Genomic DNA, 576,716 nt, shown 5'->3' on the forward strand with positions numbered 1-576,716 from the left:
TGAAGTTTACCCTTGTGCGCACGCATTTCCCCTAACATCTCCCACCACCCCAGCCACCCTACTCCTTTCCTCGGTCCTGTGCATTGTTCTCCCATTCCGAATCCCATATTTCCCTTTTATATCCCATCTTCCTCCACTCCACTCCTTTCCTTATCTGACACCTTTCTGCCTACTTTTCATGGGCTCTATCCTTTGTCACTTACCGCACCTATCCGCCATCACCCCCCCCCACCCCTCCCTCCCCCCCCACCTGTATCCACCCATCACTGGCCAGGCTTTGCCCCACCATGTCCCTTTACCAGCTTTCTCCCCCCAACGCAAGTCTGAAGAAGGGTCCCAACCCAAAACGTTTCCTGTCCTTTCCTTCCCCAAGTGCTGCCTGGCCCGTTGAGTTCCTCCAGCACTTTGGTTTTGTGATCTTTAAATAGCCCTTGCTCCGCCATATATATAAGCTGCATAATGCTTTTGATGTTGAGAATGTGACACTATATCAATGAATGAGTGGGCGTGATTCTTCCACCTGTCTGCCCCACTGAGTTTGGGAGAGGCCTCCAGCTTTATCTTCCACAATCTTTTCATACCATCGCACACAAGGATGTCCAGAATGGAATGCTGGAAATATCTTGAACCTTCTCAACTATCTTGCACTATCTTGCAAGTAGGTGTAATTCCAGATTTAGCGACAGCAGACAGCTGGTCATAATTTGCACTATGCATGAATGCACTCGGCAGACAATGAGCTTCCAAAGGACTCATCGCCCGGAATTCTTTACAATATCCCTATGACTGGACGGTCAGTTAAACGTCATGCTTGCTTCTCTCTCATGTTGCTCAGTGGGCTTCTTGTACAGCTAGATTATGTGGAGAAGCATTGATAAACAAGGAACCGCAGATACTGGTCAATACACAAAAGGACACAAAGTGCTGGAGTAACTCAGCGGGTCTGGCAGCATCTCTGGACAACCTAGTGGTGATGTTTCGGGTCGGGACCATTCTTCAGACTTGACTGGAATATTGAATGGAATAAAATATATAACAAATATAGTAAAATATAAGTGTAGAAAGGAACTGCAGATGCTGGTATAAACCGAAGATAGACACAAAAAAAGCTGGAGTAACTCAGCGGGACAGGCAGCATCTTTGGAGAGAAGGAATGGGTGATGGTTTGGGTCAAGACCCTTCTTCAGAGTCTGAAGACTCCCATTCCTTCTATCCAGGGATGCTGTCTGTCCCGCAGAGTAACTCCTGCTTTTTGTGTCTTATCTTTAGTAAAATATAAGTGATTGGAATAAAATATATTTCAGGCCAGGTAGATGTACTCTCATGCGCACTTTGGTCTGACAATAGACAATAGGTGCAGGAGTAGGCCATTCGGCCCTTCCAGCCAGCACCGCCATTCAATGTGATCATGGCTGATCATCCATAATCAGTACCCCGTTCCTGCCTTCTCCCCATATTCCCTGACTCACCTATCTTTAAGAGCCCTATCTAGCTCTCTCTTGAACGTATCCAGAGAACTGGCCTACACCGCTCTCTGAGGCAGAGAATTCCACAGACTCACAACTCTCTTTGTGGAAAAGTGTTTCCTCATCTCTGTTCTAGATGGCTTATCCCTTATTCTTAAACCGTGGCCCCTGGTTCTGGACTCCCCCAACATCGAGAACATGTTTCCTGTCCCTAATGTGTCCAAACCCCTAATAATCTTATATGTTTCAATAAGATACCCTCTCATCCTTCTAAAATTCCAGACTATACAAGTCCAGCCGCTCCATTCTCTCAGCATATGGCTGTCCCGCCATCCCTGGAATTAACAGACAATAGACAATAGGTGCAAGAGTAGGTCATTCGGCCCTTCGAGCCAGCACCGCCATTCAATGTGATCATGACTGATCATCCCCAATCAGTACCCCGTTCCTGCCTTTTCCCCATATTCCCTGACTCCGCTATGTTTAAGAGCCCTATCCAACTCTCTCTTGAAAGCATCCAGAGAACCTGCCTCCACCGCGGCAGAGAATTCCACACACTCACAACTCTCTGTGAGAAAAAGTGTTTCCTCGTCTCCGTTCTAAATAGCTTGCCCCTTATTCTTAAACTGGTTCTGGACTCCCCCAACATTGGGAACATGTTTCCTGCCTCCAGCGTGTCCAAGCCCTTAACAATCTTATATGTTTCAATAAGATACCCTCTCATCCTTCTAAACTCCAGTGTGTACAAGCCCAGCTGCTTCATTCTCTCAGCATATGACAGTCCCACCATCCCAGGAATTAACGTTGTAAACCTACACTGCACTCCCTCAATAGCAAGAATGTCCTTCCTCAAATTAGGGGACCAATACTGCACACAATACTCCAGGTGTGGTCTCACTAGGGCCCTGTACAACTGCAGAAGGACCTCTTTGCTCCTATATTCAACTCCTCTTGTTATAAAGGCCAACATGCCATTTGCTTTCTTCACTGCCATTCACTTTCTTCGCTCTAACCTTGTGAACCTACGCAGCACTCCCTCAATAGCAAGAATGTCCTTCCTCAAAATGACATAGCATCATCTATGATTTGGTCTGACATAGCGTCATCTATGGTTCTCTGACCCTCTGACCCTCCGCTACTCTACCTTGTACTTCCACCAACTACGTGGCAGAGGATTCCATAGGTAGCAAGTGCTGCCAGATACAGTAATTTTGAAATCATCTTCCTGACAGCCTTCCTAAAACTTTCCTGAATTTTGACTCAGGTCTCCTCAAAACAGCTCAAATTTCCATCCTTGGTCATCCCATCAGCTGCATCCTTTCCACACAACCCTCTCTTCTCAAAGCTATCAGTCTTCCTATTGATTTCCATACCCAGCCTCTCTAACATCTCACCATTCTCTTAAACACCCTTCCCCCAAATAAGTAATCAAGAATTTCTAGCCGAGAATGCTTCCGGTCCCTTTTGGTTAGTTATTGGGTTATTTACCCTTTAAGAAATATTGCCATCTCCGTTCCTTCCAGCAGAAGAAACCCCCTCTAATTAATGCCAGTGCTAATGCAGGTAAATAGCTCACGACTGCATACTGATTAGAAGGACGGACACAGATCCATGGCAAATATATTTGCACTTTAATTAACGTAACATTCACAGACTCTGATCCAGGGTGGAGAAGATACTGGAAGCTCGATGAAAAGAATAAACCCAATAGTATTTATGAAAGATGGGCCGAGGCATTTTGGGTGAAGGGGATGGGGGTGTGTGAAGGGTGGAGGGGATTCCAGGGTGTAGTGAAATGGCTATGCCATTAATAATTAGGCAAAGCAAGAGGTTTGTGCTCCAGTGCTCCAGTTTGCCACAATCTAGCCTCAGACCATGGCTTTCAAGATTATTGAGGAACTTGGAAAGCATAGACCCACATTTACATAGAAGCCTCCGTTCATCCAACTGCTCCAAACAATTTGCTCCAGCACCTATGTAGTGTTCAACTGAACCATCACCCATTCCACACTATTCCTATTGCTTTCTGCCCACAGGAGTGTGATGCTAAAATCCCTTGTTATCCGCTTATGCCTTCTCTGCCTCACTCGCTGTCTTGAAACCTCCCACCGTCTGAAAGCACTATGGTCCATATGCTGGAGTGGAACATGCATTGATCTTCGATAGGCACAAAAAGCTGGAGTAACTCAACTGGAATGGGTGACGTTTTGGGTCGCAACCCTTCTTCTAGTCTGAAGAAGGGTCTCGACCCAAAACGTCACCCATTCCTTCTCTCCAGTGATGCTGCCTGTCCTGCTGAGTTACTCCAGGTTTTTGGTCTATCTGGTTTAATCCAGCATCTGCAGTCCCTTCCTATGCATTGTCCCTCTCCACTTTGCCTAATTATTAATGCATAGCCATTCCACTACACCCTTGCATTCTCCACTTCATACACCTCCAACCCCTTCCCCCAAATGCCACTGCCCATCTTTGATACATATTATGGGGTTTTATTATCAAGCTTACAGTATCTTCTCCACCATGGATCAGAGTCTGTGAATGTTACGTTAACATAGGTGCAATTATTTTTGCTCAGGATGTAGAAAGAAACAGGAATTGCTGTGCAATATAAATAGATAATATTCAAGGCTACTACCAAGAAAAAAAGCATCTGATTAAAAAAAATAAAAATAAATGGAAAGGAAATCAGAATTTCCTGCTTTGCTTCCCCTGTGTGTGCCTCCCTTCTCAGGGAATGCCAGTTTATAGAATTAGCCCACGACTGCAAGTAGGAGTTTTGAGTTTCAAAGCTGTTTCCAATCTCCATTGTTACGTTGCTGCAGATTCTGAACTGTAACACTTCAGATATACTTTATTGGTTGGTGTAAGCCCATATGCTGAGGGATTTTTCAACTCACCATTAATAATGACACATGCATACATTTTTCTTTGTAATGCCACCAATTCCTGCACATTCTCTCATTTCCTTTCGTTTTACTGCACCGGGCTCTTTTGAGTGCACAGAGGGAAGCTTTTTTCCTTCTCACTGGCTTTTACCAGTATCAGTCATGAACTGGCCTCCAGGCTCTTTCAGCTGGAGAACAACAGTGCTCTAGTTAAAAATATCTTCCTCCCATTTGGGGGAGAGAGCCTCCTTGCTTTTTAATGGTATGTAACTACAGATCATAATGGAGAATGGGAGATCGGAGGAGAGGGGCATCAATCAAACCTGTTTTCTTTTAACTCGACGGTTCTATGCTGTGGTGCTCCAGTTTGCCACAATATAGCCTCAGTCCATGGATATAAGAACAACCTAATTAGTTTTCTTAATGATGTTACTTCATTTTACATATTAACACCCAGAGATCATACTCACTGTGAAAGGGAAACTGCCCATAAAATTCAATCAATGCATCTCAGTTCAAAATGCCTTAACCTCTGCATTATGTTAATGATAGTACATGCAACACCTGTCTATCAATTATACTCTTTAATTAATTAGGTTATGGTGTCAATGATCATACCGAATGATATTTTTGATGATGTTTACAACACCCATACATACACAGACACTGTCTCAGTCTGGGACATGCTGAGTGATAGATGCTGCATTTCTCAATATGCTCTGTTGCTGAACTTCACATGGTGTCCTGTTTAGAGATACAGTCCAGAAACAGGCCCTTTGGCCCACCGAGTCTGCACCACAGAGACCAGCGATCTCTGCAAACTAACACTATCCTACACTGGGAACAATGTTTACATTTATACCAAGCCAATGAATCAATAAAGCTGCACGACTTTGCAGTGTGTGAGGAAACTGAAGTTCCCGGAGAAAACCCACGCAGGTCACGGGGAGAACGTTCAAACTCAGTACAGACAGCACCCACAGTTGGGATAGAACCCTGGCCTGTTGCGCTGCAAGTGCTGTAAGGTAGCAACTCTACCACCGTGCCGCCCCGCGTGCCTCATTAGAATGAGGATTCTTCGCCTACCAAATGGGGAAGCTAAGTGAATTTTTCTAATAATATTTTATTTCAGCTTAATGATTTGTAAATGATTATATGAGTTTGAATTAACGTTTAATATTTTGGTTAATTATTTACACTTATTTAAATTATCTACATTAATTTAAAAGCTTTAACGCCGTTAAATTCCTTATGAGCTTTGACACAATCCAAAGTTCCATCAACAGCTTTTCCTTCAGCTGAAGCCTGTCAGTGGATTTCCAGGAAGGTGTCTCAGGTCAACACCATTTCAGGTCTGTTGCCTCCAAGGCTTTGCTGTGCCGTGCCAGCTGCCTCCATAACCCAGAGCATCAGTCAGATTCTGCTCACACAACTTGCCAGTTACGTGCTGGAGGGGCAAAAGTGTGGGTGGCAGCTTAGTTATACAGTGCGGAAACAGGCCCTTCGGCCCGCCGAGTCCATGCTGACCAGCGATCCCAGCACATTAACACTATCCCACACACACACGAAGATAGACACAAAATAACACACCGGGACAGGCAGCATCTCTGGAGTGAAGGAATGGGTGACGTTTTGGGTCAAGACCCTTCTTCAGGCTCCTGACTCAATGTCAATTAACCTACAAACCTGTACATCTTTGGAGTGTGGGAGGAAACCGGAGATCCCAGGGAAAACCCATGCAGATCACAGGGAGAATGAACAAACTCCATACAGACAGCACCCATTGTCAGGATCGAACCCGGGTCTCTGCGCTGTAAGGCAGTAACTCCACCGCTGCATCAACGGTCCGACCCTGTTATGAGCAGCTGCCCGAGCTTATTGTTTCAATCTGATTTTAAGAGCAGGGTGCTTTTCGAACAGGTTCTGCAGATAGCTGAGGGAGGTAATGGAAGAGGTTGGAGCCAGAGGTCAGAACCTTGACAGAGTGCCACAAGGAGTTCAGTGATCTCACTGCCCTGCCTCCCCTTTCCAACCATTCCACCTTCATAATCCGTTGCATCAATTTTGTCAAAGATGCCTTCCACCCTGACCATTCCCATTTCTCTCTTCTACAGTCTGGGTCACGGTTAGGAGGGGCAAGGGGCAGAGGCAGGGACTAGAGAGTACCCCAGTGGCTGTACACCTTGGCAATAAGTACTCACGTTTGAGTACTGTTGGGGGGGGGACAGCCTACCTGGGGGTAGCGACAGCAACCGAGCCTCCGGTACAGAGACCGGCCCTGTTGCTCAGAAGGGTAAGGAAAAGAAGAGGAGGGCAGTAGTAATAGGGGAATCTATAGTTAGCGGGTCAGACAGGCGATTCTGTGAACGCAGTCTCGAGACCCGGATGGTAGTTTGCCTCCCTGGTGCCAGGGTCAGGGATGTGTCTCAACGTGTCCAAGATATCCTGAAATGAGAGCGAGAGGAGCCCGAGGTCGTGGTACATATAGGTACCAATGACATAGGTAGAAAAAGGGAAGAGGTCCTGAAAGGAGAATTTAGGGAGGAGAGTTAAGGAGAAGGTAACAATCTCGGGATTACTGCCTATGCCACGCAACAGTGAGAGTAGGAATGGAGCGAGGTGGAGGATAAATGCGTGGCTGAAGGACTGGTGCAGAGGGCAGGGATTCAAGTTTCTGGATCATTGGGACCTCTTTGGGGGAAGGTGCGACCTGTACAAAAAGGATGGGTTGCACTTGAACCTGAGGGGGACCGATATCCTGGCGGGGAGATCTGCAAAGGCTACTGGGGAGACTTTAAACTAGAATGGTTGGGGTGAGGGACACAAATAGAGAAAGCTAGTGGACAGTGTGTGAGGCAGGAGGCAGAGAAGGGAAGCACTCAGACCCAACATGTAGGGGGGGAAGAAGAAAATTATAATAAACAGAGAATAAGAGGTGGTGGGGTTCTTAAATGTGTGAGCAGAGAGACAGAGAGGTGTAAAATGAGGGTAGAAGCAATAGGTAGCAAGGTGAAAAGTAAAAGTGACAGGCAGACAAATCCAGGGCAAAAATCAAAAAGGGCCACTTTTAACATAATTGTATAAGGGGTAAGAGTGTTGTAAAAACAAGTCTGAAGGCTTTGTGTCTCAATGCAAGGAGCATTCGTAATAAGGTGGATGAGTTGAATGTGCAGATAGCTATTAATGACTATGATATAGTTGGGATCACGGAGACATGGCTCCAGGGTGACCATGGCTGGGAGCTGAACATCCAGGGATATTCAATATTCAGGAGGGATAGACAGAAAGGAAAAGGAGGTGCGGTAGCGTTGCTGGTTAGAGAGGAGATTAACGCAATGGAAAGGAAGGACATTAGCTTGGAGGATGTGGAATCGATATGGGTAATAATAATAATGGATGGGATTTATATAGCGCCTTTCTAGAATTCTCAAGGCGCTTTACATCGTATTATTCATTCACTCCTCAGTCACACTCGGTGGTGGTAAGCTACTTCTGTAGCCACAGCTGCCCTGGGGCAGACTGACGGAAGCGTGGCTGCTAATCTGCGCCTACAGCCCCTCCGACCACCACCAATCACTCACACACATTCACACACAGGCAAAGGTGGGTGAAGTGTCTTGCCCAAGGACACAACAACAGTATTCACTCCAAGCGGGATTCGAACCGGCTACCTTCCGGTCGCCAGCCGAACACTTAGCCCATTGTGCCATCTGTCGTCCTGAAGAGCTGCGAAACACTAAGGGGCAGAAAACGCTAGTGGGAGTTGTGTACAGGCCACCTAACAATAGTAGTGGAGTTGGGGATGGCACCAAACAGGAATTTAGAAATCCGTGCAACAAAGGTAAAACAGTTATAATGGGTGACTTCAATCTACATATAGATAAGGTGAATCAAATTGGCAGGGGTGCTGAGGAAGAGGATTTCTTGGAATGTATGCGGGATAGTTTTCTAAACCAACATTTAGAGGAACCAACAAGAGAGCAGGCTATTCTAGACTGGGTATTGAGTAATGAGGAAGGGTTAGTTAGCAGTCTTGTTGTGCGTGGCCCCTTGGGCAAGCGTGACCATAATATGGTTGAGTTCGTCATTAGGATGGAGAGTGACATAATTAATTCAGAAACAAGGGTTCTGAACTTAAAGAAAGGTAACTTTGATGGTATGAGACGTGAATTGGCCAAGATAGACTGGCAATTGATTCTTAAAGGGTTGATGGTGGATGTGCAATGAAAGGCATTTAAAGACTGCATGGATGAACTACAACAATTGTTCATCCCAGTTTGGCAAAAGAATAAACAGGAAAGGTAATGCATCCGTGGATAACAAGGGAAATCAGGGATAGTAGCAAAACAAAAGATGAAGCATACAAATTAGCCAGAAAAAGCAGCCTACCAGAGGACTGGGAGAAATTCAGAGTCCAGCAGAGGAGGACGAAGGGCTTAATTAGGAAAGGGAAAATAGATTATGAAAGAAAACTGGCAGGGAACATAAAAACTGACTGCAAAAGCTTTTATAGATATGTGAAGAGAAAAAGATTTGTGAAAACAAATGTAGGTCCCTTGCAGATAGAAACAGGTGAATTGATCATGGGGAACAAGCACATGGCATACCAATTGAATAACTACTTTGGTTCTGTCTTCACTAAGGAAGACATAAATAATCTGCCGGAAATAGCAGGCGACCGGGGGTCAAATGAGATGGAGGAACTGAGTGAAATCCAGGTTAGCCGGGAAGTGGTGTTAGGTAAATTGAATGGATTAAATGCTGATAAATCCCCAGGACCAGATAGGCTGCATCCCATAGTACTTAAGGAAGTAGCCCCAGAAATAGTGGATGCATTAGTGATAATTTTTCAAAACTCTTTAGATTCTGGAGTAGTTCCTGAGGATTGGAGGGTAGCTAATGTAACCCCACTTTTTAAAAAGGGAGGGAGAGAGAAAACGGGGAATTACAGACCAGTTAGTCTAACATCGGTAGTGGGGAAACTGCTAGAGTCAGTTATTAAAGATGGGATAGCAGCACATTTGGAAAGTGGTGAAATCATTGGACAAAGTCAGCATGGATTTATGAAAGGTAAATCATGTCTGACGAATCTTATAGAATTTTTCGAGGATGTAACTAGTAGAGTGAATAAGGGAGAACCAGTGGATGTGTTATATCTGGACTTCCAGAAGGCTTTCGACAAGGTCCCACATAAGAGATTAGTATACAAACTTAAAGCACACGGTATTGGGGGTTCAGTATTGATGTGGATAGAGAACTGGCTGGCAGACAGGAAGCAAAGAGTAGGAGTAAACGGGTCCTTTTCACAATGGCAGGCAGTGACTAGTGGGGTACCGCAAGGCTCAGTGCTGGGACCCCAGCTATTTACAATATATATTAATGATTTGGATGAGGGAATTGAATGCAACATCTCCAAATTTGCAGATGACACTAAGCTGGGGGGCAGTGTTAGCTGTGAGGAGGATGCTAGGAGACTGCAAGGTGACTTGGATAGGTTGGGTGAGTGGGCAAATGCATGGCAGATGCAGTGTAATGTGGATAAATGTGAGGTTATCCTCTTTGGTGGCAAAAACAGGAAAGTAGATTATTATCTGAATGGTAGCCGATTAGGAAAAGGGGAGATGCAATGAGACCTGGGTGTCATGGTACACCAGTCATTGAAAGTAGGCATGCAGGTGCAGCAGGCAGTGAAGGAAGCGAATGGTATGTTAGCATTCATAGCAAAAGGATTTGAGTATAAGAGCAGGGAGGTTCTACTGTAGTTGTACAGGGTCTTGGTGAGACCACACCTGGAGTATTGCGTACAGTTTTGGTCTCCTAATCTGAGGAAGGACATTCTTGCCATAGAGGGAGTGCAGAGAAGGTTCACCAGAATAAATTTCAAATTTCAAATATCATATTCCGGATCCTGCACCACAGGCTTTATACATGGGCCCAAGTGTATAAGCATGAGCTTATGTTGTGAACCACTCACATTATTGGCATTGTTTTATGCCCCATATTCACCTCTTACAGCCTGCACATGTTTAATTATTCAAGCATTGCTGTTATGATGCCCAAACACAGTTTCAGTTTCAGTTTCACTTTAGTTTATTGTCACGTGCATCGATGTGGAGTGAAACGTCTTTGTTGCGTGCTATCCAGTCAGCAGAAAGAAAAAACATGTTACACATTGCCTGCCTGACCTCTCTCTCACGAGCAGAGCAAGAGGACACATAATCACATTCAGTAGCCGGTAACCAGCAGGGTGCATAGTAACATCACATGCACAAGAAACAGTTTTTGTCATTTTTGCAGTAGTCATTATTGAGTCCTCAGGAGGATGGATTAAAATCATAGTAGTTAACATGGAACCAAGACACAAAATGCTGGAGTAACTCAGCGGGACAGGCAGCATCTCTGGAGAGAAGGAATGGGTGACGTTTCGGGTCAAGATCCTTCTTCAGACTTGACCTGAACGTAACACATTCCTTCTCTCCAGAGGTGCTGCCTGTCCCGCTGAGTTGCTCCAGCATTTTGTGTCGACCTTCGATTTAAACCACCATCTGCAGTTCTTTCCTATAGATATCATTGAACCAACTCCCTTTTTCCATTTCCCTGTTTTACTGCAACCTAATATCTTCCTTGTTTACAAGCAATGAAATGTGTAAACATACAATACTTGTATTCTCCAGTGTGCCTCGAATGTTAGGGGGAAATATACAATTAATGGCAAGACCCTTAATGGCATTTATGTACAATGGGATCTTGGGGTCCAAGTCCATTACTCACTGAAAATGGCAACACAAGTAGATAGAGTGATGAAGGTGGCATAGGGTATGCTAGCCTTCATTGGTCAGGCCAAACAAAAAATCCCCCCCAAATAATTACAGCACTATCTTGATCAGCTGGCAAGTGGGCTGAAGACTGGTTAATGGAGATACTGTAAGTGTGAGATATAGCATTTTGAGAAGTTTAACCATGACAGGACTTTCACAGTGAAAAGACAATAGACAATAGACAATAGGTGCAGTAGTAGGCCATTCGGCCCTTCGAGCCAGCACCGCCAATCAATGTGATCATGGCTGATCATCCCCAATCAGTACCCCGTTCCTGCCTTCTCCCCATATCCCCTGACTCCGCTATTTTTAAGAGCCCTATCTAGCTCTCCCTTGAAAGCATCCGGAGAACCTGCCTCCACCGCCCTCTGAGGCAGAGAATTCCACAGACTCACCACTCTCTGTGAGAAAAAGTGCTTCCTCGTCTCCGTTCTAAATGGCTTACTCCTTATTCTTAAACTGCGGCCCCTGGTTCTGGACTCCCCCAACATCGGGAACATGTTTCCTGCCTCTAGCGTGTCCAAACCCTTAATAATCTTATATGTTTCAATAAGATGCCCTCTCATCCTTCTAAACTCCAGAGTGTACAAGCCCAGCTGCTCCATTCTCTCAGCATATGACAGTCCCGCCATAGTAAGGCCCTATGGCCCTATAGTAGGGCCCTGGGGAGTGTTGAAGAGCTGAGGGATCCAGGAGAGGTACGTAGTTCCCTGAAAGTGGCATCATAGGTAGACGTGGTGGTAAAGAAGGCTTTTGCTACATTGGTCTTCATCAATCAGTGTATTGAGTACAGATATGTCACAGTTGTACAAGACATCGGTAACGCTGAATGTGGAGTATTTGTGTTCAGTTTTGATCACCCTGCTATAGGAAGGATGTCATTAAACTGAAAAGAGTGCAGGGAAGATTTACGAGGATGTTGCCAGGACTCAAGGGCCTGAGTAATATGGAGAGGTTGGGCAGGCGAGGACAGCAGAAGGATGGGTGATCTTAAAGGTGTATAAAATCATGAGGGATATTGACAGGGTGAATGGACGGGGTCTTTAAATTAGGGCAGGTAAATCAAGAACCAAAGGACATTTTAAGGCAGACATAGATAGATTCTTGATTAGTGCAGATGTCAGAGGTTATGGGGAGGTGAATGGAGTTAGGACGGAGTGATAGAGCAACCATGATTGAATGGCTGAGTAGACTTGATGGACCGAATGGCCTAATTCTACTCCTATCCCTTATGACATAGATTTGAAGTGAGGGGAAAGATTTAACAGGAATATGAGGGGCAATATTGTTCACTTAGAGGGTAGTAGTTAAAATATTACTTGAGGTTAACAAGCCAGAGTAGCTGATACATTCCACAGATGTGATGATTTACTGCCCAAAGTTTAGGAAGAGTTTGTTATCAACAAACTGGAAGGACTGAGTATTAATTTCAAATTTTCTGTGGTTGCAGGAAAGGCTTTTGCAGATTAGAGGGTAGTAAATATATCCTCACTATTTAGGAAATGAGGGATAGAGAAATTAGAGAACTACCAACGTATTAAACCTGACATTGGCGGCAGGGCAAATACTGACATCGATGATAACATTTGCTATATGAAGAAACTTAGAAAATAACTATATGCTTAAGCAGCGATTTATGGAAGAGAAATCATGTTTGACTAATCTTTAACAAATTATCCACTAGAGTATTTGATGTATTCAAGAGAGAGTTAGATACAATTCTTCGGGATATGGGGAGAAAGCAGGAAAGGGGTACTGATTTTGGATGATCAGCCTTGATCATATTGAATGGGGCTCATATTGTCGACCTCCGCACTCCGCATGGTGAGCCCTGTCAACTGACCTTAGTCAGGAGAACGACAACAAACAGAGACAGCAGCAGCGCCGCAGCTTGGCGCCAACCTGGAGCATGCGCCCTTTTTAGGGCGGGCACCTACGGATGTCGAACCGGATGGCATCACCCTGCTGCAGACTTCTGCTGCCTCAAACGCAAGAAGATGATCACATTGAATGGCGGTGCTGGCTCGAAGGGCTGAATGGCCTACTTCTGCATCTGTTTTCTATGTTTCTTGAGTAGATGAGAGTGAATCATTGGAAGAGGTGTCTTTGGATTTTCAAAAGGATTTCAATAGGAGCACATGCAGGAAGTTGTGAAGATGGTTCGAGCAGTTGGAACCAGGAATGATGTACTAGCATGGGCTAGAATTGGTTCACAGAAAATGCATGATCAAAATAAACAGAGTTTCCTCAGGATGACAATTAAACCCCTAAAATATGTTTATACAATTCAATATAATAGACATCACTCAATCTCTTTACACAAGACAGAGCTTTTATGTGAAAAACCAGTCTTCACTGCGTTTCAGAATAGGAGATCAAAATAATACTCCAGGTTTGAGGCTTTAAGGGTTGGAGCTTGGTCCCCAAGTATTTTCAGTCTAATTAATTGGCCAAGGGTCAAAGGTAAAATCTCGCTGTTTGTTGACGCCACTAAACTGAGTGTGAACGTGAGTATGAATGTATAGAAGCTTGAAGGATATGTAAAGAAGCTAATTGAATGTGTGTGGCCACAGCATAAGAATGGAGTACAATGTGGAAGATGTGAGGTTATTCACATATATGGAGTCACAGAGACATACAGCGGCCTTTCGGCCCAACATGTCCCAGCTATACTAGTCCCACCTGCCCGCATTTGGTCCAATGTACAGGTATGTAGGTTATAATGCTCTGTGTACATGTAAATTGTCCCTAGTGAGTGTAGGGTAGTGTTAGTGGGCAGTGATCGCTGGTCGGTGCAGACTCGGTGGGCCGAAGGGCCTGTTTCCACGCTGTATCTCTAAACTAAGGCTAAACTAAACTAAACTAGAAGGAAAATAAATGTCTTCACCCACTTGGGTAAAAATGAGAGTGAATCATTTGGATGATCAGCCTTGATCATATTGAATGGGGCTCATATTGTCGACCTCCCATGGTGAGCCCTGTCAACTGACCTTAGAAGAAGGTGGAGGCTCAATCATTGTGTTCGTTAAAAACGGAGGTTGATGGATTTGTGGATTTTAAAGGAAGCAAAGTATATGGGAATTGGGCAAAAGGGTGTTATCTGCAGTACAAGATCAGTTATGATCTTGTTGAATGGTATAGCCAGGCTCAAGGTGTTGATTTAATCCCACACCTCTTTCCTAAATGTTTTACACTGCTCGAACCAAGCTAAATGTTATGTTGTAATTCAGTGTACGCACGGCATTTTATAATATTTTATTCAAGAAACACTTTGGTTATCCTCCATGGCTTATTTTAGAGGTACAAGGCATTGGGATAATTCTACACATGTCTAATTGGTATAAGATTTTCATAAGATCGTTATTGCTGCAGGGAAACCCTACCAAATTCAAGATAATTGATGCAAAATATATGTGTCTCCATTCATCTTAATAGCTAACATGCCCGCAGTGTTTTTAAACTTGTGGTGTCGGATACATTAGTCGCTATCCTCCAGCTAGTCACGAGCTGGGAATCCAAGTGCAGGCAGTAGTCATAGAGTGATACAGTGTGGAAACAGGCCCTTCAGCCCAACTTGCCCACACTGGCCAACAATGTCCCAGCTACACTAGTCATAGAGTGAAACAGTGTGGAAACAGGCCCTTCTGCCCAACTTGTCCACACCGGCCAACATGTCCCAGTCACACTAGTCCCACCTGCCTGCATTTGGTCCATATCCCTCCAAACTTGTCCTATCCATGTACATTGGGACGACAGATGGCACAATGGGCTAAGTGTTCGGCTGGCAACCGGAAGGTAGCCGGTTCGAATCCCGCTTGGAGTGCATACTGTCGTTGTGTCCTTGGGCAAGACACTTCACCCACCTTTGCCTGTGTGTGAATGTGTGTGAGTGATTGGTGGTGGTCGGAGGGGCCATAGGCGCAGATTGGCAGCCACGCTTCCGTCAGTCTGCCCCAGGGCAGCTGTGGCTACAGAAGTAGCTTACCACCACCGAGTGTGACTGAGGAGTGAATGCATAATGCGATGTAAAGCGCCTTGAGTATTAGAAAGGCGCTATATAAATCCCATCCATTATTATTACCTGTCTAACTGTTTCTTAAACGTTGGGATAGTCCCAGCCTCAACTACCTCCTCTGGCAGCTTGTTCCATAAACCCTTTGTATGAAAAAGTTCCCCTCCAGATTCCTATTAAATCTTTTCACCTTGAACCTATGTCCTCTGGTCCTCAATTCAACTACTCTGGGCAAGAGACTCTGTGCATCTACCTCCCGATCTATTCCTCTCATGATTTTATACATCTCTATAAGATCACCCCTCATCCTCCTGCACTCCATGGAATAGAGACTCAGCCTACTAAATCTCTCCCTATAGCTCACACCCTCTAGTCCTGGCAACATCCACGTCAATCTTCTCTGAACCCTTTAATGCTTGACAATATCTTTCCTATAACATGGTGCCCAGAACTGAACACAATATCAGTCGTATTTCTGATGAGTAATTTAAATGTAAGTGAAGGACACCGCCCTGGGGAATTTGATCTCAGTCCACACGTATAAGACTGTGGTTAGGTTGCATTTGGAGAATTGTATGCAGTTCTGGTCACTCCATTATGTGGAGGCTCTGGATAGAAAGGATGCAGAAGAGGTTTACCAGAACGTGGTGTGAATTAGGGGGTATTAGCCACAAGAAGAGGTTGCACAAACTTTGATTGGTTTCTCTCGGGTGACAGAGGTTGAAGAGAGACCTAACTGAAGTATAAGCGTAAAATGATGACAGGCATAGATATTGTAGCCAGTCAGAAAACATTTCTCAGGGTGGAAATGTCAAAGACGAGAGGGCATAGCTTTCAGGTAAGAGGGACAAAGTTTAAAGGTGATGTGCGTGGCAAGTTTGTTTACACAGAGGGTGATGAGTGTCTGAAATGCGCTGCCATTAATAGTGGTGAAGGCAGATACCAAGGTGGTGTTTAAGTGGCTTTGACATAGCCGCAAGGATCTGCTGGGAATGGAGGGGTATGGATCGTGTGTAGGTAGATGAGAATAGTTTAGCTAGGTGTTATGTTTAGCGCAAGCATTGTGGGCTAAAGGGTTTATTCCTATACTGCACTGTTGGAGTCATAAAGTCTTACAGTGTGGAAACAGGCCCTTCGGCCCAACTTGCCCACTCTGGCCAATATGTCCTATCTACACTAGACCCACCTGCCAGCATTTGGCCCACATCCCTCCAAACCTGTCCTATCCATGTACCTGTCTAAATGTTTCTTAAACGTTGGGATAATCCCTGCCTCAACTACCTCCTCTGGCAGTTTGTTCCATACACCCACCACCCTTTGTATGAAAACATTACCCCTCTGGTTCCCCTTAAATCTTTCCCCCCTCACCTTAAACCTAGGTCCTCTGGGTCTCAATTCCACTACTCTGGGCTTTGAATAGATGTGCGTTGAATGTGAAAGTAAAAGATGGTTTGGGAGGGGAGGTAGAAACAGTGAGGTTAATATTTGGAGACGACTAATTTCAAACAGAGAATGATTCAAAGCCGTTTTGGAAATGCTTCTCTCTCCCCGGCAGTCCACTGTTATCATGCTCATGCAGTTGTTTCTCTTTTGGTCTCTTGTAAGTTATTTAAAAAGTTGTATGTGATGTGACAACTCAACCTTACTAGATTTGCTCACGCACTCTCCTGGTTCATAATTTAACTGCCTTTTAAGACCTATCATTCTTAATTTTCTTGAAGAACAATAACATTTAGTTTAAAATATTCCTTATTATGTGTTATAATACATAATTATACTTATTATGTGTTATAATACGGCGGTGCAGGCTCGAAGGGCCGAAGGGCCTACTCCTGCACCTATTTTCTATGTATTTATATTTTATGGTCGATCAATTATGTCGAGAGATCAGGGACGTCCTCTGAATTTCAGACATAATACACTATTCTTTTTTTTTTTACAATGTGGGAGTTTTCCCATTTCTATTATATTAACAACTAGTGTAAAAGTGTCCAAGGCAGAGTTCATGTGATTCTTTACAGGTTACAGTGTACTATGTTTATATATTCTGTTGTGCTGCAGCAAGTAAGAATATCATTGTTCTATCTGGGACATATGACAATAAAACACCCTTGACTCTGAATAAGATGAAGCTTATAAGATGTTCGCACTGTGAAGCAATGTTCTGTTTTGGGGGATTTTAAAGTTGTTTCTTCAGGCTGGTTAGCAAAGCATTATGTATCTGTATTTATTTATACCTCATGAACAACAGCTCTTATGTTTTAAGCATATGCTAATAGACAAGCAGTGCCACAGAGAATTGGTTCACTGGCTTACTATTCCTCAGAAAAACATGCTGCTAATAACTTTCTGTACACTCAGTTCCTGAGCTTGGCTGTGCCATGGGTAGAAGCACCTACAGGTACTGGCACTTCTTCCAGGAAGGAAGAGAAAAATGTAACATTTGCTCCAGGTTATTCTCCCACACTGAGAGGTTGGATCCAGAGCAATGCTGTGATCTGGCGGTGATGAGATAGCAAACCCATTGCCTACTCCTTTAAATGTGATTATTTAAAATGGAGCCACAATACAAAAGCAAGCATTTTTTAAATAAAATTTGGGGAAAAAAGAGATAATTCTTCAACAACACCAATAAGATGTTCTTGTGTAGGAAGGAACTGCAGATGCTGGTTTAACCCGAAGATGGACACAAAAAGCTGGAGTAACTCAGCGGGACAGGCAGCATCTCTGGAGAGAAGAAATGGGTGACGTTTCCAGTCAAGACCCTTCTTGGAAATAGGTGTTAAATTCATTTTTATGGTTTTATACCACAATTTATTTTTCACCATTTAGTTATTAACATCAAAGTAGGAAAGTCCTGAAAAGAAGAAATATGAGTGCAGTAAAGTTAAACCTTCATGGAATATAATTGCCAATTCTGAAATCAACAAATCCTTTTTTGTTGCGGAAAGTATGATTATTTCATGTTGTTGCCAAAAGGCAAGAATTTCTCCAGAATCACTTTGTTCCATAATTATGTACTGTGGTAGCATTTAATTTTAGACATTTTAAAGCATCCAAATTACTCTTCAAAATAACATCTAGTTAAGAAATTATTTTAAATGGCTTTTTAAAAAATACATTAAATGTTCTTCAATATGTGATCATTGCATTCAGCAGTGTAACTATTCTAACAACTTGATTAAACGACAAATTTACTGCATTTTCAGTGATGTGCATCAAATATTCGAGTGTAGGAAGGGACAGCAGATGCTGGTTTAAATCGAAGGTAGACACAAAATGCTGGAGTAACTCCGCGGGTCAGGCAGTATCTCTGGAGAGAAGGAATGGGTGACCTTCTTCAGTCTGAAGAAGGGTCTCGACCGAAACGTCACCCATTCCTTCTCTCCAGAGTTGCTGCCTGACCCGCTGAGGTACTCCAGCATTTTGTGTCTACCAAATATTCTTTGAGTTCAGCCCGGTCAGCAACTGTTTGTTACTATCGTATAGAAGCATTAAACCCCAGCCATGATTTTGGATGAGGAAATAAATGCAATTTGCAAGAATCATCGGGATTCACACATTCAGCAACAGATCACGATGCTTCCCTTACGATTGCAAAGGAAGCAACTGTCACTGATTTAATTTTCTGTATCATGTCGGCTTGCCAAGTCTTAGCCTTTTCTCGTAAAACTGCCTATTTTTGTGTCAATTTTTTAACAGTTTTTCTGTATTCTCCACTACAAATTTGTCGCATTGCCAGGAGTGGGATTTTATGAGCAGAAAGAGTGCGAATAATTACAAATCCAAAACAATCATTATACAAATACAGTGATTACATTCACTGTTTACGTCTCAGCTGTTTTTTTCCATACCAGTTATGTTGCAGCCAATTACTAAGTGCAAACCATTACTCTGAGCCTTGGTGTTAAAAAACGTCCCTCTGGTAGAGACAGCCCTCAATAACAATGCATGACTAAAATGAAGCTGCACTGTAGGCAGGCAGCCACTCATGGAACCGCAGTATTGTACTGTAATCCTTCCGTTAAACGACCATTTGCTTAGATTTCACAATTGACTCAATTGTATCTTTTAAAGAATGATTGGATAAAGTGAACACCTGGAGGGAAAATAAATATTATAAATTAATCTGAAAGCTGGTCTGTTGTAATGCTGTGTTGAACGTATGGAGACACATGAGGCTGCAGATGCTGGAAGCTGCAGCAATAAACAATCCATTGGAGGAACTTGTTCAAAAAGGAACTGCAGATGCTGGAATATCGAAGGTACACAAAATTGCTGGAGAAACTCAGCGGGTGCAGCAGCATCTATGGAGCGAAGGAAATAGGCGACGTTTCGGGCTGAAACCCTTCTTCAGACCCGAGGGTCAAGGGTTTCGGCCCGAAACGTCTCCTATTTCCTTCGGTCTGAAGAAGGGTTTCGGCCCGAAACGTCGCCTATTTCCTTCGCTCCATAGATGCTGCTGCACCCGCTGAGTTTCTCCAGCAATTTTGTGTACCATTGGAGGAACTTGGTGGGTTGAACAGATATTCCTACATCAGGTTTCAACCCAAAACATTGACTATTCCTCTGCAACCGCCCACTGCTCACCCCATTGAATTCATCCAACAGTGTTTGATGATGTCAAACATATTTTGCAACATGGAATGCAGGGTTTTTTAAGATATAGGTGATCTTGGAAAACATAATTAAAACTTAAGCATGGAAGCATTTTAAACAGAGAGTCATGTCCAAGAGATCCAGCTGGTGAGAAGCTGTCAACACAAGATGTTCTTGGAATGGTAACTCCACCGCACTTCAAGGTGGAAACTAATAGCTCTGCAGACCCCTGAAGGTCAAGCTACAATAGAATAACAAGTAGCCTCAAGAAGTGATGACCATCTATGGTCCAAACACCCAAATATGCTTTCTACTGGGTGTTAGAAGGCAAAGTAGCATAGAAAAACAGGTGCAGGAGGGAGTAGTCCATTCGGCCCTTCGAACCAGCACCGCCATTCAATATGATCATGGCTGATCATCTAAAATCAGTACCCCACTGCTGCTTTTTCCCCATATCCCTTGATTCCTTTAGCTCTAAGAGCTAAATCTAACTCTCTTGAAAACATCCAGTGCCTACCACAGACTCCACAGGTTCACAACTCAACTGTTGGAGTTTGGGTTGGAGCTTCCCAAGCAGAGAGAGATAGCCAGTGCCCACTGGGATGATTATTTTGAGTAATTCTGCAAGGGAAAATCTGTCCCTGATATGAGCGTCACTAACTCCAACCCCCAGCACAACATCCAGTCAGGTCCTGCTGCCAGTCCAGATGGTCAAGATGCTGAAGGGGCTGTATGTCAAATGGTAAATATCAAGGCTTCAGGAGCAGATAATAAATTGCCTGAAATTCTAACGTTTGATGGAGAGGAACTTCAGGCACAAATTCTGAGCTCCTCTTTGGTGTTAGGTAAGATGTTGTCAAGCGGGAAAGTGTGCAGAGAAGATTTATGAGGATGGTGCCAGGATTCGAGGGCCTGAGCAATAGGGAGAAGTTGAGCAAGCTCTATGCCTTAGAGTGCAGGACGTGATCTTATAGAAGTGTACAAAATCATGAGAGGAATTGATTGGGTCTCTTGGCCAGAGTAGGGGAATTGAGAACCAGAGGACATAGGTTTAAGGTGAGGAGCGAAAGATTTAATTGGAACATGACGGGTAACTTTTTCACACAAAGGGTTGTTTGGTGTATGGGACAGGCTGCCAGAGAAAGTAATTGAGGCAGGTACTATTGCAACGTTTAAGAAACATTTAGATAGGTACAAAGATAGGATGGGTTTAGAGGGATATGGGCCAAACGCAAGCAGGTGGGACAAGTGTAGATGGGACATGTTTGTCGATGTGGGCAAGTTGAAGGTGAAGGACCTGTTTCCACGCTGTATGATGCAATGATTCTATGACTCCGTGACTCTCAAGACTGGGAAGATGAATTCTTTGGAGAGATTGTAATCATGACCAAGAATGGAGACATAACTGATTGTCACGACAACAGAGGAATCTCTCTGTTGTTTCCGTTGTGTGCCACTGGGAAACACATCACAAAGTCCCCCCCCCCCACCCCCCCCCCCCCCCCCACCACCAAATATGTGTGCATTCCACCCATCTAGAGGTACATTGGACATTATCTTCACCATGCAACAGCTTCAAAGGAATTAATGGGAACAGGGTCCACTAATATACATGATCCCATTTGACCTGGCAAAAGCCTTTGTCTTCTGTCAATCAAGTGATTGAGGGGAATATTTCTCAAATTTGGCAATCCTCAGAAATTTGTCTCCATTCTACATCAGTTATATAACATGCAAGCTATGATATTGACATGTGGATCATCAAAGACATCATTCCAATGCAGGTTTGACGATGCTCAAATTTTTCAATCTTTCTCACCATAATATTGCACCTTACTTTAAAAACACATAGTGCTAGAGTGGAGCTAATCTAAAGGATATAACCGATGTGCTCTCTATTCCAGGGCCAGACCAAGAAGTCTTTCAGCAGAGAAGCAGGTCATTTGATCAACTGATCACACCAACCTCTAAACACCTTTGTACTGTAATCCTACTCTTTCTCTTTCTCTTGCAGAGCCTCCACCACCCGATCCACTTGCCACCCCCCTACACGGGCGACGAGGTACAGTGGCTGACCGACCTACAAATGACCTACATGTTCCTGGCATGTTAGAGGAAACCAATGCACCCAGGAGAAACCCCCAAATGGTCAGAGGGAAACATGTAACAGGAAGTGAGGATTGAACCTGGTCTTTGAAACTGAGCAATGCTAATCACAGTGTTACTGTTCTGCCCATGTCATCCATCCCCACCTCAGTCATGGAGCTGCTTGACTCATTTGATGCTCACATTTGTGCATATTCAAGTTGAGATCCAAATATTTGTCAATTGCTTCGAACAACCATAACAAGAATGGGCCTTGACTAAACATTCACAAGGTGAGATCCTCTCCCAACCCACCATCACCAATCAACACCATCCCTAATAATAGAGGCACACGACAAATCAGTGGACAATTGGGACTGCTCTGGATATCTTTATGATCATTGGCCAGCGTAGACTTGGACCGAAGGGCCCGTTTCCACACTCTATCTCTAAAATTAATACAAAACTAGCAAGGTTTCAAACCTAGCACAAAGCTCCTGGTCTACTGGGCAGCATCACCCTTCCATTACATTTCCCAATTGTGGACTGGCAGCAGCAGGCACCTCAAAGAGACATTTTACCAACACAGTCTCCACAAATCTGCTAGTAGAATGAGCAAATTAACATTGACATGCCATCCCAGGTCAACAAGCCAGTATCAAGACATCAAGACCTGAATCAAACTCAGCCAGTTCTGATGGGCAGGTTGTTTGCATGGCTGGCACCAGGTTCCTAAAACATCCCCCCCCCCCCCCCACCCCCCACCCCCCACATTCATGGCACATAATGAACAGATGGACAGAGGAAACATCAGTGTGGCTGAATGGATAGCAAATCGGCTCCATGGAAGGAAGCAGAGGGTAATGGTGGAAGGTTTGTTCTCAGACTGGAGGCCTGTGACTAGTGATGTGCCACAAGGTTCAGTGCTGGGCCCGTTACTGTTTGTCATCTACATCAATGATTTGGATGAGAACATACAGGGCAAGATTAGCAAGTTTGCTGATGATACAAAAGTCAGTGGTTTTGCAGACAGTGAAGATGGTTGTGAACTATTGCAGCAGGATCTGGATGGATTGGCCAGGTGGGCAGGTTGATGGAATTTAATACAGAGAAGTGTGAGGTGTTGCATTTTGGGACATCGAACAAGGGCAGGACCTACACAGTAAATGGTAGGCCTCTGGGTAGTGTTGTAGAGCAGAGGGATCTAGGAGTACAGGTGCATGGTTCCATGAAGGTTGAGTCGCAGGTAGATAAGGTGGTCAAAAAGGCTTTTGGCACTTTGGCCTTCATCAGTCAGAGTATTGAGTATAGAAGTGGGGAGGTCATGTTGCAGTTGTATAAGACGTTGGTGAGACTGCATTTAGAATATTGTGTTCAGTTCTGGGCACCATGTTATAGGAAAGATATTGTCAAGCTTGAAAGGGTTCAGAAAAGATTTATGAGGATGTTGCCAGGACTAGAGGGTGTGAGCTATAGGGAGAGGTTGAGTAGACTGGGTCTCTATTCCATGGAGCGCAGGTGGATGAGGGGAGATCTTATAGCATACAAAATCATGAGAGGAATAGATCGGGTGGATGCACAGAGTCTTTTACCCAGAGTAGGGGAATCGAGGACCAGAGGACATAGGTTCAAGGTAAAGTGGAAAAGATTTAATAGGAATCAGAAGGGTGACTTTTTCACACAGATGGTGGTGGGTGTATGGAACAAGCTGCCAGAGGAGGTAGTTGAGGCTGGGACTATCCCATTGTTTAAGAAAGAGTTGAACAGGGACAAGGATAGGACAGGTTTGGAGGGGTATGGACCAAGCGTAGGCAAGTGGGACTAGGGTAGGTGGGACACTGTTGGCCGGTGTGGGCTAGTTGGGCCGAAGGGCCAGTTTTCACACTTTATTACTCCATGACTCTATGACTCCAAGGACGTCACTTGAAAAAAATATTACAAAGTCTAATTCATAGGAATTCCTGCAGCACACAACCAAACAAAGTGTAGAAGTGACATCTGGGATAGCACAGAGAATCTCATGTCCTTTTGGGAAGACACAAAAGCTCAACTCAAACAGCAAAGGAGCACACCAGCTCTCATTATACCCATTAACCTGTCCTATCAATTTACTGCGTAAGAAGGAACTGCAGATGCTGGTTTACACCAAAGATAGACACAACATGCAGGAGTAACTCAACGGGGCTGGCAAAATCTCTGGAGAGAAGAAGTAGGTGACGTTTCAGGTCGAGACCCTTCATCAGGCATCTCGAACCGAAACGTCACATATTCCGTCTCTCCAGAAATGCTGCCAGACCCGTTGAGTCCCTCCAGCATTTTGTGTGTATCTTCTACCAATTTACTTCCTGCCCCAATTTGGAAGAGTCTGCCAACTCCACATTGACCTCATCACTTACCTCAGATCCTTAGAATTGGGGTGCAACAAACTCGATCTCAACCCCAAAGGATGGATCTTAAAATATTTTTTTGGATACATGAAGTTACAGGGATATAATTCCCATATAATAATACCATCATTTTAATAAAAAGCAGTGACCATATTTCAGTAGGCATTGGCGATAGTGTTACCTTTGGAGGCAGATTTTTGTTGAGCTGAAGTGAGTTAATAGAGCAGAGACAAAAACTATGTAGGAAAGAACTGCAGATGCAACACCGAAAATAGACACAACATGCTGGAGTAACTCAGCGGGGCAGGCAGCATCTCTGGAGAGAAAGAATGGGAGACGTTTTGTATCAAGACCCTTCTTCAGTCTAGAGTCAGGGGAAAGGGAAACGAGAGATATAATCTTTATCTCTCCACATCGCTGTCTATATCTCTCCTTTCCCTTTCCCCTGACTCTAGTCTGAAGAAGGGTCTCGACCCAAAGCATCACCCATTCCATCTCTCCAGAGATGCTGCCTGTCCCGTTGAGTTACTCCAGCATTTTGTGTCGATGTGGAGATAGAAACTAACTCGACAAGGGACTGGTCCAGGGCACTTCTCCCACGTGAGTGATCTCTGAGGAAATGTCTGCAAACTGGAGCACCCCACCCTTCCTGCTGAAGATAATAGCGTGGGTGGGGGGGGAAGGGACTAATCAGTTAACCAAAATAAGGAACAAACACAACTAAGAAACTAAAAATGCTTCACCATTTCTGTATTTGTAACATTTTGAAATAATAGCAAAACATTTCAAATGCCAGGAGGCTGACATTCTCTATTTTGCGAGACGGTGAATCATAGATGTGTGGCATCTGTGCTTCGAACAGTAGAGTGTGTTCTGAATTAATTATAAAGTCGTGGACTGAGTGCGCTTTTAGCTGTTACACACTGCACACATTTTTTATTTTTGCCTTTCATTAATCTTCACGCAGGATTTAATTCCAAGGAAATTTATTTTGCTCATATTGATAATTAAAGGAGAATGAGTCAGGTTACAGGCCAGGGAGAAGAATGCTGTTGACTGGCTGAGAATGGTTGCAAAGTCTACAACAAACAGTTTCCTCAGCCTCCGACTCTTTCATTGTTCTCTATCAGCACCGCTAGCCGCAAGGAGAGTCACAGGCAGCAGCGACAAACAGAGATTTAAAAATAACGTTGGAGAAAATAAATGGAAGCTCAGCTAAATCTGATATGAAATAGTCACTGGATCCATGTTGATTCACAACATTTAATTCACGACGTGACAAGGTATTAGTGTCTGAAATTTTATATTCAACCCCTTCTGAGTACGAATCAGAATTGTCCATGAGAGAGAGTTTACTTTTTTCTTCGCAAGAACATCAAGGTCATGAGAACATGAGAAATAGCTGTAGTCAGAGGCCATATAACCTTCCAAGCCTTCACCATTCAATGAAATCACAGTTTCACGAAGGCAGGAGAATGGGGTTGAGGGGGAAAGATTAGAGTAGAGTAGTCTTGATGGGCCAAATGGCCTAATTCTGCTCCTAGAATTTATGAACTTATTTTATTGCCCAATACGGTTTGATTTGCTTTCCCTGCAGTGACGGAGGAGGAGGGATGATCTGTTTGCGCTATATTAAAATAATAATAATAATAATAATAATATATAATAATAATAATAATAATAATAATAATAATAATAATATATTTTATTATCATTGCACAGAGGTACAACGAGATTTGGTATGCAGCTTCCATCCGATGTAATGATATAGAAGAAGCATAGGGTGGAGCAGATAGAAACTTTTTCCCATGGTGAGGGGATGAAAAACAAGAGAATAGATTTATGGTGAGAGGAAGATACTTTAAAGGTAATCTGACAGTCATTTATTTTTACAAGGAGCGCTGCCAGAGAAGGTGGTGAAATCAGATATAATTGTTATATTTAAGCGGCATTTAGACAGACACATAAATAGGCAAGACATAAACAAATACAGTCCTAAGCACACGGCATTGGGGGTTCAGTATTGATGTGGATAGAGAACTGGCTGGCAAACAGGAAGCAAAGAGTAGGAGTAAACGGGTCTTTTTCACAATGGCAGGCAGTGACTAGTGGGGTACCGCAAGGCTCAGTTCTGGGACCCCAGCTATTTACAATATATATTAATGATCTGGATGAGGGAATTGAAGGCAATATCTCCAAGTTTGCGGATGACACTAAGCTGGGGGGCAGTGTTAGCTGTGAGGAGGATGCTAGGAGACTGCAAGGTGACTTGGATAGGCTGGGTGAGTGGGCAAATGTTTGGCAGATGCAGTATAATGTGGATAAATGTGAGGTTATCCATTTTGGTGGCAAAAACAGGAAAGCAGACTATTATCTAAATGGTGGCCGATTAGGAAAAGGGGAGATGCAACGAGACCTGGGTGTCATGGTACACCAGTCATTGAAAGTAGGCATGCAGGTGCAGCAGGCAGTGAAGAAAGCAAATGGTATGTTAGCTTTCATAGCAAAAGGATTTGAGTATAGGAGCAGGGAGGTTCTACTGCAGTTGTACAGGGTCTTGGTGAGACCACACCTGGAGTATTGCGTACAGTTTTGGTCTCCAAATCTGAGGAAGGACATTATTGCCATAGAGGGAGTGCAGAGAAGGTTCACCAGACTGATTCCTGGGATGTCAGGACTGTCTTATGAAGAAAGACTGGATAGACTTGGTTTATACTCTCTAGAATTTAGGAGATTGAGAGGGGATCTTATAGAAACTTACAAATTTCTTAAGGGGTTGGACAGGCTAGATGCAAGAAGATTGCTCCCGATGTTGGGGAAGTCCAGGACAAGGGGTCACAGTTTAATGATAAGGGGGAAATCCTTTAAAACCAAGATGAGAAGAACTTTTTTCACACAGAATGTGGTGAATCTCTGGAACTCTCTGCCACAGAGGGTAGTCGAGGCCAGTCATTGGCTATATTTAAGAGGGAGTTAGATGTGGCTCTTGTGGCTAAGGGGATCAGGGGGTATGGAGAGAAGGCAGGTACGGGATACTGAGTTGGATGATCAGCCATGATCATATTGAATGGCGGTGCAGGCTCGAAGGGCCGAATGGCCTACTCCTGCACCTAATTTCTATGTTTCTATGTTTCTAATGTGGGAAAAATGTGGGAAATGAGATTAGCATAGCTGGGCAAAAAACTTTTCAAGGACTTGGTGGGCCAAAGGGCCAATCACTCTGCTGTACATTCCTGATTCCATTCCTTAACTCTTGATTCCCCTGTAGTTGAAAGACTATCTATCTCAAAAAGGAGCAGATGATTCTGGAAATACTCCTCAGTCCCCATCAACTCTCACCAACTTCTACAGATGCATCGTAGACAGTATTTTATGGGGATGCATCACAGCATCGTGTGGTAACAGCTCCATCCAAGACCGCAAGAAATTGTAGAGAATTGTGGACGCAGCCCAGACCATGACAAAAACCTACCTCCCATCCATTGACTTCATCTGCACTTCAGGCTGCCTGGGCAAGGCCAGCAGCATAATCAAGGACAGGTCTCACCCGGGACACTCCCTCTGTATCTCTCTCCCATCGGGCAAGATTGTTTGTTCTCAGCTGTTATCAGGCAACTGAACCATCCTATCACCAACTATAGAGAAGTCCTGACCTACCAACTACTTATTGGGGACCCTGGACACTCTTTAATCAGACTTTATGTTGCTCTAAAGTTATTCCCTTTATCCTGTATCTGTACACTATAGGTGTCTTGATTGTAACCATGTAGAGTATTTCAACTGACTGGATAGCACGCAACAAAAACGCAACAAAAATACTCAACTAAGTTCGGTCTGTGTCACTTTCGAATATACTTGAAAATCAAAAATCGACAGATGCTGGAAATGTGAGATAAAAACAAAAATGCTGGAAACACTTAGCAGGTTAGGCAGCATCTGAGGAGATAGAAATAGAGTTTATATTGCAGTCTACAGTGCCAACAGTTCTTTCATGCGAAGTGGAATTTTACTTACATTGCTTGTAATCTAGTGTACAAAATTTTTTTTTTTAAATTACTATTGCACCTCATGCTTGTAATAGGTCCATAAACGTAGACCACGTCTTTTGAAATTGGTTTGCTTTATCTGCTAAGAGGAATCTCATCTCTTCCAGATGTAATGTTTCAAACATATTTGATATCCACATTTTTATTGTTGGTGTGGGCGCATTTTTCCAGAATTTAAGTATGAGCTTTTTTCCCATTATTAGCCCGTAATTGAGTAAATTCTTCTGATACACGTTTAATTCAGGGATATCTTCCGATATCCCAAAAATGATCCATTCTGGTTTTGGTACCAGTTTTATTTTAATTAATTTTGAAAAAATATCAAATATTCCATGCCAGAATTTTTGGATTTTTGTACAAAAAATAAAAGAATGCGCTATGGTAGCTTCTTGACACAGACATTTATCACAGATTGGTGAAACATTGGGAAAGATTTTATTTAATTTAGTTTTTGAATAGTATAGTCTATGTAATGTTTTGAATTGGATAAGCGTATGTCGTACATTGATCGAGCATTTATGCACCTGTAGTAAATGTTTATCCCAGCTCTCTTTTGAAATTTTTATAGCTAATTCTTGTTCCCAGTCTCTTCTAATTCCATCTGTTGTGGGTATTTCTATGTTTAAAATGATATTATATAAGTACGATATTAAGTTAGCTGATTCCGCCTTTGTCTTCATTGCTTCATCCAGTAAGTCGGAAGGCATATTATGATAGTCTTTTGTGTATTTTTTCAAATAATCACAAATTTGAAGATATTTAAAATATTGGTTATTTTTCAAATTATATTTCAGTTGTAGTTGTTGAAATGATAGTAATTTTCCCACTTCATACAGATCTTCGAGCGTTTTGATTCCCATTCTTTCCCAATGTATAAATGATTTGTCTATGATTGATGGTTTAAACGATGGGTTATTGGCTATTGGTATTGAGAGAGATAGGTTTCTTAATTTTAGATTCTGTTTTATTTGTTTCCATGTTCTAATTGTGCTATGTATAATTGGGTTTTTATTATAATTTTTATTATTCAGATTTATTGGTGAGAGGATAATCGCTCCTATATTACTCGGGGAGCAATCCCCTTTTTCCATTACAATCCAGTCCGCCTGCTGGGCAGAATTGTCCAGCAGGTGAATCATATTTTTAATATTTACTGCCCAATTATAATACATAAAGTTAGGGAGCGCTAGACCCCCCCACTCTTTTCGTTTATTAAGGTGTGTTCTTTGTATTCTATGGGGTTTATAATCCCATATGAAATTTGTAATGTCTGAGTCCAATTTTTTGAAAAACTTTTTTGGGAGATATATAGGTATTGATTGAAATAGGTATAGAATTTGTGGTAAGAAAATCATTTTTATAGCGTTTATTCTGCCTATTAAGGACATCGGAAGTGTTTTCCAGAATTTAATCAAATTATTTAATTTCTTAAGTAGGGGATTATAATTGGCTTTAAACATATCCTGGTAATTTCTAGTAATTTCAATTCCCAAATATTTGAATTTAGTGTACAGAATTTGATACTGACAATATGTCCCGCTCAACGCTGGAGAACCAATTGCAATTTCTTCGTTGTGTTGACACTGTGTTTCCAGTTACCTGTTGCATCAATTTTGGTTACGGTCATGGTCTGATTACCTCATATTACAGATAATTTATTCTATCTTTGCTTATTATATAGTTATGTGTTGTGTTGTTGTGTTAATGTAAAGCTGCACAAGTACAAATATTGTTCCTTTCCTGGTGCAAATAGCAATTAAAATGCTGGACACATGGCTCTTGACTTTGACGCTTGATGTTTTAACCCATTCCCACCCTCTGTGGCTGCTGCACATTTTTAAGGAGACTCGGTGTAAGCTTGTGGAACAGCAGCTCATCATCTGTCAGGGTACTTTGTTACCTTTAGTCAGATAGTCATAGAGTGATACAGCGCGGAAACAGGCCCTCCGACCCAACTTGCCCACACCAAAAACATGTCCCAGCTACACTGTGGATGTGCCTTCTGTGCCTGGAGTAAAGAGAACTGTCTCATCCTGAACACAACTAAGACTAAAGAGATGGTGGTTAACTTTGGCAGGTCCAAGCTCCCCCTTCAGCCGGTCAATGCTGCAGGGGCTGACATTGAGGTGGTGCAGACATATAAATACCTTGGAGTGCACCTTGATAACAAACTGGACTGGTCTGTCAACTCTGACCCCCTCTACAAAAAAGGCCAGAGCAGACTCTTTTTCCTCAGAAGGCTCAAATCCTTCAATGTGTGTAATGATATGCTGCACATGTTTTACAACACTGTGGTTGCAAGTGTTATTTTCTACACTGTTGTCTGCTGGGGCAACAGCATTAGTGCAAAAAACAACAAGAAGCTGGACAAACTGGTTAAACGGGCTAGCTCAGTGCTGGAGGGGAGAGTGGACTCTGGGATGGAGGTGCTTGAGAGGCGTATGAGGCGCAAGGTGCAGGTTATCCTGAAAATCCCCGGGCATCCCCTCCATGTAATTGTGGAGAGTCAAAAGAGCACTCGGAACAACAAACGGCTCCTCTCCCTGCCCTGTAGAACGGAGCGGTTCAGGAGATCCTTCACCCCTGCAGCCATTAGATTTTATAATTCGGACCGCTAGGCTGTAGGGGGATGCTTTTTTGCATGTTTTAATTGTTAATTATTGGTCTTTTTAAGTATTTATTGCTCTCAGGTAGTGTCCACATTGTATTCTATGTATTTTCTGTCTGCGTTCGTTTTGAATCTGTGGGTTTGTTGGTTGGGGGCTTCTGGACATCTGAATTTCCCTGAGGGGATCAATAAAGTATTTATTATTATTATTATTATTATTATTACTAGTCCCACCTGCCTGCGTTTGGCCCTTAACCTTCTAGACTCAATACCAAATTCAATAATTTCCCTGAATGCCATATGAGAACTGAAATTTATCCATCTTTAATATGGACTTTGTTTTTCTCTCTCCACTGATACTACCTAATCTAGTTGGCATTTTCTGCAGCTGTTCACACAACTAGAATTTCACAGCAGTTACTTGTCCTTTCATTTACTTTCTTTCTCTCTAATAGCTCTCTTTTAATCTATAGATCAGAAGGCTTCATCAACAACTTGTCATCTCAGCAAACCTGGTCAAACCTAGTCACTCTGTCCTACCCATCCTTCCACCCATGGGCGGAAATCCTGGGGGGGGGGACAGGGGAACACGTCCCCCTCATGGTTTGAGAGGTGGGGGCCAATCCCCCCCATGTTTTGTAATCCGGATTTTTTAATTCGGTGAAAAATAATCTATTAAAAATCTCCACTTTCTGCGAGACAGTGGGGGTGGGACTGGTGATCGAGGGCATCGATTGGACAAGTGAGACGTTGGTCAGCAGACAGTGGGAGGGGGAGACATGGTGATTCAGCGCGATGATTGGAGGAGGGAGATGTAGGTCAGAGGCGGAAATAGGGGGGTGGGACTGAGTATAAAGCGCGTGATTGGAGGAGGGAGACGTCCTGGTGGAGCAAAGATCATAGAGCGGAGCTTGAATCGGCCCGTTCGGGGGGCCTTTCATCGCCCGGCCTGGCGCGGCTTAAAATCGGCCACGGGATCTTCCATCGCCCCATGGTCAAATTGCTGCGTCGAGGCGATCGAGGCACCTGATGTTGAAGCCCCCGCCGGGCGATGGAAGATCCCGCGGCCGATTTTAAGCCGCACCGGGCGATGAAAGGCCCCGCAAACGGGCCGATTCATGCCCCACGATTCGGGGCGGATGAAGCTGTTGTTGCTGGAGGTTGGAGTCGGTCACCAACCAGGTCAGTTCCCGATGTTACCATCCACAGGGCCCACGGCCGAAGCCTCCGAAGTCTCGCGCGTGTGTGCGTGCGTGCGCCAAAAAATTGTGTCCCCCCCATGTTTTGACAGCGATTTCGGCCCCCTGCATCCACCATTCTCTCGGCAACTTAAAACTAACCCATTTTCTCCCCTTTACTATTTTAATGAAGTGTCATTTTTAAAACTTTTACTGTCTCTAAGCAATTTCTATTGAATATACTTTAGATCTCTGAAAAGATAATAGCCTACTGATACGCACATGGAATTTATGTGTCAAATATGAAGATTTCCACCACATCATCATTGTTGCTGGGAGTGCATTTGACAGGATAAATGGTATGACTGACACATTTAGCATTAATCCTAAATTTGGAAAATGACTGAAACTCTATATGGTCCTTTTGAGCGGTGGATTTATACAAGATTTTTTTTATTTGGTTGAAATTTCTCTGTTTTGATCAAATAATAAATTTTAAACCTGAGAATTTTGTGGCTAGGAAATATTAAATTACAGTAGGAAATTGTGATATTTTATGTGATTATTTTATGTTATTGACCGAAGTTACAGAAGTTTGAAAGCACCAGTTCACCGAGGAACTGCTTCTTTCCCTATCAGGCTTCTGAACGGTCCTTTCATAAGCTAGGATGCTGTCTCATTCATCCCTATCCCTTGGCAGACACTGGACTTTGGCTGTGGAACTGATGTACTACAATGCCGAGAACTATATTCTGCACTGTATCTTTCCCTTTGCTCCATCCATTGCACTTGAGTTTGACGATTGTATTTACATATAGTATTATCTGACCGGATTAAATAGACTGTAAAATAGTAAGATTAAACGAGAACTTACCAGTTTGAAGTTTGATCTGTATTTTATGAGGAGTTACGATGAGGGATTACGTGAAGAACCCGCTCAGCACGCATGCGCGGCATACTTCAAAGCAGCGGTGTGGAATCACAGATAGACACAGTTATTGAAATAAACATAGTAAAGAAAAGGAGACATCAGTTATCAGTTTGACCATTTTATTGAGGGGGGAGCGGAGGGCACGTAATCCCTCATCGTAACTCCTCATAAAATACAGATCAAACTTCAAACTGGTAAATTCTCGTTTAATCTTACTATTATACTTCGGAGTCACGTGAGTGACTACGTGAAGATTTTAAAGCTTTGTGATTTCAAACCGTGTAACAGTTATTACTTCACTCACTGCCGAAGTCCTTGAGGGAGGAAGTGTGTTATCGTAATCAACCAATTAATCTGTTTGTAGAAAAACACAATGGTATTTTTTAACAATAACAACAAAGAAATTAAATTGCTCCCCTGGGCTTAAATTAAATATTTGCAGTCTGTAAAAAAATTCTGCAAATAAAGCAGGTTTTGCCAACGGCTTATTATAAAAGTTCTGAACGTTTTTCCCCCCGACCATCCTGCTGTAGCCAGGATGTGGTCTATAGGCACGTCCATTCTTTTGGCCGTCGACATGGATGCTGCCCTGGTGGAGTGAGATTTGTACATGTTAGTGTTTATCCCAGCAGCTTTTAGCACCTGCTTGAGCCATCTCGAAATGGTTTGGCTCGTCACCCGACCATAAGGTTTTTTATGACTGACCCATAAGGCTTTTTCACTCCCTCGAATATTTTTGGTTGTGTCTATGTAGGTGGGTCATGGCACATAACCGTGGTTCTGGCAGGTAAGCCCGGAATTCCACGACTGGATTAGGTGTTCCTGGCCTGCTCTGTTTGATCAGTCCCTGGATAATGAAAAAGATCTGGTCTGGAGCTGTGATCATGCTGTCCAGTCGCAATAGGTGTAGTGACGGGACCCTCTGTGCAGATACAAGTGCCATCAACATGAGTGTTTTGAGCATAGATTGTTCCAGGTTGAGGGATCTGGCTGGTGGCCATCCCCTGAGGTATGTCAGGACCACTCTGACATCCCATATATGGGTGTACCTTGGTCTAGGGGGGTTAGAGTTGTAAATACCCTTCATTAGTTTGACCACCAGCGGGTGGGACCCCGTGGCCTGTTGTCCTGGAGCTTGTTTTAAATAGACAGACAGGGCACTTCTAGCTGTGTTGATGGCACCGTAGCTGAGTCCTTCATTGTGGTGAAGGTTCGCCAGGAATTCCAGTACGTTGGTAACTGTAGCGGTTGAGTAGGTGGTCCCTGTATCCAAGCAGTACTTCTCCCATTTTTTGATGCTGGACAAGTACTGTTTTCTTGTGGATGTTCGGAGGGATGTCGTGGAGTAATGGGAACCATGGCTGTGTAGGCCAGTCGGGTACTATCAAAATACCTGAAGCAGAGTCCATTTGTATTGTGCGTAGTACCCGACTGATGAGGCAGAAGGGAGGAAATGCATAGAAGAAGAAATTTCCCCAATCCAGCGCGAACGCATCTACCGCTGCTGCCTCAGGGTCTGGTTCCCAAGCGACATACATAGGTACCTGGTGACTTAGTCTTAATGCAAATAAGTCGATATCTGGCGTGCCATTTTGTTTAATAATCTTTGCAAACACTCTGGAATTTAGTATTCATTCGGTGTTGTCATTAAATTTGCGTGACCTGGTGTCTGCCACTGTATTTAGCTTACCTGGCAGGTAAGTTGCTGATAGCCAAATATGTCTTTCGACGCACCATTGCCAAATTGTGTTGACCAACTTGTCGCATGATAACGATTTTATGCCGCCCATATGGTTAATGTAGGCCACCACCGTAGTATCGTCTATTTGTAACCGTAAATGCAAGTGATGCATATTGGATGCATATGCTTTTAAACCATAAAAGGCACCCAACATCTCTAGATAGTTAACGCGCAGTGTAAGTAGTAATGATGACTCTAGGTTAGTCCATTTACCACCTGTGCTGGATATGGAGTTAGTCGCTCCCCAGCCTTGAGCACTGGCATCTGTTTGGATAGCTAAAGTAGGGTTAATGATGATGATAGGGTTGAAACTATGCCAAACATTTTCAGCCCACCACTGTAGTTCTGATATTGCTTCAGTGGGTAATTTCTTGATCCGGTCATGACCTGCATGTCGTTTTAGTGCCTGTACCTTTGCTCTTTGTAAGTTTTGATAGTGCAAAGGTCCGAATTGTGTAGCCGGAAATGCTGCTACCATTTCCCCAATTACTCTTGCTACTTGTCGAATAGTTGGTCGCTCGTTGACCATTAAATTGTTGCATGATTGTGCCAATTCAGTTGTTTTGTCTTTTGGCAAAGTTACAGACATGTGGGCTGAGTTAATTGTGAAGCCCAAGTAGTCCATGGTTGTGGATGGCTTCAACTTAGATTTATCTGGATGTAAGACAAATCCCAAGGTTTCGTGTTTGGTAGCTGACACAGCTGATATGCCAATTCCATGGTCTGCCTACTATTAAGATATCATCAAGATATGCCATGACCATATGTTTTTGTCTTATTAATATTGCCAAGGCTGGTTTTAGTATCTTGGTGAATAATCTTGGGGCTGATGTTAAACCATCGGGTAATGCTTTAAACTGCCATTGCTGCCCCATCCAGGTAAATTTCAGGTATCTGCGATGATCCTTGTGAATGGGTACTGAATAGTAAGCATCTTTGAGATCAATGCTTGCCATGAAGTATCCTTTGGAAATCAGTTGTTTGGCAGTAACAAACGTTTCCATTTTGAAATGTACATACTTAACAAAACATATTTAGTGAAGTTAAGTCAATGATGATGCGACACCTACCATCTTTTTTAGTTTTAGTGAATATATTTGACACAAATTCCAAGGGTTCATGTTTTGTTTTTCCCATGATACCCTTAGTGATTAGTCTCACCAGTTCAGTTTGTCCCTCTCGTTTCTCTTTAACTGAGAGGGAAAATACCCTCTGGGGTAAATGTTGAACTGGTGGCAATTTTTCTAGTATAAATTGTATTTTGTATCCACTAATACTACTGAGTATATACTTGTCACTTGTGATAGACTCCCATGCTTCCTTAAACAGGTGTAATCTCCCCCCTGTTAGTATTGCGCCATTATTTTCTATATGCTGGTAGGAACCAGACCCACCTACCTCCATGGTTATAGGTGTTTCTTCTGTCTCTTCCCAGACCAGCGAGTCTTGCGCGTTGTCTGACGTGGCGGTGATGTTGGGGGGTGGCACATTTTCCATGTGGTCCGCTCTGGGCCTTGGTCTAAAAAAGACTTCCGGTGATAAAATGCGGACCCCGAGCTTTCACCAGTCCCATATGGTAGACGTCGAATGGTGGACGCGATGGGGTGCTGCCGCTTGGGTATTGTTGTTTTGGGTTTGCTCGTCCCGGGGCCTGCCCTCATGAGCCTCTTTCATATCTTTTACTTTTTTCGTGAGGTTTTTGCCAAGAGCAGTGTGTCTGGCTCAGTGGCTGGAGTTTTGCACAACCCCGCGAATTTTGGATTTAGGGCAGGCCTTATGATTTATTTACGGAGGTTATTTATCTCGAACTGCGTGTTTGTACAACAGTGTGAGAGTGTCTTGTTGGTTTGTGATCATCTCCGTATTGTCCACAGAACGAGCAATGATGTGATGGCTGACGTCAGGAGCCTGAGGATCCGCTGCAGTATCAGCTCCTGGTTTTGAATATTTGTCCCGACGTGCCCCCAGATTTGGCTGTTGACAGCCGGCACTTTGAGGGACTCACAATTTTCTGGAGCTGTGTACATTTTTAAGGCCTCATTAACCACCTGCTCCTGTAGGGGCCTGTTGGAGAGGTGGTTGATGCTGGCCACTAGTTTAGGCTCTAATGGCCTTCCTCCACGTAGCGGTCCACCACACCCAGCAGCTCTTCCTGGTCCTGCACCCCTTGCATACTCCCGACTTCTTCAGCCAGCGTCCCTTCTTCCTGACCAGCCCAGTCCTGGTCACCAAAGCTACCCTCTGGTAAGGAGGAAGCGATGGCCAGAGCACAAGACACTGTGGAGGGAGTGCCTGAACTCCCCCTGCGAGAGCGCCCCTCAAGAAGCGCGTCTCGCTGGAGCTCCTGCTCCAGGAGTCGCTCCATGCGGCTCAGGCGGCTGGATCTACCCCGTGCGGGTGGAGAGACGTCCCCGTCCGACAAGTTGGAAGCCACCGGCCGGACGCTTCTTCGGTAGCTTTACATCCAGCCCGCTGCTCAGGCGCTAGCGGGACTGGGCTCGGCACGGTGTCGGGGATGGCGGAGCGCCCGCTAAGCGGTCCTACCGCCTGTTGCTGCCCCCCCCCCCAGATGGAACGCTCCTCCGTTGGAGTCGAGCGAGGGACAGGTTTGTTCAAGAGCCTTTGTTCTCTGCCTGAAATAAAGCAGAAGGCTCCTCCTGTGAAAGAAAACCCGACCTCAGGGTACTTACCTGACGGTCCGTTCTTTCACCCTGTAGCGGGAGCGCCTGACTCCCGATGCGGCCGCTGTTGCACTGCTGAACGCAATGCCGCGCCTGCGTGCTGAGCGGGCTCTTCACGTAGTCACTCACGTGATTCCGAAGTAAAACAAAGATTTTCATTGCCAATAATAAACCTCAACCTAAACCTGGGAATATGAGTAAAAAATATATTAGGTAGGATAGCATAATTAGAACTTTAAAAGATTCACAGCAAAATGTTGCTTTGGATTACATAGTGAAAACCAAATAACACTGCAATAGGGCAAATAAATAGAGGTGGCAATAGACAATAGACAATAGGTGCAGGAGCCAGCACCACCATTCAATGTGATCACGGCTGATCACCCACAATCAGTACCCCGTTCCTGCCTTCTCCCCATATCCCCTGACTGCGCTTTCTTTAAGAGCCCTATCTAACTCTCCCTTGAAAGGATCTCCTATGAACCATAAGCCTTTTACTGTATACTGGATACTTATACTTACTGCATACTTATTGTATACTGGATACTTTATTGTATACTTTTAATGTATATTGGTATACTGTATACTGGTGTTCAAGGTTTGGGCAGACTCCATGCGACTTCATAAGAGTTAATGAAGAGTTCATATATTTGGGTTGATATATTTGGTACGGAAAAGAAACTAGGAGCCAAATTTGTTAACGCAGCAAACATAAGCAATCAGCTTTAGGAGAGTGAAACCAAATAATGTGGGAGAAGATGAGGGGACTGAGGGAGGAATAAATATGGCATTAGTGTAGGATTAAATGGGCACTTGATCATTGTGCAAACTCAGTTGGCTGAAAGGCCTGTTTCCATACTATGTAACTCAACAGCTGTATGATTCTATGTTGACAGATGAGGGCAGGCAAGTGGAGATTTCAGTCTATTGCTGGTTAGATTTGTGAGAAGCACAATAACTATGTGATTGAGAAAGATGGGAAGCAAATCTCACGTTGGCGCAGCGGTAGAGTTGCTGCCTTACAGTAGATCGAACAACCATGATCACGGGTGCTGTCTGTACGGAGTTTGTACGTTCTCCCCGTGACCTGACTGGATTTTCTCCAGGTGCTCCAGTATCCTCCCACACTCCAAAGATATACAAGTATTATAGGTTAGTTGGATTGGTTTAAATTGTCTCTAGACAATAGACAATAGGTGCAGGAGTAGGCCATTCGGCCCTTCGAGCCAGCGCCGCCATTCAATGTGATCATTGCTGATCATCCCCAATCAGTACCCCGTTCCTGCCTTCTCCACATATCCCCTGACTCCGCTATTTTTAAGAGCCCTATCTAGTTCTCTCTTGAAAGTATCCAGAGAACCGGCCTCCACCGCCCTCTGAGGCAGAGAATTCCACAGACTCACAACTCTCTGTGTGAAAAAATGTTTCCTCATCTACGTTCTAAATGGCTTACTCCTTATTCTTAAACTGTGGCCCTGGTTCTGGACTCACCTAACAACGGGAACATGTTTCCTGCCTCTAGTGTGTCCAAACCCTTAACAATCTTATATGTTTCAATGAGATACCCTCTCATCCTTCTAAACTCGACGAGGAAAGACGAGGAAAGAACAGATTTGGAGAATGAGTGATTAACCCTAGGCAATGGTAAGAGTTAAAATGGAAGTTTGATAGTGAAACACTTACATTCACATAGGCAATAACCCTAAATTGGTTGATTCATGATGATGGATAATTTAAGAATAAGCAACAGTTTTCTTACTTTGAAAGTGGCCAAACATAAATGACATTTTGAAGAGTAAGGGAGAGGGGATGTCATCTTTTGGATGGAAAAGGGTGCACATTAAATTCTAAAGAGAGGGAATAATTTGTGAGGAGGACAGATTAAATGTCCAGTGCAGTACACCTGCCTAAAGAAGGGTCCTGACCCAACATGTCTGTCAAGTCCCCTCCATGGATGCTACTAGACATGCTGTGTTCTTCCAGCAATCTGTATATTGCTCAAGATCCCAGCTTCCGGAGAATCCTCGCCGCCATTGTGCAGGAATGTTTGGGAGTTATTATCCAGATGAGGACATATTATTAGTGTCAAAGGTATTAGAGAAATATTGAAAGTGGTGGAGCTAACAAATGTGAAAATATATCAACATCGGTCTTGACAGTCAATTGGAGTGAAACAAGACAGAGGGAATATCCTTCGTAATCAAAATATTTGGACATGCCACTGTAAAGTTTGACGTCATTAGTTATGTGAATGTGTGCACAGTATTTCTCTTTTAAATACATTTGAAGCAACTCCACTCATACACAATAGGCATTACAGTACAAAGGCTGTGGGAGAATATACATTACCGTTGTTGTTCAGTGAACAGGTATTCAGCCCCTAATCTTAGAAACATAGAAAATAGGTGCAGGAGGCGGCCATCCAGCCCTTCGAGCCAGCACCGCCATTCATTGTGATCATGGCTGATCATCCCCAACCAATAACCTGTGCCTGCCTTCTCCCCATATCCCTTGATTCCACTAGCCCCTATAGAAACGTCTTAATTGCTATACAAATTATTCCCATCCTGCAACTGAAAAGTATTGCATTATATCAAGCAATTTTGATTGTTGTCCTTGGTGTACATTAAATATTATTAGCAATACTTCACAGATATGAAATCAGCAAAGAACATGCAGTCTTTTATAATTCAATGGTAGAAAGGTGTTCAAGGGTTGGAGGCAATCAGCTAGGATATTGGAGTCCAGTACCATCAGCCAAAATCTTACTGAGCAGACTCAAGGGACCAAATGGCTTAATCCTGCACCAATTTTGTATGTTTTATGTTTTCCTTATGAATGAATGAGTGAATGAATGAATGAATGAATGAACGAATGAATGAATGAATGAATGAATGAATGAATGAATGAATGAATGAATGAAACTTTATTGTCACATGTGACAAGTCACAATGATATTCTTTGTTTTGAATACCCAAGGGCGCCGACAGAGTTACAAGTATTTCATTTTAATACGAACCATACTGAACACATTCCATTTGTGGTCCCCCTTAGTTCCAAGCAGTTCCCCCAGGCCAGGTCCTCCTTTGTTCCCCGTCTCAGTGGTCTCCCCCCCCCCCCCCCCCCCCCACCCCCATGCTGAGTCCTCCTTATTTAACAAACCAAAGGTAAGCACACAAGCAGCAAAACTATCTTAATGATGACACTGGTATCAAAGGACTTTGTGATTTACGATGGTTTTTTTTGGGGATATCTTTGGCTCAATGATGTTCTCAATGAAATTTGAAAATGTTCCTCTTTGTTGCAAAATAGAAAAGTCACAACAAAAGGAATTCTTGAATGTGGCCTTTCCTGCTTTGCTGCTTAACAGTCGGCATGATTGTGAAAAGTAAGAAACAGTCATTTTCTCTCCAGGAAATCTATCACCGTACACCATCATATGTGGAGCCACAGGTACATTTAGCCAGGAACAAGAAAGGATGGGTCCTCAAGCTTCAGAGACCTGATATTTGACCCAGTTTTCAAACAATCTTATATCTAACATTTCTCACTGTTGATCTAGAATATTTTGAAATAGAAATAAATTTGTCTTGGTGAGCTTCAGATACTATCGAGATACCAACAGTATTTCTGCATGATGGCAGAGTTTAGTTTGGTTACGTGATACAGCATGGAAACAGGCCCTTCGGCCCACCAGGTCCACACCGACCATCGTTCACATGTTCACATTTATCCCATGTTATCCCACTTTCCCATCTACTCCGTCCACATTAGATGCAATTTACCTACAAACCCACACATCTTTGGGATGAGGGAGGAAACCGGAGCACTTAAAGGAAACACGTGAGGTCACAGGAAGAATGTGCAAACGCCACACAGATAGCACCAGAGGTCCGGATGGAACCCAGGTATCTGGTGTCGTGAAGCAGCAGCTCCACCGTGCCGCAGAGTTGCAGAATAAAATAAAATCTATTCGCAGTTCAGACAGAAATAGAATAATAATTATGCAATCCTCCATGCTACCTGGAAGAATACCAGCATCTTCACTGACATGAGAAATATCTGCAGAGTAAAAGCAAACAGTCAGATCAGGGATATACAGAAGAAGATCCCACAGTAACCAGGTGGAAATTCACACTGTAATTGCCTACATAAACTGTGGCCATTCAGCCTATGTCGGCAACATCTCTTGTGCAAATCGCCCTTCATAAATCCACTCAGTAGCAACAAACAAAGTGGGATTAATAAAGGGAATATGCTTTGTTATAAATTAGACTGCAGAGGCAGGTGTATGGCCCATGGCATACAGAGGTACAATGATGCCTTTGGAAGCATAAAGATGGCCAGCATCCATGGTGAACATTAATATTATGCTCACTTCAAACAAATACATTGAATTACCAACACCAACATTAATCTCCACAGACGCTGATTGACAATGCTTAGGCGGTTTCAAATAGCAGCTGACCATCAACAAAATAAACATCATAACATAGAAACATAGAAAATAGGTGCAGGAGTAGGCCATTCGGCCCTTCGAGCCTGCACCGCCATTCAATATGATCATGGCTGATCATCCAACTCAGTATCCTGTACCTGCCTTCTCTCCATACCCCCTGATCCCTTTAGATAGAAACATAGAAAATAGGTGCAGGAGTAGGCCATTCGGCCCTTCATAACAGCAGCAGCAGTCATTGATTTGCAGCATTTTAAAACATGCATCAATGCTAAAGTAACACAGAAAGCATCTCAGAATATCACGACTTACTGTAATGCATTGGATTTAATTATTTAGCTTTACTGCCTTCTGACTTTTTAAATCTAATATCAGCATTATTCAACCACAATTTCATCATTTACCACGTCTTCCTGCTACTTGGTCCAATCATGGTAGCATTCTATGTTATAATCTTTCTGAATTTATTTTGGTTGATCAAGCCACCCGACACCACACCCTCCCAATGAAGTTTGACCTCATCTTGATGCCAAGGGAGGATGCTTGTGCTTCTGAGGGAGATAGGTGCCATTTTCGATAAACACACACACACACACATATATATATATATATATATATATATATATAGATACACATGTGTATACACACACACATATATATAAACACATACACATATATATATATATAATATATATCAATAAACATTGCTGACATTGGAATATATCAATAAACACACACACATATATATATATATATATATGTTAGAGTGTGCATGTGTTTATCGATAGAAAATGGCACCCATCTCCCTCAGATGCACAAGCAGCACAATGCACAACTACAAAAGCCTCCCTTGACATCCAGATTTGGTAACATTCCATCGGGAGTGAGTGGTGAATATTAGATTTCAAAAGTATCAAAAGTAAACTAATACCAGTGTATAACAAATCATAAAGTTGTTTTTAAAGCCTTTGCAATTATTTCTGTTCACATTGCTGACACATCAAGACATGAAAATGGAACCAATATAGATCATTTTTTTGAATTGTTAAGATCTTTTTCTTTAGGTTCAGAATTAGAAACATAGAAACATAGAAAATAGGTGCAGGAGGAGGTCATTCGGCCCTTCGAGCCAGCACCGCCATTCATTGTGATCATGGCTGATCGTCCCCTATCAATAACCCGTGCCTGCCTTCTCCCCATATCATAGAAACATAGAAATATCTCATCACAGTCATCATACTACAACAGTGGAGTCACTACCTGAAAACAAATTTGTCAATTGCTCTGCAAAACAGCCTGTTGTCAAAGCAAGGTACTTCGACAGTTCATATTTGTGATTAACATAGAACACAGAACATTAGCCAGTACAGCATAGGAACAGGCCCTTCGGTCCACAATGTCTGTGCCAGACTTGGTACAAAGATTAACTCTTTTCTGCCTCCACCACCACCACCTATGTAAACAATTTAAACTTTGACCCTTAAAGCTATGCCCTGTAGTATTTGATATTTCCATACTAGAAAAATATTTCCATTCTGGAAATCATGTATGGGATATTGGAAAGGGGATTTATATTCTTAGAAACATAGAAAATAGGTGCAGGAGTAGGCCATTCGGCCCTTCGAGCCTGCACCGCCATTCAATATGATCATGGCTGATCATCCAACTCAGTATCCTGTACCTGCCTTCTCTCCATACCCCCTGATCCCTTTAGCCACAAGGGCCACATCTAAGTCCCTCTTAAATATAGCCAATTAACTGGCCTCAACTACCTTCTGCGGGAGAGAATTCCAGAGATTCATCATTCTCTGTGTGAAAAAAGTTTTCTTCATTTCGGTCCTAAAAGATTTCCCCCTTATCCTTAAACTGTGACCCCTTGTTCTGGACTTCCCCAACATCGGGAACAATCTTCCTGCATCTAGCCTGTCCAACCCCTTAAGAATTTTGTAAGTTTCTATAAGATCCCCCATCAATCTTCTAAATTCTAGCGAGTACAAACCGAGTCTATCAAGTGTTTCTTCATATGAAAGTCCTGACATCCCAGTAATCAGTCTGGTGAACCTTCTCTGTACTCCCTCTATGGCAAGAATGTCTTTCCTCATATTAGGAGACCAAAACTGTGCGCAATACTCCAGGTGTGGTCTCACCAAGACCCTGTACAACTGCAGTAGAACCTCCCTGCTCCTATACTCAAATCCTTTTGCTATGAATGCTAACATACCATTCGCCTTCTTCTCTGCCTGCTGCACCTGCATGCCTACTTTTAATGACTGGTGTACCATGACACCCAGGTCTCGTTGCATCTCCCCCTTTCCTAATCGGCCACCATTCAGATAATAATCTACTTTCCTGTTTTTGCCACCAAAGTGGATAACCTCACATTTATCCACATTATACTGCATCTGCCATGCATTTGCCCACTCACCCAGCCTATCCAAGTCACCTTGCAGCCTCCTAGCATCCTCCTCACAGCTAACACTGCCCCCCAGCTTCGTGTCATTCGCAAACTTGGAGATGTTGCATTCAATTCCCTCGTCCAAATCATTAATATATATCGTAAATAGCTGGGGTCCCAGAACTGAGCCTTGCGGTACCCCACTAGTCACTGCCTGCCATTCTGAAAAGGACCCGTTTACTCCTACTCTTTGCTTCCTGTCTGCCAGCCAGTTCTCTATCCACATCAATACTGAACCCCCAATACCGTGTGCTTTAAGTTTGTATACAGGTGCACAACCTTTTATCCGAAGATCCAAATAACGAAAACCTCCGAATAGCGGCCATTTTTTCGGTCCTTGAAGAAAGGTCCTTGAAAACGTTCACCGAGGGCGGCCCGCAGAGGTGACAGCGGAACCTCCGGTCGGTCCTCGAAGAAAGGGGAACTAAATCCCCATTCATAAAAGAGAAGGTGAGGGTATATTGCGCGGGAGGGTTAATAATTGACAATATGCTGCTGCCTGCCCGCTGAGTTAAAAAGTTCCCACGGTAGACTCACGATACACAGTGTTTCGTGAGTCTTGCGTGGGAACTTTTTAACTCAGCGGGCAGGCAGCAGCAGATTGTCGCTCGCTTCAGTTTCACCCCACCTACACCCCTCTGCTTCCCGGCCATGTGTGTGACCCCTTCCCTCCCCTCTCCAGCTCCCCGCTCATTGCACCGGCGCGGGGGCTTTGCACTGTCTTCAAGTCGGCGATGCCAGCAGGACCAAAGATCTTATAGCTCCGCTATAGGATCTTTGAGCAGGACCGTGCCAGTCACCGGAGACGTCAGGACCAACGGGACACCGACCCCCAGGCCCACTGCAAGCACGGAGATCCCAGAGACCCACAGCCAACAGCAGCCCAGCCCAGCCCCGCTCCAACTACAGAGGAACCTGGGTTGCGGATGACGGGGCGCAGCTCGGGGCGTCGTAGGGGCCCATCGGGGAGCGGGTTCCTGTTGGTCCTGACGTCTCCGGCCACCTGCCATCCTCCGGGAACTGTACCGCCCTTGCAGGAGAGTGGGGTTGTTTGCAGTTGCAGAGGGAGGGGGCAAGGGCGGTACAGGTCTCAGCTCCAGTCCAGGGGGGTGGCCGGAGACGTCAGGACCAACGGGACACCGACCCCCAGGCCCACTGCAAGCACGGAGATCCCAGAGACCCACAGCCAGCAGCAACTCCAGCCCAGCCCCGCTCCAACTCCAGAGGAACACGTAGGGGCAGAAGCTGATGGTGTGCAAGGTACGTCTTGTTCTTGGGGTGGCGGATGAGGGGGCGCAGCTCGGGCTGTGGGCAAACTGCCACTTGTCGCCGTAGCGGCCCATCGGGGAGCGGATTCCTCTGGAGTTGGAGGGGGGGGGGGGGAGGGGGGTATTGTGCTGTTTGATGCCCCTGCTATCCCAGGGACAGGGAGACACAGCGGCTTTTTAGACGGGTGGGCAATCACTTCCAAAGTTCTGCCCACACAGTCAGTACACCTCTCCTACACTGCATTTCATACAGACATTTATTCTGCTAGAAAAAACTACATTGAAGACGCAAACTCGCGACCGAGTAACTGCCGGGATCAAGGCGCAAACTCACGACCTTGCGGATATGAGCCGAGCACTCTACCACTGAGCCAGCCATTAAAATCTACGCTAAAAAATTTCCATTCCGAAGACCGACAAATTCTGAATTACGAAAAGTGTCTGGTCCCAAGGCTTTCGGATAAAAGGTTGTGCACCTGTACTAATCTCTTATGTAGGACCTTGTCGAAAGCCTTCTGAAAGTCCAGATATAACACATCCACTGGTTCTCCCTTATCCACTCTACTAGTTACATCCTCGAAAAATTCTATAAGATTCGTCAGACATGATTTACCCTTCATAAATCCATGCTGACTTTGTCCAATGATTTCACCACTTTCCAAATGTGCTGCTATCCCATCTTTAATAACTGATTCTAGCAGTTTCCCCACTACCGACGTTAGACTAGCTGGTCTGTAATTCCCCGTTTTCTCTCTCCCTCCCTTTTTAAAAAGTGGTGTTACATTAGCTACCCTCCAATCCTCAGGAACTACTCCAGAATCTAAAGAGTTTTGAAAAATGATCACTAATGCATCCACTATTTCTGGGGCTACTTCCTTAAGTACTCTGGGATGCAGCCTATCTGGCCCTGGGGATTTATCGGCCTTTAATCCATTCAATTTACCTAACACCACTTCCCGGCTAACCTGGATTTCACTCAGTTCCCCCATCTCTTTTGACCTGCTATTTCCGGCAGATTATTTATGTCTTCCTTAGTGAAGACAGAACCAAAGTAGTTATTCAATTGGTACACAAACTTGCTGGAGGAACTCAGCGGGTGCAGCAGCATCTATGGAGCGAAGGAAATAGGCGACGTTTCGGGCCGAAACCCTTCTTCAGACTGATGGGGGGTGGGGAAAGAAAGAAGGAAAAAGGGAGGAGGAGGAGCCCGAGGGCGGGCGGATAGGAGGGTGGGAGGAGACAGCTAGAGGGTGAAGGAAGGGGAGGGGACAGCACAGGCTAGCCAAATTGGGGGAACTCAATGTTGATGCCATAAGGGCGCAAGGACCCCAGACGGAATATGAGGTGCTGTTCCTCCAATTTCCGCTGTTGCTCACTCTGGCAATGGAGGAGACCCAGGACAGAGAGGTCGGATTGGGAATGGGAGGGGGAGTTGAAGTGCTGAGCCACCGGGAGGTCAAGTAGGTTAAGGCGGACTGAGCGGAGGTGTTCGGCGAAACGGTCGCCCAACCTACGCTTGGTCTCACCGATGTAAATAAGCTGACATCTAGAGCAGCGGATGCAGTAGATGAGGTTGGAGGAGATACAGGTGAACCTTTGTCGCACCTGGAACGACTGCTTGGGACCTTGAATGGAGTCGAAGGGGGAGGTGAAGGGACAGGTGTTGCATTTCTTGCGGTTGCAACGGAAAGTGCCCGGGGAGGGGGTGGTGCGGGAGGGAAGGGAAGAATTGACGAGGGAGTTGCGGAGGGAGCGGTCTTTGCGGAAGGCAGACATGGGGGGAGATGGGAAGATGTGGCGAGTGGTGGGGTCACGTTGGAGGTGGCGGAAATGGCGGAGGATTATGTGTTGTATTTGCCGGCTGGTGGGGTGAAAGGTGAGGACCAGAGGGACTCTGCCCTTGTTGCGTGTGCGGGGATGGGGAGAGAGAGCAGTGTTGCGGGGTATGGATGAGACCCTGGTGTGAGCCATTTATTCAATTGGTCTGCCATGTCCTTATTCCCCATGATCAATTCACCCGTTTCTGACTGCAAGGGACCTACATTTGTTTTAACTAATCTTTTTCTCTTCACATATGTATAAAAGCTTTTGCAGTTAGTTTTTATGTTCCCTGCCAGTTTTCTTTCATAATCTATTTTCCCTTTCCTAATTAAGCCCTTTGTCCTCCTCTGCGGGTCTCTGAATTTCTCCCAGTCCTCTGGTAGGCTGCTTTTTCTGGCTAATTTGTACGCTTCATCTTTTGTTTTGATCCTATCCCTGATTTCCCTTGTTATCCACGGATGCACTACCTTCCCTGATTTATTTTTTTGCCAAACTTGCATATCCCTTGACTCCACTAGCCCCAAGAGCTCTATCTAAATCTCTCTTAAATCCATCCAGTGACGGCCTCCACTGCCCTCTGTGACAGGGAATTCCATAAATTCACAACTCTCTGGGTAAAAACGTTTTTTTCTCACCTCAGTCTTAAATGACCTCCCCTTTATTCTAAGACTGTGGCCCCTGGTTCTGGACTCGCCCAACATTGGGAACATTTTTCCTGCATCTAGCTTGTCCAGTCCTTTTATAATTTTATATGTTTCTATAAGATATTGTTTCTAAGATAAGTTTCTATTGCCAGAAGTGGGGGAAGGGGGGGAGGGGAAGGGGCGCTGCATTGTGGCACGCGGTAGAGTTGCTGCCTTACAGCGCCAAAAACCCGGGTTCAATCCTGACTGCCGTCCCTGTGTGTAGGGAGTTGATACGTTCTCCCCTTGACCTGCGTGGGTTTTCTCCGGGATCTCCAGTTTCCTCCCACATTCCAAAGACATACAGGTTTGTAGGCTAATTGGCTTGGTAATATCATCACCATCGGTGGTCACTTGAAACGTGTATGACTGTCCTCCCTTCTCCATAGGGTCGTCTACTTGTTGGTCTGCAGATGTCTGTAGAGGCCGATCCGCGATCCACACACCTTGGTGCAACGCGGGCAGTGGAGACTGGCGGTGGTTGGTAGTTGTTGAGCCCCCTTCTCTCTCCTTATGGTGCTGTCGCTTTGTCTCTGCGACACGGCGTAGTTCCATTTCATGACGTGCAGCTCCTTCCTGCAAGGATTTCCTCCAGGAGCGCCTGTCCAGTGCAATGTGGTCCCAGTTGCTTGGTATAATTGTAAATTGTCCGTAGTGTGTGTAGGATAGTGTTAATGTGCGGGGATCAACTCAGTGGGCCAAAGGGCCTGTACATCTACACTAAACTAAACTAAACTAATGTAGCATGGCAAAATCTTCTATCGAACTATGGTCCCTGGAAAAACCTTGGCAAATTTTCCAAGATTAGACTAATTCTAAAAAGCAACTTATCAAGGACCTGACAAGATTTCTGCTTGCACCAAAGAGAATGCAGCACAAAAAAAAAGGAGAGCCCATAATCCTTCTGCTGACATTGGAGTTCCTGGATCAGTTTAAAATAAATGTGCTGTCGCCGAAAGATCAAGTGATTTGTCCCTGAAAAAGAAATTTAAAGTTGGCAGCCCGTGGAAACCAAAATGCACATTGGTGTTGGTCCACTTCCAGATGGGTGAAAGGAAGAGAGTTGAAATGTTAGGTCTTACGGCTAACGGAATCAAGGGATATGGAGAAAAAGCCGGAACAGGGTACAGATTTTGGATGATCAACCTTGATCATATTGAATGGCGGTGCTGGCTCGAAGGGCCGAATAGCCTACTCCTTCACCTATTATCTATGTTTCTATCTTTCTATGTTAATACTCATTCCACTCTGACAATAGCACCTCAGAACAGTTATTGTCTTGCTTGTTTATTACATTGTCAACCAATAATGATGTATAATATCACTCTCTTTTATCTACTTCTCTGGTTATGCCAGGCAATTTTGAGGTGACGCATCTGGGATCCAGCAACGGAAAACTATAAGGTGTGCAGTACAGTAAGGCTCTATAGGTGTACAGTAGAGAGCATATTGACTGGTTGTATCATAGCCTGGTTCGATGGCCCAGGAAAAAAGAATATTGCAAAAAATGGAGAACACGTCCAGTCTGTCACGGGTACACAAAATTGCTGGGGAAACTCAGCGGGTGCAGCAGCATCTATGGAGCGAAGGAAATAGGCAACGTTTTGGGCCAAAACCCTTCTTCAGACTGATGGGGGGTGGGGGGGGGAGAAAGAAGGAAAAGGGGAGGAGGAGGAGGAGGAGCCCGAGGGCGGGCGGATGGGAGGGTGGGAGGAGACAGCTAGAGGGTTAAGGAAGGGGAGGAGACAGCAAGGGCTAGCAAAATTGGGAGAATTCAATGTTAATGCCATAAGGACGCAAGGTCCCCAGACGGAATATGAGGTGCTGTTCCTCCAATTTCCGCTGTTGCTCACTCTGGCAATGGAGGAGACCCAGGACAGAGAGGTCGGATTGGGAATGGGAGGGGGAGTTGAAGTGCTGAGCCACCGGGAGGTCAGGTAGGTTATTGCGGACTGAGCGGAGGTGTTCGGCGAAACGATCGCCCAACCTACGCTTGGTCTCCCCGATGTAAATCAGCTGACATCTAGAGCAGCGGATGCAGTAGATGAGGTTGGAGGAGATACAGGTGAACCTTTGTCGCACCTGGAACGACTGCTTGGGTCCTTGAATGGAGTCGAGGGGGGAGGTGAAGGGACAGGTGTTGCATTTCTTGCGGTTGCAACGGAAAGTGCCCGGGGAGGGGGTGGTGCGGGAGGGAAGGGAAGAATTGACGAGGGAGTTGCGGAGGGAGCGGTCTTTGTGGAAGGCAGACATAGGGGGAGATGGGAAGATGTGGCGAGTGGTGGGGTCACGTTGGAGGTGGCGGAAATGGCGGAGGATTATGTGTTGTATTTGCCGGCTGGTGGGGTGAAAGGTGAGGACCAGAGGGACTCTGCCCTTGTGGCGAGTGCAGGGATGGGGAGAGAGAGCAGTGTTACGGGGTATGGATGAGACCCTGGTGTGAGCCTCATCTATGGTGGCGGAGGGGAATCCCCGTTCCCTGAAGAACGAGGACATTTCCGATGCCCTGGTATGGAATGTCTCATCCTGGGAACAGTTGCGGCGTAGGCGGAGGAATTGGGAGTAGGGGATGGAGCCTTTACAGGGGGCAGGGTGGGAAGACGTGTAGTCCAGATAGCCATGTGAGTCAGTGGGTTTGTAATGTATGTCGGTCAGGAGTCTGTCCCCTGCGATGGAGATGGTGAGGTCAAGGAATGGTAGGGAAGTGTCGGAAATCGTCCAGGTGTATTGGAGTGCCGGATGGAAGTTGGTAGTGAAGTGGATGAAGTCAGTCAGTTGTGTGTAGTCCCTGGTATGGAATGCCAGTCTGTCACGGGTACTGACCTCCTCACCATCAAAGGGATCTCCAACAGTCGCTGCCTCAAAAAGGAAGTCAGCATCATCAGAGACCCAAACCACCCTGGCCACATTCTCATTTCATTCCTGTCATTGGGAAGGAGGCAAAGGAGCCTGAAAACCGAAATGTCCAGGTTCAGGAGCAGCTTCTTCCCTACAACCATCAGGCTGTTAAACACTAAAACCTCCAAACAGGATCTGAACTATATGGACGCGGACATTATGTTTGACTTTGCACTAATATTGTCTATTTATTTGTCTGTTTTTTTATAGATATACTAAACTTTTGTGTTGTTTATTATGGGTTTTACAGTGTAATATGTTTACATTTCTGTTGTGCTGCTGCAAGTAAGAATTTAATTGTTCTGTTTCGGGGCATATGACAATAAAACACTCTTGACTCTTGACCTCTGGGAAGGATTCGTAAGTAATATCTTGTCCTTGTTTGACTGTTAGATCAGAAAATTTAAGTAATTGTTGAAAAACACCCTTCATTACCATAAAAAAGCTGTGAATATAAAATGTTCTTTATCTGTTAGTCTGACATAAAAAATCTTCAATATTTTACCAAAAAAAAGCAAATTAAAAAAATCACAATTGATACTGCTTTATTCAAAAGAAGGGTTTCGGCCCGAAACGTTGCCTATTTCCTTCGATCCATAGATGCTGCTGCACCCGCTGAGTTTCTCCAGCACTTTAGTCTACCTTCGATTTTCCAGCATCTGCAGTTCCTGCTTCATTCGATATGGGGTAAGGCCAAAGTTCGACCCTTGAAGATTGAAAAAGGTGATTTTTTAATGTGGAACAAGGAAATGGCAGATGAGTTGAACAGGTACTTTGGATCCGTCTTCACTAAGGAGGACACAAACAACCCTCCTGATGTACTAACCAGAGGATCTGGGGTGACGGAGGAACTGAAGGAATTGCACATTAGGCAGGAAATGGTGTTGGGTAGACTGATGGGACTGAAGGCTGATAAATCCCCAGGGCCTGATGGTCTGCATCTCAGGGTACTAAAGGAAGTGTCATTAGAAATCGTGGACGCATTGGTGATAATTTTCCAATGTTCCATAGATTCAGGATCAGTTCCTGAGGATAATCCCACTTTTTAAATTTGCAGATGACACAAAGCTGGGTGGCAGTGTGAACTATGAGGAGGATGCTATGAGAATGCAGGGTGACTTGGACAGGTTGGGTGAGTGGGCAGATGCATGGCAGACGCAGTTTAATGTGGATAAATGTGAGGTTATCCACTTTGGTAGTAAAAACAGGAAGGAAGATTATTTAAATTGTGTCAAGTTGGGTAAAGAGGAAGGATAACAGGATCTGGGGATCCTTGTTCAGCAGTCAATGAAAGTAAGCATGCAGGTACAGCAGGCAGCAAAGAAAGCAAATGGCATCTCCGTTCTAAATGGCCTATCCCTAATTCTTAAACTGTGGCCCCTGGTTCTGGATTCCCCCAACATCAGGAACATGTTTCCTGCCTCTAGCGTGTCCAATCCCTTAATAATCGTATATGTTTCAATAAGATAGAAACATAGAAACATAGAAAATAGGTGCAGGAGTAGGCCATTCGGCCCTTCGAGCCTGCACCACCATTCAATATGATCATGGCTGATCATCCAACTCAGTATCCTGTACCTGCCTTCTCTCCATACTCCCTGATTCCTTTAGCCACAAGGGCCACATCTAACTCCCTCTTAAATATAGCCAATGAACTGGCCTCAACTACCTTCTGTGGCAGACAATTCCAGACATTCACCACTCTCTGTGTGAAAAATGTTTTTCTCATCTCAGCCCTAAAAGATTTCCCCCTTATCCTTAAACTGTGACCCCTTGTCCTGGACTTCCCCAACATCGGGAACAATCTTCCTGCATCTAGCCTGTCCAATCTCTTAAGAATTTTGTACGTTTCTATATGGTCCCCCCTCAATCTTCTAAATTCTAGCGAGTACAAGCCGAGTCTATCCAGTCTTTCTTCATATGAAAGTCCTGACATCCCAGGAATCAGTCTGGTGAACCTTCTCTGTACTCCCTCTATGGCAAGAATGTCTTTCCTCAGATTAGGAGACCAAAACTGTACACAATACTCCAGGTGTGGTCTCACCAAGACCCTGTACAACTGCAGTAGAACCTCCCTGCTCCTATACTCAAATCCTTTTGCTATGAATGCTAACATACCATTCGCTTTCTTCACTGCCTGCTGCACCTGCATTCCTACTTTCAATGACTGGTGTACCATGACACCCAGGTCTCGTTGCATCTCCCCTTTTCCTAATCGGCCACCATTCAGATAATAGTCTACTTTCTTGTTTTTGCCACCAAAGTGGATAACCTCACATTTATCCACATTATACTGCATCTGGGATACCGGGAGGAGGTGGCTGATCTGGCACTCTGGTGCCAGGATAACAACCTCCTCTTGAACATCAAAAAAACGAAGGAGCTGATCATGGACTTTAGGAGGGCACATCATCCGAGGACGTACACTCCATTGAGGATAAATGGGGATCCTGTGGATAGGGTGAACTGTTTTAAATATCTGGGAGCCCACATCTCCGAGGATATGACATGGGCATCACACGCCTCAGCACTCGTGAGTAAGGCAAGGCAGCGCCTTTACCACCTCAGGCAATTGAGGAAATTCAGAGTGTATCCGAGGATCCTCCAGTGCTTCTACGCAGCGGCGGTGGAAAGCATCTTGTCCGGGAATATTACCATCTGGTTTGGGAATTGCTCTGCCAAGGACAAGAAGGCTCTGCAGAGAGTAGTGCGTTCAGCCGAACGCACTATGGGAACTTCACTTGCCCCCCTGCAGGAACCACACATCAAGAGGTGCAACTCCAGAGCCAACAATATCATGAGAGACCCCTTCCACCCCTGCAACGGACTGTTCCAGCTGCTACGGTCAGGCAAACGCCTCCGTTGCCATGCGGTGAGAACGGAGAGGTTGAGAAGGAGTTTCTTCCCAGAGGCCATTCGGTCTGTAAACGCCTATCTCACCAGGGACTAACTCTACTGAACGTTTTTCCTTCCATTATTTATTATGTAAAAGAATATGTGTGTTATGATTGTGTTTATAGTTTGTTTGGTTGTTTGGTTGTTTGTCTTTTTGCACAAAAGTACGCGAGCATTGCCACTTTCATTGCCACTGCACATCTCGTATGTGTCTGTGACAAATAAACTTGACTTGACTTGACTGCCATGCATTTGCCCAATCACCCAGCCTATCCAAGTCACCTTGCAGCCTCCTAACATCCTCCTCACAGCTAACACTGCCCCCCCAGCTTCGTGTCATCCGCAAACTTGGAGATGTTGCATTCAATTCCCTCGTCCAAATCATTAATATATATTGTAAATAGCTGGGGTCCCAGAACTGAGCCTTGCGGTACCCCACTAGTAACTGCCTGCCATTGTGAAAAGGATCCGTTTACTCCTACTCTTTGCTTCCTGTCTGCCAGCCAGTTCTCTATCCACATCAATACTGAACCCCCAATACCGTGTGCTTTAAGTTTGTATACTAATCTCTTATGTGGGACCTTGTCGAAAGCCTTCTGAAAGTCCAGATATAACACATCCACTGGTTCTCCCTTATCCACTCTACTAGTTACATCCTCGAAAAATTCTATAAGATTCGTCAGACATGATTTACCTTTCATAAATCCATGCTGACTTTGTCCAATGATTTCACCACTTTCCAAATGTGCTGCTATCCCATCTTTAATAACTGACTCTAGCAGTCTCCCCACTACCGATGTTAGACTAACTGGTCTGTAATTTCCCTTTTTCTCTCTCCGTCCCTTTTTAAAAAGTGGGGTTACATTAGCTACACTCCAAACCTCAGGAACTACTCCAGAATCTAAAGAGTTTTGAAAAATTATCACTAATGCATCCACTATTTCTGGGGCTACTTCCTTAAGTACTCTGGGATGCAGCCTATCTGGCCCTGGGGATTTATCGGCCTTTAATCCATTCAATTTACCTAACACCACTTCCCGGCTAACCTGGATTTCTCTCAGTGCCTCCATCTCATTTGACCCTCGGTCCCCTGCTATTTCCGGCAGATTATTTATGTCTTCCTTAGTGAAGACAGAACCAAAGTAGTTATTCAATTGGTCTGCCATGTCCTTGTTCCCCATGATCAATTCACCTGTTTCTGACTGCAAGGGACCTACGTTTGTTTTAACTAATCTTTTTCTCTTCACATATCTATAAAAGCTTTTGCAGTCAGTTTTTATGTTCCCTGCCAGTTTTCTTTCATAATCCATTTTCCCTTTCCTAATTAAGCCCTTTGTCCTCCTCTGCTGGACTGAATTTCTCCCAGTCCTCTGGTAGGCTGCTTTTTCTGGCTAATTTGTATGCTTCGTCTTTTGTTTTGATACTATCCCTCATTTCCTTTGTTATCCACGGATGCACTACCTTCCCTGATTTATTCTTTTGCCAAACTGGGATGAACAATTGTTGTAGTTCATCCATGCAGTCTTTAAATGCCTTCCATTGCATATCCACCGTCAACCCTTTAAGAATCAATTGCCAGTCTATCTTGGCCAATTCACGTCTCATACCCTCAAAGTTACCTTTCTTTAAGTTCAGAACCCTTGTTTCTGAATTAATTATGTCACTCTCCATCCTAATGAAGAACTCAACCATATTATGGTCACTCTTGCCCTAGAATAGCCTGCTCTCTCGTTGTTTCCTCTACATGTTGGTTTAGAAAACTATCCCGCATACATTCCAAGAAATCCTCTTCCTCAGCACCCCTGCCAATTTGATTCACCCAATCTATATGTAGATAGAAGTCACCCATTATAACTGTTTTACCTTTGTTGCACACATTTCTAATTTCCTGTTTGATGCCAGCCCCAACTCCACTACTACTGTTAGGTGGCCTGTACACAACTCCCACTAGCGTTTTCTGCCCCTTAGTGTTTCGCAGCTCTACCTATATCGATTCCACATCCTCCAAGCTAATGTCCTTCCTTTCTATTGCGTTAATCTCCTCTCTAATCAGCAACGCTACCCCACCTTCTTTTCCTTTCTCTCTATCCCTCCTGAATATTGAATATCCCCGGATGTTCAGCTCCCAGCCTTGGTCACCCTGGAGCCATGTCTCCGTGATCCCAACTATATCATAGTCATTAATAGCTATCTGCACATTCAACTCATCCACCTTATTACGAATGCTCCTTGCATTGAGACACAAAGCCTTCAGGCTTGTTTTTACAACACTCTTACCCCTTATACAATTTTGTTGAAAAGTGGCCCTTTTTGATTTTTGCCCTGGTTTTGTCTGCCTGCCACATTTACTTTTCACCTTGCTACCTATTGCTTCTACCCTCATTTTACACCCCTCTGTCTCTACGCTCACACATTTAAGAAACCCTTTCCCTTTAACTCCATCCTCGACTATTCCATTTGACACACCACCCCCCTTATTCAGTTTAAAACCACCCGTGTAGCAGTGGCAAACCTGCCTGCCAGAATGCTGGTCCCCCACCTGTTAAGATGCAATCCGTCCCTTTTGTACAGTTCCCCCTTACTCCAAAACAGATCCCAGTGATCTAAGAATCTAAATCCCTGCCCCGTGCACCAGTTCCTCAGCCACACATTCAGGTCCCGTATCTCCCTGTTCCTGCTCTCGCCAACACGAGGAACTGGAAGCAAACTGGAGATAACAACCCTGGAGGTCCTGCTTTTCAGCATTTTTCCTAGCTCTCTAAAGTCACGCTGCAGAATATTCATCCCCTTCTTTCCGACATCGTTTGTGCCGACATGTACTACCACTTCCGTCTGTTCACCTTCGCCCTTGAGGATTTTCTGCACTCTGTCCGTGACATCCTGGATCCTGGCACCAGGAAGGCAGCACACCATCCTCGCATCCCGTCTGTTGCCGCAGAAACCCCTGTCCGTACCTCTCACAATGGAGTCTCCCACTGCAATGGCGTTGCCTGACGATGGCCTTTTTGGTTTTGGCTCAACAGCCCTATTCGCATCGCAAGCCAGTCCGCCGCTCAGTGTATAAACGTCTTCTGTCCCGACAGCTTCTAAGTGGGTGAACCTGTTCACAAGAGGTACAACACCCGGGGACGTTGGCATGCCATGCTTCCCTCCCTTTCTCACCGTCTCCCACCTTCTCTCTTCCAGTACCTTAGGTGTAACAATCTTACTGTAGGACTTGTCGAGAAACGACTCCGTTTCTCGGACGAACCTGAGGTCATCCACTTGCTTCTCTAGTTCCCCAACACGGTCCTTCAGGAGCTCTACCTGGATGCACTTCTCACATTTGTGGCAGCCAGAGGCACCAGCAGTGTCCTTGACCTCCCACATACTGCAAACATCACACTGAATCAGCTTGCCTGACATCTCCTTCTTTCGTCTCTTCCTCTCCAGCGTTTTGTGTAGCCTCGCTCCTCAGCCTCCTCGCCGAAGACTCTCGAGCCAAAGACTCACACTTTACTCACAAGGCTGCTCCCTCACTGCCACTCCCTAAGAGCCGCCTTGCATAGATTGACTGATAAATTGCCTAATTTACCAATTTACAAACCAAATTCCTCAGCTTTCAATTGTTTCCCCCTCTGACTCACTTCTAACTCTACTCCCACTTGGGCTAGAGCCAATCAGTGTTTTCTCCTGCTGCTCTTTGTTGCTGTTGCTTCCAAATCCACAGGAGCCCTCTCATCCTTCTAAAGTCTAGAGTGTACAAGCCCAGCTGCTCCATACTATCAATATATGACAGTCCCGCCATCCCGGGAATTAACCTTGTGAACCTACGCTGCACTCCCTCAATAACAAGAATGTCCTTCCTCAAATTTGGAGACCAAAACTGCACACAATACTCCAGATGTGGTCTCAGCAGGGCCCTGTACAACTGCAGAAGGACCTCTTTGCTCCTATACTCAACTGCTCATGTTATGAAGGCCAACATGCCATTCACTTTCTTCACTGCCTTCTGTACCTGCACGCTTACTTTCAGTGACTGATGAACAAGAACAACCCATATCTCGTTGTACTGCCCCTTTTCCCAACTTGACACCATTAAGATCATAATCGGCCTTCCTGTTCTTGCCTCCCAAGTGGATAACCTCACATTTATCCACATTAACCATATAATATAACCATATAACAATTTACAGCACGGAAACAGGCCATCTCGACCCTTCTAGTCCGTGCCGAACAATACTCCAGATGTGGTCTCTGCATCTGCCATGCATCTGCCCACTCACCCAATCTGTCCAAGTCACCCTGCCTGCATCCTCATAGCATCCTCCTCACAGTTCACACTGCCACCCAGCTTTGTGTCATCTGCAAATCTGCTAATGTTACTTTTAATTCCTTCATCTAAATCCGTTTTGATATATTTTGTCTTTGCCCTCCCCAATTCCCTTCTTAAGTGTATCCCTGCTGCATCCCTTGTAGTCTGCAAGGGACTGCATTGATCTCAATGAGTTCTGCCTTTTTAGTTTAGAGATATAACCATATAACCATATAACAATTACAGCACGGAAACAGGCCATCTCGACCCTTCTAGTCCGTGCCGAACAGATACAGACCTTTCGGCCCACTGAGTCCGTAACGACCAGCGATCCCAGCTCATGAACACTATCCTACACACACTAGGGACAATTTACACTTATACCAAGCCAATTAACCTACAAACCTGGATGCCTTTGGAGTCTGGGGGGAAACCGAAGATCTCAGAGAAAACCCACGCGGTCACGAGGAGATCGTACAAATTCCGTACAGACAACACCCGTAGTCGGGATAAAACCCGGGTCTCTAGTGCTGTAAGGCAGCAACTCTACAGCTGTGCCACCATGCCGACCTGACCAGAGTATCAATATCGCTCTTCAACCAAGGTTCCCCGATCCTGTCAGCCAACCATACCCTTCACTCGATCTTCCAATCTCACTTTTAAAAGCCTCCCACTTGCCAGATTTATTTTATTTGCTAATAACCTCCCTGGATTAACATTTGCATGCCATCAAAATTAGCATAGAGGAAGGCTATTTGATTCAATGTATTCATATTTGCTCAACATAAGAATCTTGCTGCTCATATGACAATGATAAAATTGAAAAAAGTTAGAAATACACCATAGATCAAGCCAGATCTTTATGAAGAGAAACAGCTAATGTTAATGCTATGCTTCCCACAGATGCAGCTTGACCTGCTGAGTATTTCCAGCATTTATTATTTTTATTTAAGATTTCCAGCATTTGCAGCTTATTTTGATTTTCATCAGCATGGATTCTGGGGATGATGACAGAAGCTTCCTCGTGGCGATTTACGGAAACGACAACACGATGCACTCTGTAACCCATCGGGCGACCAATTCTCTCAACATGTTGGACGACGATGGAAGCCAACAGCAAGCTATGCGCCATCTGACACACGGGCGAGCGAGCGGGCGGGCGAGCATGGATTCTACCCTGCCCTTCCCATCCCTCTTCTTACAAATGGAACCGTCTTAAATTTCAAAATCTTCTTTTATTACTTCAGACATAACTTGTTTTAACTGTTGTATAGACAATATATGTATATATCTTTCAGTTAGAACTTGAATCACACAGCATAGGAACAGGCTCTTTGTCCCGCTATGTCTACACTTTACATGACGACAAGTTAGTCATCTTCTTTGCCTGCACATGATCCATATCTCACCATTCCCCATATATCCATGTGCCCATCTAAAAACCTCTTAAAAGCCACTATTGTGTGTGCCTGTTTGTGAAGAAAAGTACAATTTACCATTCCCCTTAAAAACCCCATTTTGATGGGCACGAAGTACACCACTTTCCTCCTCCTTCTCTCACACCACCATGCTCAATGCACACATCTTCACTGGAACTACATTTCACATAGAAATAAATTACTGTTCAACATGTGAAATATTTTACTGTGCATTCTTCAAAATGATCTCATGAAAAATAGACGTATTGATATTACATTGTATTACACAGCCTCATTTAATGCTCTTGTGCAACTATTTGCTTTTCCGGTCTGAAGTATGAACACTAATATTATTAGATAGGACAACTTCAGCTTTACAGATCAATTGGTCCTTTAATGAAGTTCATTGCAAATTATCGTAGATTGGAATGCTGCAGATAGATTCATTTTAGAATGTATTTTAGAATGTGCTGCAGGACTGTCAACTTATCCAAAGATTAAATGCAGTTAAACTAACCTCCAAGCCAAAATTTGGTTGTTACTTTTAGCAAATATTAGTATTTATCTTATTAATGTTAACTTTCTTATCAAATTAACAAAGAGGGAACTCCACAAACTTTATTGATCCCTGAATTTAAATGTTATGAGAGTACAGTATATCATAGACATTAATTTATATTCCCAGTTATGGTAATATTTTAGGGGACGAGCCAGATTTTGTGAACTTTCTTATGTCCTATTTCTTGTTGGTATAACTGATAACCATAAATGTATTTTGATCCGAATTAACAACACACTAACAGCACAAACATTGCAAATTGTCGCATGGGATGCATTCACACACCAACTGTTGTGCCACAGCAAAGTGTTTGGTTTCGCTCAACACTGCAGTTCAAGTGTAATAGCAATTTGAAACAACAACAACCTGCATTTACGTGGCAGCTTTAAAACAGTAAAAGCTCCTGTGTAGTTCAGCAGAACCAAATATGAAACAGATCCACATAAGAATACATTTGGGGAAGTGGCCAAAGCTTGGTCAACTATGTGGGATTCAAGGAATGTATTTAAGGAAGAAATAGAAGGTGATAGAAATACAAACGTTTCCAGAGTTAATTCTAGGACCAAGATATTGGCAAAAAGAATATTCATGTTTTAATTGCCAGGGAAGTTAGCTCAAAGAATAATAAATAGGTTTTGGATAACGGCCGAATGGGTGAGCTTATTTGATGTGCAAAGTGGAAGGAGGGACATGTTCCAGGGAATGAGACAAGGGTTGATAATGTTTCAAATGTGACAGCTCTTGTGATGATGATGATACATCCGCCACAAACTCAGTGCACAGTGATAATTGTATCAGAACAGGTCCTTCCCAGATTATGAACACCTGATTTATGGACAGTCTGTGCATACAAACAAGCATCGGGGAGATAGGTGGGTTACACTTGCCAGATCCTTTGGGGCTGCAGGCATCTTCTAACATGTGGGAGCTTGGTTCACAGCTATACAACGGCTATACATCTCACAGTGAAATCTGAGTGGAGTTAAATACCTTGATTTAATTACATGTTACCCTTGGTCGTTCTATGCTTTTGTTTAAAGATGTTGCCAGATTGTTGCATTTCTAACATGCAAAGGGTTCGGGTTACAAACTGTTCTCTGAAATAGAACCCCATTGTAACCTGTGGAGGACCTGTCATTTTAATAATGCAACTTGCAGTGAAGTTGAGCAAAGTAATGGAGGTGATTCCTGGAAAGGCATTAGTCAAGGTAGAATTTCTATGTGTCATTTGTTGAGTGAAGTTGAGATTTTAACAGGTAAGAACGATTTGGGCACTAAGAACAAACGTGTGAGTTTGATGAGCAAAGTCGTTGACGGAATGATTAAATTCAGGGATGATCAAGGCCATCCAAACAAAAGACTCAAGCTGAATGAAAGTCTCCGGAGATATTTTTCAGTCACAACACAGATGCAGGCCATTTGGTCCACAGGATCTGTGCCAGCTCTCACATAGAGTGATCATATCAGTCCCATTACCCCTTTCTTTTGTATTGTATTGGAGCCTACCAGGGAGCTTGTATTGCAGCTTGTACTGCAGCTTGTAGTGGAGCCTACCAGAGAGAAGACTATTCTGGATTTACTGTTATGCAATGAACCAGATTTTATAAAGGAACTTGAGGTTAAGGAGCCATTTGGAGGTAATGACCATAACATGGTCAGGTTTAATTCACAATTGGAGAGGAAGAAGGGTAGATCAGAGGTGTCAGTGTTACAGTTGAATAAAGGGGACTGGAGCCATGAGGGAGGAGCTGGCCAAAGTTGACTGGAAAGATACCCTAGCAGGGATGACAGTGGAACAAAAATGGCAGGTATTTCTTGGAATAATACAGAAGGTGCAGGATCAGTTCATTCCAAAGAGGAAGAAAGATTCCAAAGGGAGTAAGTGCCGATCGTGGCTGACAAGGGATGTCAGGGACAATATACAAATAAAAGAGAAGAAGTACAACGTAGCAAAGATGAGCGGGAAGCAAGAGGATTGGGTAATGTTTAAAGAACAACTGAAGATAACTAAAAAGACAATTCGGGGAGAAAAGAAGAGGAGTGAAGGTAAGCTAGCCAAGAATATAAAGCAGGATAGTAAAAGCTTCCATCGGTATGTGAAGAGGAAAAAATTAGTTAAGACCAAAGTTGGACCCTTGAAGACCGAAAAAGGTGAATTTATTATGGGGAACAAGGAAATGACAGATGAGTTGAACAGGTAATTTGGATCCGTCTCCACTAAGCAGGACACAAACAATCTTCCTGATATAGTAGTGGCCAGAGGATCTGGGGTGACGGAGGAACTGAAGGAAATCCACATTAGGCAGGAAATGGTGTTGGGTAGACTGATGGGACTGAAGGCTGATAAATCCCAAGGGCCTGATGGTCTGCATCCCAGGGTACTTAAGGAAGTGGCTCTAGAAATTGTGGACGCATTGGTGATAATTTTCCAATGTTCTATAGACTCAGGATCAGTTCCTGTGGATTGGAGGGTAGCTAATGTTATCCCACTTTTTAAGAAAGGCGGGAGAGAGAAAACGGGGAATTATAGACCAGTTAGCCTGACATCGGTGGTGGGGAAGATGCTGGAGCCAATTATAAAAGATGAAATAGCCGAACATTTGGATAGCAGTAACAGGATCAGTCCGAGTCAGCATGGATTTACGAAGGGGAAATCATGCTTGACTAATCTTCTGGAATTTTTTGAAGATGTAACTAGGAAAATAGACAAGGGAGAGCCAGTGGATGTAGTGTACCTGGACTTTCAGAAAGCATTTGATAAGGTCCCACATAGGAGATTAGTGGGCACAATTAGGGCACGTGGTATTGGAGGTAGAGTGCTGACATGGATAGAAAATTGGTTGGCAGACAGTAAACAAAGAGTAGGGATTAACAGGTCCCTTTCAGAATGGCAGGCAGTGACTAGTGGGGTACCGCAAGGCTCGGTGCTGGGACCGCAGCTATTTACAATATACATCAATGATTTAGATGAAGGGATTCAAAGTAACATTAGTAAATTTGCAGATGACACAAAGCTGGGTGGCAGTGTGAACTGTGAGGAGGACGCTATGAGAATACAGGTTGACTTGGACAGGTTGGGTGAGTGGGCAGATGCATGGCAGATGCAGTTTAATGTGGATACATGTGAGGTTATCCACTTTGGTAGCAAAAACAGGAAAGCAGATTACTATCTAAATGGTGTCAAGTTGAGACAAGGTGAAGTACAACGGGATCTTGGGGTCCTTGTTCATCAGTCAATGAAAGTATAAGCAAGGTACACAAAATTGCTGGGGAAACTCAGCGGGTGCAGCAGCATCTATGGAGCGAAGGAAATAGGCAACGTTTCGGGCCGAAACCCTTCTTCAGACTCTTCAGAAGTATAAGCATGCAGGTACAGCAGGCAGTGAAGAAAACGAATGGTATGTTGGCCTTTATAACAGGAGGAGTTGAGTATAGGAGCAAAGAGGTCCTTCTGCAGTTGTATAGGGCCCTAGTGAGACCACATCTGGAGTATTGTGTGCAGGTTTGGTCCCCTAATTTGAGGAAGGATATTCTTGCTATTGAGGGAGTGCAGCATAGGTTTACAAGGTTAATTTCCGGGATGGCTGGACTGTCATATGCTGAGAGAATGGAGTGGCTGGGCTTGTATACTCTGGAGTTTAGAAGGATGAGAGGGCATCTTATTGAAACATATAAGATTATTAAGGGTTTGGACACGCTAGAGGCAGGAAACATGTTCCCGATGTTGTGGGAATCCAGAACAAGGGGCCACAGTTTAAGAATAAGGAGTAAGCCATTTAGAACGAAGATGAGGAAACACTTTTTCTCACAGAGAGTGGTGAGTCTGTGGAATTCTCTGCCTCAGGGGACAGTGGAGGCAGGTTCTCTGGATGCTTTCAAGAGAGAGCTAGATAGGGATCTTAAAGATAGCGGAGTCAGGGGATATGGGGAGAAGGCAGGAACGGGGTACTGATTGGGGATGATCAGCCATGATCACATTGAATGGTGGTGCTGGCTCGAAGGGCCGAATGGCCTACTCCTGCACCTATTGTCTATTGTCTATTGTCTCCATACCCCTACAACTAATTCTCTCCAACACGCCCATCACCTCCTCTTTAACCTGTTCAGTTCCACACCAGTGTATACTCGGGTCAAGGCCAATAGTAAAAACAATCCTCAACAGTGAACAAGTTAATAATGTCCAGAAAAGAACTGCGGATGCTGGTTTAAATCGAAGATAGACACAAAATGCTGGAGTAACTCAGCGGGACAGGCACCATCTCTGGAGAGAAGAAATGGGTGACGTTTTGAATCGGACCCTTCTTCAGATTAATTCAGGCTAATTAATTCAGGTTAATAATGCCGCCACATACCTACATTAAAGAGTGATTTGCAATATCCTCACAACCAACAACCTGTCCCTTGTTCTGAACTCAGTGAATTAAAATAGAAAATGTTGGAAATAGCCAGCAGGTCAGGCAGCATCTGTAGAGTGAGAGAAACTGAGTTCACATTTCAGTCTGGGACTTTCCCTAAGAACCAGGAAGAGATTTTTTTTTTTTTTCAAATTACTAAGATCTACAATAGTTTGTTTTTGGAACTTATCTCCGGGGTCTGTTCAGATCCTGGCAGCTGGTTTGCAATCTAAGTTTCACATCCATGGTGGAGAGAACTAGGGGTTGTACATGATGGAGTATGATGGGAAAGGAAGGTGGTGTGTGACCAAGGAAGGGAAGGAGGAGGAGCAAATAGAAACAGTGGTGGAAGAGGAACTACTCTGGCACCTCTCCCTAACTCTTTCTCCAACTGCATTGTAGTTGATACCTCCTGCACTGGTGTGGAAATCAAATTCCCCTTGGATCATTTCTGACATCATTTCTCTCTTTTATTCTTGATCTCTCTGCTTCACCTCAGAGGACAAATTACCCACAGGCTCCCTCTACAATCTAGACTCCACCCCCACCCATCCTGTCTCTTGTGGAGGAATATCCAGCATGGAAACCGGCTCTTCAGACCACAGAATCCACGGCAATCATCGATCAGCCATTCACATGCATTCTACATTATCCCACTTCCTCAATCATTCCCTACACATTAGGGGCAATTTTACAGAAATCAATTAACCTACAACCCTGCATATCTTTGGGATGTGAGAAAAAACTGGAGCACCCGATGGAAACTGACATGGTCACAGGGAGAATGCACAAACTCCACATAGACAACAGCTGAGGTCGGGATTGAACCCAGGACTTTGGCGTTGTCAGGCAGCAGCCCCACCAGCTGCGCCACTATTGTGGAGGGAACAGTCTCTGTGGGAGTCAGTAGGTTAGTCGTAAACATTAGTCAATATTCTATCTCCTGTGACGGACACGGTGAGATCAAGACAGGGGGGGGAGGTGTCTGAGATAGTTCAGGTGCACTTGAGGCTGGCGGAAGTTGTGGTGAGGTTAATATCCAAGAGTTCTGCATGGGTGCAGGAGGTAGCCCTGATGCAGTCACAATGTAGCGGATATAGAGGTGGATACAGGATATCCCACCTTCTCACGGCTGACCATGGGTGTCTCCAGGGTGCTATTCCCTATATGGAGGATGCCTGCGCTTAACGTGGGGAGACTGGAGCACAGACAGCCACCCCACGGTCCTTGACAGATCTGGGTCAGGATCCAATGGCATGGAGTCCAAGATGACCAGAGACCCTTTTCTGCTGCAGCCTTCATCCCAGCCGTTGTGACGCTCCACTAAGGTCAGCCATCGTCCTCCGCCTGTTCCACCGTTGAGGTCTTGCATGAATTGCTCTTTGTCAGAGACTTCCCCCTCGACCTTACCGCCATGGGTGGCTCTACCAGGAGCATGGCTCCAGACGGCATCGCTCTCAGGACCACACAAGCTTCTCCACCACAGCAAGGTGACAATCCATGGAGAAGTACCTTCTCTGCACTTCCTCCATTAACGGTGCAGTGGCTTGCAAAAGTATTCATGCCCCTTGAACTTTTCCACATTTTGTCACGTTACAACCACAAACGTAAATGTATTTTATTGGGATTTTATGTGATAGACCAACACAAAGTGGCACATAATTGTGAAGTGGAAGGAAAATGATACATGGTTTTCAAATTTTTTTACAAATAAAAAACTGAAAAGTGTGGCGTGCAAAAGTATTCAGCCCCCTTTACTCTGATACCCCTAAATAAAATCCAGTGCAACCAATTGCCTTCAGAAGTCACCTAATTAGTAAATAGAGTCCACTTGTGTGTAATCTAATCTCAGTATAAATACAGCTGTTCTGTGAAGGCCTCAGAGGTTTGTTAGAGAACATTAGTGAACAAACAGCATCACGAAGCCCAAGGAACACACCAGACAGGTCAGGGATAAAGTTGTGGAGAAGTTTAAAGCAGGGTTAGGTTATAAAAAAATATCCCAAGCTTTGAACATCTCACGGAGCACTGTTCAATCCATCATCCGAAAATGGAAAGAGTATGGCACAACTGCAAACCTACCAAGACATGGCCGTCCACCTAAACTGACAGGCCGGACAAGGAGAGCATTGATCAGAGAAGCAGCCAAGAGGCCCATGGTAACTCTGGAGGAGCTGCAGAGATCCACAGCTCAGGTGGGAGAATCTGTCCACAGGACAACTATTAGTCGTGCACTCCACAAATCGGGCCTTTATGGAAGAGTGGCAAGAAGAAAGCCATTGTTGAAAAGAAGCCATAAGAAGTCCCGTTTGCAGTTTGCCACACGCCATGTGGGGGACACAGCAAACATGTGGAGGAAGGTCAGATGAGACCAAAATTGAAGTTTTTGGCCTAAATGCAAAACGCTATGTGTGGCGGAAAACTAACACTGCACATCACCCTGAACACACCATCCCCACTGTGAAACATGGTGGTGGCAGCATCATGCTGTGGGGATGCTTTTCTTCAGCAGGGACAGGGAAACTGGTCAGAGTTGATGGGAAGATGGATGGAGCCAAATACAATCTTGGAAGAAAACCTGTTAGAGTCTGCAAAAGACTTGAGACTGGGGTGGAGGTTCACCTTCCAGCAGGACAACGACCCTAAACATACAGCCAGAGCTACAATGGAATGGTTTAGATCAAAGCATATTCATGTGTTAGAATGGCCCAGTCAAAGTCCAGACCTAAATCCAATTGAGAATCTCTGGCAAGACTTGAAAATTGCTGTTCACAGATGCTCTCCATCCAATCTGACTGAGCTTGAGCTATTTTGCAAAGAAGAATGGGCAAAAATTTCAGTATCTAGATGTGCAAAGCTGGTAGAGACATACCCCAAAAAAAGACTTGCAGCTGTAATTGCAGCGAAAGGTGGTTCTACAAAGTCTTGACTCAGGGGGGCTGAATACTTTTGCACGCCACACTTTTCAGTTTTTTATTTGTAAAAAAATTTGAAAACCATGTATCTTTTCCTTCCACTTCACAATTATGCACCACTTTGTGTTGGTCTATCACATAAAATCCCAATAAAATACATTTACGTTTGTGGTTGTAACGTGACAAAATGTGGAAAAGTTCAAGGGGTATGAAAACTTTTGCAAGCCACTGTATGTCCAAGAACATCTGCCTGAACCATTCGGGTGCCATCTAACAGCCAGTGCATTCTAAACCTTTCAGTGGAAGGGAGTGCAAGATGCAGAATTTTGCTCCCAGTCAATGCTATATCTGCAGATGGCTGATTGACACCATCAGGAACATTCATTATTGTAATTAGGACAAAAATGGTGTTACAACTAGGCTTTAAAATAGGCACGTCCTAATAGCTCAACATTCATTTGATGCTTGTTCTCACCTTTTCATCAAAAGAACATAATCTCTTGGCATTATATAAATATTAGGAAATTTGATTGTAAGATCATCCATTGCTTGAAATTTTCCAGTGGCCCTACCAGTTTGCAGGTGTTGTTGAAAATATGAGTGCACATATAGGATATCTGTGCTGCAATTACTGATTTTACAATTTCACTTGCAAATATTTCTGTGTGTTGCAATCGTAAATCAGGATCAGTGCTATTTCGTAAGATTTGTTACTTAATGAAACACACAATTGTTTATATATCAGGGAAAGTGAATTGTACAGTGCAAGATCCTTCAATAAGACTCATGTACTGCATAGAACATCATACATGTTATGTCCCGCTATTTATTGCCACTTTGACATTAATCAACTGGTATTCTATCTCTGTCATCCTGGGTAAGAGTGAAATAAGATTCCACTGCTGAAACCATAGCACCATTGCTGGTTACCAACAGTTTAATGGAAGCTTAATTTCTTTAAATTATTAATTTAATATCTGATATTAAAATATAATTGACTTTCTTGAAGTGCCCGTACGTAATTGTGTTAAAAAGTGCAGATATTAATTTTAACGTCTTGTGGTTTGATTGCTGTTTTGTTTAAATAGTTCAGGACATGATTGGTTAGCTCAGCCATCGAAGGCAAATTGCCATCAAAATGTGGTAGTTTGGTGCAATCAAAAGGACAGTGTTCGGATGTTCCAGCGACTAAAATGACTAAAGCATTAATTGTCGACATATGGCTTTGCAGAAAGGCCTCACCAGCGTGTCAGATGGCACTTGCGCCACTGAAGTGAAAAGTGGCGATCAACTGGTGATGGAAGCATGGACACGAGGAGATCACATTGGCTGAAAAAAGCGCATGATTTAAGCAACTCCGGCTGGCACTAGAAAACTCACTTCATGCCTTTAGAAAATCCGTCACCTTGTTGGGAGGGATTGCCAAGTTGCCTCAGGAATATTCACACATTGAACCAATGTGTTGCTTGCATGATGCTCTCGAGTACATTTAATGCATAAATAAATGATAGAAGTTATACAAAGCTATTTCTGCAGACAGTACTGCATCTTTTGTAAGTGTCCTTAGCCATTCATTTGCACTTTATGTTGAAGTGGTGAAGCTGAAATGATTTAGGGAAAGAACATTATATTACATTTACAGAAGTATTAACAAAGGAAAGAAGTGAATCGCTTCATGATATTAATTAATCTCACAGTTAGACAAAAAGAAGAGGGAAGTTTGAGGACCAGCTCCCTGGAGGGAGAAATCGAACATCTGTATTGGTCTTGAGAACTCAAAAGACAACTATAGTAAGAGAGTGACTATGGATAAGGCTGATGTGGATGCACATGGAGACTATGATCATACTTGTATCTTGTTTGACCTGCCTGACAAGATACAAAGGATGCCAATGGAAGATCATCTCCAACCTCTTACAGGGCATTATGCAGAACCAGGCTGTGTCATTTACAACATGGAGGTAATGTATACTTGGTGTATGGTGCAAACCATACAACGTACAGCTACCCACAAAATGTCAGTTGCTGGAGTAAGTTTACACTTCCAATAAGGTAGATGATGTGTTGTCTTAGTGAGCTCCTGGCTGATCCAGTCAGAGCTCTGCTTGCTGTCATTGCTCCTGCAGACATCAGTATCTTCCTGGTAGACACACAATGCTGGAGTCTCAGCGGGACAGGCAGCATCTCTGGAGAGAAGGAATGGCTGACGTTTCGGGTCGAGACCCTTCTTCAGTGTCTTCCTGGTTATTGGCCTTCCATTACTTTGTTCTTAGATAGCAACAATCAGTTCTGGATTGCAGCAACTGGCCGTGAGGTCTTCCAGGGATCAAAAATGGTGACATACCACCAGTTAGTTCACTTATCAGTTTATGTGATTACAGAGCGATAAAAAGTTTAAATTGTCTTTCTCTTTTCCAGTATCCTATGTTCATTATCACTGGCAGGAGTTCTGTAGCTGCAAGACATTTAAGGATGGAATCACATGCTATGGTTTTTGGGCATTGTATTGGAGATTTAATCACCAGGGGTTTAGAAGAGGGAAGATGTCCTGCGCATAAGTAAGTAGACCAGGACATCCCCCAGATACAACTTGGAAGATACTAGGTGAAGATAGAAGGGTTGGTCAATACAAGGAATCAAGCCCGAGGACATTGATGGAGATCATACAGCATGGAAACAGGCCTTTCAGACCAACTTGCCCACACCGACCAACATCTACACTAGTCCCACATGTCTGTGTTTGACCCATATCCCTCTAAACCTGCCCTATCCATGTACCTGTCTGAATGTTTCTTAATGCTCAGTGAATATACCTTCAAATACAATCCAATAACTTTCTAAAACCATCAATCCTCCTCCATTCTGACCCATTGCACATTATTCACATGTTCTACTGCAGCCTCACTAATTTATTATTCTGCATAATTTACACTTGTATCTCAAAGCTTTTGCCTACTGCAAGGCATTCAACTATGGGGCACATGGTTAAATGATACAGCACATGCACAACACCTCTCCTTTGTAGAACAACCAGGTCCAGCAGCAGCCAATCTGTAGGGAAACTAGTGCAGCTGCATCAACTTATCCCTGGAAGAAATACTATTGAATGCCACTGGTATGCCAAAGCAACAAAGATGGCAAGCACTAAAGGGACACACATGGTTAATTAGCAGACATCTTCATGCAATGTTGAAAGATTTGATTCAATGATTTAGTTTGAAATATTTTATATAGAGTTTGATTTTTATGTTGGCGTTCAAGCTAAACAGATTCTCTGATGCTCAACAATAGAGATAACAAGAGGTCTGAAGAAGGGTCTTGGCATGTGTCTCATTTTTCTCTTCCTCTTCTTCTTTTTCTACTTACATAGAAACATAGAAAATAGGTGCAGGAGTAGGTCATTCAGCCCTTCGAGCCTGCACCGCCATTCAATATGATCATGGCTGATCATCCAACTCAGTATCCCGTACCTGCCTTCTCTCCATAACCCCTGACCCCTTTAGCCACAAGGGCCACAACTAACTCCCTCTTAAATATAGCCAATGAACTGGCCTCAACTACCTTCTGTGGCAGAGAATTCCACAGATTCACCACTCTGTGCGAAAAAAAAGTTTCTCATCTCGGTCCTAATAGATTTTCCCCATCCTTAAACTGTGACCCCTTGTTCTGGACTTCCCCAACATCGGGAACAATCTTCTTGCATCTAGCCTGTCCAACCCTTTAAGGCTTTGTACGTTTCTATAAGATCCCCCCTCAATCTTTTAAATTCTAGCGAGTACAAACCGAGTGTCATCCGCAAACTTGGAGATGTTGCATTCAATTCCCTCGTCCAAATCATTAATATATATTGTAAATAGCTGGGGTCCCAGCACTGAGCCTTGCGGTACCCCACTAGTCACTGCCTGCCATTCTGAAAAGGACCCGTTTACTCCTTCTTTTTCTTACTTCTTCTTTTTCCTGGTCCATAACTAATCGCTCTATAAACTGAGCCCTCGTGATGATGTGGAGCAGCATACATGGCAAACCAACAACATATTGAGAGCGGCAGTCTACCATGCTCCAAGGTCTTATTGAGTACAGAAGAGCTGGTCTTGAATGGTCAAGCATGATAGAATCATTGATTGAGCATGCCATTGACTGGGTCTATCACATGTAATGTGTTAGCATCTGATGTCGGCAATAGATTCAAGAGTTAAATCTGGAGCATTAATGGGTGAAGTCTGTGCCCTGTTGCCACCCACCCCCCTTTGATTTGTCAAAGATGACTCAAATGTCGATGACACAACAGATTGTCACAGAACAAAGGAATCATGGCTGCTGACAGGATATTGAGCTTTGAACTGTGTGTAGTGTAACAAACAAAGGGATATTAGCACAAGGCTAAAGTGCTTGCAACCCGGTCAGCCATAAATGCCAAATGAATATTCAGGTGAAGAAAATATACTAATTAGTGCAAAATATACAGTTCCATTCATAATTGTTGAGCATTTGAGGATGTTGTGGGCATCATTCATGTATGGGCTAGCACCACATAAGTGTCAGACACTAAACATCCGCAATAAGAGAATGTTTAACCATCGACCCTTGAGTGCAACAGCGGCAGCATCGGGAGTCAGGCGCTCCCGCTACAGGGTGAAAGAACGGACCGTCAGGTAAGTACCCTGAGGTCGGGTTTTCTTTCACAGGAGGAGCCTTCTGCTTTATTTCAGGCAGAGAACAAAGGCTCTTGGACAAACCTGTCCCCCGCTCGACTCCAACGGAGGAGCGTTCCATCTGGGGGGGGGGGGGGCAGCAACAAGGCGGTAGGACCGCTTACCGGGTGCTCCGCCATCCCCGACACCGTGCCGAGCCCAGTCCCGCTAGCGCCTGAGCAGCGGGCTGGAAGTAAAGCTACCGAAGAAGCGTCCGGCCGGTGGCTTCCGACTTATCGGACGGGGACGTCTCTCCACCCGCACGGGGGAGAGACAGCCGCCTGAGCCGCTTGGAGCGACTCCTGGAGCAGGAGCTCCAGCGAGACACGCTTCTTGAGGGGCGCTCTCACAGGGGGAGTTCAAGCACTCCCTCCACAGTGTCTTGTGCACTGTCCATTGCTTCCTCCTTACCCGAGGGTAGCTTTGGTGACCAGGACTGGGCTGGTCAAGAACTGGCTGAAGATGTCGGGAGTAAGCAAGGGGTGCAGGAACAGGAAGAGCTGCTGGGTGTGGCAGCCCCACGTGCAGGAAGGCCGTTAAAAGCCAAACTAGCGGCCAGCATTAACCACCTCTCCAACAGGCCCCTACAGGAGCAGGTGTTCAATGAGGCCTTAGAAACGTATACAGCGCCAGAGAACTGTGAGTCCCTTAAAGTGCCGGCTGTAAACAGCCAAAACTGGGGGCACGTTGGGGCAAATATTCGGAACCAGGAGCTAAAACTGCAGCGGATCCTCAGGCTCCTGACGTCAGCCATCACATCGTTTGCTTGTTCCATGGACAATACGGAGATGACCACAACCTTCGTAAACAAATCATAAGACCTGCCATAAATCCTAAATTTGCGGGGTTGTGCAAAACCCCAGCCACTGAGCCAGACCCACTGCTCTTTGGCAAAAACCTCACAAAGCAAATGAAGGATATGGAAGAGGCCTCAAAAACGTTCGGTCTCATGAGCGCAGGCCCCGGGACGAGCAAACCAAAAACAATAATTCCCAAGCGGCAGCACCCCATCACGTCCACCAGTCGACGTCTACCATATGGGACTGGTGAAAGCTCGGGGTCCACATTCTATCACCGGAAGTCTTCTTTAGGCCAGGGCCCAGAGCGGACCCCATGGAAAATGCGCCACCCCCCAACATCACCGCCACGTCAGACAACGCGCAAGACTCGTTGGACCGGGAGGAAACAGAAGAAATACCCATAACCATGGATGTAGGTGGGTCTGGTTCCTACCAGCGTATAGAAAGTAGGGGTTTAATACTAACGGGGGAGATTACACCTGTTTAAAGAAGCAAGGGAGTCTATCATGAGTGATCAGTATATACTCAATGGCATTAGTGGATACAAAATACAATTCATACTAGAAAAATTGCCACCAGTTCAACATTCACCCCAGAGGGTATTTTCCCTCTCAGTTAAAGAAAAACGAGAGCGACAAGCTGAACTGGTGAGACTAATTACAAAGGGTATCATTGGAAAAAACAAAACATGAACCCTTGGAATTCGTATCAAATATATTCACTAAACCCAAAAAAGATGGTGGATGTCGCATCATCATTGACTTAACTTCACTAAATATGTTTGTTAAGTATATACATTTCAAAATGGAAACGTTTGTTACTGCCAAACAACTAATTTCCAAAGGATACTTCATGGCAAGCATTGATCTTAAGGATGCTTACTATTCAGTACCCATTCACAAGGATCATCGCAGATACCTGAAATTTACCTGGATGGGGCAGCAATGGCAGTTTAAAGCTTTACCCAATGGTTTAACATCAGCCCCAAGATTATTCACCAAGATACTAAAACCAGCTCTGGCAATATTAAGAAGACAAAAACATATTGTCATGGCATATCTTGATGATATCTTAATAGTAGGCAAGACCATGGAATTGATTATGTCAGCTGTATCAGCTACCAAACAGTTGTTCGAAACCCTGGGATTGTCTTACATCCAGATAAATCTAAGTTGAAGCCATCCACAATCATGGACTACTTGGGCTTCACAATTAATTCAGTCTACATGATTGTAACATTGCCAAGAGACAAAACAGTTGAATTGGCACAATCATGCAACAATTTAATGGTCAACGAACTATTCGACAAGTAGCAGAGTAATTGGGAAAATGGTAGCAGCATTTCCGGCTACACAATTCGGACCTTTGCACTATCAAAACTTACAAAGAGCAAAGGTACAGGCACTAAAACGACATGCAGGTCATTATGATCGTGTCATGAAGTTACCCACTGAAGCAATATCAGAACTACAGTGGTGGGCAAAAATCGTTTGGCATAGTTTCAGCCCTATTATCAACACTAGCCCTATGTTAGTTATCCAAACAGATGCCAGTGCTCAAGGCTGGGGAGCAACTAACTCCATATCCAGCACAGGTGGTAGATGGACTAACCCAGAGTCATCATTACTACTTACACTGGGCATTAATTATCTAGAGATGTTGGGTGCCTTTTATGGTTTAAAAGCATATGCATCAAATATGCATCACTTGCATGTACGGTTACAAATAGATAATACTACGGTGGTGGCCTACATTAACCATATGGGCGGCATAAAATCGATATTATCATGCGACAAGTTGGTCAACACAATTTGGCAATGGTGTGTCGAAAGACATATTTGGCTATCAGCAACTTACCTGCCAGGTAAGCTAAATACAGTGGCAGACACCAGGTCATGTAAATTTAATGACAACATCGAATGGATGTTAAACCCCAAAATATTTGCAAAAGTTATCAAGCAATATGGCACGCCAGAGATCGATTTATTTGCATCAAGGCTAAATCACCAGGTACCTATTTATGTCGCTTGGGAACCAGACCCTGAGGCAGCAGCGGTAGATGCGTTCGCGCTGGATTGGGGAAATTCTTCTTCCATGCATTTCCTCCCTTCTGCCTCATCAGTCGGGTACTACGCACAATACAAATGGACTCTGCTTCAGGTATTTTGATAGTACCCGACTGGCCTACGCAGCCATGGTTCCCAATACTCCATGACATGGTTGTTGAAACTCCGATGGTATTCCCCAGTGACCCAGAGTTATTAACACCCAGTGTCGGGCACAAGCCACCCGTGCCATGAAAAAATCAAACTCCTGGGTTGCAGATTCTGCACAAACCACTTCTGGGACTGGGATTATCAGAACAAACCGTCGACACCATGTCAGCATCCCTCCGAACATCCACTAAAAAACAGTACTTGTCCAGCATCAAAAAATGGGAGAAGTACTGCTTGGATACAGGGACCACCTACTCAACCGCTACAGTTACCAACGTACTGGAATTCCTGGTGAACCTTCACCACGATGAAGGACTCAGCTACAGGGCCATCAACACAGCTAGAAGTGCCCTGGCTGTCTATTTAAAACAAGCTCTAGGACAACAGGCCATGGGGTCTCACCCGCTGGTGGTCAAACTAATGAATGGTATTTACAACTCTAGCCCCCTAGACCAAGGTACACCCATATATGGGATGTCAGTGTGGTCCTGACATACCTCAGGGGATGGCCACCAGCCAGATCCCTCAGCCTGGAACAATCTATGCTCAAAACACTCATGTTGATAGCACTTGTATCTGCACAGAGGGTCCAGTCACTACACCTATTGCGACTGGACAGCATGCTCACAGCTCCAGACCAGATCTCTGTCGTTATCCAGGGACTGATCAGACAGAGCAGGCCAGGAACACCTAATCCAGTCGTGGAATTCCGGGCTTACCCGCCAGAACCACGGTTATGTGCCATGACCCACCTACTGTCCTACATAGACACAACCAAAAATATTCAAGGGAGAGGAAAAGCCTTGTGGGCCAGTCATAAAAAACCTGATGGTCGGGTGACGAGCCAAACCATTTCGAGATGGCTCAAGCAGGTACTGAAAGCTGCTGGGATAAACACTAACATGTACAAATCTCACTCCACCAGGGCAGCATCCACGTCAACGGCCAAAAGAATGGACGTGCCTATAGACCACATCCTGGCTACAGCAGGATGGTCGGGGGAAAGACCGTTCAGAATTTTTATAATAAGCCGTTGGCAAAACCTGCTTTATTTGCAGAAAAATGGTTACAGACTGCAAATATTTTAATTTAAGCCAAGGGGAGCAATTTAATTTCTTTGTTGTTATTGTTTAAAAAATACCATTGTGTTTTTCTACAAACAGATTCATTGGTTGATTACGATAACACACTTCCTCCCTCAAGGGCTTCGGCAGTGAGTGAAGTAATAACTGTTACACGGTTTGAAATCACAGAGCTTTAAAATCTTCACGTAGTCACTCACATGACTCCGAAGTAAAATAGTAAGATTAAACGAGAACTTACCAGTTTGAAGTTTGATCTGTATTTTATGAGGAGTTACGATGAGGGATTACGTGCCCTCCGCTCCCACCCTCAATAATATGGGTCAAACTGATAACTGATGTCTCCTTTTCTTTACTATGTTTATTTCAATAACTGTGTCTATCTGTGATTCCACACCGCTGCTTTGAAGTATGCCGCGCATGCGTGCTGAGCAGGCTCTTCACGTAATCCCTCATCGTAACTCCTCATAAAATACAGATCAAACTTCAAACTGGTAAGTTCTCGTTTAATCTTACTATTTTCAAAGGTACAGTTAGTCAGTCCTAATGACCATGAAGCTCAAGAGCTGTGATCTTTACAAATGTATTTTTATTTTTACACTTCAGTACTGCTTGAGCTTGTGGCCTCAAGAGGCTCTATCTTTTTTGCTTTGTGGCAATGATTCACATTTCACACTCTATAGTGAGTGAATGAAGCTTTACAGATGTGGAATAGTGCTCTGTCATCTTCAGCAGTGAATGCAAAATCGTCTTTTCATTGTGACTAAAAACCTCTGCTCTCTTCATTCTTGCATTTCCTCATCGTTTGATGATGTCATCTTTAACAAAAAAAATAATGTAGATCAGCTAACACCTACATTGTATCATATTGAGCACATATACACCTTGTATTCTGCAAAATATTCTGCAAGAAGCTCACAATCACATAACATAAATCATTCCATTGTCTGAATACAATCTAATGGATCATCAACCACTCCCCCCATCTTCTCTCTTTTTTCTTTGCCCCCAACTCCACCCCAGTGTGCACCCATTTCTCCTACTATCTCTCACCCTTCCTGTTCCCTTCTCCTCCCACAACACTCATCTCCAATCTCCTTTTCCCTTTAATTCTCCCTTTTTGCCCTCTCCTCTATCCCATTCCATCTTTAACCTTCCCTCTGGCTTTACATTTCACTCCTTGTCACCTTATCTGACACCCATTTCTCCACACTTTGCCCATCAGCCCATCAAGCCCTCCTCACCTGTATTCATCTATCACTTGCCAGGCTTTGTCCTGCCCATACCTCTCTTTTCTAGCTTTCTCCCCCCTACTCCAATCGGTCTGAAGAAGGGTCCTGACTGTAATGTCACATGTGCATTCCCTCCACATTTGGGGCCTGACCTGCTGAGTCCCTCCACCATTTTGCGATTTGCTCTTGGCTTACTGTTGGTATGCAAAGTGTAGTCGGCACCATGCCCTGGACATCAGAGCTCTTCCAATATACTGAGTTTGGTGGGTAGTGTTCACTGATCATCGTTGCCCCCAGACATGTCTCCCGAAATCACAAAGTTAGAACAGCTGTTATTCTCTGAGAGTCACATTGAACCGCCAAAGAACCAACAACATGCAACGCCTCAATTTAATCAACCTTGTTCAATGACTTCTTCATTAATTAATTTCCCACCATCTAAATCCTGGAGACTACAATTGGTCAGGGACTCAATTGGACGGTAGCTACAGGTAACAGGTCAGAGGCTGAGTTTCCTGCGGTGTGTGACTCCGTTCCTAACAACCCAACGGCTTTTCACTATCTGCAAGGAACTAGTGGAGAGCATGATTAAATATTTAGTATGGTTAGGAATGAATGATTGAATATGTTTATTGGCCAAGTATGTACACATACAAGGAATTTGCCTCGGTGCTCCACTCGCAAGTAACAACACGACATACAGTAAACCATTAAGAATAAAACATAAAACATGAAAACATTAAGAATAAAATATTATAGTTTAAACATGTGAATGAAATAAAATCCCAGAGCAAACTGAGGCTACAGACTTTTGGTTATTGAGTAGAGCCACTGCTCGTGGATAAAAACAGTTTTTATGTCTGGCTGTGGCAGCTTTGACCGTCCGGAGTCGCCTTCCAGAGGGAAGTGATTCAAAGAGTTTGTGGCCAGGGTGAGAGGGGTCAGAGATGATCTTGCCCGCTCGCTTCCTGGCCCTTGCAGTGTACAGTTCATCAATGGGGGGAAGGTTGCAGCCAACAACTTTCACAGCTGATCGAACTGCAGCCTCCAGGTGTCGTGCTTGGTGGCTGAGCCAAACCAGACCATGATGGAGAAGGTGAGGACAGACTCTACGATGGCCGTGTAGAATTAGACCATCATTGCCTGTGGCAGATTGTGCTTCCTCAGCTGCCACAGGAGGTACATCATCTGTTGGGCCTTTTTGACTGTGGAGTCGATGGTAGCCCCCCACTTGAGGTCCTTGGAGATGATGGTTCCAAGGATGTGACTGTGGTGTTGTTGATGGTGAGTGGGGGGAGCTCTCCTAAAGTCTACAATCAATTTCACTGCCTTAAGAGCATTGAGCTCCAGGTTGTTACGAAGGCACCAGGATGCCAGTTGTGACACTTCCTGTCTGTAGGTGGATTCCTCCCCATCCGGGATCAGTCCAATCAGGGTTGTGTCGTCCGCAAACTTGAGAAGCTTGACAGAGAAGTCAGTGGAGGTACAGTCGTTGATGTAGAGAGAGTAGAGGAGAAGGGAGAGTACACAGCATTGCGGTGCTCCTATGCTGCGGGTCTGCGGGTCCGAGATGTGCTTTCCCAGCCTCACATGCTGCTTCCTGTCTGTCAGGAAGGTGGTGATCCACTGACAGAGGGGTTCAGGCACAGTCAACTGGGAAAGTTTGGAGTGTAGTAGCTCTGGCACAATGGTGTTGAATGCAGAGCTAAAATCCACAAACAAAATCCTTGCATAGGTCCCCTGGTGGTCTGGGTGCTGGAGGATGAAGGTTGACTTCATCATCCACTGATCTATTGGTCCGGTTAGCAAACTACAGAGGGTCCAGCAGAGGGATTGTGATATTTTTCAGCTGGGGCCAGCACAAGTCTTTCAAGGGTCTTCATGACTACAGAGGTCAGTGCGACGGGCCTGTAGCCGTTAAGACCAGTAATCCTTGTCTTTTTGGGTACAGGGACAATAGTGGAGACTTTGAAGCCGGCTTTGCAGGGATGGTACCTGCAGGGAGGGAACTGCAGATGCTGGTTTACACCAAAGATAGACACAAAATGCTGGAGTAACTCAGCAGGACAGGCAGCATCTCTGGAGCGAAGGAACAGGTATGTTTCAGGTCGAGACCCTTCTTCAGACTTCTCCAGAGATGCTGCCTGTCCCGCTGAGTTACTCCAGCATTTTGCGTCTACCTTCGATGCACTATTACGTGCGGGTTCTCCTCTCAGTGACACATCGGCCAGCAAAATATATCACTAGTCTTTCATTACTGCTGAGTCTAAAACCTGGATTTCCCTGTCCACAAAATAGTGTGTGTGTGTACCTTCACCGAATTACTGCATCCGTTGTAGATGGCAACTCACCACCACCTTAATGAATGATTCATTTAGACGGAAATAAATAACGGCCTCACCAGCATCATTCACATCCCAAAAAAAGAATAAATCACAAAAATATTGTATATTTAGTTCATTCTTTCTGATGGATCTATGTCTGGGGCTTGCTGATGTCAACAAGAATCTTGAAATCAATAGACAATAGACAATAGGTGCAGGAGTAGGCCATTCGGCCCTTTTAGCAGCACCGCCATTCAATGTGATCATGGCTGATCATCCCCAATCAGTACACCGTTCCTGCCTTCTCCCCATATCCCCTGACTCCGCTACCTTTAAGAGCCCTATCTAGCTCTCTCTTGAAAGTATCCAGAGAAATCAGGATCATATCCTTCAGTACCTGCAGCTTCAAGCTCTGTTGAACTGATAAACTCTGACGAGTTTGACCCCTGGGCTAAGGAACTCAACCTCCAAATAAAGTGTCTGAATCAATTATCCCTTCTCTCAAGGGGGCTTTCCTGTAACAAATCAGTCTGAAGAAGGGTCTCGACCTGAAACGTCACCCATTCCTTCTCTCCAGAGATGCTGCCTGTCCCGCTGAGTTACACCAGCATTTTGTGTCTATCTTTCCTGTAACAAACCTAGCTTCAATTATGTGTAGGAAAAAACTGCAGATGCTGGTTTAAATTGAAGGTAGACACAAAATGCTGAAGTAACTCAGCAGGACAGAGAGAAGGAATGGGTGACGTTTTGGGTTGAGACACTTCTTCGGACTGATGTCTGGGGAATGGGCAGGACAGAGATAAAATGTAGTCGGAGACAATAAGATTGGTGGGAGAACTGGGAAGGGGGAGGGGATGGAGAGAGGGGGGAAGAAGGGCTGTTTGAAGTTAGAGCAGTCAATGTTCATACCGCTGGGGTGTAAGCAACCCAAGCGAAACATGCGGTGCTGTTCCTTGGCGTTTCAATGGCGTTCTTTTCGGAAGGAGATGAGGAGGAATTTCTTTAGTCAGAGGATGGTGAATCTGTGGAACTCTTTGCCACAGACGGCTGTGGAGGCCAAGTCAATGGATATTTTTAAGGCAGAGATAGATAGATTCTTGATCAGTGCGGGTGTCAGGGGTTATGGGAAGGAGGCAGGAGAATGTAGTTAGGAGGGAGAGATAGATCAGCCATGAATGAATGGCGGAGTAGACTTCTGTCACTATATGATCTTATGACATGGATTTAAGTGTATTAGCTGAGGAATGGAGCAGTAAATTGTCAGCTGTATGATCTGCCAGCACTGTAAATATCCAATAGACATAAGATCTGCATGAGCCATAGTCCTACATAACATGGTTGTGCATCTGTTTCATGTCCTCCTGTGTGTCTGTTAGTTATTTGGAAAGTGCCCATATGCCCCAAACTATCGGTGTAACCACTGATTTTAAACATCCATTTGGGGGGTATCTATAGAGGACTTGAATAGTGTATTTCAAGACAAGTTGTTCACGTTCGATTGGTATCCTAAAGCCCTGGTTTTCTAGATAAATCTTTCTAGTTATCCATGTAATTGTTGCCATTTCCTGATCTATAGAAATTTTCAAGTCAATTATTAATGCGTATTTCACTGAATTCCTCGGAGTTATGAAGCTGAGGCTGTTCTCCATGATACCTGGTGAAGTATCCACACAGACAACCTGTACTAGGACTTGGACCTTATGCAGCGACTGCATCTCTATTAGTTTCAATAGAGTGCAATGTGTGCAAGGATCTAAATAACAATGAATGCAGTGAATTTATTATTGTTTCAGAAACTATGAGCTTTTAAGTGTTTTGGATTTTTGCATTAAAAAAAAAACTTCAATGCATTTTTAAAACTTTAGATAAGCTATTGGTAGTTAGACTGCTGGTTACTGGTCAGGCCGTTAATCCTAACCAGGTGTCAGTGTTTCTTCAGCTATTTTATGGAGGGATTTTGTTCTGGCAACATTGCTCCCTTCCCCCGCTGCTCGTCCCACCTTCTCCCGCTCACATGATCCCATCACATCACTGAAAGGATTGAACCATCTCCAAAATGGAGGTTTGTGCTCGGGTAATATCAGTGCAATATATGGCCAGAGTTGAGGGGCGAAAGAGCAGCGGTGGTGACACGCTGAATGCAAATTTTATTCCAAGAATCAGGTTTCATGTCGAGTTTTGTTTATGATTTCTGAGGACAACAATGAAGTCTGTAATCACTATAAATACTTTTAATACTGTTTGTTATTTAATACAGTTCATTTATTGTTTACCAATCAATAACTCTTAGAAATAATTTATAGCTTCAGCAAAGGTCTGACGGTGCATTTATTCTTCCACCAACTGAAGTCAGGGAAATCACATGACAATTCCAGTAAACTCTGTTATACTGATATAGTGATGATCATTCTCTTCTGACAACTGCTTTGATCACATCTAATTCAAAATTTGGCCAAAGAAGACTCAATCCAAGCTGTGACATAGGAATATTATAGGAATAATCTCTAATGTCAAATGCAGAAAAATATATATTGTAAAAGCTTAAAAAGACAACATACAAATGTCACTTCCGTGGTGCTAAAACTGTTGTGCTTGCTTCTCTGATGCAAACCAACTTGCTTTACTGACAAATTTAGCAGTGTGATGGCTAATAGCAGTCAGCTTTGACCAAATGTACAATTTGTCAGGTCCATGCAGGAACCTTGCCTTTGCAATATACAAGATAGCCAACAAGGGTCCTTTAATCAAACAGCGTTATTCAGGTTCTGTGGTATACTTTCCAGAAATACTAGCAATATTCTCACCTGTTTTTCAAAGCACTTCAATATTCTCAAAACACTTAAATTTACAGATGCCTAACTTTGCAGATAGTTGATTATTCTTGAGATAGTCAAATTGTGTCTGACTGATTTGACTTCTCCAACTGAAGTTCTGACTCACTGGGTTGACTCCTCCTCCGTTTACCAATGTTCACACCGCTTCTCTCACTGGGTATGTGATCAGCTACAGGATCATCCCTGATTGACCATGTAGGCAGTGCTCTCCTTCTGCTGTGCCTGTCATTATTCCATGAGTCCTAGGCTGCTGGCTTCCGATGTGAATTGCTTGTCGAAGAATGCAAGGTTTATCACGCTGTTGTTCCCTTGATAATTGTGAATTATCCTTCAATCAGATTCCGTATTCTGTTGAGCTGCACGTGTTATCATGAAATGTTATTTTCTCTGTTTAAGATTAGGGGAGTTAGGGAAGATAATTCCAGACCTTCCTCAACTGTCTTTGTTGCTTACAACTTACATCATTTTGAACTTTGTTTGAAAAGTACTGCATAGAAACAGGCCCTTCGGCCCACCGTGTCCAAGCCAACCATGGATCACTAGTTCAAACTAGTTCAGAAGTTCAGAAGACATAGGAGCAGAGTTAGGCCCTTTGGACCATTGATTTTACTCTGCCATCAATCTTGGCTGATCTATTTTTACCTCTTAACCCCATTCTCCTGCCATCTCCCTTAACCTTTGACACACTTACTAATCAAGAACGTATCAATCTCTGCTTTAAAAATAGCCAATGACTTGGCCTCCACTGCCATCTGTGGCAATGAATTCCACAGATTTACCACCCTCTCGCTCAATAAATTCCTCCTTATTTCCATTCCAAAGGCATGTTTTTTATTCTGAGGTTGTGCCCTCTGGTCCTAGACTCCCCCACTAGTGGAAACATCCTCTCCACACCATTCTATCCAGGCCTATCTAGTTCTATGTTATCCACTTTCACATCCACTCCATTCACACTCGGGGGCAATTTATAGAGGCCAATTAAACTATTAACCTCCACCACTTTAGGATGTGGGAGGAAACTGGAGTTAGAAATTAATGGTAGCCAATAGCCCTGGTGAGCAGATGCAGGGAGAAGCAACTGAAGTGAATGAACAAGAATTTCAAGTTCAAAATGAATGGGATCTCCTTCATTGGTCATTTGATCACCACCGATGATATGAAAACCTACAGTTTCTAGCCAAAGTCTAGGCAGCAAAGGAGACACTGAAGGTAGGTACAAAATGCTGGAATAACTCAGCAGGACAGGCAGCATCTCCAGAGAGAAGGAATGGGTGACGTTTAGGGCCAAGACCAGTCTGAAGAAGCGTCTCAACCCGAATTGTCACCCATTCATGCTCCCCAAAGATGCTGCCCGTCCCGCTGAGTTACTCCAGCATTTTGTGTCTATCTTTGATGTAAACCAGCATCTGCAGTTCCTTCCTACACAAAGGAGACACTAAGCTTTCTAAGGATTTCACAGAAGTATAATGTTTTCTGGACTCCATCAACTACTTGAGCAAATTCCTGTCATACTTGAGTGAAACATGTGAACCAATCAAATCTCTCATGAAGAAGGTAGAAAACAGTGCCACACTGACACGCTGTGCCACACCTACATTCACAATATTCACACCTATTTCTACCCTTCCCCCCTTCCCCGGTCTGCTTCAACCTATATTCCTTCCTCTGGCTTCACAATTCGCTCATCTTCTATCCTTATCTCACACCTTTTGTATTTTTGTCTTTGGCCTTTGTCCCGTCTGGGAGTTAGTTGGGCAGTTGACTCTGCCCAACTAACCCATTCTTTTCCAACTGGGAGTAAACCTCTCCAATAGCTTTCCTTCCACAGACATGAGGCTCACCGGCCTATAATTCCCTGGATTCTTCTACTTCCCTTCTTAAATAAAGGAACAACATTAACTCTCCAGTCCTCTGGAACCTCACCTTTGTCCAGAGAGGCTGCAAAGATCTTCATCAATGCTCCCACAATTTTCTCTCTTGCCTTTCTCAATAACCAGGGATACATCACATCAGGTGTTAAGGACTTAACCACCTTCATGCTCTTTAAGAGCCTCAACACCTCCTTGTTCTGAATGTTAAACTGCCTTTGCAGATTTGTATTCTCTACACTGATGTCACTGTCCTGCTCGGTGGAAACTGATGCAAAATACTCATTTAGTAGCTTGCCTCCATCCCCAGACTCCAAGCACATATTCCCTCCTTTATCATTGACCACTTACCTTGTCCTTGATTATCCTCATATTTTTAATGTAGGTATAAAAAGCTTTGGGATTTTTTTTAAACCGACTAGCGAAAGCTATTTTGTGGCCCCCTTTGTCCCTTCTCAGCCATGATCATATTGAATGGCGGTGCAGGCTCGAAGGGCCGAATGGCCTACTCCTGCACCTAATTTCTATGTTTCTAATTGCCTGCTGGAGTTCTTTCCTCCTTTCTTTATATTCCTGCAAGCCCGTGTCTGATTCAATTCTCTTAAACCTTTCATGCATTTCCTTTATCTATTTGACCAAATTAACAACTTATTTGGTCATCCAAGGTTCCCTTACTTTGCCATTGTTATCCTTCCTCCTTCCTTGAACATGCTGGTTCTGAACTTTCATAGGTGTAATGTCTTTATTTGTGATGGACATTGCATAATTATCCTCCTGTATTTCATTATTTTCTCATTAAGAGGCAAATATCACAGGCATTTCTGATAATTGAAAGGTGCTGTGGCTATACAAGAGGCTGGCAAATTGAACTCTAAATTTCCTGCAGGATCAGCATAAACATTTATTGTTAACTTACATCACCTTCCACTGTCCTTGTGCATTGATGCTGGGAGTAAATGGGCTTTTAGTTTTGAAATGGTTCTCTTGAAAGATGAACTAAAAACAGGCAAATCAAACTTGGATGGAATACTGTGACTCTGGTATTGGACACTCTCCAAAAGGGATAAGGTACTTGAAGTGACCTTAATGGGAATGGGAATAAAAGACAGATTATTATGAAACAAAAATTAAAAATACGTGTATTAGTTGATCATGGTATTTGCTACATTGATCCGTGGCTCTTTATGTTAGTTGTATCCTTGGCAAATGATGAAACGAGTGGGCCTCTCCTGGATTGGGAAGCATCAGGAGAACCTGTGTCCTGCTAACTCAACCCTACAGTGAAAGCCTCAGAGCATCGCCCAACCCAACACGCACACACACACACACTGCAAAACAAACACGGCTTGGAATTTTAAATTACACGTGGTGACCATGCGAGAACAGTGAATGATCTTAGTCGTAAACTACTTATGGCTTCTTGAGACTTCTTGATTGACTTCTGAGCAACCTACCAAACGCGAAACAGCAGAAAAAGACCTAACCTGTTGTGCGAACGAGTCATTGTAAACCGAACTAGAGACGCACGATACCGCCAGTAATTTGCACAGAATTTGTAAGCAAGACACGAATTAAACATACTGTACGTATCAGTAATATTTGCTGCAAGCCTAGTGTATTCTACAGGCACATTGCATCTTGCACTCTCATAGATTGCATTTCATTTTTGAAAAGTCACCAAAATATTCAACTGGAATGTGGTATCGTGCCACATATATTATTTCCGGGGATAAACCACTCTGTAGATTTACCGGGAAATGTGCACGGTTTTTAGGCAAATGGAACGCTTATTTAAAGGTTTCTGAGATTTTCACTGATCTCACTGGGCAATAAAAGAACCAGTGAGTATAGTAAATCCTAGAGGATTAAAAATAAAATATTGTTTTTGCAAGAAAGAACATTCAAAGTGTACTTCACTCCCAGCAGAGCCCAAAGATTTGCTTACGTTTAGTAAATGTTTTAAAGGATAGGGATTTAAATACATTGTTACCACATGTATTTGCAGCGTTACTGTTCCAAATGAATAACAGTGAAGCAGGTACCGCAGCCCTACGTAAACAGCAGCCCATTTCGCAGTGGCAAGTCACATTTGTCCCGTTTTGAGATATATAGTTTCATTACAACGCAAAGTTAGATTTTTTTTTGTCAGCCCACGAATGTTCCGTGTTATAAATATAATGTGTACTGATTCAAAAATGCATTAAACCTTCTTGTTGTTTTCGATCAGTAATTTCAAAATGTGGAAGAATATGCCTGTAGTAGTTGTTGATGTTGCAGAGGGAGTTACTTCCACTCGCCCGAAAACTTCTTTCCTAGTTCGACCTTATTAGAGACAGGCTGCTGCGAAATCCCGGAATTAAGGATCGTGCTTCGGAGTCACAAATCAGAGTTCCAGGAGAAATAATCTCAAAGTATGAACAATTAGGAATGTTTCCTTTTGTACATTACATTCAAAAAATATTTTTGTACTTGTGTGTCATATACCAACGTAGCAAACTTGAAATTGAAATAAAATTACCGTACAAATGAAATTGTGCACAGCAACATAAATATTGTCCTCAAGTGTGGCCAATAGTCTCACCTAAATGTGAATTAATGTAACCTGATTAGTATGCATATGTGAGAGTGGCTCAAACAATTACCTGTTAACTTGTTACATGCATTTTAGTAATTGGCGATGAAGCAAGTACAAGAAAGCTGTAGTCAATTTAACTTCACTTTGATAGGTTGATGACCTACTCTAGCAGAGTAACAAGAACATCTATCTCTCAGAATGGGAACTCCCTACTATACAGCAAGTGTGTTACAATAAATAGGTTTGTAGTTAATCAATCTTAATCAATTGTAATATATATATATTTACAATGTTCAGTTATAACTGGTATCAATGTTAATAATTATCATTTACATGGATCCTTTATATTGTTGGGAGCAATGAAAATGTCATTCTCTTGGCAATACAGCTTATAGTATAAACAAATGTTGATTGCTAATTTAGAAGTAAATAAAGTACATTTCCACAGTGCTTCTCACATTTAAATTGACAAGGAAGAAAATCTGCTACTGGAATGCCATAAATTGCACACAAGACCACTATTCCTAATTGATTCCAGAAAGTAATCGCCAATGTGTTGGCGTAAAAAATAGTGATAGAATTTAAAAAAGGAACAAAACAGTAGGATTGCAAAGTAAAATTGGGAATTATTATGATGCCGGGTGGTACGATCCCTCCTCAAGTTGAGATTGATTCAAATTAACAGATTGAAATTGTTGCAGACTTCCAGTGGGTCCTAAACTGGATTGTTAGAAGTCATTTCCACCACAAAATAAAGTTAAAAAAGGAAGATTTTTTAAACTATGTTAAAAGGAAAGTATTTATTTTCCACTTGATATTAGAATTCCAATCTTCACACTTCTGAAGACTGGATTGTTTCATGGGACCTAAAATATTTACGAGCTTTGCATTGCAGCTCGACATTGTTGCCAGTTAGTTCCACTGCAGTAGTGCTACAGGAGAGGGAACTTAAATCAGAAAATTAAATTGAGTGAGCTGGTTAGGGAAATAGTTCTATGTTTCTTCTCAAATGGATAAAAAGGAAAATTGCAACTTTTCCAGAGAAATAACATACTTTATATCAGAAACAAGGAACTGCAGATGCTGGTTTACACACAAGGACACACAATGCTGGAGTAACTCAACGGGTCAGGCAGCATCCCTGGGGAACATGGATAGGTGACGATGCTGCCTCACCCGCTGAGTTTCTCCAGCATTTTTGTCTACAATCAATTTTTCTGAGTAACCAAAAACCACATTTTGAATATTACAAGTAGTTCTGGGTTCCATATCTGAAGAAGGATGTGGTGGCACTGGAGCGGGTCCAGAGGAGGTTTATGGGAATTATCTTGGGATGATTGGTTTAACATATGATGAGTGTTTGAAGTCAATGGGCCTGTACTCACTGGGTTAAGAAGGATGATGCGGAACTTATTTGAAATTTGCCAAATAATTAAAGCCCTAGATAGGGTGGATGTAGAGAGGTGTTTCCAGTAGTGGGTGAATCTAGAACTAGAGGGCACAGACTCAGAATAAAAGGACGTACCTTTAGAATGGAGTTGAGAAGAGATTTCTATAGCCAGAGGATGGTGAATCTGTGGAATTCATTGCCACAGACGACTGTGGAGGCCGTCATTAGGTATTTTTAAAGTGGAGATTGATAGGTTCTTGATTAGTATGGGTGTCAAAGGGAGAAGGCAGGAGCATAGGGTTGAGAGGGAAAGATAGATCACCCGTGATTGAATGGCAAAGCAGACTCGATAGCCCAAAATGCCTAATTCTGCTCCTATGTCTTATGGTCTTATGGTCTAATGCAAGGAAGAAATGGATATATGGAGAGAGCAGGACAATGTGGTTGGGGTTGAGGATCAGTCATAACATTACTGAATGGCAGAGCAGACTTAAGAAATCCATTGGCCTATTCCTGATTATATTCTGACCTCTAAAGCAGTAAATTAATCTTCACAGAAAGATAATCAAACACAAGTAACACAGCTATTAGAACAGAAGAGTAAAATCTTGGTCAAACTGTTGGTGGACATGTCGAGAGGTATAGGGAAGGAATTCCAGAGGATATAATTTAGGAAGCTGGAAGCATAGATACCAAAGGTGGAACAACAAAAGACAAGAGTGAACAAGAAGCAAAAAGTTCAAGTGTAGGTACCTTAATGAGCTGAAAGAAATCTTAAATAGATTGGAAAGCAAAAGCCATGCAAGGATTCAAAATGATGGGAATTTTTGAATTGAGCTGAAAGAAGAAACATTACAGCTCTTACTTTAGAGCACCAAGGTAATAGAAGAACAACATTGAGCAAATTTAAATTTGGGGAGCTTCAGTTTATGAAGATGACATCAATATAAAGTAGGCAGTAGATTCACTATCAACAGTTTTAAACAAATTGCACAAATTTGAAAGTATCTGTTCTACCTCAAGCAATGGGGAAAACTTCACATTGAATAGTTGTTTTGCAACTGTTTGCATGTATTATATGATGTTAATTTCCTAAATTAGCACAGTGATGACACTTAAAACGTACACAATTGGTGTTAGCATTGTTTGGGATGTCTTGAAGTCATGAAAAGTGCTAATGAAATTTAAGTCTTTTATAAAGAAATGCAGGTTCAAACAACTTATTTCTCCTTCTAGGAGAACATCTGAAATTACCAAAGGACTGCTGTGGAAACACAATTTATGCTGCAATGGTTTCCTCTTAGGTATAGTAAAAAAAGATAGGATGGTAAAAGGTATGTTGGTTCAATTGCAAGAGGATTTGAATACAAGAGAGATGTATTGTATTGCTGAGAGTACTCATTGAATATTGAGGACAGGTTCAGTCCCCCGACAAAAGGAAAGATATACCTGCTATAGAGGAATCCCAATGAAAGTTTGATTGATGACACTGAGGAGAGGTTATGAAGGCTTTGCTTGTAGTCTTGTAATCAGATGGTTGAAAGGTGATCAGACTGAAACATACAAAACTTTTACTAGGCTTAACATGATAGATGCAGAGAGGATCTATGGTCTTGGTATTGGTTTATTATTATCATGTGTCTCAAGATACAGTGAAAAACTGTTTTGCGTGTTTCAGGGGAAATTATATCATATACAAGTACCACAGGTAGTGCAAAAAGGGAGATGAAACAGAGTGCATAAAGTATCCAAACCCCTAGTTTCCCCTAGATCGAGTTTCAAGAACCATAGTTCAGTCTCAACTGATAGCTTCATACATGAAATCTATGTCTCTGTTTACTGTGTGGTAGTAGAAATTGAGGTAAGGATAAGAGTGATGATGAAACAATCAGATTGATGTTAAGGTATTAAATCTCCCATCCTTACCACTCTCCCTCTACATGAGTGCAGATCCTCTGGAAGTTGACTCTTGGTTGCCCTGTAAAATAACCCAGCAAAATGCTAAATCCAGGAGCAACTAGGGATGCACAATAAATGTTGGCTTTGTCAGAGCTATCAAAGGTTTCAAAGGCTTCAAAGTCCTTTTATTGTCACATGTACCAATTAATGTACAGTGATATGCAATATACCAAACAGCCATACGAAAAAAATGCAACAAGACACACAACTGCATAAAAGTTAACATAAACATCCACCACAGCGGATTCCCCACGTTCCTCACTGTGATGGAAGGCAATAAAGTCTAATCTTCTTCTCTTTATTCTCCCGCGTTCAGGACAGTCGAACTATCCATCGGGGCAATCAAAGCTCCTGCAGCCGGCGGTCAAAGCTCCCGCGTCAGGGCGATCGAAACTCCCACGTCAGGGTGATCGAAACTCCCGCGTCAGGGCGGTCGAAACTCCCGCGTCAGGGCGGTCAAAACTCCCGCGTCAGGGTGATCGAAACACCCGCGCCGGGCGGTCGAAACTCCCGTGTCAGGGTGATCGAAACACCCGCGCCGGGTGGTCGAACCTCCCGCGCCGGGCGATCGAAACACCCGCAGCTTGCAGTTCCCGAAGTTGATCTCTGACCAGAGACCACGGGCTCCGTGATGTTAAAGTCCGCAAGCACCCATGGCTGGAGATCCGAGGTCGATCCCTGGCAAAGGGACCGCGGGCTCCGTGATGTTAAAATCCTGCAGGCATCCACGGTGGAGCTCTCAAAATCGGTCTCCAGCAAAGGCCGCCAACTCCACGATGTTAGGCCGCAGTGCGGACGGATATACGATAAGGAAAAAAATCGCATCTCCATCGAGGTAAGAGAATATTAAAAAGTTTCCTCCAACCCCCACCCCGCACATAAAACAAGCCGATGGTTGTTGGTTAGAACATTTATTTTTGTGAGATTAGGATGAAATATAGGATGAAACCCAAAGAACACTAAAAACATACATTTAACACATACTATTAAAACACAAAGAAGAAAAGGACAGATAGACTGAATTAATTAAAAAATGTTACTGGAACAGACTAAGGGCAAGACAAACAGCATATAAGGAATTATGCAGGAAGGAACTGCAGATGCTGGTTTAAACCGGTCATAGAATAATAGTGTGGAAACAGGCCCTTTGGCCCAACTCACCCACACTGGTCAAGAATGTCCCAGCTACCATCGTCCCAATTGACTGCGCTAGTTCCATAACCCTCCAAACCTGTCCTATTCAAGCACCTGTCCAACTGTTTCTTAAACGATGGGATAGTCCCAGCCTCAACTACCTCATTTGGCAGCTTGTTCCATACACCCACCACCCTCTGTGAAAAACTTATCCTTCGGATTCCTATAAAATCTTTTCCACTTCAGCTTGAACCTATGTCCTCTGGTCCTCGATTCCCCTACTCTGGGTAAAGGACTGTGCATCTACCCGATCTATTCCTCTCATGATTTTGTACACCTCTATAAGATCTCCCCTCATCCTCCTGCACTCCATGGAATAGAGACCCAGCCTACTCAACCTCTCCCTGTAGCTCACACCCTCTAGTCCTGGCAACATCCTTGTAAATCTTTTCTGAACCCTTTCAAGCTTGACAATATCTTTCCCATAACATGGTGCCCTAAGTGAACACAATATTCTAAATGCAGTCTCACCAACTTCTTATACAACTCAACATTACTTCACAACTTCTATACTCAATACTCTGACTGATGAAGGCCAAAGTGCCAAAAGCCTTTTTGACCACCTTATCTACCTGCGACTCGACCTTCATGGAACCATGCACCTGTACTCCTAGATCCCTCTGCTCTCCATCACAACCCAGAGGCCTACCATTTACTGTGTAGGTCCTGCCCTTGTTCGACGTCCCAAAATGCAACACCTCACACTTCTCTGTATTAAATTCCATCAACCTGGCCACCTGGTCAATCGATCCAGATCCTGCTGCAATCATAGAAACATAGAAACATAGAAAATAGGTGCAGGAGTAGGCCATTCGGCCCATCGAGCCTGCACCGCCATTCAATATGATCATGGCTGATCATCCAACTCAGTATCCTGTACCTGCCTTCTCTCCATACCCCCTGATCCCTTTAGCCACAAGGGCCACATCTAACTCCCTCTTAAATATAGCCAATGAACTGGCCTCAACTACCTTCTGTGGCAGAGAATTCCAGAGATTCACCACTCTCTGTGTGAAAAATGTTTTTCTCATCTCGGTCCTAAAAGATTTCCCCCTTATCCTTAAACTGTGACCCCTTGTTCTGGACTTCCCCAACATCGGGAACAATCTTTCTGCATCTAGCCTGTCCAACCCCTTAAGAATTTTGTAAGTTTCTATAAGATCCCCCCTCAATCTTCTAAATTCTAGCGAGTACAAGCCGAGTCTTTCTTCATATGAAAGTCCTGACATCCCAAGAATCAGTCTGGTGAACCTCCTCTGTACTGTTCTCTGTACAGACCAAAACTGTACGCAATACTCCAGGTGTGGTCTCACCAAGACTCTGTACAACTGCAGTAGAACCTCCCTGCTCCTATACTCAAATCCTTTTGCTATGAATGCTAACATACCATTCGCTTTCTTCACTGCCTGCTGCACCTGCATGCCTACCTTTAATGACTGGTGTACCATGACACCCAGGTCTCGTTGCATCTCCCCTTTTCCTAATCGGCCACTATTCAGATAACAGTCTACTTTCCTGTTTTTGCCACCAAAGTGGATAACCTCACATTTATCCACATTATACTGCATCTGCCATGCATTTGCCCACTCACACAGCCTATCCAAGTCACCTTGCAGCCTCCTTGCATCCTCCTCACAGCTAACACTGCCCCCCAGCTTCGTGTCATCCGCAAACTTGGAGATGTTGCATTCAATTCCCTCGTCCAAATCATTAATATATATTAATGATCGTTCACAACCATCTTCACTTTCTGCAAAACCACTAACCTCCTTGGATCCCATGAGATCTAACCTTCCAGAACAGTCTACCATGCAGCACCTTGTCGAACGGCGCACAAAACCGATAGACACAATAATGATAGACACAAAAAGCTGTGGTAACTCAACGGTTCAGGCAGCATCTCTGGAGAAAAAGAATAGGAGATGTTTCGGGTTGAGAGGTTCTTCTGAAAAAGGATCTCGACCCAAAACAACATCTATTCCTTTTCTCCAGAGATGCCTCGTGACCTATCTGAGCCCATGAGGAATTATTCATCATAAGAATAAAGAAGCATAGAAATAGGACCATGAATAGGCTATCTAGCCCCTTGAGCCTCATCCACCATTCAGTAAGATCATGCCAGATTTTCTACTTTTCTAGCAGTATTCCCAAATTCCTTCTTGGCCAACCTCCTTTGCAGAACATCTGAAAATCCAAATACTTCACATACACTGAATCCTACTGAAACAAATTTACAATCTCAAAAAATTTACAGGAAATTAATCAAAAGTGATTTTCATTCATAAATCAATGTTGGCTCTGCTCAATTATATAATTTTTCCAAAGGTGGTCTGTTATTACATCTTTTGGAATAGATTCCAGTATGCCTCTACCACTGACATTAACATGTTCTTGAGCAAGGGCACTGAATGCCACCCACACAATGGAACAAATCATTGCTGTGAATAACTCGCTCAGAATGTGCCACAAGAAGCACAAGGAGCACTTCAGAAAGAGATGTCAACTTTGGCACGGTGGCACCGCGGTAGAATTGCTGCCTTACAGCACTAACAGCGCCAGAGACCTGGGTTCGATCCTGGCCATGGATGCTTGTATGTACGGAGTTTGTTCGTTCTTCCCGTGATCTGCTTGGATTTTTTCCGAGAACTAGGTTTCCTCCCACACTGCAAATACATACAGATTTGTAGGTTAATTGATGTCAATGTACAAATTGTCCCTAGTGTAAGATAGTGTTAATGTGCAGGGATCGGTGGGCCAAAGGGCCTATTTCCGCACTGTATCTCTAAACTAAACACAACTAAACTAAACTTAATAAAGTTTTTTAAAGACTTTCTGCATGCCAAACATAGTGTCAGGACATTAATAGAGGTGTGTAGTCTTACAACTAACTCGTAACAAAACATTTGCAGCCATATAACATTTAGTTGAGAATAGTGCTGGTCAACTATGTAACTAATGAGAGGTGGAATCTCTGTGAACATTTTCATCCTCAATTATCCAACAGATAAGTGCAGAAGATATGGCTTCTGTCTGTAAGCATCTTTAGCAAAGATATCCAAGTGGAAGACCCTATCACCATACTCCTAACAAGTTTGATTAAAGATGTCGGTGATCTGTCAATATTGTACTCATCATGATATATTAGGAAGCCTGTGAATGTACTGACAACATCTCAGCTGTAGACCATAGAGATACTGTAGACTGCAGAGATATAGCATGGAAACAGGCCCATCGGCCCACCGAGTCCATGCCGACCAGCAATCACCCCGTACACGAGCACTTTCCTACACACTAGGTTCAATTTACAATTTTTTTACCGAAGCCAATGAACCTACAAACTAGTATGTCTTTAGATTGTTGGAGGAGACCAGAGCACCCGGCAAAAAGCACGCAGTCACAGGGAAAACGTATAAACTCAGTACAGACAGCAGCCGTGTTCAAGATCGAACTTGGGTCTCTGGTGCTGTAAGGCAGCAACACTACCGTTGTGCTGGTGTACCACCCATGTCTTGCTAATTGCCGGTGCACATGAACTAATCATTCTCCCGCAGTATAATCACGCCAATGGAACCTCAAAAAAATAGTGCAGAATTATCTGGTATAGGCGTATGCAAAACAAAATCGGGATAAATCCTACCTGACTAGTTACTGTCCCATCAGCCTCCTTCTATTTACCAGTAAGATGATAGAAGAAGCACACACATGTCATTGTGATATTTATTCACCAATAACAGGCACCAAAGCTTATTCCAAATTCTGGCAGGATTGGTTATAAAAGATTTAATCACAATTTGGCTAACAAGAACAGGATTCCAGAGTAATCGTGAAAAGCTGTGTTTGGCTGAGTATTACGCCAAAGAGTGCTAATGTATCGCAACATAACGCAAGCATATGGTACGCTTCCTTTCATCGGTCAGGGCAATGAGTGTATGAATAAGTAAGTCATGATACGGCTTTATAGGTGTTTGAAGGTGGACGTAAAAAGCTGGAGTTACTCAGCGGGACAGGCAGCATCTCTGGAGAGAAGGAATGGGTGACGTTTTGGGTCAAGACCCTTCTTTATAGGTGTTTGGTTGGGCCGCATTAAGATGATTGTGTTCGGTTCTGGTTGCCCTATTACAGGAAGGATGTGGAGTCTTTGGAGAGGGTGTGCAAGAGGTTTCCCAGAATGCTTCTTGGAGTAGGGGGTATTTGTTATGAGAGGTTGGACAATCTTGGATTGTGTTCTCTGGAAGGTTGAGGGGAGATCTGATGGAAGTATATAAAATGATGTTGGGCATAAATAGGATGGTTAGCCCTTTTTCCCAAGGTGGAAACGTTAAAGACTAGAGAGTATAGGTTTAAGATGAAAGGGACAAGCTTTAAAGGATACTAGACTAAGTGGGACCAATTGAGTCCCATGTTCACACGGGAGGGCTGCTCCCCCAACGCAATATTCCACCTCTCCACCAATTCCAATATTGGTGGCCAGTGGGGGAGCGCCAGTATGGGTGTTGAGGGCCGAAGGGACCGTATTCTAGAGGGCTAGTATGGACATTGTGGGCCAAATGGATTCTTGGCAGATCAGTCACTCAGGGCTGGTGGGCTGGCAGCTCAGTCACTCAGGGCTGGTGGGCTGGCAGCTCAGTCATTCAGAGATGGTGGGCTGGCAGATCAGTCACTCAGGGCTGGTGGGCTGGCAGTTCATTCACGGCTATTCCTTGAAATTCCATTTCAAGCAGAGTGCAGGCTACCAAATTCAATTTCACAACATTTCAAGCAGAGTGCAGGCCACCACATTCAATTTCACAGCATTTCAAGCAGAGTGCAGGCCACCACATTTAATTTCACAGCATTTCAAGCAGAGTGCAGGCCACCACATTTAATTTCACAGCATTTCAAGCAGAGTGCAGGCCACCAAATTGCCAAACAACTCATTGCATTGTCATTAAGGGCTAACAACTCATTTATTGCAAGTACATTGCAGACTTACAGTTCAGTTGATTCACAGCTTAGAATCACGGTTGTGGACTCTCCCTCACGATCTTCCAGAGTGACTGACTCATATCCAGGCATCCGGGGTTTTATAGTCCACCCCCCCAGAAGGGGCATTACCTTCATCGTGATGATTGACAGAAGAGAGGACCAATCAGCTTATCTCAAGATTTTTTAAACACTCATAACTTTTTAATTTTTCATCGATCAGAAAATTCCTCAGGGCTGCCACAGCGGAGGAGGGCTGTGAGTAAGATTGCCAAAAATCATAGAGATATAGGGTAGCGTTTTTTCTAAAATCAATATACAGCACAGACAAGAAGTGGTCAAGATGAGACTTTTAGTTATATAGATGTGCAGAGCAAGTTTTTCTACACAGAGGGTGGTGGGTGCCAGGATCGCGCTGCCATGGGTGGTGATGGAATCAGATACAATAGTAGCCATTGAGAGCCTTTTCGATAGGCACATGCATATGTGGAGAATAGAGAGGTAGGGACCATGTGCAGGCAGATCAGATTAATTTAGCTTGGCATGATGTTTACCACTGACATTGTGTGCAGAAGGACCTGTTCCTGTGTTGCATTATTCTATATAAGTTATATACATCAATGCAACACAGGAACAGGCCCTCTGGTCACTTTGGTCATTTAATATAGTATAAATTATCATTTAAAACCATATTTTGGTGGTGGAAATACATGCCTTTTTATGCCTTTTTTGTAATTTTATTATGCCTTTTTGCCTGCCTATTTTAGAGTTCTTTAGTGCCTAAACATCCTGACTGTATATAGAACTGAAATGAATGGTTGTCAAATGCAAAATTTCCAGTGGGCTACAATCATTGGATTATTGGGGCCTCCAGGACAGCATTTTAATTCAACCATCTTTATCTTATTCATCAATGACCTTCCCTCCAGTATGAGATTAGAAGTGAGAATCTGACAATACTACAATATTCAGTTTCATTCTCACCTCCTATGAGAATTAAAATTACTTCCATCATCTTTGGCCACTTCCACTTTAATTATTACAATGAGAGCTGTATTGGTTTTCATTGGACTTACTCATCTCCACTGTCATTCTGTTAATATATTTACACATTCTCTCACTGTTAGTCTTGGGGAAGTTTTTTTTGTTTTTTCTTTTCATTTGATACAATGCAGAAAATATCTTGTAGCTGCTGCTGGCGAGCTTATAATGTTAGCTGATGTGAATATTGATCTTGGTATTTAGCAGATGCTGTTGTAGGTAGAAGGATTGGGACATATGTTAAACACGACTGTTAATTGCAGGAGAGTACCAATTGTTCAATTGAAATCCTCTTTAATGACTTACTACAAAGATATGGCTGCAGGCGACTGTTGAAGCCTCCTGCTTCCGTGTCATCTCTTTTGTCAAGAGCATTTATTTGCCTCATCATGTTCAATACTACTGCAAATGTAGTTTCTGTGTTGTTCGTGATACAGAGCAAAATTACTCAACACAAGTATTCAACATTCACTATGATATGGACAATGTGAAATTGTGTTCCTTGCTGTTGAAAAATTGCCACACCTTTCAAGATTTACTGAGAAAAAGTTATTTTAATTCATGGAAGTATTTATATCAATACCATACAGCCAAGCAAATGTCCATAAGAATTCCTAAATGGCAACTTGTTAACTTAAGCATTACGTTTAAATGCTTAAAACTTGCATAATAAGCACCATAAACTTATGGCAGAACCATTAGAAGGTTATATTTTTATTAATTAAATATTAATAAAATATTAATAAAACTGCAAAGCTGACACAAATTCAGATATTCTATAAGACATTACATACTATTTAATATTCATAAGTCATAGGAGAAGAATTAGGCCATTCAGCCCGTCGAGTTTGGACATTATTTGGGGATCGGGTTATATACATTGAGTTTGGGCTATTTGGATATTAATGGGGAGAAATTCCAGATGATTTGTTAAGATGGAGTCACAAGGAACTGCAGATGCTGGTTTTCAAAAAAAGACACAAAGTGCTGAAGGACACTCAGCAAGTCAGGCAGCATCTCTAGAGAACATGAATAGGTGACTTTTGAGTTATGACCTGAAATGTCATCTGTTCATGTTCTCCAGAGATGCTGCCTGATCCAGTGAGTTACTCCAGCACCTTGTGTCTTGATTTGTTCAGATGTTTGGTTGGTGTGAAAAAAAATCTACAATGTGATCACCCATGATCACATTGAATAGCAGTGCTGGCTCGAAGGGCTGAATGGCCTACTCCTGCATCTATGTCTATTGTTTAAACAAAATGGGTACAGTGAATCTAAGAAAATACAGGAATTTATGCCAATTACTGGAAGTTGTTCTGCCTCTCTTGGATGTTAACATGAAAAATTATGAATATGTTTGCTCTGGTAAATGATGATAATGTGACTTCAGCATGCCTGGTTGGGTCAGCTGCAGTAGTTTACTGCAGGTGTGTTTGCAGGATGTGACACAACTCAGGAATATTAACACCTCATTATATCATGTTCCTGAGAGAATACAGGAATATAGTTCTGGAACTGTTAACTCTATTGGAAATAAAAGGATTTTACTGTTTCTTCCTTCTACATATTCTTCTTCCAGCTGCAAATTTACTTGCTGCTTCCTTTGCCCATCCTCGTTGTCCTCCTCCCCATAGATTGGAGTGCTTAGAACTGCCACAAATTACAGCAATGCCAGAAGTTCCTTCAGAGTTCACACCTCATATATCTATCTAAATATAACTAAAGCTCTGATCTTATTTTCTTTCGGTTGCGCGGTCATTCTATTTGCGCAAAAATATTACGAGATAGCGCTACGATTTTTCGCCAGCTTACTCACCGTTCACCTGCGCTGTGATTGCACCAAGTTCCGTTCAGATCGGTGGTTTAATGTAAACGTTAGCAAGGTTTAAAAATATTAAAAACCGCGCGTGCGCAGATCGATCTCCTCTCCTGCCATTCAGCGCCGCGTGGTTTGATCTTTTCTCCTGTCACTCTGCGGGAAGGTCCGCCCCTTCCAGCACCATCGTGTCTTTATTGGAGCTGTGGATGGCCGGCGGAGGTTTCCAACCGGACACAATTTTCGGAGGGACTGAAAACGGCCCGGCCCGGCGCGGGAAAGGTCGCCAAACCAAATGGAAAGCGGAGAATCTGATCCAGCGGCGGAGTACGACCAGCCACCAGCAACCAGCGAACAGCGACCACTGTGAGTCCGCTCCAGCCCCTTCCGCTCTGGTTCCCATGGCTAGCTCCTGCTCCCCTCCCCCGTGAAACCCCCACAACCCCCTTCTTTTCTCCGAGCTCTCTCTCTCCCGTCCCCACAAACCCCCCCCCCCGCCCACACACCCCCTCCCCGCCCCCACACCACTCCCCACCCCCACACAAACCCCCCGCCCACACACCCACCTCCCCCCCATCCACAACCCCCTCCCCCCGTCCACACCCCCCCTCACCCACAACCCGCCCCACCCCCACAACCCTTGCACCACAACCCCTCCCACCCACTCATTCCTCCCCCCCGCCCACACACCCCCTCTCCAGCTCCACAACGCTCGCTGTCTCCCCTCCCTCCCCCTCCCCCACACATACCCCACCACAAACCCTTAACCACACACACCCCTCCCCATACTCCCCTCTCTCCCCTGCCCACCGGCCCCCGACAGCCCCCGCCTGAAGCCGTCCCCTCCCCTGGCTGCAGAACGCAAAAGAGACGAAACAAGAAAGAATGGACTGAAAAAATCTCAACTTTAGCGTTTAAATTGTTGTTATATTTTAAGAGTTATTCACATTTTAAGCTTTAATAAATCCATTTTCCACTTGCCGTGCCCGTCATACCTGCGTGTTCTACGTCACAATAAGAACCCAATGGGTGGGAATGACTGCTCCACTGGAGAGCTGCGAAGTGTGGATGGGGGAGGGGGGGGATGGAGTAAGTGCGTGGTGGGGGGAAGGGCAAGAGGCGGTGTGGGGGGGGGGGCGGGGGGTGGAGGAGGGGGGATCAGTGGTGTCACAACGGGAACCCGTCAGCCAGGTGAGTGGTGGAATATTGCATTGGGGGAACGGGTTGCGTTGGGGGACCAGGCCTCCCGTGTCTAGTCTAGTTAGTCTAGTTATTGAATACAATTGCATGCAAACCCTTGACATGTCAAAACCTTGCAAGTTACCACTTGAAACATATTCCAAAATCTCTTGATAACTTTATCTGAAAACAACTTTGGATTATTTTGAAATGCTATCTCAGTGATGTTTACTGCCCATGGCCATTGGATTGGAGGTGGGATTGGTTATAAAATCTGACAGCAAAATCAGGAAGTGAAATGAATGTTATAACAAAATCACTGGATCCTGTTTAAAAAAAAATCAGATGTACCTTGCTCATTTCATATACCTCCTTTCACAATGAAATATACCCTTGCACAAAAAGGCAAGCTGCAGAAATCAATGATCACTGAATTAATTAACACTTTATTTTCCGCCTGGCACCGTGCTTCCCAATGCAATGGAGTGACAAAGAGACAAAATAGCACATTCGATATGATAAATAATCAATCGTGTTCGTGCCAATGAAGAATTCCAGTCATTCTATTTGTCCAAGAAAGACTTCTTTTACAGTGGGAATATGGGACTTGGGAACCCAATTGTGAAAGGTAGGATGAGATTCAGGGTCCCAGGGAGCAAAAATGGGGGACCCAGTGTCCAAGAGGAAATGAATGAATCTGGTCCCTTGTCTAATAAAATGAGTGTGAGAATCAGCATTTGATGAGAGAGATGCCAAACCACTGAGATTTCTGAATAGTCAGATAGCAGATTATCAGTCTGAAAAAGGGTTCAGACCTGAAACATCACCAATCAATGTTCTCCAGAGATGCTGCCTGACCCGCTGAGTTACTCCAGCACTTTAGGTATTTTTTGGTAATTCAGCGCCAGAAGTTCCTTGTGGCGTCAAAGTCTATTTTTTTTCTTATTAATCTTTCAGTCCGCCTTTGCTATTTTTACATTCTATCCAATATTCTGATTTGCCATCCATCTTTGCATTATTATATGCTTATTCTTTAAGTTTGATATTATCTTAAACTTCATTGTTTATCCACTAGGTGCACACCAATTTTTTTTCTTCCAGATACAATTGGTACTGTTGTGGATCCAGCCTCTTAATCTTCAACATCAACACCAACAACAAAAGATTTGGACATAACATACATTGGTTAGTTTTGCTGTGAGTATTGAACTAAGACAGACATTTTCAATCAATGAAAGGGTGTCCTTGCAGAAGTTTTTTTGTTGTACGAGTACTTTTTCACTCTCAGAAACCTGTTCTCTGTTTCCAAGATCACATGTACCAAATGGAGCTTTCAACTGGTCCATAATATGTTAACAATGCCAATATTTTACATCAGCCACCTACTTTTCAGGATCTACTGAATTAAAGCAGCATTGTGCCTAACTAGAACTATATCAACTTTTAAATTTCTTTCCAACCTTTCCTCAATGCTAGCATGCATTGGTTATATGGTTATCCTCCTAGAACAGAATCCTTGTGTGTTTTTGTGAGCTACTGACCATTGTAACATTGGTACTTTCATTTTCTAAAAGGGTATTGATCCATCTGGTGTGCATCTACTACTTATTGGCATGTAACAATAGAATATCATGTTCCTGCTTTGACTAGGGATATAGGGAAAGGACATTTCTATACACGAGTCATAGTCTCCCTCAGGCTTTTGTATATCAAAACAGGAACAACTTTGAAATAATGAATGTGCTTGACAGCTGCAAAGCAATAAAAATGTGGAACAAATTTGCATTGGGCTAAATTTTTATGAATTAGAATGTCTGTTGCGGACCTGTTTTTAAGAGTCCTTTTGATGGAAGAGCAGATTGAGTTATTGGGTGTCAAAGTCAATGTGCCCAATTCAAAGCTTCACTACTTACTTACCAGATTATTAACTTTAATGACCACAATATTAGGAAGGCTGCCTGTGCACCCGATTGTCTGCTGTCCTTGTGAGTAAATGTCTAGACTGGAAGATCTAGCTTATGGAATGTGTTTTGTTCTTAGTCACAAAAGTGATTGAGAGCTTAGTTTGTGTTATTTAAATAATTGTCCAGGTTACCCTGCTACCTGGAATATTGATGTTATGCTACTGTATTATCTTATGAAATGGTGCAGCAGGCTTGATAGGTCAAGTAACCCACTCCTGCTCCCATTTCTTATGTTCTTCTGCTATCCAAGTGTTTATGGCAGTAATGTTATATTTATGAGCTGCTAAACAGAATTGAATGATTTTTTAATCCCATTTGGTCGCTAATGAAGAACTTGATACAGTGTTAATATGTTGTGCATACATTTTAAGGTATTGTACGAAGTTCATTGACCAGCTGGTGAAGCAAATATTAAATGCAAATTTAATACCTAAATTGGAAATTTAGAGCAAAGAATGCAATCCTTATCTGTTATACCTCATCGATTAATTTATTAATTTTTCCACAGTCCTTTTTCAAAAATGCTAAAACAGCATTTTTTACCTTCAAATCCAAACCCAAACATGAATCTTCACTTTTACCCAATACTATTGAAATGCAATGTTATCATAAAAGAACATTTAAACTGAAAATGTAGGTTTCTTGTTCTGGTAGACTTGCAATACCCCATGATATTATTCAAAGATTTCTCCTGGCATTAATGCCAAACCTCCTTTCCATAAGCAATATCATTAACAATAATTGTGAGCAATTGTGATGTTTTTTGGACCTGGGAAGTTCAAATCTAAATTTAAGCAAGGGAAATTGATTGACATCGAGAATAGCGAGATACATTGTGCCTAACTAGAACTATATCAACTTTTAAATTTCTTTCCAACCTTTCCTCAATGCTAGCATTTGAATGAAGCCCAGGTTGACACAATATTGAAGCTAAGGTTATGGAAATCCTGACATATTAAATTCTGAAATTTAATTCTGATAATTTGAAGGCAATTTATGCTGTTTGGACAAGCTAATCTACACTTGGTCTTTTATTAAACACCATCACTAGATTTGTTACATTCTAAAAGAATGAGCATTGTATATTTTTGATAGAATGTCTTCCATTGAATCGACTAATGAGCAGCTATGAAATTTCTAAGAAGGGAATGAACTATTTCAAATCAATCCATATTGTTTAATGTTGTATGTAGCAAGAGGAAAGGGTATAAATTGAAAATAGAACTATTCTACCACTTTTATGATTGATTTCCTGATTATCGGAATCTAACTCAAAACGCGAGGCATAAGGGTTGATAAATCCCAGGGCATGAAGAGATCTACATCAGATTGGTAAGGGAAACAAAGGAAGCTATAGCAATGTCCCTGATAGCATTTTTACAGATCAGGGATCATCAATGTGGTTTTGTGTCCCTTTAATTTGAGATTTTTGAGGAAGTAACAAAGAACATTGGTGAGGGCTGGGTAGTTGACATTCTCGATATGGACTTTAATAAAACATTTGACATGGTCCTGCATGTGAGGCTGGCTAATTGGTCTCGACCCGAAACATCACCAATTCCTCCTCTCCAGAGATGCTGCCTGTGCCGCTGAGTTACTCCAGCATTTTGTGTCTATCTTCAGTTTAAACCAGCATCTGCAGTTCCATTTTACATAATTGGATCCAAAATTGGCTGAGTGATAGAATAGTGGTGAGAGAATGATTTTCTGAATGGAATGCTGTGGTCAGCGGTGTGCCACCAGGATCGGTGCATGGACACTTGCTGTCTGTGATATACATTAATGACGATGTGAATGTAGGAGGCATGATTAGTAAATCTGCGGAGGACATGAACATTGCCAGTTTTGGATAGTGAAGAAGGGTGGCCAAGGGTACAGAGGATATTACTACATTGGGCAGAGCATTGGCAGATGGAACTTAATCCTGACAACTGTGAACTAATAGTAGGGCACATACAGTAACTCAGGGGACTAAGGAATGTTGATCATCAGAGGGTTCTCTAAAAGTGGCAATATGCATGGATAAGTTGTCAAGAAGGCACATGCATAAGAGTTTGCAATTTTACAAAAGGCTGTTTAGATTGGATCTGGAGTATTGTGTGCATTACTTTTGCCACAGTGTGTGAAGGATAGTCCTGGAAAGAGCACAGGAGATTCACCAGGATTTAGCCTGAATTGGGGGACTTTAGTTGTGGGGAGAGATTAGATATGCTCTTTTATTTCCTTGGAGTGAAGGAGGCTGAGTGGTGACCTTATAAAGGTATATAAAATGATGAGAGGCAGAGATAAATTGTTAGATTTTTTTTCTCATGTTTGGGGTATGAAAAACAAGAAGCCATAGATTTAAGATGAGAAGAAGGAATTTTAAAGGGCACTTGAAGGGAACGTTTTTGTTTACACAGAGAGTGGTGGAATTAGATATGCAGTGGCACAGCAGTAGAGTTGCTACGTTACAGTGCCCGAGACCCGGGTTCAATCCTGACTAGGGGTGCTGTCTACATGGAGTTTGTACATAGCTCCCTGTGATCATGTGAGTTTCTTTGGATAATCCCGTTTCCTGCCCCAGACCAAAGGCATTGAGGTTTGTACTTAATTGGCTTCTGTAAATTGTCCCTTGTATGTAGGATAGAACAGGTTTATGGGTGATTGTTGGTTGGTGTGGACTCGGTGGGCCCAAGGGCCTGTTTTAGACTGTATAACCCTAAACTAAACTAAACTAAACAAGCATAATGTTTAAGAGACATTTACACTGGCACTTTAAAAAGTAAGACAGAAAGGTATAGACCTAATGCAGTAAAATGGTATTAATGTAGGTGGGCAAAACCGGTTGGAAATGGACATAGTAGGAAAAATGGGGTGTTTCTGCATTGTACAACTTTATGATTCTAGAATATTCTTCAGTGTTTAAAACTCCATTCAGTGAAATTTGGTTCAATTGGTGACTAAATAAAATGTAGATAACTGACATATTCTAACTTCCTCCTAAAAAAATGTCATTTAGGTTCTCAGACACATAGAACTATACAGCACAGGAACAGGCCCTTTGGCTACAATGTCCACGCTACACAAAATGCCAAGTTAATTTCCTCTAGCTGAATATGACCCATAACCCTCCATTCCCTACATATCTTTGTATCTATCAAAAAGCCTCTTAAACACCACATTCATACCTGATCTGATGCCAACCCAGGAAATGCATTCTACGCATTGTTTAAAACATTGTTTTATGTTTACAATCTTGCCCCACTCATCTGCTTTAATCTTTCCCCGTCTCACCTAAAAAATATGGCCGGCTCTAGTCTTTGAAATTTCCAACCTCGGACAAAGTTCTGACTTTCTCCCCTATCTCTGTCTCTCATACAATACTTTCAGATCACTCCTCAATTTACAATGCTCAAAAGAAAACAATCCCAGTTTTTCCAACCTCTGCTTGTATCTTCTACCTTCTAAACAAACAGCATTCTGGTTAACCTCGTCAACACCTCTTCCAAGCCTCCACATCCTGCCTATAAAGCAATTTGCAAATTTCTCTCCTATAACTATTCTAATTTTTTTTTCAGTGCAGAATGTGCTGTAAAAAAAGACTTCCAAAAATAATAAATAGAAATAGGATAATTTTGTGGTGTCTAAATTTATGGATTTAACTAAAATTTGTGGAAATCCACTTGGAAGGAGCTGGGAAATGAGTATTACTTCAGTAAGGTGACCATGTACTCCAATCAACAAGTGAGATGAACACATCCAGGTCGAATAGTTTTAGGAGGTACCAAAATATTTTGTTCAGACTCTCTGCACACATTGAGTCAACCTGCATGGAAAGTCAAAACAGGCCGTTTCTTTTAACTTGAAATATGAACTCGCTTTTTCCACAGATGTTACCTGATCTGTCTGAAGTAGGGTCCTGACCCAAAATGTCACCCATCCTTTTTTCTCCACAGATGCTGCCTGACCTACTGTTACTCCAGCACTTTGCATTTATTGGGCATAAACCAGCATCTGCAGTACTTTGTGCCTACATGTACCCATTTGCTGATCGTTTTCAGCAGTTTCAGACATTTTTATTTCAGATTTCCAGCATCTGCAGTTTGTTCGTTTGATTTCAGTCCATGTTTAGTATAGTTTAGTTTAATTTATTGTCACGTGTACTGAGATACAATGAAAAACTTTTGTTGCGTGCTAACCAGTCAGCGGAAAGAGAATACATGATTACAATCGAGCTATTCACAGGGACTAACCTTTAATGCAAGGTTAAGACAGTAAAGTCCGATCAAAGATGGTCCGAAGGTGTCCAATTATGTAGATTGTAGTTCAGAGTACTCTCTAGTTGTTGGTTGGATGGTTCAGTTGTCTGATAACAGCTGGGAAGAAACTGTCTCTGAATCTGGAGGCGTGTGTTTTCACATTTCTATATTTTTGACCTGATGGGGGAGGGAAGAAGAGGGAGTGACCAGGGTGTGACTTGTCCTTGAGTGGTGAATCTGTGGAATTCATTGCCACAGAAGGCTGTGGAGGCCAAGTCAATAATATATTTTGAACAGTTTAACAGTTTCTTGATTAGTACGGTTGTCAGAGTTTATGGGGAGAAGGCTGGAGAATGTGGTTGAGAGGGAAAGATAGATCAGCCATGATTGAATGGTGGAATAGATTGATGGGCCAAATGGCCTAATTTTGCTCGTAAAACGTATACATTTATGATTATGCTGGTGGCCTTGTCGAGGCAGCATGAGGTGTAAATGGAGTCAATGGAAGGGGGGATGGTTTGTGTGACGGTATGTGCCAGTATGGTTTCAGTAAGGGTCTGAGGGTCTTTGACCTGCAATGTTACCTATTTCTTTTCTCCAGATATGCCTCCCGACCCGCTGAGTTAGTTTCAGTTTAGTTTATTGTTTATCATTTGATTTTCAGTCCATGTTTAGTTTAGTTTAGTTTAGTTTATTATCACATGTACCGAGGTACAGTGAAAAGCTTTTTGTTGCGTGCTGTTTAATGCAAGGTTTAAGAGTGTGGAGCGATTGTAATGTGAGTTTGTAGATCTGCTTTGTGTCTAGAACGCAAATAGTCACCTGTATTGGGCGCCATCTACTGCAGCATTTTGTGTCTATCTTTGGTGTAAACCAGCATCTGCAGTTCCTCCCTACACAATAGAACCACACAATGAATTTTCTATCCAATGTTTCCAGCAGTTGACTCCAGCTTTTTGTGTACAATGTACATTCATGATTTAGATGGTGATTTTAAAAGTAACATTAGCAAATTTGCAGATGACACAAAGCTGGGTGCCAATGTGAACTGTGAGGAGGATGCTATGAGGATGCAGGGTGACTTGGACAGGTTGGGTGAGTGGGCAGATGTATGGCAGATGCGATTTAATGTGGATAAATGTGAGGTTATCCACATTGGTGGCAATAACAGGACGGCAGATTATTATCTGAATGTTGTCAAGTTAGGAAAAGGTGAAGTACAACGATATCTGGGTGTCCTTGTATATCAGTCACTGAAAGTAAGCATGCAGGTACAGCAGGCAGTGAAGAAAGCTAATGGCATGTTGGCCTTCATAACAAGAGGAGTTGAGTATCGGAGCAAAGAGGTCCTTCTGCAGTTGCACAGGGCTCTGGTGAGAACACACCTGGAGTATTGTGTGCAGTTTTTGTCTCCAAATTTGAGGAAGGACATTCTTGCTATTGAGGGAGTGCAGTGTAGGTTCACGAGGTTAATTCCTGGGATGGCAGGGCTTGTCATATATTGATAGAATGGAGCGACTGGGCTTGTATACACTGGAATTTCGAAGGATGAGAGGAGATCTTATTGAAACGTAGAAGATTATTAATGGTTTGGACACGCTAGAGGCAGTAAAAAACATGTTCCTGATGTTGAGGAGTCCAGAAGCAGGGGCCACAGTTTAAGAATAAGGGGTGATGAGGAAACACTTTTTCGTCCAGAGAGTTGTGAATCTGTGGAATTCTCTGCCTCTGAAGGCAGTGGAGGCCAATTCTCTGGATACGTTCAAGAGAGTTAGATAGAGCTCTTAAAGATAGCGGAGTCAAAGGATATGGGGAGAAGGCAGGAATGGGGGGTACTGATTGTGGATGATCAGCCATGATTACAGTGAATGGCGGTGCTGGCTCAAAGAGCTGAATGGCCTACTCCTGCACCTATTGACTATTGTCAATCCCTAACTCATATCTAACTCAATGTGTAGGAAGGAACTGCAGATGCTTGTTTAAACTGAAGATAGACACAACATGCTGGAATAACAGCGGGAGGCAGGCAGCATCTCTGGCGAGAAGGCATTCCTTCTCTCCAGAGATATTGCCGGTCCCGCTGAGTTACTCCAGCATTTTATGTCTGTCTTTCTTTTTATGTCGAAGATAGCTGGAGTAACTCAGCGGGACAGTCAGGCAGGCAGGCAGCATCTCTGGAGAGAAGGAATGGGTGACATTTCTGGTCGAGACCCTTCTTCAGACAAGACTCTTTTTGTGTGTGTCCATGTGTGGTGTGAGTTGTCTCAGACTATGTATATCTCTCCGACTATGCCACTGTGTCTACTGTGCGTAGTGTCAGTTGTCTCAGAAGGTTAAGGGGGGACGATAGAGGTTTTTAAAATGATGAGAGGGATAGACATAGTTGACGTGGATAAGCTTTTCCCATTGAGAGTAGGGAAGATTCAAACAAGAGGACATGACTTCAGAATTAAGGGACAGAAGTTTAGGTGTAACATTAGGGGGAACTTCTTTACTCAGAGAGTGGTAGCTGTGTGGAATGAGCTTCCAGTGGAGGTGGTGGAGGCAGGTTCGATTTTATCATTTAAAAATAAATTGGATAGGTATATGGACGGGAAAGGAATGGAGGGTTATGGTCTGAGTGCAGGTAGATTGGACTAGAGGAAAATAAGTGTTCGGCACGGACTAGAAGGGCCGAGATGGCTTGTTTCCGTGCTGTAATTGTTATAGAAACATAGAAAATAGGTGCAGGAGTAGGCCATTCGGCCCTTCGAGCCTGCACCACCATTCAATATGATCATGGCTGATCATCCAACTCAGTATCCTGTATCTGCCTTCTCTCCACATCCCCTGATCCCTTTAGCCACAAGGGCCACATCTAACTCCCTCTTAAATATAGCCAATGAACTGGCCCCAACTACCTTCTGTGGCAGAGAATTCCAGAGATTCACCACTCTCTGTGTGAAAAATGTTTTCCTCATCTCGGTCCTAAAATATTTCCCCTTTATCCTTAAACTGTGACCCCTTTGGTCTGGATGTTATATGTTTTGTCACTGTGTCTACTATGTGTGTTGTGAGTTGACTGTGACTAAACTCTGTTTCTGTGTCTATGTGAGTTGACTGTGACTAGACTCTGTTTCTGTGTCTATGTGTGTTGTGTGTTGACTGTGACTAGACTCTATTTCTGCGTCTACTATGTGTGTTGACTGTGACTAGACTCTGTTTCTGTGTGTCTGTGTGTCTATGTGTCTGTGTGTCTGTGTGTCTATGTGTCTGTGTCTATGTGTCTGTGTGTCTGTGTGTCTGTGTGTCTATGTGTCTGTGTCTGTGTGTCTGCGTGTCTATGTGTCTATGTGTCTGTGTCTATGTGTCTGTGTGTCTGTGTGTCTATGTGTCTGTGTGTCTGTGTGTCTGTGTATCTGTGTGTCTGTGTGTCTATGTGTCTGTGTGTCTGTGTGTCTGTGTGTCTGTGTGTCTATGTGTCTGTGTGTCTGTGTGTCTGTGTGTCTATGTGTCTATGTGTCTATGTGTCTGTGTGTCTGTGTGTCTATGTGTCTGTGTGTCTATGTGTCTATGTGTCTGTGTGTCTGTGTGTCTATGTGTCTGTGTGTCTATGTGTCTGTGTGTCTATGTGTCTGTGTGTCTATGTGTCTATGTCTGTGTGTCTGTGTGTCTATGTGTCTGTGTGTCTATGTGTCTGTGTGTGTGTGTGTCTATGTGTCTGTGTGTCTATGTGTCTATGTGTCTGTGTGTCTATGTGTCTATGTGTCTATGTGTCTGTGTGTCTATGTGTCTGTGTGTCTGTGTGTCAGTGTGTCTGTGTGTCTATGTGTCTATGTGTCTGTGTGTCTGTGTGTCTGTGTGTCTGTGTGTCTATGTGTCTATGTGTCTGTGTGTCTATGTGTCTGTGTGTATGTGTCTGTGTGTCTGTGTGTCTGTGTGTCTGTGTCTATGTGTCTGTGTGTCTATGTGTCTATGTGTCTGTGTGTCTATGTGTCTGTGTGTCTGTGTGTCTATGTGTCTGTGTGTCTATGTGTCTGTGTGTATGTGTCTATGTGTCTGTGTGTCTATGTGTCTGTGTATATGTGTCTATGTGTCTATGTGTCTGTGTGTCTATGTGTCTGTGTGTCTGTGTGTCTATGTGTCTGTGTGTCTATGTGTCTGTGTGTCTATGTGTCTGTGTGTCTATGTGTCTATGTGTCTGTGTGTCTATGTGTATGTGTCTGTGTGTCTATGTGTCTGTGTGTATGTGTGTCTATGTGTCTGTGTGTCTATGTGTCTGTGTGTCTATGTGTCTGTGTGTCTATGTGTCTATGTGTCTGTGTGTCTGTGTGTCTGTGTGTCTATGTGTCTATGTGTCTGTGTGTCTATGTGTCTATGTGTCTGTGTGTATGTGTCTGTGTGTCTATGTGTCTATGTGTCTGTGTGTCTATGTGTCTGTGTGTCTATGTGTCTATGTGTCTGTGTGTCTATGTGTCTATGTGTCTGTGTGTCTATGTGTCTGTGTGTCTATGTGTCTGTGTGTCTGTGTGTCTGCGTGTCTGTGTGTCTATGTGTCTGTGTGTCTATGTGTCTGTGTGTCTATGTGTCTGTGTGTCTATGTGTCTGTTTGTATGTGTCTGTGTGTCTGTGTGTCTGTGTGTCTATGTGTCTATGTGTCTGTGTGTCTATGTGTCTGTGTGTCTATGTGTCTGTGTGTCTATGTGTCTGTGTGTATGTGTCTATGTGTATGTGTGTCTATGTGTCTATGTGTCTATGTGTCTGTGTGTCTATGTGTCTATGTGTCTGTGTGTCTATGTGTCTATGTGTTTATGTGTCTGTGTGTATGTGTGTCTATGTGTCTGTGTGTCTATGTGTCTGTGTGTCTATGTGTCTGTGTGTCTGTGTGTATGTGTCTGTGTGTCTATGTGTCTATGTGTCTATGTGTCTGTGTGTATGTGTGTCTATGTGTCTGTGTATATGTGTCTATGTGTCTGTGTGTATGTGTGTCTATGTGTCTGTGTGTCTATGTGTCTGTGTGTCTATGTGTCTATGTGTCTGTGTGTATGTGTGTCTATGTGTCTGTGTGTCTATGTGTCTGTGTGTCTATGTGTCTGTGTGTCTATGTGTCTGTGTGTCTGTGTGTCTATGTGTCTATTTGTCTATGTGTCTGTGTGTCTATGTGTCTGTGTGTCTATGTGTCTGTGTGTCTGTGTGTCTATGTGTCTGTGTGTCTGTGTGTCTATGTGTCTATGTGTCTGTGTGTCTATGTGTCTGTGTGTCTGTGTGTCTATGTGTCTGTGTGTATGTGTGTCTATGTGTCTGTGTGTCTGTGTGTCTATGTGTCTATGTGTCTGTGTGTCTGTGTGTCTGTGTGTCTATGTGTCTATGTGTCTGTGTGTCTATGTGTCTGTGTGTCTATGTGTCTATGTGTCTATGTGTCTGTGTGTCTATGTGTCTGTGTGTATGTGTCTGTGTGTCTATGTGTCTATGTGTCTGTGTGTCTGTGTGTCTGTGTGTCTGTGTGTCTATGTGTCTATGTGTCTGTGTGTCTATGTGTCTGTGTGTATGTGTGTCTATGTGTCTGTGTGTCTGTGTGTCTATGTGTCTATGTGTCTGTGTGTCTGTGTGTCTGTGTGTCTATGTGTCTATGTGTCTGTGTGTCTATGTGTCTGTGTGTCTATGTGTCTATGTGTCTGTGTGTCTGTGTGTCTGTGTGTCTATGTGTCTGTGTGTCTATGTGTCTATGTGTCTATGTGTCTGTGTGTCTATGTGTCTATGTGTCTATGTGTCTGTGTGTATGTGTCTGTGTGTCTATGTGTCTATGTGTCTGTGTGTCTGTGTGTCTGTGTGTCTATGTGTCTATGTGTCTGTGTGTCTGTGTGTCTGTGTGTCTGTGTGTCTGTGTGTCTATGTGTCTGTGTGTCTATGTGTCTGTGTGTATGTGTGTCTATGTGTCTGTGTGTCTATGTGTCTATGTGTCTATGTGTCTGTGTGTCTATGTGTCTATGTGTCTATGTGTCTATGTGTCTGTGTGTCTATGTGTCTATGTGTCTATGTGTCTGTGTGTCTGTGTGTCTGTGTGTCTGTGTGTCTGTGTGTCTGTGTGTCTGTGTGTCTGTGTGTCTGTGTGTCTATGTAAGTCTAGTTGAGCCGGTCCGGGGTGAGTCTATATGTGTCTATGTGAGTCTAGTTGAGCCGGTCCGGGGTGAGTGTAGTTGAGCCGGTCCGGGGTGAGCCTCTATGTGTGTCTAGGTGAGCCGGTCCGGGGTGAGTCTAGATGAGCCAGTCCGGGGTGAGCCGACTCCAGGCCGGGTTTTGTGACGCGCCGGGGAGGAAGGGGGGGGGGGGGTTGGATCCACTCACCAGAACAGCCCGGCCGTTTTTTTCAAAAAAATCCGAACTGCAACGGTTTCAAATCCCCCCAACGAGCGGCAGCCACTCAGCCAGCCAATCGCGCCCGTCCGTCAGCCTGTTGCCATGGAGAAGGGGAGGTCTCGGCCGCGCGGCCGGCCAATGAGGCGGGGCCGTGGCCGTGTCGCCATGGTGACGGGGTTGTTCCCGGGACCCTGATGGCTTGACAGGTGCGTGACAATCCAGCTCTTCAAGCATGTACGCCAAAGGCAAGAGTAACACTGTACCTTCTGACAGCCAAGCCAGGGAAAAGTAAGTTTGCCTCAGCTTTTACGGGGAAACCGACCCCAGATTCAACTCCGGCGGGTCCGCAATGGTATAGTGAGATGTCAAACTCCAGACTGTGTGGTTTGTGTGACAACATTTAAGTTAATTCCTGACACCCAGTGGACTCAGGACAAGAACTAGCCGCTGTTCTCTTGACACTGGCACGCTGGGTGCACCGGGCTACAGTTTAAGGGGTCATCGAAGTGCTGTTACAATTGCTGAAAGTGTAATCGATTGAGAGGAGAAAAGCATGAAACTAAGTTGCACCGGTTTCTTGGGGGCTTGTTCTCGTGTTGTGGCACTCTGCGCGCAGAGCTATTGCACTTTTTTTTGTGGTGGGACTCAGGGAGAAGAGCTACTTTACTGAGGTGTAGGATGAACTTAGCCCAGAAATATTAAAAGGAGCTGGAAAGGACAAAGCAAAATAGAGGCCAAAATTGGTATTAGAGAATAGCTGTAAGCTATACGTTTCATGCCGAGATTGTATCCTGTACCAAAGCGATATAGTAGTTACAGTCCTGGAATACACATCGAAAATGCACATCGTACATGCAATAGTGGTTAATAACTACTTTGGAAGGAAAGTTTGGGAAATGTATAAGTTTATATGTTTTTCATAATATTAGCGTTCCGAGTTTGCATCCAAACAGTAGTTACTGCTCTCTACTTGCTCGCTTTTTACAAGATGCTATTCAGAGAACTGTAAACGTCATGTTGTTGTTGCGACGAGTAATAAAACAAACACTCAATGTTGCACTTTTTATTTTACATAATTTTGCTTGTTTGCTATCGGTAGACCTAGATATATTTCTGCTAAGGCTAAGCTAAAGGGCGGCTCGTAGTATTTAGAATCGGAGTTTGCCTTGTATTTTAATCATGAATTTAAGAATTTTATAAATGCTTCTGTATTAATTGGCAAACAATACTAGGATTCTGAGCAAGGGAGCAGCCAAGTCTAAGTTGCATGGAGTCTCCCCTAGTGCCATGTTACACCACGCTACGTTAGGAATAACCATAGAAGAAGAAAACAAGGGAATGTAATCTGCCAGCTGTAACTTTTTTAATTAAAATAAATAATAGCCATTTGCTTTGAATTACTCATTCAAATTGCATTTAGTTGTATATTAGTAGCTGTTGGAAGCAAGAACAGATCTGTAATGTTATCGTATTGTGCTGGTGCTATAAACATGTCTTAAGGTAGCTATACTTTTAATTAAGAACAATACAACTCTGCAAAAAGTGATAGTATAATTTATTACCTACGTACTTAAGAAGATTACTTCTTTGAAAATAAGGGAACGTGAGTTTCTTCTTGCTTTTGTTGTTTATTTGCACACGAGTATCTACATTTGTAGTAGTGGGCATGCTGCTTGTAAAAAAAACACTTTGAAAATAAATATTGCTCTTATTTGGGACTGTTTCTGTGGCCTGCATCTTATTTGCCCGCTTTTAAAACATAGCAAAGAATAAAACAATCTATAAATATAAAATGATGCCAATGTCAGTAAATGCAAAAGTACAATGACTATATCTAAGTTTCTCAAGTGAACCTTTCCAAATGAAAATGTACATAATTATTATGAACAGTTTTGGTCATTACAATCCCAATATTTGTTTGTTTAAGATTGATCGAAACTGAAATATTTATTTTGGAAATCTGGTTCCACAAGATTAATTGTTTACAAATACTTGCACTGTTGATGTTGATTATTATTATTGATATTTATTAAAATTTTAACAAAAATGTAACTATGTTAATTTATGTATTTCTGCAATCATCTACAGATCTGTGGCTGAAATCTGATATAATGTGGTTTCTAACAATGATCATACCTCATTCATAAACTTAGCCTGTAACTCACTTGTGAAGAAAAAAAGGGGCATATTTTACTTTGATACTTTCATAATACATATTTATATTTACCTGGTATACACTTTATAAAGATGGCTAAAAGATCAATTCAACCTCAGTTTTAACAGCAGAACTGAAGAAATAATTTTGGTAGATAGCGAAGAGAGTAAGGGAGCAAAATCCTTAACTTGAAATTAATTTGCATTTGTCGGCAAAGGTTCGGTGGATATTTGATTTGCAAGTCTGGCTGCCAGTTACAGAGTGATGCTGCAATTCCGCAAATAGCGTGTTGTATTTTGGAGCACTGTCATCGTGAATGCATAACCTGCAGCCTAATTATGACCACCAGTTGACTCTCGTGGAGAGTGAATTACAAGCACCTACACCACTTAATGTCTTTAAACCTGTCACTCTACATCGTATTTCATCGATGTTGTGTATCAGAACTTCAGAGCTAAAATTATAATTTTATGAAATGAAACTCTTTCTGCATACAGTTGCAATCTGAAATAAGCTTTCCGCAAACAACTTTCCTTTCAAATTTAGAACATAGGAAACTTAACAAAATAGGAAACGTAGAATGCTTCTACTTTGGAAAGGCATTTTTATAAATTAAATTGTTCACAGCAGTTTGTATCTGCACACTAAATGCTACTCTCAAGTTACTTGACATTTAATTTATTGAATTAATCATCTTGAAAGATAGTGGTACAAGAAGTAATCTTGATCATAAGTTTGATCAGAAGTGCTGATTGGAAGAAGTTTGATGCAGACTTTTTTACTGGCAGATTCATGCTGGACTAAAATTCCAGTCCAGTGGAATTATTATAGGAGGATAATGTTCATCAGGTTTACCAATCAAAACTATAATTTGACTAAATTATTAGGTGTACTTGTGATGCTTACAGAAGTATGGAATTTGCTTGGTCTGATTTCTTATTTATTTATATTTATTAACACAGTCATTAACAAATAACATATTCTACACTTCTTTGATTTGAACCGTGGGTCCAGTAAAACATTACTAGATGTGAAACAGAAAATGCTGAAAATATTTGGTGGATCGGGGATGATCTGTGGAGAGAGAAACAATTAACATTTTATATTGATGATCTTTCATAAAGCTGAGCTCTCATGAAAGGTTATTTCCAGGAAAGATTAATTGTGTTCCTATTCTGCAGATGCTGCATGATTTTCAGGATTTTCTGTTTCTATTTTGGAATTTGAGCGTCTAGTTTTATTAATTTTCACGAGTAGTTAAAAGCTTGTGATGCTGCCTATATTGCTATAATTTCCATGAGTAGTGATTGTGGTCGTAATATTTAACAGTTCTACCCCAGTGATACTATAACTGAATTCTTTACAAAGGCAGAGAAAGCACGGTTGACCAATAAATGGACAGCCCTTAACATGGAAGTCTGGCCTTCCTCTTGAACTATTTTAATATAGCGATTAAACAATTTAAAATAAAGACATCCATTAAAATAACTGCTAGTGCTATTTTTTTTATTTTTTTTATTTTTCTTTTTCTTTTTTTTTTTTTTTGCAGATGTGTTTGGTTTTCATCGATTCATCGGAGAATATACTTTTTAATCCCAAATCTGTGTGTTGGGGATTTAAAAAAAAAAAATGTTTTCTGAGATTCTAACCAACCATAGAAACCAATCTTCGAGATTACCATGAAATATGAATAACAATGTGGATTTTGTCATTTTAAAAATATTAGTATTTTTGTAATTGATGTAAAGAGAGTGTGCAACGTGATTTGGTATGGAAGACTTGCATGTAAAATGAACACAAAGTGATTTGGGTATTTCTGTTGTATGTTCTAATTCATCTGTAATGTATATAACTGGGTTACTGTGTTACTAAAATTCTACATCGTTTGATAAGAGTTACCAGGCTCGATGGCAATTTAAAAGATCGCAAGAAAGGAAGCATCTTGCACAGTTGGCTATTGTAGTGGAGGAATCTTTGTAAGAGTTTGAAACAAGGTTCCACTCTCTATCTTTTTGTTAAATGTGAAAATATGCAGAATGATCATGATTCTTGAGTAATCTGGGAACTATGCCATTATTTCATGAACTCGGTCCGTTCAGTACAAAGTACTACTTCATTATCTCCTGCTAGGATATTTGAAGAATAGAAAGTAGTTGAACTCAATTTAGAAAAGAAAATATAATTTATTGGATTATACTTTATCCTAATGATACCGATCTTAATTCTGTTATTCACAATGTATGATAAAATGTAGAACCAAGGAACGACAAAATAAAGGCACAACGTGCTTGGATAACTCTGCAGTATCTCTGGAGAACATAGATAGGAGACATTTTGGGTCAAGATCCTTCTTCAGACTGAAGAATCCAGTCTCACCCAACGCCTATCCATGTTCTCCAGAGATGCTGCCTGACCTGCTTAGTTACTCTTTTTATAATGTCAAATAAAACTTAGTATAAAAATGCATTTCTATTGATTTTCAAATTGAATGATTCCAAAAATTACCACTGATTGATTATCTTTGTTCTGGTTTCCTTTCAACAATTATATGGAGAATTACATTTTTGGATGCTTTTGTTGGCCGAACTAATATATGTGGAGAACAAATTACTTTATTGAACTGTGGATTTGTTGATTTATTCTACATTTATGTTCTTCTTGAGATGAGACTTCGAAGGGAGACTAGAAATATTTTACTGTCTCCAAAAAACATAATTGTTTTTTATCAGTCTTTCAGCCCATTAATGTTTCTCTATCTATTAGAGTTGAATCACTGTGGTAAATGATGACAATTTTTTCCCCTCTTGTTTCCATTTACGATGCTTATAGGAAGTGAGTGTGACATTTTTAAAAATGGTTCTGTAGGCCTATCTGAGCTCAGTGGAGACAAGTAATTGTATTGTAATACAGTAAATTTGTTGCTTATTTTGTGTGTTGTGACTGAAGTCTAAATATTTATGAATTCATTCATAATTCCCTCCACCTCCATAACTTCACACCTTCATTCTTAGCAAATTTTTCACGAAAAAATAATCCGTGCCCTTTGTTGCACCAATGCCTCTCTTGTTAACCATCTTCCATGAACTTTGTAATTGAATTATTTGCTCTTTATCACTTACCCCTCCAAAAGACTTTGTATTTACTGACTTGCAATGGTGAACACTGCTCCATCTCCTTAAGATTTTTACCTTTATATTAATATCACTCACTGGAAGCAACATTTTCTGTTCCCTCTTCTGTACACACTGAAACGCCTCAAAAACTACTTTAAATATCTCATCCTTTATTACTCTCCTTAAAATACATCTCTTTGATCAAACTTTTGATAGTTAATTCCAATACCTCCTCTAGTTCGGTGTTTACGTTTGTCTAATTCTTTTTTGTGAAGTCCCTCTGCGAAGTTCAGGAACAAAATAAACATAATTTTAAACGAGAAGTTTATTTTTATACTTGCCTTTAGCGTCTTGCGTGTGTTTAAAATTGCTATGCAAATTGTGATTTCGATGTGTAAACCAAGATGCCATTGTATACCTTGCTGTAAGTTTTAAGTAACCTACCATATCAGGCAAGTATGAGAATTGATTTGCAAATCCCCTTTTGAACCAATTGAGAGAAAGTTTATGACTCAAAATAAACTTCTTTGGTGTATATTTTGTCCGATATCCTGAAATAGTTTTGAAAATATCTTTCCAAAGTGGAAGACATTGTTACTTTACCATTGTTTGAAGATTCTTTATAATTGTATATTTCACTACAAATTAATTGATTTGGTGGTACTTGGAGAGTTCACTCAAATATTACAGTATGTTTTTCATTGTTGTTAGAATTGTCTCTTCAGAATAGTGATAATAAGTGACCAGGAGATAAATCTAGCTCATTTTTATATGTTTTATGTTTCTATGTTTCTATATTTGCACTGCAATGGAGAATATTATTTGCAAACTGGCATAGACATTGTGACATGAATAGTTATCTATTAGTGTATCAGGTAACATTTTAAAAATTTGTACTGACATACCAGATTAGTTGTATGCATATATTCTGGTTTGGGGGCACTGGAGAGGTCAAGTCTTAATAAACTAGATTTTACTGCTTAGCCTTATTCCTGTACTCTTTCTTTCTGCTGATAATTCAAATTCTAGCAGATATGTAGATAACTAGTTCTGTGTTGAACTCAGAGATGTAATTGTTAATCCACTTTGCAGTTACACTTTTTACCTAGTTTATAATAATAATTATTTCATTTGTAGAATAAAAAATTTGGCGCATGAAGTCGAAAAAAACAATTGCCCAAGAATTAAATGAAAATGACAAGATGGAGACAAAAGTCAACAATATTTTTCACTTTTATTGGAAAATTCCTGTGTGTTTAATGTTATAATGTGAAAAAGTAACCAGGATATAAAATCATCATGTGAGGTACATGTCCTGAAAAATATGAGACAACATTTGTTTTCAGATATGTTAAGTCTGGCAATCATAATGCATCCTTCATCTACCCCGAGCTTTAATCTTATGTAGGAGAATCAGTTCCTTTGCCCCTGGAGACAGTTATGGCTGCACTGGCGGTAACATTATAATGCGAGTGTCATTTTATATTGCTATTTTCTCTTTTGTGAAAATGACAATTTTGGAATTTGTCTTGATTACTGTACTACACCATGTTTCTTAAAATGAGGACAAATTAATTCTGTTCCATTGTTTTGATCTTGCAATTACTGTTGCCTAAGTTGCCCATGCAATCATTCGGTTCAGGAAATTGCTTGGGAACTTCTTATTACGTGTCTAGATATAAGTGAAGCCAATTTTTGCCAACTTTTTTTTTCCTTTCATGATTATTGCACTATTATCAGATTTGCCTGCCTGCTGAGTCTCGTCAAAAATGCTTTATTTTCTCTAGGCTACTTCTAGAAATGATGCAGTTCTCCAGAATCCATCAACAATTGGGCTTTGCCCCATGGCAGTAGTCACATCTGTGTCTAATTCCCATGTGGATGGATCTTTGAGAAGCATAGAAAACCTGATGATTGCATCATATGGAGTCAATAGTCACCAGGAGTCTGAGAGAGAATCTTTCATAGACGATTGAATCTTCTGCGGTTCATCGTCCCTAAAGGAACGCCAACGTGGCATACATGCTGAAGCATACGCATGCCATTTAGCATAAATCACGCTTTTATTATTATCTAAATGGTGGCCGATTAGGAAAAGGGGAGATGCCACGAGTCCTGGGTGTCATGGTACACCAGTCATTGAAAGTAGGCATGCAGGTGCAGCAGGCAGTGAAGAAAGCAAATGGTATGTTAGCATTCATAGCAAAATGATTTGAGTATAGGAGCAGGGAGGTTCTACTGCAGCTGTACAGGGTATTGGTGTGACCACACCTGGAGTATTGTGTACAGTTTTGGTCTCCAAATCTGAGTAAAGACATTCTTGCCATAGAGGGAGTACAGAGCAGGTTCACCAGACTGATTCCTGGGATGTCAGGACTTTCATATGAAGAAAGACTGGATAGACTCGGCTTGTACTCGCTAGAATTTAGAAGATTGAGGGGGGATCTTATAGAAACTTACAAAATTCTGAAGGGGTTGGACAGGCTAGATGCAGGAAGATTGTTCCCGATGTTGGGGAAGTCCAGGACAAGGGGTCACAGTTTAAGGATAAGGGGGAAATCTTTTTGGACCGAGATGAGAAAAACATTTTTCACACAGAGAGTGGTGAATCTGTGGAACTCCCTGCCACAGAATGTAGTTGAGGCCAGTTCATTGGCTATATTTAAGAGAGAGTTAAATGTGGCCCTTGTGGCTAAAGGGATCAGGGGGTATGGAGAGAAGGCAGGTACAGGATACCGAGTTGGATGATTAGCCATGATCATATTGAATGGCAGTGCTGGCTCGAAGGGCCGAATGGCCTACTCCTGCACCTATTTTCTATGTTTAAAATAAAGGTGTTGCACGATTAAACTCCCTGCTCTCCTGCAATGTAGTGATGTTCAAAAATAAACACTCAGTTTTAGAAATATACATTGGATCAAACCGTATCTGTGGAGATAGGAACAGATTTAATGTTTTGGGTGGATGACTATTCCTTAGAACTGGAAAAAGGTAAAAGACAAACATTATAATTTATTAAAAAAAGATGGAGGTATTGAGCGAGCAATTGGAATAACTTTATAGGGCAGAGACTCAATGAGACAATTAGTGGTAGTTCCAGTTGAGAGGATAATGAAGGCTTATCATTGCAGTTGATCTCTCTGTAGGAGACACAAATAGTAGGAGATGAACAAAAATGGTGAGGAGAGGGGGAAAAAAATGCTGGAATTGTGAGATACTCAACACTACATTTGCTGATGATCTGAACATACTCAGCAGGCCAGATACAAATTGGAAAGACTGGTTATCTGAATTGATATTGGGGTTGAATCCTGAGGGGTGTACCATGTCAGTTAAAAGATGAAATGCTGTTCATCAGGTTGATATATGAACAGTGGATAAGATGCCAAAATGAGAAAGGTCAGACTGCGTGGATAAAGAAAGTGACCTGCAATTTGAAGCTCAGAGTCACCCTCGGGACTGAACAGAGATGTTCTGCAAAGAGGTCTCTAAACCTACAGCAGACAAAAATGCTGGAGAAACTCAGCGGGTGAGGCAGCATCTATGGAGCGAAGGAAATAGGCAACGTTTCGGGTCGAAACCCTTCTTCGGACTGATGTGTGGGGGAGGAGACTTCTTTATGATAGAACATGGAAGTGTACACCACAAGAACAGGCTTTTCAGCCCACAATGTCTGTGCTGATCATGAGGCTGAGACCATCACTTTTCTACCTGTACATTATCTATCTCCTTCCATTCCCTGCATACATTAAATGCCACTAATGTATCAGCTTCAACCACCACCCCTGGCAGCATGCTCCAGGAACCCACTACCCTCTGTGTAAAAATAAAAACCTGCTGGATGTTCTTTGAATACAGTAAATTGGAAGAAGTACAAGTGAATCATGCATTCATATGTAAGACATTTTTGGGTCTCTCAATGATTAGAAGAGAAAAAGGAGCAGATGTTATATCTTCTGCATTGACATGAGATGATGTTGTGAGATGTGGAGAAGATGTTGGTGGAAATAGATAGAGTAAACTAGGGAGCTGTGACAGGAAAAGTACCTTCGATTTGGGTGGAGATGAGATGCACTCTTATCCTTGTTCTGGATGGGGAGAAAGGGATTTCCATCAGAAATGCAATAATGATTATGGAAGCAGAAGTCCTAATCCTGATGGAAGATCATTGACTGAAAATATTAGTGCTCTTTTTCTCCACAATTTTTGCCTGACCTGCTGAGCATTTCCAGAATTTTGTTTTATTTCCAATTTCCATCATCTCTTGATTTTTTTAAATTGTTTTGAAATTCCTTATTTTTAATTATGTTTGTTTAATAAAACTGCAGGGTCTGTTGCAAATGAGCTTGCACCAAATGTGGGTTGATCTTTTTAGTTTCCTAATAGAAAGCTAATATTTCATATTAACCTTCAGTACCAGAGTAAGATTTCTTAATTACATTCCTTTACAAAACATAGTTTTGAATAAACTTACTTAGAAAATAAAATCACATTTGTGGTTTAAATAATGGGTGAAATATACGAGCCCTCCTTTCATCAAGAATTAGTGACAGAAAGAAACAATTTGATTCCTCATGCCTTCTCCATAATCCGCCCATGAGTGATTTTTGTTTTACCTTGGTTTCGCTTTCCTGCATCAACCCTCTGTGCCTGATTACCTTAATATTGTAAAAATCTATCAATCTTTCTGTGTTTAGGTTATATTTAATGACAGAGCCTCAAGAACCCTCTGTGCATAATGAATTCTGAAAGTTTGTTACCCTCTGTTATCATTTGGGGGGGGGGGTTCTTATATCAACCCTGAATAGTGATGTCTTCGTTTAGGACAGTGATTCCATTTCTAGATGCCCCCACATATCGAACCATCACTTCAGCATCTTCCCTCTGAGGAATTTGTGTATGTTTCAATAAGATTACCTCAAGAACATAAGTAAGAAGATTGCTTAATCTCTCCTAAAATGACAATCCTGTTGTTCTGTAATCAATCTGGTGAACCTTTTGCTGTACAGGACACAAGGAATGGCAAATGCTGGTTTAGAAAAAAACGACACAATGCTGGGCAGAGATGCTGCCTGACTCCAGCACTTTGTGTCTTCTATTACTATACTCCCTCTTTTTCAGGTATCTTTCCTTGGGTTGTGAGAGCAGACCTGTATAAAATAATCTACCTATGATGTCACCACAGCTTTATATAATTGGAACAAGATGTTACTAATCATTTGCACAGCTCCTCTTGTAATAAAGGATAACTTATAAACTTGGTAATTGTACCCACCTCTGCAACTTCCCTTGGCAGTTCATTCCACATACCCATTGCCCTCTGTTAAAAAAGCTGCCCCGAGAGTCAATTTTAAATCTTTCCTCTCTCACCTTAAAATTATGCTCCCAACCTTGCGAAGGATTCTGATCTGCACCCTCATGAGCCTCTATAACGTCACCCCTTAACCTCCTCTGTTCCAGGAAAAAAGTCCCAGCCTCTTCCTATAACTCAAAGTCACAAAGTGCTAGAGTAACTCAGAAAGTCAGAGAACATGGACAGGCAACGCCTTGGGTTGTGTTCCTTCCATGTTCTCAGAGGATGTTACCTGACCCACTGAGTTCCTGTAGCACTTTTCTTTTTTGTGCACCTTATTTCTCCTTATAACACAATGCCTCAAGTCCCATTAACATCCTTGAATTCCTTTTCTAAAAGAATTCCAACTTGATCAGTTTAACTTGGCACCATGTTTGGCACAAACATTGTGGACCGAGGCCCATTCGTGTGCAGTCTGATGAAGGGTCTAGACCCGAAATATCATCAATTCCTTTCTCCATGGATACTGCCTAACCCATTGAATTACTCCAGTATTTTGTGTCTATTATTCTATGTTTTAATGACATTTTTCCTGCCGCTGGGTGACCTGAATTGCACAAAATGCCCCTGAACAACAGTTGCAACATGACATCCTAATCCCTGTATCATGTATATATACACTGTAAAGACAAATGTAGATTGCTTACAATCAGCGACAGGTGAATTTATGATGGGAAACAAGGAAATGGCAGAACAGTTAAATGAGTCCTTTGGTTCTGTCTTCACTAAGAAAGACACAAACAAACTCCCAGAAATACTAGGGGACTGAGATCTAGTGAGAGGGAGGAACTGAAGGGAATCCACATTAGTTAGGAAATGGTGTTAGGTAAACTGTTGGGACTGAAGGCAGATAAATCCCCAGGGCCTGATGGACTGCATCCCAGAGTACTCAAAAGGAGGTGGCCCTGAAAATCGTGTATGCATTGGTGATAATTTTCCAATGTTCTCTCGACTCTGGCTACCCTCCAGCCCACAGAAACTGATCCAATGTAACTCAACTTTTTTAAGAAAGGAGAGAGAGAGAGAGAGAGAGAGAGTGAGAGAAAACAAGACCAGTTAGCCTTACATCGGTAGTGGGGAAGATGCTGGAGTCGATTATTAAAGATGTTATCGCAGCGCATTTGGAAAGCAGTGACGGGATCGGTCAAAGTCAGCACGGATTTATGAAGGGGAAATCATGCTTGACGAAGCTTTTGGAATTTTTTGAGGATGTAACAAATAGAATAGATAAGGGAGACCCAGTGGATGTGATGAATCTGGACTTTCAAAAAGCCTTTGACCAGGTCCCACACGAGAATAGTGTGCGAAATTAGAACACGTGGTATTGGGGGTAAGATATTGACATGGATAGAGAACTGGTTGGCAGACAGGAAGCAAAGAGTAGGAATTAACGAGTCCTTTTCAGAATGGCAGGAAGTGACTAGTGGGGTGCTGCAAGGCTCGGTGCTGGGACTCCAGTTATTTACAATATCTATTAATGATTTGGACGAGGGTTAGGTACGGACTAGAAGGGCCGAGATGGCCTGTTTCACGGCTGTAATTGTTATATGGTTATATGGAGGGAATTAAATGTGACATCTCCAAGTTTGCAGATGACACAAAGCTGGGTGGCAATGTGAGCTGCGATGAGGATGCTATGAGGCTGCAGGGTGACTTGGATAGGTTGGGTGAGTGGGAAGATGCAGTATAATGTGGATAAATGAGGTTATCCACTTTGGCAAGAACAGGAAGACAGATTAGGAAAAGGGGAGGTGCAACGAGACCTGGGTGTGCTTGCACATCAGTCACTGAAAGTAAGCATGCAAGTACAGCAGGCAGTGAAGAAAGCTAATAGCATGTTGGCCTTCATTGCAATAGGATTTGAGTTTAGGAGCAAGCAGGTCCTACTGCAGTTGTACAGGGCCCTGGTGAGAGCGCACCTGGAGTATTGTGTGCAATTTTGGTCTCCTTATTTGTGGAAGGACATTATTGCTGCTGAGGGAGTGCAGCGTAGGTTCACCAAGTTAACACCCGGGATGGCGGGATTGACATATGATGAAAGAATGGGTCGACTGGGCTTGTATTCACTGGAATTTAGAAGGATGCGAGACGATCTTGTCGAAACATATAAAATTCTTAAAGGGTTGGACTGGCTAGATGCAGGAAAAATGTTCCTGATGTTGGGGGAGTCAAGAACCAGGGGTCACAGTTTGAGAATAAGAGATAAGCCATTTAGAACTGAGATGAGGAAAGACGTCTTCACCCAGTGAGTTGTGAATCCGTAGAATTCTCTGCCACAGAAGGCAGTGGAGGCCAATTCACTGGATGTTTTTTGGAGAGATATAGATTTAGCTTTTAGGGCTAAAGGAATCAAGGGATATGGGGGGAAAAAGCGGGAATATGGTACTGATTTTAGATGATCAGTCATGATCATATTGAATGGCAGTGCTGGCTCGAAAGGCTGAATGGTCTACTCCTGCACCTATTTTTCTATGTTTCTAAATGCCTCGATTGTAATCATGTGTTATCTCTCCGCTGACTGGTTAGCACGCAAAAAAAGCTTTTCACTGTACCTCGGTACACGTGACAAACTAAACTGAACTGTACTGATTGTCCGAAGTGATAAAGGCAAGCCTGCCAAATACTTTCTTCATCTTCTTGTCCATCTGTGCTGCCATTCTCACACCTGGAGTATTGTGTACAGTTTTGGTCTCCAAATCTGAGGAAGGACATTATTGCCATAGAGGGAGTGCAGAGAAGGTTCACCAGACTGATTCCTGGGATGTCAGGATTGTCTTATGAAGAAAGACTGAGTATTAAAGGCGCTATATAAATCCCATCCATTATTATTATTATTATACTCTCTAGAATTTAGGAGATTGAGAGGGGATCTTATAGAAACTTACAAAATTCTTAGGGGTTGGACAGGCTAGATGCAGGAAGATTGTTCCCGATGTTGGGGAAGTCCAGGACAAGGGGTCACAGCTTAAGGATAAGGGGGAAATCCTTTAAAACCGAGATGAGAAAAACTTTTTTCACACAGAGAGTGGTGAATCTCTGGAACTCTCTGCCACAGAGGGTAGTTGAGGCCAGTTCATTGGCTATATTTAAGAGGGAGTTAGATGTGGCCCTTGTGGCTAAAGGGATCAGGGGGTATGGAGAGAAGGCAGGTACGGGATACTGAGTTGGATGATCAGCCATGATCATATTGAATGGCGGTGCAGGCTCGAAGGGCCGAATGGCCTACTCCTGCACCTAATTTCTATGTTTCTATGTTTCTCAGAGAACAATGTACCTGCACCATAATAAGCTGATTGGTTGATGGAGATAATAAAAACTGGGACTTCATTGGAGGATGAAATGCTGGGAAGGGAGAGGAAGATGTGTTGCTGATGGAATTCCTTTTGAAATGCTGCATGGGAAGGGAAGATGTGTTGCTGGTGGAATCTTATTGAAATTCACAGAAATTATGGAGGATGAGCTTTGGGACGGTGGTTTAAAGCTAACAAGGCAAATCTGGTCATAAAGCTAACAAGGCAAATCTGGTCTTTGCTCTGAATGGTTGTGAGCAGTAATGCAGGAAATCCAAGAGACATTTTTGAGAGCATTAACAACCGTAGTAGAGGGAAAGGAGGAAGGAAGATATTGCCGTAGCACCAGTATAGAGTGTCTTGCCTCAAAATCTTATAGAAAGGAGGGGAAATATGGAATGGAATCCTTACAAGCAGAGGTTGTTGGGTAGGGAGTGTGGTTGAGATAGCTGTGGGAGTTCATGGGCTTGTAATGGATATTGGAGCTCAGATTCCTTAAGTTTATTGTTTGTTTTGTTCTGCATTAGCTGATCTCACCAGGGCAGCTTTTAGAACATCACAATTAGCCGCAGTGCTTTCAGTTAGTGAATGGAAAGTCAGAGAGAGTTTATGCTTTTGATTACAGTCTAGTGACCCGTGTTGAATATAAACATGCAGACATGGGGTGTCAACAACATTAGTTTTGGCTTGGGGCATTATGAATGAATAGCATTCTAACGGTCTTCCCATACATTTGCAGACATAAATGCTGAGTTGAGTGAGATGCAGGTGGTCAGTCGTACCTTTAGGGTGGAAATGGATTACTAATATGAAAATCCACGTTAGTCAGATAAAGTGATTACATTTCTGCTCTGGAAATTATAAATATTTACATATTTTAAAGTTTAAAGTAAAAATCGAGTAGTTATTATGGAAAGCTGCTTTTTAGATTTTCAGTTTAAAATTGTTCAGATTCATGCTGACTATTTTTATTGCAGGATCAATTAAAAGCATGTTATTCAGCCACGTCCAGTATATGGAATCATGTACAATGATCAAGGTACAAAAATGGTCTATGGCACCATGTACCATATATCCCTACGAGAGAAGGATGGCATTTTGGCCAAACCAAGTCTATGTCAACTTGTAGAACAAACCCATCCCCCCCCCCCCCCATAATCCATTATGACTAAATTGCCCATTCACTTCAAACTCTACCACTCCCCTACATACTTGGGGCAATTGACATTAGTCAGTTAATTTAGCAATTAGCATCTAGAAGGTAACGAGTGGATCGAGAGAGAAGCAAACTCCATATTCAGATGTGGAGATTGGGGATTGAACTTCATTAGAGCTAGTTTCAATTACTGACAGTGACACTCCATACCAGCTGTGCTACTGCACTGCCCTAATACCCAATATCATAACTGTGTGTGTGTGTGTGTGTGTGTGTGATCGCCTTATCTGAAAATTTCATGCATTATTTCTTGAGTTATTTATGAAAATGCTCACAAATCTCAAATAAACGAGATGGTCGCACTGATGATGTCACAATGGATCTGACTGCCTGCCGCTGCTCGCGCTGCGAGTGACGTCACCCGTTATGTCTTCTGTTTTAGAACATGGCGGCGGCGGTCGTTATCGCGGCGCGGATGAGGGTGCGGGGCAGCGCGATGGGAAGGTGGCCGTGGTAGCCATTAGTCCCTCTGGGAGAGGCCGTCTATGGAGACCTGCGATTCCTCCATCGATCGCAGGGACTCGGGGAATCGTGACGCCTTTTCCTCGCTGGTGATCCCGATCCCACCTGGCAATCTCTCCCCCCTCTCCCCTCCCTCCCCCCCCCCCTCTCTCCTCCCTCTCCACCTCCCCCCTAGCCGTGCCTGCGCAGTTGGGGGTTATGCGTGAGTGGATAGGGCGGGGTACGGGGTAAAAGGATGAATGAATAATATTAATATAATATCAAGGGGAGGGTTAGTGTGTGTGTGTGTGACGTCGAAGGTCACCCCCCCACTCCCCTCCCCCCCCCACGCAACTGCGCGTTGAGGGGATGGGACCCAACTAATTCATAAAATCCTTCTCCCACTTTTATTCCCTTTCACATTTGTATCCACTTTGAACAAGGCATAGAAAGATCTCCCGGTGGGAGGATTGTAGCAATCATCAACAAAAATGGCCGAATAGTAGTGTGTCTAACCAGATACACGAAAAGAAAGCAGGGGGTGGCTATCTGGCCCCTTAAACCTGTATCTTCATTCAATATGACCATGTCTGATCTACCCCAAGCCTCAACTCCTCTAAACCTGATCCGCCATCCCCTCAACTCCCTTATTTTATTTTTTTATTTATTCCCTGCCCCCCCCAAAAAAAAAATTAAGCTAACTCCACAACTCCACAAATATTTGTGAGAAGAAATTTCAATGTACCTCTGTTTGAAATGAGCAAACCATTATCTTGAAACTATGTCCCCTCATTTGAGATTCCCCACTCATGAGAACATTTTGATATTTACCCTGTCATTCCCCTTATTACCTTTTAATGTTTCAATAAGATCAGCATTTTTCTGAACTTTAAAGAATGTGGACCCAACTTGTTTACCCTCACTTGATCAGAGGATCCTCTCACGCCAGGTATTAGACTGGCTAATCTACTTTGGACCGCCTCCAATGCAACCATATCCTTTCTTTCCTAAGGGGTCCAAAACTCTGCACAGTACTTCAGATGCGGCCTCATCAGTACTCTGTGCACTTGTTACAAAGCTTTCCTATTTCTAAACGTCAACCCACTTGTAATTAAGTAAAATATGCTATTTGCCCTAATTACTTACTGCATCTGCCTGCTATCTTTCTGTGATTTATGCACAAACATCTAGATTCCTAAATCCTGAAGGACCACGCTACCCAAGCAAAGCAGCAGGAGGGAAAAAGTTAATTGAACTAATCCTCGCACATCTATATGCCACAAATTGCAGAAGATTTTTCCATATCCCAATGAAAAAACATTAGGTTTAGGTTTATTTTTGTCACGTGTTCTATGGTACAGTTAAAAGCTTTGTTTTGCATGCTATCCAATCAGATCAGATGATACTATACATAAATACACCGTGTTAAACCTGAGTACAATAGATAGTGCAAACTGCAAATAAACCATATTGTATTGTATTGTATCATACAGAGTGCAGAATATCGTTCTCAGCATTGTTACACATCCGTTTCACAAACAAATTCCAATGTCCACGATAGTGTAGAGGTGAATCGGACAGTACCTAAGCTTGTGGAAGGGTTGTTCAGAAGCCTAATAACATGAGATGGAACTGTTTGTGAAACTAATACATAACAATGCTGAGAACTATATTCTACACTCTGTACTATGGAACAGTTTCTGAGTTTGGTGGTGCATGATTTCAAGCTTCTTTACTTTTTGCTTAACTGGAGCAGGAGAAAAAGAAATAACTGGGGTGGGACAAGCCTTTGATTATTTTGGCTGGTTTTCTAAGGAAAAGTGATGTAGATTGAGTTAATGGTGATGAGTTTGGTCTGTGTGGTGGATTGGGCTACATCTACAGCTCATTGCATTTTTTTTGCAGTCTTGAGAAGACCTGTTTCCAAACCAAGCTTTGACGCAATCTGTCAATGTGGTTTCTATTGTGCAACTGTAAGTGCCTTTGGAGACATGCTGACTTTCCTCAGTCTCCGAAGGAAGTAAAGGTGTTGGTGTGCCTTCTTACCTGTTGCATCAATGATTGTTGGTAAAATCAATGGCACTGAACTTGAAGTTGCATTAATCTAAATGCACTGAGCATTGAGAAGATCTAATCAACCTGCAGTTTTTTTGGAGACTAGGACCAAGAAATGTAATTATGCAGGACATTGTGTTTGTGCAGTACACTATGAAGTTACATTAGAAAAGAGGTTGCTGAACAGGATAGCATACATTGTGCAGTAAAAAACAGAATTTTTGATAACATTTTTGGGTCCTACTTCCAAATGTATGAAGGTGCCTGGAGTAGAGATGTAACATCCAATAACCCTTGTCTGGACTTTACCCGAGCACAATCTGTACATGAGGTGCAAGTTTTCTTTACAAAAGTGAGAGCTAGTTCAGTAATTTGTAAAAAGAACCTGCTTCAGCTGGTCTCGCTTCAGAAATTGTCTGCAGATCAGTCCTTTACCCTGTATTTCTCTGCAGGGAACCACAACTTCTTCCAGATGACTGCATCCCCAGCTCACTATTTCCACCATTATCCCTTAGCCTTGACTCTTGTTTAATGATATACTGAAGGCAAGTATCAATATATCAGCTAAAAGGACAATTATACATTGTTATTGCATACCATACCAAGTGGGGACCCATTGGGTGCCATCCCCTAAATGTGCGATTGTGGGGGCGGCCTGTGGCCGGCCGGACACACACACACACACACACACCCACCCACACACACACACACACACACACACACACACACACACACACACACACACCCCCCCCTCCCCCCCCCTTGATATTATAATGCGGCGTCACAGGGGAGGGCTGGTCCCCAAATGCAATATTCCACCACGCACCCATAGGTCCCAATACGTTAGAGGGAGGGGGTTGTAGAGAGGGAGGGTGGGGTCAGAATGAGAGGAGGGGGGTAGAGAGGGAGGGGGTTAGAGAGAGGGAGGTAGTCGAGGGAGGGATGGTAGAGAAGATGGGGGGGGAGTGAGGGTAGCGAAGGAGGGGGTAGAGAGGGGGAGGGAAGGTAGAGATGGAGTGGGCGTGAGAAGGAGTGTAGACTTTTGAACAACTCTCCCTACCCCTTCCTCTCCCTCAATCCCCCCCACACTCCCTGCTCAACACCCCAAGATTTTTTTCCTCTCCTCCACTCCCCCAATCCCTCCCTCATATCTTTGAGTGGAACCGATGGAGCTGGTCTTAGCGGGTCCCAGCGGAGCCGAGCGGATCCCAGCGGGGCCGAATGAGTCCCAACGGGGCCGAGCTGAGCCCGAGGGGCTGAACGGGTCCCAGCCGGGCCGAATGAGTCCCAACGAGCCTGAGGGGCTGAACGGGTCCCAGCGGAGCCGAATGAGTTCCAACGGGGCCGAGCCGAGCCTGAGGGGCTGAACGGGTCCCAGTGGGGCCGAGCTGAGCGGGTTAGAGTGCTGTCAGACTCCCAAGAATTTTTTTCCTCTCCACTCCCCCAATCACCTCTTCGAGCGGAGCTGATGGAGCTGGTATTAGCGGGTCTGAGCTGAGCGGGGCTGAGCAGTGGGGGGGGGCAGCGTGCGGGGCCGAACGGGTCCAAGTGGAGCCGAACATGCGGGGTGGAGCGAGTGGGGCCGAACGGATCCGAGCGGGACTGAGCGTGCTGGGCCGAACGTGTCCGAGCAGTCTAATTTAAGTGTAAAAACACGAAGTAATAATTAAAATGCAACTGGTATTAAGTACAAGTGTTTTTAAATAAATGTGATTGCAATAGCGAAGTATTTTAAAAAAAAAAGAAACTCTTGCAATAGTGAAATTGAATTTTAGAACTTGCATTTTTTAAATATTGGAGAGCTTGAGTGCCCGTCGTGCAGTGGGAGTTGATTGTGACGTTAGTCATAATTTTTTTCTTCAAAATTAGAACTTTGAAAACTTTAATATTTTGAAGCTGTTAGTAACTTGAATAATATAGGTTGAAATGCGACGAGAAGATATGTATCCTGTCGGCGGAGAAAATGTGAGTAGCATGTATGAAAATGGGAAGGCTGTGGCCAAGCATTAGGAAGAAGATACAAATTAAGGAGATTAAAAGAAAGCCAACACAACCCTGGCTCATACAGACATTTAGAATGTTAAGAACAAAGGGAAGAGTTTTTTAGTATAATAGAGATGTGTAGAGCTCTACTCTGGCCAATAACTATTTAACATTTATGTGGATAGCCTAACTCGAGGAGGGACCATACTGGACCTTGTATTGGCATAGCCAGATGACCATTGTTTCAGTGGAAAAGCATTTTGGGTACAATTATCACAGCTCCTTAAATTTTACGATAGTTATCAATGAGGATGTCTGGACTTTGGGGGAAGGTACTAAATTGGGAAAAAGGCAGATAGCAGCCTTATTGTAAGGGAGTTACGCAAAAAATTAAGAAGCGACCTCTAGGATTAGAGGTGACCTGCACAAGAGGGATGGGTTGCACCTGAACTACAATGGGACCAATATCCTTACAGGGAAGTTCGCTGGTTCACTCAGGAGGGTTTAAACTAGAGTGAAAGGGTTTGGTGGAGGGGGGCCGTGGGAACCAGCGTACAGCAAATGGAAGGACTGTTGGGATGGTTGAGGTTCGGAACGATAAGTCTCAATGGAAGTACTGGCAGGGAGATTTTAAGGAACATAATGAAACTGATGGGTTGAAATGTGTATCTCAACGTAAGGAGTATTGTGGTTAAGCAGATGAACTTGGAGCCTGGACCAGTGATTGGGACTATGATGTTGTGGCCATTACAGAGACTTGGTTGTGAGTGGGACATGACTGGGAGTTCTAGGGATTTGATGTTTCTGATGTGATAAAGAGGGAAGTAAAAGAGGTGGAGAAGTTGCTCCATTAATCAGGGAAAATGTCACAACAGCACTCAGAGAAAATATATTGGAGGAAATAAAATAAGAAATGTGCAATCACTCCAGTGGAATTGTACTCTGTCTCACAATAGCCAGCAGGAGATGGAGGAACTGACATGTGATTGCTAATAGATGCCAAAGCAACATAGTTGTTGTAATAACAGGTGACTAACTTCAATCCAACTCGAAAAGGGAACATACTGGACCCAGTAGAAAGAAGGAACTGCAGAAGCTGGTTTATGCCAAAGAGAGATGCTGCCTGAACCGCTGAGTAACTCCAGCACTTTGTCTATGTTGGGCCTAGTATTGGGAAACGTGCTTGACTATGGGTGCTTTCTTTGAGGAGTTTGTACGTTCGCCCCGTGCCCGTGTGGATTTTCTCCGGGTGTTCTGGTTTCCTGCCACACACCAAAGATGTACCAATATGTAGGTTAATTTGCTTTGGTAAAAATTGCAAACTGCCCCAAGTGTGTAGGATAGTGCTAGTGTCTGGGAAGGTCGTTAGTCGGCGCGGACTCGGTGGATCGTGCTATATCTCTAAAGTAATGGTGACTGGTGTTTCAGTGAAAGGGCATTTTGGGGAAAAACACATATCACCTATTCCTTTTCTCCAGCGATGCTGCCTGACCTGCTGAGTTACTCCAACTTTTTGTGTCGATCCATAAGTTTTAAGATGGTTTTGAATTGGGATCAGTCTGGACTTTGGGTGAAGGTACAAAATTGGAGTAGGACAGATCACAATGTTATTAGATGGAAGGTAGGGAGTGTAAATGGGAGCAGTTGTTGTTGGTAAGTTGGAATCTGGCATGTGGTACAAAAGTTTAAGGTTAACATGAGGGGGAACTTCTTTACTCAGACAGTGGTAGCTGTGTGGAATGAGCTTCCAGTGGAAGTGGTGGAGGCAAGTTCGATTTTATCATTTAAAAATAAATTGGATAGGTATATGGACGGGAAGGGAAAGGAAAGGAGGGTTATGGTCTGAGTGCAGGTAGATGGGACTAGGTGAGAGTAAGTGTTCGGCAGACTACAAGGGCCGAGATGGCCTGTTTCTGTGCTGTAATAGTTATATGGTTTAAAGGTCAAATGATCAAGGTCCAGTACCATCATTCCAGTAAGGAGGAGAAATAAGTATGCTAATGTGAGAAGGGAACCTTGGATGAGGTTATAAATTTGGTCAAAACCTAAAAGGAAGCATATGTGAGGCTTAAGAAGATGAAATCAGATAGGGCCTTTGAGGAATATAAATAAAGTAAGAAATAACTGAAGTGGCCAATTTGAAGGGCCATATGGGGCCATGAAATGTATTTGGTGTGTCGGTTTTTAAGAAAATCTGTCTATACATAAATTAAAAATGAGAGAGCACCAGGGACTGCTCAAGGATAAAGCATCGAATTTGTACTTCGAGTTGGAGGACGTAGGCGAGGTTCGAAACGAGTACTTTGCATTTATATTCACAAAGGAGAAAGAAATGGTGGAGAGTGAGAGAATCTCATACAGTGATGTTGTATGATTAGTATGAAGAATTTGGGATCAAGGAACAAGTGGGATTCGGGCCCTTGAAGAATATTAAGGCGGATTAATCCCAAAGACCCGATGGGATCTAATGTCAGGTTATTAAAATAAGCAAGAGGGGGCTTGACAAAGATCTTTGCAACTTCTCTTGCCACAGGTGAGTTTTTGGAGAGTAGCCAATGTTGTTTAAGAATGGAAGTGGAAATAATCCAGGGAATTATAGGATGTTGAGCCTTGCATCATTAACAGAAGCTATTGGAAATAGAATTTACTTCAATTTGTAAGAGTATGGGTTAATTAGGGACAGTCTTTGTACTTTGTAAGCGGCATGTTGTATGTTACTAACTTGATCAAGTTTTTTGAGGAGGTGACAAAGGTGATTGATGAGGATGGGGCAGTGTCCGCATGGATTTTAGGAAGACATTTGATAAAGTTCATGGTCGGCTGATCCAGACAACTTGGTTGTTTAGATTCAGAACTGGCTTATTCGTAGAAATCAGACAGTTGCAGTGGAAGGATGTTATTAAGGCTGGAGGTCTGATTAGTGGAGTTCCACAGGAATCTGTGCTGGGACCTTTATGTTATTTGTGATAGATATAATTAACGTAGATCGGAAATGACTAGGACATTAATGTAGATGGTTAGTAAGTTTGCAGTCCACTAAAGTTTGCCCTGCTGGAGTGGTCCACAGCCCAGTCATACAATCCAGTACACATCCCAGTTGTCTCCACTGTTCCTTATCTCCTTCAGTAACCTCTTCCTGTAATTGAACGATTTCTTGGATGGTTGGCATCAGTTTCTCCAAGGGTTAGTTAGTTAGTTAGACTTTTAGTCTGCCTCATCATTCTAGGTACCACCACCTTACGTTCCCATAATACTTTCCTAGCTACTAAGTCGGCATTACTATTCCCAATGTCTACTGGAGTCTGTCCTTTAGTATGGGCGCTACATTTCATTACAGAGATTTGTCTAGGTAACATTAAGGCCTTCAATAAATCTGTCATCTGTTTGTTTGATATTTAAGTTCCTGTGGAAGTTAGGAATCCCCTATTTTTCCATAATTGGTCAAAATCATGCACCACCCCAAATGCATATCGAGAATCAGTGTAAATATTCACTTTTAGATTTCCCCCGATAATACAAGCCTGAATTAAGGCAAATAATTCAGCTTGCTGTGCTGAATAAGGTGACTCAAAGGCAGCTGCTTCTACAATCTCCGTCTTTTGATCAACAATTGCATACCTAGACAATCTCTCACACCACAGTCCAATGGATGCGCTCCCATCCACATATAATGTGATGTCAGAGTCCTCCATGGGTGCATCCTTCAAGTCCTCTCTTACCAATGTTTCTTCCTCTATAACAAATTCTGGGGGTGAAATAAGAAAAGAGGCTGGGTTAATCAATGTACAATGTTTGAATTGCAATTTTGGATTGTTTAACAGGTAGATCTCATACTTATGAGATTGGGCCATTGTTAAGTGCTGGGTTTGAAGCTGCCCCAACAATGCCGATACCGAATGTGAACTGTACACTACAATTTCCTGCTGGAGTGTCAAATTAGCAGCTGATTGTAAACTATTATAGATTGCAGTTAAAATTTGAGTGCAAAGAGGATGTCCCCTGGCTACTGGATCTAATTTAGAGGAGTAATATGCAACTGGTCTATGTCTATCCCCATGCTTTTGAGTCCGAACCGAAGTTACACAGTCGGATAGAATTGTACAGTAGAGCTAGAAAGGTCGGGTGTATAATGGTCTTCCCAATGCCGGGGCTTGCATCAATGATCTTTTTAAGTTTTCAAAGGCCTCCTGTGCTTTCTTTGTTAATTTAAATTCACTCTCCTTGCTGGTATAGGTGTGAGCTCCTTGGTTTCCAGAGCTATATTTGTAATCCAGGGTCTGCAATAATTGACCGTACCCAGCCATTGCCTCATTTGTTTGACTTCTTTTGGGATTAGAAATTCGCAGATGGGTTAGAGTCTGCTCTTCTCAAGACTTCTTTCGGTGGCTGAAATTATAATCCCTAGAAATTTTACTTTCTCCTGGGCAACCAGTACTTTTGATGGTGAAACCACATATCCTAGATCAGCTAAATGGTTTAGTAGTTGTGCAGTATCTTTCCGATTACTGGATTCTTTATTCTGGCCACTAATAGATAATCGACATACTGCACTAATGTTGAATTCATTTTGAACTTTAAAGCACTCAGTTGGTCTTGCAGACACTTGGAAAATAAAGTAGGTGAATTGATAAATCCTTGAGGCAATCTGGTTCAGGTGTATTGTTGGCCTCTATATGTGAAGGCAAACAAATATTGGGTGTCTTCATGAAGAGGAAGAGAAAATAATGCATGTTGCAAGTCGACTATCGAAAAGACTTTTGCTTCAGCCGGTATTTGGGCTAGGTTATGGGCAGGGTTTGGCACTAGGGCGGGGAGTGGTTCCACAACAGAATTGATTTCTCTCAGGTCTTGCTTAAGTCTATATTGGCCCGCCTTTCCCGGTTTTGGAACGGCAAGAATAGGGGTGTTACAAATTGATTGGCACTTCACCAATATTCCTTGTTCTAGCAAACCCCGAATTAATTTGTCAATGCTGCTGATGGCCTGTAGTTTTAATGGATATTGTTGGATTAAAGGAAGTGTTACCCCTTTGGAGAGCTACATGGATGGGATTGATGTTCACGCATCCTACCTGAGCTGTGTCTTCCGCCCACACTTAAAGGTCCACATACTCGTATACCTCACTCCCCAGATGATGACGTAAGCGGGTAACAACTTTCCTTGGGGCCTGATAAAATTCAACAACATATTGATTAGACAAATTTTGCTTTTGATAATTATTCGAGCCTGCCAAGGTAATTTTTTTATACCATCGTTCCTAGGTCTTTAACTTTGGCTGGGAAGTTCACCTTTCGGGTGATGTGAGGAGCAACTTCTTCAGTTCTTTTCCATAACTGTGCTGGTATTTTAGCATACTCGGCAGCTCCCTCTTTTCCTTCCACTAGTGCCAACACTCCTACTCCAAATCCTGTCATTCGTATGATTTAAAGAAGGATTTCAGCTCTCCGTCCTTCCCACTCCTATCGTAAGCCAGAGTAATGTGAAGTGCGGGTTCTTCGTCCAGATCTAAGGATCATCATTGAGGGGTCATTATGGAGTAACATTGCCGTACGGGAGCCCAGGGGGGTCACTGTTGTGCCTCTATCGCCACATTCTATTTTTAGTTGGAAAGCACAGAGCAAATCTCTAGCCATCAGTTTGCAATCTAATCCGGTGATTACAGGTGCACAACCTTTTATCCGAAGATCCAAATAACGAAAACCTCCGAATAGCGGACATTTTTTCGGTCCTTGAAGAAAGGTCCTTGAAAACGTTCACCGAGGGCGGCCCGCAGAGGTGACAGCGGAACCTCCGGTCGGTCCTCGAAGAAAGGGGAACTAAATCCCCATTCATAAAAGAGAAGGTGAGGGTATATTGCGCGGGAGGGTTAATAATTGGCAATATGCTGCTGCCTGCCCGCTGAGTTAAAAAGTTCCCACGGTAGCACGATACACAGTGTATCGTGAGTCTTGCGTGGGAACTTTTTAACTCAGCGGGCAGGCAGCAGCAGCAGATTGTCGCTGCCTTCAGTTTCACCCCACCTACACCCCTCTGCTTCCTGGCCATGTGTGTGACCCCTTCCCTCCCCTCTCCAGCTCCCCGCCCATTGCACCGCCGCGGGGGCTATGCACTGTCTTCATGCCGGCGATGCTAGCAGGGCAGTGCCAGTCACCGGAGACGTCAGGACCAACGGGATCCCAGAGACCCACAGCCAGCAGCAGCCCAGCCCCGTTCCAACTCCAGAGGGAAACTGCAAACTGGCCGGAGACATCAGGACCACCAGAAGCCGCTCCCCGATGGGCCGCTACGGCGACAAGTGGCAGTTCGCCCACAGCCCCCTCATCGGGACACCGACCCCCAGGCCCATAGCAAGCATGGAGATCCCAGATCAGCAACTCCAGCCCAGCCCCGCTCCAACTCCAGAGGAACACGCTCCCCGTAGGGGCAGAAGCTGATGGTGTGCAAGGTACGTCTTGTTCTTGGGGTCGCGCAGCTCGGGCTGTGGGCGAACTGCCACTTGTCGCCGTAGCGGCCCATCGGGGAGCGGATTCCTCTGGAGTTGGAGGGGGAGGGGGGTATTGTGCTGTTTGATCGCCCCCTACTATCCCAGGGACAGGGAGACAGGACGTTCACCGAGGGCGGCCCGCAGAGGTGACAGCGGAACCTCCGGTCGGTCCTCGAAGAAAGGGGAACTAAATCCCCATTCATAAAAGAGAAGGTGAGGATACATTGCGCGGGAGAGTAGGAATCCCAAGACAAGGTTGAGTGAGCGTTCACCGAGGGTGGCCTGCAGAGGTGACAGCGGAACCTCCGGTCGGTCCTGGAAGAAAGGGGAACTAAATCCCCTTCATAAAAGAGAAGTGGAGGGTATATTGCCCGGGAGGGTATATCGCCTACCTGGAAGAAACCGGACATTTTTTCCAGGATGTCGTCTGCACACCAAAGCTCACCAAAGCTCACGTTTGGCGCCAAACGCACGTCGCCTCTGCTGCACACGGATATAAGAGTGTGAAAATGTCGCCTTAGGCCGCCTAAGGGCATGTAGCCCCGCTAGGGTGACATGAGTGCGAGAGGTGATTCAATGCTGCGGTCACATTTACAAATTCAGGAATTCATTCAACACACTGCATTTCATACAGACATTTATTCTGCAAGAAAAAACTACATTGAAGACTCAAACTCGCGACCGAGGAACTGCCGGGATCAAGGCGCAAACTCGCGACCTTGCGGATATGAGCCGAGCACTCTACCACTGAGCCAGCCATTAAAATCTACACTAAAAATTTCCATTCCGAAGACCGACAAATTCCGAATTACGAAAAGTGTCTGGTCCCAAGGCTTTCGGATAAAAGGTTGTGCACCTGTATCACAAATCTATGTCTGATTGCCTTTCCTCCATATACTACTTCGACTGGCTCAGAGATGGGATACTGGTAAACTTGTCCTTGAAACCCGGACAGGTTCTGAACTTCTCTCGATTCTGGAAAATTATAAATTGATTGAAGAGATGTCATGGTTGCGCCCATGTCTACTAAGAAGGTGCAGATTTTACCTTCTACCTGTAGAGATAACATTGGTTCTTCATCAGTCTTGCATCCAGTCACTACTAGGTTTGCTGAACATAGGCGTGTGAGTGGGTTATTTTGGGAAAAAGAGATTTGTCCCCTTGATTCTTGATTTTCCTGCCAGTTCCCTCTGTGCTCTAGCATGCCTCCATTCTCTTTGGTCTTGGAAATTTCTTCAATTAACCCCTCTTTCGTACCTTTCTTTATTTGGGAACCCCCTACTCCAGTGACTCATGTCCTCAAACCTGGTCTCTGGAGGAATGGCTCTAGGGCAGATGCTTCTCTGTGATATCGGTCTAGATATTCCAGGACTCTAATTTCTCCCAGTCCATAGTTTGCTGGTATTCTGGGAATCTATGGTTCAGGATTGAATTGAGGAATTGTAAAGGCAAGAAGACACTAATTGGTATTATCTACAGACCCTCAAATAGTAGCCCGGATGTAGGGTGTAAGTTGCAGCAGGAGTTAAAACTGGCATGTAACAAAGGTAATGCCACTGTGGTGATGGGGGATTTCAATATGCAGGTAGACTGGGAAAATCAGGTTGGTTCAGGACCCCAAGAAAGAGAGTTTGTAGAATGCCTCCGAGATGGATTCTTAGAGCAGCTTGTAATGGAGCTGACCAGAGAAAAGGCAATTCTGGATTTAGTGTTGTCCAATGAACCAGATATGATAAGAGAACTCGAGGTAAAGGAACCGCTTGGAGGTAGTGATCATAATATGATTAGTTTTAATCTGCAATTTGAGAAGGAGAACGATAAATCGGAAGTGGCAGTGATGCAGTTGAACAAAGGGGACTATGAAGGCATGAGAGGGGAGCTGGGCAAGGTAGACTGGAAAGGGATCCTAGCAGGAATGACGGTGGAACAGCAATAGCAGGAATTTCTGGGCATAATCCAGAAGACGCTGGATCATTTCATTCCAAAAAGGAAGAAAGATTCTAAGGGGAGTAGGAGGCAACCGTGGCTGACAAGAGAAGTTAGGGATAGAATAAAACTAAAAGAAAAGATGTATGACACAGCAAAGAGTAGCCGGAAGCCAGAGGATTGGGAAACTTTCATAGGACAACAGAAAAAAACAAAACGGGCAATACGGGCTGAAAAGATGAAGTACGAAGGGACACAAAATTGCTGGAGGAACTCAGCGGGTGCAGCAGCATCTATGGAGCGAAGGAAATAGGCGACGTTTCGGGCCGAAACCCTTCTTCAGACTGATGGTTTGGAGGAAATGGGAGGAGTCAAATGTAAAGTTATTGAGGGTGAGGACCAACTCCGCTAAGCGGAGGAGAGTGTCAGTACGAAGGGAAGTTGGCCAGGAATATAAAGAAGGACAGTAAAAGCTTCTTTAGATATGTTAAGAGGAAAAGAGTAGCAAAGTCAAATGTGGGTCCCTTGAAGGCAGACACAGGTGAAATTATTATGGGCAACAAGGAAATAGCAGAAGAGTTGAATAGGTACTTCGGATCTGCCTTCACTAAGGAAGACACAAATCTCCCAGGTGTACTGGAGGACAGAGGATCTAAGGGGGCAGAGGAACTGAAAGAAAATTTCATTAGGCGAGAAATAGTATTGGGTAGGCTAATGGGACTGAAGGATGATAAATCCCCTGGGCCTGATGGTCTGCATCCCAGGGTCCTCAGGGAGGTGGCTCTAGAAATAGTGGACGCATTGGTGATCATTTTCCAATGTTCAATAGATCAGGATCAGTTCCTGTGGATTGGAGGATAGCTAATGTTATCCCAATTTTCAAGAAAGGAGCGAGAGAGAAAACGGGGAATTACAGACCAGTTAGCCTGACTTCGGTGGTGGGAAAGATGCTGGAGTCAATTATTAAAGAAGTAATAATGGGGCATTTGGATAGCAGTAAAAGGATTAGTCCAAGTCAATATGGTTTTATGAAAGGGATATCATGCTTGACTAATCTTCTGGAATTTTTTGAGGATGTGACAAGTAAAATGGACGAAGGGGTGCCAGTGGATGTAGTGTATCTAGACTTTCAGAAAGCCTTTGATAAGGTCCCGTACGGGAGACTGGTGACTAAAATTAGAGCACATGGTATTGGGGGTAGGGTGTTGACATGGATAGAAAATTGGTTGGCAGACCAGAAGCAAAGAGTAGGAGTGAACGGGTCCTTTTCAGAATGGCAGGCAGTGGTGAGTGGTGTGCGGCAAGGCTCGGTGTTGGGGCCGCAACTGTTTACCATATATATTCATGATTTGGAAGAGGGAATTAGGAGCAACACTAGCAAGTTTGCGGATGACACAAAGCTGGGTGGTAGTGTGAACTGTGAAGAGGATGTTAGGAGGTTGCAGGGTGACCTGGACGGGTTGAGTGAGTGGGCAGATGCGTGGCAGATGCAGTATAGTATAGATAAATGTGAGATTATCCACTTTGGCGGAAAAAACAAGTGAAATTATTATCTCAATGGGGTTAGGTTAGGTATGGGGAGGTGCAGCGAGACCTGGGCGTCCTTGTACACCGGTCACTGAAAGTTGGCTTACAGGTACAGCAGGCAGTAAAGAAAGCTAATGGAATGTTGGCCTTCATAACAAGAGGATTTCAGTATAGGTTCTTCTGCAGTTGTATAGGGCTCTGGTGAGACCACATCTGGAGTATTGTGTACAGTTTTGGTCTCCTAATTTGAGGAAGGACATCCTTGTGATTGAGGCAGGGCAGCGTAGGTTCACAAGGTTGATCCCTGGGATGGCGGGACTGTCATATGAGGAAAGATTGAAAAGACTAGGCATGTATTCACTGGAGTTTAGAAGGATGAGGGGGTATATTATAGAAACATATAAAATTATAAAGGACTGGACAAGCTAAATGCAGGAAAAATGTTCCCAATATTGGGCGAGTCCAGAACCAGGGGCCACAGTCTTAGAATAAAGGGGATGTCATTTAAGACTGAGGTGAGAAAAAACTTTTTCACCCAGAGAGTTGTGAATTTATGGAATTCCCTGCCACAGAGGGCAGTGGAGGCTAAGTCACTGGATGGATTTAAGAGAGAGTTAGATAGATCTCTAGGGGCTAGTAGAGTCAAGGGATATGGGGAGAAGGCAGGCACGGGTTATTGATCACAATGAATGGCGGTGCTGGCTCAAAGGGCCGAATGGCCTCCTCCTGCACCTATTTTCTATGTTTCTATGAATTTTGGCACTTCTTTTCTAATCACATATTCAGTTTTTTGTTTTACTGTAGGCGGGCTATCCTGCTTCTTTATGTCCCTCCAGTGATATCTTAATGCCATAGCCATTTGACTGGCACTATTTTCTGTCCAGTCCATGTAATTAGTCTTAATGGATTCTGCTACGTTGGTAGATATAAGATGGCACAATATTAACCATATAACAATTACAGCACGGATGGGAATTTACTCCATTTCGGTAGTTTAATTCACCCGATTGATCCATATCTTTACTCAGAGAGTGGTTGCTGTGTGGAATGAGCTTCCAGTGAAGGTGGTGGAGGCAGGTTCATTTTTATCATTTAAAAATAAATTGGATAGTTATATGGACGGGAAAGGAATGGAGGGTTATGGTCTGAGCGCAGGTATATGGGACTAGGGGAGAATACGTGTTCGGCACGGACTAGAAGGGTCGAGATGGCCTGTTTCCGTGCTGTAATTGTTATATGGTTATATATAATTCAGAGAATCGCTCTAAAATTTCATCCGCTCCCTCTTCCCTTTTTGGTCTTACATCTAGTATTCTGGCTAAATCAATCGGTTTTTGAAGGGTGTTTGCACCATTGCACCATTATCCGCCATTCTATTTGCGAGAGCTTCATGCGACGGATGCTCTAAATTCGTTAGGAATCTGGTGTGCTTACGGGGTAATTATTTGCTGGATCACCGCCCATAAATCTCGGCAATCTGCGTGGTAAACGCGCATTGTAGTTCTTAAGTGATCCACAAAGGAAGCGGGTGATTTTCCACGATCGGGTATTTGACTTCATCTCGTTAGGCTTCCATGGGGAATAGACTCTTATTGTACAGGGATTGTTTGCATTCACTGCATTGGCTGGATCAAAAGAAGGATTAGGCATTTCCCTTACAGGGTCTAAGGGTTGTCTGTTTAGTTTTTATACTTTCAGCCATATCATGATCTACCTTCTTCAATTGTTGGTTGTCTCACCCTCAGATGTATTTTCCCCATCACTAGGGGGTTCACGGTACCTCCTAAATGATTCCTTTCCTTCTCTAACTGCTCGTCCAACTTGTTTAGGTTTACGCTTGTTTTAGTACCCTTTCTCTTATCTTCTTTATCCTTAACCAATTGCGTTCTCTTTCTAGTCTGGCTTCTGGTTCCGTGAACTTTCAGACTATCTGTCATTAATGGAGCTGTCGGGTTGAGGAAAGTCTGTGCCATGGAATGTGATTGTCTATTCCGTTCACAAGCTACACAATATGTATCTGAGACGTGGGGATTGCAAGATGAATAAGGTGGTGGACATGAATTCCTAATTTTAACACTTTCCCAATCTTCTAAATAATCATCGTCATCCCCTCGTAACCAGTGCCAACCATCGGATCCTCACACTTAAAACTTATGGATGCCAGTTTCTCTGTGGAAGATTTTCTTTTCCCCTTATCTTTAATACTCTCAGTCTCCTATCTTGGGCTGCCTGGAGGTTCAAATGCTTCGGTATCCTCTAATTTTATCCCCCGCTTCAGAGTTGCATCCTTCCAACTTGCCATTCTTTCCACCACTCTACTCGCTTTCTGTTCCTCATAATAATTTTTCCACAATCCAATTAATTCTCTAGTTTTTGGTTCAGTTTTGGTGCATACCACTCAATGTATGCGGCTTCAAATTCAAATTTACTCGAACAATGAAATCTCGAATGGACTAGAGTATTCCCAGCCAATCTATTCTCTAGCCACCGAGCCCAAAGCCTTTACAAGAGTCCTCCTCCGTCTCTTCAGGGAGGGATTCGGATATCTTCACACAGGCGTAGCCTCTTACATGGCCGTCTGAAGGGGGGGGTGCGTTGGGTGCGACCGCACACCCCTTTTTTCCCCCAGAGTAATAAAAATCCTGAGGGGGGAAAAAAAAAAAAATCGGGAAAAAAAATCTGGCCCGCGGGATAAGGGAGTGCCCATTCCTCCGGGCCCTGGAGGGGGGGTGCGGTGTCTGCCTGCCCGGTCCAGCATCTCCATCCGCGGCGTCGGAGCCTCACCAACGGCGTGCCTGGCGATCAGGAGACCGCCCTCCCGTCGCCGGGCAGGAGTGGCTGAATCTGAACCCAGTGGCTGTAACCCCAACACCATACGCCGCTGCAGCGGGGCCCGTTCCCCTCGCCTCCCCCCGCCGCCGGGGCCCAAGCCATCTTCCCCCCCCCCATGCCACCCCCGCTGGGCCCACGCCACCCCGTCTGGGCCCGCGCCACCCCGTCTGGGCCCGCGCCACCCCCTCTGGGCCCGCGCCACCCCCTCTGGGCCCGCGCCACCCCCGCTGGGCCCGCGCCACCCCCGCTGGGCCCGCGCCACCCCCGCTGGTCTCGCGCCACCCCCGCTGGTCCCGCGCCACCCCCGCTGGGCCCCCGCCGTGCCCAAGCCACCCCCGACGGACCCAAGCCACCCCCGTTGGCCCTCGAGCCACCCCCGTTGGGCCCAAGCCACCCCCGCTGGACCCAAGCCATGCCGGCTGGGCCCACGCCACCCCCGCTGGGCCCACGCCACCCCCGCTGGGCCCACGCCACCCCCGCCGGGCCCACGCCGCCCCCAATGACCCCCGCCGGGTCCACGCCGCCCCCGCCGAGCTCAAGCCGCCCCCTCCGAGCCCAAGCCAACCCCGCCTGGCCCCACGAAACACCCCTGGACCACGCGTCCCAGCCTGGCCATGCGCCACGCCGGACCACCGCACCCCAGGCCGGGCCCACGCCACCCCCGCCGGGCCCACGCCACCCCCGCCGGGCCCACGCCACCCCCGCCGGGCCCACGCCACCCACGCTGACCCCCACTGGGCCCACGCCACCACCGCTGGGCCCACGCCACCTTCATCTTTGTCCTCCCCCCCCCCGCCTGAAAGAGGGGGGGGGATGTGGGGGGGGGGGGGGAAAGAGAGAGAGGGGAAGGGAGGGGAGAGAGAGATGGGGAGGGAAGAGGGAAAGGGGGATTGTCTTTAGTGAGATTGCGAAATTAAGGTAGGTTTTAGAGCTATTATATTTTCTCCTCCATATGAATAATTTTAAACAATATCAAATAATTTCAAACAATTGGAACTGCTTTCTTTTCCTTGATAATAATACTGAAAAATATGAATTCCATAGTTTGTGACATAAATATACATTTTAATGGGATCATTATATACAGATGTAACATTTCCATTTCGAGATCTCGTGGGGGCAAATATGCGTCAAGCCGATAGCCTAATCGTTAAAGAGTTAAAAGATAGCCTAATCAATAAAGAGCTGAGAAGAGGAATCGGAGCTGCCAAGGAAAGGTACTCTGAGACGTTGAGGAGCAAGTTCTCAGCTAGTGACTCTTTTTCAGTTTGGAAGGACATGCAAGAAATCACCAGCTATAAGAGGAAAGCCCCCCGCTCTTTGGACAATCGTCAGCTGACGAACTAATGAATGAGTTTTACTGCAGGTTTGAAAATCAGAAACGTAACCCTGGTACCCCCTCCCCAACAAACACAGCCAGACCCCAGTCTGCAAAGAATGGACCCTGCACCCTCTCCTTCCCATTCACCACCTCACACCTACTTAAGGCAAGACTCCAGTAATGAAAAGAGTGGACCCTTTCCCACCCCCACCAACACTTTACACCCAATTACTCATTTTTAACCAGTACCTGCAAAGATGCACTGTCCCTGCCAGCTTCAAAGTCTCCACTATTGTCCCTGTACCCAAAAAGGTAAGGATTACTGGTCTTATTGACTACAGGCTTGTTGCACTGGCCTCTGTAGTCATGGAGACCGTTGAAAGGCTTGTGCTAGCCAAGCTGAAAAAATCACAATTCCTCTGCTGGACCCTTTGCATTTTGCATATTGGGCCAATAGATCTGTGGATGATGCAGTCAATTTGGGTTTACACTTCATCCTCCAGCACCTAGACCGCCAGGGGACCTATGCGATGATTTTGTTTGTTGATTTTAGCTCTGCATTGAACACCATTGTGCCAGAGCTACTACGCTCCAAACTTTCTGAGTTGACTGTGCCTGAACCCCTCTGTCGGTGGATCACCAGCTTTCTGACTGACAGGAAGCGGATTGTGAGACGGGAAAGCATATCTCGGACCCGCAAAGGCTCAGCATAGGAGCACCGCAAGATGCGTACTCTCGCCACGCCAATGACTGCACCTCCACAGACACCTCTGTCAAGCTTCTCAAGTTTGCGGACGACACAACCCTGATTGGACTCGTCCAGGATGGGGATCTCTGTACTCTTTTCAATTTGACATATTTCCTAGGCCGCATTCAGAGTATTGTATTCAGTTCTGGGCATCATGTTATAGGAAAGGTGCCATCAAACTGGAAAGGGTACAGTGAAGTTTTACGAGGATGTTGCCAGTACTAGAGGGCCAGAGCTATAGGGAGAGGTTGAGTAGACTGGGACTCTATTTCATGGAGCACAGGAGGATGAGGGATGATCTAATAGAGGTGTATAAAATCATGATTTGAATAGATATGGTTGAGTCTTTTGCCCAGAGTAGGTGAATCGAGGAGCAGAGGACATAACTAAGGTGAACGGCAAAAGATTTAATAGTAATCTGAGGGGTATGTTTTTCACACAAAGGGTGGTAGGTGTATGGAACAAGCTGCCAGAGGAGGTAGTTGAGGCGGGGACTATCGCAACATTGAAGAAACCGTTAGACAGGTATATGGATAGGACAGGCTCGGAGGGATATGAATCAAACGTGGGCAGGTGGGACTAGTGCAGATGGGACATGCTGGGCCGAAGGGCCTGTTTCCACACTGTATCACTCTATGGCTCTATCTATCTTTCCCTCCTACCTTTTCCCCAATACCTCTGACACCCGTATCAATCAAGAATCTATCAATCTCCTCCTGAAAAATGTCCATTGACTTGACCTCCACAGCTGTTGGTGGCAATGAATTCCACAGTTCACCAACCTCTGACTTAAGAAATTCCTGCTCATCTCCTTCCTAATAAAGGAATGTCTTTTAATTCCGAGGCTGTGGCCACTGGTCTTAGACTCTCCCACTAGTGGAAACTCTCTACATCCTCTCCACATCTACTCCATCCAGGTTTTTACCAGGCTGGGACAGACTGCGACAGCTTCACACCATGTCCCAAAGCTCGTGTCCTGTCCTGCATCACCCAAGGCAGCAGAGACATTATAGGAGAGGGCAAGCACCGTAACAAAGTAGCTCGCGATGGTTTGGGTAACATTCTGGAATGTATGCATGCCACATCATGAATATTACTGAAGAACGGTCTTGACCCGAAATATAATCTCCAGAGATGCTGCCTGACTCACTGAGTTACTCCAGCACTCTGTGACATGTCATCTATCCATGTTCTCCAGAGATGCTGCCTGACCCGCTGAGTTACTCCAGCACTCTGTGAAACGTCGCCTATTCATATTCTCCGCAGATGCTGCCTGACCCACTGAGTTACTCCAGCACTTTGTGTCTATTTTCCCTTCACCCATCTGCCCAAGCCCACTCTCCCCGCTCCTTTCCTATGTTCCTTTCCACCCATAAACCTCTCTCTGCCTTTACATTTCACTCCTCTTTCAAATCTGCTCTGCTTATCTACATTCATTTTTCTTCTTAACGTTTTAGTCATAGAATGATGCAGTGTGGAACAGGCCCTTCGGCCCAACTTGCTAACACCGACCAATATGTCCCATCTACACTAGTCCCACTCACACGCGTTTGGCCCATATCCATCTAAATCTGTCCTATCCATGTACATGTCCAAATGTCTCTTAAACATTAGGATAGTCCCAGCCTTAACTACCTCCTCTGGCAGCTCGTTCCTTACACCCAGCATGTGTGAAAAAGCTACCTCTCAGATTCCTGTTAATTTCTGAAATATTGGTCATAAATTTGGTGCATAAATTTAGTGCAAAAATGCTCCAAAATAAGTCTCAGAATGCATCTAAAACCCCTGAGCTTCCAGCAGGCCCTGGACCCCGGCATCAAGGGACTTCACGCTTCGCACTCGTGATGTGCGCGCTACGCACATTATTTCACATTAAATTTTTGTAATCCTGTCATGCCACCCCCCTTTTTGAAAAGCTTCGTACGGGCCTGTTTTACCTCGTCAAAAGGGTTTCCTTCTCACCTGCGTGGCACCAGATGTCAGTGCCTAGCCTCTTCACGCTGGCAGTCGATGCCAAGTTTCGGAACGCATCTTTCCAATCAGTGCGCCCAGCAACGACAGGTCAAATGCTTCACCGCTTAGCACGTATACCAGACTTGTTTTTCAATATCCCGTCAATCAGATACCAATTCTGGGTGGGGCTTTTAACCCAAATCTGAATTTATGGCGTTTGCCAGCAGCTGCAGTTGCCAACTACGACCAAGTTTTGGACCTCTAACCCTGTAAAGGGCTTCTAACCCAACCCCAGCATGGCTCTAACCCCACCCTGGTTTTAAGGGCCTCCAACCCAAAGGAGCGCTATGAACCACCCCCCCCCCCCCCCCCCCCCCCCCCCCCCGCGCTCCCGTGCTTGCTAGACTCTGTTCTACAATGTCATTGGGACACTTTCCCAAGCCCGCGAATGATCGATCTGCTCCAACTGGCGAAGTGATGAAAATCAATGCGAAAACCGCACCGTGGCGCCGAATTCTGCACTCGCGATCGGGACAGCTTAACACCCTTAATTGCAAACTTGTGTTTTGGGGTCCATTGAGATCCCGGACGAGCCCCCAATGTATAAAGCTTCCCCCCAGTCTAGTTTCAGTCAATAAAATACTGAATCAAGCATGAGCAACTAAACTTTATTTTGGGTAACACACAAATTCCCCTATACAATACCTAACCACCGCGGGTTCGATCCTTGTATCTGCTTGGCTAAGCCCTTCTAGCCTCGTGCAAGCAGAGACACTCCAAAAGGTCTCGCAGTCCCAATCGCTCTTCCAGAAGATCGACATCGGACCTCGTGGGAGCTACCTTTTATAGTTCCCCGAACCTTGTGGCCAAACCAAATGGGGGTGGTCGCTTTATAAACCAATCAAACATATAAATTATAACAGTACATCATTGACAGTTCCCCAACCCAATAATACAATCTTGAATACATTGTATTTGGAAGAAGCTTCTAGAAGGAAGCAAACAAAATTGAACAATGCAACATGTGCCTTGGGATTCAAACTGTTTTTCCAAGGCTCAACAGTTCAACAAATCATCAATTAACAGAATGACCGTCTTGCAACATTATTTATACTATTTACAATGCCCTTGCAGCGATCCAATCGAAATGACGCATTTAAGGTCTGTTTGCAAAACTGCTATACATTTTATCAATTTAGGAGACACAAGGAGAACACCTGGATCCCTCACCACCTGCATACCAGTCTGAGCCTTGACTGGCTGGCACCATCCCATGCCTGTAAATTTCAGCTGACAAGGGTTAAGCAATTCTGATAAGTGCAGGGATCCTCCAATTTACAGTGTCTTTAATTTGGCCAGTATTAACATAGTCAGGTGTTTTCTCTCCCATAACCTCAAAGTACAACTGAACCATTCCATTGGTGCACCTTTTGCATTTTTTAGTGAGGTTAAATTAAATTGAAAATACTTAAGCAAATTATAAAATCTTGACGTTTAACATCCTCACACATATTTTGAAAGTGAATTGCACCATTGACTTAATAAAAAACAAGTACTCTTCACATCATCAGCACGGAGGCTAGTATTAAATTTGCTGAAAGTGAGTGCATTTGGAAGATGGTCTCCAGTGAGCCAACTTTTATGTGTCGTTCAGATTTTAAGAGAGAAACCTTGGGAGAAGTAGATGGTTAATTTCAAATTGTTAGTAATGCAGTGCGAGCAATTTCAACACGAGTTAAAAGTTTCCGCATCTTTCTGCGCATTTGGAACACTAATGAAATCACAACATCAGAAGAAGCTGAAATATTGAGGAGAAAATTTGCCTTTAAATACAACAGTCTCATTGCTGCCATCTTGATTGACTTTGTAAAATACATTGTTTACAATTCATTAGAACCAGCTCTAAGCGTTGCAACTAATTTGGTAAACTTTGGAGGTTGTTTCCAAACTTTGAAGATGATTTTGTGTGAATAGTTTTCTGCATTTTTCAACACTCAGACAAACATTGCTTATGCTATGTAAATTGTTGTAATTCAAGAATGAACAATGTCAACAATAATTTGAACAGCAGAAGGCTGATCTGCATCTAGCTCTGGCGACACATGTTTTTTGACCTCTCGTATCACAGAAGCAGACTTGTGCCGTCTGCTGGAACAAGACCTTTTGCGGTTGGACCTGTTTGCTGCAGTTAACCAGTTGTCAAATCACCAGTGCTTCAACTTCCGCCATGGAATTGTTCCAGAGTAATGCCTATTATATGTTCAGATTCTGACAGTCATCGTAAGAGGTACTATAGGAGAACTATCTTAACTTTCTATTCGGGTGTTAGGAAGTCTAAGTTTGGCCTAGGAGGGTCGGCATGATCCCAACAATTCTCACCAACTTCTACAGATGTGACATAGAAAGCATTTTATTGGGATATAACAGCATGTTGTGGGAACTGTTCCATCCAAGACTGCAAGATATTGCAGAGATTTGAGGACACTGCCCAGACCATCACGCAAACCAAACTCCCTCCCATTGATTCCATCTACATTTCACACTGTCTCGGCAAGGCCACCAACACAATCAAGAATGAGTCTCACTCCGGACACTCTCTCTTCCCCCTCCCCCTTCCCTGTACAAGAAGGGATAGAGCCGGCTGTTTTTTTTGTGAAGGCACTTCAACGTCGGCAGTGAGATGCTGCAGATGTTCTACCAATCGGTGGTAGCCAGTGCCCTTCGTCGCTGCTGTGTGGTGGGGCAGCAGGGCGAAGGCCGCAGATGCCAATAGGATCAACAAACTCACCAGGAAGGTTGGCTCCATCCTGGACGCGGAGTTGGATTCATGGGAGCTGGTCATGGAGTGCAGGATGCTCCTCGAACTGCGGAGCATCCTGGACAATACAGCTCACCCCTTCCATGACACACTGGTCAACCTGAGCAACAGACTGGTTTCACCAAGATGCAGTACAGAACGTCACAGGAAATCCTTCTTCCCTGTGTCTATCAAACTGTACAACTCTTCCCCCTTCTGTCATGGGGTGGACTGAGACTGACATCACCCCCCCCCTCCCCAATCTTTACACATCCACAATCCTTTCCATTCGTCACTTTAATTTCATGTATTTTGTGTTTTATGACTGTTGGCAGATCAATTTCCCTCCTGGGATAAAAAAAGTTCTATTGTATCGTAATCCTGTATAGTCTTTCCGCTGACTAGATAGTATGCACCAAAAAAAGCTTTTCACTGTACCTCGGTATATATGTCAATTCACTAAATTAAAAGGCCTTTCTATTGCAGCATCTGCAATCTCTTGTGTATCTACCTACAAAACCACCTAATTGCAGCACAGTGGCACAGCCCTAGAGCTGCTGCCTCACAGCGCTGGAGACCTTGGTTCGATCCTGACTACAGGTGCTGTTTGTGTGGAGTTTGTACATTCTCCCAATGACTGTGTGGGTTTTCTCCGGGTGCTACATTCTCCTCCCATATTCCAAAGACGTGCGGATTTGTAGGTAAATTGGCTTCTATAAATTGCCCCATGTGTGTAGGATGCAAAAGTAGTAAAGCATCGAACTAGTGTACGGGTGATTGACAATCGTGGTGAACTCGGTGGGCCGAAAGGGCTGTTTCCATGCTGTATCTCCACACCAAACAAAAATATATGTGTCAGAATGCCACTGTCAGGCTGATGATGAGATTGGAAGCGCCTCATCATATATACAGTTTATTCTAATGCACAGCAATGATCTGCACAAGGGCTGTAATGTGCTGCACAGCATCACACAATGGAAAAAATTGGACTTGCAGAACACAGGTGCTGAGATGACAGAGAGAAGAAGGCTTGTGCTGCTGCTATACAAAAATAGGAATGCGGCAGTGTACTGGATGGTGTGCTGTTACTATTTCAAGGTTCTCATAATACATCATTTGGAGTATTTTGTGGAGCTCTCTCCACCACACAATAGGAAGGATGTGATGAAGATAGAGGGCACTGAAAAGATTCACGGAAATGCTGCCCAGACCAGAAGGTTCAAGGGCGTCAAGGGGGAGGGCTGGTCCCCGAACGCAGTATTCCATAGGTCCCAATACTTACCACTCCCTAGAAAGGGAGAGGGGTGGCAGAGAGAGAGGGAGGGGGTTGAGAGGGAGTGGGAGGTGGAGGGAGTAGAGAGGGTGAGGGAGGGTATAGGCAGGGGGAGGGAGAGGGGCAGAGATGGGGGGGGGGGGTAGAGACCATACCCCATCTCCTTCCTCCTCCCCCATTCCCTGCCCCAGGACGTACCCAGGTCGTAGAGCAGCGCCAGGGTCTGGCCCATTGTGATTGGTGCACTGTGAGAGGCATTGTGACATCATCACTGGACGCTCTCTGAGAAAGTGGTTTTGGCTTTTTTTGAAACTTTAAATCATGAATAACTTCGGAAATATAGGCTGGAAGATGTTTATCGCTTCGACGGGAAAAATGTGAGTAAAATATATGAAAATGGGAAGGCTGTGGCGTAGCGTTTGAAAGAAGATAGGAAAAAGCAGAGCAGAGTGACACATTGCCGGCACAAACTAAGAGTTTTATTAATATAGATGAGGGTCATGGATAAGTTGGGCCAAGGGGCCTTTTATCCTGCTCTATGACTATGGTTCTATGACTCGTGAGTAGTGGAGATAGTCTTTATCCCAGGGTGAAGATGTAAAACTAAAAGGCATAGGTTAAAGGTGAGAGAGGAAAGTTTTAAAGCATTCCCAGGGGCAACCTTTTTACACAGTAGTGCATATATCAAGCTGCCAGAGAAGATGGTAGAACCAAGTACAATTACAACAACAGTTAAAAGGTAATTGGATGGATACATGGATTGAAAAGGTTTAGAGGGATATGATCCAAGATCAAATGGGGTTAGCATAGATAAGCATTTTGGGTGGATTGACTGAGTTGGGCCGAAGGACTTATTTCCATTCTGTATCACTCTAGGAATCTAAACTTGCACTCCATTGCATTGTGGCGAGTTGGTGCTAGAAGAAAGGACTGTCAGGTGTCATCTGTTTTTTGGGCCTTGATGATTGAAACAAACTTTAAATTTAAGATGGACATAAAAAGCTGGAGTAACTCAGTGGTTCAGGCAGCATCACTAGAGAGAAGGAATGGGTGACGTTTCGAGTTGAGACCCTTCTTCAAACTAGTTGGGGATAAGGGAAATGAGAGATATAGACGATGATATACAGAGATAAAGAACAATGAATGAAAGATATGCAAAAAAGTAACGATGATAAAGGAAACAGGACATTGTTAGCTGTTTGTTGGGTGAAAACGAGAAGCTGATGCGACTTGGATGGGAGAGGGATTGAGAGAGAAGGAATGCCGGGGTTACTTGAAGTTAGAATAATCAATACCACTGGACCAAAAGCTGCCCAAGTTAAATATGAGATGCTATTCCTCCAATTGTGTTTAGCCTTACACTGACAATGGAGGAGACCTCGGACAGAAAGGTCAGTGTGAGAATGGAAAGGGGAAATTAAAGTGTTTAGGAACCTAGAGATCAGGTTGGTTCAGGCGGACTGAACGAAGGTATTCAGCTAAACGATCGCCCGGTCTACGTTTGGTCTCGCCCATATATAAGAGTCCACATCATGAACAATGGATACAGTAGATGAGTTTGGAGGAGGTGCAAGTGAACCTCTGCCTAACCTGAAAGGACTCTCGGGGTCCCTGGACAGAGTCGAGGGAGGAGGTGTAGGGACAGGTGTTGCATCTTCTGCGGTTGCTGGGGAAGGTACCTGGGGAGGGGGTGGTTTGGGTGGGAAGGGATGAGTTAACCAGGGAGTTGCGGAGGGAACGGTCTCTGCAGAAGGCGGAAAGTGGTGGAAATGGAATGATGTTGGGATCCCGTTGGAAGTGGTGAAAATTTCAGAGGATTATGTGTTGTCTGCGACGGCTGATGGGGTGAAAGGTAAGGACTAGAGGGACTCTGTCTGTTGCGACTAGGGAGAGGGGGAGCAAGGGCGGAGCTGCGGGTATCGAGGAGACACGAATGAGGGCCTCATCTATGATGGGAGAGAGGGACCCCTGTTCCCTAAAGTATGGGTTACGCTGTTGTGCTAGCTAGCGGGCCGAAGGTACTGGTTTCCAGAGGGCTAGTATAGACATTGTGGGCCGTATGGATGCTTGGGCAGGCATCCAACTGTTGCAACGATTTTAAAAGCCAAGCCAAGGCAAACAATTGGGCTGCAGCCACCCGACAACCAAAATTCATTTTGTGAACACAAACTTGTCAAAAAAGGCGAGGCAAACAATTGGGCTGCAGACACCCGACAACCAAAATTCATTTTGTGAACTCAAATTTGTTATTAAAAAAAAGGCGAGGCAAATAATTGGGCTGCAGACACCCGACAACCAAAATTCATTTTCTGAACACAAACTTGTTAAAAAAGGCGAGGCAAACAATTGGGCTGCAGACACCCGACCACCAAAATTCATTTTGTGAACACAAACTTTTTTAAAAGGGCTGCAGCCGCTTTACAGCCGTATCGAGGGGACTCACCGTGGAGTAGACGTGCGTTCAGTGTTATTCGCAGCTCAGTCTCTGCCAGACCCTCTCCCTTCCTGGGCCTGGCAGAGACTGAGTGAGGCATGACACTTCCTGGGTTTATAGTCCCTCCCCCTGCCACCAGTGGGGGCAGCAGAGAGAATGAGGAATTTTGTAAAAACATTAATATCTCTCTCATTTTTCATCGACGGAAAAAATCCTCAGCACTCATACGGCGGAGGGGGGCTCTGAGCGAGGTGGCCAAAAATGACGGCCGTAGGTGGTGGCGTTCTCTCGGAAATCGCAGCACAGTCGGCCAAAAGCGGTCAAGATCAGAGATTTAGTTATATAGATGTAGGAAATACTCTGTAGGTCCGTTGTATCTGTAGCAAGATAAACAGAGCTAAACTTATTGGTATTGATTTATTGTTGTCATGTGTACCGAGATACATTGAAACAAATTGTTTGTATGCCATCCAGTTAAATGATACCATACACAAGTAAAATCAAGTCATGCACAAGCCATAATCGCCAGTACAAATAGAAACATTTCAGAGTGCGGAATAGTGTTCCAGCTTAATAGCATTAAAGTTACAGAGAAAGTGCAGCTAAATTAAAGCATATGGTCTGCTATGCAATGTTGGGAGATCAGGCATATACCCCGAGCTACTGGGTGGACCGTTCAGTCGTATGATAACAGCGAGGCTGAAGCTGTTCTTGAATCCTGGGTCTGGCACAGCAGGAGAGGGTGAAGGGGAGAAGAGGGTATGATCGTAGTGAAAATGGTCCTTGGTCACGAAGAAACAAAGAACTGCAGATGCTTTGTCATTGGAGATATGTTGAACTTCCTTCGTTTTCTATTGAGCTTTATTATGGAGGATCTATGTATCTATTCCTAGTAAGTTATTTATATTGAGGCCATGTAACATTTTTTTTAATCTGTTATAGTCTGAAAGTAATTTTAATTGGGATTTATTTACATAAGGCACGATGGCTTTTGTAAATACTTGAAAGATTGTAATGCCCATTTTTCTTATTTATTTAATTTGTCACTCATGTGATTAAATATTAGGTCATGATTAATTTGAGTTCAATTAGTATTTTTGGTCTGTGTATTTAATCTATATCCTATTTTCCTTTTTGTAAAGCATTGTTGAAAAACTAATGTTAGTTGTCATTTTTTAAACTGAAATTAACATTTCCAAAGCCGCGGACCTGACTTACACATTGCTGAACTTTAAATCTACTGTTTCAATCAATTATAATGCACTATAATTCTATTTCATGCATATTTTCTAGGAGCCACTTTTCTGTGTGAGTAAGAAGCTCTTTGGCCCAAGAAGACTGATCACTAGATTATGTAGAATGTAATTAGTGTACCCTACGTATCACTTGTGAAAAGCTTAGTAATAACACATTAAAAACGAAACTGGAAGCAGCATTGTCAATTCTGCATTCATTCACTGCAAAGAAATGTAAAGTGTTATATTTTGAGGATAAAGAGCTGTAAAATAAAAAAGATCCAAAATGATAAGATCAGCACTAGATTTAAGAAACTGAATTTCTCAAAATCCAGTTCTTGCATTGAACGTAGGCTTTTTAGTATTGTTAAGGGCCGGTCCCACTGTGGGGACCTAATTTGCGAGTTTAGAAGAGTTTAGGAGAATTTTAAAAAGTGTCATGATCGTGTTGTATCACTGAAGTAGAACAACTCCTACGACCTCCTTCGACTATGTAGAGAATCTCCTACGAATATGTAGAAGACTTCCTTCGACCTCCTTCGACTATGTTGAAGACTAGCTTCAGGATAATTGGACACCGAATAGTGGAGAGTGTAGACGACCACCTTCAACTATACTAACGCTATCTACGACTACCTTCGACTTCCTTGGATTACCTTTGACTACCCTCGATTACCTTCGATTACCTACGAATAACATGCCGACCTACGACCTACTTCGACTAAACCTGCGAGTAAAAAAAAAATATATATATTTTTTTCATGCCGACCATTTTTTAGTCGTGGACAATTTTCAGCATGCTAAAAAAACCGACTCGACCAAACTGAGGCCTCGAGTATACGGGGACTACGCTCGAGAATGAAGGAGAGTTACATAGACCTCCTAGGACCACGTGTCGACCATGCTGCGAGTATGAGTCTAAACTCGCAAATTAGGTCCCCGCAGTGGGACAGGCCCTTAAGACTGCAGGACTCTTTTTTGTAATAAATGTAAATATATGAATGCAGTGTTTTCAGATTAAAATTAGTCAATTAAAATGATTTTAATTATCTTAACTCATTTTTGTTTTTGCATATAATAAAGAAATTAGCATTTTATGAAAACCTGGTAATGTTTACGCAAAGACAATTTCATGCTTGTAGCATTGTATTATAGTAATCTTTTGATTTCTGTATTGACAAAATAAACTAAGAAATACTTGTGCTTTTTAAACATTATCATAACTCTTTTAAAAAGACAATGAGAGTATCTAAGGGCCTGTCCCACTTTCACGACCTAATTCACGACCTCTGCCGAGTTTGCCCTTCACTCATACTTGCAGCATGGTCGTCACAAGGTCGTAGGAGGCCGTGATGCTAGTCGTAGGTACTCGTGGCATCAAGTAGGTAGGGGCGTTTTTTCTGGCATGATGAAAAATGTCCACGAGTAAAAAAGGTGAAAGTGGGACAGGCCCTTAAGGGCATGTACGACAGGAATTGTCTGAAGAAGGGTCACCTATTCCGTTTCTCCAGAGATGCTATCTGACTCGCTGAGTTACTCCAGCTTTTTGTGTCCATCATAGAATTTTGTAACAGAGTTCAATGAATAACAAATTTAAATTGAATTATCCATGAAATCTAATTAAACTTTGACAGCTTTAACATTTAGAAATATCTAAATTAACAAAAAAGAAACTGATTGTAGTCTACTTTAATGCACACAAGTTCAAGCCACAACAAAGTTAAAATATTGTGTCTGATTTTATCTTCTTTTGAGCAAACAGAAATCAGCTTTCTATCTTTTTAAAATATGGTTGAATTGATATCAACTTTTTTTCTTTATACAGTGAACATGTTTTCCAAGAATCCCATAAAAGAACGGGATTCGCTGAAGATGGCAAAATACATTTTAAATCTGTGTTCTCGGGGTGTGAGATAAGCAATTGTACACCTTTTTTTAAAAACAAGGGGACGGTACAAGCTCCGCAACTTTAGCCACCTCAGAATACTTGAAAATAAGATTGATGTGCTGCTGGGCTGGCTGTTCATGAATAGCAGCTGTTTTGTCACATTTCTCTGCATTTGCATCTAGATTATGGTATTGGTTTTCAAAGATGTGATGTATGCCAATTCTGCTTTAACAGAACACTTTATGATATGATGATATCATCGATTGCTCTTTTCAAATTCTTTCATTTCTGATTCTTGTTGTGTTGTACAGAATGCAGATTTGATTTATTTAACTAGCATTGTAGTTAAAATGTTCAAAGCCTCTTGGCATTTAAGTACATTGTTACTCAATGTATTTTGACGAGAGATGGCAATTCTCATTACAGTCGAACCATTGAAAATTTTTCAAAAAAAGATGGCTTGCCTTTCAATAGATGTGTCCCCTTGGCAGGTTGTCAGATATCGTCAGTCAGAATAGTGTTCTGAAATGTGATGTTTTGGATAAATCACCCAAGGTTTGATATTTGAGGTCAGAATTTATATTAGAATTTTTTGTCTATTCGTCATTTCATTTCAGAGGTATTTCATGAATTCAATGTACTTGATTCATATTAAGTGCAAAAAGGCCCCAAGACTACAAAAAGTACTTCATTATATGTAAAGTACTTAGAGAAATGTTCTATGAATAAAAGCAACTGTTACGTATTAGTGATAATTGACTGAGGGTTAATATTTGGCTGGATACCAGAAACCATTATTATGCACTCATTCAAAATGATATTATGGGGTAATTTGTGTCCACCTTAGAGTGCCATCGTGGTCATGATTTTGCATGCTGTTGGAAAGACAACTGCCCCAACAGTACTGTAATTCCTCAGAATTGCACTGGTATCAGCCTAAACCTTTGTACTTAATCTGTGGAATGAGAGTTGGGTAAGTGATTGGTCAATTACGATACAGGGATGAACAATTAAGAGGAGCTTTCAGAGTACATACAGATCCATAAGAAAGAAAGGGGACTGTCCACCATTTGTAATTAACTAAAAGGTTATTATCAAACTTAAAAACATTGATTGTGTCAGTGCCAACAGAATAGAAAAAGAAATGGTGAGTTTCCACAGTTCTTTTAGAAAAATAAAAGAGTTTTCAATGTGAACATTTTGTAAACAAATATAACATATAACAATTACAGCACGGAAACAGGCCAACTCGGCCCTTCTAGTCCGTGCCGAACACTTATTCTCCCCTAGTCCTATCCACCTGCACTCAGACCATAACCCTCCATTCCTTTCCCGTCCATATACCTTTCCAATTTATTTTTAAATTATAAAATTGAACCTGCCTCCACCACTTCCACTGGAAGCTCATTCCACACAGCTACCACTCTCTGAGTAAAGAAGTTCCCCCTCATGTTATCCCTAAACTTCTGTCCCTTAATTCTTAAGTCATGTCCTCTTGTTTGAATCTTCCCTACTCTCAATGGGAAAAGCTTATCCACGTCAACTCTGTCTATCCCTCTCATCATTTTAAAGACCTCTATCAAGTCCCCCCTTAACCTTCTGCGCTCCAAAGAATAAAGACCTAACTTGTTCAACCTTTCTCTGTAACGTAGGCAAGTCTGTAAAGAAGGCAAGTCTGAGGAATTGGTAATACGGGGGAAAAGGAGAAGGCAGATAATGATAGATATTCAGCAGCAATCTTCTCTGTGGAGGATACAAATAATATCTCAGATAAATTGGCAATTGGAAGTGAGGAACATGGGGAAAGTTACAATTCAAACAAAACCAAATTTCGTTTGAACCTCAATGAGGTTCAAATGATAACAAATAAATTGTATTGTATTGTAAACTAACAGTTGGAGCTGCAGGTTAGCATGTCCTTGGGTTCCAATGGATTTCAACCAATGGTCTTAAAAGGAATGGCAAGTGAGATCATTGATGTATGGTTTTCCTTTTCCAAACTGCAGCAGGGGAACTTTGCATTGTTTGGAAAATGGCAATTGCATAGAACATGGCACAGTACAGGAACGGGCTTCTTTGAAAATTAATCTCATATGCCTGTAATTATAGACTGGTTAGCCTGACATCGGTGGTGGGGAAGATGCTGGAGTCAATTATAAAAGATGAAATAGTGGCGCATTTGGATAGCAGTAACAGGATCGGTCTGAGTGAGCATGGATTTACGAAGGGGAAATCATGCTTGACTAATTTTCTGGAATATTTTGAGGATGTTTCTATGTTTCTAACTTATGTTTCTATGTAACTAGGAATATGGACAAGGAAAAGCCAGTGGATATAGTGTACCTGGACTTTCAGAAAGCCTTTGATAAGTTGATAAGTTGAATAGAAAATTGGTTGGCAGACAGGAAACAAAGAGGAGGGATTAATGGGTCCATTTCAGAATGGCAGGCAGTGACTAGTGAGGTACCTACCGTAAGGCTTGGTGCTGGGACCGCAGCTATTTACAATGATTTAGATGAAGGAATTAAAAGTAACATTAGCAGATTTGCAGATGACACAAAGCTGGGTGGCAGTGTGAACTGTGAGGAGGATGCTATGAGGATGCAGGCAGGGTGACTTGGACAGGTTGGGTGAGTGGGCAGATGTATGGCAGATGCAGTTTAATGTGGCCAAATGTGAGGTTATCCACTTTGGTGGCAAGAACAGGAAGACAGATTATTATCTGAATGGTGTCAAGTTAGGAAAAGGGGATGTACAACGAGATCTGGGGGTAGTTGTTCATCAGTCACTGAAAGTAAGCATGCAGGTACAGCAGGCAGTGAAGAAAGCTAATGGCATGTTGGCATTCAGAACAAGAGGAGATGAGTACAGGAGCAAAGAGGTCCTTATGCAGTTATATAGGGCCCTGGTGAGACCACACCTGGAGTATTGTGTGCAGTTTTGGTCTCCAAATTTGCGGAAGGACATTCTTGCTATTGAGGGAGTGCAGCGTAGGGTCATGAGGTTAATTCCTGGGATGGCGGGACTGTCATTTGTTGATAGAATAGAGCGACTGGGGTCGTATACACTGGAAATTAGAAGGATGAGAGGTGATCTTATTGAAACATATAAGATTATTAAGGGATTGGGCATGCTAGAGGCAGGAAACATGTTCCCGATGTTGTGGGAGTCCCGAACCAGGGGCCACAGTTTAAGAATAAGGGGTAGGCCATTTAGAACAGAGATGAGGAAAAACCTTTTCACCCAGAGAGTTGTGAATCTGTGGAATTCTGTGCCTCCGAAGGCAGTGGAGGCTAATTCTCTGGAAGTTTTCAAGAGAGAGTTAGATAGAGCTCTTAAAGATAGAGGGGTCAAGAGATATGGAGAGAAGGCAGGAACGAGCTACTGATTGTGGATGATCAGCCATGATCACAGTAAATGCAGCAACTTCCCCACCACCGATGTCCGGCTAACTGGTGTATAATTCTCTGTTTTCTTTCTCCCACCTTTCTTAAAAAGTGGGATAATCCACAGGAACTGATCCTGAATCTATGGAACATTGGAAAATGATCACCAATGCGTCCACAATTTCTAGAGACGCTTCCTTAACTATCCTGGGATGCTGACCATCAGGCCCTGGGGATTTATCAGCCTTCAGTCCCATCGGTCTACCCAACACCATTTCCTGCCTAATGTGAATTTACTTCAGTTCCTCCATCACCCTAGGTCCTCTGGCCACCAGTACATCTTGGACATTGTTTGTGTCTTCCTGAGTGAAGACAGAACCAAAGTATCTGTTTAACTCATCTGCCATTTTCTTGTTCCCCATAATAAATTCATCTGTTTATGTCTTCAAGGGTCCAACTTTGGTCTTAACTAACTTTTTCCTCTTCACATACCTAAAGAAACTTTTACTATCCTCTTTTATATTCTTGGCTAGCTGACCTTTGTACCTCATCTTTTCTTCCCGTATTACCTTTTTAGTTACCTTCTGTTGATCTTTAAAAGTTTCCCAATCCTCTGGCTTCCCGCTCATCTTTGCTATGTTATACTTCTTCTCTTTTATTTTTATACTGTCCTTGACTTCCCTTGTCAGCCACAGTCACCTCTTATTCCTCTTAGAATCTTCCTCTTTTGAATGAACTCATCCTGCATCTTCTGTATTATTCCCAGAAATACCTGCCATTGTTGTTCCACTGTCATCCCTGCTAGGGTCCCTTTCCAGTCAACTTTGGCCAACTCCTCCCTCATGGCTCCATAGTTCCCTTTGCTCAACTGTAATACTGACACTTTCGATTTTCCCTTCTCCCTCTCAAATTGTAGATTATAACATCATATTATGGTCACTACCTCCTAATGGCTCCTTTACCTCGAGTTGCCTTATCAAATCTGGTTCATTACACAACACTAAATCCAGAATTGCCTTCTCCCTGGCCGGCTCCAGTACAAGCTGCTCTAAGAATCCATCTTGGAGGCGCTCCACAAACTCCCTTTCTTGGGGTCCAGTACCAACCTGATTTTCCCAGTCCAAGGAAGACTCTCTCTAATTTCTACAGGTGCACAGTCGAGAGCATGCTGACCGGTTGCATCGTGGCTTGGTTCGGCAATTTGAGCGCCCTGGAAAGGAAAAGACTACAAAAAGTAGTAAACACTGCCCAGTCCATCATCGGCTCTGACCTTCCTTCCATCGAGGGGATCTATCGCAGTCGCTGCCTCAAAAAGGCTGGCAGTATCATGAAAGACCCACACCATCCGGGCCACACACTCATCTCCCTGCTACCTTCAGGTAGAAGGTACAGGAGCCTGAAGACTGCAACAACCAGGTTCAGGAATAGTTACTTCCCCTCAGCCATCAGGCTATTAAACCTGGCTCGGACAAAACTCTGATTATTACCAACCACTTTCTGTTATTTGCACTATCAGTTTATTTATTCATGTGTGTATATATTTATATCATGGTATATGGACACATTTATCTGTTTTGTAGTAAATGCCTACTATTTTCTGTGTGCTTAAGCAAAGCAAGAATTTCATTGTCCTATACAGGGACACATGACAATAAACTAACTTGAACTTGAACTTGAACTTGAACTACCTGCATGTTGAAATCTCCCATAACAACCGTAGCATTACCTTTGCAACATGCCAATTTGAACTCTTGATTCAACTTGCACCCTATATTCAGGCTACTGTTTGGGGGCCTGTAGAAAACTCCATTAGGATATTTTTACCCTTACAATTCCTTAGTTCTATGCATACTGACTCTACATCTCCTGATTCTATGTCACCCCTTGCAAGGGACTGAATTTCATTCCTGACCAACAGAGCTAGCCCACCCCCTCTGCCCACCTGTCTGTCTTTTTGATAGGACGTATACCCCCGAATATTCAGTTCCCAGCCCTGGTCCTCCTGCAGCCATGTTTCTGTAATTCCCACAACATCATACTTGCCTATTTCTAACTGAGCCTCAAGCTCATCCACTTTATTTCTTATACTTCGTGCATTCATATATAATATTTTTAATCCATTACTCGCCTCACCTTTCACATCGATTCCTATTTCACTTGGCCATACTCTCCCATCCCTTCCTGAGCTTTCTGCCCCGTTAATTCTGGTGTAATTCTTAATTTCCAATACTCTCTTTCCTTTTAACTCCAATTTGTTTAAATTTACTGTAAACTTTGCCCCTCTCGCCTCTCGTCTCTATGACGTTTCTACTCTGATTGTCTATCCTAGCTAGTCCTCAGTTGTTACTTAGTTATTCAAAAACGGAGACAAAAACAGGAAATTGCAACTAGTTAGCTTTCTCCCCTGTAAGGTGGAATCTGTTGGAAATTATTTACAAGGATGTTTCATGGCATAAATATAAAATTGAAGAGTAAACAGGAAAATTTATTATGGTTTTGCGAAAGGGAAAATCGTGTTTCTCAATGCATTAGAGACCTTTGAAGGACTGACACCTGTTGTGCAAGGGGGGGGGGGGGGGATCTAAAGGATGCAATTAGACCTCCAGGATAATTTAAGGTGCAGCATCAAATGTTATTGACCGGATACGTGAATTTGTTAGTTGGCTTTCTCGTGATTCACGCCAAAATTGGCCACACCAATATACTGCTTTGAAGCTTTTTATGAATCATCAGGGATTTTAGTGAATGGTCAGGATTTTAGCTGACCTTGAGAGGAGCTTCATAATGGTTAATGCCAGGTATTCTCAGAGCTGCTTCTTTCAGACACTGATTGATATTGAAGGATATTTTCTCTATGGTTTCTGACTACAGGGTGTTGTTCTGCTAATAATGCTGCAAGGCTATTCAAAGGTACTGTTATTGAACATTTCAGAAAAAGATTTTGATGTCCATACTTCTCTGGGGACACCCTCCAATATTCACCTATTTCATTATAGTCTACTGCTTACTGCACAGCTCTGCAATAGGTGAGCAAAGCAACTGGCTGAATATTTCCAGGAATCTGCAAATGAAAAAGAAGAAGACAGGGAGAAGCTGACTCTCGTCAGCAACACCCACAGTGGAACATCAGCTTGTGGCAGAAAGGTCAGGCTGCAGCTTGACATGGTGTCATGGACTTATAGCGGCTTGGAGATTCTCACAACTTAAAACTGGCCTTTCCCAGTTTACAAACACCTGACTTTTCAGTTTAGTGTCACGTGTGCTGAGGTACAGTGTAAAGCTTTAAAAAAGAGAGAGGGGAAAGTCCACATGGTGACAGGGAGAACGTGCAAACTTCACACACAAACCACCCGTCGTCAGGATAGAACCCTGGTCTCTGGCGGTGTGAGACAGCAGCTTTACCTCTGTGCAACTGAGTGTTTGGGAGTCCAGCGGATACATTTGTTAATATCAGTTTGTGGCATGGAGGAATGACAATGAATATACTGACACTTGCAATAGTGTGAACTTGCATGATATGGTTTATTTATAGTCCCTGTGGGAGAGCGGTCCCTTGTTGTCGCTGAGGGAACGTTGCAATAGGGGCTTGACCAGCAGCTCGGTCCTGGTCTTGAAGGAGGAGGCACAGCGATCTCAAGCTTGTCTCTGCAATTCACCCTTGCCTCGAGAGGAGGTGCTGGCAGTCTCAGGCTTGTTCTGGCAACTTAGCCTTGGGCTTCAGGAGGAGGCTCTGTCGGTCTCAGTCTTGCGCCGGCCACTCAAACGTGACCTCAGAGGAGACTCTGGCTGTCTATGTCCCAGCAGCTCAGTCTTGACCCCAAAGAGTGGTCGCCTCGGGTTTGTCCCAATGGCTCAGTCTTCTTCCAAACCTGCAATGGGGAAAGGCAGTTGGTAGGGAGGCTTTCTCCCTATTCCTGTCTCTCCCTTCCTTTTCCCTTCCGGCTGTTTGCCTGGATTTATAAGGAGTAGGCTGATGAGGTTCAGATATCAGCTTCCAGTTATTTTGCCGTGGCCTTGGCTCAATGATGCTGGTGTTTGGTCTCTCCTGGTCTATCTGTAGTAGGTGATGGGTATCAGAGCAGCATCCAGTGGAGGGAGGCTGTCACAAATTAAACAAGGTTTGCAAATGGTTGTCCATTTCTCTGGAATACCCACCTCTGCAGATATCTTCTTCCATGTGAGAACTATGTTTGCAGCTGCATTTCTAAGTTAGGGCCAAAATACATTTCTGATCTTCTGCTTAGCTACGAACCACCCAGACCTCTCAGATCGTCTGGGACAGGTCTGCTCTGTGTCCCCAGAGTCAGAACTAAACATGGAGAGGCAGCATTTAGTGTTTATGCACCACATATCTGGAACAAACTCCCAGAAAACTGCAGGTCTGCTGCAACTCTCAGCTCTTTTAAATCTAGACTGAAGACTTTTCTGTTTGCCGCTGCCTTTCAGTAAACAATACAATTTATTAATTACCTATACTGCACTGTAACTTATATTCCTGGTTTAATTCTATTTTAAATATTTTATTTGATTGCTTTTAATTTTGTAATTATTTTATCTGAATAATCTAATAATCGTTTTACATCTAAATGTCATTTTATATGTGTTTCTTTCTAATGCTTTTAATGTTTTATGTAAAGCACTTTGAATTACCTTGTTGTTGAAAGGTGCTATACAAATAAACTTGCCTTGCCTTGCCTTGCCTAATAACCTGTTGGGTTACAAAGAACTCTCTGCAATGGAACCTGTCATAACATAGGGAGGCACTGATCATTATTTTCGAGTACATTTTTAGGCATCTCTGGAACGTCAGATGTTGAGGAGAGACTTGATTGAAGTACAGTAAATCCTCAAAGTACAGTAAACCTTTGTTTTTAACGTAGCCCTTTATAATGGATTTCAATCCCAAAGTTTGCACCAACTCTCCTCTGTTTACAGTCCTGGTATCCGACAACGCCCCCGGCATGCAAAGTGGATCAGCGAGCCCTTCTTCACCCACTGCACGGTCCGGTTGACTCGGCTGTTGCAGTTCACGTTGTAGTCCCTGGGGACAGTGCTTGCTTCAGGCCACGACACAAACAGGACACGCTCATTCACCGTGGGGCTCCCTCCCCGCTCACCAGCTGCCGCTTCTTCATTCGCTTTGTTCGCTCCACCGCTCACTCTCCTCCTCCTTCTCTGTCGCTCTGTCCACTCGGCCTCTTTTCCCCGCTCCTCACGGGTGCCTCCTCCTCCTCCTCCTCCTCCTCCTACCCCAGAATCACTGACCTATTCCATCTTGGAAGTAGATATAGAAAAGGTGAGAGGGGAGGGAGCACCATGGTGATCCAGTGCGTCTTGTCATTGGCAGCAGCCTGAAGAAAGCGCTACTGACCAGGGGTTACAACGCGAGCTGCAACAACAGCCACGACAACCGGTGAAGAAGAGCTCGCAGATGCAGACCAGTGGCATCAGCGCCTAATTTTAAGATGAAACAACTCAAAGTCCTGGAGTAATTCAGCAGATTTAATCAGTCTGAAGAAGGATTCTGACACATCTATCCATATTCTACAGAAATGCTGCCTGACCTGAGTTACTCCAGCATTTTGTGCCCTGTGTATTAACCAGCATCTCGTGGCGGCACATGATAGCAAACCAAGTTCACGACAAACCATCGGCTCTAGAGGGCGGTGTCTTGGAGGGGGAGGCGCGAGTCACGGGGTCATTATCTGAGTTGTTATTTAAGGCCGGGCAACGCCCGTGGCAGCTGAGGAGTAGGGAGCTGTATGCAGAAGAATAAACACGTCTAGAACACATACTTGTGTCCGACTAGTTTTTGGCTGGACTCCTGCCAGTCCCCGCCACATTGGTGACCCCAGTCACCCAGGAGTGTAATCCTGGAAGGGAAATTTAAAAAAAAAATGCATTCTGCCGCTGCAGCCTACAAGGCCGACGAGGCCGAACTTAACGTGGTCTCCCTGAAGCTGCCTACATTTTGGACCTGGCAGCCGAAGGTTTGGTTTCGACAGGCCCAATCCCAATTTCACATCCACGGCGTTACAGTTGACGAGACAGATTACTATCTAAATGGCATCAAGTTGGGAAAAGGGGAAGTACAATTGGATCTGGGGGTCCTTGTACATTAGTCTATGAAAGTAAGCATGCAGGTACAGCAGGCAGTGAAGAAAGCGAAGAGCATGTTGACCTTTATAACAAGAGGAATTGAATATAGGAGCAAAGAGGTCCTTCTGCAGTTATACAGAGCCCCAGTGAGACCACACCTGGAGTATTGTGTGCAGTTTTGGTCCCCTAATTTGAGGAAGGACATTCTTGCTATTGAGGGAGTGCAGCGTAGGTTTACAAGGTTAATTCCCGGGATGGCAGGACTGTCGTATGCTGAGAGAATGGAGCAGCTGGGCTTGTACACTCTGGAGTTTAGAAGGATGAGAGGTGATCTCATTGAAACATATAAGATTGTTAAGGGCTTGGACACGCTAGAGGCAGGAAACATGTTCCCGATGTTGGGGCCACAGTTTAAGAATAAGGAGTAAGCCATTTAGAACGGAGACGAGGAAACACTTTTTCTCAAAGAGAGTGGTGAGTCTGTGGAATCCTATTGAATGGTGGTGCTGGATCGAAGGGCCGAATGGCCTACTCCTGCACCTATTGTCTATTGAGACTTGCTATCAATATGTGGTAAGCGTCCTTGACCAGCAGAGGGCCAGTCGGGTCATTCCTTACCTGGATAACCTGCTGGTCATGGGGAAATACACAGACCTCAAGGAGCTGTTGTTCCGGGTCTATGGGCCGAGACGAATGCAGCGCGCCTGTCAGGTCCTTAACATGGGCGGACTCGGCGACCGGATGCCCTTGGCCCTCATGAGCGAGATGCTAACGCTCATGGGTGATCACCTGCCCTGCCCACTCTTTGAATTCACCTACTTGCAGCAGTTGCCACGAGACCTCCGCCAGCAGCTCGTGGGGGAGAACTTTGAAGATCCCATCCAGCTAGCCGCCCGTGCTGACGAGCTGTGGATCTCTGACCAGCAGCAGGTGGGTGCGCTGGAATACCTGGAGCCGCTGGAATCTGCAGAATCGCTGGACCAGATTGATTCAATGACCAGGCTGGCCCAACGACCCAGGACCACGCCCACAGGAGCCACAGACCAGACAAGCGGCACAGGAGAGGAGGATGGCTGAGCAGGACCCAGGAGATCCAAGGCCAGCCATGTTTGTTTCCGGGAAACAGCAGCGCCGGCCGCCGATAGTCACGGCGGTGGCCGGCAGGATCCATCGACTGTATGTCTGGGACCGGTGCTTGGCGCTCAGATTCTTGGTGGATAAGGGGGCGGGGGTCAGCGTATTGCCCCCATCTGGACTCGACCTTCGTGCCGGTAAGGGGCCCCCATTAACTGCTGGGAATGGCAGTTCAATCCACACATATGGCGTCCGCACGGTTCCTGTCATTTTTGGCGCGTGCCATTTCACTTGGCCTTTCATCATCGTGGACGTGGCCCAGCTGCTGCTGGGCGCAGATTTCTTCCGGGCGCAGTGACTCCTCGTGAACGTGAGGGGCCAACGTCTCATCCATGCGTCAACTTTTGAGAAGATCTCCTTCCGCCCACAGCGCCGGTCAGCAACCCTGTAGTGACGGTGGACAATGTCTACGCCCAGGTACTGGCTGAGCTCCGGGACACTGTCACCCCCAAGTCCGGCTCGGCCAGCCTGAGGCACGGTGTCATGCACCATATTCTGTCATCGGGTTCACAGCTCCACGCTCGCGCCCGTAGGCTCGCTCCTGACAAGCTCCTCATAGCAAAGGCGGAGTATGGAGGCCATGGGTATCGTTCGACGCTCCAACAGCCCATGGGCTTCCCTGCTGCACATGGTGCCGAAGGTGTCCGGCGGTTGGAGGCCGTGCGGAGACTACCGGCATCTTAACGAGGCCATGACCACTGACCGTCACCCACATACAGGACTTCTCCACCCATCTGGCCAGGGCTAGGTTCTTCTCTAATATCGACCAAGTCCGGGTATATCACCAGATCCCCGTGCGACCGGAGGATGTCCCCAAGATGGCAATTATCACCCCGCTCGGGTTGTTCCAGTTCCTGCGGATGCCCTTCGGCCTCAAGAATGCCGTGCAGGCTTTTCAGCGCCTGCTGGGCACCGTGGTGCGCAGGCTCGACTTCCTGTTTGTCTACTTGGACGACATCCTCGTGGCAAGTCACTCGCGAGAGGAATACTGTGCCCACCTGCGTCTACTCTCCAGCGCCTCAGTGTCCATGGCCTCGTGATCAACCTTGGCAAGTGCCAATTCGGCCTTCGGGATATCAACTTCCTGGGGCATTGGGTGACACGGCACGGAGCAGTGCCTCTGCCAGACAGGGTTGAGGCAATCCGCCAGTTTCCACGGCCTGCTACGGTACGTGGCCTCCGGGAGTTCGTAGGGATGGTCACATTTTACCACCGGTTCGTTCCGGCGGCTGCCAAACTTTTGCGGCCGCTTTTTCAGTTGCTGAAGGGCAAGCAGCGGCAGATCCAGTGGGACGTTGTTGCCATGGCGCCGTTTGAAGGGGCGAAGGAGGCCTTGGCTTGGGCGACTATGCTCGTACATCCGTCGGCCAATGCCCCCACAGCCCTTACCGTGGATGCCTTGGACTCCGCGGTCGGCTGCGTTTTGGAACAGTCCGTTAACGGCCATTGGCGGCCTCTCGCCTTCTTTAGCCGGCACCTGAGGGTTGCAGAGCAGTGCTACAGCGCTTTCGACCGGGAGTTGCTCGCCTTACATCTCGCAGTGCGGCACTTCCGGTACTTCCTCGAGGGCCGTTCCTTCGTAGCCTTCACGGACCACAAGCCCCTCACATTTGCGTTTGCAAAGGTTTCGGATCCTTGGTCCGCCCGTCAGCAGCGCCAGCTGGTGGCTATTTCGGAGGCCAACAGGCCATCCCGCTCACGGACACTTCAACGCAGTCGTGTGCTCGTGCCCTCGTAGCAGCCTGGATTGTCCGCTTTGGGGTTCCACTGCACATCACATCCGACCGCAGCGCCCAGTTTACATCTGAACAGTGGTCTGCCATGGCCCGCCTGTTGGGGACGCAGCTCCATCACTCGACAGCGTACCATCCTCAATCAAATGGGTTGGTGGAGCGGTTCCACCGCTGTCTGAAGGCCGCCCTGAAGGCTCGTCTCACAGGCCCTGGATGAATGGACGAGTTGCTGTGGGTCCTGTTGGGGATTCGGACGGCCTCCAAGGAGGATCTGTCATCGTCCTCCACGGAGTTGGTATATGGTGCTCCGCTCACCGTCCCCGGGGAGTTTGTCCCTGCTGCTGATGGGTCACAGGAACCCCCGTCATCGATGCTGATCCGCTTGCGGGAGAGGGTTGGCGCCCTATCTCCCATCCCAACGTTGCTTCATGGAGTGGCCCCTTCCCATGTGCCTCTGCTACTGATGGGCTGCCCGTACGTTTTTCTTTGCCGTGACTCCCACAAGTCACCCTTACAGTGCCCGTATGAAGGTCCCTTTTGCGTGCTGCGGCACAAGCCTACTACATTTGATTTGGACATGGGAGACCGGCGTGAAACGGTGTCTGTGGCTCGTGTGAAACCGGCGCACTTGGACTTGAGCGAGCCAGTTCATGTGGCTCAACCTCCCCGTCGCGGGCGTCCGCCGTCCCAGGCTCCTGGAGATTCTTCCAAACCGAGCAAGCCCCCAGGGCGCGGGATTGTATCTATGCATTCGGGCCGCCTCGTTCGAAGGTCCTGTGCGGTTCGGTGCCTCTGGTTCTTGGGGGGGGTCATGTGACGGCACCTGATAGCAACCCAAGGTCACGACGAACCATCGGCTCTAGAGGGCGGTGTCTTGGTGGGGGAGGCGCGAGTCACGGGGTCGTTATCTGAGTTGTTATTTAAGGCCGGGCAATGCCCGTGTCAGCTGAGGAGTAGGGAGCTGTATGCAGAAGATTAAACGCGTCTAGAGCACACACTTGTGTTCAACTAGTTTATGGCTGGACTCCTGCCAGTCCCCGCCTCAATCTGCAGTTCTTTATTCCATCTGCCTACAATTATAATGCCTTCATAGCGGACAATCGGCTATAACAGACACTATTCTACCCCCCCCCCCCCCCACCCCATGGTCCGATATAACAAGGGTTTACTGTTTCTCAAATTATGAGAGGCACAGATAGATTAGATACAGAACATTTTTCCTGGGGTCCAACACTAGAGGGCATAGATATAAGGTGAGTGGGGAAAGTTTAATGGAGATATGCAGGACAGGTTTTCTACACAGAGCACACTGGGGGCCAGGAGCACATTGCCTGGGGTGGTGTTGGAGGTAGATATGATAGTGGCTTTTAAGAGGCTTTTAGATGGACACATGGAGGTGCAGGGAATCGAGGGTTATAGATCATGTACAGGCAGATGAGATCAGTTTATCATGTTTGGCATAAACATCATGAGCCGAAGGGCTCATTCCTGTACCGTACTGTTCTGTGTTTTATCAACCAGTGTTATCAACACAGCCAATTAATAGTCTTTAAGCAACGAACTTGACTACATTTCAAAGACAACATTTCAAATTTTCCTTCACCAGAAGTTGCTGAAAGACAAGCATAGAATTGCAGGATTGCTCGTTAATTGATTAACAAGACATGAATTGCATTTTGTGGAACCTCTGTTGATGGGCACAAAATAATTATGCCAGATATTTACCAATGCTCATAAATACAATAAAAGTGAACTGAAAAGTATCCATGGCCCAAAATTTAAGCTGTTTGCAGATGTTTCCCTTTATTTGTTACTGTAAATATCTCTAGGCTAGATCACTTAAGCCTGACATTTTTGGTATCACATTTCAGGCAGGGTTAATCCTCTCATTTCATGCTACTTTTACCAATGCATATTTCAATTGCGATAGTAATAAGACACTTGCAGTAAACTTGCTCAATGGGCCAGGATCAAGTTTACACTAAAGTGATAGCAAATGAGATGTTATCAAGCAATGTATTATTTTAATATTATAAGTAAGAATGACCCTGTGTGTATAGGGGCATCTATCTAACCTTCCTGGGCTTGTTACTTTCAGAAATAAGTTGTGTGCACCAAGCTACAGTGAAAAACTTTATTTTGCCTGCAATCCAGGCAGATCTTTCCTTACACGAGTAAAACAGTACAGAAGTTGTACTCATGCAAAAGATAAAATAAACAGTGCAGAATGTATTGTTACAGCAACAGAGAAAATGCAGACTAAAACAAGTGTGTGTGTGCTGGATCATGGGAGATTGTAAAATCGAGGATACATCCTTCACAAATGAGAGGTCATTTCAAGAAGCTAGTTGTTTCTATATTGTACACGCAGTTTTTAAATTCACCAATGATGACACCTTTGTTAGATGAATAATGGGCGATGATGAGTCACGGTAGAAGATGGTGATTGAAAATGTGTATGAATGGTGCCAGAAGAAAAAAATCTTGCTCTCAACATCAGCAGTACCGAGGAGCTGATTATTGAATTTAGAAGGTGAAAGTCGAGGATCCACGAACCTGTCTTCATTAATGGGATCTAGAGGAAGCCAGTATCATCAAAGAAACAACACCACCATTAGCCTGGCCACAGACAGATTTCACTCCTACCATTGGGAATAAGGAAAAGGAATCTTAAAAGCATGATCACCAGATTCAAGAATAGCTTCTTCCCAACAACCATAAGGCAATACAACACCAAGCTAAACTATGAAATATGGACTGTATTTGGTTGCACTAAAGTCTATGGGCTTTTTTGCTTTTATTTGTATTTATTATATATTTATGTGTATTGTGCTTGCAGGCCGGTTATGCTGCTGCAAGTATAAATTTCATTGTTTTGTTGTCAGTAAATATGTTTATTAATATTGTTTAAAGGTGGGATTGCAGGAGGACAGTCGATGAAGATGGAAATTTTTTTTTGGTTTCTTTGTTTAGAATTAGGTCTTTCCCTGTGAAAGCAAAGATGTGAAGTTGAATTCGGGCAACGAGATCAGCTCGGTACCCTGATTAGGCAGAATATTTATGAGCTTAGTAAAGGCTGCGATGCTGTTATGAGTCATTTAATTACAACTTCAGTATATGTTGAGTGTCCTGTAGCATATGGAAAATTATCCAGGTTTCTTTATTCCACAATGTCGAGAATTGTTTGTTTCTGAATTTTGCGATTTTATTTTTATTAGAGATAACAGGCATGCATGTTCATACCTAGGGCAAATCATTATGTTTTGATTTTTGATTTGTTCTTTTTAAATGCATAACAACAGAGGTTCTTTTTAAATGCACCCTTGTTGGGTATAAGCAGATTATTTGTTATAAAATGTGTAATATAGAGTTCATGATAAGAGAAAAGTCTTGAAAGCATCCATATTGATCTATTTAGAAATTACTGAAGTCATAGTCATACAGCGTGGAAACAGGCCCTTCAGCCCAACTTTCCCACAACGGCCAACATGTCCCATCTACACTAGTCCCACCTGCCTGCGTTTGGCCCATATCCCTCTAAACCTGTCATATCCATGTACCTGCCCAAATGTTTCTTAAATGTTGCGATAGTACCTTCCTCAACTACCTCCTCCAGCAGCTTGTTTCATACATCCACCTTTGTGTAAAATCATTTACCTCTCAGGCTCCCATTAAATCTTTCACCCCCATCACCTTTAACCAATGTCCTCTGCTTCTCGATTCACCTACTCTGGGCAAAAGTCTCTGTGCAATTACCTGATTTATTCCTCTCACGATTTTGTACACCTCTATAAGATTGCCCCTCATCCACCTGCACTCGAAGTAATAAAGGCATGCTCGTCCTATTCCTATTGCTCAGCCCTCGATTCCTGGCAACATCCTGGTAAAACTTCTCTGCACCTTTTCCAGCTTGCCAACATCTTTCCTACAACATGGTGACCAAAACTGAACACAATACTCTAAATGTGGCCTCGACAAAGGTCTTATATAACAGCAACATGACCTCCCGACTTTTATGCTCAGTACTCTGACTGATGAAGACTAATGTGCCAAATACCTTCTTGACCACCCTGTGTATTTTCCATTTATTCTGGGAAGTAATTTATTTTCCCGATTGCAATTCCTTTTCTGATGAAGTATCTATAGAATTTCTATCACTGGGAAATGATCTATATTCAGTAATCTAAAATTAATCATGTTTTTTCCCAAGAAAAAGTAGGTATCATTCTGTAAGATTTGTTCTTGTTGGTCATTTGGGTGAATGATGTTTTTGTAAATGTTGGAAGATGCATTACTAAAATCACTAAAATATAGTTTATTTTTTTAATGTAATATTCTGGAGATCCTTGGTGTGGATGAGACAAAACCACGATTAGGGTTTTTTTTCCTGCCTTCACCCAGTGATCAGACTGCAATTTTCACATATAACCAGCAGGATACGAATAAGATTTCAATTTTTATTCAGTTGGGGCCATCGGATTTTGGAATCCATGTCAATATAGGAGAAACTTTGTCTCCAAGTACCCGGTTATTTTTTCTGGCTCGTGCCGAAATTGGTTTGCTGATTTGCCTCGTTGTAACTTTCAAACTTGGGTGAAAGGTTTTTTAAAACACATTGGGACCATAAGCGGCATTACACTAATGAAGGTCTGAAGAAAGGTCCTGACTTGAAACGTCATCTGTCCATGTCCTCCAGCGATAATGCCTGATCTTTTGAGTTCACCAGCGTTTAAAAATAAAAAACCATCTGCAGTTCCTTGTTTCTATTAAATTAATAAACATGCTTTCTATATTATTTGTGGATCTAAATCAGAGTTTTTTTGTATTGTGACATTACCACTTTTTAACTAAGTACTACAGAACTAATGGCTTGAGAAGATCCCCATGGAGTTATGTCATCTTGGTGTCTCATTAACACCTACTTCCAGCTCAGCATGAACAGCAAGGTGTGTGATATACTAAAGTCTCATTCGTTATCTTCCTGAAGTAAAACACCTCCTGAAGTAACTCAGTGGGTCAGGGAAGTATCGCTGGAGGACATGGATAGGCGATGTTTTGGGTCGAGGCCCATCTTCAGACTGACTGACTGACTAGTAGAGAGGAGAAAACTGGAAAAGAGGTGGGGCTGCTCAAAGCCTGACAAAAGATAGGTGTATACAGGTGACGGGTTTGATTAGCTGCTGGGTGAACAAAAGCTAAATATGAAAAATAAGAAAAGGTGCAATTTAAGGTTAAAGAAGAAGGGGATGCAAAGCCAGAAGGAAGGATATAGGTGGAAGGGGAGATGGGGAAGGGAAAATGGGGTGGTATAGTGGGAGTAATCGGTACACACCGGGAGTGGCTCATGAAAGAGAGGAGAGGGAAAGTGTGAATGTTACTTAAATTTGGCGATTTCAATGTTCATTCCCGTTGGATAATAAGGTACCTAAGCGAAATATGCGATGTTGTTCATCTGATTTGTGTGTGGCCTCACTCTTGCAATGGAGGCCCAGGGCAGAAAGATCAATATAGAAATAGGAAGGGGAGTTAGAATTGTTAGCAACTGGGACATCAAGCAGGCCTGATTCTGACCTTTGGTGTTGTCTGTGTGGAGTTTGCATGTTCTCCCTGTGACCATGTGGGTTTTCTTCAGGTGCTCCGGTTTCCTCCAACATTCCAAGGACGTGCGGGTTAGAAGGTTAATTGGCTTCTGTAAATCGCCCATAGTGTGTAGGACATACAACTTGTGTATGGGTGATCGATGGTTGGTGTTGACTTGGTGGGCCGAAGGGCCTGTTTCCATTCTGTAATCTAAATTACATTCAACTAAACTAATAAATGTAGGTTCTGTTATCTTGGCTAAAAGGTTCCAAGTTGGAAGTGTGTCAATGAAACATGCTACCTGTTAACTCATTTATTGTTTATCATGTCACTAGCAAAATGAGAGTTCATCAATTTTCACCTGTTGCCACCACTTATATAACCATATAACAATTACAGCACGGAAACAGGCCATCTCGACCCTTCTAGTCCGTGCCGAACACGTATTCTCCCCTAGTCCCATATACCTGCGCTCAGACCATAACCCTCCATTCCTTTCCCGTCCATATAACTATCCAATTTATTTTTAAATGATAAAAACGAACCTGCCTCCACCACCTTCACTGGAAACTCATTCCACACAGCCACCACTCTCTGAGTAAAGAAGTTCCCCCTCATGTTACCCCTAAACTTCTGTCCCTTAATTCTCAAGTCATGTCCCCTTTGAATCTTCCCTACTCTCAGTGGGAAAAGCTTATCCACGTCAACTCTGTCTATCCCTCTCATCATTTTAAAGACCTCTATCAAGTCCCCCCCTTAACCTTCTGCGCTCCAAAGAATAAAGCCCTAACTTGTTCAACCTTTCTCTGTAACTTAGTTGCTGAAACCCAGGCAACATTCTAGTAAATCTCCTTTGTACTCTCTCTATTTTGTTGACATCCTTCCTATAATTAGGCGACCAAAATTGTACACCATACTCCAGAATTGGCCTCACCAATGTCTTGTACAATTTTAACATTACATCCCAACTTCTATACTAAATGCTCTGATTTATAAAGGCCAGCACACCAGAAGCTTTCTTTACCACCCTATCTACATGTGATTCTACCTTCAGGGAACTGTGCAGTTATTCCTAGATCCCTCTGTTCAACTGCATTCCTCAATTCACTACCATTTACCATGTACGTCCTATTTTGATTTGTCTTGCCAAGATGTAGCACCTCACACTTATCAGCATTAAACTCCATCTGCCATCTTTCAGCCCACTCTTCCACCTGGCATAAATCTCTCTGTAGACTTTGAAAATCTACTTCATTATCCACAACCCCACCTATCTTAGTATCATCTGCATACTTACTAATCCAATTTACCACACCATCATCCAGATCATTGATGTACATGACAAACAACAGTGGACCCAACACAGATCCCTGTGGCACCCCACTAGTCACTGGCCTCCAACCTGACAAACAACCATCCACCATTACTCTCTGGCATCTCCCATTCAGCCACTGTTGAATCCATCTTGCTACTCCACCATTAATACCCAACCATTGAACCTTCTTAACCAACCTTCCGTGAGGAACCTTGTCAAAGGCCTTACTGAAGTCCATATATAGAACATCCACTGCTTTACCCTCATCAATTTCCCGAGTAACCTCTTCAAAAAATTCAAGAAGATTAGTCAAACATGACCTTCCAGGCACAAATCCATGTTGACTGTTCCTAATCAGACCCTGTTTATCCAGATGCTTATATATATTATCTCTAAGTATCCTTTCCATTAATTTGCTCACCACTGACATCAAACTAACAGGTCTATAATTGCTAGGTTTACTCTTAGACCCCTTTTTGAACAATGGAACATGCGCAGTACGCCAATCCTCCGGTACTATTCCCGTTTCTAATGACATTTGAAATATTTCTGTCATAGCCCCTGCTATTTCTACACTAACTTCCCTCAATGTCCTTGGGAATGTCCTGTCCGGACCTGGAGACTTATCCACTTTTATATTTCTCAAAAGTGTCAGTACTTCCTCTTCTTTGAATCTCATAGTTTCCATAGCTACTCTACTTGTTTCCCTTACCTCACATAATTCAATATCCTTCTCCTTGGTGAATACTGAAGAAAATAAATTATTCAAAAACTCCCCAACTCTTTTGGCTCTGCAGATAGCTGTCCACTCTGACTCTCTAATGGACCAATTTTATCCCTCGTTATCTTTTTGCTATTAATATAGTTGTAGAAACCCTTTGGATTTACTTTCACCTTACTTGCCAAAGCAACCTCATATCTTCTTTTAGCTTTTCTAATTTCTTTCTTAAGATTCTTTTTACATTCTTTATACTCCTCAAGCACCTCATTTACTCCATGCTGCCTATAATTATTGTAGATCTCTCTCTTTTTCCGAACCAAGTGTCCCTTGAAAACCATGGCTCTTTCCAATTTTTACTATTTCCTTTCAACCGAACAGGGACATAAAGATTCTGTACTCTTAAAATTTCACCTTTAAATGTACTCCATTTCTCTTCCACACCTTTCCCATAAAACAAACTGTCCCAATTTACTCCTTTTAAATCCTTTCGCATCTCCCCAAAGTTAGCCTTTCTCCAATCAAAAATCTCAACCCTAGGTCCAGTACTGACCCTCTCCATAATTAGAATTAGATAGAATTTATTACCACACAACCAGGGTCGGTGGAATTTGGGTTGTCAGCAGCGATACAATAATAAAGAACACACAACCACAATAAAAATGTAACACAAACATCCACCACAGCATTCATCACTGTGGTGGAAGGCACAAAATTTGGCCAGTCCTCCATTTCCCCCCCGTGGACAGGACCAGAGTCCAGAGTCAGTCCAGGATCGGCTCTTCCTCACCGGAGACCGTGGCTTTAAGTTGTTGTAGACCGCAGGCCGGCGGTCGAGATTTAAAGTCTCCGCCGCAGCCAGAAGCACCGTAGACTGCAGGGCTGGCGGTCGAAGCTCCCCTCCAGGGGTGATGGTAAGTCCATGCCGGCCCCGCAGTAGAAGTTGGCCGCGGGCCGGCAGTGATGGCTGCTTCTTCCCCCGGGTCCCCCACGAGGGATCCCGGGCTGTAGACGCCGCACCAGCTGGAGCTCTGCAGACCGCGACTTCAGGCTGCCGGCTGCCCCGGGCCAGCGAAACGGAGCGCTCCCCTCCAGCGAGGGCTCACCCGCTCCACGCCGAGAGTCCACGCTGCGCCCGCCGCTGAAGCCCCGGGCGCGTCTCCGGGAAAGGCCGCGCCGATCCATGATGTTAGGCCACGGGGGAGGCGACCTGGAAAAAGTCGCCTCTCCATGGAGGAGGCGACCGAAGCGGTTTCCCCCTCACCCCCCCACACCACCCCCCACACAAAACACACAAAGGAACATTAAGCACATACTTTAAAACATACTAAAAAATTAAAAAAAGTTGAAAAAACTGACGCGCTGCTGACATGGCTGCTGCCAGAGCAGCGCCCCCTACCGAATTGAAAATTATATTATATTGAAACTAATGGTATTGTGATCACTGGTCCCGAACTGTTCCCCAACGCATACCTCTGCCACCTGACCCGTCTCATTTCCTAACAGGAGGTCCAGCACCGCCCCTTCTCTAGTAGGTACTTCTATGTATTGCTTCAAAAAACTATCCTGCACACATTTTACAAACTCCAACCCATCCAGCCCATTTACAGAATGTGTTTCCCAGTCTATGTGTGGCAAATTGAAATCTCCCACAATCACTACCTTGTGCTTACTACTAATATCTGCAATCTCCTTACATATTTGCTCTTCCAATTCTCGCTCCCCATTTGGCAGTCTATAATACACCCCTATAAGTGTTGCTACCCCTTTCCCATTTCTCAGTTCCACCCAAATTCTATGCATCAGATCAGCTTTTATATTTTCTGTTTATTTTTCAAGGCAAGAGACTCAATAGATAGTAACATTGTAAAGAAGGAAAATGAATCTTTCTTATGTGGTCACTGATGTATAGTTTCTGATGAAAGATCATCAACCTGAAATGTTAATTTTCTCTCACCACAGATGTTGATTATTTCAGAACTTTCTGTTGTTGGATTTCCAGAATCTGCAATATTTTGTATTTGTTCGTATAGGATCTATCTCCTGATGACAAGGTGTTTTACAGCCAACTTTTAAAGTGTTGTATTTGATGTCATTTTTGTAATGCTTCTAGATGGGATGTAATGCTTAAATAATACGGTACGTGAATACAGGATGATCATAAATTTGCTCTGCTCCATCATTTTCAGACAATCGAGACGATTTGTGGGCGAACAAATTTAGATGTTGGGTCCTGAGAGACATGCAATAATAATTTTTCACTGCTAAGTTCTTTTTACAGTGCTGAGTACCAGGCAAAATCCATCACAGTGAGGCAGGGGCCGGTACAAAGGAATCCATTTTAGTGCAGTGTTTTTCTTCTGTGTTGTCTCACTGCTTTGTATGTGAGGGTTTATACAACATATGAAACATACAAAATATTGATGAAGTAATTGTGGTTTCATCCTTGATTCACAATAGGGCATTAAATTGAGACATTTCTGTGAAAGTTAGAGGCTCAGAAAGCAGAAATAGAAAGAAGTCCAAGAAAGATGTATGCAGTCAACAATAGGATCTATAAATGGTGTTGTAGGAAAGAAATGTACGAGGATCTCATTCATGGTTTATTCCTGAAGGCCGACAACTCTACCAGTTCATGAAAGCAATTGAGGTCAGGAGTAGTGGTGTAAATTCTGAAAATCTTCAATTTGCAGATCTATTTCATGTTTGGACCTTTTATAATTAAAAAAAATAAAGGCACACTACGAGACTACAGTAATGCTATATGTTTTTATTACACAAATATAGTAAAGGTGTGTGGCTTATAAATTGACACATCGTTTCAGGGCCACCCTGATGATAGAATTGCCTATTATGTATAAGCAGTGCCATAATCGTTTTCCAATATAGCCTGCCTGAAAATGTTAAGTATATTGTTTTCCTGGCATTTGAGTGCCATTGGTTTCTGGTTTTTAAATATTGAAAAAATATGTTGGTAGAGTCTTGGACTGTTCTCTGAAGGTCTGCTTGCTTGACTGCACATTTCTGTCCAGCCAGAGATTTCTCCAAGGCAGGAGGCTGAAAAGTGGTCGCTGGCCATTGTGATGCCGTCATTCCTGGGAATATATCCAACATTCAAGGTGGGATACCAGTGTATCAGTTTAAAGAAATCTGATGAGCTGACGTGTAAATTTGCCGAATGTTATGTCGTTTATAAAGCATCTATCATTGGGGAGATTTAAAAATCAGGTGTTGGTCTGAGGCCAGATCAGTTTCTGCAGTGAGAGAGCAGCTAGGAGGAATAGCATGGGAGATTTAAAAAGCAGGTGTTAGGATCTGGAAGTGACGCCTCTTGTGTATAAAAGGATTCACAAGTGTGAGAAATTCTTATGCACCTCGGTATCAAGTGACTGTCTCCTTATCTTGTAACTATGCCTCCTTATTCAAGACTCACCAGTGTAAACATCTCAATTACCATGAAGATAGACGCAAAATGCTGGAGGAACTCAATGGGACAGGCAGCATTTCTGTGGAGAAGGAATGGGTTTGGGTGGAGACCCTTCTTCAGACAGGAGGGTCTCAACCCGAAACTTCACTTATTCCTTCTTTCCAGAGATGCTGCCTGTCCCGCTAAATTACTCCAACATTTTGTGTCTATCTTCAGTGTATAACCAGCTTCTGCAGTTCCTTCCTACACAATTGAATGTTAACCTCGTTGTGCCCCCTTAAAATCTTGTATGTTTCAGTCAGATCAGTGACTGGTTGATTGTCCATGTGGACTCAGTGGACCACAGCGTCTGTTACAATGCTGCATCGGCAGGAAATCCTGTGTTAGAGACGGGAAAGAGAAAGCATTTCACACAGCCCTGCTACTTAGCAACACACAATCCAAACAAAGAAACATGATGTAGATACAGTGCCCTCCTTAATGTCTGAGACAAAGACCCATCATTTATTTGTTTTAAGAAGGAACTGCAGATGCTGGAAAATCGAAGGTACACAAAAATGCTGGAGAAACTCAGCGGGTGCAGCAGCATCTATGGAGCGAAGGAAATAGGCAACGTTTCGGGCCGAAACCCTTCCTCAGTCTGAAGAAGGGTTTCGGCCCGAAACGTTGCCTATTTCCTTCGCTCCATAGATGCTGCTGCACCCGCTGAGTTTCTCCAGCATTTTTGTGTACCCCCATCATTTATTTATTTGCCTCTGTACTCCACAATTTGAGACGTGTACGAGAAAAAAATCACATGTGGTTAAAATGCACAGCAGCTGTCTGTCTTTTCATCTTTTTATCTTTTATTTTAGTTAGTTAAGTGTTTTGATTGGAGGTCTAGACTTTTGTATGTGGGGGGGGGGGGTAAGGGGGAAACTACCTTTCAGGGTCTCTACCTGGTCGGAGAGGCAGCTTTTCTCCGGGCTGCAGCTTCGATCCTTCCTCGCGGCCTACCAGCGGGCCTGGAGCGGCGTTTCCTGTCGGGGACCGCCCAGAACCTCAGCTTCGGCGGTGGCACAGCGCTGGAGCGCTATTGCGGAGCGGGCGATGCCTTGCCCGGGTCGCCGCGGTGGAGCTCCGGTGAGCTGAAGATCGCTGAGGAAAACATCACGGAGCTGCGGGACTGTGGAGCGACCAGCTGCGGGCGGCGGCGCTGACTTTACACCGGGAGCCTGGGATCTCTAGATGAGATCGCCAGTTGTGGAGCTCCAACCGGCGCGGCCTTGTTGGCTTTGGAAGCCGCGGCCTCCAGTACGGAAGCGGCCATTCCAGGGTTCCCAAGCCGCTGAGAGGACTCTCCCGACGCCGGAGCAACATCACCCGGCGAGAACGGCCAGGAACATCGGGCCTCCGTAGAGGCAACTGTGCAGGCCTCAATAGGCCCGACTATGTGTGAACTGGGGTTGGGGACTGGACTTTGTGCCTTCCCTCATAATGGGAACCATTGTAGGGGGATGTTCTTTATGTTTAAAACTCTTATTAATGTTATGTCTGTATTCCTTCTTTATGTGCTGCAAAATGGCAAGAAGCATTTCACTTCACTACACCTAGGTGTATGTGAATGTGACCAATAAAATACCTTTGATACCTTTTGAAAAAGGTCTTGTGGACAGATGAGACGAAGATTAACTTATATCAGAGTGATGGCAAGAGCAAAGTATGGAGGAGAGAAGGAACTGCCGAAGTCCAAAGCATACCACCTCATCTGTGAAACACGGTGGTGGGGATGTTATGGCCTGGGCATGTATGGCTGCTGAAGGTACTGGCTCACTTATCTTCAGTGATGTTACAAGTGCTAATGGTAGTAGCAGAATGAATTCTGAAGTGTATAGACACATCCTATCTGCTCAAGTTCAAACAAATGCCTCAAAACGGCAGTTCATTCTACAGCAAGACAATGATCCCAAACATACTGCTAAAGCAACAAAGAAGATTTTCAAAGCTAAAAAATGGTCAATTCTTGAGTGGCCAAGTCAATCACCCGATCTGAACCCGATTGAGCATGCCTTTTATATGCTGAAGAGTAAACTGAAGGGGACTAGCTCCCAAAACAAGCATAAGCTAAAGATGGCTGCAATACAGGCCTGGCAGAGCATCACCAGAGAAGACACCCAGCAACTGGTGATGTCCATGAATCGCAGACTTCAAGCAGTCATTGCATGCAAAGGATCATCACCATCGGTGGTCACTTGAAACGAGTATGACTGGCCTCTCCTCTCCATAGGGTCGTCCACTTGTTGGTCTGCAGATGTCTGTAGAGGTCGATCCGCGATCCACACAACTTGGTGCAACGCGGGCAGTGGAGACTGGCTGTGGTTGGTAGTTGTTGGGCCCCCTTCTCTCTCTCCTTATGGTGCTGTCGCTTTGTCTCTGCGACACGGCGTAGTTCCATTTCATGACGTGCAGCTCCTTCCTGCAAGGATTTCCTCCAGGAGCGCCTGTCCAGTGCAATGTGCTCCCAGTTGCTTGATGTGATGTGGAATTTCTTCAGACTGTTGTTGATGTTTTCCTTGAAGCGTTTCTTTGGCCCGCCGGGGGCTCGCCGATCTTCCTTCAAGAGTACAGGTTTTGTTTAGGGAGGCGTGTGTTGGACATGCAGGTGACATGGTCAGTCCATCGAAGTTGGTCCTGCATTATTGTGGTGGTGATGCTGGTCATGTTAGTTTCCTCCAAAACGCTGATGTTGGTGTGTTTGACCTCCCAGCTGATCCTCAGAATCTTTCGTAAGGATCTTTGATGGTTTTGTTCCAGGGGTCTCTGGTGCCTGCTCTAGGTGATCCGTGACTCGGCTCCATACACAGGGTGGAGAGGACAACGGCTCTGTAGACCAGCAGTTTTCATTTAGTCTTTAGGTCTCGGTCTTCAGAGACTGTTTTCCTGAGTCTGGCATAGGCACAACTCAGGCGATAGTTGACCTCAGAGTCAATGTCAGCTTTTGAAGAAAGAATGCTGCTAAGCTAGGGGAAGTGAACAACGATTTCAAGAGTGGTGTCGTCCACTTTTATAGTGGGCTGAGTAGTTGGCTGGTTGGGTGGAGCAAGTGTGAAACAGCATACAAAAAACAAAACAAGAATATTTATAAAGTGTCAAAAATAATATCTATAAATAAATGAAATCGTATGTGTCCGAAGGTTGATGTAGGTCCTGGGTCTTCTTGATATTTAAGGCTAGGCAAAGGCATTCAGGATGCCCTGGAGGTCTTCTGCAGAGCGTGCTGCAATGGCGCAGTTGTCCGCGTACTGAAGCTCCATGATGGCCGTGTTACTGACTTTGCTCTTGGCCTTCAACCTATTACTGTTGAAGAGTCCACCGTCAGTTCTGTAGAGGATTGGGATCCCCTGTGGCAGCTCTTCATCAATGAGGTGAAGTATGGCAGCAATGAAGACGACAAACAGGGTGGGTGCAATGATGCATCCCTGTTTGACCCCTGTTTCCACAGTGAAGGGCTCGGACTCAGAGCCGCAGTTGCTGAGCACTGTGACCGACATGTTCTCAATATTCTGATGTACTTGTCGTGACAACCGTACCTTGATAGTATGCTCCAAAGAACCTGGCGGTCTACCAAGTCAAAAGCCTTTGTCAGGTCTATGAAGGCCATGTACAAACGCTGCCTTTGTTCACGGCATTTTTCCTGGAGTTGGAGTGCTGTGAATATCATGTCTGTTGTACCTCTGGATGGGTGAGAGCTACACTGTGATTCTGGGAGTACCTCCGCAGACAGTGGTAGAAGTCGGTTTGCGAGCACACGAGCTAGGACTTTGCCTGTTGTTGACAGGAGCGAAATGCCCCTGTAGTTTCCACATTCAGTCTTGTCTCCCTTCTTGAAAATGGTCACTATTAGAGCATCCCTGAGTTCTGAGGGAAGTTCATATTTTTCCCAGACCTTGAGGAGTAGGGCATGGATGTGGTACAGGAGCTCCGGTCCACCTTCCTTTAAGATGTCGGCTGGGATCCCATCTGGACCGGTGGCCTTGTTGTTCTTAAGGCTATTGATGGCATCTTGAACCACTGTCATAGTGGGAGGTTCTTCCATGTCTTCTCTGATGGGACTGGGGGATGTGGTGGGTAATGTCTGGTTCAGTTGTGCTGTCATGGGCATTAATGGACTCATTGTCCTTCAGCAGTTCTTGTCTGTTGTTTGAGCGCAGGGGGGTTAAGCCGTGGTGGCTTGGTCCATAGACGACCTTAGTAGCGCTGAAGAAGCCTCTGGTGTCACCCAAGTCTTTGGATTTCCAGAACCTTATCTGTCCACCAAGAGTTCTTAAGCTCCCTCATCCAGCTCTGGACGTCCGCCTTGGCTCTGGAGTGAGCCGCTCTTTTGGCCTTGCAGGTTACATCATTTTAGCCAGGCACGAAAGGCTTTCCCTTATCTTGGAGATGAGCTGTTCTGTCTCTGTGCCATTCTCGTCAAACCAGTCCTGGTCTTTTCTGGACTTGAACCCAAGGATGTTTTTACAGGTATCAAGAATGAGGTCATGGCGATCATGGCAAATCAATAACCCGTGCCTGCCTTCTCCCCATATCCCTTGACTCCAATGGAGGGCACTGTACAAGGAAACGCAGATTGCTGGTTTACACAAAAGGAAGATCCTTTCTCTGGATTCACAATTCACAACTCATCAATCCATCTGTCTCGCGCCTTCTGCTTTAATCACTGCCCTTTGTTCCAATAGTCGGCTTATCAAGAAGACTCCTCGCCCGTGTCCACCTATTACCTGCCTAGCCCCGCTTAGAATAAATCTGAAGAAGAGTCTTGACCCGAAACATCACATATCCATGTCCAGAGATATTACCTGACCTGCTGGGTTAAGGGCCTGTCCCACCAGCATGCGATTGCATGCATCTAGCGCGACCAAACGTGGTGGCTTGAGGCGTATGGCCTCGCGGGGCCGGTCCCACTTCCAACCGCGGAGCCATCTGGAGTTGTGCGGGGCTGGTCCCAACATCATACTCACCAATCAGCTGGGCAGGAGGCGGGCGACTGAATTTGGATGTCGCACGGCGTCGGGCGGTTACGTCATCGCGCAACGCCATGCGCTCAGCGTATGCCGTCAAGACGCTGTGTACGCCTGTCGAGGCGCTGCGTACGGCCTCAATGCGGCTGCGGGCCGACAGACCGTTGCCGCGCGGAATTTTTGGACAGTGTCAGTTTTTCGGAGCCCCGCGCGATGTCGGGACCAGCCCCGCACAACCCCATACTGCTCCGGCGATCGAAGTGGGACCGGCTCCGCGAGGCCATACGACTCAAGCGACCACGTTAGGTCGCGCTCGCCGCATGCAGTCGCATGCTCGTGGGACAGGACCTTTACTCCATCACTTTGTGTCCCAAGGAACTATAATATTTTAACTGCCATATGAACTCATTTTGAATGACTTAATCTGAGATAATCCCTTTGTTCTCCTACCCCTGCCTATTCTGCTTTCTTTGCCACTCTTTCTTTCCAATTTTCCCAGTCTTTCAAAGGTTCTCAGACCTGAAAAGTTAATTGTTATTCTTTGCATAGATGCTGCATAACTTGCTGAATGTTTCCAACATTTGCTGCTGGAAAATGCAACATCTAATAACATTTATTGAAATGTTGAGTTATTTTTGTTTATTATATTTTTTGAGATAGGCAGATTTGTTGTGTGTGATATTTTCAGTGGAATATAATTAAACCTACCGAGGCTATGAATTTTGTTTAAGAAGGAACTGCAGATGCTGGAAAATTGAAGGTAGACAAAAGTGCTGGAGAGACTCAGTGGGTGCAGCAGCATCTATGGAGCGAAGGAAATTGACAACGTTTTGGGCCGAAACCCTTCTTCAGACGAAGGGTTTCGGCCCGAAACGTTGCCTATTTCCTTCGCTCCATAGATGCTGCTGCACCCGCTGAGTTTCTCCGAGGCTATGAGTTTGTCAACCTATACTGAAAACGATGCTTGAGAATTTTTTTTATTAGGTTCAAATTCACCTGGACCATTTCCGACATCTCCCTATAGTTTCTAGATCTCACCATCTCCATCGCAGCAGACTACTGTCCAACATCTACCATAAGCCCACTGACACCCATAGCTATCTGCACTACACTTCTTCCCACCCTGCTTCCTGTAAGGACTCTATCCGCTACTCCCAATTCCTCCGTCTACGCCACATCTACACCCAGGATGAGGTGTTCCAGACCAGTGCATCAGAGATGGCCTCATTCTTTAGCAAACGGTGGTTCCCCTCTTCTATCATAGATGAGACTCTCACCAGGGTTTCCTCTATACCCTGTAGCTCTGCTCTCACTCCCCATCCCCCTCATCGTAACAGGGGCAGAGTCCCCCTTGTCCTCACTCACCGCATCAGCCGTCACATACAACATGTAATCCTCCAACATTTTTGCCATCTACAACAGGATCCCACCACTGGCCATATCTTCCCATATCCTCCCCTTTCTGCTTTCCGCAGAGACTATTCCCTCCGTAGCTCCCTGGTCAATTCGTCCCTTCCCACACAAACCACCCCTCCCCGGGTACTTTCCCTTGCAACTGGAAGAAATGCTACACTTGTCGCTTTACCCCCCCCCCCCCCCCCCCCCCCCCCCCGCCCCCCTCGACTCCATCCAAGGACCCAAGCAGTCGTTCCAGGTTAGACAGAGGTTGACCTGCACCTCCTCCAACCTCATCTACTGCATCCGCTGTTCCAGGTGTCAACGTCTCTACATCAGCGAGACCAAGCTTGGCGATCGCTTCGTCTAACACCTCCACTCAGTTTGCACTAACCAACCTGATCTCCTGGTGGCTCAACACTTCAACTCTCCCTCCCATTCCGTATCTGACCTTTCTGTCCTGGGCCTCCTCCATTGCCAGAGTGAGGCCTGGCGCAAATTGGAGAAACAGCACCTCATATTTCACTTGGGTAGTTTACACCCCAGCGGTATGAACATTGACTTCTCTAATTTCAGATCGTCCTTGCTTTCTCCCTCCTTCCCCTCCCCTTCCCAGTTCTCCGCCTCTTCATTTCTTTTTACCGCCACCCCCGACATCAGTCTGAAGAAGCGTCTTGACCCGAAATGTCGCCTTATTCCTTCTCTCCATAGGTGCTGCCTCACCCGCTGAGTTTCTCCAGTATTTTTGTCAACCTTAGATTTTTCAAGCATCTGCAGTTCTTTCTTAAACATTTTTTATTAGTTTGGTGTTTTGTAGATTTTAATATTCCATTCACTAAAAGCACTAAAAGCTTTGTTCTGATTTTTTTTGCAATAGTATGTTTTCTGCTCCAAATGTGAAGTTTACTAATATCTAAAAAACTGCAGAGAAATTGAGGTGGACTTTAGCTTCTCCACCTGGTACGATGTTAACTCCCACTTGAGTCATCCCCTGTGCAGGATGGCCTTTGTTTTCTGTTGCATCTTCTAGATCATGTATTTGAAACGTTGTTGGTCTCATACTTTCCTCCCAAGGCATTAATGATGTTAAAAACTTCAGCCACATTGCCCACATTTTTACTGAGGGAATAGAATACACTCATTACCACCGTCTTGCTGCTCTGTTTTTGTTTTGTTTGTTTTGTTTTGCTGTATGAGGCTCAGACCTATTTCTTTGCAATGCAGACCATTTACGGAAAGTAACATTAGAAATGTCTAAGGTACACACAATTGCTGGGGAAACTCAGCGGGTGCAGCAGCATTTATGGAGCGAAGGAAATAGGCCTATGCTAACTTTTACATGCCTCCCTTTTATTGTAAAGGATTAAAAAAAGGAAAATTTGTGAAAGGACTGGAAAGAAATGAGTAAAAAGATGAAAATCTGACATTAGCATTATTATATAATCTGTGACCAGAAGATTTGGAAAGGACCTTTTTCAAAGATTTAGCCCATGTTATTTGCAGCTCATGCTGGCTGTAATGTACCTCTTTATAATCAATGTGGCTAGTACCCAAGCATAGTGTTAATGGAATTCTGTTGATCTCCAACTGAAATATATATAGAAAGCCATAGGTCCGTGAGAAGCCAATCCACTATTTGGAGAATATATTTGGAATATATGCATTTTTTAAATATAATAATAAAAGTGCTTCAAAAATTTCCAAAGATCCTGGAAACAATTGTATTTTTGAAATTCGTCTTTGCTTTAAATTGAAATTATAAATCAGCTCTTGTTTAATGAAAGTGAAGTACTTCATACTGAAATTGTTTTGCACTGCTTGGTTACAGTGCATACAAATATCTAATTGGGACTGAAACCCACATTATACCTCTTCACATGATAATGCAGTGCATGCTTTGTTGTAATATGAAAGTGCTAACATGATTGCATCCTTTAAGTCAGCAAAACAATTACACCCTTTAAAGGATATCTTGGTCGGAAAGGCAGATTGAAAGCTTACTTTTATAGGTGATACTTATAGGGCCTTACACAGTTAATGCAAAGTGCGTGTAAGACGCATTTAATCTTTTTTTCCCATTATTTCCAAGTAGAATTCTCACTGGGGCTTGTTCCAAAATTATTTTAAAATCTGTTTGACTTTGTTTTATTACACATATATACAATGGGCAACATTGATTCTGGCTCATTGCTACATTTGTATAGATTCTAAAAGGTGATAATATACACTATGGGAAGAAGCATGGAATTTAAAAACATTTCTCTTTCAGTCTGCCCCTCATTTTGTTCCATTGCTATAATATATCGTAATGCATCACCTTTTAGTCAAGAGTTGAAGGGAAATTCCCAGGTGTGGATTTCACTGTAGTTGTTGTCATTGATTAGGAAGAGGTATTCTGTTGATACTGATATTTTGTAAGAGGCTGCCTATTTCCTACAGGAAAACCCATTGGATTTTAATAATAGCTCAGGTTTGCATGTAAAACAAAAAGGCTAAATGTGGTTTAAAGTATAAGCAGTGCAGCATCTAAATCACCCCTAGTATATTTTAGGGTTAACTTGTACTTACTAAGTGCACAGTATTATACTTGGCTTTTTACATGAACTGTTTTATGGAATGAATAGCTTTGTCATTTAGATTTGTAAAACATGTAAATTTGTATCTTATTTATTGGCCTGGATAGCCAACAGGTCAGCCATTAAGTGTAGGAAAGAACTGCAGGTGCTGGTTTAAAATCGAAGGTAGATGCAAAATGCTGGAGTAACTTAGCGGGACAGGCAGCATCTCTGGAAAGAAGGAATGGGTGACCTGGTTGGCATGGACTCAGTGGGTCAAAGAGCCTGTTTCCGCGCTGTTTCTCTAAACTAAACAGATTTTGTAAATCTGTGCTTTATGAATCTTATTGAAATCAATGGAGATTTAGATCTTGCTGGCAGACAAAAATGCTGGAGAAACTCAGCGGGTGAGGCAGTATCTATGGAACGAAGGAATAGGTGCGTTTCGGGTCGAGACCCTTCTTCAGACTGATGTGGGGGTGGGGCAGGTGGGAAGAATAAAGGAAGAGGCGGAGACAGTAGACTGTGGGAGAACTGGGAAGGGGAGGGGAAGGAGGGAGAAAGCAAGGACGACCTGAAATTGGAGGTCAATGTTTATACCGCTGGGGTGTAAACTACCCAAGCGAAATATAAGGTGCTGCTCCTCCAATTTACGCTGGGCCTCACTCTGGCCATGGAGGAGGCCCAGGACAGAAAGGTTGGATTTTGAATGGGATGGGGCGTTAAAGTGCTGAGCCACCGGGAGATCAGGTTGGTTAATGTGAACTTTGCGGAGGTGTTGGGCGAAGCAATCGCCAAGCCTGCGCTTAATCTCATCGATGTAGAGCAGCGGGTGCAATAGATGAGGTTGGAGGAGGTGCAGGTGAACCTCTGCCTCACCTGGAAAGACTGCTTGGGTCCTTGGATGGAGTCGAGGGGGGAGGTAAAGTGACAAGTGTAGTATTTCCTGCGGTTGCAAGAGAAGGTAGGGGGGTGGTTTGGGTGGGAAGGGACAAATTGACCAAGGATTTACGGAAGGAGCGGACTCTGCGGAAAGCCGAAAGGGGAGGAGATGGGAAGATATGGCCAGTGGTGGGATCCCGTTGGAGGTGGCGAAACTGTCGGAGGGTTATTGGATTGGATTCCTTTATTGTCATTATTTGTTGTATGTGACGGCTGGTAGGGTGGAAGGTGAGGACAAGGGGGACTCTGTCCTTGTTACGTGTGGGGGGGGATGGGGAGTGAGAGCGGAGCTACAGGATATAGAGGAGACCCTGGTGAGAGCCTCATCTAAAATAGAAGAGGGGAACCCCCGTTCCCTAAAGAATGAGAGACATCTCTGATACCTGGTTTGGAACACCTCATCCTGGGTGCAGGTGATCCTGCTGGGTCTGGGACAGGACCGGAAACACAATCGATTCTGTGTGAAATCCACTGTGAACTAGCAGATATACCCGCCGCAATATATCAGTAAGTCCTGGGCTGCAGTAGTAGTGGTTCTGGAATAGCTGAGCAGCAGTTGTTCTGGTGGCTGCAAGCGGTATTGAGTGGGTAGAATCATCGGGAAGTAAGTAAAGTCATGAGCGACTCGATGTTAAGACTAATCTTCATTCTTAGTTTATTTTTGTGCATGGTTATTTTAACCAATCACCACTTTTAGTAAATTGTTTATTTGTCCCTTTAGCTCCCTCGACCTAATCAGTTTTATTGTCCAAACGGCATGCGGTCATCTTATTGCTCCTACTAAATGTACTATTTCAGACTTGCTTGTATTGAAGTTTGTCGATCAATTTAAATGTCCAATCTGCAAGCTTATTTACATTTTCATGGAAGTATAATCAAGGATGCCTGCCACCTCTGGACAATCCCATTTCTCTCTTCTACCTTCTGGGAGAATATGCAAGAGGGTGAAAGCCTGTACGTCCAGACTTAAGAACAGCTTCCTCCCCGCTGCTTTCAAACTTCTTAACAAATTGCTTCTTTCATAACCTTTCTCGGATAAGTTGCAATGTACTCTCATCTTGACCTTATTTGGTTATCATGTTATTGTATTTATTTATTTTTGCACTGTTTCAGATGGTAATATAATCTTGCACTATTCTGCTGTTTTGCACTCGTCATTGTAGTTACTCTTGTATTTATCATGTTTGTACTGATACTGTTTGCTCTGTGAGGTTTATGTGTACAAGAAATTACATTGCACCCTGGTGTATATGATAGCAAACTGATCTGATTTGATCTGATATATTTTGTTTCATTCCTCCTTTATATTAACTTAGCCTTCCAATTTGATGTTGTTTGCAAGTTTTGCACGACACTTCCAATTCCAGAGTGCCCATATCATTTGTGTAAATTGTGCATCTGTGGCCAACAGCTGATTGTCTGTGGAACACCACTTCCCATATCTTTCGGAGGAGCTAGCTGACTTCATGTTGTTTATTGTTTTGTAACTAGCTTTTTAGACGTTCTGCTCTCTATCCCATAACTTCCATCTGTCCTGATCCTGGTCATAGGTCTTCTGAAGGTCCGTCGTAAATTCAGACATATTACCCCTCTTGCTTTATCTTTCTATAGAAGGTGCAATAAAATATTTTAAAAAGTTACTTAAGCTACTTACTTTTTAAAACATGTGCAGTCTTATATTTATAGTTTTGATCCATTTTTATTATATATGTTCGAATCCTGATACGGGGTCTTGACCTGAATCATCAGCTATTCCTCTGCCTCCACAGCTGCTGCCCTGTGTATCTCCAGCAACCTGTCTTTCGCTTTAATTTTGTTTGCTGTACGATAACAAGGCTCAGCAGTTGAGACAACGCAGAACAATGTAGGCAGATCGTCGCCGAATAGATTGTTTTAACTATGATGAGAAATTTAGGCACTTTAAATTTTTCTGCAGAAGAATAGATTCAGAGGTGATATTTTTCCATATTCTTAATAGTAACACCATAAACCTCAAAGGTAGGCAAAAATGCTGGAGGAACTCAGCGGGTGAGGCAGCATCTATGGAGCGAAGGAAATAGGCGATGTTTCGCGTCGAGACCTTTCTTCAGACTGATGTGGGGGGGGGGGGGGGGAGGGAAGAAGAAAGGAAGAGGCGGAGACAGTGGGCTGTGGGAGAGCTGGGAAGGGGAGGGGAAAGAAGGAGAAAGCAGGGACTACCTAAAAGTGGAGGTCAATGTTCATACCGCTGGGGTGTAAACTACCCAAGCGAAATATGAGGTGCTGCTCCTCCAATTTACGGTGGGCCTCACTCTGGCCATGGAGGAGGCCCAGGACAGAAAGGTCGGATTCGGAATGGGAGGGGGGAGTTGAAGTGCTCAGCCACCGGGAGATCAGATTGGTTATTGCGAACCGAGCGGAGGTGTTGGGCGAAGCGATCGCCAAGCCTATGCTTGGTCTCACCGATGTAGAGCAGCTGACACCTAGAGTAGCGGATGCAATAGATGAGGTTGGAGGAGGACGCAAAAGATGAGGTTTGGAGGAGTGTTACTTTTATGTTACATTATACCAAGCCATCTAATTCTAAAATGTTTCCATTCAGGGTGAGAGTAATGAATGTGTTGTTCGGTCAGGACTAAACTTGAATCCAAATATTCAGTAAATCACTAAAACAGTCTTTATTAACTCTGAAATAATGTCTCCATGTTCCAACTAGCTGTGATTTCTGCCCACAACGTTATTGTTTTCAGATCTTTCAATCTTTTTTCTGGCTGTCCAATTTGCGCACACTTAACCACTCATAATCTATCCTGCACTAATTTTGGTTCCATTATTATTTTTATCCTTGTGCCTTAATTGAACTGGTGGGGACTGCTTTGTATCGATGATAAATATTGTGCAAAAACTGTCGGAAAAACTTTAATTCAGACTTTAGAGATAGAGTGTGGAAGTCCGCCGCGACCAGCGATCATCCCGTACAATAACGCTATCCTGCACGTGAAGGACAATTTTACAATTTTTACCAAAGCCAATTAACCTACAAACCTGTACTTTGGAATGTGGGATGGAACTGGAGCTCCTGGGGAAAACTCACGCTGGTCACTGGGAGAACATCCAAGCGCTGTACAGGCAGCACACGTAGTCACGATCAAACCCGGCTCTCTGGCGCTGTAAGGCAGCAGCTCTACCGCTATGCCACTGTGCTGTCCTCTACGCCATCGTACCGCCCTTACTTTCACTGCAGAAAATACATTTGAGCAATACAATACAATACAATACAATACAATTCAATTTTATTGTCATTTGGACCCCGTGAGGTCCAAACGAAATGCCGTTTCTGCAGCCATACATTACAACAAATAGACCCAAGACACAACATATTTTACATAAACATCCATCACATTGCTGTGATGGAAGGCCAAAAAAACTTCTCTCTCCACTGCACTCTCCCCCCCCATGTCAGAGTCAAAGTCAAAGCCCCCGGCGGGCGATGGCGAATTGTCCCGTGGCCATTAAACCACGCCGGGTAATGCAAGTTCGCGCACCGGGTCTTGATGTTAGAGCCCCCGGCGCGCGCTCGCAGCCCGCGGCCATTCCAAGCCGCGCGGGGCGGTGCTGTAAGGCCCCGCTCCAGGAGCTCTTCAACCCCGCAACTCGGGCGGGAGAAGTCGCCGTTGCGGAAGCCCCGAAAAGCGGTCTCCCTCCAGGGACCCGCGGGCTCCCGGTGCCGTCCGCCAAACCCGCAGTTGCAGCCACCGAATCTCCGGGGGTCGGGTCGCAGCAGCGTCCACCACAGCTCCACCCGCTCTGGACTCGGCCAGCTCCGCGACGGTGAGGTGAGTGACGGCACTGGAGTCCCCGGTTTTCCTGTTGGAGGCCGCTCCTCGTTGCAGCCCCAACGACAACGGAGACCCGACAAAGAAAAGGTCGGGTCTCCCGTGCAGGGAGAGATTTAAAAGTTTCCCCCTCCCCCCCACACCACCCCCACCCCCCCACACACATACCCCAACAAAAATAACAAAAACTACATTAAAACATAGACATAAAATAATAAAAACGCAGACGGACTGCAGAGGCCGCTGCTGGCGAGAGCCGCGCCGCCTACCGGACAAAATGCTACAATCAAGTTATGAAACATTAACATTTGAAGATGAATTAAAACCTTCAGATATAACATTTTGTGGAATGTTGTATTCTCGATCCTGACCTTGGGGGTTGTCTGTGTGGAGTTTGCATATTGTCTCTGAGACCACGTGGGTTTCCTCAGGGTGCTCCAGTTTCCTACCACATCCCAAAGATGTGCCGGTTTGGTTAGATACTCCCTGTAAATTGGCTCCAGTGTGTAAGGAGTGCGTAAAAAAGTGGGATAACAGAGAACTAGTGTGAATGGGTGATTAGCAGTAGGTGTAGACTCAGTGGGCCGAAGGGCCTCTTTCCATGCTGTATCTCTAAACTAAATTAAGCTACTGCATCCGTAGTTTCAAGAAATGTGACCTCAATGATTTGGAAGTAGGCAGAGCTGGAACTGCCATTGTTAACAGTGTCTAAAACTACATTTAGTACGTGAGCAAAAGGACAATCTGCAAATTGCGAAGGGCCTAGAAACTGAGGGTGAGCCAAATATGGTATCTTTGGTAAGCATTCTTTCCTTCAAACAGACAACACAAACTACTGAGTTTCATCAAACAAAATAAGCTCAAGTAAATTTGATAAACTTTGCCCAGAAGTACCTGTGCCTGGTAGAGATATCAAACTAATTCTACTCTCCCCATAACTCTGGAAGTTCAAGAAGGAACTGCAGATGCTGGAAAATCGAAGGTAGACAAAATTGCTGGAGAAACTGAGCGGGTACGGCAGCATCTATGGAGCAAAGGAAATGGGCAACGTTTCGGGCCGAAACCCTTCTTCAACTGATGCAGGGTGGGGGGCGGCAGGAAGAAGAAAGGAAGAGGAGGAGCCAGAGGGCTGAGGGAGAGCTGAGAAGGGGAGGAGACAGCAAGGGCTACCGGAAATTGGAGAAGTCAATGTTCAGGCCACCGGGATGCAGACTGCCCAAGCGGAATATGAGCTCCTCCAGTTTCCGGTGTTGCTCACTCTGGCAATGGAGGAGGCCCAGGACAGAAAGGTCGGATTCGGAATGGGAGGGGGAGTTGAAGTGCTGAGCCACAGGGAGATCAGGTTGGTTAAAGCGGACCGAGCGGAGGTGTTCGGCGAAACGATTGCCAAGCCTATGCTTGGTCTCACCGATGTAGATCAGCTGACATCTAGAGCAGCGGATGCAATAGATGCAGGTAAACCTCTGTCGCACCTGGAACGACTGCTTGGGTCCTTGAATGGAGTCGACGGGGGAAGTGAAGCTACACGTGTAGCATCTCTTGCGGTTGCAAGGGAAAGTGCCCGGGGAGGGGGTGGTGCGTGAGGGAAGGGAAGAATTGACCAGGGAGTTACGGAGGGAGCGGTCTCTGCGGAAAGCAGACAGGGAGGTGGTGAAAATGACGGAGGACTATTTGTTGTACGTGACGGCTAGTGGGGTGGAAGGTGAGGACTAGGGGGACTCTGCCCTTGTTCCGAGTGGGGGGATGGGGAGAGAGAGCAGACCCCTGTCTGCTTTCCGCAAAGACCGCTCCCTCCGTAACTCCCTGGTCAATTCTTCTCTTCCCATCCGCACCACCCCCTCCCCGGGCACTTTCCCTTGCAACCACAAGAGATGCTACACGTGTCGCTTTACCTCCCCCGTCGACTCCATTCAAGGACCCAAGCAGTCATTCCAGGTGCGACAGGTTTGCCTGCACCTCCTCCAACCTCATCTATTGCATCCGCTGCTCTAGATGTCAGCTGATCTACGTCGGTGAGACCAAGCGTAGGCTTGGCGATCGTTTCGCCGAACACCTCCGCTCGGTCCGCATTAACCAACCTGATCTCCCTGTGGCTCAGCACTTCAACTCCCCCCTCCCATTCCGAACCCGACCTTTCTGTCCTGGGCCTCCTCCATGGCCAGAGTGAGCACCACTGGAAACTGGAGGAGCAGCACCTCATATTACGCTTGGGCAGTCTGCACCCTAGTGGCCTGAACATCGATTTCTCCAATTTCCGGTAGCCCTTGCTGTCTCCTCCCCTTCTCAGCTCTCCCTCAGCCCTCTGGCGCCTCCTCTTCCTTTCTTTTTCCTGCCCCCCCCCCCCACCCTGCATCAGTCTGAAGAAGGGTTTTGGCCCGAAACGTTGCCTATTTCCTTCGCTCCATAGATGCTGCCGTACCCGCCGAGTTTCGCCAGCACTTTTGTCTACTCTGGAAGTTATTCCCTTCAAATAGTCAACAATGATTCAGAAGAGGATACTCTGTGATAAATTCATTAATTTTGATTGAGGGAGTAATCCGATAAATGTAGAATATGTGATTTGATGTACTGTGACTTTCAGAAATCCTTGGGAGCAGATAAGATGACAGCTTGAAAGGGTGGAGTTCAACAATGTGCACACCCTGCACCCCTCCATTGCTCAAACATAACTCTTCCAACGAGTTTGTCATGGCTTTACAGTGGAATTTTATTTTTAGTGACCTGCATTCAAAAGCAAACTGATCAAATTTGCAGAATGTACCAGCTAAAAAGACACTGTAGCATCTGAAGCACTAGCCAAGAATTTGCAAAATGAATTGAGCTGGGTATGTAAGTGGACAAACAATGACAAATAAATATTAATCTAGACCAGTACAAATGCCTGTATACACATAAGAATGAAAATATGTGACACACATACTACCAGAACAGAATCACAATTGTTTGGGTGAAACTAAACGAGACCTATGGATCTTAGCGGATTTAGCGCTAAATGTATCCATCCAGTACAGAGCAGAAATAGATGCAAATATTGAACATGAAACTTAATTGTCAAAACTAAACAAAATATTTAGGAAGTTGGCATTAAACTATAGTCAGCCACTTGAATTGAATTATTTATGCCGTTCTCATTACCTTGAAGGATTCGTGTGTAGAGTCAGGAATGTGAATTATGACCAAAAGCCCAGGTCTGGAAAATGATCAACTAAGATTTCAGGAATCACATGAAACAATGTGTTGCTAGCATATGAAAAAGTTAGTATCTCTTTGAGTGCATGAATTAATCTAGTCATATGGTTTTCATAATCATAATAATGAAATTAGCCAAGGGCAGAAAATAGATTGCCTGCCTGTTGCCAAACTTGAAATACAGCATTGATTCTTGGTAAAATAATACCCATTGTATGTGAAGGAAGTGTAAATGCATATATATTTATTTGTGTTTTGTCTGCATGTTATTCCTGGCACTTGGTTGGATAATCACCTTTGTAGTATCAGTCTATAATCAAATAAACATAGTGGAACAGATTTGATTGATCAGCATCTGATATGTCAAATCATGCAATTTAGTCTTTATTCTTTTGCTGAGGTGAAAATCTATTACTATTAACCATATACTAGAGGTTAGTAACTGAACAGTGCATGTATTGAATTCATGATGCTAAAGTGTCTTACTTTCAAAGCATTATTTATGCATTTCATATTTGTATTTTGGGCACCACTATCAAATAAAATTGACAAGTACCTAGCACAAATACATGTTAACGTTTACTCTGCAATTGAGGCTCAAATAATAAAAATCCCCCAACAGCAAAATCCACAGCAGACTATTGAGTTTTCTGAATACAATGAGCATCATTTCATTTTGAAGCATTTTGCTTAACAGTGTCAGGTTTTCCTTTATTCTAATGATTGTGCTCCAGTCCAGATTTTTTAATTTAACTTCTTTCTTATTTTGGTTTATTATAAAAATTAGTAAATGGACACAAATATAATCAAAGCTAAATCAAAAGTACTTTGAGATGTAAGAGTTTATTAAACTAAACGTTCATCTTTGAAAAATATGTTAATTAACTAAGAAGGGTTTCTGCAAGGAGAATGACCATCATAACAAACTTTGGCACTCAATGTTTATTTGTTGGATATCATTGTATTATGTTTAAAAAAAGCCATGTGCCATAAATATTTTGTGGTGCAAATTAATTTATTGCTGTGAATTCAATAGATTAAATTTATCATGTGTGAAGTGTTAACAATTTTAACTTGGAATGAGAATTATTTCTTAATAATGTGATAATGATGAAGTAATTTATTTGTGTCTGTCTTGCAGGTTAGCACTGTATGTATATGAATATCTACTCCACGTAGGAGCACAAAAATCAGCACAAACATTTTTATCAGAGGTGAGCCATTGTTCAAACTATATTTATTTTTAGTTCTTTGTTTTATAGATTTTCAGTTTGTGATCTTTCATAGTCTGTCCTTGTGATCAACTGAATAAAATATTAATTTAATAGTACCTTTACCTTTTGTACATTTTAGATAATATAATATACTCATTTGTAATTGTAATTGATTTTAAATGCTCACGTTAAAGTAATCAACTGAGGTTTATTGAAATATCCCGTGGTTACCACTTCACTAAACTTTCTTCCAAAGTAAATTCAGATATGTCTGATAGCGAAACACTATTTACTCTATTATATGTATAGTTCGAAAAATAGGTGCAGGGGTAGGCCATTTGAACCAGCACCGTCATTCATCTAAAATCAGTACCCCGTTCCTGCTTTTCCTCCCGTATACCTTGATTCCTTTAGCCCTAAGAGCTAAATCTAACTCTCTCTTGAAAACATCCAGTGAATTGGCCTCCACTGCCTTGTGTGGCAGAGAATTCCACAGGTTTACAACTCTGGGTGAAAAGGTTTTTCCTCATCTAAATGGCCTACACTTAATTCTTAAACTGTAAGAATTGGTTCTGGACGCCTCCAAAATTGGGAACATTTAGCCTGCCCATTCCTTTAAGAATTTTATATGTTTATAAGATCCCCTCTTATCCTTCTAAATTCCAGTGAATACAAGCCCAGTCGACCCATTCTTTCATCATATGTCAGTCCCGCCATCCCCGGAATTAACCCGGTGAACCTACGTTGCACTCCCTCAATAGCAATAATGTCCTTCCTCAAATTAGGAGACCATAATTTGTGCACAATACTCCAGGTGCGGTCTAACCAGGGCCCTGTACAACTGCAGTAGGACATCCTTGTTCCTAAACTCAAATCCTCTCGCAATGAAGGCCAACATGCCATTAGCTTTCTTCACTGCCTGCTGCACCTGCATGCTTACTTTCAGTGACGGATTTACAAGCACACCCAGGTCTTATTGCACCTCCCCTTTTCCTAATCTGCCTTCCTGTTATTGCCACCAAAGTGGATAACCTCACATTTATCCACATTAAACTGCATCTGCCCACTCACCCAACCTATCCATGGCACCCTGAAGCCTCATAGCATCCTCATCGCAGCTCACACTACCACCCAGATCCGTCTCATCTGCAAACTTGTAGATGTCACATTTAATTCCCTTGCCTAAATCGTTAATATATATTGTAAATAACTGGGGTCCCTGCACCGAGCCTTGCGGCACCCCACTAGTTACTGCCTGCCTTTCTGAAAAGGATCTGTTAATTCCTACTCTTTGCTTCCTGTCTGCCAACCAGTTCTCTATCCATGTCAATAGGGTGATCCGCACCCACGTGACCGAAAATTTTAACTGGAGTAAATGCGTCACTTCCGGTACATGTTAGTGAATGGGAAAACACGCACTTTCACACCCGTTAAAAACATCGAAAACGGCCCGTTTTTGAGCTGCAATTAACTGTACCGGTCGGGGTGACCGTGAGGCACAGCTACCTAAATTTACAGTCCAAAAAAAAGATAGAAACTAAGGTAAATTCAAGAGGGAGCTGAAGGTGTCAAAACAGCGGAAGTGCTAGCGGACATTTGCCGTGGAGATTTAAAGATCGAAAATATCGGGAATTATCGCGTTTGCTCGCTGCATTTCATCAAAAGTGGCATTATTGACTTTTTATCTTTATTCATTTGTTATATGAAAAGTATTAAAAGTTAAAAATCCGTCAGTAAAATTGCAAAATCGCCCATGGTTCTCAGGTGGGTTTTAACATGCAAAATGAAAACGCTTCTGAAGCTCCATTTACCATTTAAATAATCGTAAACTATCAATGCGTTTTGAAATAAATTTTACTGAGATGCAAGCTAAGGAATGGGAACGCCATGCACGTGCAACAAGAAGAGAGTATTAAAGCAGATTTGGTTGCAGCTCAAGCATCTATAGCTCTGCAAGTTGATGGCGTTCTTGTGCACATTGTCTATCCTGCTCACAGTGGGTGCCCAATCAGGATTGTTGACATCATTCCATGCTGCAGGCTTGTCTGTTATTAGATGATAAATAAATAAATGTAGTTTGGGTGATTGTGCAGGCTTTAAACAAGAAACATTGAGAAATATATTTTGGCAAATAATAAAATGTCCTGCTTTTGTCCAACTAACAGCTGACAATTATCCCATTTATCAATTTATTTCAAAACGCATTGATAGTTTACGATTATTTAAATGGTAAATGGAGCTTCAGAAGCGTTTTCATTTTGCATGTTAAAACCCACCTGAGAACCATGGGCGATTTTGCAATTTTACTGATGGATTTTTAACTTTTAATTATTTTCATATAACAAATGAATAAAGATAAAAAGTCAATAATGCCTTACTTTTGATGAAATGCAGCGAGCAAACGCGATAATTCCCGATATTTTCGATCTTTAAATCTCCACGGCAAATGTCCGCTAGCACTTCCGCTGTTTTGACACCTTCAGCTCCCTCTTGAATTTACCTTAGTTTCTATCTTTTTTTTGGACTGTAAATTTAGGTAGCTGTGCCTCACGGTCACCCCGACCGGTACAGTTAGTTGCAGCTCAAAAACGAGCCGTTTTCGATGTTTTTAACGGGTGTGAAAGTGCGTGTTTTCCCATTCACTAACATGTACCGGAAGTGACGCATGTACTACAGTTAAAATTTTCGGTCACGTGGGTGCGGATCTACGCTCCAGTGACCTTTCGTGAAATCACCCTATACCCTATCCCCATTACCATGTGCTCTAATTTTACACATTAATCTCTTGTGTGGGACCTTGTCAAAGGCTTTATGAAAGTCCAGACACACCACATCCACTGGCTCTCCCGTATCCATTCTACTTTTTACTTCCTCAAAAAATTCCAGAAGATTAGTCAAGCATGATTTCCCCTTCATAAATCCATGCTGACTTTGACCGATCCCGTCACTGCTTTTCAAATGTGCTGCTATTACATCTTTAATAATCGACTCAAGCATCTTCCCCACTACCGATGTAAGGCTAACTGGACTATAATTCCCAGTTTTCTCTCTCCCTCGTTTCTTAAAAAGTGGAGTTTTTTAGCTATCCTAAAAAAGTGGTTATATTAGCTACCCTTAAAGTGGAGTTACATTAGGTTTAGTTAAAAAGTGGAGTTACATTAGCCACCCTTAAAAAGCGAAGTTACATTAGCTACCCTTTAAAAAGTGGAGTTACATTAACTATTTATTTACAAAGATAATTTTGATATAATATCTGAGATGGGCGTTCAAAATCCAACGCGCACTAATGTTTACTGATTACATTGTCTATTCTAATGAAGAACATCTGAATTTCCATCAAAACTAAATTCATATCAATATTGTAAATTTGTAATCAGTCCATGCATGTTTAAGATTGTAGAGCATAGAGTGCTGAGTGCACTGTGGTCTTTTTTATTTTTTTCTGAAGATATGTAGATGCAATAGTGTTATCTTAATTTATTTTTTAGATACGATGGGAGAAAAACATAACGTTAGGAGAACCACCAGGTTTCTTACATTCGTGGTGGTGGTAAGTTAGTTTAATAATTAATGAGATCTAACGAGTTTAATAAGAATAATGAGATCTATTCTTTAAAAAAAGGAAGCAACTAGATATTATCGAATGCCTTTAAAATACTTTGTGATTTGTTATTTGAACGAATCCTAAATGTTAAACTACTTTTGTGGTTCAGATATGTGATGTAAATGTAAGATTCTACTTGGTTGATTTTAGAAACTACCTCATCCATGCATTGTCAATCAAGCTGCTAGTACATGTTGGCTAAACACTCTTTTAGATCATTTAGATCCTTCTAAACCAGTGCTCTTCAACCTCTTCATACTTTTGTAACTTTCGTGAGGGTAAAAGTTCCATACCGCCCACTAATATTTAAATTGAAAAAAAAAGTTACATACCCAGCATAGAAATATAAAATTAATTGAAATTACCTTTAATTTAATGAGATCCTTGAGCTTGATGCTGAGAAACTTACTAAATGTTGCATATCTGATTCGATTTTTGGAAGGAACAAGCAAAGATCTCCTCTTTCAATGATTTTCAGGCAGTTCTCTATTTGGTGACAATACAGGGGGAGGGCAACCCCTACAAACCCAATCACCGCTACCGAAGAGAAGATACATGGAGTGACAACTCCTTTGTCCAATCATATAACAGTACCTGCAAACATCTTCATGCATAGCAACAAAGTAGAATCATCTTAGTACATAGAGAAACATACCATTGAAGGCAACTAATTACGGGTGACTGGGGAGACAGAGAAACAAAGTAGAAATCTTTAGGGCAATTGGAAACTTCCAGCTGCAGGCCACCCTTCTGGACTAATCACAAGCATGCATTAAGTGCCAGTATTCTGGAGCTCCTGCAAAAGCCCAGACTTTGTGGCAACCAGTGGGTCACAGGTGCAGAAGCTTCCTGAAACTTCTGCAAAGTTCCAGACTTAGTGGAGCCAGGTCCAGCAGCTTGCAAAGTGATGCCCAGCCCATTCTCACAGACACCCAATTGCCATTTCCCAATTGCCCAAACCCCTGTATATTTCCATGTGCACCAGTGAACCAATAACATAGCGCGTTGAATGAAAACGTTTTGGCACAATCTTGTTTTATGTATGTTCAATATCTGTATAAGAGAGTTCGGTATTCCGACTGCGCATGCCCAGGTCATAGGTCACTGGAGAAAAACATCGGATCGAACCGGGTCTCCTGCGCTGCAACCGCTGATGAATTGCTACTGGAGTTAGCGACACTAGTTCTCCCTTCTCCACTGGTCCATGCAGAAGGGCGGCCGGACGTGCCCATCCCTGTCCGGTGGCGGCCGCGGACTTGCAGCTGGCGTGGGGGGAAAAGGCCCTCCCATTCCCCAGTCCCTGCCTCCTGTCCTGCCATCTATCGCTCCTTTGCGGGATTCCCGTCGCTGCACCGACTGAGGCCGGAGCTCTGGGTCTGTGGAGAATTGTACCTACCCTCCCCCACAGTGAGTGAGACCTGAATCCCTCGGCATCTTTACAGGTCACAGAGCGACCTAGGCGGGCCAGTGATCGTCTGCTGTGCCTCTCACCTTTTCCTGCGGCTGTCGTTTGGACCCCTCGGCGCAGGAGGTATCGGGCCGGGTTCACAGCCGGTGCGGAGGGCGGCACCTGCTCCAGCCCAGCTCCACTCCGCCTCCCAGGGGGGTTTGGTGGCAGTTAAACAGTACAATATTTTACATAGTTGAACATTAATGCAGCATAAAAGTTTAAAATACATAATTAAAATACATTTCTCTAAAATGATAGTAACTTTTTCTTTTCACATACATTCTCTCACAGATTTGAGTTTATATATTTTGGATGTTTTTAATACAGTATGTAATTATTCTGCCGCCCACCTGAAAGCTTAAATCACCCACTAGTGGGCGGTACCGCCCAGGTTGAAGAGCACTGCTCTAAACCTTTCCTATCCATGTCCTTGATCAAATGTCTTTTAAATGTTTTTATAGTACCTGCCGCAAGTTCCTATTCAATTTTTCCCCCTCTCACCTTAAACCTATGTCCTCTGGTTCTTGATTCCCTTATTTTGGGTGTAATACTGTGCATTCACCTGTAATCCCCTCATTAATGTAAACACCTCTTTTAGATCACCCGTGATTCTCCTGCGCTCCAAGGAATATAGTGCTAACCTGAAGGTAGACACAAAATGCTGGAGTAACTCAGCAGGTCAGGCAACATCTCTGGAGAAAATAAAGAGGTGATGTTTTGGGCTGAGACCCTTCTTCAGACCGAAGAGGTAGTTTCCCTCTCCCCTGACTCTCAGTCTGAAGAAGGGTCTCGACCCGAAACGTCATCTATTCCTGTTTTCCAGAGATTTTGCCTGACCCGTTGAATTATTCCAGCATTTTGTGTATATCTTCGGTGTAAACCTGCATCTGTAGTTCTTTCACACACATAATGCTAACCTGCCCAGCTTCTCCCTATATCTCAGCCCCTCAAGTTCTGGCAATATCCTCGTAAATCTTCTCTGCACTCTTTCAATGGCGCCGACCTGTAGGGGGTATGGCTGCCTAGCCTGCAGCAGTCTGTTTTTCATTTCTTTTTTCTTATTTTTAGTTAGTTTAGTGTTTTGTTTTTAAGGAGTTCTAGCTTTTTTATGTGTGGGGGGGGGGAAGGGGGAAACTAATTTTCAGGGTCCCTACCTGGTCGGAGATGCAGCTTTTCTCCGGGCTGCACTTTCGGCCCGTCCTCACGGCCTACCAGCGGGCCTGGAGCGGCATTTCCTGAGGGGACCGCCCGGAGCCTCGGCTTCGGCGGCATCGGCGGCGGCTGCGGAGCTGCGGGTCCGAGGAACGAGGGGACCGCCCGGAGCCTCGGCATCGGCGGCACCACCATCGGCGGCATCGGCATCGGCGGCGGCGGCACCGGCATCGGCGGCGGCGGAGCTGCGGGTCTGAGGGCAGCGCTGGAGCGCCACTGCGGGGCGGGCGGTGCCTTGCCTGGGTCGCTGAGCTGGAACTCCGGTGAGCTGGGTCCATTGCGGAGCTGTGGGTCTGTGGAGCGGCTGCGGGCGGCGGCGCTGAACTTTCCATCGGGAGCCTGGGATCTTGCGACGAGATCGCCAGTTGAGCTCCATTCGGCGCGGCCTTGTCGGCTCCAGAAGTCACGGTCTCGAGTAGGGAGGCGGCCGGTCCAGGGTTCCCATGCCGCTGAGAGGACTCTCCCGACGCCGGAACATCATCACCCGGCGAGGACGGCCTGGAACATCGGGCCTCCGTGGAGGCAACTGTGGAGGCCTCAATAGGCCCGACTATGGGTGGACATTGGGGATGGGACTGGACTTTGTGCCTTCCCCCATAATGGGAACCATTGTGGGGGGATGTTTTTATGTTAAAGCTATTTATTATTGTTATGTTTGTATTCTTTTTTATGTGCTGCATTGGCAAAAAGAATTTCACTGCATCTAGGTGTATGTGACAATAAATCAACCTTTGAACCTTTGAACCTTCAGAGCTTAACAACATCCTTTCGACAGCATGGTGACTAAAACTGAACACAGTATTCCCAATGCGGCCTCACGATCGTCTTGTATAACTAGAACATAACATCCCATCAACTCAACACGCTGACTGATGATGCCCAATTTACTGAAAGCTATCTTGAGCACCATATCTACCTATGACGCCACTTTCAAGGAGCTACGTACCTGCATTTGTGGATCCCTCTGCTTTACAACACTCCCAAGAGCCCTGTCATTCATTGTGTAGGTTCTGCCCTGGTTTGATTTCCCAAAATCCAACACCTCGCACTTATCTGCATTAAACTCCATTAACCATTCCTCAGCCCACTTGCCCAACTAATCATGATCCTGCTGTAATTTTTGATAACCATCTTTTGTTTAATGTACTTAAAATCTCTTTGGATATTTCTTACTATTATCTAATCAAGATCTTGCTGCATGTGGGAATCTGTTCCTCATTTTCTGAGGTACATTTATTATAGCGTAATCATTAATAAATACAAGATACAAGATAATTTATTTGTCACATGTGCCAGTTGGCACAGTGAAAAGTGATCACCATAAAACGGCCGCTTCCCACCGGTGTCCGCGGCTCGTGACGTCCCTAGGCCGCGCCGGGCGGAGATTCACGCTGGCGGACCTCGGCAAAGGGCCCCAGTGACTCCGCGATGTCGGTCAGCGCCGCCAGCAGTGGGGGCTCCGCGTACCACAGCTCCGCGATGTCGATGCTGCAGGCCCAACGCTCCGGAGCTTCAAACGGCGATCCAGGTAGACATCGCCCGCTCCGCGGTGAATCCAGTGCCGCCGCTGCCGAAGCTCTGGTCCGGTCTCCGGTGGGAAAGGCCGTTCCGATCCAGTGGTAGGCTGCGAGGAGGGGGGCGAGGACGCGACTTGGAGAAATAGTTGCATCCCCGCCAGGAAGCGACTGGGAAACGGTTTCCCCCTTACCCTCCCCCACATAGAAAAACAAAAGTATCTCCAAAACAAACTGGTTAGACAAACTAAAATAAAAAAAAGATGGAAAAAAACGGAGAGACTGTAGGCAGAGGCGCCTTCAATGCGGAGCCCCTAGTGCACTTCTGACTTTCCGGTTGGCGGCGCGACCCACGTTGCAGCGGCCCCTGCAGCCTGTCTGTCTTTTTTTCTTATTTTGTCCAGTTGAATGTAGTTTGTTGTGTTCTTTTTATATTGTTTTTAACTGTGTATATGTGTGGGGCGGACTTTTAAATCTCTTCCCTGCTCGGGAGACCGGACCTTTTTCCTGTCGGGTCTCTGTTGTCGTTGGGGCCTAGTACCGTGGAGCGGCCTCCAGCCAGAACGACCTGGGAGCTCCAGTCGCGGAGCCTGCGGACTACTCACCATCGTGGGGCCGGCCGGCCTCGGAGCGTGGGGAGCGGTGGTGGCGCGCTGCTGCGGTCCAACTCCGGAGCTTGGAGGCTCCAGCGGCAGGCCCAGTGGACGGGACATCGGGAGCTCGCGGGTCCAGGTGGGAGACTGCTTTTCGGAGCTCACGCAACGCAACTTCTCCCGCCCGTGTCGCGGGGTTGGAACGACCCGGATCGGGGCCGTACATCGCCCCGCGCGGCTTTAATGGTCGCGGGACATGCCAACTCCCGCCGGGGGCTCCCACATTGAGACATTAAGACCTGGAGTGGGGCCGTACATCCCCTTAACGGCCGTGGGACTTACCATCGCCCGCCGGGGGGCTTTAACATCGGGGGGAAATGGAACACGGGAGAGAAAAGACTTTGCCTTCCATCACATTGAGGAGGAGATTCACTGTGATGGATGTTTGTGTGAGTTGAATTGTTTGTGTGTCTTGTAGAAATTGTTTCTTTTTGTATGTCTGTAGAAACAGAGTTTTGTTTGAGCGTCATTGAGGTTCAAATGACAATGAATAAATATTGTATTGTATTGTATTGAAGGGATGAAATTAATGAAGCAGATAAAGATGTTTCCTCTTGGGACATTAACTTGAGGAACTCCTGCAGCAATGTCTTAGGGTTGAGATAATTGTTCAATCAATTACTACCATTTTCTATTGTGTTACTCCTGTCTTGAGCAGTTTGGGTTGGTTTTACGTTTGGATAAATATTGCTATGATATTAAATTAAATTAAATTTCTTTATTTATATAGCACATTTTTAGTCAACTTGCATTGACCCCAAAGTGCTTCACATAATTACATCCACACACACAGGCAAAGGTGGGTGAACTGTCTTGCCCAAGGACACACACAGGCAAAGGTGGGTGAAGTGTCTTGCCCAAGGACACAACGACAGTATGCACTCCAAGCGGGATTCGAACCAGCTACCTTCCGGTTGCCAGCCGAACACTTAGCCCATTGTGCCATCTGTCGTCCCATTGAAGGCATTCACTGTAGTCTCATCTCAGAAATTCTGCTCCCTCATCCATATTTGGATGAAAGCAATGATATTGACAGAGTGTATTGTAGACAAGTTTCAGATTGAGTATTGGTAGCAGGTTATTTGACATTGAGTGGGGTTTGATTGTACTGTCAACGACACCTCCTGTCAGATTGGTGATGATTGAGAGTAAATGTCCAGATTGAGTGTGTCCTACCTTTTCTAACAGGACATAACAGGGAGACTTTCCCTATTGTCGGGTAGATGCTTTTGTTATAACTCATCTGGAACAACTTTGCTGGAGACATGACTGTTTTGCAAGTCTTCAGCATTACACTTATGTCGTTGCTAGTTACACTGCATTTGTTATTTCCAGTGCTTATAAGCTATTTCTTTATATCAGATGTGACATTTATAGACCAAATTCTTTTGTAATAGCATGAACCTCAGATTATCCACTTGGCACTTCTCTTTTAAGATTGTTGCAAATCCTTTAGCCTTGCCTTTGGCTCGTGTGTTGAGATCGGCCATGACTAAGGTTGGGGATCTTCTTGGAACCGTCTCCTCCTCTTCCTATAAATATTTTATTGTGCACATTATTCCTGACCAGAGGTGTTAGGAATGCAGAGCTTGAATTTGTTGGCTGTGGAATAGCATAACTCTTTTCAATGTTGCTTTTGGTGTTTTTCCAGTGTGTAATGTTAAATTGCAGGTTTGCCAGTTTGGGGCCTTGTTTTTAGATGCTTGTTTCTCCTCCTGCAGGCTCTTCCACACTTATTGAACCAGCATTAGTTCTCTATTTGATAGTAATGATAGTGTGAGAAATATGCTGGGCTGTGAAATTACAGATGGTTAAGGAAAACAATTTTATTACTTTTAATAATAATAATAATATTACATTTTATTTATGGGTGCCTTTCAAGAGTCTCAAGGACACCTTACAAAAATTTAACAGGTAGAGGAAAAACATGTAAGGGGAATGAAATAAGTAGTAGAGACATGACTAGTACACAAAGTAAAGACAGAATACAATTCAAAACACAATATGAGGCAATTAATGTACAGATGAAAAGGGAGGGGGACGTGGGGCTAAGGATAGGCAGAGGTGAAGAGATGGGTCTTGAGGCGGGACTGGAAGGTGGTGAGGGACACGGAATTGCGGATCAAGTTCCAGAGCCTGGGAGCTGCCCTGGAGAAGGCTCTGTCCCCAAAACTGCGGAGGTCGGACTTATGGATGGAGAGGAGACCGGCTGATGTGGATCTGAGGGACCGTGAGGGTTGGTAGGGGGAGAGGAGGTCAGTGAGATATGGGGGGGCCAGATGGTGGAGGGCTTTGTAGGTGAGGATCAGGATTTTGTAGGTGATCCGGTGGGAGATGGGAAGCCAGTGAAGTTGTTTGAGGACTGGAGTGATGTGATGCCAGGATTTGGTGTGGGTGATGAGTCGGGCGGCTGCGTTCTGGACCAGTTGGAGTCGGTTGATGTAGGTGGAGCTGATGCCAAGGAGAAGTGAGTTGCAATAGTCCAGTCGGGAGGAGATGAAGGCATGGATGAGTCTTTCAGCAGTGGGAGGTGTGAGAGAGGGTCTGAGTTTGGCGATGTTGCGGAGATGAAAGAAGGAGGTTTAATGACATGGCGGATGTGAGGCTCAAGGGAGAGGGTGGAATCAAAGATCATGCCAAGGTTGCGGGCCTTGGGAGATGGGGAGACAGTGGTGCCGTCGATGGTGAGAGTGGGGTTATTGATTTTGCTGAGTGTGGCTTTGGAGCCTATGAGGAGGAATTCTGTCTTATCGCTGTTGAGTTTGAGGAAGTTATGTTGCATCCAGGTTTTTATAGCTGGTTCTTAATGGCCTGCAGTGCCAGTGGTTGCCAAGTTTTAGGCTGCCACATCCAATCTATCTAATTAAGTACCATGATAATGCTATGCAGTACATAAATCTTTTGTGCAAGGACAATACTTTTTCTCGACAATGGTGGTGCCATAGTGTGGATGCCTCCCACATGTCAGTACTCATACTCCTTCAGGGATTCCCTTGATTGCAGTTGCCTATACCTGACAAATGCCTAGGTTTTCTTGACAAATGTAACGGGTACATTGGTGAGGATGAACTTAAGAAAGTAAAGCAAGTGCTTAATGCCCGCTGTAGGCTTCGACTAGATGTTGTATCTCTAAGCATTTGGTCAGCTGTGATGTTCAACACCCAGCTTCCTTCAATTGTATTGTGTGCAGTTTTGGTCTCCAAACTTGAGGAAGGACATTCTTGCTATTGAGGGAGTGCAGCGGAGGTTCACGAGGTTAATTCCCGGGATGGCGGGGCTGTCATATGTTGATAGAATGGAGCGACTGGGCTTTGTTTTTCTCTGGAATTTAGAAGGATGAGATGGGATCTTATTGAAACATATAAGATTATTAAGGGCTTGGACATGCTAGAGGCAGGAAACATGTTCCCAATGTTGGGGGAGTCCAGAACCAGGGGCCATAGTTTATGAATAAGTGGTAAGCCACTTAGAATGGAGATGAGGAAAAACTTTTTCACACAGAGAGTTGTGAGTCTGTGGAATTCTCTGCCTCAGAGGTTGGTTCTCTGGATGCTTTCAAGAGAGAGTTAGATAGAGCTCTTAGGGACAGCGGAGTTAAGGGATATGGAGAAAAGACAGGAACAGGGTACTGATTGTGGATGATCAGTCATGATCACATAGAATGGCGGTGCTGGCTTGAAGGGCCGAATGGCCTACTCCTGCACCTATTGTCTATTATCTATTCAATCACCTGTAACATTGGGGAGAGCAGAGAATAAAGATGAGGTTTTCTAGTCCATGATTGACTTTACTCATGACTATCAATGATACAAATATCTTTACTCGGGTCTCCACAATTTCTTCCCTAGCTCTCCACAAAGTCATACATTGATCCAATCCCAGGGATCTATCTTTTTATAGATCCCTCCCTCCAAGATATCACTATAAACCTCCCAGAGTTCCCGAGCATCCATGTTTCTCTCCATGGTTAGTACTGGTGAGAAATATTCATTTAACACCTCGCCTGGCACCCTTTCCCTTAATTTACTTGAAGAATCTTTTGGAATTCTCTTTCACCTCATCTGACAAAAGAATAGAATAGAATAGAATCTTTAATTGCCACGCAACCAGGGTTGGTGGTATTTGGGTTCGGTACATGATGGTACACTGCTTTTGTTACATACCACTAATAACACAGATCACTGTAATAAAGTGCATCCATACCACATCACAAATCACAAATCTCACCAACAATACATAGTGCAAAAGAACAAACAAAGACCATAGACAAGACACTGTATACATCAAAAGTCATATTATTGTCTGATTATTGGACGGAATTGAGAGTTCTTATTGCTGAGGGGAAGAAACTGTTTTTAAAGCGGGTGGTTTTAGTAGCAAGTGACCTGAGGCGCCTCCCCGAAGGGAGAGACTGAAAAAGGTGATTTGCTGGATGGGAGTGGTCCGAGATGATCTTTTTTGCCCGTTGTGAGGTACGTTGGAGATAACTTGAATGGATTGAGGGGAGGGGGGAGTTGATGATCCTGGAGGCCTTGGAGACAATGCGTTGTATTCTGTGTAGTGAGTGACTATCGGTGTTACCGTACCAGACTGTGATTGAGGAGGTGATGATGCTTTCAATGATTGATTGATAGAAACGGACCAGGAGGTGTTTATCAACTCTGAACTTTTTGAGCTGTCTGAGGAAGTATAGACGTTGTTGACCTTTCTTGATGACGTGGTCTGCATTGATGTGCCATTTTAGATTATTGGAGATATAGGTGCCTAGAAACTTAAATGAGTTCGTGGAGGTTATGGGGTGAGAGTTGACATGGACCGGGGGTTTGTGGTTTTGATTGCGTCTAAAATCTATGATGATTTCTAAGGTTTTTGAAGTATTAAGCTGAAGGTTGTTGTCTGCGCACCATTTGACTGCGCTATCGACTGTTAGATGGTATTGTGATTCTTTGTTGTCTGAGATTAGGCCAATTATTGTTGTGTCGTCTGCATATTTAAAAATTTTAACTGAGCTGCATTGGGATGTGAGGTTGTTGGTGTAAAGTGAGAAGAGCTGGGGTGACAGAACGCACCCTTTGGGGGCTCCTATGTTGAGAGTCAAAGGGCTGGAGAGTTTTTCACCCACCTTGACTCTTTGCTGTCTGTTTGTTAGAAAGTGTAGAATCCAATGGCACATGGCTGGGTGGATGCTCATGTCCAACATTTTATTGTAGAGTTTTAAAGCATCTCATGTTCCCTTTTGCCCTCCTAATTTCCATCTTTGTGTACTCTTATACCCCAATACATCTCAAGGGATTTCCTTGATTGTAGTTGTCTATACCTGACATAGGCCTCATTTTTCTTGATGAGAGCCTCAATATCTCATGTCACCCTGGGTTCCTGACGTGTCAGGAACTTCACTTACCCATCTCTCTAACAGGAACGTTCTGGCTCTGAACTCTTGCTCTCTCATGTTTAAAAGTCTCCCATTGTCCATTTACTCCCCCATTCATCTTTTGAAAGTTCCTGTTTAAAACCTTCAGAATTGGCCTTGCCACAATTTAGGACTTTAACTTTTAGACTAGTCCTATCCTTTTCTGTAACAAATTACAGTAAAATCTATTTGAATTATGGTCCTTGTCAATAGACAATAGGTGCAGGAGTAGGCCATTGGGCTGTTCGAGCCAGCACCGCCATTCAATGTGATCATGGCTGATCATGTCCCAATGTGATCATTGTCACCTGCCATGCTTTATTTTGCAAAGGTGGTTGAGTTTTGCTTCTTCTCGAGCAGGACTATCTGCACATTGATTGAGAAAATGTTCCTGAGCACAAGGAACAACCTGAGCACTTGCAGTACCAGTCAATATTTGGATTTAAAAAAATCCCACACATTTACAACCCTATTATTCTTGCAGCTATCTGGGATTATCCTACATATTTCCTACTCTAATTCCCGCTGACCATTGAGGGGGCCTGCAGTTCAATCCCATCACTGGATAACCTCCCCCCCCACCAGGAATATCTTCTCTAAGTCCTGTTATCCTCTCTAAGTATTGTCTATCCTCTCTAGGTATAATTGTAATTATTGTAGCAGTTGAAAAGATGTAACATAGAATAATATTCTGAAAACGGTGCATAAGCAGAAGGGAAATGGGTGGACAGGGCAGGTCAAGTTGAGACAACATACATGTTTCCTTGCTTCTTCAGTACTAGTATACAGTATAAAAGCCAGCCATTATTGAAGCCACATCATTATTGAAGGCTTCAGAGAGGATCCCAAAAAGATTTATGAGAATGGTTCTTGGATACAGGGCTATGGTTACACGGAGATATTAGAGAGGTCTGGACTGTGCTTTTTTGGAGATTTGATAGAAATATATAAAATGCCGAGGAATCTGGACAAGATTAATAGTGGCAAACTGTTCCCATTGGTGGAGGAGTTAAAGACTGGAAATCACAGTATAAAACAAAGGAGAAGAGAATGAATAGTGACAAGAGAAAACCATTTTTATGTGCTGTATGATTGCCTACAGATATGGTGGATAAAGTGGCTTTCAAGAGAGAATTTACAAGACTATGGAAACGGGACAGTGATAGAATTAGAATGTTCCTCTTGCACAATGCTCTAGAGGACGTAATGGGCGAACTGGCCTCTTGTGTTCAATGATTCCATGTTGAGCAAACAATGAAGGGACATTGAGGGATAACCAGGCAAGGATAAAAGAGGGAATTTGTGCTTGAAGTCTGAATGTAGACGAGGTACTAAACAAGTACTTTGCATCTGTTTTCACCAAGAAAAAGGACATTAGAATAGTGTGGAGATTAGTGTGGCGAATAATAATATGCGAGGGCAGTTTGAGATTAAGGAGGAGGAATTGAAGAGCATTAAAGTGGATAAATCTCCAGGACCTGATGAGATTTATCCCAGGTTGTTGATAGAGGCAAGGGGAATTTGTGGGAGCCTTTGCATCTTCAGTAGCCACATGCAAGGTTCTATTGTCTATTGTTCCAGAGGACTGGAGAGTAGCTAATGTTGTTCCTTTATGCAAGAAGAGAAGGAGAGAATTCAAGGAATTATAGTCCAGTGAATCACCTGTCAGTGGTGGGGAAACTATTGGATAGGATTTTTTGCAATAGGATTTACCCCCATTTGGAAGCGAATGGGTTAATTTGGGTCAGTCAGCATGGCGTTATATACGGCAGGTCATGTTTTACTAACTTGATCAAGTTTTTTGAGGAGATGACGAAGGTGAACAATGATGCTAGAGTGGTGGATGTTATCTACATAGATTTTAGAAAGGCATTTGATAAAATCCCCCATAGTAGGCTGATCCAGAAGATTAAGATGCAAGGGATTAATAGTGACTTGGTCGTATGGATTCGGAACTGGCTTACTGATAGAAGACAGAGGGTTGTGGTGTAAGGGCAATATTATGGCTGGAGGTCTATGGCCAGTGGATCTGTGTTTGTGATATATCTTGGATGTAAATGTAGAGTAGTTGGTTAATAACTCCAAGATTGCTGGGAATGCAGTCTGTGACGAAGGCTGTCATAGTACACAGCAGGATTTTGATCAGCTATAGAAATGAACAGAGAAATGGCAGATGGAGTTCAATTTGAGCAAGTGTGAGGTTTTGCACTTTGGGAGGTCAAATGTGAGGTGATAAAATACAATAAAAAAGTACATTAGCTGTTAGTTGAGAAATATTGCTTACACAAAATGTTTGTATTTAGCTCTAGCTTTATTGTTAAACTTGGGACTGAGTAGCACCAAAGCTTATAAACGCTCTGTGCATGTATTTAATTTCAAATCGCACAAAAAAAGCTATTTAGCATATTTCTAGATTGATAAGCAACCATTGGTAAATTGGCTGACATGCACATTTCTGCACTGAATTCACCTTGTCATATTTGACATTTGGTCATCGTTAGATGCGCATCTAATTATAATTTTCGGGTTGTTATTTCTTCATTTACAGAAATTGTCTGTCAAAGGTGCGACCTTTGCCTTATACATAGCTCAAAACACAGAGCAAATCTTGCAGCAAGCCTGCAAGGATTTGTGAATTATAGGGCCTCTGCTTAGCCATCAATATTCTGGTCTAGCTCGTTTTTTTTTCATTTCTCCACTTGTGTACAAGCACCACTGAAGGTGGTTGTAATTTTATGTTTTGTTTAGTTTTGTTCATTTTATTATTGTCACAAGATACTATGATCACTGAGCCAGACCTGACGTTGGGATGGGCATACCGGATTCCTTTTGCCGCACATGGTTCGTTGGGATTCAATGGAAGAACCAAAGTGTACGATTCTGATCATGATGTTATTTGATAATGTGCTTGGTTGTGAGCAAATAGCATTGAATGACATGAATGACATGTGTAGGATGATATTGTGTTGGAAGTCATTGCAGATGCTGGTTTAAACCGAAGATAGACACGAAAAGCTGGAGTTAAGGGCCTGTCCCACTTGGGCATTATTTACGCGACATCATTTACGCGTCACGACATAGTTTACGCGCAGGTGACGCGCCCGCGTCGTGACGCGCAGGTGACGCGCCCGTGGCATGCATTACGCGTGCGTGGTGAGACGTGGTGGCGTAAGCAGTGACGCGCGGTGCCCCAGGATTTTGGGATTCACAAAATCTTTGCGCGCCGCCTGCGTGACGCGCGAATGACGCCCAAGTGGGACTGGCTCTTAACTCAGTGGGACAGGCAGCATCTCTGGAGAAAAGGAATAGGTGATGTTTCGGGTGGGTCTAGACCAGAAAGGTCACCTATTCTTTTTCTCCAGAGATGCTGTCTGACCCGCTGAATTACTCCAGCTTTTTGTGTCTATCTGTAGGCTGATATTTTCAGTTATTTGGCTTTATAAAATTGTTTATTTTAGAATGCATGTAATTAAACATTGTTAATCATAATGATGAAAACAAGGCTGCCAAACCTTATATTAACGCAAATAACATTACACTTTGTTCATCTCAAATTTCTGAGATTATAATCACAGGAATAAAATTACGTGCTCTAAAGCTTGCATTCCGTGCTTGCATCATACAAATTGAAATTCATTTTCAAGATGTCCAAAGATTACAAGAAAGGCAGAAAGAATTCCTTGGCATGCATTTGAGGTTTTGAAAGGCATATGCATCCTGATGTCATTGAAAAGGGCAGCTGACTAGTTACAAGCATCTGAGGAAAGAACTGCAGATGCTGGTTTAAATCCAAGGTGGACACAAAATGCTGGAGTAACTCAGCGGGACAGGCAGCATCCTTAGAGAGAAGGAATGGGTGACGTTTCAGGTCGAGACCCTTCTTTAGACTGATGTCAGGTGAGTGAGTGGTACAGAGATAAAATGTGGTCGGAGACTGGTGGAAGAAATGGGAAAGGGGAGGGGATGGAGAGAAAGGGAAAGCCAGTTAGAGAACGTTCATACTGTTGGGGTGCAGGCTACCCAAGCAAAATATTGCTGTTCCTCCAAGTTGCTCTGTGCCGCACTCTGACAATGGAGGAGGCCCAGGACTGTAAAGTCCGATTGGGAATGGGAGGGGGAGTTAAAGTGCTGAGCAACCGGGAGATCAGGTAGGTTTAGTTACAAACACCTGTTGTATTCATTAATATTTTAGTCTTTTATCGAATAATATTAAGTAAATATAGTTTTATCAGTCTTGTTTTGAAAAATTATCTTGGCTGAATTTAATTTTCTGTTACTTCAAAGAGGTAACATTAAAAGTCCACAGTGAATTTAGTCAACTAATGACTAAAAATAGAATACTTAATCTTATGGGTCAGTCTTTTCCCTGAAGAAGGAATATAAAAAAATGGTTCAAGCTTTGGAACTGTAGGTGACAAAATTCAGATTAAAATTTGATATGAAAGAAACAGCACACTTAAGTCTCCGTTTTATAATCGACTTACAAGGTTATTTAGTTCATCTGACTACTTTTTATCTCTGTTTGCTTTATTGTTACCTTCTCCCAGCTAACAATGATTTATTCTACATTTTCACACCTTACTCTTCCTTACCTCCCTCCCCCCTGTCATCAGTCTGAAGAAGGGTCTCGACCCGAAACGCCACCCATTCCTTCTCTCCAGAGATGCTGCCTGTCCTGCTGAGTTACGCCAACTTTTTGTGTCTATCCAGGAATATATTAATTGCTTCTAACAACTTTGAAATGCCTTAAAAAAAAATGTCTGGCTTCTAGCCAATTTAAAGGCATTTAACAGTGACCACAGTTCGATTAGGTTTAAGATAGTTATGGATAGGGACGGAGAGGGTCCACATGTTAAAATGCTCAACTGGGGTATGGCCAACTTTGAGGATATGAGAGAAGGTCTCGCTCAAGTTGGCTGGTGCAGGTTATTTGAGGGGAAAGGAACATCGGCCGAGTGGGATGTTTTTAAATGTGTGCTGACGAAAGCTCAGGATATATACGGCCCCATTAGAGTGAAGGGCAAAGCAGGCAAATGTAAGGAAGCTTGAATGACGAGGGAAATTGAGGCATTGGTCAAAAACAAGAAGGATGCATGGGACAGTTATAGGCAGCTGGGATGAAGTGCATTCCTGGAGGAGTTTCGGGAACTAAGGAGTAAACTGAAAAAGGAGATCAGAAGGGGAAAAAGGGGCCAGGAGATAGCTCTCGCGGGTAGCATCAAGGACAATACCAAAAGATTTTATAAATACATAAGAGGGAAATGGGTAACTAGAGAGAGAGTGGGACCTCTCAGGAATCAAAGCGGACACCTCTGTGTGGAGCCACAGAGATAGGCAAAGTCCTCAATGAGTATTTCGCGTCTGTATTTACCGAAGAGAAAGACAGTAAAATGGAGGAACTTGGGGCAGTCAATGGAAGTGTCTTGAGAGCAGTCAGTGTTACCGTCGAAGAAGGACTGAAGGTACTATCGTGTATGAAGGTAGACAAATCTCCAGGGACTGATCAAATATATCCGAGGACATTGCGGGGAAACTAGAGAGGAAATTGCAGGAGTCCTTAAATACAGGAGACATGGCCGTCCGAAGGGGGGGGTGCGTTGGGTGCGACCGCACCCCCCTTTTTTCCCCCCAGAGTAAGAAAAAAATCTAAGGGGGGAAAAAAATAAATAAATCGGGGGAAAAATCTGTCCCACGGGATAAGGGAGTGCCCATTTCTCCGGGCCCGGGGAGGGGGGGTGCGGTGTCTGCCCGCCCGGTCCAGCGTCTCCATCCGCGGCGTCGGAGCCTCACCAACGACAAGACCGTCCTCCCGGGCGGGAGTGGCTGAATCTGAACCCAGCGGTTGTAACCCCAACACCAGACGCTGCTGTGGTGGGGCCCAAGCCATCTTCCCCCCACGCCACCCCCGCTGGGCCCACGCCATTCCTGCTGGCCCACGCCACCCCCGCTGGGCCCACGCCACTCCTGCTGGCCCACGCCACCCCCGCTGGGCCCACGCCACCCCCGCTGACACCCGCTGGGCCCATGCCACCCCCACTGGGCCCACGCCACCCCCGCTGGGTCCAAGCCACCCCTACTGGACCCAATCCACCCCCGCTGGGCCCACGCCACCCCTGCTGGGCCCACGCCACCCCCGCTGGGCCCAACAATAGCCTAATTGTTAAAGAGTTAAAAGATAGCCTAATCAATAAAGAGCTGAGAAGAGGAATCGGAGCTGCCAAGGAAAGGTACTCTGAGACGTTGAGGAGCAAGTTCTCAGCTAGTGACTCTTCTTCAGTTTGGAAGGGCATGCAAGAAATCACCAGCTATAAGAGGAAAGCCCCCCGCTCTTTGGACAATCGTCAGCTGACGAACTACCTGAATGAGTTTTACTGCAGGTTTGAAAATCAGAAACATAACCCTGGTACCCCCTCCCCAACAAACACAGCCAGACCACAGTCTGCAAAGAATGGACCCTGCACCCTCTCCTTCCCATTCACCACCTCACACCTACTTAAGGCAAGACTCCAGTATGAAAAGAGTGGACCCTCTCCCACCCAACCAACACTTGACACCCAATACTCATTTTTCACCAGTCCCTGCAAAGATGTACTGTCCCTACCTGCTTCAAAGTCTCCACTATTGACCCTGTACCCCAAAAGATAAGGATTACTGGTCTTATTGACTACAGGCTTGTCGCACTGATCTCTGTAGTCATGGAGACCGTTGAAAGGCTTGTGCTGGCCAATCCGAAAAATATCACAATCCCTTTGCTTGACCCTCTGCATTTTGCATATTGGGCCAATAGATCTGTGGATGATGCAGTCAATCTGGGCCTGCACTTCATCCTCCAGCACCTAGACTGCCAGGGGACCTTATGCGATGATTTTGTTTGTTAATTTTAGCTCTGCATTCAACTCCATTGTGCCAGAGCTACTATGCTCCAAACTTTCTGAGTTGACTGTGCCTGAACCCCTCTGTCGGTGGATCACCAGCTTTCTAACTGACAGGAAGCAGCATGTGAGACGGGAAAGCATATCTCGGACCCGCAAACGCTCAGCATAGGAGCACCGCAAGATGCGTACTCTCCCCTCTCCTCTACTTTCGCCACACCAATGACTGCACCTCCACAGACACCTCTGTCAAGCTTCTCAAGTTTGCGGACGACACAACCCTGATTAGACTGATCCAGGATGGGGATCTCCGTACTCTTTTCAATTTGACATCTTTCCTATAACATGGGGCCCAGAACTGAACACAATTTTCTAAATGCGGTCTCACCAACGTCTTATACTACTGCAACATGACCTCACAACTTCTATACTCAATACTGTGACTGATGAAGGCCAAAGTGCCAAAATACGTTTTGACCACCTGATATACCTGCGACTCGACCTTCAAGGAACCATGTAACCGTCAACCATTCCTCTGCCCACCTGGCTAATTGATCCAGATCCTGTTGCAATCTTTCACAACCATCTTCACTATATGCAAAACCACTCACATCTGTATCATTAGCAAACTTGATAATCTTGCCCTGTTCTGTGACGTTTCACAGAGTGCTGGAGTAACTCAGCGGGTCAGGCTGAGTATGGAGGTTGGGAGGTCATGTTGCAGTTGCATAAGAAGGTGGTGAGGCCGCATTCAGAATATTGTACAGTGATGATTTACGAGGATGTTGCCAGCACTAGAGGGCCAGAGCTATAGGGAGAGGTTGAGTAGGCTGGGACTCTATTTCATGGAGCACAGGAGGATGAGGGATGATCTAATTGAGGTGTATAATATCATGATTTGAATAGATATGGTTGAGTCTTTTGCCCAGAGTAGGTGAATCGAGGAGCAGAGGACATAAGTTTAAGGTGAACGGCAAAAGATTTAATAGGAATCTGAGGAGTATGTTTTTCACACAAAGGGTCGTAGGTGTATGGAACAAGCTGCCAGAGGAGGTAGTTGAGGCAGGGACTATCGCAACATTTAAGAAAAAGTTAGACACGTACATGGATAGGACAGGTTCGGAGGGATATGGATAAAACGTGGGCAGGTGGGACTAGTGCAGATGGGACATGCTGGGCCGAAGGGCCTGTTTCCACACTGTATCACTCTATGGCTCTATCTATCTTTCCCTCTCAAACACATTCTCCTGCCTTCTCCCCATTACCTCTGACACCCGTATCAATCAAGAATCTATCAATCTCCTCCAGAAAAATGTCCATTCACTTGACCTCCACAACTGTCTGTGGCAATGAATTCCACAGTTCACCACCCTCTGACTTAAGAAATTCCTGCTCATCTCCTTCCTAAAGGAATGTCCACAATATTCTGAGCATATGCAAGTATTCCAACTTGCCATAATTCCACCATCACTTTCACCGAAATAGAAATGTGGCCACTGGTCTTAGACTCTCCCACTAGTGGAAACATCCTCTCCACGTCCACTCCATCCAGGTTTTTTCCAGGCTGGGACAGACTGCAACAGCTTCACACCATGTCAGAAAGCTCGTGTCCTGTCCTGCATCACCCAAGGCAGCAGAGACATTATATTGAGAGGGCAAGCACCGTAACATAGTAGCTCACGATGGTTTGGGTAACATTCTGGAATGTATGCATGCCACATCATGAATATTACTGAAGAATGGACTTGACCCGAAATATAATCTCCAGAGATGCTGCCTGACTCACTGAGTTACTCCAGCACTCTGTGACATGTCATCTATCAATGTTCTCCAGAGATGCTGCCTGACCTGCTGAGTTACTCCAGCACTCTGTGAAACGTCGCCTATTCATATTCTCCGCAGATGCTGCCTGACCCACTGAGTTACTCCAGCACTTTGTGTCTATTTTCCCTTCACCCATCTGCCCAAGCCCACTCTCCCCGCTCCTTTCCTATGTTCCTTTCCACCCATAAACCTCTCTCTACCTTTAGAATAGAATAGAATAGAATACCTTTATTGTCATTCAGACCTTACGGTCTGAACGAAATTTACATTTCACTCCTCTTTCAAATCTGCTCTACTTATCTACATTCATTTTTCTTCTTAATTTTTTGTCATAGAATGATGCAGTGTGGAAACAGGCCCTTCAGACCAACTTGCCCACACCGACCAACATGTCCCATCTAAACTAGTCCCACTCACATGCGTTTGGCCCATATCCATTTAAATCTGTCCTATCCATGTACGTGTCCAAATGTCTCTTAAACATTAGGATAGTCCCAGCCTTAACTACCTCCTCTGGCAGCTCGTTACATACACCCAGCACCCTTTGTGTGAAAAAGCTACCTCTCAGATTCCTGTTAATTTCTGAAATATTGGTCATAAATTTGGTGCAAAAATGCTCCAAAATAAGGCTCAGAATGCATCAGAGAGCATATAAAACCCCAGAGCTTCCAGGGCCCGCTTAAGGGCCCTGGACCCTGGCATCGAAGGACTTCACGCTTTGCGCTCGTGATGTGCGCAGCGTGCGCACTATTTCACATTAAATTTTTTGTAATCCTGTCATGCCACCCCCCCTTTTTGGAAAGCTTCGTACGGGCCTGGGAGAGGTACCGGAAGACTGGAGGGTGGCAATGTTGTGCCTTTTTTCAAGATGGGCTGCAGGGAAAATGCTGGGAACTATAGGCCGATGAGTTTAACGTCTGTAGTTGGAAAGATACTAGAGAGTATTCTGAGGGATCCAGGCATTTGGATGGGCAAGGGCTAATTGGGGATAGTCAGCATGGTTGAGACCATGTGAGACTGCATTTAGAATATTGTGTTCAGTTCTGGGCACCATGTTATAAAAAAGATATTGTCAAGTTTGAAAGGCTTCAGAAATTATTTACGAGGATGTTGCCAGGACTAGAGGGTGTGAGCTATATGGAGACGTTGAGTAGGCTGGGTCTCTATTCCTTGGAGTGCAGGGGGATGAGGGGTGATCTTATAGAGGTATACAAAATCATAAGAGGAATAGATCGGGTAGATGCACAAAGTCTCTTGCCCATAGTAGGAATCGAGGACCAGAGGACATAGGTTCAAGGTGAAGGGGAAAAGATTTAATAGGAATCCGAGGGTAACCTTTTCACACAAAGGTGGTGGGTGTATGGAACAAGTTGCCAGAGGAGGTAGTTGAGGCTGGGACTATCCCATCGTTTAAGAAACAGTTAGGCAGGTACATGGATAGGACAGGTTTGGAGGGATATGGACCAAGCACAGGCAGGTGGGACTAATGTAGGTGGGATTTTTTGGGCCGGTGTGGGCAAGTTGGGCCGAAGGGCCTGTTTCCACACTGTATCACTCTATTACTCTAAAAGTGTCTATCTTCGGTTTAAAACAGCATCTGCAGTTCCTTCCTACATATGTTCAAGTTAACTTTGACTTGCATTTTGCTATGTCTTTTAGATTACATACAGGAATACTTTTCCGGTTATCCAGCAGAGATGACGCCAAGTCTTACTGTTGTACTTGTAATTAGATACTGGGCACCAATGAAAGATAAACACCATATTATAGGATTCATGGAATCGACTCTGGAGAGAAACTTAATGTGAGAGAACTTATTACAACCTGAACTTTTTAACAGGAAGTCATGTTGGAGCGATTTAATTAAGCAAAATGTCAAGGAAACAAAACATATTGGAATGGATAACCAGGGAGATGGAATGTTTTTATTTAGATAAATCGTAGTGAAGTAGTCAAACTTGCTGGTGAAGTAGACAAACTTGCATGGTAAAGTGGCATATTATGGTTATTGAAGATGGAAGCCTCAATTTCTATTTCGGTGAAAGTGATGGTGGAATTATGGCAAGTTGGAATACTTGCATATGCTCAGAATATTGTGGATAGAACTGTTGTTGCTGCAGTGTGATTATCTCTTTGACCATTTATGCGAGGAAACTTATTCAGATGAGAGGCAACAAAGTACTGCCCGGAGAAATAATAAAGATAGAACATGCTGAAAACATTGTGCAGATTAGGCAGAATCAATGCAAAGAGGAAAGGAGGTAACATTACAGGTTGAAGACCCTTCATCCAATTTTTAACTACGCAGAGATTTAGTTTGACAGTGGCAAAGAGTATGCCGAGAGCTACCCAGAAAGGTTGAAATTAAGAAGAAGTGAGGCATTGGTTAGATTTGAAAATGAAGATGACATTTTATTTGCATTGTACTTGCAATACTCAGAGCCATTATAGGTTATCAAGTACAGGGCTGATAGATTATTAGGTAGGAAGTGACAACAGAGAATGTGATTGTCTTAAATGTACAGTGCAGAGAATGCAAGAAGGGAGGTCTTAATTCAATTTAATTATTCATTATACAGATTACAAAGACATGAATGAATGCAGGTTTCACCAGCTGATGGGCTGAGGCAGTTATATCCGGGTGACATTAAGAAGGTTGAAATAGGCAATTGTAGTGATCGCTGGATATATTGACAAATTCTTACTTGGAGAGCAAATATGACAATGAAGACTCTAAACAGCAGTTTTCTGCCTTAAGCGATAGTCAGGAAGCAGGTTGGAATCCATGTAGGGGGAGCAGAGTTTGTGGTGGGGACGAAAGACCGTACACTTGTTTTTTACAATATTAACGAAACAAATTTATGGATGCTAGACAAGCTGAAGGTTGAAGCCCATTAAATATTTGTAGATAGACATAAAAAGCTGGAGTAACACAGTGGGACAGGCAGCATCTCTCGAGAGAAGGAATGGGTGATGTTTCAGGTCGAGACCCTTCTTCGGAACTGACTGAGCATAGTAAGAAAATGGACTGTACAATTGGAAACAAAGGGTGTAGGGAACTGAGGGGAAGTGTTCTGTGGGAAATCCCTAGGATTCAGAATGGGACCAGTCAATGTATAAAAGAGATTTTGAGGTATATGTGAAAATGGCAGGTCAAGCTGAGAAAATGATTAAAAGCATGAACAATCCTGGAATTTATAAATTGAGACATAGGATATCTTTATAAAACACTGATTTGGTCACAATCAAGGAAAAAAATAGTCATTTTTGGTGTCAAGCAATCCAAGGTGCCACGTTCTATGAAAGGGAAATTAAGTCTGACATATTTGTCAGAGTTTTGAGGATATAACAAGCAGAATCAATAAAAGATCTTGAATTGAAGACAACTAAGATTCAAGTTCTTTTGCCCTGCAGTTTATTGGAAATAACCTCCTATAACCATATAACCATATAACAATTACAGCACGGAAACAGGCCATCTCGACCCTTCTAGTCCGTGCCGAACACGTATTCTCCCCTAGTCCCATATACCTGCGCTCAGACCATAACCCTCCATTCCTTTCCCGTCCATATAACTATCCAATTTATTTTTAAATGATAAAAACAAACCTGCCTCCACCACCTTCACTGGAAGCTCATTCCACACAGCCACCACTCTCTGAGTAAAGAAGTTCCCCCTCATGTTACCCCTAAACTTCTGTCCCTTAATTCTCAAGTCATGTCCCCTTGTTTGAATCTTCCCTACTCTCAGTGGGAAAAGTTTATCCACGTCAACTCTGTCTATCCCTCTCATCATTTTAAAGACCTCTATCAAGTCCCCCCTTAACCTTCTGCGCTCCAAAGAATAAAGCCCTAACTTGTTCAACCTCTCTCTGTAACTTAGTTGCTGAAACCCAGGCAACATTCTAGTAAATCTACTCTGTACTCTCTCTATTTTGTTGACATCCTTCATATAATTAGGCGACCAAAATTGTACCCCATACTCCAGAATTGGCCTCACCAATGCCTTGTACAATTTTAACATTACATCCCAACTTCTATACTCAATGCTCTGATTTATAAAGGCCAGCACACCAAAAGCTTTCTTTACCACCCTATAACCATATAACCATATAACAATTACAGCACGGAAACAGGCCATCTCGACCCTTCTAGTCCGTGCCGAACACATAATCTCCCCTAGTCCCATATACCTGCGCTCAGACCATAACCCTCCATTCCTTTCCCATCCATATAATTATCCAATTTTACATGAGATTCCATTTTCAGGGAACTGTGCACAGTTATTCCCAGATCCCTCTGTTCACCTGCATTCTTCAATTCCCTACCATTTACCATGTACGTCCTATTTTGATTTGTCCTGCCAAGATGTAGCACCTCACACTTATCAGCATTAAACTCCATCTGCCATCTTTCAGTCCACTCTTCCAACTGGCATAAATCTCTCTGTAGACTTTGAAAATCTACTTCATTATCCACAACGCCACCTATCTTAGTATCATCTGCATACTTACTAATCCAATTTACCACACCATCATCCAGATCATTGATGTACATGACAAACAACAGTGGACCCAACACAGATCCCTGTGGCACCCCACTAGTCCCTGGCCTCCAACCTGACAAACAACCATCCACCATTACTCTCTGGCATCTCCCATTCAGCCACTGTTGAATCCATCTTGCTACTCCACCATTAATACCCAACCATTGAACCTTCTTAACCAACCTTCCATGAGGAACCTTGTCAAAGGCCTTACTGAAGTCCATATATACAACATCCACTGCTTTACCCTCATCAATTTCCCGAGTAACCTCTTCAAAAAATTCAAGATTAGTCAAACATGACCTTCCAGGCACAAATCCATGTTGACTGTTCCTAATCAGACCCTGTTTATCCAGATGCTTATATATATTATCTCTAAGTATCCTTTCCATTAATTTGCCCACCACTGACGTCAAACTAATAGGTCTATAATTGCTAGGTTTACTCTTAGACCCCTTTTTAAACAATGGAACAACATGCGCAGTACGCCAATCCTCCTATGTGAAGACTGATTATCGAATATAAGATAAAGTGTTGGAATAAAAGGATCGCTTCCAGATTGGAAAGACGTAACTAGTGTAGTGCCCCAAGTTCAGTCCTTGACTCTCAATTATTTATTCGCTTTAGAAATTATACACTTTAGAAAATAATTGAAGGCTATGTAGAGGTTGCAGAAGAGATTTGCTTAAGTACAGCATACAGCACTTGTTCATGCTTTCCTAGATGCCCCATTCCATTTGCCCATATTTAGTCAATTTCCCTCTCAGCCTTTCCTTTCCATGCATTTGTCCAAATGTCTTTTAAATGTTGCTATTGAACCTGCCGCAACTCCTTCCTCTGGCAGCTCGTTCCATATGCTCACCGCCCTCTGAGTGAAAAGGTTATCCCTCAGGTTCCTATTAAACCTTTGCTCTCTCACCTTAAACTTATGTCCTCTAATTCTTGATTCCCTTATCCTGGAAAAAAGAATCTGTGCATTCAATCTATTTATTCCTCTCATGATTATTTACACTTCTACAAGAATAACCCTCAGCCTCATGTGCTCCAAAGAATTGATTCATAGCATGCACAATTTCTCCCTATAGCTCAGGTCCATGAGGCTGGGCAACATCCTCACAAATCTTCTCTGCATTCTTTCCACATTAATGGCATCATTCACCAAATGTTAATGGCACCAAAACTGAACACAATACTCCAAGTGTACCTTCACCAACATCTTGTAGTAACTGTAATATAACACCCCAAACTCTCTATCTAATTCCTTGACCGATGAAGTCCAGCATGCTGAAAGCCTTCTTCACCACCCTATTTACAAGTGACAACACTTTCAATGACCAGAGGGATGAAGGATATTTGTTATGTGAATAGTCTGGAAAAACTGGAATTGTTCTTGAGGTTGCAGCGAGATCTGATAAAGATATTTAAAATCATGAGCAGAAAGAAATAAGTTATTTCCAACTGGCAGAAAAATGAAGAATTACAGAACATAGAAGGCAGGTGATTGGCACAGAATCAAAACTAACAGGGAGATTCTGTTTTATGTCGTGAGTGGATTAGGGTTTGGATGTTGGAGCAACTCATCAGGCCCGACAGCATCTCTGGAGAACATGGAGAGGTGATGTTTTGGCTTGGGACCCTGAATAATTAATACAATCAGCTTCTTTAGGTATGTGAAGAGGAAAAAAATAGTTAACACCAATGTTGGGCCATTGAAGACTGAAAAAGTTGAATTTATTATGGGGAACAAGGAAATGGCAGATGGGTTGAACAGATGCTGTAGATCCGTCTTCACTAAGGAGGACACAAACAATCTTCCTGGTGTACTAGTGGCCAAAGGATCTAGGGTGACAGAGAAACTGAAGGAAATGAACATTAGGCAGGAAATGGTGTTGGGTAGACTGAAGACTGATAAATTCCCAGGGACTGATGGTCTGCATCCCAGGGTACTTAAGGAGGTGGCTCTAGAAATTGTGGACGTATTGGTGATCATTTTCCAATGTTTTATAGATTCAGGATCAGTTCCTGTGGATTGGAGGGTAGCTAATGTTATCCCACTTTTTAATAAAGGCAGGAATTATAGACCAGTTAGCCTGACATCTGTGGTGGGGAACAAGCTAGAGTCAATTATAAAAGATGAAATAGCGGCACATTTGGATAGCAGCATGGATTTATGAAGGGGAAATCATGCTTGACTATTCTTCTGGAATTTTTTGAGGATGTAATTAGGAAAATGGACAAGGGAGAGCCAGTGGATGTAGTGTACCTGGACTTTCAGAAAGCATTTGTTAAGGTCCCACATAGGAGATTAGTGGGCAAAATTAGAGCACATGGTATTAGGGGTAGGGTCCTGGCATGGATAGAAAATTGGTTGGCAGACAGGAAACAAAGAGTAGGGATTCTGTGACGAGTAGGGTACCGCAAGGCTCGGTGCTGGGACCGCAGCTATTTACAATATACATCAATGATCTAGATGAAGTAACATTAGCAAATTTGCAGATGACACAAAGCTGGGTGGCAGTGTGAACTGTGAAGAGGATGTTATGAAGATACAGGGTGACTTGGACAGGTTGGGTGAGTGGGCAGATGCATGGCAGATGCAGTTTAATGTGAATACATGTGAGGTTATCCACTTTGGTGTCAAAAACAGGAAGGCAGATTATTATCTAATTGGTGTCAAGTTGGGAAAAGAGGAAGTACAACGGGATCTGGGGGGGGAGGAGGGGTCCTTGTTCATCAGTCACTGAAAGTAAGCATGCAGGTATAGCAGGCAGTGAAGAAAGTGAAGGGCATGTTGGCCTTCATAACAAGAGGAGTTGAGTATAAGAGCAAAGAGGTCCTTCTGCAGTTGTACAGGGCCCTAGTGAGACCACACCTGGAGTATTGCGTGCAGTTTTGGTCTCCAAATTTGAGGACGGACATTCTTGCTATTGAGGGAGTACAGCGTAGGTTTACCAGGTTAATTCCCGGGATGGCGGGACTGTCATTTGTTGATGGAATGGAACGGCTGGGCTTGTATACTTTCGAATTTAGAAAGTGAGAGGGGACCATGTTGAAACATATAAGATTGTTAAGGGTTTGGACATGCTAGAGGCAGGAAACATGTTCCCGATGTTGGGGGAATCCAGAACCAGGGGGCCACAGTTTAAGAATAAGGGGTAAGCCATTTAGAAAGTTGATGAGGAAAGACTTTTTCACACAGAGAGTTGTGAGTCTGTGGAATTCTCTGCCTCACAAGGCAGTGGAGGCCAGTTCTCTGGATGCTTTCAAGAGAGAGCTAGATAGGGCTCTTAAAAATAGCAGTCAGGGGATATGGGGAGAAGGCAGGAATGGGGTACTGATTATAGATGATCAGCCATGATCATATTGAAAGGTGGTGCTGGCTCGAAGGGACGAATTACCTATTCCTGCACCTATTGTCTATAGAGAGCAGGATAAGATACACCAGGGAAAATGGGACTATCTGAATTGCTCTTGTATACACGTGATATGGAGTAGACAGCAGAATGGACCCTTTTCGCTTGGCCGTTCAGATAGAGGGTTACAGTTATCACCTTGAATGCTTATGGTGGAACAGATTTTTCATGGCTTTCTTACCAATGACAGTGCATTAGAGAATGCACAGGAATTGCAAACTCCAGCTTTAATACAGCTTGATTGTCAAGAGAGAATACAGTGGATGTGATTATATAGTGGACATCTTATTTGTGGATCATTAACATAGGAAAACTGTAAACTCTGAAATACCCATTGTAAGAGCAATGCAATCAGACGTTCCATAAAATTGATTGGCAACCTGGTTCATATATTTTCCACTGATTCAAGGAAGTGGGTCGCATTGGCCATGGTTAGTTTGACATGGGTTACAAGTCTTCCAATACTCATATTGTTGTGAATTGCAGCCTTTCGAGATAGGTTTTGCTCTTCAAATTGGAACCGCAAGACCTCTCTAAATTTACTGGTGTCAAATAGTTTGCCATTTCAGAATTATTGGTCCAGAACTTGCTGTAGTTGGTGAAAAAATGCACCCATTATTTGCATGACTGCCGAAGGTACACAAAAATGCTGGAGAAACTCAGCGGGTGCAGCAGCAACTATGGAGCGAAGGAAATAGGCAACGTTTCGGGCCGAAACCGTTCTTCAGACTGACTGCCGTTGTCCATGTTACTTCCAGGAACTTTTGAAGCATATTGGAGATCAAATGGTGTAGTGCCCTCTACAGGGCGTCCAGGATTTGAGTGAACAAACTAGCGAAGTATTGCCTTCAAATTGGATCATATATTGTCCTGTTTCTGTTATTTAATTACAATTACAAGTGATTTAATTACAATGAAAAATATCAACTGGTGCATATAACGAATTGCATGAGGTTTGAAATTTTATTTCTGCAATCTCCTTGCATCTAATATATTGCATGGACTATTCTGGTATTCTGGCTTTCAATGCTTGTCTAGAATTAACTTATCTGGTTTTTATTGATGAATATTTACACCATCTTGTTGGTAGGCAGGCCTCTCATGCAGAAACATAATTGTACTCTACCTTTTAAGATGTTGTATCATTAATTGTTGTGCCAGTTATGTGAGTTCCCCCACCCCCCAACACATAACATATCACATTTTAACAATTATTACTGAACCGTACAGACAGAATTTGGAATTTAAGGTTTAGAATTTAATGTCAATTTGGAAATTTAAATAAGCAGCGTGAAAGAAAGATTGAATCGACAGAAAGAACAACATCACAGGAAGGAAAATTAAGAAAATAAAATCAAAAATTATCTCTGGCATTAATTAGAAGTTAGAGGATATGACCTAGTGAATTTGTAAGCGTGGATTTTTCTATTGTGAAGGCGAGATTAGTTGGCATCATGTTTTTGAAAGGTTGCTGATGATAAAATGGACTGCTCCAAATTTTCTATGGTAGATTTAGTCCATATCTCCCAACCAAGCACAGGTGCTTCATATGGATGTGGAATAATGGCACCTTTGGACAGTGACTTAATTTATTTTGTAGCTATCCATGTATCTTCACTTCTATTAATGTGTAATTAACTGAACACATTAAGCCTCGCAGTTATTTTTTGTGAATTTGAGTCTGTTGTAAATTATCATTAGGTAATATTTCTTATGTGTTGCTTATGTGTTGTCTTCTTACTGTTGGCACTTCAGGATGATATGAGAGCTTGTGTTTTTGATAACATTTCTTTAAGCAGGCAGGCACATTTATGTTTTGCTGTTTGTTTTGACAAGTAACATGTTGGTCCCTGATGATTAGATGATATGGCTCTTCAATATGACCCTTCAAGTACCACTGTTACTTACAATGTAATTTTGAGTTAAGCCTGTGACATTAAAAAAGTTTGTTTTTTGCAGTTTTTTTATAAACTGTCAAAAAAGATGGAACCTTTGGACACTTTGACATTCCCTGCAGTTTTACAACTTATTTAGTTCGTGTGGTTTGGCTATAGGACAGTATGTATAAAATAGAATGCTTTACGTGACTTAACTTATTTTTTCTTTGCTACTTTTCAGTTGCTCAAAGGAAGGATTAAACTAGATAATAAATGTGTGTTCTACGTACACTAACTTTTTTAATTATGTGATCTCAATATGTTGCAGAACATTGATAGAATATTTTCAAACTGATATGGTGAATCATTAATAAAAGTGTTTTTTTTTTTGCAGTGTATTTTGGGACCTTTACTGTGCAGCACCTGAAAGAAGAGAAACTTGTGAACATTCGAGTGAAGCAAAAGCCTTTCACGATTATGTAAGTCAAGTGTGGGAGCACTTTTGTGATGACTATTTCATTTCATATCATGTTCTTGAAGTTTGTTGGCTTGATCCAATTGCGTAATAATAATAATAATTTAGTTCATTTTTTAATGTAGCAGAGTTGGAGACAAATTTCTACTTGCGTTAAAAGATTTTGCCAGCTCAGTGGAGGTCTCTAGTGGACTGTAACAAGGCTCTGAGTTGCAATTATAATGTTAGAGGTGTTGCAAAAGAAATAACTCTCCAAACAAAACGGACAAAATATTTTTTTGTATAATGTTTTAGTTCTGAAAAAAATGTTTAAAAGTAATTAACACCATTCTTTAAACTAAACTGGACTTTTTGTGATGTATTTGGAATGCATCCATCATTCAAGCCCTTCTTTATGCATTGTTGTGCAACTGTGATCATCTTGCTACATGGTGCATCCCTTCCTATTCCCCCATAGTTGCAGTGCCTCTTGCTATTATATATTTATATGTGTTCGATGGGCAGAATGCAAGTATCCCCATGACTTTAACCAATGCTACTTTGTGGATTCACAGGGTGTACAGTTAACAGAAATCTAAATGGACTGTCTCTTTCAATTTTATTATTTTATATCTCTCTATCCCCCTTCATAAATCTTTGAAGTACTTTCTCTCTTGAAGTATGTCAGTTTTAGTTATCATTGGAGCCTAGTGCAGGTAAGAGAAGTGCAAGTGTGCTTTAGAGATTTGCTTTTTATAAACCACAGGGTTACATTGTGTATTTTATTTGTAGCATTAGGAAAATAAAAATGCTGACATAATGAATATATTTTCTGCAATTTAATATTACGAAAATATCACAGTGCAGTTGTGTCGGTCACTGAATTTATTGAGAATGTGGGTTGATAGCTATACATATTATGGACATTCAAAACAGTATTTAGAATTTAACTGTGATACTATTGGTATCACAATGAAATGGGGATATGTGCAATGTGCAAATAAATATTCATTCAAGCTTTACATTTTGCTATTTCCTGTGATGTGCTAATGTACAGGCTGCTTGTGGCTCATGCTAGTTATCTCTTTTTCTTATTTAATTTAGAAATACAAGAGTTGGAATTGGTTCTGTGAATTAATGGTGTTAATTCAATCATAAACTATTTCTGCACTTTTAGTGAACTACTAAACAAATTACCGTGCAATTTGATCTTCCCTGAATTTTCTATTTTTGCTCTGTACAGAAGAGTTTGTTTTCAAATGTGCTTTGGAATTTGATGCCAAATTAACCATTGTTGCAAATTTAGCACAGACACCTTTTCTCAGATTATTTGGCTTACAGGTATTGCATTTGTTTCACTTTCTGTCCACACCTTGAATACTTTTTACTCTTGCACTGATGTTAAAGCAAGGCAGTTTGCAAGTAGAAGTTATATTATTTATTAAAGGTGGAATTTGAAAATTGCTTTAAATTTGGAAGTCATTGGGATATTTTATTTGGAAATTGAAAATTAAACATTTGTTCTATCACTGTTCCTCGTAGTTTTCATTTATGAATATTTTGAGAACTAAAGAATGCAATATTAATATTTAGCTAAAATAGCTATGTTGTGGTGATATGAAAGTCTGTTTAGAATTCTACCGTATTGGACTGCACATGACTGCTGTTTGTCTTGTTACCTCTTTTCCTTCAGTCTTGATTATTGTTTTAGAAATGGCTTTCACAAAACAATTGAGTACAGGTTGTCCATTTTCTTTGTATTCTTTAATGGAATACATTATCATGATCTGGAACTATGATGGGGAATCTTTTTATAACTGCTTACACAATTCTAGATTTCCTTTTGGGTATTTTGTCATTATCTCCGATCAACCAGTCAAGACGTCATCTTGAATAGTGAATAGTACAATATAACCATGCCTTATTGCAATAATAGAGGACCTTGGTGTGACAGCTCCTTGAATATTTTGTACAGATCTGCTCTCTCTGTCCAAATGGTTGATTTATGATTGATAGGCTGCAATGAATGCTCATCAGAATGATTCTTGGGATGGAGGAATTGTCCTTAGAAGATATATTCTCTAGAATGTTGAAGATAGAGGCTATCTTGTTGAAATATCAAAAACCTTACACGACTTGTCAGAAAGATGCAGGGATGCTGATTTCCTTGCATGAGTGTTGGAGGATTAAGAGATTGGCCATTTAGGACTGAGGCAAGAAGGAATTTCTTCATGAAGGGAAGTGTATATTCAAGGAAGCAATTGATAGATTTTTGAATATTCAGAAATCGAGATATAGAATTACCACAGAAGAATGTGCCGATCAGCAAAGGTCTTATTGAATGGCAGAGCAAGCACGGGAGGCTAAATGGTTTATTCCTTCTATTTCTCTGCTCTTATTATTTGATTGACAGGTTTTTTTTAGCCATTGCCATCCTGTGATCTTTAGATTGGATTTCCTTTTCTATTCTTGCTCTGACCTAGTGTCTTGTATGAAAGGCAGTAAAACATCTAGCTCAAAGTGACCCTTTATTGATGATTACTCAACTAAAGGAAACAATTCATTCCCCTCTCATAATTACCATTTCCCATCTTTGGAATAATTTCTTGAATTGCTAAATGTTTATTTTAATGATAGTACTATTTTTCATTTAATACCAACAATGAGGTAGATGGGATGAGAAGACCACATTCTATCTAAAGAGAGGACCCTTCAGTTCTTCCCAGTTGTTGTCAGGCAACTGAATGAGCTGGTGTGGTCCTCACCTCCCATCTACCTTATTGGAGACATTTTAACTATTTTTAATTGGACTTTATATGTTATATCTTGCACTGAATGTTGTAGCCTTTATTCTTTATCTGGGCACTGTGGACGGCTTGATTATATTCATATGTGGTCTTTTCTCTGACTAGATAGCACACAAAAAAAGATTTTCACTGCATATGTGAAGATAATTAACCAAACTAATCTCAATGAGATATCTTAGAAAGATGGTAACATAGAATAAGACCAATCTATTATTCGTGTCCACTTGGGTTAATAAAGGGATACCCAATCAATACCCACCTTTTTATCCTAACTCCATAGCCCTACAGGTTACTGCTCTGTAAGTGCAGTCATTGTGATGAGGGTTTCTTCTTCTAACCTTTCACGCAGTAAGTTACAGACTCCTATCACCCTATGAAAGGGAAATCATGTTTTACAAATTTGCTGGAGATAAAGCATACAGTCAATAAAAGTGAGTGTCGATACAATGTGTTTGGATTTCCAGAAAGCATTCAATAAGGTGACACGTAAAAGGCTAGTTCACATGATAAAAATTGCAAAAATACTAGCCTGCAGTTGCAGCGAGTTATTAAGAAATTAAATATCATATTACTCTTTCTTGCCAGAGAGTTGGACTTTTAAAAATAAAGATGTATTGTCACACTGGTACAAGGTATTATTGAGCCACACCTGGAGTAGTGTGCACAGTTTTGAATCCCTTATTTAGAAAGGATATTACTGTCTTTTGAGAAAGTCCAGAGAAGATTAATTAGGCTAATCCTGGGATGAGAGGTCTGTCTTATCATGAATGTCCTTTATGGTCCTGCTGAGAGAAATTATGTGACATTCCTTATATGCATGGCAGAGGGTGTGGAGGCAAGGTAATCTATTGGAAGTGGAAGAAGAGGCAGATAGTCTGAAAAACAACCAATAGATGGCCAAATTCACCAAGTTCCTCTCAAATGTATGAGTAATGAGTGGAGAGCTGCTAATTCAGTGTAGAATTCCTCACCAAAATACACCACATCTGGTGCCATAGTGACAGTGCATTGTTTTATTTTATGGCTCTTAAGCTAACAGTGACAATCAACTTTCACGACAAAATTGTCAGTGAATTGAGCAGTAAGTTTGCAGATAACACCAACAGTGGTCTAACTGCAGACAGTGAAGAAGGCTATCCCACTGCATTTCGTTGTCTCTGTACTGTACACTGACAATGACAATTAAAGTTGAATCTGAATCTGAATCTGAAAGGATGCAGCAGAATGTAGATCAATTACAGATATGTGAAGAGAAACGACAGATGGATTTTAATCTGGGCAAGTGTGAGGTGTTGCACTTTAGGAGGTTAAATTTAAGGGAAATTTTATAGTTGATTGCAAGATCCTTAGCAGCATTGATATACTGGGGGATCTTGGGATCCAAGTCCATATCTCCATGAAAGTCGCAGCACATGAAGTGGTAAAGCGTCTGTATGTTATTTTGCCTTCATCATAGAAACATAGAAAATAGGTGCAGGAGGAGGCCATTCAGCCCTTCGAGGCAGCACCGCCATTCATTGTGATCATGGCTGATCAGTCAGGGCATTGAGTATAATTTCGGGAAGTGATGTTACAGCTTTATCAAACTTTGGTTTGCTTGCTTTTGGATTATTTTATGCAGTTCTGGTAACCCCATTACAGGAAGTATGTGGATGCTTTGGAGAGGGTGCAGAAGAGATTTACCAGGATGCTGCCTGGATTAGAGGGTATTATCCTGGTGAGGTAGGCCAAACTTAGAATTTCTTTGGAGGCGGAGGGGAGACCTGATAGGTTTATAAAATTATGAGAGGTAGACAGTCAAATCCATTTTTCCGGGGTTGAAATATCAAATTCTAGAGGACTGAATGGCCTAATTCTGCTCCTTAGTCTAATGGAAATGCTCTGCCAGGAGTGGCGGTGAAAGCAGATATAGTAGAGGCATTTAAGAAGCTATAAAATAGGCATGTGATCTGCAGGGATTAGAGGGCATCTCGTCCAGGCAGAAAGGATTATCTTAATTTGGCAACATGTTTGACAAAGACATCACAGGACACAGGACCTGTTCCTGGGCTGCAATGTTCTATGTACCCCGCTTTGTTATGCTAAATTTGGATGGCTAGCCCCATTTGGTTTCTATGCAGTGTTGGTAACAGTATATTGTTGATCAGGCACTCGTAATGTTGAATGTCAAGGAGAAATGGTTAGACTCTTGTTGGTGACTGCCATCAACTAACATTCATGGCATGAATGTTAATTGTCACTCATCTTAAATATCTAGGAATAGGTGCAGGTGTGCAGGCACGGAACTCGCTATCAAAATATGGAGGGGACCGGGGGACACAATTTTTTTGGCGGCCGCGCGCGCATGCGCACACTCACACACACATGCGCAGGCTTCAGAGGCTCAATTCAGCGCTAAATGCAGCTCAACTCTGCCTGCCTCGCCGGGTTAACCTACAGCCCTGCCTGGACTGACGGGATACCAGTGCTGCTTCTCCGCGCTGGCCATATTTCCCGCAAGCCCAGGCAGGTTAACCTGGCGGGACAGGCAGAGTTGAGCTGGGTTTAACGCTGCTTCTCTGCGCTGGCTGTGGGCCTGGGGGTACAGCTCGCGTCTGATTCCCGACCTCTCTGGTCACCCGTGGGGGGGGGGGGGCTCGGGTGGGGACGGGACAGCGCCGGTGAGCCGGGATCGATCCTGGCTGCGGATGAGGCGCAGGTCTGTACCACGTCTCCCTCCTCCAATCACCGCGCTCTCCTCAGTCCCACCCCCGCCCCCCCCACTCCTCCCTCCTCCAATCATCGCGCTGAATCATCATGTCCCACCCCCATTGCCTGCTGACCGACATCTCTCTCGTCCGATCGGCGCCCTCGATCAGCAGTCCCTCCTCCACTGTCTCGCGGAAAGCGGAGATTTTAAAATCCGGATGACAAAAACTTGGTGTGGGGGGATGTCCCCCACCTCTCAAAACATGGGGGGGACGTGTCCCCTCTGGCCCCTCCCCCCGGGTTTTCCGCCCCTGCTGGTGTGGTATATATAGTGATTTGAGGGGTTATGAATGTTGCATAATAATCAGCAATTATTTCTGCTTTTGATGTTGTGGTGTAAAAACCAATGATAAATCTGCTAAAGATGCTTGAGACTGCGACATTCCACGATGAGCTCCTGGATTGCTGGACTGTTGCAACACCTTGAAAGCTTCAATAATACCTAATCTAGTCATAGATGGTCCCTCAGGATTGACTCACATTGACCTGCTGGGGACACCAAGGTGAAGGATGAAGCCAACATGGGATCCCTGCATTGCTTGGCAGGACAGATGGTGGGTAATTGGGAGGTGGTGTTCTTCTTGAGGTTTCATTATGCTGGGCATCTATGTACTCCCACTACATGGATTTAAAAGCTTCGTAATACCATCCTGCATATATCTTCTTCACACTGAGTAATCATAAATCAGGGATTTTAAGTGGGATTTTGATGTTCATGAAGAAGGCTGGAAAAACCTGCACAGGACGGTATGAAAGGGCGTAACAATGTTAGCTGTGTATCCCGATGGATTGAATAGTATGTGAATCATGGAAGTGTGGTGCATTCTGCAGCAGCAGCAGCAGCAGAAGTTGTAGATGTTGTTTTTGGAAAATGGCTTTTGAAGATGTGGTTGGGAACATTGAATTTTATGTGACAATGTACTTGGGCTGTACTACTTCCATTCAACTCCGTGGCTGTTTGTCCCCTCCTGGCTTTTCATCATGTGCCTAGGTGACCTGCACAGCAACCTGTTATTTCAGGTCTCCAAATCAGCACTGGAAAATAATAGAGCCCACCCACTCGTGCATTGGGCCATTTCTTCCTATTTTCATAATGACAACCACATCAGTGATGATAAATTGGATTAGTAAGTATGCAGATGATACTAAGATAGGTGGTGTTGTGGATAATGAAGTAGATTTTCAAAGTCTACAGAGAGATTTAGGCCATTTGGAAGAGTGGGCTGAAAGATGGCAGATGGAGTTTAATGCTGATAAGTGTGAGGTGCTACATCTTGGCAAGACAAATCAAAATAGGACGTACATGGTAAATGGTAGTGAATTGAGGAATGCAGTTGAACAGAGGGATCTAGGAATAACTGTGCACAGTTCCCTGAAGGTAGAATCACATGTAGATAGGGTGGTAAAGAAAGCTTTTGGTGTGCTGGCCTTTATAAATCAGAGCATTGAGTATAGAAGTTGGGATGTAATGTTAAAATTGTACAAGGCATTGGTGAGGCCAATTCTGGAGTATGGTGTACAATTTTGGTCGCCTAATTATAGGAAGGTTTTCAACAAAATAGAGAGAGTACAGAGGAGATTTACTAGAATGTTGCCTGGGTTTCAGCAACTAAGTTACAGAGAAAGGTTGAACAAGTTAGGTCTTTATTCTTTGGAGCGCAGAAGGTTAAGGGGGGACTTGATAGAGGTCTTTAAAATGATGAGAGGGATAGACAGAGTTGACGTGGATAAGCTTTTCCCACTGAGAGTAGGGAAGATTCAAACAAGAGGACATGACTTGAGAATTAAGGGACAGAAGTTTAGGGGTAACATGAGGGGGAACTTCTTTACTCAGAGAGTGGTAGCTGTGTGGAATGAGCTTCCAGTGGAGGTGGTGGAGGCAGGTTCGATTTTATCATTTAAAAATAAATTGGATAGTTATATGGACGGGAAAGGAATGGAGGGTTATGGTCTGAGTGCAGGTAGATGGGACTAGGGGAGAATAAGTGTTCGGCACGGACTAGAAGGGCCGAGATGGCCTGTTTCCGTGCTGTAATTGTTATATGGTTATATATTGGGCCTTCTGCATGAAAGATTCAGTTTGGCTTCAAGATTAGGCAAAGTATGACAATTAACTCTCCTACAATTATTTGTATGCACAGCCAGCAAGACTTTCTTTTACCTATAATCCATGTGGTGATTTTTCAGGCATTTATTACATTTTGTTATATTGGGTTTTAAGCTTCTGGTTTGTTCATCCAGTTGGGCAGTGTTGCATGGTGCACGTTGGCTGTGCTCAGCTTTTCATACGTGCATTTCTACCTATCCAGCAGTTGTCGACATAACGCTGTTTTGAGCTGGGAGGAAGAAGTCCTCTTCTGGTATCTTGATGGAAAAAAACAGTGTTCTGGAGAAACATCAGACAGAAGAAGTGTCCTAACTCGAAACAATGACTATCCATTTCCCCCCACTGATGTTGCCGGATGTGCTGAGTTCCTCCAGTACTTTGTAGAAACAAAGAACAGCAGATGCTGGTTTATCCCAAAGATAGACACAAAGTGCTGGAGTAACTCAGCGGGTCAGGCAGCATCACTGGAGAAAAAGGATGGGCTTTTGTGTTGGGACCCTTCTTCAGACTCAATTGCCTGATGCCAGAGCCTGACCTGCTGACCTCCAACATTTAGCGGGTTTTTTTCTGCCAGCTCATGGCTGTCCTCCCCTAAATCTTTCAGAAATGATGGACGGCTTCAGCTTATTGAACCTTGAAGTCAGTACATTGGCAAGCAGTTTCCGGTAGTGAGAAGTGTGCTTGAAATGATGGTGGAAATGGGCGTGTGAAAATTAAGGCCCAATATCAGGCTCTAGTTTATGCTCCTTGTGCGGTGGTCAGTTCTCATTTGAAACCCTGCCACTTGTGATTACACCTTTTTATCTCCTTTTCACCTCTCACTTTGGTCCACACATCATCCAAACAAACCACCCTCTGCTGAATCCACCTATCACTTGCCAGGCTTTGGCTGTCCCCCATTTCTTTTCCAGTTTTCTCACCTCTACTACAATCAGTCTGAAAAAGGGTCCCGACCCCAAATGTAGCCTGTCCATATCCACCAAAGATGCTGCCTGACCTGTTGAGTTACTCCCACACTTTGCACTTTACTCAAGCTTCCAATATCTGCACTCCCTTGTGTTTCCATTTATCTTTTCTTTATCGGATTTAATTTCTCTGCACATTAGAAATTTTGAATAAATATCATAGTAGTGGGGCACTTGGATGCAGTTGGTGGAACCGTGACTTCACATTTTATGGGGTTTGAGTTCAAATCGCTCACACTGGTAGAATGAAGGCCTTCCCTGCTGCTATAAAGGTTGTTTTCTGTTTTTGGTTAGTTCTAATTCACTTCGTATTCCCAATAAAAGTATATATAAAACTTAAGTGTGTCTTCAAGAATGGAGTATATAATGTGTGGTTGGACCTTGATATGTTGTTGTTCTAGGCGCTGCTATTTAGTTGAGAGTTACTGCCTTTAATAATAAATGATTGTCAGAGAGCCTGACCTCAGTCTGATCACTTGTATTGAAATCAAGATAAAGAGAGCCAGGGAATAGGAATGGGGCTCCCTAAACAGAGCAGCGATGATATCAGGTAGCGGACGTTTCGGATTTGTCAGGGACCTTGATGAGTGGATCCAGTAAAGAGAACAAGGAGAAAAATGTCCCTGAAGAGAATTGCAGTGACACACAAAAGAGTGTTGATTTGTTGCACATATCAACAAAAAACAGTTCCAATGCTAAAAAAAATGTGCACAGGTGCTCGGAAGGTAAAGGCTTAGAGGGACACGGTGAACATGCCGGAAAATGGAATTCATGTAGATGGGCCTCACATGGGTATGGATGAGTTGAGTTAAAAGGCTTCATTTCTGTGCTGTATGATTCTATGAAAGGGCATTTCATACTAACTAGAAAAGATGTTATTTTAGACTGATATCAAGAAATTAATTTTCACGTGAAGAATGATATTAATACACGGAATTTATATCCAGATGGAACCGCAGTTACCAAAATCCTAAATCATTTAAGAATTAATTTAATGTTACAGTGATGTACAGCAGAAGAGTCAAATATGCCAAATAACCCTTTTCATCCATAATTACATTAGGATCAGCCTACTAATATACTGCATCACAGTAAATTATGACAAAGGGTTATACCCAAGAATCCATTATGTAATAGTGTTTCACTTTCCACAATGCCATTTAGAAGAGGGTACAAATGTTTCTTTCTCCTATTGCAGAACCTAATGTTTTATGTCATTTTACAATGGAGAAAAAGTGTTTGGCTAATTCAAGGCCGTTGAAGGGGCCTATGCACTTCAAAACAACCCTTGACCATTTTTCTAGAATTAAAAAAAAATTCAGAATAGGTTTCTTTTTATATAGCTTAGAAAATATTTTCTGCTGACACATTCTTGTGTCTCAACAATCTTTTGGCTTTGATAAACACAAAGTGCTGGTGTAACTCAGCGGGTCAGGCAGCATCTTTGGAGAAACAGCATGGGTGACATTTCGGTTTGGAACCCTTCTTCAGACTGAAAGTAAGGGGTGGGGGCGAAGAGTTGGATCCGAGAAAAGACCAGGACCTGCTACAAATTACCTTGGGCAAGGCCCTTTGTTGGCTAGGGGAGATGTGATTGCAAGAGGAAAACAATAGAAATGTGGAACTGGTAAGACGTCTGGAGTGGAGGAAGGAAGCAAGGGGGCAGGAGAGTGTGAGTGGAAGTTACTTGAAATGAGCAAATTCAATGTTCATACCGCTGGTTTGTAAGCATGAGGTGCTGTTCCTCCAGTTTGCGTGCGACCTCACTCTGGCAATGGAGGAGGCCCAGGACAGAAAGGTTAGTATAGGAACGGGAAGGGGAGTTGAAATTGTTGGCAACCAATATCTCTAACAGATATTCTGTGTTCATTTGTTTGTTCTAGTGAATAGAACAACAGTTTTTCCAGTCTCCATTCACCGCTATGTTTTTTCTGGATCATTACTAAACTTCTATACACTTTCATGTCTTTGAAATGTTTCCTAAAGTATGATGCAGAAAACTGGACTTTTTTGCTTTTATGTATTCATAAAACTTATCACACGTGCTTTTTAAAACCAGTCTTATCAATGTTTCCATTCACTTATAATAAAGATTTTATGTGCCTAAAATGGAAAATGTCTCTGACCTTCTATTTCTTTCAAGTTCCACCATTTGGTATGTAGGTTCTTAGTTTTTCTCTGAAATGAATGACCTCACATTTTTCTATATTAATATTCAGTAGACTATCTACTAACCTGTCTATGCACTCCATTAATTAATTAATTACAACCTTCCTCACAGTAAATCATGCTCCTCATTTTTGTATTATCTTCAGATTTTAATATTCTTCATCCCGTATCAATTCAGACATATGGGAAGGGCATTGGTTGAATATTAAACTCTGTGATCGACTGTCCACACAAATGCAGTATAAAAAGCATTCTTTAATGGATTCATAGATATGTAGATATGTTCATGCCAATCAGCTTGCCTATCTGTGCTAATCCCATTTGTCTGGCTTTGGCCCATTTCCCTCTAAATCTTTTTTATCCATGTACCTGTCTTTTAAACATTATAATTTTACCTGCCCCACCACTTTCTTTTGGGCGCTTCCACAAAATCTGCTGGAAACCACATATAGACCACGTCAAAACAAAACTGGCAAAGTCTATAGCAATATTGGGAACATCAAGACACATTCTGGACCACAAATCATTACATACTCTGTATAATACACTCATATTGCCATAACTGAGTTACTGTGTGGAAATATGGGGTAACGCCTACAAAACCAACCAACAGCCGTTATGCACATTACAAAAAAGAGCAATAAGAATCATCATTAACGTTGGATATCTTGAACATACCAATTTATTATTCTTAAAGTCACATACACTGAAGTTCACCGATCTGGTTAAATTTAAGACTGCACAAATCATGTACAAAGCAAGAAATAATTTACTTCCGGGAAATATACAAAAACTGTTTATGGAAAGATAGGGCGGGTATAATTTGAGAGGGGAACTTAATTAAAAAACACTCAATGTCAGAACAACTCTTAAAAGTATGTGCATAGCAATTTGTGGAATGGTTTGGAACAGGAGATAACACTTAGCAGAAACATAATTCAGTTTAAAAAGGTACAAAAATACTTTTCTAAAAGGATATTGGGATGAGGATAGGTGATTTTGAGTGGGATATTTGTTATACTGATTGTATTGGCAAGGGTGATTATAGGAGTCTGAAGAAGGATTTCGGCCCGAAAGGTCGCCTATTTCCTTCGCTCCATAGATGCTGCTGCACCCGCTGAGTTTCTCCAGCTTTTTTGTGTACCGGTGATTATAGGGTGATGGGTTAACTATATGACTAAGAGATACTGTATAGTACAGGAGGGTTTTTAATTTTTTATTTTTTTTCTCTTTTTTTTGTATGGCTGCAAATATTATGCAAATAAGATAATTACAAGCAGTTAATTAAGGGGTGGGAATTAATACGCTTTGGCTTCTTCGTGCTCCTTTTCGGCCACATACGATTCATTTATTTATAAATATTGTTTATGACACTTTATAAATATTCTTGTTTTGTTTTTTTTGTTTTTTTAATTCTGTTTCATACTTGCTTTTTATTTTTTAGTCTGTTCGAAATAAAGGATTTATTATTATTATTGTTCCATATATCCAATACCCTATGTGTGAAAAACGTGCTCCACAGATCACTATTACATTTTACCCCTCTCACCTTAAACCCGTGTCCTCTAGCTTTAGACTTCCCTACCCCGGGAAAAAGATTGTGACTGACTACTCTATCTGAGCGCCTCATAATTTCTCTCCAGAAAAATCAATTGCAGCCTATCCAATCTTTCCTGATAACTTAAGCCCTGCAACCCAGAAACGCTCCGATCTGTCCAATGGACAAATGGAACAGTAGAGGCTCCTCGGAGATCAATTGATATTGCAGAACTGACAAAGAAGTGGATTGTGGGGCTCACTAAAATATTCTGATCATCTGCTGATTGTTTCTTGTTTCCTATCCATTATTTAACTTCCTTTATTAAACTGCTGTATTCCTCCTATTTAGAAACATAGAAACATAGAAATTAGGTGCAGGAGTAGGCCATTCGGCCCTTCGAGCCTGCACCGCCATTCAATATGATCATGGCTGATCATCCAACTCAGTATCCCGTACCTGCCTTCTCTCCATACCCTCTGATCCCCTTAGCCACAAGGGCCACATCTAACTCCCTCTTAAATATAGCCAATGAACTGGCCTCGACTACCCTCTGTGGTAGGGAGTTCCAGAGATTCACCACTCTCTGTGTGAAAAAAGTTCTTCTCATCTCGGTTTTAAAGGATTTCCCCCTTATCCTTAAGCTGTGACCCCTTGTCCTGGACTTCCCCAACATCGGGAGCAATCTTCCTGCATCTAGCCTGTCCAACCCCTTAAGAATTTTGTAAGTTTCTATAAGATCCCCTCTCAATCTCCTAAATTCTAGAGAGTATAAACCAAGTCTATCCAGTCTTTCTTCATAAGACAGTCCTGACATCCCAGGAATCAGTCTGGTGAACCTTCTCTGCACTCCCTCTATGGCAATAATGTCCTTCCTCAGATTTGGAGACCAAAACTGTACGCAATACTCCAGGTGTGGTCTCACCAAGACCCTGTACAACTGCAGTAGAACCTCCCTGCTCCTATACTCAAATCCTTTTGCTATGAAAGCTAACATACCATTCGCTTTCTTCACTGCCTGCTGCACCTGCATGCCCACTTTCAATGACTGGTGTACCATGACACCCAGGTCTCGCTGCATCTCCCCTTTTCCTAGTCGGCCACCATTTAGATAATAGTCTGCTTTCCTGTTTTTGCCACCAAAATGGATAACCTCACATTTATCCACATTATACTGCATCTGCCAAACATTTGCCCACTCACCCAGCCTATCCAAGTCACCTTGCAGTCTCCTAGCATCCTCCTCACAGCTAACACTGCCCCCCAGCTTAGTGTCATCCGCAAACTTGGAGATATTGCCTTCAATTCCCTCATCCAGATCATTAATATATATTGTAAATAGCTGGGGTCCCAGCACTGAGCCTTGCGGTACCCCACTAGTCACTGCCTGCCATTGTGAAAAGGACCCGTTTACTCCTACTCTTTGCTTCCTGTTTGCCAGCCAGTTCTCTATCCACATCAATACTGAACCCCCAATGCCGTGTGCTTTAAGTTTGTAAACTAATCTCTTATGTGGGACCTTGTCGAAAGCCTTCTGGAAGTCCAGATACACCACATCCACTGGTTCTCCCCTATCCACGCTACTAGTTACATCCTCGAAAAATTCTATAAGATTCGTCAGACATGATTTACCTTTTGTAAATCCATGCTGACTTTGTCCAATGATTTCACCACTTTCCAAATGTGCTGCTATCCCATCTTTAATAACTGACTCTAGCAGTTTCCCCACTACCGATGTTAGACTAACTGGTCTGTAATTCCCCGTTTTCTCTCTCCCTCCCTTCTTAAAAAGTGGGGTTACGTTTGCTACCCGCCAATCCTCAGGAACTACTCCAGAATCTAAAGAGTTTTGAAAGATTATTACTAATGCATCCACTATTTCTGGAGCTACTTCCTTAAGTACTCTGGGATGCAGCCTATCTGGCCCTGGGGATTTATCGGCCTTTAATCCATTTAATTTACCCAACACCACTTCCCGGCTAACCTGGATTTCACTCAATTCCTCCAACTCCTTTGACCCGCGGTCCCCTGCTATTTCCGGCAGATTATTTATGTCTTCCTTAGTGAAGACGGAACCAAAGTAGTTATTCAATTGGTCCGCCATATCCTTGTTCCCCATGATCAACTCACCGGTTTCTGACTGCAAGGGACCTACATTTGTTTTAACTAATCTCTTTCTTTTCACATATCTATAAAAACTTTTGCAGTCAGTTTTTATGTTCCCTGCCAGTTTTCTTTCATAATCTATTTTTCCTCTCCTAATTAAGCCCTTTGTCCTCCTCTGCTGGTCTCTGAATTTCTCCCAGTCCTCCGGTATGCTGCTTTTTCTGGCTAATTTGTACGCATCATCCTTCGCTTTGATACTATCCCTGATTTCCCTTGTTATCCACGGATGCACTACCTTCCCTGATTTATTCTTTTGCCAAACTGGGATGAACAATTTTTGTAGTTCATCCATGCAGTCTTTAAATGTCTTCCATTGCATATCCACCGTCAACCCTTTTAGAATTAATTGCCAGTCAATCTTGGCCAATTCACGTCTCATACCCTCAAAGTTACCTTTCTTTAAGTTCAGAACCATTGTTTCTGAATTAACAATGTCACTCTCCATCCTAATGAAGAACTCAACCATATTATGGTCACTCTTGCCCAAGGGGGCACGTACAACAAGACTGCTAACTAACCCTTCCTCATTACTCAATACCCAGTCTAAAATAGCCTGCTCTCTCGTTGGTTCCTCTACATGTTGATTTAGATAACTATCCCGCATACATTCCAAAAAATCCTCTTCCTCAGCACCCCTGCCAATTTGATTCACCCAATCTATATGTAGATTGAAGTCACCCATTATAACGGTTTTGCCTTTGTCGCACGCATTTCTAATTTCCTGTTTGATACCATCTCCAACTTCACTACTACTGTTAGGTGGCCTGTACACAACACCCACCAGCGTTTTCTGCCCCTTAGTGTTTCGCAGCTCTACCCATACTGATTCCACATCCTGCAAACTAATGTCCTTCCTTTCCATTGCGTTAATCTCCTCTCTAATCAGCAACGCTACCCCACCTCCTTTTCCTTTCTCTCTATCCCTCCTGAATATTGAATATCCCTGGATGTTCAGCTCCCAGCCTTGGTCACCCTGGAGCCATGTCTCCGTGATCCCAACTATATCATAGTCATTAATAGCTATCTGCACATTCAACTCATCCACCTTATTACGAATGCTCCTTGCATTGAGACACAAAGCCTTCAGGCTTGTTTTTACAACACTCTTACCCCTTATACAATTTTGTTGAAATGTGGCCCTTTTTGATTTTTGCCCTGGATTTTCCAGCCTGCCACTTTTACTTTTCACCTTGCTACCTATTGCTTCTACCCTCATTTTACACCCCTCTGTCTCTACGCTCACACATTTAAGAAACCCTTTCCCTTTAACTCCATCCTCCACTAGCCCATTCGACACCCCACCCCCCTTATTCAGTTTAAAACCACCCGTGTAGCAGTTGCAAACCTGCCTGCCAGAATGCTGGTCCCGCACCTGTTAAGATGCAATCCGTCCCTTTTGTACAGTTCCCCCTTACCCCAAAACAGATCCCAGTGATCTAAGAATCTAAATCCCTGCCCTGTGCACCAGTTCCTCAGCCACACGTTCAGGTCCCGTATCTCCCTGTTCCTGCTCTCGCCAGCACGAGGAACTGGAAGCAAACCGGAGATAACAACCCTGGAGGTCCTGCTTTTCAGCATTTTTCCAAGCTCTCTAAAGTCACGCTGCAGAATATTCATCCCCTTCTTTCCGACATCGTTTGTGCCGACATGCACTACCACTTCCGGATGTTCACCTTCGCCCTTGAGGATTTTCTGCACTCTGTCCGTGACATCCTGGATCCTGGCACCAGGAAGGCAGCACACCATCCTCGCATCCCGTCTGTTGCCGCAGAAACCCCTGTCCGTACCTCTCACAATGGAGTCTCCTACTACAATGGCGTTGCCTGCCTTAGGCCTTTTTGGTTTTGGCTCAACAGCCCTATTCGCATCACAAGCCAGTCCGCCGCCCAGTGTAAACACCTCTTCTGTCCCGACAGCTTCTAAGTGGGTGAACCTGTTCACAAGAGGTACAACACCCGGGTACGTTGGCATTCCATGCTTCCCTCCCGTTCTCACTGTCTGCCACCTTCTCTCTTCCAGTACCTTAGGTGTAACAATTGTACTGTAGGACTTGTCGAGGAACGACTCCGTTTCTCGGACGAACCGGAGGTCATCCACTTGCTTCTCCACTTCCCCAACACGGCCCTTCAGGAGCTCTACCTGGATGCACTTTTCGCATTTGTAGCAGCCAGAGGCACCAGCGGTGTCCTTGACCTCCCACATACTGCAAGCATCACACTGAATCAGCTTGCCGGACATCTCCTTCTTTCGTCTCTCCCTCTGCAGTGTTTTGCGTAGTCTCTTCGCCTCAGCCTCCTCTCCGAAGACTCTCGAGCCAAAGACTCACACTTTTCTCACAGGGCACTTCACTCACTGCCGCTCCCTAAGAGCAGTCTTACTTAAATTGACTGATAAATTGCCTGATTTACCAATTTACAAACCAAATTCCTCAGTTTTCAGCTGCTTTCCCAGCACTGACTCACTTCTCTCCTCCCACTTGGGCTAGAGCCAATCAGTCGTATCTCTTGCTAAGCTCCTCCTGCTGCTGCTGTTGTTGCTCCCAAAGCTACAGCAGTTCAGTTCTTATCATTATTTCCATCCTCAGTTGATTTGTATATGCATTTTTTTTACAATACAAATGATCAAATATCGGTGCTGCAGTTGAAAATAAAATCTCGGTATATTTTCAGATCCTTCTCCATACTCAACACATGCAATCAAACATATGTCAGAAAGGAATACTGAAAATGTCAACCATGCTGTCCTATATAACATATAACATATAACAATTACAGCACGGAAACAGGCCATCTCGGCCCTACAAGTCCGTGCCGAACAATTATTTTCCCTTAGTCCCACTTTCCTGCACTCATACCATAACCCTCCATTCCCTTCTCATCCATATGCCTATCCAATTTATTTTTAAATGATACCAACGAACCTGCCTCCACCACTTCCACTGGAAGCTCATTCCACACCGCTACCACTCTCTGAGTAAAGAAGTTCCCCCCCATGTTACCCCTAAACTTCTGTCCCTTAATTCTGAAGTCATGTCCTCTTGTTTGAATCTTCCCTATTCTCAAAGGAAAAAGCTTGTCCACATCAACTCTGTCTATCCCTCTCATCATTTTAAAGACCTCTATCAAGTCCCCCCCTTAACCTTCTGCGCTCCAGAGAATAAAGACCTAACTTATCCAACCTTTCTCTGTAACTTAGTTGTTGAAACCCAGGCAACATTCTAGTAAATCTCCTCTGTACTCTCTCTATTTTGTTGACATCCTTCCTATAATTGGGCGACCAAAATTGTACACCATACTCCAGATTTGGTCTCACCAATGCCTTGTACAATTTTAACATTACATCCCAGCTTCTATACTCAATGCTCTGATTTATAAAGGCTAGCATACCAAAAGCTTTCTTTACCACCCTATCTATATGAGATTCCACCTTCAAGGAACTATGCACGGTTATTCCCAGATCCCTCTGTTCAACTGCATTCTTCAATTCCCTACCATTTACCATGTACGTCCTATTTTGATTTGTCCTGCCAAGGTGTAGCACCTCACATTTATCAGCATTAAACTCCATCTGCCATCTTTCAGCCCATTCTTCCAAATGGCCTAAATCAATCTGTAGACTTTGGAAATCCTCTTCATTATCCACAACACCCCCTATCTTGGTATCATCTGCATACTTACTAATCCAATTTACCACACCTTCATCCAGATCATTGATGTACATGACAAACAACAAAGGACCCAACACAGATCCCTGAGGCACCCCACTAGTCACCTGCCTCCAACCCGACAAACAGCCACCCACCATTACCCTCTGGCGTCTCCCATTCAGCCACTGTTGAATCCATCTTGCTACTCCTGCATTTATACCCAACAGTTGAACCTTCTTAACCAACCTTCCATGAGGAACCTTGTCAAAGGCCTTACTAAAGTCCATATAGACAATATCCACTGCTTTACCCTCGTCAGTTTCCCTAGTAACCTCTTCAAAAAATTCAAGAAGATTAGTCAAACATGACCTTCCAGGCACAAATCCATGTTGACTGTTCCTAATCAGACCCTGTTTATCCAGATGCTTATATATATTATCTCTAAGTATCTTTTCCATTAATTTGCCCACCACTGAAGTCAAACTAACAGGTCTATAATTGCTAGGTTTACTCTTAGAACCCTTTTTAAACAATGGAACAACATGCGCAGTATGCCAATCCTCGGGGACTCTTCCCGTTTCTAATGACATTTGAAATATTTCTGTCATAGCCCCGGCTATTTCCACACTAACTTCCCTCAATGTCCTAGGGAATATCCTGTCAGGACCTGGAGACTTATCCACTTTTATATTTTTCAAAAGTGTCAGTACTTCTTTTACTTTGAAACTCATAGTATCCATAGCTACTCTACTAGTTTCCCTTAACTCACATAATTCAATATCCTTCTCCTTGGTGAATACCGAAGAAAATAAATTGTTCAATATCTCCCCCATCTCTTCTGGCTCTGCAGATAGCTGTCCACTCTGTCTCTCCAATGGACCAATTTTATCCCTCGTTATCCTTTTGCTATTAATATAGCTGTAGAAACCCTTTGGATTTACTTTCACCTTACTTGCCAAAGCAACCTCATATCTTCTTTTAGCTTTTCTTTTGTCCTGCAGCATATTTTTCCATTCTTAATTCATCCATGGATAATAATTCTGTTTGCATTTCATTTAATTCCTTCCACAAGGATACTTGTAAAATAGAATAGATGAAGCTTGTAGGAACTACATAATCAAACATTCTCTGTGGTTAAAGTGCACATTGACAGATTTTATTAAAGGGTAATTTTATACATTTTGGTTTCACCATAGAGAAATTACAGCTGTGTTTATACATAGTCCCCTCATTTCAGGGCACCATAATGTTTGGGACACATGGCTTCACAGGTGTTTGTAATTGCTCAGGTGTGTTTAATTGCCTCCTTAATGCAGGTATAAGAGAGCTCTCACCATCTAGTCTTTCCTCCATCTTTCCATCACTTTTGGAAAATTTTATTGCTGTTTATCAAAATGAGGACCAAAGTTGTGCCAATGAAAGTCAAAGAAGCCATTATGAGACTGAGAAACAAGAATAAAACTGTTAGAGACATCAGCCAAACCTTAGGCTTACCAAAACCAACTGTTTGGGACATCATTAAGAAGAAAGAGAGCACTGGTGAGCTTACTAATCACAAAGGGACTGGCAGGCCAAGGAAGACCTCCACAGCTGATGACAGAAGAATTCTCTCTATAATAAAGGAAATCCCCAAACACCTGTCTGAGAGATCAGAAACACTCTTCAGGAGTCAGGTGTGGATTTGTCAATGACCGCTGTCCGCAGAAGACTTCATGAACAGAAATACAGAGGCTACACTGCAAGATGCAAACCACTGATTAACCACATAAATAGGATGGCCGGGTTACAGTTTGCCAAGAAGTATTTAAAAGATCAACCACAGTACTGGAAAAAGGTCTTGTGGACAGATGACATGAAGATTAACTTGTATCAGTGATGGCAAGAGCAAAGTATGAAGGAGAGAAGGAACTGACCAAGATCCAAAGCATACCACCTCATCTGTGAAATACGGTGGTGGGGGTGTTATGCCCTGGGCATGTATGGTTGCTGAAGGTACTGGCTCACTTATCATCATTGATGATACAACTGCTGATGGTAGTAGCAGAATGAATTCTGAAGTGTATAGACACATCCTATCTGCTCAAGTTCAAACAAATGCCTCAAAACTCATTGGCTGGCGGTTCATTCTACAGCAAGACAATGATCCCAAACATACTGCTAAAGCAACAAAGAAGTTTTTCAAAGTTAAAAAATGGTCAATTCTTGAGTGGGCAAGTCAATCACCTGATCTGAACCCGATTGAGCATGCCTTTTATATGCTGAAGAAAAAACTGAAGGGTACTAACCCCCAAAACAAGCATAAGCTAAAGATGGCTGCAATACAGGCCTGGCAGAGCATCACCAGAGAAGACACCCAGCAACTGGTGATGTCCATGAATCGCAGACTTCAAGCAGTCATTGCATGCGAAGGATATGCAACAAAATACCGAACATGATTACTTTCATTTACATGACATTGCTGTGTCCCAAATATTATGGTGTCCTGAAATGGGGGGGGGGGGGGCGGGGTTATAATCTGTTATAATGAGGGTTTACTGTAGTTATTTTATATGAGAAATACTGTAGTTATTGTCTTCATGGTTTCTAATCAAGGTTATCTGCATTAAAATGCGTTAATCTCAAAATAATTTAGATCCAATGACATCTGGTAAAGGTTTGAGCTATTTTGTCCAAAAGGCTAAAATGTGGCATGGAAAATAGCATCCTGTGGTTTTGATGACATATTTGTGCAGTGTTGAGGCGAAGAAGGCAGCAATGAATGAAAAACAAATAAAATGCAGAATGTGGAATCTGAAACAAAAACAGAAATGCTGGAAGAGCTCAGTCATGCAGCATTGGTGGAAATAAAGTGCAGTGAATATTTCCATTTGAAAACATTTCATGAGAATGAACATACCAGAAATAATTCAGGTGGCAATGCATTACTTCTGATTTATTTTATAGATCACAACTGTGGAACTGCCCAGGTTCTCAACCATGCTGTACAAATGTTATGATGTGTTTGTTGACCTCAACTTCTCTTTTTATAGGCAATGGGAAGCCTAAACATGTCACAACCTTGAATTGAATATACTGAATAACGTAGCATTCGTAGTTCACTGGAATGAAGCATTCCAAAGATTTACCACTGTCTGAGAGAAGAAATTCCTCATCCCAGTTTTAAATGGCACATCCCTTTATCTTTGGACTATGCCCCCTTATTCTGGTTTCCCCTGCCAGGGGGAAACATCTTTGCAGCCCATCTTTCTGTCATACGTCTTTAAATAAGCATGACTTTCATTCTTCCAAAAGCCAGGGTATACAACCTGTTTCGATACAAAAAGCTGGAGTAACTCAGTGGGTTGGGCAGCATCTCTGCAGAAAAGGAATTGGTGACCTTTCGGGTTGAGACCATTCTTCAGCTGTACCCTGTACAATTGCAACAAAATCTCTCTATATATAAACTCCCATTTCCATTGCAATGAAGTTTTTGGGCTTCGTTGCACCTATTTACTAACTACATCTTGCACTAACTTGTTGTAATTCACGCAGTATAACAACTAGATCCCTCTGTACTTCTTGTGTAATCTCTCCTCATTTGGAGACTGCCTTTTGATTTCTCCTATTGAAGTGCGCAACTTCACACTTCCCCACATTCAAGTACATTTGCCAGTCTTTTGCCCATTCAGTCAATCTATTGATGTACTGTTGCAGAATCACATTGTTCTTTTCACAATTTGCTCTTCCATCTATATTTGTATCATTGGCAACTTTGGAAACCTTGCATGCTATTGCCTCCTTCAGGTCATTAATGTAAAACATGAATTACAGCATTCCAAGAACTGATTCCCGTGTAGCCCACCTGTTACCTCCTTTTGGTCTGAAAATGATCCATTTATTGTGACACTCTGTTTTCTATGAGGCAACTAATTAGCAATCCATTCTTATACACTTCCTCTCATGTTAGGAGTGTTTATTTTATGCATCAGCCTCCAATGAGGCATCTTTATCAAATGCCTTTTGAAAATCTAAATGTACAACATCTACATGTTCCCCTCCTAGGATCTATCTGTTACATTCCTCAAGAATTTGATTAAATTTGTTGCATGATTCATTTTTCATATAACCATTAATATATAATGTAATTATTTCAGCTTCACTGACTAATTAGCTATTGCCTTTTTGATTATGGACTCTAGCATCTTGCCAATAATAGCTGTTAAGCTAACTGGCCTGTAGCTCCCCACCTTAATATCCCATGGATATTATGATTACAGCATTTACAATAAACATGCAAAAACGCGGGTACAGTTCTTTGTCTAATATTAATGGATGAAAAATAAATTGGGGATGTGCTTTTTACACATCCTCCTTATTGAAATTAGCTATAATTGGACTGCAGTGTTCCTTTAAGCTATAGGAAGCATTTATTTCATTATTGTATTCTGTGTATTCACATTTAAAATCTTTGCAGACTTCAATTTTTATCCCTGCTGCTGCTCATTAAGCAACCATGTTATCAGCATCCTTCACAGCTAGGTGAAACTGATCCCTAAGTAACAAATGACTGCACGGGAGGTGGCTTTGTCTCATGTGAACAAATATGTGCTTGTATTATTAAGTGGAAGAGATAGGAATCGCATACTTTTCCTGCACTGAATAGCAGAATGTGATCTTAGAAAGTTTATTTGATCTTCTTGTTCTTTTAAATTTCACATTTGTTAAAGGAATATTGTGAGGATGAACGTAGAAACAAGGAACTGCAGATGCTGGTTTACACAAAAGCGCACAAAGTGCTGGAGTAACTCTGCGGGTCAGCCGACATCTCTGGAGAACGTGACGTTTTGAATTGCGTCCCTGGCTCGGTCTGAAGAAGGGTCCCGATCTGAAATGTCACCTATCCATGTTCTCCAGAGATGCAGCCTGACCCACTGCTATAGCACTCCAACACTTTGTGTCCTTTTGTGAGGATGAGCAAGAGCTTGAGAATGCCAGATTTTTGAACTGGTAATTTCAAAACTACAAAATATCTATTTTTAAATGTACATACACTTTTGGATGAAGGTCTCAGTTTGCATAAAGGGATGGTTGCAGGCATTGCATAGAACAGGCATGATATTGACAGGGTTGGCGGAATGGTTTTGAATGCTGCCAATTTGGAACTCTCCATCAGTAATTCTCTTCTTAATCTGCCATACCTAAATAAGCACAAATTGGACGTATCAATAACAGTGCATAATTTGTTGATACAAATCTGCAAGGATTTGATGGTTTCAATTTGTCACATTTACAGGGAATTATATGGAAGTTAGTGAAGGCCAAGTCTACTCCATCATTTAATCATGGTTGACCTATTTTTCCCTTTCAACCCCATTGTCCTGCCTTCTCCCATAACCTTTGGGCGGCACGATGGCGCAGCGGTAGAGTTGCTGCCTTACAGCGAATGCAACACCGGAGACCCAGGTTCGATCCTGATTACGGTGCTGTCTGTACGGAGTTTGTACGTTCTCCCCGTGACCTGTGTGGGTTTTCTCCGAGATCTTCGGTTTCCTCCAACACTGCAAAGATGTACAGGTTTGTAGGTTATTTGGCTTGATAAATGTAAAAATTGTCCCTACTGGGTATAGGACAGTGTTAATATGCGGGGATCGCTGGTCAGCGCGGATCCGGTGGGCCGAAAGGGCCTGTTTCCGCACCGTATCTCTAAACTAAACTAAACGTACTAATCAAGAACCTATCAATCTCTGCTATAAAAATACCCAGTATCTTGGGCCTCCAGAGCCATCTGTAACAATGAATTCAACAGTTTCACCACCCTCTGGCTAAAGATATTCTTCCTCGTCTCCATTCTCTTAAAGGGCATGTTGACTGAAGATAGAAACGAGTGAAAATACTGGAATCTAGAACAAGAACTTAGGAGGTCAAACAGCATAGGTTTAGCAGAAATTGATAAATTCAATGTTCATACCACTGGATAGATAGTGGAACAGGAAATGCTTTTCTTACAGTTTGCAATTGGCCTTACTGTGGCAGTGAAGCAGTCACTGTTAGAGGAACTCAGCAGGTCTTGCAGGCAGCGGCTGCGGAAGGAATGGACAGACAACGTTTGGGGTCATCTGAAAAAGGTCCCGACGCAAAATGTCATCTGTTCATTCCCTCCACAGGTGCTGCCTGATCTGCTGAGTTCTTCCAGCAGTTTGTTTTTTTGCACCGGTCAGAGAGGGAACTGGGAAGGTGAATTAAAATAACATGGAGTCAAAATCTTGAGATGGCTGTTGTGGACAGAGTGCAGGTTCTCTGCAAAACTATTGACCAATGTCGAGGATGTTTCACTGATGTAGAGGAGGCCCCATCATGAACACTGCAATAGACCAGACTGGAGGAGATGAAGGTACATCACCACCTCACCTGAAATGGCGAATTAAATCCCTGGATGGTGGTGAGGGGAGAGGTGAAGGGATTGATGGGACTGCTCTGCTGGCACAGGTCTGATGGGCTAAATGGTCTCCCTCACTGGCATTATTGGTAAATCTACTGACAACTACCTAGATCCCAATTGTAGTTTCATCATAGTGTGGATGATTACCAACATGAGTGTTGTGGTGAGCTTTTCTTTATCTGGCTCCATTCAGGCTGGAGCTGGAAAAATGTGCAACATCTCATAGTTGGCCAATCTCTCAGTTATGCAGTCCTTCTCTCATTCCCATGATGGATTTACTTATAGAATGATCCTTGGCACCATTTCCAGCCAGAAATGCATTTAAAATGTGCAAGCCAGCTTTAAACAATGTAGCTAACTTTAACTGATATTAGTCACTCCTCTGTTGCCCGCCCGCCCGCCCGCTGATACGTCCTGCATATTAACAACGCGGTGAGCATTGGCTGGAAGCTGAAATCATTATAATGAGCCAGCAGCATGAAATTGGTGTGCTGCCTGCATTGCAATTAACTGGCACGGATTAATCATGCATTGGCATATCTGCATTGTCCATTTCCGGAGGCTGTCAAATTTAGCACTGTGTAGTTCCGGTTGATTTCTTACGTAGTTTATTCTTGATCAACTGACAAACATATAATAGTTATTCTTCCTACCGACATTTCTGTCATTGCTTTTTTTTGTCCCGCTCACATACACATACAAAACCATCACACTTTTATCTTTCACTAATACTCCATTTTACATGTTTTAATTTTCATTGCTCTAATTTATCTAGTCCATATATATTCTCTTCTCATAGAATTTGTCTACTCTATATATTTTCTTCTCATCCCCATAGCCCCTGTTTTCACGCTGTGTCTAATGCCTAAAATAAAGAAGAAATTATTTTGACTCTTCCTGGAGTCAGAACTACAACGGTGACTCAACACAAACATTTTGGATGGTGAAGAGGGTAATCGTTGCCAATAAAATGAATTTGCTGCTTATAACGTGGGGAACGATACCCTATCTTTTTTATTATGTTCTGCTCATGACCTGCCTGGGTGACTTCAGTCCCACCTGCAGCATTAAGATAGTATTGGCTAAATTGACAAAGGCAATCCCTGAAACTCTGACCATGGTTCATTAGCTTTCCACCATCATATCTCTTACTTGCTTTTCACTTCATAAACCATGACATCCTTTTCCTCTCTTTTCGGTGATACTGTCCTTTTCTTTCCAATCTTTACTTTGCCCTCCTTAACCTCCATCAACTTTTTTACTTTGGACTTTAAAGAAATAGCGTCACCGAGGCAACGCTAACCTGTGATCATCCCATACACTAGCACTATCCTATACACTGGAGATAATTTACAATTTTACCAAAGCCAATTAACCTATAAACCTGTACGTCTTTGGAGTGTGGGGGGAAACCTAAGCAGCCGGAGAAAACCCACGCAGTCACAGGGAGAACATGCAAACTCTGTACAGACAGCACCTGTAGTCAGGATCAAACCCGGGTCTCCGGTGCTGTAAGGCACCAACTCTACCACTATGCCGCCCATTATTTTCTCCATGATTATTGTGCTGTATAGAGTTAACCATAAAAACTCCCAGCTCTGAGATAAATTTGAGCCAGAGTTTCTAATTATCTGCCAGTTCAATTCTCTATCCCATCACCATAGTGAGCACTCTGTCTTTGGCCTTTGTTCCAATGCATCCTTATGTGAGATAGAGGAACAATGTCTCATTTATGGACTTAGTATGTCCCCTTATATTTACTCCCACCACTGCAGCTCTCACTGTGGTTGTGTTCAGAATCGGAATCGGAATCAGAAACTACCCAAGCGAAATATGAGGTGCTGTTCCTCCAATTTGCGCTGGGCTTCACTCTGACAATAGAGGAGGCCCAGGACAGAAAGGACATAAAGTAATACATCCAAGCACTGATCTGACAACATAACTGTAGATTGTATCTGCAAACCACATCGATGTACAGTGACGTCAAATAACATGCAATGTATATTTTAACATCGTACATTCATCAGTTCACAGTCCACTTACACAGATGTCAATACCTGTTGAGTGGGAAGATCTGATCCTCTGAAGTAGGTTCTCAACCCGATACGTCACCCACCCTTTTTCTCCAGAGACACTGCCTAACCTGCTGACATCATTTTATGTCTATCTTCGGTGTAAACCAGCATCTGCAGTTCTTTGCTGCACAAGATCTGATCCTCTTTCGGGCAGATCCTACTTTACAATGGACTTAGTACGTACAGCCCTTGGGTGGGTACTATGGTGAGTTCAGTAATTTGAGATAACCAGCCTTTTCCAGCCCAACCAGGTTGTCAACCTGCAATGCTAACCCTGATTTTCTTCCTCCAAACATGGTGTCTAACCTGCTGAGTATTTTTAGCATGCTCCTGATTTATTTCAAATTTTCAGCATCAGTAGTGGTAGTATTTTGTAGTTCCAGGATCAATCATTTCATACTGATTAAAAATAAATAGATCAATTGTGATGAACTAATCAGTTGTGCTTAAGATATCTTTATCACCTTTTCACAGCCAGCAGCACCACCACCACCATTTATATCAATCCGTTGTCATGATCTCTAACCTAATGTTGACATTCCTTTTGCTCTCTCTATCTTGCCTACTTCTCTGCCACTTAAAGGATGTTTAATTTCAAAGGCTCAAAGGTTCTTTATTAGTCACACACACCAATTAGTGTAGTGAAATGTGTATTGCCATTGCAGCACATAAAAAAGAAAACAACATAACAATAATAAAGACATTTAACATAAAAAACATCCCCCCACAATGGTTCCCATTATGAGGGAAGGCACAAAGTCCAGTCCCCATCCCCATGTCCACCCATAGTCGGGCCTGTTGAGGCTTCCGCAGTCGCCTTTACGGAGGCCCGATGTTCCAGGCCGTTCTCGCCAGATGATGGTGCTCCGGCGTCGAGAGAATCCTCACAGCGGCATGGGATGCCTGTACAATGAACCTCCAGCCAATGAGTTTTGAGGCATTTGTTTGAACTTGAGCAGATAGGATGTGTCTATACACTTCAGAATTCATTCTGCTACTACAATCAGCAGTTGTATCGTCAATGAAGATAAGTGAGCCAGTCCCTTCAGCAGCCATACATGCCCAGGGCATAACACCCCCACCACTGTGTTTCACAGATGAGGTGGTATGCTTTGGATCTTGGTCAGTTCATCTCTCCTTCATACTTTGCTCTTGCCATCACTCTGATATAAGTTAATCTTCGTCTCATCTGTCCACAAGACCTTTTTCCAGAACTGTGGTTGCTCTTTTAAGTACTTCTTGTCAAACTGTAACCCGGCCATCCTATTTATGCGGCTAATCAGTGGTTTGCATCTTGCAGTGTAGACTCTGTATTTCTGTTCATGAAATCTTCTGCGGACAGTGGTCATTGACAAATCCACACCTGACTCCTGAAGAGTGTTTCTGATCTGTCGGACAGGTGTTTGGGGATTTCATTTATTATAGAGAGAATTCTGCTGTCATCAGCAGTGGAGGTCTTCCTTGGCCTGCCAGTCCCTTTGCGATTAGTAAGCTCACCAGTGCTCTCTTTCTTCTTAATGATGTCCCAAACAGTTGATTTTGGTAAGCCTAAGGTTTGCCCCCCCCCCCCCCCGATTTCAGGGCATCATAATGTTTGGTACACAGCAATGTCATGTAAATGAAAGAAGTCATGTTTAGTATTTTGTTGCATATCCTTTGCATGCAATGACTGCTTGAAGTCTGCGATTCATGGACATCATCAGTTGTTGGGTGTCTTCTCTGGTGATGCTCTGCCAGGCCTGTATTGCAGCCATCTTTAGCTTATGCTTGTTTTGGGGGCTAGTCCCCTTCAGTTTTTTCTTCAGCATATAAAAAGAAAGTACATCTCGGACCCGCAAACACTCAGCATAGGAGCACCGCAAGGCTGCGTACTCTCTCCTCTACTCTCTCTACACCAACGACTGCACCTCTACAGACACCTCTGTCAAGCTTCTCAAGTTTGCGGACGACACAACCCTGATTGGACTGATCCAGGATGGGGAGGAATCTGCCTACAGACAGGAAGTGTCACAGCTGGCGTCCTGGTGCCGTAGCAACAACCTAGAGTTCAATACGCTTAAGACAGTGGAATTGATTGTAGATTTTAGGAGAGCTCCCCCTCCCCTCACCCCACTCACCATCAACAACACCACAGTCACATCTGTGGAGTCTTTTAAGTTCCTGGGAACCATCATCTCCAAGGACCTTAAATGGGGGGCTACCATCGACTCCACAGTCAAAAAGGCACAACAGACGATGTACTTCCTGTGGCAGCTGAGGAAGCACAATCTGCCACTGGCAATGATGGTCCAATTCTACACGGCCATCGTAGAGTCTGTTCTCACCTTCTCCATCATGGTCTGGTTTGGCTCAGCCACCAAGCACGACACCTGGAGGCTGCAGCGAATCGTCCGATCAGCTGAGAAGATTATTGGCTGCAACCTTCCCTCCATTGATGAACTGTACACTGCAAGGGCCAGGAAGCGAGCGGGCAAGATCATCTCTGACCCCTCTTACCCTGCCCACAAACTCTTTGAATCACTTCCCTCTGGAAGGCGGCTCCGGACTGTCAAAGCTGCCGCAGCCAGACATAAAAACTGTTTTTATCCACGAGTAGTTGCTCTACTCAACAGCCAAATATCTGTAGCCTCCCTTTGATCTGATATTTTGTTGGTTCACATGCTTGATCAATGGTGTTTTATCATTAATGTTTTATTATTATTAATGTTTAGTGTTTTCTGAGTCATTCGTAACTGTCACTGTATGTCATGTTGTTGTGGGTGGAGCACCAAGGCAAATTCCTTGTATGTGAATACTTGGCCAATAAACTTACTTACTTACTTAAAAGGCAAGCTCAATTGAGTTCAGATCGGGTAATTGACTTGCCACTCAAGAATTGACCACTTTTTAGCTTTGAAAAACTCCTTTGTTGCTTTAGCAGTATGTTTGGGATAATTGTTTTGCTGTAGAATGAACCGCCGGCCAATGAGTTATGAGGCATTGGTTTGAACTTGACCAGATAGGATGTGTCTAGACGCTTCAGAATTCATTATGCTACTACCATCAGCAGTTGTATCATCAATGATGATAAGTGAGCCAGTACCTACAGCAGCCATACATGTCCAGGCCAGTTGCAAGTTAATCTTCGTCTCATCTGTCCACAAGACCTTTTCCAGAACTGTGGTTGCACTTTTAAGTACTTCTTGGCAAACTGTAACCCGGACATCCTATTTTTGCGGCTAACCAGTGGTTTGCATCTTGCAGTGTAGCCTCTGTATTTCTGTTCATGAAGTCTTCTGTAGACAGTGGTCATTGACTAATCCATACCTGACTCATGAAGAGTATTTCTGATCTGTCAGACAGGTTTGGGGATTTTTCTTTATTATAGAGAGAATTCTTCTGTCATCAGCTGTAGAGATCTTCCTTGGCCTGCCAGTCCCTTTGCGATTAGTAAACTCACCAGTGCTCTCTCTCTTCTTAATGATGTTCCAAACAGTTGGTTTTGGTAAGCCTAAGGTTCGATTGATGTCTCTAACAATTTTAATCTTGTTTCTCAGTCTCATAATAGCTTGTTTGATTTACAGCAGCACATCTTTGGTCCTCATGTTTATAAACAGCAATATAAGTTTCCAAAGGTGATGGAAAGACTGGAGGAAAGACTAGGTGCTGAGAGCTCTCTTATACCTGTATTAAGAAGGCAATTAAACACACCTGGGCAATTACAAACACCTGTGAAGCCATGTGTCCCAAACATTATGATGCCCTGAAATGTGGGGACTATGTATAAACACAGCTGTAATTTCTACATGGTGAAACCAAAATGTATAAAAATACCCTTTAATAAAATCTGACAATGTGCACTTTAACCACATGTGATTTTTTTCTATGACAAATCTCAAATTGTGGAGTACAGAGACAAATAAATAAATGATGGGCCTTTGTCCCAAACATTATGTATGTATCACTAGCATGACCTGCATTAATTTCCCATCCATAATCGTTCTTGAGTAAGTGGGGGTGAGGAAGAAGATTAGACTCTATTGCCTTCCATCACAGTAAGGAATGTGTGGATGTTTATGTTAACTTTTATGTAGTTGTGTGTCCTGTTGCTTTATTTTAGTATGGCTGTATAGTCATTCGAGTTTCACTGTACACATTGGTACACGTGACAATAAACTGACCTTTGAAACTTGAACTGTTGTCCTTGTAATAACAGATTTCTCACAATGCCACAGTGTTCGGATTTCCTCTACTAAGATCCAGAGAAAATAATTTAGTGGCAATATATTTCAAAGTTAGGATAATGTGTGACTTGGGACAGCCTGCATATGGAGGAGCTTCCACAAGTCTTCTTTCTTAAAATGCTAGATGTTGCGAGTGTGGTAGCTGCCAAAGATACTTTGGCGAATGTTGCATTGAATTTTGTTGCATGGTACACAATGCATGGTTGGAATGCTTGAGGCCAGAATGGGCTGTTATTCATGCTGGCTGCTTTTTGTGGATGGTGCCCTTGGGTAAGCAATGTTGGACCTGTACTCATCCAGGCAAGTGGAGAGTACTCTATCACACATATAATTTGTTCATTGTCGGCGAGGCAGTGACTTTAGAGAATTAGCTGGTGAGTTGTTCAGCAGAGAAATCTCCAATCTTTTGTTTGTTGCCATGGTATTTATTTGGAGTTATTTATATGTTAACTTCTCAGTCAATGTTAACCACTATGAAGCATCATGTTAACATGCATATTTATGTGAATTAGTATTTCCAGGCCTTAATTGATTGCTATGTATTTCTCCTTTCAACATCTTTCTATCACACAAGACTGCGGTGTTTTTTTCTCGTCATTATTATTTTTAAATGTGGCTGCAGCATTTGTCCAAGTGGAGATCAGAGACAAAGTTTTGCGAGGTGGAGTACATCTAAGATGTGTGTGTGCGCGTGCGTATGCATGCACACAGCTAAGTGGCTATCTTTTATGTTCTTTACTCTGGAGCATCCGTGCCAACTGGAGCACGTGCTTCAGGGATAAATAGAGTTTTAGATGCTAAGGAAACAGAGGTATAGAGTCAGTGCATCTGAATTAAAAGTTCAGCTCTGATCTTATTGAATGGCAGAGTGGGCTCAAAAGCCAAACGACTGGCTCCTGTGTCTGTTTCATTATGTTCTAGCTGAGCAGTATTCCTAGATTCTTAAGGGCCTGTCCCACTTACATGTCCTTGGCACGCAAACTACTCGACCTCGTGGTCGCGTTGAGGCGCACGGGCATCGTGTGGCCGCGCGGGGCAGGTCCCACTGAGAAGCGCGGAGGGGTATGTAGTTGTGAGCGACATCGCGTGGGGCTCCGAAATGTTAGTAGCGAACAAAATCTTCGCGTAACTGAGGGCCAAAGTGGGGCAATACCCTGGCGTGACGCAACGTCTCACCTCCAACAGCAGCAGAAGCAGGCAAACGATCGCCGAACTCGGCCTGGGGCTCACGGCCGTTGCGGTCCGGATCCGCCCCCACTTCTACTCCCAGAGGGGGGGCCAAGAAAATTGAAGATAGACACAAAATGCAGGTGTAACTCAGCGGGACCGGCAGCATCTCTGGAGAGAAGCAATGGGTGACGTTTCGGGTCAAGACCCTTCTTTTCAGACTAAAGAAGAGTCTCGACATGAAACGTCACCCATTCCTTCTCTCCAGAGATGCTGCCGGTCCCGCTGTGTTACTCCAGCTTTGTGTCCATCTTCAAATGACGTTACGCGCTCCAGACAGCTGTGCGGACGCATGAAATCGCGTGCAACATTCGCGGGACCGTCGCTCCTCAACGCAACCAAGAGGTCGCGTAATTTGTGTGCCATGGACACGTAAGTGGGACAGGCCCTTTAATGGTTAACTGCATTATTTCCAAAACATCCTCGAGTTATTGATTCGCGTATGAATATGAATGAATTAATATACTGATTTTCCTCTGTTTTTAAAGACAAAATGTGGTTCATAAAAGTTTTATTTTCTAATGCATAGATGCTAGTGTAATGCCAGGACACTTTTATTTGTTACATTATTATATGCATTTGCTCTTCCTTGTATCTCTGAAGGAATGAACTATCAATCTCAACGTTATTGACTATAGAAACAGATGCTCATGTATGTCAATTGAAGTGTGCAGTGCTAATTGGAATTTTTGATGAACTATTTTAAAAATATATGTTCTGGTCGACTAGGTTGATTTTGTTGTGAATCTGTTTGTATGATTGTGTGTCTGCTGTCATGTCTTGTTCCAAAGTGAGATTTACCATTTGACAAGGAATTTTACCTTCAACTTCTAATCATCTGCTGTCAACCTTTTGTCAGGTGTCTATTGATCCTGCTATCTAGTAAATAAAACCCATCCCAGTGACTTTTTACACAAACTATACCTCTAAAGTGCAATCCACCATTTTGGACAGAAATGTCATTATTGAGTTAGTATTCTGGACTCCCTTATCCAAAACTATCGTAGTGGTCGGGGCAATGCCATGAAAGGAGAAATCTTAAAAGTACCATTTCATTGCCACTTGAGACAGCACACGTATAGCCTTGCCTGTGCTGTCGAATTCCTCACAAATAAAATAAAATAACAAATTGTGGTTTTAAAATTGCAAAAGCTTTTTCTGTGTTAGAAACATAGAAACATAGAAAATAGGTGCAGGAGGAGGTCATTCGGCCCTTCGAGCCAGCACCGCCATCCTTTGTAATCATGGCTGATTGTCCCCTATCAATAACCCGTGCCTGCCTTCTCCCCATATCCCTTGACTCCACTACCCCAGAGCTCTATCTAACTCTCTCTTAAATCCATCCGGTGATTTGGCCTCCACTGCCCTCTGTGGCAGGGAATTCCATAAATTCACAACTCTCTGGGTGAAAAAGTTTTTTCTCACCTCAGTCTTAAATGACCTCCCTGTGGCGGCTCCTAAGGGTCGTGCCATCATACTGCCGAACCCCTCGGCACAGGAGTGGTGCAGTCCGGAGGCGGCCCTTAGCCGGAGGGTTTAAAAGGCAGGGGTTTGGGTGCCATCTTTCTCTAGTTTCGTCCTCCCTACAACCGGGAGGAATATAATAAAGGTGCTTCTCGAAACTCTGGACTTCGTGCCTCCTTTCGAGACCCATGCACCACATCCCCTTTATTCTAAGACTCTGGTTCTGGACTCGCCCAACATTGGGAACATTTTTCCTGCATCTAGCTTGTCCAGTCCTTTTATAATTTTATATGTTTCTATAAGACCTCCCCGTCATCCTTCTAAACTTCAGTGAATACAAGCCCAGTCTTTTCAATCTTTCCTCATATGACAATCCCGCCATCCCAGGGATCAATCTCGTGTTGATCAGGGAAGAATGTTTCCATTGTACGGACAATCAGTGAGAGGATGTCATGAATTTAAAGCCATCATCTGTAGAGTGAGAAGTAAATCATAGTATTGTTGACGCTAAGAAGACCTGCACTGGGTTTTTTTAACGGCAAGTTATTTTATAATAAAGGCTTAGAGGAAACATTTTTGATATTAGTTTGAGTTTGATAGTTTGATAGTTTGATTAGTTTGATATTCATTGAGCATAGAAGCTGGGATGTAATGTTAAATTGTACAAGGCATTGGTGAGACCAAATCTGGAGTATGGTGTACAATTTTGGTCGCCCAATTATAGGAAGGATGTCAACAAAATAGAGAGAGTACAGAGGAGATTTACTAGAATGTTGCCTGGGTTTCAACAACTAAGTTACAGAGATAGGTTGAATAAGTTAGGTCTTTATTCTCTGGAGCGCAGAAGGTTAAGGGGGGACTTGATAGAGGTCTTTAAAATGATGAGAGGGATAGACAGAGTTGATGTGATCAAGCTTTTCCCTTTGAGAATAGGGAAGATTCAAACAAGAGGACATGACTTCAGAATTAAGGGACAGAAGTTTAGGGGGAACTTCTTTACTCAGAGAGTGGTAGCGGTGTGGAATGAGCTTCCAGTGGAAGTGGTGGCGGCAGGTTCGTTGGTATCATTTAAGAATAAATTGGATAGGCATATGGATGAGAAGGGAATGGAGGGTTATGGTATGAGTGCAGGCAGGTGGGACTAAGGGAATAAAATTGTTCGGCGCGGACTTGTGGGGCCGAGATGGCCTGTTTCCGTGCTGTAATTGTTATATGGTTATAGTTTGGACAAGGAATGTTTGCCACGTGAAGCAGTAGAGAAAAGGTAAAGTTAAAGAATTTTTGAAGATAAGAGTAGAATCAGAGGGACATACAGGCAGAGAATATATGGGGCAAGATTGCTCTAAGAAAGTAGATGTGGCCCAATCCAAAGCTCGAATGTGTTTGCCAACTGGTAACAACAATGAGCATTTGTATAGATTAGCAAGAAAGGAAACTGATCTACATTTTCCAGAACAGTATCCCACAATATCTAATGCTGATCAACCCAAAGAGAAAAACCCAAAGGCTTGGTCAATGAGATAAAGAAAATTAAACAAAGTGGGTAGAATTTCCTATAACAGTTGCTTTAAATTAGTGAAGTACTGTCATTTGCATTGTTCGTGCCCCATAAATAACTACTTGAGTAGCTTGGGGATGTTTTTGTAGCTGATGTAAGTTAACAATGTTGTCTGAGGAGATTAGCCATACCATGTTCACTTAGAACTGATTTTTTCCTATATTAAGTGGTACAAAGTCATTACTTGCATTGCCGTAGGTAATGTATTAGTTTACACTCCAGAATGCGTCCTTAGAGGCACACAACAGAGAGCTTTATGTCCCAGTGACACTTCTGAAGAAACAGAATCTCATTGGGGTTTATTTTCATTATATGTAACAGCTCAGAGCTTAGGGAAAAAGTTGATTAGTACAAAACAAATATAAGCTTTAAAGAAAAACACAGATGGGGCAATGAAATACAGCCAGTATATCTATAAATAGTTAAAAATATTTTGCAGTATATTAATGTCATATTAAATGTAAAGTTATGTCTATTTTCTTTTAAGTATTTATTGATTCTAAAGGTACACAGGAAGGAACAGGGATAAGTATCATATCAGCTTACTAGCAGCACTCACTCATAATACACCAAACCTTGTTAACCCTTCCTGCCCATATCTTTAACCTGCTTGTATCATTTTGTTATCTATGCATCCTCCTCACATGCCACTTCCTCACTTGGTATCTTCAGAAACTCAAATGGATCCGACTGTCTTTTCATCTGGGTCGTTAACATATACCGTAAATTGCAGAACACGCCTTTACTGACTTGAACAATACTTGTTTATTCATACTCCTTGGTTTCTGCCCTTTAATAAACACTCTTTCCATTCAAATATCACCTCAACCTTATTATATGAAACCTTTTATATGGTACCTGATCAAAAGCCTTTTGAAAATCTAGATAACTCTCCATCCCCTTCCCAGTGCTGTTAGTTGCACTTTTAAAAATCTACAAGGTTAATCAGTTGATCTCACTTTCACAATTTCTCGTTGATTCTGCTAATGGCCTTATTGAGCAGTTTAAAGACCTTGATATATAACATTGGGATCCACCTCAGATTTAAATTTGATTATCTTTTAATGATGCAATTATACATTGCAGTGTATCTGTTCTTTGGACCATCTGTTGTGATCCCCCTCATCCCTTCAACCTGTAACTTCCTGTCTGATTCCATCCCCTCCCCCAACAACAATCGATCTGCTCCTTGCATTCAGCCCTCATGACCACTCGCCCTGACCCTTGCTCTGATTCTCTTGATCCCTGGTAGGCAACCCTTTCGACCATCCTTGTACCAATAACCAGCTGCCAATTTTTGCTCTGATTGTTTTTTCTGATTACAACAACAAACCCCAGGCATCCGCTCAACCCCTCGCTACCAAAGCAGTTGCTGATTTTCACTGATCAGATGCTCAATCCTTCCCTCCTTTCATAAAACTACATGTACTGAAACTTACAATGAGTAACACTGCAGAACTGCTTGTAGTGTTATTAAAATAATACCGTTAACAAGACTGTTGCCAATTTCAGGGTATCTAATGTCTTAAAGGAAAATCAAAACCATGCATTTACTGCTGTATTTGTTTCCTGATCCTCATTATCTGACTCATCTAGAGCAGGAAACAGAAATAAACTTCTTTTTCTGAGGCGTTCCTCAGAATCGAGTATAACTTACTTCTGTTCTGATTCTGGCTACTCTGAGATGGCTCAGGAGGCCCTGCCACTTCTTGTGTCACATGTGGGGCAGAGTATGCTTGATGGATTGAACTGACAGGCAGTTTGGGGGGCATGGTGCACTCTTTTTGCTGTGTATATTGGGCTTCCGTATGTTTTGGCTCTGTGGACTCAATGCAATAGTGAATGACACTTCTCTACTTTGAAAGCGGACACAGATTCCCACCAGTCATGGAAATATAATAATTTTAAGGTGTCTTTGGAGATATCCTTAAGTTTTATTCCCTGTCCATCTCTTGCCCTGATGGAGCTGAGAAAAGAGTGTGTTTCAGGAAGCCTGGTGTTGTGCATACGAGCATCGTGAGTTACCCCTTGCCCTCCGTCACTAATTGTTTCCCATTTTGTGGGAATTGTTTCCCATTTTCATCATGGATTTATAATCTCTCTGTACCTCCATCAGGACAGCATGGGAGACTTTTCAAAAAGAATAGCAATTCTGAAGTGCTAAATGTGTTTCTCTATCCATAGAAGTGGCCTGGCCTCTGATTATTTCCATATCTCCCCCCTCCCCATTGTACTACAATAGTAAAGTGACAGTTTAACTAAAGAAAATAAGCAAAACACTGCATTAAAATATCCAAGATGTTGGGAATCTAATATTAAAAAAGAAAGTGCTGAAAATACTCAGTTGATATGGACAACACCTGCTATAAGAAATAAGATGTTGGGAATCTAATATTAAAACATAAAGTGCTGAAAACTTTATAGTAACTTTCTTGAAAGTACAAGAACTGTTCCAGAGCCGCTGTCTGAAAAAAGCTCAGAGAATTGCTAAGGACAAACTGCACCCCCTCCACATACACCTGGATCTCCTGCCATTAGGCAAGAGATATCGAAGCATCAAAGCCCGGACTACAAGACTGCTAAACAGCTTCCTACCACAGGCTGTGAGGCTGCTAAACAGTCACTCTGTACTCACAGTCACTTGATTCTGCGGCTGGCACGGACACTTTCATAACTGGCACTGGCCACTTTAATAACTGGCACTGGCCACTCAAATCAGCTGCCCCGGACATTTTATGATTGCTTTATTGTATTTTAACGTTGTGTTTTACCTGCTTTTAACTATTTATACTGTTCCATCAGGGACTGGATTGTTTTTAGTATTATGTGTGAAATGTTTTAAATTTCATGTGCGACGCTATTCCCTGGGAAACGTCTTTTCATTTTGCACTGTACAAATGTTGCTTGCAAGATGACAATAAAGGTTGATTGATTGATTGATTGATTGATTGATCGAAATACTCAGTGGATGTGAACAACATCTGCTATAAGAAATAGGGTTAACATTTCAGAACCTTTTGTATTTGATTCAACTGGGCCAATCATGCTGTGGTGTCATTCTAAGCTGCACTTACACAAAACATGACATCTAGTCACATTGTTTGCATGGACAGCATAGTTCGGACGAAGGTGTTATTTTGATTACGTCTTGGGAGGTAACTTCCATTGTGCACTGTAGTCTGCTCCATCCTTAATATGCAGGTAAGAACAGTTCTTGGGACCAGCCTGCACAGTTTCTGAAGCTGATGTTTTTTGTCTGAATTGTGCAGCTAAAACATTCTGCAATGACCATGTAATATGCTCCATCATATTGTTTACGTGGTGAATACGGAAATGTACTACTAATATACTCAAATTATTTGTTTTGGGAGCAATCTTTGCTTTTCATTGAGGTTATAAATTACAAATTACAAAGTAATGCATCAGATCAATAACTGAAGATAATATCCCACAACATGCAGTAACAAAAGTATAGACTGGAACTGATAAAATAATTTTCACAAAGAAGAAATGCAGTTAAATGATTACAAATGTGAACTGGAAAAATGAAATATGTAAATTAAAAACTCAATGCTAGATACTTGATGGAAAACAGCAGCGGGGAATATAACCCAAGTAAAAATAATGGGCAGGACTTGGCAATGTTGGCCTTTTGAGCCCAGTTAACCATTTAGCATTATCACATCTAATAATCAAATTCAGTACTGAGTTCCAGCTTTCTCCCCATATATCTTGAAGCCAAATCTGAAATTCTCCGAGCACTAAGAACAATACATAACCCCCCCTTAGATAGATTTAATGGTTTAGCTTCATTTGTTTTCTAGAGTAGGGAATTATACATGTTCACCACTCTTTGGGAGTGAACCATCTCTTTTTAATGGTTACTCCTTATAGTTAGACTGTGATCTTTGCTCCTGGACCCCCCCCATCATCTGCAAAATCTTGTAGAAACAAAAATCTGCAGATACTGATTAATACACAAAAGGAGACTGTGCTGGAGTAAGTCTGCAGGTTCCACTGAGTTATTCCAGCACTTTGTGTCCTACCTGCAAAATCTTTCCTGCATCGAGTCTAACAAGTCCTTTTAAATTTTGTTTTTAGGTTTCTATGATATCTCCTTTTATTTTTCTAAACATTAATGAATATATGTCTAATTGGCCCAATCTCACTTGCCTTCCCAAAGTTGTGTTGAACTCCCTCCAGAGCAGGAATGTCTGTCCTCAGATGAGCAGATCAAAATTATACATTGTACTCAAGGTGCGGGCTCACCAAAGCCCTGGCCAATTGCAGCAAGATGTTGCTGCTCTGCACTCATCCTCTTGCTACAAAGGCAAGCTTATATTTGTTACCTTAATCACCTGCTGCACCTGCATACATAGTTTCAATGACAGATCCATGAGGACACAGGTCTCATTGCGATCCTATGTGCTTTAATTTTTCATGCGAATACCTTATGTTGAACCTTACTGCAAGCTTTTTGGAAGTCCAAATGCACATCTACTAGTTCTCCCTCGCTTAATCTGCCTTTTACTTTCTCAAAAAATGTCAGTAGATTTGTCAAGCATGGTGTTTTGTCCAGTCCTGATATTTTTCTCGAAGTGCTCTGCTGTTGTATATTTTCTAACAGTCTCTGGTAATATCTCCACCATTGATCTTTAATTACGTTTTCTCACTACCTCCTTTCAATAGACAATAGGTGAAGGAGTAGGCCATTCGGCCCTTTGAGCCAGCACCACCATTCAATGCGATCATGGCTGATCATCCTTAATCAGTACCCCGTCCCTGCCTTCTTCCCATATCCCCTGACTCCGCTATCTTTAAGAGCCCTCTCTAGCTCTCTCTTGAAAGTATCCAGAGAACTGGCCTCCACCGCCCTATGAGGCAGAGAATTCCACAGAACTCTCTGTGAGAAAAAGTGTTTCCTCGTCTCCATTCTAAATGGCTTACCTCTTATTCTTAAACTGTGGCCCCTGGTTCTGGACTCCCCCAACATCGGGAACACGTTTCCTGCCTCTAGCATGTCCAAACCCTTAACAATCTTATATGTCTCAATAAGATCCAGAGTGTACAAGCCCAGCCGCTCCATTCTCTCAGTATATGACAGTCCCGCCATCCCGGGAATTAACCTTGTAAACCTACGCTGCACTCCCTCAATAGCAAAAATGTCCTTCCTCAAATTAGGGGACCAAAACTGCACACAATACTCCAGGTGTAGTCTCACTAGGGCCCTGTACAACTGCAGAAGGACCTCTTTGCTCCTATACTCGACGACTCTTGTTATAAAGGCCAACATGCCATTCGCTTTCTTCACTGCCTGCTGTACCTGCATGCTTACTTTCATAGACTGATGAACAAGGACCCCCAGATCCCGTTGTACTTCCTCTTTTCCCAACTTGACACCAATTAGATAATAATCTGCCTTCCTGTTTTTGCCACCAAAGTGGATAACTTCACATTTATCCACATTAAACTTCATCTGCCATGCATCTGCCCACTCCCCCCAACCTGTACAAGTCACCCTGCATTCTCATAGCATCCTATACAGTTGCTAGCTTCCAATCTGTTGAAACTGTTTCAGTGCCTAAAAGATGTTAGAACATGACCATCAACGGGTTAATGTTAAATGTAATTAATCCTAACCTTCACTGAATTTACGCCATATTCTATTTCTACTACAAAGAAATACTATCTGCCTTATAACTGCAGTTTACATTCATAATGCATATGAACTTTTTACTTCTGATGGAATTCATAAGTTCATAATTCATGTGATAGGAGCAGAATTAGGCAATTCGGCCCATCAAGTCTACTTCATCATTCAATCATGACTGATTTATCACTCCCTCTTAACCCCATTATCATGCCTTCTCCCCATAAGCCCTGACACCCGTACTAATCAAGAATCTATCTATCTCTGCCTTTAAAATATCCATCCTCCACAACCTTCTGTGGCAATGAGTTCCACATCACCATCCTCAGACTAAAGACATTCCTCCTCAACTCCTTCCTGAAGGAACGTCCATTAATTCTGAGGCTATGGTCCTAGACTCTCTCACTAGTGGAAACATCCTCTCCACATCCTATCGAGGCCTCAGCATTACATCCCTACTTTTGTATTCTCGTCCTCTCGAAATAATGTTAGCATTGCGTTTGCCGTCCTTATTACTGAATTCTGATGGGAAATTGTAAAACATGCAAGTATTTCTGAAGTAGCAGTAGGGAAGTCCATTTGTGCATAAAAAAAGTCCTTTTTGGGACATAATATGTAAACAAATACGTTATCTTTTAAATTCCAAGTTGGTATTCCTGAATTTTGTAGATGCTAGATTCAGTTGAATCTGAATTTGCTGTCCAAAGCTGCTGTTGCTGATTGCAGTTTGAATGCCAGTAGGCATACTAAATTTAATTGAATTGGAAGTATGTTCATCCGATGTATAAAGTTTACAATTTAACAATTTACCAGAATTTATAGTTACAGTTCAACATTCGGCTCCTGTTATTACAGCAGTATAATGAATAACTTTGATGGTAATGAGATGTTCCTGTAATCATAGACTGTAATAGTCCTGGGCAATCTATGCATTTCTATATCCTCTTGTGCTTTTTTTTGCATTTGTTGACTATATCTGTTTCATCATTTTGGGTACTGTCTTGAACCTTTCACTTTGTAACTGCTATTATGGAAAATAATCAGCATGTTTTTTCTATTTTTGGCTCATTGCTTGACACAAAGGCCCAGTGGCTTATCCGTTAATCTGTCTTATCAAAATGTAACCACCAAAGAGGGATCAATTTTTGTACATGCTATAAAATATCAGTTATTCTGTATCATTTTTGTGCTTGGTTCAAAAATAACAAAAGCTGGTTTTGCCATTTAAAATCAATAGACTTTAAGGTAAATTCACAGTTTCAGTTTATATTATGAATGATATTTATGAATAAAGTTACATATTTGTAAACATTTTGAATTTGTGATTCTTTATAAGTTAGAAGATAGAAAATAACCATAGTTTGAAAAAGATAAATACTTGTACTTTGCTGTGTTTTTCTGAAATATGTACAATAACACGATAATGGTATATATTTTTTTCTTTTTCTGGTTAACTATCCATAATAGCAACTATATATCTGCATTAAATGATAGTGTCATAATCATACAGCATGGGAAAAGTCCCTTCGGCCCAACTTTGTCCATGCTGCCCCATCTACACTAGTCGCACCTTCCCATATCCCTTTAAACCTTCCCTATCCATGTATCTGTCCAAATGTCTTTGGGGGGGGGGGGGGGGGAGAAGACGGATTGGAAACACTTTTAATAAGTATAATAAAGTTTAGTGGGCATTTTACCTACCTGCCGGTTTTCCTTCGTCCTGAAAACTCTAATGAGCCAATCAAGATTGCCTATGGCTGCCCTCGACTGCCTGAAACTATATAGCGACCCCACTCCACTGCACTACAAGTCAAAAAGAACCATGCCGACCAATTTTTACTCGCGGAAAATTTTTCAACATGCTTAGGCCACGAGTATTCAGAAAGTTCCCTCGAGCATGAAGGAGAGTTCCAGCGACCTCATAGGACCTCCTAAGACCACGTGTTGACCATGCTGCGAGTTTCAAGGTCGAAGACACTCTTCCAAACCTGCTGATTAGGTCGCCCAGGTACACAAAATTGCTGGAGGAACTCAGCGGGTGCAGCAGCATCTATGGAGCGAAGGAAATAGGCGACGTTTCGGGCCGAAACCCTTCTTCAGACTTAGGTCGCCCAATTGGGACAGCCCCTTAACTTAGTTAAAATGATCATTCCTTTTTAGTTTAGTTTTGAGATACAGCGCGGAAACAGGCCCTTCGGCCCACCGGATCTGCGCCGACCAGATCCCCGCACATTAACACTATCCTACACCCACTAGGGACAATTTTTTAAATTAACCTACAAACCTGTACAGCTTTGGAGTGTGGGAGGAAACCGAAGATCTTGGAGAAAACCCACGCAGGTCACGTGGAGAATGTACAAACTCCGTATCGACATCACCCGTAGTCGGGATCGAACCCGGGTCTCTGGTGCTGCATTCGCTGTAAGGCAGCAACTCTACCGCTGCACCACCGTGAGCATGAACTAAAATCTCAAATGTGGAATATCCTGAAAATATTCATGATATTTGTTTTCATTCAATTGTGAATGACTAACATTTTAAGTGCTTGTGAAAGGTTATGACTCAACCTGAAAAGACTGGGGGGGAAAAAAAGCTGCACATGTTTTTCCTTTAAGACTTTCAACCAATATCCTTGACTGTAATAAGAGCAATATAGAATAGAATGCCATTTTATTGTCACTATACACATGTACAATGAGATTAAAAGCAGCTCGTACTCAGTGCAGACATGTAATTAGGGGGGATAAGGTGCACAGTTCTGCGGCGCTATATACATATCTATAAAAAGACAATGGGTGAATAGAGTGAATAAATAGGATTCTTATATACAGTATGGGTTATTGCACATATTAAAAATTACAGTTACAGTACAAATTACAGTAGGTGGATAGATGGAAGTCCGGGGGTTAGGCTGTGAAGTCAGTGCATGTGTGAGTTCAGAGAGGTTATGGCTTTTGGAAAGCAACTGTTCTTGAGTCTATTTGTCCTTGTTCTGATGCACCTATAGCGCCTCCCTGAGGGCAGCAGGTCGAACAGGCCAAATGCAGGATGGGAGCTGTCCTTGATGATGTTCTTCGCCCTGCTGAGGCAGCGGGAGGTGTAAATGTCCATCAGGGAGGGGAGAGGGCAGCCAATGATCTTCTGTGCTGCCCTAACTACCCTCTGAAGCCTCTCCCTGTCTGCCATGGTGCAGCTGCCGTACCATGCTGTAATGCAGTATGTCAGCAGGCTCTCAATGGACGAGCGGTAGAAGGTCAGCAGCAGGTTGGAGTCCAGGTTGTGCTTCCTGTGGACCCTCAGGAAGTGCAGCCGCTGCTGAGCCTTCTTGATGACCGCTGTGATGTTGTCTGTCCAGGAGATGTCAGCGGAGATGAGGACGCCGAGAAACCGGAAGGTGTAGACCCTCTCCACACACTCGCCGTTGATGTATAGGGGGGCTAAGTCGGTGCTGTGCCTCCTGAAGTCGAAAATGAGCTCTTTTGTTTTCTTGGTGTTCAGAGCCAAGTTGTTTTCTGAGCACCAGGCTGTCAACTTCAGGACTTCCTCTCTATAGGCTGCCTCGTCTCCCCTTGAGATGAGTCCGACTACTGTAGTGTCGTCAGCAAACTTGACGATGCGGTTGTTGTTGTGGGCCGGACTACAGTCGTGGGTGTAGAGACAGTATTAGGAGGGGGCTTAGCACACAGCCCTGTGGGGAGCCGGTACTCAACATGCGAGTGGAGGAGAGGTGGGGGCCGAGTCTCACAGTCTGGGGCCGGTTGGTGAGGAAGTCCTTTATCCAGGCACATGTGAGAGTGGGGAGGCCGAGAGTGACCAGTTTGTCGATGAGAATGATAGTATTGAAATCTGAGCTGTAATCCACAAAGAGCATCCGGACGTAGCTCTGCCCCTTGTGAAAGGTTATGACTCAACCTGAAAAGACTGGGGGGGAAAAAAAGCTGCACATGTTTTTCCTTTAAGACTTTCAACCAATATCCTTGACTGTAATAAGAGCAATATTGCTGTGGTTCCATGGGAGCTGCTAATTATGGCATGTTTACTACAGTAGCAGAATATACACAAGCTAAGACAGCTGTTGCAGGAGAACTAGCCAAGTTTTTTGTGACTTGAGATAACTTGTTGCACATGGCAGGCTTACTCTAATTGATAGACGCAAAAAGCTGGAGTAACTTAGCAGGACAGGCAGCATCCCTGGATGTCTTCTGAAGAAAGGTCTCGACCCGAAACGTCACCAATTCCTTCTCACCAAAGATGCTGCTTGACCCGCTGAGTTACTACAGCTTTTTGTGTCCATCTTCAGTTTAAACCAGCATCTTTCTTACACATTACTCCAATTGATATATTTTTATAGATGCCATGAAATATTATTCTTTTCTTTCCATCAGTTGATCTAGATTTGATTTGATGTTGGATATCCAGCATATTATTTGTATGATACAGCTGAATTAAATTTAAAGTTGTACGTCTATATGTGCATGTTATTTTAAAATATCAAAGATCATTTGGAAACAAAAAAATTATTAATTTGATTATTTCATTCAATATTTTTTACACAACATTGTTGAAGTTTTTGAACCAGGAAATGGATGCTGTTAATTTATTGTGATTGCCATCCTGCCGTTTAAATTTATTTATTAAGAAATGGATTTCTTCAAATCCTTCAAATTACAAGTTGTAATTTTAATTCTACTTTGACAGTGTTTTGTAAGACAGGAATGTCGAGCTAACACATCACTTTTAGTTGGCTGATACGCTTTGGTGTCATTCATAATGGCTTGCGATGTTTAATTAAGAATGCAAATGGTTAAGCTATATAGAAAGCAATATCCTGATTTATTGTATTTTAGTTAAAATGGTCTTTTCTGCATCTTGTCAGAGTTGGCAGCAAGGCTATACTGGATAATTTGGTATGGGATGGGTCAAAAGCACAGATTGCAAGGACAGATTCATGGTTTAGGAGATCTTCAAAATGTTGTTTCCAGGAGGCGCTGATTCTGTGCATTTGGACTATGGATAGCCTTTGCAGTTATTAACTACAGATATTTTTTTTTTCCTCGAGGTATGGTGGAGCTTCCAATCTATTAAAAAAAATTGCATTTGCAATTAATTAGTTCCTGGGTTTCTTGGACATGGCCATCTTCTGACAATCAAACTAAAGGCTCCTGATATTAAATCCAGACCTGGTATAATGTTCCTGTTCTTTTGTTCTCGTCTTAGCTCATAAAACATGATGTTCTGTATCACCTTTTAACCATTCTTGTTGCCTTTTCCCACCCCCCTTCCTCATACATTGCCTCATTTCATTGAAATGAGATACATTCAACACTTGGCTGCAGAACATCTGCAGTTGTATAGGGCTCTGGTAAGACCACATCTGGAGTATTGTGTACAGTTTTGGTCTCCTAATTTGAGGAAGGACATCCTTATGATTGAGGCAGTGCAGCGTAGGTTCACGAGATTCATCCCTGGGATGGTGAGACTGTCATATGAGGAAAGATTGAAAAGACTAAGCTTGTATTCACTGGAGTTTAGAAGGACGAGGGGGAACCTAATAGAAACATATACAATTATAAAAGGACTGGACAACCTAGATGCAGGAAAAATGTTCCCAATGTTGGGCTAGTCCAGAACCAGGGGCCACAGTCTTAGAATAAAGGGGAGGTCATTTAAGACTGAGGTGAGGAAAAACATTTTCACCCAGAGAGTTGTGAATTTATGGAATTCCCTGCCACAGAGGGCAGTGGAGGCCAAATCACTGGATGGATTTAAGAGAGAGTTAGATAGAGCTCTGGGGTAGTGGAGTCAAGGGATATGGGGAGAAGGCAGGCACGGGTTATTGATTTGGGACAATCAGCCATGATTACAATGAATGGCGGTGCTGGCTCGAAGGGCCGAATGGCCTCCTCCTGCACCTATTTTCTATGTTTCTGACCATCTGTAGCTACAGCCTGAATTTTGCTTCCTCTCAATGAAACATATAGGAGGCGAGTCACTTGCTGCAGGATACCCAGTCTCTGTCCTGTTATTTATTATACCCATGGTCTCTATGCAGCACGTGTGTGGCTGGGTTTCTGGTCAAGGGAGACTTCCAGGTTATTGATAGTGAGGGGCTTGGGGATAGGTGGTTAGTCTTGGTCATGTTAGCGAGGGCCATTGCCTCTCACTTTTATGATCGGAATATTAATTGCCACTTATCATTGTCGGCTTGAATGTTCCCTAGGACTTGTTCCATGCACGGTCTGGTCCATTTGCTGAGGAATTGCAAATGTAATTGAGCTATATCAGTGATCTCGGAGACACAAAAACTGCATGTACTGTTAATCGGGAGCAAAAAGCTATTGGAGGAACGATGCCGAGTTTCAACCCCTCCAAAACATCTACTTCCCTTAGCCTCCATAGATGCTAAGTTTCTCCGGCAGAATATTTTTTCCTCATATTCCACTTGGGTAGCTTATAACCCAATGGTATGGACATTGAATTCTCCAATTTTAGGTATATAACACACAAACACCTATCCTCTTTCCCCCCTCTTTTCCCTGTCCCCCACCTGGATGCACACACATTTTGCATTTTCCCTTTCCCCTGTTCCCTTCCACCTATATTCCTTCCGCTGCATTCGCATTTTGCACCTCATCTTTTGTTATCTCCTTATCTCACATTTTTGTCTTTTTATCTCTGGCATTTTCCCAACTGTCTGTCAATGAAAACCCTCTCCTCACTTGTGTCCACCTATCTCTCAACAGACTTTGTCCCACTCCCCACGTCTCTCCCAGCTGTCTCCCCCTCTACTCCGATCATTCTGAAGAAGGGTCTCGACCTGAAATATCGTCTATCCATGTTCTCTAGAAATACTGCTTGGACCAGCTGAGTTATTTAAACACATTGTGCCTTGTTTTATAAACCACTATCTGCAGTTCCTTGTATCCACAGTTTTGTTTCTTGATGCCCATTGTTTCAGTTTTAGAGGGCACTTGATACTGTGGTAAGAAGTTGCATTGCTGTCAAAGACAGTCACTCTAGGCTCCCCTTTGAAATGTAGCTATTTGAGTGCACATTTTGACAAAAGCTGTGATGAGGTATGGAGCTGAGCAGCCCTGGGAAAAGCTAAATGTGGCATAGCGAACAGATTAGTGATAGGTAAGTGCAGCTTATCACCTTCCATCGTTTTACTGCTCCTTGCACTAGACGGACGGGGAAATAAGCAGTCGGATTGAGTATGTTTTGTTTTTGTGATCAGGGCATACCTTGGTAATTTTCTGAATTGTTGGGGAGTTGCCAGTGTTGTAACTGTATTTAAAAAGCTTGGTGAAGAACGGCTAGTTCTGGAGTATTCAGTATTACTGGAGTATTCAGTATTCATTGGTCCTCAGTAAGACAGCTGGGATTTTTGCAGCATCCAATGATCTCAGCCATTTCTTGATCACATCACATGGAGTGCATCAAATGGGCTACACTCTGCCATTTGTGATGGTAGGGATGTCAGAAGGCAGCCAAGTGGACCAGTTGATGTGCACTTTGGACTCGAGATGTTTGCAAATGTTTTACTTTTGCCTTTAGCATATGCATACTGGGCTCTTCCATTTCCGAGAATGAGGTTGTACTTGGAGCCTGATTACATGTGTAATCATTAGGTTTGGGTTTATGTTTATTATTGGCATGTGTACTTAGTTTAGTTTAGAGATACAACGTGGAAACAGGCCCTTTGGCCCACTGAGTCCTATTGTACAATAGGGACAATTTACTATTTTACTGAAGCCAATTAACCTACACCCTTGTATGTCTTGGAATGTTGGAGGAAACCAGAGCTCCCAAAAAAACCCTACGTGGATCACGGGGAGAACGTACAAGCTCCGTACAGATGACACATGAGGTCAGGATTGAACCTGGGTCTCTGGCGTTGTTAGGCAGCAACTCTACCGCCGAATATAGTTCCATTCACCGTCGTTCGTGGATGGATATGTTAGGACTACAGATCTTCAGTCTGCTTCTTGTTTGTCAGATCACTTAGCTGTGGTTTTGCATGCATGTCGTCCGTGTTGCAGCTTTACTGGGTCGGCCCTTTCTGGTGTGCATGTTGTTGTCCCTGGGATATTGTTCACTAGTCCACATTGAACCTGGGTCGATAGTTTATGTGGCTGTCAAGAGTGCTTTAAGTCCCTCTGAGATCATCTTTCCAGAATACAAGTTCTAAATTTAGAAATGCTTCATGACATACATATCAGTATTAATTTCAAATCAAAACTTGTGATGTGTAACCCGGCAATGTACTCTTTGGTAAGTTTTATTACATTCATGGAATACTCATGAGAGCCTTTTTTTTAAAATCATTTGCAGTATGCATGCTGCATTGACATTTTGTATATTTATTTTATTGTGTTTTATTTCATGCCAAACACTCTCAAATTTTCCTTCCAAAACCATACCACCTTTCTTCTGAATTTACAGGCCAACACTTAGTGTTCTATCTAAATTTGAACTGATTTGACTGGATCATGATGATTCCAGGCATTTTTAATAATTTGTTACTGGTCCATAAGGAACACCACAAAGGTAAATATTTGTTGGTCATTTTTATTCTACTATGAGCAGCAAGTGCCGTTCATATAGCTTTGTCACATTAGGCTTAGTTTAGTGGTACATTCTGCCCCCCCCTCACCCCTCCCTCCATAGTTAACTTACTGGGCTAGAGATTTAATAGTTCATGGTATTATGCAATAAAATGGTATGAGTTTGTCCCAATGCCATTAGTGCGTGATTTTTGCGATTGCTGATCATGATGTTCTGCCCATTTATGGTTTTAAAATAACCTGCTTCCATGTCTTAAAGGGGAAATGACCACTGAATTCAACCAGAGCTGGAAGACAATGTGCAGCTTGTGGAGCACTAACAACAACATTTGTAGCAAAGGGACAGAACAGAGCACTCTGTTTTGAGCACATCAAACAATGCAGCACAGGAACAGGTCCTTCGGCTCAAAATATCTGTGCCAAACATGATGCCAAGACCAACTCTTATCCGCTTGCACAAAATCTATATCTCACCATTTCCTGCATATCCATGTGCCCTCTAAAAGTTTAGGAAGGAACTGAAGTTGCTGGTTTAAACCGAAGATAGATACAAAAAGCTGAAGTAACTCAGTGGGACAGGCAGCATCTCTGGAGAGAAGGAATGGGTGACGTTTCGGGTTGAGAAGGAAGGGTCTCGACCCGAAAAGTCAAGCTTGCCTTGTAAAATGGCTTGCTTGTCACACAAAGTCTTTTACTAGATAACTTTATTATAAGCACTACACACACTATGCACTAGCTGTCCGTGGTCATCACTGGAGCTAGAGAGCGAGCTGGAGGTGGGGAAGCTACAATTATACAAGAGACAATGGGGAGTGGTTAGTAGATGTGAGGTCACTATGTTAAAGGAGCATGCACTGATCTACATCCTTCCTCTTGGAAACAAAGCATTGCACTTGCACAGAGCGACCATGGCTCATACGCTAGAATTAGAAACCGCGCAGGGAACAGTTAAAACATATCATTATACAGGCTACTCAAACTCCCCGTAACGGACAGGCAGCTTGACCAACCGCCCAGAGCGGGTGCGCAACCCGCCTTCCCCCTCAACCGCAGGAGCTGCAGGTACGGGGGCAGGGACAGAGACGGGAGATCCGGGTGAAGAGCGCCCAGGGGAAGGAGGAGAACGGGGAGGCGAAACAGGTACACTCGCAGGCGAGGCAGGAGAAGGAGGCTGGCGTGAGCGGGGCACAGAGAGCTGAGAGGGCAGTTTCCGGGGCATGCGAGGAGTGACAGGGGCAGGAGGAGTTTCGGGCAGGGGGGAAGGGACAGGCGGTGAAAATGGGTCTGCGGGAGGCGGAGCAGGCTCGTTGACAAGTAGCAGGTGCCGGCGGGACCGACGGTACGTGGTGCCCTCGTAGTCAACCAGGTATGACCGGGGAGAGCCAGCATTGCCAACGACAACGGCCAGCCGGTAGTGACCGGAGGGGGACTGCATCCGGACAACCTGGCCCGGGAACAGACGGGGAAGGGGACGGGACGACTTGTCAAAGGAGCGCTTCTGGATGGCCTGCTTCTCGATGATGCGCTCCTTGACAGCGGCAGGGCTCCGGACCGTGGGCTTGAGGGATTGCTGAGAGACGAGTGGTGCGGGACATGAGGCGCTGGGCAGGCGAACCGAGTGCGGGGTCCCGGGAAATGTTGCGGAGGTTGAGAAGGGCAAGGTAGAAGTCAGAATCAGAAAGCTGACAATGTTCCAGCAGCTCCTTGGCGCTGCGGACAGCGCGCTCCGCAAGGCCATTGCTTTGCAGGTACTCGGGGCTGCTGGTGATGTGGCGAAAGTTCCAACGGGCGGCGAAGGCACGGAACTCTGCGCTTGAAAACTGGCCGCCGTTGTCGGATTGGAGAGTCACCGGGGACCCAAAGGTTGAAAAGTGGCGGCGAAGCTTCCCGATGACGGCAGCAGACGTGAGGGAAGGCATCTGGTCCACCTCGAACCAGCTGGAGTAGGAGTCCACCAGGACCAGGAAGTGTTTGCCACGCCATTCGAATATGTCAGTGGCGACAGCCATCCACGGCAACTCGGGAGCCGGCTGCTGCATGAGAGGTTGGCGCTGTTGATGAGGCAGGAGACTGTTGCAGGCAGCACAGACGGAGACCCTGTCCCGGATGTCCTGAGCCATGCCCGGGCGCCCAGCAGGGTGACGTTTTCAGGATCCAGCAGGAGAAAAGTGAGGGGCCGAGAGGTCTCAAGAACTGTACAGATAAGCGTGGCCTTCCCCACAGGGACCAGAACACCTCCCCCATAGGCATGAAGGCGGGAGTCATCGGGAGTAACCCTCTCCCCAGACCTTATCTGCTTGAAGAGGCTAACAGACATATCCTTCCTCTTGGAAACTGCTTGTCACACAAAGTCTTTTACTAGATAACTTTATTATAAGCACTACACACACTATGCACTAGCTGTCCGTGGTCATCACTGGAGCTAGAGAGCGAGCTGGAGGTGGGGAAGCTGCAATTATACAAGAGACAATGGGGAGTGGTTAGTAGTGGTGAGGTCACTATGTTAAAGGAGCATGCACTGATCTACAGCCTTCTCTCCAGAGATGCTACCTATCCTGCTGAGTTACTCCAGCTTTCTGTGCCCTCTAAAAGTCTCTGAAAAGCCACTATCGTATCTGCCTCCACCATCACACCAAGATGTGGATTTCACGCACTCACCACCCTGTGCGTAAAAAAATGGCTCAGCACATCTGCTTTGAACTTTGTCCATCTCTCCTTAAAGCTATGCACTTGTATTTGATATTTCCATCCTGCAAAACTAAAATTCACAACCATCATGCAGGGTCTGCAGGTCAGCCCAGCTTCAACATCCACTCCAAAGACATACAGGTTTAGCTTGGTATAATTATAAATTGTCCCTAGTGTGTGTAGGATAGTGCGGGAATCGCTGGTCAGCAAGGACTCGGTGGGCATAAGGGCCTGTTTCTGAGCTGTATCTCTAAACTAAATTAAAGCTTGCAGTATTAATGCTTCTTGCCTGTTTTGTAAAAACCCTCCTGCAGTGGTGGGTCGTATAGAAGGTGGCAGGCTTTTTTTTTGTCTTTTTGCCATTTTGGTTCTGCTTGGCTGGTAATGTTGTCCAGTGGCTGGTAGTATTAAGCCACTGGGGATATACAAAATATATGTTAGGAGAAGATCCAGTCTGAGCAATTTGATTGAATTTTTTGAAGATGTAACAGTGTATGTACTCATGAAGGCAATCAGATTGATGTTATCCAGATGAATTTCAATAGCACCTTAATTGGAGACACCTTAACTGTCTCGGGAGTTTACTGTGGTTATCATCATGGCCATATACATCCCACCACAGGCTAATGCTAACCTAGCGCTAGCACAGCTGCACTCGGCCATCAGTAAGCAGCAGGATGCTCACCCCGACGGTGCCTTCATTGTTGCAGGGGACTTTAATCAGGTCGACCTACGAGCCACACTCCGCAAATTCCACCAGCATGTGCAGTGCCCTACCAGGGGCTCAAACACGCTGGATAAAGTGTACACCAACATCAAGGACGCATACAGAGCTCTCCCCTGCCCATCCCTGGGGCAATCCGATCACCTCTCACTGTTTCTACTGCCTGCATACAAACCCCTCATCCGCAAGACCAAACCTGCAATAAGGACGGTCAAAATATGGCCCGAGGACGCCACCCTACAACTCCAGGACTGCTTTGATCGCACCGACTGGGACCTGTTTGCACAACAGGCAACCAGTGGTACAGAGGTAGACTTGGAGGAGTACACATCCACTGTGCTCTCCTACATCAACTGCTGTGTGGAGACTGTCACAGTGGACAAGCAAATAAAGATGTTCCCAAATCGGAAACCCTGGATGAACAAGGAGGTTCAGGATCTGCTAAGGGCACACAACAATGCCTTTAAATCCAGGGACACTTCTGCCTACAGTGCGGCCAGGTCGAACCTGAACAAAGGCATAAAAAAGGCCAAAGACATCCACAGGTAAAGGGTAGAAGAACACTTCAATGCCGCGGACACCAGAAGCATGTGGCAGGGTGTCAGGGACATCACTGACTACGAGAGCAGCCCCCGCCTGCCCTCACGGTGATATCACACTGGCCAACGAACTAAACACCTTCTTTGCCCGGTTCGAAACTGGCAACACCACCAGGAGTGGAATAACCCCGGCCATGGCGGAGGGACAGGCCTTAACACTGAGCACTCAGGAGGTACAGTGCGCTCTGCGTAGGATCAATCCACGCAAGGCTGCAGGCCCGGATGGAGTCCAGGGAAGAGTATTAAAGGACTGTGCTGGACAGCTCGCGGAGGTATTCACGAGAATCTTTAATCTGTCTCTATCTATGGCAACGGTCCCCAAGTGCCTGAAAACAGCCACCATAGTGCCGGTGCCGAAAAAGTCCAAAATCACCAACCTCAACGACTACCGGCCGGTTGCCCTAACTCCAATCCCAATGAAGTGCTTCGAAAGGCTGGTCCTCTCCCATATCAAATCCAGCATCCCTGCCTCACTGGACTCTCATCAATTTGCATACAGGGCAAATAGATCAACAGAGGATGCCATCTCTCTGGCCCTTCACACTGTCCTGACTCACCTGGACAGACAGGGCACGTACGTGAGGATGCTCTTCGTTGACTATAGCTCTGCATTCAATACGGTCATCCCCACCAAGCTCACCACCAAACTCCACCAGCTAGGCCTCAGCTCGCCGATATGCGATTGGACCCTGAACTTTCTGACGGAGCGACCGCAGGCAGTGAGACTGGGCCCGCACCTGTCCTCCACTATCACCCTGAGCACCGGCACACCACAGGGCTGTGTACTAAGCCCCATGCTCTACTCCCTCTTCACTCACGACTGTGTTCCTGCATTCGACACCAACACCATCGTGAAGTTTGCAGACGACACAACAGTGATTGGGCTGATCACCAACGGTGATGAAACAAAATACAGGGCGGAGGTGCAGAACCTGGCGGACTGGTGCGCCAATAACAACTTGGCACTAAACACCTCCAAGACCAAGGAGCTGATTATTGACTTCTAGAGGTCCCATAATGGAGAATACGCCCCAATCTCCATTTACAGGGAAAGTGTGGAGCGAGTGTCCAGCTTTAAGTTTCTGGGCACTCACATTTCAGAGGACCTCACATGGTCCACCAACACCGCTGCGCTGGTCAAGAAGGCACAGCAATGATTGTTCTTCCTGAGGACATTAAAAAAGACTGGTCTGCCCCAACAGCTGCTGACAACGTTCTACCGCTGCACCACAGAGAGCATATTAACGTATGGCATCTCTGTGTGGTATCTCAGCTGCACGGAGGCGGAGAGGAGATCTCTTCAGCGCGTCGTCCACAGAGCGCAGAGGATCATTGGGACAGAGCTACCAGCCTTGGGGGGCATCTACCACACACTGTGCCTCAGGAAGGCCGTCAGCATCCATAAAGACTCCTCACACCCTTGTAATGGACTGTTTGAACTACTTCCCTCCGGCAGACGTTACAAGGCCTTCTACGCCCGTACCTCCAGACTCAGAAACAGCTTTATTCCAAGAGCTATAGCGGCTCTGAACCAGCCCTGCTGAGTGCCCCCCACCCCCCCTGGACTGTCTCCCTCGGATGGTCACAACACACAGCTTATTTATTTATTTTACTTTTCTTTTTCATCGGTTGGAGCTGCATACTAAATCTCGTTGCACTGACGTGCAATGACAATAGAATAAATTATTATTATTATTATTATTAAGACACTGCAGTAGCTGGAATCTTGAGCAGAAAATAAACAGGTGGAGGATCTCGGCGAGTCAGACAGCTTCTCTGGAGGGAAATGGCACGGCAACATTTTGGATTGAGACTGATGAAATGGAGGGAAGATAGCTGGTATGAAGGGAAGAGACAAGAGCTGGCAAGTGATGGATGGATCTGGGCAAAGGGGTTGATTGGCAGGTGAATTGGGTGGGATTGAGAAGAGTGGAGATAGCAACCACGGCTGAGGTAATAAGCGGAGAAGCAAATGGGTGCACATGATGGAATCTAATAAGAAAGTGAGGAGTCAAACATAGAATCACAGGTAGGGGTGTTGGGTAGATTGGAATGGGGATGAGACGGTAGCAAAATGGGAACCCGAGGGAGGGAGGGGTGGGTGATCATAGATCATCCCTCTAAACTTTTCCTATCCATGTACCTGTCCAAGTGTCCTTTAAATGCTGTTATAGCACGTGTCTCAACTACCTCCTTTGGCAGCTTATTCCATATACCCATCACTTCCTGAGTGTAAAAAAGTTGTCCCCTGGGTTCCTATTAAATCTTGTCCCTCTCACTTTAAACATATATTTTCTGGTTTTTGATTTCTCTTCTCTGGGTAATATTGGTAAATTGGATCCAAAATTGGTAATAGGAGGCAGGGAGTGATGATAAAAGTTGTCTTTGAGATTGTGAGCAATGGCATGTCACTGGGATTGGTAGTGGGACCAATACTGTTTCTTACGTACAACATAAAGCCATACAGCACAGGAACAGGCCCTTTGACCCACAATGTATGTGTCGAACATGATGTCCTAACTGTCTGTTGCTTGCCTGCACATAATCCATATTCCTCCATTCCCTGTGCATTCATGTGCTTATCCAAAAGTCTCTTAAACACCACTGTTATATCTGCTTCACCCTTGGCATTGCATTCCAGGCACCTACCACCCTCTGTTTAAAAAAAAACAGTCCTGCAAATCACCATCAACCTTTGCACTTCTCATCTTAAAGCTATGGCCTCCACTATATGATCTTTCCATCCTGGGGGATAAAAATAGTCTGATTATCAAGTCTCCTGCAGCCACTTACATGCCAGAAAAAAGAGTCCATGTCTGGCCAACCTCTCCCTGTGGCTAATAGCTGTTAATCCAAGTATCATTCTAGTAAGCCACCTCTGCACCCTTTCCAAATCCTTCACATTGAGACCAGAATTGCCCACAATACTCCAAATGTGGCCTATCATGACTTCCTGACCTCAGAAAGCCAGCACATGATATGCCTTCTTTACCACTCTATTTATTAGTGTTGTCACTTACTTGAACCCCGAGATCCCACTATGCATCAATGCTGTTCAGGGTCATGTCATTAATTGTATATATTTTCCTTACATTTGACCTTCCAAAGTGCAAAATGTCACACTTGCTCGGATTAAACTCCATCAGCTATTTCTCTGCCCATTTCCATAGCTGATCTATATGCTGCTGTATATATTGACAGCCTTCCTCACAGTCTGCGACCCCAAAAATCTTAGTGTAATCTACTGTCTATGTTTATGTTTCAGAAGAGAGACCATTCATCAGAGAAATATGTTAGTCTGGATATGGGAGGGTGATGGGTGGACAAAGGGAATTTCTCTCATCGAACAGTCATATGGCAGACTAAACTATTATGGCTGTGTAATTTGTTATTGTTGATGCCCAGCAGGCCAGACTGATATACAGAAAGGAATAGAGATAGGGATGGCAGGCAGAAATAGTTCACATATAGATAAGGAGCATGTTATCTAAAGTTAGTGTATTCAATATTAAGTCCAAGAGGCAGCAACATGGAAGATAAGGTTTGTGTTTAGTCTTGTTGTAACAGTGCAGGAGGCCAGGGGCAGAGAGATCGAGTGGGATGTTGAATTAAAGTGACAGGGAACTGGAGGCTGTGGGTCATTCCTGCAGATTTATCATTGGTGCTCCACAGAGCAATAACTGTCTGCATTGAGTTTTTCCAACATAGTGGGGTGGCATATTGTGAACACCAAATGCAGTAAACCAGATTGGAAGAGGTGGACTGCTGCCTCACCTGGAACGAATGTTTGGGTCCCCGCATGATAGGAAGTCAAGAGGTGAAAGTTCAAGTGTTGTACCTCCTATGTTGCATTAGAAAGTGTCTTACAAACGGGGTTTAGTAGACAAAGACAAACTGTCTGTAATAATTCCATTCTCTTCCAAATGCGGGTGAATCCTATCCGGAAGAAACCTCTCAATAGCTTCCCATCTATTGACCTGGGGCTCACTGACATATTATTTCCTGGATTATGTGTACTTCCTTTTTTAAACAAAGGAGCAACATTGGCCACACTCCAGTCCTCTGGGACTTTGCTTGTAGCCAGTGTGGATACAAAACGCTTTGTCAAATCCCCTGTAATCTCCTCTCTTACCTCGCTCAATAACCTGGGATAGATCTCATCAGGTCCTGAGGATTTACCCACCTTAATGCTTTTCAAAAGACTCAACACCTTTCTTGATCTCAAACTGCCCTATCATATTAGTACACCCCGCACTGATCTCGCTATCTTCTATGTTCTTCACTTTGGTGAATACAGATGCAAAGAACCTGGGGTACCTCGCCGACATCCTCTGATTCTAAGCATCAATTCCCTTCTTTACCCTTGGATGGTCCTACCCACTCGCTGGATACCCTCTTGCTTAGAAATGTATACATAAAAAGCTTTGGCATTTTCTTCAGTCTAACTTCCCAAAGGCGTGGGCCTTTTGACCCTTTTAATTCCCGGCTTGGGTTCTTCTTTTATATTCCTCAAAAGGCCCTGTTTGATTTCATCTTCCAAAGCCTTATATATGCTACCTTTTTCTTTTTTACCAAATTTACAACCTCTCCCTAGTCATCTAATGTTCCTTAATCTTGCCATCCATATCCCTCCTCCTCACTGGAACATATCAGACCTGAACACTGGTCAACTGGTCTTTAAACAACTCCCACATGTCAGTGTGGACTGACCCAATAACAGTTGCCCTGAACTTACTATCCTGAGCTCCTGCTTAATAACATTCTAATCTGCTTTGCCCCAAGGTCCAAATTCATCGTTATTAATTGTGATCACTATTCTCAAAATACTGAAACACCAATCACTTGGCCAGGCTCGTTTCTGTCCACCCCCTGCCCCTCAGCCCTTTTTCCATTGAAGCAAGGCAAATGTATATAGTGGCTGTCATAGACAGTGGCAGGAACAGTTGGCATTGATGTTCTGGCCTGAACGGTGGTGTGTGGGTCAGCATTAAGCTGTATAATATCACAGGTTTAATCGTAGTAATTCCAAGGCTGATTATATATAATTGTTACTCATCTTGGAGCTATAGTTAGCAATCTCAGAGGTAAGAACGATACAGCACCACCTACATCAGTGAGTAAGTTTGAATGATTCAGCGAGATGTACGTAAAATGAATGAGTTTCACAAAGGTGCAATAGAAGCAGGCAGGGTGGTAAAATAATGTGTGGCACTAGTCTGACACTTGCAGGTGATATATATGCAACAGTTTCAAATAGGCAAATCAATACTCTGAATGTATTAATGTAAAATTCCCATATTTTTTCCCATATCCACGTGAGGTGAAGGGAAGGCAGCTAAAACTATAACTAGCTACATATAGCTTTATTATTCACATTATATACCAAACAGCTTTTAAAAAGATATAGAGAATAAAAACACCATATCCACATTTTACTTCTAAACTATGTTCTCTTAAAAACAAGAAATATAAATATTTATAAAGAGATGTTGGAAACGCGTGCAATTATTTGACTCTCTGGTACAATTGTGAATTAAACTGGTCTTGGGTCGAGTAAAATGTCTGTGATAACGAGGCAAGGACTGCTCCATCAAAAGGGATTTGATGGAAGCACAACTCCATTTTCATCTCCACAGTTGCTTCCAGTCTGCCATGTTTTTTCCAGCATTGCTATTTTCTTTAAAATTTCAACAATGACTTATCTAATTAATGAAGGTAGGCAAAAATGCTGGAGAAACTCAGCGGGTGCAGCAGCATCTATGGAGCAAAGGAAATAGGCAACGTTTCGGGCCAAAACCCTTCTTCAGACCTGCCTAATGAGCTGTGGTGATGATTGAGTTTGGGTCAAGGCAGATGGCATTGTAAATGGTGGTGGAAGGTGAGATGGAGCAAAGAAACAAGACAAAAACATGACGGAAATGGAATAATGACAAATATCTATATTACTAAATCTCTGATCTTGACCGCTTTTGGCCTACTGTGCTGCGATTTCCGACAGAACGCCGCCACCTACGGCCGTCATTTTTGGCCACCTCGCCCAGAGCCCCCCTTCACCTTACGGGTGTGGAGCATTTTTCCCATCGATGACAAATCAGAGAGATATTAATGTTTTAAAAACATTCACCATTCTCTCTGCTGCCCCTGCTGGAGGGAGGGGGAGGGACTATAAAACCAGGAAGTGGTGTGCCTCACTCATTCTCTGCAAGATGGATGAAGCCAAGGGTCACGTCTCTCTGAGCTCTGAATAATACTGAACAAATGTCTACACAACTGTGAGTACCCTTAATGTGGTTTGAAAATGAAAATATGGGTTGTTTGAAGTAAAAAGGCACTGCCTGCAAATGGTGGCTTGGGTGTTTTGCTTGAAGTTGAAAGGCACTACTTACTGCAAATGGTCGCATGAAGTTGAAAGGCACTACTTGCTGCAAATGGTGGCTTGGGCGCTTTGGCTTGAAGTTGAAATGCACTATTTACTGCAAATGGTGGCTTGGGAGCTTTGGTTTAAAGTTCAAAATGCACTACTTACTGCAAATGGTGGCTTGGGAGCTTTGGCTTGAAGTTTTAAAAAAATCACTATTCTCTCTGCTGCACCTGCTGGAGGGAGGGGGAGGGACTATAAAATCAGGAAGTGGTGTGCCTCACTCAATCTCTGCAAGATGGATGAAGCCAAGGGTCACGTCTCTCTGAGCTCTGAATAATACTGAACAAATGTCTACACAACTGTGAGTACCCTTAATGTGGTTTGAAAATGAAAATATGGTTTGTTTGAAGTAAAAAGGCACTGCCTGCAAATGGTGGCTTGGGTGTTTTGCTTGAAGTTGAAAGGCACTACTTACTGCCAATGGTCGCATGAAGTTGAAAGGCACTACTTACTGCAAATAGTGGCTTGGGTGCTTTGGCTTGAAGTTGAAAGGCACTACTTACTGCAAATGGTGGCTTGGGTGCTTTGGCTTGAAGTTTAAAAAAATCACCATTCTCTCTGCTGCACCTGCTGGAGGGAGGAGGAGGGACTATAAAACCAGGAAGTGGTGTACCTCACTCACTCTCTGCAAGATGGATGAAGCCAAGGGTCACGTCTCTCTGAGCTCTGAATGACACTGAACAAATGTCTACACAACTGTGAGTACCCTTAATGTGGTTTGAAAATGAAAATATGTTTTTTTTGAAGTAAAAAGGCACTGCCTGCAAATGGTTGTTTTGGGTGCTTTGGCTTGAAGTTGAAAGGCACTACTTACTGCAAATGGTGGCTTGGGAGCTTTGGTTTAAAGTTGAAAGGCACTACTTACTGCAAATGATGGCTTGGGTGATTTGGCTTGAAGTTGAAAGGCACTACTTACTGCACATGGTGGCTTGGGTGCTTTGCTTGAAGTTGAAAGGCACTACTTGCTGCAAATGGTGGCTTGGGTGCTTTGGCTTGAAGTTGAAAGGCACTACTTACTGCAAATGGTAGCTTGGATGCTTTGGCTTGAAGTTGAAAGGCATTACTTACTGCAGATGGTGGCTTGGGTGCTTTGGCTTGAAGTTGAAAGGCTCTACTGACTGCAAATGGTGGCTTGGGTGCTTTGGCTTGAGGTTGAAAGGCATTACTTACTGCAAATGGTGGCTTGGGTGCTTTGCTTGAAATTGAAAGGCACTACTTACTGTGAATGGTGGCTTGGGTGCTTTGACTTGAAGTTGAAAGGCACTACTTACTGCATATGGTGGCGTGTGATTTGGCTTGAAGTTGAAAGGCACTTCTTACTGTAATTGGTGGCTTGGGTGCTTTGGCTTGAGGTTGAAAGGCACTACTTACTGCAAATGGTGGCATGAAGTTGAAAGGCACTACTTACTGCAAATGGTGGCGGGTGATTTGGCTTGAAGTTGAAAGGCACTTCTTACTGTAATTGGTGGCTTGGGTGCTTTGGCTTGAGGTTGAAATGCACTACTGCAAATGCTCTTACTTCTTGTTTGCACTGTATATTGATTTTAGATAAAACGCTACACTTACGGCTGTGATTTTTGGCCATCTTACTCAGTCCCCCCCTCCGCTGAGCAGGTGCAGAGAATTCTTCCCATCAATGAAAAATAAAATTGTTATTAGTGTTTAAAAAATGTTGAGAATCTCTCTCCTGTCGATCATGCCCTGAAAGCCACACCTTTTCCGGTGGGAGGGGTAGGGGTTATAAAACCCAGAAGTGTGGGTGTGGCTCAGTCTCTGCATGATGGGGGAGGGAGAGATCATGACTCTGTCTGAGCTGTGAATCAACTGAACACACTGAATGTCTACTGAACTGTGAGTTTGGTGTTTTGTGTGGTTTTATGGTGGTTTCACCCTGCTTGAAATGGTACGAAGCTGCATTTGAATTTGGTGGCCTTGGACCCTGCTTGAAGTGGAATAAAACTGCACTGAATTTGGTGACCTTGCACTCTGCTGAAAGTGGTATGAAACTGCACTTGTATTTGGTGGCCTTGGATCCAGCTTGAAGTGGTATGAAACTGCACTTGAATTTGGTGGCCTTGCACCCTGCTTGAAGTGGTTGGAAACTGCACTTGAATTCGGTCGCCTTGCACCCTGCTCATAGTGGTAAGAAACTGTACGTGAATTTGGTGGCCTTTAACCCTGCTTGAAATGGTAGGAACATGGATTTGAATGTGGTGGACTTGCACCCTGCTTGAAATGGTAGGAACATGGATTTGAATTTTGTGGACTTGCACCCTGCTTGACATGGAATTTCAAGGAATAGTCATGAGTCAACTGCCAGCTCACCAGCCGTGAGTGAGCTGTCAGCAGATCAGGCTAGAGGGACTGAGCTGCCATCCCAAGAACCCATACCAGCACTCCAGAAAGCCCCCCCACTGGTCACCAATATTGGAATTGGTGGAGAGGTGGAATATTGCGTCGGGGGACCAGCCCTCCCGTGTGAACATGGGACCCAACGGGTCCCACTTAGTCTAGTATATGTATATGTATTGAATACGATAGGGGGCTTTATTGTTTCATTGTCACCGTAACATAAAAATGAATGAGGCCACTGGCACTGCCGAAAACCTGGCAATTAAAATGGTAATAGTGCAATGATTGCCATTTTAATCATTACCGCTACTTCATGTCTTTTGTGATTCCTGGCATTGTACTTTTTCATTTAAATGTTTCTTTTGAAAGCCTACTTACTTTAAAAGAAACAAGGTAAAATTTGCAAACCCCTGTTTTCTTTAAAAAGTCACCCTGGCAAAGCCACATTTATTGCTCAAGACCGTTTCCCTTAGAGAATATTGATTCTTCCTCTTGAATCACTAGAGTCCTTGTTATAGTCACGATACTCCTTTTGTTGTGGAAGCTGGAGAATTTCAGTATCCCTGAGTGATAGTAACAACATGCTGGATGATTTATAATCTAATCAATATTTTATGAAATATGGAAGGGAATTGGGAAGATGTCCTTGAATTTCAATTTCCTGTAAAAAGTGTTAATAACACTACAGTTATCCATTGGTAATCTGTCCATGCGTGTTGGTCATTGGGTTCCACGTGCAGAAGTCATGGAAGAATATCTAGCCTTTGGAATTATGAATCATATTTATTTTCCCACTTTAAATGTATTAAGCATGATTAATTTCATGAGATAGACACAAAGTGCAGGAGTATAGAATAGAATAGAATAGAATGCAATTTATTGTCATTCAAACCTAGGTTTGAACGAAATATAATTTCTACAGTTTTTTACATTACAAAACAATCCAAGACCCACACTTAACACAGTTTACATAAACATCCATCACAGTGAGTCTCCAACATCTCCTCACTGTGATGGAAGGCAAAGTCTTTATCTCTTCCCTTTGTTCCTTCTCCCGTGGTCCAGCAGTCCAACTGCAGTGTCGAGGCGAACTGGGGCTCCGATGTTAAAGCCCCCGGCGGGCGATGGTAAGTCCTGAGGCCGTTTAAGCCACGCCGGGCGATGTTAGGCCCCGGCTCCATGTCCTTAAACCCGCGATTCCAGCGGGAGAAGTCGCCGTTGCGGAGCTCGGAAAAGCGGTCTCCCACCAGGGACTTGGAGCTCCCGATGTTCCCGTCCACCGGGTCTGCGGCCGGTGCCTCCGAACTCCAAAAGTCGGGTCGCAGCCGCACGCCACCACAGCTCTTCCCGCTCCGAAGTTGGCCAGCTCCGCGATGTCAGTTCCGCAGGCTCTGCAACTGGAGCCCTCAGGTTAGTCCCGGCCGGAGGTCGCCGCCGGCTCCACGATGTTAGGCCCAATGACATCCGAGACCCGACGGAATAGTCGGGTCCCCGCACAGGGAAGAGATTTAAACGGTTTCCCCCACAGCCCCCCCACCAACCCCCACATATACACAGCTAAAAAAATTAAAATAAAAACTAACTCAAGACATACATTTAACAAGACAAAAATAAAAAAAGACAGACTGTAGTCGAGCCGCTGCCGTTAGGCGCCGCCACTAACACTCAACAGGTCGGGAGAAAAAGGACATTTTGGGTTAGAACCCTTCCTCTGACTGGTGTCATGGGTTCTGAAGGGTTCATGAGTTCTGCTGAAATTAACCTCGACTTAATTGACCTCGACTTCTCAATGAATAGTGACTACTGAATCCAACCACAGCTAGAAGTCATATATGGGGCATGTCTTACTGATGCGGTCATATTGCCCACATAGTGTTGACCACATTGTTACCAGTACATCATACTGGTTAACCAGGCACGTGCTGTGAGTAATTACTCAGGGTAGGCAGGCGGCTTTTAAAAAACATCTTAAACCACGCATGCGCAGATTGTTCTCTCCTTAAAAATAAAAAATAAAAATAAGTAACAATTCAATTATCCCAAGGCTTCTAAATTTCCTTCATTTTTTAATTACTGAATGGGTGGGGGACGGAGGATGAAGGCAGGTGGAGAGATGGTTGGAAAAACGGGAGCACACCGGGACGTTGAATCAGTTGTCATCTTATTGAATGACAATACTAATTCAAGGAACCAATTAGAGGGAGAGTTCCTTTCACAGCGTGTGGAGAGTCTGTGCCAGGGGTTAAAGTTTCGGGGAGGGCAGGAGTGTTGAGAAGAAGGGGGTCGGAGATCATATCAGACTCACTCACCGCTGCCGCAGCGCTCCGGGCACGGACAGCAGAACTAGCCGCCACTTCCGGGGAAGGAAGCAGCTCGGGTGACTGCGAGCGGCCGCCAGGACCCGACAGCAGAACCGGCTGCCAGTTCAGCGCCTTCTCCCGGCCCGCTCACCTCTGGCAGTGTTCTCTTCACTCATGTCAGTTGCTTCCGCTAATCCTTAAATTCCCGCAGCCGAGTAACCTCAATTGGTCCCTTGAGCGCACTGTCGGAATTTAAGGATTTGCGGGAAGCCGGCCGGCGAGCGGCAGGAGCGAGGTGTTCAGACGGAGAACACTGCCAGAGGTGAGCGAGGACCAGCAGAAGGGGCTGAAGTGGCAGCCGGTTCTGCTGTCTGGTCCTGGCGGCCGCTCACAGCCACCCGAGCTGCTTCCTTCCTCGGAAGCGGCGGCCAGTTCTAATGTCCGTGCCCGGAGCGCTGCGGCAGCCACCCGAGCTAATTCACTCCCCGGCCACAATGCAGTGGCTCAGTGCCCAGAGCGTCGCAAGTGGATTACTGGCCCCGATCCACTCCTTCACAACGCTCCTGCCCTCACTGCAACTTTACCCCGGGCCAGACTCCCCAAACACTGTGAAAGGAGCTCTTCCCCCACCCCGGGAAATACAGTATGTAAAAACATAAAGTACCAAGAAATGTACTTACCACGGTATTGGTACACAAACTCCATTCTTCTCTCTTTGCTTCCTAACATACCCTTCAAATAATGGCAATCCATATTTGAAAAACCCGCCAAGAAACTTGTGCTGTGCATGTGCAGTGCTGCAAAGGCAGAATTTCAGCTGCTTTCAGCTCCGCTTGAAATTGGCGGCTGGAAGCAGCGCTGACGGCACGTACACTGCACAGACCTTCACATGTTACAAGTGCTGCGGATGTAAGGCACGGAGAATTATGCCGACATAAGAGATCGATCTCTTAGATAGGCATAATTCTCCCATGCCTTTAATATTTATATTTAATGATTACCATGTCATAATTTTAGTCAGGGTTGGCAGTGCCTACCTTGCCTACCCTGATGGCACGTGCCTGTGGTTAACTCACTTCTGATTGGGACCACAAGCATATCTTGCAGAGATAAGGCACATCCTGACAGCATTTCCTGTGAGAGCCTCTCTTCTTTACTATCTGTTGCCAAACTCCTCCATTAACTCTTCATCTTCCTGCTGCTCTGATTCTTTGTGTTCATGTTGCGCCAGTATGTTTTGGTCCGCATGATGAAAAAAGAGCACAACTTTCAGTAGATGATGACGAAGTATGAGACCTTCTCTGGTGAGTGCTGCAGTGAGCACACTGTGTGGTCCAAATAAAATAAATCCCATCTTAAGGGCAAGCACTCTGATTTGGGCTCCCAGGAAACCTCAAGAGTCAAGAGTGTTTTATTGTCATATGTCCCAGATAGAACAATTAAATTATTATTTGCTGCTTACTTGCCTGTGATGGCAATTGTAATCACAGTCAGTAGCTAAACCAGCAGCCCATACAACAGTGCGGAATGAGTGATGGAGGATGCCTTTGACATCCTTCCATATGGCTGGTAAGACAGCTGAAGGATGGTTGTCATAGTGCACTGCCTGGTGCTGAAGTTATCACATGCATTACCTGGATGAACAGCATCAATCAATGGTATTTTAATCAAATAATAAAAGCCCCAGATAGAGTAGATGTAGAGAGGAAGTTTCCAGTCGTGGGAGAGTTCAGGACCAGAGGGCAGAGCCTCAGAATAAAAGGACGCACTTTTAGAATGGAGATGAGGAGGAATTTGTTTAGCCAGAAGTCATAAGGTCAGAAGTGATAGGAGTAGAATTAGGCCATTAGGCTGATCTATCTCTCCCTCCTAATTCCATTCTCCTGCCTTCTCCCTCTAAACTCTTGACATCCGTACTAATCAAGCATCTATCTATCTCTGCCTTAAAAATATCCACTGCCTTGGCCTCTACAGGCTTCTGTGGCAAATAATTCCACAGATTCACCACCCTCTGACTAAATAAATTTATTCTCATCTCCTACCTAAAAGAACGTCCTTTAATTCTGAGGCTATGACCTAGACTCTCCCACTAGTGGAAACATCCTCTCCACATCCACTCTATCCAAGCCTTTCACTATTCTGTATGTTTCAATGAGATACCCCCTCATTATTCTAAACTCTAGTGAGTACATGCCCAGTGAGGACAAATGCTCATCAAAGTTTAACTTACTCATTCCTGGGATCATTCTTGTAAATCTCCTCTGGACCCTCTCCAGGGCCAGCACATCCTTCCTCAGATATGGTGCCCAAAATTGCTGACAATATTCCAAATGCACGACTGTGGAGGCCAAGTCATTGGTTATTTTGAAAGCGGAGATTGATTGGTTCTTGATTAGTACGGGTGTCAGGGGTTATGGGGAGAAGGCAGGAGAATGGGGTTTATAGGGAAAGATATATCAGCCATGATCAAATGGCAGAGCAGACTTGTTGGGCTGAATGGTCTAATTTTACTCTTGATCTAAATAGTCACCGATCCATGTTTCCACAGATGCTGCCTGACCCGTTGAGTTACTTCAGCACTTTGTGTCGCCTTATGCTGATGATCACAAACCAACTACATGTTCCAGGACATGTTGGCCAGGGATCTGACCTTCTTTATCTTTCAGTCTGTAGATGGGTTCCAACCTGAAACGTCACCTATTCTTTTTCTCCAGAAATGCTGCCTGACCCGCTGAGTTAATCTAGCATTTTTGTCCCTATCTACATGCTCCAAAAGTTTTATTATTGATTACATTTTTGTGGGATCTGGATGTTGCTGGCAATGGTCCCTTCTAATTGCCTGTGGGAGGTTGTGATCATTCATTTTCTTGAATTGTAGTCTGTCAGATGAAGGTACTCCCATGGTGATGCTGTAGTGAGATCTGGGATGTTGACGCATTTATATATTTCCAAGTCAATGGAGGGACATCGTATGATGTTGCTGCTCCATATGCTTGCTGTCTTATGTCCTACTTGGTGGTTGCCGTTAAGAGAGATGTTGTCAAAATAACTCAAATTATTGACCAGAGTAATTTTGTATGCAGTGCATTTCAAAGCTATTGTGTGCTGGAGGTGTAGGGAATTTTAGGTTTAGGTTTAGTTTTGGTTTATCATGGTCCTGTGTACCAAGATACAAAGAAAAGGGTGGTCAATCCGATCAGATAATACTAAACAGAAAAACAATCAAGTCATGGATTAATCCGGCACGGAAACAGGCTCCTTGGCCAATCTTATCCATGCTGACCAAGGTGCCCCATCTCCCCATATTGTTGGAAGTAGGAGATGAAGACTCTTGGGTATAGGTCCTTCCAGCCAAAACCCTTCATATCCTCTTTGTCAATGTCTTTACTGTCTCCGCCTGCATGTAGTCTTGCTTCAGGTCAGGCAGGGCATGGTTTAACGGTACAATTATTGTCACATATAGCAAGGAACAATTCTTTTTTTGTATACAGTTCAATAAAAGTATTACTATACATAAGCACCTTAGATTAAGTTTAAGTGTATAGGACTAATACACTGAGACAGTATACAAGAGTCGCCAGTTTGGCGCCATTTTCAGGCCAAGTTGTTATAATTGCAGAGTGCTAAACCTGGCCATAAAGGTCCATTGTCCTTGCAGCATTGCAGGGTCGACCTGGCCAAACGTAGTTGTTGGTAACCTCCACTGATATTCCTTTGCTCCATGCTGCTACAGGATGTGCCCAGTCCGTGTGCTTGTGGCCTCTTGGGGTGATCTAGCTGAGCCCCAGGCTGCTGCAGAGTCCCGTCACCATCAAGGTGCACTGCACTGCCTCTCACAGCCGATCCGCCTACTGGGCCTTTGTTACTTGCGTCTGCAGCCGCAGCCGCCGCCATCTTATAGGGGCTGTCCCACTGTGGCGACCTAGTCTGCGAGTTTAGAAGAGTTTGCCCTCGACTCAAACTCGTAGCCTGGTCGACACGTGGTCCTAGGAGGTCCTATGAGGTCACTGGAACTCTCCTTCATGCTCGAGGGAAGTTCGCGCATACTCGCGTTGAAAATTTTTCTGCGAGTAAAAATTGGTCGGCATGGTTTTTTTAAACTCGTAGTGCAGTGGAGTGGGGTCACTATTTAGTTACAGGCAGTCGAGGGCAGCCGTAGGCAATCTCCTTCGCTGGCCGGGCATTTTAATTGGCTCATTAGAGTTTTCAGGACTAAGGAAAACTGACCGGTAAGTTAAATGCCCGCTAAACTTTATTAAACTTTGTCTGACTTCTTAAAAGTGTCTCCACCCCCTCCCTCTCCCTCTCTCCCCCTTCTCTCCACCCCCCCCCCCCCACTCCCCCCGCGCTCTCTAAAGGACTTACCGTTACTATGCCAGCCGTCTTACCTTCCTCTTCATCGCGGGTGTGAATATCAGTCAGAGCTCCTCCGTTTTCCTTGGCCCCCGCCTTTGCGATGTGTTTGTGTGTGTGTGTGTGTGTGCGTGTGTGTATGTGTGCGTGTGTGTGCGCGATCGGTCAATCCAACTTGAGGTTTTCCAGGCGAGTGCTCTTGAGCTTGAAGGTCGAAGACACTCTTCTGAACTCGCGAATTAGGTTGCCGCAGTGGGACAGCCCCTTTGGTCTTGTACATTGGTCGGTGGGGGCGCTGCAAGCCGGCAGCGTGTCAGTACTTTCTACTTTTTTTGTTTTTTGAGTATGTGGGTTTTTAATGTTCCTCTGTGTGTCTTGTGTGGGGGGTGGTGTGAGGGGATAAGGGGGAAACCGCTTTGGTCGCCTCCTCCACGGAGAGGCAACTTTTTCTATGTCGCCTCCCCCGTGGCCTAACAGCAAGGATCAGTGCGGCCTTTCCCGGAGACGCTTCAGCAGCGGGCACAGCGCGGACTCTCGGCACGGAGTGGGCGAGCCCTCGCCAGCGGTCGCCGGAGCGAAGCGCTCCATCGCTGGCCCGCGGCAGCCTGAAGCCAGGGTCTGCGGTGCTCCAGTTGGCGTGGCGTCCGCAGCCTGGGATCCCTCGTTGGAGATCAGGGAGTAGAAGAAGCTCCGACTGGCGGCCCGAGGCCAACTTCTACCGCGGGCGCGGCGTGGACTTACCATCAGGAGCGGGGTCGCTCGCCGAGGATCTCTGGAGGGGAGCTCCGACCTCCAGCCCTGCGGTCGGCGGTGCTTCTGGCTCTGGCGCAGCGGGAACCTTAAAATCTTCGACCGCCGGCCTGCGGCCTACACCAACCTGAAGCCGCGGTCTCCGGTAGGGAAGCACCGATTCAGGACTTACCTGGACATTTTACCTTGCCTGCACATCTGGACGCCCGCAGTGACGGCTGCGGAGGGTTGAGGTCCCGACCACGGGGGGAAAATGGAGGAGGACTGGCCAAATTTTGTGCCTTCCACCACAGTGATGAATGCTGTGGTGGATGTTTGTGTTAAGGTTTTAGTGTGTTTTTGTGTGTTCTTTTTCATTGTACCGCTGCTGGCAAATTCAGTTCACTTGCACTTTATGTGCAACGTGACGAATAAAACTGATTGTTGATTGTTGATGTGTAATATCTTCACCCTCCTCTCGGTGGCTTGCCTCATGGCGATGGGTTTTCAATCTAATGTGCAAATGATCAATGTGTAGGAAACAACTGCAGATGCTGGTTTAAACCGATCAATTGTCCCTTAAATGATCAATGGTCCCTAGATTCAGGGCATATCGATATACCAGCTGTTAAGACCATTTTCCTCTGTGGCCTGTACTGAATGCTAATTACATATCTATGATTTAGTTTTGCAGGAGAGTCTCTGAATAAGTGTTGCATGGGGATTGATGTCACCACTGAATTTACACTAATGCTATATTTCGTTGCTTTTATTTATCCGTGAAATCTCATCTGTACACCCCAGGGAAGGCAGCGAGGGTTAGGTTGGCTGCCTGTTCAGAAGGACTGTGTCTCTGACAGAGCATCACTGCCTCAACACCCGGATGTACCAGCCAACCCCTTGACCTGAATCCTGAAGCCACTGCCTCTGTGACGTTGGTGCAGAGATATAGAATGGGACAGGCCCTTCGACCCACAGAGTTCGTGCCGACAATCAACCACCCATTTACACTAATTCTACATTAAGTTGATAAAGTGATTGAAAATATTTGAACCCAGAATATGTCTCTAATTTTTATGAAAAGTGGCTTCCATTTCTGCTTGTTATTAACAGCAAGACGTAATCTGATGTAAATTTACTGAATCTATTGAAGACATAACTATTAACATGAATTTAGAAGTCCCAGGGTGCACTCAATGGAAGTTCCAAAGTGTAGTCAATACAAGTTTCTGCTTCAGTCACAAGTCTGCTTTTCCCAGCTCCTGCTTGAGGGTGTGTGTGAGGCAATGCTGAACAGGTGTTAGATATTTTCTTAATTGAAAATGTGTCACCAGGTTTTCTGTTTAACATGGCAATATTGATAATATTTATTTTTAAAAATTCATTTGATATGACAACATGTGTTTATTTGTGCTTTCACATAATCTCTTTTATTGTTGAACATACTGTTGTGCCGGAAGCCATATTCAAGGCATTCCTTGTTTTGCATTGTAAAATTGCCAAACATTTTCAACAGAATACTATATAGAAGTAATCCTAATTTCATGATATTTACTACTTGCAAGAAAAGAATTGTGAATGTCTTTTTGGCAGAACATTGCAATTCCCTGTTAACTATTTTTGATTACAACTTTAACTTGTAAATGACATTTAAGAAATTCTTCCTGTATCTCCAGTCCCCAGTTCCAGTCTATTCTTGTGGAGCCTGATATTGGGGTGGGCGGGCGGCGCGACTCACGTCGCAGCGGCCTCTGCAGTCCGTCTGTCGTTTTTTTTTTTTTTGTCTCATTTATATGTAGTTTTTATTTTTTTTTAAATTGGGTATGTGTGTGGGGGGCGGGTGGGGAAACTTTTAAAAATCTTTCCCCTGCACGGAGAACCCGACATTTTCTCTGTCGGGTCTCCGTTGTCGTTGGGGCTGAGCACCGTGGAGCGGCCTCCAACCGGAACGACCTGGGGCTCCAGTCGCGGAGCTGCAGACTTACTCACCATCGCCGAACACTCGCCGAGTTCGGAGCGGGAGGAGCGGTGGTGGTGCGCTGCTGCGACCCGACCCAGAAGATATTAATGATCTGGATGAGGGAATTGAAGGCAACATCTCCAAGTTTGCGGATGACACTAAGCTGGGGGGCAGTGTTAGCTGTGAAGGAGGATGCTAGGAGACTGCAAGGTGACTTGGATAGGCTGGGTGAGTGGGCAAATGTTTGGCAGATGCAGTATAATGTGGATAAATGTGAGGTTATCCACTTTGGTGGCAAAAACAGGAAAGCAGACTATTATCTAAATGGTGGCCGATTAGGAAAAGGGGAGATGCAGCGAGACCTGGGTGTCATGGTACACCAGTCATTGAAAGTAGGCATGCAGGTGCAGTAGGCAGTGAAGAAAGCGAATGGTATGTTAGCTTTCATAGCAAAAGGATTTGAGTATAGGAGCAGGGAGGTTCTACTGCAGTTGTACAGGGTCTTGGTGAGACCACACCTGGAGTATTGCGTACAGTTTTGGTCTCCAAATCTGAGGAAGGACATTATAGCCATAGAGGGAGTGCAGAGAAGGTTCACCAGACTGATTCCTGGGATGTCAGGACTTTCATATGAAGAAAGACTGGATAGACTTGGCTTATACTCGCTAGAATTTAGGAGATTGAGAGGGGATCTTATAGAAACGTACAAAATTCTTATGGGGTTGGACAGGCTAGATGCAGGAAGATTGTTCCCGATGTTGGGGAAGTCCAGGACAAGGGGTCACAGCTTAAGGATAAGGGGGAAATCCTTTAGGACCGAGATGAGAAGAAACTTTTTCACACAGAGTGGTGAATCTCTGGAACTCTCTGCCACAGAAGGTAGTTGAGGCCAGTTCATTGGCTATATTTAAGAGGGAGTTAGATGTGGCCCTTGTGGCTAAAGGGATCAGGGGGTATGGAGAGAAGGCAGGTACGGGATACTGAGTTAGATGATCAGCCATGATCATATTGAATGGCGGTGCAGGCTCGAAGGGCCGAATGGCCTACTCCTGCACCTATTTTCTATGTATCTATGTATTCGGAGGCTCCAACCGCCGGCCCGGTGGACGGTGACACCGGGAGCCCGCGGGTCCCTGCTGGGAGACCGCTTTTCGGGGCTTCCGCAATGGCGACTTCTCCCGCCCGGGTTGCGGGGTTGAGGATGACCTGGAGTGGGGCCTTACATCATCGCCCGGCGCGGCTTTAAATGGCCGCGGGACTTGTTAACGCACGCCGGGGGCTCCAACACCAAGACCCGGAGCGCGGCCTTGCATCACCCGGCGCGGCTTTATAATTGCCACGGGACTTATTTACCATCGCCCGCCAGGGGCTTTGACATCGGGAGGAGAACGAGGAGTGCAGGGGAGAGATAAGACTTTGCCTTCCATCACAGTGAGGAGGAGATTCACTGTGATGGATGTTCATGTAAATTGTGTTGTGTCTTGGTTCTTCTTCTTGTTTGTATGACTGCTGAAACCAAATTTCGTTTGAACCTCTGGGTTCAAATGACAACAAATAAATTGTATTGTATTGTATTGTATTATCAATTAGCCTAGAATATCTTTTGTAGGATAGAGGATAGCATTAATTTCAGAATCTGAAACAAAACATTGTGGCATATCAACAACAATGTTAACTCAAATGCAGCACTCAAAATCTAATACAATAGTTCAGATCCATTTACAATTCTTCTAATCGCTATCAAATTACCTCCTCCGAATTTAGGAACTTATTTGATTTCTTGCCCAGTTGCACTTGAATTTTAGATACACATTTTTGTTGACATTTAGCTGTAGATTCTTCCCCTGCCACTCATCTCGCCACAACTACAAACAATTTTTAATGGGAGATCCACTGATACTTCTCTGTTAACCAGGTTTCCAGAAACCAGTGGCTACGTATTGTGCTGTTGCACAGTAAATGGCATGATTCCAAGAACGGACCAACTTTAGAAACTTAAGTCGTGATATAGATGAGGATAATTCAATCCACTGCACTTCTACTGATTCTCTGATTTAGTTATCCTCTTAAGAGTTTCCTATTTATTTTTTTATTTCCTTTAAAATGGTTCTTTTCCAATATTTCTCTATCATTTTTCATAAATGTGGATAGTAGTTTCTTTCCTTTTTTCTTTATGATGGACCATTCTATTTTTTTAAATATCTCCAAAGCTTGCATTATTCCTTCACTAGTAATTAATTTTTGATTCAGTTACTGACCAATAATTTTTTTTTTGTCTCTGTAGCTTTATTTCGAACTTGGAACATATCCTTTGGATGACTTCTGTTTACAGAACTGATGATGCTGAGCATCCCTGTTTACATCTGCAATCTCACAATTCCCCTAAATTAAGTCAATCAGACTGAACGCGGTGTCTAATAGTTTATATTTCTATTTTTACCATTGAATTAATAGCCTTTTTATAACTGCTTATCCTCCAGTTTTGGACGATGGCATTTCATAATTAGGCAGAAGATTGAAGTGGTAAGACTTTAGAATCCTGATTATTTTTTTGCATCTTTTTTATCCTTTTCTTCTGAGCTTTGTCCTAAAATTGTCAGACCTCATCTTCAGTAAACTCTTGCCTTCACGTAATCCAGATAGCATCCAATCTGTGTGAGCTGCTTAAAATGGATTTTGTGGCTGTTTTGGATTTTAGCAGATGCGTGGTGCAGCAGTGCCCTGTTCCTCAGTAGTAAATCTGCTTAACTTGATGTGACAGGAGTGACCTGCCACTGACTGCAATGTTGGCTTCACATAATTTAAAAAGTATTATTATGTGGTAACAGGTCTAAAATGTAATTGACAGGGCAAGTAATTTGGCCCTTGCAAACTACAATTATCATTGTCAGAGTTTTCACCCTTTGAAGGGCTATCAGAATTCAGCTAATAAAATTAGAAAAGGAGTGAACTTAATTATTCACTTGAACCTTCATAATATTGTGATATTTAAGACATTTCACAGACTCTCCACCTCTGTTGTCAACCTTTGATGAACTTGCATCAGGTTCAATTCTCCTTGAGCATTTGCTGATTAACTGTATTGATATACAAGATTTGACATCCATTACAATATTCTAAAGTAATAAATGGCATTAACAATTTTTTTGTTTCGGGAAAATAAATAAATAAATAAAGTATCATGGCTTATTTTATTTTAATATAATTACCTAGCTAACAACCTGTTCCAACCCTTTTTGCATTTCCTGAGCAATCAAGAGAGTGAAGAGTGTTTTATTGTCCCAGATAGAACAATGACATTCTTACGTGCTGCAGCACAACACAATATGTAAACATAGTACATAATGGGAGAAAAAAAAGTTCAGTGTGTATATATATATACATACTAAATAAACAATTATAGTACAATACTAATAATAGTCTATTGTAGTTCAGAGCTTATTTGTTGTCATGTTTAATAGTCTGATGGCGGAAGGGAAGAAGCTGTTCCTGAACCTGGACGTTACAGTTTTGAGGCTCCTGTACCTTCTTCCCGATGGCAATGGTGAAATGAGTGTGTGGCCAGGATGGTGTGGGACTCTGATGAAGTTGGCAGCCTTTTTGAGGCAGCGACTTCGATAAATCCCTTCGATGGTGGGGAGGTCAGAGCCGATGATGAACTGGGCAGTGGTCACAACTTTCTGCATTTTTTTCCTGCTCCTGGCCGTTCAAGTTGCCGAACCAGGCCATGGTGCCGCCAGTCAGTACACTCTCTACTGCGCATCTATAGAAGTTCAAGAGAATCCTCTCTGACATACCGAATCTCCGTAATCTTTTCAGGAAGTAGAGGCGCTGATGTGCTTTCTTTATAATTGTATCAGTGCGCTGGGACCCGGAAAGATCTTTGGAAATATGCACGCCCAGGAATTTGAAGTTTTTGACTCTCTCCACCATCGTCCAATTGATATAAACAGGATTGTGGGTCCTTACCCTTCCTCTTCCAAAGTCCACAATAAGTTCCTTGGTTTTACTAATGTTGAGAGCCAGGTTGTTGTGCTGGCACCTTTTAGTCAGTCTGTCGATCTCACTTCTATACTCTGACTCATCACCATCTGTGATTCATCCAACAACAGTGGTGTCGTCGGCGAACTTGATGATGGAGTTCGCACTATGTCTGGTTATAGAGTCATGAGTATAGAGTGAGTACAGCAGGGGGCTGAGCACGCAGCCTTGAGGTGCTCCCGTACTGATTGTTACTGAAGAGGAAGCATTTCTGCCAATTCGAACAGACTGTGGTCTGTGGATGAGGAAGTAGAGGATCCAATTGGAGAGGGATGTGCAGAGACCCAGTTCCGTGAGCTTGGTAACCAGCTTGCTTCAGTTGCATAGGACATAATGCTGTTCACCATAAATTGCTTATAATTGAGCACTTTGGGAGAAATTACTTCCAAGGAGTGACATGTGTATTAAATCGTGTATTTCCTATGGCACCCTCTCTCCTCCATGTCAACAGAATTCTTCCCATCCCCTAGTTTTCTTGATTCAAACCTTTAAGACCCAACCCTTTAATTCCTTGTTGTTTCCAATGGCTTCATTCTGCAACGTCTCTGCTCTCTTAACCCCTCCAAGATCCAGAACCCTAAACTGTGGTCATTTGCCCCTCAAACGCTAACCTTAATCTTTCTAGCAGATATTTTCTGCTTCAACTCCTGCAACTTGCTATCTGACACAGTGCACAACCCTGATCTTGTTTTATTAAATAACCTGCCACAGGCCCCAACCCTTGTCCTGTGTTTGTGAGTTTCTTCACCCCTGACTTGGGGAAACATTCCACTAATAGGTAGATTAAATTATATTTTGCACTAACACCTGAGGACTACTACAATACATCTCTAGCACACACTTTTACGAGGATTAATATTACTAACTGCGTGTTTTAAACAATTTGCTGTTTCAATTTAAACAAACTATACTATTAGCTCATTGAACAAGCCCTTTGTTATTTTACAATAGCCCTATTGTGATATGAAAAATTATGTCAAGAGTTGTGTGTGGCACTTCAAAATCTATAGAAGATCACAAAATTATTATGGCAATTACCACCCAAATTTAATCTGTTACTTTTCCAATAATTACAGGAGATACCATTATAGCTGAAGAATGTTTGAGTACTTTTACTACGGTGTAAGCACTCTTTAAAAATAGTGACTACCTCTTTCCCTTTGATTGTTTTTTGAGATCCTGCCATCGTACATAATGGCAAGATTTCTAAACTAAACTAAGCTAAACTCGAGACACACTGTCCTTCAACGTCAGCAAAAGGAAGGAGCTGATGGTGAATTTCAGGAAGTAAGGTGAAGTACACACTAGTGTACTGGAGATGGTCAAGAGTTCCAAGGTCTAAATATCAACAACAATTTGTCTTGGTCCAACTATATCAATGACATGGCCCGAATAGCACATTAACAAAGTTAGTCAAGTAACCAATGACTCTTAAGGGCCTGTCCCACTTACGTGACCTTTTCGGCGACTGCTGGCACCCGTCATAGATCGCCGAAAATGTCCCATGACCATACAGGCGACCCCTGACGACATGTCGTCAGGGGGTCGCCTATGTGGTCGTGAGAGGTTGCCAGGGGTCGCCTGTATGGTCGTGGGAGGTCTCCTAGTCACCCAAAGAGTCGTAGCGTCTTTCTGGTCACCGCTAAATTTTCAACATGTTGAACATTTTTGGCGACCTATGACGGGTGCCGGCAGTCGCCGAAAAGGTCGCGTAAGTGGGACAGGCCCTTTACCAATTTCTACAGATGCTCCATAGAAAGCGCCCTATCTCGATGCTTTGTATGGCAACCACTCTGCCCAAGTCCACAATAAATTGCAGAGAGTTGTAAATGCAGCCCAGTCCTTACTTCAAACCCTTTCATCGACTCCATCTATATTTCATTTTGCCTCAGAAAAGCAGCCAACATAATCAAGGACCAATCACACCCCAGTCATTCTTTCTTTTCCCTCTCATGTCGGTCAAAAGATATAAAAGTTTGAAAGGAATCCCAGCAGATTCAAGAACAGATTGTTTCCTGTTGTCACCAGACTTTTGGAATGGACCTCTGATATGCTAAGGATGAATTGCTGATCACCAGATCTACCTTGTTGCATATCTGTACTTTCTCTGTACCTGGAATGCTATATTCTGCGCTCTGTTTATTTTCTATTTTGCATTGTATGAGGTACTCATTCATGGTATGATTTGCCTGGATAGCACGCACAACAAGGTTTTTCATTGTATCTTGATACATGTGATAATAATAAACCAATACCTCTCACAAGTGGATTTTATTTATCAGCAAAGCTTGGCATCAACAAAGCTTTGCTTTGCATAAATAACAAATTTCATTCTGAATTTTATATAACTTAATTTAAATAGTACAACAGGCTAAATTGATCAGAACATCCTTTATAATTTAATGTTCCTACATCTTGATATATATATTGTGAGGATTAAAAATGGAGGAAGTTAATCTGATCTAAGGGCTTACTTTCACAGCACTCTCTACTTATGAATTTTAAAATGATTTTCAGGAATCTTTGCTTTTAATACCAATGAAGGAAGTATATTTTGTATTAACTGAAGTCTGTTTTAAGTTCAATACGTGTTTGTGAATGCTGCACTTCTGAAATATCAGATGAGTTATTCTTTAATTTAAGTAAACTGATGCAAATTTTTATAGTTGGTATTCTCATGTGGGAGCTTCAAGTTTGTATGTTTTATCTGAAATCATGATCAGCCATGATCATAGTGAATGGTGGTGCTGGCTCAAAGGGCCAAATGGCCTACTCCTGCACCTATTTTCTATGTTTCTATGAGATGAGACTGCAAACAGTAACTTAAAAACATGCAAATTATTTACGGATTTTGCAATGATAATAATGAGAAAATGGTGCAAACTTGAAGCCAAGTCCCAGAAAGGTCCACTGGACCTGATTTTATAAAAATTATAGTTATTATGGTACAGTAAGACTGCCGTTGAGAAGTAAGCAAAACATTGCAATTCAATCTGCATTTTCTCTGGTTAAAATGAATGAGGTGGAGGAGTGACAAGTCGAGAATGAATTCCAGCTTTAGGATAAACACTGGAGAAAGGAATCAGAAGTGTTTTTATATAGGAATCATCGTTATTCTGCTTAAATACTTCAGAATAAGGTACACACAAGTATAGATGCTCTTTTTGTTTAAAAAAAAGCCCAATCTATTAGTAAACTGAAATTATGCAGGGAAGAGGGGAAAAGCAGGTGGGGAGGAGGGAATTGTCATTGAAATTTTCTTTGGAAAACAGTATATTTGATTTGAAAAATATTTGCAGCATGGAATCATTTTAAATGGTGCTATGCTTTTTTTGTAATTAACAATGGATTTTTCTTATGTATTTGATCAAAATTACTTTCATTTTTTTTTAACTAAAATTTATTTTCATTGTAAAGTGTGTGACTACATGTGTAATGGCAACAAATGAAGATAATTTAATATTAATTTTAAAATGTATGGTTCTGTTCTTTCTGCATAGCTGGTCATTCTCTGCCTATTTTTTGTTGCCATCTCCAGACCAGAGAGTGAAGGGATGGGTGACGTCATTTATAGTCCCTAAGCACCCTAATTTTGCATATGCAAGATGGAGTTGCCATAGTGATGGAGCCTAGATCTACCAGGTGACCAGAGATTCAGACTGCTTATTATATGTGCATTTTCTCCTGCTTATTATTAGTAGACAGAGGAGGAAAAAAATGCTGAATGTGAGTCATGGCAGGATTCACTTGAGTTGAGTAATGCTGGATTCAGAAAATGAAATAACTAAACTGTGAAGTGTCTCTGAAATTAAATGCCATGCATCTGTTTTTAAGGAAAATATTTATATGTTGAAATAACTGAAGTGCAAACAAATCATTAAAATTATATAGTGCTTTGAGAATCAAACAATTTACCTTCCCTTTGTACTAAGAGGTTTGAGGAATCGTTATGACCCAGAAATTCAATTATTCCAGCCCATACCTCACTTTATAAGTACTGGACAATTAAGTAGTAATGTAATGGTTAGGAAGTACATGTTTATTCCAAACTGGAAGTCCACCACACTGGGACAAGTTGATTGTAATGTTCAAATTGCCTCTAACACAGGTGAATTATTGTAAGGATTGGGCTTCCAACGATGGCATCTTACAGGCCCATCATCCTTGTGGTGGTCATTATTTTGCAACATTTGCCAATCCCCTGTCCTCATAATTGGACTAAGAATAACAATTATTGGGTTAGCTGCCCAGATATGGTTTGTTACTTCTGTTTAGACGTCTGGTACAGAGTGAGTCATATCTGCAATAGAACTTCATTAAACAATGAAATAACCCGAAAGGACAGTAGCAGTGGAGTTGGGGATGGCATCAAACAGGAAATTAGAAATGCGTGCAACAAAGGTAAAACAGTTATAATGGGTGACTTCAATCTACATATAGATTGGGTGAATCAAATTGGCAGGGGTGCTGCGGAAGAGGATTTCTTGGAATGTATGCGTGATAGTTTTCTAAACCAACATGTAGAGGAACCAACGGGAGAGCAGGCTATTCTAGACTGGGTATTGAGTAATGAGGAAGGGTTAGTTAGCAGTCTTGTTGTGCGTGGCCCCTTGGGCAAGAGTGACCATAATATGGTTGAGTTCTTCATTAGGATGGAGAGTGACATTGTTAATTCAGAAACAAGGGTTCTGAACTTAAAGAAAGGTAACTTTGAGGGTATGAGATGTGAATTGGCCAAGATAGACTGGCAATTGATTCTTAAAGGGTTAACGGTGGATATGCAATGGAAGGCATTTAAAGACTGCATGGATGAACTACAACAATTGTTCATCCCAGTTTGGCAAAATAATAAATCAGGGAAGGTAGTGCATCTGTGGATAACAAGGGAAATCAGGGATAGTATCAAAACAAAAGCTGAAGCATACAGAAAAAGCAGTCTACCAGAGGACGGGGAGAAATTCAGTCCAGCAGAGGAGGACAAAGGGCTTAATTAGGAAAGGGAAAATAGATTATGAAAGAAAACTGGCAGGGAACATAAAAACTGACTGCAAAAGTTTTTATAGATATGTGAAGAGAAAAAGATTAGTTAAAACAAATGTAGGTCCTTTGCAGTCAGAAACAGGCGAATTGATCATGGGGAACAAGGACATGGCTGACCAATTGAATAACTACTTTGGTTCTGTCTTCACTAAGGAAGACATAAATAATCTGCCGGAAATAGCAGGCGACCGGGGGTTAAATGAGATGGAGGAACTGAGTGAAATCCAGGTTAGCCAGGAAGTGGTGTTAGGTAAATTGAATGGATTAAAGGCCGATATATCCCCAGGGCCAGATAAGTTGCATCCCAGAGTACTTAAGGAAGTAGCCCCAGAAATAGTGGATGCATTAGTGATAATTTTTCAAAACTCTAGATTCTGGAGTAGTTCCTAAGGATTGGAGGGTAGCTAATGTAACCCCACTTTTTAAAAAGGGAGGGAGAGAGAAAGGGGAATTACAGTCCAGTTAGTCTAACATCGGTAGTGGGGAAACTGCTAGTCAGTTATTAAAGATGGGATAGCAGCACATTTGGAAAGTGGTGAAATCATTGGACAAAGTCAGCATGGATTTATGAAAGGTAAATCATGTCTGACGAATCTTATAGAATTTTTCGAGGATGTAACTAGTAGAGTGGATAAGGGAGAACCAGTGGATGTGTTATATCTGGACTTTCAGAAGGCTTTCGACAAGGTCCCACATAAGAGATTAATATGCAAACTTAAAGCACACGGTATTGGGGGTTCAGTATTGATGTGGATAGAGAACTGGCTGGTAGACAGGAAGCAAAGAGTAGGAGTAAACGGGTCCTTTTCACAATGGCAGGCAGTGACTAGTGGGGTACCGCAAGGCTCAGTGCTGGGACCCCAGCTATTTACAATATATATTAATGATTTGGACAAGGGTATTGAATGCAACATCTCCAAGTTGATGGATATCCAGGCATCTGCCGCACAGTTCATCATTTTGGTATGAGAATGGACCAGGCTTTACCAATCTGGGGAACAGCAGTTGGGAGAAGAAGCAGCAAAGATGAGCAGGTATCAACTGCCAATACCCCTCGCTGACAGGGCTCTGAAGACTACTGTCTATCTACAGCACAGGTTGATAGCTCTTACCACCATCTTTGCTGCTGCTATGTGAATTCTCTTCCTTCAGTCTATTGATGAATTTTGTGCTCAGTTCCCTACAAATACAAACAGCAACACCAAATCCAAAACATAAAACAAATTCTACTAAACAACCCAATACTAGAAATAATTATGAATCTCCCTGATGGCTGTCATGTGAGCTCATTTATATATTCTAGCGATTCCCCAGTGGCTAATGTTTGGCAGGTTGGAGCTGAGCTTTCATTAAGGATACACTGCCATTCCTGGGAGAGGACAGACAGCAGCTGCCTCTTCTGGAGCTGAGGTCACGTTCCTGGGACTGCACTGCAGTCCCCTTTGAGCTGTGGCATCAGAGTGCAGAAGTTAAATGATTCTGTCCAATTAATATTGTCTTCCAAAGACAAGGTGATAACTATGTGCATTTTGATACCAGCTCAGAGAGAAGTCATGATGATGTGTTGATAGAAGTGGTCACTAGGTCCAAGCTACCATAAATTGAGGTTCAAGGGGTTTATTGTCAGTCAGTTCCATACATGGTACAATCCTGTGTGAAAATCTTGTGCTGGAGGATTCCGTACAGTAAATTTAACATTAAATTATAAAGTGAACATTAAATTATGGACTGAGTCCAGTTCAGGTGAGTTTAAGGGCTGGTTGGTTCAGCAGCCTGATTGCCTGGGGGAAAAATCTGTTCGGGTGTCTGGTGGTACGGGAGCTGATGCTCCAGTACCGTCTGCCTGAGGACAGCAGGCAAAAGAGACCGTGGTCTGGGTTGCTGGGGTCTTTGATGATCCACAGGGCTTTTCCAACGCACCGCCTGGAGTAGATGTCCTGGAGGGAGAGCAGCTCGCACCCGGTGATGTGCTGGGCAGTCCACACCACTCTCTGCAGGGCCCTTCGAGCGTAGCTGGTGCAGCTGCCGTACCAGGTGGAGATACTGACCATGGGTGATGCATCCTAGTTGTTGGCTGCATGCTCCAAACCTCGGCTAGAGCAGCGGCTCTTGTGACTGACGAGACCAATGCGGGAGTGACAGTCTCTGTGGCAAAGGTCACATTTGTGTGTGGTCTCTGGTTTGTTGAAGTTGCTGCGCTCCTCTCTGCGTGCCTGCTTGTCTGCCGCTGCGTTCAACAGTTTCTCTTCCCCCGTTTTGAGATGTTGGTTCAGGGTGCCTCTCCACCTCGTGGGGTCAGCTGCAAGGCTCTCCCAGGACTCCACATCCATCACATTTTTCCCCCTCCCCCTCACCCCACATAAAACAAACCAAAGAACATTAACACACACTTTTTAAAACACTAAAAGTAACAAAAAAGATGAAAAGACAGACAGACCATTGGCGAGGCTGCCATCGCTGACGGTGCCACCTGGTGGAATGGGTGTCAGGATGTTCTCCACAGTGCCTCTAGAAATTCCTGAGGACCCCAGGGTTCACGCTGAATTTCACAGTCGCCTGGTTGTAGAGGCACAGTTGCGCCTTTTTTGTGATGGTGGAAATGTGGGTGGTCTAGGTCAGGTCCTCTGATGTGGACACCGAGGAACATGAAGCTCTCCACCGCTACTCTGTTGATGTTGATGTGGGGGTGCGCCCCCTCCCCCCTTCCTGTAGTCGATGATCACCTCCTTGATCTTGTCGACGTTGAAAGAGAGGTTGTTGGCCTGGCACCACCATGACAGGGCCACTACCCCCTCTCTGCAGGCCGACTCGTCCCCGTTTGTGATCAGACCCACGACTGTAGTGTCGTCCGTGAACTTGACGATGGTGTTGGTGTCATGTTGGGCCACACAGTCGTGGGTGTACAGGGTGTACAGGAGGGGGCTGAGGACACAACCCTGAGGTGTGCTGATGTTGAGGGTAAGGGCTGTGGAGGTGTGGTCTCCCATCCTCACCACCTGCTCAGGTACAGGTAGTATCTCTGGAGGACTTGAGTAGCTCTCATTTCAGGTCGGGTTGTTGCCTATTGATATCCTCCAGTGATGCTACCTGACCCGCTGAGTTACTCCAGCACTTTGTGTCCTTTTTTGAAAACCAGCATTTGCAGTCTCTTATGTCTGTATAAATCAGTTTTGTCTTCAATTTTAGCTTATTTGTCTTGTTCTCTTTGGACATATGATTAATATAATGGACACCCAACTATTAAGTATTAGCAATGCAGTGGGTGCCAAAGTGTAATCCCCAAAAGGAGAAATAAGAAGCATAGTAAACGAGTAGTGATAAACAATATTGAAGAACTTCTGAAATATGAAGAATCTGATTGCAACAAATACAGCATTCTTTACAATGGCTTTGGAGTACATGTTTGTGAATCTGTGCATCATGGTGAGTCACGTGTTGTCTCGTATGTCTATAAAGGCAAATGTAAAGAATTAGATTTTAAAAGGATGATTGGAAGCTTGACATTCCCAGCAACAACTTTAGTCAGAGGGTGGTGAATCTGGAATTCATTACTGTGGAGGCCAAGTCAATGGATATTTTTAAATTGGAGATTAACAGTTTCTTGATTAGTGCGGGTGTCAGGCGTTATGTGGAGAAGGCAGGGGAATGGGGTTGCGAGGGAAAGATAAATCAGCCATGATTGAATGGCGGAGTAGACTTGATGGGCCGAATGGTCTAATCTATATTTCTATGTTTCTAATTCTGCTATCACTTATGGACTTATGAACAAGGTATTTAAAAATAATAAGGAAGTAAAACGAGGTGATCAAGGCAGTATTGCAGAAGTAGCTGTAATCATTCTAAATCAATGATGCTGTTGAGGGGTGCAAGACAGAATCTTGAGTTAAATCTACAGCCTCTTGTGTCTCCCAATACAGAATCTATTTGGTTATATATTTTGTTAAGATTAAGGAAAAAGATGTTACACTTGCAGATCATAAGAAAAATGAAACAAATTTGGAGGCAAATAACATAAACATGCATGCTCATGTGCATGAATATGATATAGTTGATATGTGAATGGACTTCCAAATCCTAAACATAGTAGGATTATTTGAGAATGTTATTTAAGAAACATTTTGGATTCTTAGCCCGGGTTCTTTATTACATGGAATAAGCATGCACATGCTTTGTAAACTGTGCTCAAAAACAATATATATTCAACATGTACATACTCTTTTAATACAGTTTAGAAGGGTATTAGATAAGGGCTTTTGATGAACAGTTGTGCAGGTGTGACTTCAGTCAATACTACGTGGAATCAATTCTCAAATTGTACGCCTTGCATCGAAGCTACTGTGGTAAACAGCACAGGCTGTACTGGCTAAATGCTGCAACTGTGATGATGATGTGGGAGCAGACACAAGCAATCTGCACTGTATTCAACTGGTCTGGATTAATCATGCATCGTAATTTGATAGTATTTTTATCCGTGCCATTCAATGTCTTCCACCTTTTGCTTTATACTGTAGCATTATGTCCAGGTCCCATGGCTCAAACACATAGGGAATTCCACACCGCATTGTGAATTATTCATGATGAAGAGGAGTGTGTTTCTGTTATGAGTTTGCTTCTATTGTGTTGATGTACCAGAGTGAAACTGGCACTTTGTGTCAGTTTACTGATGTTAGGTTATTTGCACTATTTCCACAACAAATGTACCTAACTGGTCTTAATGACTACAGACCTGTCGCACTGCCCTCTGTAGACATGAAGATCCTTGAAAGACTTGCGCTGGCTAAACTGAAAAATATCACAAACCCACTACTGGACCCGCTGCAGTTTGCAAACCGGGCCAATAGATCGGTGGATGACGCAGTCAACCTAAGCCTGCACTTCATCCTCCTGCACCTAGACCTCCAGCACCTAGACCGCTACTACACTCCAAACACTCCAAATTGACTGTGCCTGAACCCCTGAGGCTGGGAAAGCATATCTCGGACCCGCAAACCCTCAGCATAGGAGCACCGCAAGGCTGCGTACTCTCCCTTCTCCTCTACTCTCTCTACACCAACGACTGCACCTCCACAGACACCTCTGTCAAGCTTCTCAAGTTTGCAGACGACACAACCCTGATTGGACTGATCCAGGATGGGGGGAAATCTGCCTATAGACAGGAAGTGACACAGCTGGCGACCTGGTGCCAACGCAACAACCTGGAGCTCAATGCTCTTAAGATAGTAGAATTGATAGTAGACTTTAAGAGAGCTCCCCCCAATCACCATCATCAACACCACGGTCACATCTGTGGAGTATTTTAAGTTCCTTGGAACCATCATCTCCAAAGACCTGAAATGGGGGGGCTACCATCGACTCCACAGTCAAAAAGGCCCAACAGGGGATGTACCTCCTGCGGCAGCTGAGGAAGCACAATCTGCCACAGGCAATGATGGTCCAATTCTACACGGCCATCGTAGAGTCTGTCCTCACCTTCTCCATCATGGTCTGGTTTGGCTTAGCCACCAAGCCCGACACCTGGAGGCTGCAGCAAATCGTCCAATCAGCTGAGAAGGTTGTTGGCTGCAACCTTCCCCCCATTGACGAACTGTCCACTGCAAGGGCCAGGAAATGAGTGGGTAAGATCTTCTCTGACCCCTCTCACCCTGGCCATAAACTTTGAAGCACTTCCCTCTGGAAGGCGACTGTCAAAGCAGCCACAGCCAGACATAAACACAGCTTTTTTCCACGAGTAGTAGCTCTACTGTGCCTTCCCCCACAGTGGTAACCATTGTGGGGGGATGATTTTTGTGTGTAAGTGATTATTTCAGTTTGTGTCCATGATGGCTGTCGGAAGGGAGAGTGTACGCTGGCGCGGTTTAGCTGCCGCTGCTCTCTCTTCACATTGTGTTTTTGATTTTTTTTGTCTTTGAATCGAATTCTGTCTTTAATTTGTGTATTGGTGATGTCTTTATTATTTATTTTACTCCGATTATATGTTTTTTACTCTTGTTAAATTCTGTAAGGTGTCCTTGAGACTTTTGAAAGGCGCCCACAAATAAAATTTATTATTATAATTATTACTCAATAACCAAAAGTTTGTAGCCTCATTTTGCTCTGGTATTTTATTTCATTCACATTTCATTAAACTGTAATGTTTTATTATTAATGTTTAATGTTTTACGTCTCATTCTTAATTGTTACTGTATGTCGTGTTGTTATATGCGAGCGGAGCACCTTGGCAAATTCCTTGTATGTGTACATACTTGGCCAAGAAACGTATTCATTCATTCATTCGATATATTCTCTGGTGATTTATAATCAGCCACAATATCTGGTCTTCACACCACAGGATTTAAACATTTGAATATATTGCTAAACGTTACAATACTGTTATTTGTATTGATGTTTTGTTTTTTATTTTAATATTTGTCATGTTTTGGTGATTAAATTCTGCGATTTCAAAATCTTGTAATATGTAATAATTCTTATTGCAGAAACAAAGCATTTGTGAAGATGAGCATTCTTAGAAAGCCATGCTAAAAAATGTGACTTTATTTTTGTTGCTGAAGTGTTAAATTCTGTACATCTCAAGTAAAGTAGGTGCATTAAAGCTCAGTTATTTCCTACTTAGAAGTATCAAAAGATGAGTAATTTTAATTAATAATGTACGTGTCATATTTTATAGTTTAGTTTTTTTATCTTCTCTATTTTTAGAGAAATGTCATTTTAAAACATTTCATAATAATAATAATAATAATAATAATATATTTTATTGTCATTGCACATAAGTGCAACGAGATTTGGTATGCAGCTTCCATCCGATGTCATAACTTAAATAACTAATAAAATTTAGATTTAGACACCCCGAGAACATGGTTTGTAAAAACAACATTACAACAGTAAAATAGTCAAAACAGTTCAAACAGACTAAAGTGCAGATGTGTCTGTGCGACGTGACCATCCGAGGGAGACAGTCCAGGGGGGATGGGGGTACTCAGCAGGGCCGGTTCAGAGCCGCTATAGCTCTGGAAATGAAGCTGTTCCTGAGTCTGGAGGTTCGGGCGTAGAAGGCCTTGTAATGTCTGCCGGAGGGAAGTAGTTCGAACAGTCCATTACAAGGGTGTGAGGAGTCTTTATGGATGCTGACGGCCTTCCTGAGACACCGTGTGTGATAGATGCCCTCCAAGGCTGGTAGCTGTGTCCCAATAATCTTCTGCGCTCTGTGGACGACGCGCTGAAGAGCTCTCCTCTCTCCGCCTCCTTGCAGCTGAGATACCACACAGAGATGCCATACGTTAATATGCTCTCTGTGGTGCAGCGGTAGAACGTTGTCAGCAGCTGTTGGGGCAGACCAGTCTTTTTTAATGTCCTCAGGAAGAACAGTCGTTGCTGTGCCTTCTTGACCAGTGCAGCGGTGTTGGTGGACCATGTGAGGTCCTCTGAAATGTGAGTGCCCAGAAACTTAAAGCTGGACACTCTCTCCACACTGTCCCCGTAGATGGAGATTGGGGCGTATTCTCCATTATGTGACCTCCTGAAGTCAATAATCAGCTCCTTGGTCTTGGAGGTGTTTAGTGACAAGTTGTTACGTGTGCACCAGTCCGCCAGGTTCTGCACCTCCGCTCTGTATTTTGTTTCATCACCGTTGGTGATCAGCCCAATCACTGTTGTGTCGTCTGCAAACTTGACGATGGAGTTGGTGTCGAATGCAGGAACACAGTCGTGTGTGAAGAGGGAGTAGAGCATGGGGCTCAGTACACAGCCCTGTGGTGTGCCGGTGCTCAGGGTGATAGTGGAGGACAGGTGCGGGCCCAGTCTCACTGCCTGCGGTCACTCCGTCAGAAAATTCAGGATCCAATCGCATATCGGCGAGCTGAGGCCTAGCTGGTGGAGTTTGGTGGTGAGCTTGGTGGGGATGACCGTATTGAATGCAGAGCTATAGTCTATGAAGAGCATCCTCACGTACGTGCCCTGTCTTTCCAGGTGAGTATTGAAAAAGTATTGAAAATAATATGTTGCCTGTTTTAGATGCATCTTTTCATTGTATGTTTCCATTGTGTCATTTGCAATATGATTTTTTTTTTTCCTCATATTTTTCAAGGATGTTATTTTCTGGTTATCCTTATGGAGCACTTGTAACTAATATTGCTGGGATCATGTAAAGGAAATTTCAAAAGTTAAACTCAGTGGAAATTGCAATTGAAAACAAGTGCATAATCTCTTTGCTTCACTTTTTGTTGTGTTACTTGTGATCCCATGTTACTCTCTCATAATAAATGATTGGTATTAATATCTATCAGTTCGTTTATACTCCGTTTTGTATTTTCCTATTAAACGTAATTATATGGGTATAATTTCAAAGGGGTGAAACCCAAAACATCCCTGAAGAAGTCCTGCCCTGAAATGTCACCTATCATTTTTCTCCAGAGATGCTGCCTAATCCAGCACTTTGTGTCTATCTTTGGTACAAACCAGCATCTGCAGTTTTTCTGTTTCTCCTGAAAGTAGATAACGGGTATGAGTCAGGTCCTTGGTATCTGTCAGATGACAACCAACTCATCTTCTGACTGCCCAAAAGCCTTACTATCATCAACAAGGCACAAAGCAAGAGAGTGATGGGACACACTCACAGTTGCAACAGCACTTGAAGCATCCAGGACAAAGCAGCTTGCTTGACTGTGAACCAAATCACCACCCTCAGCATGCGCTCTCTCTACCATTGGTGGATCTTAGCTTCAATAAGTACCCTTTGCATATTGTGCTGGTTACCCACAAAAACTACTCCAATAGCATTTTCTGCACATCAGAGAATCCTGTAGGAACACCATCCCCCTACAGTACATGTTGTCCTCTAGGTTATACACCGTGCTGGGCTAGAAATATGTGGCCATCCCTTCATCATTACTAGGTCTACAGTGTTTAAATTGTCCTTTTCTGACAATTCCTTCTGAGATCACGTTTGTCAGGCTTAAGAAAATGGTTCATCATTCCCTCCAATTAGGAGGAAAGTCATGAAATCACCTCTATTCTCCATTCACTATTCTCCATTCTGCTCTAATGTCTCCACTTTTACAATGAAGCTCATGGAGCAGGATCTCACCCCATTTGAACGTGAAATGTTTTGGACACCACATTAAATTGAACAATATCAACATAGAACAGCACAGGAACCGGCCCTTTGGCCCACAATGTCTGTGCTCAATATGATCCCAGGCCCATCACTTATCTACCTGCACATAATCAATATCTTTCCATTCCCTGCATATCCATATGCCTATCCAAAAGTCTTTTAACTTCCACTAACATAACTGCATCATCCACTGCCACAGCAGCACATTTTAGGCACTCACCACCCTGTGGTGGAAAGTAAACTTGTCCTGCACAACTTTAAACTTTGTCCCTCTCACAGTGGACAATGGAGCCAGTGGATGTAGTGCACCTGGACTTTCAGAAAGCATTTGATAAGGTCCCACATAGGAGATTAGTGGGCAAAATGAGGGCACATCGTATTGGGGGTAGAGTGCTGACATGAATAGAGAAGTGGTTAACGTAGGGATTAACGGGTCCCTTTCAGAATGGCAGGCAGTGACTAGTGGGGTACCGCAAGGATCGGTGCTGGGACCGCAGCTATTTACAATATACATCAATGATTTGGATGAAGGGATTCAAAGTAACATTAGCAAATTTGCAGATGACACAAAGCTGGGTGGCAGTGTGAACTGTGAGGAGGATGCTGTGAGAATGCAGGGTGACTTGGTCAGGTTGCGGGAGTGGGCAGATGCATGGCAGATGACGTTTAATGCGGATAAATGTGAGGTTATCCACTTTGGTAGCAAAAACAGGAAGGCAGATTACTATCTAAATGGCATCAAGTTGGGAAAAGGGGAAGTACAATGGGATCTGGAGGTCCTTGTTCATCAGTCTATGAAAGTAAGCATGCAGGTACAGCAGGCAGTGAAGAAAGCTAATGGTTTCTTGGCCTTTATAACAAGAGGAATCAAATATAAGAGCATAGAGGTCCTTCTGCAGTTGTACAGAGCCTTAGTGAGACCACACCTGGAGTATTGTGTGCCGTTTTGGTCCAGTAATTTGAGGAAGGACATTCTTGCTATTGAGGGAGTGTAACGTAGGTTTACAAGGTTAATTCCCGGGATGGCGGGACTGTCATATGCTGAGAGAATGGAGCGGCTGGGCTTGTACACTCTGGAGTTTAGAAGGATGAGAGGATATCTCATTGAAACATATAAGATTGCTAAGGGTTTGGACACGCTAGAGGCAGGAAACATGTTCCCGATGTTGGGGGAGTCCAGAACCAGGGGCCACAGTTTTAAGAATAAGGGGTAAGCCATTTAGAACGGAGACGAGGAAACACTTTTTCTCACAGAGAGTGGTGAGTCTGTGGAATTCTCTGCCTCAGAGGGCGGTGGAGGCAGGTTCTCTGGATGCTTTCAAGAGAGAGCTAGATAGGGCTCTTAAAAATAACGCTGGGGATATGGGCAGAACGCAGGAACAGGGTACTGATTGGGGATGATCAGCCATGATCACATTGAATGGCGGTGCTGACTCGAAGGGTCGAATGGCGTACTCCTGCACCTATTGTCTATTGTCTATTGAATAACTTTCTTCTCATCACCAGAGGGGTGGCAAGGTGGCACAGCGGCATAGTTGTTGCCTAATAGCGCCAGAGAGCCGGGTTCGATCCTGACTATAGATACTGTCTGTATGGAGTGACCGTGTGGATTTTCCCTGGGTTCTCCGGTTTCCTCCTACACTCCAAATACGTACAGGTTTTTAGGTTAATTGGCTTTGGTAAAAATGGAAAATTGTCCCTAGTGCAGGATAGTATTAGTGTGCGGGGATCGCTGGTCGGCGTGGACTCAGTTGGCCGAAGGGCCTGTTTCTGCGCAATATCTCTCAACTAAACTAAATCTAACAGTCTCAAATGACCAACATCTTATTTTGAGATTATAACTACTGGATCTAGACACCCGAGTCAGGACAAACATCTTTCCTCTATCTAGCCATTGAAGTCTTCTAAGAATTTTGTATATTTCAATAAAATCATCTCTTATTCTTCTAAAGTCTACTGAACAGAGACTTAGCCAGCTTTATCTGTCCCCGTGTGACAAATGTCCCCATACCAGCATCAATGTGGAGTATCATCCTTGTGCTGCTTCCGTTGCAAATATATCCATAGGCAGGGAAATCAGATGTGTGCACAATATTCCAGGTGCAGTCTCAGCAGAGTCTTATGCAATTGAGAAAGACATATTTATACTCATACTCAAATCCTCTGGTATTAAAGGCCAATGTATCACTTGCCTTCCTAATTGCCTACTGCATGCATGTTAAATTTCAATGATTTGTATGTAAAGCCAGACAACTTCCTTTGAACACCTACACCAGCCACCTCAGTCACTAAGGACAAGGGCAGCAGGCACAAGGGAACATCACCATCTGCAGGTTCCTCTCCAAATTGCAATAAATCCTGCCTTGAATATATATTGCTGGTTCTATTTTGTTACTGAGTCTAAATCATGGAACTCCTTACCCAATGGTGCTGTGGGATCTCCTGCACCAAAACGATTGAAGCTGTTTAATGTAGCATTTTCTCAAGGGCAATTAAGAAAGGTTAATAAACGCTGGTGCTGCCAATGATGCCTAGATCGTGAAAAAATATACAGTTTTAAAATGTACAGTACGTTCCCCTTTATTTAGCTAGTTTAAACCTCAAAAAAATCCCAATAGATTTGCCAAACATGATTTCCCTTTCACTGATCCATGTTGATTCTGTCCACTTCTAGTATTATTTTCCGAGACCTCTTATGGTCTTGATGTTCCCGATGTTGGGGGAGTCCAGAACCAGGGGCCACAGTTTCAGAATTATGGGTAAGCCATTTGGAATGGAGACGAGGAAACACTTTTTCTCACAGAGAGTGGTGAGTCTGTGGAATTCTCCACCTCAGAGGGCGGTGGAGGCAGGTTCTCTGGATTCTTTCAAGAGAGAGCTGGATGGGATACCTGAGTCGGGGGATATGGGGAGAAGGCAGGAACGGGGTACTGATTGAGGATGATCAGCCATGATCACATTGAATGGCAGTGCTGGCTCGAAAGGCCGAATGGCCTACTGCACCTATTGTCTGTTGTCTATTGTCTATTTCATCCTGAATAATAGATTATTGCATAAAATGAGGCTGAACTAGTCTGCCATTCTAATAATAATAATAATAAATTTTATTTATGGGCGCCTTTCAAGAGTCTCAAGGACACCTTACAAAAATTTAGCAGGTAGAGGAAAAACATGTAAGGGAAATGAAATAAATAGTAGAGACATGACTAGTACACAAAGTAAAGACAGAATTCAATACAAAACACAATATGAGGCAATTAATGCACAGATGAAAAGGGAGGGGGACGTGGGGCTAAGGATAGGCAGAGGTGAAGAGATGGGTCTTGAGGCGGGACTGGAAGATGGTGAGGGACACGGAATTGCGGATCAGTTGGGGGAGGGAGTTCCAGAGCCTGGGAGCTGCCCTGGAGAAGGCTCTGTCCCCAAAACTGCGGAGGTTGGACTTGTGGATGGAGAGGAGACCGGCTGATGTGGATCTGAGGGACCGTGAGGGTTGGTAGGGGAAGAGGAGGCCAGTGAGATATGGGGGGGCCAGATGGTGGAGGGCTTTGTAGGTGAGGATCAGGATTCTGTTTTCTTTCTCTCCCTACCCCCATCTTTTTAGTTTAAATCATTCCCACCTTGCAATTTGTGGGCGCTGTTGGAGAATCTCTAGAATTTTGGAAGGTGACAATCAGTATGCATCTACTATCTCCAAAATCACTAGGTTCAAAACCTAAGGGTGCAGGTCATGATGACCGAGGATTTATTGGATATCAGTTCCATTATTTTTTTCCAGTACATTTATTAACCACAGCTCATTTTTTGTGGGTCCTCATTCTCTCGAGATCTGTTATTTTCCCAGGGAGTTTTTTCCGATCTTCCTCCATGAGGATTTGTTTAGTTCGTCTGCCATTCAGGGAGTTATGGAGTAGGACCCCCAAATCCCTCTGTTCATCAGTGCTGAAGGTCTTGCCTTTAATTTTCCTCTTTACATCTGACCTCTCAAAGTACAACTCCTCACAAAAATCTTATTTGAAAATTGAATTAATAGTTATACTGAATGAGACGGGTGTCAAAATTCTGGGATTTTTTTTTGATGTGACACAAATCTCACGTAAGCTGAATGTTAGTTTTATTTGCCAACAAACAAATTAGTTTTTTTCTGGGTGGTGGGTATCTGGAACGTGCTGCCAGGGTGGTGATGAGGCAGATGTGATACCGGCATTTAAGAAGCTTTTAGATAGGCAAACGGATAAGCAGTGAATGGAGGGATATGGACCACGTGCAATGTGAGTGGATTAGTTTAACTGGCATTATGTTCGACACTGACACTGTGGGTCAAAGAGCCCATCCCTGTGCTGTACTGTTGCATGTTCTGTGATATGATTTTAAATGGAAAGGTTCAATTTTGACCTTTGATATATAAAATCAACATTTGTGCAGGGCACGACATAGAGGTGATAACCTCATTAACTGTTAAGAAGGGGGATGTTGCATTTGGCAGAATGTGAAAAGGTGATTCAATCATTGCAGCTGGAATTATTGTTCTAAGTTGAATGAATTATTTTTACTGTTTTGCTTCCTGACTCCATCATGTTCTAAAAGCTTCAAGCAAACATCTTTTTCTTTCTGTTTTTGTTTTGCTTCTGTGGTAGGGAAATTTCACAAAGGACTTTTGAGTTTTGAAGTTAGTTGATGAATTCCATGTTTATGGTCAAATCATTTCCTCACTAATGAATTTTAATTTTGACTTGTTAGAGGAAATTCTAAGTCTAGACTCTCCATTGACTCTTAGTTATTTAAAGTTAATGATTGAATGCTTGTAGTATAACAAATAACTAAAAATGTAAGCTTTAGTGTTGTGTATATTTATCCATAATTCTTGAAACGACTTTAAAAAAAAAGTTTTTCAGTGCAATTCTACGATGATTTTGTTATGGTGCCCAGTAGGGGTTTCATTATCATCAAACGTTGACTTTCATTGGGTCAGGTTGTTCAACAGTGCAGGTATTTCTTCCCACTCACTAACCTTTAAACAAAAATTCAAAATTCAGAATTTAAAATTGATACAGAGTCATGATGATACACTCAAAACATCTCAGATGTTGTATTATTTCCGTGGATTAAATAAGCATTGCTCCAGAAGTTAATGGTGCACATTTGGGAGGTGATGGGGTGTAGCGGCTAGAATGAAGTTTCATCATCAGAGCAAATTGGTAGTGAATTAAGTTTCATCATCAGAGCAAATAATATGGGGTCGGAGGAACTATTTTTCATCTCCTAAAACACTTGCTTGATATAAATGTATCTGACTTAAGAACATGACTAATCATCTTAAAGGTGTTGGAGTATCTCAGTGGATCAGGCAGCATCTCTAGGGAAAAGGAATAGGGTTTGGGTTGAGACCCTTCTTCGGACTGAAGGTTCTTCTCAGGTCTATCAATACTTCTAACATCCCTGTGTTGTGTATGTTTGGCCAGTATTAGATGTCCCAAAATGCATAACCTACACATGTCTAGATTAAGTTTTACGCCAATGCTCCACTCAACTTTCTAGCTGATCTATGTCCCTTGGTGTCCTTCAGCAGCCGTTCTCGCTATCTATGGCTCCAGCAATCTTCATGCCATCAGCATACTTATCAATCTAAAGGCATTATCATCCAAGTCATCTAAATATATATGTGACAAACAATAAATGTCCCAGCACCGGTGGTATACCTCTGAGGTCTGAATTCTAGACAGAAAAATACCTCTCTGCCTACTACTGTCTGTCTCCTATCTCCAAACCAATTTTGCCAAAACACCTTGGATCATCTGCCCTAATTTTCTGGATCAAGTTGCAGGATCTTGCTAAGGACCACCAGCAGAATCAAACAGTTCTCCTCTCTCTCATCGGGCATAAAATATGGAAATGTGAAAAGGCACACCTCCAGATTCAGGGACAGTTTTTTCCCAGCTGTTATCAGGCAACTGAACCATGCTACCAACAGCTAGAGAGCAGTCCTGAACTACTATCTACCTCATTGGACCCCCTCAGACTATCTTTGATGGGTTTTTACTGGCTTTATCTTGCACTAAACGTTATTCATGTTTTTCCCTTCATCATGTATCTGTACACTGTGGATGACTCGATTGATCAAGTATTGTCTTTCTGCTGACTGGTTAGCATGCAACAAAAGCTTGTCACTGTACCTTGGTACACGTGACAATAAACTAAACTCAACTCGACTCTTAGTTCATCTATATTGTCCCAGGTTCCAGAAGGTTCTGTTCCTGCATAGTGCGATAATATCTCTAACACTTTCTCTTTCCTGATATATACATGTTCCAGATTGTCAGTGTGCACTCATTGCAAAGGGCTCACCCCCAAGAAAAACACCATTTGCCCATAAATATTTCCATCATTCCTTAAAATATGATTGCATACTGCTCCCTCCCTGCTTTACCCCTCACACTGACAATTCCTGTCAACATTGGAAAAATTTAAATCACCTATTACTCCAACCCTGTTGCCTTATATCCTACTTCCATGTGTCTACATATTTGTTCTTCCAAATCCTGCTGACTATTGGGAGGCCTACAGAATAATCCACTAAAATAAGATTGCTTCCTCCTTGTTTCTTAAGTTTAGCTTTTAGACTTGAGATATCAGAGATAACGCCCCTCGGCCCACGAGTCCATGCCGACCAGCACCGAAACATCTCCTTCTGTTTTGGAACCCCTACACTAACCCCCCCATTAAAGCAAATGCAGTTAAGTCAACTATCCCTCTTGTGCTCCCCCACCAATCTCTGGCTGGTTTGCCCATTAGACTTGCCTTTTCCATTTACTACAATGGTTCTCTTCAGACATGCTGTGCTATCAAAATTTTGGTTCAAACCCTTAAACTATCCAACGCAGCACTGATAAACTTCCCTGCCCGGATATTAGTCTTCCTCCAGTTTAAGTGCCACTCAACCCTCTTGAATAGGTCACACCTGCCCTAGAAGAGATTACATTAAACCAAATATTTGAAGCCCTGCCCAGCCCGCATCAGCTCATGATGCACACAATTAGTGCTCTATCTTCCTATTTCTAACCTCTCTACTTTGTGGCACAGGGGTAATCCTGAGACCACTTTCTAACTTCCTAAAATCTTACTTAACCGCACTAAATTAACACATGTGGTTGTGTTGCTTATACTGTAAAAGAATGAATACATTTAATAATAATTGCCATCAATGTAAAGATTGTTGTGGAAGTAAACCAGTATGCCACAGAGGTAGAAAACTACTTGACTAGTTACCACGGCAACAGCTTCTTTAGCACTGCTGTGAAACGAAGCTGGATATGATTGACAGGAATTGGCATGTTCACTGTTGATTATGCAGGTTTCCAGTCAGTCTTTCAGCGAATATGTGAGCATGACAAGAGGCAGCCTAATCAGACAAAAATTGCAATTAACCCTTCCAATGAGCACAGGAAGAGATGGAGAGCTTAGCAACATGGTGTTAAGACAACAATCTCTCCCTCAATGTCAGCAAATCAAAGGAGATAGTCGTTGACTTCGGGAAGCAGGGTGGAGTATATTCCCAGTCTGAATCCATGTGCTGAAGAGGGTCAGCACACGGAGGTGTCTGGAGAAGACCCGGCAGCGAGAGTGGAGGTCGGTGCGACAGTCGATGATGGCGCTGGCCAACGGATGAGGACGGACACGTGGAGTGAGGACACCGCTGCCGAGGAAGGAACAAAGGAGGACCCGGCGTGGGGGGACCACCGTGAGGGAGGGGGCAGAGCTATGCTCAATGGAGGACCAGGGGGGTGGTGGGGGGAGGGGGAGAACAGAGGGGACCTGGTCCAGATACTGAATATACTTTAAGTTTGTCAGCGTCCTTATGTGGCAACTATTTGCATAGCTTGATATAGCAAACAAAGAATTTCACTGTGACTTGTCACATGTGACAAAGCATTAATTCCTTCATTCATTACGCATGTCTTTCAGTGAACAAACTATTAAATCAGTGTTTAAAATTTGCTGAACCTTAATTCCCACTTTGACCAAATGATTTAAATACGTCAAATGTGGTCTATTAACATTGACGGGTTAAACATAACAGTTATTCTGAGGATCTGAGTGAACAGAGGAGAAAGATAGAAGCGGTGCGAGTTTATGGGAGAAGATTCAGTTCAGTTTAGTTTATTGTAACATGTACCGCTGTACAGTGAAAAGCTTTTGTTGCTTGCTAACCAGCCAGTGGAAAGACAATACTTGATTACAATCGAGCCATTGGGGGTTGAGGGTGGAAAGGGAAGGATAAGGTGAAAGGAAATGGAAAGTTGAGGTTATAACTGGGTTATTGACAATTGAGCACAGATAAGGCAGAATAAACTGAATAGAGTAAAGATAGACACAAAAAGCTGGAGTAAGTCTGCGGGACAGGCAGCATCTCTGGAGAGAAAGAATACGTGACGTTTCGGGTTGAGACCCTCCTTCAGACCCGAGACATCATCCATTCCTTCTCTCCAGAGATGCTGCCTGTCCATACTCCAGCTTTTTGTGTCTATGTTCGGTTTAAACCACCATCTGTAGTTCCTTCCAACACAAACTGAATAGAGTCACTGAGCTGGAAGTCGAGTCTGTCTACCCCACGACAGAAGGGGAAGGGGGGGGGGGGGGGGGGGGGCAGATTGATAGACACAGGGAACAATATTCTGTGGTGCATTTTGGTGGAAATAGTCTATTGCTGAAGGTGATCCTCAGGTTGACCAGTGTATCATGGAGGGGGTGAGCAGTATTGTCCAAGATGCTCCACAGTTTGAGGAACATCCTCCCTTCCAAGACCACCTCCAATTAATCCAATTCTACTCCCAGGACAGAGCCAGCCTTCCTGATAAGCTTGTTGATTCTGTTGCCATCTGCAGCCTTCGCCCTGTTACCCCAGCACATGACAGCGTAGAAGATGACACTAGCTTCCACCTATTGATAGAACATCTGCCGCATCTTACAGCAGACGTTGAATGAGTGGAGCCTCCTCAGAAAGTACAAATGGCTCTGTCCCTTCTTATCCAGTGCCTCAGCATTCCTGGACCAGTCCAGTTTACTGTCCAGGTAAACTCCAAGATACTTGTACTCCTTGACAAACTGCACATCCACACCTTAATGGAGACAGGGGACCGGGGTGTTCCTCTCCTCCTTACATCCACCATCAACTTCTTAGCCTTCAGCCCACATCAAAGCTTCATTTGACAGCTCATTCCAGATACAGAGTACCCCCTGAGTGAAAATAGGGTAATTCACTGAGCCACTGTTTATAGAAAACCATAGTGAAGAATTATGAATCATTCCAGGTTTCTGATCTACTTCTCGGGAAAGCAGGATTGTGTTTATTTATTTATTTATTTGATTCTTTATTTCGAACAGAATAAAAGAATAAAAAGCAAGTGTGAAACAGCATACAAAAAACAAAACAAGAATATTTATAAAGTGTCATAAACAATATCTATAAATAAATGAAATCGTATGTGTCTGAAAAGGAGCAGGAAGAAGCCAAAGCGTATTAATTCCCACCCCTTATTCAACTGCTTATAATTATCTTATACAAATTTAGCAGCTATATGTACACCATATGTACACCAGCAGCTATATGTACACCACATTATTTACATTTATACACTAATCAAATATTTACAAAGCCATACAAAAAAAGAGAGAAAAAAGAAAAGAAAAAAGCCTCATACGATACAGTATCTCTTAGTCATATATACAACCCATCACCCTATAATCACCCTTCCCAATACAATCAGTATAACAAATATCCCACTCACAATCACCTATTAAGATTGTGGAATCTCCCCAAGATAAGAATTGAATTGGAGTGCACAAACTTTAAAGTACCAATTCATATAACTAATCTTGAGTGTTCTGCTTTACAGAACTGGTTGAATTGACATCTAATTTCTAGGCAAGCACCAAGTTTAAGTATTCATGCATGTGTACAAATGTAATTGCTGGTAAAAAGAACTCTTGCCAAAATGGTTATGTCGCTCAGTACAGTGATGCCCACATATAACCCATAAGGAAGTGTGATTTATAGTCTCAGAAATACATTAGTCTCAGCAAGAATGTTAGAGTTTGAAGGAGGAAACTTGACTAAATTAAATGGAACTACATTTTACCTGGTTGTTGTATTGGGACCATTTATGGTTTTCATCTCTACAATAGCAGTAATGAATAAGCTTGGTTAGGCTTTTATATTAATTTTAAGACTGACACCTGTTTTGTCTGCTAAAGTATATGCATAGGGAGCTAAAAATCTCTCTCTCTCTCTCTCTCTCTTTGTGTTTGTTTAGTTTATTGTCACGTGTACCAAGGTACAGTGAAATGCTTTTGTGGCATGCTAACCTCTTTGTGTATGTCTCTGTCTCTGCAAAAAACACACATTTCAACAAGAGTCGCAAACAGAACATCGTTTACATAAATTCTGGGGAAAAAAGAAGCCTCATGATTTTTGAAGTGTTCTCAGTATTTTGAGTGTATTTTAAAATTGCAAATACTGCATCTTGAATCATAAGAAAAGAGAAAAAAAGTTGACTTCAAGCAAGCTTGAAATTCACATCAAAGTGCCAATTATTGAGAAGTTTAGGAGACACAGAGAGATGTAAATTGTTGAGAGTGAAATTTGACTTTTTGTGACATTTGGAAGCAACCAAGGAATACACATGATTGTAATATAACCACGTCCCTTCACACTATTGTCCTTGTGTTAACTGAGAAATTAGTTATTTCCTTGGAGCGATGTGCGATCACAGTACATATAGAGGAATCACAACTCCACTAATTCAGAGCCAAATGAACCTTAAAGTAAATAACAAATATTGTTGTACACTTCACAGGTGAGACGGTGGTTTACGTCCGTCCCCCCCCCCCCCCCCCCCCCCCACCACTTCTACTGTGTCTGGTGTTCCCGACGTGGCCTCCTGTACATTGGCGAAACCAAGCATAGACTTGGTGGCCATTTTGCCAAACATTTGTGCTTGGCCTGCCATGGTCTGGAAACTCATGGTTGCTGACCTTTCCCATACTAACCTTTCTGTCCTGGGCTTCCTCCATTGCCAGAGTGAGCTCAGCCACATACAAACTAAAGAAACAGCACCTCATAGTCTGCTTGGGTAGCTTACAATCCAACGGTATGAAGAAGGGTTTGGATCCAAAACGTCACTTCAATCCAGAAATGCTGCCCATCCCACTTACTCCAGCATTTTGTGTCTATCTTCAGTATGAACATTGAATTCTCCAACTTAGTTAACCTCTACAGACGTTGCCTCTCTGTACATTGGCGAAACCAAGCATAGACTTGGTGGCCATTTTGCCAAACATTTGTGCTTGGCCTGCCATGGTCTGGAAACTCATGGTTGCTGACCTTTCCCATACTAACCTTTCTGTCCTGGGCTTCCTCCATTGCCAGAGTGAGCTCAGCCACATACAAACTAAAGAAACAGCACCTCATAGTCTGCTTGGGTAGCTTACAATCCAACGGTATGAAGAAGGGTTTGGATCCAAAACGTCACTTCAATCCAGAAATGCTGCCCATCCCACTTACTCCAGCATTTTGTGTCTATCTTCAGTATGAACATTGAATTCTCCAACTTAGTTAACCTCTACAGAACCCTCCCCCCCCCCCATTCTCCCTCATTAACCACCTTCCCCTTTCTCCCCCCCCCCCCCCCCCCCACTCGCTTGTGCCTTGCACCTATCTCTTCCCTCCCCTTCCACTCCCTATTATAAATACCCGTCTGATTTTTGACCACTGGAAATAAAATGTGGTTTGTTTAATAAACCCTAGGCATGGGTTAGTATAGTATAGTATATCTTTATTGTCATTTTCCGGAGTACTCACATACCCAGAGGAAACAAACTATGCTGTATCTCTAAACTAAACAAGACTAAATCTATTTAAGGAGTAGTTGGAATGCAATCTGAATGGGATAACCGATTAAAATATTTTTTCATAATACATAGTAACTGAAATTCTACTAAAGTACCGAATAGTTAGTACAGGTGCACAACCTTTTATCCGGAGTTCCGGAAACCGAAAAGCTCCGAAAACCGGACATTTTTTCCAGGATGTCGTCTGCACACCAAAGCTCGCGTTTGGCGCCAAACTTGACCCGAAACGACCCACGGTCAACCCAGGTCTGTACTACTGTAGCGGCTGCCTCCTCCCCGGAGACCGGGGAGACACTTAAACATCTGTAAATCATTGCTTAAATGTTAGTCAGTTAGTTTGGAGGGCTTTTATGTGAAGGGGAGGGGGGGGGGGGGGTGAAGGGGGAAACTTTAATTCTTAGTCCCCTACCTCGGAGAGGCGGGGAGTGGGCAATGCCTTACCGGGTCGCCATGCAGTAAGCTCCGGAGCGCTGTGGCCACCGACTCCCAACATCGCGGAGATGGGGCTGCGGGCGTCGCTGGATTTGGAGCGCCTCGCAGCCAGGGGTAGAGTTGCTGGGGTCGGAGCTACAACCGGCGCCGCCCGCGGCCGGACGCCCTCAGCCCCCAGCTCCGCGATGTTGGGAGTCGGCGGCCACAGCGCTCCGGAGCTTACTGCACGGCGACCCGGTAAGGCATTGCCCGCTCCCCGCCTCTCCGACCAGGTAGGGGACTAAGAATTAAAGTTTCCCCCTTCACCCCCCCCCCACCACATAAAATCCCTCCAAACTAACTGACTAACATTTATGCAATGATTTACAATGATTCCCCGGTCTCCGGGGAGGAGGCAGCCGCTCCAGACTTTTCAAGCCGCCCGCGCTACCTACCTAATCTACGTTAAAAATCTTCCATTTGGAAGTCCGAAAAATTCCGAAATCCGAGAAGTGTCTGGTCCCAAGGCTTTCGGATAAAAGGTTGTGCACCTGTAATTGGAAATTTCTAATATTATGCAGATTTGCTGCTGAAGTTGTTCAACCTTTGGTTGAAGCATAAATTACCTTAGAATTTATTGGCAAGTTTTTAATGTTTGACTGCAGATGTTTTAATTTGGAGCTAAAACTCAGCGAGTAAGGCAGCATCTACCAAGACAGAGGGAAAGTTAACTTTTTGGGTCAAGATGTTTTGCATTTTCTTTTAATGTTGGTCTTTACTTTTCCTCTTTTGTCATTAGTGACATATTTTAATTTGGTTTTTGAACAGCAGCTTATATCATTTTACATTTTTTATGTGTGCCTTTGGTTATTCTGAACAAAATGTGCTATGAGAGAACGAGTATTTTGGGCATTGATCCAGTCATGCCTCAGACTGTTTTAGCACTAGAATCCCTCACAATACGATTAAAGTTGACGCATTGTTCGCAGTAAGATTGGTGGGATTTATAAAGTCTTGTAGCCGAAGGTGTATTGGTTTTGGCTGTGAATTGTGGGTAATTTGTTTTTTTTGGCTTTGTAACTGAGCTGTAACAAAAGAGAAGTTTGACTTTAGTCTGTTGAACTGTTTGATCATCAGTAATGATTGGGATCTGCAAGACAAGGGAAATAGCTGCATTTGTTCTCGACTATACCTTCCTCTAACTCCATCCCCACTACAAATAGGAAGGAAAATACTGTAGGTAGACACAAAATGCTGGAGTAACTCAGCGGGGCAGGCGGTATCGCTGCAGAGAAGGAATGGGTGACATTTTGGGTCAAGACTCTTCTTCAGGCAGGAAGTGGCGGGGCTGCCCTGCAGCTGCGGCTCGCCTGCAGTCCGTTTGCCTTTTTTTTGTTTTCTTTTGTCCTGTTGTTTTAGTTTATTCAGTTTATTTTAGTTGTGTATGTGTGGGGGGGGTGGGAGAAACATGTATTTGGTCTCTTCCTTCGGGGGGATGCGACCTTTTCTTGTTGTATCCCCCGTTTCCGTCTCCGTCTGTGCTGACGCCTCCAACTGGGACCGACCTCGAGGCTCCGGAGGCAGAGCCAGGACTTTCCAACTTCGGGGCTGTGGTGGCGTTGCGGCGGCGGCGACCCGACTTCGGAGGCTCGGCCGCGGGCCCAGAGGACGACAACGTCGGGAGCTCGCAGGTCCCAGGTTGGTGACCCATTCTCCGGAGCTCCCGCAACAACAGCTTCGTCTGCTGGACTGGAGGGCGGCAGCTTCGTCCGTCCCGGGCCGCGGAGTTTGAACTGGCCCGTTCGCGGAGCTCGGACTTACCATCACCCGGCTGGGTCACAACATCGGAAACCTGCATCGCCTCAACGCAGAGGGAGAACAAGGAGGGAAGAGACAAGGACTTTAAGACTTTTGCCTTCCATCACAGTGAGGAGGTGCCTGGTAGACTCACTGTGGTGGATGTTAAATCTGTGTTTTGTTATTTTATTATATGTTATGACTGCAAGGCACGAAATTTCATTCAGACTGAAAGGTCTGAATGACAATAAAGGAGACTTTGACTTTGACTTTGATACTGTTTTGAATGTAAAGGTCCCTCCCACTCCTTGGAGGAGGGGGGGGGGAGAGAAGTGACTGAATATCGATAGTTATCTCTTTCATTTCTGCATTTCATATCGCACATGTAACATTTGTAATTGTGATCACTATTTAATTTTGTATTTCTACACTCTCACCCTAGAGATTATTGATTATTGATCATATGGCCATGAATCTTGGACGGTTTATAACAGTATGACTCAGCTGTAATTAATTTCCATTGAATGAAAAAAAAAATTGTCGTGTTTATTTAGATTTGTAAGATTTATTCGTCGTTGTAGGGAACACGGCAAGAGAGTAATTTGGATTGGTTGAAAAATACGTAATCAATGTGTTAATTGTTCTTTATTTTAACTGTTTGGGGAAACCTATAAATAGATTAGACTATCATGGAAAATACTACCTTCATTGCAAAGGGGTTATGTTAGAAAACAGCTCAAGGTCATTGATCGCCTGTCGTCATGTTTATAACTATGTTTATGTTTTCTGTATAAATCACACACTAATGCATATGTTTGCCTCCTGTGCAGCGTGTTGCAATATACCTTTGTTGCATTGTAGAGCAGACGAGAAATCATGTTGGGCACAGAAGAGAGGTTCCCTGAATGGATCTCCCTAATTAGCACTGAGAATCCTACACACATAGAGGTGCCGCTAGAAAAGTTACATCATCTGCAAAGACAAAAGATTTCATCCCACAAGGACTCCTGTCAGTTAAAGCTGCATCCTTTTTTTTGATTTGGGATTTAATCTTTGGAAGTCAGTTAGTTCTTCGCAATTTGTCAAGCAATTTTGTAATTGGTTTGCATTTTTTTACAATTATTAACCTTTTTAAAAAGAAGCAACTTTTAAAAATCTTTTCACCCATTATATTTGTTTAAATTCACTTGGACCCCATGACTAAATAGTAATGCTGGCCAGTAGAGATGTTAATTTTATATGAATGGATGCTTATCTGGTTAATAGCTCTGGTTATTTTTAAGGCAGAGATAGATGGATTCTTGATTAGTACGGGTGTCACGGGTTATGCAAAGGCAGGACAATGGGGTTAGGAGGGATATATAGAATAACCATGATTGAATGGCTGAGTTGACTCGATGGGCCGAATTACCTAATTCTGCTCCTATTACTTATGACCTTATGACCTTAATAGGATGCTGTTACTTAAAGGATCATATTTAACTGAAAAACTAAAGAGTTACTGTTTTCTAAGCAGTGAGGTTTAATTAAAATGATTATGCTGCAGTCTTAAACTGAAAATACTGCCCTTCACAGTTAGTAATCAGCTAATGAAGAACTAACGTGACTTAAGGAATTACCACATGTAAAACAAATTGAGAAAATATTGTAGATCCTTAAAACCTTGAAAGCAGTTTACTAAAAATACTTAAAAGCAACCTGGCTTTTTCCTACCGCAGAATGTGGCTATCGTTGCATATTTCATTCAACCTGAATTAATGGGATCCTGAGCTATTCAGGAAGTGTTCTAATGGCAATGGCAAAGGGAATGCATCAACTTCCTTCCTAACTAATGTAATTCTTTTTACTTCCTGCATAGTTGTGGCTTGAGTTTACATCCAGCAGTAAAAACGGAGCCGCTTTTATAACTGAAGATAAAATTAGCATTTTAACATTGGGAGATATGCATTTTGTTTATAAATATACCAATAGAATCTTCAAAGAAGTTGGAAGGTCATGTTGGAGTTGTATAAGAAGTTGGTGGGAAAGCATTTAGAATATTGTGTTCAGTTCTGGGTCCCATGTTATAGGAAAGACTAGACCAAGTGCAGACCCGTTGGGTCTGTTCCCCCAATGCAATATTACACCACTCACGCATAGCCACCACCTGCGCAGGCGCGGCTCATTTCTCCTTATCCCCCAGCACTCCCTCCTCCTCCTCTTCATCCTCCCTCTTCAATCCCTAGAGAGGGAGGGGGGTAGAGAGGGTGGGGGGCAGAGAGGGAGGGGGGCAGAGAGGGAGGGGGGTGGGGGGAGAGGGTAGAGGGGGAGAGGGTAGAGAGGGAGAGGGTGGGGAGTCGAGGGGGAGGGTAGGGGGAGGGAGGGGTAGAGTGGGGGGGAGCGTGGAGAGGAGCGTGGAGAGGGAGAGGGAGGGGGGTGGAGAGGAAGGGGGTAGAGAGGGTGGGAGTGAGGGTAGATAGGGAGGAGGCATCTCCCTCCTCCACCCTTTCCCATCTCCCTCCTCCCCACCCCACCCCCATCTCCCTCTACCACCCCACTCCCCCACCCCATCTTCCTCTTCCTCATTTCCCTCATCCTCCTCCCCTCACTCCCATTCCCTGCCCCCGGACCTACCCAGGTTGTAGAGCAGTGCCAGGGCCTGGAGCTCGGCCTGGTTCTCATACTCGGCCCAGCCCTGTCTGTAGACTCCAGCCGTCAGCTTGGCCGCCACCTGGGCTCCAGTCCAGGCCCCGACTTCATCTCCGAGCTCGTGCCTGACCCCAGACCCAGGCTCATCCTTGGTTCCAGCAGCGGCTTCTTTTATGGCCCCGATCACGGCCCTAATCCATTGATCACACTCATGATCCCCAAAGCTCCATCAGTCTTCAGTGAGTGGAGGTTTTCTTTCCATTTTTCATTGAATTCACTTTAACCAGACTTTCTTAAAGCCACACTTAGTCAAAAAGCTGCATTAATTATTAATTTTGTTAATATTGGACCAACGTTTTGACTTCCTGCAAATTGAATCCACAAGAATGTTACAAATTCCCAGGATGTTTATTTTGCTGTTGTCCTCCTGACCTACATATCCACCTTACTCCCATCCATGTATTCTCATCAAGACCTAGATTCTTGCTATCTCCCCTGACACCTGAAGCCAACAATCTGTCACTCAGGCTGCTTATTGGCACAAAGCACATTAAGGAAAGAGAATTGCCGAGCAATTTAACTTATTAATGCCATTTAAAAATGTGCAAATCAAATATAAAGGCAATCCAGTGCCTGCTTTAATGCAAAAGCATCCATTTCTGGTGGTAGGCCATCAGGCAGTCAACTTTCAGATGTCATTCACGTTAGACTAGTTATTATTTTTCCACTATCATTCATCAATATAGCAACATCATCAATGTGTATAACACTCATCCTTGTCTTGCTGAGAAAAATTGGAGCAATATTGTGAGACCGATGACTGTTTATAACTCCCAACTAAACACGAACAAACCCTGCAAACAAGAGTGCAATGACATGCAAATTAAAGGATGTCTGTGAGAATATTTATGTTTTAGTCACACTCTGCGCCATGGTCATGTTACCTGGGCAATGTCTTTGTCACAGTGCAAGATGCTCAGATCATTGGCTCCAAGATAAGCCTACACCTCCTTGTAGTTCAGGCCATTCATACAATGTCCATTGGACAATGGATCTTCATACACATTGCAGAGTATGAGTCCTTTCTCTCCATCTGTTGTCTGCACTTCCCTGCGGCTTAAATGCTTGGCTATTTAGCCTGCCATGGAGAGCGTTCTCTGAGGACCTGACTTAATTCCCTGGGGTCATCATGAAAGATCATGGTCATCATGAGAAAGATAACTCCAAAGACGTACAGATTTGAAGGTTAACTGGCTTGATATAATTGTAAATCGTTCCTGGTGTGTGTAGGATAGTGTTAATGTGCAGGGGTTGCTGGTCGGTGTGGGCCCAGTGGGCTGAAGGGCCTGTTTCTGCACTGTATCTCTAAACTAAATAAAAGAAGTGGCGTATAGCATTGGGAGGCACTTGGAAACATGCATGTATCATTTTTAATGAGTGGTTAAGAGGAGTTTATTTATTCTATCAGGATTTTCAAGTTTTTGCTCATCGGACTCTGTATTGAAGAGACACATAGCACGTTTAACAAAATGGTAAAGAGTGAATCATTTCAAGGCAAGCATCTCTTAATTTACAATTGTAGCGGTATAGTGGTTATTGTGTTTGTGCTGCCTCAGGCTTCTCCATTCAGCAATCATCATTTAAAATGGGGGTGGGGAGGGCGGGAGAATATGTGGTATTCTCCCTCTAAATTTTTATTTTGAAACTTATAAATACAACTAAAAGCATATGCACCAGAAATGAGATGATAATGCCCATGACATATGTAACCTAGAGGCTTGAACCGGTTTGCTCTGTGGATTCAACAGGAAAATTAAACTGTTTGAACATAATATGGTTGGGCTGCTACCTGATCAAATTGGATCATAGATTTTTTTTACATCAACAATAATTTTGTCAGCTGTAAAGTGCTAAGTTTACCTGGTTGTGTTTCTTGATATTAAATATTATCAAGATGTCATTGTGAACAAAATACATAATGATATTTATTTTGAATTGCTTCATGTTGTTATTAATTTGTAATTGCTTTTGAAATACAAAAAAGACGCAAAGTACTGGTAACTCTGCGGGTAGGGAGCATCACTGGAGAACATGGAAATTACCTTTCGGTTTGGGACCTTTCTTCAGACGGATCGTGGCTGTGGGAGGTGGGAGATGAAAGCTGGAAGAGAGATGCGGGAGGGGGGGTTCTGATAGGCAGATGATTGGGCAAAGGCAGATGAAAAGACGGAACAATTAGTGGGATTTTCTGATTTTCTGTCTTTGCCTGGCTTTGTCCTGCCCCTCCCTCGCTGCCAGCTTTCTTCTACACCCCCCCCTCCCCCGGCTCCACCATCGGTCTGAAGATGGGTCCCGACCCAAACAAGCACCTATCTATTTCTCCGCAGATGCTGCCTGGCCTACTGAGCTACTCCAGCACTTTGTGTCTTTTTTTGTAAAGCATAATCTACAATTCATTGATTCAACTTTTGAAATACTGTTGGTACATATCTGAAGCCAATTTAATGCTTCAGATGACAATTTGCAGTTGGTTGTCGTGTTAACTGTATGGTGTTTGTCTTTTTTAAATTATATTTAGTCAGACCATGTTGTGTTTAGTGATTTAATATCCTTTTGGTTACATTATTTCAGCTGTTGGGCATAACGCGTAAATGTCCATATCTAAATCCTATACCAATGGAATTATTTGACAATTGCTGTGTTTTACAGCAGTTTAAATTCCAGTTAGTTTTAACTATTTACCAAGGTTTGAAAAATTTAGATTTATTTTCAGTGGAGGAATGAGTTAAAAACTGTATTGAATTCTTACAGCCCCATAAAATCCTTCCACTCTCACCTTAATGGCATTAGAATTTTTTATTTTTTTTTAAGGTGATTTGATCCCTTTCGCAGTCAGTCAGTTAAATCGATTGGAATGCACATAGTTCTTCAAGTAATTTTTGCAATTTTCTTTGTGGTCAGAAGAAGTGTCAAATGATCACCTGAAGTACCTGCCTAATATTGCAATATTGTCCTCCACCAGTTATCCTGTCATGTCCCTTGATGCTCACTTTTCCAATCAACGTAACAGTAGATAAAATATTTGTGCACGTCATTAAGCCAATTTTACGGATTCTTTATTGTTTTGCTGTACATTCCCACATCACAATGTAGTGTATAAACTTCTAATATTTCACTGTCTATAATGCATTTAATAAAAATTGTTAAGTAATAGTTTTTCTTTCTTGTATTCTTCATATTGGGTGAATACACTGAGCGACTGCCCCTTCACTTCAGTCGCTCACTTATCTCAAACAAAACATCATCACGTATTTAATCACTTTTTTGTGGATGTATTTGTTAATTGGCATTACATTTTTTCTCCTAGACAACACCAACTAAAAGAACTAACCTCCTTCATTTTAGCTTCCAGCTCCAAGCTGACACCATTTATGGTATGGTAAGCTTGGAAGGCTTAAATTGAACTGGTAGAACACTACAAAAGTCATAACCTTAAAATTAGTGATGTTAATAACTATCATGATGGAGTGAGAGATATTGGTTTAGAGGGTATTTGTAGATTGAAGGTAGGGGAGTAATCCTAGGGAATGAAGAGTTAGAGATTGCAGGGATTGCAGGACTGTGGCTATTTGGAGATCAGGGACATTCCCAATGGATGATTTATTGGGAGTTTGAAATCTATGTTGAAGATCAGAGGTAACAGTTGAAAATGAGGAAGTTCTTTGGAATGTATTGGGGTGCCGAATAAGGGATTGTAAGATAGGTAAGTGTATGGGAAGTTATGCTATTTGGGTTTGGAGGTCGCAAGTGTGTCTAGAATTCATGTTTTTTTTAAATTTTGGACCAAATCACCTGCTTGTTCTAGAATACTGATATCCATCATTCCATTGAGTTTTTCAATTTATACATTTTTTTGGTCCCTGCGATTAGTGCAGTGATTTATGCAAATGGTTTTTGATGGTCAGTGCAGACTCAGTAGGCCAATGGACCTGTTTCCATGTGGTATAATTCTAAAACAAAAAAAAAACATTAAAGGCAATATCCTTTACAATGGAGGCATGGAGTCTGCTTTGACTGACCAGCCCGCTTTGTGAAAGCGGATTGGTCACCTATTAGGGATCATCATTGGGATGACAGATGGCACAATGGGCTAAGTGTTCGGCTGGCAACCGGAAGGTAGCCGGTTCGAATCCCGCTTGGAGTGCATACTGTCGTTGTGTCCTTGGGCAAGACACTTCACCCACCTTTGCCTGTGTGTGAATGTGTGTGAGTGATTGGTGGTGGTCGGAGGGGCCGTAGGCGCAGATTGGCAGCCACGCTTCCGTCAGTCTGCCCCAGGGCAGCTGTGGCTACAGAAGTAGCTTACCACCACTGAGTGTGACTGAGGAGTGAATGAATAATGCGATGTAAAGCGCCTTGAGTATTAGAAAGGCGCTATATAAATCCCATCCATTATTATTATTATTATCTTGAAAGTGGTTTTGAATTCACTTTTTTCAATTCAATGTCTTCCTCCAACCTCTTATTGAAAATTTAAATTATTTGCAAATGTTCTAGGTTAATAAGCATTTACATTGTTATTTGGGCAAATGCAGTAGCAAATGTTATCCATATAATGTTGCAAACATTAAAGGAGTAAATAACAAGTCAGTCTGTTTTTACTGCCATTGGTTGAAATGTTGGCATGAGTTCTCAAAAATACACCCTGACTTTTTTTTAGTGTTCCATTGGCTCTTTAACGTTACATGTAAAATCATTATTTTCCTTAACGCCTCTACCAAGAGACAGCCTTTGTGACTGTACAGAATCTCTCAGATGAGGTGTTAACCTAGATTCTGTACACAAACCTTGAAATCGTAAACCAGCAACCTTTTTACTCAGGAGTGAGAGTGCTACCAACTAAGTCAAGCTAATGATCAAGATGTGAAATACAGTGTGATTTTATGTAATTCATTTGTTTACCATCTCTCCATTTTCCTGGTTATCTCTCTTACCTTTTTTTAGTTTTTCATACTTTAAGGATCATTTTGTGGAAGTAATCCATTGTTTCTCCATCAGTGGAATTTAAGGACAGCGTTTATTGCCCATTGTTAAATGCCAATTAGATATGGGGGTGAGGAAGGTAGCTGACCTGAAACGTTACCCATCCATTTTCCCCAGAGATGCTGCCCGACCCGCTGAGTTACTCCAGCATTCGTGTCTATCGTGTCTACCGAGGACGTACACACCATTGAGGATAAATGGGGATACTGTTGATAGGGTGAGCTGTTTTAAATATCTGGGAGTCCACATCTCTGAGGATATGACATGGACATCACACGCCGCAGCACTCGTGAGTAAGGCAAGGCAGCGCCTTTACCACCTCAGGCAATTGAGGAAATTCAGAGTGTCTCCGAGGATCCACCAGTGCTTCTACGTAGCGGCTGTGGAAAGCATCTTGTCCGGATATATTACCATCTGGTTTGGGAATTGCTCTGCCCAGGGCAAGAAGGCTCCGCAGAGAGTAGTGCGTTCGGCCGAACGCACTATGGGAACTTCACTCGCCCCCCTGCAGGAACTATACACCAGGAGGTGCAACTCCAGAGCCAATAAAATCATGGGAGACCTCTTCCACCCCTGCAACGGACTGTTCCAGCTGCTACGGTCAGGCAAACGCCTCCGTTGCCATGCTGTGAGAACGGAGAGGTTGAGAAGGAGTTTCTTCCCAGAGGCCATTCGGACTGTAAACGCCTATCTCACCAGGGACTGACATTACTGAACGTTTTTCCTTCCGCCCACAATATTTAATATGTAAAAGAATATGTGTGTGTTTATAGTTTGTTTGGTTGTTTGTTTGTTTGTCTTTTTGCACAAAGTCCGCGAGCATTGCCACTTTCATTTCACTGCACATCTCGTATGTGTATGTGACGAATAAACTTGACTTGACTTGACTTGACTATCTTAGATGTGGTGGTGACCGAAATAGTGTACTTTCACTGGCGGAATTGCAGCAATTCAAAAATAAATTGCTCATAACCAGTGTTATTTTTTTTGTAGACAAAAACGTGCCCTATGTGCACCATTACTAAACATACGTGTTACCTGGCTGCTAAACTAAATAATGATGTTTAATCTTTTAGAGGTGGAATTGCACCATACTGGACATGTCACCCCAGATTCCAGCTTGTTGCCCATTATTTCATTCAGGCTTATTCACAATTTTCTGGCATTTGGTTGCTTAAATTATGCCTCTTGTCTGTTCTGGAATATTGTCTTAACATACCTGATAGCCTCAGCCTGAAGAAGGGTGCCGACCTGAAACGTCACCTTCTCTCTAGAGATGCTGCCTCAGTTACTCCAGCATTTTGTGTCTATCTTCGATTTAAACTAGCATCTGTAGTTACTTCCTACACGTTCCTGATAGCCTTATGGCACTCATATATGGCCACCTAGTAAAGTACAGGATTATCCTAGTTGAAAGCCTTGATTCTGTCCTTTAGGAGAGAGTGAATCTGCTCATCCAAGAATTCTGGTTAAGATAGACCCTAATGTCTTTGTGTAAGGAGGAACTGTAGATGTTTAAGCCGAAAACGTACACAAAAGGCTGAAGTGACTCAGCGAGTCAGGCAGCATCTCTGGAGAAAAGGAATAGATCACATTTCGGGTCGAGACACTTCTTCCTTAATGTGTTTGTCAGAATCCAATCATCAAGGCATTTCTTGAAGAAACCGGTGACAACTGAGGTCTACTTGTTTAGGCTGGATGAAGTGGCCTTAAAGTGTTCTTCGTGTGAACTGAGTTCAAGGCAGTCCTAAAGTAGGTTCTCAGCCTCCTCATACCTCCTGTATACTCGTTTTGTTAGTAAGCTGGCAGCAGCAGCACTGACAGATGATCAGACTAGCTAAAATGAGGATGAGGGATGGAGAGGTAGGCACACCTGACAGTGATGTAGCAGTGGTCTGGAGTGTTAGTTTTCCAAATTCAGGGACAGTTTTCCAGATTCAGGGACAGTTTCTTCCCATCTGTTATCAGGCAACTGAACCATCCTACCAACAACTAGAGAGCAGTCCTGAGCTACTATCAACCTCTTTGGAGACCCTCAGACTTTATCTTGCATTAAACGTCATTCACGTTATTCTCGTTATCATGTATCTGCACACTATGGACAGCTCAATTGTATTCATGTATTGTCTTTCCGCTGACTGGTTGGCATGCAACAAAAGCTTGTCAATGTAACTCAGTTCACGTGACAATAAAACTAAACTTAAACTCAAACTGAAAACTCTACTCAACACCTCACTTGGGGCAGGAGGCATGCTGATGGTATTTGAGGAGTATGTTGGTGAAGTTTGCTTGATCGAAGCCACCGGTGATGATGAACAGGGCATCAGAGTCTGCTGTCTCAAGAGAGTTGACGACTGAGCCTAATTCATCCTGTGGCATCTTGGCTTTTGTTTGGGGTCATAAGTAGACCGCCAACATGATAGTATTTCCTTAGTAGATAAATGGGATGGGAATTTATGATGAGGGGAGCAGAATTGTGCTCAGACCATCACAACAGTGCATCGTGAATTGTGGATCAAAGAGGAGACTTTGCCGCTTTTCCCTTGCCTGTAGATTCTGTACAATCCATATGATAAGTGGAGAATTCTCTTGAATGTACAGCAGGGTCAGGTGAGTTACGGATGAGCCATCTTCTAAACAAAGAACACTGCAATCCTCAATTTCCTTTTGAATCAGCGGCCTTGCTCTACTATTTGTTCTTGAGTGATTGTATGTTAGATGTTGCATACACATAGTGGGCCAAAGGGCTTGTTCCTATGTTTTTGTAGTAAATGCCTACTATGTTCTGTGTGCTGAAGCAAAGCAAGAATTTCATTGTCCTATCAGGGACACATGACAATAAACTCACTTGAACTTGAACTCTACTGTTCTAAGTCTTACTGTGGTTTACTGTCATTCCTCTGTTTTATGCAAAATATCGCAAGATACAACAACTGACTTCAACCTCTAAGCTCTTGCTAAGTTCCCTGTCCCATGGGTCATTAAACTACAGTACAGTCACTTTAAGCATTGGGAATCCATGCAGTCTATGTACACTTTTGGGCACCATTTATATGTATGTTTAAATCACGTACAGGACAATAATATTTTGATCTTAAATGACTTTTTTTATTCAGTTGTCGGTGTTTAAATATTTGATATCAGTTTTTCAGAACAGTGATATAAACTGAATGATACAGATCAGAGTGTGTTTCCTCCAACCCTGAGATTGTTAGGGTTGTTTACAATGCAACAGAACGAACATTGAATTTTCCAGTTTTCTTTTCCTAGGCGAGGCTCAGCCTGTATCTGGATGTGAGATGAAACATACGAATAGAGTTTAATGGCACTGGGCCTGTACTCGCTGGAGTTTAGAAGGATGAGGGAGGATCTCATTGAAACTTACCAAATAGTGAAAGGCCTGGATAGAGTGGATGTTGAGAGTCTGTGGGAAAGTCTAGGACCCGAGGTCATAGCCTCAGAATTAAAGGACGTTTCTTTAGGAAGGAGATGTGGAGGAATTTCTTATGACAGAGGGCAGTAAATCTGTGAAATTCATTGCCACAGAAGGCTGTGGAGGCCAAGTCAATGGATATTTTTAAGGCAGAGATTGTACGGGTGTCTGGGGTTATGGGGAGAGGGCAGGAGAATGGGGTTAAGAGGGAACGATAGATCAGCCATGATTGAATGGCGAAGTAGATTTGATGGGCCGAATGGCCTAATTCTGCTCCTATCACTTATGAACTTATGATATGGGTAGCATTAGAGTACCATGCGTCTGGAAAGGATTAGGGGAGTGACTGACACAGTTTTGGTGCAAGATGTTGATGTTGAAAGGTAAATAATGCCACATCAATCAATCAGAGAGGGGAGGGACTGGCATGGTTGGAGGAGTGGTATGATTAGAACACAATGTTGAAGATTATTGGATAGAGGCCAGCACTTGATGTTGAGAGGGCTAATTGGGAAGAGTCATGGTTCTAGTTATTAGAAGAAATATGAGGGACTTGGTATTGGTATATCATTGGAGAAACCAGCACTTGGTTTTTGGGTAATCACTGAAGAGACTTGCACATAGTATTGGGGAGTTTGCGGAGAAACCAGAATTTGGTGTGACAAATGGGTAGAGACTGGCAGTGTTCGGGGAAACGATTAGCATTTGCTTATGATAACATCGCATGAAAGACCTGCACTATGTATGGGACTTTTATATGGAGGAGTAGAGATACCTGGACAATATTTTTGGAAGGGAGAGACTGGCATTAGGCGTGGAAGTTTGGGGAGAGAATGTTACTAGCTGTTAATGTGTGGAAGACTGGTGTTTGCTGTTGGAGGGTGATGGACAAGAGCTTGGTGTTGGGTGACAGAGCCCCTGGCATTTAGCATTTGCATCAGATTGGTGAGAGATCAGCATTTAAGGGGGGGGGGGGGGACAATGGGAAGAGACAGGCAAAATGTTAGAGTTGGGGGAGTGACACGGTGTAGGGAAAGGGAGATATTGTGTGGAGGACCTATGTTTGATGAATATGGTCAAGAGAGTTTGGAATTGGCAGCACTACAGATGATCAGATGTACAATGTACAAACACACAACTGGATTTCTCTTTGGAGGTATTACAGGGTTGGAGAAGTATAGATTAGATGGGCCTGTGGGGAAGATGATTGGTTGAGACTGGGTTGGGGGAGACCCATTGAAAGTGAGTAATCTACTAGCTTCAGCCATCCACGTGCTGAGAATGCTCAGCTGCAGATGCCCTTACTTTGCTTTGATCCAAAATGGGCTAAAACCGTCAACCGATGCTGCCCTATCAGTTAATAATAATAATAATACATTTTATTTATGGGCACCTTTCAAGAGTCTCAAGGACACCTTACAAAAATTTAGCAGGTAGAGGAAAAACATGTAAGGGGAATGAAATAAATAGTAGAGACATGACTAGTACACAAAGTAAAGACAGAATTCAATACAAAACACAATATGAGGCAATTAATGCACAGATGAAAAGGGAGGGGGACGTGGGGCTAAGGATAGGCAGAGGTGAAGAGATGGGTCTTGAGGCGGGACTGGAAGATGGTGAGGGACACAGAATTGCGGATCAGTTGGGGGAGGGAGTTCCAGAGCCTGGGAGCTGCCCTGGAGAAGGATCTGTCCCCAAAACTGCGGAGGTTGGACTTGTGGATGGAGAGGGGACCGGCTGATGTGGATCTGAGGGACCGTGAGGGTTGGTAGGGGGAGAGGAGGTCAGTGAGATATGGGAGGGCCAGATGGTGGAGGGCTTTGTAGGTGAGGATCAGGATTTTGTAGTTGATCTGGTGGGAGATGGGAAGCCAGTGAAGTTGTTTGAGGACTGGAGTGATGTGATGCCAGGATTTGGTGTGGGTGATGAGTCGGGCGGCTGCGTTCTGGACCAGTTAGAGTCGGTTGATGTAGGTGGAGCTGATGCCAAGGAGAAGTGAGTTGCAGTAGTCCAGTCGGGAGGAGATGAAGGCATGGATGAGTCTTTCAGCAGCGGGAGGTGTGAGAGAGGGTCTGAGTTTGGCGATGTTGCGGAGATGAAAGAAGGAGGTTTTAATGACATGGCGGATGTGAGGCTCAAGGGAGAGGGTGGAATCAAAGATCACGCCAAGGTTGCGGGCCTGGGGAGATGGGGAGACAGTGGTGCCGTCGATGGTGAGAGTGGGGTTATTGATTTTGCTGAGTGTGGCTTTGGAGCCTATGAGGAGGAATTCTGTCTTATCGCTGTTGAGTTTGAGGAAATTATGTTTCATCCAGGTTTTTATAGCTGACAAACAGGAGTTGATATGGGAGAGGGGGGGATTGTGGGGGGATTTGGTGCCGAGGTAGATCTGGGTGTCATCAGCGTAACAGTGGAAGTCCAGGTTGAAGTGGCGGAGTATCTGACCAAGGGGGAGGATGTAGATGATGAAGAGGAGGGGGCCGAGTACGGAGCCTTGGGGAACGCCTTGAGTGACTGTGGCTGTAGCAGAGGTGTGGTTATGGAGAGAGATGAAGTGGGATCTGTTGGAAAGGTAGGAACGGAGCCAGCTGAGTGCAGAGCCTTCAATGCCGAGGTCTTTGAGTCTGGTGAGCAGGATGTTATGGTTCAATGTATCGAAGGCTGCGCTCAGGTCGAGGAGGATGAGGATGTTGAGGGTTGAGTATTCCCAGTGTTTTCTGAAGCTGAATTTATAGAATCAACAGTATTTTGCTTTACAATATGGTTCAAATACCCCTGAAATGTTCCCAAAGAAAGTCACATAACAGTGACTCATGTCCCAAAGTGACGGTTTGAATTTTTGTTGACTCATGTTTCAAATGTTATCAGGGAAAATAAATTGGGTACAAGCGCGAGAAGAAAGAATATTGTTCTTCACTTGAATTTCTTGACACACGTTTCTGATCACCTTAGAAGAAAAATATTTCTGATTTTAGTCCTTCATTTATATGCTGCTGTGCTTTTCGGAATACAGATTCAGTTAGCACAAAATTCAAATTCTGTTTGTTGTTTTTCTTGAATTGGTCTAGGTCTTCGTGGGCCCTGGATCCCTCCACCATCAAACATACATAGATAGGTTCGTAGTTCACGATTCTTTGGTTTCCAGGAAATACCAGATTAATGCTACTGGATAAGATAATATTAAACTAATTCCTTGGCTCTAGGTTAGAATGAAACACAGGTTACAAACAGAAACAGAACAGAAATTAGAAATTCTGTGCAAGTGAACCTTAACCTATCGGTATTTGGTTTATTATTGTCGCCTGTACCAAGAAACAGTGAAAAACTTTATTTGCATGCTCTTGAGTCGGATCATATTATAAAATACAATCAAGCCATACACAAATACAAGAGGTAGGCAAAGATAAATATACCAGAGTGCAGACTAAAGTGATCCAGCATTACAACCTTATAGCATTGCAGTTAGAGAAAATGCAGGTTAAAAATAAATCTGCAGTGAGATAGGTTTGAGAGCTTGAGACTACATCCAATGGGAGGACCATACAATCGTTGTTGTCTTCCATCACAGTGAAGAATGTGGGGGAGTCACTGTGGTGGATGTTCACGTTTAAAATGTATTTTGTGTGTCTTGTTGCTCTGTATTGGTATGACTGTGTGGCAAATTAAATTCCTCGTATGTTGCAAAACATACTTGGCTAATAAAGTATGATTATGATCTGGTGGTACATGTGATCAAACATTTGCATCTTCTGCCCGACGGGAGAGAGAAGAGGAAATGATTGGGTGACCACAAATGATTGGGTGAAATTGGTTCTTTATTATGTTGTCTACTTTCCTTCAGACAGTGTGAAGTGTAGATGGAGGTAGGAGGTAGGAGGTGGTTGGGGTGTGGGGATGGGGGATGGGGGGTGGCTCGTGATGGAATGGACCTCATCCACAACTCTCTGCAATTTCTTGTGATATTAGGCAGAGTTTTTGCCAAACCAAGCTGCGATGCTTCCTGATGTTTTCTGTGGTGCCTCTAGAGGTTTGTAAGAGTTGTTGGACACATGCTAGCTTCCTTAATGTTTTGAGGAAGCAGAGGCATTGGTGTGCCTTCTTGGTCATAGCATCAATATGTTTGGTTCGGGACAAATTATCGGTCATATTTATGCCAAGGATCTTGATGTTTTCAACCATCTTCACTTCAGCTCCACTTCAGCACCATATACCACCTCATTTCCTCAAGTATAACTAACTTTTTTGTTTTGCTAACATTGAGGGAGAGGTTCTTGTCTTGACACCATGTTATTAAGTTCTCTATCACATTCCTGTACTCCATTTTGCCATTTTTCGAGATCCAGCCCACTGCAGTGGTGAGTGATAAATGGTGTAAAAATGGAATTAGAGCAGAATTTGGCCGCACAGTCATGAGTGTATAAGGAGTCTAGTCAGGGGCTGAGAATGCATCCTTGCCAGGCATCAATGTTGAGAATTATCGTTGACGATGGGTCAGGAAGTCGAGGATCCACTTGCAGAGGAGACGCTGACTCCTATTCCAGGATTTTGGAGATGAGTGTGGTTGGGATTATGATGTTGAAGGCAGATCCATAGGCAATAAATAGGAGTCTGATGTAAGTGTCCTTGTTATGCAAGTGTTGCAGCGATGCATGTAGTGCAGAGCAATTTCGTTTGGCTGTTGTAGTGGCTGGTGAACTGCAGGCCATCTAGGAGGCTGGAGTTAATGTGCATCATGACCAGCCATGCAAGAACGACTACATGATAGTGAATGTCAGAGCCACTGGATGGTAGTCATTAAGACTCGCTACCTTTGTTTTCACCGGAATGGAGTAGGGAAAGGTTAAAGATGTCCATGAATACTCTTGTCAGTTAATCCATGCAGGTCGTGAGGATGTGGCCGGGAATAAATCTGGGCCATTAACCTGCTGCGGTTCACTCTCAGGGAGGCTGATCTGACTGTGATCATGGGAACAGGCGCACACAGGGCTGTCGGGGTGGATGATGTCATTCCAGTGACCATCTGTTCAAAGCGAGTAAACAATTCATGCAGCTCGTCAGGGAGGGATGCTTTATAGCAAGCAATACTGCCCAACTTCACTTTTAGCCTGTTAGAACATGCAGGCATTGCCAAAATTGGTGGGTGTGTGCGTTTGTGGTTATCCTAGGACTTGAGATTGGTCCCGAATTCTCCCTTGGCATCCTTGATGGCTTTGTGAATGTCAGATTTCCTGTACCACTTGGGATTGTTTGATTTTAACGCGGCAGACTTGGACTTCACCTGGGAATGGGCCTCATAGTTCGTCCATAGTTTCCGCTTGTAAGCTTGTAACATGGATACATCTGGATTTATGGTCAAGTATATACTCACAATCAAAAGCATTGCAATCGTGCTGATTTTGAATAAGTGTTTGGACAGGCCTTGCAGAGTACAATTCCAGATTCTGTGTCATAAAATAAGACGTAGAATTACTGAGTAAAAGTGTGAAACGATAAACTTCTAGAGTATATTGTTTTAATTTTTTTAACAAGTTATGAATTTGATATATATGGAGAAAAATAATCTAAACTTGGATGCCATAAATATAAGATGGTCACTGATAAATTCCGTCGGAAAGTGCAGAGAATTTCTTAAATCAGGGAAAAATCAGAACTCACAGTCACATTAGATGGTTGAGGCAAATAGTTTAGAACCTGAAAAGAAATATGTCTAATTGAGAGAAGCTGATGAGAACAATGTGCTGAATGTCTGGAAATTAGGTACCATAGATAGAATGAAAACTGATTGGTTGGGCCAAATGGTTTGTTTCTGTTGTACATCGTATGTATTTCCAAATTCTATGGGAACCTCAGCCAAGTCAATATGTTATCATGTGATAGAAGCTCATCGTTACTCGACCTAGTTTGGAAAGGAGAGCAAATGTTCCATATGTTAATACCACCATCTGATAAATGATTGTCAACTAATATTTCATGCCTTTTGAAACAAACATTAAAGTCTGTTTATTTATTTGGTAATTTGAGCCAAACTTAAGCTTATTGTGTAAAGATCAAGTATTGGTACTTACAGATCAATAAGTACAGATTGGTGCAGGTATATGATTTAGATTAGATTCGTTTATTGTCATTCAGACCTTTCGGTCTGAACGAAATTTTGTTTCCCTGCAGTCATACATATAATAAAAAATGACAAAAACACACAATCAACACAAATTTAACATCCACCACAGTGAGTTCACCAAACACCTCCTCACTGTGGTGGAAGGCAAAATCTTAAAGTCTCTGTCTCTTCCCTCTTTGTTCTCCCTCTGCGCCGAGGCGATCCAGGCTCCAGATGTTGTGATTTGGATATGGATTTGAGATTTCAAAAAAATAGGTTTCATGCACAAATATTGTATAAAATACCTCCAAAAAAATAATTGCAAAATTACTATTGAGTACAGAAGAAATTCCTTTTGCTTCAAGAGACAGCGCGATTCACATATGTTGAGGTGGAAACTATGTGAATTGTTGTTCACACATGCGATGTGGGCATCACTGGAAAGCAACATTTTTTCCATATCTGCTTGTAAATTGAGTGACTTGCAAAGCTATTTCAGAGTGGTTTTAAAAATCAAACAGATGACTGTGGATCTGGTGACATATTTGAGGCAGAGAAGATAAAAACTAGAGATTTCCTTCACTGAAGGATGTAAGTGAACTGGTTGGGCTTTCAGTCCAACTGGGGAGTTTTGTACAATCTATATTCCAGGTATATTTAATTAAAATAATTAAAATTACTGTGTTGCTTACATGTCCATCTCATTTATCTGTGCTGAGAGATTAATTGTCCAGTAACATATCTGCCACAGCCTTTTACCCAGAGTAGGGGAATGAAGAACCAGAGGACATTGGTTTAAGGAGAGAGGCGAAAGATTTAAAAGGAAACTGAAGGGCAACGTTTTAGTGCAAAGCGTGGTGGGAAGATGGAACGATCTGTGAGAGGAGATGGTTGAGGAGATAACACAACATTTAAAAGATATTTGGACCAGGTACATATCCAAATGTAACTGGTCCAAATTGGACATGTACCTGGTCCAAATGTGTTTTAAATTGGACCAGGTTTCAAATACAGGAAAGGTTTAGAGGGATATGGACCAAACAAAGGCAGGTGGAACCGGTATAGATGGGGCACCTTGGTCAGCGTGGGCATGTTCGGCCGAAGGGCCTGTTTCCATGCTGTGTGACTCTACGGCTCTATATGAAGGAAACTGGGGATGAGCAGTTAAGTTACTGCATAGTAGCCAAAGTTTGTATTGTTTATCTAGAAACATGGCAGCTGGAAAAAATCTTTTATAGCAGCAAGACCATGCACTGACTAGGTGACTGATTTGCAAAGCCCCTGAGCCCCTGCAATGATTATTCTGACCTCCCAGTTGCAGGCCAATTTAATCCCCCATCCCAGCCCCACACCGACTTGTCCATCCTTGGTCCGGGTGAGACCCAACACAAGCTAAGGTGCAACACCTTATATGCTGCCTGGGGAGTTAGATATTCATACCAACTCAATGGTGTGAATGTTGAATTTCCAAATTTGGGTAACCCTCACAACTGGAGTGTTCTCCTGCTCCTTATCCCTATCCTCCAGTCTCAGTTTTTTCCATGCTTTGGAACTTATGCTTATGTATACATACGTGCAGAAATCTGACATTGTTCAGCATTTGCTCTGCAATATCTGGGTCCTTTTACTTAACACTTGATGACATTTGAAAGTTCCTGCAGCAAGCATTGTTTTCAGTTCTGTATCAGCATATCATGTTTAATGACAGCTGGTTCTGAAACAGATTGATAAGTTGCATTTTTAAATAAACATGTTAGTGTACTAAAAATAGTGTTTGAGGAATTTCAATCCAAACAGAACTGCCAGAAAGTCCGAGTACTTTGATACTTTTTGAAGGTCACGCAGGAATCATCTTGTATTTAGATAATTCCTGTTATGGGGTTTTTCATGCACAAATCTTTGGTGATAGGACAGATAATTCACGCTGTTACAAGCAGAAGCAAAAAAAAAAGAAAAGTTATACCAAATCTTTGTAAACTACTGGTTAAAGCTCAGTTGGAGTTTTGTATCCAGTCGAAGTGCAGGGGACTATATGTCAGGAATGATGATGCCATAGCCTTAAGTCAGGTGCTGAAGAGACTTACTGGTTTGGTGCCAGGGGGGGGAGGAACATAAATTATTTAAACCAGTGGTAAAACTCTTCTGCTTAAAAACAAGGAAGATTACAGGAAGCTTTTTTTGCACTGGTATTATCAGGGCTGCCAACATTGGGTGAGAGTTGGGAGTGAGAAATTTGCGAGAGACCAAGCCCGAGGGAGCATTGCGACCGGGGGGGGGGGGTGGAAGGAGGGTGCCCCCTCCCATTGGTACGGAACACTTGCATTTTTCAGCTTGAAATTGTGCAATATGGTGCATACTGTAGCGAGTCTTATAACTTACACTTGAATGCAATATATATGCTTTAAATTGGATTGGAGCGTTTTTGAAAGGGGGGTGGCTGCGCGATCACTGATCACTGGCCTTGGGTGTACCCGGTGAGGGAGTGGAGCAACCGAGTGGGGAGAGGGTGTGGAAGAAGGGTAGGAACTTTTTGAAATTTGATGTATTAAAATCATGTTTTAGTGCACTGTAGAAGTATGATTTCAATGTTTTTTGTATGAAGTATTTTTAAGAGGTAACTTTTTAAGGGGTAACTTTATCCACACAAAGGGTGATGGGTGTATGGAACAAACTGCCAGAGGAGGTAGTTGAGGCAGGGACCATCCCAACATTTAAGAAAAAGTTAGACTGATACATGGATAGGACAGGTTTGCCAAGTGAAGTCATTCACTTTGGGAAAAAAAATGATAGGGCAAGTTATTTTCTAAATGAGGAGGAGCTGCGTTGTAATGCAACGCAAAGGGATCTAGGGGTATTAGTACATGAATCACTAAAAGTTAGTATGCAGGTGCAGCAAGCAATCAGGAAGGCCAATGGAGTTTTGGCCTTTATTGCTAGGGGGATTGAGTATAAAAACACGGAGGTCTTGCTGCAGCTGTACACAGTATTAGTGAGACCACATTTGGAATACTGTGTACAGTTCTGGGGTCCATACTTAAGAAAGGATGTACTAGCCCTGGAGGCAGTGCAGCGAAGGTTACAAGATTAATTCCTGCAATGAGGGGATTGACATATGAGGAAAGGTTAAGTAGGCTGGAACTCTACTCTTTGGAGTTTAGAAGAATGAGAGGCGATCTCATTGAAACATATAAGATCGTGAGGGGCCTTGATCGGGTGGATGCACCGAGGATGTTCCCAATGATCGGGGAAACTAGAACTAGGGGACATAGTTGCAGAATAAGGGGGGGCTCTTTTAAAACTGAGATGAGGAAGAACTTCTTCACCCAGAGGGTGGTTAATTTATGGAATTCACTGCCCCAGGGAGCAGTGGAAGCAGAAACTTTAAATATATTTAAGACTAAAATAGATGGTTTTTTAGCTGCCAAGGGGATAAGGGGCTACGGGGAGAGGGCAGGGATATGGACCTAGGTATGGTTAGTATAGTAAGACCTGAGTGATCTCCTGGACAAGTGTCGATCGCCTGGATTGGGGTCGGAGAGGAATTTCCCGGATTTTTTTCCCGAATTGGACCTGGGTTTTTATCCGGTTTTTTGCCTCCCCCAGGAGATCGCGAGGTTCTTGGGGTGGAGAGGGGTGATAGCGGTATAAAGGGGAGGGTAGTGTCTTGTGTTCTGTGTCTTGTGTCTACTGTTTGTGGGTAAGTGTGTCTGTTTAGTGTTCAGCCATGAGCGAATGGCGGTGCGGGCTCGACGGACCTGGTGGTCTACTCTCGCACCTACTTTCTATGTTTCTATGTTTCTATGTTTGGAGGTATGGACCAAAAGCAGGTAGCGTAGCTGGGACATGTTGGCGGGTGTGGGCAAGTTGCACCGATGGGCCTGTTTTCACACTGTATAACTCATTATACCTCCACCATGCATGAATGCTTCAAAATCAAGTGATCGAGTTTTATTGCCATATACTCAAGCATAGAAACATAGAAAATAGGTGCAGGAATAGGCCATTCGGCCCTTCGAGCCAGCACTGCCATTCAATATGATCATGGCTATTCATCTAAAATCAGTACCTCTTTCCTGTTTTTTCCCCATATCCCTTGATGTCGTTAGCCCCGGCCTGCACTGCCTTCTGTGGCAGAGAATTCCACAGATTCACAATTCTCTACGTGAAGAAAGTTTGTCCTCATCTCAGTCCTAACTGCCCCCCCCCCCCCCCTTTATTCTTAAACTGTGACCCATGGTTCTGAATGCCCCCAACATCGGGAACATTTTTCCTGCAATTACAGTAAGTGAAAATCTAGCAGGCAAGCTTTCTCCAACCACCCCCATTTGAAGTCCACTACCTTCCACCGTTTCTACCCAGTGCTTGGTACTTACTTCCAGCAGCCACTGGTTGTCCTCCAGGATGCACCGAGCCGCAGCCTGATCCATGCCGGTCACCTGGGCAAATTAGACACAGAGACTCTCTCTCTCTCCCACCTCTCTTCCGCTCTCTCTCCCACCTCTCTTCCGCTCTCTCTCCTCTCAACCCCCCCCCCCTCTCTCTCCCCCTCTATCTCTCCCCTCCCCCTCTCTTTCCCCTCTCTCTCTCTCCCTCTCTGTCTCTCCTCTCACCCCCTCTCTCTCCCCTGTCTCCCCTTCTCACTCTCTCCCCTTCCCTCTCTTCTCTCTCTCCCCTCTCTTCCCCCCTCTCTCCCTCCCACCTTACTCTTCCCCCTCTCTCGTCCCCTCTCTCCTCTCTCTCTCCCCCTCTCCCTCTATCTCCCCTCTCTTTCCCCTAACTCTCTCTCCCCCTCTCTTTCTTCTCTCCCCCCTCTTCTCTCTCCCCCCTCGCTTCCCCCCAACCTCTTTCTCCCTCCCTCTCTATCTCCCCCTCTCTCTCCATATCCACACACTCTCCCCTCTCTCTCTCTCTCCTCTCTCATCTGTCTCTCTTCCCCCTCTCTCCTCTCTTCCCCATTTCTCCCTCCTACCTCACTTCCCCCTTGCCCTCTCTCCCCTCACTTTCTCTGTCTCTATCTCTTTTTCTTTGCCCCCATCTCTCTCTTTCCCCCGTTTCTCTCTTTCCCCCCCTCCCCCTCTTCCCCCTCTCTCTTTTACCACCCCTCTCTCTTCCCCTTCTCTCTCCCATTCTCTCCTACCCTCTCCTCCCTCTCCACCCCCTCTCTCTCTTCCCTCTTTCTTCCCTCTCACCCCTCTCTCACTTCCCCCCCCTCTCCCACCTCACTCTCCCCCCTCTCTCTCCCCTACCTCTCTCTCCCCTCTTCCCCCCCTTCTCTCTCTCCATTCACTCCCCCCCCCTGTCTCTCCTCTCTCTCTCCTCTCACCCCCCTCTCTCTCTCCCTACTGTCTCCCTGTCTCCTTCCCCTCTCTCTCTGCACTGAAATTTCGTTCAGACTGAAAGGTCTGAATGACAATAAAGGAAATTCAAATTCAAATTCAAATTCTCTCCACCTCCCTTTGATAGTCTATCCCTTCGGCACAGAGACTCTCGCGGCAGCGGCAGCGGCGTGACGCTTCCGACGGCTCCGACGCCCAGGACATGCATTGTCCGGAGTTGCTCCATGGCCAGAGCTGCAGCGAGCGACAAGCCGGCCCCGGCAAACATTCGTCCGTCCCGGCTCCCCGCATCTGTTCCGGCCGCTGGTTCTGCTCCCATCCCTCCCGCAGCCCCTGCTCTCCAGCACCCGCGGACCATGCATATACGAGTTTTGAAATTTTCGTTGATCACAAAATTTCTCACCACTGAGCGTGAGAAATCTCTGATCAGCGTGAGGGCGTGAGAGTTTGCTTGAGGGCGTGAGTCTCACGCTCAAAGCGTGAGAGTTGGCAGCCCTGTATTATGCATTAATTTATTGAATATTTTTCTATATATTATCTGTGTGTATTGCATTTAAAGGCCTGTTCCGTTGTTGTTACTCTTGACTCTCTTGTCTTGACTCTTGAAATTTAACAGCGGTATTCAAATTAGGAAGAATTTTGATTATATAATGGAGGAAAAAATATTCGAAGATGACAAATAAGAAATTATAATTTTCAGTATAAGGTTGAAAATTAATTTTTGCTAAAATCACAAAGATTTCCCTCACCCAATTATTGATAAATACCAAATGGGACTGTTGTAGAGTTTATTTATTACAATTACTTAATCTAAAGCAGATTAAATCTTTTACTTTGTTATAATTTTGCTACATAATGAGCATCAGAGCTTTAAAATTGTTATCTTCAGTTCTCTCACATCAGTTTCAGAAATAATCAACACTGGGGATTTAAATACATAATCTAAATTGGCATTTGAGGTGCAGTAAGAGGGAGTGTTGTACTGGTACTGTGGGAGGTGCTGCAATTGCTGATACTAAAACAGATCATCTGGTCATTTATTCTATGTTGGGATGAGCTATACTTTGACAAGGCAACACTTTCAGCATATTAAATGGTTGTAAAGCACTTTAGGAGAAACTGAAATAATAAAAGTTACCACATAAATGAAAATTATTTTCTGATTAATTTCTGTTTGGAAAGAAACCTTGAAAGCAGGGAAGTTTTAATCTATTGTGTGGAATGTTTATAATTGGAGTTGTGGGATTTTTTTTCTCCATTTATTTAATCGTGTATATATTTATTTTAGTTAACATTTATTGTAATTTTCATGCATATGACCAAATGGTTCTGCATTTTCTCATCATTATGCTTAAAACAATATTGCTCATAGTTTGACAATAGCACCTAATTCTCAAATTTCTGTTTTAATGAACTTAAAGTATTTTGCATCGCTTGAAAATAGCATCCTTGGAGCACATAAAATTATCTTACTGATACAAACTCTGATTAACACAAGATGCAGAAATGCATTGCTAACTGTGTAAAATGTTATACTGATGAAAAGATCTGTCTAACAATTGCATACAATGGCTGACAGAAATGTACGCAACATATCTAATGGTATATTGTTAGTTGTCACATTCAGGTAGCAGTGGTTTGCTTTTAACTACGGAGCTTGCCAGAGCAATGAATATACTCAACTGTGTCAATTATTTATATTGTACTGCTCCTTGCAGGTTCTTTATGCTTCTCTGCTCTCTCATTCAATTCTCTGCACCTAAAATATCTCCTCGCGATTGATTCAGAGCAACTGTTTTTATGTATTTGCCTACTACGTTAATAATGACAACTCCAAATATTGTGAATAAGGCCTGCACTGGCCTTTCTCCCAAGAGCTCTTCCCTCACCCTTATGTTAACAACAAAAAAACACAAAAGACATTCCTTCTGTGTGCTGATTTTACCAGAGATGAATGCAGTTTTATGTTAAAATAAAGCTCACAACATGGCTACTGTTTTCTTCACAGCATAACTTCTATAACTTACTGGATGTAAGGATGGAATTGCTAAATTTGTGACTGTAGGTATCCCTATAGAAAATTTAAATTGGATTTTGGATAATCCATCGATGCACATTCTTAATTATACCCTGCAACTTGGTGACAATTTACAGAGGACAAGTTTACCTATGTGCTTAACATCTGCAACTGTACCAATTTGAATTTGTTCTCAACCTTTTAGTTGCTTTTGATCGCTCATGGACAGTTTGTCGACTTAAGGTCTTTTGGAGTTGCATCCAGATCAACTTTGGGAAACTGATTTCAGTTCTCACCATAAATTTGCTTTTACTTGCCATTAGATTGCAACTTCAATTCAAGGGGGGGGATGAAGCTAATCTTGGATGACCCAGCTATCCTGAAGGCCACTTATTTTCATTCTGTGGCCATCCTCTATCATCATCTGCACACATGTTCTTTCAACATATTCAGATTTCATCAGTAATCTCCTTGATAGCATCCCATTCTACAAAGAAAATGCTGCAGACTATTATTATGGAAGTAGTACAGGGAATTAGGCAGAGTCGGTTGGATTTGTCACCATCATGTTTTGCTTCAAGTCAATTTTCAATCACATGATGCTGCCAAAAACAATACAGGGAAAATGCTGAAATCTATTATTAAGGAAGTAGTAACAGGATACTTAGAAAATAACAATGATGTTGTGCAGAGTTACCGTGCATTTATGAAAGGGAAACCACGTTTGCCAGATCTGTTAAGAGTTTTTTTGAATTTGTGACTAGCAAAATAGATGTGGGTGAAACAGTTGATGTGGCATATTTAGATTTTTAGTAAGCCTTTGACAAGTTGCCACATAAGATTTTTAAAGAAAATTATAGCTGACAACATTGTGGATAGTTACATAAATAGTTAATAGACAGAAAGCAGATCCTAGAAGTAAAGGGATCATTTAAATAATTCAGAATTAAGGTGCTAATGTGCCTTCTTCATGATTACATGGAGTGGAAAGGTTTAGTGGGATATGAGCCGATGGGGCATCTTAGTCAGCATGAACAAGTAGGGCTGAAGGGCCTGTTTCTGTGCTGTATAACTATAACACCAATATGCTGAGCTGAAGGGAGATCATCCGAGATGTTAATAGCCAACAACTTGAAGAATTTGCTATGTTTTTGCCCTTTCTCTTACTTGCCTGTATTCCCTGGAATCCTCTGTACATCCACCACCCCCCCCCCCCCCCCCCTCCCCCCCGTTTGCCATTGCACCTAGTTTCTGTATCATCAACGTTTAGAAATATGATATTCAGTCCCCTCAACCAAATTGGTGTTTTAGGTTATGAATAGCACAGGCACCAATTCCTGCAGTATCTCAGTCGCCACGGCCTGCCAACATGATCAGGACCCTGTGTTCCTCTACTCTGCTTTCTGTCTGCAAACCGGTCTTCAATCTGTATCAATATGTTATCCTCAGTTGCATATTACAGAATGTTAGGAAAGCTCCAAAGTCTTGTGTAACTAATATAATGAGTTTTTTTACACCTACAAACAGAGGCCAACAAGGGTGCAATTTTACATCATATCTATGGGTAGAATTTCAGCTGTACAGCACAACCTCAGTACTGCACTAAAGTCTTTATTTATAGCAACAAGACTAGAACCACAATTCTAATGACTAACCGGAGCAGAGCAGGTTGAAATTGGCAGTTGTTTCTTTTATCTTATTGTATATTCCGTTAAAGCCTCCTGTGTTGAAAATAGTTTGGAGGGTACAAACTACAGTAGATATATTTAAAGTAGAATAATATATTCTGTTAATGGAAACATAGAAAATAGGTGCAGGAGTAGGTCATTCGGCCCTTCGAGCCTGCACCGCCATTCAATATGATCATGGCTGATCATCCAACTCAGTATCCTGTACCTGCCTTCTCTCCCTGATCCCTTTAGCCACAAGGGCCACATCTAACTACCTCTTAAATATAGCCAATTAACTGGCCTCAACTACCTTCTGTGGCAGAGAGTTCCAGAGACTCACCACTCTCTGTGTGAAAAATGTTTTTCTCATCTCACTCCTAAAGGATTTCCCCTTTATCCTTAAACTGTGAACCCTTGTCCTGGACTTCCCCAACATCGGGAACAATCTTCCTGCATCTAGCCTGTCCAACCCCCTAAGAATTTTGTAAGTTTCTATAAGATCCCCCCTCAATCTTCTAAATTTTAAATGGCTTGAACTGTTGAATATTTTGAAAAGTTGTCTGATATGATTTTGATAAATAGTGAATACTTGTTTCAGATGTAGTGATAGAAAAACTAATGTTTAGCAATTTTAACAAGAAATCATATTCCACTGTAGTGTCTGCCCAAGTATCTTTTCCAACTAACCTACTGAATACAAACCATGGTGAAGATCTATTATATAAGAAAAGCAAGGTGAAACAACAGTATATACATTTATTTGTATAACTATCCTTGTGGCAGGAAACTCCGATGAGGAAATCTTCATCATTTAAACACGAATGGAACATTGAAATTATGTCAACAGTTCCATCTCTATTCCAGAGCAACATGCGTTCTCTGGCCTTGATTCTTAGAGCCTTATGTAGTCGCACTTCCAAATTTAGACATGATGGAAATAGTACAATGCAAAATATCATTTGCAAGGCTGTCCTCGTATCAGGAAGTGCTGAAAGAAGCATGACATTACAGTTTTGTCTTTTTCCCATTGTTTCATTGAAATTTACTGGAAGGAACTGAAATTGTGGCTTTGAATTAATTGGTTAAATTCATAGCGTGTCATCTTAGTTGATTAGTATGGGTGTCCGGGATTATGGGGAGAAGGCAGGGGAATGGGGTTAGGAGGGGGATTTAGATCAGCCATGATTGAATGGCAGAGTAGACTTGATGGGCCAAATGGCCTAATTCTACTCCTATCACTTATGACCTTAGTTGGGCATTAATTGGATATAATTATAGAAGGTTGTTACAAACATAATTGTAGTGAATATTTTATGCTGTGCTGTGTAGAGTAGTGCAGCTTTCTCTGATATGAACAGGATTTGGGATATATTGATATCTTAGTGTTGAAAATTGTATTGAAGAACCCCAAATACATAACTTCCTGCCACTTCTCAAGTTCTGATATTCCCCTCTCTGATCTCATGATCTGTCCTTAGCAAAGGCCTTGGCTTCATTCCCCCTACAATCCCATTTTAATGAATCTATTGAATCTATTTATTGAGCTCTTCTTCCTCTGCATCCATTTCTTCAGGCAATTTACCCGAGACACTGGACCTTTTCTTCCCATATTCTCGAACAATCTGAAACCTTTCTGACCACTTACCTTCTCTAGATCTGTTTATTGTTAATTCCAACAATGGGATTTTTCCCTACAGTTTACTCATTCTGTCATAATTCCTACAGAATTGGCAGCATTCTACTCACTAAGTACCTGATATTGTGATGAAACGTTCTGACTAAAGCTTGTGTAGTTTGGCCAATTGACCAATATAACAGTTGGGCCAAATATCAACTTTCCAATACCAACTCATACGTTCCACTGGACTGTGCCCTACCAAAACACATCAGGCCAATGTCTTCCCGGCAGCCTCTAACTTTATCTCCTTGTGAGATCATCCTCTACAACCTCTAGCTTTATCATCCCTCATCCCCACACACCCTGGCTCTACCCAAATCCAGAAGCAAGCCGGTTTGGGCAGATTCATAGTTCCAGCCTGCTCAGACTTTGAACTTGTTTATTCCTCCACCATTTTTCCTTGGCACAGTCCAATCCTACTTGTTGTGTGACATTTCTGCTGTCCTCTGCCACTTTATCAGGTAGTAACTCAGTTTCTAGTTTTCCAGTCTCAGTCGGCTCTTAATCATTTGTTTATAATCTTTTTACACCTTTAACTCATGCTAAGGTAGTTTTGGTCTCTTGATTTACTATTTAAACTTAATTTTATCTGGTGCGCTACAATGCTAAGAACTATATTCTGCCCTCTGTATTTTCCCTATTGCTCTATCTGTTGTATTTCAGTCTGACTTGATTGTGTTAACTGATCTGATTGGAAAGCATGCAAAACAAAGCTTTTCACTGTTCCTTGATACAGGTGACAATAATAGAACTAAACTGAAAGCTAAATATTCTGGTAGGCAGAATGAAGAGAGACAATGAGGGACAACTTGATGTAAATGGTCTAATTTTAAAGTGGTATTAGAACAGAGACGCCTGGTGCGGTATAAGAGTTGATTATTGAGGTCAGCAGGACAAATTGAGAAGCTTGTTAAAAAATATGGGATTGGTGGCTTTATTCAAAAGGGGATTGAGTACAAAGTAAACTTTATAACATTCTGATGAAAAAAGCTTTAACTTGAATTTGTTATAAAATTGTCAAAAGTGATAAGTTCAAGATGGCGGATGTGCGGGAGTGGGCGCCGTCTGTGTATGGCAGCCTGCCCGCAGTCCGTCTCTTCACCTTTTTTTTATTTTAAGTCCTGTCCAAAATGTTAGTGGAGGTCTTTTATGTGGTGGGTGGGGGTGGGGAAGGGGGAAACTTTAATTCTTAGTCCCCTACCTGGTCGGAGAGGCAGCATCCCTCCGAGCTGCTTCTTCGCCCCGTCCTCGCGGCCTACCATCGAGAATGGAGCAGCGTTTCCTGTCGGGCCCGGCCGGGACTACAGCTTCGGCGGCGGCGCAGCGCAAGGACACTATCACGGAGCGGAGCCACGGAGCGGGCGATGCCTTACCGGGTCGCCGTGCGGTAAGCTCCGGAGCGCTGTGGCCGTCGATCCAAACATCGCGGAGCTGGGGCTGCGGGCGTCTGGCCGCGGGCGGCGCTGGATTTGGAGCGCCGCGGAGCCAGGGATCGAGTTCGCCGGGGTCGGCGCGGCCTGAAGTCTACGAGTGCCCCGGTCTCCAGTCTCCGGGGAGGAGGCAGCCGCTCCAGACTTTCCAAGCCGCTTGAGGAATTGTTTCACCCGACGCCAGTGTTCCATCTTCACGGCAAGAGGGCCCTGAAAATCATCGGACTGCCTGCAAGGCCACAAATGGGACCCGACCTCGGGTGTTTCAGAGGAAGAGGACTTAACTTTCTGTTGCCTTTCCCCACAGTGGACATTTTTGATTCTGTTGTGGGGGGATGTTTGTGTTGAACACTATAATGTGTTGTGTCCATTTTCTTTCTTTCTTTATTTTTAACCTTTTTCTATGGTTTGTATGTAAATTTATTATTTAATTTATGTAAAGCACTTTGGTGTCAATGCAAGTTGACTTAAAATGTGCTATATAAATAAAGCAATAATAATAATAAGTTGATGATTTTAAAATATGAAAAATGAAGGGATATTGCTATATTTTAATGCTTCTGATATTAACAACTGTTGTTGATGTGTTTATAAAGTGTTAGTTTTGTTTTCAGTACTTTCCCAGGGACAAAGTTTCCTAGCTGTTTGTCATAAGGCAGCAACTAACTTCTTCAGTAACTTCTTCAGTCTGAAGAATGGTCTTGACCCGAAACGTCACCCATTCCTTCTCTCCAGAGATGCTGCTTGTTCTGCTGAGTTACTCCAGCATTTTGTGCCTACCTGTGAGTAACACAACTAATGTTAGTTACACAGCTGCTGAAAGTCACAGGTTTGTAAAAATCTAAAAAGTCCATTATTTCATATTGAAAGAATGGTTAATACTTGTGAATTTCCCTAGTTCCATCCAAATTCCATCCTCGTTCCATCCCTATCCATCCAAATCAATGGAAGTGTTTTTTTGAGCAAGCTATAGATCAAAAAGGGCATCAGTTTATTACATTTTTTGTTTGGCTGTACAAATAATAACAGCTTATTTAACAATGAGCAGTTTTGCAGTCTTCAAATGATTAAAGTAACCATGGGAAATTAATATTTACTTTGTGTGTATACAGTAAATCCTCGTTTTGACGGACCTCTTTATAACGGATTTCAGTTATGGAGGACGGATGTACTGATGGCTGTCCACGCCACCATCGGTTCGCACCACTTCCCCAACCGTTTGCAGCGCTGGCTACTCCCGCGGCACCTCCTTGGCCACTCGCTGCGCCTGCCACTCACGCGGCCCCGCTTGCTGCGCAGTCCGCCTGCGCTGCACCCAGGTTGTGCCGCCTCTGGCCACTCACAACCCAGGCCGTTCACGCCATCCCCGGGTCGCACAGCAACCAGGCCGGACCTGCTGCTGCTGCCACTGCCGGCCAACACAGTTTCCAAACTGCGCCTGCCGCCGCCATTGCGAGACACTTACCTGCAGATAGCCACGACCATAAACTCTGCTGACCCTCGCCTCTCCCCTGGCCGCTAGCAATCGGGAGAGGGCCAGTCCCAGACAGAGTCTGAAGAAGGATCTCGACCCGAAACGTCATCTATCCATGCTCTCCAGAGAAGCTGCCTGGCCTGCTGAGTTACTCCAGCACTCTGTGTTCTTTTGTGTATTAATCAGCAACTGCAATTGTTTGTTTCTATGATTTATACAATGATAATATCTTACTCAGTTACAATAGACAACAGACAATAGATGCAGGAGTAGGCCACTAGGCGCTTCGAGCCAGCACCGCAATTCAATATGAACATGGCTGATCATCCACAATCAGTACCTACCTTCTTGCCATATCCCCTGACTCCGCTTACAGTGGACAATCAGCAAAAACGGACACCATTCCCTCCCCCATGGTCCGTTATAATGAGGGTTTGCTGTCTACATATAGCAGGGCTGCCAACATTGGGTGAGAGTTGGGGGTGAGAAATTGCAAGAGACCAAGCCCGAGGGTGCGTAGCGTCCGAGGTGGGGGGGGTGTCCCCCCACCCATTGGTACGGAGCTTTTGCATTTTTCAGCTTGAAATTGTGCGATCTGGTGCATACTGTAGCGAGTCTTTTAACTTACACTTGAATGCAATATTTATGCTTTAAATTGGATTAGGTATGAATAAGGTTAGACTAAATTACATTCCACAGTAGAGCCAGGTTCTGATCAACAGGTGCAGCACATGAATGATCTTAGTGTATTCATGTATTGGGGGCGCTGCTCTGTGCAGCAGCCATGTCATGCAGCTCGTCAGTTTTTCAAACTTTTTTAATTTTTTTAGTATGTTTTAAAGTGTGTATTTAATGTTTCTTTGTGTGTTTTATGTGGGGCGTGGTGTGGGGGGGTGAGGGGGAAACCGCTTCGGTCGCCTCCTCCACGGAGAGGCGAGTTTTTCCAGGTCGCCTCCCCCGTGGCCTAACATCAAGGATCGACGCGGCCTTTCCCGGAGACGCGCCCGGGGCTTCAGCGGCGGGCGCAGCGTGGACTCTCGGCGTGGAGCGGGCGACCCTCGCTGGGGCTCGCTGGAGGGGAGCGCTCCGTTTCGCTGACCCGGGGCAGCCGGCAGCCTGAAGTCGCAGCCTGAAGCCGCGGTCTGCAGAGCACCAGCTGGTGCGGCGTCTACAGCCCGGGATCTCACGTTGGGGACCCGGGGGAAGAAGAAGCCATCACTGCCGGCCCGCGGCCAACTTCTACCGCGGGGCCGGCATGGACTTACCATCACCCCTGGAGGGGAGCTTCGACCGCCGGCCCTGCAGTCTACGGTGCTTCTGGCTGCGGCGGGGACTTTAAATCTTGACCGCCGGCCTGCGGCCTACAACAACTTAAAGCCGCGGTCTCCGGTGAGAAAGAGCCGATCCTGGACTGACTCTGGACTCTGGTCCTGACCACGGGGGGGAAATGGAGGAGGACTGGCCAAATTTTGTGCCTTCCACCACAGTGATGAATGCTGTGGTGGATGTTTGTGTTACAGTTTTATTGTGGTTGTGTGTTCTTTATTATTGTATCGCTGCAGACAACCCAAATTTCCACCAGCTTGGCTGTGTGGCAATAAATTATATCTAATCTAATCTAATGTATGGAAATCAGATTATAATCAAGCACTTGGCCCATGTTGACCAACCTGGATCTCACTGCACACCTGGTACTACTCCTGACCCCGACTCCATACCTTCTCTCATTCCAGACCCTGAGTCCAGCCTTACAGCCTTACACCTGGCCCCATATTCTACCCTGATCATAGCTGCTTAGGTTCCCAGTGCTGAACACTCCCATTGTCCCAGCTTTGACTGCAGACCTAGTACTATTCCAGACCTTGACTCTGGATGCACACTTGGCCTTGCTCCTAGCCCCTTTGCACAGACAATATATCTGGCTCACACATAAAGCCCCATATCTGACCCCCTGGACTTAACCTATTACGTTCAAGTCCACGGGTGCTTAACTAATGCGGTAATCTTTTATGGGGCACATCACGGACCAAATTTTTGTATCAACAAAATTTGCTACATCCATTGGCTTCCTTGTTATCTAACATGTTAGTTACTTTGTCAAAGAAGTCATCAATTGGTTGATCATAATTTCTCATCCATAAAATTATACCCACTCAGCTGTATAAGTATCTGTTACCATTTCCTTCATTTTCCTAACAAACTGTCCAGAAGTCATTTTCACCCCCAATATTTTCAGTATTTTGTTGTCTTCCTCTCAGCTGGGACTTTTCCGAAATGCAAAGTCCAATAACTATATATTTAAGCAATAATATTCTATTTAATGTGATCTTGAGAGTACATAATATTTTCTGTGGTATTCATAACACAACAATGATAAAAAGATCTTTGTTTTGATTGCACCTACCATCATGCATACATTATTATATTACAGTTAATATGTATCGAGGGCAAATTTTTGTTCCAATGCTCCCCATTCCCAATTACTTTTACATTGAAGTGATTGAAATCCAAGTGAAGTTTAAATGGCATCAGAAAAATAAAACCTCCGGAATGGATGATATTCATTACGTGGTTGGTTGGAGTCAGTATCAGCACAATTACTATATTAAACTTTGAATCTTCAGATGTCCTGGTTCAAGCTAAAACTAAAGAAAATAATAACCTCCTCACACATTCCCCTGCAAGTATCTCTGTCACTCCTTTAAAATATGCCCCTTCTTTGAACAAGCTCTTAAACAGCGCATCTGAATCAGTTTCCATCTGATTACACTCCTTGAGGATGTTCATCTACGTGTTCAATTAATAAAACAATGAGATTAGATTAGATTAAACCTTATTAATCCCCTTATTCAGGGGAAATTCTGATGTCCTTGCAGCACACTAATAAAAATACAACATAGCATTCAAAAAGAAGTTCAACACAAAAACATCCCCCCACAGTGATTCCCACTGTGGGGGAAGGCACAAAGTCCAGTCCCCATCCTCTTGTCCACCCAAAGTCGGGCCTATTGAGGCCTCCACAGTCGCCGCCACGGCGCCCGATGTTCTCGCCGGGTGATGGTGCTCCGGCGTCGGGAGAAACCCCAGCGGCTTGGGGTGCTAGGAACGACCGCCTTCCCACCGGAGACCGCGGCTTCCAAGCCAACAGACCGCGCCGGACGGAGCTCCACACACTGGCGATCTCGGCGAGAGATCCCAGGCTCCGGGATGTAAAGTTCAGCGTCGCAGCTGGCCGCTCCACAGAACCGCGGCTCCACAATGTTCTTATCGGCGGTCCCAGCATACTGGAGTTCCAGCGCGGTGACCCAGGAAAGGCATCGCCCGCTCCGCAATAGCGCTCCAGCACTGCGCTGCCGCCAAAGCCGATGTTCTGGCCCGGTCCCCTCAGGGAAACGTCGCTCCAGGACCCGCTGGTAGGCCGCAAGGACAGGTCGGAGTCGCTGCTCGGAGGAAGGCAACCCCTCCGACCAGGTAGGGACTCGAAAAGCAGTTTCCCCCTTCCCCCCCACCACCCACACATAAAAAGGGGACATTTCTATTCAACCTGTCAAATAAATAAATTGGGGGGGGGGGGGGGTGTTTAGAAATAGTCAGTGAGGTTAACAAACATAATAGTTGAGTGGCAAATGACAATAGTGCTACCTTCCCAATATTTAACTGAAGGAAATAATGGGTTATCGGGGCTGTATGTTGTGGCAGACAGCCTGACACCTTGCATGTCATTTTAATATTACAGTTATCCCATCCCCTTGGATATTCCGGATTTATAAATTAAGGTGTTGTCAACTAATTACAAATCGGGCTAATTACAAATCAATAACATTAGTCAACTCCGAAACACGAAGCGCTGAGCATTGGGATCCAGACATCATGGACAACTGGCCTCAGTTCCCTGCTCACATCTGGCAGTGCTCTCCGTCTGAACCAGGGGCCGTGGAGTGTTTTTGAAAGTGGGGGGGTTGAGCGATCACTGATCACTGGCCTTGGGGGTACCCGGCGAGGGAGTGGAGCGACTGGGGGGAGGGTGTCGGAGGGAGTTGCCCCCCCTCCCACGTTAGGGACTTTTTGAAATTTGGTGTATTAAAATCATATTTTAGTGTATTGTAGAAGTATGATTTCAATGTTTTTTGTTTGAAGTATTTTTAAAGGGTAACTTTTTCCACACAAAGGGTGTTGGGTGTATGGAACAAGCTGCCAGAGGAGGTAGTTGAGGCAGGAACTATCCCAACATTTAAGAAACAGTTGGACTGATACTTGGATAGGACAGGTTTGGAGGGATATGGACCAAAAGCAGGTTGTGTAGCTGGGACATGTTGGCGGGTGTGGGCAAGTTGGGCCGAAGGGCCTGTTTTCACGCTTTATCACTCTATGACTACATTATACCCTCACCATGCTTGTTTCAAAATCAAGTGGTTGAGTTTTATTGCCCTCATAGTCAAGCATTGAAAGTAGGTGCAGGAATAGGCCATTCGGCCCTTCGAGCCAGCACTCATTCAATATGATCATGGCTGTTCATCTAAAATCAGTACCTCTTTCCTGTTTTTTCCCCATATCCCTTGATTTCGCTAGCCGCAAGATCTAAATGTAACTCTCTCTTGAAAACATCCAGTGAATTGGCCTCCACTGCCTTCTGTGGCAGAGAATTTCACAGATTCACAACTCTCTGGGTGAAGAAAGTTTGCCCTCATCTCTATCCTAAATGGCCTACCCCTTATTCTTAAATTGTGTGACCCCTGGTCACCCAACATCGGGAACATTTTTCCTGCAGTTACAGTAAGAGTGAAAATCTAGCAGGCAAGCAGGATGCTTTCTCCAACCACCCCCATTTAACGGCCACTATCTTCCACCGGTTCTACCCAGTGCTTGGTACTTACTTCCAGCAGCCACTGGTTGTCCTACAGGATGCACCGAGCCGCAGCCTGGTCCATGCCGGTCAGAGACTCTCACGGCATCGGCGCAATGCTTCCGACACCCCGGGACTCTTGCACTGAGGCTGCTCCATGGCCGGAGCTGCAGCGAGCGACTTGCCAGCTCGGCAAACACTCGACAGCCCCGGCTCCCCGTCCGCATCTGCCCCCGCAGCTGCTTCCGCTTCCATCCCTCCCTCAGCCCCGGCTCTCCAACACCCACGGCCCATGCAGTTGATATTAGTTTTGAAATTCCCGTTGATCACAGAATTTCTCACGACAGAGCCTGAGAAATTTGTGATCAGCGTGAGAGCGTGAGAATTTGTCGAAATGCTAAATGCGTGAGTCTCACGCTCAATGCATGAGAGTTGGCAGCTCTGCATATAGTGGGGTAGAAGTTAGCAGCTCCATTCAGATTTGCCTACCATTAAGTATTTAACTGAACTCAGGCTTGACCCTCTGATCAAGTTTACTACCAATGCTGTACCAGAACAACAATCCCAGTCAAATGAATGCAATGGAATGGCTAATTTAATTCTAGTAGTTCAGTCATAGAACATAGAACAGTGCAGCACAGTGCTTGTTTCAAAATCAAGTGGTTGAGTTTTATTGGCCTACCATGTCTGTATGGAACATGATGCCAAATTAAACTAATCTCCTCTGCCTGCATGTGATCCATATCACTCCATTACCTGCAAATCCATGTGCCCCCATCTAAAAGCCTCTTAAATTCCACCATTGTATCTGCTTCCACCACCATGCCTGGCATTGTTTCCAGGCACCTACCATTCTCTGTGTAGTTAAAAAAAATGAACCCTCTTAGCTTTCCCACTCTCGCCTTAAAACTGTATACTCTAGTATTTGATATTCCCACTCGAAGGCTTAATACAATCTAACGTGCTGTATTAGAAGACATGGGTTAATTAACATCAGCATGGGCTCTTTTAAGAAAAACAATGGATATTAATGCAACAGCACCATAGATGTGCATGTGGATTTTCAAAATTATTCGGTGGTTCATTGATAAAATTAACGTGCATCTTATTAAAATTTTTGTCCTCCTCCTGAAGATTTATTGGTCAAAAAATGCAGATTTTCTCCAATTTGAGATAAAGCTAGCAGCTGCTCATGGGCAAAATGCTATGTGGTTCAATTTGAATTCAAATTAAAACTGAATTGAAACTTGGAAACCTACCATGTAGATAACAAATTCCATGACTTTTACGTAAGGACATTTTTGCAGTTTTGAAATTCTGTGCAAATAATTGTGTTACTGGAACAGGTTTTGAATGCAGTCTTTTACCTAGGGTTAGGCAATCAAGAACCAGAGGACATAGGTTTAAAGTAAGAGGGGGAAGATTTACTGGGAACCTGAGCGGCACTTTTTTCACTCGGAGGATTGCGGGTATATGAGATGAGCTGCCTGAGAATGTGGTTGAGGCAGGTACAATAACATTTAAAAGACACTTGGACAGGTACATGGATAGGAAAGGTTTAGAGGGACATGGACCTAATGCAGGCAACTGGGATTAGATGATATGTGGCATCTTGGTCGGTATGGACGAGTTGTATGACTATGCTGTATGACTATGACTATTTCACAGAATGCATACCTGGCCAATGTGGGATTCAGTGAAGATTTGGTGTCAGTAAGGGGCATGATTTGTCTATGATCATCCATATATATATATAGTCACACGGGGGGCCTGGTCTCCCCCACGCACAACCCATTCCCCAACGCAATATTCCACCACTCACCTGTTCCCCCAACGCAACCCGGTCCCCAAAGCAATGTTCCACAACTCTGGGGAGGGAGTGAGGGGGAGGGAGGGGGGAGGTGGGGGAGGGGGTGTGTGTGGGGGAGGGTGTGTGGGGGAGGGGGAACCTCCAAAACCTTCATAACCTTTGTACTATTTCACCGATCGGAACAAAACTTGCACAGAGGAGAATGGTGAGTAAGGTGGCAAAAAATCATAGCGTTATGGGGGGTCGTTTTTGCGCAAATTTAATTACAACGCAGACAGGAAGTGGTCAAGATAAGAGTTTTAGTAATATACTAGACTAAGTGGGACCCGTTGGGTCCCAGCATCACACGGGAGGGCTGGTCCCCCAACGCAATATTCCACCTCTCCACCAATTCCAATATTGCTGGGGGGTTTCTGGAGCGCTAGTATGTGTGTTGTGGGTCAAAGGGACTGGCTTCCAGAGGGCTAGTATGGACATTGTGGGCTGAATGGATTCTTGGGCCGGCAGCTCAGTCACTCTGGCCGGGCAGCTCAGTCACTCAGGCTGTTGTGCACTGAAGGAACTGGTTTCCAGAGGGCTAGTATGGACATTGTGGACTGAATGGATTTTTGGACTTGCAGTTCACTAGGTCATGGGTGGTGGGCTGGCATTTCACTTACTCATGGCTGGTGGGCTGGCAGCCCAGTCACTCACAGCTGGTGATGGCAGTTCACTCAGTCACCCCTCTTCCCTTCTCCCCCCCACTCTGCTCCATGCCATTCCCCTCCCCCACACGCATTCAGTCCATCTCCCCTCAACCTCCCCCCCCATGCACTCTTAGTGGCTCTCCACACACACACACGCATTCACAGACACACACAGAGATACTCAGACACTCACGCAGACACACACTCAGACACACATACAGACACTCATACACAGAGACACAGTCAAACACTCACACACATACACAGACACTCACACATACACACACTCATACACAGACACACACACTCATCCACAGACACTTACACAGACACAGCAACTCATACATACGCACGCACAGACAGACGACGCGCACACACACTTTAGAAGCAATAGAAATACTATCTGCAAGCATTTTAGAACCAATAGACATTTTTTTGCAAGCTTTAGAACCAATAGACATTGTTTTGCAAGCTTTAGAACCAATAGACATTTTTTTGCAAGCTTTAGAACCAATAGACATTTTTTTGCAAGCTTTAGAGCCAATAGACATTTTTTTGCAAGCATTTTAGATTAGATTAGATTAGATTATTTAATGACCACACCGTCAAGCTGGTGGAATTCAGGTTCAGTACAGGATGTTACAAGGTAGGCTGATTCCCGTCAAACATAACATAAAACACAACATCATACAATATACAGTACATGCATGGGGAGGATATGTGCTGTTATCATAGTGTGTTCAGAATTCGGATTGCGTGTGGGTAAGAACTGTTTTTAAATCGAGTTGTCTTGGCGGGCAGTGAGCTGTAGCGCCTTCCTGATGGCAGCAGGTGGAAGATGTGGTGAGCTGGGTGGGAGGGATCAGAGATGATTTTCTTCACCCTTGACACGGACCGTTTATGATGGAGTGATTCTATTGATGGAAGGGGAGTGCTGATGATTTTGGATGCTTTGTTAACTATGAGCTGTAATTTATTACGGGAGTGTGTGTCTAAACTGCTGAACCAGACTGTAATTGATGAAGTGAGCATGCTTTGGATGATGGCTGTGTAGAATCGGATTAGGAGGTGTTTCCTTACTCTAAACTTCTTGAGCTGGCCAAAAAAGACACATTCTGCAAGCATTGTAGAACCACAAGAGACACTTTTTGCAAACATTGTAGAACCAAAAAAGACACATCCTGCAAGCATTGTAGAACCAAAAGAGACACTTTTTTGCAAACATTTTAGAACCAATAGACACTTTTTGCAAACATTTTAGAACCAATAGACACATTTTATGCAAGCATTTTAGAACCAATAGACACTTTTTGCAAACATTTTAGAACCAATAGACACTTTTTGCAAGCCTTTTAGAACCACTAAGGGCACTCACATTTGAGTAGACATGTGTTATTCACAGCTCAGAGAAACGTGACCCTCTGCCTTCCTCCATCTTGAAGAGACTGTGAGGCACACCACTTCTGGGTTTTATAGTCCCTCCCCCTCCCACTTTTGCAAGCATTTTAGAACCAATAGAGACACTTTTTGCAAGCATTTTAGAACCAATAGACATTTTTTTGCAAGCTTTAGAACCAATAGACATTTTTTTGCAAGCTTTGGAACCAATAGATATTTTTTTTGCAAGCTTTAGAACCAATAGACATTTTTTTGCAAGCTTTAGAACCAAAAGAGACACTTTTTGCAAACATTGTAGAACCAACAAAAGACACATTCTGCAAGCATTGTAGAACCAAAAGAGACACTTTTTGCAAACATTTTAGAACCAATAGACACTTTTTGCAAACATTTTAGAACCAATAGATATTTTTTGCAAGCATTTTAGAACCAATAGACTTTTTTGCAAGCATTTTAGAACCAATAGACATTTTTTTGCAAGCATTTTAGAACCAAAAAAGACACATTCTGCAAGCATTATAGAACGCAAAGAGACACTTTTTGCAAATATTTTAGAACCGATAGACACTTTTTGCAAACATTTTAGAACCAATAGACATTTTCTGCAAGCTTTAGAACCAATAGACATTTTTTGCAAGCTTTAGAACCAATAGACATTTTTTTGCAAGCTTTAGAACCAATAGACATTTTTTGCAAGCTTTAGAACCAATAGACATTTTTTGCAAGCTTTAGAACCAATAGACATTTTTTGCAAGCATTTTATCCAGTCCAATCCAACTTTATTTAAAACAACCAATGTTAACCAAAGTGCTGTACAGAAGAATAAACAAGACATCATAAACAGACAACATAACAGCTCACATGAGGCGCAAAAATTACATATGAAATACAACAATAAATTAAAAGACATAAAACATGAGTAAAAATAATAGCCACGCAATAAAAGCAATCAAAATAAGAAATTAAATCAAGTAAATAAAGTCGACATCTTACTGGGTATCAAAGGCCACGGAGAAGAGATGGGTTTTAAGAAGTGATTTAAAAACAGACAGAGAAGAGGCCTGTTTAATGTGGAGAGGCAGATCGTTCCATAATTTGGGTGCCGACACAGCAAAGGCACGGTCCCCTCTGAGCTTCAGCTTAGTTTTAGGCCCACTCAGGAGCAGCTGATTATCTGACCTGAGAGAGCGGGCGGGTGTATAAGGGTGTAGAAGCTCAGATAGGTAGGGCGGGGCAAGACCATTCAGGGATTTAAAAGCAAATAAAAGAATTTTAAAATGGATCCTAAACTGAATAGGCAACCAGTGGAGTGAGGCTAAAATGTGCGAAATGTGCTCATGTTTACGTGTGCCAGTTAAAAGACGTACAGCTGCATTCTGTACCATCTGGAGACGTGCGATGGAGGACCCACTAACCCCCACATACAGTGCATTGCAATAATCCAGCCGAGTGGTAACAAAGGCGTGGATTACCGTCTCAAAGTGCTGCCTTGACAGAATTGGCTTTATTTTGGCCAGCTGCCTCAAATGGAAAAAGCTTGATTTAACAACAGCCTTGATCTGACTGTCAAATTTAAGTTCAGGGTCCATTTTAGAACCAATAGACATTTTTTTGCAAGCATTTTAGAACCAATAGACATTTTTTTGCAAGCTTTAGAACCAATAGACATTTTTTGCAAGCATTTTAGAACCAATAGACATTTTTTGCAAGCTTTAGAACCAATAGACATTTTTTGCAAGTATTTTACAACCAATAGACATTTTTGCAAGCTTTAGAACCAATAGACACTTTTTGCAAACATTTTAGAACCAATAGACACTTTTTTGCAAGCATTTTAGAACCACTAAGGGCACTCACATTTGAGTAGACATGTGTTCAGTGTTATTCACAGCTCAGAGAAACGTGACCCTCTGCCTTCCTCCATCTTGAAGAGTGAGTGAGGCACACCACTTCCTGGTTTTATAGTCCCTCCCCCCTGCCGCTAGCGGGGGCAGCAGAGAGAATGGGGAATTTTGTAAAAACATTAATATATCTGTCATTTTTCATCGACGGGAAAAATCCTTGGCACACGTGCGGCGGAGGGGGGCTCTGAGCGAGGTGGCCAAAAATGACGGCAGTAGGTGGCGGCGTTCTCTCGGAAATCGCAGCACAGACGGCCAAAAGTGGTCAAGAACAGAGATTTAGTAATATAGATATAGATAGATAGATAGATAGAAGATAGAAGATATATATATAGTGCCCTCCATAATGTTTGGGACAAAGACCCATCATTTATTTATTTGCCTCTGTACTCCACAATTTGACATTGGTAATAGAAAAAACCACGTAGTTAAAGTGCAGATTGTCACATTTTATTAAAGGGTATTTTTATACATTTTGGTTTCACCATGTAGAAATTACAGCTGTGTTTATACATAGTCCCCCCATTTCAGGGCACCATAATGTTTGGGACACATGGCTTCACAGATGCTTGTAATTGCTCAGGTGTGTTTAATTGCCTCCTTAATACAGGTATAAGAGAGCTCTCAGCACCTCGTCATTCCTCCAATCTTTCCATCACATTTGTAAATGTTTATTGCTGTTTATCAAAATGAGGACCAAAGTTGTGCCAATGAAAGACAAAGAAGCCATTATGAGACTGAGAAACAAGAATAAAACTCTTAGATACGTCAGTCAAACCTTAGGCTTACCAAAACCAACTGTTTGGAACATCATTAAGAAGAAAGAGAGCACTGGTGAGCTAACAATTTGCAAAGGGACTGGCAGGCCAAGGAAGACCTCCACTACTGATGACAGAAGAATTCTCTCTATAATAAAAAATAATCCCCGCACACCTGTCTGACAGATCAGAAACAGTCTTCAGGAGTCAGGTGTGGATTTGTCAATGACCACTGTTCGCAGAAGACTTCATGAACAGAAATACAGAGGTTGCACTGCAAGATGCAAACCACTGGTTAGCCACATAAATAGGTTGGCCAGGTTACAGTTTGCCAAGAAGTACTTAAGAGAGCAATCACAGTTCTGGAAAAAGGTCTTGTGGACAGATGACATGAAGATTAACTTATATCAGAGTGATGGCAAGAGCAAAGTATGGAGGAGAGAAGAAACTGACCAAGATTCAAAGCATACCACCTCATCTGTGAAACACGGTGGTGGGGGTGTTATGCCCTGGGCATGTATGGCTGCTGAAGGTACTGGCTCACTTATCATCATTGATGATACATCTGCTGATTGTAGTAGCATAATGAAATCTGAAGACACATCCTATCTGCTCAAGTTCAAACAAATGACTCAAAACTCATTGGCCGGCGGTTCATTCTACACCAAAGAAATGATCCCAAACATACTGCTGAAGCAACAAAGAAGTTTTTCAAAGCTAAAAAATGGTAAAATCTTGAGTGGCCAAGTCAATCACCCGATCTGAACCCAATTAAGCATGCCTTTTATATGCTAAAGAGAGAACTGAAGGAGACTAGCCCCCAAAACAAGCATAAGCTAAAGATGGCTGCAATACAGGCCTGGCAGAGCATCACCAGAAAAGACACCCAGCAACTGGTGATGTCCATGAATCGCAGACTTCAAGCAGTCATTGTATGCAAAGGATATGCAACAAAATACTAAACATAACTGCTTTCATTTACATGACATTGCTGTGTCCCAAAAATTATGGTGCCCTGAAATGGGGGGACTATGTATAAACACTGCTGTAATTTCTACATGGTGAAACCAAAATGTATAAAAATTACCCTTTATTAAAATCTGACAATGTGCACTTTAACCACATGTGATTTATTTTTCTATTAAATCTAAAATTGTGGAGTACAGAGGCAAATAAATGATGGGTCTTTGTCCCAAACATTATGGAGGGCACTGTATATATAATATGTGTGTATGTGTAAAATCCAATATATATATAAAATATATATTAAAAATTATATTATAAAAAGCATATATATATTGTAAATTATATATTTTTATATACATATTACAAATATATATATATATATATATATATATTCAATATTCAAATTTTGAAAAATGGAATTGTTATGGCAGTAGCCAGCCAGAAATCGCTGAAAAAGCCCAAATCCAAATCATGGAAGAGTTAAGCAGCCTGTTATCAGCAAGCACAGAAAAACTGCTCAGCCGCACCAGGCCTAAATGCTGTGAGATAGATGATGAACTGTGAAAGCCTCTTGCATTCATTTTACGTAAATAGGCCTGAGGGAGAGAAATTGCAGTAGTCAGGAAACAGATGGCGAATGCTTCTGTGATGATCAAAAAAATCTTAAGAATTCTACAACTCCTCCCTCATATGCAAGTCGGGGTGACTCTTACCTGCCCGAAATGACAGATGAAGCCACTACATTGTCGCAAGCTGTTCTGACAAAATACAATAAAACTGGACTGGTCGCATGAGATTGACCTGGACATTGGTTTTGGACACAGTGGTAGATCCTGCAAAGTTCTTCTCCCGATGTTGCAATAATTGTGCTACGGATGATCAAGTGATGTTGTTATTCCTCACAGAACCCTCTTTCATCCAATGTCCCAGGTTCCTCCTTTCTACCAGTTGGTCAGACTTGCCAGAGAGGGACCCAGAGTGGGGTGGCCACCGACAACAAAGGGGTCACTGCGTGGGAGGGATGAAGAAGGGCTGAGTACTTTTTAGTAATTTTGTTGGCGCCTTTGTGGCGACTCTTTCGTGTACTTTGTATGCAAAACCAAATAATTTCACTATACCTAGCTGGGTACAAGTGATTATAAAGTATCATCATCATCAGAGTTAGCAACATGATGATTATACTGGCAGATGATTGTAACCCCGAGAAACTTCATTATCCAACACTGACCACTTTGAAGGACAGCATCTTAACTGGCTCCAGGGCTCTTGGTGAGCAAACCAACATGGAGTCTGTATTTTGTGTAAGAAAGAACTACAGATGCTGGTTTAAATCGAAGGTAGACACAAAATGCTGGAGTAACTCAGTGGGACAGGCAGCATCTGGAGAGAAGGAATGGGCGACGTTTCGGGTTGAGACCCTTCTTCAGACTGATCTGCTTCTATCACTTATGATCTCATGAAAATCATCATCATCATCGTTGAAAACATCACCGGGCACGGTGCCTTACAATGCTTTGTACGATCGCAACTGCTACTGAAGTGTGGATGGCCGTTGGCTTGCTCAGAGCTCATCCGCCCTTTGACAGGTCTTGTTTTTGGTCCTGCTGGGAGTCCACAGCCCCCTCCTCACCTGGCAAACTTGGTGGGGGAGACGATTTAGTCGCCGACTATCCGACCATGGAGCAGGTAGCACGGGATTACATGGTACCCGTGGTGGGGGGGGGGGAATAAGTTGAATATGGGATTGCTCTGAGTGCTGACATAGACTCGACATTAGACTTGATGGATCAAATGGTCTTGAGGTAAAAGACCAACTAGGGTGGAGAAGGCAGGAGGGGCTTCTGTTTCTTAGTTTCTCATTTTGACCACGATGGTGTTGGCAAGAGTGATCAGTGTAAGTTGTCATACAGAGGTATGATTCTCACACTGAGCACATCTTCCATGATGTACTGCTGCATTATCATCGTGCCAAGTGAGATAGATTCAGAACAGATCCAGCAATTCCAAACTAGGAATCCATAATTGATGAATTGATTGATACTTTATCATCACATGTGACATGTCACAGTGAAATAATTTGTTTTGCATACCATCCTCAAGGTGTGCAAAGAGTCACCACGTATTGGGCGTCAACAAAGTTACAAAGTATTCATTAAACTCCCCAATGGCCCCCCCCCCCCCCCCCCCCCCCCCCTCTATAATCCATCAGCAGCAACACAGTATTTCTCACCCCACAATGTCAGTTTATAGCTTGCAGGTTCCTAATTCCATCATTACCATCAGACTAGGGGACTAATACTTGGTGGTCTCTCGGATCTGATATATTTCATGGGCTGCAGAACTGGGGGGGTTGCAGCCCATCCACTTTGTTAGCAATGTTACCCCCGGGAATTAGCGGCCAGCCCAGCGACCAGATGGTTCAGTGTCTCCAGGAAGCACCAACCTCACCCGTAACTCACCTGGAGGAGGGAGTGTCAGCAACTCCTCCAGCAACCAATGTGCAAAACTGAGAGACATAGGAAGTCTTGTATACCAGCTGCTATAAGGTTATATAATGCGCATAAATAACTGCACTTTTTTTCATTCATTGTATTTTAACTTGTATTTTAACTTGTATTTTAACTTGTTAAGTATGGAAGCTATTTGAGGAAATGTGTGGTGTTATGTCTGTCTTGAAGCTGTCGTGGCACTGTAATTTCCTGTAAAGGATTATTAAAGGTATAATCAAAATCAAAAATCAAACTCACCGCGGTTGAGGCGGGCTGGCGGGCCGGTGAACGTGAAGGGGGGTGGGTGGAGGGAGAGAGAGTGGAGGCTTCCCACACTCACACACGGAGCTGGTGGAAGCGAGCAATGGGGTGAGGGGCCCGGGGTCTGAGGGCACTAGGTCAAGGGGACGGACTAATGGAGAACGCTGCTAAACAGCCCAACCTTCCAGCTCCTATTTTCAGAGGAATCAGGAACGAAAAAAACACTGAGCTGCCATGCCAGACACAGGCTAACCCCGGATAGATTCCAGGGTCTGCTCTGGTCTCACACCTGGAAGGCTGTCAAGAGTTTTTAGGGAAGCCAGAATTGGTGAGCATGAATGAAAGGTCTCAGTCATGTGTAGACTCTCGGGCTATTTACGTTGCAGGTGAGGGGAGTAGGAGACTGAGAGCATGTTCACACTCCTGTGGTGGGACAAACAAGGAGACGTACAACATGGACTTTGGGTGATCACACCAGTGGCAACGGCAGAGAGTGGAGAAACAACGCTTCAGGAGACCTTTCACAAAGAGGGCTGGGCCTAGCACTGAAGGGGAAACCATGTAAAAGTCTGGGAGGAAGGGCAAGGCAATAGGGGAGATAGACACAAAATGCTGGAGTAACTCAGTGAGGCAGCATCTCTGGAGAAAATTAATGGGTGACGTATCGTTTCGGGTCAAAAATAATAATCACCTGCTCCTACCTCTCATGTCGGCCCTACATTATCGTAAAAATACTTCAAACAAAAAACATTTAAATCATACTTTTACAATGCACTAAAACATGATTTTAATACATCAAATTTCAAAACGTCCCTACCGTGGGAGGGGGGTGTCCCCCTGCCACCGCTCAGTCGCTTTGCACGCTCGCCGGGTACCCCCGAGGACGGTGATCAGTGATCACTCTGCCCCACCACTTTCAAAAAAGCTCCGCGGCCCCTGTATTTAGCATGTTGTAAAACCCCTGTAGTCTTCAGTGCCTCGGTAATTGTATCCTGTGATTATTTACATCATGATGTGAAGATTAAATCTGCTGATGTTGGAATCTTCAGCGGAATACAAAATACTGGAATAACTCATCGGGCCAGGCAGCATCTCTTGAGAGAATGGATAGGGACGTTTCAGGTTGGGACCCTTCCTCAGAGTCTGAGGGAGCTTTCCAAAGCAAAATTGCCCCTATTCATTCCCTCCACAGTTGCCACCTGACTTGCTGAGCTACTCCAGTACATTATGTTTGATTAATCTAGACTTGGTTGTTTGTTTTAATTGAGTAAAGATGACAATGCTAGTTTTCTGGGTTTGGGAGACCAATAAAGTCAAATGTCATAGATGGATGACATGCGGTAGAAATGGCTGGGTCTGATACATTCAGAGAAAGCCCATTACCTAAAGTTGTAGTCCAGAGCGTTGCAACATGACCTGATGAAAGATGAGGTGCTGTTCCTTGAACGTTTGTTGTGCCTCATTATAGCGCTGTTGGAGGCCACAGGCACATGATCAAAGTGAGAGAAGGTTGGAACGATGCGGTCTCCCAGGTCTTGCACACCGCTCTCTCCCATCTGGACAGCCAGAAGGGGGGCTACGTGAGGATGCTGTTCATAGACTACAGTTCAGCCTTCAACACGATAGTCCCCACCAGACTGGCCGGGAAGCTAATGGAATTGGGGCTCAACACCTCCCTGTGTGCCTGGGTCCTGGACTTTCTCACCGCCAGGCCCCAGGTAGTCAAGATGGGAGGGAATACATCGAAGTCCCTCACCCTGAGCACAGGATCGCCCCAGGGTTGCGTCCTCAGCCCCCTATTGTACTCCCTGTACACACATGACTGTGGCTTGGTTCAGCTCCAACTCAATAATTAAGTTTGCTGATGACACTGTGGTGGTGGGCCTGATCTCAGACAACGACGAGAAGGCCTACCGGGAGGAGGTGGCTGATCTGGCACTCTGGTGCCAGGATAACAACCTCCTCTTGAACATCAAAAAAACGAAGGAGCTGATCATGGACTTTAGGAGGGCACATCATCCGAGGACGTACACTCCATTGAGGATAAATGGGGATCCTGTGGATAGGGTGAACTGTTTTAAATATCTGGAAGTCCACATCTCCGAGGATATGACATGGGCATCACATGCCTCAGCACTCGTGAGTAAGGCAAGGCAGCGCCTTTACCACCTCAGGCAATTGAGGAAATTCAGATTGTCTCCGAGGATCCTCCAGTGCTTCTACGCAGCGGCGGTGGTAAGCATCTTGTCCGGGAACATTACCATCTGGTTTGGCAATTGCTCTGCCAAGGACAAGAGGCTCTGCAGAGAGTAGTGCGTTCGGCCGAACGCACTATGGGAACTTCACTTGCCCCCCTGCAGGAACTATACATCAGGAGGTGCAACTCCAGAGCCAACAATATCATGGGAGACCCCTTCCACCCTGCAATGGACTGTTCCAGCTGCTACGGTCAGGCAAACGCCTCCGTTGCCATACGGTGAGAACGGAGAGGTTGAGAAGGAGTTTCTTCCCAGAGGCCATTCGGACTGTAAACGCCTATCTCACCAGGGACTAACTCTACTGAACGTTTTTCCTTCCATTATTTATTATGTAAAAGAATATGTGTGTTATGATTGTGTTCATAGTTTGTTTGGTTGTTTGTCTTTTGCACAAAAGTCCGCGAGCATTGCCACTTTCATTTCACTGCACATCTCGTATTTGTATGTGACAAATAAACTTGACTTGACTTGATAATTAGGTCAGGAACATCTCTTGGACTGAACATAGATGCCACACAAAGTATTCACCCATTCTTGTATTTGGTTTATTCAAGGTAATGAAGAACATATTATGAACACTGAATGCAGTGCACCAGACTAAAAGAACTAAAGTGAAACAATACTTTTACCGAGTGCGACTGTTTGGGCTCCTGGATGATTGGAGGGCTGAAGTGAAGCAGGTTTTGCATCTGCTGCAGTTGCACAGGAAAGTGCTGTGAGGAGGCGAGGAGTTAGTGGTGATAAATATGTCACTGGGGGGGGGGGGGGGGGGATGGGCATCCTTTCAACATACTGAGAGGGGAAGGGGAGGGAAATATGTGTCTGGTGGCGGAATCTTGTTAAAGCTGGCAGAAATTGAAAAAGATGATTCATTAAAAATGGGAAGCCACAGTTTGGAAAGAAAGAAGACATCACTGAGGAGCCCGTTTGGAACAAATTCTGCAGAGACGGAGAAACTAGGAGAATGGAGGCAAAGTGGGAGGAAATATAGTCCTGGTAGAATCAGGTGACAGATTTTGTGGCTAGCCATCTGATAGGAAGACAGGAAGATCTAGAAATAGGAGGGAAGGGTCAGAGATTGTCCAGGAGAATGGAATTAAGGGGAGAGTATTAGGGGAGAATATAATTAAGTTCAGAAAATGATTATCGGTATATTTTTCTATTCCAATGCACAAAGCAGCACTAATGCATTCATCTATGAAGCTGAAAAAGACTTGAAGGAGAGAGCTCAGGCCCAGATGAAACACATAAATCCCACAAAAAGACAGGTGCGGCTTGGTGCCATATGAGTTCCCCTAGTTACACCTTTGATTTGGACAAAATCAGTGGAGGTGAAGGAGAATTTGTTGAATGCGAGAATTAATTCAATCAATGAGGATGGAGAAGAACTAGTTGGGCCATTTTTCAAGGGAGAAGCCAAAGGGCAGCAGTCTATTGTGATTGTGGATGGAGGTAGAGAGGGATTACCTATAAATGGAATAGATGATCTGCTTGGAACCAGGCAAATGAAAACCGTCGAAGTGGTGGAAGGCACCCGGGGCATCATGAATGTTAGTAAAAAAGGACTGGCGCTGGGGAGAAATGATGGAGTCAAGGCAAGAAGAAATTAGTTCCATTGGGCTAAAGGAGGGCGAACAATGGTCCTGCCTGGACACTCGTGCTTGTGGAGGAGGGGTAAAAATGAAGTTTGTGGGCTGGAAGAGTAAGAGTTGGAAGCTATAGTGGGAAGATTCCCATAAGAAATGAGGTCCATGACAGTTAAGTAAACGATGGCTTTTTGGTCAGTGGAGGAATATAAGGGTGTGCCTGAGAGCTCGCCCAGAAACACTTCAATTATCCACTCCACTCCCTCCCTGACTGCTTTTTCTGTGGCATCTTGCACTTTTATAACAAGGACTAACAAGAGCTTGAGGAACATCTTCCATCTGGGCCTGATGCAGCCTTTGAACTCAATATTAAATTCTACAACATAAGATAACTCACTCTCTCTCTTCATCAGAACTGGCCACTTCTGCTCCAAGTCATCCATTTGTGACATTGGCTCAGATTTTTGTTCTCCATTTGCATAGTCTGACCTGCTGGGTGTGTATCCGTTATCCTGTATTTTGCAACACCTTTGTGTTATCATTCTCAAAATGTCTCCATTAAAGCATTGATGGGAAGACCTCTACAACCTTGGCATGACCTAGTCAGAAATACTATTTTTGTTTTATCCATACATCATACCCATTTCTTTATCTTAAAACTAGTTTGTTTTTCTCTCCAAGTTCTGATGGAAGGTCTTTGATCTGAAACATTGTCTCTTTCCACAGATGCTGCTTGACCTGTTGAATTTATCCAGCATTTTCTATTTTAATTTCATAGGCATCATTCTGGAGAAGGAAAGAGAAAAGGCATGCTTCCTATCTCTGAAGCTGCTATGTACAACATTTTGGCATCATTCATTTGAATCGATACAACTGGGAAGGCATTCTATTTAGCTTTTCTCCTTTTCCCTGCCCCTTCTTCTAAACAGCAACTATCTTACCTAATAATCTTTGTTTCTTAAATGTCATGTGGATATTGAAAATGAATATTATGTTATTTCCCAATCACTTCCTTTGCTTCACTGTAAAGATTCAATTCAACTTATTGTAACTTCACAATATATTTTTGTGTGCATCATTTTACAGTCCTTTATGTTAGATATCATTTTCTCCATGTTTTGCTCAGTTACGTAATATATTGAAATTGTATGTATATTTTCATTTGTTCATTGTATTTTTCCTTGTGTTTTGACGCATGAGTTTGACTTTAATATCCAGGACTGTTGCTAAACGTTTGGGACTGAAATGCTGACTTCTGCATAATTCCTTTCATCACCAACCATGCCCCCACCTGCCACCCTCAACTGGTACACAAAATTGCTGGGGAAACTCAGCGGGTGCAGCAGCATCTATGGAGCGAAGGAAATAGGCGACGTTTCGGGCCGAAACACTGCCACCCTCAACTAATCTCTTTACTCCACTGACTTTTTCTGATTCTTCTGAACTAAATCATTGGGTTAAAATTCTAATTGGGTGGATATTAAATTAAACCTTTGTAAAACCATAATGGAAGGTTTAACTCAAAGATAATAACTTTACAAAGTTGGTATTTTTCAGGAAGCATCTTTGCCTCCAGTTCTGTGGAGATCTGTGCGGTTCTGTACAGATCGGGATATTGTACCAAATACAAATCCTTAAAAATGTTCTTTTCCCTTCATCCATCTGACCCCAGCGATTGTATTGTGCAATTAACAATGTTATTTTGTAACGATTGTTGAAATATAGTGTCTGAAAAAATGGATAGATGTGCAAATTTAATTCATGTTGCATTTAGCCATGATTGTCAGCTAAATCAGCCATTCATTATAGAGAAGATTGGCCTGTCTTTCAAATGAGCAGTTAGACATTTAAATATTGTTATGGTTTTATGATATCGCTATGCCTATGTAAACACTTGCTGCACATAAAGGATATATTTAGATTTGTTTTTGTCATGAGTTTAATTGATTCAAAGCATGTGTTATTTTATTCTTTACACTTAGGAAGTATGCCAGTTCCTTGTTACAGGATGTAATGACACAGGAGTTGCCTTTCTTTACAGAGTGCAGCAGCAGCTCCCAGTCCAGTACTAGGAAACATTCCCCCAGGAGACGGAATGCCAGTAGGCCCAGTACCACCGGGATTCTTTCAGGTAATAAGAGACTTAAGCAGTAGGAGAAGATTTAAAAAAAAATACTTGATGATTTCTAAATAAGAATAAGAGATATGCTGAATCCCTCTAAATTATCACTGCAGATTATAATTGACTTGAAGCAGATGGTGAACTCAGGAACTAGTAGGATTACGTACATACATACATCTATGTGGATTTATAGGTTTAAATTAAAGCACAAATATCGAATTCTATTAATATTGCTGATAATTACACAAATGTATTATTTTTCCTTTTAAAGGGGTAGATTGGACTAATATGAAGGACTAGAGTTGATGGACATTAATGGCACAGTTTCTGATGTGCTGTGATTTCTACTGCAGTAAATTTAAAAAAAAACAAGCTTTGTAAAGGACCAAGCTTTTGCTAGTGAGCAGATTGGTTAGAGTGCAACTAGTTACTCTTGTCAATTTTAACTGAACTTGACCATGTATTGCCTGCACACTGGAAAGTGCCATTTTCCAGACAAAATGTGTGTTAAAACCCACATAAACACAATGGCCGATCAATTTTAATGGACCCATTATATGGATATCATGAAAGGATACAAATGATGGTTGTCAGAGTCGTTGATCGGGGCAGATAGTGCCTCTAGAGTAGATCTGACTTAAATATCATGATCTGGCAAAGATTAGCACCTGGGATGGGGTGAACAAAGCCCTTTTTGGAAAAACAGTGCCAGCAGGGGCTTATTGAGGGCAGCAATCAGGGAGCTAGAAGAGAATTGGGATTTTTGCAGAAAAATGGTGCAGGTAAAAACTATTGAATGGTATAGCAGGTTTAAGGGGCAGTCTGGCCTTTTCCTGCATCTATTTCATTTGTTCTTTGATATGTGATGAAATTTTAGGGCACACAGGAGACTGTAGATGCTGGAATTTTGAGCAAAAAACAAATGCTGACGGAACGGAGTGGGTCAGGCAACATCTGTGGTGGGGAATATACAGATGACGTTTTGGATTGAGACCCTTTGAGACCAAATTTCTAGGCGCAGGATATTTAAGGCTTGTTTTTTAAAGCTTTGTTCTTAAAAACAAATCTAGGTATCCTCTGTAATTTCAGGGAGAACCATGCAGGTCAGAACATTTCCAGTTTCCTTTACTGCTGACCTTTCTGACTTGTTCAGGCTCTAACACTACTGCTATTGGAAGTGCTATTGGATTAATAAGAAAACTCAACCATGCTTCCTACGCCTTATCAGTACATAATAATTATTCAATGAAAGTAGGATATTTTACAGATGCTTTCCAACCTTACTTCCCACCCAAGTTTATAAAAGCCTTTAAGGGCAATCAGTTAAAGTGAGTGGATTAAAAGGATGATCGAATTGTTATAGTACAGAAGGAAACTATTGAATATCCTAGCTATTTGTTGACTAATGCTACCAGTCACATCCCTTTACTATTTTCCGTTAGCCTGTAAATGACTTTCTTCAATTCCCTATTTAATTCATATCTGAAATTGTAATTGACTGTATCCACTGCTCGGATGCATAGTAATTTGCAGTTCATACCCAATCTGCTGAACAAAACAGCTTTTCCTCCCATCACTATGGATCTTTGGACTATACCTTTCAAACATTAGTTCTGTGGTTCTTGATTCACCCACTCCTGTACAGCTCTTAATGTACTTTATCTAATCCTACATTCATAATCTACACTTCCTTGTTAAACCATCTCTCAACTATCTTTCTTCCCATTTGAATATGCCCTGCTTTTCCTGTGTAACCTTCCAGTTTGAGGTCCCTTGTCCTGGGAACTTTTTTTTCTGCCTCCTCCGTAAGATTTTGAATCCAGTTGTGATCTAACTAGTGTTTTATCACATTAATCACAACCTCCCTATTGTACACAAAGGCCAGGATCGTTATGCTCTACTGACCAGTCCTTCTCCATGTCCTGTTATTTCCAGAGATTAATGCATTCATGCACTCTGATCTCCCTGTTCTTGCATACCCAATACATGTAATCTATATTGTTGTTCTTGCTGCTAAATATATTGTCTCACTCTTCCCTACATTAAGGTTCATATTCAGATTAGTTTATTTTCGTATACACCAGTGTGCAATTAATTCCTTGTTCACATGATGCTCACAGGGTAAACCATATACATGCAGTAATAATACTGTGTGCACTTGAGTACCTTTAACTATGACTTGCCTACTCATAGTTCATTGCTGCCCTTCTCACTATTTACCATGCCTACCAAAGCTGACATCATTTGCAATCTTGAAATTTTACCCAGCCCGTAAATCCACAAGCCACTAATATTTAATAGTGAAGAGAACTGTCATGCTACTGAAGGAAATTTATGGGCCAAAATATTGGAGTAAGTGTGCAGTGAAATTACAGAGGTGTAAGTGTAAAAGGTGTAGAGTGAGGAATTTCAATCACTACTATAACTTTACAAGTCAAAGTACTCGACAGATTTCTGAAATATGGTCATGAATGATCAGTATGTTTTCAACCTAAGCGGGTAGTAGGCACTGTAGACTTTGGGAACAGGGAGTGAATGGGCCAACTAAGCTACTTGTCCATGAGGCAGCACTTCAAGAACTGCAATGATTGTATCATAAAGTCTAAATTATCATTGGGGAAAAACAAGGAGCAATCCGTAAAATAAATTGGTGTCAGCATACAAAATAGAATGGAATGGTATCAGGCCAAGTTTAATAGGTGTCCATAAATGGCAGCCTACTTTTGAACTTCCTCTCTGGGTCCTGGGAGTTTGATTTTAAGAACTTAGCTTTGTTGTGTATGCTATTCTGAATCCTCTCCATGGTGATTGTTAGCTTAGCAGTATGCAATGCAAGACTCACCTTAATGATTACAGAAATGTCTCTCCCCCCCTACCCCCCCCCCCCCCCCTGAATGCAGCCTCCTCAATGCAGCTGCATTTCTATCATATATTCTTACCCCATGTGCTTATCTTTGTTCCTTGATGGCAAATTATGGATTTCAGTTCCCCTTCATGTTGCCACTCCTACCAGTCTCCAATGCTGAGTACCAGATCCAGTTGAGCACCATTTTGGCTTTTTCTCACCTTGTTCACATTTCATTTTAGTTTGATTTGTGCATTCTGTTAAATGTTGTTTATTAAAGAAAATTAAGGAACACTTAGGAAATTTATGAGAAATTCTTCACAAAATGTCCCACCGTGGTGTAAAATTATTTCAGGTAGAAGGATTTTGAATCACCTTGATGTACTTGATGTTTTCCATTAAAATCCAAACATTCAATGCATCTATTTATAACAATGAAAGTTCAGCCTTGTTATAAGCAGTACTCTAAAGTACGTAAACTAGACAAGAGCCTTCAGTGTCTGAATTGATAAATGTTAAATCTGCTTGATGTCATTTTGATCAATATTATAGAGATGTCATTTGCCAATGCTAACGTGCTCTTTTTCTCCATTTTCTAATACTCCGGGTTTCATTGATTTTTACTTTTTGTTGTTAGGTGGGAATTTACTGAGCAGCTCTGAAAACAATCCATCACTTTTTTTTAAATTCAGTAAAAAGCACCTGCATCCATGCCAATCATTATGGTTCAAATGAATTGGATGTTAATTTAAACCAAGTGCCAATTTGAAGCACTATGGTGGGCAGTGAATAGAAGCATATGGATCATATGCAGGCAGATGAGATATTGACATCATATTCGGCACAGACTTTGTGGGCCAAAGGGCCTGTTCCTGTGCTATACTGTTCTATGTTCAATGAAGTTTGATACATTGTAATTATTACCAATGAAAAAAGAAAGTAGGAAAATACAGTGCACCACCAATCCCATTCAAGCTTAATGAATTATTTAAAAACTGAATATTCAAAATTTGATAGAAAATGTGTTTATTTTTAAACCTTTATATAGTTTGCAGTTCAGGATGACCTGCACTGAATAAGGTTCCCCCCCAGGGTTTGTGCTAAGAGCTGCCTGAGTCAGCTTATGCACAAGAGGATTGTGACTTACCTACCTAAGCATGCACATACTCTTGAATTCCAAAGAAAATCAGCAGGGGGGTTCTCAGTACACGGAGCATGATGCAGAAGGTCTTGTTCCATAGATTTAGACATCTCCATGGGGAATAGCCAGTGGATTTTGCTCTGATATGAAGTTGTGTTAGATACATTTATACTTATTCAATTGCTTCCATTTTGTGGATTTGCATGATATGATAAATTATGCATAAATTGGACCTATAGCTATGATTTTATTTCGCAACATCCCCTTCATCAGAACCTTTTATCATTTTGAAATTCTCAAACAGCAAATGAACATATTATAAAGGGCAATATTAGGTTTTACCACTTCACAGATAGTTTATACCTGAGAATTTGGACATTATTAAAATAGCTAGGCTACTGCCAAGGAACTGACCTCATTGATTCATAATTGTAAAAAAAAAGAATCCTCTTATAAAATAGGTTAATATTCACTTCTTATCAATATTATTAAGAATGTTTTTCTTACTGAATGCAAACTAAGTTAGTGGAGCATTGTTGCCTCCTAGTGGAAAGTGATCTTACATTTAGTTTACATGCAGAAGAGGTTGTGAACGTGCTGTTTAGTTAAATGCATAAATTTCTTCCAATCAGAAAATATTTCAGAATAATATATAGCCTTTCTTGTAGTTCAGGTAACCAAAAGCTGAGTACATTATGGTCAAGATTAAATGATACAACGTTAACAGCATTTAGTAACTCCCTGATTATGGTGGTGGGCTTAGAGTGTTGGAGAGAAGGCTGGATGCTTTGTTTCATATATTTGATTCACATCTAGTACATGGCAGGTATTTGTGCAATATTTCTGTTGTTTTGTTTGGTGTTTATTTTTTTAATATTTGCTTATATAAGCAGGTGAGTATTTTAACTAGCTCACTTTTGTAAGGTTTCTTAAACAAGGCTCAATTTTTGATAGACAAGAGAACCTTCTATCACTCTCAGTTTTGTTCTGAAGCTAGCAATAACCCAGTGGATGAAAGTGGCCGTAGTAATGAATTGGGAGAGAATAACCTTTGACAATGGTTTATTTTCTCCCTGGTGATACAGGAGGGGTGTGGTATTTTCATTGTAGTTTACAATAGGCAATAAACTGATGGGTTTTTTTTGATGCAGCGTATTGGAATATTAATATATTATTTGAGTATTAAACTGAAACCTAGCATGACTTATCTAATGTAATGAATATTTAATCAGCGTTTTGACCGATCCCTATTTGAATCCCATGTGATTTTACGACACAGCCAAAGAGCTATCTGTTTTTAATTTTATACGAGGGTATTGTGGTATCCTGAAAATGTATGCCACAGTAATGACTGAAAGAGAGCTGCTTGCAAGATCCAGTCCTTCTTACCACAAACATATTAATAAGCATGGGCGTTCAGGTGGGAAATGATTGACAGCATCATACACAAGCAAGTGGCCACCCTTTGATTTCAGGTTCAAGTGTGAGTAAAAAATTGGTAACTGCCTGCAGAATACAGAGAAAATGGGCATTTTTTGAAAGGAATTGTACAGGATTGGTAGTTGTTCAAGGCAACATAAATTGTATGATTGCTAGCAATCAGGCACTAAGGAATGCTGTGTAAATCACAGTGCTGGAGTTACTCAGTAGGTCAGGCAGCATCTCTGGCGAGAATGGATAGTGACGTTTCGGGTCGGGACCCTCCCTGACCCACTGAGTTACTCCAGCACTGTTTTGCTCAAGATTTTGGCATATGCAGTTGCTTGTGACTCCAGTAAGGAACAAATGTTCACATTTGATGACTGTTTAGCTGGCCAAATATATTCATTACGGATGTAGTTGATTACACTTCAAATGTATAAAACTTTGTGATCCCAGGCAATATAGCATTTAGTACAGATGATTTAAATAAGAGGAACTGTGTTTACAGAATTTTACCACTCACATAATTCTCCCATTAAGAAATATTTTCATTCCCATTATTTGTCTGAAGAAGGGTCTCGACATGAAATGTCACCCATTCCTTCTCTCCAGAGATACTGCCTGTCCCGTTGAGTTACTCCAGCTTTTGTGTCTACCTTCGGTTTAAACCAGCATCTGCAGTTCCTTCTTAAACAACTATCCACCATGCCTGGCCTGAGGGAAAGGGATGATAGCGTGTCTGTATCACACTGAATTTCCCACATAGAATATGGGGATCATATTCGATCAAAATGATTTTTGTTGAATAATCTGACATAGTTATGATTTCTAATGTGATAGGTTCCACTTCTCACATCACAAAGATAAGTTACTTAGTTCAGCAGTTTTAATAAAACACAGGATAAATATTATGGGATCATTTAATTAAATTGAAAATATTTTTAGAGCAGCATATTTTCAAAATCAGGTGATTATTTGTTCAACAGCAGTTTCCTAAACTGAGAGATGTATTGTCAAGTAATTTAGGGGGCTTTAAAAGATTTGTCACTTCCATCAAGCGGATTAGTTCTTCCAATAACATTGAATTCTTCAAGTAACAATTGGAAAAGGTGCTTTTGGTGGAAATTGGCAAAAAACATGAAATAAATTGAGAACTACATAATTCGGACCATTTAGGCATGAATGTTGTAGCTTACGCATGAACATTTTATAATGTCACTTGTAAACTATTCTTAATACCATTTTGACCATTATTTTCTTTCCCAAATAATATTTTTTCACATTGAAGCATATTTTAATGTTATTAATGGGCTATTATGTTTCCTAAAATAACAAACATTTGGAAACAAATTCTGCTTTGTTCTAATAATGTTAAAAAAATAATAAAAAATAATGTTAAAAAGATTGATATTCATCATATCCAATTGATAGGCAAACATATTATTTCCACAACACTTGCATGTTTAATCTGAAGTTTTTAGGATTATGATGTATGGGCTGAGCTCAATGAAATATTTCTGCCAGTTTTAGAACAGTGGGTACACTTAATTTCAGAATAATAGATTGTTTATTTTAATGTCACTTAACTGTCCCGAATTAAAACATATTAACAGGGTATGACTAACGTTCAGGTTGAGAACCTTGGCATAAGTAGGCAGTAACTTTGTTAATAGTTGTGCTGCTGGCTAATTTATGTTTGCAATTGTCTCTAGGGACCACCAGGTTCACAGCCCTCTCCACATGCACAGCCTCCACCACATAATCCCAGCAATCCCATGATGGGACCTCACAGCCAGGTAGGAAGGCACAAGTAGTTATTCAGAACAAACCAGGGCTGTGTAAGCACCAGCTCCTACGAAATATATTAATACTTGCTCTAATGACATTTTATCCATCAGTTCCAGTTTAGTTGTGATTTGGTTCTTTTGCATTTTGGTTTGCTTGCAAAATTGATGTTAGTATTATTTTGCATGGTTATCATTGCTTTGTGAAAAATACTTTTCCACTGGCCCGAATCTTTGCATTTTGTATATAACATTGTATGTTTTCCAGATTAGTTCAGTCTTTTACTTGTACCCAGATTACCGCCTGTTAGCAAATTTAATCATGTGGAGCTGTTGTTTAAAGTGTAACTATTCTCAAAATTAACCTACAAACATCAAGTAATGGTCTGAATATCAAAATAACCTGTCAAAAATTGTAATATCAGTGAATTATACTTTATAGTTAGAACAAAAAAGGTAAACACATGCAACATCATGGTATACCACAGCAAATGACTCCGGATGTGATTGTAGGCACAAGGTTATTCATATCACAATTGATGAGAAGCTCCATTACATCTCCCATCTTGCCTTTCTGTAGGTCAAGAAGATGAAACTTCTGCCATCTTTAAGTTTAAATTGCAGGCGAAGAGCCCCAAAATGTTAATAGTAAACTGGCATTTTGCTAAAAAACACTGGCAACTGTAACATTTTGCTGCCTTCAAGTTCAAGTTCAAGTTCAAGTTAGTTTATTGTCATGTGTCCCTGTATAGGACAATGAAATTCTTGCTTTGCTTAAGCACACAGAAAATAGTAGGCATTTACTACAAAACAGATAAATGTGTCCATATACCATGATATAAATATATACACACATGAATAAATAAACTGATAGTGCAAATAACAGAAAGTGGTTGGTAATAATCAGAGTTTTGTCCGAGCCAGGTTTAATAGCCTGATGGCTGAGGGGAAGTAACTATTCCTGAACCTGGTTGTTGCAGTCTTCAGGCTCCTGTACCTTCTACCTGAAGGTAGCAGGGAGATGAGTGTGTGGCCCGGATGGTGTGGGTCTTTCATGATACTGCCAGCCTTTTTGAGGCAGCGACCGCGATAGATCCCCTCGATGGAAGGAAGGTCAGAGCCGATGATGGACTGGGCAGTGTTTACTACTTTTTGTAGTCTTTTCCTTTCCAGGGCGCTCAAATTGCCGAACCAAGCCACGATGCAACCGGTCAGCATGCTCTCGACTGTGCACCTGTAGAAATTAGAGAGAGTCTTCCTTGACAATCCGACTCTCCGTAATCTTCTCAGGAAGTAGAGGCGCTGATGTGCTTTTTTGATGATTGCATTAGTGTTCTCGGACCAGGAAAGATCTTCAGAGATGTGCACGCCCAGGAATTTGAAGCTCTTGACCCTTTCAACCATCGACCCGTTGATATAAATGGGGCTGTGGGTCCCCCTCCTACTCCTTCCAAAGTCCACAATCAGTTCCTTGGTTTTGCTGGTGTTGAGGGCCAGGTTATTGCGCTGGCACCATATGGACAGTTGCTCGATCTCTCTTCTGTACTCTGACTCATCCCCATCAGTGATACGCCCCACAATAGTGGTGTCGTCAGCGAACTTGATGATGGAGTTCGCACTGTGGTTCGCTACGCAGTCATGGGTATAGAGTGAGTACAGCAGGGGGCTGAGCACGCAGCCTTGAGGTGCTCCCGTGCTGATTGTTATTGAGGCTGACACATTTCCACCAATACGAACAGACTGTGGTCTGTGGACTTCATTACTTTCCTCCTGATGGTTGTGAACGATTGCAGCAGGATCTGGATCGATTGGCCAGGTGGCCACGTTAATGGAATTTAATACAGAGAAGTGTGAGGTGTTGCATTTTGGGACGTCGAGCAAGGGCAGGACCTACACAGTAAATGGTAGGCCTCTGGGTAGTGTTGTAGAGCAAAGGGATCTAGGAGTACAGGTGCATGGTTCCATGAAGGTCGAGTCGCAGGTAGATAAGGTGATCAAAAAGGCTATTGGCACTTTGGCCTTCATCAGTCAAAGTATTGAGTATAGAAGTTGGGAGGTCATGTTGCAGTTGTATAAGACCTTGGTGAGACCGCATTTAGAATATTGTGTTCAGTTCTGGGCAACATGTTATCGGAAAGATATTGTCAAGCTTGAAAGGGTTCAGAAAAGATTTACGAGGATGTTGCCAGGACTAGAGGGTGTGAGCTAAAGGGAGAGGTTGAATAGGCTGGGTCTCTATTCTATGGAGCACAGGAGGATGAGGGGAGATCTTAGAGGTATACAAAATCATGAGAGGAATAGATCGGGTGGATGCACCCAGTCTTTTACCCAGAGTCGGGAAATCGAGGACCAGAGGACATAGGTTCAAGGTGAAGGGGAAAAGATTTATTAGGAATCCGAGAGGTAACTTCTTCACACAGAGGGTGGTGGGTGTATGGAGGAAGCTGCCAGAGGAGGTAGTTGAGGTTGGGACTATCCCATTGTTTAAGAAACAGTTGGACAGGCACATGGATAGGACAGGTTTGGAGGGTTATGGACCAAGCGCAGGCAAGTTGGGACTTGGGTAGCTGGGACAATGTTGGCCGGTGTGGGCGAGTTGGGCCGAAGGGCCTGTTTCCGCACTGTATTCATCTATCTATGACTAACTATACCCAGAACATTAATAATATTGTGGGAAGCAGTCGCTAACTATCGGTTTAAACTTAACTCAATAGACTAGTTGATAACAGCAACTAATCATGGATAGTCTCAGATCCTCAGGACAAATGCAAATAGATAGTTTGAGGGTATGAAATGTTGAAATGTACCCATTTAAGCTTTAGAAAGATTATTTTTTAATGTAGTTTTAAAATATAGGTTGTCTATTTTGTTTATGAATATCAGTACAGTTTGATGCACTTCTAGAATATTGTCCTCTGATATAACTTTCCAACTGCAGTTTGAAAGTTGAATAAATGTTCAATGGGAAATTTGTATTTTTTTCTTTTATGTTTTGTGTCCAAATGAGTTCAATTGCAGACAATTCTAAAAGTAATATTAAAATACACTGGTAGACAAAAATGCTGGAGAAAATCAGCGGGTGAGGCAGCATCTATGGAGCGAAGGAATAGGCCACGTTCCGGGTCGGCACCCTTCTTGGTCTCGACCCAGAACGTCGCCTATTTTTGTCTACCTTCGATTTTCCAGCATCTGCAGTTCCTTCTTAAACATTAAAATACACTGTTCTGTTTTGGTTATCTGGTATTTGTTTTTTTGGAATCTGAGGTCAATCTCCATGGGTATTTGGTCAAGGCCAGCAAAATGCTTATCTGTTCAGGTGACAATATTTTTCAAATATCAAAAACGTTAAAATTGTGAACAACAAATACGTGTGTTTTCTGCATGATGACCAGTTGTCAATTAGTCACATTCATATTGTGAAGTAAGTTGTGGAAGTTGGTTCGTTTAATGACCAACTGGTTCTGTGGAGAATTATTTCATTTATAGTAGATGACACTTATTGCATTACTAATAAGAAATTAACTTTGGAAATTTATATTTTAAAAATGTGGTTCTCTGTGATCCGGGTTAATAAAACAAGTGAATAAATATCAAGAACTGGCACATTCTAAATATTTAAAATTGGAAGTTTACTTCTAATGCCTCTGTTTAACATTCATTTCTATATCCGGAATTTGATTTTAAGTATGAACTAGCACTCTCATTCTTCTGAATGCAATGATATTACAATAGATTTAATTTTTACAGGAAATGGGATATACAAGTATTTTAACAAGGCAGAAATGTGTACCTGAGCCAAGAAAATGGAATGTTGATATTGTTCTGGACAATTGCCGCAATGATTGTAGTAAAATGTTATTCCATGCCTTCCAGGAAATAATATAACTCACCAGGTAGTCTGGAATATTTACATGGCACTAAATTTGTTTTTGGCTACTGTTGGTCATAAGCAGACCAACTCAATAACCTTGCAGGGAGACACAAAATGCTGGAGTAACTTAGCGGGACAGGCAGCATCTCTGGAGAGAAGGAATGGGTGACTTTTCGGGTCGAGACCCTTCTTCAGACCGGGTCTTGCATTTTGTTTTGACTTATTTTTTTGTTGTACAATTTAAACATGCAGATAACTTTTGTGTGTTTGTTAAAGTATAATTTGTATGGATTTATACACTGGTTAAATTTCATGCTGATGGACATGATAATTTAGACGCTATGAATTACTGTGTTGGACTTACTGATTTAACAATTAAAAGGATTGCTTAATACCATTGTGATCACAGGATTGTGATATTGTAATGGCCGATCTTTAGATTTGCTGACTCAATGTGTGACGTATGTTAGTTTGTGATGATAATTCCTGTTATGGAATGGACTCGCAACCACTCTAAAAGAATATATGCAAAAAGTGACATGTTAAACGTGAGACTGATGAGACTCCTGGTGGGAAGACCTTCTGAAAAAGGGACATATGGTGAAATTGTAATTTAAAAAAATAAGGATGGTGCATAAAGTTGAATTATTTTAATTGAAAAGTATTTTTCTCCATTTATTTTTCTTTGCAGCCTTTCATGTCACCTCGTTATCCAGGAGGCCCCAGGCCACCTCTCAGAATACCTAACCAGGTAAAATATTATTTGAATCACTTAATTATAATAAACATCTGTCACATTTGCATTGTATTTCATGAAAAGTTGTATTAATGTTTCCAGCCTTGTTTTGTGATATGTTTTTTTGTTTATGTTTTGTTTATTTTATTAGAAGTTAATACAGTACAAAACAATACAGTGGAACCTAATTTTAGGTGCCAACTATGTCATACCGTAATCCATTCTATGTACAACCTCTAGTTTTATGTTTTGAAAAGGAAGTAAGCAAGACAAGAAAAAGAAAACAATGGAAAGGGGAAAAAGAGGAAAAATAGATGGTAGAGAATAGAAAAACGTGAAGTGTGTATATAAAAAAAAGAAAAAGTGGAAAGTAGAAATAGGAGAGAAGGCCCTTTAAAATAGAAATTTTCAAATCTTTATTCGGAGATGTAGATCTATCCACGGCATGAACTGAAATCAGCAATCCTTATGGTACCGCTGCATCACATGATTCCAAAAAGTCGATGAAAGGAGATCAACTCCTTAAGAATTGGTCATATTTATCTATTAATCGGAGTCTCATTTCTTCAAGGCGTGCTATGTCCATCATATTCCTAATCCACATTTTAACAGTTGGTATAGCTGTATTTTTCCAAAATTTAAGTATCAATTTCTTTCCAATTATTAACCCATAATTAAAAAAAACGTTTTGGTCTTTATTTAAATTGATATCTTCTACTATTATTCCAAATATAATCCATTCCGTATTAGGTTCTATTCTTGACTTGAAAAGCTTTGTAAATATATCAAATATATCGCTCCAAAATTTATTCAACTTTGTACATCCTACAAATGAATGTGTTATATTAGCATTTTGAAACAAACATTTATCGCATCTGGGAGAGACGTTTGGGTAAAATTTATTCAACTGTTTTGTGATATGTTGATCTGCAGAAGTGACTATAAGAATGATACTATTTTAATGTTCCATAATTGCAATCAAAACATAGAGTATTTATTCACTGTAATTCCTAATTCACAATAAGTATTAACAAGTTTAATATTCCTTATACTTACCATATAATCTTAGGAACATACAATAACAAACTATATTTGAAATATTATTTCTTTCCTTGAGAATAGAAAGTTTAAAAAAAATCTAAAATGGCTTGAATAAATGGACTCTAAATTATTTCTGAGAACATATTTTGGTTATTGTCTTGGTTATTTTGTTTTATTTTGACCAAACACAATACTTAATTTGTACGAAAATATGCACTTGCATTGTTGTGAAGCCATTAAGCGGGAATTTTGTGTGGCTTAGGATATGTAAAGTGCATTTTCCATATAGGTGGATAAGAACATTAAGAATGTCAGGAATCCTACATCTCAGCTGAAATGAATCTGTACCTAAATGAAGGCATTCCTACACCTCTTAAAGGCAAGGTGGCCACTGAATCCAACCAATGGCAGAATACAGACACAAAATGCCAGAGTAACTCAGTAAAACAGAGTAACAGAGTAACAGGCAGCATCTCTGCAGAGAAGGAATGGATGATGTTTTAGATTGAGATCAATGACAATGGCACCACGGTGTGCAGGAGTGTGTGCTGATGCTGATCTGGATGTTCTGGTGATAGTGACAGACAAATAAGGAGGTCCTACAGTCTAGCTGAATTATGAAGCCACCACAACCAAAGGCTGGAGTGAAATAAAAATAGAAAATGCTGGAAACAATCAGCAGGAGGCAGCATCTCTGGAAAGTAGAATAAAATTAAAACGGAAATAATCCATCTGCTGACTAATGAACTCAAAACCTCCGTTTTAATATTCACATGCACCTTCCAACTATTTGAATGTGCATTAATATATATTGGACGATTCTCATGAACACGCTCCTTCTCTCTTTCAAGAGAAGTTTGCATGGGAATACAATCTGCAGCAGCAGGCTTGTCCTTAGATTCAGTAGTTTGGAGGAAAGGTTGCAGGCGATTTTGTACTGCTGGGTATGTACTACATGCCATCAATTAGTCTATTGGAGGTGGAGCAGCAGCTATATAAAAATAATAGGGTAAAGATACTGTCAAACTATAGTCCACTATCCGATGATTGAAGATAGACACAAAATGCTGAAGAAGGTTCTCAACCTGGAACATCACCCATTCCTTCTCTCCAGAGATGCTGCCTGTCCCACTGAGTTGTTCCAGCATTTTGTGTCTATCTTCGGTTTAAACCAGCATCTGCAGTTCCTTCGTACACATTTAGTCCCTTTTAGGTTAATTGTTATTTTATTTCTACTGGCAATGCGATAGTTGAATGAGTGTTTGTCTCTTTCCATAGGTCGATAAAGTTGGTAAAATATTCCTGTGACTTGTTTGGCAGTTGTTGAAGGAGCTTTACGTGAGTTCAAGGTTCAGTGCAAAACATTAGCTTCCAGGATGATTAGAACTTCATTTGAACCACAAGAAGGTTTTATAGTTAATGGCAGGATCCTTAACAGGAATGATGTACAGAGGGATGGTGGAGTCCCAAGTCCCTAGCTCCCTTAAAGCAGCAACACAAGTAGATAGACAGCTAAAGAAGTCATATGGTATGCTTGCTTTCATTGGTCATGATATTGTGTGGAGGAATCAGGAAATCATGTTGCTGCTTCATAAAACATTTGTTGAAGCTGCATTTGGATTATTGCATGCAGTTCTGGTCATACCTTTCCAGGAAGGATATAAAGGATTTGGAGAGGCGCAGAAGAGGTGTACTAGGTTGCTGCCGAAATTAGAGGGTATTAGCTATAAGGACAGGTTGGACAAACTTGGATAGTTTTTTTCTGGAGATTGGGAAGCAGAGAGAAGTGATAGAAGTTTACAGAATGACGAGAGGCATAGATAGATAGGGTAGATGTTCAGAGCCTTTTTTCCAAGATGGAAAAGTCAAATATTAGAAGACCGCTTTAAGGTAAAAGGGGAAAAAGTTTAAAGGATGTGTGTGGAGCAAATATTTGACACATAGATTAGTAGATGCCTGGAACGTGCTGCCAGAAGTGGTTCTGGAAGCAGATACGATTGGGGCATTTAAGGCTTTTAGATAGGCAGATGAATATGCAGAGAATGGTGAGATTTGGATCACATGCAGGCAGAAAGGATTAGTTTAATTCAACATCATGTGCGATCCAAAACTTTGGACCGAGGGGCCTGTTTCCATGCTGTACTGTTCTATGTTCTAAGCTTAAGTAGCTAGAATAGGGAAGAGAAGCTTCTATAACAAAGGTTAAGTCTACCCAAGGCGAGAAGAGAGCAGTTCTTCTGCCTTAATTTCAGTAACGAACAGTCTGCAAGACATCTGTAGTTCAGTCAGTGTTCTCATTGAAATCCATACAATGCTGGAGGCATTTCTGTAACTACAGAGCAGGTGGAGGACCGTGTGAGGCCATCTTTCTGCCACAATCCACTGCACTGTCTGCACAAGTTACCATGATAATGCTGGCTGGAGGCTGCTGACAATATAGCCTGTGTTGCTGGTATGTAACCCCTGCACCTGCAAACATTAAGCGTACAAAGAAAATCATGCTGCAACATGAAATGCAGGAGCAGTCTGTGCTTTCACTGCTTGCAGCATTTTGAAGCAGCCCTGGAGTACTCAACTGATTGGGTCTCAAAAGTTCACAGTTGTCTGGTTTATGCAGCATAACACCAGCTACATACATGATGAGCAGTTTTGGAACAAGGGGGAAGAAGAAAAGGAAGAGAAGAGCAAAGCTTTGCGGCCAGCAACAACCGGTTTAATGGTGACCCCAATTCCCACAGTCCCATACCTTTATTTTGCTGCATTCCTGTCCAATATACTGCCTGCTTGGCCACAATGTGAGAATAAAAGCCAAGCACACCATACTGCAGAGGCAAATAACTACGCAATGTGGCTTCAGTGAATGCCCACTGTTATTTTTATTCATCCAGGTGCAGAATGGCTAGTAAAAGAATGCTAATGCTTGGCGAGCAAGATTGCAGATGGCATTATAGAGCCATACAGTGTAGAAACAGGCCAACCTGCCCACACCGGCATTGGTGGATGATCTTGTCAAACTGTGAGCTTAAAAGGACTAGATATGAACTGCATCAAGGATACCAGCACTTTAGGCTTGTTTGTTGACAGGCAGCAGTAGGATACAGGCTATGTCCCAGTGATTGCAGAAGAATGGTGTTGTCCTGTGAGCAGTATTGTGCACCAGTGTCCACGGCCTCTCCCATAGATTGGTGTTTCAGCAATCCAGGTAATCAACTGGTATTGTGCACCAGTGTCCACTGCCTCTCCCATGGAACGGTGTTTCAGCAATCCGGGTAATCAACTGGAGGACTGTTGCAACATCCTTCAAGATGTTCTGAAGAACTAAATGATGACAGTAGTCTGAGGTCATGTAGGACAAGCTGAGCTTCTGAGACACAAATCTGACTTTCCAATGCAGCACACTTTTGCTGAGTGGCCACTTCTATTGTAACTATCGGCTTTTAAATGCTGCATTGTGGCGAGGCCCAAAAATGTGACAACGAAGTCACCTAGGAGCAAAGTTGGTGCCGTTTTCCACCACGTTCCTTGACATCGTGGCATTCTTTCAGGCTGTTCATTGTAAATAACCGTAAACCTTCTTCTTTCTTCTCTGCATCGTAAATTGTATGCTCCCTTCTGAAGAGCTGACACCTACACTACCCTGGCCCTAACCTGCCTACAGGCCACCCCTTCCTAATGTCTCACCTGCAAATCCATTCTCTAAGTTATCCTCTAATTTGCTCATAGTGTCCGTGTGTGAGCTGTAAATGTGAATGCGGTCGAATACTTTTGTTTTTCAATTTCACCGTCATAGTGTTCTGCACCAGATATTGTGTGACCTGCTGGATATTTTGAGTACTTTACACGATCCCTGTATTTTGCTTTAGAATATTAAAAGACATAATTATTTTCATATTTTCACATTTTAAAGATTGACAAGGCAGCACACAAACTCTATGCTGCCTTCTCATGTACTCAGTCACTGTTCAAAACTTTTTTGTCTCTGCTCACACAAGCTAATTTGCCCAGCTAACCTGGTTAAGCAACTTTGTTGGCATGGGCGTTGGACCACAGGGCCTGTTTACGCCCGGTATAACTCTATGACTCTATTACACATTACTTGGGGAAGCAAACATGTCAGTGAATATAGTAAAATGTGTTTGTATGATGTGATTGTTATGGTTGAACAGCTGGTGTTTGTGTAAAGGTTGTGAGTGTAAGGTAATTTTAAAAGTGTCAAAATCAGATAGAATAAATAAATATTAGGCCATCTCTTAATTGATAAAGGTTGTTGGCCGTTTATAATGGCTGTATGGTGCATTGAGTAGCACATGAATCTAGTGCACGTAGCAATTGAAGATGCAATCAGTGCCCATGACTCCGCAAATGTGGAAATTAAACTTTATATGATACGATAAAACTTTATTCATCCCCGGTGGGAAATTGGTCTGCCAACAGTCACAACACACAAGGTACACGAACACTTGAAATTAAAAGTGAAAACAAAATGAAACAGACAAGCGACCGTTGTCTGACTGCCGTGTGCCCAGCGCCTTCACCGGAACAAATGAACATAACAAACAAACGAACACAGACTTATCCCCTGGGTAGAGGATTCTAAACTAGAGTGCCCCCCCCCTCCCCCATACCGGGTCCCCCTTTGTTCTCCCACCGTCCCTCACAGCGGTCCCCCCAGGCCACGTCCCCATTGTCTTCCCCTCCCCCCCCCCCATGCTCGTCGACCGTTGATCACGAGTCCTCTCCCACCACCGAGGCTCCCGTTAACGCCAAGGCCCCACCGCCGTCAAGGCTCATGCTGCCACCGCCGAGACTCCCATCACCGCCGCCGAGACTCTCATTGCTGCTGCCGAGGCTCTCTTCGCCATCGTTGCACCTTTGGCCCAGACAGGCCTCGACGCCCGGCTTCTCCGGCGAGTCGGTCGGCAGCGGCGCAGTTGTTCGGCGGGTGGATAGGGCTGCTCGCCTTCCCGGGTCACTCCCGCCACGCATGCGGCTCCCCGGGACACTGGTGTGCGGATTCTTAATTATTAATTCCCGGGACTGAACCTCTCAGTGAACTCCTCGAACTGCCCATTCAAGAGAATGTACAACAGTAAAACACTGGAACATGCCCTTCAGTCTACGATGTTTGTGCTGACGGACAAACTCCATCTGCCTACACATGTTCGATATCCTGCCATTCCATGCATGTTCACGTGCCTGTCTAAATGCTTCTTAAATGTCACTGTCGCATATGGTTCCACCACCACCCCACAGCAGCACATTCAGGCACCTACAACTCTTTGTGTAAAATTAAAAAAACTTGCTTTAAACTTCCCCCCCTCTCAGCTTAAATGGCATGTCCCACTTAGGCGACTTTTTAGGCGAGTGAAGGAAACTCTGTGCTCGCCTCATGATTGCCACATGGTCGCCACATATTCGCTGGTGGTCTCTAGTGAGTCTCCTTCATGGTCGCGAGGAGTTCCCGCATTCTGGGGAACTGGGAACTAGCCTCAGTATGGCCGCCACAAATTTTTCAACATGTACAAAATTTTTCTGCAACCAAAAAATGCCCACCAAACTTCACAGCTGTGTATCTCTGGTTTATTAAAAAGTTGTCTGGCTTCTTAAAAGTGTCTCCAGTCCTTCTCCCCCGCCTTCTTCCCCCCCCCCCCCCCTTTAAAGTACACTGTGCTAGCCGTCTTAACCTTCCTGTTCATCGCGGTGTGTGTCCGTATCATCTTGGCTTTGCACCGTGTGAATTTCAGACAGCACTCCCTGGCCTTTGTGGTGTGTGTGTGTTCCACTCTGACGTGTGTATGTGTGTGTGTGTGTGTTGTGTTCCACTCTGATGTGTGTGTGTGCGTGTTCCACTGACGTGTGTGTGTGTGTGTGCGTGTTCCACTCTGACGTGTGTGTGTGTGCGTGTTCCACTCAGACGTGTGTGTGTGCGTGTTCCACTCTGACGTGTGTGTGTGTGTGTTCCACTCTGACGTGTGTGTGTGTGTGCGTGTTCCACTCTGACGTGTGTGTGTGTGTGCGTGTTCCACTCAGACGTGTGTGTGTGCGTGTTCCACTCTGACGTGTGTGTGTGTGTGTTCCACTCTGACGTGTGTGTGTGTGTGCGTGTTCCACTCTGACGTGTGTGTGTGTGTTCCACTCAGACATGTGTGTGTGTGTGTGCGTGTTCCACTCTGACGTGTGTGTGTGTGTGTGTTCCACTCTGACGTGTGTGTGTGTGTGTGCGTGTTCCACTCTGACGTGTGTGTGTGCGTGTTCCACTCTGACAGTCGCCGTTCCAGTTCCCGGTTTTTCAGGCGAGTGCCGCGAACATGACACAATATCTGGAAAGAAAAAACAGAATTAATGTTTCAGGTCAATGACCTTTCATCAGAATCCTTGATTAAACATAGTTTTTGAAGATCATAATGTGGTTGCTAAACAAGTCTCAATACCTATTATAATGGTAATTCTTTGTTTCTAGAAAATCTGATTTGTGCATTATACCTGTACTACCTAAGCTGATTTTTTCCAAATGTGGTTTTACACCAAAGGTGATAAAACGGAGTGGCTTAATGTATCTATTTGTGTAAAAAGTGTATGTATGGATGTAATACGAAAATATAATAATTGCAGCAGCTTTCTGGAGAAAAAAAATGAAGATACTTGAAATAGCAAGTTAGGTAGCAATTATGGGAAAAAAATGTTTCTTAATGTTTCTAAAATATTCTGTTTTTATATGTTTCTGCAAGATACCTGAAATATGTAACATGTGTATAATATCAACATCTAATATTTATTTTATCAACATTTTTGATCAAGAAGAAATTATACCTCAGATTTTGAAAATGTACATTTTCAGCTCTTTTTTTTCCACCTCCTTCCCAAAAGTCACTTGGAGTAGTTCCAGGAACACAGCCATTGCTGCCGAGTGGAATAGACCCAACGCGACAGCAAGGTAAAAATTACTTTCTTTATTTCATGGTAGTTCTTCTATGTTATCATACAAAAAGCTCCAACTTTTTAAATCAAGTTGTCAATTTGTGCATTTCTGTATTTTTATGACAATGTGTGGGAATTGAAGACACAACAATTGTAAATGCATTACAATTTATTTGGGGCGATGTTTTGTTGGATCCACTCCAAGTGTAGTTTATCTCTTGACAGGATGAAAGGATCGTTATGTAGGTCAGGATCCCTGATTCTCCATTTAGAAAATAGTCTATGTCTTTATTCCTATCAGTGGCGGACTGGCCAGGGTGTCAGCTTGCCCGATGGCAAGTGGGACCTGAAGTGGGCCCCCTTTGTCTCCTGGCAACCAATATTTTTAGACCCAGTCCGCCACTGATTCCTACTACCAAATTGCATGACCGCACAAGTCCTTCTGCAGACTCCCTGCTTCCTCTACACTACCCACTCTGCCTATCTTCCTATCATGTGCAAACTTACCCACAAAGCCATCAATTCCATCATCCAAATTATTGATATAAAACCTGAAGAATAGCGGCCCCAACGCTGACCCCTGCAAAACACCACTGGTCACTGGCAGCCAACTAGAAAAAGCCCCCTTTATTCTCACTCTTCGCTTTTTGCCATTCTGCCAACCTTCAATCCATGCTATTATCTTCCCTCTAATACCATGGGCTCTCATCTTTTTTAGCAGCCCCACGTGCAGCATCTTATCAAAGGCCTTCTGAAAAGCCAGGTGAACAAGGTCAACTGACTCCCCTTTGTCTATCCTGCTACTGACTTCCTCAAAGAATTCCAGCAGATTTGTCTGGGAAGATCTCCCCTTCAGAAAACCATGCTGACTTTGGCCTAATTTATCATGTGCCTCATGTACCATCATGTACTCGGAAAACACATCTTTAATAATGGCCTCTAAGATCTTACCAACCACTGAAGTCAGGCCAACCAGTCTATAGTTTCTCCACTTTTGCTTCGCTTCCTTCTTGAACAGCGGAGTAATATTTCCAATTTTCCAGTCCTCTGGGACCACTCCTGACTAGCAATTTTGAAATATCACCACTAATACCGTTACAATCTCTAAAGCCGCCTCTCTCAGAAGAGGTATGCTTATTAAATACCAGTGCAAGCATGAGGAATGCCTATGGTAAAACCCTGGTTCTAGTTCTTATATTCGAGTTACTTTAATGCATATGTATAATGCATTAATGCATATGTATATATTTGTAAAATTGCCTTGTTTCTGCTTTATTTCTGGTTGCTTCAGTGTAATCCCTGTATTCTGCGTATTTGCATAAATCCCATTCAGGAAGACTCAATTCTGTGATCTATTGAAGTAGTTTTAAAAGTATTGTGCTGAAGCAGTTATCTCTCACAAAACTGGGCATGATGAAGTAAGCACCATCAGGAATTGCTGTAAATTGCAGGAGGGCTTTGAGGAAGGGGGGAGCTTTTTAATGCAAGTTTAAAAAAAAAAGTACATTAAAAGATATTGTGATTATTAAAAAAATAATTCACAGGCCTGTCCCTATCTAAATAGAAAATAGCTTTGTATATCTGATAAAAGCAATTATAAGTAAACTGAGTTGTAGGTGAGAAGTAGCTATAATGACTTATACTGATTACACTACTGATTAAACTGATGTTCAGCTCTGTTGATCAAACGTTCATATTCCAATTGTGCCAACCCCCAGTCTGGCAATCACCCATTTTCTCCATGAGTTATGGATTTGCACAAACCCAAAGTCAGTCTGGATTTTAATGACAACTATATCAATCGCTGTGTTCCATCTCTAGCTTCAACTTGGAGTACACTGGGGAACTGGGGCCATACCATGAAGTGCTCTCTTTGCAGGATCAAGACCTTCAGTATTATTGTGTTTCTACCATTGTTCTGCGACCAGACTTATAGAAATATCAGTAGATTGGGCAATAGCCAGTCTGACCGTTATTACAGCATATCATTGCACGTGCCAGTGCCTAGATCAGGATTTTTGCCATGAATTCCTGTGTTCTTTTCTCAGCTTGATTATGACAGGAGCATGCACCAAGCATTTTTCTGGAACAGCTACCTCTCCAAGTCAATGAAGCTTTTCCAGAGGATTGTCTTTTTACCAGCCCTGATATTGATGTTGCTCAAAATGGTTGGTTGGTATCCCTCTGGGATGTGAGCCAGGGCTTTGGTTATGGTTAGAGTAGAAACATAGAAGCATAGAAACATAGAAAATAGGTGCAGGAGTAGGCCATTCGGCCCTTTGAGCCTGCACCGCCATTCAATATGATCATGGCTGATCATCCAACTCAGTATCCTGTACCTGCTTTCTCTCCATACCCCCTGATCCCTTTAGCCACAAGGGCCACATCTAACTCCCTCTTAAATATAGCCAATGAACTGGCCTCAACTACATTCTGTGGCAGAGAATTCCAGAGATTCACCACTCTCTGTGCAAAAAAATGTTTTTCTTATCTCAGTCCTAAAAGATTTCCTCTTTATCCTTAAACTGTGACCCCTTGTTCTGGACTTCCCCAACATCGGGAACAATCTTCCTGCATCTAGCCTGTCCAACCCCTTAAGAATGTTGTAAGTTTCTATAAGATCCCCCCTCAATCTTCTAAATTCTAGCGAGTACATGCCGAGTCTATCCAGTCTTTCTTCATATGAAAGTCCTGGCATCCCAGGAATCAGTCTGGTGAACCTTCTCTGTACTCCCTCTATGGCAAGAATGTCCTTCCTCAGATTAGGAGACCAAAACTGTACGCAATACTCCAGGTGTGAAACTCCCTGCTCCTATACTCAAATCCTTTTGCTATGAATGCTAACATACCATTCGCTTTCTTCACTGCCTGCTGCACCTGCATGCCTACTTTCAATGACTAGTGTGCCATGACACCCAGGTCTCGTTGTATCTCCCCTTTACCTAATCGGCCACCATTCAGGTAACAGTCTACTTTCCTGTTTTTGCCACCAAAGTGGATAACCTCATTTATCCACATTATACTGCATCTGCCATGCATTTGCCCACTCACCCAGCCTATCCAAGTCACCTTGCAGCCTCCTAGCATCCTCCTCACAGCTAACACTGCCCACCAGCTTCGTGTCATCAGCAAACTTGGAGATGTTGCATTCAATTCCCTCGTCCAAATTATTAATTAGAAGCTATCCTTTGCCACATCTGTAACTTCCAGATTAATATTCCAGACAACATTATCCCATGGGAAAAGTGGACTATTTGTAAGTTTTAAAATGTCGCTGTGTTAGCACTTTACACACGTGACAATGAAAGTGCCATTAAACTATTGAGTGTTGCAAAGATGCTCGATCTGCTTATTCTTAGGCAACCTATCCCATGAAGATAGTGTTCCTCTTCCAGGTTGTCTTTCCGGAAGCATGTGCACCCAATGCCATGTTCTTTATGTTGCCCATCTCATGCCTATGTTATTCACTTAGTGGCAATGCCATTGTTAAAGCATTCAAGTTCTCAGGCTATGATAGTGGAGTGATGTTCAGGTCTGTTGCCATTGGGGCTCTGTTTGAGGGTCCTTGTGCTTCTGGTGCCTTACTTCATACTGAGGAGTGTAGGCTGTATTTGCATGATTCCATTTAATGTGGGATAGCTACAACCATTGGTACATTAACCATCCGTTACCATACAAGCTTGACAGGATTCCAAGGCATGTGCGTAGGGGCGCCCTTCAGCAATGATGCATTTACTCATTCACATACTCGGGTACATTCATACCCATTATCTCCTCCTCACCTTTTCCCACATCCATCCTGGCTTCCATCGATCCTTCAATCCTTAAGAAATCTTGGCTGGAGAACAAGGGATGACTTCTGGTGTGAGGAGAGCGTTTGAAGTGGGGATCGGTAGCAGAAAGCCAGGGGACATATTGCAATGGGGAAGGCATTGCAGGGAATGAAGGAGGAGGCTTTGTGGTAGGATGCAAGAGAGAAAGAAGGCGGAATGTAAAGGTTGGAAGAAGGAGACTCAAGACGGTGGGAGGAGTGTGAGAGAAATAGTTTCTCATGAAGCCGAATGTAAACCTGCTGTACATAGTTATTGTATTTAATGTTTAATGTTCTATATTAGTTCAAGGTGGACACATACTAGATTTCTGTATAACATTTTTGCTAATTTATGAATTATATAAATCAACTAAAATGTTTGTCCTTGAATTTATTTGATATTTTGACATTCAGGACATCCAACCATGGGTGGACCAATGCAGAGAATGACTCCACCACGGGGGATGGTTCCCCCCTTAGGACTGCAGGTAGCTAGAAACTGTGTTTATATTAGCAGCTGATGCATTTTTTAGACAAAAGTTGATGCATCAATTGTTCAGAATGCTACTTATTTTATGCTAAGCTACATGCATTTTAAAAATGTTGGCAAAAGATCCATATTTTTATGTGAATGTGAGATTTAATTTTCCAGCACGCTTTCAATGTTATTTTGAGACACAAGCCACAGTCCTTGAATTCTACTAGGGAAATAATTTCCCTCTTCCTCTCGGGTTTTTCTTTTCTTTATGGTAACTAACACTTGGTTATCATTGCAGAGTTACGGTGGAGGAATGAGGCCCCCACTGAATGCTTTAGGTGGCCCAGGCATGCCAGGAATGAACATGTAAGTAAAGATCTGATTTTTATTTCTTAGTCTTTCACGGTACAACATTAACTGGGGTGTGGAACATGGATATATATGAGCCGGAACTAAACTATGCCATTATTTACACTCATTTTTCCCTCTTGATTGATACTAATTTTGTTGTCTGTTGATGTGGAGGTCAGTACACTACTAAAACAGATTTGTTTAAAACAATGAAGATTTTGGACAGTTGTTCAACATAGGTTGAATTGGGGTGATGTATGGTAGTCCTTTTCAGTAAAGTGCAGTTCAGGATTCGCAACAGATTTAAGGATTCAATTAATTTAGTGGTCTCAACAAAATGTTGAACCATGGCTATATTGAATTGTGAGCTGTAACTTATTATCATTGTGACGTTTCATTTTCTAATTTTCTGAACTTGGACTATTTTCTAAATATTTCTATTCTCTTAAAATATTTTCTGAAGTAAAATCACAATAATATTTTAGCTTGAAACTACATTTCGTATATTAATTGCACACCCAACATTGGCAAGTGGGATTTTATTAGTCTAGCACATCATGCTAGAAAGTACTAATCAATTTCACTGAAATCGAGTCCAACTATGGACTGACTCATTTTTTAACGGGATGTAATGTCATGTCAAATTGCCAGCAAACGTCATGTATAACTTTCAAGAGGAGGCTGAGGCGAGATTTGATAGACACAAAAAGCTGGAGTAACTCAGTGGGATAGGCAGCATATCTGGAGAGAAGGAATGGGTGATGTTTCAGGTCGACCTGAAAACGTCACCCATTCCTTCTCTCCAGAGATGCTGCCTGTCACGCTGAGTTACTCCAGCTTTTTGTATCTATCTTCAGCTTAAACCAGCATCTGTAGTTCCTTCCTAGAGATTTGATAAGAGATGTACACAATTATGGGAAGTAGACAACAAGAAACTTCCTCATGGAAGAAGTATCTATAAGACCAGAGGGCATAGATTTATGGTGAGGAGTAAGTGGTTTTGACGGGATCGAAGGAGGGTTTCTGTTCACTTAGAGGGTGGGTACAATCTGGAACACACTGTCAGGGAAGGTGATGGAAGCAGGAAGTCTCACTACATTTAAGTAGCAACTAGACAACCATTTGAATCACCAAAGCATCAATGGCTATGAACCAAGTGTGAGTAATTTGGATTTGACTTGATGGTTGGATATGAATATGGTGGGTCAAAGGGACTGTTTCTGTGCTGTATTACTCTGTGATTCAACATTGTTTTAAGGAACTGCTTTGCCTATAGTGAAATGAGGTATATGCTAATGAGCCGCTGCTTAATTTGGTGATCAAAGTGAAGTATGTGAAATTAAAAAAAAACATTAACATGTATTGCCTTTCAAGAAGATAGTGGAGGGGCAATGCATACTGTCAGAAAACAATATTAAATAAATAGATTTATTGTGATGCTAATTTCAGCTTTGATGTTTATGCTCCTTTGAAGAGTGATACTTCAAATGTTGTGTACTGTAAAATTAATTGTAGCAGTTTCTCCAAGAGACATGGATAAACTTTTAAGTTTTACTTGCAAACCACTTTAATGCTGTTGTTCATTAATAGTCCAGGGACATTTACACGTGGCCAATTTACATTGTGCACATACAATTAAAGGAAGGAGTTTTGAGGTATTTTCTACGTTTCCACCACTAACAGCAAGTTTAGCCGAGCACACCCATGATTTATTTGTGTCTATTTGTTAATCAAACCTGCAGGTCTGCAACCTAAACTCAGAAATTCTCCGCATTCCTTGTCCCGATGCTTTCTATCATTCTGTGCTGGTTAACGCTACAAATGTGAATAGGTTTCACAGCTAATTAAGAAATCCATTTCCAGCTCGAACGTTGATTCTACACAACATAGCTTGATGGAACCAAGTTCACAAAAAGAATGATTGAGAAAAGAAACAAGGAATGGCCATTTGCATCTTTAATCATGACAGCTATAATCAGCTTTTTCAGTTTAGAATTGTTTCAAATCTGTGTATCAGTTTGGTGCCTTAAACTATAATACTACAATTAAAATCTTCTTCTCTCTGATATGTTCTACCTGCATTCATACTATCAAAGAATTGGTTATCTCCCTAAGTGATTACGAAATATCATATTTAAATAACTTTTTTTTCATCAGAATGTAGTATTCCAATTTTTTGCATTGAACTGCATCTGCTGTTTTCCTTACAGTAGTCTTATAATATATTGTGTTCTACCTCAGAGCTTTGCATATCTCTCATTTGACACTACCATTCAGACATGTCTTCCTCCAAAACATTCACATAAATGAATTGATTGAACACCCCACTATCTTTGATTGTATGTTACCTTTATTCCCAATTATATTGAGTAATTCATATTTCTAATAACTAATGCTTTGTATTTCTGCTTTGTTTCTGTTTAATTTTCAAACTTTATTTATTTTTGTAGATATCAGTGTTCTGTCTCATAGTCAGCCCTTCAGCAAAGTGATTAAGCTTTCTTCATACCATATGCATCGACCTTCAGAAGATGTATCTCATGTGCCATCTTATCAGTGCTTCTGAAAATCCAAGTATTTAAGAAAACTGCTCTTGCAGTTGCCCAGTTCAGAAAGTTGTTGCATAATGCTCACATTATTATCCATGGAACTTGAAAATATAGTAAAATATGAACCGGATAATGACAGACTTAAAGAAAGGCATAGACAACATAGTGAACAGGCAGACACATTTTAGATTATATTTAAAGTGGAGAATTTGAAATGAAGAATATGGTATAATTGATAAATAGAATATTGAGAGTCAATATAAATTAAATGGTGAACTTTTAAGGAGACGTGGGAACAGAGGGAAGGTGGAGGTGTTTAAGAAGGAACTGCAGATGCTGGAAAATCGAAGGTACACAAAAAAGCTGGAGAAACTCAGCGGGTGCAGCAGCATCTATGGAGCGAAGGAAATAGACTGGTGGAGGTGTCAGGACGTTGAGAAGTCTGCTCACAAACAAAATGGGATAATTAGTCATATTAATAGAGACATTGATATAAAGAAATGAAGTTATTTAAAACTTTTATAACCACTTTTGAGTGCCATGTCTGTTCCCAGGCATCATACTTTCAGAAGGATGTCAGGAACAAGAAAATGTAGAAGAGATTTACTAGAATAATAACCGTAATTTATGAGCCAAGTATGTTTTGCAACATACGAGGAATTTAGTTTGCCGTTACGTCATACCAAATAGGATAAATGTTGAGGGACAATTTGTCATTGAGAGATCAGAGAAGTTAGAGGTGTTTCTCTTCGAATGTTAAGAGGAAAATTGATAGAAGTGTTTAACATCATTAAAGGTTTCACAATGTGCTCTGCCGTGAAAATGGCTGTAATGTAAATCTGGTAACAATAATAATAATAATAATAATAATATATTTTATTGGCATTGCACATCAGTGCAACGAGATTTAGTATGCAGCTTCCAACCGATGTCAAAAAAATAAATAAACTGTGCGACATGACCATCTGAGGGAGACAGTCCAGGGGGGGTGGGGTTCACTCAGCAGGGCTGGTTCAGAGCCGCTATAGCTCTGGGAATGAAGCTGTTTCTGAGTCTGGAGGTTCGGGCGTAGAAGGCCTTGTAACGCCGGAGGGAAGTAGTTCGAACAGTCCATTACAAGGGTGTGAGGAGTCTTTATGAATGCTGACGGCCTTCCTGAGGCACCGTGTGTGGTAGATGCCCTCCAAGGCTGGTAGCTGTGTCCCAATAATCCTCTGCGCTCTGTGGACGACGCGCTGAAGAGCTCTCCTCTCCGCCTCCGTGCAGCTGAGATACCACACAGAGATGCCATACGTTAATATGCTCTCTGTGGTGCAGCGGTAGAAGGTTGTCAGCAGCTGTTGGGGCAGACCAGTCTTTTTTAATGTCCTCAGGAAGAACAGTCATTGCTGTGCCTTCTTGACCAGCGCAGCGGTGTTGGTGGACCATGTGAGGTCCTCTGAAATGTGTGTGCCCAGAAACTTAAAGCTGGACACTCTCTCCACACTGTCCCCGTAGATGGAGATTGGGGCGTATTCTCCATTATGTGACCTCCTGAAGTCAATAATCAGCTCCTTGGTCTTGGAGGTGTTTAGTGACAAGTTGTTACGTGCGCACCAGTCCGCCAGGTTCTGCACCTCCGCTCTGTAAGTCTTAGTAACCAGAGAGTTCTAATTTAAGGTGATTGTCCAAAGTTCAAAAGTTGAGATGGGAAATCCCTGTTATGTAGTGTCTGAGAAATTGATCTTATAAATAGAATCAGTTGTGCTAAGCAGGGAGTCTCGATCTGTTGCCTTGCTGCCTTTGGTGTTTAATGTTCATGCCCACAGACCACGTTGGGGTGTGTGTGTGTATAAATGGGTCGAGAATCAAGTGAAAATAAAGCTGCAGTAAAAGCATAGGAAAGATATTCCAAGGCATCCTGAAAAAGAAATAATAAATAGATGAATAGACATAGAAACATAGAAACATAGAAATTAGGTGCAGGAGTAGGCCATTCGGCCCTTCGAGCCTGCACCGCCATTCAATATGATCATGGCTGATCATCCAACAGACAGACATAACAGACTGCGAGCCATTTCTCAAGGAATGGAAGTGTTGCCTATATCAAAATCATTGAAGTTTTTTAAAGAATTGATCAGGCTGGCTAACGACTGGAATTTTGTGGAAGCTATATTTAGATTTCAGCAGAGCCTTTGACACTGCCACACGAGCAGTCATTTTACAAGCCATAGCCTGATCCGCACATGGTGACTTTTCTAATTTTAGAGTCATTAACATTTTTAACACAAATTCATTTTGATTATTTATATCCAGTAATAACACTTCCATAGTCATGTATTATCCCTCCTCTAAAGAAATAGAGGTATATTACTTGCTATTTATCTTCATTTTATTCCTTCTGGGATTGCATCTTAGATATATTGATCCAGAAGGGGGTGCAATGCAGTTTCGTCAGGATATTGTAAGAATTCTAAGAATGTAATTGTTAGTTATGTATACTCCAGAATTTGGTAAGATGAGACTTGATGATTTGATTAACATTTCTGTTTTTTGAAATAATTAAAACTAAACAGAGATATGTGCATCATGAAAGAGAAAATAATAAATAGATGAATGGACATGATAGACTGTGAGCTGTTTCTCAAGGAATGGAAGTGCTGGAGATGAGTTCAGGCAAATCTTAGAGCAAATCCTTCAGGCAAAGGTGTAGAATGACATCCCACAGGAAAGGTAGACATTTTTTTTTAAATTGAACCATAATCACGTTACCCCATCCCACAGGGAAGGGGTAACTTGATTATGTAGACACATAGACATTTGTTAAATGGTGTTATTGAATCATAGTCTTGTAGCACAGAAACAGGCCCTTCAGCCCAGCTTGTCCATGCTGACCAAGATGCTCCAAGCAAGCTAGTCTAATTTGCCCATTTTGGGCCCATACTCATCTAAACCTTTCCCATACATGTTTGTCTGAATGTCTTTTAAATGTTGTTATTATACCTGCATCAACAACCACCTCTGGCAGCTCATTCGCTATGATTGCCACCACAAGAAATTGCAGAGAGTTGTAGATGTAGCCCGGTCCATCACACAGACCACATATTCCAACACTGACTTTATCCACACCACACTTTATCCACACTACCTCGAAAAAGCAACCAGCATAATCAAAGATTTTCACACCCAAGATGAGGTGTTCCATACTAGAATATCCGAGGTGTCCTCATTCTTTCGGGAACGGGGGTTCCCCTCTCCCATCATAGATTAGGCCCTCACTCGTGTCTCCTTGGTACCCTGCAGCTCCGCCCTTGCTCCCCCTCCCCCTAGTTGTAACAGACAGAGTCCCCCTAGTCCTTACCTTCCACCCCATCAGCCTTCGCATACAACACATAATCCTCCAAAAATTTCCACCACGTCTAACGGGATCCCACCACTAGCCACATTTTCGCATCTCCAACCCTTTCCGTAAATTGGAGGAACAGCTTCTCATATTTCGCTTGGGCAGCTTACAGCCCAGTGGTATGAATATTGATTTCTCTCACTTTAGGTAGCCCCGGCATTCCCTCTCTCTCTATCCATCCCCCACCTAAGTCGCACAAGCTACTCATTTTCACCCAACAAACAGCTTACTTTGGCCTGTTTCCTTTATCGTTACTTTTTTGCATATCTTTCATTCATTGTTCTTTATCTCTCCACATCACCGTCTATATCTCTCCTTTCACTTATCCCTAACCAGTCTGAAGAAGGGTCTCGACCCAAAACCTCACCCATTCCTTCTCTCTAGAAATGCTGCCTGTCCAATTGAATATATTGAATAATGCAGCCCGGCTAATTGAATACATTTTATTAGCCAAATATGTATACATACAAGGAATTTGCCTTGGTGCTTTGCTCGTAAGTAACAACATGGTATACAGTAGACAATTAAAAATAAAACATTATAATTTAAACGTGTGAAGAATGAAATAAAATACCAGAGCAAAGGAGGCTACAGACTTTTTTTTAGCTGTTGAGTAGACCTACTGCTCGTGGTTTAAACTAACATCTCCAGTTCCTACTTACACATTTTCACACCCTTGTTCATTCATTGTTCTCCCTGCTCAGTGTCTACAAGTTTGTAGGCTGAACAAAGGGCTCATGATCACAGCATTCAATTCAAAACAGATATTTTTGACAGGCTGTGATTTCTGAAGGGGTCTCCAGTGAATTTCATAACATAATATTGACCATTGCAAACTGATGTCGGGAGATGAATTGTGCTAACATTAATGTGACAGTTTTGATCCTCAAATTGCCTTCTCGTTCCTGAGCCTTGCACATTGTACTCCCAGTTTTAATGTAGCTTAACAATATATATTGTATGTTGACAACAAATGCTCCAAATGTTGGCAGGGAAGATGTTGGGTGTACGAGCTATGACTAATGGACCTAATGGACAAGTATTGTGTGTGAGATCAAACACATGCACGTGACTTTTATGCGCAAATCAGAAAATGAGAGTAAATAGATCCAATTTCCAACCACAAGTTATAGACTCATCTGTTTACTCTTTAGAGGAATGCATTTAAGTAGACACAAGGAACCACAGACACTGGTTTGACCAAAAAATGACACAGTGCTGGAGTAAATCAACTGAAGTGCTCATGGGATGCATTTAACCTGTATCTTACACATTTCACACTTGAATATTTAACAATGCTGATTTACTGTTTAATCTGCCAATTTTTTTCTAACTCTGTATGCTTGCCTGTTGTTTATTGCCCTTCATAAAACCTCATGTCTGAATCCCAATCTAAATCCAATGTAGTTTCAGAACTGCTAACTTGTGTGATGCCTGATTAAGATGAGAATGAAATGTTTGAAAGATGTTTACATTTTAGAACACAGAACATAACAAGTACAGCATGGGAACAGGCCCTTTGGCCCACAATGTTTCTGCCCAACAAGATAACTATGATAACTAAATCTCTTCTCATAGCCAGATAAATACAGCACATAAACAGGAGTTCAGCACAGGAACAGGGAGAGTATTAGTTGGATGGCTGTGCCAAGTGAGACATTAGTATTCCATTTTTCACGCCCCCATTCCCTCATCTTCACCATGGATGTCCAGTCGCTCTACATCCCCCATCAGGAGGATCTTAAAGCCCTCCGTTTCTTCCTCGAACGCAGAACTAACCAATTCCCGTCTACCGATACTCTCCTCCGCCTTACCCTCAATAACTTTTCCTTTGACCCCTCCCATTTCCTCCAGATCCAATGTGTAGCTATGGGCACACGCATGGGCCCCAGCTATGCCTGCCTCTTTGTAGGGTACGTCGAACAATCCTTGTTCGAGGCATACCGTGGCCCTATCCCCAAACTCTACCTCCGCTACATCGACGACTGCTTTGGTGCTACCTCCTGCACCCACACACAACTCACTGTCCATCCATTTCACCACTAACTTCCATCAGGTACTCAAATACACCTGGACCATTTCCGACATCTCCCTACCGATTCTAGACCTCACTATCTCCATCGCAGGTAACAGACTACTGACCAACATCTTCTACAAACCTACTGACTCCCATGGCTATCTGGACTACACTTCTTCCCAGCCTGCTTCCTGTAAGGACTCCATCCCCTACTCCCAATTCCTCCGTCTGCGCCGCATCTGCACCCAGGATGAAACGTTCCACACCAGGGCATCGGAGATGTCCTCATTCTTTAGGGAACGGGGATTCCCCTCTTCGACTCTGGATGAGGCTCTCACCAGGGTCTCTTCTATATCCCGTAGCTCCGCTCTCACTCCCCATCCCCCCCACTCGTAACAAGGGCAGAGTCCCCCCTTGTCCTCACCTGCCAGCCGTCACATTTTTATTTTATTTATTTAACCTTTATTTAACCAGGAGAAGTCTCATTGAGATTAAAAATCTCTTTTACAAGAGAGTCCTGGCCAAGACAGGCAGCAGCACAGTTCCACAGTTACAGACAATAATTTAAAAAAACAACAGAGAACATATAAATAGAGTCACAGTCAGAACATCATCAAACAAAGCATGTACAGACAGAAGAGCCCGCTTCAACATCATTAAGAAGGGATTTAAATCTGTTTATAGAAACCAGCTCCTTAAGTTTCGGTTCATTCTGCAGCTGGTTCCATGCGAAGGGAGCAGCATAACTAAATGCCCTTTTCCCCAGTTCAGTACGGACATTAGGTACAGTTACAACATACAACAGATAGTCCTCCAACATTTTCGCCACCTCCAAAGGGATCCCACCGCTGGCCACATCTTCCCATCTCCTCCCCTTTCGGCTTTCCGCAGAGACCGCTCCCTCCGTAAATCCCTGGTCAATTCGTCCCTTCCCACCCAAACCACCCCCTCCCTGATACTTTCCCTTGCAACTGCAGGAAATACTACACTTGTCGCTTTACCTCCCCCCTCGACTTCATCCAAGGCCTCAAGCAGTTGTTCCAGGTGAGGCAGAGGTTCACCTGCACCTCTTCCAACCTCATCTATTGCATCCACTGCTCTAGGTGTCAGCTGCTCTACATCGGTGAGACCAAGTGCAGGCTTGGCGATCGCTTCGCCTAACACCTCCGCTCGGTTCGTAATAACCAACCTGATCTCCCGGTGGCTCAGCACTTCAACTCCCCCTCCCATTCCATATCTGACCTTTCTGTCCTGGACCTCCTCCATGGCCAAAGTGAGTCCCAACGCAAATTGGAGGAGCAGCACCTCATATTTTGCTTGGGTAGTTTACACCCCAGCGGTATGAACATTGACTTCTTCAATTTCAGGTAGTCCTTGCTTTCTCCCTCCTTCCTCTCCCCTTCCCAGCTCTTCCACAGTCCACCATCTCCGCCTCTTCCTTTCTACTTCCCGCCTCCTCCCACCCCACATCGGTCTGAAGAAGGGTTTCGACCCGAAACGTCACCTATTCCTTCGCTCCATAGATGCTGCCTCACCCACTGAGTTTCTCCAGCATTTTTGTCTACCTTTGATTTTTCCAGCATCTGCAGTTCTTTCTTAAACATTAGTATATGCTGCTTAGTAGCATGGAATGCATGATGGTAAAACGTCAAAGATGGTTCAGTTGTTTGAAGTAATACTCCATCTGTCCCTGTTTGTTGCAGGGGTCCCGGAGGTGGTCGACCATGGCCAAACCCACCGAATGCCAACTCGGTAAGTATGATGCTTGGAACCCAACACAGCAAGAAGTAAAACCTGTAGCACCCTGTCGTGTAAATCGTCAGCTAGGATGCATCACTTGAAATATTTCCTCTCCTATTATAACTCGTTCATTTCACAGTTGTAGTAAATATGCACAATTAAAAACAATGGAAGCCTGTGGACAACTAAACAGATAATGTGGTACAGCAGTGATTGGAATCTAAATTATGCATCTATTCTTTCATGAAGCTAAAATCATTTGCCAGAAATAATGGGTTATGAGGGGGGGGCATTGATAACTTGACACTAATTTTCACCAATTACTTTTGTCAATGTTGTTAGTTAATTTTAGATTTGCTGAAGAAAGTATGATTTTTTCCTTCAGTTGGCTGGAGAAGGAGCAACACAGTGGTGCTTCTTTCCTTTGAGTGTTTCTCAGGATTATTGACATTAACACAGATGACTAGATGCAAGGTGATGCTGATAGTTTTAGAAAAGGATTGAAGTAGAGATTCACCAACAACTGCTCCTGGACCACCCATATTGAAGCAACGACCAAGAAAGCACACCAACTCCTCTACTTCCTCAGAAGGTTTAGGAAGTGCAGCATGTCCCCTACAACTCTCACCAACTTCTATAGATGCAGGAATCATCACAGCTCGGTTTGGGAACAGCTCCATCCAAGACTGCAAGAAATTGCAGCGAATTGTGGACGAAGCCCAGACCATCACACAAACCAACCTGCCTTCAATTGACTCAATTTACACCTCACGCTGCCTCGGCAATGGTCGGCAGCATAATCAAGGACAAGTCACACCCTGCCCACTCTTCTCCCCTCTCCCATCAGGCAAAAGGTATCGAAGTGCGAAACCGCACACCTCCAGATTCAGGGACAGTTTCTTCCCAGCTATAATCAGACAACTGAATCATCTTAACACAACCAGATACCAGCGCTGAACTATTGTCTACTTCTTTGGTGACTCTCGAACTATCCTTGAGTGGACTTTTCTGGCTTTACCTTGCACTAAATGTTATTCCCTTATCACGTATCTATACACTGTAAATGGCTTGGTTCTTTCTGCTGACTGGATAGCATGCAACAAAAGCTTTTCACTCTACCTCGGTACACGTGACAATAAACTAAACCATAATTAAAATTTTAAAATGCAGGTTTCATGTCATTTTATTTACGATATGCCTTTTAAAGCATTTGGTAAGTTTCTGCTTATAAAGAATGCTCATGACGGTTTCCTACAACTATCAACTACGTATTAAGTCACATAAGTAATGGTATTTGCAAATAAAACTTTGTGTCCTCTTACAATCAATATATAGGATGCTGATTCCTTTCAGATTAGACTGCAGATTCAATTTATTGTACCTCTTAAATTTGAATAAAACTCAAATAATGAAGAATGATGGTGGCTTAAAATTAGTTGTGATTCCTTATTAAAATGATTGATTTAGGCAGATTCCATCTTTGGAATGGGAGGAAAGGTGACTGACAATTATTTTTATTGCAGATACCATATTCATCCGCATCACCTGGAAATTATGTGGTGAGTGCTATGTTACTCTTTGTTGTATGTCGTGCTGCTTTGTTCAAACACCAAAATAATTCACCAGATGTTAACAGTAGTGCAATGTACATTGGCTGAAGAGTGAACATCTGATTTTTGTGTTTGGTTGTTTTGACTGGCATCCAAGGTTACATATGTTGATGTTCATTGGTAATCATTCTGGTCAAATTGTTCTGAGAACAGCTATGCATCAACATATGGTACTCTGGCAAATTGTCTTTGATGTTAAACAAGGGACAACACTTTATTGGGTTTTTTGCATTTTTTCATTTGAATGAACTCAAAAATAATATAATAAAATGTAATTTGCCAAGTTCCCAGGGAACTAGCAATAGTTTGCATCTGTTTGAAGTGCGAGTTGGCATTAAAGAAATCTGAATTTATGATCAGCATTAAAATATACTTTATTTCTAATTGCTGGTTGTATACAACGGTGAACACATTTCCTTACGTACATTGCAATTAGTATGGGTTCTCTGCTAGTTTTGCACTAGGACAATTGCCTCTCAATAAGTTTAACAACCTGAAACTTGTGAATACTCGCAGTTGCCAAAGCAATTGATATTTACCACATAAATATCAGCCAATTCAGGACATGGGTACATGCAGATGAATCGTTCATAGAGCTCGCCAGAATTCCCTGAAGAATGTGTTCATGGATCCTGCACTGGAGGGATTAGTCCACATTGTCCAGGGAATGATGTTTGATTGTCACTCTTGGGAAGAGTGTGTTTTCATTGTACAATATTGAACTGGTTGCCCATTAAGATAAGTCACATGGCTGCCTTCCATTCTTTACACATCTCCTTGTATTGACTGCCTTCAATCGCCTATTGTATCAAGCTTAATTACATCAATTGGTCCAGGCATTGATTGCCACAAAGCCTGAAGACCTGAACCCCAATTAACACACTCCCTGCATTTGACCCCAAGGTTTTGTTGTCCAATAGCCATATCAGAGGTCCAATTCAAAAAACTGTCCACTTGCACTAACCACATTACACATGAAAACTGGTCCAATACTCAGATTGTTTATTGTAACTGCCCTGGAATCTGTGACCACCCCAGATCCTGCTTGTGTACCTAAATTGTCTTGCTCAATGATGTTAAAGCCATCATAAGACTTAGCTTCCTAAGTCTTAAGATCATTCCAGGTTACTGTCACTTATTTCTGCCTGATCTCTCAATTTGTTGCTCACTGATGCACTGGGAAATGCATCCAGTGCACCCCCACCTCCATACTCAAGCAGAGAAGACATCATCTACTCTTCCTTCAGAACGGGACAGACTTAACTAATTGTTAATATGGCAGCCTTCCCCACAGTGCAGGCATTGATAGACTGCACTTACATGGTAATATTCCTTACAGAGATCCCTCTGTCAGTCACCTGTCTGGAGCAATTGCCTGTACTCTAGACAAGAATCATTGGCACAAACAACTGCATTTAATCTGCCTGGAAGATCTCTCCCAGTCTTCCCATCATTGGAGCATCCATTATTTCATGCAACATCACTTCTCAGTAACTGGAAGAATGCTGCCTATATTGGGATTTGTATCTTCACATGGAACAGTACAACAAAGGAGCAGCCCCTTCTACCCACAATGTCTGTGAATAACATGATGTCAAATTAAGCTAAACTTGTCTGCCTGCAAATGATCCACATCTTTCCATTTCCTGTTTTCATGTGCGCATCTAAAAGCCTCTTGAACACCACTATCATTTTTGCTTTCAACTCCATTGTGGGCAGAATGTACCAGGCACCTACCATTCTTTGTGTAAAAAAAAACTTGCCCTGTATATCTCCTTTTAACTTTTTCCCTTTCACTTAGGGCTAAGACCTCCAGTATGTAATGTTTCCATCCTGGGAAAATGATTCCGACTGTCTACCCAAAGTATGGCTCTCATAATTTTATAAACTTCTATCAGATGTCCCCTTAGCCTCACATGCTCCAGAGAAAACTATCCAAGTTTGTCCAACCTCCTCTTATAATGTGCCATATTGAAGCAATGGTCGAGAAAGCACACCATTGCCTCTTCTTATTTAGAAGGCTTAGAAAATTCGGCATGTCCCCAACAACTATGGATGTGCCAAAGAAAGCATTTTATCGGGATTCATCACAGCATGGTTTGGGAACAGCTCCACCCAAGACCCGAAGAAATTGCAGAGAATTGTGAACACAGACCAACACACAAACCAACCTTCCATTCAGTGATTACATCCACATTTCACACTGCCTTGGCAAGGCCACCAGCATAATCACGGACGAGTCCCACCCTAGATACTCCCTCTTCTCCCCCTCTCCCATCAAGCAAGAAGTACAGAAGTTTGAAAACACAGATTCAGGGATTGTTTCTTCCCACCTGTTATCAGGCATTGGAACCATCCTATCAACAGCTGGAGAGCGATCCAGAGCTACCAACTATCTCGGGACCCTCGGATTATCTTAATCAGACTTTTCTGGACTTTATCTTGCACTACATGTTAACTCCTTTATCCTGTATCTGTATAGTGAGGACGACTCAACTGTAATCATGTATAGTCTTTCCGCTGACTGGATAGCATGCAACAAAAAGCTTTTTGAAATTGAGTGACTTGTAGTGGAACACTGAGTTGTGGTTTTCCCATGCGTTTCATGCCATTTGGTTCTTGGTGAATGAGATCCCTCGTTTGGGAGGTGCCAATAAATGCAGTGAATTTTGTAGATGAAACATGCTGGAGCCATTGAGTGCCGGTCATAGAAATAATGAACATTTATGGGATGCTAATCAAGCAAGCTTTTTTTTTAATGGTATTGAGTTTCTGAGAGATATTAAAGCTGTGTTCGTTAAGGCAAGTGGAGATTATTGCAATGCACTCTGGAGTCTTGTAGATGATAGAAAGGCTTTGGAGTGTCAGGAAATACTGTGACCCTCTCTTGTAAGGGACACTTTATTGGCATGAATGATACTTGCCTCTTATCAGCCCGTGCTGAATGATTTTTGGGTCTTGCTCTATGTAGGCATGAAGGTGAGGAATGCTGAGGAATTCTAAATGGTATTGAACATTGTGCAATCAGCCATACACATCTCCACCTGTGCATTCATGATAGAAGTCATGTCATTGATGAAACAGCTTGGCTGTAGACTCATCCCTGAGGAACTCCTGCAATGGCATCCAGGAGTTGGGATGATTTATTTATTTATAACAACCCTAAACCATCATTCTTTGACCAAAGTATGATTCCAGCCATTGGGCTGTTTCCCCTTCTTGCCCACTAACTTCACTTTTACCAGATTACCTTGATGTTACACGGTCCTTTTACCAGGCACATTGTTGTCGCGTTTGGTCAAATAGAAACTTAATCCATGGGCAGTCCACACCTATGAAATTCAGTTCTTTAGCTAATATTCTGAGAACGGCTGTCTTCAGATTTAAAGCTGAGTGATCCCAGCATTGTCCAAAATAGGCATTGGTGAATAATTGCTGCATGATAGCACTGTCAATGATACTGTCCACAATTTTGTTAACGATGGTGAATTGGAGGGTAGTTAGCCAGATTAGATTTGCCTTGTACAATAGACGATAGACAATAGATACAGGAGTAGGCCATTTGGCCCTTCGAGCCAGCACCGCCATTCACTGTGATCATGGCTGATCATCCACAATCAATACGCCGTTCCTGCCTTCTCCCCATATCCCTTGACTTTGCTATCTTTAAGAGCTGTATCTAACTCTCTCTTGAAAGCATCCAGAGAATTGGCCTCCACTGCCTTCTGTGGCAGAGAATTCCACAGATTCACAACCCTCTGGGTGAAAAAGTTTTTCCTCATCACCATTCTAAATGGCCTACCCCTTATTCTTAAACTGTGGGCCCTCATTCTGGACTCCACCAACATCGGGAACATGTTTCCTGTCTCTAGCGTGTCCAATCCCTTAATAATCTTATATGTTTCAATGAGATATCCTCTCATCCTTCTAAATTCCAGTGTATACAAGCCCAGTCGCTCCATTCTTTCAACATATAATAGTTCCACCATCCTGGGAATTAACCTTGTGAACTTACACTGCACTCCCTCGACAGCATGAATGTCTTTCCTCAAATTTGGAGACCAAAACTGCACACAATACTCCAAGTGTGGTCTCATTAGGGGCCTATACAACTGCAGAAGGACCTCTTTGCTCCTGTACTGAACTGCTCTTGTTATGAAGGCCAACATGCCATTAACTTTGTTCACTGCCTGCTGTACCTGCATGCTTACTATCAGTGACAAATGAACAAGGACACCCAGATCCCATTGTACATCCCCTTTTCCTAACTTGACACCATTCAGATAATAATCTGCCTTCCTGTTCTTGCCACCAAAGTGGATAACCTCACATTTATCCACATTAAACTGCATCTGCCATGCATCTACCCATTCACCCAACCTGTCCAAGTCACCCTGCATCCTCATAACGTCCTCCTCACAGTTCACGCTGCCACCCAGCTTTGTGTCATCTGCAAATTTGCTATTTTGCATAAAGGAACTGCAGATGCTGGTATATATCAAAGATAGACACAAAGTGCTGGAGTAATTCAGCGGGTCATGCAGCATCTCTGGAGAAAAAGGATGGGTGAATTTCGGGTGGTGATCCTTCTTCACTTGCTTTTTGTATAGTACATACTTTGGTAATTCTCCACATTGTCAGGCTGAACTGTTGTTATGAATGACCTGAAACAGCTTAACTAGAAGTACTACTAGTTCTAGTGTGCAGTACTACAGCTTGTTTCCTCTCTTCATAACCATTCCTACGTTCATTTGGCTGTTCCTTAATCAATGTGGAGTAAATCAAATTGACGACAAGAACTGGCTTCTTTGTCAGTGGGGATCTCAGCACACAAGTGAATGGATCATTCATTTAGTACTTTTGGTTGAACACGGTTCTGAATGCTTAAGCCTTGTCAATAGCACTTGCATGCTGGGCCCAACCATTGTCGAGGATGGGAATGTTCTTCAAGCTCCTGTTTCCCTGCCATTCGACCCATCACCTTTATGCAGGCAGTTAGAGAATTGCCCTGCAACGTATTATCTGACCTTAGCCCATCAACAGCATCTTGATTCTCCTGTCATCCATCTACATAAAGAACAACTTACAGTAGCCAAATGACCTCCCGACCAGATGTCTCCACATCTCTCTAGCTGTTGACTTGAGCACGTCATTCACAACTGGACGTGATAGGATTGCAGAACTTTAGTCCAGTCCACAAAGCAATGTCAATTGCATGCTGATTTTGCTGGTTATTACACATGTTGTTGCAGCTTCACAAGTTTGGCACCATATTTTTATGTGCACCAGATGTTGATCTTGGCATGCCGTTCTGCACTCATCATTCAACCAGGATTATTTGTAAAGATAGAGAATGCCAGACTATGAGGCGCAGATTGTGGTTGTACACATTTCTGTTGTTGCTAATCATCCACACTACCTCATGAATGCACCGATGTGAGATCTTTTCTGTGTCTGCCTCAATTGTAATGGCACACAAAATAACAGAGGTGGCTTTTGCTGTGAAGATAAAGCTTTATTTCCCCCAAGGAGTGTGCAGTGATGACTTACAGGGCGCAGAGGTAGAGTTGCTGCCTTACGGCGCCAGAGACCCGGGATCGATCCTGACTGTGTGCTGTGTGTTCGGAGTTTGTACCTTCTTCCTGTGACCACGTGGCTTTTTGCCGGATGCGCTGGGTTCCTCTCACATTCCACAGATGTACAGGTTTGTAGGTTAATTGGCTTCTGCAAATTGTCCCTAGTGGATATAACTGGTGTATGGTGTGATTGTTGCTCAGTGGGCCAATGTTTGAATACATTGAGATGCCACTTGACGTTGTAGTAAAGGAATGCTGCACTGTGAGGAGTGACGACCTTAAGAGCCTTTTATTGAATCATTTTTCAGTATCTGGGTGCCGCTTCGATTGGCTTTAGGGAATCAAATGTCTCTACAATCGTGGTTTGTCTGTTTGGACAGCGATTGTTGATGATATTAAACTGTTTGCTATTGGGGAAACAATAGATCATCATGATCCTGACATTCATGTTTGTACTCTTTTGTGTAAAGTTCATCAGATGGTATCCAGGACAAAAACTGTTGCTAATTAATTGAGGGGGGAAAAATTTAATCGGAACTTGAGGAGTAACGTTTTCACAAAAAAGGGTGATGGGTGTATGAAATGAGCTGCTGGCGGAAGTAGTTGAGGTACTATCACAACATTTAATAAACGTTTGGACAGGTACATGGATAGGACAGGTTTAGAGGGATATAGGCCAAACGCAGGCAGCTGGGACATGTTGGTCGTTGTGGGCAAATTGGGCCACACTGTATAACTAATTCCTCCACCCAAATCCCTGGCTCAGTGTAGATCTATTAATATCTGCTCATAGCTTTGGGGGGAAAATGAGTGTAACTTAGCAAAGATCTGCTGATTTTCATTTGGATGTGGCTGTAAATGGATGTCTCTTTGTGATTATATCTATTATATTTCAGAGGGCAGATTGGGCACTAAACGTTTGATAAACATTGTTTTGCAGGGTCCCCCAGGTGGTGGAGGACCTCCAGGAACTCCTATCATGCCTAGTCCAGGAGGTAAAAACATGTCAACTTGTATTCTCCTGTTTCTGGTTGTTAATGTCATTCCTCTGTAAAACCTGAATATGTACATTAATGCCCAATAGACAAAGATGCTGCAGGAACTCAGCGGGTCAAGCTGAAGATGGAATGAACAAACGACATGTTGAATCCTGAGCTTTCTTCAGATTAATTCTATGCTGGATAGCTCTATAACTCTATATAGAGAATACCTGTTCAAATTGTACTTCTGTTTATGGATGTTTGCTTTGTTTAAATTGGCTGCCACATCTTCTAGTTTTTACTCATGACTACATTTCAAAACTAATTTAAGATCTCTGAAGGATATAAAAGGTGTTCTATAGGTGACCGACCCAAAATATAATTGACCCAAAAAATTGTGTGTCCATTCCCTCCCTGATGCCGCCTGACACACTGAGGTCTTCCAGCACTTAGTGTTTTGCTCAAAATTCACGCACCTTGTATCTTATTCACAAAGATGTTTGATTTACAATCACAAGCTTGAGCAGCTTACTACCAAGTAATATGAACATTGAAGTTTCTAATTGTAGGTAATTTTTACAAACATTCCCTTCCTCCATTAAAGGTAGACAAAAATGCTGGAGAAACTCAGCAGGTGAAGGTCCGTCGTAAATTCAGACATATTACCCCTCTTGCTTTATCTTTCTATAGAAGGTGCAATAAAATATTTTAAAAAGTTACTTAAGCTACTTACTTTTTAAAACATGTGCAGTCTTATATTTATAGTTTTGATCCATTTTTATTATATATGTTTGAATCCTGATACGGGGTCTTGACCTGAATCATCAGCTATTCCTCTGCCTCCACAGCTGCTGCCCTGTGTATCTCCAGCAACCTGTCTTTCGCTTTAATTTTGTTTGCTGTATGATAACAAGGCTCAGCAGTTGAGACAACGCAGAACAATGTAGGCAGATCGTCGCCGAATAGATTGTTTTAACTATGATGAGAAATTTAGGCACTTTAAATTTTTCTGCAGAAGAATAGATTCAGAGGTGATATTTTTCCATATTCTTAATAGTAACACCATAAACCTCAAAGGTAGGCAAAAATGCTGGAGGAACTCAGCGGGTGAGGCAGCATCTATGGAGCGAAGGAAATAGGCCACGTTTCGGGTCAACACCCTTCTTCAGACTGATGTGGGGGTGGGCTGGGGGGGGCAGGAAGAAGAAAGGAAGAGGCGGAGACAGTGGGCTGTGGGAGAGCTGGGAAAGGGAGGGGAAAGAAGGAGAAAGCAGGGACTACCTAAAATTGGAGAAGTTATTCCTCCATTAAAAATCAGTTAACAGTTTTACAGTTCGCAACAGTATATCCTTCTTGGGATCGCAACGTTCCTCGCCAACAATTGGCCTACCAAAACCATCCTGCCTGATATCATCTGTTGCCAGCCCTGATTTGTCTTGATCTATTCTTGCTTCCAGTTCTCCCCCCCTATAATCAGGGTAAAGAAGGGTCCGGACCCAAAACGTCACCTAACAACATGAAGCCACATATCCTTCCAGAGAGAATGATGCCTTGACTTATTCATTCAGTGTTAGCAGAAAGATTTTATATTAAAGCCTTTCAGTACAATTGCTTTGCAAATTATAATATGGTCACATTTGGGAAGAGCACTATTAATGTCACTCTACTAAGGACTTCCAATAGATATTTAATTCTCTTCCTCCTTCTCAGCATATTAAAAACAAATCAGTAAATAATATCATCTGTTGGAAGTTCAGTTAAACACAAAATATTTACTTGCATATTGTTAGAATGGGATAAAAACTCAAATTAACATTTAGATATACAGTGCCCTCCATAAATTTGGGACAAAGACCCATCATTTATTTATTTGCCTCTGTACTCCACGAATTGAGATTTGTAATAGAAAAAATCACATGTGGTTAAAGTGCACATTGTCAGATTTTAATAAAGGCCATTTTTATACTTTTTGGTTTCACCGTGTAGAAATTACAGCTGTGTTTATACATAGTCCCCCCATTTCAGGGCACCATCATGTTTGGAATACATCAATGCCATGCAAATAAAAGTAGTCATGTTTAGTATTTTGTTGCAAATCCTTTGCATGCAATGACTGCTTGAAGTCTACAATTCATGGGCGTCACCAGTTAGGCAATAGACAATAGGTGCTTTGAGCCAGCACCGCCATTCAATGTGATCATGACTGATCATCCATGATCAGTACCCCTTTCCCGCCTTCTCCCCATATCCCTTGACTCCGCTATCTTTAAGAGCTCTATCTAACTCTCTCTTGAAAGCATCCAGAGAACCGGCCTCCACCGCCCTCTGAGGCAGAGAATTCCACAGACTCACAACTCTCTGTGTGAAAATGTATTTCCTCATCTCCATTCTAAATGGTTTACCCCTTATTTTAAACTGTGGCCCCTGATTCTGGACTCCCCCAACATTGGGAACATGTTTCCTACCTCTAGTGTGTCCAAACCCTTAATAATCTTATATGTTTCAATAAGATCTCCTCTCATCCTTCTAAATTCCAGAGTATACAAGCCCAGCCGCTACATTCTATCGACATATGACAGTCCCGTCATCCCGGGAATTAACCTTGTGAACCTGCGCTGCACTCCCTCAATAGCAAGAATCATTCCCTCAATGCAAATAGCAGTTGCTGGGTGTCTTCTCTGGTGATGCTCTGCCAGGCCTGTATTGCAGCCATCTTTAGCTTATGCTTGTTTTGGGGGCCAGTCCCCTTCAGTTTTCTCTTCAGCACATAAAAGGCATGCTCAATCGGGTTCAGATCAGGTGATTGACTTGGCCACTCAAGAATTGACCATTTTTTAGCTTTGAAAAACTCCTTTGTTGCTTTAGCAGTATGTTTGGGATCATTGTCTTGCTGTAGAATGAACCTCCAGCCAATGAGTTTTGAGGCATTTGTTTGAACTTGAGCAGATAGGATGTGTCTATACACTTCAGAATTCATTATGCTACTACCATCAGCAGTTGTATCATCAATGAAGATAAGTGAGCCAGTACCTTCAGCAGTCATACATGCCCAGGCCATAACACCCCCACCACCGTGTTTCACAGATGAGGTGGTCTGCTTTGGATCTTGGACAGTTCCTTCTCTCCTCCATACTTTGCTCTTGCCATCACTCTGATATAAGTTAATCTTCGTCACATCTGTCCACAAGACCTTTTTCCAGAACTGTGGTTGCTCTTTTAAGTACTTCTTGGCAAACTGTAACCTTGGCATCCTATTTTTAAGGCTAACCAGTGGTTTGCATCTTGCAGTGTAGCCTCTGTATTTCTGTTCATGAAGTCTTCTGCGGACAGTGGTCGTTGACAAATCCACACCGCAGCAGGGGGCTGCGTGCTCAGCCCCCTGCTGTACTCACTCTATACCCATGACTGCGTAGCCAATCATAGTGTGAACTCCATCATCAAGTTCGCTGACGACACTACTGTTGTGGGGCGTATCACTGATGGGGATGAGTCAGATTATAGAAGAGAGATCGAGCAACTGTCCATATGGTGCCAGCGCAATAACCTGGCCCTCAACACCAGCAAAACCAAGGAACTGATTGTGGACTTTGGAAGGAGTAGGAGGGGGACCCACAGCCCCATTTATATCAAAGGGTCGATGGTTGAAAGGGTCAAGAGCTTCATATTCCTGGGCGTGCACATCTCTGAAGATCTTTCCTGGTCCGAGAACACTAATGCAATTATCAAGAAAGCTCATCAGCGCCACTACTTCCTGAGAAGATTACGGAGAGTCGGTTTGTCAAGGAAGACTCTCTCTAACTTCTACAGGTGCACAGTAGAGAGCATGCTGACCGGTTGCATCGTGGCTTGGTTCGGCAATTTGAGAGCCCTGGAGAGGAAAAGACTACAAAAATTAGTAAACACTGCCCAGTCCATCATCGGCTCTGACCTTCCTTCCATCGAGGGGATTTATCGCAGTCGCTGCCTCAAAAAGGCTGGCAGTATCATCAAAGACCCACACCATCCTGGCCACACACTCATCTCCCTGCTACCTTCAGGTAGAAGGTACAGGAGCCTGAAGACTGCAACAACCAGGTTCAGGAATAGCTACTTCCCCACGGCCATCAGGCTATTAAACCTGGCTCGGACAAAACTCTGATTATTAATAACCACTTTCTGTTATTTGCACTTTACCAGTTTATTTATTCATGTTTGTATATATTTATATCATGGTATATGGACACACTTATCTGTTTTGTAGTAAATGCCTACTATGTTCTGTGTGCTGAAGCAAAGCAAGGATTTCATTGTCCTATACAGGGACACATGACAATAAACTCACTTGAACTTGAACACACCTGACTCCTGAAGAGTGTTTCTGATCTGTCGGACAGGTGTTTGGGGATTTTTCTTTATTATAGAGCTGTGGAGGTCTTCCTTGGCCTGCCTGTTGGTCCCTTTGCGAATAGTCAGCTCACCAGTGCTCTCTTTCGTCTTAATGATGTTCCAAACAGTTGATTTTGGTAAGCCTAAGGTTTGGCTCGTGCCTCCTAACAGTTTTATTCTTGTTTCTCAGTCTCATAATGGTTTATTTGACTTTCATTGGCACAACTTTGATCCTCGTTGATAAACAGCAATAAAAGTTTCCAAAGGTGACTGGAGGAAAGACTAGGTGCTGACAGCTCTCTTATACCTGCATTAAAGAGGCAATTTAACACACTTGAGCAATTAAAAACACCTGTGAATCCATGTGTCCCAAACATTATGGTGTCCTGAAATGGAGGGACTATGTATAAACACTGCTGTAATTTCACATGGTGAAACCAAAATGTATAAAAATGGCCTTTATTAAAATCTGACAATGTGCACTTTAACCACATATGATTTTTGCTATTACCAGTGTCAAATTGTGGAGTACAGAGGCAAATAAACAATGATGGGTCTTTGTCCCAAACATTATGGAGGGCACTGTATGCGACAACGATTTGTATGGATTACCAAGCTAAAAATTAGATTAGTACAGGGTATAATTGTCTGGTAGAATTGGCACAATTTTTCATTATAGGACTAAACTAAATCAAAGAGGAAAGAAAACATTACTGAACATTGCAGAACAATCAAAATATATAGCATCCAATAGCACAAAGGGTGATTTAATATTCACTTACCCATCTCCTTCTAGTTAATAAAACCTCTGAAATAACATAAACTGTTTTCATATCATTGCTACTAATAAGTTAAATGAATACTTATGGTTCTGTCTTCACTAAAGAAGATACACACAATCTCCCAGAGATTGGGGACCAAGGATCTAGTGGGAGGGAGGAACTGAAGGGAATTCACATTAGTCAGGAAATGGCATTAGGCAAACTGTTGGGACTGAAGGCAGATAAATCCCCAGGGCCTGATTGTCTGTATCCCAGAGTACTCAAGGAGGTGGCCCTAGAAATCGTGGATGCATTGGTGATCATTTTCCAACGTTCTCTGGACTCTGGATCAGTTCCTGTGGAGTGGAGGTTAGCCAATGTAACTACACTTTTTAAGAAAGGAGGGAGTGAAAAAACAGAATTATAGACCAGTTAGTCTTACATCGGTAACGGGGAAAATGCTTGAGTCCATGTTAAAGATGTTATAGCAGCGCATTTGGAAAGCAGTAACAGGATCGGTCATAATCAGCATGGATTTATGAAGGGGAAATCATGCTTGACTAATCTGCTGGCATTTTTTGAGGATGTAACAAGTAGAATAGATAAGGGAGAGCCAATGGATGTGGTGTATCTGGACTTTCAAAAAGCCTTTGACAAGGTCCCACACAAAAGATTAGTGTGCCAAATTAGAGCACATGGTATTGGTGGTAGGGTATTGACATGGATGGAGAACTGGTTGGCAGACAGGAAGTAAAGAGTAGGAATTAACAGGTCCTTTTCAGAATGAAAGGCAGTGACTAGTGGGGTGCCACAAGGCTCGGTGCTGGGACCCCAGTTATTTACAATATATATTAACGATTTAGATGAGGGAATTAAATGTGACATCGCCAAGTTTGCAGATGACACAAAGCTGGGTGGCAGTATGAGCTGCGATGAGGATACTATGAGGCTGCAGGGTGACTTGGATATGTTGGATGAGTGAGCAGATGCAGTACAATATGGATAAATTAGGAAAAGGGGAGGAGCATAGAGACCTGGGTGTGCTTGTACATCAGTCACTGAAAGTAAGCATGCAGGTACAGCAGGCAGTGAAGAAAGCTAATGGCATGTTGGCCTTCATTGCGAGAGGATTTGAGTTTAGGAGCAAGGAGGTCCTACTGTAGTTGTACAGGGCGCTGGTGAGACCGCACTTGGAGTATTGTGTGCAATTATGGTCTCCTAATTTGAGGAAGGATATTATTGCTATTGAGGGAGTGCAGTGTAGGTTCACCGGGTTAATTCCTGGGATGGTGGGACATATGGTGAAAGAATGGGTCGACTGGGCTTGTATTCACTGGAATTTAGAAATATGAGAGGGGATCTTATAGAAACATAAAATTCTTAAATGATTGGGCAGGCTAGATGCAGGAAAAATGTTCCCGATGTTGGGGGTGTCCAGAACCAGTGGTCACAGTTTAAGAATAAGGGGTAGGCTATTTACGACTGAGATGAGAAAAAACTTCTTCACCCAGAGAGTTGTGACTCTGTGGAATTCTCTGCCACTGAAGGCAGTGGAGGCCAATTCACTGGATGTTTTCAAAAGAGAGTTAGATTTAGCTTTCAGGGCTAAAGGAATCAAGGGATATGGGGAAAAAGCAGGAATGGGGCACTGATTTTAGATGATCTGCCATGATCATATTGAATGGCGGTGCTGGCTCAAAGGGCCGAATGGCACCTATTATTCTATGTTCTATGTTTCTATAAGTTTGTGCAACCTGTCTCCCATGCAACCAATAGCAATGTTAATTTGCCTGATTTTCCATTCCATTTACCCCTATTTAGTTTTATATATGTTTTATAGAATCAATCAGTCCATAACCCAGACCCCATGGGTGTTCCAGTTGCTAACGCTCATGTAAATTATATCTGCACCCCACTCCTTTTCCTCAGCAAAAATTGGGATCTGCATTCATAATCCTTGACCAAAGGACTTTGTTGGAGATGCACATCAGCCCTCTGGAATATTCTATCTTCACCAAGGAAAAATCCATTTATTAATTGGGAGACTTGGCAAGTGATACAAGTTCTTCCACGATTCAGTGATGAAAAATGCACCTGACTCAAATCTGTAAAGGGAACAACATCTATGTTCACTTTCATCCAAAATATTTTTAATCTCAATGATTGTTATGATTTCTGCAGTGTTTTACCTTTCCCAGTTTTTATATTTTCTAACAGCTTTCTCATTCCACTGTATAAGGGACTCTTGTGTTTTCTTGTTCTACCATACAGAAGCAGCCAGCCTTCATTTATTGGAATATTACAGGCTTAGCCTCTTTATATCCTGGGTATTTGTGTTTCAACATTCTCTGCTGAGCATGCATTATAATAAGAAATATTGAACGCACAAAGAATTTGAAATGCTGTACAAAAATTAAATGATAGGTTAGTACTGATATATATTTAGATTATGCAAATCTGCTCTATAATTACTGTTTTGTATTTACATTAATTCATAAACTGAACCAATTGACCTTGAGGCATGCCTTTCTGTCGCTCATTTAAAAATGTAGTTTAATTGTGTCAAAGTAATTTAATAATAGGTAAAATAACTAAATTGAAGGCCTTGTTCTGGACTTCCCCAACATCGGGAATAATCTTCCTGCACCTACCCTGTCCAACCTGCCCTTAAGAATTTTGTAAGTTTCTATAAGATCCCCCCTCAATCTTCTAAATTCTAGCGAGTACAAGCCGAGTATCCAGTCTTTCTTCATATGAAAGTCCTGACATCCCAGGAATCAGTCTGGTGAACCTTCTCTGTACTCCCTCTATGGCAAGAATGTCTTTCCTCAGATTAGGAGACCAAAACTGTACGCAATACTCCAGGTGTGGTCTCACCAAGACCCTGTACAACTGCAGTAGAACCTCCCTGCTCCTATACTCAAATCCTGGCATGGGGGTCGAATTATTCTATGGAGGTGAATATAGATTCTCACTGATGGTGTTGTTATGTGCTCTGAGGCTTATCTTGAAGTTTAATATGATACCAAGATTGGACACAATATGACACAGCTTCTGACTGAGATCAGATGTACACACTTAATCTTGTAAATTCAGCTACTGGATCTTATCCAATATTCTCCTGGGGTTCATTTTCATGTTTGAAAATATCAAATTTCCATATTGTAGTGACTCCCTACAAAGTAGAAAAGATGTATTTGGAATCAGGACCATTGTGCTCATTCCAAATTATGTGTTTTCATTGTTACTTTGAATCAGAGACACTAACTTCCTATACCACCAACATAAACATTCTCCAATATCCTTGAAACTGTTTTTAAGTTATTATATTTCTGGGTTTTTCAGATTCAACCAACTCCAGTGATAATATGTATACTATGATGAATGCCGTTCCACCTGGGGCTACCAGGTCTAACGTAAGTAGATGAAGCGTGAACTTTTTCAATTAAAAAGTATATACTTCTTCACCACATAACAAAATCTCTAAAATGTGAATGTACTCAAGATGCGTTAAAATGGAAAAGGCATTTTTCACCTTGATGTGTAAAATTGTTTTATTCTACTTCATATTGTTATAGCACCTGCCAGATCACAAATGCTGATAATATGCCTTTACTGATACACTATACCAAGTGCAAATTCAAATCGTTCCAGTCACGATGTTATGTCTAGGAAATGAAAAGACAAGGCAGCTGTGAACTCAGTTGTTATTGGGAACTGTTCTGGTCAGGCTTTAATTCAACAGACATGATTAAAACCACCAGACCTGTGTTTTGAAGATGGATTTTCCCAATTTTACCATTTTCTGAACTGTTCCTTAGTGGGCATTAGTGCTAAATGCAACACCAATTTAGATTCTAAACAAGAATAAAATTCAATTTCTAGGCAGGTACTTCAACTGCAGGTAACTGTTACGTGGAGAAAATTCTGGACAGCAAGAGTAGCAGCATTTTAATTCAACTTATTACATTAGTGCTTTTATTGATTACAGCTGTACTGAAGTAAACAGTCTGGCTTAGAAAGACCATCTTGAAAGCCAGTGGGAGAAGTGTTTTAGGAAGAAGCATTAGGAAATAAAGTAGAGGACAAAACATTCAAAATGTGTTACAGTGCATCTGTGGGTGTCATTGCCCTTGAACAAAATTAAGCCTTCTTCACTTATTCCACCATTTAATGAATTAATGGTTGATTCTCTATCGACCATTTGTGGATTAGAGAAATATGAGTCCACAGAAGCCCATAACCAGTGAGCAATTCATGATACATCAGTGGTTCATTTGTTACTGCACTGTTTTGTATTGTAATTGTGCTTTCCCTTCACATTTTTATTATGGAAGTACGACTTTTGCAAATCCATAAGCAATTCTTAGGGATGAGAGTTGGTAATGAAGGAAAGAGGTGAATGGCATGATGATGAATAGAGATCAGTGCGTATTTGACAGCAGAAATTATTTATCGAATGTGTGTGTTCAGTATCCCGTGGTGTGAATGTTGTAGAGTATGAAGAGGAAGGTAGCTTCCATAGGTAAAATGGGGACTGAAATGAAAATGTTAGTGCTGTCTCAATAAGATTGGGGATGAATCTGAAATTCATGTGCCTGCTTCATTCATTAGCCAGTGCAGATCAGTGTGCCAAACAAACTTTGAAACAAAATTGTCAGGGATTATGGGGAGAAGGCAAGAGGAAAAGAAAGATCAGTCTTGATTGAATGGCGGAGTAAACGTGATGGGCCGAATGGCCTAATTCTGCTCCTAGACCGTGTGAACTACATTTCTTTCAGTACAACTAATGAGGATGTTACCAGTTTACCGATATGTAAATATATTCTGCAAATGTGGAAAGCCCCATTTGCAGTAACATTTAGTTTTTGTTTTAAATTTGCAGTTTCCTATGGGCCCTGGCTCAGATGGCCCAATCGGTGCTATGGGAGGAATGGAACCACATCACATGAATGGATCATTAGGTAACAAGAAAATAATAGAACATAATACTCTTCATGCCATTTTATTTATTCTGCTATATTTCTCCAATGCACTTCAGAAATTTCCTGTTGTGTGAGCTACAATACAAGTGGGGGTTCGATTCCAGCCCCCACAGCCTGAAGTTGGCACTTCTCACTCAGTGTTGACATTATGCACTAACTTACTGCAGCTGCTTACTAATTATAATTAGCTCTCAGGTGGGTAACGTTTGTTAAAGTCATGGTACCAACCTGCCCCTTGATGGGTTTTGTTTACTGTGAGCGTGCAAATAGAGCAAGAGAAAGAATTAAGGAAACTGCTCAATTTCAACATTTACAGAGATCCTCATCTATACTAATTTGTCTCTCCAGACACTTCGGCAAATGTAATAATGATTTGTTTATGGTGAGGAAAAGATTACCGAAGGTAAAGCTGTAGAGGTTTTGTCTCTTGGAAGATCTTGGGCTTGTAACTGTTGTAGTGAGGAACATTGTATTGGTGAACAAATAATTAGTGTTCCTGCTCTCTGCCATGGCTCTGCTTTTTTCCAATTGTGACATGTTATTCATTTTGAATTCGACCTTCACCAAAACAGCTCTCCTTTTGCCTTACGCTTTTTTGTTGCTTGCATGGGGTCTGTAGTTGAACGTATGTCAAGGACTAATATTTAGAAACCTCAGCAGTGTCCAGACCATGAATCACTTCAAAACCCCAATTGCAGAACATTGTCATTGATTGTGTGTCGGATTAAAAAGAACCCTGGTGAATAAAACTGAATCTTTGCTCTGTTCCTTTTCTCCATGTTTAATCACCTTGAATCCCCCCCCCCCCCATTCTAACATTACTCCTCGTGACAAAGTTAAATAAGAAAAATCTACAACTGTCATTTTTTTTTCAATATTTTCATTCTTGCCTTAAGTCCCTCTTAATCCCTCTCTGTCCCTCGCCCTCTCCATTACTCAGCTTTCCATCTCGCTATCTCCCTCTTTCTTCACTTTTCTACCTCCCTACTTTGGTTGTAGATATGCATTTTCTCACTTTTGTCTTCATTGCATCACTGCTTTTCATTTTACTTCTTTTAGAAATATGCTTTTATGTTTTTCGCGACCATTTGACATGTGTTCCAAAACCAAAGTAATTAAAGATTAGCAATGCAATATCCTTCTTGGAATGCCAGCAGTAATATTATAAAAGGAGGGCATAGTATTTATGCCATTTCAATCTGTTTTATTATATGTTCAATAAAGAGGTTAAAATAATTAGTGTGAACTACCAGTGTTAGAAAAACAGAATATTACATTCTGGAATCTTTGACACTATGCTCTAACCTCACAGCTCATAGAAATAAATGGTGTTGCCAATTGAGTTTAGATCCAGTTTTGCCTGCTTTTCATGCTCAAATCACATATAAAAGTGTGTGCAACTCAGTAGAAGTCCCATCCATCCAGTAATTAAACTGGACACATATAAATAGCTAGTTATCTTAAAGTGGCTTAATTTTTTCAGTCATCATCTAATGTTTTCTGCATCAGGGATGACATCAACAATGTGCATATCTAAGTATTAGTGACGGAAATTCGTGCAGTAATGTGAAATCTTTAACCTTTTATAACTCATAGTAAACGAGGAGCAAATCCCATGGCAGATCGACTTGGAAATGTGAATTAAAGGATCCCGACTGTGTCATTGAAGTGTTTCTATCTGAATGTGGCTGCTTGAGTTTTCATTACACTGCATTACTACTGGCTCTCACAGAGTTTATTACAGATATGAGGTCATTTGCAGCAATGGGAATCGATCTGTGAGGACAAATCCCCAGTGGGGTTTAGAGAGTGAGGCAGTAATGTGGCCACATTACTGAAGACAAGTTTTCCCTTACCTCTCTGGAAGCCTTTATGCTGCTGTAATGTTGCTGTCAGGGACAGAGTTATTTAAGGCTGTGACCTGTTCCCCATGATCTCAACCATAAAAACATGGCAGCTGTGATCTAAGTTGCTATTGGGAACTGTTCTGGTCAGATTTTAATTCACAACAGAAGGTGAAAACCACTGGACTTGTATTTTTAAGATGGATGGTCCCAATTTTTACCATTTTTACCCCACAATTCCTAATTGGTAAATTGTGCTAAATGCAACACCCATTTAGTTTCTAAATAAGAATGAAATTCAATTTCTGAGCATGTACTTTAACAGCAGGGAAACTAGAAATTGGATGTTCCATGTCGAGAAATTCCTTGACAGGACAAGTTGCATCATCTTACTTCAACTTATTACAATATACAATACAATATCAATATCAATACAAATTTATTTGTCATTTGAGCCCCAGTGAGACTCAAACGAAATTTTGTTTCCACAGCCATACAAACAACAACAATGTCCTACAGACATACACACAATTAAGTTCACACAAACATCCATCACAGTGAACCCACTGTGATGGAAGGCAAAAGTCTTTTCTCTCCCCTGCTCTCCATGTCTCTCCCGATGTCGAAGCCCCAGGCGGGCGATGATAAGTCCCACGGCCATTTTAGGCCGTGCCGGGCGATTTACGGCCCCGCTCCCGGTCTAGAAGTCTCGAAGTTGGAGCCCCCAGCGGGCGCTGGAATGTCCCATGGCCATAAAGCCGTGCCGGGTGATGTACTTCCCCGCTCCGGGTCGTTCCAAACCCCGCGACACGGGCTGGAGAAGTCGCGTTGCGGGAGCTCCGGGAAGCGGTCTCTCTCTCCCCCCCGGACCCGCGAGCTCCCGATGTCCCAGTCCACCGGACCTGCGGCTGCGTTGCTGGAGCCTCCGAGCCCCAGGAGTCGAGTCGCAGCAGCGAGTCACCACCGCTCCCCACGCTCCGAGGCCGGACAGCCCCACGATGGTGAGTAGTCCGCAGCGCAGTCTCCCGAGCCCACGGGTCGTTCAGGTTGGAGGCCGCTCCACGGTGCTAGGCCCCAACGACAACGGAGACCCGACAGGGAAAAGGTCGGGTCTCCCGGACAGGGAAGAGATTTTAAACGGTTTCCCCCTCCCCCCCCCGCCCCCGCCCCCCACATATACACATTTAAAAACCAGTATTTAAAAAACACCAAACACTACATTTAACTAGTTAGTTCTATTTTAACTAGTTAGCACTACATTACACTACGTTAGTTCTATTGATTACAGCTGTACTGAAGTAAAAGTGGCGTAAAAAGTCTGATGTAAAAAGAGAGTCTTGAAAGCCAGTGGAGGAAGTGCATTAGGGGCCAGCATTAGGTGATAAATTGGAGGTCAAAATATTAAAAAATATGTTAGAGTGGATTGGTGGATCTGTCTGATGTGATTACAATAGACAATAGATGCAGGAGCAGGCCATTCGGCCCTTCGAGCCAGCACCGCCATTCAATGTGATCATGGCTGATCATCCCCAATCAGTACCCCGTTCCTGCCTTCTCCCCATATCCCCTGACTCCGCTATTTTTAAGAGCCCTATCTAGCTCTCTCTTGAAAGCATCCAGAGAAACTGCCTCCACCTGAGGCAGAGAATTCCACAGACTCACCACTCTCTGTGAGAAAAAGTGTTTCCTCCTCTCTCTTCTAAATGGCTTACTCCTTATTCTTAAACTGTGGCCCCTGGTTCTGTACTCCCCCAACATCGGGAACATGTTTCTTGCCTCTAGCTTATCCAAGCCCTTAACAATCTTATATGTTTCAATGAGATGCCCTCTCATCCTTCTAAACTCCAGAGTGTACAAGCCCAGCTGCTCCATTCTCTCAGCATATGACAGTCCCGCCATCCCGGGAATTAACCTTGTAAACCTACTCTGCACTACCTCAATAGCAAGAATGTCCTTCCTCAAATTAGGGGACCAAAACTGCACACAATACTCCAGGTGTGGTCTCACTAGGGCTCTGTACAACTGCAGAAGTACCTCTTTGCTCCTATACTCGACTCCTCTTGTTATAAAGGCCAACATGCCATTACACTTGAGTAAAAGTAGTCTTGTCTTCACCACCAACTTGTTCCATTTAATGAATTAATGATTATCAACTCCCTTTGCGAACCAGTGAAATATGTCACAGTAGCCCAAAACCAGTGAATAATCCATGATACATCTGTAATTCATTTGTTACTACCCTTTCTTTTGTATTGTAATTGCAATTTGCCCTCTCATTTTGTATTATGGGAGTTCGACTTTGGCAAATGGCTTTTCGTAAGAATGAGAGTTGGTAATGAAAGATGGTGGAAAGAGATGAATGACATGATGGGGAAAAGAGATCAGTGGGTATTTGACAGCAGAAATAATTTATTAAATGTATGAATATTCTGTTTCCATTCGTATGGGTGTTGTAGGTAATATGTAATGAGGAAGATGGCTTCCATAGGTAAAATGGGGACTGAAATGTTAATGCTGTCACTCCATGTGAAGATATTCCTATGGTTGCTGAACTATTGTAATTTGAATTTGAAATTAAATCAGCTTTAATTTAGTATGCCATATTTATTTGGCCTGAATTGATGAAGTAGTAATAATGATGTAAAGTTGTATCTTGATGAATCACCTCAGCATGTACTGTGTAGCTGACACTTTTACATGCCTGACAATTTGCAAAACCCCATTGAGGGGTGTTGGGGGAATAATAGAGCTCAGATAGATGAACAAAAACTAATTAGAATGTCTTTCTTTTAATTCCAGGCTCAGGAGATATGGACGGCATTTCCAAAGTAAGCATTATTTTTAATAGGTGTATTATTTTTAGCCTTTGATGAAAAAAATATCTACTTGCTATAACAACTTGTGTTGCAATTTGATCTTATTTAGGGCACTAATTTGATTAACTTTGTCTCAGAATCAATTCTTAAAATTGCCACTTGTTTCCAAAACATAGATGTAATGGACCCAGTTGAAAAACATGAAGTCAGTTCCATTGTTATAGCATATTAAATATTTAAACCAGGAGTTTAATTTGATTAACTTTGCCTCAGAATTGTATATTGAAGAGACTTGGTTCATTTTCATGCATTTGTTTGGAAAGTCACTTTACATTGCTACTTGCAGTCACATGGCCAGGCACACATCCAGTTTATTACTGCCTGTAGCAACTCTATATTGGCTGCAGTCATGGTTTATATTATTATGGAGGAAGAAGAACATAATTAGAGACAGAAGCCCGAAAAGTAAAATTTCGCAAGCGGAAAAAGGGGACTAACGAGCAAAGGACCAGCTGGCATGCTGTAGATTTTGATCAAGAGAGTCAAGAGTGTTTTATTGTCATATGTCCCAGATAGAACAATGACATTCTCACTTGCAGCACCACAACAGAATATGTAAACATAGTACACAGTAAACAATATAATAAACGAGAGAGAAAACATTTCAATGTGTGTGTATATACACATACTCACAAATACATATATTTATAGATCATATATATACATGCACACAAAAAAACAATAATAGTCTACGTAGTTCAGAACTTATTTGAGGTTGTAGTGTTTAGTAGCCAAATAGCTATAGGAAGATAGGGTAGATATATCTAACGGAACAGACTCTACTTACAAAAGAGACCATCAGCTGATCATGGAAAGTACTCTGAGATAATGTCATGGTCTGGTCCTCCCTCACACAGCAAAAAGTTAACTGTAGAAATCAAAGTAGCTCTGACTTCCAAAGTGTCATGAGTCTCTCTAGGACTAGAGAAGGGGAAACGAGGGCTTTATTCAGCAAAATATTCTAGCCACGTTCCTAATGCTGGTGGCTCATTTGATTTTGAATGTCTGCAAAATCTGAAAGACAAAGGTCACCAAAGCATTGGCCAGAGTCGGATACTTTACACCATTAGAAGAAAACATGCAATGTTTCCAGGAAAGCGACATAAACCAAAAAAGGCAGTTCCACCTACTGGCCAGGAGTTCTACAATGTTGAACATCTAATCTTATAATAAGCAGATGCTGCTTCATACAGATGCTGGTCATCAGGCAGGTCAACCTTTAATTGATGATTGAAAATGTTTTATAACCATACAAACATTCGGAATTTGGCTGGGAACAGTAAGGGTACAATATGTTTAACAGTTATTGCTAATAATTTATTAACAAGGATCTTTGTGATCTTGGAGATTAAAAATTCCATTAAGAATAATGGTTATTTATTTATCTGTGTCTGTCCATAGAATTCTCCCAGTAACATAAGTATGAGTAATCCGCCTGGTACTCCACGAGACGATGGAGAAATGGGCGGCAACTTCCTAAATCCCTTTCAGAGTGACAGCGTGAGTGTTCCTTTATATAATTTATTATATAATGTTCCACATAAATTATTCCTGGGATAAATACAAGGCGACTTGTATGAGCCATGAGAAATACTTTTATGAATCTGTAAATAACTTTTGGGTTCCCTATTTGTCATTTTAAGTGTCCATTTTTCATACATTGTTTCTAGTCATAGATGTTTGGAAAAAGTCACTTTTCCTTTCTTCAGCTTTATCTTGAAATTGTATTTACGACCATTGCTGTACCACTGTCAGGAACGCCTACCGCTCCATCCCTCGTTCATTCTTCGGAAAGTCTGACCACCTGGATGTGCTGCTTCTTCCACCGTACACACAAAGACTGAAAAATGCAGCACTGCAAAGAGGACTACAGTGGAGGCGGAGGAGCGGTTACAGGATTGCTTCAAGTCAGTTGACTGGGCCACATTCAAGGATTCATCGGTGGACCTGAATGAATATGCCACAGTCGTCACTGACTTCATAAAGACAAATGTGGACGAGTGTACATTGACAAAACCATTCCAAGAATGACCACAACCAGAAACCCTGGATGAACCAGGAGATTCACAATCTGCTGAACACTAGATCTGTAGTGTTTAAAAATGGCAATCCAGTATCAAACGTGGACTTCATGACTTCCTGAAGGCTACTAAAGGACAATTTCAAGCTAGGCTGGAGTAACTGACAGATGCTCATCTGTGGCAGGGCATGCGTGCCATCACCTCCTACAAGGCAGATGTGGGTAACATTACAACCAACAACGCTTTTCTTTCTGATGTGTTAAATGTTGTTTTGCTTTGAACAGGAGAACAATGATGCACATAATGGGCCCCACAGCCCTGACAATTCTGTGATCTCGCCCTCTGAGGCGTACGTTAGAGCATCTATCAAGAGGGTCAATCCACGCAACGTATCCAGCCCAGACTACGCAAACTGGCTGCAATATTTAAGGGCCTCTTCAAACTCTTGCTTCTACAGTTTGACTTTCCCACTGCCTCAAAAGGGCATGAATCATACAGGTGCCTAAGAAGAGCAGGATGACCTCCTCTATTGTCCCTTAGCACTTACATCCACCAAAATGAAGTCCAATGAGAGGTTGGTTATGGCACAAATCAATTCTTGCCTCGGAAATATCTTTGATCAGCTTCATTCTGCCTCTTGTAACAGCAGGTCAACAGCTGATGTTCTCTCACCAGCCTTCCATTCTGCACTGAACCATCTGGAAAGCAGGAACAGATACATCAGGCTGCTGTTCATCGACTATGATAGAAAAGGTTTAGAGGGATTTAGGCCAAATGCGGGTACCTGGGATTAGCTTAGATGGGGCATCTTGGTCCGTGTCGGCCAGTTGGGCCAAATGGCCTGTTTCCATGCTTTATGGCCACAGCTTGGTATTCAATTCTATCATTCCGTCCAACCTCATCATCCAGCTGCAAGAACTGGCCTCTGCACCTGCCTTTGCAATTGAATTCTTCACTGTTTCATCAGCAGATCTCAATCAGTGCAGATCGGTAATAACATCTCCTCCTCAATCACCATATACACAGGTGCACATGACAACCAGCTTGTACCCCAGCTCCAACCTTTGTACACCCATGACTGAGCACGGATTTTTTTTCCTGATCGTGTTTTTGCACCTATACGTTTTATTTTGCACCGTCTTCTAGAATTTTACGTGTAATTTGTATATCATGCATGTAAAATTTGTATTTGTGTGTTTGTCTGAGTATGTGTCTGTGATGCTGCTGCAAGCAAGATTTTCAATTGTACCTGTACCTCACCATACTGCATATGACAATAAACTAGAATGATTCAAAAAAGAAGGTCATTCAGAAAAGAATGGTCATTGTATTCATACCATTCAAACATGGAACTATTTACTTTATTCCCAGTTCCTAGCTCTTAGTTTAGTTTAGAGATACAGCGCGGAAACTGAGTCCATGCCGACCAGCGATCTCCGCACACTTACACTATCCTACACACACTAGGGACAATTTACAATTATACCAAGCCAATTAACCTATAAACCTGTCCGTGTTTGGAGTGTGGAAGGAAACGAAAGATCCCGGAGAAAACCCATGCTGATCACGGGGAGAACGTACAAACTCTGTACAGATAGCACCAGTAGTCAGGATTGAACCCGGGTCTCTGGTGCTGTAAGGCAGCAACTCTACTGCTGCGCTACCATGCCGCCCCTATGGTCTATGGCCTTCTTACATTTTGACTCTTCAAGCACTCGTCCGGGTACATCTTTAAATGTTATCAGTGTTCTACGTTCACAAACTGTTCTGATTGTGAGTTCTAGACAACCACTACTTCGGGTTTTTTTTGTCACCTCTCTGATCTTTCTCCCAATTAATTTAACTTAAAAGTGTTGTTTTAATCTTCTTTAGCTATTTACCGCTGTACTTGAGAAAATAGCTTTCTCCTGGCTCATATTGCCTAGGCCTCATAATTTTGTGCCTCTGAATTAAATTCCCTTTCAGACTTTTATGTTCTAAAGGAAACAACCCCAGCCAAGGCAGATTATCCTCCTTAACTGTAATTGTTTAAAATTCACAATCACTCTCTGAATTGGGAACCTGCTGCCAGGGCAGGATTACTTTATTTAAAAGGAGGATCCTAAAAATGGGGCCTGATCTTAGGGCAGAACAGAAGACTGAGTGGAGGTATGACATGGGTGGGAAGGCAATGTGTAGTAAAAGAGCAGAAACTCAGCACCTGAGTTAAGAATGAACCAACAAACAAGTTAATTACTTTTTAGGAATATAGATTAGACGGTAATTTTCTGTCCTACTTAGATGTTCTGAGATGAGAAAGTAATAAGATAATCTGTGGTTTGTTGCAAACTCATGTAGAAACATGAAGGTCAAAGAATGAAGTTGGTATTTTGGTGTCTGATAGATTTCTAGGGAACAGTTCTCTGTATTTCATATTTGTAATTAGGTCTTGGATAATATATTTGGTTTGCTTAGTTGAGATTACGTTTACATGGTGCAACATAAATTGAGCGAATTACAATGTCTTCTGTTCAGTTGGAGAGGAAGATGGGCAACCTGAGCTAATCTATCTCCAATACCCTCACATTTAAATGGATAGCGTAAATTAAATTTCTAGTTCTCTCTGTGTTGAAAAGCCCTGTAATTATCAGTTTAAAAAATACATCCTGGGTGCAATATTTCTTCAATAAAATATATTTCTTACTTAAATTCATACCTCCTGTGGTATTTGGTGATCCCATCTGTTTTATATTTGGAATTAGTTATGCTGGCAACATTGCTGCTATACAATTCAAGGTTTCTCAGTATTTTTTTCTCTATTGACCAAATGGTGCCATCTGTTGTTGCAAAAATGACATAACCTTCATGGAGAAAACATTGTTTTTGATAAAATTATTAAATTAATCTAAACAGAAGCAATGCAAATAGATGTTACGAATTTGTTCAGAGGCGGTGTTTATATATATTTTACTTTCTTGGTAATGCCATTATGTATGCATTTTATTGAGATTAAACATCCAGGGTGTTGGGGAGAAGGCAGGAACGGGGTACTGATTGTGGATGATTAGCCATGATCACAGTGAATGGCGGTGCTGGCTCAAAGGGCCGAATGGCCTACTCCTGCACATATTATCTATAACATTCAGCATTTTCAATTTTTCAGTATCATTTTATTTCTTGTTTCTGTTAATCATTTTGTGGGCACCTGCCTGGTCAGTCATGGTGAACACAAGTTATAATAGCAGCAGCCTCCAAAACTCTCTCCAACATGTTTGTGAGATCCTCTAGCACATTTAGCATGACTGGGGATGAATTTCTCAGCAAAAGCTATTGAACAAAAAATGTGTGTATTAAGATAATCAAAGAATCTCTCCAAATGCCACTGGAAAGCTAGAATGAATTAGAGCATTTTTGCAGATTTCAACAGAACAGGATAAGGTAAAAAGGCAAATGACAAAAGAGTTCTTAGGGTACTGAGGGTGATGGGAGTTTGGGGAACACTAAAACATTTGATTAAAGGGGCCCATGGTCATGGACAATTAGTGAGCATTACAATGCATCATTTCATGATTAAAGAAGAGTCAGCAGTTTGGGGGAATCCTTGCGGTGCTGGCTCGAAGGGCCGAATGGCCTCCTCCTGCACCTATTTTCTATGTTTTCAAGTACCAGAATCAAACTGGTAGCATCTGTCAAACTTGTCGGCACCATTTTCATAAAACCAGCTCATCTACCTATCAATTCTGATTAGAATTGGTTCTTAAGCAACCAAGGTTCATTGTTACAGATCTAAGCTACAGTATGCGCTTTAATGATATCTGCATAACAGAGATCAAAGGCAGCTCATATCACCACCAGGCTAGTTCAGTAATTATCTTCAGTCAGATGAGTTTATGTACCAAACAAGTAACTGATGCTGAGATCAGCCCTTTGGTCACAAAATAATGGTAGCCGCAGATCTCCTCAATGTGATCATTCTGCTGCATTTTGCAATGCAAATGAAGTTTCTCATGTTGGTATATAATCATATCTTACAAATCGATTGTGTTGCGATATAAATCTTTTTAGAAACATAGAAAAATAGGTGTAGGTGTAGGCAATTCGGGCCTTCGAGCCAGCACCGCCATTCAATATGATCATGGCTGATCATCTACAATCAGTACCCCGTTCCTGTTTTTCCCCATATCCCTTGATTCCATTAGCCCTAAGATCCCCTCTCATCCGTCTAAATTCCAGTGAATACAAGTCCAGTCGACCTATTCTTTCATCATGTCAATCCCTCCATCCCGGGAATTAACCCGGTGAACCTATGCTGCACTCCATCAATAGCAATAATGTCCTTCCTCATATTAGACCAAAATTGCACACGATACTCCAGGTGCGGTCTCACCAGAGCCCTATACAACTGCAGTAGGACTTCCTTGCTCCTAAACTCAAACCCTCTCGCAATGAAGGCTAACATGCCATCAGCTTTCTTCACTACCTGCTGTACCTGCATGCTTACTTTCAGTGACTGATGTACAAGCATACCCAGGTCTCGTTGCACCTCCTCTTTTCTTAATCTGACACTATTCAAATAACAATCTGCCTTCCTGTTCTTGCCACCAAAGCGGATAACCTCACATTTATCCACATTATACTGCATCTGCCATGCATCTGCCCACTCACCCAACCAATCTAAGTCACCCTGCAGCCTCTTAGAATCCTCCTCGCAGCTCATACTGCCACCCAGTTTTGTGCCATCCACAAACTTGGTGATGTCACATTTAATTCCCTCGTCTAAATCGTTAATATTGTATATATTGTAAATAACTGAGGTCCTAGCACCAAGCCTTGCAGCACCCCACTGGTCACTGCCTGCCATTCTGAAAAGGACCTGTTGATGTCTACTCTTTGCTTCCTGTCTGCCAACCAGTTCTCTATCCCTCCCCCAATACCATGTGCTCTAATTTTGCACACTAATCTCTTGTGGGACTTTGTCAAAGGCTTTTTGAAAGTCCAGATACACCACATCCACTGGCTCTCCCTTATCAATTCTACTTTTTACATCCTTAAAAAATTCCAGAAGATTAGTCAAGCATGATTTTCCCCTTCATAATTCCATGATGACTTTGACCGATCCTGTCACTGCTTTCCAAATGTGCTGCTATATCTTTAATAATTGACTCAAGCACCTTCCCCACTACCGATGTAAGGCTAATTGGTCTGTAATTCACCATTTTCCGTCTCCTTTCTTTAAAAAGTAGAGTTAAATTAGCTACCCTCCAGTCCACAGGAACTGATCCAGAATTGAGAGAACATTGGAACAATGCATCCACGATTTCTCGGGCCATCTCCTTGAGAACTCTGGGATACAGACCATCAGGCATAGAAACATAGAAACATAGAAATTAGGTGCAGGAGTAGGCCATTCGGCCCTTCGAGCCTGCACCGCCATTCAATATGATCATGGCTGATCATCCAACTCAGTATCCTGTACCTGCCTTCTCTCCATACCCCCTGATCCCTTTAGCCACAAGGGCCACATCTAACTCCCTCTTAAATATAGCCAATGAACTGGCCTCAACTACCTTCTGTGGCAGAGAATTCCAGAGATTCACCACTCTCTGTGTGAAAAATGTTTTTCTCATCTTGGTCCTAAAAGATTTCCCCCTTATCCTTAAACTGTGACCCTTTGTTCTGGACTTCCCCAACATCGGGAACAATCTTCCTGCATCTAGCCTGTCCAACCCCATAAGAATTTTGTACGTTTCTATAAGATCCCCCCTCAATCTTCTAAATTCTAGCGAGTACAAGCCGAGTCTATCCAGTCTTTCTGCATATGAAAGTCCTGACATCCCAGGAATCAGTCTGGTGAACCTTCTCTGTACTCCCTCTATGGCAAGAATGTCTTTCCTCAGATTAGGAGACCAAAACTGTACGCAATACTCCAGGTGTGGTCTCACCAAGACCCTGTACAATTGCGGTAGAACCTCCCTGCTCCTATACTCAAATCCTTTTGCTATGAATGCTAACATACCATTAGTTTTCTTCACTGCCTGCTGCACCTGCATGCCTACTTTCAATGACTGGTGTACCATGACACCCAGGTCTCGTTGCATCTCCCCTTTTCCTAATTGGCCACCATTCAATTAATAGTCTACTTTCCTGTTTTTGCCACCAAAGTGGATAACCTCACATTTATCCACATTATACTGCATCTGCCATACATTTGCCCACTCACCCAGCCTATCCAAGTCACCTTGCAGTCTCCTAGCATCCTCCTCACAGTTAACGCTGCCCCCCAGCTTTGTGTCATCCGCAAACTTGGAGATGTTGCATTCAATTCCCTCGTCCAGATCATTAATATATATTGTAAATAGCTGGGGTCCCAGCACTGAGCCTTGCGGTACCCCACTAGTCACTGCCTGCCATTGTGAAAAGGACCTGTTTACTCCTACTCTTTGCTTCCTGTCTGCCAGCCAGTTCTCTATCCACATCAATACTGAACCCCCAATACCGTGTGCTTTAAGTTTGTATACTAATCTCTTATGTGGGACCTTGTCGAAAGCCTTCTGAAAGTCCAGATATAACACATCCACTGGTTCTCCCTTATCCACTCTACTAGTTACATCCTCGAAAAATTCTATAAGATTCGTCAGACATGATTTACCTTTCATAAATCCATGCTGACTTTGTCCAATGATTTCACCACTTTCCAAATGTGCTGCTATCCCATCTTTAATAACTGACTCTAGCAGTTTCCTCACTACCGATGTTAGACCAACTGGTCTGTAATTCCCCGTTTTCTCTCTCCCTCCCTTTTTAAAAAGTGGGGTTACATTAGCTACACTCCAATCCTCAGGAACTACTCCAGAATCTAAAGAGTTTTGAAAAATTATCACTAATGCATCCACTATTTCTGCGGCTACTTCCTTAAGTACTCTGGGATGCAGCCTATCTGGCCCTGGGGATTTATCGGCCTTTAATCCATTCAATTTACCTAACACCACTTCCCGGCTAACCTGGATTTCACTCAGTTCCTCCATCTCATTTGACCCCCGGTTCCCTGCTATTTCTGGCAGATTCTTTATGTCTTCCTTAGTGAAGACAAAACCAAAATAGTTATTCAATTGGTCTGCCATGTGCTTGTTCCCCATGATCAATTCACCTGTTTCTGACTGCAAGGGACCTACATTTGTTTTAACTAATCTTTTTCTCTTCACATATCTATAAAAACTTTTGCAGTCAGTTTTTATGTTCCCTGCCGGTTTTCTTTCATAATCTATTTTCCCTTTCCTAATTAAGCCCTTTGTCCTCCTCTGCTGGACTCTGAATTTCTCCCAGTCCTCTGGTAGGCTGCTTTTTCTGGCTAATTTGTATGCTTCATCTTTTGTTTTGATACTATCCCTGATTTCCCTTGTTATCCACGGATGCACTACCTTCCCTGATTTATTATTTTGCCAAACTGGGATGAACAATTGTTGTAGTTCATCCATGCAGTCTTTAAATGCCTTCCATTGCATATCCACCGTCAACCCTTTAAGAATCAATTGCCAGTCTATCTTGGCCAATTCACGTCACATACCCTCAAAGTTACCTTTCTTTAAGTTCAGGACCCATGTTTCTGAATTAACAATGTCACTCACCATCCTAATGAAGAACTCAACCATATTATGGTCACTCTTGCCCAAGGGGCCACGCACAACAAGACTGCTTACTAACCTTTCCTCATTACTCAATACCCAATCTAGAATAGCCTGCTCTCTCGTTGGTTCCACTACATGTTGGTTTAGAAAACTATCCCGCATACTGGGACTGTAGTGGGTAGTGGGGAAACTGCTAGAGTCAGTTATTAAAGATGGGATAGCGGCACATTTGGAAAGTGGTGAAATTATAGGGCAAAGTCAGCATGGATTTATGAAAGGTAAATCATGTCTGACGAATCTTATAGAATTTTTCGAGGATGTAACTAGTAGAGTGGATAAGGGAGTACCAGTGGCACTGGGGATGTATCTGCCTTCTGTCCCAACAGTTTACCTAACACCATTTCCTGACTAATGTGGATCTAGTAGGAGGGCTCCACCCTCCTACTAGATCCACTGTCCCCTAGTATTTCTGGGAGATTGTTTTTGTCTTCCTTAGAGAAGACAGAACCAAAGTACTAATTTAACTGTTCTGCCATTTCCTTGTTTCCCATTATAAATTCTGACTGTAAGGGGCCTACATTTATCTTCACTAATCATTTCCTTTTTCCATATCAAAATAAACTTTTACAGTCAGTTTTATATTCCCCGCAAGCCTTACTTCATTCTCTTTTCTCCCCCACCCCCTCTTAATGAACCCCTTAGACCTCCTCTGTTGAGTTCTAAATTTCTCCCAGTCCACCGGTTTGCTGTTTTCTCTGGCCAATTTATCTGCCTCTTCCTTGGATTTAACACTATCCTTGATTTCCCTCGTTAGCCACGTTTGAGCCGCCTTCCCCGTTTTATTTTTTTGCCAGATGGGATGAACAATTTATGGAGTTCATCCATGCGGTCTTTAAATCTTTGCCATTGCATCTCTGCCGTCAACCCTTTAAGTATAATTTGCCAGTCTATCCAAGCCAATTCCCATCTCTTATCTTCAAAGTCTCCTTTCTATAAGTTCAGGACCCTAGTCTCTGAATTAACCGTGTCACTCTCCATCCGAATGCAGAATTCCACCATATTATGGTCACTGTTGCCCAAGGGGCTTTGCACAACAAGATCGCTAACGAATCCTCATTGGACAATACCCCGTCTAGGATGGCCTGCCCTCTAGTCTGTTCCTCTGCATATTGATTTAATAAACCATCCTGCATACATTCCAGGAAATCCTCCTCAGCGCTGTTACCAATTTGGTTACCAATCTATATGTAGATTAATGTCATCCATGATAACCTTTGTAACACACATCCATAATTTCCTGCTATATTTAAAATAATATCAGCATACAAAATGTGTAGGGAGGAACTGCAGTTGCTGGTTTACACCAAAAATAGACACAAAATGCTAGAGTAACTCACTGGGACAGGCAGCATTTCTGAAGAGAAGGAATGGGTGATGCTTAGGGTCGAGACCTGAAGAAGGGTCTCGACCTGAAACGTCACCCATTCCTTCTGCCCTATGATGCGGCCTGTCCCACTGAGTTTCACCAGCATTTTGTGTCTATTATCAGTATATCAAGTTGCATTTTACCGTTAAGTTTGTGGTCTGTTGGAAATGGTGTTAAACTGAGTTATTTTGTCAATCTAAAGTCAACTTGACTCAAACACTTGTTGCTGTTGAAATCGATTCTTTATGCAGCTGAGACTAGTCTATGAACCTTCCAACATGAGCTGATGCTCTGGGGTGGGTCCAGAGAAGAGTAACTTTGATAGAACTCATGTCATTTATATAGGTATTAGACATTTCAGATACAGAGGGTATGACAAGCTAATAACCAATCATCTGAGTCCTTCTGGTGATTTACAACATCAGTCACATGATCCCCCTTTCCTGGCCTCATTACAACCTTTGTTTGCCTGTGGCATAACTTTGCTTATTTTATTTCAACACAGCAAAACCCCAGTAGGCCCAATTATCAAAGATCACTCCTCAAAATATAAGATACAGATGTAATACAATGATCACACAAGTCGTACACACTTCCCATACCAAGAAGAAAGATATTTCTATAAATCTAAACAATTTCTATAAGTCTAATGTTTACATTCCTACTAAGACAATACATTTCATAATTTGTTTCACTACAATTTTACTATTACATATTAATTTAAAACATTAATTATATAAGTTTGCTGAATTACAGTTTCTAAGTTCAAAACACACATCTCCCAACCAAGCATACATGGGTCATAAATCTGTCAACTTACTTAATAAGTGTTTGGTGCCAGGAGAAACTTAATTCTAATTTGTAGCCCCTTTCCTGCTATCTGGAAGCTGGATTTCCAATCTCACTACAAGGTCTTTTACAAATATTACAGAACAAAGCGTAAATTCACAACTCAGAATTACATCAGAATTACATCTGCTCCTTCGACATTTTATAAACAAATCCATCAATCTAATTATCTTCCGCTCCTAAGCAACTACTCCCCTTCACATACATCTGATCCCTTATCACAATCTCATTATAATTTAACATGGCCAAGGCTAAATACAGACCTAAGAGGGTCTATTATCTCCCAGCCTTGAATTCTGTCTCAAACTCAGCATAACCCTCACAGCTTAAGAATGTACCTTAGAGAACGAGTAGTCGACCTCTGGCCTAAGAAGAGGCCCCTATTCAGCTATCCATTCTCCAACACAATCATATCAAATACAATTTCCTCGAGCGTTATAGTTGCCTCAAAGCAATAAACTAAGCTAAGCAGGTTCAGGTTCAGGCCTCCATGTTTTGATTCATCTTTCCCTGTGTGTATGTGGCTCTTTGTACTTCATTTCGTTAGGAAAACCTTAAACCTTTATTTTGCAAATTACCTAGCTTATATAAAAGTCACTATCCGAGCGGATCTATTATATAATGCTTCCTCAATGGAAGCAAATGATTCACATGTTTAAACTATAATGTTTAAACAAATCATTCACATGTTTAAACTATAATGTTTTATTCTTAATGTTTTATGTTTTATTCTTAATTGTTTACTGTCTGTCGTGTTGTTACTTGCGAGTGGAGCACCAAGGCAAATTCCTTGTATGTGTACATACTTGGCCAATAAACCTATTCATTATTATCATTATTATTATGATAAATAACAGAAGAGATTTGCCTCTGCAGCCCTGGTCATTTGCAAGCTCCAGGTGCCAAATTAGTTCTGGTATGTATCTGACGCACTTGTGCACATGTGTAATTTGAGTTATGCTAGCTGCTATATTAGAAAAGGTATTATGGCGACTGACAATGAACAGAGCAGACAGATTCCCGGGTTTGTTAGAGTCATAGAACTGTACAGCACAGATACAGGCTCCTTGGCCCACCTTGTCTATGCTGACTAAGTTGGCATACTGGGAATTTGCCTCATTTGGCCAGAGATTGCTAACATTTCCTATCCTTATAACTGCCCAAATTATTTTTAATAGTCGTAATTGTATCAGCTTCTATAGGTTCCTCTGGCAGCTCATTCCAGATACGGACTACCCTCTGAGTGGAAAAAGTTGCCCTTGAGGTCTTTCTTAAATCTCTCCCCACTAACCTTAAGCCGATGTCCTCTACTTTCTAGAATCCTCTAAGCTGGAAAAAGACTTTAAATGTTAACTCTATCCATTCCCTTGATGTATATCTCAATAAGGTCACCCCAACAGTCTCTGACACTTCAAACAAAAAAGGTCTAACCTATCCAACCACTCCCGATAACTCAAGCCAGCAAGCCCATGTAACATCCTGGTGAATCTCTTCTACACCCTTTATAACCTAATGATATCTTCCCTGTACTACCAATTTTGGTGCCGAATATAAATATACTAACAGTGTTATCTACAAAGAAAGTGTTGTATGTGTTCAGGATAGTTTCCTTAAAATATATGAAGAGGGCACCACTAGGGACAAGGCAAAGCTTGATCTACTCTTAGGAAATTGGGAGTATCGGTTGGCGAGCCTTTTGGGACCAGTGACCACTGCTTTGTTAGCTTTCAAATAGTTAGGGATAAAGACAAGGCGGGTTCCCAAGTTAAATTTCTGAAGTGGGACAAGGCCAACTTTGATGATATTAGATCGGAACTTGCTGAACTTGATTGGAGTAAGATCTCTGCAGGCAAAGGAATGTCCGGAAAGTGGGATAAGTTCAAGAGTGATGGTGAGAGTTTCTGTTGGAGTGAAAGACAAGGCAGCTGTAAGTAACACCATCTTTTGTTGCATTGGAAATTGTTCTTTCCTTATCTTTGGCTGCCCTGCTCTCTTTTTCCTGGAGATTTTTCTTTGGTAAGTTTCTGGACAGCCATTGAGAAATCCCTGGGGAGATAGGAGCATCCATCTCATCTAATGGGAATTGATCAGAAATACAGGAGGAACCAGGTGGTCTGTCAACATACTTGTGAGGCGGCCAATATCTGCCATTCTCATGGTGTAGCACTGAGCCCCACGTCACAGCATTATTCTGTCCCAACATTGGCCTCAATAGTAAGTTCACTTCCTTTCTATTTTAATTATTCATTTTATAATTTACTCTCTCGTGTATTCACCATTTTTCCTCTCTGAACTTGGGGTGAGTTAAAAAAATTAAGTTCCTTAGTTATTTTATTGAGAACATTTTTATTTTGAGTCTTTCTTCTAAAGTTCAATCCTAATTTTGCACAGTATTTTATTTTGAGATTTTAAAAACATATCCAACATGCTTTTCATTTTGTTGCTTTCTGCACTAAATTCTTTGTGCTTTTCTGTATTATCGTTTTGATTTTTGTTTCTCTTTTAGTTTGGTCGCAAAATTGTAAGGGATTTGTGGACTTTCCGCTTTCAATTTTCTTTCTTAAAACTATTATGTGCTGTAATTGTGATTGTGCCTTTTAGTTTAAATTCAAGGCCAGTGGAGGCCAGGCAAAGAAGATGTGAATTGCCAATATCTTCTGCTTTAAGTACTGAGCACTCAATCCCATTCAATCTTCTCTTGATTGATACACTCCAACTGCCATCAACAATCAGTCCTTTCAATGCACATAAACTCTGGAACCAATAGCATCATCAGAGCCATATTGCTGAGGACCAGTATATGAGAGTTTGACTCCCCCCCCCCCCCCCCCCCCCCCCCCCCCCCCCCCCCCCCCCCCCCCCACCCCACACCCCACCCCCACCCCACCCCACCCCCAAGTCAAGCTTTGTCAATACAACAATGACCATAGTATGTACTCAGTAGGTGTTGAGAACTGTCTCTGTATGCTCTGGCAACAATGGGGTAAATAAATTGTAGCCATTGCTTCTCTATCAGCCTGCTCCAAATAAATAGTGAAATACTGCCATCTAATCACCAATATTCTGCTCATCAACGTTCAGTTTGTGTTTCACCAAACCGGTCACCTCCCAGCCACTGATTCTTGCTCTGACCCAGTGTGGACACAAACTAAATTGTTTGTGGAGGAAAGATAAACTCTTGCTGTTAAAGCAGCATGTATCCAGTGGGGAACCAAAGAGCCCAAGTCAAACCTCACTTTGAGGTTAAGAGGATTGCTCTAGTGGGTGCAGTAACTTTTGATATAGTGGAAGGTGATTTTGATTGCTTGGGGGCCAATTGTTACACCCCAGGAACACTACTACAGGAACTCTTGCTGGAAGACAAACAGCAGCAACATAAATAACAATTCCTTCATAATTACAGACTGAATATCCTGGAATTCCTCACTTAGCACCAGTGTGGATGAAACAGTGAGCTAGAAATTCCAACTCCTTATGAAGAAGGGCAACAGCCATTTTCTGAAGGCAGCTGGTGTAATATAGGCATTCTTCTAATGTTGTATTCAGGTGATATCTAAAAAGATATTTTGGCTCTATAGAAAGTATGTGTAGAAACAGTATTTGTGCAATTGTAAAAATTGTGCATATTGAATGTTTATATATTTGCCAAAGAGGTTGAACATGATCAGATAACTCATTAGCAAATGTAATGTCAACAGAAGATAATTGCTATTGTGAGATATAAGGTACGGAGGAATAATTAAGGGGTAATGTTGCTGCTCTGGTTCCATTTTGTGTTTGATGTCATGGCCATCTTAGTGAGTTGTCATAGTGGGGGAAACGAGTAGATATTACATTCACTGCTGGACTTCTGACGAATCATTATTACAAATTTCAGTTTAAACCATAAAATGGCACAATTTATAAGGGTGGCACAGTTGTAGAATTGCTGCCTCACAACTCTGTATGGAGTTTGTACATTCGCCCTGTGACCGTGTGTGTTTTATCCGGGTGCTCCTGTTCCTTCCCACACTCCAAAGACGTACAGGTTTGTGGATAATTGTGTAAATTGTCTTGAGTGTGTAGGATAGTGGTGGTGTACAGGATGATCGCTGGTCAGCATGGACTTGGTTGGCCGAAGGGCCTGTTTCTGTGCTGTATCTCAAAGGTCTAGAGTAAAGTAAACTCAACCCATAATGGAAGTGGGAACAATTGTGCAACTCTCAGGGCCCTTGCCTCTCAAATAGAGTAACAGACCTGGTTGTATTACACAGCCATTCCCCTCTCCAAAGGAGTGGGAATTGGGTACTGTTGACTTGAATTAAAATCACTTCCTCATAGCATTTATTGATGGTTTTATAAACATAAATGTTGGAGCGTAATCAACAGAACTGGTAAGTATAGATATTACTTTTGTCATTTGTTGGCTTTATTTCAATATGTTACCAATTATTCTGAAAAATAAATATTCATATGCTCTTTTGTGTGTTTTTTTGCAGTATTCTCCAAGCATGACAATGAGTGTGTGATCTTGTATCCCCCCCCTCATGATCAAGGCCTGAATGGTTTGCCTCTTAAAACGTGAAATAAGTACATCCAAGAGAAGAATGAAATATTTTACAAAGCTCTGCAGAAAAAGAGGTTTTGATTCTAGCAAAGACCCTGTTGTTCTGCAAATGACAGGTGTCTCATTGTGTACTGAAAGCGGGTCCAAAATATTCTTTTTAAGTTTACAAAACCTCAGAGACTGAACGGTTCAACCATTTTAATGTAGGAGTTGCCTAATCTAGGCAAAACACAGTAACTTACGTGACTTCCCATAGTTAAGTAAGACATGGTGTGCTTGATTCAGCTGTTTGAAAGAATGCAGTAACAATACAGCTTAATGTGAGTCTACTTTCTTCTGTTTTTCCCTTCCAATTCACTTTTTAGTCTCAATATCTCAGAAGTTATGTTACTTGTAATTTTGTAATGTATAAACAAGCTCCTGATGATACCTCTTTTTATGCTTTATATGACATCATTGCTACTCAGCAGAACAAATATATTAGCCAAACACTGTAGGATATATGTGGAAGGGAAAAAGAAAAGCTAATGAATACCTTGCACTTAATGTTGTGTTCAGTAAGTGTTATTCATTAATTAAAACTACATTAATTGTCATGTGATATAGGAGAGAGCCGATCATTTAATGATAGAGTACAGTGGTGGATTCGGGTCCTTAACTACAGTTCTGGCATATCGATGTTGAATACTAGATGGACTATGCTTATGGTCACTGACAACAGCCAATAAGTGCTATAGTAATTGCAGCTAAGAAATTGCAGAATTGTTGTTTTGTTTCTCTCTTTACATTTTTCTCTGATAACATTAAAATGATCCTGAGTTGTTGTACTCTAGGAATGTGATTAAGGATATTGGATGGTAAATTGTATACCTGGGTGACCTTGGTCTGTCACTAATGGAGGATGGGTCATCCTTCGTCATTTAATGTCGCACCATAAACTTCTGTGTTTTAGCCATTACCTCTTTTTTAAAGAAAATTGAAAATGAAATTATCTTTTGTAAATTTTCATGTATTCCTTATTCTTCCTTCTGTGCAAAATGATATATTGTAAATGTACATTACGTGTAGATTGTAACAAACTGAAGTTTTTTGTTTGTTTTTTTGATTTGTATGTGTGAGAATGAGGGTTCTCAGAGTCACTGCAGTTAGGGTCTTTTCCTATGGGGAAAGTTTTCTGGTCTGAGAATGGAACTAGTGTAAAATTTTGTACAAATTGCTGGCTAACTTTTTCTGTTCTCAGACCAATATAAAAATGTTTAAATGAAATTTACCAAACTTTACCCAAATGAAACCGTAATTTTGAAACTCATTTTAAACATGCATGTTAAAAATTGTACATTTCTGTGTTTAACTAATGTAACCATTTGAAGTTAACTAGCTCCAAACTCCAGTCGATATTTTAAAAAAAAGTAAGTTCCTGTTACTATATCGATTTTCTATTTTAGACAAATGAATTAAGTGTAGAACTTGTTTTTGAATTGTTCTGGGACTTGGGTGTGGGTACTGGTGATAATGATTGTACAACACTGGAGTATTGTACAGTTTGAATCATCCCGCTATCACATAGTTATGGCAATGGATTTATGGTTAGAAGTGTTTAAGTAAGAGAAACTGAATAATCTGTGAAAAAAGGACAATTGTATATGTCATCCTTTCCTTGTAGTCCTCATTTGAAAAGGCCCTAACAATTTGAAATGGATATTGTGCATAATAACGTACTTATTATATTACTTATTTCAAGAAACGCAGTTTGTTTCAGCAAAAGAAAAAAGGCACTGCCACATCCCAAAAAAACTAACTTTAGTTTGGGTATTGACAATTTTTTCCTTGTATTGCCTCTTGAAGATATTTATGTGTTAACCAGCTTTGTAATGTCAGTACCACATCACATGCAGAGTACTCGCATACAGTTATATCAGAATACAATGCTGATTGTTCTGGTGGCTACAGATAGCTTTCTTTGTGTAACACTTTAATTTGTTGTGACCTTTATGAAATTATGCCCAAGCTATATGTAAAAGTACAACACAGAGCATTATGATTGGGTTCTGGGAAAGATTGACCTGTTCTCATCAGCTAGTTGAAGCATGCAAGTAAATTGTTCTACAAGCCATGCCTTGCACTTCAGAAATATTTTGAACCGCCAATCCATTTCACTGAATCAGTTCAAAACACTATTGTCTCTCTAAGCTTTAGTTAAATCCTCAGTACATTAAACATTGTTATATTTTGTTAGCTTTTAGAATTCTGAACAGCTAGGATGCACAGTGTTACTTACCCGAGTTATTTGTCCATTCTCATAACATCAAACTATTTAGGCGAAAAATATATCATTGTGTTGTCACACTGACTACTTGGGTTACTTTTTGACTGGAAATAACTGGTTTATATTCATTGCTCACCACCAAAAATCTCTTAAGAAAAAAATAATTTATAATTCATCTTGATGAAAAATAACACAGATAATTTGTTTGGAGATCGGGCATGAAATTTGATGTGCATTTAATGTGGAAGGCAGTGGGCAAAGCAGTGATGATGGCATGTGGTTTGACCAATAGTCATAGAGTCACAGCGTGGAAACAGGCGTTTTGGCCCAACATGCCCACACTGACCAACATGCCCTACCTACACTAGGTGTGGTAGATGGTCACATTCTTGTGACTGAGCCTCGTTTCAGTAAATTGAGCTTCCAGTACTGAACATTCAGGTTGGAAGTTTTGCATTTGCTCTGAAGAACCCACAAAAAAATAATATTTAGATGAACTGGAGTGAAGACTCCAGTGTACAAGAGGATTATTGTGGCCCAGCTCATTCAGTGTTTGTTTCCACTCAGAACATGTGCTCCATTGAGTGAAAGACTGAAGATAAACCAATGTGTCGCTCCAATTTTGCAATCCCAATGTGAATTTGGAGCGACACATTGGTTTATCTTCAGCCTAAATGATCACGTGGTTCTCATAGTTGGAGATTCTGTTCACTTGCCTTTCAAACTATTCCAAAATTGCAGTTAAATAATCATCACTGGCAACAAGGTGGTTAGTGCTGCATCATTATTTATAGCTCGTAAATGACCTGTTACCACCCACAACTATTTGACAACATCCTAATGCTATTAGATACTAAGTGGGTAAAAGCACACTGTTAGCTTGTTCAGATGAACTTTTTGAAATACATTGATTATTTATGTATGCATGGTCTGTCACCTCTGTTCTTACCAGCACTGAATGTTGTGAGATGTCCAGTCTGCAATTCGATATTTCATTATGTAAAATATGTTTAATTAATGGATTAAAAAGACTACATTTACAATTTGTCAGCACATTTCTGGCTTAAGGCTACTGGAATACTTCATGTCCGCCAAGAAATTGAGCAGCCATCTACCAATGCAAGCATAGTTTGCTCGAATTATTTATCTGTGAGGATACTTTAGTTATCTGGCAGTGCACTGCGATGAACACTCCATCAAACATATGAAATTGTATTACATATTTGACTCGTATCGTTTCAGATTTTATGCTAAAATGGATTCAATACTGCAATTTAGACAGCAAAACAACAGAATATTTCAGATGAACATAAATTGCTTTTGTCAATGCACTCTGTATAATCCACAGTGCCAATTTGAGACATATGTTCGTTATGAAAATTAATCTAGTGACAGTTTCCCCTTGCATTTGGCTATAATTTCGCTGTTGCCTTTACTTCGTGCCTCACATTGACAAATAATTATTTTAAAGGAAATCTTGCTTTGATAGGAAATTCATTTAAGCCGTGCCCCCAGGATCTAATTTTCTGAATTCTGGTGTAAAAAAATGCAGTATTCTTTGATCTTTTACCATTTACCATTAATTTTCCAACATTTGCACAAGAGATTAAGAAAAACAAATATAAATAAATTTAATTCTGCGATGGATAGGTAGCTGCAAAACAGCGTGGTAATTAGAAACATAGAAACATAGAATATAGGTGCAGGAGTAGGCCATTCAGCCCTTCGAGCCTGTGTGATCATGGCTGATCATCCAACTCAGTATCCCATCCTGAGTTGGATGATCAGCCATGATCATATTGTTCCAAAAGTCATTCTGGTGTGTTATGTAAAATACTGTAGTTTGTGTAAGAAACTTTGTCTTGACTATGGTTTATACTGTCAAATACTGTTGTAAATCGCAAATTGATTCCATGTAGCAAGTGTTTCTGTAGCTATTGTCAGTATGTCACTAAATTAGCCAATTCTTTATTATTTTGGAATTATTTTATACTTGATTTTTTGACTTGTTGAGCATGCTTACCTAACTCTAGAATCTCTGATGAAACAGAAACTGCCAGAAAACAATAAATTCAGCTTTTCTAATTAAAGTATTGTTTTGCCCTGAATATCTATTGTTTTATTTTGAAGAAAATTGCATCAATATTTCAGTTAGGTTACAATTTCCTCTAACTTCAAAATGACAAATTATAAATTAATCCCAATAAAAATACATGTGCCTGTACATTTATCTATATGTTGCATCTCATTTAAATGCACATGATGTAAATTGAACCTGTGTAAACATTGCAAAATAAACACATTGTTCTCAAGAATATTCATTTACACAAATGACTAAGTGCTTATAACCCGTGTTCAAGAAGGAACTGCAGATGCTGGAAGATCGAAGGTACACAAAAATGCTGGAGAAACTCAGCGGGTGCAGCAGCATCTATGGAGCGAAGGAAATAGGCGACGTTTCGGGCCGAAACCCTTCTTCAGACTGATGGGGGGTGGGGGGGAGAAGGAAGGAAAAAGGGAGGAGGAGGAGCCTGAGGGACCTTATAACCCTACTGTTTTTATTTTTCATTGGTGTATATACCCTGATTATATTAAGCAAGTTCCACATTCTGTTTTATATAACCTAAACCTTTTTATGAAATGTCATATAATTTCAGAAAATTAAATGCATTAAAAATTATATTGTCTTGACTTCATTTTCAAAATCAACTGAATTTCCAGAAAAATTGGATGACACTGAAACCTGGTATATAGTTAAGGTTTTTGAATCTAAATTTAGCCAATTTGGGCCAAAGAGCAGCTTTTTCTCCTATGGTTCTTTCAAAATCAAATTCGCCCTCTGAAATATTGTTGTGCAGCACATCAACCATTAGACTCGTTCTGGAATACAGCCTGACTTTTACTACAATACATATTTAATAATAATATGTTAACCAGTAGTCAGATAGGCCTAAAGATTTAACCTATTTATATGTGGTGGGAAGGTGACATTGTTTCAATCATCTTTATATGTGGTATTTTCTCATGTTGGAACTGTGCTGAAGAACCTGCTGAAAACTAGTGAATATGGAGTTGGAGAAAATCTCTAAGTAGTAGAAATTCATGAACCCTGGAAACTATTTTGCTCTGTTAACCAGTGACAATGCTATGACTATGTTATTCTCATAAATAATATCCCTGCTTCTGCACTTTGTTCTTCAAATTAATTTAATGTAATAAGCAATGGCCAATATTTTTTCTTTCAATTTGTTTCACCGAACAAGGAAAAAAAAATGTCTTTCTTTTAACGGGAATAAAATCAAAACTATTTTACTTAGTGAATTTATAACATGAGTCTCCAAATCCCATTATCTATTCCCTGAGCATATCAATGAATCAGCTTATCAAGTCTGTACATATATAACTCTAGGTTTTTAGAGCAAATGTAATAAATGCAGATGGCTTTTAGAAATTGCTGTACAAAGTTTGAAGCCTATCTCGATGGCTGCCCAGCACTGCACATCATTGCATGAACTCAATGTTTAAAATGAATTTCCTTACCCTGGTGTTTTACTCCTTTGTATTTGTTCCTGCGGGTAAAACAGTATTGTGTTTAATAGTTCTGCCTCCTATTTTCTTTGTGTTCCTGAGTACTAATTAACGATGTGTCCTGGTTTGTTGTTCACTGCATTGTGTATTACATCATTTGTATGTCCTTTAAATTGTAAAGTTTCTTAGATAGAAAATTTGTTTGTTCAACCGTTACATCAAATGTATCATAGACCTTGGTCCTTGATTTTAAATAATAAATATTATGTACCAAGCTTCTTCAATGGATTCATTGCTATTGGGCAAGGACTCAAAATTGTTTGAAAGGCACAAGTAATGACTACTGTGGATCAGTGACTTGTGTAAAAACTAGTGGGCCTAATATCTTATATTTCAGTGTCTACATTGTTTCATTGTGCGTATAGCTTATTATAAAGCATCCAGTGCAACCTGATTGTCTCTTTCACGTGTAAACTACTAACTTAGTCAAGAGTTGGAAAAGTAATTTTCTGACTTGGACAAATCAAACACTATTAACAAAAGTATCCATTAATCACAAGCAAATAGCAGATATACAATGGGTTTCTAAAAAGGTAACGACCTTCTAAAGCAAACTAATAGAACAAATGAAAACAACCAGATTCATTCAGAAGTTTCATAATGAAAGCTATTGTCCTCAAAGATATTTGTTGAACTGTTTTCATCACAAGTAATACTTTTTGATGAGATATTGTTAACTGCCCACTCGGATCACAATTTTCAGATTTCCAGATTTAACTGTGTACGTGTGCTCTGGAAAATGCTGTCTGATTTATTCTGGTACTTCCTAATCTGTCAAACAGTTGGTTGACAAAGATGATTGCAAGATTTTGAAGACAACAGTTAATCTCCCAGAATTATCATCACTTCAGAAAAACGGCTGATTTAAATCTTGTTGAGAAAGGAACCAAGTTATTTGTATGAGAAACAGAAGAAGCAGACACTAGTAGACACTAGCAGTAGTAGAGCATTATTGGGTAATCATACCCTCTTTTGAAGATAGAGTTAAGTTATCTTCGGCAGCCCAGAAAGGCCAAAACCAGTTGAACATTGCACTTAGCCCTTTAAATATTTAACTTGGGGAATTAATGTCAACTGAAGAATCTCTTCTAACAATTAATGGATGATGAGGACATTAAGTATGCTTCAGCAATTTCTGCAACCATCATAATTAGAAATAGTTAAGAAATATATTCATGAGTTTGGATTATTTCTCTGGTTTAGTGTAGTTTAGAGCTACAGCGTGGAAACAGGCCCTTCGGCCCACCAAGTCCGCAACAACTAGCAATCCCCGCACATTAACATCACCCTAGGAACAATTTTTACACTTATACCAAGCCAATTAACCTACAAACCTGTACGTCTTTGGAGTGTGGGAGGAAACCGAAGATCTCGGAGAAAACGCACGCTGTCATGGGGAGAACGTACCAACTTCGTACAGACAGCACTCATAGTCGGGATCGAACCAGGGTCTCCGACGCTGCAAGTGCTGAAAGGCAGCAACTCTACTGCTGCACCACCGTGCTGACCTGGGTGAGTAGTAGAACATTCTTGGGTAATCATACTGGCATTAATCGGGCAAGTCAGATGAATAGACCACATTATTACTCTACATAATTCTGCAGCGATTTGCCAAGCAGAAAAATAACAATAGCTTCTGATGTTTGTAGGATCTGTTTGCTTACATATAAATATAATATAGAGTTTTCTATATATGAACTCTTGGTTACTGCTTATTAACTGCTTATAAAGAAAAATCATTCAACCTTCCCAACCCTTTGTTCCCTTCTGTAACCTTATCCATTCATTCCTCCTGGGGCTTAGCCCCTGATGGAGCCAGTGATCCGATACTAATGTTTCTACAGATGCAAGTGCTGGTGATGGGATGGTGAAGAGACCTAATTTTCATTAAATCTTGAGTTTTTTGCTTAAGGCACAGATTAACAGTGATTTAACCCAGTGATTTAATCTATCCCAGTGATTTAAGAACAAATGAAGAGCAAAGTCAAAGGTACACAAAAATGCTGGAGAAACTCAGCGGGTGCAGCAGCATCTATGGAGTGAAGGAAATAGGTGACGTTTCGGGCCGTAACCATTCTTCAGACTGATGGGGGGTGGGGGGGAGAAGGAAGGAAAAAGGGAGGAGGAGGAGCCCGAGGGCGGGGGGAAGGGGAGGAGACAGCTCGAGGGTCAAGGAAGGGGAGGAGACAGCTCGAGGGCGGGGGGATGGGAGGAGACAGCCCGAGGGCGGGGGGATGGGAGGAGACAGCTCGAGGGTTAAGGAAGGGGAGGAGACAAACATTGGTAACAACAACAACATCAGCAAAGTCAACATTGGTGCCAGTAAAAATTGTGCTTATGATAATCCTTAATGGGACAGATGTCTATTTCAGGCTGTATGTGTCGTGTCAGGTATCCCTTCCAAGTGTAGACCTTCACATTGTGTTTTTGATTTTTCTGTTTTTGGACTGAATTTTGTTTTTAATTTGTGTTTCTGTGATGTCTTTTATTTATTTTATTCCGATTATATGTTTTATTATTCTTGTTAATCTCTGTAAGGTGTCCTTGAGATTTCTGAAAGGCGCCCAAAAATAAAATGTATTATTATTATTATTTAATCCCATAGCTAGGAATTGGTCTCTCTTTCAACATATCTTTTTTATATGTTTCTCATATCTCAGTCTTGTAATAAATGTAGGATAGTTTGGGACTTTTAGGAACAGAGTCAATCTGGCATGATTGGTACTGGGCTGTGTTGGAAACCCACTGCAACATTCAATCTGAACCAAGTACTGAGGTACATCTTCCCATCTCCTCCCCTTTCGACTTTCCGCAGAGACCGCTCCCTCCCTGGTCAATTTGCCTCTTCCCACCCAAACCACCCCCACCCCTGGCACTTTCCCTTGCCGCTTTATCACTTGCCGCTTTATCTCCTCTCTCGACTCCATCCAAGGACCCAAGCAGTCTTTCCAGGTGAGGCAGAGGTTCACCCGCACCTCCTCAAACCTCATCTACTGCATCCGCTGCTCTAGGTGTCAACTGCTCTACATCGGTGAGACGAAGCTGAGTCTTGGCGATCGCTTCACCCAACATCTCCGCACAGTTCGCATTAACCAACCTGATCTCCCGGTGGCTCAGCACTTCAATTCCCCCTCCCATTCAGTATCCGACCTTTCTGTTCTGGGCCTCCTCCATGGCCAGAGTGAGGCCCGCCGCAAATTGGAGGAGCAGCACCTCATATTTCGCTTTGGTAGTTTATTGATTATAAAGAATTGATTTCAAAATACTACTGTTGGTTTACAAAGCACTGAATGGTTTAGGGCCAAAATACATTTCTGATCTTCTGCTTAGCTACGAACCACCCAGACCTCTCAGATCGTCTGGGACAGGTCTGCTCTGTGTCCCCAGAGTCAGAACTAAACATGGAGAGGCAGCATTTAGTTTTTATGCACCACATATCTGGAACAAACTCCCAGAAAACTGCAGGTCTGCTGCAACTCTCAGCTCTTTTAAATCTAGACTGAAGACTTTTCTGTTTGCCGCTGCCTTTCAGTAAACAATACAATTTATTAATTACCTATACTGCACTGTAACTTATATTCCTGGTTTAATTCTATTTTAAATATTTTATTTGATTGCTTTTAATTTTGTAATTATTTTATCTGAATAATCTAATAATCGTTTTACATCTAAATGTCATTTTATATGTGTTTCTTTCCAATGCTTTTAATGTTTTATGTAAAGCACTTTGAATTACCTTGTTGTTGAAAGGTGCTATACAAATAAACTTGCCTTGCCTTACACCCCAGCGGTATGAACATTGACCTCTCCAATTTCAGGTAGTCCTTGCTTTCTTTCTCCTTCCCCTCCCCTTCCCAGCTCTCCCACAGCCCACTGTCTCCGCCTCTTTGTTTCTTCTTCCCGCCTCACCCCCACTTCAGTCTGAAGAAGGGTCTCGACCTGAAACGTCACCTAATCCTTCGCTCCATAGATGCTGCCTCACCCGCTGAGTTTCTCCAGCATTTTTGTCTACCTTCCAGCATCCGCAGTTCTTTCTTAAAAATAAAATCCAGGAAGTCTTTTCATGACAGGAGTTTTTAATCAGCATTTTAATGAATATTTCACTGGAGGCATTCCAGAGAGATGGGGAGGAAATAAATAAACTGAAAAATGTGTCACAGGTCATAACTACTCAACATTTGTAAGTGTGACATTCAAACATGACTTAGGATAAAAGGGGCAAGCGTGGCTAAAGAACATTCAACACAATATGCTAATCTAGTTGGATTCATGCCAGAATTAATCATTGGTTTGTTTTCAATGCTGAACCAAAGTGCAGACTATTTCATTGAATAAGAAACATATCACAAGTTCTAAAGGACACAAGTCCACAGCCTTTTCCATCTCTTTTTATAATCATCACAACTGCCTGTGCAACTTTTGTTGAGCAACTTCAACTTGCCGCCCTATAGCTGGGTGTCTTCATTCACCCAGCATCTCATTCTAGCTGCCAAGCACCAAGTGAATAGATTGAAATGGAAATCAGGCAATTTCTGGAGTAAGCAGCTGATTTGCAAGGCTAGTTTTCATCTGATTGAAGATCTACCAAAGTGTGATGTATAGTTAGATGACCAGATTTCTTGGTCACATTGAAGTTGGGCATAATATTCTCATGATATTTGAAAAATAACGATGCTGTACTCAAATGATTATACAGGTGAAAATATTGATGGTGGAGGAATGAACGGAACCATCACATATTAGCCACAGGAAGTTGAGTAGCAGTAGAGTTGTGTAGTCTTTCAAACTTCTAAATACATATTGCCGATTAGTTGCTATTTTATTCAGTACTACATTGAGAAAATTACATTAGTTGACCGAGATAGCTATGAAACACTGTTTATACAGTATCAGTTACATGCATTCCATTAGTTGGGAAATGATCTAACAAGATTTTTAAATTTGGGGCTGTTTGTCAGTCACATATAATTTTTTCCAGGGTCACTTCCTTTGGACTTCTGAGGTCTTCAGTCACCCAGATTTCTCAATTCATCGGGAATCCCATCAAAACCTGTCACAAAAGTCACCAACCGAAATAAAAGGTGCCAGTTGTTGCTTTACCCTGTCGAGTGTATACACTCCTGGTTGTTAACATGCATTGTTTGTTTATGTAGGAGATTTTAAGAATCTATTTTTATTTACATTGTATGTTATTCCGTTCACACCTGAAATTGTATTTTCAAAAAATGGTCTTTCTTAGAGTATGGTTTTCTTCCATAGAATACGATTTCTAAAATACAAAAATAATAACTGGTTATCTATTCGGCAGAGTTAAATTTTCAGTCATAATGTTCATTAAAAGATTTTGACTGGATGCTACTTCATTAAGGTGTATTCCATCTGGAATAGGATGTCAGATTAAAATTATCATTCTGCTAACAGCTACTAGAGTTGCTCAGTTCAGCAGCCGATTTTTTTTGTTTTCCGTACCAGACAGCTGAGAGGGCATCTCTACTGCAGGCCACCTGTACACTCCTGATGAAACAATACTATGATGAAGCTGTCTGCTCGGGGAACTAATATAGTACAAAAATTCCCAGAAGCTCAACAGAGCACATGAATAATATGATGTTGTTCGGTTTTAATCACAACTTGCCTGAAGAAGAGTGAGCTTGAGGCTGTTTGTTCGTGCAATGTAAAAGCCTCAATTGTTGGAACCTTTTAAAGCTTGGTTAACAGTTATTTTTAAGATGCCACAGTGTATTCTGTTATTTCTCCATATTAAGTAGAGGGTGTGTGACATTGATGCTTTGGATGTTGTTTGTTATGTTCTGTAAATGGAGAACACAAATTGCCCAGTTCAACATGTGAAACTTCACAATGGCACTGTAGATTTTTAAATTGGAAGATGGGAAATAATTTGGTTTGAGATTATCCACAAAGACCTTAAAGAAGAGTTTAAGACTAGGCTACAATAGTTTTCAGAAAATATATCATTTTTATCTACATAATGACATAGGTTTTAACCAGCATAATAAATAAATATTACAATTGTGAGTATTCCATTTGTATGGAAGTCTTTTTAAATTGCTCATTTTCATTTTATTTAATAACTTTACAGTCTAAAAAGATCAGCAGCTCACAAAACAACTCACATGACATGACTGAGGATGTAAAAAAATCCTGAAACTCCCACCATTCGCCATAGAAACATAGAAAATAGGAGCAGGAGTAGGCCATTCGGCCCTTCGAGCCTGCACCGCCATTCAATATGATCATGGCTGATCATCCAACTCAGTATCCTGTACCTGCCTCCTCTCCATACTCCCTGGTCCCTTTAGCCACAAGGGCCACATCTAACTCCCTCTTAAATATAGCCAATGAACTGGCCTCAACTACCTTCTGTGGCAGAGAATTCCACAGATTCACCACTCTCTGTGTGAAAAATGTTTTCCTCATCTCGGTCCTAAAAGATTTCCCCCCTTATCCTTAAACTGTGACCCCTTGTTCTGGACTTCCCCAACATCGGGAATAATCTTCCTGCATCGAGCCTGTCCAACCACTTAAGAATTTTGTAAGTTTCTATAAGATCCCCCCTCAATCTTCTAAATTCTAGCGAGTACAAACCGAGTCTATCCAGTCTTTCTTCATATGAAAGTCCTGACATCCCAGGAATCAGTCTGGTTCTGATCCAGTCTAGTCTGATCCATATGGATCATTGGTGAAATGTTGAGTAGGAAGCAACATTGTTGTGGTGTGTATGAGTTGGGTTTGAAGACACTGAGGAATGAAGCTGTTCATAGAGGACTCAGAGAGGAATACCTTTTCCTTGGGACCCTTCTACATGGGAAAGGACTCGGGAATAATAGTGCACTACAGAGGAGAATCTGGAGGAAAAAGCATAACGTTTGCTGCTTATAGAAAGAAAACAGTACCTATGGAAGAAGATAGGGAAGAAACTATCAAGACTTCTGACCAAGACGGAACATATTAAGCATAAGATAAACACAAAAAGCTGGAGTAACTCAGTGGGACGCAGCACCTCTGGAGAAAAGGAATGGGTGAAGTTTCAGGTCGAGACCCTGCTTCAGACTGATCGTATTAAGCATAATGGTTCAATAGAATATAAACACTCAAATACGGCCAGATGCCAGGAATTGATCATTTCACTTCAGAAAACTAGATGAGGTTAATGTTACCTGTGACATTCCAGGAAAGTAGTCTCCTCTATAAAAACAAAACTCATTATCATCGTGTTAAAGTGAGAAGTGATTAATAGATGAAAACCTGTCATTGCTCCGGTGAAGGTTCATTGACAAAACATTTTCTGAATTTCATTTTGTCAAAATAAAAGAGTTTTGTGTTGATTTTTCCAACTGAATTCTTTATTATTAGATATGGGGCACACAGGTTGAAATATTATATTGACAATTTTGTTAAGATGCAGGAATAATACAAAACACTTCAAAATTATAATTGTTGAAAAAAGATGGCAATACATTTTGCCTCGCTGGCTAAAACTATCATATCAGTGGTTTGAATCCCAAATTTGAAAACCACAAAAAGGCAGCTAATCTGCATGTTTTAAAAAGCTTCACCTTGCGTTATCCAAATCTTGAAGCAATCTTTAAAAGATAAAGTCGTCAAAATAAAAATATTAAGTTGCTGCAGTAAAACAGAAAATGCTGCAAATGCATTTGTGGAAAGAAAAACAAGGGGTAACATTTCAAGTTGAAGGCCTGTCATTTCATCGTTGAAAACATTAGCGACGCAGTGGTGCTGGTTTACGACGGGCACGGTGACGGACGCACCACACATCTCTGTCCTCCATGCAGCCAGCAAGCTCCTCTTTTGTCTCCACACATGCGTCTTCCATCAACGTCTTCAGCATCGCATTGATTGGCCGTCCCAGGTCACGTCTTTCATGGGTCGGTTCCCACTGACATTTCTGGGTGGTAGTGGCAGTGACCAGAACTGAGAAAGAGAAAATATATATATATATAGTTTTAAGATGCAGTGAAGGAGTATGGATAGGAGAAGGGTAATATTTGTGATCGGTTGACGCCAGAGTTACGGTGAGGATCAGTTATTAATGGATAGGTATGTAGAAAGAAACTGCAGATGCTGGTTTATACTGAAGATAGGTACAAAGTGCTAGTGTAACTGAACAGGTCAGGCAGCATCTCTGGAAAAAAGTGGATGGGTGACATTTCGGGTCAGGACCATTCTTCAAACTTAAAACTGAAATGTCACCCATCCTTTTTCTCCAGATATACTGCCTAATCCGCTGACCTACTTTGTATCCATCTTCACCTGGAGTATTGCGTACAGTTTTGGTCTCCTAATCTGAGGAAAGACATTGTTGCCATAGAGGGAGTACAGAGAAGGTTTACCAGACTGATTCCTGGGATGTCAGGACTTTCATATGAAGAAAGACTGGATAGACTCGGCTTGTACTCGCTAGAATTTAGAAGATTGAGGGGGGATCTTATAGAAACTTACAAAATTCTTAAGGGGTTGGACAGGCTAGATGCAGGAAGATTGTTCCCGATGTTGGGGAAGTCCAGAACAAGGGGTCACATTTTAAGGATAAGGGGGAAATCTTTTAGGACCGAGATGAAGAAAACATTTTTCACACAGAGAGTGGTGAATCTGTGGAATTCTCTGCCACAGAAGGTAGTTGAGGCCAGTTCATTGGCTATATTTAAGAGGGAGTTAGATGTGGCCCTTGTGGCTAAAGGGATCAGGGGGTATGGAGAGAAGGCAGGTACAGGATACTGAGTTGGATGATCAGCCATGATCATATTGAATGGCGGTGCAGGCTCGAAGGGCCGAATGGCCTACTCCTGCACCTATTTTCTATGTTTCAGTATAAACCAGCATCTACAGTTCCTTTCTACACATTTTGTCTGCTCCACTGCAAAAGTGTAACAAGGTATGCCTACTTTGAAAAAGTTATATCTCTGACAGGAGTTCTGTGAGACCCTCTCTCACTGCTCTCCCTCTGTGGAGTCTGAAGAAGAATCCCAACCCGAAACTGCTCCCATCCTTTTTCTCCAGAGATGCTGCCTGACCTGCTGAGTTACTCAAGCACTTGGTGTTTATATTTGGTTATTAATGGACACTGTTAGAGGGTAAGCGAGAATGTGGTGTGTTGCAACCCGCAAGTCAGGGTGTGCTAATGGAGAGGTGGACAAAGAAAGCGTGTTATTTGAAGTTGACGAATATGATGTTGAATCCAGAATGCCACCATGTGCCTACACCAAGTTAATGTAGGGGCCTCATTACAACAGTGCATGAGGCCACAGGCAAATAACTGAGTGGCTGGGGTAAGTAAAATTATGTGTATCAGGATGTGTAAAGTGAGATTGAGCAGTGGGGGTAAGTGAAATCAGGAGTTAGGGGGCAGGGAGATCACAGAGAGAGAGAGAAGGAACTGCAGCTGCTGATTAAAGAAATACTGAGCGGGTCAAACAGCATTTCTGGAGAACGGATAAGTGATGTTTCAGGTCGAGGTCCTTCAGTGTGGGTAACTGAGATTAGGGATGGGTGTGTGAGAGATCTCGAGAATCTTTAAGTGAAGTGGGGGTTGAGGCAAAGCTTGGTGACATTAGGATGGGAGTGTGAGATTGGGGTAGGGGTAAGTGAGATCTGAGAGAATTAATTTGTGAAATCAGTGCAGAGATGAGAAATTAGGAAATAAGATATGGGAATTAGAGGGATGTGAGACTGGGGTGGCGGTATCTGAGATTGCATGGAGGTATATGATATTAGAGGGTGTAAGTGAGAACAAGGTATATATGTTGGGTTGGGAGCTGGGGCTTTGTGAACTTTTGAAATTGGGAGTGATGTTTCAGGAGGTGAGTTCATAAACAGGATTATGGTTAGGGGTTAGTATAATTGGGGGTGGGGGTTGGGGGATTGTTTGATGGGTCAGTGTGTTGGTGAGGGTACTTTTCTATCATAAACTAGGATGGACTGGAGGCCAATGAAGTGCAGATCAAACAATGAAATTACAAGTACACCACGTCCGGAGCATGCAACAACTATTCCATAGGACCTTCTGATGATGGTAGAGGACCATCACCAGTCTTGCATTGAAGCCATGGTTATAGGTGGGGGGTGTGAGGAGGGAGGTAAACTGAGATGAGGACCATGATCCAGGCACATGTGTTGGGAACCAAAGTGCATTGTGAAGACTGTTGACACCAACCACAACTAAATCTAGAAATGAGGTGGCAACCTGGTGAAGCTGCAACATTGGACTACATGGAACCATATGAGTATTTAGCTGCTAAGCTTGACACCATCTAAGATGTTCTGAGCATCTGGGGTGACAGAGGAACTGAAGGAGATTCACATTAGGCAGGAAATGGTGTTAGATAGACTGATGGGACTGAAGGCTGATAAATCCCCAGGGCCTGATGGTCTGCATCCCAGGGTACTTAAGGAAGTGGCTCTAGAAATCATGGACACATAGGTGATCATTTTCCAATGTTCTATAGACTCAGGATCAGTTCCTGTAGATTGGAGGATAGCCAATGTTATCCCACTTTTTAAGAAAGGCGGGAGAGAGAAAACAGGGAATTATCCTGACGTCGGTCGTGGGGAAGATGCTGGTGTTAATCATAAATAACAAATTAGCGGCACATTTGGATAGCAGTAACAGGATTGGTCCGAGTCAGCATGGATTTACAAAGGGGAAATCATGACACATGGAATTTTTTGAAGATGTAACTAGGAAAATGGACAAGGGAGAGCCAGTGGATGTAGTGTACCTGGACTTTCAGAAAGCATTTGATAAGGTTCCACAAAGGAGATTAGTGGGCAAAATTAGGGCACATGGTATTGGGGGAAGAGAGCTGACATGGATAGAAAATTGGTTGGCAGACAGGAAACAAAGGGTAGGGATAAACCGGTACTTTTCAGAATGGCAGGCAGTGACTAGTGGGGTACCGCAAGGCTCTGTGCTGGGACCGCAGTATTTACAATATATATTAATGATTTAGATGAAGGGATTACAAGTAACATTAGCACATTTGCAGATGACACAAAGCTGGGTGGCAGTGTGAACTGTGAGGAGGATGCTATGAGAATGCAAGGTGACTTGGACAGGTTGGGGAAGTGGGCAGATGCATGGCAGATGAAGTTTAATGTGGATAAATTTGAGGTTGTCCACTTTGGTAGCAAAAACAGGAAGACAGATTATTATCTAAATAGTGTCAAGTTGGGAAAAAGGGGAAGCACAATGGGATCTGGGGGTCCTTGTTCATCAGTCAATGAAAGTAAGCATGCAGGTACAGCAGGTAGTGAAGAAAGCGAATGGCATGTTGAGGAAGGACATTCTTGCTATTGAGGGAGTGCAGCGCAGGTTCACAAGGTTAATTCCCGGGATGGCGGGACTGTCATATGCTGAGAGAATGGAGCGGCTGGGCTTGTATACTCTGGAATTTAAAAGGATGAGAGGGGATCTTACTGAAACATATAAGATTATTAAGGGTTTGGACGCGCTAGAGGCAAGAAATATGTTCCCAATGTTGGGGGAGTCCAGAACCAGGGGCCACAGTTTAAGAATAAGGGGTAAACCATTTAGAACAGAGATGAGGAAACACTTTTTCACAGAGATTTGTGAGACTCTGGAATTCTCTGCCTCAGAGGGTAGTGGAGGTTGGTTCTCTGGATACTTTCCAGAGAGCTAGATAGGGCTCTTAAAGATATTGGAGTCAGGGGATATGGGGAGAAGGCAGGAACGGGATACTGATTGTGGATGATCAGCCATGATCACATTGAATGGCGGTGCTGGCTCGAAGGGCCGAATGGCCTACTCCTGCACCTATTGTCTATTGGATTAGTACCTCTGTCCACCATCCAAAATATTATAACCCCCCACCATTGAGCTTTTGTGGATGCTCTGTGTACCATCTACAAAGTGGACTGCAGTTACCCAACTCAGCAAGTCGGATAGCATCTCTCAAACCATTAGCCTCGACTAACAAAATGAACAAGGGGTTCAGGCACATGGAGATGCCATAAGACATACACCATACTGACATGGAAATTGTTGTTCCTGCATTGTAGCAGGGTCTAAAATCTGGAGCTATCTACCCAAGAGCCTTGCAGAGGTATCTTCACCAAAAGGATCGGTTTTATTCCTTCTGCAAACCTTGATTTCACACCTATAGATTTCCCTTGGTCATTAACTGATGGTTATAGATTTCAATAAACTAGTCAAGAATTCTGATTTCTGGCAGGCACAGACGTGGTGCAAATGTTTAGACTAATGGTCCACAATTACTTGGGACTATAGAAGTTAACTTGCATGAATTGGGCTTTGGAAACGGATTTTAGTTTAGTTTAATTTAGATACAATGCGGAAACAGGCACCGGCCAACCGAGCCTGTACCGACCTGGGATCCCCGCACACTAACGCTATCCTGCACACACTAGGGATCATTTATATTTATACCAAGCCATTTAACCTACAAACCTGTACGTCTTTGTAGAGTGGGAGGAAACCAGAGCTTCCTGGAGAAAACCCGGGCAGTGATGGGAGTACAAACTCCATACAAACAGCACCCGTAGTCAGGTTCGAACCTGGGTCTCTGGCGCTGTAAGGCAGCAACTCTACCACTGAGCCTTCCAATTTTGTTTTTCTGTCAGTCATTTTTATGAGAACAAAAGGAGGCATTCCAGTGGATGCACTAACAGTGACCGTAGACTTTGAAAGACTGTATTTGGAAGGATTGGACATTGATTTTTTGTTACAGCATCCAAGGTTGAAAACAAGCCCATGCTGATGGAAAGAAAGATCTATTTTTGACAGCCAGTCATGTAAAATGAATTTGCTGTCTAATTCACGTGGGAATGGTTCTTGTGACCAGGTTAGTAATCTCACTCAGGATGAGAGTTGTAGGAAATCAGACAATATTGTTTCTGGGACAGAGGTGGAACATTTTGCCTGTATATTTAATCTGTAAATTTGTAATATGAAATTTAAGATGCAAATGTCCTCGATCTTAAATCCAGTACATAAACAAGTTCAAAATGCAGAAAGCCAAATACTTTCAAAATGCAGAAAGTCAGATGTTTTAGTGTGGATTTATACAAGAGTGTTAAATGCAAACAAAAGCTATTGAAGTGTAGCATCATTTTCTAATCCATTTGGCCATTGGTGGTTCTGCCTCCTATCTTGTTGACACGGAATTAATCTCCAAACTCCCTCTCTCTGAAGCCACTACAGTTAGAATTTGAGACTAACCATAATTTTTGTGCAAGTACCTATTTTTTCAAAGTTGTTGCAACATTTTCAGCAAAATATTAGTGATTTAAAAGCTATTGAATCTTCAAATGACTACCTGATTCAAATAAAAACATGCCAGAAACTCTCGGCATGTCAGGCAGCGTCTACGGAGAGAGAATCAGCGTCAACATATATGGTCAAAATACCCATGTCAGAAAAGCCCCGATCTGATTCCTCCAGAATGGGCATTTTTTGCAAGACCAGGTGCTGCTTGTTCCTGGGAGATGCTTGGTAGAAGCAGTTCATCAAGTTCATCTTCTGGTAAAGTACCAAAAGACAATACTTTAGAACACCTATTTAAGGTACACTTCAAACCAAATTCAATCTGCCATGAATTTTCAGTTTATTCAAAAGTGAGGGATTATTGAAGGGAGTGGGCACATTTTCTTTCTGTGAGTTGCCTGGTGTTTAGATTCTGTAACAGCAATAGTTTGCAAGAAATGAACAGTGGTCCTGCTCCCCTGGGAATGCTGGTTGACGCCTCCGTGGATTTTCTATTGCAAGTGACCAACAATGATGGAATCGAGTGAATCATTTTAATGTTAAGTTTGGAGACTTGTTGTTTGTGCACACTCTGAGCTATACTACGGGAACCCAGGATGCTTGATGTAAGGAAAAACTCAAACACAATCAATCCTGCAGGTTCGTGGAATAGCACATTTCATCCCAGTGTACCAGTGTGGTTAGTTCTTGTAAACTTGCAGATAGCATGGTTGGTATTTGTTATTTTCCTTATGTAGTTGTTCATTGAACAAGCTTTTTCTTTAAACAGATTTTATATTAAACTGGGAAATGATGGACATTTTAACTTGGAGGGTCAATTTTAACACAACCATTTTGGTGCCGAACAAGTGGCTCGAGTCAGGGGCTTGCTTTTTATGTATAGGAAGGAACTGCAACAGCAACAGTTTAAAGAGCAACAGAAGGTAACTAAAAAGGCAATACGGGGAGAAAAGATAAAGTATGAAGGTAAGCTAGCCAAGACTATAGAGGAGAATAGTAAAAGCTTCTTTATGAATGTGAAGAGGAAAAAATAGTTAAGACAAAGTTGGACACTTGAAGACTGAAAAGGGTGAATTTATTATGGGGAACAAGGAAATGGCAGATGAGTTGAACAGGTAATTTGGATCCGTCTTCACTAAGGAGGACGCAAACAATCTTCCTGATATAGTAGTGGCCAGAGGATCTGGGGTGACGGAGGAACTGAAGGAAATCCACATTAGGCAGGAAATGGTGTTGGGTGGACTGATGGGACTGAAGGCTGATAAATCCCCAGGGTCTGATGGTCTGCATCCCAAGGTACTTAAGGAAATGGCTCTAGAAATCATGGACGCATTGGTGATAATTTTCCAATGTTCTATAGATTTAGGATCAGTTCCTGTGGATTGGAGGGTAGCTAATGTTATCCCACTTTTTAAGAAAGGTGGGAGAGAGAAAACAGGGATTATAGACCAGTTAGCCTGACATCGGTGGTGGGGAAGATGCTGGAGTCAATCAAAAAAGATGAAATAGCGGCACATTTGGATAGCAGTAACAGGATCGGTCCGAATCAACATGGATTTACGAAGGAGAAATCATGCTTGACTAATCTTCTGGAATTTTTTGAAGATGTAACTAGGAAAATGGACAAGGGAGAGCCAGTGGATGTAGTGTACCTGGACTTTCAGAAGACATTTGATAAGGTCCCACATAAGAGATCAGTGGGCGATATTAGGGCACATGGTATTGGGGGTAGAGTGTTGACATGGATAGAAAATTGGTTGGCAGACAGGAAACAAAGAGTAGGAATTAACGGGTCCCTTTCAGAATGGCAGGCAGTGACAAGTGGGTTACCGCAAGACTCGGTGTTGGGACCGCAGCTATTTATAATATATATTAATGATTTGGATGAAGGGATTACAAGTAACATTAGCAAATTTGCAGTTGACACAAAGCTGGGTGGCAGTGTGAACTGTGAAGAGGATACTATGAGAATACAGGGTGACTTGGACAGGTTGGGTGAGTGGGCAGATGCATGGCAGATGCAGTTTAATGTGGATAAATGTGAGGTTATCCACTTTGGTAGCAAAAACAGGAAGGCAGATTACTATCTAAATGGTGTCAAATTGGGAAAAGGGAAAGTACAACAGGATCTGGGGGTCCTTGTTCATCAATCAATTGAAGTAAGCATGCAGTTACAGCAGGCAGTGAGGAAAGCGAATGGCATGTTGGCCTTCATAACAGGAGGAGTTGAGTATAGGAGCAAAGAGGTCCTTCTGCAGTTGTACAGGACCCTAGTGAGACCACACCTAGAGTATTGTGTGTAGTTTTGGTCCCCTAATTTGAGGAAGGACATTCTTGCTATTGAGGGAGTGCAGCGTAGGTTTACAAGGTTAATTCCCAGGATGGCGGGTCTGTCATATGCTCAGAGAATGGAGCGGCTGGGCTTGTACACTCTGGAATTTAGAAGGATGAGAGGATATCTTACTGAAACATATAAGATTATTAAGGGTTTGGACACGCTAGAGGCAGGAAACGTGTTCCCAACGTTGGGGGAGTCCAGAACCAGGGGCCACAGTTTAAGAATAAGGGGTAAGCCATTTAGAACAGAGACGAGGAAACACTTTTTCACACAGAGAGTTGTGAGTCTGTGGAATTCTCTGCCTCAGAGGGCGGTGGAGGCCAGTTCTCTGGATACTTTCAAGAGAGAGCTAGATAGGGCTCTTAAAGATAGCGGAGTCAGGGGATAAGGACAGAAGGCAGGAACGGGGTACTGATTGTGGATGATCAGCCATGATCACATTGAATGGCCTGAATAGACAATCCTGCACCTATTGTCTATTGCAGATGTTGGTTTAAACCAAATATAGGCACAAACTGCTTAATACAATACAATACAATACAATACGGTTTATTTGTCACATTGCACATAAGTGCAAGTGAAATTAATATGTCAGCAGCGGTACAATTATAAAGAACACACACAAAAACACAATAAAAATGTAACATAAACATCCACCACAGCATTCATCACTGTGGTGGAAGGCACACTATTTGGCCAGTCCTCCTCCATTTTCCCCCGTGGTCGGGACCTCCACCCTCCGCAGCCGTTGCTGCGGGCGTCCAGATGGTAAAAGGACAAGGTACAAGTCCAGGTAAGTCCAGAGTCGGCTCTTCCCCACCGGAGACCGCGGCTTTAAGTTGGTGTAGGCCGCAGGCCGGCGGTCGAAGATTTAAAGTCCCCGCCGCGCCACAGACAGAAGCACCGCAGACTGCAGGGTCGGCGGTCGAAGCTCCCCTCCAGGGGTGATGGTAAGTTCAGGCCGGCCCCGCGGTAGAAGTTGGCCGCGGGCTGGCAGTGATGGCTTCTTCTTCCCCCGGGTCCCCCACGAGGGATCCCGGGCTGCGGACGCCGCGCCAGCTGGAGCTGTGCAGACCGCGGCTTCAGGCTGCCGGCTGCCCCGGGCCAGCGAAACGGAGCTCTCCCCTCCAGCGAGCCCCAGCGAGGTCTCACCCGCTCCACGCCGAGAGTCCACGCTGCGCCCGCCGCTGAAGCCCCGGGCACGTCTCCGGGAAAGGCCGCGTCGATCCTTGCTGTTAGGCCACGGGGGAGGCGACCTGGAAAAAGTCGCCTCTCCGTGGAGGAGGCGGCCGAAACGGTTTCCCCCTTACCCCCCCACACCACCCCCCACACAAAACACACGAAGAAACATTAAAAACATACTTTAAAACATACTAAAAAAATAAAAAAAGTTGAAAAAAACTAACGTGCTGCTGACAGGGCTGCCGCCATTGCAGCGCCCCCACCGACCGTGTAACTGACTCTGTGGGTCAGGCAGCATCTCTGGAGAAAAGGAATAGGTGACGTTTCGGGTTGAGACCCTTCTTCAGACTGTTGAAAGGTCTCAACCCAAAACGGCACCAATTTATTTTCTTTAGAGATGCTGCCTGACCCGCTGAATTACTCCGGCTTTTAGTGTCTATCGTCAGCTTGCATTTTGAAGCAACTCTATTTTTGATCAAACTCGGAACATTGCTGCTGAATACCATATTTATATTAACTTCATCAATTTGGAAATTGCATTAAAAGTGATATTCTATAATATATGATAGCTGTTTTAGTGGTGTTTTATTTATGAGAAACATTTGTACAGGATATCCTGGATAAAGATGATTACCTGTTTACAATGTATTATTGCCTACAGCTACTATACAGACACAACAACTGGGAAACAACCGAGTACCATTCCAAATTAAGGTGACACATCTGTTAGCTTTGCTAATTGCTCATTTGTCTGCTGTTGTCATTTCATAGTAATGTCTCTGCCTTCTCTTGAGATTTGTTTGTGCTCACCCTGATTAAATGCCAAGAACGAAGAAATGGAACAAGGTTCTTCTGCTTCATACATGTTTATGCCTGAAAGCAAAGTATTTGCCTAGTATAATTTATTGCATGTATGTATGGGAAGTAAATAAATATAAGTGTAATTTTTCTATTTAATATGTATAGACCTGTGTAATTTTTCGGCTCACATGAAATAAATTAATACACATCCCCATCTTTTGATTTCAGCAACAGAATCTGAAATATATTAATATAGAAGAAATGTACCTGGTCAGAATCAATTGAAGCAAGCATGTTAAGTAAAACAATATTGTTGATTAGTCTTACATAAAGGCAGATAATATTTAAATGCTTTTTTAATAAGTTAAAACCATTCAGTATGGAACTAAATAAACAAGAGCAAGAAAAGGTACGCTCAAATAGATTAAATGGTATTACAGGTGCACAACCTTTTATCCGGAGTTCCGGAAACCGAAAAGCTCCGAAAACCGGACATTTTTTTCCAGGATGTCGCCTGCACACCAAAGCTCACGTTTGGCGCCAAACTTGACCCGAAACGACCCACGGTCAACCCAGGTCTGTACTACTGTAGCGGCTGCCTCCTCCCCGGAGACCGGGGAGACACTTAAACATCTGTAAATCATTGCTTAAATGTTAGTCAGTTAGTTTGGAGGGCTTTTATGTGAAGGGGGTGGGGGTGAAGGGGGAAACTTTAATTCTTAGTCCCCTACCTGGTCGGAGAGGCGGGGAGCGGGCAATGCCTTACCGGGTCGCCATGCAGTAAGCTCCGGAGCGCTGTGGCCGCCGACTCCCAACATCGCGGAGCTGGGGCTGCGGGTGTCCGGCCGTGGGCGGCGCCGGTTGGAGCTCCGACCCCGGCAACTCTACCCCTGGCTGCGCGGCGCTCCAAATCCAGCGCCGCCCGCGGCCAGACGCCCGCAGCCCCAGTTCCGCGATGTTGGGAGTCGGCGGCCACAGCGCTCCGGAGCTTACTGCACGGCGACCTGGTAAGGCATTGCCCGCTCCCCGCCTCTCCGACCAGGTAGGGGACTAAGAATTAAAGTTTCCCCCTTCACCCCCCCCCCCCCCACCACATAAAATCCCTCCAAACTAACTGACTAACATTTAAGCAATGATTTACAATGATTCCCCGGTCTCCGGGGAGGAGGCAGCCGCTCCAGACTTTTCAAGCCGCCCACGCTACCTACCTAATCTACGTTAAAAATCTTCCATTCCGAAATCCGAAAAATTCCGAAATCCGAGAGGTGTCTGGTCCCAAGGCTTTCGGATAAAAGGTTGTGCACCTGTAGCTATAATGAGAGGCCGGACAATTTTGTATTGTTTTTGCTGAATTTTCAGAGGTTGATGGAAGACATGATAGAGTTAGATTAAATTATAAGAATAGGTAGATATGATAGTGGCATTTAAGAAGGTTTTGGATAGGCACATGGATATTCAGGGAATGGAAGAATATAGATCATGTGCAGGCAGAGGAGATGAGTTTTAACCTGACATCATGTTTGGCAAGGACATTGTGGACCAAAGGGCCTGTGCTATACTGTTCCAGTTTATATGTTCCAGTGTTGGGACAGGAGGTGTCTGATGGAGTGGGTGGATAGGTAGCTTGTGAGATAGTTCACTCCTTCCTTTATTTATGCTGGCCCCCCGATGCTTGGACTCGAGGATCCCAATTCCATTGCAAATGTTCCCTTTCAACTTTGAGTGATCATGAGTCCAAGGATGTCTCACTGTTTCAAGGAGGCCAAGAGAACATCCTTGGAACGTGCAAGGAAGCGATAGAAAAAATGTATATCAGCGATACTCATAAACATTTTTAATTAGGAAACCCATCTGGTGACTTTTTCCCCAAGGTAGAAATGTCAAAGGCTAGAGAGCATAATTTAAGGTGAGAGGACCAAAGTGTCAAGGAGACGTGCGGGGAAAGTTTTTTCAGAGAGAGTGGTGGGTGTCTGGATTGGTGGTAAAGGCAGATATGATGGTGGCATTTAACATGCTTTTAAATAGGCACATAGATATGCAGAAAATGGAGGGGTATGGATCACATGCAGACAAAGGAGATGTTCAATACAGATCCTGTGGGTCAAAGAGCCTGTTTCTATGCTATGTTTTATGTCCTTGATAACAGGTGAGTATTGAAGACAACTACAGGTCTGGTAGTACAGGTAATATGAAAATCTACTTTCAGTTATGCAAAGTAGATTGCTTATGTCAGAGTTTGCAACTTTCAGTTGTTAAACTGAGTTCTTTTGTCAATCTAAAGTCAAGAAAACTTGACTCAAACGCTTGTAGCTGTTGAAATCGATTCTTTATTCAGCAGTGAGACAATTCTTTGAACCTTCCGACAGAGCTAAAGGCTCCGGGGCAGCTTCAAAGAATTAGTGACTTTGATACAAACTCATTGCATTGTATAGGTATTAGGCATTTCGGATACAGAGGGTATGACAAACTAGTAACCAATCATCTGAGTCCTTCTGGTGATTTACAACAGCAGTCACATAATAATAATAATAAATTTTATTTAATGGGCGCCTTTCAGACATCTCAAGGACACCTTACATAGATAATCGGAATAAAAACATATAATCGGAATAAAATAAGTAATAAAGACATCACAGAGACACAAATTAAAAACATAATTCAATCCAAAAACAGAAAATCAAAAACACAGTGTGAAGAGAGAGCAGCGGCAGCCAAAGCGTGCCAGCGTCCACTCTCTCTTCACGGCAGCCATCTTGGACACAGACCTACAGGACTACAATTAGACAAAAAAATCATCCCCCCACAGTGGATAGCACTGTGGAGGAAGGCACAATGTCCATTCCCCACCCCAAGTTCACCCCAAAGTCAGGCCTATTGAGGCCACCGCAATTACCTCTACGGAGGCCCGATGTCCCTGGCCGTTCTCACCGGGTGGTCTTGCCCCGGCGTCGAGAGAGTCCTCTCGGCGGCTGGGCCACCTGGAACGGCCGCTTCCTGGTTGGAGACCGCGGCTATGATCCCCCCTTCTCTGGCCTCATTTTACAACCTTCGTTTGCCTGTGGTTTAACCTTGTTCAGAATTATTTTATTTCAACACAACAAAACCCAAGTAGGCTCAATTATCAAAGACCACTCCTCAAAATATAAGATACATATGTAATACAATGATCACATGAGTCATACAAACAAAACACACTTTCCGTACCAAGAAGAAATATATTTTTATAAATCTAAACAAAGTCAAATGTTTACAATCCTACTTAGACACAATACATTTCATAAATGGTCTCACTACAATTTTACACAGTTTAAAATACTGTTTAAAATACCTATATTAAAAATCTTAATTATATGGGTTTCACCGAATTACACAGCTTCTAAGTTAAATTCAAAACCCACACACACCTCCCAACTCCAAGCATATATGGGTCGTAAATCTGTCAACAATTGATGATATGTGTTTTGTGCCAGGATACAGCTTCATTCTAACTTGCAGCCTCCCCTTTTCCTGCTATCTCTGGGAGATGGATCTCATCTGCAAGGCCTTTTACAAATATTACAGAACAAAGGGTAAATTTACAACTTCAGACCATTACCTCAAAAGTACATCTGCTTCTTCGACTTTCTATAAACAGAAGGAAGGTCACAAATCCATCAATCTGATTTTTTGCCTCTCCAAGCATACATCCCTTATCTCAACCTCATTATAATTTAACATAGCCAAAGCTAACCACAGAGTCTATTATCTCTCAGCTTTGAATTATGTCTCGAACTCAGCAAAAACAGCCATAACTCTTCATCTTTATGCCACATTTATGCCACATTCCGAGCTCAGGAATGTGCCATAGAGAAAGAGCAGATGACCTCTGGCCTAAGAAGAGGCCCTATTCAGCTATCCATTCTTCAACACAAAATGATATCAAATATAATTTCCTCCAGCGTTATAATTGCCTCAAAGCAATAAACTAAGCTATGCAGGTTCAGATTCAGATTAGCGTTTCTATGTTTTCATTCATCTGTTCCCTGTATGTGTTTCTTTGTACTTTATTTCTTTAGGAGACATGTGTTTCTGAAAACCTTAAGCTTTTCTCTTACAAATTACCTAGCTTATATAAAAGTCACTATCCGAGGGGTTCTATTATATAATATTTCCTCACAGTGACCCAGTTGATGACGATAGATTTTGATGTAAAACTATAGAATAGTGAGAATTTTGCAATGATCTCATGTCTTGAAAATGATTTTTCATGAATAGCATTCAATTAAATTCATAATAATAACTGTTAATATTGTTGATATTAAACTTAATTATTGTTAATTAACAGACCGATCCTGTTGCTGCTATCTAAATGTGCCACTATTTCATCTTTTATAATTGACTCCAGTATCTTCCCCATCACCGATGCTTTCTGAAAGTCCAGGTACACTACATCCACTGGCTCTCCCTTGTCCATTTTCCTAGTTACATCCTCAAAAAATTCCAGAAGATTAGTCAAGCATGATATCCCCTTCGTAAATCCATGCTGACTCGGACCGATCCTGTTACTGCTATCCAAATGTGCCGCTATTTCATCTTTTATGATTGACACCAGCACCTTCCCCACCACGGAAGCCAGGCTAACTGGTCTATAATTCCCCGTTTTCTCTCTCCCGCCATTCTTAAAAAGTGGGATAACATTAGCTACCCTCCAATCAACAGGAACTGATCCTGAATCTATAGAACATTCGAGAAATGATCACCAATGCGTCCATGATTTCTAGAGCCACTATCTTAAGTATCCAGACCATCAGGCCCTGGGGATTTATCAGCCTTCAGTCCCATAGTCTACCCAACGCCATTTCCTGCCTAATGTGGATTTCCTTCACTTCCTCCGTCACCCGAGGTCCTCTGGCCACCAGTACTTCAGGGAGATTGTTTGTGTCTCGTTAGTGAAGACAGATCCAAAGTTCCTGTTCAACTCATCTGCCATTTCCTTGTTCCCCATAATAAATTCACCTGTTTCTGTCTTCAAGGGACCCACATTTCTCTTAACTATTTTTTTCCTAAAATAGCTTTTACTATCCTCCTTTATATTCTTGGCTACCTTACCCTCGTACCTCATCTTTTCTCCCCGGATTGCCTTTTTAATTATCTTCAGTTGCCCTTTAAAAGTTTCCCAATCCTCTCGCTTCCTGCTCATCTTTGTTATGTTATACTTCTCTCTTTATTTTTATACTGTCCCCGACTTCCCTTGTCAGCCACGGTCGCCCCTTACTCCCCTTCAAAACTTTCTTCCTCTTTGGAATAAACTGATCCTGCACCTTCTGTATTATTCCCAGAAATACCTTCCATTGTTGTTCCACTGTCATCCCTGCTGGGGTATCTTTCCAGTCAACTTTGGCCAACTCCTCCTTCATGCCTCCATAGTCCCCTTTGCTCAACTGTAATACTGACATTTCCGATTTTCCCTTCTCCCAATCAACTTGTAGATTAAAACTTATCATATTATGGTCACTGCCTCCTAATGGCCCTGATAGCAGAATTGCTCTCTTCCTGTATTAGGAATGTTAAGAGTGAATGTCATTACATAGACCAACCCTGCTGCAGTTTGGTAGAGATAGTTCTACAGCACGGAATCAGGCCCCTCTGTCCAACCTATCTCCCTTCCATTGACAAACTACGCTTCAAGCTGTCTCAGCAAGGCCACCAGCATTATCAACGACCAGTCTCACGATGGTCACTCCCTCTTCTCCCCGCTCCCATCAGGCATGAAGAACGGAAGTGTGAAAATGCACACCTCCAGATTCAGGGACAGTTTCTTCCCTGCTGTTATCAGACAACTGAACTGTCCTCTCACCAGCTAGAGAGCGGTCCTGACCTCCCATCTATCTCATTGGAGACCTTCGAACTATCTTTAATCGGACTTTACTGGACTTTAACTTGAACTAAACATTATTACCCTTCATCTTGTATCTGTACACTGTGGACGGCTTGATTGTATTCATGTACAGTCTATTCACTGACTGGATAGCGTGCAACAAGAAGCTTGTCACTGAACCTCTGTACCCGTGACAATAATAAACTAAACTAGATGCCCCATCTACATTAGTCCCATCTGCCTGTGTTTGGCCCATATCTCTCTAAACCTTTCTTATCCATGTACCTGTCCAAATGTCTTTTAAATGTTTTCATAGTACCTACCTCAACTACCTCCTCTGGCAGGTTGTTCGATATGCCCACTTCCTATTGTGTGAAAAGTTGTCCCGAAGGTTCCTATTAAACCTTTCTCCTCTCACCTTAAACCTACGTCCCTGGTTCTTGATTTCCCTACTCTCGGTAAATGTATCCTATCTATCCCCCTCATGATCTTATACACCTCAGCCCTTCGCCCCTCCTCCTCCTGCGCTCTAAGGAATAAAGTCCCAACCTGGCCAACCTTTCCCTATAGCTCAGGCCCTCAAGTCGTGGCAGCATTCTCATAATGTTATAAAGTCATAAGGAATAGGAGTAGATTTAGGCCATTCAGCCCATCAAGTCTACTCCGCCATTCAATCATGGCTGACCTAACTTTCCCTCCTAACTCCATTCTCCTGCCTTCTCCCCATAACCTCTGACACCTGTACTAATCAAGGATCTATCTATCTCTGCCTTAAAAATATCCACCGACTTGGCCTCCACAGCCTTCTGTGGCAAAGAATTCCACAGATTCACCACCCTTTGACTATAATGTTGTTGATTCTGTGAAAATAGGAGTATTTTATCCTATTTCGATAAAACAAATTGAAATTGTGATGTCAATTTTTTAATACATCGGCAACTGAGAAGGCAGAGTGAGAGGGGATTATGTGTAGACTTGACTTCCCTTTGAATAACACTGAGGAAAGCTTCACTCACACATGTGTGGGACACTTGGGTTTCATAGGGAATGTTCGTTCCTCCTTGTGTTAGCGCACCTGATCCATGGATGATGTGGAAGGAAATTCCTGTTACAACCTGTGTGGCAAGCCCTACGTTCCTTCATGAAAGGAAATAAAGAAACCAAACATGCCATGAGTTAGAATTTATAGGTGACCCCCCCACCATCAAAGGGATCTACAGGAGACACTGCCAATATCACCAAAGTCCCACACCTACTGAGAAACACTCTCCTTTCACTCCTACCTTTGGGAAGAAAGTACAAGTCTGAAAACTGTGACCACCAGATTCGAGAATAGCTTCTTCCCATCAACCATTAACCATCAGCACTATGCAACACTTACCTCAACTATGAACTTCTATGCAGTGTCTTTGACTACACTAAGGACTTTGGTGGGGGTGGGGTTTGCATTAGTATTGTGGTTTATAATTTACTGAATTTGTGTATATTATATATTATATTATATATTGTGTTTACATGTCTTATGCTGTTTCAAGTAAGAATTCCATTGTTCCATTGTTGCTATTTATGACAATTAAACACACTTAGTTGCACAGAGTCTCTGCCCAGAGTAGGGTAGTTGAGGACCAGAGGACATAGGCTCAAGGTGAAGGGGAAAAGATTTAATAAGAATATGCGGGGTAACTCTTTCACACAAAGGGTGGTGAGTGTATGGAACAAGCTGCCAGAGGAGGTAGTTGAGGCTGGGACTATCCCAACGTTTAAGAAACAGTTAGACAGGTACATGGACAGGACAGGTTTGGAGGGATATGGACCAAGCAAAGGCAGGTGGGACGAGTGTAGCTGGGACATTGTTGGCCGATGTGGGCAAGTTGGGCCGAAGGGCCTGTTTCCACACTGTATCACCCTATGACTCTTGACTCCAGACTGACTTGACTTGACTCTTGACTCTCATGAGGTGTTTTTATTTTTTTTACTTTTTAAAATTAGTATAAATGTATTATTGTACTTCAAATATTAGGGAAGATGAAACAGCATAGCTCTTCTATATTGTGCCTGCCCTACGGTATAAAATGTTTATATAACCAATTAACATCAGCTGATGCACTAATCAAACTGTCATAAACTAATCAGACGTGATACGTAAATGAATGGCCAAATTCATAAACGCTTGACTTGTGTTTTCAAAGCTGTAGATTAGAAACTTTATCAACAAACCTCAGGACATATTATTAGCAAAAGAGGCATCAAATGCGCTGGTGTTAGCAGTCTAGGAGCCCCATCTTTGTCTAACCATGTCTGTTGGAACAAGGACAATCTTCAAGTACTCTATTAGTTTGAAAAGCATTCTTGCAAGTTGGGAAACCGACCAAAAGCTTTATGGAACAGAAACCTTAGATTTGTAAATGTTCATTGTTGATGCTTGAAATAAAAGCAAATATAATGACGAAGGCAGCAGAGACTGGGATCTTGAGTGAACAACAAACCACATGCAAGAACTCAGCTGGTTAGGCAGCACGTGTGGAGGTAAATGCACAGAGGACATTTAGGGTTAAGATCCCTCTTGAATAAAGGCAATTTGTACGACTTAACAAAGACGTACAAGTCTATAGGTTAATTGGCTTGGTATAATTGTAAATTGTCACTAGTGTGTGCAGGATAGTGCTAGTGTGTGTGGATCGCTGGTCGGCACGTACCCGGTGGGCCAAAGGGCCTTTTCCCGCGCTGTATCTCTAAAACTAAACTATACTAATCTAATAAGTTTTTATTTTCCTTGTCGTGTCCCCGTTTCGCTGGGGCTTAACATCGTGGAGCTGGCGGCCCCCAACCGGAATCGACCTGAGGGCTCCAGTCGCAGAGCCTGCGGACTCACGGACTAACTTACCATCACGGAGCTGGCTGACTCGGAGGCTGTGGTGGGCCGGCGGCGGAGCTTCGAAGGCCTCAGCCGCAGACCTTGTGGAAGGTAAAATCGGGAGCTCGCAGGTCCCTGGTGGGAGACCGATTTTCGGGAACTCCCGCAACGGCAACTTCGCCCGCCCCGAATCGCGGGGTTTGAATCGGCCCGGTGCGGCTTAATCGGCCGCGGGACTTACCAACGCCCGCCGGGGGCTTTAACATCAAGAGCCTCGATCGCCTCGACTCCGGAGAAGAACAAAGAACAGGGAAGAGATAAAACTTTTGCCTTCCATCACAGTGAGGAGGTGTTTGGAGATTCACTATGATGGATGTTTTTGTGAAACTGTGCTAATTGTGTGGTATGTTTATGACTGCAGGGAACACATTTTGTTCAAACCTCTGTTTGTTTGAATGACAATAAAGGCAATTTGTATTTGTAAGTTCATCATCAATTTTATATTTTAGTGAAATCAATTTACTTAAGTTAAAAACTGAAATCCCTCTGATACTTTGCAGCCACCAGCTTTCATGGGTGTGCTGATGGGTGGGATCTTCACTTTGCATTAACTGAGAACTTCTCACTGAGCTCAGGGATGAGGAGAGCTGTCAGGGTTCACCATCTGCAACTGGACAAGTTAAGTGCGAGGGAACTGCTGAAGGCAACTTGGCAAGGGATCCATCCCGGTTCAAACCAGCCCATGGATTACCAAGGTAAGAAAGTTTCTAGCATCAATGATTCAAATAAGTATTGGATACAGAGACAGAAAAATCAATATCTTGTATGAAGAAGTAAATAAATTAAAATTGATTTAAATTTAAAATTGATACTCGAGAATGCAAAGTGCAGTTCATTCATTATTAATTTCAATTGATATAATAATACTTAAGCATCCGGTGAGTAAGTAGTCAGTTCAAGGATGCCAAGCATGTACAAACTTTAAGGAACTTGTTGGAAGCTTGCCTGTCACATTGACTTTGAAAGTACTTCAAAATACTTGGAAGGTGGGAACATAAGAAATAGGAGTTGGATTCGCCTGCTTGGTCCCTTGAGCCTACTCTCTGTTCATGAAGGTTGTAGCTGATCTTTTGGCCCAAATCCCCATGGGTTTGATTCCCTTCAGTGTCGAAAAATCTATAGCTATCAGCCTTGAATATAATCCAGATCTCAGCAGCACAGCCGTCTGAGGGAGAAATGCAATGATTGAAACCCGCTGCACAAACAACGTTCTCCACATCTTATTTTGATTTCCATACTAATGAGGTAAAGAAAACAGTCTCCTGCATCTACCCTATCAATCCGTCTCTAATCTTGTTTGCCTCAATAAAGTTGCCTCATTCTATGGGCCAATTGTTACCTGTTCTCTGCACAGATGACATCCCACTTATTCTCAAACCAGAGGTGCCGATGTCTTCAACAAGAAATGCTCACCAAGAATTGACCAGCAAGGACCAACTAAACTTTCAATAGGAAAAGGAACTATCTGTTCCTGAAATTTTCTGTAATTGCAAATGTTCGAATACTTCAGAATTCCCTCAGTTTTCTTCTAAAAGGTTCAATTTCTGGTTGTTGGTCATTTGCTGTGCTTGATGAGTTAGAAAATAACACGATGCAGCCCGGCTCATCAAATCCACACAGATTCATCACTAACTGGTCAAAAAGACAGAGGATCGTGTAAATCAAGTCATCTGATGATGATTGAACAAGTAAGGACACCATAACAGTAGCACTTCATATTTTGTTCTCAACAATCATTCCAGTGGATCTACTTTCCACCAGTTCTTTGGGTATGGAGACTAAACTTCATATAATAGTTCAATTATGGGGAGCAAACCGAATAATACTCCCATTACAAAGTGTAAACTTCACATAAGACTCCAACTGACTTCTCCCCAAAGCCTTGTATAATCTTAGCTGGATCTTCTCACTTCTTTGCTCCATTGCCATCACAATAAAGGTCAACCTACCATTGGCCTCCTGATTACTTGGTGTACCTTTTGTTGACTTCCTTTGTTTAATGAACCAACACATTAACCTTCCCGTACTCCATATTCAAGGTTGACAACCATAGATTCTTAGACAATGGGAAACTATATTCTATTTCTATATTGGGAAACCATATTCTAATTTTCCATTCTTCATAGGCAATGCATAATCTCCCATTTCCTCTCTATCTGCCATCATTTTGCAAATTACAGCCTGCAGTATCTGCGTACATTTACAAAGTATTTTCCATCATCCTCCCGGTCACACTTTGGTATTGTCAACAAACCTAGATACCTTACACTTTTAGATATCTGAAATTCATGACAAGTTCAGTGTCACCACTATAGTACATCATCAATGACACTGTCAGTGATAACATTTCAAAGTATTCGATTTGTCCACCAAGCCAGTATTCATATCCTTAGAATTATAAAACTCTGATCATGGATGTGGATATGTGTGTGTCAGGCACGTGTCGTGAGTAATTAGTTAGGGTAGGCAGTGGCTTTAAAAAATCTTGAAAACCGCGCATGCGCAGATTGTTCTCTCCCCAGTGAGCTGTCAGTCGGCTTTCTAAAATAAATCGTGGAAACAGCACATGCGCAGATTGTTCCCTCGACTTTTATCAAGTAATTTGTCTTCAATAGGTGCTATCTCTGTTCTTGTTCTATGTAACATTCTTGAGCTATGGGGAGCTCGGCATACTATCCTATGGTATGGTGAGAACTTTATTATCTACTAGACCAATAGATGGGAACATCATTGTAACTTATTTTTGGCGTATCTTTCATTGTTTCCCTTTCCCCGACTGTAGGTCTGAAGAAGGGTCTTGACCTGAAATGTCACCTATTCCTTTTCTCCAGAGATGCAGCCTAACCCGTTGAGTTCCTCCAGCTTTTTGTGTCTATCCTAGATGGGATGTTATCTCAAGGCTTCATCCCATGACTGAGTCCTTTAACAGGAAGCATTTCCTTACTGTTGAAATCGAGTGACTGCCTCGATTTGTACTACTTCAGGGGGAGATCTAATTCAAAAATGTGAACTCTGTTCAGGAGCGTGACTGTTAAGCCCCTGTCCCGCTTACGTGTCCTTGGCACGCTAATTACGCGACCTCGTGGTCACGTTGAGCCTCGACGGTCCCGCGAAGGTCCCGCGTGACTTCATTCGACGGCACAGCCGTCTGGAGCGCGTGACGTCATTTGAAGATGGACACAAAATGCTGGAGTAACTCAGCGGGACCGGCAGCATCTCTGGAGAGAAGTAATGGGTGATGTTTCGTGTCGAGACTCTTCTTCAGTCTGAAAGAAGGGTCTTGACCCGAAACGTCACCCATTGCTTCTCTCCAGAGATGCTGCCGGTCCCGCTGAGTGCATCCAGCATTTTGTGTCTATCTTCAATTTTCTTGGCCCCCCTCTGGGAGTAGAAGTGGGGGCGGATCCGGACCGCAACGGCCGTGAGCCCCAGGCCGGGTTCGGCGATCGTTTGCCTGCTTCTGCTGCTGTTGGAGGTGAGACATTGCATCGCGCCAGGGTCTTGGGACTGTCCCACTTTGGTCGTCAGTTCCGCGACAGGCCTTGGCGCGCGAAGATTTCGTTCGCTACAAAAAATTCAGAGCCCCGCGCGTTGTCGCACACAACTACATACCCCTCCGCGCTTCTCAGTGGGACCGGCACCGCGCGGCCATACGATGCCCGTGTGCCTCAACGTGACCACGAGGTTGTGTAAATTTGCGTGCCAAGGACATGTAAGTGGGACAGGGCCTTTAAAAACCAAACACCCTGGGCTGCTGATGAAGAGAACAGATGCTGTTTTGAAATGGGATTGGCTTTGAGTTCTTCATCCTGAAACTCTGATGTGAATCTGTTTGGCATCAGATATTATTCAAACCTTGCTTGCAGCAATTCAGAATTGTTAACCATGGCAATTAAGTTGTTAATTTCTGCAATGGTAACTCAATAATCTATATGTTTTACTGACACTGGACAAGCTATAAATATTATTATTTCCAACTCTCACAAGCGAATAAGCACAATTGCCACGACAAGAGCTTTAATATTTACACATGGGCTGACTCTCAAATATTGTACCAAAGACTTGTGAAACGTTGTGCTCTGTGAAAACAGCAACAAGTACCAGCGAGAAATAACAGCTTTACAGGAACATCTAGCAACAAATATCAGCTCGGTAACAAATATTTGCAAAGCTTGTAACACTGCACTGATCTGAATGAAATGACAGTGTGAAAGTTACATCCTCTAGATGCGCTGGGACCTCAGCATCCTCAGTGATGTGACCTGGGGTCATCGGGTGTTTCGGGTCTCACAACATCAGACACCCTCGCCCAGGCGACCCAGCCGGGGTTGATCAAGCCCCGACTTGCTTCCCAGCAGCAACCGCCCACGGATCAGCCCTCTTCATCCAAAGCCACCTAGTGGCTTTCTCTGGGGCTTGGCTTGCGGATTGAACGGCCCTCTTCTTGGCCAGCCCCGTAATGCCCAAGTGGTTGAGGACTTTGCAGAGTGAGTGTCCTACAAAGCCTCTACAGCCCACCTCCATGGGCTCATAGTATGTCTTCCAGCCGCTGTCCTGGCTCATCTCCACCAGTTCCTGGTACTTTGCATGTTTCCTCTCGTTAGCCTCTTCAATACACTCCTCCCAGGGCACTGTCAGCTCCAGAATGATCAGCTGTTTTGTCACTTACGAGGTGTCTTTATTGAAAGAATAAATATCAAGATAGACAATTGGATTAAACTCCAGGACTCTCTCCAAATGGAGCGGACTGTTGTGGAAGAAGAGGACATTTAATAGAGGAAATATATGTAAGTCACACTGTGGTAGCAAAGGCTACATTAGGATGTGGGTCAGTTACAGATATGGGTTGAGAAGTGACATTTAAGTTTAATCTGGGCAGCTGCATTTTGGGAGATCAAATGTACTGGAAAACACGCTTGGAGGGAGCGGATGTGGAGAGGATGTTTCCACTGGTGGGAGAGTCTTGGACTAGAGGTCACAGCCTCAGAATTAAAGGACATTCTTTTAGGAAGGAGACGAGGAGAAATGTCTTCAGTCAGAGGGTGGTGAATCTGTGGAATTCTTTGCCACAGACGGCTGTGGAGGCCAAGTCAGTAAGTCAGAGATAGATAGATTCTTGATTAGTATGGGTGTCAGAGATTATGGGGCGAAGGTAGGAGAATAGGATTAGGAGGGAAAGATAGGAGAAAGGGAGCGGGGTGCGTGTCAACCATAGGACTGCGTGTTCAGCGGCTTCACTCCAGAGCCCCGGGGGAGGGAGGAGTCGTCACAGTGGAGGGTGGTTCCCGAACGCAGGTAATCTTCTCCGAGGTGGCAGGTAATCTACTCAGCAAGTGAAAAGGTTTTTGAATTAAACTTGTAGGTTGCATCTTTCAAAGAAACAATGTGGGACTTGCTGCACTGATTTTAGATTAGTTTAGTTTAAAGATACCGTACGGAAACAGGCCCTTCGACCCACCAAATCTACACTGACTAGCAATCCCCGCATACTAACACTATCCTACACACAGGGAACAATTTACATTTATACTAAGCCAATTCATCTACGAGCCTGTAAGTCTTTGGAGTGTGGGAGGAAACCAAAGATCTTGGAGAAAATCCATGCAGGTCATGGGGAGAACGTACAAACTCCGTACAGACAGCACCTGTAGTCAGGATCAAACCCGGGTCTCTGGCGCAGTGAGGCAGCAACTCTACTATTACGCCACCGTAACGCCACGGAGTTGTTGCATGAGGCACAGGAAATGCTGCATGGTCATTGGTTCGAGAGGAATGAAAGCACAGTTCGGCATGGAGGTTTATTGTCCCAGCAGTGAAGTTTGGTTGACAGCGATTGTGGAATTGTCTGGAATGCTCCACACTGGTTTTGTGGACTAAGGAAGTTGCTGCAGACTGAGTAGGTTTTGTCAGAAATGTATGGCAGGAGGAAACAAGTAAAATCATTATTCCTCCAGAGCAATTTAACTTTATAATGTAATTTTAAACCAGGTGCATTGAGCAATTGTGCCAAACTTTATTTGGTATCAAGCTCCTGAGCTTTGTGCTGGACATGGTCATTTCCTTCACCAGATCTCAGTGGCACCAGATCGCTTGATCCAAAGTCTTTTTTGCAGTTTGTAGACACTAAACTCCAATCCAATCCATGTTAGCAATAACTACATATTTGTGGACAGGAAAATGAGCCAGACTTGCCCTTACCCACCAACTCTCAAGTCCCTTTCTGGATGTCCTGCCAAATGTGAATGCAGTTATCCATTTGATGTAACTTGGATGAAATCATAAACCTCAGTATTATCTGTTCCCATCGGTGATGTAGAAGATGATGTGCAGTATTCAACAAGGGGGGAGGGGGTGGGTTTTCAGGGCACACTCACACCAAGACGACAAAAACAGTTTGCAGGCTAATTTATCACAGTGTGACGTGAGGTTCCTTGCCACAATAGATTGACCACCTTAAATCTCCACATTCCCATGGTTGCTTGACTTCAATGTTAAAAGATACTACACATGCAATGGTTAACATTTAAAGAATGTATGCATTGTTAACAAGTCATATTCTCGTCTGAATTAAAACCCAAAAGGAAATGTGGTCCATCCACAGTAACAAGAGAAGTTTATAACAGTATTAGATTCAAGGAAAGAGTGGGTTATATTTCACAAAAAAAACAGTAAGCACGAGGACTGAAATATTTTTAGAATTTGGCAAAGGATTATCAAGGCTTTTATAAGGAAAGCAGAATACAGAGTAGTCTATGGAGAAACATAAAACAGACTGTAAAAGCTTTCATAGGTATGTAAAATGGAAAAGACTAGCCTAATGTAATATGGATTCATTACACACTGAAACAAGGGAAATTAAATTAGGGAATAAGGAAATGGCAGAGAAATTAAACAAATATTTGAGTCTGTCTTCACAGAACAAGAAACAGAAAAGCCTTCTGGGAATATCGGAGAATTACAAATCCAACATGAAAAAGTGAGGCAGGCATGGGTAAAAAGTGGCTGATAGGTAATAAATCACTAGGATATCCAATGCATTCCAGGGCTTTGAAAGAGGTGCACTCAGCGGATAGATCTGGTGTCATCTTACAGATTTATGTGGATTCAAGATTGATTCCTGCAGTTGGAAGGTGGCAAATTAACCCAATGGTTCAGTGGTTCTATATTATCACATGTACAGACATACAGTGACATTATTTTTTTGCATAGAGTTCAGTAAAGTATTGGCATACCTAAGAACAATCCCGGATAGTTCAAAGAGCATAGAAATAATCCACTGAGACAGCTTGCAAGCATTGCCAGGTATTGGCTCCATATTCAAAGTCTAGTCTGGTCCATGTGCTGGGCCTCCTGGAGCGGTGCCCATTCCAGGTGAGTCCTCGGTTGCTGCAAGGTCTCCAGCCGATCGTTGTACCTCTCCTCGCCCACTCACCTTCAGCCTTCGTGCCCCAGGGGCGCCTCCTGCAGCCGGCCTTGAGGGCGCGGAAGGTCAGACCTCGGCTCACTCACTTACCGGCCCGTTGCTCTCATGCCCACCATCTACCTCCAACCTCCTCTCCATTTCCCCGGTCCTTGGAGAAGGAGCAGGAGCAGGGGCTGGGCTCAGCGGCTCCCTCTACAGGCCGCTTCCCCCCACACACACACGGCACCACGCCTCACTACTTACGACACGATACGATAGAACTTTATTTATCCCAGGAGGGAAATTGATCTTAAAAACACAAAATACATGAAACATGAAATTAAAGTGACGAGTGGAAAGGCTTGGGGGATGTGCAAAGATTGGGGAGGGTGGAGAGGGGGGGGAGGGGGGTCAGTCTCAGTCCACCCCACGACAGAAGGGGGAGGAGTTGTACATAGAAACATAGAAACATAGAAATTAGGTGCAGGAGTAGGCCATTCGGCCCTTCGAGCCTGCACCGCCATTCAATATGATCATGGCTGATCATCCAACTCAGTATCCCGTACCTGCCTTCTCTCCATACCCCCTGATCCCTTTAGCCACAAGGGCCACATCTAACTCCCTCTTAAATATAGCCAATGAACTGGCCTCGACTACCCTCTGTGGCAGAGAGTTCCAGAGATTCACCACTCTCTGTGTGAAAAATGTTCTTCTCATCTCGGTTTTAAAGGATTTCCCCCTTATCCTTAAGCTGTGACCCCTTGTCCTGGACTTCCCCAACATCGGGAACAATCTTCCTGCATCTAGCCTGTCCAACCGCTTAAGAATTTTGTAAGTTTCTATAAGATCTCCTCTCAATCTCCTAAATTCTAGAGAGTATAAACCAAGTCTATCCAGTCTTTCTTCATAAGACAGTCCTGACATCCCAGGAATCAGTCTGGTGAACCTTCTCTGCAGTTTGATAGCCCCAGGGAAGAAGGATTTCCTGTGGCGTTCTGTACTGCATCTTGGTGAAACCAGTCTGTTGCTGAATGTACTCCTCAGGTTGACCAGTGAGTCATGGAGGGGGTGAGCTATATTGTCCAGGTTGCTCAGCAGTTTGTGGAGCATCCTCCACTCCATGACCACATCCCATGAATCCAGCTCCAACTCCGACCCCAGGACAGAGCCAGCCTTCCAGGTGAGTTTGTTGATCCTACGGGTGTCCGCGGCCTTTGCCCTGCTGCCCCAGCCCACGGCAACGAAGAAGTTGGCACTGGCTACCACCTCCTTAATAAGGAGGGAACTAAATATCTGTTAGCCTCAAACAATGTTTTTAAGAAGGAACTGCAGATGCTGGAAAATCAAAGGTAGACAAAAGTGCTGGAGAAACACAACAGGTGCAGCAGCATCTATGGAGCGAAGAAAATAGGCAACGTTTTGGGCTGAAACTCTTCTTCAGAAGAAGGGTTTCGGCCCGAAACGTTGCCTATTTCCTTCGTTCCATAGATGCTGCTGTACCCGTTGAGTTTCTCCTGCACTTTTTTCTAGCCTCACACAATAACAGGAGAAATGTTGGAAACCACTGCATCTATCCTCTATGGTGTTTAAGTTGCTCTTATGCAAGAAAGGATGCAAACAAAATATCGACCAGAATAGTCCATGTAATTCTGCAGGAGATTGGGCAGGACAAATCTCTGACTGTGCACTTCCGTGCAAGGAGGTTTGGGAAGAAATTTGATAACGGTTTGAATGACCATGATAGTTTTAGGCAGGATAGATGCACAAATGCATTGCCAAATGTGAGTGTTTTGGTCTTACTGACTAAATCAGAACTGCTAGTGGACCAGCAATCGACTTCATTGTAAACTGTAACGCTGGGCGATGAAGCATTCTCTTCATTTGCCTGGAAGAGTGTAGCTCCAATAGCAATGGGTCAATGCAAGACAAATATAGATACAATAATCAGCGGGTCAGGCAGCATCTCTGGACAAGCTGGATAGGGGAGGATTAGGGTCAGGACCCTTCGACAAATTATGCAACAGATATATAGGTTTGTAGGTTAATTGGCTTGGTATAAGTGGAAATTGTCCCAAGCATGTGTGAGATTGTGATGGTGTGCGAGGATCACTGGTCAGTGCAGACTGGGTGGGCTGAAGGGCCTGTTTCCATGCTGTACTCTAAAACTTAAACAAAAACAAAAGATTACCACAAGAGAGCCACGGTCGGCCATGATTATTGGAGGGGCAGAGAGGTTGCTGAACTGAGGGGGAGATCATGTAGATAGATGGGAACCGAGGCTTTGTCAGGGTACCAGGACCTCCCTTGCTCCCCTGTCCCACAGCTGTGCTTTTAGCTGCTGGAGCTGCCAGTTTCTGCCTTTGTTTCACTGATAGCTTTCCCAAGTCCTGGGAATTGAATGGGGAGCAGTTATGTTTAATTGCACTGTTTCTAATTGTACTGAAGGAGCCGCACTTCAAGATGTTAATGAAGCTTTATAGCTCTCCGAGATATAACACTCTCTAATCTGCTGCTGTACAAATGGCAACAGCCAGGCCAGTACGTGGTGGCGATTAGTTTTTAGTTTAGATTAGTTTCGAAATACCAGACCTTCAGTCCACTGAATCCTCGCTGACCAGCGATCCCTGCACATGAGGGACAATTTCCAATTAAACCAAGCCAAGTAACCTACAAACCTGCACGTCTTTGGAGTGTGGGAAGAAACTGGAGACCCCGGAGAAAACCCACGCATGTCACGGGGAGAACGTACAAACTCCGTACAGACAGCACCTGTAATCAGGATCAAACCTGGGTCTCTGGCGCTGTAAGGCAGCAACTCTACCGCTGCACCACTGTGCTGCCTAATTCTCCAATTCCATTCTCCAGGGGCTAACAACTGTCCTGTCCAGCTGCTGTTATGGAGAGTTAATCAATGGTACTTTATTTGTCACATGTGCAACTGCACAGTGAAATTATTTTTGCATATCTATACATGCGGGCGCTGCCTTGTTTTGGCGCCATTCCCAAAGTCCAGTCCGCCCGCTCGCTCGGTCTACTGGAGCGTCTCCTGATCCAGGTAAGCTCCAGGCTTCTGCAGGACCTCCTCCCTCGACTTGGGCCAGATTGGTCCGCAAACTGAAGTCCCTCTTCTCGCCCTCTTTGTATCCCAGGACACAAATCAAAAACATAAGAAATAAGGACATACGTGGGCGGATGTTTACAACACTTTATTTGTTATCAACAAGCAACATACTCCATGTATGTGTTCAAAAGGGAACTGCAGATGCTGGAATATGGGTTTCGGCCCGAAACGTCGCCTATTTCCTTCGCTCCATAGATGCTGCTGCACCCGCTGAGTTTCCCCAGCTATTTTGTATACTCCATGTATGTCCTTCTCTTAGCCTTCCTTCCATGTGGTTAGGTGGATTATTACTTTCTCTTCTTGACATAGATTTTAATCACTTTATTGCATGGAAACCAATTTCCAACTTTTAGATCTTCCTTTTTCTTGTAACAAGACAACTATTTAGTTTTCCAGCCCACTTTATCTTGTTGATACCTTAAGGAATCACTTTCAGTATCCCTGCATTCTAAAATATTCTCTCTCATCATTCCCTTGACTTCTTTCCTCTTGCTGTATTTCTGAGCTAAATTTCTCAGCTTTCAATAATTATACCTGGATGTATATTATTTTCCCAAGAAAAGCATTACTGTCTTTACTCATTCAATCTGCTACTGTTACATGACCATAAATACTGATCATACTAATGGATCAAACAGCAACTTTTGTTTTGTCCACTGCTCAGTTCAATTACAGCATTACCTCATGTACTTCTTGCTGAAGATGATTACCAGATGGAACTGCACCAGACTAGACAGGTCCATGTAGTTTCATGCGTCTGACAATATGTTGTTGCAGGAACATGAATCAAAGAACATACACAATAGGACAAGATCAGTCCTTTGATCCACGATGTCTGTGCTAAGCATGATGCCAAGACAAACTCATTTCTTCTGACTGCACAGCACCCATATCCCTCCATTTCACTGCTTGGCGTAGCGGTAGAGTTGCTGTCTTACAGTGCTTGCAGTGCCAGAGACCCAGGTTCGATCCCGACTACAGGTGCTGTCTGTACGGAGTTTGTACCGTGACCACTTGGGTTTTCTTTGAGATCTTTGGTTTCCTCCCACACTCCAAAGGCTTGGATTTGCATACTTGGTATCAGTGTAAATTGTCCCTAGTGTGTGTAGGATAGTGTTAATGTGCGGGGATACGTGGTCTGTGCGGACTCGGTGGGCCGAAGGGCCTGTTTCCACGTTGTATCTCTAAACAAAACAAAAAATATATCCATGTTCGTATCTAAAAACCTCTTAAATGCATCTACACCACTATCTCTGGCAGTGCATTCGAGGCATCCACCATCCTCTGTATAAAAACCTTGCCTCCCATATTTCTTTTGAATTTTGCACCCTATAACCTTAAGGCTATGACCTCTCGTATTTGATATTTCCACATTTCCACATGGGATAAAGGTTCTCACTGTCTACCTTATCTATGCTTCTCATAATTTTATATCCCACAGTAAGATATTACCGTCGTGGCATGTGGACAAAAACAAACGCGGGTTTCCAGTCAAGTAGTTGGGTCTTCTTTATTTTACACAAGTACACTGCACATACTCACACACATATTCACGAGACTAAAAGATACCATCAACAAGTCAACGTGCAAAACAAAAGTGTTTTTGGCCTTTGTTGCTTGACTTGCATTGGTATTAAATGATAATAATGCTACTCCAGACGACTATTGAAATCACTAACATCTCTCTATGTTGCACATAACTTGTTCAAAGGTTTTCCGTTGAGGAAACCAGCCAGGAACAGAACAGCCGTTAACATTTTCGACATATTTTCACTTGGGTTTATCAATCAAATGGTAAATTTATCTCAGCTTGCTTGCTACATTACTGAAACCAGACAAAATGTCTGGAATATTTCTGGAAACGAACACTGCCTGTTCTGAATTAGAAGAACAAGTATCATCTTCATGCACCAGAGGATGAGAAAACAAGACTGCAGGCAATTGCAGTTAGTTAACTGAGCCTGAAAAATATCATCCAACTTGTCTGACAAATCACAATATTTCATCAACAACTACACACGCACACTAAGAAATTGTTTAAAATAATTTAAATATTTTGCTTTTTTATGTCAAGGAAACATAAAACATAAGCTCTAATTAGTTACAGTGCATTTTAGGATTGCAGATGCTTCAACATCTGCTTGAAATGACTACTGTATCTGTTATAAACCAATAGATTCTGTTCATAAATCTACAGCTCAGAAAGGTGATAATGAATTGAATTAAAAAGGGGGAAACGACAACCAACTGTAACTAATTATCACTTAACAGTCTGTAGTTTGCCACTTAAAAGCTAAAGTATTGGATGAAATTGAACAGGATAACATTCAATATCATAGTCCACGGTGCCCAAAGTAAAATAACTTACTGCTAGTAACATTGCTTTTAGGCTTGCCTGTTCCAGCAACTTGAGATATATTAATGGATATGTAGATATAAACTTTAATTCAGCTATTTTGCCGTTGACATAGTATTTATGGTTGTATCTATCGTTAATAAGTATACTGTTTGTCCTATGAACATCTTGCAAACAAGGAATTTCATTGCACCGTACTGTATATGTGGTTTAGGGTGCACGGTGGCGCAGCAGTAGAGTTGCTACCTTATAACGTCAGACACCCGGGTTCGATCTCGACTACGGCTGCTGTCTGTCCAGAGTTTGTATGTGCTCCCCGTGACCGCGTGCGTTTGTATGTGCTCCCCGTGACCACGTGGGTTTCCCCCGGATGCTCTGGTTTCCTTCCACACTTTAAAGACATACAGGTTTGAAGGTTAATTGGCTTTGGTAAAGATTGTAAATGATCCCTAGTGTATAGGATAGTGCTAGTGTACAGGGATCGCTGGTGGGTTGAAGGATTTGTTTCCACACTGTATCTGTTAAACTAAAATCTAAAACTAAAATATTGAAATAAACTACTCATCTGAAACTAATCTGATTCTGAGATGTTTTATGTGATCTTGTTGTGCATTTGATATGAACGGCAGCAGACTATGTAGGTTTCCGCACCCTCTTTGGTGCCTCATTAAAAGATGTTCAGGACTATGGGGTTCAGGATATTTATGTGGATGCTTGATTAATGCAAGTCATTTGATCAAAGGAAAATTGGAAGTGAGATAAGACTTAATATGGTTTACATTTCAATTGCCTTCCTCTGAATAGGTTTCCCATCGATGTTTTGTCCTCTCTCCTGGTGAGAAAATGAGGTAAGTGGCAGATTTCAGCGGGTCTCAGTTGGAGCCTGGGGCAGGGAAGTTGAATTGTTGATCATGGCGTTGTTACCTATACTTGTTCTTGGAAAGTTGAATGGAACTAGTGAGCAGCTGATCAGTTTCTGATGTACAGACCGGGAACTGAAGCGTTAACCGTTTCTCTTTCCATAGATGCTGTTTGTCCTGCTGAAAGTTTTCACCATTTCCAGTTTGTATCTATCAATCTCTGTCCTAAATAGACCACATGTGACCTTTCAAAATCCTCTTAGATAGGGAATCCTTTAGATTCACTACCATCTGAATTACAAAAACTTATCTCACCTATGTTCTGAAGGGTGAATTATTAATCTTAGACTATGATTCCTGGTTCTAGATGTGCAATTTGGGTAAAATCAACCTTAGATTCCACAGTGCTGAAAGTACAAGAATTCTGTGATCCAATGACTGGAATCTCAGAGTATAGAAGGTTGACATGTACACAGTAAATAATCCAAGCTTAACAACAGCCAGTTCAATTTCAACTGAAAGATTTTATTTAATTTGGAAAAAAACTTTGTGATGTGGTCTGCTTATTTACATATTATGTGGTATAGCATGCCACTGTTGGTAGCACCAACTATAAAAATAATCAGTAACTGATTAAACAGGTGCATGGTTCCTTGGAGGTCGAGTTGCAGGTAGATAAGGTGGTCAAAAGGACTTTGGGCACATTGGCCTTCATCAGTCAGAGTATTAAGTATAGAGGTTGGGAGGTCATGTTGCAGTTGTATAAGACGTTGGTGAGACCGCATTTAGAATATTATGTTCAGTTCTGGCCACCATGTTATCGGAAAGATATTGTCAAGCTGGAAAGGGTTCAGAAAAGATTTATGAGGATGTTGCCAGGACCAGAGGGTGTGAGCTATAGGGGGAGGTTGATTGAGTAGGCTGAGTCTCTATTCCTTGGAGAGCTGGAAGATGAGGGGTGATCTTATAGAGGTGTACAAAATTATGAGAGGAATAAATTGGGTAAATGCACATAGTTTCTTGCCCACAGTAGGGGACTCAAGGATCAGAGGACATAGGTTCAAGGTGAAGGAGAAAAGATTTAATAGGAATCCGGGAGGTAACTTTTTCACACAAAGGGTGGTGGGTGTATGGAACAAGCTGCCAGAGGAGGTAGTTGAGGCTGGGACTATTCCATCGTATACGAAACAGTTAGACAGGTACATGGATAGGACAGGTTTGGAGGGATATGGACCAAGCGCAGGCAGGTGTGACTAGTGTAGCTGGGACATTGTTGGCCGGTATGGGCAAGTTGGGCTGAAGGGCCTGTTTCCACACTGTATCACTCTATGACTCTATGAGTTTTTACAAGAACAAGATTAGAGATGTTACAATAGATATGAAACATCATCAGAGTTACTGCCTGTTGAATGCTCCAGTCTCTCTTCCATCAAATGCTTACTTGATTGGCTCTGTATTCACATGTATAGTCACATTCACCTTTACAGTCACATATTCAGTAAGGCTCTGATAATCTGCCATTCAATTGTTCAGAAAACCCAATGGTTTTGTATCTGGCCCTTTGCCACATTCCCTTTAAACTCCCCAAAGCCTATTTTCCTATCTTCCCTTTAAAAACACTGGGGCCCCATGAAGCCCAGAAGGCACATCAACATCTACTTTCTCAGGAGAGAGAGGAAATTCAGCATGTCTTATAGTGTGGGAAAAGGCCCTTTGGCTCAACTTGCACACATCGACCAACTGGCCCTATCCATGTACCTGTCTAAATGTTGCTTAAACGTTGTGACAGTACCTGCCTCCTCTAGCAGCTCATTCCGTACACCCACCACCTTTTGTGTGGAAAGAGTTACCCCTTAAATCTTAAACCTGTGTCCTGTAGTTCTCGATTCTCCAGGTTTGGGCACGAGATTCTGTGTGTCTACCCAATCTATTTCAATGACTCTTAGAAACATTGACAGATACACCAGAGAAAGCATACTGTTGTGCGGCGTCACAGCTTGGTTTGGCAACAATTGTGCCCAAGACGGCAGGAAATTGTAGAGAGTTGTTGTGGTAGCCCAGTCTATCACACAAACCAGACTCCCCACCATTGATTCTATCCACACTTCACACTGCCTCAGAAAAGCAGACATAATCAAAGACTTATCCCTCCACAGTTATTCCTGCTTCTCCCCGCTCACGTCTGGCAGAAGACACAGATGCTTGAAAGAGCACACCATCACACTCAAGTACCACATCTTCCCCTCTATTATCAGGCTTCTGAACAGGCCTTCCATTAGCTAAGGTACTGTCCCATTCACCTCTACCTTTTCATGGACAGTGGACTTTGTCTATGGAACTGGTGCACAACAATGCTTGGAACCATATTCTGCATTCTGTATCTTCCCCTTTGCTCTATCTAGGTGTACTTGAGTTTGGCTTGGTTGTATTTTTGTATTACAATTTCTTCTTCTTGCGAATGAAACATAAACCAAAGGAATAGTTAGATCTCAAGCCTGCTCGGGTGTTGAGCAGCCAGGTTGTTATCTCTGTGTCAATGTCTGCCAGGCCGAGCTCCATTTGGTGGGTGGTAGAATTGCGGGCACCCAGGGATGACATGGTTGGCTTACAATATCTGAATTGATTGGATAGAAAACCAAATGTTTTCACTGTAACTCATACGTGTAACAATAATAAATAATAACAATAATAAACCCAAACCTAAACTTAAAACATCCAGCAGTTATGGTTGGTCTGCAATAATTTGTGATTCTGGCAGAAATGTGCTTATAAGATTAGATTAGATTAGACTCAACTTTATTGTCATTGCACAAATACAAGTACAGGTACAACACAGTTTAGCATCTAACTTGAGTGCAAAGTATTCAAATGCTGATTAAAACAATATATACAAATGAGGATATATTGATCTATGTACATATATACAGATAAAAGATACCAATACAAGTCAGACAACAAAGGCCAAAAACACTTTTTTTTTGCACGGTGACTTGTTGATGCTATCTTTTAGTCTCGTGAATATGTGTGTGAGTGTGCGCAGTGTACTTAAAATAGAGGATATATTGATCTAAGTACATATGCATATACATATATACAGATAAAAGATTGACATGTGCTATATTCTGGTGAATAGAGCTAACTATAAATTATATAAACTATAAATAATACTGATGAGGAGGGGGGGGGGGGGGGGGGGGGGGCTAGTGCCAGGCCTGTGAGTTCAGCAGGGTCATGGTGTTTTGGAAGAAGCTGTTATGAATGCTTAGCATTAATGTATGGAAGTGAAAGTAAGCATGCCGGTACAGCAGGCAGTGAAGATAGCTAACGGCATGTTGGCCTTCAGAGCGAGAGGATGAGTACAGGAGCAAGGAGGTCCCACTGCAGCTGTACAGGGCCCTGGTTAGACTGCACCTGGAGTATTGTGTGCAGTTTTGGTGTCTTAATTTGAGGAAAGACATTCTTGCTTTTGAGGGAGTGCAGCGTAGGTTCTCCAGGTTAATTCCTGGGATGGCGGGACTGACATATGATGAAAGAATGGATCGACTGGGCTTATATTGACTGGAATTTAGAAGGATGAGAGGGGATCTTAGGGCTAAAGGAATTAAGGGATATGGGGGAAAAACAAGAAAGGGGTACTGATTTTAGATGATCAGCCATGATCATATTGAATGGTGGTGCTGGCTCGAAGGCCCAATTTGCCTACACCTACACCTATTTTTCTATGTTTCTAAAGAGATTTATATCGCAACACAATCGATCTGTAAGATATGATTATATACCAACATGAGAAACTTCATTTGCATTGCAAAATGCAGCAAAATGATCACATTGAGGAGATGCAGGAAAAATGTTCCCCATGTTGGGGGAGTCCAGAACTAGGGATCACAGTTTAAGAATAAGGGGTAGGCCATTTAGGATTGAGTTGAGGAAAATCCTTTTCAGCCAGAGAGTTCCGAATCTGTGGAATTCTCAGCCACAGAAGGCAGTGGAGGCCAATTCACTGGATGTATTCAAGAGAGTGTTGGATATAGCTCTTGGGGCTAATGGAATCAAGGGATATGCGAAGAAAGCAGGAACGGGATACTGATTCTGGATGATCAGCCATGATCATATTGAATGGTGGTGCTGGCTCGAAGGGCCAAATGGCCTACTCCTGCAACTATTGTCTACAGTGTGTTGGTTGATGTTGGGAAGTGCAGCCACTAAACTGAAGCAACTCACTGCCAAAATTGAATGCAATACCATCACTACCAAAAGTAAAGCATTATAAAAGTGTTGCTGATATGTAACATCTGATTTACTCTGGAATTGCGATTCCTCCATATATTTTGCAGCCTTCTCAATTCTCATTGTACACCAGGTAAGTCACAAATAATTAACATGCTGAAGTTTGCTATGGGAGTTTGTAATCCTCGCACGCTGCTCGCAACGTTACAATGAAAGCATAAGGTTTATAGTGTATTGATTTTCTTCACAACAAAGTCATCACTTGTCATATTATCAAATCTTTGATTAAGCAAGTTTTTATAAATATAACCCCCCTCACCTGTGTTCACCCTTTATCGGCCAAGCGTTGTCCTGCTCCTCCTCTTTTCCAGCTTACTTACCCCCCCCCCCCCACCTCCTTCCCCCACCCACACTACAATCAGTCTGAAGAAGGGTTCGGACACAACGTCACCTATCTATGTTACTTCAGACCTGCTGAGTTACTCCAGCATTTTGTGTCTTTGGTAGAAACCTGCATCTGCAATTCCTTGTTAATGTCAGTTTATATATTTTTTTGTTAGCAAGGTTTTATGGTGCTTAGCAGAATTAGAGCATTATTGAATATTCTATTAGCAAAATTATTTTATAAAGTCTCTTATTGGTAAAAAGAACTTTCATAATACACTTTGTGATTTTGGTTTAATACTGTACAGTTTAATATTGCTGCAGGTAAGAATTAAACATTCTTGACTATTTAGCTTCTGATGCAGAACATCAATAACCAAGAGAGCAGGTAGTAGAATGAAATAAATCTTTATTTAATTTAATCTCTTCATAATGAATATTAACTGGACATTTCAACATAAACAATGAAGTTGATACACAGAAAGGCTTCCTTTAGTTGTTATCTGTGGCAATGATGGTTTCTCTGTAAATTTATGTCTATTTTAGTTCATTAATAGAAACTATTTATCTGACCATGACAAAGACTCTGCATAAATTTGGGGACAGGAATTCGATATCTGCCACTCACGACTATGAGGAGCCGCTAGACACTGGGAACCACAAGCGAGGGCATGTCTTTGGCTCCTTGGAAGTGAGCAATTAAGTCAGTAAGGTGGTTTTGGTCACAAGGTGCAGGAATGAGCAGATGGAATCTGTGAATGTGTGGTCTAATCAGCTATTGGATGTTCCTTCCACATAGCTATGGATAGCCAGAGGCCTTCCTGCATAATTAAATGAAGAATAGAATAATGATGCCTTCCAGGAAATATCATATTGCAGCTTTGTGTCCCAAGGATAAAAAGTGCAGAAGTAAAGTTACTAAGTTACATGAAATATCTTATATGATATTTCTGACTTAAAGGCAGTAGGAATATTGTATTCATTAACAATCTTTGTGATTTGAAAATGCCTGTCTATTTTTTTTTAAGTTTGAAAAATAATTAATGCACCTTTTCGTTTGCATGGAAACACAGCTTTTTTTAATAAAAGAAAGAAAATTGTTTATTTAAAGGTCCTTGATCATATGATAAATATTCCTGAGACACACTGGTTCTGTGTGAAGCTCAGTTTATGAAGGCCAGGCAGCATCCGTGGAGACAGAAAATATATAAGTTCTCAAGTTTATGACCTAGAAAAATGGCTGCAAAAATAGGGTTTAGCAAAGAGGTCTCAAAGGTCACAAATTAAAACCAAATCTGACCCATATTCAAGCATTTATCATTCTTCCCGACTGGATACAATCCGACCAGATCATCGTAGGCACAAAATGCTGGAGTAACTCAGCGAGACAGACAGCACCTTCTGGAGAGAAGGAATGGGTGATGTTTTGGGTCGAGACCCTTCTTCAGTCAGGGGAGGCGGAGTTTAGACGTATCAGTAAGGTGTGAAAATGACAGTTCAAAACAGATGATGATAAGGAAATTTAGAATGTTTCATTGCTTGCTGAGGATCAGGTGGACAGTTGAACTAGTCGGAGAACTAGGATGGGGAGGGAGAACTTGAAGTTAGAGAAATCAAGTAACCCTTGCTTTCTCTCCCCATCATAGTTCTCCGACTAGTTCTACTTCCTCCTGATTAAATATTACTGATTGTATGCTGCGTTGTCACCTTCCCCTCAGCTTAGAGAGAGAGATAGAATTTATTTGCCACGCAACCAGGGTCGGTGGAATTTGGGTTGTCAGCAGCGGTGCAATAATAAAGAACACACAACCACAATAAAAATGTAACACAAACATCCACCACAGCATCACTGTGGTGGAAGGCACAAAATTTGGCCAGTCCTCCTCCATTTCCCCCCCGTGGACAGGACCAGAGTCCAGAGTCAGTCCAGGATCGGCTCTTCCTCACCAGAGACCGCGGCTTTAAGTTGTTGTAGACCGCAGGCCGGCGGTCGAGATTTAAAGTCTCCGCCGCAGCCACAAGCACCGTAGACTGCAGGGCCGGCGGTCGAAGCTCCCCTCTAGGGGTGATGGTAAGTCCATGCCGGGCCCGCGGTAGAAGTTGGCCGCGGGCCGGCAGTGATGGCTTCTTCTTCCCCCGGGTCCCCCACGAGGGATCCCGGGCTGTAGACGCCGCACCAGCTGGAGCTCTGCAGACCGCGACTTCAGGCTGCCGGCTGCCCCGGGCCAGCGAAACGGAGCGCTCCCCTCCAGCAAGGGCTCACCCGCTCCACGCCGAGAGTCCACGCTGCGCCCGCCACTGAAGCCCCGGGCGCGTCTCCGGGAAAGGCCGCGCCGATCCTTGATGTTAGGCCACGGGGGAGGCGACCTGGAAAAAGTCGCCCCTCCATGGAGGAGGCGACCAAAGCGGTTTCCCCCTCACCCCCCCCCACACCACCCCCCACACAAAGATACGTTAAAACAAACTTTAAAACATACTAAAAATTGAAAAGACTAACGCGCTGCTGACAGGCTGCTGCCACTGCAGCTCCCCCTATAGGAGGCGCTGCAATGAAACATTAGATAATTCCTTATTATTACCTGCTTTAATCTGGCGTTTTCACACCTTACCAATATCTCTAGACTCCCTCTCCTGACTCTCAGTATGAAGAAGGGTCTCAACCCAAATCATCACCCATTCCTTCTCTCCAGAGGTGCTGCCTGTCCTGCTGAATGACTCCAGCATTTTGTGCCCATCTTCAATGTAAACCAGCATCAGCAGTTTCTTTCGACCATATCATCACTGTGAACATGATGGAAACCATGCTATTCATGGTGTATGTATCAAACCTTCAGTTGGTTCACAATCTACTGTACATTGTTCAATACCAATGCTCTCACGAAGGACCAATGATCTGAAATCTTAACCAGGTTTTTTTTTCCTGGACACAGCCTGAGTGTTTGCATACACCTTCTGAGCATTTGCAGCATTTCTGTTGTTCCACTTCTGCGCTGAAAATAACAATTTCCAGCTGAACAACAAAGTCTTTTGATTGCAAATTAGAACACATGATGCTGTTGATTTCCAGTATTAGATCGTCCAAAATTGACTTTACTGGTAGTAAGCCATGTTAGAGATAATTTGTGCGTGAAATTGTACCCAGAGCAAAATTAAAGCTGGCCCTTGCAATCACCATCTGTATTAACGTGCCCAGCATATTCCTTCTGTCAGAAGAGAATCTAATGACTTCAATCGCCGAGCAATGCCCAAACGGCATTGCCAATAAGTTGGTCCAAAATTCTGGGGGTCCAAGCTCAAGAAAACTAAAGCAAGGAGGTCATTGCTCAGTCAGTCACTGGAAAGCAAGGAGCACATTACTCCATATTCATCATTTAGCTATCATTGAAAAGGAAAATCTGCTGATATTGGATCACTTCAGAAGGTAATTCCAAAACTCAATGGAGACTGCTCATAAATAGTTACATTCTTTATTTTCACGTAACACCCTCAAATTGGGTAAGAATGACAAAAAAAAAGATGATTTAATGCTTTCAGGTTTAAGTGATTGAGCTCGACAAAGCCCAGTACTACCAAATAATGAATGGCTCTCTAGAACAAGGATCAGGGATTTATAATTAAAAGATAAAATTAAAACAAAGTTCTGGAAATAGCACATCTGGCAGCACCTTTTGCCCCAACCATAGAGGAAAGAGCAGCTCTCACATTGGCCTCAATTACCATCTCAGAAAATTAGAGTGCAACTAGCAAAAGCATCGGAACACCATCACTACGTGGATGTTACCCTCCAAGCCATACGCCATTGTGACATGGAAATGTATTGCTGTTCCTTCACAATCACTGGGTCAAAATCCTGGAACTCACTCCATTGCAACATCATGGATACAGCCACACCTTCAAGGACGGCAGCTGTTCAAGGCAGCTCACCTTCACCTTCTCAGGGGTAATTAGGAATTGGCAATTAAATGGAGACATGGTGCCTATCCATCTTCTCTTGAGATGCTGCCTGACTCACAGAGCTACTCCAGCACTGTCTTCTTCTGTCACCAAACGTATTGGTGAATATTTCTCCTGTACTTTCTGCTAAATTATCCGTTATTTTGTAAATAGATGACCTTCAGACTTCTGGGCCTTTTTATAGGTAGTATCTCTGATCACGTACGTGTGCCATTAGCAGCTAAGCATTGGGGAAATGTAGCTCAATGGGACTTCTTCAGAGGCTTGAGTCTGTATTCCAGTCTGACAGGTTATTGTAGTATTTAAGGACTGCTGAATGTGTCATGTTTCAGGTGAACTGTGAAACAGGGACTTAGCCTGCTATTTCATATGGATATCAAAGTTTTCACCACAATTTAAGGGAACTTTATTAGAAGCTCTATCCATATCCCAAATGCACAGCAGAGCAGCTGGAAGCGCTGCTGCCTCACATGGGCTCAATCCTGACCTTGGGTACAGTGTGGAATTTGCACTGTGATCTTTTGGATTTTCTTTGGGTGCTCCAGTTTCCTCTCCTGTCCCAAAATACTAAGATAGGTGGTGTTGTGGATAATGAAGTAGAGTTCCAAAGTCTACAGAGAGATTTAGGCCATTTGGAAGAATGGGCTGAAAATGGCAGATGGAGTTTAATGCTGATAAGTGTGAGGTGCTACATCTTGGCAGGACAAATCAAAATAGGACGTACATGGTAAATGGTAGCGAATTGAGGAATGCAGTTGAACAGAGGGATCTAGGAATAACTGTGCATAGTTCCCTGAAGGTGGAATCTCATGTAGATAGGGTGGTAAAGAAAGCTTTTGGTATGCTAGCCTTTATAAATCAGAGCATTGAGTATAGAAGTTGGGATGTAATGTTAAAATTGTACAAGGCATTGGTGAGACCAATTCTGGAGTATGGTGTACAATTTTGGTCGCCCAATTATAGGAAGGATGTCAACAAAATAGAGAGAGTACAGAGGAGATTTACTAGAATCTTGCCTGGGTTTCAGCAACTAAGTTACAGAGAAAGGTTGAATAAGTTAGGTCTTTATTCTTTGGATCGAAGAAGGTTAAGGGGGGACTTGATAGAGGTCTTTAAAATGATGAGAGGGATAGACAGAGTTGACGTGGATAAGCTTTTCCCATTGACAGTAGGGAAGATTCAAACAAGAGGACATGACTTCAGAATTAAGGGACAGAAGTTTAGGGGTAACATGAGGGGGAACTTCTTTATTGTGTTTTTGATTTTTTGTCTTTGGAGCGATTTGTGTTTTTAATTTGTGTATTGGTGATGTCCTTATTATTTATTTTACTCCGACTATATGTTTTTTCTCTCTTGTTAATTTCTGTAAGGTGTCCTTGAGACTTTGAAAGGCGCCCGCAAATAAAATTTATTATTATTATTATTATTATTCAGAGAGTGGTAGCTGTGTGGAATGAGCTTCCAGTGGAAGTGGTGGAGGCAGGTTTGATTTTATCATTTAAAAATAAATTGGATAGGTATATGGATGGGAAAGGAATGGAGGGTTATGGTCCGAGTGCAGGTAGATGGGACTAGGGGAAAATAAGTGTTCGGCATGGACTTGTAGGGTCGAGATGGCCTATTTCCGTGCTGTAATTGTTATATGGTTAAAATTGTTTAGATTGGTAGATTAACTGGCCAGTTTAAGTTGTCACTGGTCTGAAGTCGAGTGGTAGAAACTGAGGGAGTTGGTGAGCTTGTGGAGAGCAAAATGAATTGAAGGAGCATTAATATATATAAAATAGTTGTATCTAAGTTTGTATTAAAAATTATTATCCCGTCATGAATCACATCACTGCAAATACTATGTTCAGCTATATTTATCACATTCCACAATGGATATCAATGTTAATACAATTTTCTTTCCTTTAATATAATTTGTGTGTTTGATGAATGAGGAAATCATAGATGCATTGAGCTTGGGCCATTTAATAGATTATTGACAAATCTACCTAAGATTGGAGAAATCAATGTTTATAATTTCCATGGAAGTATGAAGGACAATTAACCTATTTACCTACAAGGCGTGTTAGAAAGGCCCCTCTAGTCCTGGGTGTGACTATTGAAATGCACTCCAGCAAAATTCACTGAGATGAACAAGTTGGCTGACTCGTGCTTTGAAGTGCCCTGTCTAATATCTAAAGTGACGGGAAATTATTTGAAAACTGGTCATTGTATTTAATTCCAGAAAAAAGAAAATGATTTCCAATCACAGTGCATACCATAATGTTTGGGACAAAGACCCATCATTTATTTACTTGCCTCTGTACTCCACAATTTGAGATTTGTAATAGAAAAAAATCACATGTGATTTCAAATAAATAAATGATGATTAAATCACATTGTCAGATTTTAATTAAAGGCCATTTTTATACATTTTGGTTTCACCATGTAGAAATTACAACTGTGTTTATACACAGTTCCCCCATTTCAGGGCACCATAATGTTTGGGATACATGGCTTCACAGGCATTTGTAATTGCTCATTGCATGCAAGGGATATGCAACAAAATATTAAACATGACTACTTTCATTTATATGACATTACTGTGTCCCAAACAATATGGTGCCCTGAAATGGGGGACTATGTGTGTGTATATGTACGGAGGGCACTACATAATGCTGAAAGACACATCTATCATAAAGGAATGTGGAGAGAAATTTCATTACAGAACTTTCTTCTCCCCAAACCAGAAATAGAATGCAACCTCTAATCAGAGAACTCTTACAGGTTTATCTCTAATGCATCCTCCATTTCCTCTCTCCTATTATTGGCACCACTAGATCTCTTTTAAGATCCATACAAGCCTCCCTCAATTATCAAGATTTTAGTTACCCTTCTTAAAAAAATTTTTTGGGGCCAATAAGATTGACACAAAGTGCTGGAGTAACTCAGCGGGTCAGGCAGCATCTTTGGAGAAAAAGGACAGATGGTGTTTTGGGTCGGAACGTCATGTCTTTTTTCTCCAGAGATGCTGCCTGATCCACTGAGTTACTCCAGCACTTTGTGTCTATCTTTGGTATAAACCAGCATCTGTCGTTCTTTATTTCTACAATGTGGCTTACTCCCGCCCATGTTGTCGTCGACTGGGTTTTCTCCTGACATTAAAGACATTTTATAAACAGCCAACTGATTCTATAAAACGTCACTTCATTTCTGTTTGAAACTTTAACTCATGGAAACCTTATACAACTATTTATTCGAGTTGGGTACAAAGAAGAGTTTTAGCAGTAATAATAGTGGATTTGTCATACAATGGCTCCATCTGCTGGTATTAATGGATTTTAGAGTATTTTTTCCAATCGTAAAATAATGTTCTGATATATTTTCTTTGATATTTGCAGGGGGAATAATTTAAATTCTAATTTTCTAGGTAGGGGTTAAAAATTAACAATCTTTGGAGCTTTATGTTTAGTTTTATGTATATTTGATGTGACTAGGACTTCTTCGTAATCAGCACTCATTCCTTTTTTCCATCGGCCGACAGTTAAACCAAAATTACCTGAAGAATAAGAAACAATAGTTAAAAATATTGCAGACAAGGTAAAATTCAAATACTTTAATGTTTGAAATGAAGCACTGGAGACATGTTATGAAATAAAATATGTGGAAAGAATTATTCTATGGCAGTCCAAAGGCAGAATATTGCCAATGATGGCAACCCAAAAGAAAAAAACAAAATTGCTGGAGGCACCATTCATGAAATGCCATCAACCTGCATGTTTCTCTCTCCGCAGATGCTGCTTAACCTGCTCGTTTATTTCAGGTGTTACTTGTTTTTAAGGTCTGCAATGTTGAGGATTAAATATGGTTTGCTTAAGATAAATGGCATGGTTTTCTTTCGTGACACATTGACAGTATTATATTGAAAGTTAAATCAAAATAAATTTCCTTTTGCAATTTAAATAAACCTTCACATTTATAATTTGTTAAAATATTGGATTTCCTTTTGTTACTTATGTAACAGACGGGAAATTTTAATCCTAAATGCTTTTGAATGAAGTTCGTATCGGCTATTAGTATAGTTTTATTTGATGCTATTGACAAAGATCCCAAGATAACCAGCAAAACATACAGAACTGAACATAAGGTTTTGAAAGTGTTTGATTTTCTTCCTTCAACCTTTACCAATCATAGCCAGGCAGATGCCGTAAAGGTTTTGAAATAATTTTCAGTAGGTTCAATAGGTCCTCATGAGAGGAATAGATTGGGTAGATGCATACCTTGTATGTGTACATACTTGGCCAATTAACTTATTCATTCATAAACCTATTCATTCAGGCACAGAGTCTCTTGCCCGGAGTAGGAGAATCGAGGACAGGTTTGGAGGGATATGGACCAAACGCAGGCAGGTGGGACTCGTGTAGCTAGAACGCGTTGGCCGGTGTGGGCAAGTTGGGCCGAAGGACTTGTTTCCACACTGTATCACTCTATGACTCTAGGTTCTCTCGTGCAATTCCTAACATAAAGATTCAAATATATTGATAGAAGTTCAGATTCAATTGCTATTGCATCCATGGCAATATTTAACTCGGGGAGACGAACGGGAGAGGGAAATTTAATTCTCAAATGAAAAAAGAATATAGCCAAAATGCAACCTTATCGGAGTAAAGTGTGTAAAATTTATTTGTTTGTATAATATAATTTTAGTCTGTTCTCTTGATCTAGATCCTACCTGCTACCACAAATTATCAATGTTGCTAAAGTCAATTAAAATGCCAAATGAAACATGCTAATCAAATTGTGTGTAACCCAGACCCTCAGTTGTGCTTCCAATTCCCTGTCACAAATCAATCATCAACATTGTTAATTGCTATGTCTGTACCTGCCCCATGTCTACCAAAACACTCATTTCATGTGTTGGTTAGCTCCAGGCTAGATAGATTCCCAAGTTGTTTGCTGTTGATTTCCCTGGGTAATTCACCCTCAACAAACAAATTTCATTATTCTTGCCCTCATTTATTAATATCTCCAGAGTTGTCTCACCTCCCTCAGCAAATTCCTGTAGCTCAATGTCCATCCCAACTATTCTGGGTCTGGTTTTCAGCAGCATTGTTAGTCAACGCCCTACAACCTGCTACCAAAATGTCTCCAACTTATCGTATCTCATATAGTTTATAATTAAATCAATCATTTCACTATGAATTAGAATGGTTCCAACATATTGGAAGCTAGCAAATACAACCTTTCTGAAAAAGGAGGAAGAACAAAGAAATTGCTGAACAGCAGTATATAAACACTAGAATCTCGTATAAAGTAAATATTAAGAAGGCAGAGAATGTGGATTTATTTTAAAGGAAACCCTGTTTTCAAGTTTGTAAAATATTTTTTTGAGGTTTTAACTATATAATAGATCAAAGGAAACTAGTGAAGTTGGATTTACAAAAAACCTTCAATATAGTGCCACACAAGAAATTATTAAATAAAGTGGTCCTGAAAAGGCTGACATAAAGTTGGCGTTTATTGCAAGAAGATTTGAATCATATTGAGTTCAGATGCAACCATAGCTGGCATCGCTGTAAAATAATAAAATAACAGCATGCATTTATGCTTCATTCATAACGACAGTTTATTAGTTGTTTGAGATCTGTGCCATTAGGTTGGTGCCCTTCTTCAATTCTCGAAAACAAAATACAATTCATACTGTTTTATACTTACTCATGTTCTGATGATCTGGGCAATCCTTCTGAAAGTGCTCCACTGAGCCACACAGCTTGCAACAACGTCCTGCAAAACAGCACCATTTAATGGAACCATTTTCAAGGGTATTTTATGGAAATTAACAAACACCTCAATTTTTTCAGATTAATTTATTATGACATGATGCCCATTGAGTTCATGCCAGCATTGGGCACAACAATTTCATCAGTCCCATTCCATATCTTATTTATCTGTAGTCCTGCAATTTATCCTCTTTCACGTCATGAAAGATCCTAGACACTCTTGACTTGCCCCTTGTCTATCAACTTTCTTTGAATTGTATGGTACTACCTACACATGGGGTAATTTACAATATAGCCTACCAGCACATCTTTGTGATGTAGAAGAAAAATAAAAGGTCACTGGGGAAATCCGGGCAGGTATAGGGATAATGTGCAAACTTTATACAGACAACACCTGAAGTTCGGAAATAAAAGGTGTAGGAAGGAACTGCAGATGCTGGTTTATTCCAAAGATAGACACAAAATGCTGGAGTAACTCAGCAGGTCAGTCAGCGTCAGAAAAGGAATATTCGTCTGAGGAAGGGTTCCGACCCGAAACATCATCTATTCCTTTTCTCCAGAGATGCTGCCTGACCCCGTGGAGTTACTTCAGCATTTTGTGTCCATCTTATGAAATAAAAGGTTGACGGACCTGAGTCACCAACATTATCTGTTGTGCCTCTGGACTGCCATTTAAAGATCTGTGGGCACAAAGATTTATACCCAAATATAAGTTTAATTTATAAACATGAAATGTACATTATTCGCTTAAAATCATTGGACCCTTAAATAAATATCAAGTCAAGAGGGTTTCATTGTCATGTGTCCCAGATAGGACAATGAAATTCTTACTTGCTGCAGCACAATAGAATATGTAAACATAATACAAAACGGAAGATAAATGTTCAATGTGTCTATTGGCCATAGACCATATATACACAATAAATAAAGATATAGTGCAATAATAATAATAGATTGCTATTGCTCAGAGCTTATTTGATGTCATGTTTAATAGCCTGATGGCTGTGGGGAAGGAGCTGTTCCTGAACCTGGACGTTACAGATTTCAGGCTCCTGTCCCTTCTTCCTGATGGCAACGGTGAGATGAGTGTGTGACCAGGATGGCGTGGGTCTTTGATGATGTTGGCAGCCTTTTTGAGACAACGACTGCAATAGATCCCTTCAATGGTGGGGAGGTCAGAGCCGGTGACGAACTGGGCAGTGGACACAACTTTCTGCAGCCTTTTCCGCTCCTGGACGTTCAAGTTGCCGTACCAAGCCACGATGCAACCAGTCAGCATGCTCTCTACTGTGCACCTGTAGAAGTCCGAGAGAGTCCTCCTTGACATACCGACTCTCCGTAATCTTCTCAGGAAGTAGAGGCGCCGATGTGCCTTCTTTATAATTGTATCAGTGCGCTGAGACCAGGAAAGATCTTTGGAAATATGCACGCCCGAGAATTTGAGGTTTTTGACCCTCTCCACCATCGTCCCGTTGATATAAACGGGATTGTGGGTCCGTATCCTACCCCTACCAAACTGCACAATCAGTTCCTTGGCTTTACTGGTGTTGAGAGCAAGGTTGTTGAGCTGGCACCATTTGGTCAGTCGGTCGATCTCACTTCTATACTCTGACTCATCACTATCTGTGATTCGTCCCACAACAGTGGTGTCGTCGGCAAACTTGATGATGGAGTTCGCACTATGTCCGGCTGCACAGTCATGAGCATAGAGTGAGTACAGCAGGGGGCTGAGCACGCAGTCTTGAGGTGCTCCCATGCTGATTGTTATCGAGGATGACATATTTCCACCAATATGGACAGACTGTGGTCTGTGGATGAGGAGTCGAGGATCCAATTGCAGAGGGATGCGCAGAGACCCAGATCCGTGAGCTTGGTAACCAGCTTTTTTAAAATTTATTTTTTATTTTTTTTAAATCAAAAATATTTATTCAAATATTAAAATAGTATTGACACTACAATAAAACAAAACACCACCATAATACAAGACGAACAAATATGCTCAGCAACTGCTAAACAATTATATTGCAATCCTTGTCAAGGATACATTCAACCCCCCTCGGTGCCCAGCGGTCCCGGAACTCCCTCAGGGTGCCCGTAGACAGGGCGTATTCCCTTTCCATCCGCACCCGGGCACGGACGTATCCCCGGAAAAGGGGCAGGCAGCCGGCTCGGGTAGAGCCCTCCAACGTCTGGCGCCGTGACTCGCGGATGGCCAGCTTGGCCAGGCCCAGGAGCAACCCAACCAGGACATCTTCAGCCCTACCCTCTCCCCTACGCACAGGGTGTCCAAAGATGAGGATGGTGGGTGAAAAATGCAGCCAGAAGGCAAGGAGCAGCCCCTTTAGATATTCAAACAGTGGCTGCAGCCTCACGCACTCCATGTACTCGTGGTACACAGACTCTTCCAGCCCGCAAAAGTGGCAGGCGGCTGGCGAGTCTGTGAACCGCGAGAGAAACAGGTTGCAGGGAACACCTCGGTGCAATACCCTCCACCCCAGGTCCCCAATGTAGAGGGGGAGAATCCCTGCGTAGAGGGACCCCCACCGGGGGCCCCCCTCGCGACCGGAAGGGAACACCGACCGCCACTTGGTGTCCGGACGGTGGACCAGGGCGAGGAAGTGCAGGGTGTGGAGGAGGAGCCTGTACAGGACACGCCTCCCTGCGTCTCGGAGGGAGACGAAGGGTGTCGAGGAAAGGCGGCTCAAATTGTGTGGGACCGGCTCCCGGGATGGATTACGGCGCCTTGGTCCGATGAGTACTTCCGGCTGAGCGGGGGCTTGCTCAACCACCAGTACTCCACACGTTTGAGCCCCCCGGTCACCCGATGGGGCGGGACAGGGACCGGCTGCTCTCAAGCCCGGGCCGTCACCCTCCGCCGGTGGAGGTGGGGCCTGGTCAACGGCAACCAGGTTCCAGACTCTCAGCAAGTCCCTGTAGAAGCCAGGCATCCCCATCAGGACCGCACGGCTGACTCCCACCATCGGGATCCGCGTACCTCCTTGAAGGCAGCGGCTCCGTTGGAAAAAGTGCGTTGCCAGCACGTGCCACCTGGGAGGATGCCCTGAGTACAGGTATCTCTGCAAGGTCCTGAGGCGGAGAGCCGCCACCTTGGTGCGAATGCACACCAGCGACTGACCGCCCTCCTCGATCGGGAGACTCAGGACCGCTGCAGAGACCCAGTGCTTTCCGTTGCCCCAGAAGAAGTCCACCAACTTCTTCTGGATGATCCCAGCAAAGGTGGCTGATGGGACCAATCTGGTCAATCTGTACCAGAGCATGGAGGCCACGAGTTGGTTAATGACCAACACCCTGCCCCGGTACGAAAGCACTCTGAGGAGACCCGCCCAGCGCCCCAGCCGGGTGACGACTTTCACCTCCAGCTCCTGCCAGTTCGCCAGCCAGGTCTCCGCACCGGGACTCAGGTAGACTCCCAGGTAGAGGAGGTGTGTGGTACTCCACGTGAAAGACCTCATCTCCTCCGGGAGGGAGTCCACCTGCCAGGGACCCACCAAGAGTCCAGAACATTTCCCCCAGTTGATCCTGGCAGAGGAGGCTGCCGAGAAGACTCGTTGGCACTCATGCATCCTCTGCAGGTCGACGGGGTCGGTGACCATGAGGAGCACGTCATCGGCGTAGACCGAGAGGACCACCTCCATGACTGGCTCGCGTAGAACCATGCCCGTCAACTTCCTACGAAGCAGACTAAGGAATGGCTCCACGCAGATGGCGTACAGTTGGCCAGACATGGGGCATCCCTGACGTACTCCTCTGTGGAAGGGAATGGGGGCCGTCAAGGATCCATTGACTTTCACGAGGCACTCTGCGGTGGCGTATAAAAGTCGGATCCGGGACACAAAGTGCGGTCCGAACCCAAACGCCCGCAGAGTCCTCAACAGATACTCGTGATCCACCCTGTCAAAAGCCTTCTCCTGGTCGAGGGAGAGAAAGGCAGTGGGTACACCGGTCTCCTGAGCCAGGTAGACCAGGTCCCGGAACAGATGGATATTGTCCTGGATGGACCGGCCTGGGACCGTGTAAGACTGGTCAGGGTGGATCACTTGAGCCAGCACTGGGCCCAGACGGTTTGCCATTGCCTTGGCAAAGACCTTGTAGTCGGTACAGAGGAGGGAGACTGGGCGCCAGTTTTTTAGACGGCGGAGATCGCCCTTCTTGGGCAGAAGGACCACGACAGCCCTTCGCCAAGACAGGGGCATCTCTCCGGTCGCCAGGCTCTCCCTCAATACCATGGTGTAGTCCTCCCCAAGGATCCCCCAGAAAGTGCGGAGGAGCTCTGCTGTCAGTCCGTCTAGGCCAGGGGATTTGCCCCTTCGGATCTGATGGAGGGCCGCGGTCAGTTCATCCAGTGTCAGGGGGGCATCCAGATGCACGGCACCCTCCGGGTCGACCGTGGCTAGACCTTCCCACAGATCACTACACTCGTCCCCGCCAGAGCTATCTGGTGAGAACAAGGTCCCATAAAAGGAACGAACTGCTGCGTTAATGTCCTCTGGTTCAGTGACGGAGGAGTCATCATCAGCGAGCAGCTCCACTAACTGCTGACGGACTCCCCGCCACTTCTCCAGCGAGTAGAAGAAGGGTGAACCGCGGTCCAAATCGTGGAGCAATTGGATCCGCGACCTCACGTACGCGCCTCGAGATTGCTCCAACTGTAGCTCCTTCAGCGCGTCCTTCTTCTCCTGGTATTCCCTCCAGAGGATCGTGTCCCCGACGGTCTGACTTAGACGCGAATCCAAATCGAGCAGCTCGCTCCCGAGCTGTCTGATCTTGGAATCGCGTCTCTTGGTCGACCCTCTAGTGTACTCCTGACAGAAACTCCGGACCAGGTGGTGGTCCGAGAACGGCACCGGCAGCATGGAGGCCGCCGAGACGTACGCCCGAGAAATGTACAGGCGGTCGATACGAGACCCACCCCCCTCTGACCTCCTGGAGAAGGCCCTAGAGTCGGGGTGGAGGTTCCTCCAGGTGTCTACCAAGTCAAAGGAGCCCACGAGCTCCTTCAACTTCTTCACCGACTCCTGACCACGCTGGAGACCGGAACGGTCTCCTTCCTCGAGGGTACAGTTGAAATCCCCCCCGAGGATCACGCAGTCACCAGGGTCGATGGAGCTCAGCAGCGTAGACACCTCCCGGAACAGGCGCGTCTGCAACACGGCAAGCTTGGGGGCGTACACGTTGACAAAATGCAACGGCACGCCATCCAGGCGCACGGCCAAGTGAAGCAAGCGGCCTGGCACCAGTTCCTGGACCTTTAGGATCTCAGGCCGGAAGTTCGGGGCCAACCAAATACCACCCCACTGGAAATGGAGCTGAGGTGGCTCATGAAGACCTCGCCACCCCACTCCAGGAGCCAAGTGGACTTGTCTCCTGGGGTGGTGTGGGTTTCCTGCAGGAAGCTCACCGCATATTTCCCATCCCTCAGGGTTGAGAGATGGTTAAACCTGCGGAGAGGCCTCCTGCTGCCATTTATGTTGTAACTGGCTATGGTGATCGCCATGTCAGGAGTACACTAGATCCCCTCACCAGTCCCCCGGTCGCTGACAGCAGAGCTGCTCCTCCCCCTCCGGACCCTTGGTGGATTGGCGGTAGGTTTTACCTTCCGGATCTTGGCTACAAGGGACGCTCTACGGCTCCCTCTACCCTCAGCAGGAACGACGCTGCTCTCGGCCTTGGCGTCCTTCTCCAGGTCATCCAAAAAGGACCTGAGCTGACGCCGGTCGTTCCCCTTCACCCCCTTTGACCCCTTGCCCCTCACCCTCTTTTTGAGGATGAGTTTTAGCGAGCTAGTGAGCCCTTTTATGTTCGGCCACCGAAGGGAGGCCAGTCTGGGCCGATGTTGGGCTCCTTCGGTGGCCGTGATGAACTCGCGGACCTCCTCCACTGAAATAAGTGGAGTGGCGTCAGGGGGAGCGAGAACATCCATTGACTCATTGCCCGAGGAGTCCCCTTCCACCTGCTCACTGCAGATGGAGTCACCATCCCCAACTCCGGACACACCTTCTGTGCTTAAAACACCCGCCTCACCCTGTGCAGCGGTTGCCTCTGCCCCACCCGCTGGTCTCTCCTCCACCTCAGCCCCAACACTGGGATCAGTGGTAGAGGGGCCTTCCCCAGATGTACCCGGGGATTCAAGACCATCGGCAGTGGGGGTGACTATCCCTCCCCCAGTTGGGCCCAGAGAGGACTCTGGTGCATCAGACTCAGGGAGTCCCTCTGGAGCCAGGTCCTGAGGCAGAGAAGGGCTGGGTTCCCCACCCCCCTCTCCATCTACAGTCTCTAACTCCAGAGGTGTGCTCTGCGCCTCGTCCTGGGTGGGTTGCTTCTGGGCTTCCTCAGGTGCCTGATGCGGGAGTCCCTCCCCAACAGGAATCTCCCCCTGCTCCATAGCACCGGAGTGGTCCCCATCACCACCCTCCCCAGAATCCCCTCCAGAACATGGGACCGGGGCCTGAACCAGAGGGTGGGAGTCTTCCTCCACCACAGTACTCCCCTCCACCCTGGAGGATTCCCGTTCGTCCCCCTTCTGCTCCTCCCCAGAGAGATGCCTCCTCCTTTTCTTCACAGGGGAGGAGCTCACAGGCTCTGGTGTCGCCTTAACAGCCTTTTTCTGTGGCTCCCCCTCCTCCCGCCCGATCCCCACTGCCCCCGGCTGGATTATGGGGCTTGCGGACTCCCTAATGGGAGGTGAAGGAATGGGTGGATTGCTCTTGTCCTTGGGGTTTTTGTTCCCCAGGTGCTTAACCTTCTTTGCCACCTTGCCCCCCTTCTTTTGAACCTCCCCACCCCCACCCACGCTCTGCGCAACCCCAGGGTTCGCTGCCTCAACTACATGGGGGGTGGGAGCAGGAGGGAGAGGGGGGTTAGTGGCACTGGAGGCGGAGGCCCCCGCCCGGGATTTGGGGCAATTCCTCCGAATATGCCCCACTTCCTTACAGGCATGGCACCTTGGGCGCTCCGATGTCCAGAAGATGGTAAAGTCACGCCCATCCTGCTGGACACAGAAGCGCCCATCAACTACCTCCTCCTGGTCCAGCATTATTGACAGCTGGCGCCGGAGGGAAAGAACGTGCCGCAGCTCCTTCCTGCGGTACCCCTGGGATATCGGGGTGATGTCCGTGAGTACCTTCCCCAGGGTGTGAAGGTGGGGGAGGGCCTCATTTGTGATGCAGGGTGGGACATTGGACAGGACCACCCGCTGCGCAGTGGTCACCAAGGGCTCAACCTGCAAAAACATTCCCCCCACTGTGACCCCTTTACTCACGGCCGCATTCACCCCTCAACAGACTCAAGGAAGAGCACGGCCTTCCCAAACATTTTGCCCACATACAGGACACCTGCGGGCTTGGCCGCCACGGCAACGGCAGCCGAGCAGTCCTCCAGGTTGATCTGGGGGGGCAAGTAGCACCTTATCCCATGCTCAAACGGCAGGTTCTTCATGGGGAACCGGGCCTCCAGAGCAGTAGCCGAAGCAGCTGAAGCAGCCGCCTTTGCATAGCTCCTGGAGGGCCCCGCTCCCCCTGAACACTGACCCAGCATAGTATCAGGTGCTACAATTTTAAAACATATCACTGAAACAGACACAGACAGTCCAAATGGCACGAGGCCAAGTCCAAAGACAAAAAAACAAACGAATGGAAGTTCGAGAGAGGGAGGCAAATTGGTGTCGCCTCAAACGCTGATAATGGCAGCTCCCCCGGAAAACTGCTGCGTCACCACCTCTTCGCTGGATTATCTCGGCTCTCCTGCGTTCCCTGGCGAGCTGCTGACCTTCGCAGGCAATCCCAGCTGTTCTTCGCCGCTCCTACAGCAACAAAAGGGGACTTGCCTGCAGTCTTGTTGTTGGAAGCCTCTTATCTCTCTCGGTCTTGCCGAGAGAAAGGAGGCTTCGTCGTCAGCTCCAAACTCCAAGGCCGCAAAAGAAGGTCGAGATGGTGGAGGTGCAGAAAACCTCCCTCACCCCACGAAACCCAGACCGGTCAACGAGTCAGTAAGGGGGTTGTTCTGGACGCAGTTGTACAAGTCCAGAAATAATTTTCTCCCCTCTTTTGGTACACAAAACAGTTTCCTGGCAGGTTGCCAGCGACCGTAGTGGGAGCTACGCAGTCCGTTGATAAGACTGCTCGCAGTCCCAAAGCAGAAAAACTTTAAAACAAGTTTCTGCAGCGTTGCAGCGATACTCCAAGATGTTTATAAGTACCGCTGTACCTCCTCCGAAATCCAGAAAGATGTTTAATTCACGTATTTTTCGTTTGGACGGGAGCTCCTAATCACCACACCTCCTCGCGTAACCAGCTTGGAGTGGATGGTGGTATTAAACGCCGAGTTGTAGTCTATGAACAACAGCTTGACGTACAAGTTTTTGTTGTCCAAGTGGCCCAGAGCGGCATGGAGAGCCAGTGAGATCGCATCCACCGTTGTGGAGGTAAACGAACTGCAGTGGGTCAAGGTTCTTGTCGAGGTAGGAGTTGATATGCGCCATAATCAACCTCTCAAAGCACTTCATTACCACAGACGTTAGTGCCACTGGTCGATAGTCATTGAGGCGCGTCACTTTGCTCTTCTTGGGCACTGTTATTATTGATGCCCTTTTAAAGCAAGTGGGAACCTCAGACCTCAGAAGTGAGAGGTTGGAAATGTCCGCAAAAACTCCAGCCAGTTGGCCTGCACAAGTTTTGAGAACACGACCGGGTATACCATCAGGTCCAGGCGCTTTTCAAGGGTTCACCCCCCTGCAGGACCTTCTGACGTCGGCCTCTGTGACTGTGACTGAAATACCATCACAGCGAATGGGGGCTCGGGAAGGCACATTAGTGTTCTCCCTATGAAAGCGTGCGTAGAACGCGTTGAGCTTGTCACGGAGTGATGCTTCGCTGTCGTTTGAGCTGGCTCCGGTTTTCGCCTTGTAGGAGGTGATGGCATTCAAGCCCCACCACAGTTGTCGAACATCCGTCTCATCCTCCAGCTTAGAGCAGGTCCCTTTTGGCCTTTATGATGGCCTTACCAAGGTCTTATCTGGACTCTTGTAGACCTCTGCATCGCCAAACCTGAATGCCCGGGATCTGGTCGTCAGAAGAATGCGGATCTCATGGTTCATCAAAGGCTTCTGATTAGGAAACACTCGGAAGGTTTTTGTTGGGACGCAGTCCTCCACCTTTCCTTATGAAGTCTGTAACAACTGTGGCATATTCATTCAGGTCCGTTGCCGAGTCCTTGTACATTGCCCAGTCTACAGACTCCAAGCAGTCCTGGAGTTGTTCCTCTGCCTCCCTCGACCAGCTCTGTGTAGTCCTCACCTCTGGGGGTGCTTTATTCAATTGCTGCCTGTAGGCAGGAAGAAGCAGCACCGCGGTATGGTTGGATTTACCAAAGTGAGGGCGAGGGATATTTAATAGTGCAATACATTGGAGGTTGATACATGTTAATTCAAGTTCTAGTTACATTTATTGTCACATGCACCAATTGGTACAGTGAGATGTTCCTGTTCTTCATGTCACTTTAACAAGAAATACCAAATACCATCTGTGTTGTCAAGCAATATATAACCAAGTAGGCTCCAGGCTTGATCTTTACTTTATGACATGTATAATTATAATAGCGATGGATGGCTGTAAGTTCCCGTGTTGGAAGAGAATGGGGAAAATGTAATGTAACTCATTATATTTCTCTGAATTTTTCTCAATATTGTATGAGTGAAAATTTCTAGTGGAAAAATAAAAAGAGAATGGGAAAGTAAGCCCTAGGTGATTGGGATCCAACGTATTAGGGAGGTTGAAAGTGGTCAAAGAGATTATGATGGTCAAAAATATATTTGGTTATGGTAGGAAGAAGAATACTGCACAAGCCTGTTATGGAAAGACCAAGCTCAAAGAAGAAATAAGTTCAAAGTATGGTATATTAAAAATTAGATAGCATAACCTTTCGTACCTGCTTCAAACTCTCTGAAGGCAGAATGAGCATAAAACCAAGGGCAATATGAACTGTTCAGTTAAAGTGAAGATGAAGAACAGGAAAATCTCACTGTACCAATTGGTGCATGTGACAATAAATGTAACTTGAATGAACATGTATCAACCTCTAATCTATTGCACTGTTAATGCAGCAAAATGCTCCAAGGAGTTTACTCAACAAAAGAAGCCACTGACCATATAAGGGAATATTAAAACAGGCAAACAAATGCTTATTCACGTAAATACAAGGACCTACATTGTACAAACAAAGAACAGCAGATGCTGATTAAAACACAAAAGGACACAAAATGCTGGAGTAACTCAGCGGGTCAGGCAGCATCCCTGGAGAACATGGTTAGGTGATGTTTTGGGTCGAGAACCTTCTTCAGACTATATTCAGCTATATTCTTGTACCTCAGTATCTAATATTGCCAGTCGAAGGTGAAGACACTTTCGAACCACTGTACAGCATTTAGCCTCAGTACTTCAGCTTTTTGTTGAGTAGACCCAACTACAGTGTTCCTTTCCGAAAATCCTTCACTGTTGATGACCCCTGCCATTCTGTACATTCTGCGGAGTATACCTGACAAGCCACACTCCCACAATAAGCATGTAATTATTGATTAAGCTAAAGAACTGCTCGGAATCTAGTCCATGGGGAAACATTCTCAAAGATCGTTCCTTACATCTTAATTAGCTGTCGTCGCAGTCTGACTTTATTATGTACAAAAGCAGGTTTTAAAGCACAATTTCAATTAAGAGTAATGCTGATCCAAGGTACTTTTTACAGATGTTTTTGAACAATTGAACCTCAGTGGTCTTTTTTATTTTTGTGCATTCCCGTGCACATGGAGAATAACCGTACGTCTAAAGTACAAGTGGCATGTTGGCACCAAAGAACTGAATTCCCAATGAGAAGCAAAGGACCTCAGAACTTAACAGTGAATTTACATGGGGATTTGGCCTATCGTTTCTTTATTTGAAGCTTTATATTTACTTGTTCCAAGCCAAATATTCAAATGTGGATGTATTATAATATTGACATCTGTTTTTGTTTTTCAAATAATCTCCCTAATAATATTGCATACAATTTCCATAAATATGGCATATGAAACTCATGGAAACAATGGATGAAGTAATGTTCTCTAAGCCCTACTACATGCAAGTAAAGTTAGCTGAATGAGATTATAGAAATTTAAAAGCAAAACACTGCATATATTGGAAATATGAAATATAAACTGAGAATCTGAAAAGACCCATTAGGTCAGGCACCAAATGTGGAGGCAAAGTGATCAAACATTGTGATGATTATCTTTAATCAAAACCCTTTCCAGAAGAAAATTGACCTGGCATGTTAATTATTTTTCTCTCTCCATAATCCCGCCTGATCAGATAGATAAGAGGGTTAAATATATATATTTTTATAAAAAGGATGATTTCCGTGATCTCAAATTTCCAGATTCTTCAATTGAGTATCTTATCAATTCAACATAGATGATAGTGCCCTCTGTGCTGCATGTTTGAACCATAAACAAAATAGAATTTAGTTTGTTATCTTAAGTCTGTTTACAGCGAAACAGTATGCAGGCAGAAAATACATCAATCTCTCACCTCACTATGGCATTATTAAATTCTCCAGTTCTAAAAATATCCTGCTTATTCTGAAAACAAGCAACCATCGATGAACCCATGCAGAGCAGTGACATTGATCTCATGGATCAATGCATTAGTGCAGTCTTTAAGCATCTAATCAGCTGAATCACACTTCGAGAAGTGTTCATTCCAGATCACCTACAGCATCTCAAAACAATAATGAGAAATGTTAATGCTAAGTCAGTGGATCGTTTAATCGTGAATTAGTTTGATCGCCAGAGGCTTTAATTTTCTAACTGAGAATCATATTCTTTCTTAGCCAGGTATGCAGTTAGTTTGGTTAAGGGTAAAAAGCTGAAAACACACCCTTGCAGATGTCCCTTTGAATCTATGTCAGCAATCAACAACTTTGAATAGGGAAAAATGTTATTATTCTGATACATCTTGTCATCTATAAGTCACTAATCAATGGAATATATGGTTTGGAGTTTTACAGGTAGTCAAACTGTACCATTTGACTTTTAAAACATACATAGAACATAGACCCTAAATTTCACTGCACCAATTGGTGCATGTGACAATAAATGTCTCTTGAATCTCTTGAAAAGTACAGCTTTTCTGTGCTGAACACAATGCCAACACAAACTAAATGCATTTTCCTGCATGTGATCATATCTCTCCATTCCCTGCATGTCCATGTACCTATATAGAAGCATCTTAAAGGGCACTATTGTACCTGCCTCCAACACCACCCCTGGCAGCACGTTCCAGGCATCCTCCATCCTGTGTACAAAAACTTCCACTGCACATCTCCTATAAACGTTGCCCTTTCACTTTAAAGCTCTGCGCTCTCATGTTTGTTTCCACCCTGGGAAAAGGTTCTGACTGTCTACCTATGCCTCTCATAATTTACATACCTCTTTCAGGCCTCCCCTGAGCCTCCGATGCTCCTGAGAAAACAATCCAAGTTTATCCAAATGTATAGGAAGAAACTGCAGATGCTGGTTTACACCGAAGAGAGACACAAACTGTTGGAGTAACTCAGCGGGACAGGCAGCATCTCTGGAGAGAAGGAATGTTTCTCTCCAGAGATGCTGCCTGTCCCGATGAGTTACTCCAGCATTTTATGGCTATCTTCCAAGTTTATCCAACCTCTCCTTATAGTTAATACCCTCTAATACAGACAGCATTCTGGTAAACCTCTTCTGCTCCCCTTCCAGAGCTTCCACATCCTTGCAATGGGTTGACCAGAACAGTACTCAATACTCCAAATGCGGCCTAACTGAAGCCCTCTAGAGCTGCATCACGACTTCCTGACTCTTGTACTCAATGCCCATACTGTAGACTAGTGCATGTTCCTTTAACACAGTGACCTCACCACTCCGCTTCCTGCTGCCCCTTTCATCCCCCCGATCTCTTCCTCTCTGCCTGCCGCTCCTCGCATGCCCCGAACTCTGCCCTCTCAGCTCTATGTGCCCCGCTCCCCTGCTGCCAGCACGCCCTCGCCTGTTCGCGTGCCCGGCCCTGTGCCAGCTTCCCCTCCCCGGTCTCCGCACGTTCCCTCTCCTGCCCGTTCTCCGGCTCGTTCGCTGCTCCTGCTCCTGCTGTTCCTGCGGAGGAGGGGGAGGGCGGGTTGCGTACCCGCTCCGGGCGGTTGGTCAAGCCGCCTGTACGTTACGGGGAATTTGTTTAACTGTTGCCTGACTGTGTGTGTGTTTAACTGCTTGTAGCGTATGAGTCGTGGTCGCCCTGTCACTGCTGTACTGCTTTGTTTCCAAGGGGAAGGATGTAGACTAGTGCATGTTCCTTTAACACAGTGACCTCACCACTACTAACCACTCCCCATATCACCAGTATAATTGTAACCTCCCCACCTCCAGATCGCTCTCTAGCTCCGGTGACAGACCACGGTGAATGGGTTGACCTTCCCAGCAAAGGTCGACACGGGGGCAGTGGCCAATGTTATGTCAGTGAGCCTCTTCAAAGCGATAAGGTCTGGGGAGAAGGTCACTCTCGGCAACTCGCGTCTACATGCCTACGGGGGAGGCGTGCTCGTACCAGTCGGGAAGGCAACTCTTATCTGCAAGGTTTTGAAGGCCTCTCGGCCCCTCACTTTTTATCTGCTGGACACTGAGAACATCACGCTGTTGGGCGCCCGTGCGTGCCAGGACCTCGGTTTGGTCTCCTTTCACCGCGATATCCACCAGGTGCGGACCCTCCTGGACCCCCTGTGTGAGTACCCTGATCGTTTCGACGACGAGCTGGGCAGGCTGCCCTGCAGTTACAAGATCGTTGTCGACCCGTGTGTCGAGCCTGTGGTCCGCCCTCCACACCGCGTCTCCTTTGCTATGAAGGACAAGGTGGAGTTCACTCTGCGCCACATGGTGGCCGTGGGCATCCTCAAGGAGGTGAGTGATCCCACCCGGTGGTCTCCACCATGGTTGTTGCTGCAAAGAAGGATAAGAGTGAGCTTCGCATTTGTATAAACCCCAAGGACCTGAACTTTGCCATCAAGCGCCCGCACTACCCCATGCGGACGGTGGAGGACGTCGCTGCACAGGTTGGCCCGGCCACTGTCTTCTCAGTCCTCGATGCCAAAAGCTCTTTCTGGCAGATACCGCTGGATGAACGTTCCTCATACCTGACCACCTTCAGCACACCCTTCGGCAGGTTCCGTTTCCTTCGCATGCCATTCGGGATCAATTCTGCCAGCGAGGTCTTCCAGCGCACCATGGAGCAGCTGTTTGCCGGTCTGCCGTGTGCTATCATAGTTGATGACATCCTGGTATACGGGAAGGACGTCGCTGAGCACGACCTCCACCTCCGCCAAGTCCTGGACAGGGCTCGTGAGATCAACCTTAAGCTCAACCCTAAGAAGTGCCGTTTCCGCATCCCAGAGGTCACGTACGTGGGCCACGTCTTCACTGCTGAGGGGCTGAAGCCCGACCCGCAGAAGACGGCTGCGGTCTCTGGGATGTCTGCACCCGCCGACGTGCCCAGCTGCAGCGCTTTCTGGGCATGGTGAACTACCTGGGGAAGTTCATTCCCGACCTCAGCGAGCTGAGTGCACCCCTGAGGGAGCTGATCAAAAAGGACACTGCCTGGGCTTGGTTCCCGAAGCACCAGAACGTGTTTGACATCCTGAAGTCCAGACTGGTTAGTACCCCCACTCTCAAGTTCTTCGACTTGCAGCGTCCAATTGTCCTCACCTGCGATGCCTCGAAGTTCGGTCTTGGTGCCGCCTGCCTGCAGCTTTACGATGGACTGCAGCTGCCTGTCTCCTACGCTTCTCGCACCATGACCCCCGCTGAGCAGTGTTATGCTCAGATCGAGAAAGCTCCTCGCCGTGGTGTTTGCCTGCTCGAAATTTAAAGATTACATCCTGGGCAACACCTTCACTGTCGAAACCGATCACCAGCCGCTGGTCACGATCCTGAATAAACCGATCCACGTCGCCTCATCCCGCTTGCAGCGAATGATGCTGCAGCTCCAGCGGTTCACGTTTCGGGTCGTGTACCGCAAGGGCAAGGACATGTTCGTGGCCGACACGCTGTCCCGCGCACCGCTGGCGTCCACTGCCCGACACCCGTACGAATCGTCTGACCTGATGGTGTTAAACATTAATATTGTGCCTTCACAGCAGATGCAGTCCCTGGTCCAGCACACTGCCAAAGATCCTGCCCTGCAACAACTTGCCGACGTCATCCGGCGTGGTTGGCCTGACCGTCCCTCATCCTTGCCGGCCGGTGCCGTGCCCTACTTCCTGGTCCGGGATGAGCTTGTGCTGCACGACGGAGTGGTGGTGAAGGGCCACAAGGTTGTGGTGCCTGCTGCGCTGCGGGACCACTACTTTCAAACCGCCCACAGCGGCCATCCCGGGGCCGAGGCCACTCTGTCCCAGGCCCAGAGCCAGTTCTATTGGCCCGGCATGGCCCATGACATCCGGGAGAGGGTCTCCGCCTGCTCCACCTGCAATAGCCTCTCTCCCCATCAGCAACGGCAGCCGCTTCTGCAACAGCCTGCCCCCGATCTGCCATGGATGGCGGTCGCCACTGACATCTCCGAGTGGCGTGGCAAGCACTTCCTGGTCCTTGTAGACTCCTACTCCAGCTGGTTCGAGGTGGACCAGCTGGCCTCCCTCAGATCTGCTGCTGTCATTGGCAAGCTGCGCCGCCACTTCGCAACCTTTGGCTCCCCTGCGAGTTTGCAGTAGGACAACGGTGGCCAGTTTTCAAGTGCGGAGTTCCGCGATTTCACTGCCACCTGGAACTTTCGTCACTTCACCAGCAGCCCCGAGTACCCGCAGAGCAACGGCCTTGCTGAGCGCGCCGTCCGCAGTGCCAAGGAGCTGCAGGAGCACTGCAGACTTTCCCGGTCGGACTTTTACCTGGCCCTCCTCAACCTCCGCAACATCTCCCGTGACCCTGCCCTGGGCTCGCCTGCTCAGCGGCTCATGTCCCGCACCACGCGCCCTCCGATTCCTGTGTCCCAGCGGTCCCTGGTGCCTTCTGTCCTCCACCCTGATGCCGTCCAGGAGTGCATTGCCCAAAAGCAAGATATACAAAAACGCTCCCACGACAAGTCCTGCCGTCCTCTTCCGCGTCGGTTCCCTGGTCAGGTCGTCCGGATGCAGTCCCCCTCCGGCCACTACCGTCTGGCGGTTGTAGTCGACTCTGCCACGACCACGAGGGTACCATCTACCGCCGGTCCCGCCAGCATTTGCGGCTGGTCAATGAGCCCGCTCCGCCTCCTGCTGCCATTTTCGCCCCTCCGATCTCTTCCTCTCTGCCTGCCGCTCCTCACATGCCCCGAACTCTGCCCTCTCAGCTCTATGTGCCCCGCTCCCCTGCTGCCAGCACGCCCTCGCCTGTTCGCGTGCCCGACCCTGTGCCAGCTTCCCCTCCCCGGTCTCCGCACGTTCCGTCTCCTGCCCGTTCTCCGGCTCGTTCGCCCGCTCCTGCTCCTGCTCCTGCTCCTGCTGTTCCTGCGGAGGAGGGGGAGGGCGGGTTGCGTACCCGCTCCGGGCGGTTGGTCAAGCCGCCTGTACGTTACGGGGAATTTGTTTAACTGTTGCTTGACTGTGTGTGTGTTTAACTGCTTGTAGCGTATGAGTCGTGGTCGCCCTGTCACTGCTGTACTGCTTTGTTTCCAAGGGGAAGGATGTAGACTAGTGCATGTTCCTTTAACACAGTGACCTCGCCACTACTAACCACTCCCCATATCACCAGTATAATTGTAACCTCCCCACCTCCAGATCGCTCTCTAGCTCCGGTGACAGACCACGGACAGCAAGGGCAGGAATGTGTATGAATAGTAATGTGTGTGATTAGTAATAAAATAGTAGTGAAGACTTAGTGCGTTTCCACTCGTCTTTACACATACCAAGCATACCATACTTCTTCTTTACCATCTATATGCCTTCTTTATCACTGAAATACTCTGCAGTTAGAATTCCTGTCAGTACCCACTTGAAATCTCACACAGAATTACAGCTTTTAAGATCATTTAATAATGCAGCATGTTGCTCCTGTAAATCAGGCATAAAAGGTTGGTGCATTTTGAATTCTCTTCATCATAAAGATAGGAATACTTCAAGTACATATGAATCATTTTAAAGGATACCAGCAACAACGTTTAAAACTGCTCTACAGTCCACACCTAGTTTATGTATTAACGTCAATTCAACACTTACAAGACCTATTGCTAAGCTTCACTTTTCTTAATATCTGCACATTTTTATGCGAGCATAGGAAAGGCAATCTGTAAATATTAAAGGTAGACAATAATGCTGGAGAAACTCAGCGGGTGAGGCTGCATCTATGGAGTGATGGAAATAGACAATGTTTTCGGGTGGAGACCCTTCTTCAGACTGATGTGGGGGCGGGGGAAGAGGAAAGGAAAAGGTGGAGCCAGTGGGCTGAGGGAGAGCTGAGAAGGGGAGGAGAAAGTAGGGACTACCTGAAATTAGAGGTCAATGTTCATACCGCATTCAGAGTGCAAACTGCCCAAGCGGAATATGAGGTGCTGCTCCTCCAATTTCCGGTGGTCCTCACTCTGGCCATGGAGGAGGCCCAGGACAGAGAGGTCGGATTCGGAATGGGAGGGTGAGTTGAAGTACTGAGCCACCGGGAGATCAGGTTGGTTATTGCGAACCGAGCGGAGGTGTTCGGCGAAGCGATCGCCAAGCCGACGCTTGATCTCACCGATTTAGAGCAGCTGACATTATTAAACGTAGTTCCATGTGAACAAATGTGAAATGAATAAAGAAAGTGTATTTAATCAGTTTAAACATTTTGTGAGGCGTGGATTAAGAGGAACCTGAGGCGACAACACTCACAGCAATTACAAGTTAAAAAAATCATTAAAAAGGGTTAGCAGTGTTTCTGTTTTTATAATTAGCGTCATAATAGGTAATGATTTTGTAGATAAATCTTTTTAAAACATTGATTGTTAAGCGATTGATGTCCAAAACATAAAACACTAGATAAATATGGCAAACACATTTTCTAGATGGCTGATTACCATTCATTGGTAAATAGGGCATCAAATGTACTTGCTTATCTAATCTTTCTGAGCACTGGTCAGTGAAACGAAATTACAAAAAGCCTAGTGTGGCTTAATTTATTATTTATTGAATGATGGTATATTACATTTCATGTAAATATACACCAAATTTCATGTAAATATGCACAATTTCTTGCACGTTATAGGAAGAATTAAACCAAACAGATATGACCCAAAACGTCACCTATTCCTTTTCTCCAGAGATGCTGCCTGACCCGCTGCGTTACTCCTGCCCTTTATGTCTGTGCGACATAATTTACTAAGGTAATGGATTTTTTTTTTTTTTAAAAGACCAGCTTCCAGTATCTTCCAGACTATCATCAACATTTTATCTTCAAAATCAGAGGACTCAGCACACTCGACTAATATAACAGCATCAGAAATGCCTACTGCTCTGTCCTGTGCCTGCACTTTGGAAAATCTGGTAACTGGCTGAAGTATTCAGGTTTATCTTCAACTCTCTCGTCTGCAGTTTGAGGTTTTCTCTGCATGAAAAGGGCATCTATTGCACAAGAAGAGCACGGTGAACTACCTCACTGATTACTGTCTGGTCGCACTTACATCCACTGTAATGAAGAAGGGTCTCGGCCCGAAACGGCGCCTATTTCCTTCGCTCCAAAGATGCTGCCTCACCCGCTGAGTTTCTCCAGCATTTTTGTCTACCTCCACTGTAATGTAGTGCTTTGAGATTGGTTGTGGCATGAATCAACTCCTGCCTCAGGAATATTCCTGGAACTGCTTTAATTTGTCTACTGCCACGATGGACCATCACAGGCACAGCCCTCCTCACCATTGAAAGCATCTACATGAGGTGCTGCCTCAAGAAGGCAATGTTTTTCATTAAGGAACCCTGCTATCCAGGCCATGCCCTCTACTCACTGCTGTGATCGGGCAGGCCGTACAGAGGCCTGAAATCCTACATCACCTGGTCCTTCAATCATCAGGACCTACACAATCATAGTCCTACTTCAGCAACAGACAACTTCTTGCACCACCATCGACTATTGTCTAATTGTTTTGTGCAGTATTTTTATTTTCACTGTCTTGTAGAATTTGTGTGTAATGCTTTTTGTCTTCCTGTTTTTGAAAGGAGTGCCACAATTGCAGTTTTTCAATTATCTGAAAATTGTCTAGAATCTAAGAATTTTTGAAAGATGACTAATGCATCTACCATACCAGTGGCTACTACTTTTAGAATCCTAGAATGCAGCTTCCCTGTGAGCCAAAATGCCTAATTTTTACTTGGCAACTGACCAAGGCCATACATATAAAATCAAAAATCAATCCTGCAGCTGTGAATTGCTGTTCTAATTCTCTTTACGATGCTGATATGCTTCAGCATCTGTGTGTGGTCCTTGAGGAAGATGCTACTCAAAACTGTCCTTAACATTGACTTTGTTAAAATATTCGCAATTTGGAAGGATTCTTTAGCATGAGAAAGCGTTCTAAAAATTGAGCCATTACATGAAGTTCATTTGTTTGCGTTGTTGGGACCCAAGCCTTTCACCTTCTAAAGCAATCAACAACAAAAAAATTTACACGAGAACATCACTTCATGCCATTTAGGATATGTTAAACTGAACTGTAGATGAGGTGTCACTTTTAGCAGTTTAAAAACATGTACTTACCATTTGCATATAGTCCTTTTGGGTTGTCTGGACAGGATCTTGAAAGATGTCCAGTTTCACCACAAATAAAACATTTAGCAAATGGAAATTCTCCTGTAAAATTGATGGAATTTATTTTTACAAACTTCAAGAAATTATTTGAGCAATGTACAGAAACAGAGAACTTGACAGCTGACAAATGAGCTTTCTGCAGACTAGATAGCACGCAACAAAGGTTTTTCACTGTACCTCGGTACACATGACAATAAACTAAACTGAAACTGGAACTGATACAGGCAAGCACCCATGCATTTTGCATTTTGGCATTGCACTTTTAGGTAGGCGAGGTACTGACGTGGCATGCCCTTTTACTTTCCTCATTGAACAAGTTAGTATTTCACATAGAAAACATGCTTAGGTTTAACATGGAGGAAAGGGAGAGAGGAGGTAAAGGACAGGGTGCTGCATATAACCAGCGTACAAAGTTACTGAACTGACAGCAGTTGTTTATCCTATCAGATGGAAAACTTTGGTTATCCCACCAAAGGAATGCAGCAAATCCAAGAAATAATTCATGGGACAGACTGGAGATCTGTCCAAAACACAATGCCTATATAAGAATCTTATTTTTTTATTTACCTAGTGCAGGGTCAATCTTTGCTCTGCATTTCTGGAGCTCATGTTCTGTGGAACCACAGCGGTAACATATACCACTTCCCATCTCTTGTTCATCTTTGTCCATTTCTGGGCATTCGTCCATTCCATGTCCTGCTTTTCTGCAGTGGAAACATATCTTACCAAGCAGAGGAAGAACATAAACGTTTGGATATTTCATTCAGTTGGCTTCCCTATCAATGATTTCAAAGGCAATTTAATTCAAGCCAACTTGGACAATACTGTTTTAACTACGGTCTTGGACATGACTTATACAACATACCAAAACTGCATAAGGCCATAATTAACATATTAGAGAGGCCATGACAAAATAGATAAAGTGTGAATTGTCCCCAAGAGGGTGAATAAAAAACAAGGAGGTATACTGTTATGATAAGGAATTTCATTCAGTTGTGCATTTACAATCATTAATCCTTACTGGAATGAATGTTCTGTGAAATAGTAAAGTTGCTCTCATCTCCTGCCTGAAATATCATCGAGCAATAACTCATACATCTCTTCAAAAATCAAAAATATAGTTTCATCTGACCCACTAGATATCCTTACTATCCAAAAATATTTTACTGAATGTATAATCTTTCCTCCCCTTCTAAAGTTAAAAACTACCAGTCTATGAATGAGCATACCTATTGTTTCTTATACTTCAGACTACAGGATTGATAAGCGAACACAGAGTGCTGGAGTAACTCAGCGGTTCAGGTAGCATCTCTGGAAAACATGGATAAGTGCCGTTTTGGGCCTTCACCCATCTTCATATTATTAGATTGACTGAATTAGGTAGTCAGAATAAAAACACATATATTAGTGTACAACTTTAGCAAATAAAATGTTCAGAATTGGAAACAACAGTGAATAAAGCAATAAAGCAGGTTACCAGACTGACAGGTAAATAGCCTGACAGGTTCTAACCATATTCGTCAGGCTGGATGTGTATTCTATCAAATATTTGGGTTCAGGTTCGGTTGTACTGCAACTGGCAGGCCCTGCTCACAAGTTGCTTAATGTTGCCAGATGTTACACAATGGTTCACCAATACCTTCACAAGGGCAATTAGGGATGGACAAGCAATGCCATTCTTGTCAGCAATGCCTCTATCCTGAAAATTGAATAAATCATACTTTGAGAGGATTTCCCGGAGGGATCATCCAATGAGGTCAAGTGGGTAGAACTCAGGAATAAGAATGGGGAAAACACTTTACTGATGTTATGCTAAAGGTCTCCCAATAGTAGTAAGTAGAGGAACAGATATGTAAGCAAACCACATAAAGGCCTAGGAGCAATAGGTTCAGTCCGGGTAGATTAATATTTACTGGGAGTGCATTAGTGCGAGGGATTTAGACGAGGCAGAATTTGTTAAATGTAAACAAGGACAATTTTTAAGACAGCATGTCGAGAGATCTACAGGAGACGGGGCAGTACCTGACATTATGTAGGAAGTGAAACTGGCCAGGTGATGGAAGTAGGGGAATACTTAGTCAGAGTCTTACAGCGTGAAAACACGCCCTTCAGCCCAACTTGCCCACACCGGCCAACATGTCCAATCTACACTGGTCCCACTTGCCTGCATTTGGCCCATATTCCTCTAAACCTATCCTATCCCTGTACTTTGGCAATACTAACTACAATATTGCAAGCTTCAAGGAAATTATTGAACGGGATAAGGTTGGTCCTTGAGTTAAGATCTTGAATTGGGGAAAGGCAGCTTTCAATAGCATAAGGAAGGACCCGAGGGAAAGTAGATTGGGAGCCTTGCGGATAAATTGAAAGCTGACCATCGAGTCTTTTAAAATACCGTAAAATATTATTAGCACGTTCCAGCAAGATTCAGAAACCTTGGATGATAAAGGATGAAGAAGGCTTGATTAGGGAAAAAAGGAAACAAGGCAGATGGGATCATGTGAGTCTCTCAAGGAGTATCGAGTGTGTAGGAAGAACTAGACAAAGAAATTAGGACAACAAGAGGAACTAATAAATATCCTTCGCAAGTAATATTCCCATGAAGCTTCATTTAAGGGGTAAGAGGGTAGCCAGGGATAGAGTGGGTCCTCTAAGGGACCAAAGGGTAATCCATGTGTGGAGCCAGGCAATGTGATAGAGATCCCAGACATTACTTTTCATATCTATTCATCAAGGAGAAAATTGTGGAAGATCAGGGAGGGATATGTGGGAGGGTTAAGTGGGCTTCCCTGGCAGTGAAACTGTCTCAACATCTACCCTGTCGTAGATTTTATATCCTTCAAAACCACCAAATACTACCAATACTATTGCTACCAAATTCTTTCTTAAATAAGAGGACCAAAATTGTGCACAATTCCCAACATCTTGTATAATCGTAACAAAAACGTCCCTATTTCTAAACTCCAACCCCTTTGCTAAAGACCTTAACTACGTGCTGCATTTGCCTATTTTTTTGTGAGATTCATGTATAAGAACACTTAAATCTCTCTGAATTTCATTCATTTGCATCTTTGCTATGTACATAATAATTTGCCTTTTGATTCCTTACAGAAAGAAGTGCACGACTTAAACATTTACACATTAAACTTAATTTACCAAGCTCTCACCCACTCACTCAACCTATCCCTATCCAGTTGCAGATTCACAGATTCCACATCATAACTTGCCCTGACAACTATTTCTGTGTCATCAACAAACTTGGGTACCTGATATCATGGGTTGATGTTTAGACTCTCTCTTGTTTGCCGTTGCCACACACTTTTGTGGCGTAAATGTTACTTGCTATTTATCTGCCTATTCCTTAAGGTTGCTGCATTGCTGTGCCTATTTATGAGAAGTTGAGAATGGAATTGAACACTGTGCAATATAAAAATGAAGATCCCCACTCCTAACCTGATGAAAGGAAAATGAATGATGAAGCAGCTGAAGTTGGTTCAGCTCAGCTCCATCATGATGACCTCCTGCAGTGATGATCTGGATTGGGATAATTGATCTCCAACTATCATTTTCCCTTAGCTATTAAGAGGCAGATGGATTCCATTGGATAAAGTTCAGCATTAAAAAGTCAGATTAAATCATATATAGTTTCCATCTTAACTTCTTTAGGAAAATTTGCAGATGAATGATGGTTTAAGTTCTTACTACAATCTTACTACAATGTTCTTACTACAATCCCGAACCTTATTTCACGCTGAATGATAATAGTTAAAAATTACCATGGCAGATTTTTTCTGTGTTTGCCTCTTCAATCTTCTGACTTCCCTTCTCTGGTCCTTCTTCAGGGCTAGCTCACCACTTAGCTCTTCGCTTTCCACTGACACCAATATTCCTTTGCGGAGAACTTGACCATTTTGTTTTAGGTAGTCCACGAACCCATTAACATCTTCGCTCAGGTACTCTTTTTTAATGTGGTACCATTCACTTTCCTTACGTTTAGGCGGCTGTGGTCTGTTTCCATGCTTGGGTAGTGGATTTTTAACCCGTTTGTAACTTGGTATTGCTCTACTTGAGCTACCATTCTGTTTCATCTGACTCCATGGTGTTGCTTCTGAGAGTTTATTTTTATGGATGTTATTAGCGCGAGCCCAACGGGTCATTTTCTACTTTCTGTAAGAGTCTGCAAAGTTAATGAGTACCATAGAGTTACAATTATTATACAGTGCTATAACGTAACAAAAACAGAATTTGTTAGTCATCTTAAATGGTTTCTGGGAAAGTCAAATTAATATTTTGGATGTGTATCATTAAATGTCAATCAGAAATTCCATTGATAATTATTAGATCTATCAATTAAAATATATAAAATTATTAGATCTATCAATATAAAATATATAAAATCCACAAGATTGAGTGCTCCTTTAATGCCCACTTGTTTGCTGACAAGAAAAATAGAGAGTGGTAAAGATATTCAGGTCAGGCAGCAACCAAGGAGAGAGAACTGGAGCTAATGTTTCCGTGCAATTGGGTGCTTGTAGCGGTGATCCAACAAGATACTGAGTTATTCGCCTTTATTTCAGAGAAACTGGGGGGAAAATTAGAGTTTAGGATCAAAGCATTCTTCCACACAGAAACAGATGTTTCTACTGCTGACCTCCACTCAGCACCAAGGAATCTCAATTCCAGAATTAGCCATACTTGAGATATGGGGAAAAGGAGGAAGAAAACAGATAAATTGGCAAACACAGTAATGACACCCCCATCTATCCTCATGTGATTGTAAAAACAATTTAATTCAAGCCAACTTGGAAGACAGTTTTAACTATATTCTTGGACGTGACTTATACCAGGAGTGAAAAAGGGCGTAACTGACGTATTAGAGGCTATGACAAAGTAGATTAAATGTGAATCCTCCCCCAGAGGTGAATCAAGAATTAGGAAGTATACAGTTATGATGAAGAATGCTCATTCCTCCTGAAATATATGTTCTCTATTTTTTGATTCCTTGATTTTTTAACCCAAGACACCAGTTATTCAGTATATTAAAAACCGAGATAGATTTCAGGATTATAAGAGATGAACTTGACAGCAAATTACACAGGAAAGTGGAGTAGACCATGCTGACTTTGACTGATCCTGTCACTTCTTTCACAAACATAGAAAATAGGTGCAGGAGTAGGCCATTCGGCCCTTCGAGCCTGCACCACCATTCAATATGATCATGGCTGATCATCCAACTCAGTATCCTGTCTCTCCATACCCCCTGATCCCTTTAGCCACAAGGGGCCACATCTAACTCCCTCTTAAATATAGTCAATGAACTGGCCTCAAATACCTTCTGTGGCAGAGAACTCCACAGATTCACCACTCTCTGTGTGAAAAAACGACATTTCGTTTGGACCTCAAGGGGTCCAAATGACAAATAAATTGAATTGTATTGTATAATTGAAAAATGTTTTCCTCATCTTGGTCCTAAAAGATTTCCCCCCTCCTAAAAGAACATAACATTTTTAAAAATCGACACATATGTTCTCTATTTCGTGATTATTTGTAATGCTCACAAACCTATCGAATTCTGATTTGAATATATTAATGGCACGAATGGGGCAGAGAGCCCTTAATGTGTGTTCACAGCAAAGATCCTATGGTTCAGTGGCATTTGGCTGCCCCCTCCCTCCCTTCCCTTCCCTCCATCGTGGGATTCGTGGCACTAGTGAGTGAGTGAGTGAGTACAAAAACACCCGGCTTCAGCCCAGAAATCATGTTATATATTGATCTAATTAAAGACTGAATTCGCGTGAATGTAAGGAGTTGTCCGTGTGTCCCCTGTGTGGGAGGGAGGGAGGGAGAACTAGGACTGTTGGTGACAGACGACACCCCGGCACCGCGCGGCCCCGCCATTACCTCTTCCAGAAGCTTCCTCGCCCGCCTCCGCTGTCACACTCTACACGGTCCGCCTGCCCCAACCGCCCAGCACAACAGTTCCGTCCCCCCGTGACCAACTGGCAATGGGACCAGCCACACGGAATAGTCTCTCACTAAGGTAATTGTTTCAGCTTTAGATCAATAATGGCAGCACATGTCGATGTTTTAGATGCACACAGTCTCTTGCCCAGTGGAGGGGAGTTGAGGACATAGGTTCAAGGTGAAGGGGGAAAAGAAACATAGACAATAGGTGCAGGAGTAGGCCATTCGGCCCTTCGAGCCTGCACCATTCGCCATTCAATATGATCATTCAATATGATATTTATAGATCTTATAGAAACTTACAAAATTCTTAAGGAGTTGGACAGGCTAGATGCAGGAAGATTGTTCCCGATGTTGGGGAAGTCCAGGACAAGGGGTCACAGCTTAAGGATAAGGGGGAAATCCTTTAAAACCGAGATGAGAAAAACTTTTTTCACACAGAGAGTGGTGAATCTCTGGAACTCCCTGCCACAGAGGGTAGTCGAGGCCAGTTCATTGGCTATATTTAAGAGGGAGTTAGATGTGGCCCTTGTGGCTAAGGGGATCAGAGGGTATGGAGAGAAGGCAGGTACGGGATACTGAGTTGGATGATCAGCCATGATCATATTGAATGGCGGTGCAGGCTCGAAGGGCCGAATGGCCTACTCCTGCACCTAATTTCTATGTTTCTATGATATGAATAGGAGATTGAGGGATAACTTTTTCACACAGTTATGTTGGGTGTGTGGAACAAGCTGTCAGAGGAGGTAGTTGAGGCTGGGATTATCCCAACGTTTCAGAAACAGTTAGACAGGTACATGGATAGGACAGGTTTGGAGGGATATGGACCAAGCGCAGGCAGGTGGGACTAGTGTACATGGGACATTGTTGGCCAGTGTGGGCAGGTTGGGCCGAAGGGCCTGTTTCCACACTGTATCACTCTATGACTCTAACAGGGGCTGACGGTCCCCAATCACTGGCTGTACCAGTGACACGGAATAGTCTCCCAAAGGTGTAGGAATGAACTGCAGATGCTGGTTTAAACCAAAGATAGACACACAAAATGAAAGAGTAACTCAGCGGGACAGACAGGCAGCATTTTTGGAGAGAAGGAATGGGTGACGAGACCCTTCCTCAGTCTCCCAAAGGTAATTGTTTCAGGTTCAGAGAATAAGGTCAGCACATGTCGATATAACAGGGGCAGTGTCTATCACTGGCTGTAGCAGTGGCATGGACTAGTCCCAAAGGTAATTTTTCAGGTTCAGAGAATAATTTTGATATAACAGGTGCAGTGAATACCCTCCCACTAGTGGAAACATCCACTCCACATCCACTCTATCCATAACAGGGGCAGTGAATACTTCCCCCCCCCCCCCCCCCCCCCCCCCCCCCCCCCCCCCCCCCCCCCCCCCCCCCCCCCCCCCCCCCCCCCCCCCCCCCCCCCCCCCCCCCCCCCCCCCAAAAGTCACTCCACTGAATGCTGTGCAATGCCATTTCTGCCCAGTTGGGCAACTGGTAGAGATGCTGCCTCACAGCAACAGAGACCTGGGTTCATAGCTCATGGAACAGTACAGCACAGGCCCTTCAGCCCACAATGTTTGTGCTAAACATGATGCTAAGTTAAACTGCTCTCATCTGCCTGTACATGATCCATATGCCTCTATTCCTTACACTTCCACGTGCCTATCTAAAAGCCTCTTAAATGCCACTATCGTATATGCCTCCTCCACCACCCCAGGCAATGTGTTCCAGGCCCCCACAACTCTGTGTAGAAAAACTTACCCTGCACATCTCCATTAAACTTTCCTCCTCTCACCTTTCAGTTATGCCATCTTTGTCAGATCCTTACCTTGATATAATAAACATGCTTCAAGGACACTGAAGATAAATGCATTGTTTTATTCGTCCTCCATTCCTTTACATCCCGGCAACGTGTCATTATGTGTCATTTATTTGCACCACATAATGCTTCTTCAAAGCAGCAACAGTCATGCAATGCTCAAACATTGCACTCACAACACTTGTCTCCCCATTCGGGTCGAATTCATTCAAATTTCTAATTCCAACTGCTTTGTTAAAGGCCATATCTGCTTCAAAAGTTGAACTAAACAATTACTAGTTTATCCTCGTCGCCAATGTCAGATCCACGCCTTGATCTGAATATATAAACATACTTCAAGGACACTGAACATAAACGCACTGTTTTATTCGTCCTTCATTCCATTCCACTCTTGTGTTAGACATTTCCACACTGGAAAAAAGATTCTGACTGTTTATCCTATCTATGCCTCTCATAATTTTATATACTTCTATCAATTCTCCCCTCAACCTCTGACGTTCCAGAGAAAACAATTCAAGTTTATCTTAATTCAAGTCGTTCCAGGTGCGACAGAGGTTCACCTGCATCTCCTCCAACCTCATCTATTACATCCGCTGCTCTAGATGTCAGCTGATCTACATCGATGAGACCAAGCGTAGGCTTGGTGATCGTTTCGCCGAACACCTCTGCTCGGTTCGCATTAACCAACCTGATCTCCCGGTGGCTCAGCACTTCAACTCCCCCCTCCCATTCCGTATCCAACTTCTCTGTCCTGGGTCTCCTCCATGGCCAGAGTGAGCAACACCGGAAATTGGAGGAACAGCACCTCATATTCTGCTTGGGGAGTCTGCATCCTGGTGGCATGAACATTGAATTCTCACAATTCTATTAGCCCTTGCTCTCTCCTCCCCTTCCTAGCTCTCCCTCAGCTCTCGGACTCTTCCTCCTCCTTTTTCCTTTCTTCTCCCCGCCTCCCCCCACCCCCTATCAGTCTGAAGAAGGGTTTCGGCCCGAAACGTTGCCTATTTCCTTCGCTCCATAGATGCTGCTGCACCCTCTGAGTTCACCAGCATTTTTGTGTACCTTCAAACTTATCTAACCTCTCTTTGTAGCTAAACCCTCTAATCTGGCAAACCACCTCTGCACCCTCTCCAAAGCCTGCACATCCTTCCTGAAATGGGCTACCTGAACTGCAAGCAATACTGCAAATGCGGAGTAAACAAACTCTTATAGAGCTGCAACATGATCCCAATCTCGAGTTGTGTTGGAGTTTGCACGTACTCCCTGTGACAATGTAGGTTTCATCTGGGTGCTCTGCTTTCCTCCCACATCCCAAAAGAAGTGCAGGTTTGTTGGTTATTTAGCCTCAGTAAATTGCCCCGTGTGTGTTGGGAATGGATAACATAGAGCTAGTAATAATAATAATAATAATAATAAATTTTATTTAATGGGCGCCTTTCAGACATCTCAAGGACACCTTACATAGTAGTCGGAATAAAAACATATAATCGGAATATAACAAGTAATAAAGACATCACAGAGACACAAATTAAAAACAGAATTCAGTCCAAAAACAGAAAATCAAAAACACAGTGTGAAGAGAGAGCAGCGGCAGCCAAAGCGCGCCAGCGTCCACTCTCTCTTCATGGCAGCCATCTTGGACACAGACCTACAGGACTACAATTAGACAAAAAAAATCATCCCCCCACAGTGGATAGCACTGTGGAGGAAGGCACAATGTCCAGTCCCCACCCCATGTTCACCCCAAAGTCAGGCCTAGTATGAACAGGTCGGGCACAGGCATAGACTTGCCGGGTTGAAGGGCCTGTTTCCATGCTGTATCATTCTATCAGTCAATCAATGTACTACTGTGGCGGCTCCCAAGGGTCGGGCCATCCTGTCAAACCCCTCGGCACGGGAATGGTTCAGTCCAGAGGCGGCCCTTAACCAGAGGGTTTAAAGGCAAGGGTTTGGGTGCCATCTCTCTCTCGTGGACTTCCCTACAACCGGGAAGAACATAAATAAAGGTGCCTCTCGAAATACCTGACTCCTCTCTTTCTTTTCGGGACCTACGCACCACACTACGTTTAATTTAGTTTAATTTAGAGATACTGCGGCCCACTGAGTCTGTGCTGACCTGTGATCACTCGTACATTCATTCTATCCTACACTCTAGGGACAATTTACAGAAGCCAATTAACCTACAAACCTGCATGTCTTTGGAATGTGGGAGGAAACCTGAGCCCCCAGAGAAAACCCATGTGGTCACAGGGAGAACGCACAAACTCCATACAGACAGCACCTGTAGTCAGGACCGAACCCGGGTCTCTGGCACTGTATCACAGCAACTCTACCACTGCGCCACTCTGCCAAGTTCAAGTGAGTTTATTGTCATGTGTCCCTGTATAGGACAATGGAATAGTATACAGGACATAGTAGGCATTTACTACAAAACAGATAAGTGTTTCCATATACCATGATATAAATATATACACACATGAATAAATAAACTGATAAAGTGCAAATAACAGAAAATGGGTTATTAAAAATCATAGTTTTCTCCGAGCCAGGTTTAATAGCCTGATGGCTGTGGGGAAGTAGCTATTCCTGAACCTGGTTGTTGCAGTCTTCAGGCTCCTGTACCTTCTACCTGAAGGTAGCAGGGAGATGAGTGTGTGGCCGGGATGGTGTGGGTCTTTGATGATACTGCCAGCCTTTTTGAGGCAGCGACTGCGATAAATCCCCTCGATGGAAGGAAGGTCAGAGCCGATGATGGACTGGGCAGTGTTTACTACTTTTTGTAGTCTTTTCCTCTCCAGGGCGCTCAAATTGCTGAACCAAGCCACGATGCAACCGGTCAGCATGCTCTCTACTGTGCACCTGTAGAAGTTAGAGAGAGTCTTCCTTGACAAACCGACTCTCCGTAATCTTCTCAGGAAGTAGAGGCGCTGATGAGCTTTCTTGATAATTGCATTAGTGTTCTCGGACCAGGAAAGATCTTCAGAGATGTGCACGCCCAGGAATTTGAAGCTCTTGACCCTTTCAACCATCGACCCATTAATATAAATGGGGCTGTGGGTCCCCCTCCTACTCCTTCCAAAGTCCACAATCAGTTCCTTGGTTTTGCTGGTGTTGAGGGTCAGGTTATTGCGCTGGCACCATCTGACTCATCCCCATCAGTGATACGCCCCACAACAGTGGTGTCGTCAGCGAACTTGATGATGGAGTTCGCACTGTGATTGGCTACGCAGTCATGGGTATAGAGTGAGTACAGCAGGGGGCTGAGCACGCAGCCTTGAGGTGCTCCCGTGCTGATTGTTATCGAGGCTGACACATTTCCACCAATACGAACAGACTGGTCTGTGAATGAGGAAGTCGAGTATCCAATTGCAGAGGGATGCGCAGAGACCCAGTTCTGCGAGTTTGGTAACCAGCTTGGAGGGGATGATTGTATTAAATGCCGAGCTGTAATCGATGAATAACAGCCTGACATATGAGTTTTTGTTGTCCAAGTGGTCCAGAGCCGCCCCTTGTATTACAAAGCAGCGCAACTGTCCAAACGTAACATTTGAATGAGCTGAACAAAAAACAAATAGCTGGAGAAACACAGCAGGTCAGGCAGCCTTGACCCGAGCCCACTACCTTGTTGAGCTCTTCTTGTGTCGCTCCTGCCTACTTGCCTATTTCTTTAGCAAGGAGTCCTTAACCTTGACTGATGATCCTTACCCCATGTCTCCAAAGCTCCTTTTCCTCTTAGACACTCCCTGTTTCTTTCTATCTTCTCTCTACCTTTTCATTTCCAACTTCTGCTGGGACAATGATCATCTTGACATCTCCATTCTCCTCAGCCACTCCATTCTCACCCCCTCTGTACGTGCAGCCCTTCAGACCAATCCCAACATAGTCGTCAAACTTGCAGACGAGAGTGGTGCCTGGCGGATTGAACTCTACCTTGTTGAGGCTAAGCAACAGGTATTAGGTGCCTCTGGACACTGTGTGACCTATTTAGTTCCTCCATTTTGCTCAAGATTTCAACAATTGCCTTCTCTGGTGTCTTCATTTGAATATATGTGGTTTAATGTCTTGATGAAACCATTGAAGACATTAAGTGAATGCATGCTTTCTTAGAATGAATCTGTGAAGCTCTTGCATGGACTTGAGGGCCTGAACTATATTTATCATTTATTTATTCATTTGTCTTTTATTGCGACGTGTACCAATTAAGGTACAGTGATACGCAAATTACCATATAGCCATACTAAAAAAGCAACAAGACACACAACTACATAAAAGTTAACATAAACATCCACCACAAGGGATTTCCCACATTCCTCACTGTGATGGAAGGCAATAAAGTCTAATCTTCATCCCTCATATTTGCCCCTCGGTCGAGGCAGTCGAACCATATGCAATCGGGGCGATCAAAGCTCCTGCAGCCGGCGGTCGAAGCCCCTGCGTCAAGGCGATCGATGCCCCGCGTCGGAGTGATCGAAGCTCTCACGTCGGAGCGATCGAAGCTCCAACGGCTTGGAGTTCCCGATGTCGGTCTCTTACTAGAGACCGCGAGCTCCACGATGTTAAAGTCTGCAGGTACCCGCGGTAGAGCTCAAAGATCGATCCCTGGCAAAGGGATCGCGGGCTCCGCGATGTTAAAGTCCCGCAGGCTCCCGCGGTGGAGCTCTCAAAATTGGTCTCCAGCAAAGACCGCCCACTCCTCGATGTGGACGGAGATACGATATGGAAATAAATCACATCTCCGTCGAGGTAAGAGATTAGAAAAAGTTTTCCCCAACCTCCCCCCGACATAAAACAAGCTGAAGAACACTAAAAACATACATTTAACACATATTAAAAAACCAACAAAGAAAAAAGGGACAGACAGATTGCTGGCGAGGCAGCCATTGCTGGTGCCACCCGGTGGAGAGTGAGAGGTTGTGCTGGCTAGGACTTTATTCCTAGGAGCGCAAGACAATGATGGTGATCTTATAGAGGTATATAAGATCATGAGGGGAATAGATATAGATGCACAGAGTATTTTATGCAGGGTAGGGGAATCAAGAACCAGAGGACAGGTTTAATGTGAGAGAGGAAAGATTTAATAGGAATCTGAGGGGCAGCTTTTTCACACAGGTGGGTATATGAAATGAGGAAGTAGTTGAGGCAGATACCATAACAACATTTAAAATATATTTGTACAGGAAAGGTTTAGAGGGATATGGGCCAAATGCGGGCAGGTGGAACTAGTGTAGATGAGGCAGCTTGGTCGGCATGGGCAAGTTGGGCCGAAGGGCCTTTTCGGTGCTGTACGACTCTTTGACTCCATGGCAATGGCACTCGTCACTAATGACAGTGGCAAGGTGTCAACATGAGCATGAAGGAGAAGAAAAAGATAGTGCCTGCCAGATGTGAATAAAAGAACAATTTGAGATGGAAGACCTGTACAGATGTTTGTTGCATCACACCCCAGCTATACTTTAAATGTAGATATTTATAGCTAAGCAGATGAAACCGTCAATTCATACGTTGTATAAATGGAGATTTTAATTTTAAAGCTAATTCCATCATTGAAATAGAGGGTGATTGCCAAAAATGCTCAGAGTAAAGCAAAATGCAAATGCGAGAACCGTCTTTGGCTGCAATACCATTTCGACTCAGCGTTATTGGAGACTGTGGATGTCAGCATAATCAATAGCATTACAGAGTCATTCTGTAGAGCCTACCAAGGCAGCGCAAGATCTGCACCTTGTGCTGCATGCTGCAAAATAGGTTTGTATGCAGACAGCAGAACAGTATAGCCAGTCCATGTTACTGAGTGCATTAGATCTAACGTCCCAATGAGTGTGGAAGATAACTCCTTGTACAGTATTGGCATGAAAAAATGTAATGAAATTTCAACTAGCTCAGAATGGTAGTGTAAATGTGGCAAACAAACAAAAGGCAAGAACTATGACTGGAGTTCTGAGGTCGAATGTTGATGCAGCTCAGTGACGGAAAGGCATGAGTATGAATGACGATACAAAACTGGTGTTGATTAATGTGGGATGTTACTGTAGTGGCCATTACTACTCAAGGGAGTGGCAGTCAAGTGCGGACTCTCTCGGTAGAGCAGTCGTGAATGCAGCATCCATCATAATCCCCGACTACACTGGCAGAATAGACCTCAGCATTATCATAATCATCATCATTACTTTATTAGCCAAGTATGTTTTGCAACGTACGAGGAATTTGATTTGCCATACAGTCATACCAATAAAAATCAATAAAACACACAAAAAACATTTTAACATGAACATCCACCACAGTGACTCCTCCACATTCCTCACTGTGATGGAAGGCGAAAAAAAGTTCAATCTCTTCACTTCTTTGTTCTCCCACGGTCGGGGGCTTCGAGACTTCCGTTGACGGGACGATCTTGGCTCCCGTAGCCGACGGTCGGGCCCTCGGTGTCGGGGCGATCAAGCTCCTGCATCGGGGGGATCTCAGCTCCCCCGCGCCGGGCGATCGACCCTGGGTCAGGGTTGGTCAAAGCTTCTGCGACTTTGGAGCTTCCCGACTCGTTCTCTAACCGAGACTGCGAGCTCCTCGATGGTGAAATCCACAGGCCGCGGTTGGAGTGTCGATCTCAGGCAAAGGATCGGATCCGATGGTAAGTCCACATCCCCGCGGTGGCGCTCAAAGTCAGTCCCGAGAACGGCCTCCAGCTCCATGGTGTTAGGCTGCAGAGCGACCGGAGATACGATCCGGAAAACAATCGCATCTACGGCAAGGTAAGACATTTTTTTAAAGTTTCTCCCGACCCCCTCCCCCACCCCCCCACATAAAACAAACCAGAGAACATTAACACAAACTTTTAAAACACACTAAAAATTTAAAAAAAGACGAAAAGACAGACAGACTGTTGGCGAGGCTGCCATCGTGTGGCGCCTCCCTGGTGGTTTTTGACCTGCTAAATGAGTTGGCACAGTGGTATACAATTGGAAAGAAATAGCCTTCAGGGGGTCTTACTACTGACTCCAGACCCTATAAATTCCCACGGCATAAAGTCATATGTCCCTTGATTGCCACTCTCTCAACTGATGTATCAGAGTTCCTCCATGTTGAGTAATATTGAAAAAAAACATTCAAAATATTAAGGTCATAAGGGAAAGGAGTAGAATTAGGCCATTCGGCCCATCAAATCTACTCCGCCTTCCAATCATGGCTGATCTGTCTCTCCCTCCTAACCCCATTCTCCTGCCTTCTCCCCATAACCTCTGACACCTGTACTAATCAAGAAGGCACAGAATTAAAGCACAGAATGAACTATGAGAGGAGATGTTGGTGTAGATAGAAGCACAGATGAATAAGCTGCTATGTCCTGAAGGATAGACCTGCTAGACTGTGTGCGGTACATACTGAACAAACTACTGAAAGGGATCAATCTTCTTGTCCTCATTCTCTCCTGTCTACCCATGGCAGTTTCATCTGTCCATGGCAGCATTGGTAAACGGTGAGCAACTTCAAGGTTCTTGTGGACACAAAGGTATGTTGTTATTTTTGTGTGATATGGCGCTACAAGTGAATTAAATGGGATTGGCTTAGAACAGATCTAACAGCCCCAAATATTGGGTATTCTGTTGCACCATTAGCAACAACAGAAATGCAGAGCACTCAAACTGTTGGGCTGATGGGTTGGTTCTTTGACTATTGCAAATTATGTCTATTTGAGCCAAAGGGAAGTTGATGGGCATGTGAGCTTGCATAAATTGCAGTGTTACGAGGAAACAGGAGAGGGGAATGGACTGATGTGATGGCTCTGTTGGGAGCTGGCCTGGGCCCAGTGGACTGAATAACCTCCTTCAGTGTGGTACTAAATAAATAAATGGTAAGTGGATAATCTGTCTCCATTTGTTCCAGAGACCTGCACCATCACAGACAACCGCCTCTAGCCAATTAGATTCACACCATTTGAGGTCAGGATCGAAAACAGGTCCCTGAAGCAGAGGTAGCAACTTGACAAAGCAGAAAATTGCTCAAGTTCAGTTCCAACACAAAAATGCAGGAAAGTTGTCAGGCCAATTAAAGCCATTCAGCCCATTGGGTCGAGGCCACCTCCCAGCACAGCAATCACTTTCTCCTTTGTCTCTGTAGTGCTACAACTTATTTTCTCCCGCTTGCTCATCAACTCCTGATTTATTTGCCACTCACCGACCTGTACATTTTACCATTTACATTCGCCATATAAAATGCCGCCATTTTTGTGGGCCGGACGTGGGAGGAAGCCCACACAGTGAGAGGGAGAACGTGCAAACTGCTCATAGGTCAGGATCGAACCCAGGTTGCTAGAGACGAGGAATCAGCAGAAGTGCTGTGCCATCATTTAGTTTACTGCTGATGACAAGATATATTGTACAATCCATTGTGATTATGAATAGTCAAGGTAACAATTTTACTCCAGGATAAGAGAGTAATTATGTATGAAACATATTGGAGACGTGATCGATTGGCATTGTCCTAGCAGGTGAGTATACTGCAGAAATATGTAGCTTTTGTGCATATTTGTTGATTTCCACAAGCTCGGTGGTTTTTTAAAGGGCAGTTAGTGAAGAATATATGGGAGTGTTCCTTGTTAAATCTGCAGGTTCAATGTAGTATGACTTTTGATACGTTGTAATACAGGTAACTACTTCTATTCCTTGATGTTGAATCCAGATTACTGCCCCCTCCCCTGCAAAGCTGTGTCATCTGCGTAGTGTCAAGAAACACAAAGTGTTGATTTATTTGCTTTTTTTCCCCACACAAATTTTGTGACAGCTCAAATTTTTGGATAGCGATTTGTGAATTCTGAAAGTGCAATTTTCCACAATCCAAACACCCAAAACATATTGTGGGTTAGTGTGGAAATTCCACTGAAGAATGCTTTGTTCATAAAACAGCAACACAAAAGAACCCATGAATTTTACAATGCAGAAATATGTGATCAATTTAGGTTAGGGGTTGGTTGTAGACAATAAAAGACACAGTCATCAGCCAAGCCTGAAACCACCCCAAATATTTGTGAGGTCCAATCATTTCTAGATACCATTCAATGCTACGCTAGAGTTCTACCTGCCCTTGTCACAGTGTTTAGTTTAGTTTATTGTCACGTTTACCGAGGACAGTGAAAAGTTAATGTTGAGTGCTCACCAGTCAGCGGAAAAACAAAACTAATTACAATCGAGCTATATACAGTGTACAGAAACATGATAAAGGAATAACGTGAATAACATTTAGTGCAAAATAAAGCCCAGTAAAGTCCGATCAAAGTTAATCCATGGTCTCCAATGAGGTAGATAGTAGTCTGGGACTGCTCTCTAGTTGTTGGTAGGATGGCTCAGTTGGCTGATTAGAGCTGAGAAGAAACTTTCCCAGAATCTTTCTCTGTGTAAACAAGTTGCTCCTTAGTTTCCTATTAAATCTTTCCCTTCTCTAGCCTTAAACGTTATGCCCCCTAGTTTGTGATTCCATACCTTGGAAAAGATACACTGACCAAAAGTAAATAAAGGTACAGAAAAGGCACAGATGATGATATTTGGAGTTATAGCTTCACCAAGTTTTGTTGGGAAGGTTATTCAGTGAGTTCAAAAGGATGGCAGAAACTGGGGCTACTGTGAGTGAAGGGGATCGCAGGAACCGAGATTGTGGAGAATGAAGGGGAACATCGGTAATCAGTAGTCAGTGAGCCAGAAACTGAACCATTAGAATTTCTGAAGAGGGTCCTGACGGGAAACATCATCTGTCCAGTCCCTCCACAGTTGCTGCCTGACCCGCTGAGTTCCTCCAGTACTTTGTTTTTTGCTCTGAATTTTTGAATAGCCAGATAGTAAATTATTAGGGTTTAATTGTAAATAGGTTTGAATAGCTCCCTCTTATTTAACCTTTAGCAGATTCACGCAGTTTACCATGGACAGTTTCTACCTCATGTCATGAAAGTCAACTCCACCTAAATCTGGAATCATGGTATTTGTCTCACCCTACTCCCTGGAGTAACAAAGAAAGAACAGAAACCAATAGAAACATAGACACAGAAAATAGGTGCAGGAGTAGGCCATTCGGCCCTTCGAGCCTGCACCGCCATTCAATATGATCATGGCTGATCATCCAACTCAGTATCCTGTCTCTCCATACCCCCTGATCCCTTTAGCCACAAGGGCCACATCTAACTCCCTCTTAAATATAGCCAATGAACTGGCCTCAACTACCTTCTCTGGCAGAGAATTCCAGAGATGCACCACTCTCTGTGTGAAAAATGTTTTCCTCATCTCGGTCCTAAAAGATTTCCCCCTTATCCTTAAACTGTGACCCCTTGTTCTGGACTTCCCCAACATCGGGAACAATCTTCCTCCATCTAGCCTGTCCAACCCCTTAAGAATTTTGTAAGTTTCTATAAGATCCCCCCTCAATCTTCTAAATTCTAGCGAGTACAAGCCGAGTCTATCCAGTCTTTCTTCATATGAATGTCCTGACATCCCAGGAATCAGTCTGGTGAACCTTCTCTGTACTCCCTCTATGGCAAGAATGTCTTTCCTCACATAAGGAGACCAAAACTGTACACAATACTCCAGGTGTGGTCTCACCAATACCCTGTACAACTGCAGTAGAACCTCCCTGCTCCTATACTCAAATCCTTTTGCTATGAATGCTAACATACCATTGGCTTTCTTCACTGCCAGCTGCACCTGCATGCCTACTTTCAATGACTGGTGTACCATGACACTCAGGTCTCGTTGCATCTCCCCCTTTCCTAATCGGCCACCATTCAGATAATAGTCTACTTTCCTGTTTTTGCCACCAAATAGCAGAAATAGAAACAAACTAACTGAAGAGACAGTGAAAAATCCAAAATAAAACACTGGCCATATTGGGGATGCAATAAACCCATTAGTAAACACTGTCTGCACCAGTAAACCAAGATTAAATCAATTGAAAATCAATGACTGTTCCAGGAAAACAGAATAAATCGCGTGCAAATCACAAACTGTCTTTGGAACAGGGAATAAAACAGAGCTGTGACTCAGAAACAAGGAAAAAACTCAGAGGTCAAACAAAGCGTTGAAAGAAACCCTTCACAAAATAAGAGTGTTTTAAATCTTCTCCCTGTCGGTCATTTAATCTGAATATAAAATCTATAATACTTCCACTCTTAATAACAGTGTCTTGGTGGGATATTGATAGTTCATTGGCCTACTGCAATAACTTCACTTCCAACTGTTTCTGTGCTGCATTTTGAAAAACAGAGTGAAACAGCAAATTTGTCTATTTCACTGTCCCGACTGAAGGATTCAAAGCCAAGACAAGGAAGAAGTATTAGGGAATAAGAAACCAAAATTAAATGTATATGATTTGCATTATTGATTAACTTGAGACTTATTACATGAAAGTGGCAGAAATATTACATCTCTGCAACAGTGAATACAATAGGTAATACAGAAACATTGGTAGCTAATCTTTGGACAGTGGCTGAATCATGTTTTTAACCTTGTCAGGATTGTATAGAGAATAGCTAAAGATAGCTTTAACATAAAATGGTGCAGGTCGCCTCTGATATACTCCCACAGCTCCATCTACTGGTTATTCTTCCCGCAGGATTAGCCACTTACTTGTTAAATTCAGATGAACTAATACATTTTTTATGGAAATTATAGACGTGGATTAGCAAACTCCTTGAATTGAGAGCAGGTAGATTAGCTGAGAGAACAATAGCCTAAAGATGGGAAATTTAAAATATACAGGTTTTATACGGTATACGACACGGACTAGAAGGGCCGAGATGGCCTGTATCCATGCTGTAATTGTTAGATGGTTATATGGTTATGGTTTTACAATTGAATTCATATTAGTTAATTAGCGCTGAAATCTGTTTCCCTCCCTATTCTACAATGACTATCTACTCAGATTTGATTTTTGTACAGGTAGTGTGCAGAGGTGTATCGTATACCTTTGGACCTTATTGTCCGTAAGGGCAGTAGATGTGTGAAATTTGCACGTTCTCTCAGTTGCTTTCCCTTGGTGCACCGGTTTCCTCCTACATCCCAAAGATGTGTTGGATGGTGAGTTATTTGGCAACTGTAAGTTACCTCTGATGGGAGGTGAATTAGGGTGAAGTTATTGAGCACATGAGATGGAACAGTTTACAGGAAAATAAGTGGGCAAAGGGGATTGATAGGATTGCTCTGAAAGCCATTTTTAACTCACTGTAGAATGTTGTATGGTAATATAACAAATATATGATGGACTCTGAAACAATTTAGTAATTTTTATGAAATGAGCAGCAAATATCTAATTACATTTAGCATTGAGGATTTTGTGAAAAAATCTTTCCTGCTGCACACAAAGCATTTCACTACATAAAATAATTTTTACGTTGTGGTTTTGGTGTCTGTGTTGAATGGTTAATAATGCAGGAGCATAAATAGGATGAGTGCCAGAAAACTAGCTGGATGCATTTTCAGTGATTGGACAAGTGGTATCACAAGGGATTGTGTTCACGGCAAGAGCTGATATGAGAATCAGAAACATAGAATTGTAACACAATCTCAGGGGGAAGCTGTGGTTTGGATTAGATCCTGAGTTTTAATGATCTCCTCGTACGTAACTCTTGCTGCAAATTGTTCACTGTTCCATCATGTGTGCCCTCATTACAAAGATGGACTACTGAGGGGGTAAATCTGGATGCTCCTGAGCTATTCCTGGCATTTGGTAGATCAGGTGAAACTCAGTCCTGCTGCAGTCCTCACCCTTAAAGAAGTCTGCTGCATAGAAATTAAACTTTGCTGAATTTGAAGTTTTATTAATGGGAACTGTAATGTTTAAGAACTGGGATTTCTTTGCCTCTGAATTCATCGGCAATTGATAGCATCCAACATGGTATATGGTAATAATTCTATTGAAGTCAGTTTGGAACGGAAGTTTGGAGACAAGAGTAGATGGTGCTGTTGGGTCGGGGTAGTATTTAAAAAAAGAGCTGGGGGCTTTCCTGATGTTTAGGCCAATACTTGTCCTTTATATATGATTAGGCATGTGTTTCCGGATCGGGCATGTATTTCTGGACCAGTTGCATGTGAAATAATATTATTCCCTTTCAAATAGGTCCATTACTTTTGTCCTTAAACTAGACCCTCCCTCCCATTTTATTGTACTGACTGCCACACCCATTAATTCCAACTCCTGTCCATGATTGCCTGTGACCATATTGATGTTCTCCGGATGCTCCAGTATCCTTCCACATTCCAAAGGCATGCACTATTGTAGGTTAATTGGTTTCTGTAGATTTCCGCTAGTGTGTAAGATGCGAATTGTGGTAACATAGAACCAGTATACTGGTGATTATTGGTCAGTGAGGACTTGGTGAGCTGAAGGGCCTGTTTCCACACTGTATCACAAAACTAAACTAATTAATTTGATGGCATATGTTTAGAAATATTCTGAATAAGTGAAATATTTGATAGAAATGCAATTTATCTCCTATTATGGCCTTGAATTTTTGGACATTGTTTCACACAACATGCAATACACTGGAAGAGATGTCCCTCCTTCACGATGGCATTTGTACTGCAATCATTAACATTTCTGTCAGATATGCATCCTGCCACAAATGGCAAACAGATTTTCAAGTTTATAGTTGGACATGCCACTTGAGAAAAGTAAATATACAAATTTATAAAGTTTATTTATGATAAATTAGTGGCATTTAAGAGGCTTTTGAATAGAAACACAGATATGCAGGGAATGGAGGGATATGATTCACATGCAGGCAGAGGAGATTAGTTTAATGGCATCATGTTCAACATAGGCATTGGGGTTGAAGTTCCTGTGCTGTACTGTCCTTTGTTATTATGTTATCTTTATTTTTTATTAAAGGCAGGTACAGGATACTGAGTTGGATGATCAGCCATGATCATATTGAATGGCGGTGCAGGCTCGAAGGGCCGAATGGCCTATTCCTGCACTTATTTTCTATGTTTCTATGTTTCTAAGATCTGTTACCTTGAAAAAAAATACTTGACTGGATATTAGTGTTATTGGTACTACTATTGTTTACGGTAAAATTAATATACCATATTTTTTTAAAACCCAAGAATGAATATGATCAGGGGACAGTAGGTACCAAGTTATACATTGCTTCCGTACCAACACACTTGAAGCTCAGCTTTTGCATTTAGGACATCTTGAGATGTGTCGCATACTCTAAATACAAGTTATTTAAAAAAAATATATTGCAATATTAACAAAAAGTAAAAATGTTTTACATGGTAGTTATCTTTACTTAAAATACATAGACTATGGTATAAGTTTAATACTAGACTCTCATCATCAGATGACACTCCATGTTTCAATGCACCACATTTTCACCCACCTAAATCCTAAATAAAAGCGTGGTGTCTTCAGCCATGAAGTGGCATTTTATTTTTTTGTGATGATGACAATCTAGCTTTCAACATTTTTCAAATGTTTAAAAGTGAAGTTACAAAGTTGAGGAAAATATTAGTTTGAAATGTGATATATCAGAGATGAATATATCTATCCATGTCTCTGAGAGATGCTGCCAGACCTGCTGATCACTACAGCACTTTGAGCCTTTTTTTGTAAACCAGTGTCTGCAGTTCTTAATGTCTATGATATATCTACTGAAATAGATTATACAGTGTAAATACTATTTGATTAGGATTACAAAATATTTTCTCCTTCTGACATTCAATAGAATAGAAGTGTAAGTATCTCAAGTCTAAAGTCCAAAGAAGAATATTTGCAGGAATTTTCATGGACACTTCAGGTGATAAAGAGTACCCAAAGGTAATGATGAAGTGTTATATCTAAATATAATGTAGCCTGCATTTAGTATAAAATGTCATTCTGATAAAGGAATGTGGCTTGCATTTGAAACAGCCTCCAGATAGACTGTTAAAAGGTTGATTGCCACTTTAATTTACCATTAGCACGCATTATGGGTCTACATGCCATTTTGGTGTTTAATGCCTGACCTAACATGCTCTCCCTCACAATAAGTTGGAATGAATAGATTGTTGCAGATTGCTGCTACATTGGGGTAAACAACCTATCTTTGGTCTACATCGGTGCTAAATGTGTGCCCATTCAACTGCTCTGGCTTGCACTCATCTCGACTAATTAGGCTCCAATGAGTTCAATTGAATTGAACAGCAGGTGGTGAGTGCAACTCTCAACCTGAGCATGTATTTAGCACCAGCAATTGAACTCATATTTCTCCCCCACCACCAATTAATTTGTTGCTGGAAGTTTAAGGAGGGCTTTTGAAGCAGTCAATATTTATTTGATGAAATAAACAAGTGTTAACTAGAGAGGGATCAGGGGTTTTGGCGATCAGGCAGGGAAGTGGAGTTGAGGCAAAGATCAGATCAACTGCGATCTATTGAATGGCAGGCAAGAGGGGCCTATTTGTTCTATCCCTGTGCTATTTCTTAAATTCTTATTTTTAGAGTTACTACTCTACCTTCCCAGTCCCCTGGGGAAAAAGTAATTACAATTGGTCTGCATGAGAAGGTGGGTGGGGGAGAAGAGAGAATGTGAAACTGGTACGAACTATATAAGCTGCTGCAGGAGAGTAAAATGGATGAATTCACTGCAGGTACAGGGCATCTCTGATCATCTGGACCTCCAGTGCCACACGTGCATTTTCTGACTGGTCTTAAAATGCACCACTAATTAGATCTCAAATGTTCTTGCCTTGTACATATCCATTATATGAAATGTAATAAAACATTACCAATAATAAATGTGCTGATGTGAATTTAGCCGAATAATAAATGTGTATGCCGCGTAACAAATTATGCTGAATAATAAACGTGTAGTAACCAACCTGTCCTAACATTTTTCATTTACAGACCAATAATTTTAGTTTATCACTTGGGGAAAAAAAATGCTTTAATTGTAAAGAATAATCAGTTAATTTTTCTCTTTCACTACATAAGCAGGGCCTTTTGACCCAAAGGGGTAGGAACAGGAGTAGACCATTCGCTCCTTTCAGCTGGCTCCATGAATCAATAAGATCTCGGCCGATCCAATCTTGTGTGTCTGCTTTTTTGCCCTTTCCCTACAAACCTTTATTCCCTTATTGATTAAAAATCTATTTTGGCCATACATTTTTGCAAGCACTCTCCCTGTAGCTCTGAAGTCAGGAATTGTAGAAACCATCAAAGAGAAAAAGTAATTCTACTGCAGCTAAGTCTTAAATGGGTGTGCCCTTATTCTGAATCCATGTCCTTTGGTTCTGGACTCTTCCTTGAGTAGAAACATCCTTTCAGGAATTATTCTACCTTGCAGACTAAGAATCTTCAAATATTCAAGAAGATTCAAAATCCAAATCCTGTTATTATTTTGTCAATAATTGCTTTCAGCACTTTCCCAACAAGAGACGATGGACTAATTGGTGTATAATTCAGCACTTTTTGCTGCTTCTTTTTTTGTATAGGAATGTCACATTAGTAGTTTTCCATTAATTTAGGACTTCTCCAGAATCTAAGATATTTTAGAAGATTATTAAGGTCTTCAATCGCTCAGTAGTCACTTGGTTTAGGATCTGAGAAGGCAGGCCGCTTGGACTATTAGCTCCATTACTATGCTGAATAGCAGTTCTCCAAAGAGGTGATGCTATTAATTCCTCCTCTGTTTTATTGTCAGCATTAACAGGGTGGTTATAGAATTGTCTACCCTAAAGATCCATGCAAGATAATCTGTTTAATTCCTCTCCGTTATCTTGTTCCCCATGACTATTCCCCATGAGCTTCAAATTAGAGTCATAATTGGAAACAGGCCTTTCGGCACATAAGTGGAAACAGGCCCTTCGGCACAACTCGCCCACACCGGCCAACAATGTCCCAGCTACACTAGTCTCACTTGCCTGCGCTTGGTCCATATCCCTCCAAACCTGTCCTATCCATGTACCTGTCTAACTGTTTCTTAAACGATGGGATAGTCCCAACCTCAACTACCTCCTCTGACAGCATAAATATTACCAATGATTTGTCGTAGCCAAGAAGGCACAGCTACATCTTTACTTCCTCAGGAGATCAAGCATGTATCCAATTACCCTTTCAGACTTCTACAAATGCACCTATAAAAAGCATCCTGTTGTGTTGCATCACAGCTTGGTTTAGGAACAATTCTGCTCAAGAGTGCAAGAAGTTGCAGAGAGTTGTGAATGTAGCCCAGTCCATCATGCAGACTAAACTTCCCACCATTGACTACATCTACATTTACATGTCGCCACGGGAAATCAGTCAATATAATTGAAGACCTTCCCTACCTCAGTTATTACTCTGCTGCTGCTCTAGTCAGGCAGAAGATACAGAAGCTTGAAAGTACGTACCACCAGACTCAGGAGCAGCTTCTGACAGTACTTTCATGAGACGAAATACAGTCAAATCTCCTTTACCTCATTGCGGACATTGGACTTTTCTCTGGAAATCGTATTCTATAATGCTGAGAACTATATTCTGCACTCTGTATCTTTCCCCTCGCTCCACCTATTGAAATTGAGTTTGGCTTGATTGTTATTTAGGTATGAGATTATCTGATTTGATTAGATAACCTGCAAAGTGAAGCTTTTCACTGTACCTTTGTACACTTGACAACAATAACCTCAACCAAAACCTATTTCCCCTGATTCATTTTCTCCGTTCACTGGGACCTCTTTTTTTATTGTGTTTTCATAATTTGATATTTTCCCTCTGTTATCTTTTGTGAACGTATAGCGATTCTGAACCTACGCTGAATTCCTTCAATAGCAAGAATGTCCTTCCTCAAATTGGGAGACCAAAACTGCACATAATACTCCAGGTGTGGTCTCACTAGGGTTCTGTACTACTGCAGAATGACCTATTTACTCCTATACTCAACTCCTCTTGTTATGAAGGCCAACATGCTTTCTTCACTGCCTGCTATACCTGCATGCTTAGTTTCATTGACTGATGAACAAGGACCCCCAGATCACATTGTACTTCCCCTTTTCCCAACTTGACACCATTTAGATAATAATCTGCCTTCCTGTTTTTGCTACCAAAGTGGCTAACCTCACGTTTATCCACATTAAGCTGCATCTGCCATGCATCTGCCCACTCACCCAACCTATCCAAGTCACCCTGCATCCTCATAGCATCCTCTTCACAGTTCACACTGCCATCCAGCTTTGTGTCATCTGCAAATTTGCTAATGTTACTTTTAATCCCTTCCTCTAAATCATTAATGTATATTGTAAATACCTGTGGTCCCAGCACCGAGTCTTGCGGTACCCCACTTGTCACTGCTTGCCATTCTGAAAGGGACCTGTTAATCCCTACTCTTTGTTTCCTGTCTGCCAACCAATTTTCTATCCATGTCAGCACTCTACCCCCAATACCATGTGCCCTAATTTTGTCCTATATGGGACCTTCTCAACACGATTATTCCTCAGAATCACTCTCCTTGCAGTGATACATTTACCAGGTATCATGAATTATCTCCTTTGGATTTCACTAATGCTTGTCCACAGTCTTTCCTGCTAATTTATTACTTCAGCCTATACTCATTCCATTGTAATTCCCTTTATCAAGTTCAAGTTACATTTATTGTCACCTGCACCAATTGATACGGTGAGATTTGAGTTATCATACAGCCATACAAATAAACATAACACAGTACACGATAGGATTTAACATAAACATGCCCACACAGCGGAATCAACGTTTCCCATCGTGAGGGAAGGCAATAAAGTTCAGTCATCTTCCTCTTTGTTTACCCATGGTCGGGGCCTTTGAGACCACCGCAGTCGCCACTACGGCGGCCAGATCTCGCCAGGATGATTGGAGCTCGGGCGCCGGAATGGAAGAACGCACACAACGGCTTGGAGTTTCCGATTCGGCCACTTCTTACCAGAGACCGCGGCTTCCAAAGCCCACAGGCCAAGTCGGGCGGAGATTCAACACTGGCGACCCCTGGCCAAAGATCCCAGGACTCCGCGATTAAAGACACCTACATCATAATTAAAATACTCCATCATTGTTGTGCTGCCCATTCTACACCCCTCCATTATTTGTTAATTTATCCTTTTCTTACAGTGTGGCTTCAGTTTCAGGAGGTCTGTGCACCACTTCTTTTTGGCCCAAGTCAAGATGAGTTAATTGTCATATATACATGTACAGCACATATAGTGTCCTGGCACTGCTTGTGTATAAGCAGATCTCCTTGTATAACTGCTACTTGTATAACAACTGGTTTCACTATGACAGGAAACTAAATCCCTCTCATCTGCAACATCAGCCATTCATCTCTCTCATTGTTTTCTTGTTCTTACACTCACTAACAACTTGCACCAGAAGTATTCTGAAATTATTACCTTTGTGGTGCAGTTTTTAAATTATCTGACTCCTTAAATTCATTCCCTGTTTGTGGTTGCTACCATAGCTACTGGCTGTTCAACACCCTCTGTTAAGATGCTCTGCAGTTGTTTAGATTTAGGTTTATTATTATTATGTGTACCAATGTACAGTGAAAAGCTTTGTTTTGCATTCTGTCCGAACAAATCAGATAATACTGCACATAAATACAATCATTTCAAACTCAAGTACAATAGATAGAACAATGGGGAAGATACAGAGTGTAGATGATAGTTCTCAGTATTGTACTGCATCAGTACCATAGACAAAGTCTAATGTCCACAATGGGGTAGTGGTAAATCAGACAGTTACCCTAGTTTATGGAATGACCATTCAGAAGCGTGATGACAGAAGGGAAGAAGCTGTTCCTGAGTCTGGTTGTACATACTTTCAAGCTTCCGTTTCTTTTGCCCAACGAGAGCAGGGAAAGAAGGAATAACCGGAACAACCAGGATCTTGAAGCTCTCAAACATTACCACTTTGGCATCATTGATGCTGATAGGACCATGTACTATGCTTCCAGAAGTTGAGAACCAGCTCCTTTGTCTTGCCGACATTGTGGGAAAATCTTATTGTCCTGACACCACGTAGCTACGCATTCCGGAGATGCCGCTGAGAAGCCAAGGCTGGTGCCTCGTGGCCGGGGCCTCACGAGTCAGTGGTAGAGCCTCGAGGGCTGGAGCATGGGCCTCGTGGGCCGGTGGTGGAGCCTCGCGGGTCGATGAAGCCCTTGGCCATTGGTGCCTGGGTCAACAGAGCCCGCGGTTGGGGCCTGGGTCGGCGCCATGGAGGCATCCGGAGAGGACCCGGCAGCGAGAGTGGAGAGGTCGGTGCGGCGGTCGATGATGGTGCCGACCGACGAACGAGGACGGACACGTGGAGTGAGGATGCCGCTGCCGAGGAAAGGGACAAAGGAGGACCCGGCATGGAGGGACCGCCGTGAATGTGGGGGAAGAACAAAGGGGGAGCTGGTGTGGGGGGGCGGGAAGGAATTTGTAACTTTGTAAGCTCATTTATGGGCGACTATTTGCATACAATTGAGTGTGCAGGCAAAGAATTTCACTGTGACTTGTCACCCTACACACTCAAACTGGAATTGCATGCACATTGACATAATCTCCTTGTTCATGATACCAGATGCCTCACAATGTTTTATTCTGAAACCTGAAGCTTTCAAGGAACACTTTGGAGTTTTAATCTAGGGAACCACAGTTTGATGATCCGCTTCAAATAAACTGGTTCTTGCCAATTCCCATCCAGGATGAACAATAAATAAAATATTGTGGCCTTTTGGAATGAAAATCATTCCAAAAGCAGTCTGTTCCCATTGAAGAGTGTTTCCTATCAACTAATAATTAAACTGATTTGGAGAAGCCCAAGTCTCAGTGTCCAGAATTTCCATTGGCAGAAAGGAACAATATGAGAGATTTACAAAATATTGGGAATGCAGTTATTCTTGGAAATGCGTGTTTAGAAACCACAGGAATCATTAACTTAAAATAATAATCATTAAACATATACCTGAACAAAAAAATGCCACCAATGAAAAGTAGGCGTATGTAATATTCTGTAATATAATATTCCTTACCACTTGACTGAACTTCTGCAAAATGTCGACGATTGAAAATAATGAAAGTGCAGATATCTTTCTAGTTCTGCTTTGTGCAGAGTCCAGATGGGGGGCTGGCAATTTGTCCATGTTGATTTTTGGAATAGGCCAATATCCAAATTGTTTCCTGTAACTGATTAATTGCTCATGAATCATTTGTGAGTATATATCATTCATTTTTTAATGCTGGGTGATAGAGACAAACAAGACACAATACGCTGTTGCTTACTTTGAAAGAATGGAATCAATTTAAACTTAATTCATAAAATAATGGCTCTGGATCAATCACCAACTGGTTTACACTGTCACTCCTCAATGTGCTGTGTTGAGTATTTTGTTATGGAGCTTTAATTAAGAGACAACATAAAATCAAAGCAAGATTGTATAACATACTGTACATTGGACTATGAATCATTCAAGAGAAATTGAACATATATTTGAACAAAACAAAGGAAGTACATAAAATTGGACAGTGCTTTCAATAAGCAGGGGTGGACACATTGGAACAAATAATGTGTTTGTGTTTCCATGATATTCTGGAGATACAAACATTTGCAAATGCTGGAATCTTGTGTAGAGCACAAAGTGCTGGAGTAACTCAGTGGGTCAGGTAGCATCGCGGGAGGAGTTAGATAGCGATGTTTCGGACACTTATTCAGATTGAAAGATGACTTGAGTCGGGACCCTTTGGTTGCAGATAACTTGGTTCTGTCTACTTTATGTTTTTTATCCATTATTGATGTAGTCTTCAAGGGTCCCGACTTGAAGCTTCACCTCGTTGGCACCTAATTTTTATGTATGACTGGTTTGTAATGATAGATTGAGAAATGTGCCGGGTATCTGATTTTATCTATTTATTTTAACGCATGTGATTTTGGACAACAGAATAGGTTTCTGGGTAATTTTAGAGGGTAGTTGATAGTCAACCACTTTGCTATGAGTCTGTAGTTATAAAAAAGGCCATGTACTGTAAAGTTGACTGATTCCCTCACTGACCTGAAGGATTTTCTTCACAATTCAGCAGTTGTCTTTACTAAAACTAGTTTATTTTGAAATTATCTTTATTGACAAAATTTCAATAAATGATAGAACTTGATCTTAGGTCCTTGAATTGTTTGTAACTTAAGGTACTTCGCCACCATCATTAAGTGTTTGGTTATTTGAATGTTGAAGAATGTATTTCACTGAATCTTGGTACGTGACAATAAAAGAGCCATTGAAATCAGCGGAAGTTGGATTGGATTCTCTGCATGTATGTGTATAGTTATCTACAGACCCTTACCTACAGGTAGAAGTAGGCTCACTTAGCAAAATCAGAGGGAAATGAGCTGTGAACTCCATTTACTTGAGATGCTACGATAGTTCAGCTGTCTCAGATGCAAACATGTCAACCAACATCAGTCATGGTATCAGAGAACGTGAAGGTAAAGAATTAGGTGATACATTTGGGATATTTCCAGTAACTGAAAGATCGAAGGAAATCAATACAACTCCATCCACCAATTTTCTGACAAATGGTAGTCCGACCTCCTTTAATCCGACCAAAATGACGAGAGTGCAGTTGAAATCCCCCGGGTGAGGCAGCTGATCTCGACTTCATTGGGACCTCTGCGCCGATGGGCTGGTCAAATTTTCTCCCATTGGCTGGTGCTCTAGAAGACTGACCCTGCAGGAACCGGCAGGTCCATTCCCATAGCCGACTACCATGGTTATCTATCGGTAGGTTAAATTTGCCAGCTGCGGCCGGGTGTCTGGAACTCCAGCCTGGCCGGAGCCAGCAGATCCATTCCCAGGGCCAACTTCGAGGTAAATTTTGTGGGCCAGTTATACAGCAAGGCTCTGGAACCAAGGATGCCAGAACATTGGTGGCAGACCTGTACTAATAACTGGTCTTCATTTCAGAAGATCACAAATGTACAAGCGGAGTCATTGAGTAATAGAGTTGTACAGAAGAGAAACACACTCTTCAGTTCAACTTGACCATGATGCCTTTTACGCTGAGCACAGTTGCCCACATTAGGCCTACATCTCTCTACTCCTTCTGGCCCTCGTTTCCCAATAGGATCTTGTAGCAGAGTGAACTGACTGCTTACATTTTTTGGGGTCTCTAAAGTTTAGTAGTTTATTGATGTTATATTAATTCATTGGTAAAATTTCATCCACGAGGAACCCTACCAGCTTCCTTACAACAATGGTCTGTAAATGAATACTTGCGCCTTAGGCTGGAGCCAAAGTAGAGTTTTCTGTCACCTATCCATTCCCCCCAGAGATGCTGCCTGACCCACTGAGTTACTGCAGCACTTTGTGTTTCACTCAAGATTGTAGCATCCGCAGTTCCGTGTGGGTGTCTTGGCGCATTCGTAGATAGGGTGATAGGAAATCTGCAGCCAATTTCAGGCTTCTCCTGATTTTTATTACATTAGCCAATTGCAGCAAAGTCAATATGTACCCTGAAGTGTGGAGGAAGGAACTGCAGATGCTGATTTAAACCGAAAATAGGACAAAATGCTGGAGTATCTCAACGGTTCAGGCAACATCTCTGGAGAAAAAGAATAGGTGACATTTTGGATCTGTACCCTTCTTTTGATTGTACCCTGAAATGTTTTACTTCTGAAACATGGGTGATATTTATACAGATTTCTGCCTCGTTTATTTGCTTTTCCACAGCTCGGTTACAATCTCCTGAGCTACCTGTTCAATGTGATAGTTCCACAAGACCAAACTGCGTAATATTTGTAGTAGCTGGAAAATTCACTCTTTTAATTCCAGTTAAGGAGCCAAGTACTTCTTTGAACACCAGAAGTGTTTTGGCAGTCTGCAAACAAACAATGATTCAGCATCAAATGATACTGGGTACATTGTGATTAATTACCAATCTCGTTTGGCATCCGCTTGGCCATGACTTTTCAAAGATGTATTTTCACTGCAAAGACATTGAATTGGACTAATTGTGCAAAACTGCAACAAAATGAAATGGATTGCATCAAATTGGAAAATTTATGGAGCATATTTACTGCAGCCGATTCATTTATCTGAATGCTCAATGCTCTCATTGGTTATTGTATTGTGTCAATTGAATTGAATTAAATTATAGCTCAGACATTTGCAATTCATTTAAGAATGGAATGTAGGATTGATGCCCGGTGTTAATGTACTACTTTCATTCTTCAAATACATGTTTGATGGGATGATACAATGCATCTGAAAACTAGATTGAGTGTGTGCCTTCCTGATGGAATGAAAGGAAGCATATTTTCCAATTTAATGTAGAGATTTGCCAAAGCTGTCAACTGGTAATGTAGTGATTATTACTATTTCCCTTTCAAAATAATGGTTGAACTGCTCTGTGTGCACATTGGAGACAAGATAGTTCTTTGCTTCGAGCTATTTATACAGGAATACTGACACTGTATTGTTGTTTATTATGATGGCCATGACTTTGAACTACGTGGGTTTCATTAAGATATAAGGTAGAGAAAGTTAATTATTTAATCTAATCATAGTGTGACATTGAGAGGTAAATATTAGATAATATTTTTGAATGTAGCTTGCTTAGATGAAAACAGCTTTGTTAATTATTTAAGCTCCAATTAGTGAAATCTATATCTGTGTAGACAAACAGTTATTGCAATTAACTCAGATAAACAAGATTGCTATTTTGTGGAGGGTCCCGACCTGAAACATCACCTATCCATGTTCTCCCGGGATGCTGCCTGACCCACTGAGTCACTCCAGCACTTTGTGTCTTTTTTTGTAACCCAGCATCTGCCGATCCTTGTTTCCATAAGATTGCTCATGTACTCTTTTTTCGCTTTTAGAGATGCATTGTGTAGCAATGTTACAAAATTTTGAGATTTTAAAAATCAAGTCTGTAATTTATCCCATCAGATAAAGCATAAAAATAAGTTTAATTTGACACCTAATTCACTTTCATATCTCAAGTATTTAAAAAGTTATGGCCATTTTCATACTGGGAAATGAGCATCTTGTTCCCTATTGATTTTCTATGGACATAACAAAAAAGCTGTGATCGTGAACAGTCAAAAGCCCATAACTTTCTTAAAAATTAAGAGAACTGAATGAAATTTTCAGTTATCATAGATTGAAGCATTCTGAAACAAATATAAAATAATCTTACTTGGATGACCTGAAATTAAAGCATATAATTAGTTAGTTACCTAATTGTAGCTAATTTCAGACTTCAATTACTAGATCTAAACATCTATCCATTTCTTAATAAATGATTAACATTTTTAAATAGCCTAAATGTCCAAATAATATTCACAAATAATTCACAATAAAACATGATTTTTAAATCTCATTTACATTAATTTATAGGCCAAATGGAAGGAATTTAGTGTTTAATTGCTGTAAATAAATGCCCATTTAAATCAGCTTTCCAGTGGGTCCCTGTGGAACGCGCTGGTTTAGAACGTTCACATTGCGGTAGATTTGTGCCCCAAATGCCGAGAAAAATACTGCGCGATATAATGGGCCCAAATTGAGCTACTCGCAATATTAAACTTAGTATAAAGGGATCTTTAGAAGCCCTTTTTAATGTAAAAATATACAGCATACCTTCTGCTATTTGCTTTATGAGACCCAGCGGTTGGTGACGGTCGCGGGTTTAAAGATTGATTTTTAAACTACTATAACTATTATACGAGGCCTTTAAACCTAATAATAGCTTTTGCGACGGGGTCTTCCAGCGATTTTTCGTTAATAATTAACTAGGCTGAACATTTTCGATTGGAACAGCTTAGAGAAAATCGCGTTTTAAACCCGCCCCCTCTAAACGGCGCCAAAATCGCGCACACCCACAACGGAAGATTTTCAAGGACGCTTCAGGTAGGCTTTGCAACATACCTACATTGTGGAAAAAGGCCCTTTGGCCCACCAAGTCCACACCGACCAGCGATCCCTGCACACTAACACTACCCAACACACACGGAACAATTTACACTTATACCAAGCCTATTCACCTACATATTAGAGGAAACCGAAGATCTCGGAGAAAACCCACGCGGTCACGGGGAGAACGTGCAAACTCCATACAGACAGCACCCGTAGTCAGGACCGAACCTGAGTCTCCGGCGCTGCAAGCGCTGTAAGGCAACAACT

The 576,716-nt window shown here is 43.0% G+C and overlaps 2 protein-coding genes across 5 annotated transcripts; one reads left to right on the forward strand and one right to left on the reverse strand.

The window, feature by feature from the left end:
- Window positions 1-113,356: 113,356 nt before the first annotated feature.
- Window positions 113,357-466,044, forward strand: ssbp2 (single stranded DNA binding protein 2). Of its 4 annotated transcripts, none has more exons than XM_033017226.1 (18): window positions 113,357-113,485; window positions 200,648-200,720; window positions 204,209-204,270; window positions 233,490-233,574; window positions 389,114-389,203; window positions 396,315-396,398; window positions 400,949-401,008; window positions 408,902-408,968; window positions 413,178-413,251; window positions 413,540-413,607; window positions 423,244-423,292; window positions 424,804-424,839; window positions 431,407-431,461; window positions 439,918-439,988; window positions 441,458-441,536; window positions 446,201-446,229; window positions 447,679-447,777; window positions 462,656-466,044. In XM_033017226.1, the coding sequence occupies exons 1-18, from the start codon at window positions 113,430-113,432 to the stop codon at window positions 462,683-462,685; spliced, it is 1,167 nt and encodes a 388-aa protein (XP_032873117.1). In that variant the 5' UTR covers window positions 113,357-113,429; the 3' UTR covers window positions 462,686-466,044. The 4 variants fall into 4 exon arrangements, with proteins under 4 accessions (XP_032873117.1, XP_032873116.1, XP_032873118.1 ...); XM_033017225.1 differs by lacking the exon at window positions 462,656-466,044 and adding an exon at window positions 448,033-449,737; XM_033017227.1 differs by lacking the exons at window positions 396,315-396,398; window positions 462,656-466,044 and adding an exon at window positions 448,033-449,742.
- A 54,430-nt stretch (window positions 466,045-520,474) lies between these two features.
- Window positions 520,475-548,827, reverse strand: zcchc9 (zinc finger CCHC-type containing 9). The gene is made up of 6 exons (XM_033017229.1): window positions 548,720-548,827; window positions 546,595-546,995; window positions 543,386-543,539; window positions 542,768-542,860; window positions 522,953-523,021; window positions 520,475-520,796 (listed from the first exon to the last, which is right to left on the reverse strand). The coding sequence occupies exons 2-6, from the start codon at window positions 546,973-546,975 to the stop codon at window positions 520,675-520,677; spliced, it is 819 nt and encodes a 272-aa protein (XP_032873120.1). The 5' UTR covers window positions 546,976-546,995; window positions 548,720-548,827; the 3' UTR covers window positions 520,475-520,674.
- Window positions 548,828-576,716: the final 27,889 nt, after the last annotated feature.

This window comes from Amblyraja radiata, chromosome 3, assembly GCF_010909765.2.
Source record: "Amblyraja radiata isolate CabotCenter1 chromosome 3, sAmbRad1.1.pri, whole genome shotgun sequence".
Lineage (NCBI taxonomy): Eukaryota > Metazoa > Chordata > Chondrichthyes > Rajiformes > Rajidae > Amblyraja > Amblyraja radiata.

What these genes read in the sequence shown, in the direction of transcription:
- ssbp2 (XM_033017225.1), top strand. Translation starts at nt 113,430, where the DNA reads ATGTACGCCAAAGGCAAGAGTAACACTGTACCTTCTGACAGCCAAGCC. An exon ending in TTCCCCCCTTAGGACTGCAG is followed by an intron (nt 413,252 to 413,539) that starts GTAGCTAGAAAC and finishes TTATCATTGCAG; the next exon opens with AGTTACGGTGGAGGAATGAG. An exon ending in ATATGGACGGCATTTCCAAA is followed by an intron (nt 446,230 to 447,678) that starts GTAAGCATTATT and finishes GTCTGTCCATAG; the next exon opens with AATTCTCCCAGTAACATAAG.
- zcchc9 (XM_033017229.1), bottom strand. Translation starts at nt 546,975, where the DNA reads ATGACCCGTTGGGCTCGCGCTAATAACATCCATAAAAATAAACTCTCA. An exon ending in AAAAGGACTATATGCAAATG is followed by an intron (nt 523,022 to 542,767) that starts GTAAGTACATGT and finishes GCTGTTTTGCAG; the next exon opens with GACGTTGTTGCAAGCTGTGT. An exon ending in CCCAGATCATCAGAACATGA is followed by an intron (nt 520,797 to 522,952) that starts GTAAGTATAAAA and finishes CTTATTCTTCAG; the next exon opens with GTAATTTTGGTTTAACTGTC.